General features: G+C 58.1%; 23 protein-coding genes, 1 non-coding gene and 1 pseudogene across 51 annotated transcripts; 10 read left to right on the forward strand and 15 right to left on the reverse strand.

Moving 5' to 3' along the window:
- Positions 1 to 41581: 41581 nt before the first annotated feature.
- Positions 41582 to 52010, reverse strand: ICOSLG (inducible T cell costimulator ligand). Its single transcript, XM_058732176.1, has 7 exons — positions 51822 to 52010; positions 49782 to 49822; positions 48555 to 48917; positions 47609 to 47905; positions 45372 to 45537; positions 44479 to 44515; positions 41582 to 43567 (listed from the first exon to the last, which is right to left on the reverse strand). Exons 1-7 carry the CDS (start codon positions 51833 to 51835, stop codon positions 43517 to 43519), a joined length of 969 nt encoding a protein of 322 aa, XP_058588159.1. The 5' UTR covers positions 51836 to 52010; the 3' UTR covers positions 41582 to 43516.
- Positions 52011 to 56713: 4703 nt separating this feature from the next.
- DNMT3L (DNA methyltransferase 3 like) lies at positions 56714 to 69700 on the reverse strand. The gene is made up of 12 exons (XM_058732554.1): positions 69622 to 69700; positions 69079 to 69177; positions 68854 to 68898; positions 68249 to 68328; positions 67887 to 67999; positions 67086 to 67257; positions 64696 to 64783; positions 63514 to 63602; positions 61804 to 61879; positions 61352 to 61491; positions 58994 to 59085; positions 56714 to 57107 (listed from the first exon to the last, which is right to left on the reverse strand). Exons 1-12 carry the CDS (start codon positions 69698 to 69700, stop codon positions 56942 to 56944), a joined length of 1239 nt encoding a protein of 412 aa, XP_058588537.1. The 3' UTR covers positions 56714 to 56941.
- A 12060-nt stretch (positions 69701 to 81760) lies between these two features.
- Positions 81761 to 81862, reverse strand: LOC131513358 (U2 spliceosomal RNA; annotated as a pseudogene).
- Positions 81863 to 86138: 4276 nt separating this feature from the next.
- On the forward strand, positions 86139 to 96847 carry AIRE (autoimmune regulator). The gene is made up of 14 exons (XM_058732555.1): positions 86139 to 86384; positions 86924 to 87098; positions 87324 to 87479; positions 87864 to 87938; positions 88640 to 88756; positions 89678 to 89820; positions 89928 to 90008; positions 90928 to 91043; positions 92054 to 92153; positions 92693 to 92875; positions 93306 to 93424; positions 93509 to 93611; positions 95349 to 95417; positions 96439 to 96847. Exons 1-14 carry the CDS (start codon positions 86139 to 86141, stop codon positions 96517 to 96519), a joined length of 1764 nt encoding a protein of 587 aa, XP_058588538.1. The 3' UTR covers positions 96520 to 96847.
- A 9241-nt stretch (positions 96848 to 106088) lies between these two features.
- On the forward strand, positions 106089 to 134001 carry PFKL (phosphofructokinase, liver type). 2 transcript variants are annotated; one of them, XM_058732178.1, is made up of 22 exons: positions 106089 to 106243; positions 111519 to 111592; positions 114523 to 114600; positions 116817 to 117006; positions 117713 to 117878; positions 118306 to 118350; positions 118555 to 118663; positions 120644 to 120739; positions 121677 to 121769; positions 122955 to 123080; positions 123480 to 123544; positions 124096 to 124159; positions 125352 to 125498; positions 125753 to 125823; positions 126263 to 126350; positions 128594 to 128746; positions 130195 to 130359; positions 130744 to 130805; positions 130949 to 131060; positions 131637 to 131736; positions 131825 to 131930; positions 133555 to 134001. In XM_058732178.1, exons 1-22 carry the CDS (start codon positions 106159 to 106161, stop codon positions 133700 to 133702), a joined length of 2343 nt encoding a protein of 780 aa, XP_058588161.1. In that variant the 5' UTR covers positions 106089 to 106158; the 3' UTR covers positions 133703 to 134001. The 2 variants fall into 2 exon arrangements, with proteins under 2 accessions (XP_058588161.1, XP_058588162.1); XM_058732179.1 differs by lacking the exon at positions 106089 to 106243 and adding an exon at positions 107428 to 107558.
- A 3107-nt stretch (positions 134002 to 137108) lies between these two features.
- CFAP410 (cilia and flagella associated protein 410) lies at positions 137109 to 151626 on the reverse strand. Of its 3 annotated transcripts, none has more exons than XM_058732201.1 (7): positions 151376 to 151626; positions 145297 to 145315; positions 143959 to 144005; positions 141574 to 141803; positions 140335 to 140506; positions 139287 to 139377; positions 137109 to 137432 (listed from the first exon to the last, which is right to left on the reverse strand). In XM_058732201.1, the coding sequence occupies exons 3-7, from the start codon at positions 143985 to 143987 to the stop codon at positions 137301 to 137303; spliced, it is 654 nt and encodes a 217-aa protein (XP_058588184.1). In that variant the 5' UTR covers positions 143988 to 144005; positions 145297 to 145315; positions 151376 to 151626; the 3' UTR covers positions 137109 to 137300. The 3 variants fall into 3 exon arrangements, with proteins under 3 accessions (XP_058588184.1, XP_058588182.1, XP_058588183.1); XM_058732199.1 differs by lacking the exon at positions 151376 to 151626 and adding an exon at positions 146615 to 146878; XM_058732200.1 differs by lacking the exon at positions 151376 to 151626 and adding an exon at positions 146615 to 146878 and having other exon boundaries at positions 145297 to 145352.
- Positions 151627 to 153634: 2008 nt separating this feature from the next.
- On the forward strand, positions 153635 to 208762 carry TRPM2 (transient receptor potential cation channel subfamily M member 2). Of its 19 annotated transcripts, XM_058732198.1 has the most exons (34): positions 154257 to 154452; positions 157972 to 158244; positions 158978 to 159066; positions 168222 to 168390; positions 168904 to 169084; positions 171687 to 171853; positions 173154 to 173334; positions 174263 to 174324; positions 175386 to 175586; positions 177635 to 177737; positions 181030 to 181151; positions 181331 to 181684; positions 183985 to 184122; positions 185455 to 185584; positions 185772 to 185917; positions 186376 to 186488; positions 187342 to 187555; positions 188253 to 188371; positions 188882 to 189014; positions 189422 to 189593; positions 194640 to 194823; positions 195146 to 195327; positions 195563 to 195695; positions 197275 to 197362; positions 199221 to 199308; positions 200220 to 200377; positions 201115 to 201191; positions 201443 to 201544; positions 202833 to 202919; positions 203493 to 203598; positions 205160 to 205261; positions 206419 to 206487; positions 206682 to 206798; positions 207386 to 208762. In XM_058732198.1, exons 2-34 carry the CDS (start codon positions 158080 to 158082, stop codon positions 207509 to 207511), a joined length of 4578 nt encoding a protein of 1525 aa, XP_058588181.1. In that variant the 5' UTR covers positions 154257 to 154452; positions 157972 to 158079; the 3' UTR covers positions 207512 to 208762. The 19 variants fall into 19 exon arrangements, with proteins under 19 accessions (XP_058588164.1, XP_058588166.1, XP_058588167.1 ...); XM_058732181.1 differs by lacking the exons at positions 154257 to 154452; positions 206419 to 206487 and adding an exon at positions 153635 to 153741; XM_058732183.1 differs by lacking the exons at positions 154257 to 154452; positions 206419 to 206487 and adding an exon at positions 153649 to 153741 and having other exon boundaries at positions 157975 to 158244.
- Positions 203552 to 203628, forward strand: LOC131513314 (Z6 small nucleolar RNA). Its single transcript, XR_009262531.1, has one exon. It is a non-coding gene; the product is annotated as a Z6 small nucleolar RNA (small nucleolar RNA).
- A 10549-nt stretch (positions 208763 to 219311) lies between the features above and the next one.
- LRRC3 (leucine rich repeat containing 3) lies at positions 219312 to 225069 on the forward strand. The gene is made up of 2 exons (XM_058732202.1): positions 219312 to 219472; positions 220104 to 225069. The coding sequence occupies exon 2, from the start codon at positions 220163 to 220165 to the stop codon at positions 221033 to 221035; it is 873 nt and encodes a 290-aa protein (XP_058588185.1). The 5' UTR covers positions 219312 to 219472; positions 220104 to 220162; the 3' UTR covers positions 221036 to 225069.
- Positions 225070 to 234016: 8947 nt separating this feature from the next.
- TSPEAR (thrombospondin type laminin G domain and EAR repeats) lies at positions 234017 to 389739 on the reverse strand. Its single transcript, XM_058732219.1, has 12 exons — positions 388696 to 389739; positions 286316 to 286536; positions 260276 to 260514; positions 258316 to 258406; positions 256799 to 256955; positions 255324 to 255455; positions 254404 to 254630; positions 252834 to 253020; positions 251449 to 251678; positions 239498 to 239685; positions 237118 to 237219; positions 234017 to 234576 (listed from the first exon to the last, which is right to left on the reverse strand). The coding sequence occupies exons 1-12, from the start codon at positions 388778 to 388780 to the stop codon at positions 234423 to 234425; spliced, it is 2013 nt and encodes a 670-aa protein (XP_058588202.1). The 5' UTR covers positions 388781 to 389739; the 3' UTR covers positions 234017 to 234422.
- On the reverse strand, positions 262882 to 264344 carry LOC131512952 (keratin-associated protein 10-7-like). 2 transcript variants are annotated; one of them, XM_058732211.1, is made up of 2 exons: positions 263602 to 264344; positions 262882 to 263370 (listed from the first exon to the last, which is right to left on the reverse strand). In XM_058732211.1, the coding sequence occupies exons 1-2, from the start codon at positions 264258 to 264260 to the stop codon at positions 263148 to 263150; spliced, it is 882 nt and encodes a 293-aa protein (XP_058588194.1). In that variant the 5' UTR covers positions 264261 to 264344; the 3' UTR covers positions 262882 to 263147. The 2 variants fall into 2 exon arrangements, with proteins under 2 accessions (XP_058588194.1, XP_058588193.1); XM_058732210.1 differs by having other exon boundaries at positions 262882 to 264344.
- LOC131512953 (keratin-associated protein 10-12-like) lies at positions 271971 to 304527 on the reverse strand. Its single transcript, XM_058732212.1, has 2 exons — positions 303483 to 304527; positions 271971 to 272195 (listed from the first exon to the last, which is right to left on the reverse strand). The coding sequence occupies exon 1, from the start codon at positions 304447 to 304449 to the stop codon at positions 303523 to 303525; it is 927 nt and encodes a 308-aa protein (XP_058588195.1). The 5' UTR covers positions 304450 to 304527; the 3' UTR covers positions 271971 to 272195; positions 303483 to 303522.
- LOC131512947 (keratin-associated protein 10-12-like) lies at positions 272237 to 273318 on the reverse strand. The gene has a single exon (XM_058732203.1). The coding sequence runs from the start codon at positions 273284 to 273286 to the stop codon at positions 272237 to 272239; it is 1050 nt and encodes a 349-aa protein (XP_058588186.1). The 5' UTR covers positions 273287 to 273318.
- LOC131512950 (keratin-associated protein 10-6-like) lies at positions 279370 to 281024 on the reverse strand. The gene has a single exon (XM_058732207.1). The coding sequence runs from the start codon at positions 280933 to 280935 to the stop codon at positions 279643 to 279645; it is 1293 nt and encodes a 430-aa protein (XP_058588190.1). The 5' UTR covers positions 280936 to 281024; the 3' UTR covers positions 279370 to 279642.
- LOC131512949 (keratin-associated protein 10-1-like) lies at positions 308869 to 336650 on the forward strand. Of its 3 annotated transcripts, XM_058732205.1 has the most exons (3): positions 308869 to 309751; positions 324349 to 324397; positions 336233 to 336650. In XM_058732205.1, the coding sequence occupies exons 1-3, from the start codon at positions 308905 to 308907 to the stop codon at positions 336360 to 336362; spliced, it is 1026 nt and encodes a 341-aa protein (XP_058588188.1). In that variant the 5' UTR covers positions 308869 to 308904; the 3' UTR covers positions 336363 to 336650. The 3 variants fall into 3 exon arrangements, with proteins under 3 accessions (XP_058588188.1, XP_058588189.1, XP_058588187.1); XM_058732206.1 differs by lacking the exon at positions 336233 to 336650 and having other exon boundaries at positions 324349 to 324770; XM_058732204.1 differs by lacking the exon at positions 308869 to 309751 and having other exon boundaries at positions 323142 to 324397.
- LOC131512951 (keratin-associated protein 10-8-like) lies at positions 344741 to 346238 on the forward strand. Its single transcript, XM_058732209.1, has one exon. The coding sequence runs from the start codon at positions 344808 to 344810 to the stop codon at positions 345930 to 345932; it is 1125 nt and encodes a 374-aa protein (XP_058588192.1). The 5' UTR covers positions 344741 to 344807; the 3' UTR covers positions 345933 to 346238.
- LOC131512959 (keratin-associated protein 12-1-like) lies at positions 348710 to 349744 on the reverse strand. Its single transcript, XM_058732218.1, has one exon. The coding sequence runs from the start codon at positions 349685 to 349687 to the stop codon at positions 349337 to 349339; it is 351 nt and encodes a 116-aa protein (XP_058588201.1). The 5' UTR covers positions 349688 to 349744; the 3' UTR covers positions 348710 to 349336.
- Positions 351760 to 352588, forward strand: LOC131512958 (keratin-associated protein 12-1-like). Its single transcript, XM_058732217.1, has one exon. It carries the CDS (start codon positions 351822 to 351824, stop codon positions 352329 to 352331), a length of 510 nt encoding a protein of 169 aa, XP_058588200.1. The 5' UTR covers positions 351760 to 351821; the 3' UTR covers positions 352332 to 352588.
- Positions 365327 to 366458, reverse strand: LOC131512957 (keratin-associated protein 12-2-like). The gene has a single exon (XM_058732215.1). The coding sequence runs from the start codon at positions 366121 to 366123 to the stop codon at positions 365584 to 365586; it is 540 nt and encodes a 179-aa protein (XP_058588198.1). The 5' UTR covers positions 366124 to 366458; the 3' UTR covers positions 365327 to 365583.
- LOC131512956 (keratin-associated protein 10-8-like) lies at positions 377652 to 378768 on the forward strand. The gene has a single exon (XM_058732214.1). The coding sequence runs from the start codon at positions 377700 to 377702 to the stop codon at positions 378477 to 378479; it is 780 nt and encodes a 259-aa protein (XP_058588197.1). The 5' UTR covers positions 377652 to 377699; the 3' UTR covers positions 378480 to 378768.
- LOC131512955 (keratin-associated protein 10-7-like) lies at positions 381846 to 384508 on the forward strand. The gene has a single exon (XM_058732213.1). The coding sequence runs from the start codon at positions 382508 to 382510 to the stop codon at positions 383345 to 383347; it is 840 nt and encodes a 279-aa protein (XP_058588196.1). The 5' UTR covers positions 381846 to 382507; the 3' UTR covers positions 383348 to 384508.
- Positions 389740 to 427722: 37983 nt separating the features above from the next.
- UBE2G2 (ubiquitin conjugating enzyme E2 G2) lies at positions 427723 to 477297 on the reverse strand. Of its 4 annotated transcripts, none has more exons than XM_058732220.1 (6): positions 477188 to 477297; positions 450671 to 450706; positions 450531 to 450576; positions 435536 to 435654; positions 431843 to 431983; positions 427723 to 429366 (listed from the first exon to the last, which is right to left on the reverse strand). In XM_058732220.1, exons 3-6 carry the CDS (start codon positions 450569 to 450571, stop codon positions 429254 to 429256), a joined length of 414 nt encoding a protein of 137 aa, XP_058588203.1. In that variant the 5' UTR covers positions 450572 to 450576; positions 450671 to 450706; positions 477188 to 477297; the 3' UTR covers positions 427723 to 429253. The 4 variants fall into 4 exon arrangements, with proteins under 4 accessions (XP_058588203.1, XP_058588204.1, XP_058588205.1 ...); XM_058732221.1 differs by lacking the exon at positions 477188 to 477297 and adding an exon at positions 467871 to 468020; XM_058732222.1 differs by lacking the exon at positions 477188 to 477297 and adding an exon at positions 466979 to 467126.
- Positions 470242 to 482501, reverse strand: SUMO3 (small ubiquitin like modifier 3). Its single transcript, XM_058732225.1, has 4 exons — positions 482372 to 482501; positions 477188 to 477316; positions 473543 to 473614; positions 470242 to 471608 (listed from the first exon to the last, which is right to left on the reverse strand). The coding sequence occupies exons 1-4, from the start codon at positions 482390 to 482392 to the stop codon at positions 471531 to 471533; spliced, it is 300 nt and encodes a 99-aa protein (XP_058588208.1). The 5' UTR covers positions 482393 to 482501; the 3' UTR covers positions 470242 to 471530.
- Positions 482502 to 497536: 15035 nt separating this feature from the next.
- On the reverse strand, positions 497537 to 518420 carry PTTG1IP (PTTG1 interacting protein). The gene is made up of 7 exons (XM_058732226.1): positions 518284 to 518420; positions 517664 to 517867; positions 509474 to 509526; positions 507013 to 507121; positions 503117 to 503291; positions 502538 to 502584; positions 497537 to 499448 (listed from the first exon to the last, which is right to left on the reverse strand). The coding sequence occupies exons 2-7, from the start codon at positions 517776 to 517778 to the stop codon at positions 499402 to 499404; spliced, it is 546 nt and encodes a 181-aa protein (XP_058588209.1). The 5' UTR covers positions 517779 to 517867; positions 518284 to 518420; the 3' UTR covers positions 497537 to 499401.
- A 7342-nt stretch (positions 518421 to 525762) lies between these two features.
- ITGB2 (integrin subunit beta 2) lies at positions 525763 to 549396 on the reverse strand. The gene is made up of 16 exons (XM_058732227.1): positions 549257 to 549396; positions 541062 to 541122; positions 540652 to 540740; positions 537604 to 537784; positions 536455 to 536625; positions 535638 to 535879; positions 534419 to 534574; positions 533926 to 534021; positions 531657 to 531746; positions 530724 to 530864; positions 529813 to 530000; positions 529477 to 529721; positions 528965 to 529184; positions 528568 to 528773; positions 526425 to 526591; positions 525763 to 526251 (listed from the first exon to the last, which is right to left on the reverse strand). Exons 2-16 carry the CDS (start codon positions 541117 to 541119, stop codon positions 526189 to 526191), a joined length of 2313 nt encoding a protein of 770 aa, XP_058588210.1. The 5' UTR covers positions 541120 to 541122; positions 549257 to 549396; the 3' UTR covers positions 525763 to 526188.
- Between the last annotated feature and the right edge of the window lie 6048 nt (positions 549397 to 555444).

Consider the following 555444-nt stretch of genomic DNA (forward strand, 5'->3'; position numbering starts at 1 on the left):
TTGCCAAAACCGGAGGACGGAAAATCCAGCGTCTCCCCTGCCAGCCTGGAGCAGGCGCCGCCGTGCTTGTGTTTGTGGTGTCTGTGCGCACACGCGGCCGGCTCACAGACCTGGTGATTGTGCACCGTTTAGCACGTTGTAAGAACCCGAGCGTTACTGCCATTCCATCCTCCCTCCCTGCCTCCCTGCCTCCCTGCCTCCCAGCCTCCCTGCCTCCCTGCCTCCCTGCCTTCCCTTGGTCCTTCCTGCTGGCCCTGGGCATTTCCTCAAGGGGCATTTGCATAAGACTCCCTCCCCACCTTTTGTCCTAACTGACCTTGGGGATTGTTTGCAACTTTTCCTGATTAAAATGAAGTTGGGAAGGATGTTTTGGTCTCGGAGACTTTTTGCTCAGGGCACTTTCTCAGAAGTGGGGTCATAGAATCGGGGTGTCGGGTTGGGGATAGTTTCCAGCCCTGTGAGCTCTTTTTTCTTGGATGCTTCTGGGCCCCTGCTGTCCTGAGGGCCTGACTCCAGGGCCCATCCGCTGCGGGGCAGGGGGTGGAGTGGGGGGGTGCAGGAGGGTCCCCAGGGCCTTCCCTGTGGGCTTTTGTGGTGAGATGCCCTTCTCCTGGGAAGCCCCACTGCCAGGCCGCTGTGGCCGTGGCCGTGGCCGTGGCCGTGTCTCATTCCCTCTGTGCTCCCTCCGCCCTGGTGAGAGGCACCACTGGAGGCTCTGCTGCCTCTTAGTGGAGGGCTCCCCCCTCTTCGTAATAGTCTGAAAGGAGCCGGGCTCTGAACACGCCAACTCCGCCTTCTCTGGATGGCTGGGTGGCCGGCAGGTCTCGGAGCCCGGGGCGGGGGGTGCTGGGTCAGGCCTGGGGCTGAGCTGCGCTCTGCTTTAGCGGCTCACTCTGGTGCCGCCGCCGCACCTGTCCAGCTCGTCTTCCCGCTGACCTGAGGCAGGTGGGAGCCCGCACAGGCCCCCGGACGCTCAGCGCTGGGGCTCCCCGGGCCCCTCTGCACATGTAGGTGGCTGGCCCTCAGTGTCCCTTCTCCCCTGAGTTCGTCCTCCTGGAAACCAGCAAACCCAGGTGCCCACGAACGGCGGGAAGAGTCAGCTCCTCCCACCCGACCTGCGTGCCCCTCTGTCTCCCGCGCGCCCCTGCCCTGCACACACCCAGACCCCTCTGCTCGCCCTTTCTGGCAGGGACGGGCCCCACGCATTGCGTCCTCCTCACATTGTGGCCTGCTGAGGGGCCAGACAAATGTCCTCTGGCCAGATCTCAGCCAGGCTCCACGCTGGGCTCAGCCTGGGGCTTCCGGGTCTGCCCCTGCTGAGTCCCTCACCCCTGGTAGCCAAGCTGACCATGTCCCCTGCGCCCCTGCTCGGGGGTCTCTTCGGTGTCTCCAGCACCTCCTCCCCCACCCCAGGCCCTGCACAAGTGCACCCCATTTGCTCTCAGCAGGAGTTTGCCATGGGGGCAATCACCCTGCACTCATCTGGGCCCCCCACCCCATCCGCTGCCTCCCCAAGGTGGAAGAGGACCCCCACGCCGAGGTCCCAGCGGTTCCCCACCCGTGATCTTCACGCCAAACCTCCCGTCTGTCCCCGGGGTGTTGATCTCGGACCACACGCTGTCCTTGTCTGCGGGGAAGCAAGGACCTTCCCTGTAGCCTGAACATGTGCCCAGAAACCCTCCCACGTTCAACCCACTGGGAGTCGGACTCATAAAGGGGGCTCTCTGGGGGCCACGCTCCCTCCTTGACCTGCGACCTGCAGCGCATCCCCCAGTGTGGGGTTCCAGAATCTGGCATTCTAGCCTGAAGTCACCACCACGGAGGGGACGCTTGCTGTCCAGACAGAACACTCTGAACCCCAGCCCGTCCCTTCCTGGTGCTGGAGCCTCTGGCCCTGCTTGGCCCGGCTTTGCTGGAGGGGCCGCCAGGCTCCAGTTTCTTTGCACCCCACAGTGATGTGAGGAGAACCCAGAGGGAAGCCTCTGTGAGGGGCAGGTGCAGGTATGAGGGGTTTCAGACCCAGGGCCACACCAGGGCCACCTTTGCGATGTGATCGAGGAAGGACAGCCACGACTCACTGGGAGGCACCTGGGGCCCCTCCCAGGAACCCTGCCACCCCCCCACCCCTCCTGGCTGGGCCGCCTGGCTCGGCAGGGCCTCCGAACTTGTGGACAGTGGGACAGACCTACCAGTCCCCAGGTCTGCCTCTTGCAGCAACCCCCCTGCCCCCACCCCACACCCACACCCCCCACCCCGGTGGTGGCTGTGTGTTCCCACCAGGTCATCCTGGAGCCGTGCTCCCCACCGGCCTGGCCCCACTGACTCCCACGGGTCCGGGTCTGGGACAGGCTGTGAGGGATGGGGCACAGGCCACAGGGGGACCGGGAGGCTGCCCTGGAGAGAAGTAGAAACAAACCCCGCAAACGCCCCGGAACCGGGGTGGCTGACTGCGTGTCCCAGGCCAGGGCTGGCCCCTCTCAGACCCGAAAGTCCGAGGCCACGGTCTCAGGAAACGTTCAGGAAGTGCTCAGGGCTGGTGGGCGGCAGGGCCTGAATTTCAGGATGACTGAGCTGGCAGCACTCGGAGCGGAAGTCCGCCCCCACCCCCCAGCCCCAGCGGTTCCCCTTTCACCCGACCCCCCCCCCCCAGAGGCACCTTCATGTGGTCACACAGCAGGGGTGACGGGCCCGGGTTTCTGGACCCTGAGTGCTAGGAGCTGTGGTTCAGAACACTGAAAGCTTTCTCAGTTTTGTTCTGAAGACGCTCTCTCGAACCGATATTTATCGCCTTCTTAAAATTGTGGTGAACTGCGCAAAAAGTAAAATTGATCATTTTGACCACCTTACGTGCACCGATCGGTGGCAGTCAGTCCTCTCACACTGTGCGACACACTGGCCCCCGCCCTCCCTCCCCCGCGCCCTCCGTCCACCTTGTCCCTAGGGCCGGACGCCCGCGGGGACCTCATGCGGGTGCAGCGCACGGTCTTTGGCCTTTGGTGACCGGCTCGTGCCACTCGCTGTTGCGGCAGGTGTCGGGACTTCTTCCTTTTTAAGGCTGATATTTCATCACGTGGACGGCCACGGGCTGCCCCTGCCTCCTGGCTGCCGTGACGCCACTGAGAATGCGGGTGCACAGCCATCTGGGAGATCCTGCTTTCACTTCTTTTGGATAAATACCCAGCGGTGGGCATTTTCGACCCAGTAGTGGAATTTCTGGGTGACGCGGCAGTTCTGTTTTCAGCGTTTTGAGGAACCGCCGTCCTGTCCCCACGGCGGCTGCACCCCTTGCGTTCCCATCGGCCGCGTCCAGGCTTCCGAGGTCTCCACGTCCTCGCCAACCCCTGTAGTGTTGTGGGTTTGTGGGCGTGTGCGGTGAAAACCGTGAAGCACACGGAGGACCGGGGGAGCGCACCCCCTGCCCGCCCCCCGGGGGCCCCGTGAACATCTTCCCTCGGCCTCACTCCCTGTTGACCTACACGTTGTTTTTGATGTTGTTTTGAAAGCCACAGACATTTGAGGCTAACTACCGGCAGACTCCTCCTGGGATGAGGAGAACGTCCTCACGGTCTCCCTGCCCTGGAACTTTCCATAGTAGTTCCCATGGGGCTGTCTCTGCTGCCCCCCCCAATGCCTCCCCGCTCCACGCTGGCTCCCACCAGCCTCTCTCAGCCTAGACTCAGTTCCCGATGACATTTCACTTTGCTGCGGACAGTGACCCGCACTCTGGGTCTAACTGCCCCTCCGGGGTCTCTGACTCGCCTGCCGTCCCCTCCCTGGCTTCCTGTCACCTGGAGGGTGGGTCCAGAGCAGCCCTTCTTGGCTCTAACTCCGCCCTCAGGAGGTACTTGTGGCACCCAGAGATGGCTGTGGCCTCACGTTGGAGCAGGGTACTGCCCAGCACTTCAGGGCGCAAGGCACCCGCGGCACTGCGGACAAGAACCCTGGTGTAGAGGCTCGCTGAGCTCCTGGCCGCACGTCTCAGGCCCTGTGGCTGCCGCAGGCGCTTGCGCACCAGCAGGCCGCCGTCCGGTGTCCGGCCCCCGACTTTGGCCTCCTGGCCAAGAGGTACGTGACCCCCCCCTCAGCAGCTACCCGGTCCCACGGGGCGCCCGCCACAGCCCCGATAGATGCCCTGGTCACCAGAGACCCTTCCTGGAGGCCTCCACCGCCACCGCAGTCCCAGGAGAAGTCGGCGATCACGTTGGGGGCTGCGGAGCACGACGTTCTAATTCCACGGTGTTCCTGGGTAAGGAAAAGCCTGCCTTCATTTCCCCTTCTGCCCGGCCTCTTTTGCTTTTTTCTTTTCGGTTTAGTTTCAGTTTTAGATTTCATGAAATGTCTCTGGACCCAGGGATTCTTGTTCGTTCCAGGTGTCACGGGGAAACCGCAGCCGTCCTTCTGCTGGAAGCACAGACTGTCCCGGCCGTCCCACTCGTCAAGCGCCCTTTCCTCCGGGCCTCACCCGGGGCCCCGTTGCAGACGCGGGGTCAGCCACTTCCCCACTTCCTTTCCGGAGGGGCTGAGATTTCCAAACCAGGAGCCAGGCCAGATCAGACGCGACCAGCGTGTGCTTTCTAGGTTACTCGTGGGACCAGCCGGGGACAGACGCAGAATGCAGAGCGGACACGTAGGAAACTTTGAAAGCACAGTTGACGTTTCCATTTTAAGTGTGGCGTCGTGAGGGCTGTTAACCTCGGCTCTTGTCACCTTTTTCTTATTTTGAAACTCTCGGTTTCTAAGAACTTCGCTGTATTACTCAGTCTCTGGGTCTCCGGGAGTGCCTGGTTTCACAACTGCAGCCCCGAGGGCCTGGGCGCCGCTGAGGGCTCAGGTTTCCTGGGGCTCCGGGCCTCGGCCTCGCTGGGCACCAGCCCTGCCCGGGAGGAGGGACCAGAAACCCACGCGCACACTCGTCCCGCCGCAAATTCACTTGTCTGAACGGGCACGTCACCGGTTTAGAGACTATTTGAAGTCGAACACTGTTTCCTCAAAATATCAAAAGTAATACTTGGCACGTGGACTTTCTTCTTTCAAATCTTGAAAATATACTCGACAGTGTCAGTGTTTTCGGAGGCCGCACCTCACCCCGCCCGGGGTAGGGACTCCGCCTCGTGTCCGTGGCCCAGCACGTGCCGCCCGCCCGTCACCTCCTCCCCGCCCTCGCGGGATGCTCCGACGGGACAGTGGGGGGCGTGGTACTGTGTCTCCGCCAGCTCCCAGACCGGTGGCCTCCCCCGGATGCCTGCGGCCTGGCCCCAGCCCACCTGAGTGTTCGCTGGCTGCCTTGGGTCCAGACGGGGCCCTGGGCTCCCTCCTGCCCTGCTCTGCTGCCTGCCTCGGGCTGGGGTTTCACAGCAGTGCGTGTCCACGATCTCCCAGCTACCCCCCCACCCCCACCCCGGCACCGTCCGCCTGCGCCTGGGGCATCCCGCCCCCTTGTTCTGTGTCAGCAGGAGCACGTGGGTGGCTCCGGCTTTCTTCTCCCAAGCTGCCCGCTTCCTCCGGGGGGGTGGGGGGGGGCGTTTCCTGCAGGGTAGGCCTGGGGCAAGCTGTCCACCTCTCTGGGCCTCAACTTCCTCACCTGTGAAATGTGGAAACTGAAGGCGCTCCTTCCTCGGGCACTTGGCAGTTGGGGCAGGCTAGGGCAGCGCTCCCGGCAAGGGGCGTGGCGGGCGCCAGGCCTGTGAGGACACGGCTATGTTGTCAGCCCGTAGACTCCGTAGAACGAGGCAGGTGTCCGCTCCACTGCCCAGAGAGCCTGCCACCTTCATGCCAAGGGCGTACCTGCCGGGCAGAGGCAGATGGGACGACAGGGGAGGAGAGCCGTCCTAGGGGCCAGGGCACAGGAAGGTGGTGGGGATCTTGAACGGGGGTCTGGGGTTGACCCCTAGCCGGTGTCTCTGGAGAGCTACCCAGGAGCCAGAACAGGGAGCGTCACCCGGCGGCCGTGGCTGGAGGCCGAGCTGAGGGCTGGGAAGAGAGGGCCAGTTGTGGCTGGCGGGCCGCAAATGCCAGCTGGCAGAAATTAGGGGCTTTGGGGATGCCGGTTCTCGGGGTGGTGGGAGTTTGGCTCTCCCCAAGGTGCACCTGAGATAGCTCGGGCTGGGACACTGACTTGGAGGGTGTTTCCTGGGAGGGGAGCAGGGTGAGAGCTGTCGCTGTCGGGGGGGGGGGGGGGGGTTACAGACCCTGGAGGCACAGGGGCTGGTGGTCAGGGAGGACCCTGTGTCCCAGACCCAAAAGAAGACGATGCCGAGGTTGGGGTGGCCACTCCCTGAGTGGACTCTGGTCAGTGGGGTCACTTGCGGAGAAACCAGTGTATTCTGTGTGGGCCCTATTACCTGAGGAGCCCTGATCACAGGGGTAGGGACCAGAGTGGGAGGGGTGTCAGTCTGCCCCAGGACGATGAAGGAGCTGGGGAGGCCCCACCTGGAAGGAGGAGGCACCCAGGAGGTCAGGCACCATCCAGAGGGCAGACGGCACCAGTGAACAGCTCAGGGGACACACTGGGGGACAGTGACCAGCCAGTGGGGCAGCCTGTGGGGTGGGAACAAGGGCCCCTCTGCCACCGGCCCTTGAAGGGTGGCAGTGAGGCGCGCCTGCCCCGCCCCCACTCACTTGGCACCTCCCTCCCCCGCCGGTGGGTGGTGGTTGGCTGGCGACCTTGAGCTCCAGACTCCCATGAGCACCACGCCCTGCTCTGCACCTGCCTGCCTCCCTGGCCGGTCCTCTTGCCTTCTGAGTTGGGGTCACTTTCTAGATGGCAACCTAGCTGTCAGGGCCCCAACACCCTTGTTTTGTCCCCTGCCAGTGCTGGCCACAGCAAGTCTGCTCTCTCCTGGCCCCGTGGCCCTTGCCCACGTCCCTGGATGTCGCTGCAGGACAGAGGGCTGGGCAGCACACAGGCAGGAGGCGAGCACTGTCCCTGCAAGAGAGGCCCCTGGTGGTGCGGGGGTTCAGGGGCGGGGGACACCCCACCCCCTGCTCCGGGAGCAGCTGGAGCCCCTGCGGGCCTCCTCAGGCAAGGCCTGGCCCAAGGCCAACTTTTCCTCGTTGACTGTGGTCTGGGAATTTCCTGGTCAGGCTCCTTGCCACAGAGCCGGCTCCCGGGGAAATCCCGTGTGAAAGTGGAATCACCCAGGTCAGCGGGCGGGGCGGTGGAGAGAGTGCTGGCTAAACCAGGGCCCTAAGGGGAGACCCGCCCTCTGGGCGACGAAGGGCAGCACCTCCTCACACTCAGGGTGGAGTGAGGTCACGCCTGGAGATGAGCCCAGCCGGTCTGCTGTGTCCATGCGCCTCTGCCCCAGGGCCTTTGCACAGGCCGTTCCCATGCCTGCTTACTAAGGGCCTTTGCAGGGAGGGACCTGGCACCGTGTGGATACGCATCACGGGCTCGTTGGATGAAAGCGCACAGCAGCACGGAGTTCTTGGACTTGAAGAGAGCATAGATCAAAGGAAAGGGTGCTGGGGCCACAGGAGAGGGATGCGGGCAGTCGAGGGTCTAGGAGGGCTGGAGTTAGGGGCTGGGACGAGGCGGCCTTACAAGGCTCCAGGAGGTGAGGGCTAGAGGCACGGCCGTGAGGCCAGGCATGTGAGGGAAGAGGGGCCAAGCATGTCTGAGTCCTCCAGGTAACTGTCCCCCCAGCAGGGTCCTTGGGGACCCACCACACTGGCTGGGGCCCAAGATACCCATCGCCTTCTTCTGACCCCAAGCATACCTGCTTCCAATCCCCTTTCTACGACAGCCTCTGGTTCCTGGAAGGTACCTGCAGATTTCTGATATGCAAACCCTGTTACCCCAAGAAAGATCTAGAAGGCATGAGGCAGACTGGTCAGGACAGCGCTTTGTGCTGGGGTTTAGCACCCCCCGGTCGGTGGGGGGGGGGGGGGGGGAGGTGACAGGCCCTGGCCTGGCTGGGGCGCCCCTCGCCTCTTCTCGGGCAGCCCATCAGCGAGGGTGCCCTCTCCCCGGAGCGTGATGGCCACGAGGGCTGCGTTAGGGGATGTGATAGGCACAGTATGCCTGTGAGACAGGCTTTCAGGAGAGAGAAATCCCCTTTCCCACTTGGGCTAAAATAAGCCTCATGAAAATGTCGGGAGGGAGCGGGACTTTGCCGGGACTTTCCTGGGAAGTGGCAGGGGGACTCGCCCTGAGTTTTCGTTTCTCCCGTGTGGGAACCTGACCCTGAGACAGGCCAGGCTGGGAGGAAGTGAGCTCTTGCAGAACTTTCTGGCTGGCACCGAGCAGGGGGTAGAGGGCCACGTCCTGCCAAGTGAAACATTCCAGAACAGATAAGGGCCGTAAACAGGTGTGCGGATGCCACACCCTCCTGGCCAGGAGCAGCACGTGCTGTGTGTGGCTTCCGGGCTGGCTTGGGGGCACGCCCCCTGAACCTAGTCCCTGGGGGACTAGGTTGGTGAGCTTGGAAGGCGGGTCGTCGCTGGCCTGAAGTGCCCTGGACCTGGCCCGGCGGCCTGCGCCTCCCCACTCCTGGCCTGGGCACGGGCTGGCTCCCCCACCGGCCTGGCCTCAGTTTCCTCAGCAGCGCCCGGGCCTCTGCTTGCTGTGACAAGAACAGGTTCGGGTGCACAGTGGACCTCGGGGGCTCCATCCACACCGGCCACCGTGACTCCTGCCCCCCAGGCCCCCCGGGCTTTTCCCCGCCACGGAGTGGCCTGCTGCTGTCCTACCCACCCCAGCAGCAGTGCACGTGGCGTCCTGGCACTGGGACAAGGTGGAAGGTAGATCGGCAGGCGGGTCAGGTGCTCTGGCCCCCTGGGAGAGCGGGTGTCGAGCCCCTGGCAGACGACAGCCAGCCAGTGCCGTGTGGGCCTCAGGGCTCCGGTGAGGAAGGCACCCCAAATCCCAGTGGGGAGTAGAGCACGACACCTTCCTGGGGCCAGCCAGTCTCCTCCCGGGGCAGCCTTCCCAGGGCCAGGAAAGGGGCATGTCGTTGTTGGGGCCACTTCTGTGTGACTCGCAGGAAACAAGCAAATAACCGACACGGAGAAGAACGCCAATGACATTCCTTCAAATGTGCACGTGGGGCCCCGTGTGCTCCAAGCGTGGCTCAGACGGGCCTGCTCAGGCTCAGATTCCCACCTGCCCGGTCCTGCCCCTGACCACGTACGTCCGGGGACACCTCTGCACACGGCTTTTTGTTCGTTTGCACGTACCCGCGTGAGCACAGCCTTACTGAGAGAGCCGCGTGTTTATTCCCGCATCTTCCACCGGGAGCCAAGGGCAGGAGGCTGGTGGGAGCGTGCGCTCTGGGTGGTTCGGCAGGGCGCTCCTCCCAGACCGGGTCTGGTCCTCACCATGCGTCTCGCTGCCCTGGAGCAGGTGCCGAGGGTCCGGGCTGGGCGTGACGTTCACGGGCTTGCCCCTCTCAGCACGAAGACCCCCTTTCTGCAGCAGCCGTCACCCTCCTCACCTGGAGATGGAACCCCCACCTCGTCACGCCCAGCCAGGTAACAACTCTGAAGTGTGTGTTTGTGTTTGGGGCTCTGACGCGAAGTTAAATATCATCTACATTTTGGGGTAGGTTCGGTTCCCAAATCAAACACACGCTGCTACCTTTTAAAGCAAGGATTTAAGGGGCACCTACCTGGGTGGCTCAGTCGGTTAAGCATCTGACTTCGGCTCAGGTCGTGATCCTGTGGTTCGTGAGTTCAAGCTCCACCTTGGGCTCTGTGCTGACAGCTCAGACCCCGGAGCTCCTTCAGATTCTGCGTGTCTCTCTCTCTGCCCCTCCCTCGCTCCCGCTCTGCCTCTCTCTCCTTCCAAAATAAATAAACGTCAAAAAAATATTTAAAGAAAATAAAGTGGCAGTTTAAAGACTGGCGTCTGTGTTAACAGCAGTGGGAAGGCGTGTGACAGATCCACACGCGTCTGTACGCGGGATCTGATCACAGACACCCCGGATCCTGCCTCACACATACATCTTCTTACACAAGTGAAATACACAGTACGTGTCATTTGATGAGTGGAGGGTTTTCTTTTATTTCTTATTTTTTTATGTTTAGCGTAAATGTCCCTTTTTATGTCAGTATAAATGTTAAATCTGTAATAAGATGCAGATACAAAATTCACTTTTTTTAAAAAAATTTCTTAACTCACTTTTTCATGGTGTGCCATTTATAAATGGCAAAATGGCACAGTGGTCTGTGAGCTGGTAAAGCTGGGGGATGGGGTCCAGACTCCTGGGCTCCGGGGACTGCTGATGGAGCCTGGGGGGTGGGGGGGGCACGTGCCATCCTGGGGTGGCAGGATGACAGAGAACGATGCTCACCCCACACTGGGAAGCAGAGGGTTCCAGCTGAGGCCAGGCACTTTCCAGGGGGTCTGTGTCCTCACGGGGGTCCAGGGCTGAGAGAGGATGGGCGGTGGGAAGGGCTTTCCTGCTCCTGCTCCTGCAGGGAAGGGACATGCCCTGGCGGGACTGGGGGGCTGGTGACCCATCCTTGCTGGCGGGACTCCCCTCCTCGCCCCCCCCCCCCCCGCCACCACACTGAACGTCTTAAAACCAACCCATCCTGGGGTCTGGGAAGCTGCTCCTGGGGACGGTGGGTGGCAGGGTGAGGAGTGGGGAGGGCTGGGAGTTTGGTTGCTGATTGTCCCTTAGGCAGGGCAGCTGAGATGTCAGCTACCACCCCCAAGCCTGTCCCCTCTGAGCCATGGCCACAGCTGCCAGCTGGCACCTTCCCACCTGTCCTACCCCCGGGCCCCTGGGCCTGCGCCGCTCCTCGGCCCGAGACGCCCCACCTGCTCTGTCCAGGCTTGTGGTGCTGGGTGGGGGGGGAGTCCCCAGTGCTGAGTCCCTGTACTCTCTCCCAGGGGTCCTGTCCCCACTGGTACACGTGTGAAGTCTTCCTGTACCTTGCTTTGTGATCCATCCTGTTCTAATTGAAACCTCTTTAAAGGTTAAAGGCTGGGGGGCACTCACAGACTGCAGTTGCTGGCCACAAACCAGCAGCTGAGTTCTTCTGTACTTTCCAAACTCCCCACAAAGTGCCTTAGACGAAGTTATAGTCAGAAAGCATGGCATCTGTGTTAACAGCACTGGGAAGGTGGCTGTACGCGGGATCTGATCTCACAGCCACGACACATCTCCGTGCACACACCCTGGATCCTGCTTCCGTCCCTCCCTGAAGCGCTCCTGCCAGGCCAGGAACACACGGTGCCGTCCCGTCCCCACCGTCCCAGGCGTGAGGGGGCACGTGGAGTGTCCTGAGGGCTGATGAGGTCTGGACCTTCGTTGGGGTCTCCTGCAAAAATGAAAACGATCCAAATAAGAAAGCTGATGCTGGTGGACTTGGAGGGGCCGGAGTGGTGGGACTTGGTTAATCTCTTCAGTTATTAGAGGGGCGGAAAGAAGATTCTAGAATGAGTCTGGGTGCGGACAGAAGAGGAACCAGAACGATCCTGCCCAATCCCCACCCCATATGTCCATCTGGTTCCAGGAAGGGGAAAGGCAGGTGGCCGCTGCAGTGTGTTGGGCAGTAACCCTCCTGACCTGTGGGTCACATTTATGTTCTCGTGAACGTGTAATTGTATGTGTTCGGGCAGATGGATCCACGGCCGGGTCACATTTATGCTCTCGTGCACGTGGATTTGTGTGTGCGTGGGCGGGTGGATCCGTGGCTGGGTCAGGAAGAGCTGTTGCATTTTGCAGAAACTCCTCTCCAGGAAGGAGACACGGGGCCCAGGGGAGCAGATGTAACCCAGGTGGCAGGTGCTGGGGCAGCGGGTGCTGGGGCAAGCCTGGGTCTGCAGCCTCCCAGGTTCCTTGCCGTGGGCCAGGGGTGCCTGCAGCCCCTGTCAGCCCACACCCTGCCACAAAGGCCAAGTGCAGACCAGCGCCCCCACCCCTGCACCTGCATAGAGTCCGGCTTCTCCCCTGGAAAATTCCCGGACGTGGGTGCCAGCCAGGATGCCCAGGAATCCTGGGGAAGGTGCCCTGCTCACCGAGGTGGCCAAGGTCAAGAGCAGGGCAGACGCCTTCCTTCCCCCCACCAGGTAGCACACACTGGAGCATTTGGGGGCTGGAGAACGCTCACGTCTTCGCTGTGCCCGAAGTTTGCAGTGGGTGGAACGTTTTCTTCTCGAGTGCCGGCTGTGGAGTTTCCCCCGCGACTTGGAGAAAGTAAACATGGGTGGGGCTTGCCAGGAGGAAACGGTCTGCATGGTGGCCTGGCTGGTGAATGTCCGGCAGGGACTTCCCACAGCTCCCGTGGCCTCTGGCCAAGACCCACAACTTTCTCCAGGCAAGTTTCCAGAGACCTGAATTCGGGGCCACTTTTCTGCAAAAGGTTCTGAAAGCAGATAGACCGTGAGCGTGCTGAATGCCGCCGCGCTGTGCATTTGAAAATACGTAGAAAGGCAAGTTACGTTACTGCGTAGTTTGGCACGACGGACGTCAGTAAATGGGACGAACTCACAGCCAGCGCTCAGCTGCGTCCGTAGGCAGACGTCCAGCGCGGTGCGGAGGCCCGGCACGGGTCCCGGGAGCGGCACGGGGCAGAGACCAGGCCCGTTACTGACCAAGTTACCTGCTGGCTTGTTGTCCCTTCTACCAGTGTCCTGCCCGCCGCAGGGCTGCTCAGAAGCCCGTGCACACGAGGCACCTGGGGGCCTCTGAAACACAGGCGCGGGCTCTGCAAGTCCCGGGCCGCTGTCCAAGGTCCACACCGCGAGCGGCTCACGGGGCTCGCGCTCCATGCCACCAGCTCCTCCGACAGGACTCGCTGACCCCACCCCCGGCCCGGGGGTCAGCAGGTCCTCCTCTCCCGTCCCAGGTCGTCCAGCGTCTGTTGTCAGAATACTTCCCTGCCCCAGCCGCCGTGCTCAGGGTGCCGCGTGTGTACCTATCCACACGTGTGTCTGTGTCTGTGTGCGTGTTGTAGCCCACGCAGCCTTTCGTGGCCTCGTCTGGGCACCAGAATAGTTCAAGGTGGTGCGTTCTGACCCTGAGGACCCCGCTGAGCAGGAATACCTGGCCACGTGCAGCCTGCGTGGACCCCAGGACCCCAGGATCCCCTCGGAGATCTGCCAGCCTGCCCCACGGGGAAAGCAGGTCCCGAGTGTTTCCTGGAGCCTGGGGACCTGGCCCCGTGGACTCTGGTCAGACGCGGCCCACACCCAGGCCCTGCACGTGGGCTGCCTGGTGGGAGCGTGTGCACCATGTCTCCGTGGTCCTGCCTGTCCCTGCCCCGCTGTGCTATGTCAGGAAGAGGGTTCCACTCTGGAAACACAGCCAAAGGGAGGAACTTCCCCAGGGCCCACACGGTGAGGGTGTGCACCCAGCTCTGTGCTGGGGTTCCTTGCTGGAGCCTCGGATAGGATGGGCACCGGGTGTGGGTGTGGGGATCCCGGGAGACGCCAACAGTAGGGGCGGGACCCCAGATGGGGTGGGGGGAGGGGGATCCCCAGAGGGAGGGGAAGGGAGCGAGGGCCAGGTTTCCTGCTGAGTGTCTCTGGGGTGAAAACCAAATCGACCTTCTTCAAGACAGGCCCAGAAGGAGTTGGCGAGGATTTTGGACGCTCATCGCTGCAGATTCAAATGGCTGGTTTTTGATTACATAACGGTTTTCCCTGGGGAAGGAAGTCATCTGTTGTTGTTTAATCACCCTGAGTCACATGGCCAATTTCAGCATACTGATTTGAAATCACTGGATCAGTCCTGAAGTTGACCTTGAGCCCACAACAGGGCGAAAGCCGGATTTCATGTCTCTCTGAGGATACGGTCCTACCGGCCGACATCAGCCGCAGGGTGCTCTCGCCGGCACTGTCGAACTTGACTCTGACGAGAAAGGTGGGGCTCCAGGGAGCGGGCGTCCTCGGGACAGCTGGCCCGTCCCCAGAGCAAGTGTGCGCCTCTGGGATTAACAACCGTGTGTGTGGTCTCCACTGAATCCCCCTTGCGGAGAGAGACCGGCTGTAGCTGATGGTCCCGGGCAGTTTGGGAAACCGGACCGTGAACCGGGGATCAGACATCATCAAAGAGCTGCCCTGGATTTCGTGACGTGCGCAGATGCGGCTGCTTGGCTGTGGGCGGAATGCTTGCGTGTTTGACAGATGTATGCGCGTGGTTTCTGTGACCCGCTGTCACATTCTTCAGCTGTCTTACCTGTCTTTACTGTTTATCACACCCACCGGATAAACACTTAAACATCCAACTCACTTGGGATGCCAGCATGAGCTTGGCCTGTGTGGTCTTAGCCCAGCCTTCCTGGCCTGCCGATTGCTGGCCTCCTCCGAAGGGGGGAGGAGGGGAGAGGGGGAAGGGTATTCTCTGAACTGCCCGCCCCCTGCCTGAACTGTCTGTGGGACAACCTGACCCTGCCTCTGCCCAGAGTGGGCTCCAGTCCAGGAAGGTCAGCTGGACCCCTTCCTCGGGAGCACAGGGCCCCCCTCACCGCCCACCCCCCCCCCCCACCGCAGGACTGGAGCAGAGGGACGGGGCAGAGCAGGGATCTGCCCGACCCTTCACCTCACCACTCCTTCCTGACCCCTGGCCCGCGCACACCTCTACTCCCAACATCGTTGTCTGAGCAGGTGCCGTCCCTGCCGCCACTGTGGAGCGGTCCTCGGCAAATGCCATCTGGCGTGGAAAGCGGGTCCGTTTGGGACCAGGGAGCTGGGTGACCGCCGACCTTTTCTTACCCCGATGGGTGTGGATTGGCTCTTTATTGAAGTTTACTTCCCTCTAATGGTCTAAGTTCCCTGAAAGCGTGATGTTCTCATTTCATTTTCTAAGCATTTCAGGTGCCTGACAAGAACCACTTACAACGCAAACCAAACTGCCCAAACGCTGTGATTACTCTTACTTGGTAATAAGTCAGCTTAGAGCAAATGGGGTTCACTCGCGGATTCCACTGCCGGTTTGCAAATTAAGTTACTTCTCGCGATCAGCTTGGAACCACTACAGAAATAACAGGTCGTTCCTACGCTTGAGTTTGAAGGCCACCAAATGCACCGGCCGACGTAGCGCGTGGCTTCCGTGAGGTCTCCGTGCGGCACCCGCTGCGGTAGATCCGTAGAGACTGTGATGAACTGTAAGGCGTAACGCGCGTATTACGAAAACACGTACGTAGGTGTGTTTGGGGGCTTTACCTGTTCAGTTGTGATGGATGATACAGCACGTGAGGTTTGCCCTTCTGACCGTTTCCAAGTGCACGTCTCAGCGGCATCGAGCACATCCACCCTGCTGCACAGCCGGCCCGTCCACCCCCAGGACTCTGCGTCTTCCCAGACGGTGACTCTGTCCCCCTGGAACGCCTGCTCCCCCGTCCCCGGCGCCCACCGCCCTACTTTCTGTCTCCAAATCGACTAGTCCAGGCCCCTGGATGAGCGGACCACCCCGCGTCTGTCCTCCGGTGACTGGCCCGAAATGTCATCGAGTTTCATCATGTCATGGCAGCTGTCAGAATGTCCTTCCTTTCAAAGACTCCGGAACAGCCGTTGTCTGTTGCCCGCATTTTATGTATCCATCCTCCTGCTGCCGGACACTGGGGTTGTCTCCTTCCACGGCTTGGCTGTGTGAATAGTGCCGCGTGAACGTGGGCATACAAATACCCACCCACCCCCCTGCTTTCCCTTTTTGGGGGCAGGTGCCCAGAAGCAGACTTGCTGGATGGCGTGGCAGCTTGCTCTGATTTTTCGAGGGGCCCCCGTCCTGTGTTCCGCCACCCTGTGTCCCCATCCACAGCGCACGAGGGTCCCCCCACCTCCACGTCCTTGCCAACACTTTTTTCCTTTTTTTTTTTTTTCTTCCAGGTTAAGGCTCTCAATTTGATTTTTATGTAAACACTTAAAAAAATGAATAGACTTCATTTTTTAGGGCAGTTTTGGGTTTAAGAGGCATTCAGCGGAAAGTACAAAGAATTCTGGGGCACCGGGGTGGCTCAGTTGGTTAAGCACCCGGCTCTGGATTTCAACTCCGGTCGTGACCTCACTGGGGGGATCGAGCCCCGCGTCGGGCTCTGCGCAGACAGTGAGGAGCCTGCTTGGGATTCTCTCTCTCTCCCTCTCCACCCTTCTCCCCCACATGCATACGCGTGCTCCCTGCCTCCAAAGTACATAAATGTTAAAAAGGCAAAGAAAGCACAAAGAGTCCCATCGATTCTTTCCTGAGTCCTTTGGTTTTCTTGTTCTGTTTGTTGTGTTCATCGTAGCCGTCCTGAGGGTGTGAAGTGACAGCTCGCCAGGGTCAGTCCCGAAGGATTAGTACAGCATCTTTTCTTGTGCTTCTTGCCAGTTTTTATCTTCCTTGGAGAAACATGCATTCAAGTCCTTTGCTCATTTTGAAAATCAGGGTGGTTTTGTTTCTTGTTGAACCTTCAGAGCTCTTTGCATACTCTGGACAGCAGCCCCTGTCAGATCCGTGGTCTGTGGGTATTTTCTCTCATTCTGGGGGCTTTCACTCTGCTGACTCTGTCCTTCGGAGCACACGAGTTTTTAATTTTGGTTCATTTATTTTTTCTTTTGATGTTTCTGATTCTGGTGTCATATCCAAGAAATTGCTGTCCGATCCAGTGTGTGAAGCTTGTCCTGCATTCTTTTCTCTAAGAGGCTTTTTTTTTTTTTATGCTTATTTATTTGGGTGGGAGTAGGGGGAGCAGAGCGAGGGGGAGACAAAGAACCCCAAGCAGGCTCCACACTGTCCGCACAGAACCCGACGCAGGGCTCAATCCCACGACCCTGGGATCGTGGCCTGAGCTGAAATCAAGAGTCGGACGCTTGACTGGCTGAGTCACCCAGGTGCCCCCTCCTCTAAGAGTTTTATAGCTCAAGCTCTTACATTCAGGCCTGGGTCCAGTGTGAGTCAGTCTTTGTGTGAGGCGTGGGCTTTTTCTAGAAGAGCTAGCCAGGGTCTCGCTGGCCGCACTTCGGGCGGGCTGTGGAGCTGGGCAGGGTGATTGTTTAATTGAGGCCATCTGTTTAAAATTGGCTTGAACTTGCCCCGCCAAGTCAACTCGCTCAGAGGCCGACGAGCAAAACTGCTTGGGGAATGTCAGCTGAAAACAATAAAAATTTGCAGGCGCACAGAATCTGACAATGTGAAAGTCATCTGGGCGGCCGGGCACACGGCTCTGGCGGCCCCGTGGCGATGTGAACATGGACGAGAGCGTGAGTTCTGGCCCGGTTGCCGGTCACGGTGGCTGCGTCCCGGACGAGCCGTCTCGGGGTGCCCCCTGCCCTCCCGCCCGTCCATCTATGGAGCCCCCCACGCCCTCCCGGCCGGGACTGGGGCTTGCAGACCTGGGCAGCCTCCCTCATCCACGGACTCCGGTCGTGCCTCTCCCTACACCTCGATTGTGAGGGCGTCTGTGCTCACGTGGGCCCTCGGGTGTGGACGTGGGGCCCCCGCTCCTGCTCCCGCTCCCTCCTATCGTCCCTCCCTCCGGTCAGGTGGCTCCTCAGCCTCAAGATTGGGCCTCACGTCCCCTGCTGGGTCCGGTGCCCCTCGAGGGTTCCGGCCCTGCCCGCTGGCTCGCTTGTCTCTGTCTGCGGCGGGAGACACACGGGGCGCATTCCTGATGGGCGCACGTGGGGGACCTGGGCCAGGGCGAGGCTGGATGGGGGCCGTGTGCATCCCGGGAGAGCGGAGCCCTGCCCGTGCCTGGCACCTGCAGGCTGCCGGCCGAGTCAGGCGACACCCCCTCCGACCTGGGTGGCCGAGCAGGTGCAGAGGAAGTCCTGCGGGTCGGGGCGGAGGCAGGTGGCCTTGTCTAGAAAGGCTGAGAGCCACATGCAGCCCCTGTCCGGGTGTGACGGAGAGGTAGGAGGAGCCAGAAAGCTCAGTGGTGCTTCCTGCATAAGGGTCTGGGAGTGTCCCTTAGCCAGGAGACTGAGTCGGTCCCCAGCCAGCGCCCCTGGCCTGCTGGCCCCTGTTGCTGGGCCGCGAGTCGGGGCCACAGCCCTGCTGGGCAGCCAGGCCTGTTTCCCAGTCTCTCCCTGACCTTGGTCTCGTGTGTTCCCTGGGGTGTCGGCAACATCTCTGGGCTCCGGTGCCCTCCGGGGCCTCTGGGGATTTGGCTCCTTCTGTGGTCTGGGACCAGGGTGAGGCCTCAGCCCTTGGGAATGGGACACAGAGCTGAAAGCGATCCCCCGACGTTTGCCGTGATGCTCTGGTGTGTGACGGGTCCCCAGTTAACAGTGTCCCGTGAATGACTGTGGAGCAGGCCCCGAGGCGCTGGGTGGTGGGGGGGTAGCTGGGGGGGGGGGGGGGCTGAACCTGGGCAGGTGCGAGCAGTGACGGTGCTCGCTAACGCCCGGGCACACCGACCCTGCCCAGCCGTGCTCTGACCCTTCATGTGTGATGGCACGGTGACCCCACTCCTCACAAGCCCCGAGGGTGCACGTCGCATGCGCGTTTCTCAGAGGAAGACAGTGGCCCCGGAGGTAAGCGGCAGGGCTGGCGTGGACTCTGCCCCTCACCCCTGTGGCCAGGGAGCAGGGATTGGACCCCGCGACAGCCTCCCTGGGCCTCCACCCCCCGCCTCTGCAGACGTCACCTCTGAATTTCACAATCCAGGGCTTCCAGCCGCGCGCAGGTGTCCTCGTGGGCGTCAGGCCTGGGGACCGGGACTCCCCTGGGGCAAGGGCTCCCCCCTCCACCCCTCACCGCCGGTCCTTGTGTCCCAGGAGCTTGGCAACACGGCCGCACGGGTGGGATGTTCTAGCTCTCCGCCATCACTAGCCCACAACTTCCAGGTCGCGTGGCCCAAGGGGACAGCGTGCAGCCGTGTCTCGGGGCCGCCGGGCAAGCCCGGCTCTTCCATTGCCCAGCTGTACAGCCCCGGCCGGGCCCTGCCAGGTGGGGGCTCCTCACCCCACAGCACGTGGTGGTGGCCAGATGTGGGGGCACACCTGGGGGAGCTGACAGGAAGACGGGTTCTGCCCCAGGCGCCTGGGTGGGGGCTTGTCTTCCCCACCCCCCTTCTGCCTCCAGTCCTCACCCATCCGGCTTCTTTCTGAGAAACTTGTAGCAGCTGCAGGCCCAGGCTTGGCTCCCCACCAGGCCTCCCAGATGCACAGGCTAGGACATCACAGGGGCCCAGCGGCCACGAGCCTGCTGTCCAGAAAGGATGCTGAGAGGGACTGACGCGTCAGGCTTTCTCTTCTGTCCCCAGAGAGTCCCAGGAAAACCCCGAGAAAAATAGACCTGTGAGTGGCTCCTTCTTGACTCCTGGTCTGCCTCCTATCCCTGAGGCCTCCCCTGGCCTCTGGGTCGCCCCTCAGGCCTGCAGGAGAATGTTCTAGGGAGACAAACCCAGACCTGAAGGGCTCAGCTCCTGCCTTCCTCCCGGGTCACTCCAGGAGACAGAGACAGTGTCAGTGGCAACACCAACACAGAGCCTCACCTTCCCCTGCCCCTTGCTGTCGCTGTCCCTTCTCCTCGCTCTGTGGGCGTGCGTCCCGTTGTGGCTCTTTGCTGGTGGGTGGGCGGGAAGGAGAGAGCAGCACCACAGTCTACACTCCGCTGCTGGGGACGCGGGCGTAAGGGCAGAGAAGACCGCCATGGTGTCAGGAGAGGCCGGTGCTCTCTGGGGCACCCGGTGTCGCTCCCTCCCTCCCTGCCGGCCTCCCTGGCCCCGCTGCTGTGGAGCCTGACCAGGCCACTTGGCTTTGGCCGATGGGACGTGGCCGCACCCCAGCCAAAACCGTCAACACGTTGGGTTCTTCCCTCTGGCTGTAGCGTCCGCCATGCGAACAGATGTTCCAGAAGACCCTGGGATGCGGCCGGGCCCTCCGAGGTCAGCGCCCACAGAGCTGCATCCGGTGCAAGGACAGTGAGCCAGAAACACACGCTTCCTGTCGCGAGGCTCTGGGGCTGTTTGTTGCTGCAGCAGATGCTGACCCGTACGACTCCCCAAAGCAGAGGGTAACCAAGCGTAGAATTAGAGGTGCTCAGCTTATCTCGAGAGTGGACACCACCGTGTCCCATGACAGATGCTGGCATGAACAAGGTGGCGGGTGATGGTCAGAGTGCCTGGCGGTGTGGCCCAAGTTTGGGGAGCAGGAAGGAGCCTGGAATTCAAACCCAGGTAGAGGTGGTCCTAGAGGTGGCATGGTGCCTCAGCTTGGCTGGGAGGGGCAGGCCGTGGACCAGTGTCCCCCGTCCCACCTGGGGCAGTGACCATCCGTATGCAGAGCAAGCCGTCGTCCTTTTCCTTCTGGGAGCACAGCGAATCCACACCTCCCAGCTGCCCTGACACTGAGCAGGGGCGGAAGTGACAGGGCTCCACCTCCGGGCCTGGCCCTATAGCCCTGCCCTGTCCCCACCCTGTGCTCCCTGCCTGGGGGGGGGGGGGGGGGGAGGGGGAAGGAGGGCGGAGCCCGAGGGAGGAGCTGTCACACACCCCGGGCTAGACTCTTGGACTCTGGCGCTCAGGGGAACCCGTGTGGGGTTAAGCCTCTGGGGCGCCCTCGACTTCCCTGGGGTCCGGCACCTGCCTCGCCTCCCTCAGCGGCGGCTGACTTCCTGTGTCTGGGTCCCACGCTCCACCCCCCCCCCCCCCCGCGAGCCCCTCGTGGCCCCCACTGCCCCCCGGATGCAGCGTGGGTGCTGAGGAGACCGGCGTGTCCCTGGGGCTGCTGCCCACCTGCCCGCACCAGGCCCCGGGCCCTCTTCGGCCTGTGCTGCCCCTCACTTCTCCCCCGGACCAGTGGTTTCCTTTCCAGGCCCCATCTTTCACAAGGTCCTGAGCCCATTTTGAGACACTCTGTGCCCCTCAGCACTTTCTACAGTTAACAAAAACCACCCGAATCAAGGTTATTTTCCAGGTTGCTCTAGCAGGAGGGTCCCCCTGGCATCCTGTGGGCCGATTAGGGGTGGGGGCAAGAGGGACTGCTTGTGCTTGTAGGGAGGCAGGGCGGGGGGGGGGGGTGGCAGAGTGGTGGGGGGCGGGGAGATGTGGGTGGGGGAGGCTGGGGAGCAGGGGAAGCTGGTGGGGAGATGCTGGGGGGAGGGGAGGGGAGTGGGGGAAGCTGAGGGGAGGGGAGGGGGGAAGCAGGGGTGGTGTGGGCAGGGGATGGGGGTGGGGATGGGGGTGGGGATGGGGGTGGGGGGGAGCCTGGGGAGCGGTGAGAAGTTGGGAGGTGTGGGTGGGTGACAGGGACCCTGGGGAGAGGCAGGGGGTGCAGTGGGGGAGAGCTATGGGTGGGGGAGGCTAGGGGGTGAGGGAGTCTGGAGGGAGGGGAGGGAGGGAGCGGGGGAGGGGGAAGATGGGGAAGGTGTGGGGGGGAATGGGAGAGGTGTAGGCGGTGGGGGGGGCGGGGAAGCTGAGGGGACAGGGCAGGGGAGGCTGGAGGGCAGGCACCCCTGGGGCTTGGTGGGGCAGGTCTGGTCCTGAGCTGGAGGGGCTGTCACTGTCGCCGTCACTGGAGGCAGCAGGCCACCTTCCCGCAGGGTGGCCCGCGGATGCTGGCCGGCTGCTGCAGGCTGCTCAGGGCTCTGGGCGTCCGCTCTGGCTCTCCTCTCTTTACAGTGTCTCATCGTAAGTTTCAGTAGTTACTGTGAAAGGTGACACTGGAGAGGTGACCCCGAAGTCACTCTTTGCACCCCAAGACCTGCGGCTTCACGCCCCCATCATCTTCTTCCAAACGTACAGGACCAGACCGGTCACCACCACGGAGACATCTCATACCTTGCCCTCTTCTCCCCCTCGCGGTCACATTTTCATTCATCTCTTCCCGGAGAACCTTCTTCTAACACGCTTTTGTTGGGTCCTGCCCTGGACCCTGCGGAAGGATCACGCCCTGCCGATGCCTTCATTTGAGCGCACTGAGACCCAGACTGATTTTGGACTCGATCTCCAGGACGGTAGGGCGACGGGGGCATTTGCTGTAAGCCACTAAATGTGATGATTTATTACGGCAGCAGTAGGGGACGAACAGCCTGCCGTAGTCAAATTTCCCTACAAGGCTCCTGAGCGGCAGGAGAGGGCAGACATCTGGGTCGTGGTTATACGGCTCACGTCCGAAGACCACACTAGGGAGAAGCCAAGGGAGAACGAGAAGTAATTAGTCAAGCAGCTTTCTAACCGACGGCTGCACACACATCTTCACAAACGGGGTGGCCTCGAGCCGGGACCTTGACTCTGATACTTATTTCGCCACTTAGGAGAGTAAGACGGCCTCCCGGTTGCATCACTGGAGATGTTTCCACACAAGCGCAGCCGGCCAAGCCCCGGGGGCTGGCGGCCCAGTGTCCAAGAACGATGGGCTCCAGCCGGCCAGCTTCCAGGACGGCGGGTGGCCACTCCAGGACAAGATGCGGCCCCGGCAGCCGGGAAGGCGGGGACAGAGGAAGGAGAGGCCCGACCCCACCTTCCTTCCCAGCTGCCCCACATGGCGGGGGTTCAGAGAGACCCCCAGAAACGAAACCACCGGGATGCAGGGTGCTCTGCGGCCTGGTCCAGACCGTGGGCTGCTGGGGACCCTTGACGAGGAGCACCCAGATCTGCAGTGACCTCACTCTCTCAGTGTCAAGCGTGCGCCCCCCGAGGCCAGCGCCCCGCTCCCAGCTGGGAGCAGTTACTCAGCACCAAGAGCAGGGGCTGGTTAACAGATGGAGCGAAGCAAGCCAGAGCCCCACTCGCTGGATTCCAGAATGTGAAACTCCCCAGGAATGCCGTTCTTTGTGGTGAAATTGGCTTTCCTGGAGTGACCACCCACCGTCCTGGAAGCTGGCCGGCTGGAGCCCATCGTTCTTGGATACTGGGCTCCTCCCGAGAAAACCGGATTAACCCGTGACGGCCCAGAAAACAGGTATGAAAACCCCCCATTGACGACTGAGAAAAGCTGTGCTCAGACCAGGTTTCGCGCGGTGCCCGTTAGAGCCCTTGGAGGGGAGAGCCTGGCACCCACACACGGCACCGCGGCAGGTTCCAGGGCGGCCAGGTCCTCTCCAGCCGGGACGCCGGCTGCGGGGAACCCGAGGACCCTTGTGGGAGGCTTCTGTCTTTCTCATGGAGGCCGACGGTGACCATCCAGCCGTCTTTTCCTCTCTTCTGTGAGACGTCTTTGCCAACAAGAGTCCATTTACAGACTTTATGTGGGACTGATTGTCCTGCTGGCCAAATAGAAATAAAACTTGGCTGGGCGTTCACCCAGTTCACCTGCACAGTTCACCGGAGAAGCAGCGTAACTGCCCTACTTCAGTCCGAGACCCTCACTGTCCTTTTCTTCATCGTGTGACTTCTCATCTTTCCCCACTTTTCTTGAGGTAGAATTGACAGGTAACATTTCATACGTTTAAGGTGAACAGTGCGTGGGGCGCCTGGGGGGCTCAGTCGGTTAAGCGTCCGACTTCGACTCAGGTCACGATCTCACAGTTCGTGGGTTCGAGCCCCGCGTCAGGCTCTGTGCTGACCGCTCGGAGCCTGGAGCCCGCTTGGGATTCTGTGTCTCCCTCTCTCTCGCCCCTCCCCTGCTCACGCTCTCTTGCTCTGTCTCTCAAAAATGAATAAACGTTAAAAAAAACTTTTTTTTCTTTAAAAGGCATACGGCGTGCTGATGTGACACGCTTACTGCAAAACGAGGACCACTGTCATGCTGGCTAACACCTCCGCCAGCTCACGTGATTACCCTTTCTTTTGTGGTGAGGACATTTAAGAGCGAGTCTCTAGGCAACTTCGTGCGTATAGCACAGTATTATTAACTATGGCCACCGTGCTGTAATTAGATCCCCAGAATTTACTCATTTTGTAACTGGAAGTTTGTTCCCTTTGACCAACATCTGCCTGTTTCCCCAGCCCCAGCCCCTGGTAACCACCTTTCGAGTCTCGGTGTCAGTTTATAAAAAATTTGGACAACACAAAACTTCCCTTACAGGATCAAAAGAGCGAGTTTTCCAAAAGTAGATGCAAGGGAAGAGCCAACTCCTGAGAGAAAATTTTAGAAGCAACGTTGCCATTAATAAGAAGAGGTCTGGTCTACAAATGTACCAAGCACCGCTGCATTCCGTGCAGATGCTGAACTCTAGTTAAGTAAAGCCTGATCGGCAGAGAGCGTTTTAGGCGTTCTGTGGGATCTGAGCGCCTGCTGGGTGGGCTTCCTCCTGCGCACTAGGTATAAACATGTAATTACTACCTCCGTTGCTTACAACGTTGCCGGCTGACGTCATCCATTCAGAATTTCAAGCCCGCTGTTTGTTCATACTTCAACTCTTTCCGCTTTGGTGGTCACAGGCTAGTGAATATCAGATCTGTAACGGTTTTCAACCGGGGGCACTTGGCAGGGAACACACGTCTGTGCCTGAAGACGTATCTGCCGTTGGCACCTAGCAGGTCAAGGCTGGGGATACTGCTAAGCGCCCTACGTGGTGGAGGGTGGCTCCACCACGGTAGTGCTGGGGGTGAGCACTACCCCTGTGTGTTCTAAAAGGATGGACAGTCAGGGACTCTGCCAGTGGTCCACTGTGGCACCCCTCTGATGGGTTGGGGGGTTCCCAGGGGCCCCGGGGAGGTGTGTGCGCCCTGTAGACACTGCTATGAGTGCACCGGGGCATCACCCATAACCACAACCCACATAGCCTGCCACCTGGGCGATACCATTTTCAGACCCTATTTAGTGGCCTTTTGCTATGAGTAATTTGATGTTAGCTCCTCATTCGATGTCAGGATTTTTAGTCCACAGTGATGATGTTTTGTATTATTTTGACCGAGTAAGTAAATATTGCTTACAGCAAAGACCAGGGGTACGTTATGATTGCCTTTCTGATACTGCCTTATGTTTTTCCCGGTCTTTTTACATGCTTTTCTTTTCTTTTTTCTTACACACCCCTCTTCCTCCCCACCTCTCCACTCTCTCCCTGGGAGCTGGTCATGACACCTCCCCCAGGTGACCTCAGCCCCTGAATATCAGTTTGTGCAAATAGATGCTCCATGATGCAACGCCCTTCCTCCTGTTGACGCCCAGTGGGGTTGACCCTGATGAAGCAGGGGGCCCTTTCCTGTTTATTACATGCACCCTGCTTCCTCTCATGGAACCCCACAGAATGAGGGGCTTCCTTGAAGGAGAGGGTGCCAGATAGAAGTCACCCAGGACAGATACTGTCTGTGTCACCATCCTGCCTCTTGAGTTCCTGGTGCCGAGATTGGAGTGGGCACTCAGTAAATGCTTGCAGAGGGGTGGCCAGAACAATGAATTGACGAACAAGGCACGTGCTGCCCGGAGGGGCCTCGGGTTAGGGCTGGGTAGATACCCTGCCATGTGGGTTCTGTTTGCTGGCCTGGGACCCATGGACACGGAGGGACTGGACCCCATTAATTGCAGGCAGAGTGCAGACTTGGAATGTGCTTCTCTGGAAAATAAATCCCAGTGGCCCTCATCTTTGGGGCTTTCTGAGTTCCCTGTGAGTGTTTGGGGAAGAGAAACATCCATTGGTCTCCTGAAAATCCCTAGAATTTCCTCCGAGATTCCAGTCTACTCGGTCCATGGTCACTGGGGACACTGTCCAGGTTTCTTTCGGAGCCCCCAGACTCACCCTGACCTTGGAAGAGTCTCTTGGGGTGGCTTCCACAGAAGGAGGAGCAGGTGGCTCGAGGTGGGTCTCCAGGGATAAGGCCATGACCCAGAGCACTGCCTGCCACACCCCCAGAGCTGGTAGCTCCAGGCTGCACCTGATTCCCTCCAGTTACCCCTGCAGAGGCCTGGTGTCCCTCGCCTTGGAACTGACACCACCTGAGCCAGCTGCAGAGCAGCCTGTTGGAGGTTGGCTCAGCCCATGTGGGGATGGAAGGTGTGCCAGGACCGCGGTGAGTCCATCACACCTGGTGGTAGCATGCCCTTCCCCCCCCACTTTCCTCTCTTGTGACCCTGCTGTCTCCCCAGGTGCCTGATCCACCCAGCCCAGCGCTTTCCCCCAGCCCAGCACTCCCCCCTGCCCAGCACCTCCCCCCATGCCCAGCACTTCCCCCCAAGCCCGGCACTCCCCCCATGCCCAGCACTTCCCCCCAAGCCCGGCACTCCCCCCCTGCCCAGCACTTCCCCCCAGCCCAGCACACCCCGCCAGCCCAGCATTTCCCCCCCCAACCCCACACTTCCCCCCAGCCCAGCACTCCCCCCCTGCCCAGCACTTCCCCCTCAGCCCAGCACACCCCCGCCAGCCCAGCATTTCCCCCCCCAACCCCACACTTCCCCCCAGCCCAGCACTTCCCCCCCAGCCCAGCACTATCCCCCTCTGCCCAGCTTCCCCCCCAGTCTAGCACTCCCTGCCCAGCCCAGCACTTCCCCCCCAACCCAGCATAGCACTTCCCCCCCTGCCCAGCACTCCCTCCCCCAGCCCAGCACTTCCCACTCAGCACAGCACTACCCCCTGCCCAGCACTTCCCCCACAAACCCCGCAGTTCCCCCCGCTCCCCAGCGCTTCCCCCCCAGCCCAGCACTCCGCCCCCCCCGCCCAACACTTCCCCCCCAGCCCAGCACTTCCCACCCTGCCCAGCACTCCCCCCTCTACCCAGCACTCCTCCCTCTGCCCAGCACTCCCCCCTCTGCCCAGCATTTCCCCCCCTGCCCAGCACTTCCCCCCCCAGCCCAGCACTTCCCCCCCAACCCAGCAGTCCCCCCTCTGCCCAGCACTTCCCCCTAGCCCAGCACTCCCCCGCCAGCCCAGCACTTCCCCCCGCAACCCCGCACTTCCCCCCCCAGCCCAGCACTTCCCCCCCAGCCCAGCACTTCCCCCCTAGCCCAGCAGTACCCCCCCACCCCCCAGCACTTCCCCCTGCTGCTGCCCAGCACTCCCCCACCAGCCCAGCACTTCCCCCCCAGCCCAGCACTTCCCCCCCCAGCCCAGCACTCCACCCCCCTAACACTTCCCCCCACTGCCCAGCACTTCCCCCCCAGCCCAGCACTTCCCCCCCAGCCCAGCACTCCGCCCCCCCTCCCAACACTCCCCCCGCTGCCCAGCACTTCCCCCCCCAGCCCAGCACTTCCCCCCCAGCCCAGCACTTCCCCCCAGCCCAGCACTCCGCCCCCCCTCCCAACACTCCCCCCGCTGCCCAGCACTTACCCCCCCAGCCCAGCACTTCCCCCCAGCCCAGCACTTCCCCCCCAGCCCAGCACTCCGCCCCCCCTCCCAACACTCCCCCCGCTGCCCAGCACTTCCCCCCCCAGCCCAGCACTTCCCCCCTGCCCAGCACTTCCCCCCCAGCCCAGCACTTCCCCCCAGCCCAGCACTCCGCCCCCCCAACACTTCCCCCCACTGCCCAGCACTTCCCCCCCAGCCCAGCACTTCCCCCCCAGCCCAGCAGTCCCCCCCCAGCACTCCGCCAGCCCAGCACTTCCCCCCAGCCCAGCACTTCCCCCCCCCCAGCCCAGCACTCCGCCCTCCCCAACACTTCCCCCCATTGCCCAGCACTTCCCCCCCAGCCCAGCAGTCCCCCCACTGCTGCCCAGCACTTCCCCCCCCAGCCCAGCACTTCCCCCCCAGCCCAGCACTTCCCCCCTGGCCCAGCACTTCCCACCCAGCTGTTTCCCTGTGAACACCCCACCTCCCATGACCCTTCAGGCTCTTTGTCCCCAGAGAGGAGGCAGAGGGGACCCAGACACCAGTCAACCTAAGGCCAGCCCAGGAGGGTGTGGGGAAAGGCTGCACTGGAGGTGGACCTGGGTGGGAAGAGAGGGAGGCAAAGAGGAAGCCACCTCCCCCAGGCCAGAGGAGCAAGGGCTCCTCGCTCATCCGTGGACATGGTGTCTGCTGAGCACCGAGGGCATTGTCCATGACAGCTACAGGACAGGCACTGGTCCAGGCTCTGGGGCCCTGGAGTGGAGAAGACAAAGTTCCCCAGGACTGCAGTGCAGCTTGGCCATGACTCTGTGGGGATGGGACGGGAGCAGGGTCCGTGGGGCCTCCTGGAGCAGAGACCAACTGGACTGAGGAATTTCCTCCAGATGCCTAGGGACGGGCACATGAGGAGAGACCAGCAGATGCAAAGGCCGGGAGGCAGGCTGGCCCTCTGCAAGCTCTGAAGGAATGGGGCGGGGGAAGGGAGGGGAGGGCAGAAGATTGGTGTTTCCTGGTGGGAGTTTGGGCTTTCGGGATGGGAATGATGTCTGTGCTTGGGTGCTGAGGGGACAGATTCGGGGAAGAGAAAGCGAAGGGTAAGAGAGAAAGGGAAAGCTGAAGGGGAGAGCAGGGACTCTCAGGGTGGGTCTTTTTTTTTTTTTTTTAATTTTTTTTTTTCAACTTTTTTTTTTTATTTATTTTTGGGACAGAGAGAGACAGAGCATGAACGGGGGAGGGGCAGAGAGAGAGGGAGACACAGAATCGGAAACAGGCTCCAGGCTCCGAGCCATCAGCCCAGAGCCTGACGCGGGGCTCGAACTCACGGACCGCGAGATCGTGACCTGGCTGAAGTCGGACGCTTAACCGACTGCGCCACCCAGGCGCCCCGGGGTGGGTCTTTTTTAAGGTTTCATCTGTGCCCCTCCCCACCCTGAACGCAAACTCCCGAGTCTCAGCCCGTGACTCAGGCCTGCGGGTTCTTGGGACACCTACCGGGTTCTTGGGACACCTACCGTGGGACCCTCAGGCCCCGTGTCCAAGACAGAGCTTACCAGGTCCCCGGGAGGTGTGCCTGCAGCCCCTGCTGACCAGCGACCAGTGGGGTGTGAAGGGCACGTCTGTCATTCTAGGGGCCTAATTCGGTTTCTAGCAACTGAGTGTAAGGAAATTCGGACGAGCCACAGAGATTCAAAGCTGGTGTCCTGCAGGAACAAGAACTCCTCCCGGGGTCTCCAGTACTAGGCTTCTGCTGCCTTTGAGCAGTTCTGCTGTCTGTACGTTATACACAACCGATAGCCTGAAGCGGGTAATTCTTACTTATGGACGAGGTTGAACCTTGGCCCCAAAGAGATCTGCTTGCCGCCTGCCCCCTGCCCCCAGCGCGGATGAACGGAAGTAGTATTTGCAGATGTTAACCAACGTAAGGACCTTGGGATGAGATCATCCTGAATTAGGCTGGCCCTAAAACCCAAGGCTGGTGTGCTTGTCAGAGAAAGGGAAAGGAGGCGTGAGACGGGACATTCACAGGAGGAACAGCCGGGGATGGCTGCCAACAGCAGCTGGGGAGGAGGCGGGAGGCATCCGTGACTTAAGACTCCTGGCCTCCAGACCTTGAGAGCCTGAGAGTGCCAGTGTCTGCTCGGCTGCAGCTACCCAGGCTGTGCCAGCCTCCCCCCCACCGCCCAGGCTAACTCGGCCTGCAGGTCAATTCTGCCCTGCGGTCAGCTTCCTCCGCCCACCCCTGGGAAAGCCACCCACCTGCCCCTGAACTCCTGTTGCCATTCCCTTGCTCCCCTCGAATTTATGCCTTCTCGCTTCTGCTCCGAACTCTCTGGAAGGGCTTAACGGGTCCCTCGCTAACAATAAGTTACGTGAAATCTCTAACACGCATTCTTTTTATGTCTGTATGAGACATGATTTTACCTCTTGGCGAAGATTATCTTGGAGCTTGTGTGATGTCCGGACTGTGAAATAGAAACTTCTGGATATAAAGTCGGCCTCTTGGCTGCCGATCCAAACACCTGTGCCAACTACTTACTCATGATTCAAGAAAATAAATAAGTCAAAGTGCTCATGGGGGAAATGGCTGTAATCCCAGGAGGCATAATCAGCTTTGAAACCAGAGGAAATGAGCCCCTGAGAGCAGGCCTGTTCAGGTCTGGTGGGGCCTCAGGAAACGGCTGGTTCCGGCAGTCAGGATGTCGTCTAGGGGGACGCGGCCCGCTCTCCTCGTGCACCAGTGAGGTCCCGAGTGGGGCCCCCGACACCGGGGCAGCCGGGGCCCTGCACCCCCGGGGCCTCCTCCGTGGCCGTGCAGAGAAGGCGCCACTGGGGGCCTGGGCCGTGAGCAAGGCCTCTGGCACCTGCTCAGCCCTGGCCCCTCTCCAGGTGGCTGGAGGGCCCAGCGGGCCGCAGCCGCTTCTCAAGCGGCCCCTCTTCGCCCGACCGCTCACGTGGCTCCTGCCGCGTCCTGCTCCCAGGCCATAGAATCCAGTATCACCACTGCCGGCCACAAAGGCAGTGATGGTAGTCCTAGCGGGCGTCGGTGGGCTGGGCCTCACCGCCCGCCTGGTCTGTGACCTCCGCTCTGTCCAGGGGCCGCCCCTCCCACCCGGCACCTGCAGGGCATCCTGGCCACAGGCGCTACACACAAGATCACTTGAGGCCGGGGGCGGTCATTCACACTGCTGGCGCCTCCCAGGAGACCCCGCCGCCCAGCACTGGCCACAGAGGGACAGACCACCAGCAAGCGCACCGGGCCAGCTCTGAGCCCAGCCTCGCCCCCTGACCCCGCGCAGGAAGGGTTCCGGGCCCCGGCTGTTCACCGACGGCTGCCCAAGCTCGACGCGGCTCTGTTGTGTTTTATTTCCTCCCACGGTAAACCACACACCTGCTTTTATCAGGCTTTTCTGGAGGGGTTTTCCGAAGTTAGACAGCGAATTCTCCTTCGGGGCAGGGGTGGGGGGGAAGGGGGCTGTGGTTGCAGAAGCTCAAATCCACACAGGCCGCTGTCCCCCGGGACCCCCTGCCACTCATCTGCACGCGCGGTGGTGTGCTCGTCCCCGACACTGTCGCGGCCACCGGGAAGACGGGGGTCTGCTGCACACACAGAGTGACCAGTGTCACCACCGCCCTGGCCCGGCCGGGTAACTCGGACCCTCCAGAGCTAGGATACCGTCCTTATCCAGGGGCACAGCTTGGCCCACACAAGAGTTCTCAAAACTCAGAGTCTGGAGGCATTCTGGGCTGTCACAGCCGGGGCCCGGTACTGCCGGCAAGGGGTGGGGACGGCCAGGCTGCCGCGCATCCCACGGCGCCCGGGACAGAGAGTGACGTGGCCCCGGAGTCCGTGGAGCCTGGGGAGAAGCCCACTCTAGACAAACCTGCGCTTAACTCCTCGGGTTGACGTTGGCATGTTGACGTCGCCCGTGCCCACTGCCCTGTGACCCGTCCTGCTCGGCACATCCCCCCAAACCCACGTTGCTCTCTTCAGCCCCGGCTGCGGTGGGCGTGCCTTCCGCACCTGTGTCCTCCTGTCCCTCCGCGTCCTTCCTCCTCGCCTGGAGAAGCTGTCCTCTCTCCGGGGACACACGACGGCAGAATGAGTCGCAGGGGGTGGTGGTGTTAAAACCCGCGTCACTGGGTTCCGGCTCCTCACAGCAGGTGAAGAATACCAGGCGTGGGTGACCCGTTGGGCCCCACATTGTTGCTCTCTGCTTCCTGCAGAGGTGATGGCATCCTGTCCTGCTGTCACCACTGGAGCCACGGGGAAGGCTTTGTGCGGGATGTGGGGGTCCCCAGGGGGCCTGAGGCACGTGTGAGTGGGGGTGGGCCCAGGAGGGAAGCAGAGGCAGGGCAGGTGAGGGGACACCGTGGGGGGAATCAAGGCCCCTCAGAAGGCCAGGGACGGTGTGAGCCCACAGAGGTGGCGAACGGAGCAGTGGGCCCTGACGTGCCACACAGACCCGGGGCCGTCTTGTCTACTGGTCACGTGAGCTCTGTGAGGTGGGGGGGGGGGGGGGGGGGGCCGTAACACAGCGGTGAGGCTGGTCCTGGAGACAGGGGCAGAGGCTCAACATCAGGACGCTGACCTGGAGGGTGTCCCCTTCAGCGGTGTCCACTTCCGTGCCTCCTCCTGCTCACAGGAGGCCGTCCCCTGGGTGCACAGGCACATGCTTAAGGGACTCTCCTGGGCATATCATTCGAACTCCTTTTTTGTGTTTTCAGGTCAGAAGATGAACGTATAGCTTGTTCCATTAACTGCAGAGCATATCTCCGTGGGGGTTGGGACCACAGAGGTGGGGTCAGTGGAGGTCAGGACCACAGAGGTGGGTCCCATGGGGGTCAGGACCACAGAGATGGGCCCCATGAAGTCAGGACCGCAGAGGTGGGCCCCATGGGGGTCTGGACCACAGAGATGGGCCCCATCACGTGACATCTGACAGACCACTGGGACCTGAAAGCCAAGGGCACTGGTGGGTCATTTTCAGGTCTTTTGTGGCTGAAGCACAGAGGCATCACCCATGTCAGATAATGTCAGAAGTCGTCTCGGGACTGATTCTGGAAGAAGGTTCGCCAGGCTCCTATCCAACATGAGAGAGAGGCTCAGCTCTCCCTCCTTCCTCCACCCACCAAGGGAAAATTGACCGCTGTCTCAGAGTCTGTGTCCCCACCCTTCCCTGCCAACAGCCATTAACCCCCCAGCCCTCACGGTGGGCAGGCCCTGACAGTGCTGAGACGCTGAGATTTGGGGCCTTTCCAGCATCTGGAGGTGGTGATGTCAGGAGAGGGCAGGCGCTCCCACCCTGCTCACCCAACACCCTTCCAGACATGCGTGCCAGCCCCCGGCCCCACCCCCACCAGTGCCAAAACACCCCAGGGGATCTGGAGCCTGTGCAGACACGTCATGCTGTGGGCGGCAAACCCCACGCAGTTATCGGGCACTCGTGACACACCCAGCCAGGTCCCTGGATGACTGGGGGCCCCCTGGCAGGAAGAGCCCTCCCAAGCCAGCGGGCTGTGGATTCAGGCAAAATGACACACAGCTGGAACTAAGGAAAGGCGAGGGAACAAGGAGCATTCATTGTCTCCGTGAGGGAACATCCTTATCAACTTAGCATACGTTCTAACTCTTCAAAAACCCACCAGCTTCAAGATAAGCGTAGCCATTCTCTGTCTTAAGGAGTGGGTCTGCGGGCCCCGAGTCCTGACTCACCACTGAGCGAGCCCTGCCCCTGTAGGCAAAGCTCCCCTCCTCCACTGGCCTCCCCAACCACTGTGGGAGGAACATTACTGGTTTCTCCATCGGTGAGTGTTGGCTCAGGCTCACCCCTGGGCCAGGGTTGGTAGCTGAGCATGTGTCCTCTCTCCAGCAGGCCGCTGCTCCTCACTGCCTGGAATGAATGCATGGTGGATACAGGGATTACGTCTGCACACACATCACCTCCTCAGAACCTTCTGAAGAACACAAGAACCCTTCTGAAGGACAGGGTTGTCCTTCAACCCTGCTGCCATCTTTTTTCTCTTCCAGAGTCCCGATCACTCTGATATTCTCTTGTTCACCTGATTTCCGTGTAGCTGGAGGTGGTGATGTCAGGAGAGGGCAGGCGCTCACCTGATTTCCGTGTAGCACACCCACATCCCCAATGTCTAGAATAGTTCCTGCCCCAACTCAGCACTCAGTGAACATTTGAACCCTCTTGGGGGGGGGCAGAGTGAATATCAAGTGAATGAATGGTGGGTAGATGGATGGATGGATGGATGGATGGATGGATGCTTTGTGGGTGGGTCGGTGGACGGATGGATGCTGAGTGGGTGGATGCTGGATGGGTGGGTGGGTGGGTGGATGAATGGTGGGTGGATGGATGGATATGTAGGTGAGTGGGTGGATTGATGGATGGATAGATAAGTGGATAGATGAGTGGATGGATGGATGAATGGTAGGTAGATGGATAGGTGGATGGATGGATGGATGGATGGATGAGTGGGTGGATGGATAGATGGATGAATAGATGGATGGGTAGATGATGGATGGATAGGTAGGTAGATGGCTAGATGGTGGATAGAAGCTGTGTGGGTGGGATGGATGGATAGGTGGATGGATGGATGGATGGATGGATGGATGGATAGGTAGGTGGGTGGGTAGGTGAGTGGATGTATAGATGGGTAGGTGGATGGATGGATGGATGGATGGGTGGGTGGATGGATACATGCATGACTGACAGCCACCACATGTGCTGTGTCAAGACTGCTATAGCAAGACAGTTTCTGAGAAGAGAAAACACTTGGATCCTGGACTCACAAAGACAAAGGGGGCCTAGCTGAAAGCGTTAAAAATAGAGGCTGTTAAAAACGTTTTGTAACGAACTGATGGAAATTCCCCTTATCAAAGGAACTACTGTAGATCAAGCCACAAACGTGGTGTGTCCAGGAGCTGAAGACTGTTTCCTGGGCCCACAGTGTAATCTCTGGGGGTTTCCCTGGGGGAGCCTAAGTGACCTCTGCTGCCGGGGAGAGCTGCGCATGTGCTGGCAGTCCTTTGGGGTGGAGGGTGGTCCTGCGGAAAGCAGCCATTCAACATTTTAAAAAGACACTGACAGTTCACTCCTGGGCTTTGCACATAAACTGTGAGCCTCATCTAGAGGGTAGTCCTTGAGACAAAATGCCCTTGGCTAATTTGTGTCGACAAACAGCACTCCACAAGGTAGGACATTTGGACGGGAAATGCAAAGGTCCAGATGAATAACTTGGGGAGGGTCCTAGGCTCAGAGACCCGGCAGCAGTGTGTGCTGGCTAAGTGTCCTTCCAAGACCGGGTGGAGCCCCACAGCAGCCCTGCGGCGCGTGCCAATCTCTGCAGCCAGAGCGCGACTTACCTGCTGCAGCCGTCTGCACACTACCAGCCCCTTTCAACCGGCTGCAGAATTTCTGAACACCCAACCACTGTTTCCCGCTGCCTGGGGTCAGCAGGGCCAGAACGAGACACTGAGGCACCGTGCCCGGAGCTCCAAGCTATAGGGAGGCATGCTGGTGGGTTTGAGCCCCTGTGGGTGAACACTGCCTCCGACTTTCCCCCTGGGTGCCGTCCTGGACTTGGGCCCCACTCAGTTCCTGCCTTGGGTCACAGACCCTGGGGCCTGACCTTTCAGAAAAATTGGGAGGTGGGACTTCCTTCGGTTGTAGGTGTCACAAGCTCCCCCGGTCCCCAGAGCCAGGCTGGGTTGGCTCCCGGAACGTTCACGGTGGTTCTTCATCCGGGAAGCTTTAAACACCCGGTGCCTGGGGTCTGCTCCAGACCTTGTGATGTCATTGGCCTGGGGTGGAATTTTGCTAGATTTTGCTAGCAGGGCCCAAGAAGTCCTAACATGATCCCAGCATGTGTACCAACATTTGGACCCGCCGGGAGGACACCGAGGAGCTCAGCTGGTGCGGCGGGGACTCTTTAGCACAATAGAAGGAGGCCGTAATGTGGAACTGGAAGATTCCGCCATTAGCTCTGTGATGGGATTCTTTTTTCTTTTGTTGCCACTGGGAAGGAGCCACCTTGCTTGGTCTGCCTGCTCAACAATGTTATGAAGATCAATGAGCCGTGACTTCTAACAACCTGCCATGCAAATGCTCCCCACTGGTGGTGTGGCTTCAGAGGAAGGCACAATAGGGCCAAGAGGCTTGTTTCCACGTCTGGGGGCGTTAGCGCCCACAAGCGACACACACACACACACACACACACACACACACGCAAGCCACAGAGCGTGACTGCTCCGGCTGTGTGTGGGCACCTGCAGTGGCCACACCTGCGTCAGTGCCCTGAGCCCAGCGCAGCCAGATGGATCCCCTGCAGAGGGAGCTGCCGGGAGATGCCAGTCCTCTCCCCCTCCCCCTCCCCCGCCCCTCCGCCAGCAGAACCCGAGGTCCCCAGGGATTGGGGTCCATCTCTTAGATGTTCGTGTCTGAATGAAGGAGCCCAGTCTCTCGTTTGCGGAGTGAGATCAGGAGGTTGGCCTGAGGGTCTAGAGGGGGGAATCCAGCTGTTCTGGATTTTTTTTTTTTTTCCGGAAAAAAATTGCAAGCGTTGTGGAATTTGATGCAAAAACTTTGAAAACTGGTTTGTATATTTATGTAATCATGTCCATCGGTTGCCCATGGTTTCCTGTCTGAACCTTCCCTTCTACACGGCTGCCTCACCTCTGCCTCCCTGGGCTGCCTGCTGCCGGGCTCGCGTCTGCACATGATGCCGTGAACTGCACCCGCTGACATCTCAGGGCTCAGGGACACCCTGTGGTCTGGCAGGGACCAACCCTGGAGCGTGGCTGCACGTCCACCGGCTGTGGCCCCGGACAGGCCCTCCCTCGGGTGGGGCACCGTGGGTGGCCCCAGACACACTTCTGAAGGCCCACAGCAGGGGTCCAGGAGGGATGTGGGACCCCCTCCCCTGACCTTACTAGTCTCACCTCCATATGGGACACCATCAGCCTCTCTGGGGAGCCCCAGGAGTTCAGTCAAGAGGCTGCCAGAAGAGCGTGCCCTCTCCTTTGTCCCCACAGAGGGGCTGAGTCACTTGGCTGAGTGCACAGCATAGTGGTCAGGACTGGCTGGTTTGCGCCCTGGCTCCCAGCTGCTGCTGCCCAACTGACCCCGTGCCTCCATGGGAACTGGGGAGCCCCCCCCCCCCAACTGCAATTCTCCCTGTTCTGGAAGGAGCGCCAGGGCCGGCTCTGGGAAATCCTACAAGTTTGAGAGGGTCCTTTCCGAATTGGCATCTTGGGCTATGAAAGTGTCACTTCCTCTTTCTGGCCCAAAGAGCAGACAGGAAGTTCAGGGAGGTAATTTTAACTAAAAGTCTGTTGCCTTTTCCTCTAACCAGGTTGGGTTTTATGCAGTTTTCCCTGTGGCCGTTGCCAACGTTTGTCAAGGGCGCTTCTGGCCCACACGGAACGTGCTCGCTGGTTAAAGCATGTGTCCTGGGCAGCTCGGAGCCACTCTCCCAAAGCCCAGAACTCAGCCCAGAAGCGAATGCTTCCCGCGCTCGCTCTCCGGTGCCCCGGCCCCGCTGCCCCCCGAGAAGGGCTTACAGGCCAGGACACCAGCTGGCAGCCGTCGCCAGGAAGTCCTCAGCTGGAACACCTTGTTCACGAGCAGCTCAAATTCTGATCTTGTGTCACAATTGTTCATAACAACCCAGCACAATCCCTTCCTCAGGGCATGGTGCGTCCCTCTCTGACCTTGGTCCCCCCCCAACTGTGGGTACCCCCCGGCCACGGGTCTCCTTCTGACCTTGGGTCTCCCCCGACTATGGGTCTCCCCCTCTGACCCTGGGTCCCCCCCCGACTGTGGGTACCCTTCTGACCGTGGGTCCCCCCTCTGACTGTGGGCTCCACCCCGACTGTGGGTCCCCTTCTGACTCTGGGTCTCCCCTCTACTGGGGGTCCCCCGTCTGCAGCCAGTAGCCTTTCCCAGACTCGGGCCCTCGTAATGAACGATCTTGCATTGTGCCCTTTATTGGCATATGTTACTCCCAGCCTTTGCTTGATGCTTATTTTATTCCAGTGGGAAAAGGAATCCCGAGCGTGTTCGTCATTAAGTCTGTTTTATAAACAACCCGCCCCGGTGGGCTTTCCTGTCCTCGGAAGGACACAGTGCCGGCTCCTCCGCGCAGGTTCCCGCCAGCCTGACCCTCTGTCTCATTTCCACCTGGCCCGGAGGGGACAGGTCACTTTTAGATGGTGACCGGAGTTCTCTTCCTTCCCCACCAGGTCTGCTGAGACTCACAGGAACCGATTTTCTTTTTCAAATTTGGAGGTTTTGTTGGAGGACGAACAGAAACCCAGTCAGTGGTTAAAACACGTGGAGGGCTCTGGCATCTCGATTACAGGCACAGGAGCAAGTGGAAACTTGCCCGGAAGCCTGAGATGCTGAACCCCTTTGTGCAAACAGCCCCAGCCGTGGCCCGTCCGGGGTCGAGGGCAGCGTGCAGAGTCCGTGGCGAGCCCGGGTGCCGGGCTGCCAGGCAGCAGCCGGGCCACGTGGGAGAGCCCACGCCTTCCCCGGGTGGCGGGCTCCACGGCCCTTCTGCCCGACACGCCCCTGACACCGTGCGGCAGAGTCCGGGGGCCCCTACACAGACTACACTAGACCCTGAATGCGCCCTGCATGGTCAGCACGGCCCTGAGACATCTGACGGGGCCGTGGCTCTGCCGTGATCGCTGCGCCTCACCTACAGCTAAGTGAGAAAAGCCGTTACATCCCAGGTTTGCGATCCATTCCCCACCCTTGTTTTTCTAGGAAGTGACTTTTTTAAAAAGTAACTTTTCTGCCCCCTAAAGACTACAGTGTGGCTCTAGCCTCTTGCTCTTGGAGTCTGGAGTGAAATCTCATCAGGGACTTCTGCACCCCGGCCAGAGTCGGGCCACCGGCCTCCTTTTGGCCAGGTAGAGGCTGGCCTCCGTGGATCTCGTCGCTCTTTGCCAGTGGGGGCCTCGCAGGGCAGGGGGTGGGGCCACCGAGGACAGAGCCTGATGTTTGCGGTTAAATGGGCTCTGCTGGCTCTCAGTCCTCCAGAGCCTGGGGATTCCTGATCCTGAAACCCCTCCCTGGTGGCCTTTGCCACGTGTTGTATCTTCCCTATCACACCTCTGGGATCGGCCACTTCTCTTTCTAAGGACTCCCCCACCAGCCTTGCCCCACCCCTGCCGCCAGACCCCCATAGCTTCCTCCGGCCTCAGCCCAGGCCGCACCCAGCCCCGTTTCCCAGCACCCCTTGCAGCAGAGCCGTGTCCAGAGTGCACGTCCTTGGGTGGGGAGGCCCCTGCAGGGAGGGGGATGGGCTCTAAGGAAGGCAGGGGCCTGGGGGGCGCTGGGATGCCCCGCTCCCCAGTCAGCCTCCCTTGCCAGCTGCATTGTGGACTGCGGCCCGACCCCAGTCCCCACCATTAGAGACTGGCTAAGAGTGGGGCCACGGAAGGGTGACACCGTGCCAGGGCCAGGGCCTGTGTAGCAGGTGAGCCGGCAGGGCGGGACCCTGGCCGGCGCAGGGTCAGGGTTAGGGCCGGGACTCACCGCTGGGTCAGCCCCGTGGTAGATGCTCCCTGGAGAGGAGTGAACACGGTGTCCGTGCCACATGGAGCCGGGACCCAGGCCGGTGAGCGTCGTGCTGCCCCCGCACCCCACAAGTGCGTCTGGACCTCAGCCGGACTGCGGAACCCCATCCAGGCCCCTCTCCCCTCTCCTCACCTGCTCCCTGGCCCCTGTCTGCTGTCTCCCTCTTCCTCTCCTCCTCTTGGCCGCTGGATTGGGCTGAATGGTGTCCCCCCCCGCCCCAGTTTTAGTCAAGTTGAGGTCAGCCTGGGTCGGGGTGTGGTGCTCTGGGGGAGACAGACGCGGGGAGCAGCAGAGACGGGGCACAGCTCACCCAGGAATGGCTGTGAGCCGCCAGCAGCTGGAGGGGGCGTTGAGGGTCCTCCCTCTGAGGGCCTACAGGACCGGCCCGCCAGCACCTTCCTCTTGGGCTGCAGCCTCACAGCCTCTGCCTGGCCCTCGCCATCCGGGCCCCGAAGATCCTGGGTTTGTATTTTGCCGAATCCTGGCGTTTGCTCTTGTTACCTTCTGGTCACTCTCTGGGCTCAAGGACAGCGTGAGGGAGGGACTCAGCCCGGATCCGAGGGCAGGAGTCTTCGCCGTCCCCTTGTCCCCACCACGGGTCCGTTCTTGGCCACACTTTGGACCACACCTGTGGCGTCTACACTCTCTGAGAAACTACGCTGTGCGGGCACCTCGAGTGCAGATCCACGGGGCCCTTTGGGCGACCCCCCCCTCACAGCCTAGGAGCTGCCACTCTGATGGGACAGGTGTCCTCTGCCTTCCTGGTGGCACGTGCCCCGACAGACCTGGGGTCGTGGGGGGCGGGCAGGGAGATGAATCACACTCTCCCAGGGGAGGGGTGCAGCCCTGAGCTCAGGCCAAGACCCTGAGAGGGGATGGGGGGGGAGGACAGTGGGAGGGAGGATGAGGGGGGGAAGTCAGAGGGAGGACGAGGGGGGAGGGAGCACAGTGGGGGAGGACAGTAGGGGAGAACAATGGGGGGAGGACAGTGGGGGAGGGAGCACAGTGGGGGGGATGGGGGAGGGAAGGTAGTGGGGAAGGGAGGGCAGGGGGCAGGAACACAGTAGGAAGGAGGACGGGGAGGGAGCACACAGGAGGGAAGGAGGGCCCTGGACCGGTCTCGGCTTGCACACCCCAGGGCCCAGATCAGGGTGCAGGGCCTTTGCTGCAGTGTCCAGCCCAGCCCGGTCATACAGGGAGCTGGCTGGCAGGATGTGACAGGACACCCGCACGTCAGAGCTTCTGTTCGTGCGTGTTATGGGGGCCCAGGGTCCTCCCCAGCACCTCCCAGCAGGGACCGTGGCAGGAGAAGCCCCCCCAGCTCAGCTTCTGGACACGGAAGGCAGGCTGACAGCACGGGAGGCCCCTGGATTGTCAGCCTACAGCACCCCCGGGCCCTGGGGCTCAGAATCCAGCCCCCCGTGTCGGGAGCTGGGCTGCCCCTGCCCCCCCTCACAGTTGCCCCCAGCTGCCTGCCTCGCCCCGGTTCCGGCAGGACCCCCCTGGATTCACAGAGAGGGGGGATCCTCACTGGGAGAGTGGGAGTGAGCAGACCTGATGCTGGGGAAGGAGCGGGCTGGGGCGGGCTGTGCCAGGGCCAGAGAATGCTCAGGAATGCAGCGGCGGCCCGCAGGCTGGGGTGTGGGTCCTGACGGGCCAGGGGCCGTCAGGGTGGACTCCTTCTCTAAGGACAGAATTATCTCAGATTAAATCAGGAGAGCTGCCTTTTGTTTGGGAAAGCTGGGCGTGGAGGGGGGTGAAAACCAGATGTGCGGCTGGGGGTTCCTCAGCACTGCCCGGAGTCAGCCTGCTGGCTTCTGCCCCTGACCAGCTCCTAGGGCCTTCTCTTGAGGAGTCCGGGCCTGAACGGCCATTCCAAAGCCACAGTTGCCCTCCCCCGGGTCGAACAGAATGGCCGCAGTGGCCACGGTCGGTCGTAGGAAGCATCCGAGCGGCAGGGGCCCGTTCGCGGAGCCTAGTTCCAGCCTCCTCGCCTCACAGGAGGGGAAACCGAGGTGCAGGGAGAAGTGACGTGCTCAGGTCACACGGGCAGCTGACCCTGCTCTGTCCCCTGCCCTAGTGATGGGCCACCCTGTTTGTTGGCCTTGGCCCCGCCTCCCCATGGGTTTCGCCGCACCTGCTGTGCGCAGGTGGGCAGCGTCGCGGGATTCCCGAAGGCTCGCGTGTCTGGCGGGGCCTCTGCCCACAGCACCGCCAGGCGCCCACCGGCCAGGCTCCGAGAGCAACGGGACGGGCAGCTTCCGGGCCCCACACGGAGGGTCAGACAGGCAGCGGGCTGAGCTGAGTGGGAGGGAGGCCCCCAACCCTGAGCTAGGGCATCCCCCAGCCTGGACCTGTTAACCGGGAACCCCGCACCTATGCCACAGCCAGCCGTGGGCAGGGGTCCCAGAGCGGATGGGGACAGGAAGCGCCCTCCCCCCCGCCTCCCACAGGAAGGCGACGACAGAGGGCACAGGTTCTGACTCTCGGGCCACTGACCTCTAACGTGGCTACTTCTCTGTGCTGGGCCGTCCCATGTGCCTCTACACATTAAAGGCCAGTGGCAACCCCAAGTGTGACGACCAAAACTGCCACCAGACCGTGTCCAGCGTCCCCTGGGGGAGAGACCTTTCCTGGGTGAAAACCAATGGGACAGGGGCAGGGTCCCTAGGCTGGCAGTAAGGTTTTGTTTTAATGTTTATTTTTGAGAGAGAGAGAGATTGCAAATGGGGGAGGGGCAGAGAGAGAGGGAGACACAAAATCCAAAGCGGGCTCCAGGCTCTGAGCTGTCTGCACAGAGCCCGACACCGGGCGCGGGGCTCGAACCCACGAACCGCGAGATCATGACCCGAGCCGAAGTCAGATGCTTAACCGGCTGAGCCCTGCAGGCACCCCTGAGGCCGACAGTAAGGACGAGCCGAGCTGAGTGTGCAGGTGACTGTCACACTGACCAAAGCCACTGGACACACACCACTTTCCATCTTGTTATTCTTATAAATCAGGTTTCCAGAAACAGATGTAAAAACACTGGCCTTCGGCCTGTTCACAGTGCAGTGTAAGGAGTGGACAGTGACGTCTAGGCCGAAGGGCAAGGGGTCACTGTGCACCCTCCCAGGCCCGAGGGAGTGGGGGGGTCCTGCTGGCATCCCTTGGGAGCTCCGGGTCCAGGCAGACCCACAAACAGGTGGTGGTGGGAGAGTGGCTGGGGGTCTGGGCAGCTGGCCCCCTTTGCCCCCCCCCAGGGAGAAGCCCGCTCGGACAGGGGAGCGCTGGAAACAGACCCCGTTCCGTCCCGTCTGGGTGGGCGCCCAGTGATCAGGGTCTGCTGCGGACAGGCAGGCTGCAGGAGGTGCAGGACCCTCAGCCTGGACTCGGGGGGCCCCCGGGGAGGGCGGCTATGCCAGCATCCCTGCCCGAGGCCATAGGCGGGCTCCGCAGCCCCTGCCTGCACCCAAGTGGTCCTTCTGCTTTTTGCTCCGATGCCAATCGGCGACCTTCTCGTCCCCCTTTGGGAACACGCCTCTCCTGATGCTTTCGGGTAAAGTCTGGGTGCAGTCCGCGGCACGCTGTGACAGCCAGGCAAGGAGTTTTGGGTACAAACACAGACAGTGAACACTTCTTGTAACGGATTGGGCTCAGCATTCCCACTGAGCCTGGTCCTTGTTTTTGCCATCACGCCCGCCACCAGTGCTGAATGACCGCGGGCGGGACACCGTCTTTCCCAGGGGCGTGCACACCAGGGTTAGTGGGCAGCCGGCTGTGCAGAACCTTCCAGAAACGTCAGCTGCTAGATTCAGTGGGGGCAACAACATGGAAACCACGCGGCGAGGGTCGAGGCCATGGGCCGCACACCCCTGGGTGGACTTGGGCCACCGCGCCTCTCCCGTCCCCCGCTGGGCCTCGTGGGCTCCACGGCAGCCGGGCAGGTCCCGGGGGAAGCCGGGGGTGACAGGTGCGGAGGGTGGCATGGAATTAGTGCCACATTTTGAACGGCTGCCACTCTGCGGGGAGAGCGCCCCCTCCGTGCGCGTCACGGCACCAAGTTGAAGGACCTCGATGGCCACGCAGTGAAGCCCGTGTCCACTGGAAACACGGGTCCCCAGTCCTGCCTGAGCAAGTTTCTGCGTTCTGCTCTTTCCCCTGCTTCTGTCACGATGGCCCCAGCAGCACAATGTCTTCTCGAAAAAACTCCACTGTGCCTTTTTAGGAGGGACATCCAGCTTTTGACTAAAACAAACAAGGTCAGGTTTTCTCCCCGGTGAAGATCCCAGAGGAAAAGGAGCTCCCAGGGACCTTCCAGTGTTGACTGGTTCCTGCATTCTGGACACACTCACACACGCACAGACACACGTACTCACACACGCACACGCAGCTCAGGGTGCAGGAGGGGAGGGGGCCCCGCACGTGTGCCTCTCACAACAGCCCTGAGTGACCTCCAGCCGGCAGGGGAGGTCCTGGAGGAGACCCAGCTCGCCTCACTCCTTCCTAAAAGAGCCACCCTTCCTCTGGTCTCAGAAAGCCCCCATCCCCCAAAACCCCCACGCGTTTTTGGGACTGAGAAGGGTTCCGTGGGCTCCGGGGGGCTGGGGCGGGGGGAGGAGCCATCACGAGGCACCTTCCTCCTGCATTTGGCAGCAAAGGCGGGGAGCCTGCTCACTTGGGGGCATGTGCGTTCGGAGCTGTTGGCCCTTGTGAGAGGTCCTCGTTCCAGGATCCGGGCGGCACCTGGAACATTCTCCCTGGGATCAGGCACGGTCCTACGTGTCCCTTCCAGGCCAGAGAGCCCCCGTGTCCGTGAAGCCCCCTTGTTAATGGCACCGATGGGGGCAGATGGTCCCCTCTTGGCCACCAGGTCCGCCAGAGTCAATTCCCAAGCTGCCATCCGCTGTCCCTCCTGGTGGGATCTCACAGAAACCCTGTCCACGCTCCGGGTGGTGAGTTCTCATCAGACACGGTCTTGGAAAGAAACAGAAGGGAGAGCGTCACGGAGCACTGTGACTGCTTCCCTCCTCTCGCGGGCGGGCGGCTACTTTCTCAGGACATAGGATGGTGGAAACGAAGGACCGGAAACTCGGAAAACCCACAAACAGTGTCCTTTGCCGGACGGGCGGGCCCTGGTGTTTTGGCAAGTTGTGTTCTGCAGTTGTCTGAAACTGGCTTGCGTGGCCTCAGGAGCACCGGTGTGACCAGGCTCCGCCCGGCCCAGCCTCCCCAGGACAAGCGTGGCTCACAGGGGTGCAGACGGGGCTCAGAGAGGGGTGGCCGTCTGCCGAAAGTGTCCAGTGCGGGCCAGCCTGCCTACGAGCCCCGCTGCCCTTTGCAGCCCAAGGCACCTGCCACTTGGGAAACTGGAGGCTCTTGTGTGTGGACGCTTTTCCCAAACTGGGTGGGAATCACTCGGCCTTTGCTCCTGGGACAGCGGGCTGCCTGCTTCTCCCCTGCCGGAAGGAGACCCGGAGTAACTGTTCTGTGACAAAGGGCTTAGCGTCCGGACTCCCTTGAGACCCCCGTGGGGGTGGGGTGGGAAGGGTAGGGAGGAGGGGGCCCAGGGAGAAGGGATGAAGTTTGGCAGACGTGCCTGGGGGTCATCATCAGAGGCTCGCTGCTTTCGTGAATGTCTGGAGAATTCTGTAACCCAAGGTCAGTCAGCAAGCGTATACAAGGATAGGATTGCATGCCAAAGGGGGAAAGCGTGACACGCCTTCTCTAGGGGCTCATCGTGTTTCTGAAAATGTCCACGTCCAGCTCCCCGTCATCGAGGATAGCTCGTGCCAGAGGCCAACACCGACAAAGCCACCGCCCGGCCATCCGCTCACGTGAACCTGCACCTGCTGTCCACGGGCCCCCTTCCCTCCTGGCAAACTCACCGAAGAGAACGTCTGCTCTGGCCTTGCAGCCCAGCTCCTGTTGGAACAAACCGGAAACACTCAGGGCAGGTGGCAGGGGTAGAGAGGCGTTGCTCTAGAGTCCCCAGTGGCCCTGGGTGCCACGCACGGCAGGGACAGACTCACAGGGGAGGGTCCCCCGGGCCACCTGGTTTTCCAGGAAGATGCTTTGTAAGAGGTCTGTGCTCCGGACTCAAGGCGCCTCTCCAGGGCCTGGCCAGGTCGGCAGCGGGCCGTGGGCCGTGGGAAGCGTTTCTGGGATGAAGGCATTGGCAACAAACCGGGAACTCCAGGAGCACATGCAGATTTGCATCAGGGAACCAGCGCTCCCCGTGCCCCGACCCTCCCGGAAGACCCGGGAGAGCCCCAGCTCTGTCAGTATCTTGGGGGATGCCCGCCAGGCCGAGCTGGGGAGACGTCTCTTCCCTGTGCCCCCGGCTCAGGGCCTTCCCTACTGACCCTGCTTGACATGGTTGTGACCGTGTTCACGTTCTGGGCTTTCCTGCCTCTTCTGTGAGTTCTGCTGCTTTGTTTTGTAGGGTCAACACCCAGCCTTTCTCAATCTTTCTAAACCCCCTTGAGTTTGGCCAGAGTTCAACAGCCTCGTCAGGACCAAAGGCGGCTTGGCCTCCATAGAAAAGGGCTCCGTCCTGACGTCTAAATTCAGAAGCTGGCACTCCCACCCCACACTGGGAGAAAGCCTCACAAGGCGTCCTCGGCTCGGCTGCGTCAGAACTATGGAGCCCACGACATCAGGGGCCACGCCCAGGACCCACGTCCCCGAGTTGGGGGGGCCGCTAGAACTCGTGAGCGTGAACGCTATTAAAGCCGCACTTCGCAGGAAAGCAACGTCTTGCGGGACTTTTAACGGGTACCTGCGTGGATCCCGCGGGGGGCACCTGCTTCGGCACACCCAGCCTGTAGCCACGGCCACGGCCACGACCACGCCCAGCACGATGAGGGCGCTGAGGACCGCCCCTTGTTTCTTCGGGGCATCGGCTTGGCTCTCGGTGACGCCATATTCAGTTCCGGTGACCGTTTCTACGGGAGAGGAAAATAACACAAGACTGAAAGGGTGGGGAGGAAAGGGGAGGGACCCCTTCCATCCTGAGCAGGAGAGAACCGAGGGAGGCACCGAGGCCTCAGAACTTCCCTGGCTTTGCTTTGTGATGTTTAAAATCTGCGGCTCTTCCGGGGGGGGGGGGGGGGGGAACTCCACCTTTTCGCCACCTGGAACCCCAGCCCTTTCTAGCCGCCGCCACCTGGGCAGGGCATGGTGGGAAGCACAGAGTCCTCCTGGCTTTCAAAAAAATGTTTACCGTGATTTAATGTATCATTTTATTTTTATTGCTATTATTTAGTTTTATAGACAGATTTAAAAAAACAAAGGCAAAAGTCACATAATGCAGTGAACACAGCAGCAGCATTTTGTACATTTCCAGTGGGGCACGGCCATTGCCACCGTCTGGGTGCAGAGCTTCTGCGTCGCTCCCGGAGCATCGGCGTCCACTGCCCTTCCCCTGCCCCCGCCCCGACTCATGCACTTTCTGTCTCTAAGGATTGACCTATTCTGGACGTTTCATAGAAACGCGGTCACACGGCGTGTGTGCTTTCTGGCTCCTCACTGACCACGGCGTTCTCCAGCTCCATCCGCGTGGCAGTGAGTATCAGTGCCTGGACGGAAGCGTTAATCCGTTCGCTGCTCGTTGTGAGTAATGCTGCTGTGAACATTCACGTACATGCGAGTCCATCTGCAATTCTGCCGGGTGTACAACCCAGGAGCGGAATTGCTGGGTCACATGGAAACGCTACGACGACCTTCAGAGGCACCGCCAGGCTGTTTTCCAAAGTGGCTGCACCATTTTGCGTCCCCACCCCCCCACCCCCCACAGTGCATGAAGGGTTCATCCCTCTTCTCCTAACGTGATTGCTTAGCCCCTTGGAAAGTGGCTCTCCCGGGCACACGAGGAAGGGAAGCTTGTGATAAATGCCCTGTACGTCTCCAAAATGGGAGAAACCACTCAGTGGCTAGGCCTTGAATGCACCTTGGAATCATCTGGAAGCCTTTAAACGTGTCCTGGTGCCCGGCTAGCCCAGGGGAGCAAATCCAATGGGTCGGGGCTTGGGGACTTTTACGGGCTTCCCAGCCATCCCACAGCACAGGAGCCGAGACCACAGCCCTAAGAGAACCTTTTGGTTCCCCTTTCACCTGCTGCCGGGGCCGCCTTGCCGGGGAGACCACTGCTGGGAGGCGGCCATCAGAGGCAGGCTTTTTGGTACAGCCCTTGTCTTGGTCCATGTGGGCCGAGAGGCCAGGACCACTGGGTCACGAGGCCGTGCCTTGACTTCAGGGAGGAGGATGTCGGGCCCGCAAGGATTCCTGGGGGTCAGGGCCAGTCTCACAGCATGCGACCCACGCGGGCTCACGGGCCCACACTCAGGGGCTTGTGCTCGGCGTGACTGCTGCCACGGCCCCCTGGGACTCTCATGAGGCCCGAACCAGGAGCTGTGCTTTCTCTCCAACCTGTGCGGGGCCCTGTAGGGCACGGGCAGGCCCACAGAGTCCATCCTGGAGCTCTCCCGCCTCCACCCAGGGGACCTGTCATCTCAACACTAGTGACAGGGACGCAGAATGAGAGAGCCCGTGGCCTCTGTGGAGTCGCCTGCCTGCACCCCTCCCACGGGGAAGCCCCGAGCCCGCAGCCAGGCCAGCTGCCGGCGGCTGGAACCCCAGCATGGGCGCTCTGGCCCTCTAAGCGGCAGAGGCTCAGCCATGCCTTCAACCCTGATGCCACCGCTGCCCGGTCCTACACAACCTTCCAGGCCTCAGCCCCTCGTCTGTGAAGTGAGTCACCAAACCCGAGCTTGAGAGCGAAGATTAAGTGAAACCACTTAAGCACTGAGCGCCCGGCCCCATTCCCGCCCTCGGCAGCCGTGGTGAATTTCGTCGTCGAGTGCTGCCTGTCACCTCCTCCCCCTTCCTTCCAGCTTCCGGAAGCCACTGCCCAGGCACCTTGCAGGGGCTCGGTCTTCTGGCTCAGAGGACCTCCTGAGTCACCGCAGGCCCACAGTCTTGGGTCGGTGTCAGGGGACAGACCCCGGGGGACCTTACCTGCCTGAGTGCTGATCGTCGTCAGGTTTTGGTGCAAGAGCACGTTCTCTATGCAGCAGCCGACGTTCACGCTGGGGGTCTGCCGGATCGTCAGGACACTGACCACGTCGTACAAGCCCTGCGCATTCAAGGAGACCGTGTTGTTCTGCAAGGTCTCGTTCAGCAGGCTGTTGTCCGTCCTGTTGATCCAGTACACGTTAGGCCTTGGGTAGCCATTCACGGACGTGCACGTGAACGTCAGCTCCTCGTTCTCGGAGGGGCCGCTTGGGGCCCTGACCACGGGCATGCTGTAGTTGGCTGCAGGGGGGAGATGGGTGGTGAGGGAGGCAGGTTCTGAAGGTCAGAAACAGAGGGGCACACGGTTGGTGCCCAGGGCCAGGGTAGAGGGGAGGTGGCCCAGCGTGCCCTGACCGCGGGGGAGAGGCAGGACCGGGGCTGCGGGCCGGGCAGCCCGCACACACCGCCGCCCCCCAGCAGGGCTGCTGGGCCCGCACCCCCTCCCCCATGTGAGCAGGCGGGGCGCGTGTGGATCTCCGGTGACACGGGAGGCTCGCAGGCCTTCCGGAGGGGACAGGGTCCGGGGTCCTTGGTCGACTTTAATTTCCTTCCTAAACTCGGATCTCCCTTGGTGCGTCACAGCATTCTCCCCTAATTTCATTAAGAACACCTAGTTGGACTTGAGATGCAGAATTTAAGGCCCAGACAGCAAGGTTAGGAGTTCTTCTGTGACACCAGGTGACCTCAGGCTACGGAAAACTTCCCACGAGCTGAATGAGTTTTCAACCAGTTCAGCTTCCCGCTCGGTTGGACAGAAACCCGCCGGCAGAGACTAGGACGTTCTTTACGGAAGAAACAGGTGACTGAGCCCGAGAGTGGGCCTCGTTAATACTTTCTCTGGGACGCAAGGCTGGGGCGGGGTCTGTCCCGTCAGCTTCCACGGTCTTACCTGCCACGTGTAACGTCACCACAACATCCAGAATCTTTTCTAACTCCAGGGATTTCCTAAACACCAGGCAGTTGAACCTCTGTTCGTCCTGGGGGGTGATGTTGTGCAGATGGAGAGAGAAGTCACCCCACTTCATGCTCTCCAGCGACAGCCGGGCCCTGTCCCTGTAGCGGTTGTCCTCGTGGCCCGCGGAGCTGTTCCCGGAGAGGTAGTAGGTGACCACGGTCTTCGGTGTGCCGATGACACTGGTTTGCCAGTACACATAAAGGTCATTTAAATCAAAACTGTGTCTTTCGGGGAAAACGCAGCTGAGCTCCACGTCGCTGCCCACCAGCGCCCTGACTTCTTTCTCTTGAACATCTGCTGTGGTTCAGAAAGCACGAAATTTACTTGCTACGGTTGATTCCTAGCCCGCGAAGTTCTCTAACTAGGGGGAGGGAGGCTTTTGGGTAGCAAGGGTCAATCAGACACCTATTCTGACTCATTTCAGTAGAAATGCTAATGCATTAATCAAACAGACATAGGAATGTGCTGGCATGTTTAAAATTCAAACAGTTTTGGAAAGCACTATATTCTCCGGCGTGGATTTCCGCCCCGGTGGGAGAGGCCGGCATCGGGAGGAGTCAGGGGAGGGGCGGGCACCCAGGACGGCTCTGCACGGTTTGGGCCACCTCTTGGGTGTTTATAATTAACTCAAAGTAAAAAGTTTTTTTTTTTTTTAATTAGGACATTTACAAGAAAGCCGTTTCTCAGCAACAGCATTGTATTAAAACGCTGCTCGCAGGGCATCAGAAAGGCCCACGTGCCGAGTCTAGAGCTGCCGCACCACCGGTGCGGCCACGGCAATGCCCGTGTCCCCTGTTCTGCCACCCTCGGGGCTGGAAGGCTCCGCAAGGTCTCAGCCTCGGCTGTGGTGCCAGATCCCTGTTCCTTGCTCTTCTGGAAGGTGGTGGCTCTGGAGGCTCCCCGGGGCTGACTGGGGCAAAGGGGTCAAGAGAAGTGGGAAGCCCCAGCTCATCTGGAACGCGGAGGGACGGAAACGACTGTCGCTAAACACGAACCAAGAACTGCAGGGGCTGCACAAGCGGCCGCTTCGTGGCCTTGAATCTGCACGTTCCCCTAGGCCCCGAGCCCCGCTTTCCCGTAGGGCCCCCTGCAAAGGCCAGAAGGGCCGCAGTGAGGTGGCACCCGCATCCACAGCCCCGGCAGGAGCCTCTCTGAACTTACTGGCTTGCAGGGCGCTGAACAGGAGCAGGAACATTCCAGCGCTGGAAGGAAACGACCGGAAAGGCAGGTGAGTTCCCGCTCCTCCCCAACCTCGTGGGCAGCGGTGCTCATGCCCACAGAGGAATGTGAACACACCCACAGCCCAGCCCTTCGGACGCGCCCTCCCCCCTCGCACAGCAAGTCCGGAGCCACCAGCCAGCTCACAGGGTGGAGGGAGCCACCCCCCAAGCCACTGCCTTCAACCCTGTGCCCGCCTGGCCTTTGCCGGGGATGGATTCCAAGAGACTACATGAAATCAGAAAAATACACTCTCAGGGACACCTGGGTGGCTAGGTCAGTTAAGTGTCCGACTTCGGCTCAGGTCACGATCTTGCGGTTTGTGAGTTCAAGCCCCGCGTCGGGCTCACTGCTGTCAGCGCAGAGCCTGGAGCCTGCTTCCAATCCTGTGCCCCCCTCTCTCTCTTTGCCCCCCCCCCCCAACTTGTGCGCGCTCTCTCTCTCTCTCTCTCTCAAAAGTAAATAAATCTTAAACAAAAAAGAAAGAAAAAAGGAGGATACGCCTTCAGGGTGTTTCTAGTCAGAGCTACACTTAGGTTTGGGGAGACAGAGAGGCCGTAACACGCCCCGCGGCAGGGTCGACAGCGCAGGGCGGCTCTGAAAGGACACGATCGCTGAAGCTGCAGCCGGTGGCTCTTCCAGAGCAGGCGGGTGGCTCAGCTGCCCGGGGCCAGCAAACCCCTCTGGGGACTTCCGAGGCTCTCCGACCCAGACCTTCGACCCCAGGGACTCCTCACCGTGTGCAGCTCAGCCCAGCCACCCCCTCCTGAAGGCCTCCCAGGCTCCGGCGTCCGCTGAGCTCTGGACCCAGACAAACCCCTGCCTCGCCCGCCACAGCCGTCATCTGAATGTGCACAGACGCGTGTCCCTTGCCGAGGAGACTCAGGTCTGCGTGGCTGTCCGGCCGAGCTGGGCCCAGGCCACCAGGGGCTCCCTCACGCCAGAGGCCACAGCCTGCAGACAGGCCTGCCGTCTCTCCTGTCTCTGTTGGGGCCACCAATGCTGCTCGCGGGGACAGCTCCCATAACCGCCACCTGCAGCCCCCTTCCCTGGAGCCAGAGCAACCTTCCAAAACACAAGAGCTGCGAACACCCTGGTGGCTCCCGTGGTGCCCATCAGACCCCCTTCTGCACTGAGGATCCAGGGAGCATACACCTGCCGGGCCTCCTCTGGTTATCTGGGGGCAACCTGGGTCACAAGCACTGGCTCTGGGGAGGGAGCTGGGTCGGCCGGCTTCCTGGGTGCGCGCCCTGGGCCCCCTGCTGGCCCACCTGGTCCCCAGCCTACACCCCAGACTCTGGGGTGTGGGTGACCATGAGGACGTATTTTCTTCGCTTGAGAAAATGGTTGTAACTACCTGCATTTATAACTGGGGACACCCGGTGGCAGCCAGCTTATCAAGGCGGGCACGCCCCCGACCTGACCTGAAGGGGGCGCTCTGGCCAAAAGCGGAGAGCAAGGCAGAGTCACCCAGCTCTCCGGCCGGCACCGCGAGCGGTGAGCTGAGCCGGGGTGCCAGCTTCGCACCTCCTCCGGGTTGGTTCTGCCGACGGGAGGACATGTCACCCAACAGTGGGCACCAGCTGGCCTTGGAGGGAGTGGCCACGGCACTGCGAGGTCGCGCCCCACCGCTGGGCAGTCCGTGCCCTCGTCCCCTTAGTGCGGCGCGCGGCTGCTCTCCTTTAGCTTTCGCTCTCGCCCTCTCGCGGCGGGCACCCGCCCCCAGGCACACCCACGCGCCGCCGTCGGCCCCCGACAGCGCGCCCCGCCGCTGGGCGGAGGCCACCCTCCTGCAGGTAGGGCTCCGGGCGCAGCGGCGCTCCCAGCGGCCGGCCCTGCCCGCGGATCCGGCCGGCGCCGCCAGGTGGGCGGGGGGGGGGGGGGGGGGTCCTACCCGGCCCCCTGGGGATCCTGCTCCCTGCTCCAGCTTCTCTTCTTCCGGTGCACCCGCAGGACCCGTCCTCCCCGCCCCCGCACGCTCACCTTGTCAGCCGCATGGTGGGGGCGGGACCTCGGGCCGCCGGAGCCGTCGGAGCGAGAAAGACCTCGGGCGGCCGGAGGCGTCGGAGCGCGGGAGCCCAGGTCTCACTGCGCGCCTCCGCCGCTCTGCGCGCTAAGTGAATCGCAAGAGCTGACTTTCCCCGGCGCCCGCCCGGGGCCTCGCCCCTGTTCCCACCCCCTGCCCAGTCCCTCCCACGCCCTTGGCCGCAGGCGGGGCTCGGAAAAACGGAAGCTCAGTCACAGGCTCCACAAAGTTAAGCCCTCCCCGGCCGCTGGGCGCCGAGTTGGGAGGGTGGTGCGTGGTCCCGGGGAGGAGGGCGGCCGAGGGCTCTGCGGGAGGCTGGCGGGGCCGTGGGAGGCTAAGTGCTGCCCCCCCCCCCGGTGTCGCGCAGAACGCCCGCGCCCCGATGGGGAGGCAGAGGCCGGCCTTTGGAGGTGAGGGCCAACGAGGAGGGGTCCCCTGAGCCCAGCCACCTCCAGCAGCCCGTCCTCCGTTCACCAAAGATGTAGCGCACACCCACCGCGGGCCAGGTCCTTTGTGAGCGCCAAGGACCGACTGTTGAAAGCAGACAGGCCGTCCCGGGAAAGTGAACATTCCCGGGGAGACAAGGGAGGAAGCGGGGCCCGGGACACTGGGGCCGACCGCCGGGGAGGGCGGCCAGGGAGGGGCGGAGCCTGCAGGTGAGACCCGCGGCCAGGCAGGGGCGGGGCCGGCAGTCCCGAAGCTCTGGGGCTGCACCCCTTCCGGGCCTCTGGGAAATTGGGTGGAGGGCGTGCCCAGGCCAAGCGGGGCCGCCCTCCGTTTTAGCCGGGGAGCCAGGGCCAGGGGGCCAGGCCAGGGCTCCATTCACGTGTCCGGGGAGGGGCCGGGCCGTCCGAACTCGGCGTGTGGCGGCGTCGTGAAGGGGGCGGGAGATGGGGGCCCGCAGGAAAGGTAAGATACGGCTGGGAGAGCAGGGTGTGGGCGTGAATCAAATCCTAGAGAGGTCTCAGGACGCTTCCTATTCCCGGAACCAGAACGCCAGGCCCATATTCTGCGCGCAGCCGGGCACGCTTGGGGGAAGGGCACCGGCTCAGACCCAGCGGGTCCGGAAGGGGACACGACGCGGGTGGCCTTGCTGCCCCTTGGGTTGGCAGCGACTGGCAGCGGAGGGCCCGCGGGTGAGGAGCGAGAGCGCCGGGTGGGAGCAACTCCACCTCCCGGCCCTCGCGGGTCCAGCCCCGCCCACAAGCGCCGGGGTTCCCTCTGATTGGGCGGGGAACGGGCTACGCTGCACTGATTGGCCAACGCCTGGGTGGCGCTCCACCTCCGGAAGCTCCCCGGGGAGCCCACTCCGCGGGTCTGGTTGCCCCACCCCCACCCCCAGTGCGATCGCCGCCGGAGTCGCAGGCGAGGGCAAGGAAGGTGCCCAGTCGGGTGGGCCCCGGAAACGCAGGCCCTCGATGCAGCCCGGGCAGTGCCCCACGGCAGCGGGGAGGCGGGAGGGAGGGGGCTTGCAGGGGCTAATCTGCAGAGCTGAGGGGTGCTGTGGCTGGTGGGGAGGCACCAGGTTCTGCTTTCTGAGCAGCGCCCCCACCCCTCGCCGCAGACCCCAGAAGGTCAAGTGCTGCTGCCAGGCCAGCCAAGAATGGGGACTCGGACCAAGGAAGCGCTGTTTGTTGAGCAGGTAGAGGAGTGGCAGGGAGAGCAGCAGCTGGGTCGGAAGGGACATCCGGGCAGGACCCGGGTCTGGGGGAAGTGGCGCACCCAAGACCAGTCTCAGGGACCTCAGCCTGATGAGTGCATGTTGGATTCAGGAGCTGTGTGACCGGAGACAAGTTAGTTAACTCCTCTGTGCCTGCCTTTGCTCATCTGCGGAGCGGAGACAGTTACAACACCTTCCTCAGAAAAGCAGCTGACTTAATACGTGGCTATTGCGAGCGGATACACATAAAACATTCACACCAATACCGGCACGAGGATTTTAAGACAAGTGGAAAAACAGAACATTCCTCTGAAGGCTTCCTGCAGTGGAGGAAAGGTTTCCCTTTCTTCCCCTTGACAGTGACCCTGTTTCTCAGGCGGTCAGAGAGTGGAGAGACAGAACATCCAGGCCTCCCTGGGCACCAAGCAGCAGTTGTATTCGTGCTGGGAATTGGAAGTCCTTGGCACAGACGAGGAAGGAGCAGGCTGCACTTTGCCGCTGGAGACCCAGGCTTCCTGTCAGCTGTCCCGAGCAGCTCCCTTGGGGTCTGGCACAGCGCCTTGCTGTTGACATGTGGGCGTCCCTGGTCCCAGAGAGCCCACCCTTCTGGTGCGTGTGCCAGTTTCCTGGGCGAGCTGTAACGAATCACCAAAACTTGGCGTCTTAAAACAACAGAAATGTATTCTCTCAAAGTTCTGGAGGCTGGAGGTCCGGAATCAGAGCTCCTTTGGGGACCTTCTGCTCTTGGTGGCCCCCGGCTCCCGCGGCTTGCAGCTGCTTCTCTGTCTCCAGGGTCATGACCTTCTCCTCTGTATGAGGTCAAGTCTCCCTCTGCCTCTCCCCATAAGAACCTTTGTGATCACATTTAGGCCCCCCCCCCCACCAGTAATTCCCGACAGGCTCCCCATCTCGATTTCACAATGTCAGCTACATCTTTTTTGCCATATAAGGTGACATTCACAGGCTGCAGGGAGTAGGACAGGGACATCTTTTGGGATCTGTGGGTGGGATTAAATACTTGGAGAATTTTGGGGTATTTGAGGATCGACAGTGTTCTGCCGTTTGAGCAGCTCTGGGCCCCTACTTGGGAGCAGTCTGATAGAAAGCACACACCAGGGGCGCCTGGGGGGCTTGGTGGGTTGAGCGTCCCACTTCAGCTCAGGTCATGACCTCCGGGTTGGGGGTTCGAGCCCCCACGTCTGGCTCTGTGCCGACAGCTCGGAGCCTGGAGCCTGCTTCCGATTCTGTGTCTCCCTCTCTCCCTGCAACTCCCCCACTCGCACTCTCTCTCTCTCTCTCTCTCTCTCTCTCTCTCTCTCAAAAATAAATACACATTAAAAAATTAAAAAGAAAAGAAAAAGAAAGTGGACACTAACACATTGGCCCCACAGCACTGGTTCCCTGGGGTGGAAGCAGCCTGGAGTCAGCCCCTCCCCACCCTCCTATTCCCCCCACCCCCGTCACCTCACCCTGTCCAGACAGTTGTGATGAGCTCGCATTTTTGTCAGACTGGCCCCAGAACTTGACCTACCGGGAAGGTCCTATCTGTGCTTGTGTGATGTGGTCTCCACTCCCCACATTTTCTGGGGCTCCTGTGGCCTCTGTTCCATTACAGATCATGCTAAATGAGCCCCTGGACCCAAGACCTGTGACATCAAAGCCCAGCATTGTTCTCCTGTCCACCCAGGAGAGAAGGTTCCTAGGGATTCCGTGAAGGCCTCTGAATTAATCAGGGCTCTCTAGAGAAACGGAACCCACGGGATGTGCCTATATATACAGAGGGAAACTTACTTCAAGGAAGGGGCTCATGGGCTCATGGAGGCTTGGTAATTCCACAGTTTGGGGGTGCGCTGGCTGTCCAGAGACTCGGGGAGGAGTGGAGCCCGCGGGCGGCCTGCTGAAGAATCCCCTGCTCGGAGGAGGTCAGCTGGCTCTAGTCGGCCTTCGGTGGACCGGTAGAGGCCCGCGTGTCAGTCTGATTGGGCTGCCGTAACACACTATCGTACACCGAATGGCTTCTAAAGGGCCGGAACATGTGGCTCACGGTTCTGGAGAAGGGAAGTCTGAGGTCAGGAGGCCTGCAGGGTCACGTGAGAGCCCTCTTCCTCATCACACACTTTCAGTGCAGCCTCGAGTAGCAGAAGGGGCGAGGGGGCCCTCTGGGGCCTCGTCGATGAGGGCGCTGGTCCCATTTTGGAGTCCCCTCCTGAAGGCCCCATGTCCCAACACCACCATCTCGGGGGTTAGGATTTCAACATGTAAATCTTGGGGAGACACAGGCCTTCAGCCGGTAGCACCCACCCGCATTATGGAGGGCAGTCTCCTTTACTCCAAGCCCACCAACTTAAATGTCAATTTCATCCAAAAAACACCTTCACAGAAGCATCCGGAATAACGTTTGAACAAGTATCTGGGCCCCGTGGCCCAGCCAAGTCGCAACATAAAATTAACCATTACAACTTCTATTCTCCTTCCAGGTATTTTTTTTTTTTTTTTATCTTGAGAAGGCCCAATTTTAACCCCACTTTTCTTCCGCAAAGCGTGGGCCCCGAGGCTCCCCTCACCCCAGTTGCGACGCCCAGGATAAGTTGGGTCTGTTTCATTAAGTCTACCTCACTTTGGGGGAGTTTCTGGCTAATCTGGAAAGGTCCCTTTGGGATTCATTACATGTGATTTGAAGCCAGCTTGAGTCGATGCCCTGTAACACGTCTGTCCTCACCGGGGCCCGTGGCGAGTGGGAATCCCACTTCCTATGGGCAATTGCCTCTGGTTTAAGGAGCACCCGTGGGCTGCAGGCCTCGAACGGGGATCGGACCTTGGCCTCTGTGCTGTCCACTCAGCTCTTTCTCCCTTTGTTTACCAACCGTCCTAGTCTACGCTTTGCAAGGGTTTGGGATGTTTGGTGCGGCTATAATCGGGGGGAGCGGGGTTCACTCTCAGCCGGCGGCAGTCACGCACCCACAGGGGCCACATGTGCACAGGGGACACGGGCCACACCCACCGTGACAACCTGTCCTGCCTATCTTCCTCACACACACTCCCACGTCCTACGGGATAAAAGAAAGGCTATCCTTGCACATAAAAACACCAGAATATGACCAGTAACAACCACAATGAATATATTTGTAACGTCTCAACCGGCACACACAAACGTTTTCAGCAACAAATATGCTTCATAACGTCAGGGTCTTGTCCAAGGTTAGAGGCTGAGAATGTTGCCCCCATGAGAAAGGGCGGGGCCGGGCCGGGCCCTGCATCACCACACCGAGCAGGAGGTGCCTCTGTCTGAGGCCACCTTGGGAAATCCAAAGTCAGCCAAATAAAATAATAGTTTGAAGAGAGAAAAAAAAGAAACAATGCAAGGAAAGTTGCCCGGTTCTAGGAAGACTTTTTTTGTTTCATGGTAAAATGAATCATTTATAAAGAGGAAGTGAGCCCTGTTGAAAAACACTTAAAATATTCTCTCAGGGGGAGAAAACAATTCTTCACCAGCTTGGCTGGCCCCTGGTGGGGGAGCTTCATTCTCCGCCTGTCCTGAGCCAGCGAGGACAATGCCTCTTGGGAAACCAGGGCGGAATGCTTGCTGCAAAGGAGAGAAGGAGGCTCATTACCAACCCGGGCCCCGCACTACCAACCCGGGCCCCGCACAGGCTCCCCGGGGGTGGGGGTGGTGGCGTCGTGAGTGGGCGCACGGGCTCCCACCGGATTATCCAGAGGCCTCGGAAATAGACATCCTTGGAAGCCCCCACCCATCTTCCGTAAGCTTTCCAGCCAGCGTAGAATGACAAGCAGTCCTTGGACAGCAGGGGACCAGATGGCTCCTCTGGGGAGCAGCCGGAGCCCCGGGCCCAGCTCGGCAGTCCACTTTCAGTGTGAAGAGCCACCATGGAGAAAACCCGTGCACAAGAAGGGGCGGGACTGCGCGGCCAAGGTTGGCTAGACTGTGCCGTGTATCACTCCCAAGGACTTCCTATACCCGAGACCAGGACGGTACCACGCATGTCCCCTGAGGGTGCCGTGGCCCCCAGTGCTGGGGGCCCTGTGTGTGGGGCAGGTGCATGGGGAGATCACGTGCACCCTGGCCTGCGATTTGATGTCGCCCGTAGGACTCAAGTCTTCACGGACTTGGTGCCCAGCACCCACACTAGGGTCGGGGGACATCCCTGGGTTTACGTTGGGGATGAAGGCCACAGGTGAGGCGGCAGAAACACACGGTGGCCATCCCAGCACCCTCCCCAAATGCCTCCCTGGGGACAGGCCTACTGCCTGAGGGATGACCGTGGCCGTGGCCGTGGCCATCCACAGGCAGCTGCCAACCGTCTCAGCTCAATGCTTCCACTTTCAGCGAGCGTGAGGCTCTGTCCTCGCTACTGAGACATGAGCCTGGAGGCAAAGGCCCACGTGAAGACGCTGCTTCCAGCTTTATTCTGGGAACCAGGCGCCTGCACCGGCAGAACTCCAGGGGGGGGAAGAGGGAGGAGGGCAGGGAGAGGAGGCGGCCTGACGCTCAACGCTTCCGAAGACATGGGGAAAGCCGCTTCGCTCCGCTCCACTGAACACGGAGCCTGGGTGTGGGCCTGGCACACGCCAAGCCTTGGCACTTCCTGCCACGAGCACACGCCACACTGCAATGTGGGGAATGCTGGACATGGTGGGGGGGGGGGGCATAGAAGTTTCCAGAAACTCTCTGTCAGAAGCAGAAGGCGTGGCTTAGCTCAGATGCCGTCAACACTGGCTCACCACAGGGCAGGTGCCGCACGGTGTGGGCTGTGGGGGAGGGAGGCGGCCGTGTCCTCAGGGGCTCTGGGGCACATTGTGTGGTTGAGGACGGATGAGCGAGGGCGGGTTTCCGAGGAGCAGAAAGCTATCCAGGGGAGGGGGCAGGGGGCGTGGGGGGGGGGCTGGATGCTCACGAGAATGAATGGTCCCAGGAATGTTCTGGCAACAGAGAAGGGCCCAAGGCCTGGTGTGTTTGAGTGGTTCGTACAGGCCAGAAATGCACTGTGAGTGAGCTTGTGTGAGTGTGACAGTGTGTGTGAGCCTGTGTGTGTGAATGAGTGTGAGCAGGTGGGTGGGAGTGGGTGTGCATGTGTGCAGGGCAGGGCAGGGCAGGGCAGAGCTCCAGAAGGCTGGGTGGTTTCCAGGGCCAGGTGATGGGTGTCCGGGAGTTGACTTTCTTCTCAGGACCCAGGGAGGCCCTGCAAAGTCCTGAGGGGACAGCCTCAGGCAGCCTTGATGCAAGAGGCTGGGGAAAGGTCCCCAAAGTGGGAGCGGGCATTCCTGACCTGGATCAAGCCCAGAATCTGGCGGAAAAGAGGCACACCGGACACAGCCCCTGACCTGGGCACGGAGGCTGCCCGGGCATGGCTCCGTCTAGAAAACTCCGTGTTCCCAGACTTCGCTGATGCTGGGCCGGCGTCCCCACCCCCACTGCAAGCGCCCCAAGGCCCTGGGGCGCGCCGGGAGCACCTTCTCACGGCCGGGATGTTGCTCCACACGTGCACCGCGTTCACGTTCTGGATGGTTCTGCCACAGATGTCCTGGATGGTCACGGGGTCGGCCTGGGGGAGGGAAACTTGGGCTGCGGCTCAGCGTGACCCGGGCAATGACCTCTGCCCCTCACGGTGCCCACAGGCCTCAGCCACCTTTCTAGACAGACTGTGGCTGTCAGTCACCGTTGCTGACGTCTCGCATCTGATTTCCTAGAAATCCTCTGCGGGAAAGAGGCTGAGACATCGCTGGGAAACCTTTACCAGCAGACCTTCCAGTCCCAGAGGTCACGTGGGCAGGGCTTCCCCATGGGCTCCAGCTCGGAGGTGAACTTCCCTGAAGGATAAAGGGGTCCTTTATCTTTGAGCCAACAGCCTTTCTGCCTCAGGAAGATAAGAGGCTTTGCTGGCAACGAAGGGTTTTCTAAAGTGCCGGTGTTTCAGGAGCCAAGCGGGCTGCCTGGACCCTAGAGGGCCCTGGAAGGGGAGGGGGCGGGAGGGAGACGGGCCTTCCGCCAGTGAGAGGGGGAGAGGCTAGAGGAGAAACTGAGACAAGAAGCCCCCTGGCCCCTGACGCCCAACGCAAGGTAGGCTGACCCCACTCACATGGACTCAGGGAGCCTACAGAGTCCCATGTGCACCGTTCCCGGCCACCCCCCCCCCCCACCCCGGCCGTGGACACCCCAGCCTCCTCCTGGACCCAGACACCTTGCCGGGAGAGACACACCAGATAGCCCGGCACTCGCCAGAGCCGAAGGAGACCGAATGTCTAGATCTTCCCTGCCTTCAGCAGGAGCGATGTTCCACAGAGAGACGGGAGCCGTCACAGGAAATGTGGGACGCTCCCTTTCTGGCCCTCCTGATTTGGGACCAGTTGTGACCTCCCAAACGCGTGTGCAAAACCATCCAAAGGCAGGATTTCTGATGGGCTCTACGTGTGCGGATCACTGGCGTCCAGGTTTGGAACCTGCACCTTGTGGCTGGACCTGCTATCACTTACTCTTAGATTTTTTTTTTTTTGTTTTTTTTGATAAATGATTCAGGATTCAAACCTGGTCCTGGCAGCTTCTAGGGGGGCATGTTGCTATTTTAAAAATTCCAGACTTCCTAACGAGGAGAATAACCACAGACGCGGAGGGAAGTGGAAGAATCATGGGAATGTTTTGCTCAGCCCTGTGAAAATGACTTTTAAAACCGTAAGTCACAGGGGGCACCTGGGTGGCTCAGTCGGTTGAGCGTCCGACTTCGGCCCGGGTCACGATCTCACGGTCCATGGGTTCGAGCCCCACGTCGGGCTCTGTGCCGACAGCTCCGAGCCTGGAGCCTGTTTCGGATTCTGTCTCCCCCTCTCTCTCTGCCCCTCCCCCCCCCCAAATAAATAAACATTAAAAAAACTTTTTTTAATAAAAACAACTATAATTCACAGATTGTACTCTAGGAGAACGTAAGGTGCAGTGACGCACGGGCAGAAACACAGCGAGACTGCATGGGACAGCCTGACCCTGTGGGCCCTGCGTCCCTGCAGGGGTCTAGGGGCTGGGACAGCCCGACCGGGCAGGTGGGCGCAGCAGCGAATACGCCACAACTTGGCCCAGCAGTGTCACTTCTGGAACCATCCCACGAGTGTCCCCATACACGCCCCGCGGCGCAGGCTTGTCTGTTAGACCTCAAGACTACAGCGAGCGACCCCATTCCCACTAGGGAACAGATCAAATACGTTTTTTACGTCCAAAGTAAAACCGCCCAAAACAGGCCCGTCCAGGGTGGTCGCTAAGTGACTCAAGCCCGTGGCGGGGCGGGCGTCCGCCCACCTGCGTGCAGGGGCAAGCACCGTCCCCGGCGACAGGACTGGCGAGGCGGACGGGGCGGGGCGGGCAGCGAGGAGACTTTCTGCCGTGACTCTGTGAGCGTCTCAGCATGAGGGAGACTTCCCGAGAGGGGGGCGTCAGGCCCCACCGGGGGCTGTCCCATGGGGGGGCCCTGTGGCCGGGGCCCTGAGCCGGTCAGCCCAGGGCGGCTGCTCTCGTGGTCAGGATTCGGGTCGGTGGAGAGAAGACACAAGGCTGTCGGCGCCCCAGAGGGACGGTGCGTGCGATGTGTGTGCGGTGTGCGAGACGTGCGTGTGCCCAAAGGAAGAGCCCCACGCTGGCCTGTCCTGAAGTGCGGGAGCAGCGTGCAGGGCCCGCCGACCAAGGCCACCTTGAAGGGTCTGTGCCCCGGGAGCGCGGTGACCCCCGCGAACCGGGTGGGAAGGAGGCTCAGGGGCCGGGCTCCGAGGAAGCCGGCCTGTCCCGGGGAGGCCCCCGGACCGGCCCCCGGACCGCGGCGCGGCACGTACCTCCAGGAAGCGGGTGGCTACGGTCCGGTCCTCCTGGGTCAGCACCAGACTGTCCACGAACATCCAGAAGAAGGGCTGCTGGCGGCCCGGCCGGGGCCTCGCGTACTGCAGGACGCGGTGGAACTGGAGCAGGTACCACACTGGGGGAGGGGCGTCCGGGTGCGTGTGCGCTCTGCCCGTGGGGTCGCGGCAGAGGGGCGCGGCGGTGACTGCCCGGACCCGGCGCCCGCCTCTCCCCGGGGCGGGCCTGTCCCCGCCAGAGCAGCTGAGCCTCAAGGGCTCCGGCCGCCCCCCCCCCATCATGAGGGGACGGGGCAGTGAAAACGGCGCGGGGAGCGCACGTGCGCGTCCCCCCCCCGCCAACGACCCCACGCACAGCACTGAGGGCGGGGCATGCAAACGGGTCTGGGGACCAGACGGCCAGGGAACGCGCGCAGACCGCCGTCTCTTACCCGGAGGATGGTCGCAGGCGTGGCCGACGGGGGGCGTGGAGCCGTACACGAGGTCGAACGGGCCCCATCCTTCCACCTGCAGGACACGGGCACACAGAAGGCAGGTGGGGACGGCCTGTTCTGGCAGGTGGCTCCCGGGCACCGAGCGGCCCCCACCGCAGCAGGCACCCGTGCGCCCAGGTGAGTGGCTCGCGATGAGGCCGAGCCCCCACAGCGCCCTGGCGGGAGCAGTGACACCCCCCAGGTCACAGCCGCCACTGGCCTCAGGGACGCACGGAGCCCGGCCTCCGTCACCCGAGGGGAGGCCAGCCCCCCGCAGGGCACTTGGAACGTGATGCGAGCCCTTCGTGCCGGGCGCTGGCCTCCTAGACCCGCCCCCGGGAAGGCTGGCACGCGGACCCCGGGATTCACACGCATTTCCCGCGCTTTGCCGGAAAGCGTATGACGTGCGCCTGACGTGACAGCCGGGAGCGGACAGCGGGGCCACAGCCTTCCCTGACCGGCCACAGTCAGCCGGTCACTGCGGGCGGGGGGAGGAAGCCGCCCCTCCAACCGTGCCTGAGCCAACGAGGATGCTCTGGAACCACAGTGACCCACGTGCCCCTCTCCTGCAGGACCCGAGGGACTCCCGTTAATGACAATCGTAGCCCCCGTCTTTCTACTAAAGGAACATTAACAGAGACCCAGGTGCTGGATCGCTGGTTTTCCGACGGGTCCTGCCCCAGGGCAGACCCCCTTCCCCGGGCCGTCCCCCAGACCGCGTAACCAAAGCCCCCATCCCTCGGTGAGCCCCCGAGCCTGTGCCTCCTCCGGCGCCTTCCCGTGTCCCCGAGAGCTACTGGGGGCGTCTGGGCACCGGCCTCCGTCACGGCCTAGTGACCGGAGCAAAGGCGCGAAGGTGCTGTCCAGGCAGGGCGGTTGGGGAGGGGGGCAAGGAGGCGAGCACGGGCGGGCGGTCCCAGAGCAGCACCCCCGCAGTCACCCACCCGCTGGCCCCCAGTACGTGCTGCCGCGAAGCAGCTCACAGAGAAGACACCGGAGTCTTGGAGGGAACACGCGGTTCCCCCCCCCACAAGCCGTCTGCCCCCCACTCCGGGGTGGAACAGAAACCCACGGCCAGGAGCCTCCTGGCCCCAGACCCTCTGCCCACGGTTAGTGGCTCTCAGGACGATGGGCTCTAATCCTCTCTCCTGGGCCCAGAGACCAAAGGACCGGGTCCGCCTGTCCCGGGACCACCAGGAGGAGGCTTCCCAGACCCTTGCCATCCGTTGCCAAGGGCTCCTGGCCCAGCTGGATGCCAGTGAGTCACTTTTTAGGCACTTCCTCCAAGGTCACTGTCTGGGACAGCAGGAGACAGGCTTCAAGGGAACCAGAACATTCCGGGCTGTGTTTGGAGAATGCCCCCAAACAGTGACTGTTCAGTTCACGATTTTATCTGAAGGGGCAGGTGGCGTTTCATCCCATCTGTGTTGGGATCGGGCCCCTGGATGACAACCACAAGAACCAGAGTTCTGGCCCATCGCTCTGGGCCGTGGGCGGCGTGGGGGCCGCGAAAACACCCCTCTCACCTCCCCCACTGCCTGCGGGGCACCGGTTCCTGCGGGCCCCCCACGCACACCCTGGCTCGGGGACCCCGACCCCCACAGCACCCGTGGGGGTCTTGCACGTGTGCCCTTATCTTGGCATCTGGAGGCACCCCACGGTACTTACGTCCCTCCTCACTACATCGGTGGCGTCATCTAAGTGTTTCAGTCTTCCTGGGTCAGAACCAGGTTCCAAGAAGCCCAAACTCGTTAGTTCTGCGCGGGGAGAAATAGGGCTCAGAAGGGTGGCGTCGACGTTGGCCCCACACAGACCCAAAGGCCAAGGGTTGATTAGACAACATGTCTCTGTCTTAATGAGCAAACTCTGTCTTTTCAAGGACAGGGCACCGGCAGGAAGGATGAAGGTCCCGTTCGCTACCCGCTAAGCAGCCAACTCTGCTGAGTATGGATTTAAGAAACTCAGGCAATTGGTTGCAAAACCAGGCCTTCATGGGCTGCTGTGTCGTGCTCTGGGTTAGGAAATCCGCCAGGCCGTGGTGTCCATGCTGAGGTCACCCAGCCTGGCTGTGTGACCCGGCGGGCGTGACCTGCAGGCTCCCCGTCACAGCCTCGGAGAGTCCTCGGCCTGGGGGCGGGAAGGCGAGTTCAGAAAGGACCTTACAAACGGGAGTAAGGGACGCATGGTCTGGGTGGGGAGACGCAGGCCGGGGTGGCCTGGGGTCGTGACTCCTGCGCCCCTTCAGCCGGCAGGCTTTGCCCCCCATGTCTCGCGGACACCCTGTCAGCAGCACAGGTGCACGCAGGGACGCTGTGACCACGGTTCGCAAGGCTCGCGGTGGCACAGTGCAGGAAGTGGGGCACGTCCTGATTCTATCTGGCCAGAGACTAAGGAGTGTTTTCATGGATTCTTAGGTCTGCTGGGCCCAGAAGCATCCACAGGATTTCCAAGGCACCAGCAGGTGGGGGTCCGCGAAGGGCCCCGGGGGTGGGAGTGGGCAGGACAAGGCTGGGACGTATCACGTGGCCGGCCTGCACAGGCTGGGACATTTGGGTAGAGGGAGGGGCAGGGAGCCCTGCGGGTGGTCAGGTGTGTGGGGTGGCCACGGGCAGGGCCTGGCCTGGACTGCTGCCCTCTGCACAAAGCCTGGGCCCCGCAGCTCTGCTTGGTGGCATCTCGCATCCATACTTGCTTCCTGCATTTTCTGTCCTGTCGGCAATTCTGAAGGAGTGAGCTCCCGCTGCTCTCTCGTGCCCTTCCCTTCCTGCCAGTCGCCTGAACACACCGGGTCCCCCGCGGACCTCCCTGGGGGCAGACCGTCGCGGTCCGGCGTGACCTCACTGCACTCACCGTTCCTGATGTTCCCAAACAGGGACAGCACCCGGACCGGCTCCCTCTTCCACACGGGCACCGTTTTGTAGGTCTCCAGCGTGTTCTCCTATCGAAAGAAAACGCAGTTCTCACCGTGGCCCGGTTGCAGAGCCCGTGAGGCCCAGGGAAAATTCTCTCTGCCCCAGCAGAGGCAAATCCCCACCAGGGGAGACACCCCTGAACGCGCCTTCAAGGCAGGCTGGCCCCCCCAGGCCGGGCCATTTCTAACACAGGAAAGGCAGGTGCAAGGGGCTTTTCCTGATCGCAGAGGAAGAAAATTCTATCCCAAGAGGAAGCACTTCCTCTGGATTTCTTGGGGGATCCTGCATATGGACAGCAGGGGGATTGCCCGACTGTCCTTCCTCAGTGTGGGCCCCGAGGTGCCTGGTGGCCCTCACGGCTGCCCGCTGAGGACAAAGGACCCGAAAGCCCATGGGTAAACTCCCCCACCCCTTCCAGGACGCCCACTTGTAAAACAAGCGCCCCAGACTCCCCGCCCCCAGGAACGTGCACTGGCCGGGCCGGAGTGGGAGACCCTGAGCCACGTGGGGAAGGGCCTGTCTGTGGCTGGAGCCCACGGGCTGGGGGGCTGGTGAGTTTGCAGGTGGGCGTGAGGAGGGCAGCTGGTCCAGCACAGGTGCGGCTCTGATGGGCACTGGGGGGGGCGTCCTGGTCCCCTCTGCTGTGACTGTCGGCGGGGGGCTCCTTCCTCCCCTCTCTCCCCCCAGCACTGGGGCATTAAGGACACTTGTGAACATGAAAGGAAACTTCCTGCAACTGGGGAGCATGGCCCCTCCTGGGACGCACCCCACCCATAGAGTGGAAAAAAAAGCACTACCAGGCTGCGTCTCCTTTTCTGAAAAGCACTATAAACACACTTCAGCCACGGGGCCCACGCCGTCCAGCCTCAGGGCCTGTGCCTGGAGGCCAGCAAGTCCCCAGAACTCTGCTGGCCGAGAACCCGGGAAGGGTCGGGGGTGGGGGGGCAGTCCTGGCTCCAGGAGAGAGGGGCGCCCATGGAGGTGGGGAGGTGCCCCAGGGTCAGCACACACCCCCTTCCAGCGCCCCCCGCCCCTCCAGTGAGAGCCGGCACGGGCACACCCAGGGCCTGGACGGCCCTCTCCCCCCACCTGCTCCCACCAAACAGCAGCCAGAGGCTGAGGGAGAGAGTGAGGCTGAGGGGGAGGGAGAGGCAGAGGTGGGGGCAGGAGGCTGAGAGGCCCAGGGGGATCCCTAGTTCTGCAGACCTATGTGTGGGCCCCACGCGGCACCCGCTTACCCAGGGTGGTCCCTCTCGAGCCTTAGTTTCCTGGGGCTGCCGTAACAGTGAATATAAACCGTGGCACAAAACCACTACCAAATTTCTATGTGGACACCAGAAGTCCCAGGTCCAGGTGTGGCGGGTCTGGCTCCCTCTGGGGGTTCGCAGGGAGGGTCCTCCTGCCTCCCCCGAGCATCCCCTGTGCTGGCCGCAGCCCTGGGCTGGACTCCAGCCCCTCTCGCAGTATCGTGTGGCCAGCCTCCCCCCGGATGTCTCCATCCCCCTCCGCTTTCCCTCTGACACCTGTCCTCCTGCCTCACCCCATCCAGGAAGACCTCATCTGCAAAGGCCCTGGTTCCAGCATCAGCCACATTCACGGGTACCAGGTGTTAGGTCTTGGGGGACATACTGCAACCTGCTTTGATGAGCCCATAGGTCCCGCCTGGCTCACGGCTCCTGGCCTCCCACAGGAGGTCCCGCAGCTGTGCTCCATTTCATGCCCCGAGCCTGTGCCCCGAGCCTGTGCCCTGAGTCTGTGCCCCGAGTCTGGGCTCCACACCTGTGCCCCGAGCCTGTGCCCCGAGCCTGTGCCCCGAGCCTGTGCCCTGAGTCTGTGCCCCGAGTCTGAGCTCCACACCTGTGCCCCGAGCCTGTGTCCCGAGCCTGTGCCCCGAGCCTGTGCCCTGAGTCTGTGCCCCGAGTCTGAGCTCCACACCTGTGCCCCGAGCCTGTGCCCCGAGCCTGTGCCCTGAGTCTGTGCCCCGAGTCTGAGCTCCACACCTGTGCCCCGAGCCCGTGCCCCACATCTGTGCCTCAACTCCACGCCCATCCTGCCCTCTGACTGGGTGTTTGTCCACACGTGCCGGACCGGGAGGCAACCCGTGCTGGGTCCGTCTCCTGCCAGGTCCCCCTTCCCCTGCTCGGAAGCAGCAGAACCGCCAGGTCAGAGTCGTTTCCACAAACTAGACCCCGCGGAGCCGGGACCGGAGAGGAAAACGAGAAGAGCGCGTCTGCTTGGAAGCCCGGGCTCCGTCATCGCCGGTGTCAGCGCAGGTGGGCATGCTGAGGAAATTGACGGTCGCCCCCCCCCCCCCCCGCCGCCCCTCACCGACTCGCCGTCGCAGAAGGCCTTCAGCCAGCCCCGCCACTTCTTGCGCCGCCGCAGGAGGCCGCTGCGGGGAAAGGGCAGACACAGGAAGCACACCCAGTTGCTCACGGCCTGGACTCTCCCCGAGGTCCCGGGGCCCACCAGGGTGTCGACGCACTCGAAGCAGTAGCACCTGGAGCCAAACAGAACATCACAGCGACCGAAGGGGCATCCGCTGGCCGCCAGGCAGGGGGACGAGGGGCGGGAGCCGCCCTCGGGCTGACGGGCAGCGGGCGGGGGCGAGGGGGAGCCGTCACCCCGAAAGGGGGTCCAGTCCGTCTCAGGGACCTCGAGGGGCAGGAAGGAGCCATCTGCCGTCGGTGAGGTGGGGGGCCGCCCGTCTTCCCCACCTCCAGAGCCTGCAGGAAGTCGGGGTCAAGGACGCCAGCTGGGGGGCGGGGGGGGACAGATTTGGGAGGAGGGAGGTTAAGTACCACGGGTGCTGGGGCTCCACGGGGAACTGCCCCTGCCCGGCCCCTGCCTGTGACCACCCAGCCCTCGCTTCCCCGTCCCCGCTGAGGGTGCCGCCCATCCTGGCGGTGACGATAATAAAGAGAAAACTCAGGAACACAAATCTCTCGATGCCCCGCCTCCCGCGTGTGAAGGCTCTACACCGAAGAAAATATTTGGGATGGAAACGGGAAGCTCGGGGGGAACTCGTCTTGGGGGGACGTCCTCCACACTCTGGGACAAGGAGCCCGAGGACGGAGATGCCTGGGCGGTGGGTGGTGGCACCTGCCCCGGGGCTGCCCCCAGGCTCACCGGGTACAGTCGGGGTTCTCACAGATGAGCAGCGTGTCCCCGGAGCAGCAGACAGAGCAGTAGGACTGGTACCCGTCATCGTCATACAGGAACAGGCGGCCCAGGAACTTGTCCTTGGCAAGGGGCAGAGCCTGGCCGGTGCCTCCTCGGTTCCCTGGGCTCCCCACCTCCCAGCCTCCCTGCCTGCCTCTCCGCTGCCCCAGCCTCCCCCCTCCCCACCTCCCTGCTGCCCAGCCTCCCGGCCTCCCCACCTCCCCGGGCTCCCTGCCTCCCGGCCTCCCCCCTGTCCTGCCACCCCAGCCTCCCCAGGCTCCCCGCCTCCCAGGCTCCCTGCCTCCCAGCCGCCCCACCGCCCCGCTTACCTTGCACGGAGCGCACATCCCTCCCTCAAACAAAGGGTGCTGCGTGTGCACCTGGAAACTTCCACAGCAGATGCAGATGTCTAAGGCGGGCACCCACAGTGCAACACGTGTCACGACACCAGCAAGCAGAGCAACAGGTTTAGGAATAAACGTAACAAGGGGAGAGCAGGCCCCGTACAATGAAAACCACAGAAGGCCGTGGGCAGAATTGAAAGATCTAAAGAAGTGGGCAGGTACCTTGGGCAACGGGTCAGAAGACACCGCAGTTGGAAGGCCAGGCCTCCCCAGAGGGCCCCCAGACCCCTCTCAAAATCCCCTTTTTTTTTTTTTTTTTTTTTGCAAAAATTGACGAACTGATCCTGAACTGCGTGTGGAAACCCAAGGAATCCACAACAGGCAAATCCATAGGGAAAGAAAGTGGTTGAAAAGGGGAGGCAGCAGCAGGGGCGGGGAGGGATTGTTAATGGGAACAGTGTCTCTCTCAAGGGTGTTGAAAAGGCCCTAAAACTGGCTGCACAACTCTAAGTATCTGGGAGACACCAGGGTGGGCTCCCCGCGCCTGAGTCTTTCCAGAGCTGCTCCCCCTCGGCTGGGCAAGAGCTCACCTTCTATGTTCCTCTCGTTGACCTTGACTTCATATGCAATGAGCTCTGAAAAGGAAACAAAAGGGGATCCTTCCCTCTCCTGCTTTTTCTAATGTAAACCTGGCCCAGACGTGATGTCAGAGGAGTGGAGGGGGCTCGTGAATGAGGTGTGACTATTCCAGAAGCCTGGGGCCTCAGACGCCGCAGCCAGGCCTGGGGCTGACCTCCTAAGGGAAGACACCTCACCTCTGCTGGGCCCTGGGGAAGCGGGGGATGACAGCTCTGAAGCCTCACTGGAGCCCAGCAGGATGATGTCCGTGTGGTGCTCTGCCTCTGGCTCCAGGACTGGGGCCACCGCCGTGGAGACCCATGGGCAAACGGGACGCGTACAAACAGAGGGGGAAAATGGCCTGTCGGCTGCTGCCTGGGAGCCCCTGGCCCCAGCTCAGGCCCCGCCCGCCTCCTTTGGTGACACCTTTCCCTCTGGACCCAGGGGACCCAGGACACAGGGCCAGGAGGACCTATGGTGAGCGCCGATCTGGACGGGGGCTCAGTGTGTTCCCCGCGGCGTCCCTCCCTGCCCAGGCCCCCGCCACAGTGTGGTCTAGGTGGGCTTCTCCCCACAAAGGGGAGGACAGGGGGCCTTGGGAGGGGTGGGGCGATGGAGGCCCCCCGTGGGTCCCTTGGACACCCCCATGCTCTCTCCTCCCACGGCGTCCCCCAGACCACAGCTGGTGGTCTCCCCGGAGGCCACCCGGCCTGAGGCTGGGAGGAGCAGAGAGGGCTTACAGGAGCTCTCCTCTGGCGGGTCAGGGTCTGAGACGTCCAGGGTCTCCACGCTCACGGTCCCTTGCGGGGACAGGGCCATGAACGCAGGGAAAGGGGCTCCCCAGAAAGCAGCAGGAGACAGGTGGGGTGGAAGGACTGGGGGCCACAGGTACAGGACCCACAGAGGAGCATTGTGGGGGCGAGCGGGGGCGCGCAAGGTTGCCACGTGACGTGACGTGCGGGGGCGGGGAGGCGCGGGGGAGGGGCGAGAAAACCCTCATTGTCAGGGGGTGAAGGGTGCGGGCTCATGGGGGGGGGGCAGGGGGCTTGTTCCTGATAGATGGGCGTTGGGGGCCCAGTGGGGGAGGGTGGGGGGAGGGACTCAGGGGCGGGGTTTAGAGGGCTTGGTGCTCCCAGGCTGGGGTGGAGGCAGGGCTCCAGCCGGAGGATGCAGGACAGGCAAAGCTCAGGGCGAGGAAGATCTGTGGAGGCTAGGTAGCCCATGGGCGGAGTGGCATCCAGAGTAGGGGTGAGGCAAAAGGAGGCAGAGGGCATTTAGTGCAGGTGGATCAGGCCCGGGGACACCCGATGGGAGGCAGTGGTCGGAGGGGCTCATTTGGGCCCTTCTGGGGATTGCGCAGGGGCTGTGCCCAGAGGCAGGGGACCACCTGGCTGCCCCTCGGGACGGTTATGGTGCTGGGCAGAAGTTGGGGAAACACCTGGGGAGGGGGCATAACTCCCTTTCTCCCAGTTTGGGTGTGGGCCTGGTGACAACTTCCCCGTGAAAAGTCGCAGAATCGGGGAGGCTGGGGTGTAACTCTGCAGGGCTCTGCCGGGTGCCCAGGGTTGACTTCAACAGTGACAGCCTGCCTTGACTGCATGTCCCCTGGACACGACGTGACCTCCGTGGCCTTCTTGCCAACAGCCCATGACCCCTACCTCTACCCATGAGAAAATCACCAGAAGATTCCAGTTGAGGGACACCCTACAAAATACCTGCCCACGGGGGCGCCTGGGGGGCTCTGTCAGTTAAGCATCCCATTCTTGATTTCAGCTCAGTTCATGATCTCACAGTTTGTGAGTCTGAGCCCCACATGGGTTTCTGCTGATGGTGTAGAGCCTGCTTGGGATTCTCTCTCTCTCTCTCTCTCTCTCTCTCTGTCTGTCTCTCAAAATAAATAAACTTAAAAAAAAAGAAAATTATGTATTAAAAAAATACCTGCCTAGAAGTTCTGAAAACTGTCATAGTCATCAAAAGCAAAGAAAGTCCAAAACACCATCACGGCCGAGAGGAGCCTCAGGGGACCTGATGGGGAAATGTCACGTGGGATCTCGGGACAGAGAAGGGAATCGGGGGGAAAGCTAAGAAAATGGGACTAAACTGTGGTGTATTCATTTAGTTAACACTCTATCAGTATTGGCTCATTAATTGTAACCAAGCTGTCGCACGAACACGAACACAAGGAGTTAATAATGCGGAAGCTCCGGGGTTTATGGGAACCGTGTATCACTAGGTCTGCGAATTTTCTGTAAATATAAAACTGTTCTAAAGTTATGACTTTTTTTTTTGCAATATAGTTTCGTTAACTATAGCCGTCATGCTGCGTGTTACATTCCCATGACTTGCTTACTTTGTAAGTTTGTGCCTTTTGACAACCTTTAACCTGTTCTCTGTATCTACGTGCTCAGGGTGTGTGTGTGTGTGTGTGTGTGTGTGTGTGTGTGTTTCAGATTCCACATAGAGAAGAGAGATCGTATGGTGTCTGTCTTTCTCTGTCTTATTTCAGTGAGCATAACGTCCTCAAGGTCCATCCACATTGCTGCAAATGACAAGATTTCCTTCTTTTTTACGGTGAGTAATATTCCACGGTGCATCTACACAATGTTTTCTCTATCCATTCATCCATTGCTGGGCACTTAGGGTGTTTCCATGTCTTGGCTGTTGCAACCAAAGCTGCGGTGAGCACGGGGGAGGGGACGGTGCAGATATCTTTTCGAATTTTCGTTTTCTTTGGATGCATCTCCAGAAGTGGGACTGCTGGCTCATAGGGTTCTATCTTTAACTTTTTGAGGAACCTCCACACTGTTCTCCACAGCGGCTGCACCAGTTTGCGTTCCCGTCAGAAGTGCACAAGGGTTCCCTTTTCTGCACATCCTCACCGACACCTACGTCTCTTGTCTTTTTGATTCTAGCCATTCTGAAGATGTAGGGTGAGCTCGTTGTGGTTTTGGTTTGCGTTTCCCTGATGAGTGATGTTGAGCATCTTTTTATGTACCTGTTGGACATCTGTAGGTTTTCGGTGAAAAAAAGATGTACTGTTCAGATCTGCTGCCCATTTTTAAAATAAGATTGTTTTATTGCTATTGAATTATATGCGTTCCTTATATATTTGGAATATTAACACCTTATTGACACGGAATTCACAAATGTGGAGTTTTATGGTTTCAGTTCTTAAATTTGAGTCTTTTAAAAGATATTTTTTAACTTTTTTAAATGTTTATTTATTTTTGAGAGAGAAAGACCGAGCATGAGCAGGGGAGGGGCAGGGAGAGAGGGAGACACAGAATCAGAAGCAGGCTCCAGGCTCCGAGCTGTCAGCACACAGCTCGACACGGGACTTGAACCCACGAACCGTGAGATCACGACCTGAGCAAGGCGGATGCTTAACCAACTGAGCCACCCAGGCGCCCCACATTCAAGTCTTTAATCCATTTTGACTTGATTTTTGTGGATGGTATAAGATAGGGGTTCGGTTTCATTCTTCTGCATGTGGCAGCCGGGTTTTCCCAGCACCGCTGATTGAAGACCGTCCCTTCCCCAGTGTGTATTCTTGGCTCCTTTGTCATAAGCTAATTGGCCATGTATGCGTGGCTTTATTTCTGCGTTCTCTTTTCTGTGTCTGTCTACTGATCTGTGTGTTTGTTTTTAGGCCGATATCAAGCTGTTTTAACGACTACAGCTCTGTGATATAGTTTAAAATCAAGACAGGTGATGCCTCCAGCTTTGTTCTTCAAGATTGCTTTGGCTGTTTGGGGTCCTTTGTGGTTCCATTCACATTTTAGATCATTTTCTCTCTTTCCGTGAAAGAGGCCGTCGGAGTTTTGCTAGAGATTACTTTGAGCCTGTAGGTTGCTTTGGGCAATACAGACATTATAACTTATATAATTCTAAGTTTTTTAAATGGAAATTGTCTTTGTTGCTTTTCCCTCCTTTTATTTAGCGTAGTTTCGTTTTTTAACAAAGATGCCAGAGTGAAAATCATCACAGGGCCAGGAGCAGTTACCGCCTGCCTGGCCCAGCATCGCGCCTGAACCCCTGACCCGTCCACACTGTTCCTGCTCCCAGAAGGGGCTGGGGGCTCCATGGAGGGACGGTGTGCTCACTGTTGGGCCCAGCCAGCAGGAGGAGCACCCTGGCGGGCAGGGGCAGCGGTGAGGCAGAGGCTCACGGAAGGTTCTGCCCAGGGTGGGAGGACAAGCACGGATGTGGCCCGGGATGCCCCCACGGCAGGTGCCGTCCTGTCAGTCTTGGGGTCCCCGTGTGCCCCGTGGTGGCTGTCTGGAGCGGGGAACAGAGAGAGGAATGGAATGGAATGCTGGAATGGAAACAGGCCTCAGAGGTGCTAGCCTCTTGGTGACCGGCTCAGTCCCCAAGGCCACCCCCTGAGATCAGACCCTGAGGTGCGCAGGCTCATTCTGCTGGCCACGGGTGCCAGGCCTGGGTGGACCTCCGGACACCTGTTCTCACCCAGGGAAACCCCAGGAAGCCTAGGATCCCACATATGGAAGGTTCCACGTGGGAGCAAAGGGCAGGACCTAACACAGGCCTTCTCCAGCTCCACGGGAATTATTCGCTGAGCCCGAACCTCTCTAGCCCCGCCCAACCCAGACCAGGCTGCCTGCTACCCCTGCCTTTCCATGGCCAGGGCACCCACAGGTTTGGTGCCCACTGACACTCTTGTTGGGAGCCCCTCCACCCTCTGAGCCACAGGGGCTATGTGATTAGGCCCCACTTGGCCGGATGGTGACTCTCACATGGCCACTGACACCCTCTTCCGGCCTGGCAGGGTCACCCGCCGCTTGATCCTAGTAGGTTCAGATGCTTTGGGGCCTGGGGGCCTCCAGCAGACTCCAGGTGGCCCCCGGCCCAGCTGGGTCTGGGGGTGGATCCCACCCCGGTTCTAGGGCGCCGACCAGGTTTGACACTTGGATCCTGGCGACGGTGAGAGACGCCCCCACCCCACACCAGCCTTCATGCTGTCCTGTGTTGCTGCCGTGGCCTTGGGAGTAGCAGGAGGGGCTCGGGGCCCCACGCCAGGCAACCGGAGGGGAACCTCGGGCGAATGAAGCCGAGAGAGGGGGGCCTGGCATGAGACTCACCTGATTCGCCTGTTGGCCGGGGGCAGGTGGCGGCAGGAGTCCCCTGAAGCAGCGTCTGGGAAGCAACAGGGTGTGAGTGTCCAACTTTTTCTCCAGATGTCAGTGGGGAACTCCTGGCTGCCTGCAGATCATTCAGAAGGAGGTGACACAGAAACGGCCCCTGGGTACGGGAGCTCGCAGTCCCTAGATGGCCGGGGTGGGGGGGGGGGGGAAGGCTGAGCCCAGTCACCACCCGACACTCTGGAGCTGATTTCCCGGAGCTCTGTGAACACAATTTCACGTGTAGTGCTTTTAAATGCACTGTGAGGGGAACATTCTCTGCTAAGTACGTTTGGGCAGATGGAGGGCTTGGCACGTCTCCCACAGGACTTCTCAGAGACTTTATACATTGCAGGGAGTCACGAATCCCCAAGCAGAGGACAGGCACAAGCATGTCCTGGGCCAATCTGGCCACCAGACCTTGTTCCCAAGGCTCCGTGTGACCGTATTTCCGCAAGCAGGGAGAAGCTGCTGGCCACTGGCCCCAGGCTGGGCACGGCGGCCACCAGGACAAACAACTGTGGGTTCAGAGCTTCAGTGACGGATGCCCGTAGGGGAGAGAAGGCGGCCCGGACAACTTAGAGCTGGCCGGGCCCCGTGTGCTCCTGCTGCACACCGACGACCCCAGACAAGGCCACTCTGTGACCGGGAGTGAAAGACGCAAGATGCCCTTCCAAGCTGTGTGTAAGCGTAAGCACACGCCACCCGCAAAAATGACCAGACATCCCCCTCTCCTGGCTGAAGTGGGGATTCCACTGGCCGCCCCCAGCCCCCGCCTGGGGATGAGGTTCCTAGAGACAGCCAGCCCCAGAACTGCGCCCCTTCTCAACAGCACCCCATCCGGGGCTGCCGCGGGGGCTGGGGGCCTTGGGAATGGGGCTGCCGGGCAACTGGGGGGGACACGCGCCACGATGACACATCCACTCACTCTGCTAACCTGCGTTATGCAGAGGCAGCGTCCTTACGGCACATTTACGGGCATCAAGTGCGAGGCGCCTGCTACCTGTGCACAGGCCATGTATCTGCACCGTCCAGTGTTCAGGAATCCCAAAGGGGACCTTGGAATCCCGGTGCCACGTGCTGGTCCTGGGTTCGCTGGGCTGTGGATCCACTGTCAAGAAAATTAAGGGGACGCCTGGGTGGCTCAGGCAGTTGAGCGTCCGACTTCGGCTCCGGTCATGATCTCGCAGTCCGTGAGTTCGAGTCCCGCGTCGGGCTCCGGGCTGACAGCTCAGGGCCTGGAGCCTGTTTCCGATTCTCTGTCTCCCTCTCTCTCTGCCCCTCCCCACTCATGTTCTCTCTCTCTCAAGAAAAAAATGAAACGTTAAAAAAAATATTGAAAGAAATTAAATCCAGGAAAATGGTCTACCTTTCTGTTTCTTTCTTCTTTTTATTTTATTTAATTTTTTATTTGACAGACAGTGTGTGTGTGTGTGTGTGTGCGCGCGCGCGTGCGTGCACAAGGAAGGGGCAGAGGGACAGAGAATCTTAAGCAGACTCCACACTCAGCACGGAGCCCAGCTTGGGGCTCAATCCCACGACCCTGGGACCATGACCTGAGCTGAAATCAAGGGTCAGACGCTCGACCAGCTGAGCCACCCAGGGGCCCCTCTTGCTGCATTTTAAATAAAGTGGGTGCTGCACGTTTCTTATCTTTATTTCTAATTATTTGATGTTTTGATTGGTCTTGTGAATATTTTCCATTACCTTTTATCCTCTACCTTTTACAGAAAAATGAATATAGATGCATGTTACAAAGCTCCAGCCATACTGAAGTATCCTGATTGCACAGTGAACCCCACCCCACCAGTGACCCAGGGCTCACATGGGCTATGGATCCTTCCAGATGCAGAAGCGTCCTTCCTTCTTCTGTGTTCTCCACAATCATCAGTCGCCCCGCACACGCTGGGTCACCACGCACAGCAGTTAGTTAATGCTCACGGGCAGGTGCTTACGCCCTGTCTCCCCTGCCGGCTTGTCCAGCGTCTGTGGAGAGCTCTGTCTGGCCGCTAACCTGCTTCTGTCGAGGGACACTTTGGTGGTTTCCAACCCTTCCTCCTCATAATCAGCAGGGGCCTCCCCTGGAACCGTGAAGCGGGTCACATCTGTCCTTTGTTCTCCGCAGACTCGGCAGGACAGAGGCAGGTAGGGACGGGCCAGCTCCCGCCATGTGCTTTGGGAGTGATGTCCCCGGGGGACACTGGTCTCAGTGTGTCCACAACCGCCGTGGCTCAGGGTCCCCGCCACCAGACACCCGGCAGGGCCAGTGAGTGGCCAGGGGGGCCCTGGGGGGCGGGGGTGGGGGGAGGCTGGGACGCTGGTTCGGGGGCGCCTTCTGTGTTTTCCCGTTCATGCTGTGGAGCACCCTGCCCCCCTCCTTCCAGAAGGGTTCCGCTCTCCCCAGCACTGGGCCACAAGCACTTCCTGGGCTGGCTCCCCATCCCCCATACCTGGCCAGGTGGGAGGCTCATCCCCTTGTCCTTTCGGTGAGCACGGCGTGGCTCTGCTCCGGGACGGGCCCTGGCAGAGGCCGGGAGGGCGGGAGCTGGTGGCCAGGCGGGCAGGGGCCCGAGGACGGGGGTGGGGGGCGAGGGGAGGTTAGGCTGAGCCGGGGCTCAGAGGAAGGGCCATGAGGGCTGCCCGGGGCGGCCAGCAGGGAAGGCACGTCTTGGCAAAGGGGAATCTTCACATAAGAGACCATGACCCCCACTGGGTCAGGATGACACGTTTCTCCGGGGCCCCCTGTGCCGGCTCCACTGGCCCCATCTGCCGTCAGGGCTCAGGCATCACTTCCCATCTGAGTCCACATCAGCGGTCCTGCTGTGCCGTCGTCTGTCACGGCCCCGCCGCGTGGGGCTGTCCGTGGGAAGCCCCTGCCGAGACCCCAGCTGCCCCAACGTGCTTCCCCCTTTGTTCAGCGCCTGGCGTGTCTCCTTCTGGGCTTTTCTGTGGTGCCAGCCGCTTGTGGTGTGCTTTCCACCCCCCAGGAGTGAGGGCTCCGGGTACACACCCGCGGCTGACCGGGTCCACGTCCAGGGGTGAAGCTCAGAGCCGGGGTCCTTCTGATGCCCCACCGCCCACCCCTCAGCTCTGGGTAGAAGGCCTGGCAGAGGAGAAGCCGCCGAGGGCCGGGGCCACACGGGAAGGTCCTGCGCCGCCACTGGCCTGGCACAGGGAAGGTGCCGAGGGGACAGGGGGGCTCTGCTCGCTAAACCCTTGAAACCCACACCCACGCTGGGTTCCCTCCAGGGGCTGAGGGGCCTCAAAGCAGTGGGCTCCTGCTCCCGGCATGTTCGATGGACGCCCAAGCTTGACCTTGGTCCTGGGAGTGGAATGCCAGGGAGGGGCGAAGGTGGTGGGGGGCTGTGAGTGGGGAGCCACAGAGAGAACTCCCCACTCGGACCCCCCCCCCCCCCCCCGCCCAGGCACCCCTACTCAGGATCTTTATTCAGAGTTGTCTGCTCAGGCTGCTTCACTTCTGTAGACACTGGCCCCGCCTGCCCCGGGCCCCAAAGAAGAGACCAGTGAAAATGAAATGAAAATATAATAGCTACATATATAACAACTAAATAACTAAAAATTTTTAAAAAATGTATAACTCCATGGAGGGATTGGAGGAAAGAATCGGTGAACTGGAAGACAGAACAGAGGTACCCAGTCTGAACAACACAGACACAATATACTGAGGAGAGTGAATGGAGCTCAAGGGACCTGGGTGACTCCAGCACAGGATTCATCATTGCCACCCCAGAAGGAGGAGAGAAAGAGCACGGGCCTGAAAAGTGCTTGAAGAAACGATGTCTGGAAAGGTCTCAAATTTTGGCAAAAGTCAAAAAGCCCTAGAGATTCAGGAAGCTGAACAAATCCCAAATAGGACAAACCCAAAGAAATTCACACCGAGACACATCACAGTAAAACTTGTGAAAACTGAAGATGAGGAAGTCTTGAAAGCAGTGAGATCTGACGTCATACCTATAATAGGAAAAACAGTTCAAATGACACCAAATTTCAGAACCATTTTTCAGGCGTTGAGAAAGGAGAACTGCTAACCCAGAGTTCTGTATCCGGCGACAAGTTCCTTCAGAAATGAAGGAGGAGCCAAGACGTTCTCCGATAAAGGAAAACGAAAAGGATTTGTCACCAGCAGACTGACCCTAAAAGAATACCCAAACAGGAAAAAACAAAACAAAACCAAAAAAAACAAAACCCACCCAACCAGTAAGGAAATGATTAAGGAAGGAATTCTTGACATCAATAAGGAAAGAGGAACAATGAAGAGAGTAAAAATGTGGGTAAATCCATTTTCCTTCTTCTTTTGAGTTTTACAGATTTATGTCTGACAGTGGAAGCGAAGATTATCACACTGGTTCTAAATGTACTCAGAAGAAATATTTAAGACAATTACATTATAAATGGGGGGGCGCCTGGGTGGCGCAGTCGGTTGGGCGTCCGACTTCAGCCAGGTCACGATCTCGCGGTCCGTGAGTTCGAGCCCCGCGTCAGGCTCTGGGCTGATGGCTCGGAGCCTGGAGCCTGTTTCTGATTCTGTGTCTCCCTCTCTCTCTGCCCCTCCCCCGTTCATGCTCTGTCTCTCTCTGTCCCAAAAATAAAAATAAAAAAAAAAAAAAAAAAAATGTTGAAAAAAAAATAAATGGGGATGCTAAAAGGATAGAGTCAGGTGAGGTTTCTACACTTTACTCAAATTGGTAAAATGTCGACACCGGTAGACTGTGATAATTTATGTATAGAGAATATCATACCTGAAGCAACCACAAACAATCTATACAAGAAGATACAATAGACAAATCACAATGGGACTCCAAAAAGTTCAGATAACCTACAGGAAGGCAGGAAAAAGAAAACAGTGAAATAAAAAGCAGAGAGAAGGCACAGAAAACAAACGTAAAGCAGAGGATTTAAGTCCCAACGCATCAATAATTACATTAAATGTCGATTTTCTAAGTATACCAGTTAAAAGCCTGGTTTGGCAGAGTAGAGTTTTTTAAATGACCAACTATATGCTGTGTACAAGAACTTCACCTCAACTATAACAATGTAGGTAGATGGGAAGTCACAGGATGGATGGGAAAAGATGTATCATGCAAACATTGATCAGAAGAAAACAGCATGGCTATCTTATATTAAAGTACATTTCAAAGCAAAGAAAATGACCAGAACAATGAAAATGGACCCTTTCACCATTTATAGTGATGAAACAGTTAATCCAGCAGGAATTCATGAAAGCCTAGACATGTATGCAACAAACAATGGAGCTGAAAAACATATATGGCAACCCAAATAGAACTGAAAGGAAGAGAGAAATCCACAAGGTAACTGGAGACATCAGCATCCCTCTCTCAGCAAAGGTGTAGAGAAACCCTACGTCACCATCAGCTAATAGCCAACATCTAATCAACATTCACAGAACACTCCACCCAACAGCAGCACACACACTTTCTTTTCAAGTGTCCACAGTTGTGTACCAAGACAGACTGTATCCTGGGTCATAAAACAAACCCCAACAAACTTAAAAGAAGTGGAATCGTATAAAATGAGTTTTCCGATCACACTGGAGTCAAACTAGAAATTAATAGCAGAGGGCTGACAGAAAAGTCTCCAATCACATGAAAACTAAACACCACGCTTCTAAATAATCCCTGAGCTAAAGAGAAACACATTGAACTGAATGAAAACGAACACAGCAACATACCCAGTATTGTGAGATGCAGGTAAACAGAGCTAAGAGAATGTTGTGGCACTCATGCAGACCTTGGAAAGAGGAAACCTCTCAAACCAAAAGTTTATGCACCCACATCAAGGACTTAGAAGAAAAAGAGCAGGGGTGCCTGGGTGGCTCAGTTGGTTGAATGCCTGACTCTTGATTTCAATTCAAGTCGCGATCCCAGGGTTGTGGGATCGAGCCCCACATTGGGCTCTGTGCTGAGTGTGGAGCCTGCTTAAGATTCTCTCTCTCCCTCTGTCCCTCTCCCACACTTGTGTGCTCTCTCTCTCTCTAAAAATAATAAGGAAAACAGAAAAATAAAACCAAAGCAAGCAGAAAAAAAGAAATAGTCAAAATAAGAGCAAAAATCAATAAAAGTGAAAACAGAAAATAATAGAAAAAAATCCATGAAATAAAGCTGATTCTCTGAGAAATTTTTTTGAAAAATCAATACACATCTAGCAAGACTGACAAAGAAAAAAAGGGAGAAGGGGTGCCTGGGTGGCTCAGTCAGTTGAATATCCAACTTTGGCTCAGGTCATGAACTCACAACTTGTGAGTTTGAGCCTCTCGTTGGGCTCTGTGCTGACAGCTCAGAGCCTGGAGCCTGCTTTGGATTCTCTCTCTCTCTCTCTCTCTCTCTCTCTCTCTCTCTTTCTCTCTCTCTTTCTCTCTCTCTGCCCCTCCTCTGCTTATGCTCTGTTTCTTTCCCTCTCTCTCAAAAATAAATTAATCTTTTTTAAAAGTCCTAAAAAAAAGAGAAAAAAATCACATGATCATATTGATCAATGCAGAAAAAGCATCTGACAATTTTGACATACATTCATGATAAAAACTCTCATAAATATAGGAATAGAAAGGGGCTTTCTAAAATTGATAAAGAAAACTTACCAAAAAACCTGCAGCTAACATTATACTTAATGTGCTAGACTGGAGACTTTCTCTCTGAGATCAGGAACAAGGCAAGGATGTCCATTCTCACCACTTTTTTGTCTGTTTGTTTTGTTTTAATGTTTACTTATTTTAGAGAGAAAAGGCATGAACAAGGGAGGGAAGGGCAGAGAGAGAAGGGGACAGAGGATCCGAAGTGGGTTCTGTGCTGACTGCAGAGAACCCAGTGCTGGGGTTGAACTCATGAACTATGAGATCATGACCTGAGCCGAAATCAAGAGTCAGATGCCTAACTGACTGAGCCACCCAGGCGCCCCTCTCACCATTTTTATTCAACACAGTGCTGGAAGTTCTAGGCAGTGCAGTAAGGCACTGCAAGGAAATTAACAGGCATATAGATTGGGAAGGAAGAGCTCAAACTGTTCTATTTCCAGATGACATGATTTGGTTTGTAGAAAATCCCAAAGATTCTATAACAAAACAAAACAAAACCCTAAAACTTCTAGAACCAATAGAGGGAGTTTGGCAAGGTTGTAGGATACAAGATGAATATGCAAAAAAGCATTTGTATGCTAATAATGAGCAAACAGGTGGACACCAGAAGTAGAATCACAAAACTATTTACACTTGCTCAAAAGTAAGTGCTTAGGTGTAAGTCTAACAAAACATGTTTAAGACTTGTTTGCTGAAAACTACAAAACCCTGATGAAAGAAATCAATGAAGCTCTGTATAAATGGAGAGACATACCATGTTCATGGATTGCAATACCCAGATGTCAATTGCCCTCAAATTGATATACAGAGTTTTTTTAAATTTCTTAATGTTTATTTATTTTTGAGAGAGAGACAGAGTGTGGAGGGCTGCAGAAAGGGAGACAGAATGGGAGGGAGGCTCCAGACTCCGAGCTGTCAGCACAGAGCCTGACACGGGGCTCGAACCCACAAACTGTGAGATCATGAACTGAGCTGAAGTCAGACACTTAACCTACTGAGCCACCCCAGCACCCCCCTTTTTTCCTGTTTTTTCAAATTGATATATAGATTTAATGCAATTCCTATCAAAATCCTGGAAAGATCTTTTATAAATAGAATTATTCTAAAATGTATATGGTAAATCAAAGGAACTAGAGAAACTGAAACAATTTTGAAAACAAAGCATAAAATGGGAGGAGATGGTCTACTGGATTTATCATACTACACTTGATCTTAGCCAAAAGGCCGAGAAGCAATCTACTGGATTTATTATATAGTTACAGTAGTCAAGACTGTGTGGTACTGGTGGAGGGATAGACACACAGATCAATGCAACAGAGTAGAGAACCCAGAAATAGACCCACACAAATATGTCCGATTGATTTTTAGCATTTTTATTTGTAGTAAGATACGCATAAAATTAATAATTTTTATGGAAGTTGATAATGCAACGGTGATTAGTATCTTGTAATGTTGTGTAACCGTCACTGTCTATTTGCAGAACTTTCCGTCACTGCAAATGGTAACTCCATACCCATCAGCAATCTCCTTACCCCTTCCCCCCAGCCCCAATCCCCTCTGTGGATTTGCCTCCTCTGGGTATTTCATATAAATGAAATCATACAATAAGTGGCCTTTGATGTCTGCCTTATTTCACTTAGCATAATGTTTTTGAGGTGTATCCACATTGTAATGCATGTCAACACTTCATCTTTTTTCATGGCTGAATAATTCTGTTGTGGACAGACCACATTTGATTGATCCATTCTTCTGTAGATGAATATCTGGGTTATTTCCACCCTTTAGCTGTGGTGAGTAATGCTGCTGTGAGCATTTGTGTACCCATTTTTGTTTGAACAACTCCTTTCCGTTCTTGGGGGGTATATCTGGGAGGGGGCCGGTTGGGTCATATGGTAATTCTTATTTAAGAACTTAGCATATTGGGGCCCCCAGCTGGCTCAGTCAATGGAGCATGCAACTCTTGATCTCGGGGTTGTGGGTTCCAGCCTCACACTGGATGTGATTACTTAAAAATAAAATCTTAAGGGGCTCCTGGGTGGCTCAGTTGGTTAAGCATCCGACTTTGGCTCAGGTCATGATCTCTCATTTTGTGGGTTCGAGCCCCGCGTCGGGCTCTGTGCTGACAGCTCAGAGCCTGGACCTGCTTCAGATTCTGTGTCTCCCTCTCTCTCTGCCTCTCTCTCTCTCTCTCTCTCTCTTTCTCTAAAAATAAAACAAATTAATTAATTAAAAATAATATAAAATCAAATCTTAAAAAAATTAACTTATTAAGAAACTTCTTGAATCACCCAACCTTCTTCTCAGTGGAGGCACCATTTTGCATTCTGCCATCAGTACAGGAGCATTCTGATTTCTCCAGGGTTTTGCCAACACTTTCTTTTCTGTCTTTTGATAATGGCTCTCCTACTGGGGATGCGGTGGTATCTCATTTGGCTTTAATTTGCACCCCCTAATGAGTAATGATGTGGAGCATCTTTCATGGGCAAACTGAGACCCAGAAAGGGTCACACAGCTAGCTGGTGGCCGAGAGACAGAGTGTCACCAGGAGACTGAACCTGCCCTGATACCCCACCAGCTGGGAAGTTCCCAGGGGACAGGTCCCAGGGCCCCTCCTGCTCTGGTCCCCGAGCCGAGGCCTGGGCTGGTGTTCTAAGGCTCCCGAGGGACCTCATACCTCCTTACCGCTGGGAGCCTAGCCCTTTCCAGGGAACCACTTGGACTGAAGCGTCCCTCTGCGGCAGGAGAGGCTTCTCTGGGCTTCTTTGAGGGAGCCGAGGCCAAGCGGCCAAGGAGCAGGTCCCTCTAGGCCCCACCCTACCCTGCCGCAGGGACCTCGCTCATCCCCAATCTGTGGGCACTTCACACAGGAAGCGTTCCCCCCTCTCTGCAGCTGACATACCCAACATGGCCTGGGCACGTGAGGAGGGTCCTGTGTGCTGAGAGCATGGGCCCAGACACTATCCATCCACGGCTATTTACTTGCTGTGTGACTTTGGTCAAGTTCCTTAGCCTCTCTGATCCTCACCCCCCTCATGTGTAGAATGGGGGTAATAACGCTGACCTAACAGGGCGGTTCTGAGATTGAGTGTGATTGCAACGTGCCCACAACAGGGCGTGGTGCAGGGTGGGCTAGCCGTGTCTGAAACATAAAACGACTGTGCTGCAGGAAGAGACGCCTCGCAGGCGAGGACAGAGGCTTAGATGGCCCATCAAGGGGCAGGCATGTCGCCGTGCCCGGTGGCTCGCCGAGGCACGGAGCGAGGCTCAGCCCCACGAGAGGAGTGACCAGCCGAAGGCAGGGTGGGGCCCCTTGCCCGGCCCCTCCGTGGGTCTCACAGGCCGCCCCCACCAGCCCCGGTGGCTCCAGGTCACCTGCAGCGAGGGGTCGCCAGGGAAACCCCCCGCCTGGCGGAAAGTCCAAAATTCTCCAAGGAGCCTCTTTGCAGAGCCAGGCCTGGCTGCTGACACAGGTGCACCCACAAGGCTTTCGTGGCTCCAGAAAAGTGAGGTGAAGACCTTGATATTGTTGGCTGTTTCTAATCCCCCGGGGACCGTTGTCTGGTAGCTAAAGTGTCCCTTGGTCAGTCGGCCACCGGGGAAAACTCTGCCGAGCGTAGAGTGGCACTGGGGGGCAGCCTGGCCCAAAGGAGGTGGACGCTGAGCCCCCGGGCCCCAGAGCCCCGGGACCTTTATGTGGGAACTCTGCAGCTGGCGGGCCCAGCAGGTGCCACGAAGGAGCTTTGCTCCCTGAGACCCGACCCCCACGAGTGAGGACACGAGGGCTGCCCCAGAGGACGGGGCGTTCAGGAGCGACTTTGACTTCTGCTTTCCTTCAGGTGCTTCCGTGGATGTACACGTGCCAGAGGGCACAGGAAAAGGCCAGGAGGCAGCTGCCAGGCCCGGGCTGGGGCGAGCCTGTGCCCTCCGAGAGGGCAGCCCCGGTGTGGGCCCGAGGGGGCGTCCCCTCTGGGTGTCTGCGGGTGGCACAGTGTGGGACAGGCAGGCCCGCCCCAAGTCCCACACCTCCACTGCCACCACCCACAGCACCGCAGCCCGGGGGCTCGGAGCCCCAGAGGCGGGCAGCCCAAGGACCCTGCTCCCCGGCAAGAGCCCCAGAACATTCCATGGCAGCCCCGGCCTGTTCTGAGCCTCACTGCCCTCACAGGGCCCAGCTCTCTGAGGTGACCAGCCCCACAGCCCCACCACTCCCGCCCCACCGAACCCAATCTTGCTCCCACACGCCCCAGGACACCGCCCTGGGACAGCCTCAGCTTGTCTAGGACTGAACTCCCAGGGACCCTGGCCTGGAGAGGGGGACACACCGAGACAGGACTCCCGTGTCAGCTCCCCAGCCCAAACTCCCACGTCAGTATAGAAATCCTGGCCCCTCTGCACGCGACGCTGTGCTGACCCCAGGCTTCCCAGCACCTGCGCTCACCTCCAGCCCCGCCCCAGCCTGACCAGGTCCTTCTTCCGGAAGTCCTCTTGTGGCTCTGCGGCTGGGCCCGGGGATGGTCTGGCCCCTCCGCCCCCCACCACACTGGGCCACCGTGGGTGACCATCTTGCAGATCCCAGTCCCCGGCCCTTGCCCGCCATAGCTTGGGATGCGGCCCCCCTCTGCTGCAACCCCCTCTGGGACACCACCCCCCCAGCCTCTGTCGCCAGCCCTAGAAGGCTCCTGGGGCGTCCCTCCCTTCCCCCGGGGCTGCGAGCGGGACAAGGCGCGCACTGGCCTCAGTCCACGGGGTCAGCTGTCTTTTTTCTAACACACCTGGAGGAAGGGGAGGGTAGGGGGCAGCTGGGTCCCCCAGTGGGAGATGTGCTCAAGTTAGAGATGAGGGACTGAGGCTCAGAGAAGGAAAGCAACTCGCCCAGCATCACACAGCCTCCAGGCGACGCCCACTGCTGTGCCCACTGACACTCGTCATATGCCCGGTCCTCCATCAGACAGGGACTCTTCCGTCTGACCCCCCTACAGCCCGGCCCAGGGCTCTGAGCTGGCGCAGTGGGGATGGTAATGCCCCCTCCCCACCTGGGACGCTGCCCCCATCAGCCCCACGGTCCCCGGAGCACCTGGACAGTGCCTGCTGGTGTCCAAGACACGGGGCCCCAGGTGAGGCCGAGGGCACCTGTCCTGTCTGTCTCCCATTCGAACAGAACCACAGCTGGGGAGTTGACAGCCCTCCCAGCCCTCTCACGGAGGGGTCGGGCCCTGGTCCGGTCCGGAAGCTTCCTTTACAGAGGAAAGAGAAGCCAGCAGCCTGCTGGCAGGTGTGAATGGAGCGGATGGGACCTTCTCTTTACTGGGTCACAGGGAACTTTCCATCCCTGCCCCTCCCTCCCGCCCTGATTGGCTCAAGGGAAACACGGCCTTTGCTCTGTCCTTGGGGAGCCTAGTATAATAGAGACGGGGCTCTGGCTCACAGAGGTGCCCCCCCAGGTGCGCCTGACCAGGGGTGCCCGCCCGGGAGCCCGGCAGGTCAGGGGCAGCGCGGGGGCCAGAAGGCAGAGATGGCCCAGACACCCCACAAGTCCAGTGGTACCCCGAGGCCGCGGGACCCCAGGCGGGGAGAGGGGACCCCCAGCCCCGCGCCCCCAGACCCCGCGACGGCGCGTGAGGCCCAGGCAGGTGGGGACACGGTGCTTCGTCACCTCCTGAGGCTGTACCGCACTGAGATCGCCATGGCTGTGGACAGCGCCTTCCCGCTGCTGCACGCGCTGGCTGACCACGACGTGGTCCCCGAGGACAAGTTCCAGGTGGGCCCAGACAGACCCCCAATGTCCCCCTCGCCTTCCCCAAGCCTTGCCCTCTAGCCAATGTCTGGCAAGATGAGCTCCAGACCGACTCCGCCCCGCCCGTGGGGGGGAAGGAAGGGGGGTGTGGGCGGGCTGTTTTGGTGAAGAGGAGAAGGCACAGGGTCTCCAGGGCGAATTCCTGTGCCTCCCCAGCGCCCCTGCCCAGCCCTCCTCAAGCTGCCCTCTAAGCTAGGGGCTCCCCTAGGATGAGTTCCAGGTGGGCCGTCTTCACCCCCAGCACCCCCAGGCAGCCTCATGCCCGCTGCAAGCTGAGGGCATGGACACGGTGCCCAGGTCAGCTGCAGCACCCTCTGGGATGGTGTTCTGCCCTCCAGAAAGACAGAAGGGGTGTCGGGAGGTGGGGGTGCCGTGGAGGAGGGGGGGCGGGAGGAGGGGGGAGTCAGGAGGAGGGGGGAGTGTGGAGTGGTGGGGGTCAGGAGGCGGGTGCTGTGGAGGAGGGGGCAGGAGGTGGGGCCTCCCAGCCCCCACTCTTGCTTCAGGAGACCCTGCGCCTGAAGGAGAAGGAAGGCTGCCCGCAGGCCTTCCACGCGCTCCTTTCGTGGCTCCTGACCCAAGACGCAGTTGCCATCCTGGACTTCTGGAGGGTTCTCTTTAAGGACTACAATCTGGAGAGATACGCCCGGCTGCAGCCCATCCGAGACTGTTTCCCCAAAGGTCGTGGGGGGGGGTGGAGTGCTGCGAGAGGAACTGGGGTTCTGCGGGAGCCGGGGGCAGCTGGAGTCATCCCAGCCGGACTGTAAAAGGGAGGGGGGTGGCCAGGGAGCCCCCCGACACCACCGAGGACCGCCCTGGCTCCTGAGCGTCAAAGGGCCGAGCTCTCGCGCAGCTCGCCAGGGCATCGGCTCTGGTCTTGAGGCCCGGTCCCTGCTCGCCCCGCAGATGTGGACCTCAGCCAGCCGAGGAAGGGGAGAAAGCCCCCGACGGGCCCCAAGGCCCCAGTGCTGCTGCCCAGACCCCCCTCCAAGAGGAAGGCCCTGGAGGAGCCCAGGGCCGCCGCACCCGGGGCACTGTCTCCTAGGGGCACCTCTAACCCAGGTATCTGGTTGGAGGTACTGGTCGGTCACAGATGGCCCGACACCACTGGCCGTCCCCCCTCCTGCCTTGCCGTGGAGCCCCCCTGCCCCCGCCGCCCCGGCCAGCCACCGGGGCTGCGGAGAATCTCTGTGGGTGCTTCGTGGGTGAGCCCAGCCGGCCCTCGTCCCAGGACCCCGAGAAGTAGGCAGGTGGGGGTCACTTCCTTTTACTGATGGGGACACCAGAGCCGGTAAAGCAAGGGGACCACGGGAGTTGGGAGGCCCCGCCCACATGCATGCGCCCTTGGCCGCCAGCATTCACCTCCCCACCCCCCCACCCCCGCCCACCTCCGTGGGGAGCGGAGGGCCAGGCTGGTGTGGCTCCCCCTGCACACTCCCCCTGCAGGCTCTCAGGCAAAGGCCAAGCACCCCAGGAAGCCGGAGAGCAACGCAGAGCCGCAGCGCCCCCTGCTGGGGAACGGTGAGCCAGGTTCCCCGACCTCCTGGGCTGGGGTCACCGAGTCAAGGGCCCCGCGGGGTGCTGCCCTCTGCCGGCCTGTCCTGGGAGCTGGGACCCTGGAGGCCTGGCATGTCACCCCACAGCCTTGGCTGCACAGCCTCACTGGGGAAAGAGGGGCACCTCGGGTTACCCCACGTGTGCCCGTCTCAGTGTCCCCGTCCTCAGGGCCGGCCCAGACTGTGCTTCCTCCGCAGGATCCTTCTTGGTCCCTCAGCCGGATGAAGCCTGGCCCGTTTCTGTCCCCTCCTTGCCCCAGGGTGGGGGGTCCCGGAGACCTGAGTCACCTGACCTGAAGACAGACCCTGGGAACCCGGCCTCCCTCCCAGCACCGCCCGGGGCCATGTCCTGGGGGTCCCTGTCCGGCCCTGCCTGCTGTGTTCGGTCAGCTCGCACACCACACTCCACACCCACACACACACCACACAGCCTCACCCCCCCCCCACACACACACCCATGGCCTGTTTCTGCACTTACACATGGGCTGGCTGTCTGTCCGTGGAGGGGCTGGGCCCCCTCCAAGGCCTGCCCTGGACGGAAGGAAAGGCTTCCGCAGCCCAGGCGCCTCTCGCTCCCCACGGCCTGCAGGGAGGGGGTGCTCAGGGGCCGTCTTTCCAATCGATGACCCCCCCCCCCCGCCCCCCGCCCTGTGCTCCCTTCCCCAGGAATTCAGACCATGTCGTCCACTTCGGTCCAGAGAGCCGTGACCGTGTCGTCTGGGGACGTCCCCGGAGCCCATGGGGCAGTGGAGGGCATCCTCATCCAGCAGGTGTTTGAGTCAGGTAGACGGCACTGCCAGGCCAGGGTGCTGCCAGGGGGACGCAGGCCCCAGGTACACGTGCAGCTGGCACGCAGGCGGCCGCCTCTGCAGGGGGGACGGGCACCGAGGGCGTCCCTCAGGGTGGGGGCTCCTGGGCTTCTGGGAGGTCGGCGGTCCAGGGCCACCTCCCGGGTCACTCTGCCCACCCGGGGGGGCCCCTCAGGGTCTTGGGCTCATCCGCTTCCGGGAAGTTCTCCAGCACCTGCCCCACCCCCATACCACCCCCTTCCCCTCCCTCCTGCTGGACGCTGGCCGGGGATGCTGCGGACGGCCAGGGCCAGCTGGCCCCTGGGAGCCAATGCGGGCCCTGGTCTCAGCCCCCAGGGAGGGTCCCGGGGACCCCGAAGTAGTTCACCATGGCAGTTATAACCAGTGGCCACGCACCGGGCCCTTAAAACAGCAGGAGGTTCCAAAGCGGAGACGTGGGCAGCCGTGCTCCCTCCAGAGGCCCCGGGGCAGAGTCCTTCCTGCCTCTCCCCGCAAGCAGTCCTTGCCACGGGCCCCACCGCCGCGGCCGCTGCCCCCAAGTCTCAGGGTGTCCTCCCTGTGTCTGTCTGTGTCCTCTCTACTCTTCCTGAGGACACCCGTCACTGGACTCAGTGTCCCTCGGGAGCCCATCTTAACTAATCCCATCACCAAAGACCCTGCTTCCAAATAAGGCCACACTCTGAGGTTCCAGGTGGACACGCTTGGCCGGGTGCAGCAACCCCCTCGTCCCCTGCAGAGGACCCCTGCTGTGCCCAGGACCCTGGTCCCAGAGCTGCCTGGGGCTGGGGCGAGCCAGCTGCAGAGTGCCCCCCCACTCCACCCCCCCACCTCTCTGTCCCCCCACTCTGCCCCCCACCCTCCTGGGCCTCCCAGGCCAGCCAGCCTCTCCTCCCAGGTGGCTCCAAGAAGTGCATCCAGGTTGGGGGGGAGTTTTATACTCCCAGCAAGTTCGAAGACCCCAGTGCCGGGAAGAACAAGGCCCGTAGCGGTGGCCCAAAGACCTTGGTCCGAGCCAAGGGGACCCAGGCTTCCGCCCCTGTAAGCCCTGCCCTTGATAGCCAACCCCCAACGCAGAGCTCAGCTGGGGCTGGGCCTGCCCAGAGGGTGCTCCGCACTCTGGTGACCCGCCCCCTTCTCCCTAGCAGGGTGGAGGCGACCCGAGAGCAGGCGCACAGGGCAGGGTGCAGGCCCCTCCCGTCCTCCCCAGCGAGCCCCAGCCCCACCAGGTAATGCTCAGGCCACAGTGGGACTCCCTCGTCTCCACCGTCCACAGGGGGTCCCTCTGCCCCTTTGCCCCTGTCCAGGGCTCTCCCTTGGATGATAAGGACAGAGCCTTAAGCTTCTGTTCACAGGGTCAAGCTTCCTTGTTTAATAACAGTTTTCCTGATAACACACAACTTGTGTTCAAATAACTCAGAGAAAGTGAGTCCTACCAGGTGTTTAAAACCACGGGTCTGGGCTGGGTGCCCTTGTCCCCGGTCTCACAGTCTCCCAGCAGGCCAGGGGGTGGGGAGGCGGCCCCTCCTGGGAGCCAGGGACCTGAGCATCCAGCACAGCACAGAACCCACCACAGATCTGACCGCCTCCGGCCCCCCGCCAGGCGCTGTTGGGCCCCGGGCGCCCAGGAGGGAGCGGGACCCGTGTCCCCCTGCCCCCCTCCAAGCTCCCGGCTGGCAGGATCAGGGGGTGATTACAGTGAGCGAGCTCACTGCTGGGCAGGGCGGCCTGGCCGGGAGGGGGCATCCCGGAGGGCCCTGTGGTGCCATTCAGGCAGGGGCACAGGCAGCGTCCAGGCTCCAGGCGGTGCTTGGGGCTGATGGCAACGCCGCCGGCCATCGCTCCACTGCGCTGTGAAGAAGGGCGTGTGGGGTGGGCAGTGTGGACGCTGCTGGGGACACAGGCACCCACGGGAAACGGGGCTTTCTGGAGGCTCCGTCCTCCCAAGAGGGATGGCCTGGCCCCGGGGGTGTGCGCAGGGGACCAGGGTCTCCGAGATGGAGAGTGTCGTGGGGGGAGGGCTGGGGGCAGGCAGGGGACCTGGGGGCCCCTGGGGATGCCGCGGCGGAGCTGTTGCGAGAGGTTCTCGGGGAGGGCGCCGCGCCGCCCCGGATCTTCCAGAGGATACGCGTGTCTTGCCCGTGTCAGAAGAACGAGGACGAGTGTGCCGTGTGCCGGGACGGCGGGGAGCTCATCTGCTGTGACGGCTGCCCCCGGGCCTTCCACCTGGCCTGCCTGTCCCCGCCGCTCCGGGAGATTCCCAGGTGAGCCCAGCAGGCCGCTCTCCGCCCCCAGCTGGCTTCACGGCCACTTCTGCCCGACTGGCCTGGGTGTGGGGCTGCCCGGAAGCGTCTCTGTTCGGGTCACCCAGGCTGGGTCCTCCCAGCCTGGCCAGCAGGGCCCCAGAGGGCAGAGAAGCGGAATGAGGCCCCCCAGTGAAGAGCGGCCACCTTGTCCCATCTCTCCACACACCCCCAGCCCAAAGTCCCACAGCAGCCGGCCCCCCTCCTCCAAACAAGGTCCTACTTGAAGTCGGGCAGAGTGGGTGCCCGTCCTGGGCAGGGCCAGAGTCCTCCCGCGTCTACCTCCTGGCGCTCCCTTCCCCCCGCCCACCGCGTCCTGCCCTCTACTGCCAGCTCCCACGGGTGACCACAGCTGGCGGGGAAGAGCCTGCGTGGGAGAAGCGACCCACCTTCGAGCCCTGGCCCTGCCCCTGCCCCTGCTCCCTGAGTGGCCTTCACCAGGCCACTTGTCTCTGATGCTTGTCACTAAATGAGGGCGTTCAGCCGAGGTCATCATTCGCTTCCAAGGGTGGGGCGGTCATCTTCTCTTTTTTCCTGCCCTTGACTGTGTCCCCTTCTGCTGGGCACTGTCCCCCTTGCGGAAACGGGGGTGGGTCCCCCGTTCAGAGAGGTCCCGTCGGGAGGGCAAGGCCAGCGAGAGCCACGCACGGGGCTCTGCAGGTCAACAGATGTCCGGATTCTTGGGGCTCAGCAGAGGGAACACTGACCATACTGGCGAGGGCCACCCCCCACCCCCACCCCCGGGCCTCAGCTTCCCAGCCTCCCGGCCCTCCTGCTCACTAGCCGGGGCAGTCCTCCCACCCTGGCTCTGCCCACTGTCCAGCCTGGGCCTCAGTTTCCCCATCTGCGAAAGGCAAGTGGCAACGTGGAGGAGACCTCATGCCTCCCCTGCCTGTGTATCTGGGAGTCTGTGGTCCCCTCTGCCCCCCTTGCATGTCTTTGGCTGGTGACCACGTGGACCACGTGAGCAGTGGGACCTGGAGGTGCTACAGTTGTCTCCGGGGAGGAGGCCAGCGGGACCCTCCCCAGGCCGAGGAACCCCAGCCCCAGGAGCCGCCCGCGGAGATCCAGGTACGCCCAGGCCCAGGCCCAGGCCCACCGCAGACCCCCCCCACCCCCCACCCCACACACACCCCCCCCCACCGCTTCCCGGCCACTACCATGGGTGGGGCCCCAGGCTTGGAACCGGGACTCCCCACCCCCGGCCTGGCCTCATTAGCTTGGCTTCTAACACTGGGAAATGTTCCCATGTGGGGCCTTGGCTCTGTCGCCCGGCTCAGAGGATGCACTTTGGCTACTAATAACATTCTCTAAAAATGTTGTAAGCGTTTTGTTGCAGCAGAGACAGGAATGATACAACACACGTCCAGGTAGATCCGGAGTCCTCCCTGACAGCCCGTGAGGGCCACGGGCACCCCGTCTGTAGATGGCAAAAGGGTCAAGTACCTTGCTGAGGACACAGAGCCAGGAGCTTCACCCAAGCCTTTCCAACCCCATGTGGGGTTCCCACGCCAGCCCCCGGGGCTTTCCCGGGTCCCAGGGATCTCCGACTCCCTGGGTGGTGAGGCACAGGCCACCGTGGCCTCTCCAAGCACCGGCCCTGCTTCCAGGTCCTCCTGGGGCTGAAACTGACGGGGGAAGAGGCCAAGGGGCCGTCCAGGGAGCCCTCAGCCGGGATGGACGCTGCCGGCCCCTACAAGCACCTGCTGGCCCCGCCTTCTGCAGCCCCCTCGATGGTGCCGAACCCCTCAGCCCTGCGCCCCCTACTGTGTGTGGGCCCCGAGGGGCAGCAGGTGAGGGGGTGCTGAGGTGGGGGTGGCTGTTTTCTGGGAGCTCAGGGCCCGCAGGACAACCAGACGGAGCCGAAATAGGAGGAGTGACATGGGGGCTGAGGGAGGAGGAGCCAGACGGGGGTGGGGGGGCAGGGGTTGTGCACGCAGAACCAGGGAGGGGAGGCTCCCGGAGGGATTCCAGCAGGGGTGATACATTCTGCCCCGGTTCCTAGAACCCCTACCCCAGCCCACCCTCACAGGGGCAGGACAATAAGGGAGGAGGTTCTGGGGTCCCCTTGACCAGCCCTAAAGGGGGTCCGGGTCCACTAAGGCGGAGCAAGGTCTCTTGGGACTGCAGAGCAAAGGTGCTGGGTGTCGCTGGGCTCCCGGGGGCGGGGCAGAGGGCGTGGGCGCCCCTCCCCCCCACCGTGACCACTCTGTCCCCCCACAGGGCCCGGCAGGTGCGCGGTGCGGCGTGTGCGGGGACGGCGCGGACGCGCTGCGGTGCGCGCACTGCGCCGCCGCCTTCCACTGGCGCTGCCACTTCCCCGCGGGCGCAGCGCGGCCCGGGTGAGCGCGGCGGCTTGGGCGCAGGACCGGGAGGGACACCGCGGGGGACCGGCAGCCCACGACACCATCCTCCGCTGTGCGCAGGGCCGTCCCGCGCTGCCGATCCTGCTCCGGAGACACCGCCCCGGCCCCCGAGGAGGGCGCGCCCGCCCCGACCCCCGCCCGAGCCGCCCCCGGGCCCGCCAAGGTCAGTGTTGCCCAGGGAGGCGGGGACCCCGCGGGGTCTAGGTGGCGAGCACACCTCCAGGGACACTCGAGTGCCAGCTTCGCGGATGCGCCGCGCCCCGTGGCCCTGCGTTCACTGTTTCATACAATTTAGTTGTTTAGATAGCTTCCCTTCGGATCACGTCTGTTGGAAACCAGCGGCTGTGGGATGGTTGTTCTTTCGTGATGGCCGAGCCAGGGCCCCCCCAGGCCCCCTTCTCCCAGCGCAGGGCCCCCCCTAGGCCCCCTTCTCCCAGCGCAGGGCCCCCCTAGGCCCCTGGTCTCCCAGTGCAGGGCTCCGCCCCCCGCCCCCCCCCCCCCCCCCCCCCCCCGGCCTCCTTCTCCCATCGCCTGGGGCGCACGATCCCCACAGTGGGGTGGGGGGTGAAGCGGCCGCAGCAAGAAGGCTCCACCGGGGATGAGCAAGCACGCTTGACTCCCCAGTGTGACCCCAGTCCCCCCGTGGCCCTGCCCCGGGGCCCTGTCCAGCCCCATCCTGCGGCCGGGAGCCGTCGGGGAGAAGTGGCCTCCGTCTGCCCTGCTACCCAGCAGTCACCCTGGGCTCCCTCAGAACCCGTGTGTTCCCAGGAGCCTCGAGGTGGCGCACCTCATCCTGCCTGACCGTGTCCCTGCCGCCCCACCCCCAAGAACCTCTCAGGGCCCTGGGTGGTGGCAAGTCCTACCCCACCGGTGCCCCCTCGTGCTCCCCAGCCGCGCCGCATCCTTCCGTGAACACACTGTGCCTGTGCGATGCCAGCCCAGGCACGGGGGGCCCTGTTCTGCCCACGAGGGGGCTTACGTGCACGCCCACGGCTCAGCCCACACCTGTGCGCGCCCTGCCCGGTGCCACCCCGCCCCAGAGAGGGTCCCTCCCTCCAGAAGATGCTTCTTCATTGACTCTTGGGTTCTTTTCTCAATTTAGCAAAGACCCCCTTGTCTTTGTGATGCAAAATGTAACGATTTTGGAGACTAAGAAGTCCCAGCCTCTTGGCTCCCTTCCCAGGGGAGGTCCTGAAAATGTGGGTGTGGCCCCAGCGCTTTCCCCAGCAGCCCCTCCCACCCGCCCCCACCTTGGAGCTGGGTCCCTTTTCACGCCCCAGGGGCTGATGTTGCCTCCAAGGGCCTGTGTTTAGGAGCTCAGATTTGGCTATTTTGAGCCAGAACCTGGCAGTCTCATGTGGGTCCACTTAGCATGGTCGTCTCTCCCTCCTAGGCTGTTCATGGACAGCCTGCTGCTGGGCTCTGGCCCCTTAAGGGGGGGGGGCACTCTAGGCCCTGGCCCCTTGGAGGGGGGTTGGGTTGGGTGGGAGGGGGCACGGTTGGCCCTGGCAATGCTAGTCAGATGGGTGAATGGCTGGCACCACACCAGACGCTTTCCTCTTTGGGCCTCAGTTTCTCCATCCCCGACGGTCCCTTCTAGCTGGTTCTGAGTCACCTGGCTTTCCCCAGAAGGTTGCATGCAGCACGTGGAGGCAGGCAGGCCTGGGGGCCTTGGGCAGCCAGCTTCCAGAGCCCCAAGCTCGCTCGTGCCCACGACCCTGGCAGGAGCTGGGTGTTAGAATTCAGTTCCCAGGGCCCTGCTTGGGGCAGCATGCCCTCTGTCCTGGCATTAGCCACTGTCCCCTAGACCCTTGTTGCCTCTGCACGGTGTCCCGCTCTGTTCCAGCTGTGCCCGGCAGGGGTGCGGGAGTTGGGCTGACCTCCCTTTCCTGGGCTGCAGGCAGGGGACGGTTCTGCTGGTCACGAGCCGGGTGTGCATAGGGACGACCTGGAATCCCTCCTAAGCGAGGTAATGCGTCACCTGGCTGGGGCTCCTCCTTCTCCTCCCCCCCCCCCCCCCCCCCCCCCCCCCCCCCCGGCAGCCCCAAGCAGCCGGAGCCAGAGGAGGGCTTGGGAGACCCTGCTGGGTGCACTGAGCACCACAGGCCCAGGCTGCTTCGGGCACGGCTCTGGCCCCCCAGCACATGCAGGAGCCCCTAGCGCACAAAGGAGCTGAAAGGAGCCCCTGAGCCCTTTCTGCTTCTAGCCTGGTCCAGAGTTCCCGGATCCGGGGGGGGGGGGGGGGGGGCAGTGGCTGCAGGACCTCAGCACCAGCACCGCTGAAGCCTGACGCTGATGCCATGACTCCCCCTGGGGGTGGGGGGGGGGTGGGCGCCCCGGAACCTCTGCCTCCGGTGGATCTCTCACGGCCCCTCCCAGCCCCAGCCTCTCCACCCTAAGATGAACAGCTATAGTCGCTGTGAAGAAAATGGGCCTTTTTGGGGTTCCATCTTCTTTTGACAGGAGGTCAGACTCCTCTAGCCATTCCCACACCCAGGTGGCCCGCCCCTGACCTCCTGGGGCTGTGGAGCCCTGCCCAGTGTGGTGGGCTGGGCACGGGTGGGTCTCAGGGCAGGAGTCTTTCAGGGTGACCCCGGGCACTGGATATTGGCCCTGTGGCTCTGGCGGGGCGGTCGCCTGATGCCGTTGGAGAAAGGGGGCAGTCGCCCCATTATGCTGGAATGTTGGGTCTCCCCGTGCCCCCTCCGTCCTGCGGGAGCACACGATGGAAAGAACCGGTCTTGCCTCGGAGCCGGCAGGAGAGCCGTGGCGGCTGTGCCCCTGTTTGCAGGATGCTATGGCAGAGCGCCAAAAGAGGAGTCTTCCCTCGCCTGACGTGCCCTGTGGTGCTTCAGGCCTCAGTTTCCCCACCTGTGACTAAGAGGGGCGGGATGCTCGTGACTCCAGGGGACGCTGGAACCCAGGGTGTGTGCACCTGTCCCCTGGGGGCTCAGGCAGGTCTCCCAGTCCTCTGCTCTCCTGTCTTCCAGCACTCCTTCGATGGCATCCTGCAGTGGGCCATCCAGAGCATGGCCCGCCCGCTGGCCGAGGCGCCCACCTTCCCCTCCTGATCCGGCATGGCGTGGGTCTGCGGGGCAGCACCGGGGGAGGGGAGGCCCCCGTAGACGCGGCCTCAGCTGAGAGCGGACCCTCCCTCCCCTCTCCGAATCAACAGAGGCCAGCGAGTTCCCACTCGTGCTCACGGTGACCCGCCCTGAGAGGGACCGACAGGACACGCTTCCCATCCCCGGAAGCTGGTCACATTAGGACCGAGAAAAGCCGAAAGGTCCGGGTGTCGCCCACACTGGGCCCGCAGACACAGCCCGTCTTCGTGGACACGCAGAGCGCCGTGCGCACTGAAATAAAAACCACTTCTGTGGGGTTTCGATGTGCTCTTCACGGGGTGTGTTTGCTTTGGGGGCTCTGTGCCCCTGCGTTTCTGGTGCCTGAAGTGTCGGTCACGCGGGCTGGAAGGGAGACGCCCGCAGGTGGGAATGGCCCCCAGAAGTGGACAGCGTGCTCCTGTCTCTGCTGGGAGCACTCCAGTGCTCCCCGGAGCCCCCAGTATGGTCCAAGCATGAGGTCTGGGCCCGCCCACCTCTGCTGCACCCCCATGGGCTCCTCCCTCCTCCCCTGTCCTAGGGCCCAGCTCATCCCCACCCCAGGGCCTTCGCACGTCTGTTTCCTCATCGTGCTACATCCCTTTCAGTGCCACCTCCTCGTCCGGTCGGACATTTACTCGAGAAAGCTCTGTTGTGGGTCATCTCTAGGGTGCACATCGTCCTGGCACGGGGGTCTGAGGGGGGTGTTCCAGTGGGAGGGACAGATCACGTGCCAGAAGCAGGTGACCTCAGGTGGGGTGACCACCGTGGAGCATGAAGCAGGACGAGGTGGAGACGGGAGCAGGCAGGGTGTGAGGGACAGACAGGAAGTCAGGCGGTTGGGGGGCAGCAGGCCACGCGGACAGCACCGTGCCTTACTTTCCTCACGGCACCTGCCACAGTCAGAAGACGGGCCGTGGCTGGGGGCCCGGGACCCAGGACCCTGTGCAGGGCACAGCTGTTGGGGTGGTGTTGGGAGATGTCAGTGCTGCTAGAGCCCCCACCTGCAGGGACCCCGTGGTAGAATGCCCGGATGCGGAGGGAGGGAGTGGCCACAGGCCTTGCTACGTGTGGGCTGCAGAGCTGGGACACGTGTCCCCAGCCCAGGAAAGCCCAGGTGGGGACAACAGCAGGAGGAGGGTCCCACGGCCCACGGCCTCTCAGGGGTCTGGCTGTCACTCCCGAGACCTCCAGGGCCCCCTTGGCGGGGGGGAGGGGCAGGCCTACCTGGGACAGTAGTGCCGAAGGTCCGGTCAGGCTCAGAGGGTGGGTCACATTCCTGGCGGAGACAGACAGAGACAGGGATTGGGAGGGAGCGCCACACGCAGGCCCAGGCTCGCTCGCCCTGTGCCGCGCATGGACGGGGGTTGCAGAAGGACCCCAACCAGGGCAGGCAGGGTGGGGGAGGCCGGGCAGGGGCTTGCGCGCCTGTCTTCCGCCTCTCACTCCTGGCCCGGTGCCAGCCTGCGTTCCCATTGCCTGGAACCTTCCCCGGGGGGTATCTGGAACCATAAACAGTAACACAAGTGACCAGGGCGGCCTCCCAGGTGGGCCCGGCCCAGAGCTGACATTCCCGCAGCAATCCTGTGTCTACTTGTTCTTGTCTGTCTCTCTGTGGGGGCGAAGTCTGTCTGGCTCGCCCAGCTCTGGAACGGCGGCCGCCTTTGTAATACCCTGAAGCGTCTGTGTGCCAAGCACGTGAGCGGTTCGTGCTGGAATGAGCCAGCATCACGGGTCTGGCAGACACATGCCAGCCACACTGCTTTCCCGCGGTGGACAGGCGGGCGGCTCAGGCAGCAAGCTGTCATTCTCTGTCCTGGAGGCTGCATGTCCGGGGACCAGGCAGGGGCGGGGCTGGCTCTGTCTTCCCCACCCCGGCCCTGCCATAGTCCTCACCAGGCCCTCCCTCTGCGTGTATCTGTGTTCTGATCTCCTCTTCTCATAAGGACCCAGTCACATTGGGGTCGGACCCACCCTTGTGACCTCATTTTAACCCAATTGCCTCTGTAAGACCCTGTCTCCAGATGCCATCACGTGCTGGTGCTGGGGCCACTGTCGCATGCTGATCACCTGGCCTGGCCCAGAGGCTGGGCCCAGTGCCTCGGGGTGTCTCCTCCATCCGCCCTGAGGCACCTCGCCTGCTCTCTGGCCTCCATAAGTCACACGTTTGGGGGCTGTGGTCAGAGTTGCGCCTGACCTCCCCCCTGCTGGGCTGGTTCCCTGGAAAAAGTCCCTTACCCCTGTTAGCAATGGGGTGAGTACTTTTTTCTCCCCAACGCGGGGACACAGTTAGGCCAGGATATCAACATCAGCTCTTCTGACCCAAAGAGGCAGCAAAGGCCTTGTGGACAGGCCAGCGCGTGGTTGGAGGCTCATTGTCACTGTTTTGAAATTATTAACAAGTTACGAGCAAGGGGTCTGAGTTTCGATTTGGGCCTGGCCCTGTGCCTGTCCTGCCCTGACGTGCCCGGGCCTGTGTGGCGGACTGAGGGGGCCGGGCAGGTTCAGGGTCCGGACGTTACCACCAAGTGGGTAAAGAGCCTGCTGCCCGTGGACGTGCCCGCTGGGCTCGGAAAAGGCAGTATTCCTGGCCAGAGACTCAAGATAGCAAATCAAGACTGGAGATCCCGCCCGTAATCTGAACTGGACCGAACTCATGCCTCATAGGCGCACCTGGGACAGGCGCTCTGTGTCACCGACTGCGATCCGGTGCTTCGAGCACAGTTTTGAGGGCTGCAGTTCCGCAGAATTTTACGGGACTCTGAAAGCCCGTCTCGGCGGCCTCTCGCAGGGGCCGCAGGGACGTGCAGTTTCCCCAGCCACCACCCGCATACTGGCCCCAAGGTGCTTGATAACAGGTGAACCCGCACGATGTGCTCACGCAGCCCAGCCAAGGCGCCTCAGCCCCCTGGAGAGAAATACCCCGCCAGCGGAAGCCCGTTCCCATGTGATGAGGACAGCTGTCCGCCCGTCCCAGAGCCGCCGCTCTGTCCCTCCCTCAGCGCACACTCCCTTTGTGACCGTCCTTTGTCTAGTCACCTGCTCACTGCCTGCCGCCCCCACACCGTGTGTGCTGGGGGCAGGTCTGTGTTGTACACGGTGAGGCCCAGGTCTACCAGGGCCGGTGCGGGGGCGGTTGCCAAGCACCTGCATATTTAGAGAATAGGACTTTGAAAATGAACCAAACATTCAATATCCAAGGAATATTTTGAGAAATAACGTTATAGTCACAGATTGAGATATCATCCAGACAATAAAAATGACAAGTACAAAGCTGGTGGGTAAACCGGTGAGTATTCGTTTAAATTAAATTTGCTTACTTGTATATTTACATTTACATGTATAATATCTATGTATACACACATACGTATATAGAGTACATATATATATATATATATATATATATATATAAAGAAGGTATATAGAACGTACATGCACAGGGTACATACAAAAGGAGAATATGTGTATGTGTATGCATACACGTACATATGCGAGTGTGTGAATATGTGCACACGTATGGGTGTATATGGGTGTGTGTACATGCACAGAGAGAAAGAAACACCAGAAGAAAACACTGAACGGTGAAGACAGGCTGTTAGAGCAGGGATTATAGGTGACTTTTCTTTTGTAAAGTGTTCCGTCATTCAGACTGTTTTTAAATAACTGTGAAAGTCCGAGTCTTGAAAGGCACCCACTTCGTGCCGGGCACGCGTGCTTAGGGCTGGGAGCCCATGGGCGGGGATCGCCCACCCCCCGGCTGGAGCCCAGGCCTGCCAGTCTCCACAAAGCCTGTGCAGGAGGGAAAGGGTGGACAAGCGAAGGAATGAGTGAGTGAGCACCGCCTTGCCATCCCACGGTTCAGAGTGGTGTTTCCCACTGCAGAGCTGGGGCTTTGGCTCCCTGTTCCCTGAAGAGACCTCACGCTGCCAATGGGCACCGACCTTACACAGAGGTGAGAGGCAGCCTGGGAGGGGCGCTGCCACAGCTCCACGGGCGCTTGGGAGGGCAGGGTGGCACACCTCCATGCGGGGACATCTGGCCCTGGCTGGCACCTCCACCGTCCCACCCTACGTCCCCAGGCTTTCTGGTTGGGCCCCAAACACCCTACAGACCTGTCCCCTTCTCTCCCATCACCACTGGCCAGCACTACTCGTGCCTCCGACGATACCCCCCCCACCCCCACTGCCTCTGCCCCCTTCCTTCCTTTCTCCACCCAGAGAAACCTTCCGGAAGCCCCGTCAGAGGAGGGGATGGGGTGGGGGGCACATGGGGCCATTTTACTGATCTCTACTCAAGTGCACGCGAAACCCACCACAGCGAAATGGGGAAGCCAGCCCAGGAGCAAAGACAAGACCCCACCGACAGACCCTCTGGCCTCCCCCAGGCTGCAGGCAGGTGATTCCAGCTGCTAATTCAGCCTGCAGCCGCATCTGCTGCCAACCTTCCCAGAGGACACATCTCAACACTCACTGTTGACCCACGCCAGGTCCCCGGGTAGGTCCCCGCGTCAGACTCTGTACCCCATTTGCAGCACTTGTGTCTCCCAGTGGCCCACAGACCACGAGCCAGGGACAGGCAACCCTGGAAGGGGTCTTCCTTGTGGCTGAGGTGCAGGCATTCTGGATGCTTCCACAGCAGGTGCAGACGACCAGGTTGGGCAAGTTCAGGGCCAGGGTGGGCAGGCTGGGGGTCTCCCAAGATGTCTGCAAGCCAACTCCCATGCCTCGGTGTTCAGAAGATCCCCAGGCCAGCGTTGGGTGGTTCTGAGGCCTCGGCAGATGTGCCTGCTGGGGACCCTACCTCAGTGGAGGGGAGGGGGCCAGCTGGCGGAGGAGTAGGTGCGGCCCCTCCGTCACCCCAGCAGAGGTCGGGAGGTCTGTTCTTGGGGCAAGCAGAGTGTCCGGACCCGAGAGAGCCACAAACAGTCGAGGCAGCGGCTCCACATGGAACACGCGTGGCCAGGTCACCACAGGCAGGACAGTGAATGTCGGGACTCATCCCTTCTCTTCATTCAGCTCCAGACAAGAGACGAGAAGCTTCTTCCCTTGAGTCTGACCGACCGGCCTAAAAGGACAATGTCCCCCGGGGGGAGGGGGGCGACAAATGGCCCCACAAGCTCCCCTACCAGGCTCAACGACTGTAAATCTCCTGTCACAGCCAGAGGCCTCACTGCTTAATCACAGACACCCAGGGCCCCCAGACATTCGGAAGGCCTCTAACATGGCTGAGACCAAGACGAACAAAAAGAAATAAGGCTGAGTGGATGAAACAAGAGACTTGGAAGGGGGGAGAGAATGGTAAACAATTAAATGAAACCAGCAAGACCCTTAGGGATTCTGGCCCTCTATCTACGAAAGAAGAATAAAACTCTGTTAAAAGAACACTGAGAGGGGCGCCTGGGGGGCTCAGTCGGTTAAGGGTCCAATTTGATTTTTGGCTCAGGTCATGATCTCATGGTTGGTGAGTTCGAGCCCCGCGTCGACAGACAGCTGATTGGTATTCTCTCTCTCCCTCTCTCTCTCTCTGCCCCTCCCCCACCTTCAAAATAAAGAAATAAACTTGCAAAAAAGGAACATTCAGAGAACAGCAGCCCTAGGAAATCATAACTACGCCAGCGGAAACAAAGAACTTCACGCAAGATTGGGATGTCAAGGGAGAGATCTCTCTCTGGAAGCAGAGCAGAAACGGGCGGCAAAGAGGAAAGTACAGGCAATGTACAAGGCGATCGGCACCCCCACCCGGAAGTCCGAGCTGTAAGTGGCAGGTGCTCCAGGAGGAGGAAATTGTCCCAGACAGAAAACATGCACTTCTGCGCTGGGAGGGGCAGTGCGGGCCCAGCCCCGCGGGGGGAAGCAGGCCCGCGAGAGGCACTTCATCGTGGGATTCCACCGCCCGGGAAAGGAAGATTCTACGGGCTCCTGGAGAGAGAATACCGGGTCGTGTGCAAGCGAGGAGGCGTCAGAGAGGCTTTGACTTCTCAACAGCAACGCCGGAAGCAACAGAACAATGGAACAGGCCTCGGCACTTGTGTAGGAAGATGCTTTCTCACCTACGATTCCGTATTCAGCAGACCTTCGTTCAGGCGTCAGGGTAGCGTAATGCCATTTCCACACACGCAGCGCCTCCCTCGGGTGCTGGATCAGGAAGCTCCTAGGAGATGTGCCCTGCCCACATCTGGGAGCTGGTGGCCCTGAGGATCACCAGGGCCACTGATGGTGGCAGAGATCCCAGGGTGACAGCTGTGCACCTGACGGTGATGGCCGCCGTCCACGCTGGGGCCGCAGACCTCGGGGCACAGTCTGAGCACTCTCTTTCCTCAGAAACACGTTGTCCCCCAGCATCGTTCCATCTTCTTCGTCTGGGGGCAGAGGGGCAGGTGAGTGGCCCAGACTCCTATCTGACCTGACTCGGTGTAATTGTGACTGATAAGGCTCCTAGTTCCCCTCTGGGGTAACAGGAAATATGTATTTGTCTTTTCTTCTCCCAGATTTCTGACACAAGAGCTCCTAAAACCCTGGGAATTTCCTCACGTATGGGGCTGAGAGGAGCACTTTTTGTTATTCATAACAAGCCCCTTCCAGCCACACCTGAGATTGTGCCAGCGAGTGGACTGTTGGGGGATGCGGGCTGGTCACCAGAAGCAACCAGTGATCAGAGAGTGGGGACTTTCAGCCACCCCCAACCTCAGAGAGAGGTGAAGGCCCAGAGATTAATCACCAACGGTCAGTGGTTTAATCGGTTGTGTTAACATGCTGGCTATTCCCTAAAAACTCTAAGCACAGCGGTGGCACACTCCAACTCCGTGGGACAGAAGCTTTTGCACTTGGGACCCTTCTGGACCTCGTCATCTGGGTGTTCATCTGTGTCCTTTGTCATGTACCCTTTACAATAAAGCATAGTAGGTAAAGTGCTTTCCTGAGTTCTGCGTGAGCTGCTCTAGCAAATTATCTCGCCTGAGGAAGGGGAGTCCTTGGAACCCCCAATATGTGGCCAAGTCAGGCAGAAGTGTGGCTGACCTGGGGACCCACTACTGGTCCCCTGGCGACCGCCTTGCCCACGCCTTCCCTGGAAGGGACTGGTGGTGGCTTTAAAACAGGTCAGCACGGGGGCGCCTGGGTGGCGCAGTCGGTTAAGCGTCCGACTTCAGCCAGGTCACGATCTCGCGGTCCGTGAGTTCGAGCCCCGCGTCGGGCTCTGGGCTGATGGCTCGGAGCCTGGAGCCTGTTTCCGATTCTGTGTCTCCCTCTCTCTCTGCCCCTCCCCCGTTCATGCTCTGTCTCTCTCTATCCAAAAATAAATAAAAAAACAAACAAACAAAAAAAAAAACAGGTCAGCACGTTCCTTGCTATCCGTCTCTGAGAAGGGCAGCTTTATGCCTCATACTTCTCCCCTTGAGCGTGGGCTGAACTTAGCCACTAGTTTCTAATGAATAGAATGTGCCGGGGGCACCTGGATGGCGCAGTCGGTCAAGCAACCGATTCTTGATTTGGGCTCAGGTCATGATCCCAGGGTGGTGAGATCAGGCCCCGTGTCTGGCTCTGTGCTGACAGCTGGTTGGGATTCTCTCTCTCCTCTCTCTCTGTTCCTCCCCTGGCTCCTGCTCTTTCTCTCTCTCTCTCAAAATAAATAAATAAACTTAAAAAAAAAAACAAACAAACAACAGTGCTGGTCATGTGTGACTCCTGGGGTCAGATCATCAGGAGCACTGGGGCTCTCCCCGGGATCGCTTTCTCTGGGGAAGCTGGCACCGTGTTTGAACACGTGCGAGCAGCCCTGTGGTGAGGTCCCACCCACAGCCACGTCCACGGCCGCGTCCACAGCCGCGTGCAGTGTGATCCCAGAAGCAGCCCCTCCAGCCCCAGTCGAGCCTGCAGATGACGCAGCCCCAGCTGACTGCAAACTCACGAGAGATCCTGAACCAGAACCGCCCGTGAAACCACTCTCGAAGCCTTGGCTCTCAGAAGGAGATACCAAGTGCGTGTCGCTTCACGGGCCCGCAAGTTGTGGGGCACTCTGGCACGGAGCGACGGGATCTGACACCGTCAGCTCTCAGGGAGATGGGCAGACGGTGGCCCAGAGACCGTTCCATTTGGCTGGGAGCCCTGAGCCAACAGTGGCTACAGCGGCCTTTCCTTGCCCAGCGACCCTTGTGTTTGCCACTTGGCTTTTCACAGCTAAACCATGTGTTTTAAGCACACACACAGACGCACACACACGTGTGTAAAACTAGAATGTTCACACTCTCCATCCTGGGCACAGAGCTCACTGTGTTCTCACGTCCACAGCTAAATAAGAGGCATGGTCTGTGTTCACACTCACCACTCGCCAGGCCCCCTGCCCCCCTGCCAATCCCAAACCTCTACTCTTTCCCCATATTTCTTTTTTTGTGGAAAGAAATTAAAGATGTTTTGTCTTACCCTCTTCATTCATTCCTCCCATCATCGTTATTGTCCTCGTTTGTGATGCAAACACTCAGCAGGAGTTTTAGGCGCACACAGAATAATCGAAGAATCGTCAACAGGTGCCAGGCTGGAGGGTGGGGTTCCAGGACGCATCGTCCTGCAAAACCCACCTCTGCTCTCTGCGACTAATACCTCCCTGTTTCTTCGCCCCCAGAAGAGAATGATTTTAGGCAAACCGTTAACGGAAGGTAACACACATGAAGAAAATGCACAAATCGTAGGTGGTCAGCTTGCTGAGTTTTCATAGTGCACACAGCATGTCGCCACTCAGCTCAAGACACACAGTGTGACCTGCCCGCCAAGGCTGTCGGCCGCCAGCCCCGGGTCAGGGCTCGTGGGATGGTTGCTTTGCCCCAGAGCCCTTGATTCGGTTCCCAGGGATTGTCACGACCAGGCTCCCTGAGAGCCGCAGCTGGTCTGTTCCGCTATCCGGGCTGGGTCCCCACTCCTGGGGGTCTGACCGGCAGGAGGGGCTCCATCATTCCACCTGACCGTGCAAGGTGGAGGCCGCGTCCTGGCCCAGGTCCCACCCCCACGTGTTGTGGGTTTTCCAGGGGTCCAGCAGGTATTTGCGGAAGGAAACAATGAATAAGTGACGGCTGGGTGGTTTTCCTGATCGAGCAGCTGTATCCTCTCAGTGGACCCGCGGCTGAAGACTGAACGCCCTCCCTGGGTGCCTGAACAGGAGGGAGGGGTCCCTGGGCTCCTGCCACCAACTTCCAGAGAAGCGGAGTTAAAGCCGACCCCGGCCCGGAACTGCAAACACTCAGGGGTGCGGCAGGGGGCTGTTTGTGCGACCCCCGCCCCCAGGCCTCCCCTCCCGCCCGGGAAAGCTTTGCTGCAGGTTGACGGCGCCTGGACTACAGACGCGGACCCCGGGTAACGCGGCGCGTTTGCGGATCCGAGAGGTTTGGGGACCTGAACAAGATGCCAGGTCGGGCCGAAGTCGCAGGGTCCCCGGCGGCGGGGGTGCTGCCCGGCATCCTCGGACCCGGGCCTGAGCCCGCCCCGCGCCGCACTCCCCGCCCCGCCGGCGCCCCCGGCCGTGACCTCACACGTGGCGCGGGGCGGGGACAGCGGCGCGGGGCGGGCCCGGCGACAGTGCGCGGCCCCGGCGAGAGCGAGCGCGGCCCGTGTCGGCGCCGCCATGGCCACCGTGGACCTGGAGAAGCTGCGAATGTCCGGGGCCGGCAAGGCCATCGGCGTGCTGACCAGCGGCGGCGACGCGCAAGGTGGGCGCGGGCGCGGGGCCTGTCGCCGGGCGGGGGGCGGGGGGCGTCCGCCGGTCCCCGGGCCCCTCCGCTCACGCCCGTCGCCCTCGGCCGCGACCCGGGGGCGCGCGGCCCGCCGACCCCGCGCTGCAGCCCGCGCCCCCGGTGCCGGCCCCCTCGCCGCCCGCCGCGCCCCGACCGCCCTGACCGCCCGCGGACGTGCCTCCGGCCACGGCCTCTGCGCCCCGCCCCCCGCCGCCGGGGGTGTGTCTGCGCGGCCGCCCCGGGACGCGCGCTCCCCGCGTCCCTTCCGGGCAGCACGTGTCCGGACCCGTTTCCCGGAGGTCGCCGAGCCGAGGTCACTTGGAGCTGGACAGCCCCCTCCCCCCCTCCCGCAGGCGCGGAGAGCCTCGCCCTTCCTGGTTCCGATACCTGGGGCCTTCGTGCTGCCCCCGAACCGCTGCCTCCCCGGCCTTCGGGACAGCTCTGCCGCCGCACCCCCTCCCCCGTCCCCGCCCCCGTCCTGGGTTGGCAGCGCTGGGAGTGGCGGACACCCAGAACAGCCCTTCTATTTGGAGGCCTGGGTGGGGAAGAGGGCAGGATCGGAGATGTGCTGGCTGGAGCTTGGGAAGTTTTCTAGAGCTGTTCTCACCTGCTTTGTGCAGGGGAAGCCCACGCAGCCTTCTGGTGGCCTGCCCTCCCCCCCATCCCCCCACCCCGGGCGGGGGGGGGGGGGCCTACAGCCCAGGCCTGGCAGAGCTGGGCTGCTGTCTATCCCCGAAGCCTGCTCTTGTCCTCGGTGCTGCGCGGTGGGCCTCTGGGCTGGGAGGGCCGGTGAGGCACCTGTCCTGAGTCCCAGGAGGAACCCAGGACTGCTGTGCGGTGGGACCAGGTCTGCCTCCCTCCAGATGACGGAGTGCAGACACACCCCTCTCCTCCCCTGACGCCCCATTCCCCATCCGGAAGCAGGGAAGAGGGAGGAGGAGGAGGCTTTCCCAAGCCCAGGAGGGCAGAGTCAGCTGCTGTCTCCAGTGTGTGCTGAGCCCTCTGGGCCTGGTGTGGTCAGCGGGCAGCGTGCCCTGCTGCACGTCCACAGCCCCTCGTGGCCAGAGCACTTGGTGCCCGTTGGCCGGGCCTGTCAGCTCCTGAGGGCATGGCCCAGGGGCTGAGGTGAGCAGCCGTGGAGTGGAGGGAGGCCTTGCAGAAGCATCACCCGTGAGATCAGACCACGGGAAAGGCCAGACACATCCCAGGAGGGCTGGATCCCTGACTCCCTTCTTCCATGATGGAACGGCAGCCCCTGAGGGGTTGAGAAGGTGAAACGGCACGCATTTAGGTACAGGTGCAAAGCCCTGTGGACGGCAGGGCCTGCCCTCTCTCGGCACAGACTGAACAGAGGCTGGGGGATGGGTGGGGGCGGCTGAGGGGTCAGAGAGCAAGGGTGCTGCCCGCCTGACAGGCGGAGCGGGTGAGAGCAGAGCCTGTCTGAGCTGCGGGTCTCCACTCGGCCAGCCCGGCCCTGGTGCCTCGGCCCATCTGGGCCGTGCTTCCTGGACGCCGCTGCAGGGTGGCTGTCCATGCACCTGCGTGCTGACCGTGGCCACCTTGCCTCGACCCTCTCCCTGCCAGCGTCCTCACTTCCCCAGACCTGGGCGGCCTCTGCGTCTCTCCTGTCTGCTCTCTGTGACGTGTAGGTGGGGGACCTAGGTTCCACAGACTTCCGGTTTAGGGCTCAGGGCCGACGCTGGAAGGAAGGTGCAGGGGCCAGCTGTTATTCCGGGGAGAGTGGAGCCTTTCTGTCCCGTAAGGCCCGAAACTGGGCAGTGGGTGCCCGCCCTGGGCCAGCCCGCTCTCTTGCCAGGGCTGCCCTGACCATGTCGCTCCAGAGGGCAGGTTCTCGGTGTAAGGGTTCCCATTGCCTTCCAAATAAAGGTTGACCTCACGGAGACCTGAGGGCACCACATGTGCCCTCCCGTGTGGGTGCCGGGCAGACAGCCGCCGTGCAGAGCGGGAACCGTGAGGTGCACTTCCCCCCGGATGCCAAAGTCTGCATTTGTTGGAAGGTGTGAAAACCAGACACCCTCATGGAGCGGAGGGCCAGACCTGGTCATGGTTGGGCCGTGACCCGAGCACTTCCCCGGGGCCTTGGTTTCCCCTTCTGTAAACAGAAGGGGGGGGGCAGCCTCACCCTTCCTGTCAGCCAGTTGTTCAAGGACACAGGAGCACTTTGTGCAGAAGTGACTAGAAGGCTATAAAATGGCACGGTCTGCCTACCGCCCCCACCGTCGGTCTCCCCTGGGGTGAGCGGGGCCCTTCCTGCCCCCCAGAAACACGCAGGACCGGCCTGTTCCCGGTGATCGGTGTGGCCCGGGATGTCCTGTCTCTGTAGGCGAGGACCCGCTCGCTCCCCTCCCCCTCTCGGCGTCCCAGCCGGCTCGGCTACAAGTGAACCCACAATTAAAGTTGCTTGTCTGAGCCCAGTGTCACTGCATGGCCACCACTTTCTCACACGTTTTATTTTTCTGGGAGCTGCTGAAAAAAGTCACGTGATGAGCAGATGCATGGACTTCACAGCAGTCCCTCTGGCAGCAGGGGGGTGGGTGGGGGGGTCCCAGGGGTGGGCCAGGGTGGGGGTCTGGGAGGGGGATTTAGCATCCGGGAGGTGGCAGCCTCCTGCTCTTCTGAACCCCCTCACCCCCCCCCCCCCCCCCCGGCTTAGGGCTGGGTTTATTTTGAGAAAGAAAAGCGGATTAAAGGACAATTAAAAGGCCCTTTTAAGACGCAGCACAGGGAGTTGTCCAGGGCAGGAGCAACCCGCCCTCAGGCCGGCCTCCGTGGGGACAGCACAGACCTGCTCTGAGTCTCGCTGAGACAGAACCGTGTCTGAAAGGCTGAACGTGTTAGCATAGCCCCGGAGGCCCTTTGCTGTCCGGGGCTCCAGGCGGGCCCGCCGGGCAGGCTGTGAGACGATCGTGACCGCGGGGCTGGCCCGTCCAGTGGCACACACAGCCGGGGGCACCCAGAGAGACCTCCAGCTGGACGGTGGGCCTGGGTCCCCAGCCTGTGCCCTCCCACCCCCCGGTCCCCACCTGTGCCCTCTGTCCTCACCTCCTGTGTCAGAGGTGGGGCTTGGACCTTGAGCCTGCAGTGGGCCCCAGCTGGCCTCGCCCCAAGGTACCAGGGAGTAGAAAGCCTGGGCCATCCAGGGCCAGTGAGCCAGGTGTCTGGCTGGGGGCCCGGGGCTGGGGTGGGGACGTGGGGGGAGGGCGCTGTGCTGGTGTCTCATCGAGGGCACCCCAGCTGTCGGGTGCGCGGTGCCCTCTGGGCCCCTGCCCTGGTTTTGTTCTCTGGCACTCCACTTCCCTCCCTTTGGGGGTTCATGGGACATTTGTGATTCCTTTAGAGATAGGGTTCTCTCACTGAAGTCAAGCGTGAAAGCTGTGAGCGTGGCCGGCTCGGGCCCCGGCTGGCCTCTGTGCTCTGCCCCCGACATCTGGGTGCCCCTGCACTTGGACCCCCTGGCCGTGGACATCGGGCAGCAGGACCCTCCGCTCGCTGTGACTGAGGAGGTGTCCGGGGTACATCCTGCTGCTGGCCTCCCCCGCTGGGGCTCCCCAGGTCCCCTAGCCTCCCTTTGAGACCTTGGCTTCCCGTCTGTAGAATGGAGAGAGTGGCGGGCACACCTGCTTTCCGGGGAGCCCCGTGCCGTGAGCCTACACTGGCTCCTCCTGAGGGCCACCGTGCAGCTGGGGTGTCTGGGGCCTGCTGTCTCCCCACTGCCTTCCAGGCCGCACACCCGGTGAGGCTTGTGTAACCAGGGTAAAGGGCCAGAGATGTCACTTTGGGGTCACCACGAGGAGCCCACACACTGTGAGGGACCCCAGATGCTGTGGAGCCCCTGCGAGACACTGAGCACATAGGCCCTGCCTGCCTCCACCAGCTCAGGGGCCAGAGAGGGGAGCTCGGGTGGCTTGGACGCACCCAGTCTTCCTCCAGGGAAAAGGCTCCGTGAGCGTGGGACAGCACGGGATGTGTGTGCGTGTTCCAGGCGGGGACTGCCAGGGAGGAAGGCGGGATGAGCAGGGGGGTGGTCCTTTGGGGGAGACCAGCCTGGGGCACCTCCGTGATCTGGCCCCCAGACCCAGTGTCAGAAGATGGGACCCAGGGGGCGTGGCTCTGGGGCCACTGGGCAGGGTCCTTGCGGCCTTTGCCAGCCTCCGTGGCTGCCGCTGTGACCATGTGGCCACTGGGACACTTGCTCCCTGGGCCAGGCCCCGTCCCACCGTCAGAGAGCAGCGGGGGGACCACTGTGCAGCCCCCACAGGGCCGCCCCCAACAGCTGCACTGCATCTCATAAGCACCACTGTATGCTGGGGCCCAAGGTCATGGTGGGGGCCCGCGACCCCCGTGGAGGGGACCTCAGGCAGACCCCTCTGCCCTCTGTGGGTGTCAGTCTCAGAACCAGCCGTGAGGAAGGGGGCTGAGATTCCTCTGGGCATGGAGCATTTCCCTCCTGCTGCCCCTTCTCCTGCCCCCAGGCAGCTGCCAGGACATGGGGGGTGGTGGCTGGGCGACGGGGAAGAGGGGTTCCTGCTGGAGTCTGGTGGCTTCTGTTTGCACGTGTGGGCTGGAGGGCGGGTGCTGGGGCCCACTTAGCTGCACTGCCTGAGGCTGCTGGGTCCCCTGGTAGAGGCCGCCCTGGGGGCACCGTCCTCTCCCTGGCTCACAGCCCTCCCCCGGGGGTGGGGGGGCAGGGAGCTTGTGGCCTTGGGCCAGTGGGCGCTGTCCTTGGTTGGCTCCCTGAGCTGCCCCCAGTGCCATGGGCTGGGGGGGTCTGCAGCAGAGGGGGAGAGATGGGTTTGGAAGGTGCCGCCCTGTGTCTCACGGCCCCTGCTTTTCATCTTGGGCCAAGCACCCACCTCGTTGTCCTCCCCCAAGGGCAGGGCCTGGCCTGTGGGTCTAGGAGGCGGGCAGGGGGCAGGGGTCGCTCTGCTGAGCTGCAGGGGCCGCACGGGGAACGGGGGAGCGGATGAGGCCGTAAAGGGTCTGGAACGTTCGCACACACCTGGTCTCTGGCTCGGGCTGAATCAGGCCTGGCGCTGGTTTTCCTCGTCGCACCCTGGCAGCGTCTCACTTCCGAATGCTCCTGCTGCGGCTCACCTTGTGCCTGACCGGGCTCCCCGGGGCTGGACCTCGAACTCCTGGCTCGGTGCCCTGTGAGGTGCAGGGGAGGAAGGCCCCGGGTCCTGACGTGTCTGTACTTCCACTGATGGGTGTCGCCCCGACCCCCTTGCAGGTATGAACGCGGCTGTCAGAGCTGTGACGCGCATGGGCATCTACGTGGGAGCCAAAGTCTTCCTTATCTACGAGGTGAGGCGCCGTGCAGGGTCTCTGGCCCCCACACCGCCACTAAAGGGGGCCGTGCACGGTAGGGAGGGACTGGGCCACCTGGCCACTGGTCGTGATTTAGAGAGCAGGGATGCTGACGTGGGGGCTGGTTAGGACGTGACAGGCGGGGAGGGGCTGGGCCCTGGCTCTGGGGAGCGGGTAAGGAGCCCACCCTGGGTGCTTGTGGGGGGGACCGTGGCCCTTGACATGTGAGAGGGTAGGAAGCTGTGGCCCTCAGGGGTTTGGGGCCTCAACCCCACCAGTTGTCCTTCTGGCCGCTTCCTCCATCCACTCAGCCCTCCTGTACCCTTAGCAGCACTGGGCACACCGTGTGTGTGAATTACCTAGTAATAACAGCTGGGCAACAGAGTATCACCGGGTAACAGAGTATCACAGGGCAAGAGCATCCTCGCTCCATTTTGTTCTGCAGAATGGAGGCCCCTTGCCCCCCCCCCCCACCTATTTCAGGTTTGGGGTGACCCTTCCCTCCAGCCTGGTGCCCCCACACCCACACATGTTGAATCCCTTGCACTGTGTTGCCTGTGTTGTGTTACTTTGTTTTCACTTTTGACTAGGACTGTAGCAAACTGTAGCGACCCCCATCTTCCCTCCCACTGCGGGCTGGCTCTGCGGCCCCTTCACCCCTGCCCCAGGGTAGGCCGGTCCACGTCCTGCGCTGGGTGGTGCAGGGATGTCGGAGGCAGTGAATGAGTGAGCGGTTAGGCAGCCCCCTCCCATGGGGCTCTGGACCCTCGGACCAGGCTTGGGTGGCTGGGCTCCTGCAAAGCCCCAGGTCTCAAGTCTCAGGAGCCCCACAGGTGGGGCCCACGCCCTGCTAATGGTCTAGAATGTTCTGGGGGACAGGGTGGGATTCTCAAGGGAGTGGCCTCGTTCCATGGACAAGCAGCCTCCAGACAGGGAGGTCCCGGCCCCTCCTCCCTGGGCTTGTGTGCGCATGACAGGTGTGTCCTTCATCTCCGTGATCTCCGTTTCTTCTGTTAGGTGGGGATGTCAGGGCACAACTGCTGTGACATCATGAGTGAGAGCACTTGTCACACAGTCGTGACACCATGAGGGCTCAGGAAGAGGGATTGCTTTTACTGGCCCAGGAACCAACACCAGACCTCACAGATTTGCTGCCAGAGGGCTGGGCCCGCACATGGGGCTGGAGAGGGAGAAGGCTTGGGGGGCGGGGTGATACGAAGTGCATAGGAGCATGCAAAGACATTCTAGAAGATTCCGAGGCTAGGAAAGGACAGTTGTGTCAGTCAGACTTTGATTTCAGCTGAGGGGACCGGCTGTCTCGGGGTTCCCGGGGATGCTGGGCGCACAGTGGGGCAGGGGCCAGACCGGCACTCTGCTTGGGCTCAGTGCCCAGTCCTGGGCTTTTGCAGACTGAGATCTTCCTGTTTGTAGCTGCTTGCTCTGGGCAGCGTCTGCTGCAGGTTTTCAGGTCATTTTCCTGCCTTTTTCTGCACGGGTTGTGGGGAGGGGCTGGCTTGTGTCCTAGTGGCAGAAAATTCTGGAGGGAGTCGGGGAGGCAGGGAGGGGTAAAGGTCCTGGCCTGGCCTAAATGAGAGAAAGTAGCTTCGTGGTCCCTCAGACTGGGGGCCTCGGTCCCTCTGTGGCCCCAAGGACCTTCTTCTGGTTCTGGCTCCTGGCAGGGGGGTACCTGCTCCCCACCTCCACCCCCAGGAATGGGACCATTTGCCCTGTCTGCCCCAGAGCCCCGCTGCCCAAGACCCTGCAGCCCCGGGTGATGAAACAGGGTGAACTGGCTGGAGGAGACGAAGCAGAGGGGGCAGGGCAGATATCCAGAGCCACACTGGGCTCTGGCCCCAGGCAGGACAGTGGCTCACTCACGGCTTCACTGGAGGAGCTGGGAGGGCTGCAGGGAGGCGGTGGCCCTGTTCCTGTCAGCGCAGTGGGGCTGAGTCTTTTCGTTGTTTATAAGTGCACGTGCCTTACGTCCAGACAGTATGGAGACCTCCAGTTAAGACAGGTGGGCCCCCTGATGGCAGAACAGGCAAGATGCTGGAACAGGCCTCCTCCCAGGGCCGTCCAGGAGGCAGGTGGCTTGTGTCCCAGGGAAGCAGCACAGGGCCATCAGCGAAGTCAAGCCAGAACCACCTGCAGGGACTGACGCGCAGCCCCCGGGATGGAGACTGGCCCAGAAGTCCCGGCCGAGTTGCTGGTGGGCGGGGAGGGGACCACGAGCATGTGTGGCCATGCGGTCCGCTGCTCACGCACCAGGAGACCATGGGCATCCCCCTTGGGCATGTGTGTTCTCAGCAGCCTCGTCTCTAAGCCTCAAACTGGAGACCTCCCACATGCCCGTCAGCAGCGGACGGATCGCAGCCCTATGGGACCGCATGATGACAGGGACCCGTGCAGACACCGGGCTGAGGGGGAGGAGCCAGACTCAAGAGCAGACACTCTGGCTGTCCCCCCCCCCCCCCCCCACCCCATCCAATCAATCCCTTTAGGAGGCAGGATTGCGGCTTCCTCTGCGACGAGGGTCCCGGGCAGAGGGCCGCTGGGCACTGGGCTCGTTATGTTGCCGGTCTGGGTGACCTGGTGTGCGTGGCTCCAGAACTCAGCAGGCGGCCGGCTCTGGCACCAGCCTCCGCCCTGTGTAAACTCTCTGATAAATAGGCTCGCGAGCCCTGCAGAGGGTGTTCTGGAAGGACCAGCTGGGCACCTGGGTTTCTCCAGCCAACAGCCCGTGACCGCTGGCTGCTGGCCACCCCGCTTCATCACCCAGGGCCCGGGGCTTGGCGGGGGGACCTCGGGGGGCAGGACCCGTGGGCCCACTTCCAACCAGACGGGGTTTGGGCAGAACACCCCAGTCCCTGCCCGCAGCCGACGGTGCTGTGGGGTGCCTGTCTCGCCCCATCCCTCTCTGGTTTCAGGGCTACGAGGGCCTCGTGGAAGGAGGCGAGAACATTAAGCAGGCCAACTGGCTCAGCGTGTCCAACATCATCCAGCTGGTAAGGCCCGCAGTGGGACGGCCCCTTCCTGCCCGGGGGCACATGTGTAGACACGTGTGTGCACGCACATGGAAACACACACACGCACGCCTTGCGCCTCGGGCGGCTAGGCTCCAGACTGACCAGGTCATCGGCTGCTCCGGGGTCATGGGGACACGGTGGCCTCTGCGACAGGAGATGATGGAGCTTTCAGCGCAGGGTGGGTAGGGGGGCAGGACTCTTCGGGAGAGGTGTGCCGTGGCCTCTGGACGGCCTCTCCCGGCCTCCACCTGGTTTTCCCCATGGTCATGGTCCTGAGCTTCCCGGTGACTGAGGCGGCAGGCAGGCTGCTGCTGTCCTTCCCCACCTTGCCGGGGCCAGGGGCTCCTGGGAGGGGTGGTCTTTGCCCCCAGAGCTGGGTTGTGTGCATCCTTGTCACCTGTTTCTCCCAGGCTGCCAGCTGACGCCCTGTGTATTCAAGTGGCCAGTTATCATCATGAGCCCCGAATGGGTCAGCGGGAGTGGTGGGGGGCCAGGGCTGGACCCCGGTGCCCAGGCATGGCCACCCCACCAGTGCTGCCCACCCCTCCTGCCCAGGGCAGGCGTTACCTGTGGACCTTGCCCCCCCGGGCACCTGAGGGATAAGTCCAGTTTGCTGTCCCCGTTCCGTTCAGTCTACTGGGGTGGGGATGAGCTTCCTTCTCGGGCATCATTAGACCCGCCCGCTGCCCCCCCCCCCCCATCCTGGAGTGGGGCTGCAGCCTGTCCACTCCCCTGTCCTCCACCCCAGGGGTCTAGGGAGGCGTCCCTCAGGCCTCAGACCCTGATCTGGCCATTTGCTCTTCTCTAACCCTGTGTCTGAGGGTGGTTGTGGCCTCTCTGCTCTGAGTGAGCAGCCCTGGGGAGGGCGCTTTGGGCCGAGTACTAAACTGGGCTGTGAGGCTTGCCCAAAGGTCGGCAGGTGGAGGGAACTGGAAAGAGCTGGTGTTTGGGGAGGAGTAGGGAGCCCAGAACATGGAGGCAGGAGGGGCAGGAGGGAGACAGAGGGGGCAGGAGGGAGGCAAGAGGGGGCAGGGGCAGAGGAGGGAGACAGAGGGGGCAGGGGCAGAGGAGGGAGACAGAGGGGGCAGAAGGGGAAGAGGGAGACGGGGTGGCGGGGGGAGGAGGGAGACAGAGGGGGCAGGAGGGAGACAGAGGAGGCAGGAGGGGACAGAGAGGGCAGGAGGGAGACAGAGGGGGCAGGAAGGAGGCAAGAGGGGGCAGGGGGGAGACAGAGGGTCACAAGGGGGCAGGAGGGGGCAGAGAAAGCAGGAGGGAGACAGAGGGGGCAGGAGGGAGACGGGGTGGGGGGGAGATGGAGTAGGAGGGAGACAGGCAGGAAGGAGACGGGGTAGGAGGGGGCAGGAGGGAGACAGAGGGTCATAAGGGGGCAGGAGGGGGCAGAGAAGGCAGGAGGGAGACAGAGGGGCAGGAGGGGGCAGAGAGGGCAGGAGGGAGACAGAGGGGGCAGGAGGGGGCAGGAGGGAGGCAAGAGGGGGCAGAGGCGGAGGAGGGAGACAGAGGGGGCAGGAGGGGACAGAGAGGGCAGGAGGGAGACAGAGGGGGCAGGAAGGAGGCAAGAGGGGGCAGGAGAGAGGCAAGAGGGGGCAGGAGGGAGACAGAGAGTCATAAGGGGGCAGGAGGGGGCAGAGAAGGCAGGAGGGAGACAGGGGGCAGGAGGGGCTCCCGGGAGGAATGCTGGGCATTTTCAGGAGGGCCCCAGGGAAGCTCCCGCCATCTTCCTTTCCCGCCCCGAGGTGCTGTTGGGGGCACACGGGGAGGATTCGCTCTCTGCCTCCAGGGTGGTGCCCCTGCACCAGCCCACTGACTCAGGAGTCTGGCCGGAGCCTGTGAGGGCCGTGTGCCGGGGGAGCCCGGGACTGAAGGCAGGTCCCCCTGGGGCTCGGGGAGCTCCCCGCATCGAGCCCGCCCGTGTGCACACGTGTACTTGTGTGCTCACGCTCATGTGTACGTGCGTGCACACGCGTGTCATCGATTTCCGAGCCTCCTCACTTCCTGACACGGGGAGATCCTTCTCCTCGTCGCAAATACCAGGAGAAAGGCACAGGGAGGTGGGGACGCGTGCCCAGACTTCCAGAGAAGTCCCTGGCCTTCTCCGAGTTGTGCGGGGTCTGCCCGTCCCTCCCTGCCCCCGCGGTGCCCCCGCGGCGCCCCCAGGCTCCCTCTCGTCCCCACAGGGCGGCACCGTCATCGGCAGTGCCCGCTGCCAGGCCTTCACCACGCGGGAGGGGCGCCTGGCGGCGGCCTACAACCTGGTCCAGCGTGGCATCACCAACCTGTGCGTCATCGGCGGGGACGGCAGCCTGACGGGCGCCAACATCTTCCGCCGCGAGTGGGGCAGCCTGCTGGAGGAGCTGGTGGCAGCAGGTGGGTCGGGGCCGGGGGGGGCACGGCGGCCCCAGCACCCCTGTGCCACCGCTGCAGGGCAGTGGGGACGGGCAGGTGAGACGCGCCTGGCCGCTGGCCGCTGGCCGGGAGGAGGGGGCCCAGCCCGGCCCCAGGTCAGGGCAACCCCGGCCGTCTCCGGGAGCCTCGGGCTGGGCTCGGCCGGGAGTGAGGAGGTCAGTGATCGAGCCCAGGGCCTCTGGGAGCGCAGCGTCGGGGACCCCCGGGCAGCGTTTGTGCTCCTGGTGGGGACGACGGTTCCAGGGTGACATCCTCGGCTGTGTGGACACGCCCTGTCTGTCACTGATTCCCGGGCGTGGGTTACAGACCTGGTCACCGTTCGCGGGGACAGAAGAACTAAGCGTTGGTAACGAAAGACAGAGTCCCAAGGTTGCCAGTCGGAAAGTGACCTCTTGGAGTTCAGTTCGGTGGCCCTAGTGGGGACCTGGCGATGAGGGGTGCCCCCTCCAAGGCTCTCTGGGAGGCCTCGTGGCCTCAGCGTCTGCGGTTCAGCCGCCCCGCGCCTCCCCCACCCCTGCGGCAGGACCTGGGGACCCGGTGCGGTACAGGGGGCCTCTGAGCCTGGGACCGGCGGGGGGCCACGCTGCTAGGGGGCTGGGGGTGGGCGACAGGGGGCCAAGGGAACAGGGTCAGGCCGGCGGGGCCTCAGGGCTGGCTCCTCGTGCAGGCAAGATCTCGGAGAGCACGGCGCAGACCTACTCACACCTGAACATCGTGGGGCTGGTGGGCTCCATCGACAACGACTTCTGCGGCACCGACATGACCATCGGCACGGACTCGGCCCTGCACCGCATCATGGAGGTCATCGACGCCATTACCACCACCGCCCAGAGGTGAGCGAGCCCCCCTTCCTCCGCCAGCGAGCCACGGTCCCGTCTCCCAGCCACGGGACCCCAGCTGTGCACCCGGTCTCCACTAGGCCGCCCGCCGGCCCCGGAGCAACTGTGCGTCCCCGAGGGGCCTTCAGGCTGCCGGCGGGGACCCCCGGGCCCAGGCAGGGCGCGTGGCCTTCGGCCCCAGGAGCAGATCAGTGAAAACCGAGGCACGGGTGGCCCGCACTGCAGGGTCTCGGCTGCCCGGGGCGTGGGAAGGGCCGTCTGTCCTACATCTGCTATGTCACCAGGGCGTTTCCCTGGCAGGGCGGGGGCCGTGAGCGGCGTGGCACTGCCCCTGTGCCCGGGCTGCTTCTGCTGGGCTGTGCCCGCTCGTGCAGCTGGTCCGGGGGCGGCACTGACGCGTCCCCCTGTTCCGTGTCCACAGCCACCAGAGGACCTTTGTGCTGGAGGTGATGGGGCGGCACTGTGGGTAAGGGGACCGCCCTGCCGGGCGGGAGGGCGGGGAGGGGCTCCTGGGGAGCAGGCCTAGGGCTGCGGCGCCTCCGCGGGGCCCGAACGGTGTAGGTGCTGACTTGGTGCCAAGGGACTGGGGGCTCGGGTGTGGGGAGTCCCATCACAGCTCACAGCGACACCCCGCCGCCCGCTGGAGCCCCTAAGCGTCCTGCTCGCCCAGGTACCTGGCCCTGGTGTCCGCCCTGGCCTCGGGGGCTGACTGGCTGTTCATCCCCGAGGCGCCCCCCGAGGACGGCTGGGAGAACTTCATGTGTGAGAGACTTGGGGAGGTGAGTGTGTGGGGGGGTTCTCCTGGAGGTTCCTGCCGCGAGCCGCTGGGACGCAGAGAGATGGGTGTCCCCCAGGAGCGTGGCCTTGGGCAGAGGAAGCAGGGGAGGGCGCTCAGGACGCGGGCCTGGGCGGGCCTGGGCTCGGCTCCTTGGTCGGTGCTGACATGGGGAGGGGGCAGGCGTGGGACACGGTCGTGCCGGCCTCCGGGGGCTGTGGCCGCTGAGCCTGAGCCGAGGGAAGTGGCCTCATGACGATGGGTGGATGGGACACCGGGCAGTGACCCCAGCAGACGAGGCCCCAAATGGGCCGTGGAGGCAGGATGGGGAGGCAGTGGGGGCTGAGGCTTTGTCTGGGGGAAGAGCAGGGTGTTTGGATACGGTTCGGGCCCCCCCGGATGGAGTCTGCCCTGGGGACCCCCAAGATGCCCCAGCCGGCACGGGCTGGCCCCTCAGCTCAGGGCTCTGTGGACGACAGGAGGACCCTGAGGTGGGGGGACTATGCTGGGAGTTGGGGGGGCCTTCAGATCAAGGGGCTGCGGTCTGGATTTGAGGCAGGGGGCCTCGCGGTTGTGCGCCGAAGTTCACGTTCAGGCCAGGACTGCGACCTCGGGGCGAGCACAAGGCAGCCCAGGGGCTTGGCCCTTTCTTCAGTTCAGGAGCCCCGGGAGGTCAGCCTGACGGGTGGGCCCGGGGCTGGCTCTCGAGTGTCCCCGTCCCCGTGTGACGGTGAGGGTGGCAACAGTCTCATCCACTGTGGTGTTGCCTCCAGCCCCTGGGCCTTGCATCTCTGCCCAGGGCTGGTGAAGCCGAGGGCAGGGCCACGCGGAGCCCAGCGGGTGGGGCCGGCCGGGGGCCCATGTTGTCCTTGGGTAGAGTCCGGGGCCTCGTGGCTTTGACCACGTGGAGCGAGGCTCTGTAGCATGGTCTCTGGCTGACCTCGGCCTTGGCTCACTCGCTGCGACTTTGGGGCTGGGCCTTTCCTGAGGTGCCTGCCCTCAGGGTCAGTTCTTTCCTGCTGTGTGAGGCCCTCGGGCCCTCCCTAGGCTTCCCTGAGCCTCAGACGCCCTCTGTGAGGTGCGGGTGCTACCCCTTTTTTACCCACCTCCCTGCCTCTTCTGTTCCACCTGCGGCCCTGCCTCTGGCTCCCTCACCTCACCTGTACCAGCATCACCCCCTCCAGGCAGCCCTCCGCTCCCGCTTGTCCCTCCCACGGCCCTGGACCCCACAGGAGCGGCTCAGGCCCTGTCTTCTCTGAGGCTCTTTGGATGCTGTGGGGCAGACACGGCTTGTCGGCCAGAGTGAATATTTTGTATGCTTTCGAAGAAAGAAATGATTGAGAAGTGTTCTCCCCAGAGAGCTTTGGATTTGTGATGATTAATCCCACCAAGGGCTGGTGCAGGATGCTGTGGGTCCCCTCGGTGCCCCATTGGCCCCTCCACAGCCTGGGGAGGGGGTCTCACGCCAGCAGTGCTGGGTGTCCAGGGAGGCCTGGGTGGTGGCCAGCGCTGTGAGGCCACTACATTCTAGGGCGAAGAAAACGGAGGCCCGGAGGCCTGCCTCAGTGTGTCAGGCCATATGACTGAGGATTGATTGGCTCGCGGACCTAAGTTCAGGGTCCCTCTGGCCCCGTCCCAGCTCCTGGCTCCCGAGTCCTGAGGGGGCTGCAGGTGTTTCCTGGGAGCATGTGCAGCAGACCTCCTTGTACCGTCTGCCTGGTTCCCAGCCCCAGGGCCCCCCGTCCTCCCCTGCTGCCCCCACCTGCCAGGTGTGCGGGCAGAGAGCCCTCCTCCAGCGCCTCCCCCACCCCCGGGGCGGCAGGGGGGGCAGGGTCCCCGTCGGCACATCTCAGTCCACGCCTCCCCTCTTCTCATGTGGATTGTGGGCCCCTTGGTGTGGACCCCAGGGAGACTCGCAGACGGCAGGTGTCCCGGGTAGATGTCTGCAGGAGGGCCGTTGAGCCCTGGGGCATCTCTGACCTAGACTCGGAGCAGAGGGTCCCGACTGAACATCATCATCATCGCGGAGGGCGCCATTGACCGTAACGGGAAGCCCATCTCGTCCCGTTACGTGAAGGACGTGAGTTTGGCGGGGGGTCACATGGGGTGGGTGGGGCCTCGGTGGGATGGGCACCCCTTTATCTCCAGTGCCAAGTGCTCTTGCTGGGGCCCGCCCCCAGCACCCCATAGACAGCAGGCTCCTGGAGGGAGCTTCTTCATTCCCGGTGATAGCCAGATGTGGGGTAGGTGTGCCAGGGGCCCCCCGAGAAGGCCTGGCCCCGAGGCTGAGGTGGGGCCCCACATCTGTCACGAGCCGTCTGCCCCTGGCTCCCAGTCTCCATTCAGAACACGTTCCCTGCAGGGCCAGGCCCGTTCCCCATCCCAGAGGCCGAGTCCAGGCCCCCAGTGCCATCCCAACGATGGGGCCCTGCCCCTGCCGGTGACCCCTCGGGGGAACGGTGACCCCCACCCTGTGCAGGGCTCACGGCCGAATGACAGACTGCGGGGAGCACTTCTTCCCTGTGACCTCCACCCACCTGCCACGGTCCACCCCCCGGGCCCCGGGCCCCCGTCCTGACAGGGCACAGCCCCTGGGAGCCTCTCCTCCCTTTCTTGGCTGCCACCCTGTCCGCGTGTCCCCGGTCAGGAGCCAGCCCACCTGTGTGTCTGCACAGACTCAGGGCCTGGGGGAGCCTGACCCGGGGGGCTGAGGACCAGGATGGTGCCAGCAACAGGACCGGGGCTGTAGGGACACCACTACACGTCCACACATGCAGAGAAATGCCCCCCCGCCCCACGGGAGCTCCACGTGCACACGCACACATGCCCCGTGGGCACGAATCCTGAGCCAGCTCACGGGGCCCTGGGGGGCTGACACCCTGGTATCCCTGAGATCGGGAGGGGCGAGGACCAGGGTTAGGGGCCCGTGGGGTGGCAGGGCAGTGAGGGTGGGCGCTGAACCCAAGGACCGCCCCCCCCCTCCCGCCCCCCGTCCCCGACTCTGTCCCAATGAGCAGCTGGTGGTCCAGAGGCTGGGCTTCGACACCCGTGTGACTGTGCTGGGCCACGTGCAGAGGGGAGGGACCCCTTCGGCGTTTGACCGCATCCTGGTAGGTGGGGTGCTGCTCTGTCCCGGGCGTGCACGAGTGGGTGAGTGCGGCGGGCATTTCCTCACTGCCACTGGTCTCACAGATGAAATGGAGACAGGGCCTCTCCGTTTCTGTGGGGGGGGGAAACGGAGGGCTGGGGACCTGTGTCCCCGCCCCTCACCTCAGCAACCTGGGCTCCCGGGCCTCCCCGTGATGGCTTTGGCCCCCGGAAAAGGGGGCGGTGCGTGGAGGGCAGGACCCCGGCTCCGCCCTTCTAGGGTCTGAAGTCTGGTGGTTCTGAGTGTGGCCCACAGTGCCAGTATGACAGCTCTTATGACTTGGGGGAGGCCCCGGGGAGGCAGAGACCTGGCCTGTGGCCTGAGTGCCGTCACCGCCCTGATCACTGCTGGGTCCCACCTCGTCCTCTGCAAAGTGGGAATCCTGTGCCACCAGATGGAGACAGGGTCTGGGGCCCGAAAAGTCCCCACGGGTGGTAAAGTGTCCACACACGAGGGCTGGTTACCCTGCGCCTGGGGCCTGCACCTGCCTTACCCAGGAGACCCCGTGTGCTGTCCCCCTAGTGCCACACAGAGAAGCAGGGACAGTGAGCCCGGACAGGGGCCTTGCCCGCCTGGCTGGGCACTTTTTGCAGCCTGCACGAGGCTTCAGCACTTGGGAGAGCCTCCTGAGGGCCCCAGGACGGCGGGACGGAGCACTGTCCTCCTCGCAAACCTGGGGGGCAGAGATGTGAGGGGACGGGTCTAGGTGTCCCCTGCTTACGAGAACAGCGTGGCCTGCCAGTTTCGTAGAAGCTGGTGGAAGACACAAGGCGCCCGGGTCAGAGACAGAGGAGAGCAGGTCCTGAATGTCTTGGCCAGCCCAGCCCACCGGCCCTCCTTCTCACGCATGCTGAGGTGTGGGGCGGGGACACAGGAGCCGTGACCTGGAGCCCAAGCCAGCAGCCTTGTTAGAGCAAAGAGTGCTGGAAGCCCGTCCCGCCTCCCACCCGTCGCCGTCAGGCTGAGCGACTGTGGTGTCTTAGCGGGGCTGTCCGAGACCCCGGAGGAGCTGTTGTGGACGGTGGTCACATGAAGTCATTTCTGGGATCACCTGCTCCAGAAGCTTGGACCGGCCTGTGTGTGGGTGCACGTGGCTCGGGGGTGGGCCGCCCCTCCCTGAGCCCCGCCCGCCCCTCTCCCTGCTCAGAGCAGCAAGATGGGCATGGAGGCGGTGATGGCGCTTCTGGAGGCCACTCCCGACACGCAGGCCTGCGTGGTCAGCCTGTCGGGGAACCAGTCCGTGCGGCTGCCCCTCATGGAGTGTGTGCAGGTGGTGAGTGCCCAGCCCCGCCTCGGGCCGGCCGGGGTGGGGGCGCTCCCTGCAGAGATGCCTCCGGGGGGGGGGCTTTGCCCCCCTGCTCTGCTCACCCGCTCCCTTTCCGGCTGGCCGGGACCACCCGTCCCTCCAGGCCCTGTCAGGGCACAGGCCCCGTCCCCACCTCATGTCCCCACCCTGTCCCGCTGCTCCCCTGTCACATGCCACCTCCTGTCGCATTTCGGGGTATCGGGGGCCTACGGCCCTCCAGGGAGGGGAGGGAGGCGTGAGCGTGTCCTCAAGCTGGGCCCCACGAGAGGTGTGGGGGCGGCTGGAGCTCACTGAGCTCCTGGAGTCGGGCGGCGGCCGTGAGCGTGCCCCGGGCCTCCTCCAGCCTGTACCTCTCTTTTGGTGAAGACAAAGGAGGTCCAGAAGGCCATGGATGAGAAGAGGTTCGACGAGGCCATCCAGCTCCGTGGCAGGTGAGGGGCTCCCGGGGCCCGGCGCCGAGCACAGTCTGTTCCACAGGCCCTCGGCCGACGCCCACGTGGCTGTGCCCCTGGCCCTCAGGGCGCACGCCCTGGCAGAGACCCTTCCTTCCGAGTGTGTGTGGCCAAGCGTAGGAGTGGGGCAGCAGGACGGAGGCTCAGGGTCCCTGTGACGGGGGAAGCGGGCGGCCTGCGAGGTGGACGGGAGCTGCCACGCAGGGTGGAGGGGAGAGGGGCGGCTGGGGCGGGAACCCAGAGTGGCGTCCACAGAAGGAAACGGTGGGGGTCAACCTGCAGCGGCCGGGAGGGCTGGACCCGCAGCACCCCCTCCCCACCCCCCTGCACAGGCCGGATGCGGGGCTGTCGCTTTGCTAAGAGGGGCGTGGGGGCTGTGCTCTTCGGGGCTTTTCGTAGCCACCAGAGTGGGGTGGTGAGCCACGCCGGCGTCCAGCTTCTTTGTGGCCGCGTGGTGGGGCCACGGGCTGTGCTGAGCTGTGTGGCTGTGGGCTGTAGGCTGCATGAGGCATGACCGGCTTCCCTTCCAGGAGCTTTGAGAACAACTGGAACATTTACAAGCTGCTCGCACACCAGAAGGTCTCCACAGAGAAGGTGAGGGGGGTGAGCCGCAGGGCCCTCGTCACTGTCACCTCTGGAGCCTGCCCCTGGGTCCGCCCGCCCGCAGAGCCGGGGTCTGCCCCGGGAGCAGGAAGCTCTGAGCTGGCCCTGTGGACCCTCCCTCCTGTCTGGGTCAGAGCCATGAGCTGAGAGGCTTGGCCTCTGCCTGACCAGCGGGTCCCAGACAGCCGGCGTCTGGGCCTGGAGGTGACCTTGGCCGGTCACGTATCAAACAGCTGGAGGAAATTAAGTCAGGCCTATAGGCTTAGGTCAGGACAGAGGGGAGCTAGTGCTTACGAAATGTTATAAAACAGCCCAAAACCTCACGAAATGGGCTTTCTTCAAAATAAGAATGATAACGGGACTTGTTTCTGAAACCCGGGGACGAGGAAAGGGTCCCGCTGGGACCGTCCCAGCCAGCGGGGCCCTGGCCCCCATCTGTCCCAGGGGCTGGTCAGGGACAGGCCGTACCCCCAGTACAGCACAGCTGTCTCCATGTCCCCTCCTGAAACCGCTGGCGTGACCACATCTGGGGCCACAGGGCTGTGTGACCGGGACCCACCAGAGCCACATGTGACCACGGAGCGCTGGCCACGAGGCTGCCTGTAGCAAGGTGGGCTGTATGTGCCACACGCACCGGGTTCTGGGGACACGGTCTGGAAAACCGTGGAATAGTCCGTTGGTAATTTCTTAGGCTGATTCTAGGTCGGGGTGATGTTTTGGTTACCTCCCGCAGCTCTGGTACTGAAATAGCATCACCCGCTTCTTTGCACTTGATGAATGTGGCCCCCTCCGCTATGCATCCGTGCCGCTCGCCAAGATCTTGGGGCGCTGGCTGCTCTGAGCCCAGGGTGTGGGGTGATTGCTGGAGGCTTCGGGACAGGCGCTGGCTCTGGCCCGGACCCGCGCGCTGCCCCCCACGAGCTGCACTTGGCCGAGAGCGACCAGAGGACTTGAGCTGATGAGCCGGGCGGGCCTGCGCTGTGGCTCATTTGGGTCTCTGCCAGGAACTTGTGGGACAGATGTGTGCCCTTCCCAGCGGAGTCCACTCGCTGGACGGTGTGCAGGCGGGCAGGGGAGCCTGGCCCCTTTTCCGGGGGCCGCCCCCTCGCTGACTTGCGTCTGGGCCGGCTGGCTCCCACCCAGCCCCGTGCTCACACTGCTGTCTCCTTCCTCTTGTCTGAAGACCAACTTCTCCCTGGCCATCCTGAACGTGGGCGCCCCGGCGGCCGGCATGAATGCGGCTGTGCGCTCGGCGGTGCGGTCTGGCATCTCCCAGGGCCACACGGTGTATGTCGTGCACGATGGCTTTGAAGGCCTGGCCAAGGGTCAGGTAGGTGCGGCTGTGACGGCAACCACACAGTGGTTCCGCGCGTGTGCCGGTGTGTTTATAACCCACCCCCAGCTTGTAACAAGGACCGGGGGGGGGGGGGGGCTCACGGTAGAAGTCTCAGGCAATGCCCCGGGGCAGGTCCCTGAAGAAAGCGGATGAGAGGCCCTCGGGAGAGGGGCCTGGGGCTCTGCTCTGACCTGCAGTGATGGTCAGCGCCTGGCCCGGCCCCCTACAGCTGCACCTCCCCACTGCAGGTACAGGAAGTGAGTTGGCACGATGTGGCCGGCTGGCTGGGCCGTGGCGGCTCCATGCTGGGGACCAAGAGGTGAGCTGCTGGCTGACGGGCCCGGCTCCCTGGCCACCGTGGGCAGCGGGGGGCGGGGGATCCAGAGGCAGGTTCAGGAGGAGTGGACGTTGCCGGGGGAAACCAGCCCCGTGGCCTGGACTAGGTCCTCGCTTCTGGCTGGCGGCCGGCCCGCGGTGGGCTGCACCCCCTCCTGAGACCACCTGTGCACAGGAGAGTGGCCCAGGTGGCCCCCCGCCCGCAGAAAGCATCTTGTCAGGCAGCTGGTGGGCAGCTCCCCCTCCCCTGTCCCGCCGTGGGCCCCACTGACGCCTGGGCGCTGAACGAGAATCACAGCAGCACATCTAGGGCTGGCTACCCCCCACCGCCCCCCCTCGCGTCTCGACCAGGTGCGGTGTGGGAGCGTGTCCTTCTGTCCAGGCGCTCTGGGCCACGTTTATCTGACTTCTGTCCACTGCAGGACGCTGCCCAAGAGCTACATGCAGAACGTAGTGGAAAACATCCGTACCTACAACATCCAGGCCCTGCTGGTCATTGGCGGCTTTGAGGTGCGGGCCACTGCAGGGGACCAGGTTGGGGCAAGGACCCTGGAGAAGGTCTTCTCTGCCTGGGGCCGCTGGGGTGGCCCTTCTGGAAACCCCTTGCTCCTGGCTGGGGAGTCACACGGGTCAGCCGACCGATGGGGCCATGGGGTTCGGTGTGGTGTTTGGCTCTGGGAAGGTTTTTACCTTCTCCTGTGGGCTTCACAGAGTTTATTTTTTTTTATTTATTTTAAAAAAAAAAATTTTTTTTTTCAACGTTTTTTATTTATTTTTGGGACAGAGAGACATAGCATGAACGGGGGAGGGGCAGAGAGAGAGGGAGACACAGAATCGGAAGCAGGCTCCGGGCTCTGAGCCATCAGCACAGAGCCTGACGCGGGGCTCGAACTCACGGACCGCGAGATCGTGACCTGGCTGAAGTCGGACGCTTAACCGACTGCGCCACCCAGGCGCCCCAAGGGCTTCACAGAGTTTAAATCGGTGCTGGAGAGGGGGAGGGGGAGAGGGAGGGGAGAAGCAGGGTGGGGGGCAGCTCTGACCTTCTGAGCAGCAGCTCCTGGTGGGGGTGGGCAGCCCCAGGGCAAGAAACCCTGTGGCCTCCTGGTCCATCCCCACTCTGCTCTGGCCTGTGCCCCGCCTGTGAGGTGGGGTCCCAGGGAAGTGGGGTCCCAGGGAGGTGGGGTCCCTGGGAGGTGGGGTCCCAGGGAGGTGGGGTCCCTGGAAAGTGGGGTCCCAGGGAGGTGGGGTCCCAGGGAGGTGGGGCCCCTGGGAAGTGGGGCCCCTGGGAGGTGGGGTGGGGTCCCTTGGAGGTGGGCCCACTGGGAGGTGGGGTCCAGGGAAGTGGGGTCCCTGGGAGGTGGGGTCCCAGGCAGGTGGGGTCCGTGGGAGGTGGGGCCACTGGGAGGTGGGGCCACTGGGTGGTGTGGCCCCTGGGAAGTGTGGTCCCTGGGAGGTGGGATTCTTAGGAGGTGGGATCCCAGGGAAGCGGGGTCTAGGGAGGCGGGGTCCCTGGGAGGCGGGGGTCCCTGGGAGGTGGGGCCACTGGGAGGTGGTGTCCCTGGGAGGTGGTGTCCCAGGGAGGCTGGGTCCCTGGGAGGCGGGGTCCCTGGGAGTGGTGTCCCTGGGGGTCAGGGTCCCAGGGAGGCGGGGTCCCTGGGAGGCGGGGCCGCAGGCAGGCGGGGCCACTGGCAGGCTGGTCCCTGGGAGGAGGGGCCACTGGGAGGCGGGGTCCCTGGGAGGCGGTGCCACTGGGAGGCGGGATCCATGGTAGGTGCGGCCACCTGGAGGTAGGGTCCCTGGGAGGCGGGGTCCCTGGGAGTGGTGTCCCTGGGGGTCAGGGTCCCAGGGAGGAGGGGCCACTGGGAGGCGGGGTCCCTGGGAGGCGGTGCCACTGGCAGGCTGGAGGGGCCACTGGGAGGCAGGATCCATGGTAGGTGCGGCCACCTGGAGGTAGGGTCCCTGGGAGGTGGGGTCCCTGTGAGGCGGGGTCCCTTGGAAGGTTGGGCCCTTGGGAGTTTGGGCCCTTGGGAGGTGGTGTCCCTGGGAGGTGGGGCCACTGGGAGGCGGGGCCACTGGGAGGCGGGGTCCCAAGGAGGCGGGGTCCCTGGGAGGCGGGTCCATGGAGGTGGGACCACTGGGAGGCGGGGCCATGGGAGGTGGGACCCCTGGGAGGTGCAGTCCCTGGGAGGAGGGGCCAGTCGGAGGCGTGGTCTTTGGGAGGCGGGGCCACTGGGAGGCTTGGTCCCTGGGAGGCGGGGCCCCTGGGAGGTGGGGTCCCTGGGAGCTGTGTTCCCTGGGAGGAGAGCAACTGGGAGGCGGGGTCCCTGGGAGGTGCAGCCACTGGGAGGTGGGATTCCTAGGTGGTGGGGTCCCTGTGGCAGCTCGCAGTCGTCGTGCTGTGCATGGTAGGCCATCGTTGGTGTGACATGGTGCTTGGCCAGCCCCAGTGACAAATGCCCATTCTTGCCCTTTTCCTGAGGTGCCCCAGGCCCCCTGCAGCCCGCACGGTGTCGATGGTGGTCCCAGCAGGGTGGGCGAGTCTCCTTCCTGTTCTCCTTGGCGCCCTGCTTCCCTGGCTGACGGGCTGCGGAGCCCCTGGTTGGGGTCCGCCGGGTCGCGGCCCCGGGGTGGTTGCAGGGGTCCCGGCACCCAGCCCCAGGCACATAGCGCGTCAGCTGGGGAGCAGGGCCGAAGCAGCCCCGGGCCGGGAGCCCGCCTCCGCCGTCCAGCGCCGCCTTATGCGCCCGCAGGCCTACGAGGGGGTGTTGCAGCTGGTGGAGGCGCGTGGGCGCTACGAGGAGCTCTGCATTGTCATGTGCGTCATCCCGGCCACCATCAGCAACAACGTACCGGGCACCGACTTCAGCCTGGGATCGGACACCGCCGTCAACGCCGCCATGGAGGTAGGTAGGGTGCCAGGCTGGACGCGGGGGTGCGTCCCAGGGAGAAAGTGGCGAGTGGCACGGTGGCGAGCTCCCAGGTGGGCTGTCCCTCGAGGCCTCATGGGTGGCACGCAGGACTTGGCTCTGGGGTCACTGCGGTGTGGGGACGGTGGCTGTCAGGGCCAGAGCTGACTCAGCTGAGCTAATGCACGTGTGGACATCGGGCCACGGTTCTGTCCAGTGAGCGGCCACACGTGGACTCGGGGGAGCCCAGCCCCATGGCTGGGACGTGGGAGGGTGGGCGCTCGGGAGAATGTGCTGTCACTAGAGCAGGGCTGGCCCCATTTGGTGTTCCATGGGGGCCTCCTCACGGCTCTCTCCACCTCTAGACCTCTCCCACGCCATCCGTGGCCCCACAGGAGCCCCGCTTTCCCCCAGGGTCCAGCACTTCTGTGTTCGGGGGGCCCCGGGGACTGAACCCAAGCAGCTTCTGCGTCACGCTAGAGAAAGGAGAAAGGAGAAAATAAGAATAAAGCAAACAAAAGACTACAGACCTCCCCCGCCCCCATCCTGATCTGCTGACCCGGACCTGTGGTCTTGCAGGGGTTTTCTTCAAATTCACCCCACCCCTGCCATCCTGGCAGCTATATAGGGCCGCCCACCCATGGCTCCTCTGAAACTTCTGTGCCTCTGCCCCTCACCAGCACCAAACATCGTCCTGGTTTTTTTGCCTCTACGACAGGAAGAATTGTATTGTTTTCCTTTGTACCTTGATTTTTGATGAAGTTGAACTTTTGTTTCTATATTTATTGCCCATTTATGGGTTTTATGGAAAATTACCTTTTTCTGTATTTTGTCCATTTTCCTCCCGGTGAGTTTTCTTTTGTATTTGTCAGTGCTCTTTATATATGTAGGACACCGATCCTTTGGCAAACATTGGAGCCGTTTCCTCCACTTTGCTGGTTGTCCCTTACTTGGGGTTTAGCCTCATGGTTCAGATCCCACTAACCCACTGGTCTTGTTGGTCCCTTCTCAATTCTTTGTTTAATGTTATAATTTTTTCTCAAACTCTGAACATTTGGGTTAGAATCATCCTGTGTCGCATCATCACTGGCATCTGCAGGATGTGTACCTTCACGTGTCGCCTTGTCCCTTGTTACAATGACCCTACAGTGGCTGGAGCATCGCTCCATGTACAAATGAGAGGATTGAGGCCCAGTGTTTCCCTGGCCCCACGTCAGAGCCTCCCGGCCCCATCCCTGGCCTTCACACGCTAGGTGCCGGAGACACCCCCGTTGTCCCCCGGGCGAACAGTTGCCCCGGTTGAGGACCTGGTTCTGAAGGCCCTGTGGAAAGCATGCGGTGTGGGCTGTGACACCCTAGGCAACTCTGGGGGGAGACCCGGGTCCCTGAGGGGCAGTGGCTCCCTGTGGCCCACGGGGAAGTCCCTGACCACCTCTGGCCCCCAGAGCTGTGACCGCATCAAGCAGTCGGCCTCGGGGACCAAGCGCCGTGTGTTCATCGTGGAGACCATGGGGGGCTACTGCGGCTACCTGGCCACCGTGACGGGCATCGCCGTGGGGGCCGACGCCGCCTACGTCTTCGAGGACCCTTTCAACATCCAAGACTTAAAAGTGAGCCGAGGCCCCGAGCCCTTCTCCTGCCACAGACGTCCCAGCGGGGCTGAGCGGGGGTCCCCTCCTGAGGCACACACGAGCCAGGCTGGGGGCTCCCCAGCGCCTCCTCCCCGACCCCGTGCAGACCTCCACCCAGCGTCCGTGTTGTCGCTGCCGTGGCCTCCTGGCCCCAGCCACCCACCCGGCCTCACGGCCCAGCCCCATCACCCAGGGCCCCGCCAACGTCAGCCGACCTGCGTGCGTCCCCATGACCCCTGGGTCACAGTGGCCCTGCGGTTAGCCTGGGCTATTCCTTCCCAGACAGCCTTGAGGCTGTGGGTGGGTGCTGTGCGGCTGCCGTTCTCGCTCCGGGCTCACCCCGTGTACCCCCCACGCCCACAGGCCAACGTGGAACACATGACCGAGAAGATGAAGACACACATCCAGAGGGGCCTCGTGCTTCGGTGAGGCTGCCGGACCCGGAGGGTGGCTTGGGGCTGCTGAGGGGTGCCGGCCCCTCCCCCAGCACTGGTCTGTGGCCGGGCCCGGGGGGCGGGGGGGCTCAGCGTCTGGACGAGACCCGAGCCGGCCCCGGCCCTCTCTCCAGAAACGAGAAGTGCCATGAACACTACACCACGGAGTTTCTGTATAACCTGTACTCCTCCGAGGGGAAGGGCGTCTTTGACTGCAGGACCAACGTCCTGGGCCACCTGCAGCAGGTAGGGGCCCGGGGGCCTGGTTCTGGCCTCTGCCTCCATCTGACCCGAGCTGAGGGGCCCCGGGAGGATATGGCAGGATGGGGACCCTTCCCTGTGCACGACCTCGTGGGGCACCCGACCCTTCCCCCTCATGCCCGCGCTTACCTGCCCGTCACCCCTCCGTGCGGGTGAGGGGTGGGGGGTGAGGCTCCTGTCTGCCTGAGTCCTCACCACCAGGACAGGGCAGGGCTGGGACCCCTGTGGCCACCTCCGCCCTGCCCGGTCCCCTCCTTTGTGGCCTCCTGGTGGCCCTGCAGGAAGCCTGGTGGCCCTGCAGGAAGCCCACAGAGGCCGCCCGACAGGACGGGCAGTCAGCCCACCGCCCGGCCTCTGGAGATGGCCCTTAGGCTGGACTGGGGTAGACAAAGGGGCTGGGGCGCCGCAGACAGAGATGCAGGGAGCTTGGACGGGATGGGGTGTCAGGAGCGGGAGGGCTCTCCTGCGGTCACGGTGGGGCCATTCTGCTGGGTTCCTGCCAGAGCCCCCCCCCCCCCGTCTCTGGCGCGATGGAGGCGCCCTCACCCACTGCGTTTCCAGGGCGGAGCTCCGACCCCCTTTGACCGGAACTACGGTACGAAGCTTGGGGTGAAGGCCATGCTCTGGATGTCGGAGAAGCTGCGGGCCGTCTACCGTAATGGTGCGTATGTGGCAGGAAGGGGTGGTGGCCCCGGGCCTGACCTCGCCCTCTGCCCGGACCCAGGGTTCATGGCGGCCTGTGTCCACAGGGCGGGTGTTCGCCAACGCCCCCGACTCAGCCTGCGTGATCGGCCTGCAGAAGAAGGCGGTGGCCTTCAGCCCTGTCACCGAGCTCAAGAAGGACACCGACTTTGAGTGAGTGCCTCCGAAGAGAGGGGTGGCCTGCCCAGGCACGCTCGGGCCCTGACCCCACAGGGCTGCCCCGTCTGCCCGCCCAGGGCCAGAGCGGTGATGACACCCAGGCCTGAGCCCAGGCCGGGGCTCCTCCCATAGGGTGGGGTCAGTGGGCTGGTCCGGCTGCGGACATCCCCCTCGCTCCCCCAGCCAGCCTGTGCTGAGCCCCCAGAGACGGACACCCCAGATACTGCTGCCAGGCTCCACTCCAGGCGGTCTCCCGGTGCTCAGAGGATGGGGTGCCCGGGTTCTCAGAAGATGGGGTGTCTGGTGCTCAGAGGAGGGCGTGTCGGGGTACCCAGAGGAAGGGGTGTCCGGTGCTCAGAGGAGGGGGTGTTGGGGGTACTCAGAGGAGGGGGTGTTGGGATGCTCAGAGGAGGGGGTGTTGGGGGTACCCAGAGGAGGGGGTGTTGGGGTGCTCAGAGGAGGGGGGTGTTGGGGGTGCTCAGAGCAGGGGGTGTCGGGGGTGCTCAGAGGAGGGGATTTCCGGTACCCAGAGGAGGGGGTATCTGGTGCTTAGAGGAGAGGGTCTCCGGTGCTCAGAGGAGGGGGTGTCCGGTGCTCAGAGGAGGGGGTGTCCGGTGCTCAGAGGAGGGGGTGCTGGGGGTGCTCAGAGGAGGGCGTGTCCGGGTGCTCAGAGGAGGGGGTGTCCGGTGCTCAGAGGAGGGGGTATCTGGTGCTTAGAGGAGAGGGTCTCTGGTGCTCAGAGGAGGGGGTGTTGGGAGTGCTCAGAGGAGGGGGGTGTCGGGAGTGCTCAGAGGAGGGGGTGTCGGGGGTGCTCAGAGGAGGGGGTCTCCGGTGCTCAGAGGAGGGGGTGTCCGGTGCCCAGAGGAGGGGGTGTCGGGAGTGCTCAGAGGAGGGGGGTGTCGGGAGTGCTCAGAGGAGGGTGTGTCCGGTGCTCAGGGGAGGGGGTCTCCGGTGCTCAGAGGAGGGGGTGTCCGGTGCCCAGAGGAGGGGGTGTCCGGTGCCCAGAGGAGAGGGTCTCCGGTGCTCAGAGGAGGGGGTGTCCGGTGCTCAGGGGAGGGGGTCTCCGGTGCTCAGGGGAGGGGGTGTCCGGTGCCCAGAGGAGGGCGTGTCCGGGTGCCCAGAGGAGGGGGTCTCCGGTGCCCAGAGGAGGGGGTGTCCGGTGCCCAGAGGAGGGCGTGTCTGGGTGCTCAGAGGAGGGGGTGTCGGGGGTGCTCAGAGGAGGGGGTGTCCGGTGCCCAGAGGAGGGGGTGCTGGGGGTGCTCAAAGGAGGGCGTGTCCGGGTGCTCAGAGGAGGGCGTGTCCGGGTGCTCAGAGGAGGGGGTGTCCGGTGCCCCGAGGAGGGCGTGTCCGGGTGCTCAGAGGAGGGGGTGTCCGGTGCTCAGAGGAGGGCATGTCCGGTGCCCAGAGGAGGGCGTGTCCGGGTGCTCAGAGGAGGGGGTGTCCGGTGCTCAGAGGAGAGGGTCTCTGGTGCTCAGAGGAGGGCGTGTCCGGGTGCTCAGAGGAGGGGGTGTCGGAGGTGCTCAGAGGAGGGCGTGTCCGGGTGCTCAGAGGAGGGGGTCGGACCCCTCCGGCGCTCCGAGGACGGGTGTCCCCAGCGCTGACCGCACCCTTCCGCCAGGCACCGCATGCCGCGGGAGCAGTGGTGGCTGAACCTGCGGCTCATGCTGAAAATGCTGGCGCATTACCGCATCAGCATGGCCGACTACGTGTCCGGGGAGCTGGAGCACGTCACCCGCCGCACCCTCAGCATCGACAAGGGCTTCTGAAGCTGCGCCCCAGCTGCCTCTCCCCGCCCCCTCTCCCCCTCCCTGGAATCTGCGGGCGGGCGGTGGGCGGGCAGGGGCTAGAGCCCTCTGGGTCCGGCCCCGCGGCTTCCCCCTCTCTTCCGCTGCCCGGCTGGGGGGGAGTGCTGCCCCGGGGGGGGGGGGGGGAGGGGGCCTCCGTGCGGGGACACCACTGTCCTGCTGTGGGCCCCGCTGTGACCCTGCTTCTGTGTGCACTGGCCACCCTGGAGGAGAGCTTGTCACCTTTTCTGGAAATAAAGTCACCTGACTGTGGAGGGTGACCAGTCTGTGGGGAGCAGGCCCTCGGTGGGGGGGGGGGTGGCAGGGGGCAGCTGGTGGTGCCCCCCGACCTGCACACACAGGGAGGGCCTGGCCTCCTCCAGGCTTGGGAGCATTTCTGAGCCTGGCTCTGAGCCCTGGGTCTGACCTGGAACGGTCCCCAGGCTGCCCGGGCTGGGGTCTCGGCAACAGAGCCAGAGACCCAGGGGCAAGCGGCTGACCTGAGCGAGGGAGTATCCGTGGAGACACCTGGTGGAGGTGGGCGACGAGGGAGGCAGAAACGTCACCCGCTGATCCATCCAGCACAGGTTCTGGGGGTGGCATGGAGGCTTGTCCGCAGCATGACGCGGCACCGGGATCTCGGGAGGAGAAGCTGAACCTCAGTGACACCACCTGCACTTCTGGGCACCCCCCACCCCCGCCCCGTTCCTCCTGAGGTCACCGCACAGCGCACTTCTGGTCCCACTGTGGTTGCCTGGGCACCTGCCCTCAGCACCTGCCGAGGCTCAAGAGGAGGGCCTGGGACCCACGGGGTTTTGTGGGGAGCCCCGGGCCTTTGGGGCTCACAGGCCACATCCAGGGCTAGGGTCCCTGCTGGGGCCCGCTGTCCCTCCGGCTGCCTGCACCTCCCGACCTCCTCGGCAGGGTGCGTGTGGTCGCTCCCCGGGGAGCGGCAGGCGTGGTTGGGGCCCCTGCCGGGGGACCACACCCTCCTCACCGTGCGGGGCCCCAGAGCCTGAGGGCTCCCAGGTGCCCATTGCTGGAGCTGGGGTCCCTCTGGTCTGCTCTGCCTGCCACGAGATTGGGTGGTCCTGGGGCAGGCCAAGGAACGGGTCCCAAGTGTTTAAACCCCTGTCTCAAGAGACCAAGGACAAATTCCTGGGTCCCGGAAACCTGAGTGTGCCTGCGTGTGAATGCCTATGTGTGTGCGTGTGCACGTGCGTGGATGTCTGTGCGTGTGAGTGCACGCGGGTGTACTTAGGCGTGGGGTGGGGACTGCCGGGGGAGACCCTGGCTGTGGCAGACACCCTCCAGGGTACAGCCGCGAGTCCGGTCGGTCCCACAGCCACACCCAGCCCAGACGCCACACTGGCCCAGGCTCTGCTCCCTGCTGACCTCTCCCTTGCCAGCCGCACCTTCCCCTCCCCCCCCCCCCACTCCCGGCCTCCAAGTGCCAGTGAGGCCTCCCAGTGCACCCAGTGCCCGGCTCGGGGGAGGGAGCCAGAGAGGCTTGGGAGCCCAACTTTCCAGGATGTTCTTGCTGCTTTTTCTTGAACGTGCCGTGTCTGGAGACACGTTCTTCTGGCGGTTGCCGCACAGGCCGTGACTGCGGCCCGTCCCCTGCTGTCCCGTCGGCCCCTCCTGGCAGCTGGGCCCTGGCTCCCCAAGCACAGGGGGGCTCCCTGTCCTGGAGGAAGCCCCCCCAGGCCTGGGTGTCCTGGGGCCATCCCACGTTGGAGGGCAGGCTTCGAAACCCAGACCTGCCGGGCTCTGCCCTCCGGCTCAGCTTCGAGGATGCCACGCGTGAGGCCAGCATGACAAAGTGTCAGGTGCAGAGCCCACGTTCCCCGAAGGTGCCAGCAGGGGGTGTGTGACCTGGCCACAGTGCGCTGACAAATGTGCCCTCTGCACCCAGGGCCAGGGGCTTGCCGCCGTGGGAGGCCCGGCCCAGGGCAGGCAAGAGACTCCTGGGGAGCGCACAGCCAAGGCCCTGACAAGTCTGCCTCTGGTTAAGCCAGACACGCATGTGGCTGGGAGGGAGCCCACGGCGGATCCCTCCTGTGGGTCCTGCTGTGCACAGGGGTGGGTGGGGCGGGTCCCCCCCTCCAAGGGGACGGTGTTGGTTTCCAGCCTGGGGGGGGTCTCCAGCTACAAACACAGAGGCTTCAACACCCCCGTTTGTGATTCACAGAGGCTCAGGGGCACGGGCACGGCCTAGCTGGGTCCTTGGCTCAAGGACAGCCGGGACAGACGTGTCAACCGGGACCACCGGAATTCAGGCCCTTCTGAGCTGCCTGGTGGGGTGGATTCAAGGTCACTAACCGAGGTCGTGGGCAGGCGGGAAGCTGGTGTGAGCTGCCTGGTGGGCGAGGAAAGGGAAGATGTTCTGGATTTAACATGACCACCCCAACTGGCTCTGAAAAAGACAACGCTTTATTGAGTGTGACAACCATCCATACGTACAACAGAAGGCACGCGCGGACCCTGTGGCCACCCTTCCAGACACCCCCACGTGGCGACCCCTTGCTTCCGCCCCCCAGGTCCCGAGGAGCCACGACACCCGATATCCACCACCTGCCCGGTGTGGCCGGGCCAGTGCGAGCGCGGCCTGCCTGAGTGTGGCTTCACCTTCTAGGACAGCCATGGTCTCCCGGGCAGTCACCCCATCTGGGTTCTCGCACACGGTGGGTGAAGTCCCACCCCTTCGCTTGCACGGCGACACAGACACTAACGGGAGCCGGGGCGGAGGGAACCCCCCTCTCCGGTCCCGCCGTTTCAGCACCAGTAAGACTAATGGCTCAGAGGCCACGCTCCTCCCCGGCCCCCGGAGCTGCTGGGGGGCAGGAGGAAGGGCCCCGGGCTGCAACGCTACCACTCGGGGCCTGTGCACCACGGCAAGGCCTGTGGCTCTGCCCACGGGAGAACACGTTTTAGATGCGGTTTCCGGGCATCCTCCCCGGCCCCGCTGCCTGTCCCTCGGCTGTACCTGAGTCCCCAGACAGGAGCGCGGGCCTGCCCACCCCCGGCCTCCCCCCGCACGGTGTACAGACCCCTGCACCCTGCCAAACACGTTCCCAGGTGGGCAGCGGTGGGCACGGCCGCGTGGGTCTGCCGAGGCTGAGGCGGAGCCCGGAGCCGCTGCTGCTTCAGGGACGGCACCATCCTGGGCGGAATCTACCCCCGACCCGGTGGGGGAGCCGACAGGGGAAATGCACGTGCACGTGGCCCTCAGCTTCAAAACAACGTCAAGGCTACGTCCGTCTCCTAGGAAACGTCTGCTTCCAGACTGGACTTGGGGAAGATATTTATTAGGGACAGTGGCTGCAACGCCGCCTGAGAAGAGGTGAGGCGAGGCAGGCGGCACACGCCTGGGCCCCCGCAAGGCGCAGTGCCCGGCGCCCTTCCCGCCTTCTACACCTGGGGCGTGGCCTTCCCAGGCGGCGCTGAGCTTCTGGGGACACAGCCCGCGTGCGGGCACTCAGGATGCAGTGGAGGCCGTGGCTGTGGACCCCACACCTCCCAGATGCTGGGGCACAGGGTCCTGGGAGGAAGGCCCGGCGGCTCGGGTCCCGGCTGACCGTCATTCCACGTCCTCTTGCGGCTCCTGCTTGTGCAGAGCCTGGAGCCGGCTGACCACGGTCTGGTGCACGGCCTCCAGCCCCTCGGCGTCCAGCTCCCGCAGCAGCAGCAGGATGGCGGTCAGGACATTGTTCTGGGGGCACAGAGTCGCTGGCTGAGGGCCAGGCCGGGCACGGCTAGGCTGCCCCCACCCCGATGTGCACGTCCCGGGTGAACAGCCTTCCAGACAGGAGACACCGGGCAGGCCCTCAGGCAGACAGAGCCGCGGCCGCCTGCGGGCACTGCCCAGAGAGGCGAAGCGGCCGGCCCTCAGTCACACAGCGAGCCAGGCAGCCGGAGGCAGAAGGGAGCTGAGTGGCCCAGGACGGCGATCAGTAACGTGTGACCAGACACGTGTGCTCACGTGTGCCATGCGTGTGCACACGTGCACCCACCACAGGTTTCTGTCTGCACTTGAGCAAGAAAGGATTTTGCACGTGAGGACTGCTCCCGCTCGTTCTTCTTGTGGGGTGACAGGAGAGTCGCGTGTGAGCAAAGGGACGTGCTCGGAGGGTCACCGGGCTGAGCCACAGAGTCCCTGCGCGCACCAGAGCGTTGACCTGTGGCTTCAGCAACGCTCGGGTGTCCCGCTCCACCCCCATCTCCCTACATCTCCAGGGTCCCCCTGGCCTTCTGCCCTTAGGACACCCCCCTGCCCACCCCTGGGGGAGGGAGGAGCCACGGTCCAGGTCCACGTTCACAGCAGAACCAGGGCCTCCTTCTTTCCCGTCCCCAGAAGTTGCTTTGGTGACTCTGAGTCTGCGTTTGTGGAGGGCACTGAGCTGGGTCAGTGTTGAGTCTCGGGGCTCCCCCCGCCCCCCTCACCAGTGCCCTCCAGAGGCCTGGGCCTGCGGAGCAGGGAGCTTCGGGCCTCGCCCTGCCTGCAGGGCCTGACCTGCCCCGGGGCTGCATACGTGGGGGCTCCTCCTGAAAGGTGTCGGAGAAGCTTGCATAGACTGCTGAGCTGACCCCATGCACACACCCTGCGTGGAACCGTCCGCTGTGCAGGGTGTGGTCCCCAGGCCCCGGGGGCAGCTGCCAAGACTGGCATTCAGTCTGCGGTCACTTCTGTCGGCGGCTCTGGGGGGACGCTTCTCCCGGAGGGTGGGTCGGCCCCTCCCCGGCACAGGGCCTCGGTCCCTCTCCCTCTGTGCCCCCCACAAGCTTGGCAAGTTCCTCGAGGGGGTGCTGGCGGCCCCCGCCCCCCGACTGTGGAGCCTTTCCCTTGTGGGCCTGCACCAGTCCCGTGGCTCTGCTCAGGCAGCACCCTCCCACGTGACCAGGTGGCGGGGTCCCCACCGGGCCAAGCTAACGGCGGTAACCCTGTCCTCCTGGCCAATGACGGCTCCCACTGGGGACGTGAGCAGTTCCAGCTGATGAAGCCGGGCCTGCTGGCTGGGGGTACACGCGACAGCTGCTCTTTACCAATGAGGGGACACACACGGGAAGAAACGGTGTGAGCCTGGATCGGAGGGCCAGCCCTGTGACCAGCAGGGGAACAAGCCCCAGCACGAGCCAGAACGACACAGGAGGTAGAAAAACACTTGGAAAGGACCGGGGTCTCTGACCGAGCTGCCCACATAACCGACTTCTTGTCAACAACCTATTACTCCTCCCAGGGATGAGGACTGTCCACCTGCAAGCGGGAGGCCCCCCAGCAGTGAACCCCTGCAGCTTTCGTGCCACCACAGCAGCCACCCCGCCCCCAGGCCAGAGCCAGGGCTCTCCTGCAGCTGTTGGGGGGCGGGGGTCTCCTCTCTCTCTAGGCCGGCTCCTTCCCACTGACTGAGCTTAGAGCCAGCGTCCCGCCCTCTGGGGCCTGGCTTGGTGTCCCTGGGTGTCTCCAGCCCATCCAACCATCCCCCCCACCCTGCCGCCCCCACACTCCACATCCTGGGCAGAGGGAAGTGGCAGCCACCTCCAGCCGGGCTGTCCCTGTCACACTCACCCTGTTCCTGCGACCGCTCACGGCTTCCCTCTGTGAGAAGGAGGGGAACGGGTCCCGGGAAGGGGGCTTCGGGCTGAGCTGGCCCTGGACGCTGCAGGTGGGAGAGAGAGCACAGGGTGTGTGAGCCTGACCTGCTCGGGGCCCCATGTCAAACCCTCCGGGGGCTGAGTGCAGCGAGGGAGGCAGACTGCCACTCTGTGATGTTTCTGGGGGACAGGGTGGGAGAGGGGCGGGGGGATGGGAGGGGACGGAGCAGGGTAGGGGCAGGGGGATGGGGTGGGGGGGACAGGGCAGGGGAAGGGCGGGGGGGGACTGGGGGGGACGGGGTGGGGAAGGGGCAGGGGGACGGTGGGTCTACCCTCCACACCCCCACCAGAGACAACTTTGCTGCGCCTGGGCTCCCACCAGGGCCGGGCACTCTGAACACACAAAGCTAACGCAGAGCAGGGGCTGCAAAGCCTGCCACCAAGGTGGCGTCCATATGGCCTCGCACGCAGGGCAAATGGAACAGGTGGCTTTGCCGTCACCTGGACTCAGTCCGACAGCCTCACTGGGAGCAGCGGTTTCTACAACATTCCCCATGTGCGGTTTATGCTCAGAAACATCCACGACAGTGCAACCCGCCCCCCAAGGCCGTGTCAGCCGTGTTGGCAATGCTGTGGCCCAGAGGCCCCTCCCTCGGGGCACACACCCCTCCCATCCCCTCCCCCGTGGCAGCTCAGCAGGCCACGGTCACAGCCACGTGACTTTCCCTCAGGTTCTGCAGTGCTGGGCCCAGCAATGCTCCTGTGCCCGCCGGTCCGCTCCACCCGCCCCCACCTTGGGGCTGCTCCACCGCCAGGGCTGGTCCAGACCCACACAGGCCCCGGGCCCTGAGCCTTGCGACACACAGCAGAAAGCAGGCTGGGGGGCTACTGAGCACCCGGGATGGGGAAGAACCACCCTGGGGGGTTCCCTTCCTTCACTCCCCAGTCATGTAGGTCCGGGAAAGGCCCACTGGCCCCACAGCAGGACCCCAGGGACAGGCCTGCCGTCCCTCCGGCCTCACCTGGCCTCCTCCTCGCCACAGCTGAGCGCGTCCCGCTGGATCTCGGCGGCGGTGTTCAGGGCGCTCAGGCCGTAGGACAGCTCGGGCCGGCCGTTCCCTGCTCCCTCTCCGCCGGGGGCCGTGACCTCCTCTCCCTCCAGCAATGCTCGGGACAGCTCCTCCTCGGTCACCGCTTCAGATGATGGGAAGGGAGCAGAAACATCAGTGCGGACCCTCCCTCCCCCCCCGCCCCCCCCCCCCCCCCCCCCCCGCCACAAGCCCCCTGGACCACAGCATTCAGCTCTGCTTTAGACAAGAGGCATGCCTGTCCGCCCCGCTGGCCAGCTCAACAGCACGGTGGGGTCGACCCTGGCATGTGCTGGATGAGAGCCTGAACTTCAGCAGTTCTGCAAGTATTCATAAGAAGTGAGGGGCACCTGGGTGGCTCAGTCGGTTAAGCGTCCGACTTCAGCTCAGGTCATGATCTCACGGTCCGTGAGTTCAAGCCCCGTATTCGGCTCTGTGCCGACAGCTCAGAGCCCGGAGCCTGCTTCGGATTCTGTGTCTCCCTCTCTCTCTGACTGTCCCCTGCTCATGCTCTGTCTCTCTGTCTCAAAAATAAATAAAACATTAAAAAAAAAAAAAAGAGGTGAAATTAAGGTACACTTTAAAAGGGAACAGAGTGCACAATATTTAGTCCGTTTCACTCACACGTGGCTTAATTTCCCGGAGTTAACGTATATGAAAACTGCTCATCCAGGGGAACAGAACTGCACACGTGGGGAGGGCCAGGGACCGGCACGGCCATTACAGTGGACCCCAGGAAACAGGCACGGGTCCCGGACAACGGGGGTGGCGCCGACCCGGGCTGCAGGGAGGCGCCCTCCCGCCTCCAACAGGAAAACCAGGGGACCCGGTGCTTGGAGGGCAAGGGTCCCCTCTGCCTGCAGGGATGCTGCCAGCCCTCCCGGACCCTCGACGCGCTCGCCAGGGCGCTCAGGGAAGTGCAGCAGCACGTTCTGACAATAACAGGGCAGCAGAAACAAGTCTGCTTTGACGGTGGGGCCGCTGGGCAGCGTGGGGCCGCGCCCAGGGCCCCTCGCCTCGCTCACGCTTGCGAAGTGAGGGGTGCAAACCTGGGGGCTCTCCCCAGAGACCACGGTGGGGGGTGGGGTACACCTGCCAGGTCCGCAAGGATCAGCAACACGCGGGAAGGGTGGGGGAGAGGAGGGGCCCCGTCGGGGCGGCGCGGACACCTACTCTGGTTGTCCAGCTTCTGCAGGTGTGGCAGGTTACGCAGGACGGTCATGCGGTAGAGGTGTGGGTCGGGCCCGCAGCACGGGTTCTCTGCCAGCCACAGCACGCGCAGCCGCGGCAGGCCCTTTAGGTAGTAGAGCTCCGCCAGGCTGGGGATGCGGTTCCTCCGCAGGTACAGCTCACTCAGCTGCTGGCAGCGGCTCACGGGCTCCAGGGTGGACACGCTGTTGACGCTGCACGGGGAGAGCACGGTGTGAGCTGTAAGGCCCGCGCCCATCCGCCCTGCCCCGGGAAGCTGATCGTAGCTGGCAGGCACGAGTCACGTTCAACGAGGTGCCCGGGGCGAGGAGAAAGCGTCGGGAGTACGGGCAGCAGTGAGCAACCCCCAGCTCGGTGAGTTGTTAGGGTCACCGAGTCAATGGGGAGGTAGGAGGGCCCACTCTCCCTCACAGGACAGGAAACAGGCCTCCAAGGGACCGTCTCCCTGCCCCAAAGCAGGCAGCAGCCAGCAGAACCCACAGCAAATACAAGGAAGCCCTACCCTACACACGCTGGGCACCGAACTTCTGAACCCCCGGCTTGAGCAGCAGGGTATATGGGTTTACATTTTCCGCAGAGATGTGAGCACATCACACACAGACAGATCGCCCAGGCATCTAGGCAGAGACTCTACGGTCTAAGTGGACACAAGCAGAAAGCTCGCGCCTCCATAAAAGCCAACGGACCGTGAACACACACTCAGCGCAGTGTCCAGCTGAGCTCAGAGCCCAGCGTCCTCGCGGGCCTGGTGGGAGCTCCTCCTCCACAGCTTTGGGGACGCCGCTGCTCCCTGCAGAGCCGGAGGGCACAGGTGCGGCCACTCCAAGAGACCCTGCCCGACGAGACCTATCTAGAACATTCTCTCTGGAGTCTGTATCTGCGTTGGCAGCGATGTCCTGATTCTTCCAGGGACACCCCTGCAATTCTGAACACTCACTGACCGCAGTTACCAGCCCTCAAGGTGTGCGGGAGCTGCCCAAGGCACAGGCAGGGGTGCAGTGGGACCCGAGGCTACACGCTGGCCCGGTCCTCCTCCTCGACCACCGGGCTATCTGTGGTTGGACTGAATGTCTGTGCCCCCCAAACTCTTACGTTGAAACCTACCCCCCAAGGTGACGGTGTTTGGAGGTGGCTGGGTCAGGGGAGCCCTCACAACGGGACCTTAGGAAAGAGACCCCCGAGCTCCCTCGCTCCTGCCCCCACCTGAGGACCCAGTGAGAAAATGGCGTGTGAACCGGAAAACAGGTCTCACCGGACACTGAAAATCCAACACCCTCATCTTGGACTTGCGGCTCCGGAATAGACTGAGACAGCCCTTGTACACACGAGGTCTAAGACCGCAGGGAAATGACCGCACCTCACCAAAGACCGGCACCCTGTGTTCACACGGCAATTTATACCCAGTCCCAGTGCCGCCAGATACCCAGGCCCTGGAACCTGGGCTCGGTCAACAACCCTGGGCCTTGTCCTTTCTCAGAGCCGTCCACAAGGGCGCTCAGAGAGGCCCAGCGACCTGCCCCAAACCACTCCAGGCACGGCAGAGCAGGGGTTCAAGCCACGCCTACCTCCAGGTTTCCTGCTACTTTGGGGAATGAAAGGCAATATATTTATTTGTCAGGTAAGGCTTCCTGGGGTGTGGGCTCAAACCTCGGCTTCACGGATACGAGGCAGTGACAGTGACAGCTGGTGTGTGCGCACTGGCTCAGCGCTGCAGCCCCTCCTCACTGCCCCCAAGGGGCAGGCGCTGGTATTATTCCCATATTACAGATAGGGAAACTGAGGCCCAGGGATCTGAGTCTTGCCCGACGTGGGAGGGCTGGCATCTGGCAAGCGGTGAGGACTCACGGGCTCTCTCCAAACGGCCCAGCTGCCAGAAGTCCCGACGGCACCTGGTTCAGCCACAGAGTCCCTAGTCTGTTAAGATGCCAAGGCCTCCGGAAGAGGTGGCTATGATCGGTCAGAAGCCGTGTTTTGCGGGGACACTGGTGGAGCTCCTGGCAGCTCCGGAACCAGAGGGCAGAAATGGTGGGGGTGCTGGAGGCGGACGTGGCCACCTTGAGCGCAGCTGCTCATCACGTGGGGGTTGTACCCACTGAGCATGGTGAGGCTGGGCACGGATACGGCAGGGCGTGCTCGAGGGGACGGCCGGGGGCCCCTCATAAGGAGGCAGAGCTCAGGGGGGCTGAGGCACAGCCAGGCCTTGTGCCGCCGACACTGCTCCGTGCACAGAAGCTCCCCACCCCCACGCCCCCAGACAGACTCTTGTTGGGAGCTTTCAGATTATGCGAGGGGATCTGAGCCTTCTCCTTTTGAGCCCCGTGACTCAGAGCACAGCAAGCGTTTAGGTACCTGAGGGTGATCACTTCCAGGCTGGGCATTTCCCGGCAGATGGAGACCTAGGAAGGAAAGGAATGTGATGGCAGACACCGCCAGGCACTCTCTCTGCGAGCCCGGCACGGGGACGGGGTGGCACCACAGAGAGCCCCATCTCAGCCCTCCGCACCTACGCGGGGCAGCCGCTGGCCTCACGGGGGCTGACACGACAGGTGACAGCAGGCAGGCTCTGCACGACACTCCGCTTTGCACCCAGACACTCCCTCAACATGAAGAAGCACGCACTCTCTCTAGGACGTTGGAGAGCATCGCCGCTATCAGGCGCTGCCAGAATCCCTGAGATGCCCGCAGAAGACATCAGGGGAGGGGACCTCAATGGCCCCTGCATGGACAGAGAACCTTTCTTTTGCTGTCCCTGAGGCACGGGGAGAAGGCTTGGCCAACGGAGCTGGGGCAAAAGGGAGACAGGATTGGAACTGGACCTCACACCACATTAATACTGTTGATTCAGGGAAAAGACCAATGGGGCGCTTGGCTGGGTCCATAAAGTCAGCCTGGAAGGCCGATGGGGGGTACAGCCCCCACAAACGTCTGTGCTGCCACGTGTCAGGCGTGGAGTCAGATGAGGCCCTTGACCTCCAGAGGCTCACGGTTGGCTCAGAGTGCTTTACATGTGCAATGGGTTTGTTTTCTGCTACAGTGGCATTTTTGGGTTTTAGGGGTTTTGGGGGGCTGCTGAATATGCATCATTTCAGCTATAGCAGGAGGTGGAATCAGCTTTTCTGGATAACCCAGTGTCTCAGCAGCACTTCTGACTGTTTTCAAGGAAAGGGACGGTTCACGTTACAAAAGTGAGAAAGAAACGACAGGTACACAATCCGTGTGTAAGTACGGGACGTTCACTCTCGGAGAGGCAGAGGGCAAGACCGTTCGTTCACAGACCCAGAGCTCAGCTCGGGGCACTGCCCCCGCCCACCCCAGGTGCCCATCTCTTCCCGCCGTGGCCCGGGGGGTGGGGGTGGGGGTGAGGAGCAGAATGCTGGATCTGACCAAGAACAGGGCCAAAACGAGCAACTCCTCAGTGATCCAAAGCCTTCCCCCTCCTCTGGGAGACCTGGGACACGAAGCCTTTCATCGACTAAATACTGAAAGGAACTTCAGAATAAAGCTGGGCACTCGGGGGTATGTTTTTCATTAGTCATTCTACATTCCAAGCACTGCTAAATGAACAAAGTACCAGATTAGGGGCTGAATTGAATGTGTGCGGTTCTGTAAATTCAACAGTTCTCTTGAGGGACAGGTGACACCTTTGGGGACCAGGGGGCATCTGGAGATGATCAGCAGAATACTTACATCTGTGAGGCGGCTGCCCCTATGGAGAGAGAAGACATACTTTAATTCTGTTAAAGCTGAGTAAGAAAACAAATGGACACAAATTAGTGACAAATGTCTACAAACTAAAATTCTATGATTCCAATGACAAAGTGAGGGAAAGCTTGCCCAGATGACTCACAAAGGTGTTGAAAGTTGTCACACGGCTGAAAACTGTTTATGCCTGGTGCCTGAGGGGTGCTTCTCAGACTGAGGAGCTGGAGGGCTGCCCCACTTGGAGGGCACAAAGACCCACTCACTCTCCAGGCTGCCGCAAGGCAGGACCACTTCCCTCGCTGATGTAAGCAGACAAGCAAGTCCTTGTAACAGGCCACGTTCAAAGGCTGAACACGCAGCTTATGAGACCAACACTAGAGAGCCTGAAATAGGGCCCTTGTCTCTCCCCGCTCTGGGGAAGCATGGCCACCCCACGCAAGACAAAGAAGCGTATTGTTGAGAACAAACGGCAGAGCCAAATGTCAGAAGTGCCAGGGCAGAGGGAAAGGCTTTTTAATGCACAGGCAGGGCCCACTGCGGTCAATCTGCCGACACTTCCTGCGAGGCCGGTCTGCCCCTGGCTGGGCTCCCCACGCCCCACCTGAACTGTCCAGTGTACAGGGGTGCGTGAAGCCTCGCTTTGAGTCCCCAGTGAACACCTGTAGACCTTCCCAGAGTTCATGGAGTGCTTCTGGTCCTTCCTCAGCCCAGCCAGACCTGGTCACCCCCCAGACAGGGAGTCACCTGGGGGCAGCCCCTCCCCAACAGGGCCCAGTTACAAGAATGTTTATGGATTCCTTACTTGGGAGTCTCAGCTCTCTCTCTTTCCCACTAGAAATGGTGTTAATCACCTCGATCCCCCACCCGATTAGTAGACCTGGCTCCCAGTGGCTGGCAATGTCAGAAATCAGACCCTTCCAGAGGGGACCCGTTTGCCCCATCTACTCGTTTGTCCATTGCATTGGACCCAATGCCATCTAGAGGGCTGACAGAGACTTCGCGGTAATGCCAACTGTCTCAAAGAGTGGATGTTTGGGGCCTGGGTCTGAGCACCACCACTCCGCGGGGGCAAAGATCCTGGAATGATCCTTGCCAAAGGCCACCTGGGCTGGTGGCAGCACTTCCTGCATGCTGGGGAGGGGGGGGGGGAGGGGGGCCCTGGCACTTGCTCTCCTCCGTCCCGAACCCTTTTCTGGCCCCTCCGCAGGCCCTTCCCGCTCCCGGCCCAGAGCCCAGGTGCCGGGCGGGGGTGCTGGGCAGCGGGGAGGACGTGAGGGGACGGCCCCGGGCTCTGGGCCCTCACCAGCAGTTGAGCTTCCGCACGCTGTGCAGCTCCGAGGCCTTGGCCCGGGACAGGACCATCTTCCGAGTCAGCTTCATGGTGGAGGGCCTCCCGGAACCCGCCCCCGGCCCCCGGCCCCCGGCCCGGTCCTGCCCTCGACCAGCCGCCCGCTAGCCACGGGTTCCCGGCTCCATGGCGGCCTGTCTCCAGGGGGCGGGGCCCGCGTCGTCAGGGGCGGGCCCTGCGAGCCCATTGGCCATTCCTTGAAGGGCGAAGCGGCGCGAGCGAGGTGGGGCCGCCCGGGCAAGCGCTCGACGCGGTGGTTCGGCCCTCGCCTGCCCCGCCCCGCCCCTCGGGCTGCGCGCGTCCAGGCCTGCGCGTGCGCGGCGTGGGGGGACGGGGGGACGGAGAAGTGTCTGCTTCTGACGTAATTCTGCTGCGACCCAGGCGAGGCCCCTCGTCGGGACAGACCGGCGATACCGAGTCACCGAGCACCGAGGCCCCCAGCTCCGAGTCTTCGAGCCCTGAGATCCTGAACCGCCCCAGCCCCGAGCCTTCTAGCTCTTGAGCCCCCAAGCTCGGAGCCTGGAACGTAGACGTGACAGTGTCTTGACTCCCTGAATAACGGAGATTTACACTGTCCAGATAAGAAGCCAGCCCTAGGCCCGTGTGGATTCCCTTTCCCCTTGAGCATAAAGGTACCCCTCCCCCCGCCCCCGTATTAGGCGTTTCAGAAGCCAGAGGCGCAGCTTACGTTGACTGGCTTTGGGATCTCAGAGCTGTTGAAGGTGACAGGACCCAGCTTTAGTCATCCTCCTCTGTCCCCTTTTCCACTGCCCCCCCTGTCCTGCCTTTGGCCTGCCCGGCCCATCAGCAGAGCCTAAGTCGCTCCACCCTTGATGTCGGTTCGCCCTCACTGTCTGATCCGGTTCTCCTGCAGGTGGTATCTAATCGTCTCCGCCTGCCTTTAGCAAGACCCCCGACCCGCGATGTCTCAGTACTTTTCCGTCCCCTGGGTTCCCCACCCCCACCCCCCACCCCCCGCCACCACGCTGACCTTGGCTGTAAACCCCATTTGTCTTTGTATTTGGAGTTGAGGCCAGTCTCTCTCCCCTATACCAATAGCCTTGAATAAAGTCTTCCTTACTGTTTTAAGAAGTGTCAGAATAACTTTTTCTTGAGCGGAGGTCAGAGACTGCTTTCCCAGGACGTCACAGCAACCTCTGAAGCCCAGGGCCCCTGAGACTGGTGGAGGGCCTGCCTGTACCAGGGGCCTACTGCACGACAGGAGGGGGAGACGCGGTGGGAGAGAGTAGACTTCCTGTGGGGTCTCCCGTCCCTCTCAGCCCTGCCGCTTGTATCACAAAGACGACATAGGGATTTTACAAAGAGGAAAGTCTGCCCGTGGAAGTCGAGCAATTATTGCTGTTCTGTGGGGTTTGTCCACGTGCTGTGTTTTGCTGGGCCACGGGGTGCCGTGAGCAGTTTATCGGTCAGATTCTTGCCCTGGGGCCTCTCATCAGTGCGTGGGTGAGGTGGCCCCCCCAAAATGGTGGGTGAGCCTCCTCAGGCAACGGAGTGCAGTGCTGTTCTTTGAGGAGGAAGAAAGCCCATAAATAGTGCCAGTCGGAGCTCTCAGACGGACCCTGGGTCTAGTATCAGGCTCTGGCGACCTGTCCAGGTCTCAGGGCAGGACAGGAGTGCAGCCTCACCGAGAGTGGCAGGAAGAGTCCAAGAAGCCCAGGCTGTGCAAGCTTGCAGAGGCCTTCTGGCTGTCCCAACTTGGGAGCTGCATCAGGTGACAGGAGAGTCTGCCCAAGGTGTGGGTGACCTGCCACCGGCAGATGGAAGCCAGCATCTGCAGAAGCTGGTCCTGGGGAAGGCGGAACAGGCCGAGCACGGGGTGCTGTGGCCGTGGGCCGGGGACATGTGGGAAGGGGGCTTTGCAGTTGCTGGCCCTGCTTGTCCCCACCTGGCTGAGATGGCCTCTCCTCCTCCTACCAGGACTGGTGTGGTCCAGGTAAAAGAACCAGACCAGGTGGGGCGTGAGCCACGCCAGGGAGGCTGTGGGACAGGCCCCAGCTCTCGGCAACAGGGTTGCACCTGGGAGGCTCTGTGTAGGCAATGGGGGTGACGGGGGAAGGTGTGGGGACCCTGCAGGTCCGCCTGGAGTAGGTCGACCCTCAGGTTCAGGGTGTGTGGATTTCCCTGCACTAACCACTGGGGAACAGGAACCACTGGGCCCTGAGTCCAGGCGGCCTGGGCCTCTGGGAGGAATCTTCTCAGCGGAAGTTGAGGATGGGCCCCTGTCAGGCACCCAGGCACCCAGGCAAAGAGGGTAGGAGGAGACAGGTGTGCTTACGGCCCTCCGGCCTCTGGGGGCCTCTGCAGCCCCTGCCGGCTGTGTGGCCGTTCAAGAGGGTGGCCGGGGTGTGAACCGGTTGAAGGTCCTGGTGACTCAGGTGACTCTTGTAAAGTGAGGATTCCTTGCCTGCTTAAGTAGAAGTGTGTCGGTTTGGATGTGTCACTGTGCATCCCCAGAACTCCCTTCCCCGTGTAGCTCCGGCGAGAGATTTGCATGCGCTTTGGAAGGTGGAAGACAGCAGGTGGAAGGCCGTCCGGGGCAGAGATGGGGAGAGATGGATGGACTCAGAAGGGCGGGGTGGGGGTGGGGGCCCAGGGTCTTCCCTGAAGTCTGTCCTCTTCTTGCCGGCAGTGGCCCTTGTTGCTGCAAACTCATGGTGGCAGAGCTCTGAAGAGGCCACCGCCGTCCACAGACCTCTCCACAGCCCCCCTCGTGGTCCTGCTTCCAGAGCTGGCCACGCCGAGCTCCCCAGCTCCCCTGCAAGCTCGCTCCTGTGCATCTGCCCCCCTGCCCCGGGAGAACTGCTTCTCGCTCCCCCTTCTCCAGTTTCTCCCGGACTTCTGTGTCCCCAGCTCCTTCCCGCTACTGTGTAAAGATGAGCTCCTGTAACACATCTCCTGTTTTGCCATGTTCCCAGGGCTCCTGCTTCCTGGAATGAACGCTGACACAGGCAGAAATGCAGCACCAATTTGCTTAAAGCAAAACGGAAACACCGGTTCCCGTCGTCGGGAAGCCGAGGGGACACGGGTGGGCGTCGTCGAGAAGCCAAGGGCAGTGGCTTCAAGCGTGGCGGGATCCAGGGCCTCGGCCTTCGTTATTGGGGCCCGGCCTCTACTCCCGCTCCCAGCTTACACTCGCCCGCATCAGATGCTGTCTACCCTCTGCTTCAGGCCTGCACCGTGGCTGCTTGAGTCCAGCAGAAAGAAAGCTTTTCCCAGTGACTCAAGTGCCTGTTTGGGGACTGGCCTGGCATCAGTCCTATGCACCCCGAATCCAGCTCTGCGGCTGGCTGTGCAAAGCCCGGGTTTCTGGCCTGAGCCACATGCCCAAGGTTGGTGATGGGAGTGAGGGAGGGGAAGTGACCCACAGGAACATCAGAGAAGAAGGGAACCCGCTGCTTCAGACTGGCGGTTGCTGTGGGAAACGCGACAGCCCGAACATGCCTTGTCTTCTGCCCCCCACCACGTTCTCTCCTCGTGTCCCCTGCACACACTTCCTTATTCCAGGGGAACTTCCCTCTCCCAGCGGTCACTCTGGGGCTCTGCTCACCGGATTCCCACGTGGCCCTGGCTACTATAGGACAGTGTCCTTCCCTCACTTCTAGCCCAGCTGAATCACGAGCTTCATTTCTGCCAGCACCACGTCCCAGAGACCCACGTGGCTCCCCCGAACTTCTGTGAGCTTCTGGAAGCTACACCCCCAGCGTCTCCTCCTTACGGCTCCTTGAAGCCCCCGGGTTGGAGGGGGAGTGGGAGGGGCCAGGTGGCCTCCAGGCCGGGAGGCACGGTCCTCCCTCTGCTGGGGTCCTGGCCCCTGTGCAGTCTGGGAGATGGCACTGCTCCAGCAGGCGTGACAGGGACCCAGGGACGGGGCCTGCTCTCCTCCCAGGACCCTGGACGGGCTGACCACTCCGCCCTCATCCCCAGGGGGCTGCCCCACAGCGGGTGGGGACTGAAGCACAGAGGAAAGTTCGGGGTGTTTGGGCTGGACGGTGGCAGAGAAGAAGGTCCCGGGGTGGAGAGGGAGGAACCTCCTCCAGGTGTGAGCTCTGCTTCTCCGATGGCAGCAGAAGCTGTCAGTAGCCAGCCAGGTCACCCCAGGGTAGACCGTCCCCAGACCTGCCTACCTTCCTCCTGCCTGGTTTTCCTCTGGGGACTCGGCCTCCGTGTGTTTCAGCCACTCTGCCTCCGGTTCTGCCTCCGCTCTCAGCTGAGACCCTCCCGGGCACGGCCCCCGGCCTATCACTGCTGGGGTACAAAGGCGGGCCCTGTGGCTCTGGGTGCACAGCTGGAGGGCCACCCGGCCTCAGAGCTCCCTGGGGCTCCTGGGAGAGCACCGGACTCGGCCGGCCTGGAGCCGCTGGCCCGTCTCCCCGAGCCGGCTGTCCAGGGCTCCCTGAGGCCTCGCCTGCCAGCGTGGGGATGGCTGCCTCTCACACCCAGGAATACCCTTGAGGGCAACAACCACTGCCTGCGCCCTCCGCGCTGTGCCTGGTGGGGGACTCCACGCTGGGCCCGCTGGCGATCGTGTTGTGACCGTGCGGGGCCGGGGGTGACTGGGACTCGCCCCAGCTTCTGCCCTAGCTTCCCTTCTCTCCACCCACCCCTACCCCAGCCTCCAAACCCTTTGGTTATCCGGTTATCCGCAGCTATGTAACAATGGCTCCAAACCTAGCAGCTGACGCCGGGAGACATTACCTCTTCACGGTGCCTGAGGGGCGGGAATCTGGGAGCCGTGGGGCTGCTGGCTCGGTCTGGGGCCTCTCGTGGGGTCAGGCTGTGGGCCCGGGGCCGGGGGCCGGGGGCCGGGGGCCGGGGCTGCCGTCTCTGGAGACCTGAGTGGGGTCTGGGCTCGTTCACGCAGCTTGCGAGAGAAGAGTAGCCTGCATGTGTTCATTTAACACAGTGTCCTGAGAGGTTGTTTGGGCCTCGGGCTGTAAAGGTTAAATTGTACTGTAGGGCTAACGCTTAGCTTCAAAGGTAACAACTTTGCTCTGACACTGAAGGTCAAAAGATAACAACCTTGCTTTTACTCTTGTAAATCATACTCCATACTCTTGTGAATCAGGCTTTACCAATGAAGGAAACAGAACCTCAAAAAAGAGCATCAGAGACAAGGGCAAGGAGATCCACGGGTTGCAACTTAGCGGCAGAAAGTCGAAAATAATCACCTCATTCGATAACCGTTTCTAACTCACCTGGGAACTGTTTCTCTGTTCTGTTCCCAGATAATGATAAAACGATGCGATCGGCTTTAAAAACTCTGTACCCCGGCTGTTCGAGGCCACACTCTTATCCAGAGTGTTGGTCCCGATCGGTCGGCCTTGCCTCTCATTGTCATAAACTTTGTTGCAACTGTCACTGGTGCCCGTAGCATTCTGTTTCAGGAGTCGCGTGGATGCAACAGGGGTCCTTCCCAGCTCTGACCCCGTATCTGTTGCTTGGAAACGCGCTGCCTGTTGTGGCTGTCGGGAAGGCACGTGGTGCAGGGCATTGGCCCCTGCGCTGATTTGCTCCCTCGTCAGCATCACATCTCAACCGTCCTTTCTGAGAGGTCATTCCCAGAATGCAGATGATCTGTCAGCCTCAGGCATGAAGGCATGAAGGGACGATGGTGTCCCCAGCATGAAGCCCACTTCTCTTGGTGCTCTGTCCCCGGACCAGGGCTCGGCAAGCCACGGCCACTGCCTGTTTTTGTAAGTAAAGTTTTATTGGCACACGGCCACACCCATCCATGTACTTGTGGCTGATGGCTGCTTCCTGGCTGCAGGGAGCGGAGCTGCATTACCAGTGGCCCTTCGAGAAGCCGCTGCAGCCCCGCCCTAGACTCTGGCCGCGTTGTCACCCCACCCCCTGGACCCACCCCAGCCGCCAGCTTCTCTGCTCCCGTGGATTATTCACAGCCGGCCACAGCATGCCCATGCCACGTGGCCAGACTGCTCTCTTTTTCACTGAGTTTTCTTTTCGCTGCCAGAACTTTTTACCTTGGCCATGTTGTCCACGCTGTGAAAGCGTCCTCCGCGTCTCCTTTAGCTGGATGTGAGCCAAGTCGCAATCAAAGTCAGGACTGCTGCTTTCCTGCTTTATGGCCAAACGCCTCTTAATTTTTATGGGATGGATGTTTCGTAATTGCTCTTGCAACGGCGTCCTGGCGGACAGAACGTGGCCTTCTTGTGAAATGTGTGGTTTTTTCTAGAAGGGAAGGAGCCACAGGGGGGACGTGAGCGCTGATGTTTGGTCAGCAGCCTGTTTCACATACTGCTTCCCCTTCACCGACGTTCCCACAGAGGCCCTGGGATACTCGGAAGCCAAAGTCAGACCGCCCGTGCCTGCCCCCCGGAGCTCTGCGGTGATTGCTGTCTCTTGAAATATTAACTGATCCTCCGCCATGTGCTTTCAGTCAGTGGAATGGCTCTCAGGCCAGAAGGCCCCCCAGGGAAGGAGCGCTAGCCCAGAGTCTGGGCACGGCTGCTGAAAACCAGCTGCAGACGCCGGTGGGTCTCTGCTTGCTTTGCCTGTTAACTAAGGTCTAAGACCCCTCCCGGGGGCGGTGGCAAGCCAGCTCCTGGGCGGGTGCCTGCGGAAGGCCTGGGCTGCCGGACTCTGACAACGCAGCAGTGACAGGGGGGCGCCTCCTGCAGGTGAGAGCCTCCGATCAGCCGTCACACCCCCCGCTGCTGTCCACCCTTTACCTCCAGGGTGCCGACTGCTTCGGAGGAGGGCTCCACCACCTTTGTGCCCATCAAAGGGCCTTGAGAAATCCACCAAGCACTGCCCTACGTAAGGGGTTCTGATGGGCCACAGGGGTCCTGTGGGCCCATGGCGCTGTGGCTCACCCCTCTGTGGAGAGGCAGGGGCAGATAAAGGCCAGGGGCCTTCCAGTGGAGGGTGTCATGGGCAGGAATCTGACCACTAGGTCAGCACGCCCAGGGGAGGCAATGAGGGCGTGGTCAGGCGGCCAGGAGTCAGCTGGCAGAGGTGCAGGGCCCGGGAGTGGCATTGTGCCACCGTGGGGGGCCTTGTGCACTGGCGTCTGGGAAGGAGAGGGCAGTGGTCTTTGTGAGGTGAGGGCACTGTGGGGGGTGGTCTGGACCTTTAGGAAAGCTGTGGTCAGCTTTTTTGTGTGAGGGGGTGGAGTCAGAATCCTTACCCTTCCAGCCAGGAGGACTGCCAAGGGGCAGTCCAACCAGGGTGGAGTTTGGACATCTGTGGGACCCCATGGCCAGCACCTGCCACATGGGTGCTGTGAGGTTAGATCTTCCCTGCCCCCCTCGGGCCCCGCCTTACTGGGAACGGTCTCCTGGCTTTGGGTACTTCCAGGAAGACGGGGGTGAGGGTGGCTGCAGGCATCTCGGCGAAGGAGCATCCTGAGGTCTGTAGGGGAGGTGGGTCCCAGGCTCCAGGCCCACTTCGGTCTCCTGCCCCGCCCACCAGCCGACCCCCGCCCCCACTCCCCTCCCTGCCCGACGGGGTTCCGTCGGGCCTTTCAAGGAGAAGCCGGCTGCTCCTCCCTCAGGAGGCAGGTACTGGCCCAAGAGCCCGGGGCGGGGGTCCCCTCTGGTGGGGCGTCTCCGTGCGTCCTTGGCGCTGGCGGGCGCGGGAGTCGCGGGCTGAGCGCCCCGGGCTCGGCTCGTGACGCAGAGCGCGCTGCGGGCGACGCGGACCGCGCGCGCGGGACGCACGCTCGGCGAGACAGGCGGGCGGCCCCGCGGGGCCAGCTGGCGCTCCTGCGCAGCGGCGCGGGTGACGCGGGGACACGGGCCGGCTCCGAGCAGGTACGCCCGCCCGCCGCCGGGGATGGACAACACCGGGGTGCGGAGAGACGTGACAGGACCCGCGCTGGGGCCGGGGCGCGGGCCGCCGGCGCAGTTGGGGGAGGGGCGGGGGCGCGGGGTGGGAGGAGGGTGCCCCCCAGGGTCCGGGGCCGCGGGCCGGGCTGCTGGTACAAGCGGAGGGCGGGCTGGGGTGCGTGCGCTGCCGGGTGCGGGGGCCTGGGCGCAGGCCGGGGTGCCGGTGCGGGCGCGGGGCACACGCTGGGGCGCCGCAGGGGCGCAGGTTCGAGTGTAAGCTCCGGGGTGGAGATGCGGGCCTGGGCTCAGGCGGGAGTGCGGGAGTGCGGGGTGCGGGGACCCAGGCTGCGGGCAGGGTGCGGGCACAGGCGTTGCGACGGGGCCAGGGTGAAGTCTTTCCGGGGGCGCCTTGCTCCGACCTGGGGAGATGAGGAACTTGCCACATCTAGGACTTAGGCTCTGACCACAGCTTTCCCACCCCCACCCACCGCAAGACCACGGGGCTCATTGCCGCCGGCCGGCAGGCACTTCCTTTGATGGGTGTACTGCTATTTACAGTCTGGAAAGTGTTTTCCCTGCAGGGATTTCAGAGGATGCCTGACCTGGGGATGGGCAGGGAGCAGGCAAACGGTTTAGAAAGAGAAGTGGGAAGGGGGGGGGGGACGTCTGGCCAGCGTGCCCTGAATAGCCTCACATAGGGAGTCTGTCGGTTCAGCCTTCTGGGCTGGGCTGGTGGGATATGGGGCGGGGATATGGGACCCTGTCTTTGTGAGTTCCCAGCGTCAGGGCCTAGGTGACTGCTGCAAAGGACAGTCCTCAGGACTTTTGTTCTGTTTGGACTTGGTGTCTATTCCCAATGTCGCCAGGGCACAGCCTTCCAGCATGCCACCCCCGGACTGCAGGAGCCTGGATGGGGGGGCCCACCTGGGCGCAGGCGCTGCCGTGTGGCCCCCTCCCCATGCACCTGTGCTCGCTGCCCGTGGCCCCTCCCACTCCTCTCTCCTCCTCAGCCCTGCGTTTGGACATCCACCCCACTGTGGCCCTGCCTCTTGCAGGCCCGCTCACTCCATGGCAACAGCTTCGCGTGTCTGTCGGGGGTCCTGTGCCGAAGGGCATCTATAGATGTGCATTTGTTTGTTTGTTTTTCAGAGACACTTATCTAGATACACTTATATCATATATCTATTATCGTTAGTGTTTCTACCATTATGTTCCACTTTTTGAGTCTGTGTCCTTGGTTTTTTTCCCACTTTTTATTTATATATTTTTTTAAACGTTTGCTTGGTTTTGAGGGAGAGACAGAGAGGGACACAGACAGAGACAGAGCGTGAGCCGGGGAGGGGCACAGAGAGAGGGAGACACAGAATCCAAAGCAGGCTCCGGGCTCCGAGCCGTCAGCACAGAACCCAATGCGGGGTTCGAACTCACGAACCACGGGATCATGACCTGAGCCCAAGTCGGGCGCTTAACCGACTGAGCCACCCAGGCGCCCCTTTTTCCTACTTTTTAAATAAAAATTTCCAAACGTACACAAAGTTGAAAGGATTTTGCAGTGAACCCTTAGATGTGCATTTTGTGTGACTGTATGTGCAGGCCCGTGTGCCATCATGTTCTATTTATGTATCTATGTGCCTGTCTTCTTGGAAGTCATTTACTTACAAAGTGCTCTTTTTTTTTTTAAGTTTATTTATGTATTTTCAGAGAGAGCGTGAGCGAGCGCTTGGGAGGAGGGGCAGAGAGAGAGAACCCCCAAGCAGGCTCCGCACTGTCAGTGCAGAGCCCGACGACAGGGTTTGAACTCACAAACCGTGAGATCATGACCTGAGCTGAAGTTGGACGCTTAACCCACTGAGCCACCCAGGTGCCCCCACTTTCATCGTTCTTACCACACGTGTTTGCCATTGCATACGGAGAGTTAGAGTTACAAACCGGGGTGACCACAACTGCCTTCTGGTGATATGTGAAGAAAACGATGGAGGGTTGGATTTGGGGGGGAGCCCCAGAGAAGGTGGATGGGGGATTTTGTAAGGTCATGGTCAGCCCTGGGTTTCCAGACTCTTCCAGGGCCCAGACTTGGATGGGGGAGGGAGGAGGAGGGGAGGGCAGGGGAGGAGAGAGAAGGTCAGTCAGCATCCCCAGTCCCCCCCCCCAGGGGGGAGCCAGCAGGGATCCGTTTTGCATGGCTCCTGGCCCTGCCTCAGGGGCCAGGTGACAGCGATGGCCTTAGGGCTGCTCAGGTGTGAGGCTTGCCAGACTCAGGCAGCTTGTGAACAGAAGTTTATTCTCACAGCCCTGGAGGCTGGAGGGCTGAGGTCAGGGTGGCAGCACGGGGGAGGGAGGGCCCCCTTCTGGGTTGCAGACTTCTGTCCTCATGGTGGGGAAGGGGCGAGGGCACTCCCTGGGGCTTCCATCAGGGCACAGACCCCCGGTCGGTCGTCAGGGCCTCGTCACCTCCCAGAGGCCCCGCCTCCGACTACCATCACCGCTGGGGGGCGGTTTCCACATGCGAACTTCAGGGGGGCACATTCGAACCATAGCGGTCCACTCCTGGCCCCCCAGATTCATGTCCTTCTCGCATGAGAACTACATTCACTCCATCCCAACAGCCGAGTGTTAACTCATTCCAGCAGCTACTCTGAAGTCTGATCTAAATCTCATCCGACTCAGGGGTGGGGGAGACCCCAGCTGCGTTTATCCTGAGGCGGATTCCTCTCCGGCTGTGGGCCTGTCCGGCAAGCAATGGTGGGCACCGGACGGGCACTCCCACTCCGAAGGGGAGCAACCGGAGGGGTGATGGGGTCCAAGCAAACCTAAACCTTAAGGCCCCTGGCCTGGTGGTCCTGCCTGATGGCTTTTCTGGGCACAGCCCACCCTGCAGCTCTCCCCGGCTGGAGACGCATGCCAGTGGCTCTGCTGGTTTGGGGCCACCCCACCCCACAGCTCCACTGGGTATTGTCCTGGCAGCGGCCCTCTCCCAGGGTCAGGTGCCCAAGGCTCTGGGTGGCCTCATCTGTTAAAATCTGGGTGGAGGCGGCTGAGCCCCCAGACTTGCACGCTTTTCAGAACAGCAGTGATGGCATCGTGCAGGTGCCACTAACCTGGCCACAGGGGGCCAGCTGGAGCGGCGCCTGGGGCTGCGGGGAATTGGGAGAGCCGGGCCCAAGATGAGCGGGGTGCAGGGCAGCTGTGGCTCCCCGTTTGCAATCGTTCCGCCCCCCAGGCCCTCGCACTCTGGGCCTGTGCTGGGAGGATGGCCCCATGGACGGGGATGGAGTGCCTTCTCCGGCCCTTCACAGTGACCTGAGGTCGCTGTGGCTACAAATGGGCCTCTGGGGCCCTGGGGATGTGCATGTGCTTCCAGACGACCCGGGGCCCCTGCTGGCGGACAGAGCTGGGGCAGCTGGGGAAAGGCGCCGACCAACGAGTGGACAGGCTCCACGCGAGGAAGCACGTGCCCCGTGCTGTCAGGACACCTGCCTCATTCCCCTCTCTGATCTATTCCAGCAGCCCTCCATGGTGTGTTTCCAGAACCTTCAGCCTCACGAGCTGGAGTAAAGGCTGTCCTGAGGGAGGGAGGAGACCGTGGCAGCTGGAGTGGAGGCAGCCCTCACGATGGAGCCCCCCACCCTGAGGAAAGCCGGCTCCAAGCAGGAGGAGGCCTTTGGGGTGCAGCCCCGGAGGGTCGCTGACCTGGGCACGGTCCCCAGTCTCCGGCGCAGCAACAGCAGCCTGCGCAAGGTCAGGAGGTCTCAGAACCTCTTTGGCAACAGTGAGAAGGTAGGCTTCCGGTGGTCAGCAGGGCCCCCCTCCGCCGGGCCCCCCAGAGCCCTTGTGGGGCACGGCGACCACCCAGGGATGGGTGTGTTTCTTGCTTGGGCAGAGGCTCGGCTGAGCCGGGGAAAGGGGACCTGGAGAAAATGGTCAGTGGCCAGGTCCGCCCCCTCCATGCATCGCACGCCCCTTCCTGTTCTTGGTCTGGTTGGGAGGGCGTTAGGCAAGCACGGCAACCCCGTCCAGGGGAAACTCGCTGGAAGCCGTCACCCCTGACCTCACTGTGCGATGACTTCACGTCTCCGATGTCACTGGAGGGCCCTGAGCACCACCGACGTCCTGGGCTAGATTCCCCAAGGCCCGCGACAAGACTGTGTTGAGGGCATGTTTGACTCCCTGGGCCCCTGGTCAGCTGGCGGGAGGGCGTTGGCCTGCCGTCTCGTCTGGACAGAGGCAGGTGTCCACACCCCTACCCGCCGCACTGCTTTATTCCCGAGGAAGGCAGCATTGACAGAGAAACTGGAAAGTGCTGTGCTACTTAAGTAGGGCAAAGGAGGAAGAGGTCCCACAGGGCTGTTCCTCCCACACCTGAGAGCGGGGGCCGGGCACCCCCGCCCCGCTCACGCCTTCTGGAAAAGTCCCGTGTAGCTCGACAGGGAATGGCGGAGGGTTTGCTGTCCCGAACAGTGTTGCTATGTATGACTGCCCGGGGATCTCAAAGCGCCCTTTGTATTCTCAGCAAGAAAATCTCAGTTCGTGGATCCCCGACAATATCAAGAAGAAGGAGTGCATGTACTTTGTGGAGAGCTCCAAGCTGTCTGACGCTGGGTAAGGGGCCTGTTAGTGTGGCCACCCCTCCCCCTGTTCCCACGGGCCGGGGCCTCGGCGGGCTCTATTGGTATGTGTGTGTGTCCGTGCGTGTGTGGCCTTGGCAGGCACAGCCCGTGTCTGCATGGCTTCAGCGAGCCCAGTCCTGTCTTCATGGCCTCGCGGGCCCAGTCCCGTGTGTGTGTGTGTGTGTGTGTGTGTGTGTGTCTGTATCTGTGTGGCCTTGGGGGGCCCAGTCCTGTGTGTGTGTGTGTGTGTGTGTGTGTGTGTGTGTGTGTGGCCTCAGTGGGCCCAGTCTGTGTCCGCGTGGCCTTGGGGGGCCCAGTCCCGTGTCTGTGTGGCCTCGGGGGGCACAGTCCCTTGTCTGTGTGTCTGTGTGGCCTCAGTGGGCCCGGTCCCGTGTCTGTGTGGCCTCGGGGGGCACAGTCCCTTGTCTGTGTGTCTGTGTGGCCTCAGTGGGCCCAGTCCCGTGTCTGTGTGGCCTCGGGGGGCACAGTCCCTTGTCTGTGTGTCTGTGTGGCCTCAGTGGGCCAGTCCGTGTCTGCGTGGCCTCGGGGGGCCCAGTCCCGTGTCTGTGTGGCCTCGGGGGGCACAGTCCCTTGTCTATGTGTCTGTGTGGCCTCAGTGGGCCCAGTCTGTGTCCGCGTGGCCTCGGGGGGCCCAGTCCCGTGTCCGTGTGGCCTCGGGGGGCACAGTCCCTTGTCTGTGTGTCTGTGTGGCCTCAGTGGGCCCAGTCCGTGTCCGCGTGGCCTCGGGGGGCCCAGTCCCGTGTCTGTGTGGCCTCAGGGGGCACAGTCCCTTGTCTGTGTGTCTGTGTGGCCTCAGTGGGCCCAGTCCACGTGGCCTCGGATGCTTGCGGCAGCCCCACGTGCCCGTCCAGCTGGCTGTGGGCGAGCAGCTTTGCCTCACGCGTCCTGCAGGTGGGGTGCGGAGAGCTTAGGTGACTCATCCAGGGTCATAAGGGGACCGCTCTGCAGGGGCACTTGGACTTGAACATGCTCATTTGGGTGCCACGTTGCATGCCTCTAGAATGTTCATTTCCCTCTGGAGTAGAGGGTGTCACAGTGCCGTGGGGGCTCTACGGGGACTCAGGGAGAACGCCCAGCCTGGGCCCCTCGCTGAGGTCGGTGCCAAATGCAGACCCGGCCACCTCACCCTCAGGAACCGGGCCCCCCCCCCCCCCCCGCCATTGCCTCTCCTACCTGTGGGGCCCATGGCTCCGGTGTGGCTGCCAAGACCACCTCCGTGGGCAGCGGTGGCCTCTACGCCTCCACACGGCTGGACGTTTCCCTCCTGGGCCGCTGGCTCCCCAGCAGGGCCGCCCAGGAGCTTGGGGGCGCTGCGGGCAGCTTTGGAGGAACCTCCTGGGAGGTGTGGCCCGTCCTCGGCATTCCTTGAGGAGTATGATTTGTGTCAGCGCCTCCCCCGCAGCCGCGCCCGAGTTGTGCCGTGCCACCGACCGGCCACGCTCTTTCTCCTCCGCCTTCCTTGTCGCCTACAGAGCTCTTGTGGCGGATGCCGGCTCTGCTGTGCGGCCCTCCCTGACCACACGGGGAAGTAACCTCTCTCCCCACCACGCTCCATCTACCTGTCTTTTTACCAGTCCCTCGCGCCCCGAGATCGTGTGGCTTCGTGGCGGCAGAATCCCTCTTCCGCATCCCACGGTGGACGAATAGCATCCAGCCCCCGCGTGTCGAATGACTTGGGGGGAGGAGCCCGCATGGGGAAGGGAGAGAGATTAGGCCGCGGCTCGGGCAGGAGGGATCACCGCCGACGAGGCCGTTCCCGGGGCCCTGCGATCTGCCCGGCGTCGTCACTGAGGGGCTGGGGTTCACGCCTCCGGCGTGGCTCCGCGTCAGGGCCGCGTCCTCATTTCTCCGTCCTGGGAGCAGACCCTTGACCCAGAGAGGGTTGCCAGCATGTTCCAGCTGGCAGCTTGGCAGGGAGTGCCAACGCACTTGGCACGTCATCGGAGCTTCCCAGCCACGCTGCTCGCTCTGATGACGTACAGAGAGCGTTTTGCGTCGAGGTTTCCAGTCTTTGTTAGTTTACAGGAAGCTTATGAAAATAGCCTCCGAGGGAATGAGTGCCACCCGGACGCCCCGTGCAGGACTCGCTGGCTTCAAAGTCATTCCGAAGGCGTACGCGGCAGTCTGGTCTCCGGCTCGCGGGGCCCGGAGCTGCCACCCACCCGACCCGGGGCCCCGAGGCCCCTTCTTTCCTCTGAGCTAAGACCCAGTGGAGGATGCTGACAAGGGTCAGCAAGGGCCGGGGGACTCAGCTGGGATTTGAGGCTGAAACGGGGCTTCCTACTCCTTCAGTGACTCTTTCCTGCTTTGAAGAAATACTGCTCAGGATGCCTTTGGTTCTGGAAATTTCCAGGAGCACGTTTACTAGCATCAGGTTTGACGCAAGGGGCTGCTACAGGGGGCTGTCGCTCAGATGTTACATCGAGGGTTGGGAAGCATGGGACCCAGTGATGGCCGGAAATGTGGGGGCACCCAGAGACATTTTCTTGTAGGGTACCGTGTGAAAGATGGGGGCACCCAGAGATATTTTTTTACCGTGTGACTGGTTAACAGCAACTAGAATGAAGTACCAGTTTCCTGATTAGCCGTGTCTTACGACCTAAAGCAGTTTCCTAAATTATGTTTCAGAGCCTGATGGAAGCTGGGGATGGGGTTTATAGCTGGAGAGGTGAAGCAGGTGCCCGGAGGTCCCGGGGAGGGCTCCAGGCCCAGGGATGGCAGGAAACACAGGGAGGGCGGGGGGCTTGGCGAGGTGCATCCGATTGGACGCTTCTGGTCATCTGCTGCCTGGGAGCTCACCAGGCGTGTTGGACGTCCTGGGGGCGGCCGGTTCCTGGGTCTTTGTCTGGAAGCACCAGTGGCCTGCAGATTGTTTTCTGGTGCTCCCTCATGGAAGAACAGGGCATTCTCCTTGTCTCCTGTTTTCCTTCTCAAAGATTTGGGACCCCACATGGCAAGAGCGGGGTGTGCGGAGAGGCCTGCGGGGGCCGTCCCGGCTGTCTGGCGTGGAGATGGGCAGTGTGCCCACAGCCCTGATGCTCATGGGCCCCCTTGTGCTCCCCACGTGGAACCAGAAGGAAAGCAAAGGAAGGTGCTCCCCGGGGGCCGGCAGACCCCAGAGAGATGGGGTTCTGATTCGAGTCAGAGACGGCGGTGTAGACTTGTTTGTGGGGGTCCTTGGGGTCGCCGTACGTGTTCTAGGACAGCGGTCACAGCTCAGGGACACCCAGCAGGCTCAGCAGGGAAAGCACACGGGCGGGTCCGAGACCCCGTGTGCAGGCTTGCGACCTCTGTCCCCCGTCTCCCTCCCCAGGGGCATGCCAGCAGGAGAGAATGCAGCTGTGTGCCGGGCTTCTGTCCTGCGAAGCCGTTAGGGGCTCAGCGCCCGGGGTTAGTCCTGGGCTGGTGACGTCGGCACCTCTGCCTAGCACCCCCCACATTCCAGATGCCCAGGGAAAGCGGGTGTTGAGCACAAATCATGTCCTCTGCACAGTCTGGGATGAGTGGGTTGGGGAATGCAGACCGTTCTGAAAGCCCAGCCTAGTGAGCAGCCCCTCCAGAGACAGTGGTCCCAGGCCTGCGGGGACTGTGTCCTGCACAGGGTGTTCCCCATCTCACCAATCCAAGGGGTCCCTCCAGCAGATGGAGAGGGTGTGCTCCCTTGTGAGAGCAGAGTGCGGTCCAGGAGGAGACGGTGGGAAGGTCCTCCCCGTCACGAACGGAGCCTTGGAACAGATTTATTTATACACCTTACATATTTCCATCAAAGGTGTTGGGGTCTCCCCCACCGCCTTCCAGACCTGAACCCCCCCACCTCCCTACATCCCCATAATCTAATTAGTCCCACGTCCTGAGGGTCCTGCTCAGCTCTGCCCAGATTTGACTCGTTTCCCTTCCCACCACCGCCACCCCAGACCTTCCCCGTACTGTCACAGACATATTGGCTCTTTCTCGTCCCTGGAACCCTCATCCATAAAACACAGGGACTGAAGCGGATGCTTCAGAAGCTGTCTTCAGGACGAGGCGTGCATGCTTAGTAAGACCGAGGCGCCTCTCCAGACTGCACGGAGCAGCCCAGATGGAGAGCTTGGGCGGCCACGTAGATTTAAGATCTAATCTCAGCAGAGGGGGTGGCTCAGAGACGAGGTAAGGAGGTGACCCGTCTTAGGCCATTAGAGACTGAACAGAAAGCCTGGGGGCAGCACTGGGCCAAGATACAAGAGCTGGGTCCTCGTCCTGGTGACTCCCCCCTCCCTGCCTCTGACCATAAATCGAGGTGGTCACACAACACATAACGTGTACCCTGCCATCCCTGCAGGTCTGAAAGCGCCTGAGTCTCCCTGAGGGGTCGATGGAGGTCAGAGGGTGCACTCCGAGCTCTCCACGGGTGGGGCTTGTGCTCAGAGCACTGGGGGGCCCCTGCGGTCACCACACACAGAAGGAGGGACAGCCCTCAGGGAGGAGCCCAGCAGCACCTGGGTGCAGGGCAGGCTATGGGTGTCTTAACCCATCCTGGGTGCTCTGCATGCTTAGTTGTTTGGCACTAATTTTATACGTTATTTCTAGAACCTCTTTAGACCCTCAAGGCATTCTGTAGGCTGGGGGTCAGGGGATGTACTGTTTTCCCCTTGTAGTGGTGGAGAAATGGAGAGCCAGAGCGTCTGAGCGGGGCAGCCCCGCGTCCTTCCCTGTGCCACCTGGCCCCTGCATCCTTCCTTGTGCCACCTGGCCCCCAGCATCCTCCCCTGAGCCACCTGGCCCCCAGCATCCTCCCCCGAGCCACCTGCCCCCCAGCATCCTCCCTCAAGCCACCTGGCCCCCCATGTCCTTCCCCTGTGCCACCTGGCCCCCCATCCTTCCCTGTGCCACCTGCCCCCCAGCGTCCTCCCTCAAGCCACCTGGCCACCTGCCCCCCAGCATCCTCCCTCAAGCCACCTGGCCCCCCATGTCCTTCCCCTGTGCCACCTGGCCCCCCATCCTTCCCTGTGCCACCTGCCCCCCAGCGTCCTTCCCTGTGCCACCTGGCCCCAGGCTCACCTGGCCTCAGACTGCTTGCTTGTCTCATCTGTCTCTCGTCCTTCAGGTCACTTGATACTAACGAGATGTCAGAACCTAAGAATTCACAATTTCCAATGTAAGGAGGTGTAGAGAACACACTTATCTCCTCTCTCTCCCGAAGCCCCAGTGAATAGCAGTAAAGGAGTGAAAAGGTCTCAGGCCCCGAACCTGAAGGACACGAGAGGGGAGGTCACAGTTGGAAGGAGGTGCTGAGGTGCTGCGGCGGGAAAAGCAGAACCCAGAGCGGGGAGTCCCGGGTGCGGGTTCTCCCGTAGCGTCGTCCAGGTGCCCGGCGGGCTGGCCCGGGTCTGTCGCGTGCTGCTTTGAGCCTGCACCACGCGGGGGCTCCTTACCCTTTTTACTCCGTAACCATCATAGATTTTAGGAAGTTGCAAAGATGCCGTCGCAGCTCCCTGGGTTCCGAGCCTGGTCCAGCCCCTGCGTCCTCTGCCCCCACCGCCCTGAGCCCCTGGCAGCCACGAGTCTGTTCTTCATGCCCGCAACCTTGCCACTTCGAGCACGTCACGTAAGGAATCCGACCGAAGTGACCATGTCGCTTTCCACCCAGCGCGATCCCTTCGCCATCCATCCAGGTTGTTGTGCATGTCGGCAGTCCTCCCCCCTTTGCTGCCAAGTGGTCGGTCACTCTCAGCTTGCCTCCGTCATTGGAAGCGAGATTTTTGTAGACAATAAATAATCGGGTCTTACTCTTTTCATCCACTCTGCAAAACCTGTGTCTTTTCAAACTGGTGTATTTACGACACTATATTTAAGGTGAGTTTTGATGTTAGCACTTAAGTCCGCCAATGCATCTTTCCGCTTTAAGGTTTTTCTTTTCCTGCCTTTCCAGGTGACTTGAACATTTTTCCAGAGTTCCGTTTACCCGTTCTGTCATTCTTCCTTCCTTCTGCTGTTCAACCTTTCCACCGTCCATCACTTCGCTTCTGCTTAGAGAACGACCTTTATCCACCCTCGTAGGGTAGTTCTGTGGGTGACAGATTCCCTCCGTTTTCTTTCATCCGAGAACGTCTGACTGAGCCATGCATCTGCTGAGTGTACAATTCTGGGTTGGTGCTTTTTGAAAGCTGTTGTGCCCCTTCCTCCTTGTACTTCCTGAAAAAAAATTTTTTTTAAGTTTATTAGTTTATTTTGCGAGAGAGAGAGAGCGCGTGAAGCATGAGGGGAGGGGCAGAGAGAGAGAGAGAGAGAGAGAGAGAGAATCCCCAGCAGGCTCCACGCTGTTAGCACAGAGCCTGACACAGGGCTTGAACCCACGAACTGTGAGATCATGACCTGACCTGAAACCAAGAGTCGGACCCTCAGCCGACTGAGCCCCCCCAGGCGCCCCACTCCTGGTACTTCTTTCTGATTTCTGATGAGAAGTTGTTTGTTACGTGAGTTTCTTTGCCCCAGTAGGCAAAGTGTCATTTCTGTCTTGTGGCTTCCAAGATTTTTTCTTTGTCTTCAGTTGATGCAAGTTTGACTTTAGTATCCTGGCACACATCTCTTTGGGTCTCCCTTGTGTGGTGTTCCCTAGATTCTTGAATGTAGAATTTATGACTTCTTTCCAAATGTGGGAAATTTGGCCACTTTTAATTTTTCTTTGCTATTATAGGTAGTGTTTTGTTTTGATTTCACTTTCCTTAATTGTTTTTGATGTTTATTCATTTTCAAAAGACAGAGAGCGTGAGCAGGGTGGGGGCAGAGAGAGAGGGAGACACAGAATCCAAAGCTGGCTCCAGGCTCTGAACTGACAGCACAGAGCCTGATGCAGGGCTCGAACTCACAAACTGTGAGATCGTGACCTGTGCTGAAGTCAGACGCTTAACCAATGGAACCACCCAGGCGCCCCAATTTCACTTTCTGTTTGTTACTTCTGTATAGACATAAAATTGATTTATTTCTATTGACCTTGTATCCTACAAACTTGTTAGAGTTATTGTCAGTCTTACACCTTTTTATAGATTCCCTGGGGTTTTCTACACACACAATTCCATCACCTGTGAATAAAGATAGTCTTACTTCTTTTCTTCTATATGTGCCTTTTCTTTCCTTTCCTTCCTTCTTTTCTTTTCCCTTCCCTTCCCTTCCCTTCCCTCTTCCTTCCCTCTTCCTTCCCTCTTCCTTCCCTTCCCTCTTCCTTCCCTTCCCTTCCCTTCCCTCTTCCTTCCCTTCCCTTCCCTTCCCTTCCCTTCCCTTCCCTTCCCTTCCCTTCCCTTCCCTTCCCTTCCCTCTTCCTTCCCTCTTCCTTCCCTTCCCTCTTCCTTCCCTTCCCTTCCCTTCCCTCTTCCTTCCCTTCCCTTCCCTTCCCTTCCCTTCCCTTCCCTTCCCTTCCCTCTTCCTTCCCTTCCCTCTTCCTTCCCTTCCCTTCCCTTCCCTTCCCTTCCCTTCCCTTCCCTTCCCTTCCCTTCCCTTCCCTTCCCTTCCCTCTTCCTTCCCTCTTCCTTCCCTTCCCTCTTCCTTCCCTTCCCTTCCCTCTTCCTTCCCTTCCCTCTTCCTTCCCTTCCCTTCCCTTCCCTTCCCTTCCCTTCCCTTCCCTCTTCCTTCCCTCCCCTTCCCTTCCCTTCCCTCTTCCTTCCCTTCCCTTCCCTCTTCCTTCCCTTCCCTTCCCTTCCCTTCCCTTCCCTTCCCTTCCCTCTTCCTTCCCTTCCCTCTTCTTTCCCTTCCCTTCCCTCTTCCTTCCCTTCCCTTCCCTTCCCTTCCCTTCCCTTCCCTTCCCTTCCCCTGTACCCTTTCCTCTCCTTTCTTTCCGCCACCCCATTAGCTAGGACCTCTAGTGCCATGCTGAATAGCAGTGCTGAGGGTGGACAGCATCGTCTTGTTCCCAATCTTAGTGATGAAGGGTTCAGCATTTTATCCTCGAGTATGATGTCAGCAGTAGGATTTTCACAGATGCTTTTGTACCAGGTTGAGGAAGTTCCTCTCTGTTCTTGCCTTGCTGACAGTTGTTATTACAACTGGGTGTTGAATTTGATAAAACGCTATGCATCCAAGCAAATGATCAGACGGCTTTTCTCCCTTATTCTGCTAATAGGATAAACTATGTTGATTGGTTTTTAAGTGATAACCCAACCTCACATTCCTAGGAAAGCTCCCATTGGGCCATAATTTTTTATTAAGTTTTCAATTTTAATTCCAGTGTAATCAGCATACAGTGTTAGATTGGTTTCAGGTGTGCAATACAGCCACTTCTGTACCTAACTCGGTGCTCATCACGGCTGGTCACCATTTCTTTACACGCGTTTCCGGCCCCGCCCCCCTTCCCTCGGCCCCGCCCCCTCTCCCTCTTTCCTTGGGGACTCTGTGATGTGCCTGCTCGCGCTTCCTTCACGGCTCTGAGGCTCAGAGGCTCTTCACGTCGTTGTTCATTTAGGTCTGTTTCTCTCTGGCGTTCATGGTGGGTCATTGCTATGCTCTGTTTTCAAGTTCACGGATTCTTTCCTCTGCCACCTTCCTTCTGTGGCTGAGTCCATCCACCGAGTTTTGAAAAGATTTTGTTTCGTTTGTGCACTTTTTTCAGTTTTTAAATTTCCATCTGATATGTCTTCCATTTCTTCGCTGAGACTTTATATATTTTCCTTTTTTCCAAGTGTGTTCGTGATTCCTTGGTAAAGCAGTTTTATGGTAGCTGCCTTAACGTCCTTGTCAGATGATTCTAACAGTGTCACCTTGGCATCGGTGGCTGCTGTCTTTTCTCATTCCCATGGAGATTTTCCTGGCTCCCGGTGTGATGGTGATGTTCAGCCTGAAACCTTGACCTTTGGGGTATTATGTTATGAGACTGCATCCTGTGGCTTAGCAGGTCCCCTATGACGTGTCTGTGGGGGAGGGGGGCCCTGCCTCATTACCGCCACGTGCCGATGGGAGTCCAAGCCCCTCTCAGCCCGGGCTGACGTTCGGTGGGAAGGGGTGGGAGCCTCAGCCCCCCGCTGGGCTTTCACTGACACGGCTCCTCCTCACAGCGGGGGGTGGGGTCCTGCCGCTCCGCTGGGCCCCTGCTGACACCCCCCGCGGGGGGCACGGGGCACCTCCTTCCCTCCGCTGACCGTGACCATGTGGTCTTTGCAGGAAGGTGGTGTGTGAGTGCGGCTACACACGCCAGCAGCACTTGGAGGAGGCTACCAGGCCCCACGCTTGGCAGGGCAAGGATTGGGACCCAAAAAAGCATGTCCAGGAGATGCCAACGGACGCCTTTGGTGACATCGTTTTCACAGGCCTGGGCCAGAAGGTGGGGAAGGTTGGTCTCCACCCCTCCGCTGCTCTCGCTGTGACTCGCGTCACCCTTCCGTGACCTGAGGCTCCTCCGGAGAGGCCTCGAGCCTTGCCAGCACTAGGGACGGGGCAGGCGGGGCTTCACGAGGCTCACGGGAGACCCAAGGGTGCCCTCGGGGTTCTCGGTCAACACAAAGTAGGGCGGGTGCGTCCCACAGCAGAGAGGCGGGGGTCAGAGGGGTGCCGTGAGTGCAGGCTGGGCGGAGGGGGCTGGAAGATGGGGCTGGTCTTCCCAGGGCGGCCTGTTGTCCCGCTGGGCCTTTGCCCCTTCCCCCTTCCTCTCGATCCGTGTCCTGCTTAGGTGCGGCCGCTTCTGCTCACCGGATCTAGACCCAGGGTGGGGGGCGTCTGCCCACCTGGCTGGGCTCTCGGGCGGGCTGGTGGGAGGGTGCCCACAGCTGCCCTGCCGTCTCTAGGGCTGGGCTGGGCCCCCCGCTGACCCAGGGTTCCCCCCTGCCGCCCTGTCACTTCCCTGCAGTACGTTCGCCTGTCCCAGGACACACCCCCCAGCGTGATCTACCACCTGATGACCCAGTATTGGGGCCTGGACGTCCCCAACCTCCTCATCTCGGTGACAGGCGGGGCCAAGGACTTCAACATGAAGCCCAGGCTGAAGAGTGTCTTCCGAAGAGGCCTGGTCAAGGTGGCCCAGACCACAGGTAGCCCTCGGGGGCTGGAGCCATGGGCGGGCTGAGCAGGCAGCACCACGGCTGTTGGGACTAGGGGGGTCCTCGGGGGCCACCCAGGCCGTGCCCGGCCCGGTCAGACTCCCCGGGCCTCGCCGGCCCACGGCGGCTGCCGCTGGGCGTGCTCGTGGGGCAGACAGGGCTCCAGCCAGCTCCCGAGAGGGACTCCCTGCTCTGCCCCCACGGGAGGCCTCGTTTAGCTGCGAGGTAACAGCGGGAGGCAGAGGAGGCTGGAGGGGGTCATGTTCACCGTGGGGCCTTCGGGGAGGGTCTCCACGAAACAAACCCCTGTTACCTAACCCGTCTGTTCACATCTGGGAGGGAGGGACAACGGTGTCCATCTTTACACATGACGTGACTGCCTCGGGGTCCCGTGTCCCCCCCGGGGTGCACCCCCAGTGAGCACAGGACAAGGCCCCAGGCTGCGCGAGCTCCACGCAGGCAGCCCCGGGTGCTCCCTCAAAGTGACGCCGGAGAAGCAGCCGTGCTGCCCCGTGGCCTCCGAGGCGGCTACGCCGGGTTGGTTAAGGGCAGGAGAGCAAGGATTCTGGTCCGGATGAGACTGGCCCACCCAGAGGACGCTGGCTTTAGGATCTGGTTTTAGCAGCACGTGAGGGCCGTGCTCTCCGTTTGGTCTTTGCCCTGAAACAGAGGCTCGGTCAGGGTCTCACCGGCCCGTGTCTCTTGGGGCTTCCGCAGCACGTGGGAGTTGGTTAAATGCAGCCGACCATCCCCCAGGCACGCTCGTGACCTTCGCAGTGAGCCCGTTAGGTGCTCACCTGTCCCCCCAGGTAATCACAGGTGACGGTTTTACCACGTCTTGACAGTTATCTTTTTAGGGTTCGATAGCAAAGTCCTCGCTGTCACCTCCCAGCCCCGGAGCCAGGGCCACACGTTTTAGACGGCCCCTTACGGCAGCACCACGCACAGCTGGTTTCCAGGCACCGGGTGGTGTGCCGTGGCCGGCACCGCCCCGGTAGCAGGCAGCCCGAACGATAGAGAACGTCACCCCTTTTCCGAGGAGGCAGCTGCACGTCTTCCCCGTGCCTCCTCTCATCCGGACATGGGCTGGGGGAGCAGAGCGCACTGGGGACCTGCTTTCTCCTGGCAGACAAGGTGCAGCAACGACGGCTGGTGCAGATTCAGGGCTCCCAGACCTGGTGTTCACGGTGCTCCCTGCACGCGATGCCCCGAGCGGGTCCCCCGGTCACGGCGCTGCCCGCGTGCGATGCCCCGAGCGGGTCCCCCGGTCACGGCGCTGCCCGCGTGCGATGCCCCGAGCGGGTCCCCCGGTCACGGTGCTCCCCGAGTGAGATGCCCCGAGCGGGTCCCCCGGTCACCGTGCTCCCCGAGTGCGATGCCCCGAGCGGGTCCCCCGGTCACGGCGCTGCCCGAGTGCGATGCCCCGAGCGGGTCCCCCGGTCACGGCGCTCCCCGAGTGCGATGCCCCGAGCGGGTCCCCCGGTCACGGTGCTGCCCGCGTGTGATGCCCCGAGCGGGTCCCCCGGTCACGGTGCTGCCCGAGTGCGATGCCCCGAGCGGGTCCCCCGGTCACGGCGCTGCCTGCGTGCGATGCCCCGAGCGGGTCCCCCGGTCACGGTGCTCCCCGAGTGAGATGCCCCGAGCGGGTCCCCCGGTCACCGTGCTCCCCGAGTGCGATGCCCCGAGCGGGTCCCCCGGTCACGGCGCTCCCCGAGTGCGATGCCCCGAGCGGGTCCCCCGGTCACGGCGCTGCCCGCGTGCGATGCCCCGAGCAGGTCCCCCGGTCACGGTGCTCCCTGAGTGAGATGCCCCGAGCGGGTCCCCCGGTCACCGTGCTCCCCGAGTGCGATGCCCCGAGCGGGTCCCCCGGTCACGGCGCTCCCCGAGTGCGATGCCCCGAGCGGGTCCCCCGGTCACAGTGCTCCCCAAATTCGATGCCCCAGGCGGGTCCCCCGGACACGGTGCTCCCCGAGTGCGATGCCCCGAGCGGGTCCCCCGGTCACGGCGCTGCCCGCAGGTGATGCCCAGAGCGGGTCCCCCGGTCATGACGCTCCCCACATGTGATGCCCCGAGCGGGTCCCCCGGTCAGGTCACACAGGGCTGGGAAGTGTGTGCCCTGTCAGGGCCCCTGCAGGTCACATGGCATTGGGCAGTGTGGCAGGGCAAGTGGCCAGGAGAGGGGTACAGTCCGCCACACTCAGGCCCCGAGAGCTGAGGAGAAGAAGGGACGTTTATGACTTGGAGTAGAAGAATTCAGACACGTGCATTCCGAGGGCAGGACAGGGAAGCAGCAGCAGGCGGGGGCTGGGGGGTGGGGTGGGGGGAGAGCCCCACAGTCCCCGCTCCCGGCCGCACCACCTCCCTGAGCAAGGCGGGAACCCTCGGCCCCCAGAGCTGCTCCGTGAAGGCAGAATCGCGCTGTGGCCGCTTCCTCCGTGGTCCTGGTCCCGAGACTTACACCTGATGACGAGTTTGAAAGCCCCCTGAGCCGGGCCCCGCAGAAGAAGGACAGTGGGCGTCAGAAGCACACGGGGCCGCGGGCATCAAGCGTGTGCGTGGAGGCAGGTGCACACAGCTCCGGTCCTGTCCCCAGGGGCCTGGATCATCACAGGCGGCTCCCACACGGGTGTGATGAAACAGGTGGGCGAGGCGGTGCGTGACTTCACGCTGAGCAGCAGCCACAACGAAGGAGAAGTCGTCACCGTCGGAGTGGCCACGTGGGGCACCGTGCACAACCGTGAAGACCTGATCCACCCCTCGGTGAGCTCGGCGACCTCTCCTGGTGGGCGGCGTCAGAGGGGGTGACGGGTAGGGCCCTCTGGGTCTGCAGTGGACGGGCTGCTGCCTGGACACCAGGGTAAATGCAGCACGGAGGGGAGGACCCTGGACAGGGGTGCAGGAGACCGGGGCTCACGCCCAGTCGCACCACAGACCCTGATGGCCAGGGCGAGCGGCTGACGTGGCTGGACCCCCTTGCGATTACAGGATGGGTCCACGTAAGAGCCACCACGGGTCTTAGAAACACAGAAACGACTTAGCAGAAAGCAGGGGCGTGGCCGCCTCTGCGTGGCCAGAGAGTGTCGCGTTCTGATCCCAAAGCCTGACCTCTGAACCCTGTGAACCCGGCCCTCACAGGAGCCCTGAGCCCAGGCGCCACGGTGCTCTGGTTCTGGTAGTCATTACCGAGCCACCCAGGCGCCCCCCTTCCCTCCGGTTTCTGATCCGCGGTCCTCATTTCCTTCTGGGCCTTGGCTGGCGGCTCCTCAGTGTCCAGAGCTACGGATGCTCTGCCGGCACGGCTAAGACGGTCGAAGCTCGCTCTGCCGCCCCCTATTCCCGTCTGGCGTCACCAGGCGTGCCCTTGCACCTGCGCTCCTACCGCAGTCTGTTCGAGGCCCCTCGGACGTTGTCCCTCATGTCCCCAGCGTCCTTCCGGTCTCCGCCCGTTGCCCGGTTCCAAGGCCATCTCCACATTTGTGCGAGTTTCTTACGGCGACGCTCCACTTCCTGATTGTCAGATCTGTTCCGGTTTCCCGCGGCCGCTGTAACAGACGATCGCACACCTGGTGGCTCAGAGCCGCAGAAATGTGTTCTCTCCCCTTCGGAGCCAGGGCTCCGGATCGGCCTCGCCTGGCCCGGATCCCGGTGCGACGGGGCCCTGCTTCCTCCGGAGGCCGGCGGGGGGGCAGCCGGTCCTTGCCTTCCGGTGGCCGCTGGCTTTCCCCGGCCGTGGCCACATTGCCCCGATCTCTGCCTTCACGGTCACTGGGCTCTCCTCCTGTTGTGGTCAAATCTCCCTCTGCCTCCCTCTCGGAAGGTCCCTGTGGAGACATATAGGACCCACCCGGATGGATACTTCAGGATAAATCTTCCCCGTGTTACGATCCTTAACTTAAATCTATAGGGGCTCTTTTTCCAAATGAGGGAACGTTCACAGCTTCCAGGAATGAGGACTTCGTACATTGGGGGTCACTTTCCAGCCTACTAGGCCCCCATTTCTGGCACTCAAGATGCAGAACTCTCTGTCTGTCTGTGTCTGACTCTCTCCGGCCGTCCCCAGGGCGGCTTTCCTGCCGAGTACGTCATGGACGAGGAAGGCCAAGGGCACCTGACCTGCCTGGACAGTAACCACTCCCACTTCATCCTTGTGGACGACGGGACCCACGGCCGCTACGGGGTCGAGATTCCCCTGAGGACGAGGCTGGAGAAGTTCATATCAGAGCAGACAAAGGAAAGAGGAGGTGAGGGAGCCCCTATGTGTCTGCTGTCCCTCAGGTCATACATAGACCACCGGTAGTCACTCTACACCACAAGCACGGCTCAGTCTGGAAATAGCAACGTGCATAACTCGGCCCTGACGTGTCTTCCCTCGTGGGTGAGATGGGCCAGGTTCCAGGACACGGGAAGGGCAAATGCACAGGATGTGAGGGGCGGAGAAGGGACCGGAATAGCAGCAGGTCCTAGCTCTGTGCCAGGTTGGGCGGGCCCCTTCAGAGCCACGGTGTTCAAGCTTCACTGCACGCCAGAGTCCCTGGTGTGCGGGGAGAACTTGCTCTTCTCCGTGCTCGGGTGAGGCTGAGGCTGCCGGCCCGGGGACCACGTGAGAGCCCTGCTGTGTCCCAGAGAGCCTAGGTGGGGGTGTGGGGCCGGAGACACCAAGGCGGCACGTGGGGGGATGTTTGTTGCCCCGGAGAGATTTCTGAAGTCTTTGCAGGTGCCCTGGCTGCCGGATGGGTGGGGGGCTCAGGGCGAGGGCTGAGCGACGGGACAGCGGATGGAGGTCCCGACGCTGCGCTCCCCTGCCGTGTGTGTGGTGCCTAAAGCCCACCCGCTTGGCGTGCGCAGATTTGAGGCTCCACGAAAGGCATGCCGAGGAAAGCAGGCTGGTCGGGGTGGCCTCTGAGGCAGACAGCCCTGCCTTCGCCTGCACCCCCAGAAAGGGAACAGAAGTAGAAGGTGGACGAGCCATCTCAGGGCTCGAATTTGCTCTCATTACGCAGAACAGGCAGATCGTCCACTGACGGCCGAGCGTCAGCCTTTGAAAACCACTCAGTACCAACTGCCCGTCTCCATCGATGCCTCTGGAGCTGGCGGGAGGTGGGGAAGAGGGCCCCAGGGGGAGGGTCTGGGCCCCCGCATCCCTAATTCGGGGTTCATGCTTCATCCTAGGAGTGGCCATCAAGATCCCCATAGTCTGTGTGGTGCTGGAGGGGGGACCCGGCACACTGCACGTGAGTACTGGCCTGTGGGGCGGGGATCTGAGGTGCAACCCTGCTGCAGGGGGCGCTCTGGCCCAGAGCCCCGTGACTGGCACCCCAGCGGGGTTGTTGGCAAGGGGGAGGGGCAAGGAGAAAGAGTGGTGACTGTGGGTGGGAAGGCAGCCTTCGAGGAGGTACCCTGCTGCGGGGTGGGGGGACACTGGCTCCGGGCCTGGGTGGCTGACCAGTAGGAGGGGCCCCAGGGGGACCCGCACGGCACCTTCTTGCAGGACCCCAGGGTGGCCACTCTGCACAGTTCTCGAAGTGCCGGACCTTGGGCACCCCAGCCCCATGGGACTAGCAGCTGGACATAAAGCAGGTTCCTTGCTTGTTTTAACACATTCTCCTTGATGGAGGAAGGCTGACCGCAGGGACACATGATGCTATTACAGCCTGTAGGTTTGGGGCAGGAGCAAGGACATTGCATTTATGAGACTGGAGGAAATGTGTGTTCATGCTTAGGAATGGCAGGAGAGCTCCCCCATTTCAGACCCAGTCCCCGGGGGACAGGAATGCATCTGGTCCCCTGTCCCCTCCCACGTGGGGTTCTCTGCATGGAGGCCCCGCTCCCTCACGCCCAGAGCACGGTGCCTGCTCATGTGGAGGGTGTCCTTCCCGCGGGGGTCCGAGTCCCTTCCTGAAGTTGACCTCGTGCCGGGTGTCCAGGGGTCTCCTCGTGTGGCCCTGGTCTCACCCTGGGCCTTAACGAGGGAGCGAAACCACAAGCCGGCAGCACGGTTTCCCGGGGATGGCTCCCTCAACCACACACCCGTGGGCCGAAACGCTGTAGGGCTCCCGTTCTGGTGGCAACGGTCCATCTGAGCAGTAGGCCTGAAGGAGCCGGTCTGTCAGGCGGACGCCCCTGTGTCAGGATTAGCGCCTTTCGCCCCCAGCAGCGGAGGCTGCCAGACTCAGTGTTTTCGCTTCATTTCTCAGTAGCCCCGTAGCCTTGACGCTGAGATGCCTGTGGTTCAGGGGTCAGAGCGGGGCGGGCACTCGGGCCCTGGGGCTCACCGTGGGCCCCTGCGTTTCAGACCATCTATAACGCCATCACCAACGGCACCCCCTGCGTGGTGGTGGAGGGCTCGGGCCGCGTGGCCGACGTCATTGCCCAGGTGGCCGGCCTGCCCATATCTGAGATCACCATCTCCCGGATCCAGCAGAAGCTGAGTGTGTTCTTCCAGGAGGTGTTTGAGACCCTCACTGAGAGCAGGATTGCGGAATGGACCAAGAAGGTAGGCAGACAGGCACCTGCTGGCTCCCAGACGCCCTTAGCCTGGAATCAGGACCAGGGCCTAGAAACAGAGACCCCACAGGCCTGGAGCACGCATGGATGTGATCTTGGAAGAGTGGGGGGCTTTGTGCCAGGCGGGGGCCCAGGGTGGACGGAAAGCCCTCAACTGAGGCAGCACGTTGTCCCGCCCAGGGGGAGGGCATGTCTTGAACCTCTGTCCCCAGAACTGCAGGCTGGACTGGGGAACGGACAGGGCTGACAGCACAGCCGTTTGGGAGCGAGGACTGCCTGGGTCGGGGGGCAGGAGGCGGCTGTTGAGCCCAGCACAGGGCAGAGGGGTAGAGAGCGAGCTTCAGGCAGCGCGGGGGCTGCCGGGTGACGGCCACGGGATCTGGCACAGCCTCCAAGCCTGGTGAGCCCCAGGCTGCCCGGGCAGATTAATGGGGGCGTTTGAGCCCTGGCAAGGCAGGGGGGCAGGGGGACCGTGAGGCGGTAGGGGCCTGAGCGTGGCTCCTGGGGGCCGTGGGGTGTCTGCGCGCCCCTCAGGGTGTCTCAGGGTGTCTGCCGAGCTGGAGGCGTCGGCAAGCGTGAGCCCATCCTGAGGATTCGCAGGTCCGGTGAGCGTTCCAGGGGACCCCAGCCCCGGTCTCCGGGGTGTTTGGGAGACCCAGTCCCCGGGGGCAGGCTGGTTATACTGCCTGGAAGCAGGGAGCCTCAGGACATCAGGACATCCTCGTGAGGACCGGGCGTGGCCCTCATTTCAGGTGTCCTGCTGGTTCTCTCTCGCCCTTTGGTTCTGGGGTAATTTTAGCTCCGTAGAATAGTTACAAAGGTAGTAGAGCGCTTCTGGCCAACCGTTACCCAGCCTGTCCCGCGGGTCACATCCCGCAGAACTGCGGTCAGAACTGAGAGACGAGCCAAAGGTCCGCACTGTTGCTTTTGACGTTGGTCTGCTAATGTCCTTTCTCCGTCCCGGGATCCAAATCAGACTCTACCACATTGCGTTTAGCCTTTTCCCTTTCATTATGCGCCCCCCTCCTTCCTCCGTCCTCCTTCCTTCCCCTCCCCCTCCTTCCTTCCTCCCTCCTTCCTTCTTTCCCTACTTCCTTCCTCCCTCCCTCCTTCCTTCCCCTCCCCCTCCTTCCTTCCTCCCTCCCTCCCTCCTTCTTCCTTCCTTCCTTCCTTCCTTCCTTCCTTCCTTCCTTCCTTCCTTCCCTCCCCTCCCCCTCCTTCCTTCCTCCCTCCTTCCCTCCTCTCTCCCTCCCTCCCTCCTCCCTTTCTTCCTCCTTCCTTCCTTCTTCCTTCCTCCCTCCCTCCCTTCCTTCTTTCTTCCTTCCCCTCCCCCTCCTTCCTTTCTCCCTCCCTCCCTCCTTCTTCCTTCCTTCCTTCCTTCCTTCCTTCCTTCCTTCCTTCCTCCTTCCTTCCCCTCCCCCTCCTTCCTTCCTTCCCTCCTTCCTTCCTTCCTTCCCTCCCCTCCCCCTCCTTCCTTCCTCCCTCCCTCCCTCCTCCCTCCCTCCCTCCCTCCCTCCCTCCCTCCCTTCCTTCCTTCTTCCTTCCCCTCCCCCTCCCTCCCTCTCTTCCTTCCTTCCTTCCTTTCCTTCCTTCCTTCCTTCCTTCCTTCCTTCCTTCCTTCCTTCCTTCCTCCTTCCTTCCTAAGCCTGACGCTATTTAGCCAGCCACCAGATTGCAAGGATTTTCTAGAACGTCACCACAAACATTGGAAGAGAGACTGGGGGCTCTGGGGGTGGGCGGGCAGGCAAGGTGAGGAAGCGGGGGAGGAGTCTCAAGTTCAGCGGTGTCGGGCGTTCTGCAGACAGTCTCGTGGCGGGCGGAAGCCCTTACACTTGGGTGTGTTTCCTCCCGGCAGACCTCTCGCACACGTGCTGTATTTGGTCCTTACACGTCTTCGTCTTCACCGTGGGGAGGCGAGGTGGTGGCCTCGTGCCGGGGCGCCGGCTGTGTGTCCGGGGCCTCGGTTCTGCGGCTCCCCTCGAGGAGGCGGGGGGCCGCTCGTCACCCCAAACCTCACCTGGGCCGTGTCGGTTGCAGATCCAAGACATTGTGCGGAGGCGGCAGCTGCTGACCATCTTCCGGGAAGGCAAGGATGGCCAGCAGGACGTGGACGTGGCCATCCTGCAGGCCTTGCTGAAAGGTGAGGGTCGGGCAAGGTGGGGCGGAGGGAGAAGCGGAGGGGAGGTGCCCGGGGCCCCGCGCTTGGAGGCACCAAGAGGCCCACCCCTGAGTCAGAGGCACCGGGCAGAGGGCAGCCGGGGGTGGGCCACGCCGGGCCCAGCTCACGGCCCCGCCAGGCAGGTGGGGGCCCGCGCCGGGGCTGGGGGTTCGGGCTCCCTTCTCCGACTGCCTTCCTCAGCGGAGCCCGGGTGCAGCCGCACGAATGGTCCCTCCGCGGGCATCGCAGCCGCCCATACAGTGTCGGGGAGGGAAGAAGGCCTTGGGAGGCCTGCTGTTGACCCGCGTGCTTGCTCGTGTGCCGGCGCTCCCACGGCCCCTCTTGGGCGATAAAGCTCCCGCGGCGGCCGCCCCTGGGCCAGCCCCTGGCCTGCCCTCCGCCCCACACTCCCCTCTCCCTCCGATTCTGGGGCACGGCGGGTGCCCCCGCCCCTCCCGCTGTGGACGACGTCCCCATGCCAGGAAGCCGTCGTGCTGGCTCCTCACCCCCGAGGGACGCGGCCCGGGCGGAGCAGGGCGGCAGGAAGCTTTGCCGGGAGAGGGGGGCAAACCTGGGCTTGTTCCGTGGCCTCCTCCTGACAGAAGGACTCGGGATGGCACGTAAAACCTCACAGAGCCAGTGACACGGTTAAAACCAGGACCGGGGCTCTCATTTGAAGACCCCCGTCCGGGGAGACACAGGAACCGGGAAGAGCCGGTTGAATAGACTCAAAGCAACTGTGCAGGCCCCTGCGGCCGGCCCCCGCCACCAAGGACGCCGAAGGCCGGGAAGCCGCTGTGAAGATCCCCGTGACCACAGGGGTTCGACAGTGTCCGCTCGTGGCACTCGACCCTCCTGTTCACAGACGGGGCAGTGAGAGCGTCTGTCCCCTCCTTGCCTTCTTCCGTGAAGGGACCACGGAGCAGGAAGAGAGACGCCAGGCTGCCACGTCTGGGAGGTGGTGACGAGGGGCCTGGGGCCCTGAGCGGGGGCATCCCTGCACAGCGCCGGGGGTGGGGGGAAGGACCCCTGCTCACGGCCAGGACGGAGCCCAGCGCCTGCTCTCCGAGTTCAAGAGCAAGTGAAGATATGCCGTGCATCGTGGTTTCTCCTGGGTGCGGGGGGAGCTGAGCGGGGAGGGCGTGCGGGCCTCTGGGCTGTGGGAATGTTTCGTTTCTCGTTCGTGGCGGTGGTTACACAGATGTGGCCGTCGGCCAAAAGTCACGGTGCCTCCCACGTGTGCCGGGGGCGGGGCAGGTCCTGGGGGAGAACGAGGGCATCTTTATTTCTGGAAGCCAACACAGTGTAATTGGTTGTTCAGGGGAGAGGCGGTGGGCCTCTGGGAGAGAGTGGCTCTCTCTTTATCATGTGTGTAATATATGAAAACAATAGAAATACGTATGTGGTTTTTGAGTAACAATCCCCTTTAAAGGTTTATTTATCTATTTTGAGAGAGAGACAGAGAGGGAGGGAGAGAGAGGGAGCGAGCAGCAGGGGCAGAGAGAAAAGGAGAGAGAGAGAATCCCAAGCAGGCTCTGTGCTGTCAGCTCAGAGCCTGATGGGGCTTCAACTCGTGAACCGCGAGATCATGACCTGAGCCAAAACCAAGAGTCGGATGCTTAACCGACTGAGCCCCCCGGGCACCCCAATGACAACCCCGTTTAAAAATCAACTTTATCGAGGTTATGGTTTAAAGAAGGTGACGTCCCCCATCCTGGGTTTACTGCTGGATGCATTTGAGCGGGTGTGTACCCTGCAGACTGATACAATCCAGATACAGGACAGCTCCCCCCACCCCCAAGAGCTCCCTCGTGCCTCCGTGTGCCTCGGGTAACCATCTGTCTGCTTCCTGCCCTTGGAGACGGTTTTGCCTGTGCCAGAAACTCACAGAAATGGAATCGCACACTCGGTGTTCTTTTGTGTCTCGCGTCGGCTCAGAGCAGCACGTTTGAGATTCTTCCGCGTGGGCGTGTGCCAGAGCTCTGTTCCTTTCTACCGCCGAGTGCTATTTCACTGCGCGAAGGTTAGGGTTAGCTCGCTTCTCCACCCGCCTGTCTCTGGACCCGAGGGCCGCCTCCGGTGTGGGGCTCCGATGAAAGCTGCAGTTCGTTCCCGTTTCTCTCGGGTCCACATCTACGGGAGTGGAATTACGGTTCTCTGTGGCACGGGCACGTTTATAAGAAGCCACCCAACTGTTTTCCAACAAGATGGCACCGCCTCCCCTCGTTGCCAGCCGTGGACGTGGGCTCTAGCTTCTCTGCGTCCTCACCGGCGCTTGGCAGGGTCAGCGTTTTAAGCCGAAGCCGTCCTAGTGGGTGTGAAGTGACAGCTCGGGGTGGTTGGGATCTGCGTCCCTCTGATGGCCCGTGACACGGCGCGTCTCTTCCTGGGCTTGTTGGCCGCGAGTTAGCATCCGGGGGACGTGCCTTTCGGATCGTCTGTCCGTGTTTGTTTGGTGGTTTGTCTGCTCAGCTTCGTGAGCTCGCGAAATACTCTGATACGAATCCTTTGTTAGAGAGATGCCCTGGGGAGACTTTCTCTTGGTTCCTGGCTCGCCTTCCGAGTTCCTTCAAGTTGTCTTTGACGAGCAGAAGGCTTACATTTTACTGGAGTTTCATCTGTCCATTTTGTCCTGTCTGGTCCGTGTCCTTCGCACCCCAGGAAATCTTTAGCTGCTCTGTGGCTGCGGATCTTGTCTCGTGTTTCGCCGTGGAAAGTCTGCAGGCAGGGCCTTTATGTGGAGGTGTCTGGGGCACATCTCAGCTTGGGTCTTGTGTGTGGTGTCAGGCGAGGCTCCAACTTCCCTTTTCACTCCCCCAAATAGCAGCCCATGCTTTAAGGTGTGAAACCCGCCAGGGAGAGCAGGAACCAGTTGGGAAAGCCGCTGTAGAGCCTGGGTGGGGTGGTGGTTCTGCAGTCAAGGTGAGAAAGGAAACTGACGGCATATGCAGTGGTGACTTCCGAGGGTTCGTGCAAACACGCCTGCCTTTCAGACACCCGTGTCTTCTGTAAGCGCTGGGGCCAAGGGGCTTGACCAGGAGGTGGGGGCGGGGACGAGCCAGAGTGAGGCCGAAACCCGGAGATTCTCCGATTCCAGCACTGAAAGGAAACGTGCTTTTCACAAAGGTGTGTGCGTGGTGGGGATTCCGCCACTGGGCACACGGAGACACCGCGGTTGGTGACAAATCCCTCCCTGTGTGACATTATCAGATGGCAGGGAAGTGGCTCTGAGACCCAGACGGAAGCCTCCTGACACGAGTGCTCTTGCCTGCAGCCTCTCGGAGCCATGACCACTTTGGCCACGAGAACTGGGACCACCAGCTGAAGTTAGCGGTGGCGTGGAACCGCGTGGACATCGCCCGGAGCGAGATCTTCACCGACGAGCGGCAGTGGAAGGTAGGGCTCCTGGGCTGCCCCGTGGAGGGCCTCGTTGGCCCCTGGAACAAGGCCAGGCCCTGGAGGGGGGCCTCTGCCCGACCCCAGCCCTTCCCCCGGTGGAGACAACGGCAGTCCCGTCTCCAGCGGCCTCGCCATCAGGGTGTGCGAGGCCTGCCCCCCACGGCGCTCTCTCTCAGCCTTCAGAGCTGCACCCCGTGATGACGGCCGCCCTCATCTCCAACAAGCCCGAATTCGTGAAGCTCTTCCTGGAGAACGGGGTGCGGCTGAAGGAGTTCGTCACGTGGGACACCCTGCTGTACCTGTACCAGAACCTGGACCCCTCCTGCCCGTTCCACAGCAAGCTTCAGAAGGTGCTGGCCGAGGAGCCGGAGCGGCCGGTCTCCGCGCCCCCCGCCCCCCGTGTGCAGATGCACCACGTGGCTCAGGTGCTCCGGGAGCTGCTGGGGGACTTCACGCAGCCGCTGTACCCCCGGCCCCGGACCGGCGACCGGCCGCGGCTCCTGCTTCCCGTGCCGAACATCAAGCTAAACGTGCGTGCTGGTGACGTGGCCCCAGCCCCACTTGGCCCGTGTGCTGGGCCACTGCTATGTCCTTAGGGCTTCTTTTTAAAAGAAACTGTCCTTTATTTTTATTGGGAAAGAAATACGCTCCATTGTAGTCTGCCAGGGCCCCCATAAAAAAATACCACAGACCGGGCAGCTTAAACAAGATATTTAGTCCCTCATGGTCTGGAGGCTGAAGTCTGGGCTCGAGGCATCGCGGGGCCGGTTTCTAGGGGGGGGGGGGCTCTCTTTCTGGCTTGAGGACAGCCGCCTTCCTGCCATGTCCTCACGTGGTCTTTGCTCGGCGTGCAGGCAGAGAGATACGGAGAGCAGCGGTGTCCCTTCCCCTTCTTACAGGGACACAGGTCCCATCAGATCAGGGCCACAACCTATGACCTCATTCAACCTTAATCACCTCCAAATACGGTCACTTTAGGAGCTGGGGCTTCAATGTATGAACTTTGGGGACATGTTTTCATCCATTATTCTCCCTTTCTAAACATTTCAGACAGTACAAAAGGTTATGCAGGGAAAATGATCTCCTTCGTGCCTTGTACCCCCAGTCCTGGCCACCAGGTGGAGTTGGATTTTCATGTGGTCAGGTCAGCAAGATTCCGCCATACTGCTGTGAGGTGCCCAGCATGTGCACTGCCACACAGGAGCACGGGAGAGATTGTTTTCTAGTCTCCGTCCGTGTTTGATGGGAATCTTGACTCATCTCTGTGTTAAGTGCGAGACTGGCTTCTGAATTTATGTTAGCAAGTATCCGTCTCCCAGTTCTTTAAGCTTTTTAATGTTTCTTTTTGAGAGAGAGAGAGAGAGTGCATGAGCAGGGGAGGGGCAGAGAGAGAGGGGGACAGAGGATCTTAAGCAGGCTCCAGGCTCGGAGCTGTCAGCATGGAGCCCGACGCAGGCCTCAAACCCATACACCGTGAGAGCATTACTTGAGCCAAAGTCAGACACTTAACCAACTGAGCCACCCAGGCGCTCTGTTACCAAAACATTTTTAATCCTATTTTGATCTCAACTTGATTGCATTGTAACATGTGTTTACTATGATACTGGATTATGTTGCTGATATTTTCATGGTTTTTGCATCAGAATGTTTGAAGCTTTGATTGTGGTTTTATTTTGGGGGCTGTCTTTGTCAGGTTCTGGTATCAGCTTGATGTTGTCCTTGTGAAAACCATTGGGAAATCTTCCTCATTTCTTTGCTCTGGAACAGTTTATGTGGCTGGAACTCCCTGTTCTTACAGATCAGCAGGCTCTCCTATGAGTCCATCAGGGCTCAGTGCCTTTTTCAGTAGTAGCTCTGAGGATTTTCTCAGTTTCTTTTCTGATAATTGATCTGTTGAGCTTTTCTATGTGTTCTAAGATTAGATTTGGGTTTTTCTCTTCTGCTAGAAAATTACCCACTTCCTTGAGTTTTCAAATTCATCCATCGTCCCAGGTAGGCTATGCCTGACTCTGGAGAAAGACGTGGCTGTGGCTTGGTTTTGTATATTCACAGTTCTGCATTTCTTAATTAATTCCAGCGTATTTAAGATGCCCTTTAAGAAGGTCTAAAGTGGAAGCTTACAGTTAACTGTGTCTATAACTTAATTTGTCGATTAAGTTTTTAAAAATATAAAGATGAGCTTTTAGGAAATGTACAAAATGACCTGAAGAAAGTGGAATTTTGTGCTTGATGTGGGAAGTTGTTCTCACCTCTGGTAATTATTTCCAGACCATCTGAGTAGATGTTTATTTACTGATCAGCCAGGAAGCTGGATTCCCATGTGACTGTGTAAATTGAGTGTGTCTGGGGGCAAGGTGCCCTCCTGCTCACAAGTAATCCTTGTCTTGTTCAGCAACAATTCCTTGTTGGTCTTCTCTGCAGGCGACACTGTAGGTTCCCTTGAGGAGCTCACTGCCACGAATCTATAACAGACTCTGTGTTGGAAGTTTACCTCACAGAAAAAGGCTGGATGCCGTCAGCTAAGATGAAGGAGACTAGAGGTGCCTGGTGTGTAACGTGAGGCTACAATTGTTGGCAAAGGAGTTAGCTGGGTTTTCCACTTTCTGAGTGTTTCCACATGTCTCCCGAGTGATGGTCTTAAAACTCCAGTGTACACGAGATGGATCTAAAGTGTTGCTAAAGATGCAGGTTGTAGGGCTCACCCTCCAGGAACAGTGGTTCCAGAAAGGTGTGGAGCTGGGCTCAGGACCTGCATGCTCAGCAGGCACACCCAGGGATGCTGAAGCTAGTGGGGACCTAGGAGAGGTTCTGAATGTCCACTGCTCACCAGGTGCAGGGAGTGAGTCTCCGGTCCCTCTACAAGCGTTCACCAGGCCACGTGGCCTTCACCATGGACCCAGTCCGTGATCTTCTCATTTGGGCCATCATCCAGAACCGTCGGGAGCTGGCAGAAATCATCTGGGCACAGGTAACCAGACCTGTTTCTCAGCACACACGGCTACATGTGGACTAGTGACGGGGCTTCAGCCAGGGAGTGTGGCCAGAAAGCCAGTGCCGACAGCAGGTGGAGGAGCACGTGGCCTTGGAGGGAGGGCGGTGGGCGTCCATGACCCCAGAAGAGACCCAGGGTGCCCAGTGGTGGAGAACAGAGAATTTGGCTCAGGCAAGGAAAGAATTTTAAGAAGCTGTGCTGCCTCCTGCCGTTCTGTCCAGGGACTGAACTCAGGGGGCACACACAGCTGGGAGGAGCCGCCCTCCATGTCCCACACGGGGGGTTCCGGTGGGTCGGCACCTGTGCTGTGGCCGTCCTGTTCACTAGACAGTCTGGAGGCAAGTTACGTCCCCGGCGGCGCTACATCTCTTTCCACTGACCGTTAGGGGTCTCAACAGAGACAGTCTGGTACTTAGATGGGGGAAGAGCCCCTTTCTGAGCCACCTGAGAACATCGGTCAGCAGCTCCCTTGCCACTGGGCCCGTGGGCAGCTTGGTGGTCATGACGGGGGACATGCCAGGTGGGGCCTGAAGCCAAGTGTTGTGGACCCAAGTCTCTCACACGTGGTTCTCCTTTACTTCAAGCAGATTCTCTTCTTAAAACGAAGTGTCATTTTTTCTCAGAGAGGTCCCCTACCTCTCAGTGTTGGCCTTTCCAAATTGCTCTTGTGGAACCGGTCCCCTCCCCAGTGACACCAGCAGAGTGGCATAGGTGGCTTCCTACCTGGTCTGTGGTTCTGGGGGTTTTGCCCTCTCCCAAAGTGTGTGGTGGGTCCGTGGTGGAGCTGGGCCTGACCGTGGCCTCAGGCGTGCTCTGTGGGGCAAAGTGGATGGGAGGCCCAGAGATTTCCAGGCTCTGCCACCGGCCCCTTGTCCTGGGCCAGTGCTGCCTTCTGACCAGGCAGTGCTTTGAGAGCTTTCCTTGAGATTTTCTTAACATCCTTGGTGCCACTGAGGCAGGGCGCCCAGAGCCTTGTGGGGTCTTGCGTGGACCTGGTCCCATTTCTGCCCTTCAGCCCCATGCCGGGGGTTGACCAGATGCCCAGGGAGCGCTGGGACTCATGCCTGATCAGGTCCGTGCTCCGGGTGGGCGAGCAGACCGCTCCCACTGGCCAGTGCGGGAGCCCGGGCCACCAGCTAAGGCTCACCTCTAGATCTGGGGTGACCCAAGTGATACAGACAGGAGCACAAGTAATCAGCTAGTGGCCCATGTGTCGCGGGGCCTCTGTTCTCATCACCCCTGGGCAGCGTGTCTGGGGTTCCCGGGCTGGACCACCCAGGTTCTCACTGTGGCCTCCCTGGTGCCCAGAGCCAGGACTGCATTGCCGCGGCCTTGGCCTGCAGCAAGATCCTGAAGGAGCTGTCCAAGGAGGAGGAGGACACGGACAGCTTGGAGGAGATGCTGGCGCTCGCTGACGAGTATGAACACAGAGCCATCGGTGAGTCCACAGGTGGCGGCCTTGGGCCACGGCTCCCCTCCTCACATGTCACCCCAGGATCCTCGTCCCTGGCCTCCGCGCCCAGTTCTGTCCAGACCGTCTCATCGGCTGGGGCTGCTCCCTGACGCTGTGCCCCGGCGTCAGGGACTAGGACCCTGCTGCCATGACACGATCTTCCTCGTCCCAGGGGTGTTCACCGAGTGCCACCGGAAGGACGAGGACCGAGCTCAGAAGCTGCTCACCCGCGTGTCGGAGGCCTGGGGCAAGACCACCTGCCTGCAGCTAGCCCTGGAGGCCAAGGACATGAAGTTCGTGTCTCACGGAGGCGTCCAGGTGACGAGCTGCAGGCTTGCTTCCAGGAGGAGCTGTCCGTGGTGCTGCCGGTGCGGGTGCACACGGGTCCCTGTGCTGTGGGGACCCGGGGACAGGCCTGGGCCTTGGTCCTGTGCTGCGGGCCGACACACCCTCTCCACTCCCTTTGCAAGTCAGCAAACTGGTGCTAAAAGAGACCCCCTGGGGGGGGGTCCCCTACCTGGGAGCCTACAGTCCTCCGCGCGGCCCCAGCCCTTACCTCCGGGAAAGACTGGCCCGGCCCTGCCCACCCGAGCCTCTTCCTCTGCCGGAAGATGACGGGGCCTGTCCCATGCTGCCCACCACGCTGCGTGGCTGGGGGCTCAGAGTGCTGTGTTTGGGGCATGTGGGCGTGTGGCGCCGAGCAGACACATTGTTCACCCTCAGGGCTGGGGCACGGGGGGTGCCCACCGGCCTGAAGCTGCCTCCTCTGTCCACAGGCCTTTCTAACCAAGGTGTGGTGGGGCCAGCTCTGCGTGGACAACGGGCTCTGGCGGGTGATCGCGTGTATGCTGGCCTTCCCATTGCTCTATACCGGCCTCATCTCCTTCAGGTGCCAGCCTGGCCGCTGGGCTGCGGGGGGAGGGACGGCCCTTCCTTCCCAAATGTGCTTGCTGGGGGCAGGTCACACCTGTCTTGGTGGCTGCCACCAGGTCCTACGGTGATAGAGAGGCATGCAGGCAGGAGGCAAGGGGGGAGGGGTCTCTCTGTGTGCTGAACACCTACCATGCCAAGCACCAAAAATGGGCTAAGCACTGGCCCTGCCCTGAGCACCTCTTTGCACTGAGTGCTGGCCCTGCCCTGAGCACACTCTCTGCCCTGAGCAACCCCCTGCACTGAGCACACCACAGCCCTGAGCACCCTGTCTGCACTGAGCACCCCTGCCCTAAGCACCACCTGCCATGAGCACCCCCTCTGCACTGAGCACACCCCTGCACTGAGCTGGCCCCTGCCCTGAGCTCCACCCTGCACTGAGCACCTCACCTGCACTGAACACTCCCCCTGTCCTGAGCACCTCCCTGCACTGAGCTCCCCCATGCCCTGAGCAACCCCCTGCACTGAGCACCCATCCTGCCCTGAGCTCCCCCATGCCCTGAGCACTGGCTCTGCACTGAGCTCCCCCCTGCACTGAGCATCCCTGGGCCCAATATTTATTTTCAGTCCTGGTGGAACCAGAGACAGGTGCTCTCAGGGCCCTCCCCACGCGGGGCCTTGTGGTGGAGCCCCCATGTGGCTGTGTGTGGAGAGTCTGTGGGCTGCATGGATGCCCGCTGTGCCCAGGCCCGTCTCTGCCGTGTGACAGGAACACACCGGCACGGTGGCCCTGCTCCTTAGGGGAGGCAGAGGTCCTTTGGGCTCCAGGCCCCTCACAGCCCACCCCCCTCCCGTCTGCATCTGCCCTGCAGGGAGAGGAGGCTGCAGGCCGGGCCAGGTCTGCCCCGGGTCCGAGCCTTCTTCAATGCCCCCGTGGTCATCTTCCACCTCAACATCCTGTCCTACTTTGCCTTCCTCTGCCTGTTCGCCTACGTGCTCATGGTGGACTTCCAGCCCACACCCTCGTGCTGCGAGTACCTCATTTACTTCTGGCTCTTCTCCCTTGTGTGCGAGGAGCTGCGGCAGGTGTGCCCGCCCAGCCCCCTTCCCCGCTTCCCTTGGGTCCCCAGCCCCCGTGGCCTGTCCACTGGTCCCTATCCCCACCCGAGTCCCCCGGCACTGGAACCCGCGGCTGGCTCACCTTCTCCATAGGCCCACGGCAGGCTAACCGGGCACCTAGACGCTGCAGTCAGGGTCCGGGGTGGCATCAGAGTTCCCCGGGAGGCAAGTGTGGGAGGCGGCGCTGTCCAGCTGGCTTCCCCTCTGGCTGTGCCGCCTCCTGAAGTCCGACCCGCTCCCAGGGGGCAAAGCCCCAGATCGGAGGGTGGGTGTGCCCTCCTCCCCGAGGGGGGCCGTCTGCCCCACCCACCCAGCTGCCGGGGACCGGGGCTGCTGTGGTCCTGCTTCTCTGGGTCTTCTGCGGAAGCAGGTGGACAGGGGTCCTGTGGGAAGCTGGCTCACACAGACAGGAGGGGGTTGTCCCTGCCACACACATTTGTGGACTGAGCAGGGCTGCGGTGGGTCGGACGGTGGGCTCAGGGCCGCCTGGCGACACCTCTGCCTGGGCTCCTCTCCCACTCTTCCTCGACCCAGGGTACCCCGGGGACGGTGGGGATCTGTCCCCTTCCTGGCTAGCCTCACTCTCTGGGAAGGAGGGAGTGTTTTCATTGCTGCTGGTGAGGTCGGTGAAGACAGCCAGACCCCTAACCTCGTCCTCTCGCAGCTCTTCTATGACCCTGACGAGTTCGGGCTGATGAAGATGGCCCTCCTGTACTTCAGTGACTTCTGGAATAAACTGGACATCGGTGCCATCTTGCTGTTCATAGCAGGACTGACCTGCAGGTGAGCGGCCTGTCTTCTCTGCGGCTTCCCGTCTGCGGCTGCAGCCCGGCGGGCTCACGTCCCCTCTGGCCATGTCTGCTGTCTGTCTGGGGGACAAAATCTGCCCTGAGCAAAGGGGAAGTTGCCAGAGCTCCCGCCCCCTCAGAGGGCTGCGCACCTGCAGCCCAGTGGCTCCGCCTCCTGCTGGGGCCCCGCCCACTCCCCTGCCCATTAGGGCCACAGGTGTCCCTGCCTCAGTCCCTTTCTCCATGAGGCAAGAGGGACCAGCCCAGCCATGCTGCTTCCCAAGAGGCCCGCATGGCCCACCTCCCCTGCCCAAGGCTGGGCTTCTGGACCTTTCTGGATAACACCTCCCTGGAGGCACTGCTCTATGAGCTCACACCCTGTTTTTAGTTCTCTGGGGCCCGGGGGCCTCCAGAGCACACGTGGGCTTGGTCAGGTGAGCGGGCAGCTGGGGACGGGCTCTGGGAGCGGTGAGCTCACGGGTCCTTGATTCTGCCTGGGGGCCAGGCTCATACCAGCATTGCTGTACCCCGGGCGCATCATCCTCTCTCTGGACTTCATCATGTTCTGCCTCCGGCTGATGCACATTTTCACCATCAGTAAGACACTGGGGCCCAAGATCATCATCGTGAAGCGGATGGTAAGGGGATCAGGGGGTCCGGATGCCAGTTGCAAGCGAGGTGCTCCAGGGCTCGAGCAAAGCACGTCCCTGCTTTGCTGGGTTCCCAACCCCAGCCTGCCCATCGCAGGTCTTTGCCCGTGTGTCACCTCTTCCAGACAGCCTCCCCTGATCTCCACAGCTCATTCCCGATCCCTGTTACAGCTCCTATCACTCCCTCCATGGGTCACAGTCATACCCAGCCCCTCCTACACATCATGCCCGGCACCCTATTAGGATGTGGGGGCAGGCCAGGGCTGTGGCCCCAGGCGTCCCTGTCCAGGGTGACAGCAGCTCCTCCCACCACCGCAGAGCACACAGCCCGAGTATGGGGGGCAGCGGGAGCGTGTGGGTGCGCGGCTGCAGCTGGTGCCACCCTGTCTCTGCAGATGAAGGACGTCTTCTTCTTCCTCTTCCTGTTGGCGGTGTGGGTGGTGTCTTTCGGGGTGGCCAAGCAGGCCATCCTCATCCACAACGAGAGCCGGGTGGACTGGATCTTCCGGGGGGTCGTCTACCAGTCGTACCTCACCATCTTCGGCCAGATGCCGGCCTATATCGACGGTAGGACACGGGTCCCCGACGGCTCCAGCAGGGGTGCCTGGAAAGCTCCCTGAGGGCTGGGAGGTGAGGGGCGGGGAGTGGGGTGGCCCCCCGGGTGCCCGTGTGGCAGGAGACCCAGTGCACGTGATGCTTAGTTGCGGGGGGCGGGGGGGGGGTTGGCATCAGCGGGGTGGGGGGAGCCTGGGCCGTGGCCGAGATCTGGGGTGGGCCGAGGGTGCGGCCTGGGGCTCTGACACCCCTCCCCCACACCACATGCCACCCTGTCCCTCCTCCTCCTCCTCTAGACGGAGAGAATCCTTTCTGTACGCTGAGTTTTTTCTTTTCGACTTCATCGAGATAGAACACCTAATAGGAAAAGCTCACCTGTTTGAGGTGTGTGCTTCAGTGGTTTTCACTGTACTTACGGAATCGAATTTTAGAACATTTGCATCACCCACCAAAGACACCCACCCCCCTTAGCAGTCACTCCCCGTGTCCCCAGCCGTTGGCGACCTCTAATCTGCCTTCCCTCTATACAGTCTGCCTCTGCTGGACATCTCGTATGAACTGGATGATCTTTGTGTCTTGCTGTCTCTTAGCATGACGTTTTCAAGACTCAGCCACATTGTAGCCTGCGTCAGCATTTAGTCCCCCTTTGCTGTTGTTAAACAATGTTCCATTGCACGGACAGGCCACATTTTGTTTCTGCATTTGTAAATCGGTGAGCTCCTGAGTTGTCTCTGCCTTCTGGCCGTTATGTGTAACCTTGCTCGGAACCGTTATAACAGTGATGTTTCCAATTATGTGTCTGTGTGGACGTGTTTCCCTCCCGCTTGGATGAAGGTCAGGCAGTGGAATGTATGCCTGCTGGGTTGTGTGCTGTCTTTAGCAGTTTGAGAAACGGCCACACTATTTTCTACAGCAGCTGCACCATGTTTCACGTCCCCACCGCAACAATACAGGGCCCAGCGCTCCGGATTCGAGCAGGCTTGTCACTGTTGTCTTTCTTGCTTCTGGCCATCCCAGTGGGCACGAGACACGTCTCATTTCCTTGATGGCAAATGTGCTCGTGTGCTCACGGAGCTGTTCACGTGCCTTCTTTGGAGAAACGTCTGCTCCTATCGTTGGCCCATTTTTCAAGTGGGTTATTTTTCTTTCTTCCTGAGCTACACGGACGCCGGTCCCTTCTCGTGCTTCTGATGTGCCAATATGTTCCGCCATGCTGCAGGCTGTCTTGTCCCTTTCTGGATGGTGTCCTTTGAAGCACCAGGTTTTAATTTTGGCGAAGTCCACCCCCCCAGTCACTCTGGTCACTTGTGCTTTTGTTGTCGTATCTCAGAACCCCGCTGCCTGACCCAAGATCGCTGCCTGACCCAAGATCGTGACCATTTATGTCTGTGTTGTTATTCTAGAAGTTAGAATGACTTCTTACTTTTGGCCTTTGAGCTATTTACGTTAACATTGTAAACAGTGTGAGGCAGGGGTCACTCTTCTGCATGCAAATACCCAGTTTGTTGAAATCCCCATTGAATTGTCTTGGCCCCTTGTCAAAAACCAATGGACCATTAATGAAAGGGTTTATCTACAAACTCTCCATTCTGTTCCATTGATCTGTGTGTCTGCCCTTGGGCCAACACCACACAGCCTGGTGAGTGTCACTTTGTAGTAAGTTTTACGAGTCAGGCCTTCAACTTTGCTCTCCTTTTTCAAGATTGCTTTGGCCTCCAGGCCCCTTGGGTCCACACACATTTTTGGATCAACCTCTCAATTTCTCCAAAAAGCATCTAGGACTTTGACGGTGAATGTGGGATGTCTTTCTGCTTATTTAGATCTTTAACTTCCTTCAACAAAATTTTGTAATTTCCCGGGTCTAAGTTACGCTGCTTTTGTTAAGTTTATTCCTAAGTGTTTTACTCTTTTTCATATTGTTGTAAAGAGAATTGCTTTATTCATTTTATTTTTGGATTGTCTGTTGCTAACGTATAGAAATGCGCTGTATGTGGGGTGCCTGGGTGGCTCAGGGTCATGATCTTGCAGTTTGTGAGTTCGAGCCCCGCGTCGGGCTCCGTGCTGACAGCTCAGAGCCAGGAGCTGCTTTGGATTCTGTGTCTCCCTCTCTCTCTGTCCCTCCCCCGCTTATGCTCTGTCTCTCTCTCTCTCTCTCTCTCAAAAAAAAATAAACATTTAAAATTTTTTAAAATACACTGTATTTACACGTCGATCTTGCTGAGGTTCTTTATAGCACTACCAGTTTATAGTGGATTCCCCGGGATTTGCTGTACAGGAGATCGTGTCTTCTGCAAATAGAGATATTTTCACTTGTTCTTTCCCATCTGATACCTTTTACTTCTTGTTCTTGCTGAATCATCCTGGCTAGAATCTCTGGTACAACATTGAATAGAAGTATCCAGAAAAAACATCTCTTTGTGGTGCCTGATCTTAGGGGCGGGAGTTTTTTTCAGTCTCACTATTAAGTACGAAGTTTGCCGCGGGTTTTTGTAAATGTCCTTCATCCGGGTGAAGAAGCTCCCTCCCACCCCTAGTGTCTTGAGTGCTCTTATTATAAAAGCGGGCACGATTCTGTCAAACGCTTTTCCTGCACCTGTTGAAATGTCTGCATGATTTTTTGTTCTTTATGCTACTAACACGGTGTGTTCATTAACTGATTTTCAGATGTGAAACCGGTTCTGCCCTCCTGGGACAGACCTCACTCGGTCACGGTGTGTAACTCTCTTTATGTGATGCTGGATTCAGTTTGCCAGCGTTTTGTGGAGGATGTTTGCATCTATGTTCATAAAGGGCATTGGTCTGTGGTTTCGTTTCTTGTAATGTTTTTGTCTGGTGTTGGGATCAGGGTGACAGTGGCCTCCTAGCACGAGTTAGCAGTGTTTCCTCCTCTCACTATTTTGGAACACTTTGTGAAGGATTGGTTTTAATTCTTCAAACGTTCAGGAGAATTCACGAGTGAAGCCACCTGGGCCTGAACTTTTCTTCGTGTGAAGTTCTGAAATTATTACTTCTGTCTCTTTCCTTGTTCCAGGTCTGTCTGGACTTCCCATTTCTTCCTCAGTCCCCTGTGGTGCCTTGCCTCTTTCTAGGACTTTTTGTCCATTTTTTCTACACCATTTACTTTGTTAGCACACAATTTGGTAGTATTTCCTTACAGTTCTTTTTATTTCTGTAGGGTTGGTGGTGATGTTCTCTCTTCCGTTTATGACTTTAGCAATTTGAACCTTTTTTCCCCCTTGATCAGTCTAGGTAAAAGGCTGTAATTTTGTTGGTCTTTTCCAAGAACCAGATTTTGGTTTTATTGATTTTCTTTATTGCTTTTGTATTCTCCATTTCACTTATTTGCATTCTGATCTTTATTATTTCCTTCCTTCTGCTTGCTCTGGGTTCAGTCTGCTTTTCTTTTTTTTTTTTTTTTTTTCCCCAACGTTTTTTATTTATTTTTGTGACAGAGAGAGACAGAGCATGAACGGGGGAGGGGCAGAGAGAGAGGGAGACACAGAATCGGAAACAGGCTCCAGGCTCTGAGCCATCAGCCCAGAGCCTGACGCGGGGCTCGAACTCACGGACCGCGAGATCGTGACCTGGCTGAAGTCGGACGCTTAACCGACTGCGCCACCCAGGCGCCCCAAGTCTGCTTTTCTTTTGTCTTAGTTTGCTAAAGTGGAAGGTTGTGTTACTGGGGTGCCTGGGTGGCTGAGTCGGTTAAGTGGCCAACTCTTGATTTTGGCTCAGGTCATGATCTCATGGTTCATGAGATCAAGCCCTGTGTCGGGCTCCGTGCTGATAGGGTGGAGCCTGCTTGGGATTCTCTCTCTTCCTCTCTCTCTGCCCCTCCCTTGCTTGAACTCTCTCTCTCTTTCAAAAAGTGGTAGATTATGTTATTGATTTGAGCTCTTCTTTTTTAAAAACGATTTTAAATGTTTTTATTTATTTTTGAGAGAGAGAGAGAGAGAGAGTGAGCAGGGGAGGGGCAGAGAGAGAGGGAGACACAATCTGAATCCAGGCTCTGAGCTGTCAGCACAGAGCTGGGCACGGGGCTCGAACTCATGAACTGTGAAACCATGACCTGAGCCAAAGTTGGACATTTAACAACTGAGCCACCCAGGCACCCCTCTTTCTTCTTTTTCATAGCACCTTCTTGTAGGGGGACTGACAACTGGGCGCAGGGCAGCAGGATACTGACTTGCAGTTTTAAAAAATTAGTACATGCTCGTTATTGACAATTTTAAATCCAAGTAAGTATAAAGAATAATGTCCATAATCCCACTTCCGGGTGTTAACCACAATTAATAACTGCCACTTAGTGTGTTTCGTGAGAGTTTTTTTTTTTTTTTAAGTTTATTTATTTTGAGGCAGGGAGGGGCAGAGAGGGAGAGAGAGAGAGCATCCCAAGCAGGCTCCACGCTGTCAGTGCAGAGCCGGATGTGGGGTTTGATCCCACAACCCTGAGATCATGGCCTGAGCCAAAATCAAGAGTTGGATGCTTAACCAGCTGAACCACCCAGGTGCCCCTTGGAGGGTTTGGTTTTTTTTAACGTACAAGCTGGACATATTTTGTTGAGTATGCCCTTCACTTTTCTACAAACGTGGGACTACATTTCTGTTTGTAATCACCTGTTGGGTATGGGTACATTACCTGTGCCGCAATTTTCCTTTCCCCTGCCTCCCTTCTTTTCCTGAGAGTTGTTCATTTACTCCGCTTGAATTCTGTCCACGGCAGTGGGCTCCCTGTGGTTGGGGGCTGTGTCTCAGTGGTGACAGCCCCTCTCCCTTCCTGGTGCGGGGCCCTGCCCCAGGCCCAGGAAGTGGCCTGAAGGGAACAGCTGGGTGCTGGGTGGGCATATGTGCCTGGGGCAGGAGTACAGGTCTGGCTCCTCACTTCCCTCGCCCGCGGAGGACGCTTGGGGGTAGACAGACGCCTCTCTCTGGACCTGAGCTGACAGCTGAGGTCACCCCGTTGTGCAGGTGTCCAGGCCTTGAGGACGCCCATTGCCGAGGGACTCTGGTGACTCGGCGTTGGCTGTCTTTGTTCCCTGCGCCCCCCCTCCCCCCCAGGTGTGAACTTCAGCCTGGACCAGTGCAGCCCCAACGGCACAGATCCCTACAAGCCCAAATGCCCGGAGAGCGATGCCGTCCGGCACGAGCCTGCCTTCCCCGAGTGGCTGACGGTCATCCTGCTCTGCCTGTACCTGCTCTTCACCAACATCCTGCTGCTGAACCTCCTCATCGCCATGTTCAAGTGAGGGCCCCGGGCAGCGCGGTGGGCGGGTCCTTCTCGCCCCCGGAGAGCGCGGTGGGCGGGTCCTTCCTGCCCCTGCGCAGCGTGGTGGGCGGGTCCTTCTCGCCCCCCGGAGAGCGCGGTGGGCGGGTCCTTCCTGCCCCTGGGCAGCGCGGTGGGCGGGTCCTTCTCGCCCCCGGAGAGCGCGGTGGGCGGGTCCTTCCTGCCCCTGCGCAGCGTGGTGGGCGGGTCCTTCTCGCCCCCCGGAGAGCGCGGTGGGCGGGTCCTTCTCGCAACGCCGGCCGGGTCTCCTGTAACCCGCGCTCTTCTTGCCTCCCGCCAGCTACACATTCCAGCAGGTCCAGGAGCACACGGACCAGATCTGGAAGTTCCAGCGTCACGACCTGATAGAGGAGTACCAGGGCAGGCCCCCCGCGCCGCCCCCCTTCATCCTCCTCAGCCACCTGCATCTCTTCATCAAGAGGGTGGTCCTGAAGATCCCCGCCAGGCGGCGCAAGCAGCTCAGTAAGGCCGCCTGCGCCGTCCCCGGGGGCGCGCTCCGCTGGCGTGGGGTGCGGTCGGGGGGCCGGTGGGTGAGCGTGGCTGCTCCTTCTAGAACCCTGTTGGCTCAGCAGGCGTGCAGACCCTCGGACGGGCGTGGGGCGGGGTCCTCCCGGTCAGGGCCCCTCCCCGCCAGAGCCTCCCGTGTCCCCTGCACGCGGCGTTCAGGCCCCCTCTGTCCGCCCCCCTGCGCCCGCAGAGAGCAAGCTGGAGAAGAACGAGGAGGCCGCCCTTCTGTCCTGGGAGATCTACCTGAAAGAGAGCTACCTGCAGAACCAGCAGTACCAGCAGAAGCAGAGGCCGGAGCAGAAGATTCAAGACATTGGCAATAAGTACGGGCGGCCGGGGCAGCCCAGGGGCGCGCGAAACCCCCACGGCCCCAAGTCGCACCGGGGACACGGCCCACCTGGGGGAGAGGCCCGGGCACTGCTCCTGGGGCAGGAAGCTTGTGTCCTCCAGCTGACCCGTGGCTCCCCCCCTTGGGAAGGATGGATCGCATGGGGTGGGGAGGAGGGTGAAGGCTGCACCAGCACTGGGGGCAGGGCTGATCCTTGACCTCCTTAGGAGGCAGGGGTGGGGGGAGCTGGTCCTGCTGGCCCTGTGTCTCTCCCTGGGCCAGGAGAGGAGGGGACACGTGCCATGTGGCTATGGCAGCTCCTGGCCCTGGTGCAAGTCCCGTTGGCCATGCAGGGAGAGGGGTGTCCTGCCGCCTGGTGGGGGTGGGGGGACAGCCAGCGGGCGGGCTCCCTGCAGGCAGGCGAGCGCCCTCTCCTCAGAGCTGTGCACCTGCCTTGCTGGGTGTCTCTCAGCTCATCCGTGGGCTGGAGCCAATGATGGCAGCCATCGCCTGGCGTGGCTTCCAGAGCGTGCCGGAGGGAGGGCACACGGAGAGCGGGTGCGCGTCTCGGCTGGAGACGCAGGGGGTCATGCCGCCCTGCACCAGCCACCTACCTGCTCTCCCTGGTCGGGTGAGGGCTCCGAGGCCCAGGGAGGCAGCATGGCCTGTGCGGCCCCACAGGTGTGGAGCTGAGCTGAGCTGACCCCCACATGCACCTACAAAGGGGATGGGGGTAGGAGTTTGTTGGTGATGAGGTGGGGTCTCTGACAAGCTTGTCATGGGGACTGAGTCACAGGTGTCCAAAGCCACTCCATCACCTTCTCTCCAGTAACCACACAGCATATCCACAGGCTGACTTGGGGAACACGGCAGGAAGCGGTTCCGTGGCTTTTGTGGGATTAGGGAACACGTGGTGAAGGGGGGAGTAAACTGCGCCCCCCTCCGCCCCCCGAGAACTGTTCACAGCGGGTCCCGGGCCCAGCTCAGCACTCACTGAAGGGGCTGCTGACTTTGTTACTACGAGCGTTCTCTGAAGGTGCCCTTGAGGGGAGAAGTAGGAAACACTGGGGACAGCCAGGCAGGAGAGTCTGGGCAGCGTTCGGCCGCGGGATCCCTTGCTTATACACTTGGTAGCCAAAGTTGGGTGACGTCCCCATGTGGTGGCAAAATAAGACAAACCCAAACAGACGTTCCCCAAACAGCGGCACTGGGCATGCCCCGAACCCATCGGTGCCCAGAAGCAGCTTTGATCTTTGCACTTGGCTGTCTAGTGGCCTGTCAGCAAATCAAAGGGAGGACTGCTCATCCCTGTGTGACTCCCAGCGATGCTCCCACGGCTGGCAGTGTGGCTGTGTGAGCTGGGGGCGTCCACTTGCTGGAAGATCTTCCCCTTTGGGGCCGTGGGCAGTGTTCCTTCTATACAGAAACGGGTTATAAATACTTTCAGATTCAGGAGAAGGTGCCTGAAGTTAAGGGGTCAGGTAGGGACTCGCACCTACAGACTAGCATTGTGTATCCTCGACATCCAGGCCCCTGGGGCCGGCCCGGCTGGGCTCAGCTGGGTGTTCTTTCAGGGTCAGCACCATGGTGGACCTGCTGGAAATGGAAAGTCTGAAGCGCTCAGGCTCCATGGAGCAGAGACTGGCCTCCCTGGAGGAGCAGGTGAGTTCCAGGCCAGCGCCTCTGTTTCCGGGTCATGGATCTGCCTGGCCGGGGCGCCGCTCTGGTGCAGGGGCTTCGAGGATGAGCACGCTGGGGAAACGGCCAGGAGAAGGAGCTGGGGGATGTTGGGGCCATCGTTCCCAACCGGAAGAGGTGCATTCTTTGCCCTCCAGAACGTTCTGCCAAACACTTCCCCACTGAGCTTCACCACCCTGCACTGTGGGGCGTCTACACCATGGGCTGCTCCGAGGGAGCCACTCTCCTCCCCAGCTCTGGCCTCCTCAGAGCTGTCCTCCGAGGTGACCGTGGCCGCAGGACTCCACATCCAGAAGCTGTGGGAATTCCAAACGCCCGCGGCTGCTTTCCCAGGCTGACCGCGGATGCTGTTGGGGAGGGAGGGCCCCAGGGCAGCAAGATGCGTTTGAACGTCTGGGTGGAGCACTGGGCTGAGTAACATCAGAAAGCGTGTGGACGTCTCAGACCAGCCCCAGACGGTTGGAACGTTGGGTCAAGGTTCTGATGCTTCTGCACGAGGGGGAGCTCAGAGGACGTTGCCAACAGGCAGCAGGCAGTCGATGAACAGCCTCCGCCCCACTCGTCCCCCATCAATGCCCACTGATGGTCCCCCCACCAGTCGGGCCACGCCTGCTGGGCTCCAAGTCCTGGACCTGAGACAGGCAGCCCTGAGCAGCCTCACATCTGAGAGTTAATCACCTTGCAGGCCAGCTGGGCTCAGGTGCTTGAACATCTCTTCCCCCATCCGTCCATCCATCATCCTTCCATCCACCCATCTTTTCTTCCTTCCTTCTCTCCTCCCTCCTCCCATCCATCTTTCCTTCCTTCCTTCCTTCCTTCCTTCCTTCCTTCCTTCCTTCCTCCCTTCCCTCCTTCCCCCTCCCTCCCTCCCTCCCTCTCTTCATCCATTCACCCACCCATTCATCTGTCATTTCATGTTTCCTGTGCCCCTCGTCCATGCCACATCCAGGGTTGGCCTGGGGAACATCAAGGCAAACAGGCATTGCCTCCCCTTCAGAGATTTGCAGTCTGGGGGGCACAGACATAAATGTCCATTGTCACAGTATGGTTTAGTAAGTGCAGCAATCAAGGCAGATGCAGGGGCTGGTGGTCAGGGAGGCCTCGGGCCTTCAGAATAAGAGGGGTGGACCGGGAGGAGGTTGGGTCCCTGCCCCTCTGTGCCCCTCTTGCTGGGGGCTTTCTTATGAGCACCCCTGCTGCCCATAGCAGCCTCCCAGCAGGCAACACCTCAGCCCCACACGCTGTCACAGGAATCTTGTCTCTTCCCAGCTCTGCTGTGTCAGGTGGGGCAAGCCACTCGGCCCTGTGATGGTGGGGTGCCCACCGTGAGCCAGCCCCTGCCCTGGGACCGCTGTACACGGGGGTCTGCCCCGACTGCCTTCTCCCCTGTGGGTCCCTGCCTTGCTGACGCCCTCCCAAACGGGTACAGCTGCTGCTGAACTGAGTTCTCCTGGCCCCGTAGGTCCCCTGGCTCCCACCATCTCCCGTAGTTGAACATGTTTGACTTCTAGGAGTTTCTTTTTTCTGGGAGGAGCAAGAGCCATGGGGAGCCTCGGTGGGCGGTCATGCACCACCTTCCTGCGGCTCTGGTTTGTCTTACTGTGGCTTCAGGATGGTCCAGCGGCCTCTGCCGTGTCCAGTCCCAGTGGCCATTGCGTCTCACGGGTGGGCACTGCCCGTGACACCGAGGGAAGCAGGGCAGGCTCTGATGCCTGTGGGTCACTGCAGCCTTCCCATAGTGCCCTTGCCGGTTCAGTGGAGGGCTGGGTGTGCTGTACGGAGGCAGGCGTGGACCAAATCTTGTTTGGGCTGTGCCTTCCAGGTGGCCCAGACGTCCAGAGCGCTGCACTGGGTCATGAAGGCCCTGAGGGACGGTGGCTTCGGCTCAGAGGAGGGCATCCCCGCCCCGGGTGAGTGTGCGGCCCTGCCAGCAGCTGGTACCTGCTTGAGTCTGGGGGTCTGTGGGGAGGAGACGCAGCAGGCTGGATTCTGGCGGGGGCTGGGGGTAGGCCGACTGAGCTGCTCCTGGGTCCCATGGGCCTGGGGGAGGGTAGACTGCCCCACAGAAGCAGGGGCCCTGCACAACCGAGCCCCTGACTGGACCTGATGGGGGGCTTTGAGAGGGGGCCTGCGCATCATGCTATACAGGAGGGGCTGCTCCAGGATGCGGCCAAGACCCAGACCGGGTGGCAGAAACTATAGTCCATGTGTCTTTTTTTTTATGTTTATTTATTTTTGAGAGAGAGAGAGAAAGAGAGAGAGAGGGAAGGGGTGAGCAGGGGGAGGGCCAGAGAGAGGGCCAGAGAATCCCAAGCAGGTTCCGCACTGTCAGCACAGAGCCTAACATGGGGCTTGATCCCACGAACTGTGAGATCGTGACCTGAGCCGAAGTCAGACACTCAACCGACTGAGCCACCCAGGTGCCCCCCCAAAGTCCATATTTCTAAGTTTGCAGCCAGCCAAGAAATGGGCAAGACTGGCCCTCTTGGGGTGGTGCTGACCCCGGAGGGGGCACATGTGCCCTCCCTAGCTGGATGGGCTTCTGTAAGGGCCGTGAGTCCAGCTAATTACCGAGAACTCTGGGGCAGCCACACAAGGAGTCAGGTGCTGGCTGGGGGGACACTGCCCGACCCCAGATCTCTGCCCCCCCAGGGCCGTAGTGGGGAGCCCCCCTTCGGGGCTGGTGGTGTTCAGTCTGGTCTCGGGGAGGCGGAGGTGGCCCAGTTCTGGGGAAAGAACCATCGAGGACGCCCCTGTCCTGTGGGCCAGGTGCCTGAGCCGGGGCCCGGCTTTGCCCACGGCTCCCTGTGGCTGTTCCCAGCACCCCAGAAGGCCTCAGAGGGGCAGGACCTCGAGCCGGACGGCAGACAGGAGGAGGAGGACGTGGGCGACACCCACCACGTGAACGCCCGGCACCTCCTGTACCCCAACTCCCACGTCACCCGTTTCCCCGTGCCCAACGAGAAGGTGCCCTGGGAGGTGAGTGCGGGTCCTGGTGCTCTCCCACCGGGCCAGAGGTGCCCCGTGTTCTGGACACGGCCAGGCGCCGGGTGGACAAGCCTGTGCAGTCCCACAGGGACGTGCTGGGCAGAGGGGGAAACTGAGTCACCAGGACCACACAGCTAGAGGTAGTGGAGCTGGGCGCCCAGTGGGCTGCTGACCCTACAGGGAGGTGACTGCCCCGTTACCTCCAGTGGCCTCACTCATCCCAGACCCCAGCATCCCCAAGGACTGGTCGCTGCCCCTTTCGTGAGTGCAGGTGAGGGATAGCATTGAGGAGGGAGGAAGAGGAAGGGCAACAGCATCTGTGTGCCCTCCCCGCCCCCACGGGCTTTCCCTCTGGCCTTTCTAGAACATTCCAGGCTGTTGCCTCCATTCCTTCTCCCCAGTCTCTGCCAGCTGGAGTCCCTCTGGAGTCCAGCCTAGACCCCTGCCCCATCCTGGGGGCTCCCCTGGACCACCAGTGCCGTCTCCAGCCCCCTCGGCTGGGTCCCTGGGGGTGGTACGCTCAGCCTGCCTGAGCTCAGAGCTACCCTGTGCACTTTGGGGTCTGTCTCGGGGTCCATGGCATGAGCGCTTTGAGGAAGAGGTGCTGCTGTCGGTCATCCTGGCCGCAAGGCCCTAGCCGTGGTCAGGGGTGCCAGTCTGAGGGCTGCGGGGGCCCTAGTCGTGGTCGGGGGTGCCAGTCTGAGGGCAGGTCTGGCGTCTTTGTGCAGACGGCGTTTCTCATCTACGACCCGCCCTTTTACACAGACGACAGGAAGGACAGGGGCTTGGTGGACCCCATGGGAAAGTGAGTGTGCACATCCTTGGCCTTGGGCAGGAGGGAGGGTGGGGGACCAGCAGGCGCTCCGGGGTGACGGCCAGAAGGAGCTCAGGGTGAGGGCCTGCCTCCTGCCTGGGAAGGGTGCCCTGTCCTCCCCAAGGGCTGGGACATTCTGGGTGAGGCACCTGGCTGGGGGCACCTGCCAGAGACACGGGGCTCTCTGACAGTCCTGGTCACTGCCCTCTCTTACGGGGACGTGGCCTCTCCGCTTTTCCCAGCGCCCTGGAGCCTCTGTCTGGGATCAGCTACAACGCCGTGGACGGACCCATAGACCGGCGGAGCTTCCACGGGGTCTACGTGGTTCAGGACGGGCTCCCTCTGTGAGTGCGGCCGCCCGCCATCCCGCGTCAGCCGGGCCTTTGTGGGGCCTGCTTCTGGGGTCAGCCGTCCTGTCCTGGCAAACTAGCCATCTTTCTGATGGAAGTGAACAAAATGCAGAAGAAAAGAGATGCTGATGTAAAACGCTGCCTTGCGCGATGAGACCCATCTCTGCGTCTCCCAGGACACTGGTGTGGAGCTGGGGAGGCGCACTTACCCCGGCTGGCCTTGGGGCTTGGCCCTCATCCCTGAGTGCCCTTGGTGACTTCCCGCCATCTGCACAGATTCTGACAAAGAGCAGGCTTGCCCTGAGAGGGAGGAGTTGAGGGGCCCGCGGGGTGCCGTCAGGGGACGGTGGTGTTTCCTACTTCTGTTCTCTGTGGGGACGGGCACCGTGTCCCATTGTACACTGAGTACATCCAATGTCAAGATGTTGAGTGACGGTGGTGTCACACCCAGCAGTCACTTGGTGAGCACCTCTGGGTGTCAGCCTGGGGTCCTTGGGGATAAAGGAACCTCCTCTGCCCAGGGTGCAGCACCAGGGGCCAGAGGAAGAGGAAGGCACCATGAGAATTAGGGGAGGGACCACAGACGGGGCCAGAGGTGGCTTGAGAGAGGGGGCGGGTGGGGCGGCCTCTCGGGAATGTCCTGGAACAGGAGTGGGTGTCTGTGTCAGGAGCCAGAGGTGGTATAAGGAGGTGGCGGGAGACGGCGGGGTGTGAACGCGGAGTCCCTGGTCCCAGTCGAGGTGGCAGGAGGCCGCGTGCGATGGGGCGGACACAGGTGGTGCCGTGGGAGAGAGCAGGCTGGAGAGTCACAGAGGGACCCACAGGCCCTGCCCCTGCATGTGTGAGGCCTTGGGATGCAGACGCGTGTCGTGTGGCGCAATGGGCTGGTCACACGGTCTCTAGGGGTCGGGATGGCCACATTAACACCTGTGCTGGACTTCTGCTCCCAAGGAGATCTCTTTCTTTTCCAACCAACTCCAAGGTGACCTGAATCTCTTGCCTCATCTCTTGGAGTCCCTAAAGGACAAGATTTGTCCCTAGGTGGACAGTCCTGGGTGGGGAGGCAGATTCGGCCAGGCTGGTGGAGGGGATCCTATCCCAGCCTCCACACACTGGCTCCTTCCCTGCCTCCCGCCGAGGAGAGCGGCCTGGGGTCTGAGAGCCCTGGGCCAGGGCAGGTCCAGGTAGAGTTGGCACACTGCCCCGTGAGTGGCCCCCGCCCACGGCCCCACCTGGTTCCGCCGGATGCAGGCAGCAATCTAAGCAGACCCGTCCTCCCCAGGAACCCCATGGGCCGCACAGGACTGCGTGGACGTGGAAGCCTCGGTTGCTTTGGACCCAACCACACGCTACAGCCTGTGATCACCCGGTGAGTGTGCCACTGAGGCACCCACGGGCCCCTCCCCATGTGCTCAGAGCTGAGGGGACAGATCGCACGTGGCACATGGTGCCAGGCTCATGGTGGGGCCTGGATAAGTGTAAGTGCACCCGAGATGCAGGGCAGGGGTGTCCCTGTCCCCTGGGAAAAGCCCAGGCCTGTCCCCACCCCTGGAAGCTGCCCTTGCTTCCTTGTGGGCCCCCCTCGGTTAGCGGCCTCTGGGAGGAGGGCAAAGCCATGGCCAGGGCCCAGGACCACAGACGAGATGAAAATACACATAATCCCGCCCAGCATTTCCAGAGTAAGGAGAGGAGCAGGTGGGGCCAGACCGTGTGCTTCTTTGAGGCTCGTGATAAAAAAATATTCTCAAGGGCCCGTCCACTCCAGTCCCTCTAGTGGTGTGGAGGCAGGAAAGACATCCTAATGGTCCCTGTCTCCGTTCTTCCCCTGGAGCCATGTTGGGAAAGGGGACAGGGTTGCCCCCGTCCGCCCCGTGTCCTCCTCAGTGGGGGGGGGGGGGAGGGGTGCTGACCGCAGAGTCCCTGTGAGCTGCCCCTTTTACAGGTGGAGGCGGAACCAGGATGGAGCCATCTGCAGGAAAAGCATAAAGAAAATGCTCGAAGTGCTGGTCGTAAAGCACTCTCTCTCAGAACACTGGGCCTTGCCAGGGGTAAGCCATGCAAGCTGTCTGTCCAGAGCGTCTGTCCCTCCATCCATCCCACCCAACGACGGAACACCTGCTCCTACAGTCCCCGCCCTGGGCAGTTCTGGACTCTGTCCCTGGTGCTGAAGGACAAACCAATACTTGACTTTTTAGGAGGGATTCTCCCTGGTGTCTACTCATTTTGCTGTAGTGAAAACGGGTTCAGATACTCTCTGGTGTGAGCACTGTGTCCCGAGCACCAGGCTCAGCACTGCGGCTGCGTCAGGGGCTAGGCTGCGTGTCCTCGAGGAGCTCATGGCCTTGGAGGCAAATATGGCTCCCCATGCAGGTGTCTCAGGCAGGCACCTGCCTCTTGGTGTGCGGCCCTGAGCTGAGCCCTAAGGACAGGACAGGGGCCAGGGCTGGGAGGAGGGGGCATATGGCCCCTCAGCTCTGGAGTGGCAACTGGTTGCAGGGCTGAAGGCCAGAATGCATCCGGGGCCTTGTGGGAATCAACATAACTGGGCTGCAGAAGGCCCTGGGCTGGGCCCCCCAGGTGTTACTCCCAGATCAGTCTGCCTGCCCCGACTCCCACCCATGTTCTGGGGGTCCTGGCAAGAGGACCATGTTCCCTGACAGGCTCTGGGTCGGTGCACAGCATCTGGGCTGCAGCCCCATTTGGGAGCCTCTCCTCTGAGCCTGCTTCTGGGAAGTAGTGATTTACCCCAACTTGGCACCTACCGTGGCCCAGTGGCCGCTCTCCTGGGGCAGCCTGTTGGTGAGCATGTGTGGGGCGGTGGTTCCACTGGGTCCCCAGGCTGCAACAAGGATTCTGGACAGCTCCAGCCCTGCAGCCACGATCCCCTGTGCTCCCCAGCTGAAGGAGCACCACTCTGAACCAGGTGTCGGGCCGGCCCCTCTCCCCTGGGAGAGAGTCTCTAGCACGATTCAGCCTTCCTCTTGGGCACTTTGGCCTCTCCGGGTGGGACACTGGCCCAGTCCCTGGTGGCATCTTCCAAGCAGTGCACCTATAGCCCCGACCCTGCATGGGTCCCCCCACCACTGCAGCTTTTGGGAGGCACAGGCGTCTCAGGGGACAAAGCGGATGGATGTGATGTGGACCTCGAGAGACGTTAATAACAAACAGGGTTTCTCGGAGGGGTGGAGGCCGGGCAGTGCAGGTGCAGGGCCCATGTCCCTGGGGTGGGTGGCGTCGGGAGGGGCTGGGAGCTCAGCCTGGGGGAGCAGAGGTGAGAGACAGCATGTAGGGGAATGCAAGCAAATAGTTAAAACGTGCCCTTCTGCTGGTGGCCAGGGCGCTGGAGGGCAGGGCACGTGTTGCTTTATGGGCGCCCACACGTACTCCCCAAACATTGTGCCTCTGGTCTGACGCACCCCTGCTCCGCACAGGCTGACGTGGGCAGTGCACTCTGGACAATGTCGTTCCAGCCCTGAGACAGCCAAGCGGCCCGACAGTCATCTGCCTGTGGCTCCAGGGGGCTGGCCTGCTGCCCACTCTGGGCAGATGGCCAGTGGAGGTGGGTCTCCAAACAGCCTTCAGACCTGCCCCTGCCTCCTCTCTGCCCAGGGCTCCCGGGAACCAGGAGAGATACTGCCCCGGAAGCTGAAGCAGGTCCTCCGTAGAGAGTTCTGGTCTTCCTTCCAGAACTTGCTGACGCAGGGCACAGAGGTAAGGTGGCCTCTCTGCTGCGGTCCCATCTGTGTGCCCCGGCCCCCTACGGTGTGCTGGTGGGGAGGGCTGCAGGGTGAGCCGGATGGGACACTGGGGACCCTGCTCCCGCCCCAGGAAGGAGCTGGGACCAGGAGGCGTGGCCCTGGCTCTGTTCCCTGGGCACCTGCCTTCCCTCCCTGACCTTCTTCTCTCCAGGTCAGGGGGGGCAAGCCGCCTCCTCCGCCACACACACTCTTGCCCTGGAGCACGTGGGTGCACGGGGACCGCAGTGTCTGAGTCTCCCAGGCCAGAGGGGGCATTAGGCCAGAGCCCGGCTCCCCAAGGCCTGGACGGGGGTGGGGGCGGGGGGCCTGTATTCTCCACCGTCTTTTCTTAGTTACGAAAGCGGTACGTTACACGTTTGGTGTAACACACGCACCTTCACACTCACCCACAGGAGCCCCGCTCCAGACTTTGTTTACTTCTTTACACGCCTGCCGCGGGCTCTGTTGCCAGTTTTCTCTCTGCGCTCGAACGCCCATACACTCTTAATAAAAACGGGGCCACACAGCACACGCTTCTCTGTAACTTGCTTCTTCACTTAATTTGCAATGCTCATATTTACAAATTTGCCTCTTCTTTTCCATGGTCGCATAATGATTTGTGTCATGATTTCTTGAACGTCCTCTCGGTGGACCCAGAGTTGGTACTGGTCCTGTGTCTCTCCTATCTTAGGATGAAACAGGCAATCGCTGATATTTAGGGTGTTGTCCTGTGAACCTGGTCATTTCATAAGGGCTGTCCTGTGCAGTGCCCCAGGGAATAGCACCGCCTCTTTGTAGAAAAGAATTAAGTAGTTTATTTATGGAGGTGAAACATAACATAAAATTAACCATTTTAGAGTGAACAGGTCAGTGGCATTTAGGGCATTGGCCATGTTGTGCCACCATCACCTCCCACCTGTTCCAGAACATTCCATCCCCCATGAGCAGTCATTGCCTTTCCCCCCACCGTTCCCTGGCACCCACTGACCTGCGTTCTGTTCTGCGTCCCGGCCTGTTCAGGACACTGGCTGTGAGTGGAATCACACAGGACGCACGCCGGCTTTGGCGTCCGGCTTCTTTCACTTAGTACAGTGTTTGTGACGTCCGCCATCCCGTTTTCATCCTCCCGAGGACAGTCGAGGCGGGTGTGGATGCCGAGCCAGAGACCAGGAGGGAGCTGAGGGAGGCGCGGACCCCGCGGTGGGTCGGGCACGCGGGAGGTGGCGTTGGTGAGCAGGCGGCACGGGGCAGGGAGAGAGCCCGGCGGGGCCCCGGGAGCAGTGGATGGCTGTGCTCAGTGTCCCTGCGCCGGGACGGAGCGCAGGACATGCATGGGGCCCCTTCCTCGGGGAGGAAGCCGGGGCGGACCGGCTCACCCCTGCGCTGCCTCCCAGGTATACAGAGGGTACGTGGACGACCCGAGAAACACGGACAACGCCTGGATTGAGACCGTGGCCATCAGCATCCACTTCTCAGACCAGAGCGACATGGACCTGAAGAGGCTGAACTCTGTATGGGCCTGGGCCGCAGGCTCCCGGTTGTGGGGGGGGGGGGGGGGAGATGCAGGCGAGTGAGCTCTGAGGGTCACTCGGGGCCTCCAGGAGGGGTCTGCCTGGCCTCCCAGGGGGCCGGAGCTGGCCACGACCAGAGAGCGGGGGCTGCAGAGAGCAGAGGGCTCCGAGAGGCACTGGGAGAGGCGAGAGGGCACCAGCAGGTGGCTGGATGGGGACCCTCGGACGGGACTCCCTGGGGGAGGCTGGTTCCCACGCCTTCATGGGGATAATGTCTCCACATTTATATCAGTCCCACCGTCCCTAATCCAGACTGGATTTAAAGGACAGAACACCTGAGATGAAGGCCACCTGCTCTTTTCTCGTCAAGGACTTTCAGAGCTTGGCGGGAATTGCCCGTCATGCCTGAAGTAGCTGTTCTTTCTCCCCTTTGATAGAAGAATACAGGGAGGCAGCCCTAGGCAGAGACCGGGGGCGCGTGTCACCCCCCGCCACTGGGCCCTTCTGAGCCCAGCCGCAGCTCTGGGGTGTGGGGCAGAGGTGGGGCCGGCTCAGGAGGGAGTCAGGACCTACGTTTGCCCTTGCAGCACCTGCATGCCTGTGACCCCGGGATGTCCGTCCGATGGCAGGTCGTGGACAGGCGCATCCCGCTGTATGCCAACCACAAGACCATCCTCCAGAAGGTGGCCACTCTGTATGGGGCTTTCTACTGACCCGTGGACTCTGGCCGGGCCCCGATGCCCGGGGCGGGTGAGGCGGGGCTACCCACAGCCCCCTTGGAAGCTCGGCTGCCAGGGACTCAGGCCGAGGCCGGCCACCCAAGGCACGGGCCGCCCTGGGCCTCGGATGGGCAAGGGGCTGCTGCTGGGACACCTCGCGGTGTGGTCTGGGAATCTGCTGCTTCTCACAGCCACCTCGAGTCACTGAGCAGACGAGCCTGTGAATTGGAGGGCGTCAGGGCGCCCTGGGAGGAGAGCCGAGGCAGGGCACGGGCCGGCTCTGGTCACACGGCCATTCCTCACGGCTGGCGTGGCTCCTGGGATCCCGCCAGCCATGGCTGCCCCTGGCGGCCTCAGCCCTCAGCCCAACTGACTCCCTCCTGGTCACGTCGTGAGCAGCTCGCCCACCACCAGATGTGCATTGGCCCAAGGCCCGCATTTCCTGCACAGTTGGGACTGTGGCCTTGTCCTGGAGCCCACACCCCAGAGGTGGCACCCACCGTGACTTCACTCGGACCCTCACCTGCCCTGGGGTGGGGCCCCGTGGGAGCCTCAGTTCACGGCCCTGGCCTCTCAGGGCTGAGCCCCTTTGAGGGTCAAGAGCCAGGCGAGCACACGCCTTTTCTGGGGGTCAAAGTGTGTCTGCCTCTGTGCTGTCCTGGGGATCCGGGCAGGGGCTCTCCACGCACAGCACTCCCTGTGAGCCCAGGGCGGGGCAGGCGGTGGGCCTAGATGGTGGGGGGGCCGCTCTGCTCAGTGTCCATGACTCTCAAGCCATCAGCATAAACCGCCAGCAGTCATCAGGGCCAGGATATCGTAAAACCCAACATTAAATCTGTTGCCTGTACCAGCCCGGCCAGCCTCTCTGTGTTCCCTACAGACAAAGTTACAGACATGGGCAGTGGTCAGGGGGCTGTGTCTGGGCCACTGAGACCTCTTCCGGCCCGCGGCCCAGCTGCCTGTGGCCCGAGGGCGTCTCCTGTGGCCATCTCCCCCCGGGTTCCTCCCCTTGGACACCCTGCAGGCTCCTCGGGCCCAGGCCGGTCCACCCCCACCGGCCCCCCGTTTTTCATTCTCCTGGACCCGCCTCCAGCATGGCCCCCGGTGCCCAGGCTGGGACTTGGCAAGGCCACGCCCTGTCCGTGGCTGCCCACGCCCAGGTGTGGGGGGGCCTTGGTTTTTTTATCTAGACTCCCAACTAGCATCCGACTGGCAGCACCGAATAAAAACATTTTAGAATGGAAAGACTCAGAAAATGTGTCGCTCGTGCATCCTTTCTGAAGGATCTTCTTTGTTTTTATTTTATTGTTTACTTATTTATTTATGAATATAATTTATTGCCACGTTAGCTAACATACGGTGCATGCAGTGTGCTCTTGGCTTCAGGGGTAGATTTCTGTGGTTCATCACTTACATACCACACCCAGTGCTCAGCCCAGCAAGTGCCCTCCTCGGTGCCCGTCACCCATTTGCCCCTCCTCCCAGCTCAAACCGTCAGTTTGTTCTCCGTATTTGAGTCTCTTACGGTTTGCCGCCCTCTCTGTTTGAAGCTATGTTTACCCTTCCCCTCCCCCATGGTCTTCTGTGAAGTTTCTCAAGTTCCACATATGAGTGAAAAGATATGGTATCTGTCCTTCTCCGACTGACTTATTTCACTCAGCATAATACCTTCCAGTTCCGTCCACATTCTTGCAAACGGCAGGATTTCATTCTTCCTCGTTGCCAAGTAGTATTCCATTGTATGCATAAACCACATTTTTACCCATTTGGCAGACCATGGAGATTTGGGCTCTTTCCATAATTTGGCTATTGTTGAAAGTGCTGCAGTAAACATTGGGGTACATGTGCCCCTGTGCCTCAGCACTCCTGTATCCCTTGGGTCAATTCCTAGCAGTGCTATTGCTGGGTCATAGGGTCGTTCTATCTTTAATGTTTTGAGGAACCTCCACACTGTTTTCCAGAGCGGCTGCACGAGTTTGCATTCCCACCAGCAGCGCAAGAGGGTTGCCCTTTAAAAGAACTTCTCTAAGACGGATTCCAGAAAAGCGAACCGCGGACTCAGCTGGGCTGCTGTAACAAAATTCCACAGATGGGGCGGCTTAAACAACGGACTTGTTTCCAGTCCTGGAGGCTGGAGGTCTGAGACCCAGGGGCCATCACCCATCTCTGGTGAGAGCTCCCCTCCTGGCTTGGGGACAGCTGTCTCTCGCCGTGTGCCTTGCCTGTCCTCAAGTGTGTGCACGGAGAGGGAGCCAGTGCTCCGGTGTCTCCTCTCAGAAGGACTCTAATCCTATGACGTCAGGGCTCTACTCTTAAGGCCTCATTTAACCTTAATTACTATATTAGAGGCCCCACCTCCAAATACAGCCACAAGGGGAGATAGGGCTCCAGCATATGAATTTGGGAGTGGGGCGGACACAATAACACACACACATACACACACACACACACACACACGTGTGCACAGGTGCACAGCCCAAGCTCTGTGTAAGCAAAGAGACCATTAAGATGTATGGCTGCGTCTTAGACCTGTTGAGGCACAGCGTAAAAAGAAAATTTAACAAGCGCTCAGCACTGAAACCCCCGGTGGGGTCACTGGCAGCTGGCGGTGTAGGGCAATCCCAGCGCGTGGGTGTCCTCTTGCCTAGGACGACGGGGGCGGGCTGGCCAGCCACACTGCCGCACGGACGGCGGTGGCTCCCGGACGCGGGCAGCAAGCTGGGCTGTTGCGGGGCGAGCGGCCGCTGGCGGGACAGACACACACAAATCACTGTGAACCCCCAGTGGGGTCAAGTGGAACGACAAAATCGGGGAAAAACAGGAACCAACGGAGGATGGTCACTGTGCAATAGAACGAGAGGAGACACTCAAAACGCCTCAGCGATTAGGACACGTGTGAATCGGGTTTTCATACTGGGATAAAAAACAACCCGACTCGTTCTTTTTTGTGGAGCCTCGGACACGGTGGGCTGCCGGAAACTCTTTGAACGGAAACCTCGTACCTTTTTTGAGAAACGAATGGCCGCAGACGCTGGATGGACTTGGGGGAGAATGGAGGGGTGATGTGGTCTGGGTCACAAGTGGCCGTGACAGGCAAGGCTTCCAGTGAAGGGGGGTGTCTTGACCCACGGCCGCGTCCGCCTGCTGCTGAGCAGGGGGATTCCTGCTACCGACCCGGGAGGATGGGGGGAGAAAGCGCGACTCTGCTCGGGGTGCGTCGCGGATGCCAATCTCCGTGCTCTCCACTTGGTCCTTGTGGGACAGGGGAGAAGGATATTGCCGGCCTCACTGACCCACGGACTCCGAACTAGCGGGATCCGCGAGCTTTATCAGTCTCTCGAAGGAAGAGGCCGTCCGCCAGCACGTTGTGAGAACGCCCCTAAACAGAGAGGGTGAGAAACCTCGGGCCAAAGCGCCCGGGGTCTTGTTCCTCCGCGTGTCCTCCAGCAGGGACGTCGGCGCACTGCTCGGAAGGATCAGGACGCTAAGAAGACTAAGCAGGAGCTGCAGAGTACGTCAGACTCGTGGGCAGCCGCTTGAAGGGGGCCAGGGGCAGATCGCCAAGAGACGGAGGCCGAAGAACAAGAAATAAATAGGGTGATGCCTTATCAAACCACCTTAATTAATTTTTTTCATTCACAGCGAAACAGATCAACTGGGAGACACTCGGGTCGGAGAAAAGGGAGCATGGTCAGTCTGATGGTGCATAAAATATGCAAGAGACACCTTCAAGTTGAGAGGCCGGGCCACCCTGTGACAGTGGTAGAGACGGGCAGGGAGGGCTTCTTCCGTGGGGGGTGGGTAGCTCAGGAAAGGATTCTGAGCAGAACGTATCTACTGCATTTTCTGGGAGGCATGGAGCAGCTTGGAAATAAAGGACTTGGACTGTTAAAAAAAAAATAATAACCCGACTCATTTCTATTGTTTTCTATGTATTTTTCTGTATCACCTGAGACAGAGAGACTCAGAAGAGCTGGCAGAGTGGAGAAGTCATCTGGGCAAACGCTCTCAGAGAGAATGGTTGGGGAGACAGCGCTAAGCCGACCGCCAACCCCGGTCTGGGCCTTCTCGAAGGAGCACACACGGGTCCTGGGTTAGAGAAAGGCATCCATCCACGGAGAAGGCATCGCTGTCAGGAGCCGTTACCCACCCAACACCCTCGCTTTTTAAATATGTAAAGCAAACTTGATAGAAATTCAAGGGGAAATTGGCAAATTCACAGTAATATTTGAGATACTTCCTCAGGAATCAAGAAATCAAAGAGGAAGAGGAAAATAGGGCAGAATGTGAATAACACAATGAAGACCGAAGTCACTCTGTGTGGTGTGTGTGTGTGCACATATACATTCATACATGTTATGTATTTATATATATAATGTATATATTAAGCATATATACATTATGTACAACTTATACGTAAGTTTGTCGACACATAAATTATATAAATGATGTACAACGTATTTACATACATAATAAATATATATTTATGTCTGTATAATAACTTAAGTGTAACATGCATACAGGGGCGCCTGGGTGGTTTAGTCGGTTGAGCGTCCGACTTCAGCTCAGGTCGTGATCCTACAGCTTGTGGGTTTGAGCCCCGTGTCGGGCTCTGGGCTGACAGCTCGGAGCCCGGAGCCTGCTTCGGATTCTGGGTCTCCCTGTCTCTCTGCCTCTCCCCTGCTCGTGCTCTGTGTCTCTCTGTCTCAAAAATAAATAAATCATTAAAAACAATTTTTAGCATGCATACACACGTGCCACATACATAAGCATACACTGCTTATATATGTGTGCGTATATGGCTCTGTACCCCCCACCCCAACAGCAGCAGCAAGAGGCCCAGAGGAGACACACGGTTCTCAGACACACACAGGACATTCACAAAAACCAGGCGTGCTCTATATACACCACTGAGCAGATCTCAGCAACTTTGCCAAGGCGGCTCTGGGACGGGGCCACACGCTCCACACTCTTAGAACAGTCACATTAGAACAAAAACATACAGCAGAAGGGACAGAAAGTACGTCCAGTGGTTCCAGGAGCCTGTGCTTGGGATGTTGAGTGACCGGTCCCCTGACCAGCTCGGAGGGCAAGGAGGTGGCGTCCAGGGCAGGGCACCGCCGGATGATGTGTCCCTCTGGTCTCCGTTCTCCCTGGGGGGCTTCTGTCCTCACTCTGAAGCTGCCTGTTTCCTGGGTGGGAGCACCGGTGGGGAACGGCCGTGCCTCTCGGGAGAGCAGGCGCTGTCCCTGCGACTCTGCACAGCGCTCGGTCTCTGGGCCACCCCCACCTGCTCGGGGAGGGGCCAGTGAGGACCCGGAGCTGGGCATTGGCCAGGGAACCCAAGGGGGCCACCATGCCCTGCGAGGACGTGCCCTTCCACACCCTCCTCCCCGCCTGAGACCCGCACCGTTAGTCATGAGCAGACCAACGCAAGACAGCAAGGATGTTCGTGTCCCAACCTGCCGGCTGTGGCTGGAGAGTCTCGAAGGGAAGGTTTCTAACCTTAGCTGCACTTGGAAGACTGAGAGTGAATTATCTAGGGTTATAACTTAAGAAACTCAAGAAACGGCTACAACATAAATTCAGGGGCCAACGAAGTCAGGGTTTACGGAGGAGGAAAAAATAAAGCAATGGTGTGATGAATACATTAAAAAAATCGGTTCTTGGAAAAGACAGTCCAGACAAAGCAGACAAAATGTGGCAATCCATCCACCGGCCGGGCTCTCGGAGGGCCGCTGGCCCCCTGGCCCTGCCTGTTCGGGTCCCCCACCAGCAGCCCGCAGCCCTCTCCATTGGTGCTGCCGCAGCCCCTCCTGTGAGCCAGCTGGGGTTCTGTCTGGGCGTCCCCTGGCTGGGCCAGGGCAGGAGCTGGGGCCCCCTGGGGCGGCGTGGAGGCCGAGGTGGAGAAGGCTGAGCCTGGGCCAGCAAGGGGGTCGTGACAGCAGAGCGGCACTCTGGCCTCACCGAGCTGTTTCACTCCTTGGCCTGGTTTCGTCCTGGCTCCCGAGGCTGCCATGAGCTCGGCCCTTCCGTGCTGGTCCCTGGAGAGATGCTCTCAGACTCGCCCAGCAAAACCACCTTCCTGATGGGGAAGCAATTAGCCGGCTGGCGCAGCTGCCTGGCATCCCTGGGGACAGGAAGCCTGGACTCTGGGTGGATAAATGGGTGAGCTAATCAGCCCTGAGCCCAATTACAGTCGGAAGGGCAGCTACAGAGGGCGGTCCACGTGGCCAGCATAGCATTAGAAGGTTTCTGGTGTTTTGAGAGCACAGGCTGGTGGTCTGGAGTGGACGGAGAGCCAGACTCTCTCAGGGCTCTGTGGCCCGGGCCTGGCTGGCAGCCAGAGCCTCCTGTAAGGGCAGCCTGCGAGCAGGAAGACCGCTCACCACACGGCCTTACACGAGCGCCTTGAATCCATCCATCTGTCTGTCCACTGATGCAGAACCACTGACACCTGTGACCATCCCTGAAGCGCAAACCTGGGCGGCACGTTACTATTTTCTGTTATCGAGGCAGAATACGCTTCGTCATCTGGGCAAATCTTAACTATGAGCACCCGATGTGTTTTTACTTATGGTAACAATCAGCACTGAGCTCCAGATCCAGATCATGCAGCCCAGGAGCCCCCCCCCCCTCCCCCCGCCCCACCCCATCCCTACTAGAACGTTCCCTAAGCAGAACCACACAGCTTGAGTTCACAGTGTCGGGACTCTCCCACTCTGCTTAATGTCTGTGGATCCCCCTGCATCGGCACTGTACTTTTTGGTAGTAACCCCGTTTAATTTGCTTAATTTAAACATGAAGGTATTCCTTAACTTGGGGCTCCCTTCCAGCCTCTCTTTGATTTGCCATATGCTAACATGCTGTCAGCTTCAAGCCTCTTTAATCTTTAAAGATTTTAATCTCTTTAAAAGAGAGCTGGCTGCTCAAAGCAGAAATAATCCTGTGTTGTGGGGTTCCTACACATGAGGACATATATGCCGTGTCAGCAACGCAGCACCCACTGCACGTGACGTGGCCAAACGTGGCCCGAGGGACCACCGTGGTAAGCAGCGACAGCTGGACGTGACACCCTGAGCAGCCACTGAAGTAACGTGGCAGAGAGTTACAGCTGGGGTCAACTCAGGACGGAAGACGCAGTCATAACACTCACTGCCAACAGAGGCAGGGGGAGAGGAGAAGGGAGCAGAGCAGAGGAAGACAGGCTAGAGCCCGAGCGCCGAGTGTGGGTTCTCACAGCCAGGACACCACCTCCGGGAAACGCTGTGGCCTGATTCTGTTCTGCCCTCCCCCGCGTCCCTGTCCGGCCCAGGACCCGCATGGCAGTTAGCTCTTCTTACTCTGTGGTCTGCTCCGGTCTGTGACAGTGACCCAGTCTTTTCCTCCTGTCTTTTATGAAGTTCACAGACCAGTCACCTTGTAACATGTCTTTCAGTTTGGGTGTGTCTGAAGTGTTCTCACCAGTGCGGTGAGATTATGCATTTTTGGCGAGAACGTCACAGAAGCGATGTTGTGTGTTTCTGGGTCCACCACATCAAGGGCTGAGTGACGCCGGCTTGTCTTATTACCGATGATGTTAACCTTGGTCACATAGGTAGGGTGGCTTCTGCCAGGCTTCTCTACCGTAGAACCATTATTTTTCCCTCTGTAGTTAACAAATGTAGTGAGAAAGACGCTTTGGTGCTATAGAAACCCCAAAGGAAGCGGGACAATGGAAGCAGACCCCTGTGCTGACCTAATCGCAAGGAGGCCATGGTGACTGTGCTGGTGCCAGACAAAACCGAGGTCAAGGCAAAAAATCTCGGGGTGAAGAGGGCTATTTCATAATGATAAAGGGTCAATTAGTAATAAATACATATTAATCTGAATATAGGGCTTCAAATGCAGGAAACAAAAGCTGGTAGAACTGACGGAAAGCAGACAAATCTACAGTCACAGAGACATCAACGCCCCTCTCTCAGTAATTAATAAAGCAAATAGAAAATCAGCAACAATGTAGAATACTAGATTCACACTATCAGCAGACTTGACCTCATCGACACTTCTAGAACATTCCACTGAGCCACCATAGAACACATTTAAATACACATATAACGATTATTAACACAGCCCACTTTTGGGGCCATAAATGAACCCCAACAAATTTAAAAGGACCCAAAGGATACAGAGTGCGCTCTCTGATGATGGATTTCGATGAATAATCAAAACCAGAAAGATCTCCAGAAAATCCCCAAATAGCTGGAAACAAAGTAAAACACTTCTAAGTCCATGAGTCAAAAAAGGAATCAAAAGGTAAATTAGAAAGTGTTTCAAACTTAGGGAATTTCATTACAAAATCCTGAGATGTAGCTAAAGCAGGACTTGGAGGAAAATTTATAGCACTAAAATGCCTGTACTAGAGAAGAAGAAAAGTCTCAAACCAGTGAGCTCAACTTTCACTGTAAGAAACAAACAAACAAACAAAATTGAAGAGAAAATTAAACCCGATGTAAGCAAAAGATCAGAATGGATGTCAATTGGGAAAGAAAAAAGAAAAAAAAAAAAGAAATCAATGCAACTAAAAATGGGTTCTTTGAAAATGTCAATAAAATTGATATACTTCTCTCCTGACTGACTGATGAGTAAAAGAAAAGAAAGCTGATGCAAACTACCCGTATCAGGAATGGATTGACATCACTTCATACTCTGTATTGAAAAGATAACTAGGGAGCATTATGAGTAGCTTTATGCTGATCAATTAATTCAGACGAAACAATTCCTCGAGAGAGATGAAGTACCAACATTCGGTCAAGGAAAAAAAAATAACCTCAGCAGCTCTATCTCTATTAAATAATTCAACAGCATACAAAAATGGTGATATATCATAGTCAAGTGGGGTTTATTCCAAGGGCATAAGGTTAACTTAACACTTAACACTTGAAAATCTGTTAATATAATCTTCCATATAAACATACCAATTTTAAAAGAAGGTTCTCAATGGGTGAAGAAAAGACATTTATTTGACAACATCCAAAATGCTTCCTGATAAAAACGCTCAGCAAACTAGAAATAGAAGGTATCAACCTTAAAAATAGCCAGTTATTTTACTGGCAAAATGAGTTTATTCAGGAAGCGCAGAGGAATTGCGATTTGGAACACGGCAAACTACAGTGAGCCACATGCAAGTCCGAAGAGACAAAGGGAAGGTCAGCTTTTATTAGGTTGCAGGAGGAACTTGGGGAGGGTTGTGTTGAACAGGAGTTTATTGGAGGAGAACAAGAGTTCGAGGTTGTGACATTTCCTGATTGGCAGGAAGTGGTGGTTAGTGTGTTGTTGCCGGGGCAGGGAGGGATCTTCCTTCCTTTTCTTAAAAGGAGATTAAATTCCTATCAGAAAAATGTCCTCCCTCACAAGATAATTCTTATCTTCCTTCTTCCTGCTGGTGATGCAGGCTTCAAGGAGTGATAAATGTGTGACAGTACCCCTTTGGTACTTCCTGACTCCATTTTCAAGAGGTTTCCTCTATTTTCACAAAGGAAACTTCCCCTAACTGATATGAACATCTTCAAAAGATCTACCACCAACGTTATTCCTAACAGACTGACTGCTTTCCCCCTAAGATCAGGATGGACAAGGATATCTGCTCTCAGCTCTCCTATTCAGTACTGAACTAGAGGCTCTAGCCAAAGCAATTAGGCACAGATTGAAGTAAAAGGCACGCAGACTGGAAAGAAAGAATACTCTTTTTATTTACAGATAACATGATTGTATATGTAGAAAATCCTAAGATATGTATGAAAAAGTTAATGGAACTAATAAGTGATTTTAGCAAAGTCAAGTTTGGTATACAAAAATCACTTTTATTTCTGTATACTATCATTTAACAAACAGAAATTAGAATAAAGATACCATTTACAATAACATAAAACTATCAGAAATAAGTATGACAAGAGATGTGCAAGATACGTAAACCAAAAACTACAAAACACAACTGAAAGAAACAAAAGCAGTTCTAAATAAATGAGAAGATATACCATGTTCATGGACTGAAAGACTCAATATTGTCAAGATATTAATTCTCTCAAACTGATCTATGGATTCAGTGGAATCCCAAACAAAACGCCATAGGTTTTTTTGGTGGAAGTTGGTAAGTTGGTTCTAAAATTCATGAGGGAGTGCAAAAGATCTAGATGACCAAAAGAATATGAAGGGACAAAGCTGGGAGATTTACACTACCTGATTCAAGAATCATTATAAAGGGGCACCTGGGTGGCTCAGTTGGTTAAGCGTCCAACTTCATGTGTTTGAGCCCAGCATTGGGCTCTGTGCTGACAGCTTGGAGTCTGGAGCCTGCTTTGGATTATGTGTCTAACCTGTCTCTCTGCCCCTCCCCTGCTTGTGTCCTGTCTCTATCTCTCTCAAAAATAAACATTAAAAAAAAAGAACTGTTATAAAGCCACAGCAATAAAGACAGCTTGGACAATTGGCATAAAGATAGGCAAACAGACCAATGGAACGCAGAGAGCACAAAAGGAGACTCACACACATCTAGGACCACTGATATTCAACAGAGGGTCACAGGCACCTCAGCTGAGAAGGGACGGTTACTTCAACAAACAGCCCTGGAAACTGAATATCCACACGCAGAAAAAAACAGACTTGAATTACATCTCACGCCATGTACCCAAACTAACTCAAGATGGATAAGAGACATACGTGGGCATATACAGCATGGCACATTCATATTACGTGCTCCTACAAAGGAATAACCATCGACTGCTGCAGTACCAGGAGTGCAGAGAGAAATGAGCTAGACTCCGCCTATACAAGTTCCAGCAAGCGCGAGCTCATGGACTGGGCTCAGCAGGTACTTGCCCGGGGAGGGGGCTGGAGGGAAAGGGGAAACTCTGGGCTATTTATTGCATTATTCGTGGTGATGGCTTCACGCGTGCATGCAGGTGTCAAACACAGCGAATGCAAATACGTGTGTCATTACACCACAATAAAGATGCTTTTGAAACCCTGGAGAGGGCTCTGATCCAGCTTAAACGCTAGACCCCACCCCCACATTCCCTCGCCAGGACCTGAGAGGGTGGGGGCTGGGGCAGGACCCAGCCGGGCGGAGACCCAACCTCACTAACCAGCCTCGGGGGCCGCGGGCAGCGGACCTGCGGGAAAAACCACCGGTTTTTCGGTCTCCGCCCGACACCCACCGCCCCCAACCTCAGAGCCGGGCGGCAGGGCAGGGACTGGGTCTGCGGCCCTACGGCCCGCCCTCAGCCCCGCCCACAGCCTCCGAGACCCCGCCCCACCTCCGGTCTAACGGTGCCACCTCCCCCCAACAGACCCCAGACTCCGCCCAGGCCCCGCCCCTGTCCCACAGGCCCCTCTTTGCCCTGGCCCCACCCCTCTGCAGACTCCGTCCGAGCCCCGCTCCGCCCCTCCTCCGCCTCAATCCCCGCCCCGTCCCAGATTCTGCCTTAAGGCCCGCCCCGCCCCACCACGGCCTCAGACCCCGCCCCAGACCCCACCTCACGATGCATCACAGCCCCGCCCCAAACCCGCCCCATCCAAGACTCCGCCCAGGCCCCGCCCCATTGCTCCTCACAGCCCCGCCCCCTCGCCGCACCCAGGCCCCGCCCCACCTCTCCTTACAGCCCCGCCTCCAGCCCCGCCCTATCCCCGGCTCCACGCCTTCCTGCCCTTGCAGCTCCGCCCCCACCGCAGGCCTCGCCCACAGGCCCCACCCCGTCTCGCCCTTGCAGCCCCGCCCCCAGGCCCTGCCCCTCGTCCTCAGGCCCCGCCCCCGCCCGAGGCCCCGCCTCGCGGAGCCGCAGGCAGAGCCGCGCGCGTCCCGAGCGGCCGCAGAGGTGGGCGCAGGCCCGGGGTCGCCTCCGCACCCGGGTGTGGCTCGGGTCGGACTCGAGCGGCCGGGAGCGTCGCGCAGAACGGTGTCCGGAGGCGGCCGCGCAGGTAAAGCCCCCGCCCCGGGGGTGGCGGGGGTGGCGGGGGTCGCGGGGTCCGAGCCCCGCCCGCCAGGCCCGGCGCGCGGCGCCGCCACTCCACGCCCCAGCGCGGCCGCGCGCCCGGGGCTTGGCTTTTCTGTTCTCGGTTTCCTTCTTTCTCTAACACAACTGAAATAAAAAGGCGCCGCCCCCGCTGCCGCGTGCTCCGTCCTGTCGGGGCTGACAAAGAGGACCTTTAGCTCTTACTACACTTCCCCGAGGGCTGTCAGAGGGAGCGCCGCCAGTCGGTGGCTCATCCGGCCGCGCTGCATTACGGTTTCTTAAGAGAACCCTGCAGCCCGGTCCTCTCGGTTTCCAGCCTTGAGCAGCTGGGGGGCGGTGGACCCTCGCCCGGCCGGGCAAGCCCCTGGTCCCCTAGGTGTGCAGTGGGTGTGTCCAGGGTTCCTGGACCCAGCCAGCGGTCGGCACGACCTGTCCTTGCTCTTCTGGGTGGCGTTGGGAATCCCTGGAAATAAGTTACAGAGACCCCCGCTGGTCAGATGCTTCAGTGTGCCCGTGACATGCCCCCCCAAAGTCAGAGTGCTCCGGGGTTCCCTGCTGGAGCACGGTCACTGATGCTGCTCGCTGCTCTCTTTTAGAACTGACAGAACCCCGCTTTTCCTGGCACGCGAGGAACGAGAGTTCACGTGTGTGTCCGATGGTCGCTTGCGCAGCGGCGGCCGGGGGAGTGGGGAAAGACGCAGCTCTGCAGCACCGAGTGAGCGGACGCTGTCGTGTGTCCCCAGGCGTGGTCAGCATGGGCCCCGTGGGCAAGCAGAGCCCCTCAGCCCCACCGGGCCCCACGGGAGGGTCTTGCCTCCTCCTCCTCTTCTGCCTGCGCTTGGGCGCTTCCTGCCCACAGGGCTGCCAGTGCCCTGACCACGCCGGGGCCGTGGCCGTCCACTGCAGCGCGAGGGGCCTGCAGGAGATCCCCAAGGACATCCCTGCCGACGCCGTGCTCCTGAAGCTGGATGCCAACAAGATCGCCCACGTCCCCAACGGGGCCTTCCAGCACCTGAACCAGCTGAGAGAGCTGGACTTGTCCCAGAACGCCATCGAGACCATCGGCCCCGCTGCCTTCTCGGGCCTGGCCGGGGGCCTGCGGCTGCTGGACCTGTCTCATAACCGCATCCGCAGGATTCCCAAGGATGCCCTGGGCAAGCTCAGCGCCAAGATCCGCCTGTCCCACAACCCCCTGCACTGCGAGTGTGCGCTGCAGGAGGCGCTGTGGGAGCTGAAGCTGGACCCCGAGTCGGTGGACGAGATCGCCTGCCACACGGCCGTGCGGGACGAGTACGTGGGCAAGCCGCTCATCCAGGCGCTCGACTCTGGTGTCAGCTTCTGCAGCACCCACCACAAGACCACCGACGTGGCCATGCTGGTCACCATGTTCGGCTGGTTCGCCATGGTGATCACCTACGTCGTGTACTACGTGCGCCAGAACCAGGAGGACGCCAGGAAGCACCTGGAGTACCTGAAGTCCCTGCCCAGCGCCCCCGCGTCCAAGGACCCCGTCGGCCCCGCGCCCTAGTGCCCGCTGGCCGGAGCAGCGCGCTGCCCGCCTGTCCCCCAGCGCTTTTGGAGAGGATGGTGACTGACTCCTGCTTGCAAGACCCCTGAGCGGCGGGTCCCCACAGCCCTTCTGTGCAGCACCCCGCCCTTCCAGAACCCTCTCTCGTGTTGTGTTTTAGTCACCGCGCCGCCTTTCAAGTCCAACGTGTTACCGTCGGGCCCGCTTGACGGGCCAGGAAACCAAAGCTTGGAGAAACGGCATCGCCTGCCACGACACAGTTGGGAAACGACCCAGTCGGGACTTAACACCAGGCCGCCTGTCGTGACGTTCCACGTCCCTTGCACTCAGCTGGCCGCTTCCCCGTGGCGTCCGTAGGGTGTGAACAGCGTTCAGAGAAGAATGGACTCGCGCCCGGGAGCGTGAGGTCAGCCCGCAGAGGGCGGGGCGCGGACTGGTCTGTTGGAGGCAGAGTCCTACACCGCAGAACTGGGTTGCCTTGCCCCCGAGTAGCGGTTCCTGAGCACATCCGACCGCAGAACTCTTTCCAGAGCAGAGTAGTAGAGACCAGGTTTTTCTCGAGAGGTAAGTGAAAAAGCGTAGTTCAAACTAACCTTTGAACAGCTTTGTTTATTCTCAGAATGTTTGTTAAGAGTAACGTTCGTACTGAAATTTCACTCCGGGGAGAGGGGGAAAAATCGTAAAAATCAAAACCCGAGAAAACCACGGACAGCAACCCAAAAAAGGTCCAGAGTGGATCGTCAAGGAGGGCAGTGTCCGCAGCCAGACCGGTGCGTCCCTGCCCTCGGTCCCGCCACTGTCCGAGCCTGGTTTGGGGGAAGGCCCGTCATCCTGGGTCGAATCCGTGCCTTGCTTTTCTACTCACTGATGCCCGAAGCAGGTCCTTCTCCAGGACAGGAGGACTGAGATTTGGTGTCTCAAGGCCAGTCAACGGGATGCTACCTTTCTCCAGCAACAGGAAGTCTGTCCCTTCCTCTCTCTGTCTCTCTGCCTCTGTCTCCACCTTTGCCACCAGGAATCTCAGAGCTAATTCCTGTACAACTTTATGTTCGGGGCAGACATTACCTCTACCTGTGTAACTGTGATCTGTCTTCCCAGTTTTATTTTTTGATGTCTTTTGTATGAGTATTTATTTTTAAATTGCTTCAAATATTTGGGGGGGGAGACAAAATTGGGACACATTGCTCATGAACTTGAGGTATAAAGGGTACAAGTTTCACCGAGCAGATGCTTGGAAAGGATTAAAATAGAGGGTGGTCTGTACTCGGAAAGCGTCACATGATCTGACATGGGACACGAACACGGGATCCTGTCTGAGTGTTGATTCAGAGATTCAGATTCCCTGGCTGAGACCCAAAAGGCTCGTCCAAACAAGGTCATGATTTTTTCAGTTATGGTGCATTAAAAAGAAACAGCTGTCAGCTTCCAAATACCCTCCAGCACCCAAACCCCCCACTTCCCTGCCCCCTGTCCAGATCAGGTGTGCAGGGATGGGGGGCAGGGCCCAGGGCCGCCTCCCGCAGCCCGACACTCCCAGGGACGAAGGTAGGTGCTGCTGCTGGCTGACCAGCAGGGCAGGGGCCCCACCCGCCCAGGGTGCATGTGGTGGGGAGAAGGGGGCCGCCACCCAAGAAGCTCACCACCTGTGGGTTTGCCCGATGGAGGTGACCCGCTACAGGTGCGGGGGCGGCGTGCCGGGGTCCTGTGGGTACGCCTCCATGCTGTGAGGGAGGCCTTGGCTTTGTGGGGGGCCTGTCCCCTGCCAGGGAACTCGACATTTCCTCTTACGCCAGAATGAGCCCAGAGAGCCTGGATTCCACCCAAATGTGGCTCTTCAGGGAGTGCGCGGGGCGTGGGGGCTCCTTCCCTCCTTGCCCTTGTTGAGGACCCTGGACACACCAGAAGGTCCTCTCCCTCGTACCCTGAGCCAGAGTCCGGCTGCCAGGCCTTCCTGGCCTTTCTGGGACCTCGCCCTTCAGGGGGTGTCCCAGAGCGCACGCCTCCCTCCAAGGAAGACCACCGGGTCCCTAAACTCCGGGACCATGAAGCTCCTTCCTGCTCATGCGCTCCCCCCCCTGGTCCCCGGGAGCCCTCTGCCCTCCCGGGCTGCAATCATCATCTCCCCTCTTTCCCCTCCCCTTGAGGGACCCCTTAAAGACACCCTGCCAGGCCCACCCCCCTCCTCACTGCCACGTGTGAGTGCGTCCCACTGGACGCCCCCAAGGGCCCCACGGCTGAGCGGCCCCAGCCCTGCACCGGTGGGCATTTACTTCCATCTTAAATCTGCCGGGGCGGGGCAGGGTCCAGCTGGCCTCCCAGGGAGAATCCGTGGTGACAGTGTCAGGTACGCGACAAAGGGGGTGTCTTGGCTGGCCAGTCTCAGGGGTAGTGGGGTCACAGCCTTGTGGAACGTGGGTGGCCCTTGGCTCTCACTGTGATCCCCAAACAAGGGACCTTCAAAGCTCTTCATGCACATACGCATTCCAGTCTGTGAAGCCCGTTTACCGTGGGAGGTAACACGTCACAAGGTCTGGGGGTCAGGGCAGGGTGACTCCAGGGCTCCCTATGGGGCAGGAGGTTGGAGCAGCCACCCTAGCTCAGGGTGGTGACAGGGCCTCCCTTCCTTCCCATGGGGGTTGGTGGAAGGGGTCTGGCTTCTAGGGAGGCCTGAGGGCCAGAGGGGTGACGAGGGGCTGTGAGAGGCTCATGGAACCCTTCGGGGAGCCTGGTCTCCCTGCCCAGCTGCTCTGGTTGGGCTGGGGGAGGCTTCCTGCTCCCTTGGTCCCCAGCCTCACCGTGGATGTGCCTCGTGGAGCCCAGAGTCCCACCCCCAACCTGACCCTAGGAGGGGACGCCTGATAACTCGTGGCCTCCTGGTGCCCCAGCCTGCCTCCACTTTGGGCTTTGGGGTCACTCCCTTGGGTGGCCCAGTGGTGGGGATGGGCCATCTGGACACTCGGGGGCCGTCCCTGGTGGGTGGGCTCCTGGGCAGAAGACCCCTGTGTGGAGGGCGCTCCCAGCTGGGCTCCATGGGGAGGACAGGACGTGCACCGCCAGGGTTCCTGCATGGCTGGGACTGGGGGCTCCTCTTGTAGACTCTGTTCTAAAGCCCTGGAACCAGGAGCCGCCTCCCGCCATGGTGCCCTAAGTCCCCAGGTTGGCCTGCAGTAAGGGTGGATGATGGTTTTAAATTGGACACGCGATTGGGTAAACCCAGGTGTATTTTCCTCTTTTTTTAAAAATTTTTAAAAATGTTCTTTATTTATTTTTGAGAGAGAAGACAGAGTGCAAGTAGGGGAGGGGCAGAGACAGAGGGGGACGCAGAATCCAAAGTAGGCTCCCAGCACGGAGCCCGACGCGGGGCTGGAACCCACGAACCGTGAGATCAAGACCTGAGCCGAAGCCGGACGCTCAGCTGACCGAGCCCCCCGGGCGCCCCTCGGGTGTGCTTTTCTTAATGGAAGGTGGCTGCGGGCAGCAGGGGAGGGGAGTCAGGCGGTTGAGAGCAGGGGCTGCACAGCACAGCGCTTCTGGCTCCGCTCTGTGGCGGTTTGGATTCCGCACGCCGTCTAAGGAGCGTGCATGCGGACGCTCCAGTGCGGGGCTGCAGGGGGTCGGCTCCTCCCAGAGGGTCAGCAGAACGCTGGGGCATCAGCCAAGTCGAGGCTGGGGTGCGAGGGCATCTGAGCGGTGGAGCTGGGTCCCGGTCACGAGCACCGGAGACAGCTCGGTGGGCGCTGTGCGCCGGCCTCAGCCCTGCCGACTTTCCTGCACCTGCTCCCCGGGCTCCCTTGCCGCGGGTTCTCGACAGATGCATTTACAGGAGGCGTTGATCCTGGACTGAGTTACCTGGGGAGAAGCCAGGGCTGCTTTGGCAGACTGTGGCAGAGATGGAATGTTCTGGATTTGTGGCAGCTCCCGGCAAACGCAGGAGCCTGGCATGGTTTCTGTAGTCCTCTTTCCCGGAAGCTGGGTCCAAAGTCTCACTGCCCTCCCCGCTGCCTCTGACCTCTCAATAAACCCCTTTGTGCTTACGTTGGCTGGAGTGGATTCTGTTATCTGCGTCTCTGACCCACTCGACCCAGACCTGCCCCCCGTTCCTCCTTGCTGCAGACCTTGCCAGTACTGAAGTTTCCGGACCCAGCACACCTGAGAGCCCACAGCGTGGCAGAGGGGTGCAGCGGGTGCGGGAGCCAGCTCATACAGGCTCCAACCGGCTCACGACGGCCAATAGTTAAGTTGCAGGGCATCTTGTGAGCCAGTCGACATCATCATGGCAGCTTGAGGTTGACCACGGGGAGAGTCTGTACCCTAGGCGATTGATGGCACCACAACCAGGCTCCGCTCTCCCGCTCCAGGAGATTGTTAGCCATGTGGGAGCGAACCGCTGCTGGGGACAGGGCGGTGGGGGCAGGAGGCTGGCGGGAGGGTCACCGAGATCACCGTAACCCGCAGTAAACGCACCTGCTGGGCACGAGTTCCTGTGATCTCAGTGTGCGCTTTCTTCCCAAGCTCAGGACCAGAGTCAGGAGGGTGCAGGGCCCTGCGGCAAGTGGGCGGGGAGGCCTGCAACAGCCCCAGGCCCCAGGTGGGACGGCCTGCTCTCAAGCCAGCCTTGGTGAACTCCCCCCCCCCCCCCCCCCCCCCCCCGCCGGGGCCTGGCCGCTGTGGGGAATATTTCCATTTTCAGACGAGAAGCCGAGACTCTGAGGTCTGGAGGGGAGAGATGCCCAACTTGGGAGGCAGCTGTGTGGGGCTGGGCTGGGCAGGAATCTGGGCCTTCTGATGCCCAGGCCTGGAAGTTCTCACTCTGGGAAGGATGGGCCCGAGGGCTGTCAGAGAGCAGAGGCGGGCCTCGGTTTCACCCCAGGTCGAAGCAGGAGGGGAGCCAGGAGGAGCAGAGCCCATCCACGGCCCGGCCCGGCAAGGCCAGGAGTGCGGGGTCTGCCTCTGTCACCCTGGCACCGACACTGACCTGGAGGGAGCGGGCGAGGGGCCGGGTGCCAGGTCGGGCACCTAGCGCCTGCTGGGTACCTGTGCGACGGAGGTGGGGAGACCGCGTCCCAGAGCGAGAGGCCCACTGGGCTGAGCTCTCCTGACCCTGTTGGAGACGCTGGGCCTGCGAAGGGAGGGAGAAACAGCCTGGCGGGGGTGGGGGGGGTGTTCCGTGTGGCCGCAGGCAGTGGCAGGGGGCGGGGACATTAGATGACTTCCCTGAGGTCCTGCAGGCTGGTGAATGCCCGGCTGGTTGTGGACGGCAGACAGACGTCGGGGCAGACAGACGTCGGACCGTCTCTGAAACCTCAGCAGCCGGCAGAGGCTTCTGAGCAGTTGAGGTGTGGCAAAAATCCCGGAGTGGGAAAAGTGCGTTTGTGTGGAGGTGTGGGGACTGTGTGTCCGCCCAGCTGGTGACTGTGGCAGGTGTGGCTCCAGAACGGAGTCCGCAGCCCGTAGGTCACCTGTGGAAAGCCTCTTACCTCGTGAAGCCCACCCGGCCGCCAGCTCCCAGCCAGCCCGAGGAGGCCGGGGCCAATGAGGGTGCTCACCGAGACCCTGCCCCTCCCCTCCTCACCCTGTCCCTCCCCACAGGCTTCCGGAAGGGCAGGGAGATTCCTTCCAAAGGGAGGAGGCCCCCGGGACATCCCTGAACAGCGGCCACCTCGGTGCTGGACTCCCCCGAGGGCCGGCTGTCGGAGCCCACGCACAGGGCGAGCCCCCCGGGCTCCCCGCACCGCTGCCCGGCCCCCACCGTGCCCTCCATCCACACGGGTGAGCTGGCCGTGGCCCCCTTGGATGGGCACATGCTGTCCTGCCCTCCAGGGCCCTCAGCACTCCTGCTGTCTCACATCTGCCAGCACCCCCTCTGCGCCCACTCCTGGGCACCACCAGGGTGGGCCTCGCTCGGCCGGAGGGCTGGGTCCTGCCGTCTCCCGGGGTTGGTGGTGCTGACATGCCTTGCGTGTGGTCAGCCGGGGCCAGGCCCCCCCACCCCGCCCCAGCCTCCCCTGCTCTCTGGTGTCTCCAGAGCTGCTCGCTGGAGTTTCTGGAGCGAGGGCTCGGGACGGACACCAGACCTCCTGTCCTTGCCCTGGGCCGAGGATCACAGCCTGTCAGTCACATGTCACAATAATTAGGACACCAAACGTGAGGTTTTCCGAGCCGATGACTTGCTTTGTTGACAGACAGGAGCCGCTCTGCTCAGGTTTTAACTATGTGGCCCCATGGGAAGGCCGGGCCGGTCCTGTCACCGCGGCGGGCCCAGGAGCACCTGCCGTTGTGACATCCATTCCACTCCAAGTGGGTTTAAGTCATCAGAATTTAAGCCTGTTTTCCACCGTTCGGATTTCCTCTGCTGTGGATGTTTGCTCGCGCTCTTTGCTCTGGTTCCCGTGCTTTGCTCCCGCTTGGCTGCGGGCCTCACGGCCTCGGACCTCGGGTGTCGGCCATTTGAACCAGTCAGGCCCTGGATGTACCAGTGTGCTGGTATTTCAACTTTATTGATATTTTAAGATATATATAAATATCTATTTGACAAATATATAGTCTTCCCTTTTCATTTACTGCTCTTGTGTTTACCTTTAAAAAGTTTCTCTCCAGGGGCGCCTGGGTGGCTCAGTCAGTTGAGCATCCGACTTCGGCTCAGGTCACGATCTTGCGGTTTGTGAGTTCGAGGCCCGCGGAACATCGGGCTCTGTGCTGACGGCTCAGAGCCTGGAGCCTGCTTTGGATTCTGTGTCTCCCTCTCTCTCTCTCTGCTCCTCGGACCTCGGACCCTGCTCATGCTCTGTCTCTCAAAAATAAACATTAAAAAAAAAAGTTTCCCTCTAAATAGAAAAAATTCCACTTCACAATCTTTTTTTTTCTGACACCTGGAACTTTAACTTCTCCAAATTTATGGCAAGACCAAATTGAATTGTTTTTATATAATTTAATACCTGGAGGCCAGGATTTCCCGTATTTTTCAAGGTATTTTTTTTGTGTTAATTCTTTGAAGTGTTCTGTGGATTTCTCTGTTCATCATTAAAAGGGACAGCGCTGAGCTTTTGGTCAACATGCACAAAAACCACACATGTAGGAAATAGTGACAGTGTGAGGTGTCATTGGAGGGTTTGTCTGAATCTTGTCTCTAGGAGTGTGAGTTTTGGGGTCTCCTTAGAGTTCATCTAAGGAGCCGGGCAGTTTTAACCAGGCACTGTTTGTGTTTGTGCACAGGGCGACCGTCTTTGCAAACACCACACTCTGTTGGGTGAGACCTTGAGAGTCATGACTGAACACAGCTCTGCCCCTCTGCCCGCACAGGACGGCACCCGACTTCTGCCAGTGCTGGGGGCACAGAAGGGGGTCTGGGGCCCAGGCAGGAGGGGTAGGAGTGGGGAGGGGTCAAAGCCCCTGGGAGGGCTCGGCCTCAAGGACGCCCTCCTCCAGTCCCCAGAACCTGTAAATGCATCAGGTCTCACCGCAAGGTGGGATTAGGGGTCCTGGCCAGCTGGCCTTGGGAAAGGGACGCTATCCTGTGTCATCCCTGTGGGCGTCTTGCTCGAGATTGTTGCTGGTGGACGAGGTGGGGGGAGGAGCCAGGGTAAAGCAATCCAGAGAGAGGGCATCGGGCCTCCCACTCCTGGCTGCGAAGATGGAGAAGGGACCTCGAGTCAAGGAGAGGTTTGCTTCCTGGAAGCCGGAGGAGACAGGGAAGGGGTTCTCCCCCGGAGCCTCCAGGGGAATGCAGCCCCGCCCACACCTTGACTTTGGCTCAACGAGACCCAGGTGGGACTTCTGAGCCCCAGAATTATAAGACAATACATTTCTGTTGCTTTCGGCCACTGAGTGTGTGATAGTTTGTGACAGCGGCCACAGGAGACTGACACACGGGGCCCAGCCTGCTGTTGGGTGGACGTGGCGGGCGGTGTTCCTCTCCCCGGCATCTGCTGCCCTCCCTCCCTGGGGACGAGGCAGGACCAGTCAGGCTCGGGTCCTTATACGTGCCTACGGGCCAGCCGAGCCCACAAGGTTCTCTGACGACTTCGGGCAGGTCTCCACTGACCCTCCAGCACTTTCCCACCGGGCAGAGAGGCTGTCTGCAAGGCGTCCCCGCGCTGTCCTCTCCCCATACGGCGCCTCCTCGTCCTGTGCTCTCAGCCAGAGGCCGGGCCGCCTGGACTCCCGCGCACGCACGGTGTCACCGCGATTTACCTGGTTACCACGCATGCGCCCGGCCTTTGGAGGACGGCTGGCTCCTAAAGCCCAGCTGTTGCCTGTCCTGGGACCCAGCAGCTTCACCACTAGATACGCACCCAGAGAGGGGAAATCACGTGCCGCACGCAAGCGCCCCGTGACGTTTGCCGCCGTCGCACTCGGGAAAGCACCCGCAGGCCCGTCAACGGGTGCACAAGCGATGAGCTAGTCCTACCAGGGGAGAAAGCGACAAAGTGAACAATAAAGTCGGTAATAAGAATGAGCAAAGTGCAGGCATGGCCACCACGTAGCAGAGTGACAGAGGCACACGGGAGTGCGAGTGTGCACCCCACTGAAGGGAACCCGAGGGTGACAAAGCTTGCCGGCGACAGAGGCGGGAGGTGGCGTGGCGGGGATGGGCCGGAACGGGGCCCCAGGGGGCCTGGAGGGCCTCCGGAAAGACTCTAGACCTTGTCCGGAGCTGGTTGTCTGGATTTGCATAATTGGCAAAACTCACTGAACGGGACCCTTACGGTCCGTGCGTCTTAATTAAATAAAATGAAATCAAAATAAAATTAAACAAAAATGAGGGCAAAATTAAGGAGCTGCTTCAGAGTCACGGAGCCACGCGCCTTGCTGAGATGCCCTTTCGCTCCAGGCTCGCTTACGAGCTGCTAATCATAACAGATCATTTTAGGGGCTGTCCCAGTACGAAACGGTCCTCCCAGGAGTGGGGAAACCCCCTCGGGCATTGTGTGTTGCTGATTGGCTAGCATGTGGTTTAAGGCAAGGAATCCACGTTCAGAAGTAGGACAGCCTGTCTTTCTCTTTCAAAAGTGATTTTACGTAATCCAAGTTTGTTTAGGAAAACACGCCTGAGCAGGTAAGTGGCCACGAGGCCGGTCCAACCGTGGCCTACTCGTGTGTCCGGGAATGGTGCCCAGGGCCACGCAGCGGCCAAACCACGTCCTCATGCTGCAGCCCCGGGGATGAGGGGTCCCCTATTTTAGATGTGAGGGACCCCAGGAGACCAAGGTTGAGGGGTTCGGATACTTGCTCGAGTTCAAACAGTAAAGAGAAGAAACAGGGCTTGACCCCGCTCCATCTGACAGGAAATGTGTGCACTTCACGGTCCCGCTGGACGGTCTTCTCAGCAACATACAACTAGAGAAGGGGACGCTGGGGAGCACTCCGGGCACCTGCCCTGGGGATGGTGTGGAGCACTTGGGGCACCTGCACCCTGGGGAAGGTCGGGGAGCACCTGGAGCGCGTGAACCCTGGGAAGGTTGGGGAGCACTTGGGGCACCTGCCCTGGGGAAGGTTGGGGAGCACTTGGGGCACCTGCCCTGGGGAAGGTTGGGGAGCACTTGGGGCACCTGCCCTGGGGAAGGTTGGGGAGCACTTGGGGCATGTGCACCCTGGAGAAAGTGGGGAGCACCTGAAGCACATACACCCTGGGGAAGGTTGGGGAGCACCTGGAGCACCTACACCCTGGGGAAGGTTGGGAGCACCCAGGGCACCTTGGGGACATGCCCAAGACACGGTCCCTGGCTAGAAGGGCCTGGAAGGTTTGTACACACCTGTGTGCGTGTGTGTGTGCACAGCTGTGGGGTATATGTGCATTTGCGCACATGTAAGAGTGTATATGCATGTGTGCATGGGTGTGTGTTCACATGCAGGTGTATATGCATGGGTGCGTGTACGTGTGTGTAGGCATGTGTGGATGAGTGAATATGTGTTTGAGTGGAATGTATGTGTATGTGCGTGTGTGTGCGTGTGCGTGTGCGTGAGTGGGTGTCTATGTATGTGTGGGGGATGTGCATGTGTGTGGGTGTGTGTGCATGTGAAGTGGTATGTGCGTATCTGTGCATATGTGTGCATGGGGTGGACATGTGCATGTGCATCAGTGGGTATGTGTGTATGTGGAGAGAGTATGTGGGGGTGTGTGCACGTGTGTGGGTGGGTGTGGGTGTGCATGTATATGAGGTGTGTGTGTGCATACATGTGCACGTGTGTGCATGGGGTGGATATGTGTGTGTGCATGAGTGGGTGTGTCTGTGAGGGGGATGTGCATGGGTGTGTGTGTGCAGGTGCGTACGTCTGTGTGTGTGTGTGTGGGTGCAGGCATGTATGCCTGGGGGGGACATGCATGTATGTGAGGTATACACGTGCATGTGTGGCAGAGGGTGAGGGGGATGTTGGTGGTGCCGAGGTTAAGAGGTGCCCGGAAGAGGAGCCCATCGCGCCGGAAGTGTCGAGCGTCGACCGCGGTGAACACGCGACCTTGCCAGGGCGCTCCACGTGCGGACCTGGCGGATGGTGAAATGGGCGAAGCCCCACGTTGGCCGGGCTGACGGGGCGGGTGGGATCCCGCACCCTGGTCGTGCCGAGCCTCGTCCGGGCTTCAGGAGGGAGCCCTGGGAGTGAGAAGTCCGTGCAGAAGTTTTCACGGACGTTTCTCCCGGAAGTCACGACTTCGGAGAAATGACCCCAAGAGAACTGCAGCTGTACCAACACGTCCTTCAAGTTATTTACCGCCGTAAAGACGGTTGAGAGTCCCACGGGTTAACAAAAGACGCCCAGCCCGGCACGCTCCGGAATACCGCCTCGGGGAAATGCGGCTCAGCTGCCAAAGGGACAAGAAGGTGGCCACTGTCAAACCACGCGCGAATTCATGGGAAAGCGCAGGCCGCCTTGCAAATGCTCATCAACGGACAAAAGCCAGGAGAGCTTACTTGAAAAGATGTAAATATTTTAGTGTTCTCTCCACTTCCCCTCTTGCTCGCATTTGTACTTTAAACAGATCTTGATTTACACTTTTGTGTTTCCACCCAGTAGAACAGAGATCAGGTTCTGTGCCAAAGACGCGGAGGCACCGTTTGCTTGCAAAGTCCCGGGAAGGATGAGGTGGCTCCCCCCGTATGTGCCGCTGTCACCTGCCTCCTTCCTCCCTGGGCTCGTCCCCCATGGCGAGCCAGACACACAGCAACACCAGCCCGGCAGAGAGGCCGCTGGTGTACGTCTGGGTCACTCCGGGGGGAGAGAAGCTGCGTGGGGTGGCGCCCGGCTGGCCCCTCCCCCACGGGTAAACTGAGGCTGGGTGATCAGGAAGTGGCAAGTGGGACTCCTGCGGGCCGTTGCCTGTTAGCCCCTTGTGTTCACCAGGCCTCTCCAGAGCATCAAAACCGCCAGGATGGGATGTGTAGAGACAAGAGCTTTGTCACAGGGACCGGGTGCAGAGGATTTCAGCGGCTGCTGAGGGCCACCGGCCGGGGGGAGACCTGGCAGGGCCGAAGGTGCATTCCGGTCTGAAGGCAGGAGAATCCCCCTTGCCGGGGAGGCTGGTCTTTTGTTCCATTCCTCCCTTCACCTGATTGGGTGAGGCCCCTGCATTGCGGAAGGCCACCTGCTTTACCCAGACTCCTGTGATGTGTGTTAATCTCATCCAGAAACATCCTCCCGGTTGACACATAAAAGTAACCATCCCGGGCCGGCCTCCCCTCTCCTGTGTGGAGGCACCTGTGGAATAAGCCCCCAAGATGACCACCCACCAGTGCCCTCTGCCGACCCTGCCCGAGGGCTGCCCACCCCCCGGCAGGCCACCCCAGCCCGTGGGGTCTCTTTTTTCCTTGTGTCAAATCTCAGATAAAATCAGAGCCCCCGCCCCCCGTTGGGCCTAAGAAGGTCTCGTCTCCCCACGACCCCTCTCTGGGAGTGCAGGACACCGCTTTGAATCTGAACTTCAGGGGAACGACAAATACCCCTTTAGTGTATGTTCCGTGCAGTATTTGGGGTTCACATATACTAAAAACAGCATCCGTGGTTTACTTGTGATTCAGATTTAGCTGGAGAGCCTGCATTTTTATGTGGCACCCATCGGCCGGCTGTCCCTGGACCGGCTGTCGCCATCACCACCTGGCCCAGACCTCCCTCGAGCCCCAGGCCCCCCTGCCCTCTGCGGCTCTCCCTGGGGAGGGACATCCTCGTCCGGGGTCAGCTCCAGCCCTCCCCGAGGCACACGGTCCGCTTGTTGGCCTGAAGGGGGCTCAGAAAAATCTCAGCTTTTGGAAATCCGTATTGAAATCCCAACTCTGGCCTGGCCGGAGGAGGCGTGGGGTAGGTTTCCTTCCTGGGAGCGGGAAGGACACCCCGTTCTCACATGCACGTGGCCGTGGGGAGCCAGACCCTGGCGACAGCTGGGGCTGCGCCGTGCCCCCTGCCCTGTGATCTTGGGCAAAGATCACCGAGAGTTGAAACTTGAAAGACAGAAACAGCAGAGTACCAAACCAAGGGTGGGTCCCTGAGCTCGGGCAGTGGCCCGGCTCCACATCCCTCCTCGGCCCTCGCTCTCCTGGAGCCCGTGGCCATGGGTGATGGAATAGGCCTGGCCCGGTCCTCACCCCACAGGCCTTCCCAGCAGAGGCTACAGCACTTGAAAGTTCTTTGACGCGCAGATTGCGAGGGCGTGTGTCCTGTCGCGCCCAGGGAGGCAGGAGGCCCCCGCAGGGCAGGGCTGGGGCGTCAGACATGGGAGCTGAGTGAGCGCGGGCCCCGAGGAGGTGTCCCCAGTGCACCCCGCACGTCCACGAGGCCAGTGCAGTGACCAGGGAGCCGGCCTGCGTGGCTTTGCACGGGGTGGGATGGGGTGGGACCCAATCCCCGCACCGCTGGTTCCTCCCCGAAACTGACCCCCGCCGCATTCCTGGCTAAACCGAGGCCAGAAGAGGCAGCGAGTCCCTGCAGAGGAGGGGCGCCCTCCGGCTCGGTGACCCGGGACCCGAGGGCACATCCCACCGCGCCGGCCGAGTGAACCGTCCCCCCCACAAACACGCAGACGCCTTCAGGCCTTTGGTAAAGAGCGTCATAAATATATTTCTGTACAGACAGTATACAATAAATAGCCGGTGTGAGATACGTGCATCCGCGTGAAGCCTGTGCCCGCGCCCGGGTGGGCCGGGAGGACCGTGGGGAGGTCCCGCTGGTTCTGAGGTAAAATTTTGTATGAACTTCTCCCTTGAGGCGAACCCTGGGCAGCCCGCCCGGGCTCGCAGGGCAGCACCCGACTCCGGCCCGACCGCCTGCGGAGCCCCCAAATCCGCCGCGACGGTCACCGGGGCAGAGAGGTGGACGGACGCCCCCCCCCCCCCCCCGGACGAGGGCCAGGGCCCAGAAAGGGCCGGCTTCTCCCAGGGCTCCGGGAGGGGCGCCAGTGCCCTCACCCCGTCCTCAGCTTCAGCACCCGGGAGCGGGGCTCCTTCGCGCTGGAGTAGACGAGGTAGGAACCCGCCGCGGTGCGGAAGGTCTCCCAGTCTCTGCAGCCGAAGGTCGGGAGGCTGTGCACGGCCACGAACCCTTCATACCCCTGCCACCTGCCGGAGACATACCGTCAGCCTGGCCGGCCACAGGCAGGGGGCGAGGTGCCCACTGGGCGTCCGAGTGGGACCCTCCGGGATCCTCTCCGGGCCTGCTCCTGCCCCTCCGCCCCTCCTGCGCCCCCGGGCTGCACAAGCTCTCCGCACCACAGTCAGCCTGCAGAGAGGGAAACTGAGGCAGGAAGGGGGACCCTGCCCTGTCCCAGACCCCGCAGCTCCTCGCATCCATCCCAGATTCTGCCCCTGGTCCAGAGTGCCGTGCGGCAGGCACCCCCCCTCAACGGGCAGGGGGGACGTGGAGGGGATCCCGGCGGTTCCAGAAGGTTCATTGTAGGGGCTGAGCCAGGGCCTCCCCTACTCCTGGGGTCGGTGTTGACAGTGAGCACCTGCCCTCAAACACATACCTGTCACCACAAGGGCATCACCATCGTGCCGTCTGTTTACAGGGGCTCTGCAGCCCGGCCCCCTCCCCACTTTGGGCCCCCACACCTGCCCACCATGTGTGGCCATCAGTCGTTCTAGGGTTTGCCCTCCAAAAGGGGTCCACTGGCGGTGGCTTCACTTTCTAAGGTGGGGTTCCCACGGCGGGCACCTGGGTCAAAGGGCACCATGGTTTTCATTTGGTATTTGTCCAGAAACTTCCCAGAAAGGCCTGGGCAGGTCCTGTTCTGACGGGGAAGGAAGGGCGGGGCTGTTCCGCAAGGGGCGGGGCCTTTAAACAGCCTTTAAGTCTGGGGAGGCAGCATCCTCAAGCTTTGAGAGAGCAGCTCCTAATGTGTACTCTACTCAGGTTTCTGATTTTCTTCCTGTGATTCCTGTTCGTGCCCTTGCCCATTTTTCCAAATTAAAATTAGCTTTGATTAACCTGTAAGGGTTCCTCTTCCGTTAAATGTGTGGTCAAAAGTTTTCTTTTTAATTTTTTTTTTTTTTTTTTTTTTTTTGAGAGAGAGAGAGAGGGAGACACAGAATCCGAAACAGGCTCCAGGCTCCGAGCTGTCAGCACAGAGCCCGATGCGGGGCTCGAACCCACAGACCATGAAATCATGATCCGAGCCTAAGTCAGACACTTAGGGTGCCACCCGGGCGCCCCAATAGTTTTCTTTGTGAATAGGATGCCTTTTCCCCCAGAACCCTGAAGTTTAGGGTATCTTCCCAGCAACCTTGCACAGGCCTTGTTTACGGAGGCGTCGCGCCCTCCCGGGTAAGCTTGCGGTCAAAGTTGTCTTAGCTTTTCTGCTAATATTTCTGTTGTTTACTTGCTTACAGTTAGATTTTTAATCCCTGTAAAGTTTATTTCTGTGTATAATATACAGCAGGGTATGGCTGTGTTTTCCTCCAGACGGATAGGAAATTATACACAATTACTTATTAAGTAACACATAGCACATGCTTTCCTCGTTGACTTGAAACACATTTATCACATTAAATGTTCATAACTTGCTGGCTTCTCTTCTGGACTATATGCCTTCCCGCCTGTGTGTTTATTTTTCGCAGAAACCACCTGCTGTGTTTCTATTGTCTGAGGGCCTCCTCCCCTACTGTGTTTTTTCAAAATCTTGGGCACATTTGAAAATATATTCTTCCACATGAATTTTAAAACTACTTTGTCATGTTAAAAATTCTACTTTCTAGTAAATCGAACAGGCTAAAGAAACTTGGCGATTTTTCTAGTAAGATATAGATGACCAAAATTGTCTGGAGAAGAGGTAAAAGAAAAAACTGACTTCACTGATAACCCTGGGAGAAATTGGGCAAGTTGTTCAAGAGACGCTATTGAACGAGAACAAAGCCCCAGTGGCTTTATAAGAGAATTTAAGCTAGGACTGCCTGGATGGCTCAGTCAGTTAAGTGTCTGACTTCGGCTCAGGTCATGATCTGACCGTCTGCGGGTTCGAGTCCCGCGTCGGGCTCTGTGCTGACTGCTCAGAGACTGGAGCCTGCTTCGGATTCTGTGTCTCCCTCTCTCTCTGCCCCTCCCCTGCTTGTGCTCTGTCTCTCAAAAATAAATAAAAATGTAAAAAAAAAAAAAAAAATTAAAAAAAAAGAATTTAAGCTAACCACAAAGAAAGTAGATACATCTTACTATTTGAACTATCCCAGTCTGGGGGTGCAGGTGGAAAAAGTCATGATAAACAGCTGGAGATAGAAAGGGAAACGTCCCAGGTGTTGTGCTTACACAACTCGAAAACCTCCCAGAGGCGACTTCAAGACAGCGCCCCGGTGCGTATGTGAGGAAAGGCAGGACATCTGACATGGGGACAGAGCTGCCACAGTCCTGGATGGGAACATTTCATAGAATGAAATATCGCGAACTCTCAAGGCATGGTGCCGGAATACTGTGCCTGCGGCCAGGATCCGACGGTGGGGGCGTCTGCGTGACCAGCGGGCCACCTGGCTGACCCCGGGGCATGACCCAGACTCGGCCTGCTCTGAGGTGACCCACAGACTGCCCGCCTGTGCCTGGCTGTGGCCGGCGCTCACCCCACTGCCGACAAACCCAGGCTGTGCAGAAGGGGGTGGCCCTCGGAGGCTCCTTACCTGTAAATAATACTGTTTACCAGGAAGGTGTTTCCGTCGAAGGAGTTTGCGACCACCAGGAAATAATCTTCTCCCACCGAGAAAAACTCCCAGTCCAGAGCGCTGTGGAGACAGGTGAGCAGGCATCAGCGGCAGCCGGCACTCTGGCTTCCAGCCCGTTCCCCCAGGCGCAGAACCCCGGGCCCACTGCCCACCCAAGATCCAGAGCGATTTCGTCACACGGCACATGGGTCTGTTCCGGGGAGGTGCGAACTGGTCGTTCGCTTTAAAAACATTTTTTGAATTTAAGTCATAAAATACAAATGGCATAAAATTTTCATCCTGTCCATTTTCAAGCATACAGTCGAGCAGTGTTAAGTATATTAATAACACTGCCTAACATCGCCACTGTCCGTCTCCGGAAACTTCTCGGCTCCCCAAACTGAGCCTCTGTCCCCGTGAAACACTAACCCCGCGCCCCCAGCCCTGGCCCCCACCCTGCTCCCCGTCTCTGAATTGCGAGCTTGAGGGGCCTCGTACGAGTGGAATCACACCGTTTTTGTCCTTTGGTGACTGGCCTATCTCACTCGCTATGACGTCCTCGAGGTCTGCCGTGTGGTGGCCTGTGTCACAGCCCTTTCAAGGCCGGATGACCCCCCGCCGTGTGGAGGGACGCTTTGCTTATCCCTCCGCCCGTCCACGGGTGCTTGTGCTGCCGTGGAACGAAGGCAAAACTCCGTCACTGTGAAGAGGGGGGAGCCAGCGGAGAAGAGGTCCCCAGCTTGCGGTCACTCCGCGGGGGCGTGCAGAGCCCCTGGAGGCAGGAGTGAGGACACGGGCTTGGCCCTCGGCTCCCTGCTTGGTACCTGCTTGGGTGCCGACACGGAAACTTCCTCCTGCGTTCAGAAGCTCTGTTTCTCATCCCACGCCCCACCCCCTGCCGCCGCACTCTTCTTGGATGGGGAAGCCGAGGCCACCGCTGTGCGGCAGGCGGGATGCGGCCGGGCGCCCCAGGCCAGGCCACTGTGTCTGCGTCCAGCAGCTCAGAGCCGTGGCCTGTTCGGGGGGTGGAGGGCCACCCGTGTTACTGCGGACTTGCCTCTGGGCTCCTTCCCTGTGGGGGCCGAGGCGCTGGCCTAGAGGAGGGGGCTCACGCGGCCCCTGGGACACTCGGGGGCATCGCCTCTTCTCTTCCACCACCAGGTTCGTGTCTAGGGCCGCCTCCAGTGACGGCCAGTTAGGATTCGGCTCCAAAGTGCTCCCCGAGGAGAGGCCGGCCACGCCTTCGCCTGTGCGGTGTGGCCGCGGGTGACGGGCAGGGTGGTGCCCCGGGAGGTAGTCGTCCAGAGGCGGCGGGTTCTCGGGTCAAGGTGCGTGGGACTCACGCTGTCTGCACCAGACTCCTAGCAGAGGCCAGCTTTGCTTTAACGCGGTAGAAATGGGGGCGTCCAGCCGTGAGTCCCTGCTGAGCCCCCAGAACGGGTATATCTCTGTCCTCCAGAGCCACACCGTTTGGTCAGGGTGGAGAGACCCACACGTCCATCATCTAGGGGGTACACAAAACAGATCCGCCCACGCATAATGGAGTATTATTCGGCCGTGAAAAGCAGCGAGTGCTGACACACCGGAGCGTGCGTGAACCTTGAGGAGTGCGCTGAGAGCGGCCAGGCACCAGAGGCCACCTCCCATATGACTCCACGTCTTGGAAACATCCAGAATGGGGAACCCCGTGGAGACAGAAAGTAGAGTGCTGGTTGCCAGGGTTGGGGTGGGGGCGGGGGGGGGGGCAGCTGAATGGTAGGGGTTCTTCTTGGGGTGATGGAAACGTTCCAAGTTACCTGGTGGTGGTTGCACATCTCTGTGAATTTAATAAAAATCACTGAATTGCAGCAAACCAACCAGCCACAGTGTTGGAAAGCGGTGAGAGCCGAGCCTACAAATACAGTAAAACCTTGGTCTGCGAGCGCAGTTCGCCCTGGAAACAGGCTCGTCATCCAAAGCACTCGTATCTCAAAGCAAATTTCAAGAACCACTGGCTCAGCTGGGATCACGTGACGCTGGGCGTGTGGCAAGGCGTCGCGCGTTTGCCAAGTCGAAGCTTATTCGAGACGGTTGCTCGTCGTGCAGACTCGCAATCCAGGTTTTACCGCAGAGGCCACGGAGTCCGTCAGCGGGCCCAGCGAGGTTCGCAACGTGTTGAGTGAGGCCCCGTCTCGCCCCCAGCGGCCGCGCACCGCGCCTCAGGCGGCCGCCGCGTGTGCCCTGGGAGTCTCGCGCGGGGCTCAGAGCCGTGCCGCCTCCGCCGGGTGGGCCCCGGCGGGCAGCGCAGGCAGCCGACGCCCCAGAGCCCCTGGGACGCCGTGCCCTGCCCTTCCAGCCGGCCCCCAGCCTCCAGGCGCACCTGCAGGTGGTAATCTCCTGGAACCTGACGAAGGTCTGCGCGGTGACATTCAGCTCGTAGATGACCGAGTTGATGACGTAGGAGTCGTTGCGTGCTTCCATTTCCACGTCGTAGCTGTGACTGTTGGCGACAGCCAGGAAGACCCTCTCTCCGATGTGAAACACCTCCCAGTCCGCGGCGCCGAACGTCTGGGACAGAAAGAGGAGTGCGGGGGGCGGGCGTGAAGGGAGGCCCTCGGAAGGGTCCCGGCGCGGCCGCGGGGAGACACCCCTAACCCGCAAACCGGCTGGGGCCCCGCTGCGCTGCACGCACCAGTCGGGCGGCGGTCCCCGTCTGGCTTCGCTCGCTTTCCCAGCCTCGTCGCCACCACTCCTGTCCCGAGTGTGGGTGCCCAGCTGCACCCACGCCCGAAGAGGTCATCTGTGCAAAGTGCCTCTTAGCCTTCTGAGTCCCCCACTCCCCCATGCGCAATGCTGCCCCTCCAGCTGCTATGACACCCCTTCCAGGGAGCCCTCCCTGCTTCCTCCGGTCCTGGCTCTGAACTCAGGAGCAGCCTCTAGATACTTGTGTTCCTCACCACACGCTCTCCCTGGCCTGAGGCTTTCTTCGGACCCCGTCGGCAGCCCCGTCTCTGGGCTCCCATGCAGGCTGCTCGTCCGCAAATCGCTTACGGCCCTCGGGGGTGAGAGGCACGTGGCGCAACGGGGCCGGACTTGGACACGAGCGGCGAGCCTGGAGCCTTTGCCCCGACCTCCAGCTGCACGCGCTGATTTGCACGTGGGGCCCACGAGGAGGAAGTTCATGTCCGGTTTACGGCCAGCATCTCAGGGATTGTGGTGACGCGGGTGGTGCAGGGAAGGAGAGGACCCGAGGGGTCCGGGCCCTGGGTCTGAGCCCCGGAGGGAGAGGGCGGGGGCGGAAATAAACGGAGACATTTTCCCGGGAAAACCAGAGGCGGGCACAGGGAGAGGCCCTTTGGGCGACAGCAAATGGCAGGGGCCGAGGAGAGGGAGAACGTGGTCGCTCCCCGGGGCGGGGTCTGTGGCTGATGGGAGAGCATGTCAACGCCCAGGGGAGCCTGAACCACGGCAAGTGCAGGCTGCCGGGCCTTCAGTTCCCATGTCCGCAGGAAGGGGGTTCTGTTGACCCCATCTGTCCCCACGGGCTGGTGAGAGCTGCAGAAACTCTCCAGTGGCACACTTTGCATTGAGGTTGTCTTTAAAAGTTTGCCTCCAGGGGCACCTGGGGGGCTCAGTTGGTTCAGTGTCCGACTTCAGCTCAGGTCACGATCTCATGGTTCATGGGTTCAAGCCCCACGTCAGGGCTGACAGCTCAGAGCCTGCAGCCTGCTTTGGATTCTGTCTTTCTCTCTCTCTCTCTCTTTGCCCCTCCTCCCCTGCTTGTCCTCTGTTTCTCTCTCTCAAAAATAAACATTAAAAAAAATTTATTTTGAAGTTTGCCTCCTGACTTTCGGCTTCTGATGGTGGCAGAGGGCTGCCTGCTAGACTGACCCCTGCCGATAGCAACTGTAAACACGACTGTGCATGCAACTGTCGGAAGGTTCTGGAGAGTGGCCAAGGGCAGGCAGAAACCGGAGGGGCCGTGACCCTTGAACAAAGGGAATCACATGCACAAGGTGTGTGCTTATCTGACTTTTCCTCTGAGGACTGTCCTGGTCCCACCACGTGTGGGCATTGCACTCGGGTGGGTGCAGCAGGCTGACTGGCTGGGGGTCTTGAGGGGAGAGTCCGGAGTTCCCAGAGTGTCTAGAGACAGAAGGGGACTATCCGAGAGAGGAGGGAGGCTCAGAAGGGGGAGCCCCGATGTCTCCCCGTTAACCTCTCTCAAGTCCTTGTCTGGCTCCCGAACTGCACACATGGGGCGAGTTTCCCGGGACCCACAAACAACAGGCGGGAGGCCAGAAGCGTAAGCAGAAGGCAAGCGTGACCCCTGATCAAGAGAAAATACTGGACAGAAATGTACCAACGGTGCCAATACTGGAGCTGGCAGGCACAAGCCACGATGACTCTGATGAGAGTGTGTGGGGAAAAGGGCTGGGACGGGGAGCCACCCGGCTGGGCCGTCCAGAGGGCGTCAGGGAGCCAGAAGGCAGACCCCTGGCGGTTACCCAAACTGAAACACACAAAGGGGATGGTAACAAACATGAACAGAACGGGGATAATGCAACACGATCAACACACATACAGCTGGACCTTCCAGAAGGAAAAGAGAACGAGGCAGAAGAAAACATTTAAGTCAAAATCTTCCCACATTTGATTAAAAACACCAAACCACAGATCCAAGATCAGAGACCCAACGCAGAATAAACACAAAAATCCACGCCCAGACACGTGGTGCTCAAATCACTGAAATAGAAGACAAGGCGAGAACCTCAAAGGCAGCAGGAGAAGACACATTCGCTACATCGGCGCAGGGACGGCCGTGCCTGTGACCCCGGACTTCTCACCGGAGACCAGCGTCAACGGAGAAACATCCTCAAAGTGTATGAGCTCTGAATTCTAAAACTGGTGAGATTATCCTTCACAAATGAAAGTGAAATGAAGCCCTTTTCAGACAGAAGTGACAGAATGATTGCCAGCAGCCCTGCTTTGCAGGAAAAGCTGGAGGCCACTGCCAGGGCTGAGGGCGGACCCCGCCGGGCCGAGCCAGGGTCTGCCGCACAGATGCTCAAGGGCGCTGGAAGGTGAGCTCTGGGCGTATACAGACAGCTGAGCGTTCACAGCAAAATACTGACAGATCCCAGACGTCTAAAGCAAGCACACACAGTACACACATGTACACACGCACACGCACGTGCACGCACACACATGCATGCACACGCTTGCACACATGTACACACACGTGCACACACACGTTGCACAGCAGCCCGACACACAGGTAGGGATAACATTATATTGTCACAAGGCTATTACTCCTACGTTATCAATAGTGAAAAGGCGTGTTGGTGGCATAGTGGTGAGCACAGCTGTCTTTCGATAATGAAAAGGCAAAAAAAAAAAATTAAAATAAGGACAAAAGACATTTCCCAAATGAAAGTACAGAAAGCCAATAAATGCGTGGACACACGCCCCCTATCTTGAGTCCTCAGGGAATTAACAACTTTAAACCACACAGAGACATCACTTTGCACCCAATGTGTAAAAATGCTGACAAAAGCAAACGTTTTCTCCTCATCTGGAATCTTCCGTGGGGCCGTGGTGGAGCCCAGAGGAGGCGCTGGGCGTGTTCTGGGTGCACCTGCCTGGCTGCAGGGGGTAGCGGGGAGCTGTGTGTGTGTGTGTGGGGGGGGGGGGTGGGGGCAGAAAGCGTGGGGGTGGGGCCTGTGAGAATGAAGCGTGGTGGAAGGCAGAGGGTCCGTTCCTTCCTTCCAAGGCTAACTTTCAGCTTTTCTGGCCACCGAGAAAGCTGGAACAGGACAATAGATCCAGGATCTGTGTCCACAGGCACCTCGGAGGCAAGAAAAAGATTTGTCTTCGGTGCTTTGGGTCAGTGTCTGAGGCACATTGCTGGGGAACCCTTGCAGCGTGCTAAGGACGGGAGGTCACCTCCACACATCCTGCTGGCCGCCACGGCCCCGGACACAGGGACACTCCTCGTGTTTGGGCAACAGTTGGCTCTTAGCACCGTCCCCACCCTGCACATTTTGGGGCCGTGCTCAGGGCCGGGGTCTAGGGGGATTCCTTTGTGTGGACTAGGACCGAGCCCAGGGGCGAGGGGATGCCCAAAGCCACGCAGCAGGCAGGCTGGGGATTGGGCTGCTCCCCTGGGGACACTGCGTCCGGCCGGGGGGGGGGGGGGGCGGGTCCCAGATTGTCCTGGCTGGGCCGGAGCTGGCCGTATGGCAGGAGCGTGCCTGTGACCCGCCACCGTGTCCCTCCCTGGCTACACAATGCCCAGCGAGGCCTCACGTGCCTGCCCCACCTTGGCACGTCTGTCACTTTGCCCACGTGCAGATTCAGGATGTGCTGCCCCGTCCCCCGTCAGCCTCAGAGCCCAGCCAACCCCAGCCGCGGGACAAAGAACAAACTCTGGCCTGACGTGGCAGCATTCTCTCCATGCCCAGCAGAGGGCGCCATTGCCTGCCGTGACCCAGCCAACAGGGCCCTGACGGAGGACAGGCCTCGCCCCGCTTGGGCTCCCAGTTCTGCTGCTCTAGAAACGGGTCCGGACCTGTCCTGAGGAGCAGAAACAGGCGAGTTTCGGCTAAAAGAATAAGAGCCACAAGGACAAGGACAAGGGGCCAGGACACCTGGCAGTCACTGCCTCCACGCGGGGGCCAGGAGCCGGGCTAAAGCTTTCTTGGATGAGCTTGTCCTGTCGTTGCTGTGGCTCCACGAGGTGGCACGATTTCCGTCCCCTGGGGCCACCTCATAACATCTGAGGAGGCTCTGAGACACTTGGGGCCCATGGAGTCTTCAGCCCCGTCCTCTCTGTGGCTGCTGCACGGGACACCTGCTCAGGACCCACGCGTGCAGAGTTCCGCCTGCGGCTCCGTGACTTTCCAGAAACCGAACGGGAGTCGTCAGAACGTCACACGCTCCCCCAGCCCTGTGCTGAAGAAGCCACGTCACTGGGAAACTAACACTTGCAAACGCACATGCTTGCACACACACCTGCACACACAGACATGCACCTGTGCACACACACGCACCTTGTACAAACACACACACACACGCACCTGTATACACACACGTACGTGCACACACACACATGCACGTGCCTGCGTGCACGCAGACGCACACACGTATGTAGGCACATACACACCCGCGCACACTCACATACACAAGACATGCACACGCACCCATGCACACACGTGCGCATATCTGCACGCACACATGCGCTTGGGCCCACCCTTGCAGTACAAGCGGCCCGGAGCTGCTCTGAGGACGGGATCTCCCCAGTCGCCACGGCTTCCTTCCAGCTCCAAGTGACCCTCGGCCTGCTCACCTGTCTTCAGTCCCAGCACGGAGGGGCTGCGGGAGGCTCTGGGAGCACAGGGAGAGGTCCCGGGGGAGGAGGAAGGACGAGGTGTGTCTGGTGGCAGTAAGGCAGGGGGGGACACTCAGGTGTGTGTGGCTTCGAGGCTCTCGTCCGCACGCCCACCGCCCTGGGGCGCCTGCCACGGCGAGTATGGGGGTGCCTCATCCAATCTGCATTTCAGATAAACAATGAGTTTTCAGTCTATGTGTATCCCATGCACGACTTGGGACATGATTTTACAAGAAATTATTCATCGTTTACCTGGAATTCAAACTGAACGAGGCATCCTGTATTTCATCTGGGCGGAGGGTGGCAGAGGCCCACACGAGGTCTCCCTGATCATGGCCGTTGGCCGTCAGCGACCCCTCCTCCCCGCACGGGGCTGCCAGCGCCCCTCACAGAACAGGGCCAACACCCTCGCCCTGGGCCGGAGGCCGGGCTCCTGTGGCTCAGAAGTGAGAGTGGGGAGAGTCTCTACCTGGGGCTGCACCAGCCTGGGCACGGGGTGTATGGGCCTGGGGCCCGATGTCAGGCGCCTCCTGGATTCTAGGCACGTTAGGGACTCATCAGAGAGAGAAGAAGAACTTCCCACATCAAACAGCTCTGCCAAACCCTGCCTGGCACCCAGCAAGGTAGCCAGGCACCTGCTGGGCTGGGCGGGCCCCTCCCTCCCTCCCTCCCTCCCTCCTTCTGAGTGGAAATCCCCCGGTGCCCTGTCCCAACAGCCCCCAGCACGCGGCCTGGCGGGCTGCCCACGCACCTCACGGGGATAATGGCGCTTCTGGGGGACTCGGCAGCCAGGTGTACCTGGAGCCCCTGACAACCTCCCTCCAGGGTGGATGGGCTCCCGGGAAGGAGAGGATCAGCTGCTGGGCCAGGAGGCCCTTGGGTTCTGGCTTCGGGGAGCAAAGAATCGAGGTCAGGGGGTGCCTGGGGTGCAGGACGGGAGGCGGGGTGAGCTGCCAGGGGCACGCAGGCAGTTCCCCCAAAGGGTCCCCGGGGGGACGCTGCTGTCCTCGTGGCATGCAGGTGGCCGAAGTGGGCGAGGGTCCCATCCCCCAGGCTGTCTGGCCACAGAAGTCACCAGGAGGAAGCCCCCTCCCAGGGCTGTCCGGCACACCGACCACCGGGGGGCACTCTTACGTGACCCTCCCCTCGGTAGGGCTCTGAACCCAACGTTCTGGCCTGTCTTCCAGTTCCTTCCTGGCCCTTTACATTCCCGGTGGAAGCTACGTTTCTGACAACTTCAGCTTCACCCCCCCCCCCGGCCCCACACACCCGCTGATAACCGGCCTGCCTGCCCTGCCCCCCCCCCCCCCCCCCCGCCCCAGACAACACACCCTTTCTCCCAGGGCTCCCGTGGGCACTCAGCTGGCCCCTCTGGCTCTTGGACCTCATTTCTGCCAGCGGCACATGCATCAGTCCCGCCTCCCACATCCACACCCTGACTGGGTCAGCCGCTCGCCTCTCCCCTCCATTCTGGGTCCACACCGGGTGACCCGGGCCCAGGCCCCACAGCTAGAGGCCGGGTTTCTCGTGGGTGGGGTTCATTCCTTCCCGGACACCCCCAGCTCCGGCCTTCTTTGATCTAAGCCGATGGGCCAAAGTCATTGGAGCTTTGGACTCTGCCAGCTGAAGGAAGGTTCTAGAACTCCTGGTGGGCGAGGTGGGGAGACGTAGGGGGTGAGGCTGAGGAATGCGCCCCAGGTGAGCCACAAACCCTGCAGCCCTGGGATGCCCCCGGCTCCCTCCCAGCACATGTGTGTGCACAGCCACTGCTCAAACGCCCCCCTGCCCCCACTGCACCCCATGTCTGGCTGGTGCCTCCAGAAAGGGCCTCCTCGAGGTCAGCACCTCTCCACGTGCGCACGCCTTCAAAGCACCCAACCTTGCCCGCTTCAAAGCTCACGGTCACAAAAGACGTTACAAACTGCAAACCAAATCGTAAACACACGAAGGCATCACCAGGACCTAAAAGGACTTAAACGTGATGTGAAAAATGTTGGCAAAACATGAAAGTGGGATTTTGTGGGTTTGAGGTGTGGTCGAGGCATGAGGCGGTGTGGCATGCGGGAGAAGGCCTCCGGGCCGGGCGCGGGGCTGCTGTCGCCCGTCGGGCCGGGTGGTGGCGGTGCCCGCAGAGCTCTGGCTGCTGGGACAGCTCCAGCCTGGGCACAGGCTGGTGCTGGCTCTCAGATGCCGCCCGAAAATGCAGCGTGGCCGCCCCCCACCTCCCGGGCCGGCTTGTCCACCGCTGCCCGTGTCGCTGAGGACAGACTCCTGCAACCCCAGCCCGGGAGTGCCTCCCACCTGCCTTCTAAGACCCTGGTGAGTCTGCTCGCCGGAGTTCAGCACCTGTCCCGACCCTGTTGTGATAGGGGGACGGGGCGCACACACAGGCAGGGCGAGGAGACACGCGTCCCCAGGGGCCCCTTCCGGGCTCCACACCAGCGATGGGGCCTCGTTTGCGTGCACTGGCTCTTGCACGTCCCAGCCGTGTCCCCAACTGGGTCCCCTCACTTCCCAGCCCCAGTTTTCTCAGCTGTGAAATGGGTCTGAGGTGGAATCAGGAGCCAGTAAATGCAGCCGCAGACCTCCCTTCAAATATCTCTGTAAATGGCAGAAAGGCTTTTCAAAAGGGGAAGCAAGAAAGGTGGCCCTCAGCGGAAATCCCAGAGTGGCTGCATGAGGCTGCCAGCAAGGGGGAAAACCGTGTCCCAAGCACAGGGCGGGCCTCCGCGCCACCTGGTCCTGTCTGTTGGGGAGCCCCAGGCTGCCCGCGCCCGGCCTGGGCACCTGGAGACAGAGCTGCCCCTGCCTGGGGGCTGCGGCTGCCTGTCCCCTGAGGGGGTCCTGCGGAGACCCCTCCGATTCCTGCGAGCAGTGCGGGCATGGGCTCTTCACACCCCACTGCAGCTCTAGGATGAAGACAGGGGGCCCCACCCTCCTTCCACCTCCCCTTGCCCTTGGCCCTCTACTGACGAGCCCCAAGAGATGCACTCAGTGTCGGACCCCAGACTTTGTCCACAGGATGGCTCTAGAATCCAGACATCACTGTTTGCATTTCTAGCGCGCTGGCCATGCCCCAATGTCACTCTGGCAGAGCCTAGGGCCAGGCTGAGCTCACGCCCTGCCCGGGGGTTTCAGTGGTGGGAGGAGCTCCGGGCCAGCCCTGGGGACCGTCCCCACGTGCAGTCTGAACGGTGACGGCTCTGCCTATGGCTTCCCGCACACGTGCCCCGGAGGGCTGCCCATCGTGGCTGTTCAACAAGATGCTGGTTGCTGCGTCTTCCGGAATCCATCCCTGCTTCCCTCTTTTTCCTTCTTGGGGAAGGAGACCCCATCTCTGCACGCGACCATGTCTTCCAGCCTCTTGCTGCACCCCCTCCCCAGCCCCCCACCTCGGGAGCCGTTCCCTCCTGCCGTGCGGATGCCGCACCTGCGACGCCGTCCCGGGGAATCTACCCGCGTGGTCACTCCTGCATCCCGTTCAGCCCACCTGCACGGAGTCCTGCTTCCCTAACCTCCCACCTGTGCCATCTGGGCACTGGTTCCCATTCTGGAACTTTCCTTCACCACCATCTTTGGTGGGAGCCACCAGTTCTGATTCTGATCTCCTGTGTCGGGCGTGACTCCCACGGGGCACACCTCAAGGACAGCAGCTTCCCCTACTTTTCCCAGTGTCCCATGCAGCTACGCCAGCTCATGTGACCAGTGCCGGCCAGTGGGGCCTTCCCGCCTCTCCTGGCCGTGGTCGAGGCTCCGACGGTGCAGACACGTGGCAGGGGAGAGCCGGGAACCTCACAGTGCTTCACCTGGTGAGGACTAACCTTCGGTGGCAGGAAGCCACTGACATTTGTGGCACCCTGTGCCCCTCCTCCTGCACAAAGCGCAGCAAACAGAATCCAGGCTGAGTGGTCTCCACAGGATCACGGAGGGCAGACTCTGGGCCAGGGCGCACGGCTACGGGTGAGAAACTGGGAAAGTGTCCTAGGATCTTTCCTGCGACACCCGCGAATTTCCTCACACAGACCCGCGTGATCCGGTCTCTGGGGCCAGTGCTCCCTCCGAGGGCGTGTTCCCGGGTCTCGGGGATCCCCTCTGATGGCCCCGTTGCTCTCTTCCCCAGCATCACTCCTTCTCCTTCTGGATCTCCCGGCTTGATCCTCTCTGTCTCAGCTTCTGGTTCTGCATTCTAGAAGTTTCCCCGACCTCGATTTTCCAGTCACGTTAACAATGTGCAACGGTACTTGTGATTCCTCAGAGCTCTGTGCTGACTTTATAAATGTAATACCTTCTTGAACACCTCTGAAGATCAGTATAATTTTTAAAACCCCCTTGTGTCCCAGAGCCAGCCTGGTCTCCAGCATGGACGAACGTGCTGCTTTAGCTACCAGCTCGTGCGATCGGGTCAAACCCCGGGAGGCCCCAGCTGTCAGCTTGGAGGTGATGGTGAGGATGGCCGGTGCTGGGCTGTGCTCCGGGAGCCGGGCCACCTGGTCGTGGCCCCGGATGAGGAGCCAAGACGACGAACACCCTCTAACTTGGCCTTTTTTCAGATGCAGGAGGTTTAGGGTCAAGGCGTCGGTGGGCATTGGTGAAAATCTCCAAAGTGCACCCCCAAGCCAGGGGGGAACCTGGAAACAAGCCTCCTGAATCTTCCTCCAGAGTAAAGCCTTCAGTTCCTGCGGTCGCCCCTCGTGTGGGCTACAGATGTGCGAACACCCGGAACCCCACCTCAGGCCGGGCGCGCTCACGGTAGGACATCCACGCGACCCGGTGACGCGGAGTAAGCGTAGAGCCCACGGACTTTCCACACGAGCTGCGTCAGCCTGTCGCCTTTCGCAGCTGCTCAGTGCCACGTGCTCGTTCCCAGCCACCGTCCCCGCGTGTCTGGGCCTCCTGGGGATTCCTGATTTTGCCACCATGGAGGCCCGCTTCCCAGGCCGTCCGGCCCCAGACGCCCCAGCGGAGGCCCCAGACGCTCCCGCGTCTTTAGTCTCAAAGGCCTGGCGTCTAGTCCCACGTGGGCCCTCACAGGCAGACCCCGGGCCAGCCCACTGCGGGATGCTCTTCCAACTGGCGTGCACACAGCCAGGCCCGTTGCTGGGGACAGCCCCACCCCAGGCCGTCCGAGCTGTTTTCCGGGTCCTGGCGTTCACAAGGCCTCGTAAGGAGCGCGTGCTCGAGGACCCTGTCCTACGCCGAATGGAGTTAATAACAAGCACCACACCGCCTGGGTTCCCATCCAGAGCTGTGGCTCCGGCAGGGGCGAGTCTTGGGACCACCGTGCCTCAGTTTCCCCAGCTGTACAGGGAGACTGGGGGCAGCACTTAGCTCACAGCGTGGCTGTGAGGACTGAGTGGGAGGAGGCGGGCGAAGCTCCTGGTTCGGGTGCTTTGCGTGGTTACTGCTGGGCCAGCGGCAGCCGCCCACGCGGCTCAGCCCGCTCAGCCCCTCCGGCCGTTACGAAGGCGCGTGGCTGCGAAGGAATCGTGCCCACCCTGGTCCCACTTCTCCCCGGGGCGCCCCATCTCAGGAACCAGCAGCCCCAGCAATGACCTCCCCCTGCCCGGAAACTCGGGGCCGGGCCGGCTCCCCGCTCACACCCACTCCCTCTGGGGCAATGTCAGCGCTCGGGGACCCGGCTGCCCCTCCTGCAGCTGTCCTCGCCCTCTGGGGCTTGTCCTAACGTCGCTGGGATGCGGTGCCCTGGCTGGGATTTGGGGGGGCTGCAGCGTGAGCCCCCCAAGCGGGCGGCGGACAGCGCCTCGGCCTCCAGCCGGCCGGCCGTGACCGGTGCAAGCCCAGCCCGGCGGCGGGAACAAACGGGAACTGGCTCGAGCTGCTGTCCGCGAGCCCGTCCGTGTCCTCGCCGCGGGCTCCTCTGAGCACTCCACCTCCCTATGCTACCCTTCCACCGCCCCGCAGAGGAGCCCGAAACATTGAACTTCATCTTTCCTCCCTTGCGTTTGAAGCCCACCCCATGTGCCACCTCCGGGCTTGTCCTAGATGGGACGGCGCGTGTGGAATGTTCTAGACTGCCTTCGGTCACTACAGCCTCTCTGCACGGCTGCTGGTCTCAAGGTAGGCGCTGCTTAGCAAAGCCCGCCTGCCCTTCCCAGTTCCCCGCAGAGCCGACGAGAGGGTGGGTTCCGCGTGTTCCCGTGTTCCCTCCTCTGTCCTGTGACCACCGGCCTCAGGCTGTGAGCACCGCCCGCACAGGACGCCTCGCTGGGACGTCCAATGCCAAAGGAGCCACCACCCCAAGAGGGCCCTCGAAGCATTTCTCCCGGGCGGATGAGGGGACAGATAAACCAGGAAAGGAATGTTCCAGAAGGATCCAGGGAGGAAGGAGTCACACTGGTGATGCATCCTCTCCACCATTCCCGGAGGTAGACAGGGAGTCCCCACGGCTCCACCAGGAAAACAGATGGGCAGCCAGTTCCAGCCCTGAGATTGAGACAGTGGCCCCCCAACCCCCGCCAGCACCTATGCTTCCTCTCCATGATCCTCTGCTCACGAGCGGGTAGCTCAGGAGCCTGGAACCAGCTACGGGACACTCGTGGTCTGAGGGAGAAGTGCTGCCCCGTCCCTCACCCCCGGGCGGGCCCGGGGCCGCTGCTCAGCTGCCCCAGGACAGGAGCCTGACGCCCCCACAAAGGCGAGTCGGGGGGGCATGAGGGCCCCCGAGCACCCGGCGCTGCCCGGGGGGAGCTCCGTGCCGGAGGGAGGGCAGGCCAGGGGCCCTCCCGCCACACGTTAGGGCCCCCCAGGCCCTACTCGGGGTAACAGGCTGCTGCAGGCAACACGGGCTCAGCCTGAGCCCTGTGGGGGAGGTGCCTGGGTGAGGAGGGTCTGGGGTGGGGGGTTCCCGGCTCCGGCCGCCACGCCGCAGGTGCCACGCGGCCCGGCAGGGGTGAGACGCGGGCCTCCCGCCGGCTCCTTACCAGGAAGGCCTGGAACAGCTGGAAGGAGCCAAGGAGCCAGACGTACAGGTGGGAGTGCACCTTGGTGGACGTGCCGTTGAAGGCGTTGGCCACCGCCAGGAAGGAGTAGGGCCCCACGGTGAAGAACTCCCAGTCATAGGCGCCCGAGGTGGCAATGGTCTGGTTGGCCTCGAAGAGTCGGGTCCTCGGGTTCCACTTGTAGATGACGCTGTCGATGTTGTGGTTATCACCTGCCACCAAGCAGCCGCGTTAGCGGGGGGCGGGGGGGAGGCGGACTTCCGAGGCCTCACGGCGGCCGTGGCGGAGCCCTGGCCTGCCCTGGACCTGCCCCAGGCCGGAGGGAGGGGTCTGTCCTGTGCACGGAGGCCTCTGGCCGCTGGGCACCTTCCCTCCTCACCCCGCACTCCCTGCCCCTGTGCCCAGAGGAAGGCCCTCCCTGGGTCCCCACCTTTGAGGGTTCCAGACCTGTTGCCCCGCGGCCCTCGGTCTTGGAGACGGGGCCCCCACCCTTCCCTAGCCTCACTGCTCACACTGCCCCCTGCTCTCTCCCTCTGAGAGCCCCCTGCTCTCACTGTCCCCCACAGGTCAGGCCTTTGCACTTCCTGACCCTCTGCCCGGAAGGCCCCTCCCCACAACATGCTCCCAGGAGCCCCCCTGGCTGGGCCAGCCTCTCCCGGAATACTCATTTCCCTGGGGAGCACTAAGGAGCAGGCCCTGGGGTCCCCCTGCCCATGAGCCGGGAGGCAGGGCTCCTCCCCTGCGGGTTGTGGACAGAGCTGCCCTGAACCCTGCCCTCGAGAGTTACACACCCAGGAAGGGCCTGCTGCGGTCACTCAGACCGTCACTGACCCAGAAACCAGGCTTCCCGGCCTCTGCCCCTCTGTCCCCTCCACCGCACCCGCTGTGTCACAGGGTCTGTGTGCAGAAGGCATGTTCTGGGGCAAACAAGCTCCCTCATCCTTCCAGCGAGTCTGTTCTGCCAGCCGGAGTCCACGCCGACGTCCCTCCAGGGGACACGGGCATGCCGGGCGAACAGCTTGCCTTCACACCTGTCTCAGTCACCTCCTCCGGGAAAGTTAGTCACTTGGTTGGTTAGTCAGTCGGGTGGTCAGTTTCGAATGCGGCAGTCTGTGCAGCCGGGCGGCCCGCGTTTCCGTAACCGCTCTCCCAAGGGCAGGCACCCGCACGGACTGTGCCTGCCTGTCCTCCTGCCCGGACGCTGACAGGGTGCTCAGGTGTGTTCGCCCTCAGACGTCACTGTCAGATGGCCAAGCCCGAAGAATCAGGCTGGGTGTGGCTTATTATAACGTGGTCATGAGGTGAGGGTTCGGGTGAGTCAGCTCCCCGCCCCGTGGCTCCCTTCCAGGTGGGAGGCCACAGCCTACCTTCCCTGTGGTTGGCCACGGCCAGGAAGTGCTCCCCGGCCATCTCGAAGGCTTCCCAGTCCCGGGCGCTGTGGGTGGGGACCCTCTGGTACGGTGTGAACCTCAGCTTCCTCTGGCTCCATTTATAAATGACAGAGAACTCCTGGCCCTTTTCATTCGGTTCAAAATTAGCCACAGCCAGGAAGATCTGAAAGACAGGACCCAGGACACTTGGTTCTTGTCACCTGTGCGAGGGGCCTGGGGCTGATCTTCTGAGCACCTGCGTCTCTGTCCGATGGCCACTGTCTCTCCGGATCTGTCAGTCACGTTCATCAGTCTGTTGTCTCCATTTTTGTCTCCAAAATCAGGAACGGCTCTGTGCACAGAACCGCGCTCATCACCCGGACGAGCAGAAACACACGATCACGTCCTCCTCCCGCACAGACGCACATGTTGTCACATAGCTGAGTAGGACACGCAAGTGCCCAACGTGGGATGGGACCAGGAGGCAAGCCGGCTCGGCGTGTGGGGTGTGTCTGCTGAGCCCGGAAGCGAGCGCGCGCTCAGTGAGCCCGGCACCTGCCTCGGTGAAATGTTTTTCTGAATTTCCTAATATTTCTTGACGTGAAGTTAACATTTCTTAGGGGCCCATGGGTGGCTCAGTTGGTTCTGCAGTGGGTTCTGAGCTGACAGTGTGGTGCCTGCTTGGGATTCTCTCTCTCTCCCTCTCTCTCTCTCTCTCTGCCCCTCCCTGCTCGTGCTCTCGCACTCTCTCTTTAAAATAAAAAAAGAAGTTTGCATTTTTTATAATGAAAATGTCGTCAAACAAAAGGCTGGAGCACCAGTCACTCATCCGCCATGCTGGACTGGGAGCACGGCTGGCCCATGGTGGGCGGTGGCCTAGAGGTCTGTCTGACCTGCTGGCTGTTTCCTCGTCAGGGTGCACCTAGTGAGGGCAGGGCCGCACGGGGCACACTCGTGTTGGCGAGTGAGCGCTTTGGAGGACGGGCACGGGGTCGTGGGGGGAGGCCCTCGGCCACTGACACTGCAGCAGAGGGTGTCGGGGCTGGGGAGAGAGTGCATCGTCCTGGGGGTGCGGCTCAGACCACCCCCCCCCCCCATGCCCTCTGGTCCATCCAGCCCCGGCTTGGAGGGGGCTGTCCGTGAGGGTCTCATACCTTCACCTAAGGGCCTGTCCCTCTCTGTTTGGACACCGCATGTCCTCGGGACCTGGAGTGAGTCAAGGAGACAGGACCGTGGTCGTCCGCATTCTGAGATGCTTTCTGCGCTGTTGACCAGCTCATCAAGTGAGCCAACAAGCTCTCAATTTAGTCACAATGGGTCTACACGGACTTGACCGCATCTTAGGAATGGTCTTGTCTTTATTTTGTAGGAAGCCCAAGGCACGTCACACTTTGGACTTAGAGACCCCACCAAGTGTCTGATCTCGAAAGCCCCTCAGAACCTAAGTAAGACTTTGAAACCACGAGGAATACTCTTCCCGTATTTCCTACGGAAGGGGTCCCAACCTTTGGACTCCGGGTTTCTCCAAGATAAGAGGGATTGAGAAAGTCGCCGAACGCAGACTTGCCTTCTTCCCGATGGTGAAGTGTCTCCAGGACTGTGCCTGGTGCGTGGGAATGTTCTGGTAGGAGGCGAACTTCCCATCGGTCCACTTGTAGATGGCGGATGTGGCTTTGCGGTTGGCGGCTGCCACGAAGAGCCCGGCCTCGGGGATGGCAAAGACCTCGATGCCCAGCGTCTCCGAGTCGGTGAACAGGCTTTGATGTTCTTCCACGTAGTCCAGTTTCTCCTTGGCTGGCGGTAGAAACGTGGAGACCCGCTTAATGCCTCCCCGCATGGAAGCCGACAGGCCGGCTTGGGAGTGTGACCCCAGGGCCCCGAGCCGTGACCCCACAGCATCAGCGACTGCCAGGGCGGTTCGCCTGGGGGCATTTCACCCTCAGGGAGAGGCCATCAGGGGAGGCTGTGTGGGTTTTAGGGTCTATGCGGCGTCCAGGGACGCTGAAGGGACGGAACTGACGTGTCGCGTCCTCGTTAGACATTTCCCACGCCCGCTGCTCCTACACAAAGCTGTGCCCATGAGCAGCGGGGTCAGCGGCCGAGGGCGGCGGCTGCAGCCAGCTCCCATTTCCCGTGGGTGACTGTCCAGAGCGCCCTGGGCGACCTCGACCCCCCTGTCCCCATGCGGAAGGCTCTGCCAAAAGGTCCCAGGGGAACAGCATGCATCCAGGCTCCTGGTGTCATCCCCAGCATGTGTGACAGGGGCAGACACGGCACGAGGAGGGTGTCCCCTCGACGGGGACTGGACATGCACGAGGGGAGGGGTGGCGAGCCCTGCCCCCCTCGTGCCCCGCCCAGGAGGACACGCGTCTCCAGGTTGAATATGCAGCCTGCTGTCTGGGGGGTCCTCCCTATTCCCAAGTCGCGCTGGCTCCAAGAAGAACCCCCGAGTCCCCAGAGCCCCAGGAGGCACGCCGCCCTCCTCACCTGCTAACACGGAGACCCACTGGCTGTCCACACACAGGAACAGCCCCTTCCGGCTGGCATCAAACCAGAACTGGGCATCCTCCATTTTGGTGCACGGAGGCCGGGACCCCAGAGTCACCTTCAGGTCGGTTTCTGGGGGGAACAAGGAAGGGGAGTGTCCAGAGAGCATGCTCCCTGGAGGAGGACCCCTGACCCAGGCGGTCCCACCTTTGCCTCTGCGTGTGGGGACCATGAGGACACAGGGGTCTCCATCGTGGCCTGCTCCCCCCCGGGTGTCCGTGGGGCGGGATGCACGCCGTCCAGCTTCCCGCCAGCCTCACCGCCCACTCCAGAGGGCGGCCCTCCTCCCCTTGGAAAAGCCTTGGTGATCGCACACCCACTGCCCTGCTCGCCACTCAGACCTCTCTCCCTGGCGTCAGTTTATCTAAGCTTGAGTTTTGCCTAATTCCGCGGCGTTTGACCCCATCGCTGCTGGTGGTCACACCTCATTTCGAGCCAGGCCCGCACGTCCCGATGATGCCGCGTGGCGGGTTCACAGCGACATCGTTGTCGCCGCCAAGCCGACACCCGCACCTCGACTGTGACCCGGGGCACCTCGATCTGACGTAGCGCCCAGCAGAGGCCCAGGGGGGCAGTCCTGCCTCCCGCCTATTCTGAGATGACGGAACACGTGCAAAATTCCCGTGTAGCATATGAAAATTCCACTGTGCAGGGAAATTATTTTCCTCTGTGTCTCTTCTTTCACTATAAAAATCATTCAAAGTTGTACCGTTCCTACAAAAGTATTCAACATAGCATGACAACAAACTGCATCAGTTTATAGACTATTAAAGCTCTCTCCAGCACGATAGAAAAAGCTACAGCTGGTGCTTCTGGGAGTTTGGAAACCCCATCCCAGGATGTGCTTGAGGGGCGTCCCCTGACTGGCGAGGCATGACCGTAAGGCTCAGGAGGGGCTGGGGCTGTCTCCCCCGCCTCGCTGAATGGTGGGGGCTGCAGTGGGGGCGGGACCCGGCTTCGCCGGGGCGGGGTGTGTGGCTTACATACGCAGCATGGTGACTTCAGCCCCAGGAGACGCAAGCACGGGCTAAGTGCTGGGGACCCTCTGGGCTGGGGGGTCACGGACAATTGGCAAGTGCCTCTCACAGTTTGGGGTCCCCGCTGGGGTGGGGGCGGAGGCTTAGATGCCTATCAGAGAGGGATGGGGGTAAAGACCCCAAATACTGCTCTGGGGACAAAACAGGGAGCAGATGGAAGTCAGAGGCTCAAGAGAAGGAAGACGAGGTCAGGGAACAGCACTGGGGGTCCAGGTAGAACCAGGCTCTCTGGTGGCCATTGGGTGGGACCCCTGCCCATCTGCATCAAGCCAGTCCCTTTGTCAACTTAATAGTCACCTTCCTTTCTCTGTTACCAAGTGACAAGGCTCTCAGGGTCTGCCATAAGTGAGGGGGAGTGGGTGGCTTTGACCTACTAACCATAGGGATATTTTAGCACCTCATTATCTTCTGGCTTCCCCGGGGGGCCCTGCAGGACTGGGGGGATGGACAGCACAGCCAGCTCGGGACTCCTGCAGGGACAGAGCCTTGGGGTGGCATCCGAGCCAGGCAGTAAGACCAGCTGCCTCACCAGGCCCTGCAGAGAGACGGAGAGCATGCTCAGAACATCGTTGCTAGAGACTGCTTGGACCCACCCCTGGGCTCAGCCTGGCCAGACCCTGGTGGAGGGGTGAGAATGAGGACTGAGGGTCTGGCTACGTCAAGAGCCAGGTGAGAAGAGGCTGCTAATAGGTTGGGAGTGTGGGGAACACTGGAGCAATGGTGGATAATTCTACACTGTTCTAAGGTAACAGCCACGGAAGGGGTTTTTCCTGTGAACCAGCCTAGAGTGACTGGGCTGCATTGTTCATCCATCCATCTGTCCATCTGTCTGTCCATCCATCACCCATCCATCCATCCCCCCATCCCCCCACCCATCCATCCATCCCCCATCCATTCACCCATATGCCCATCCATCACTCACCCATCCATCCATCCATCCATCTGCCTATCCATCCATCCATCCCCCATCCATTCACCCATATGTCCATCCATCACCCATCTGTCCATCCATCCATCCATCCATCCACCTATCCATCCATCCACTCATCCATCACCCATATCTCCATCCATCACTCATCCACCCATCCATCCATCCATCCATTCACCCATCCATTCACCCATATGTCCATCCATCACCCATCCATCCACCCATCCATCCACCTATCCATCCATCCATCCATCCATCCATCCCCCCATCCACCCATCCATCCATCTATCCATCCCCCATCCACCCATCCATTCACCCATATGTCCATCAATCACTCATCCATCTATCTACCCATCTGTCACTCAGCCTTATGTTCACCCACCTATCCGTCCATCACTGATCCATCCATCCATATGTCCACCCACCATCCATACAGTTATCCATCTGTCCATCCATCCATCCAAACATGCCATCCACAAATATTCACCAAGCACCTATTATATATCACGCATGGGTCTAGAAACTGGACACAGTATGGAACAGGGTCCCTCACCTGCACTCTATGGGAGAGACAGCCAGTGAGCAAACACACAGCTGGTCTGAGAGTGGTGAGGGCTATGGAGGAAAGACAACCAGGAAAAGGGGTTGGGTGCAAGCCTCATCTTCTCCAAGTGGTAGGGGAAGGTGTCCAAGGAGGATGACATGGGATGGGGTCCTGAGGGTACAGGGTGTGATCTGTGGTGACAGTGGGGATGACTGTGCCAGGAAGAGGGAACCGTGAGTGAAAAGGCCCTGTGGCAAATTGTGCCTCGCAAGTGTGGAGCCCCATGTACCCCAGGGCTCCCTGCTCCCGTGTGGCACACGCCGATCTGTCGGATCAGAGTGTGAGGACACGGGGCCTGTAGTGACGGCCTCTCTGTGAGCACTGCTGTTGGGAGGCCAGACAGGCAGCCCCTCCCGTGCTTACCGTGAACAGGCCTTTGGTCCTCTTCCGGCTGCCGATGAAGAATCGGGCTCCTCGCACCGAGAGGGTGGCCGGGAAGGGCACGTCAGCCATTCTGAAAACATTTGAAGGTGGCTTTAGGGCCATGGGAGAGCAGCATCACAGCCCGTTTATGCAGAAAAGGACAGGGGAAGCAGTGCACGGGGGTATCAGTTTCCCAGGGTGGCTGTAATGAACACCACATACTGGGGGCTTAGGTGGCAGATTATCCACAGTTCTGGAGGCCGGGAGTCTGACGTCAGGGCGTTGCAGGGTCCCGCTCCCTCTGGAGGCTCATCCAGCTCTGGGCTTTCTGGTATTCCCTGGCCTGTAGCTACATCACCCCCTCTGCCTGTCTTCACGTGGCCTTGTCTGTGCCTCTCCTCTTCTTGTAAGGACACCAGGCTCTGGATCAGGGCCCGCCCGACTGCAGTCATGACCTCAACTTAACTTGACTACACCTGCAAAGACTCTGTCTCCAAGCAAGTTTGCATTGCAGGGTTCTGGTGGACGTGAATTTGAGGAGCGCTCTTTTCCCCAGGACAGGAGTCTTCTGCAAAAGTGTGGCCACAGAGGTGTCCGTTCAGGGGTTCTCCCATCTCTCTGGAAACTCTAGTGGCTTCCAGCGGTACTGGGTCCCCAGCCTGCCCACCCTCCACCACGCCTATGGGGAAACAGATGGTGTCCGGGCGGGAGGGGTCCTCGCTGGTGGCCTGGGAGGCGTTGGCAGATGTGGCCAGAGCTGGGTCTTGACTCGGAAGTGGATACTGCACCCCGAGGGTGGGGGGAAGGTGGGTGCCTGCTGGAGGGAGGGCCTGACTGGAGCCTCTGGGGTGGATGAGCCAGGCATCTCCCCCTGTAAGAACCTGCTCCTTCCAGGCCTGCATTGGGCTGCAGCTGGCCGTGGTGAGGCCACTTTCTGAGCGCCGTCCCAGAATCCCCCGTGCTCTGATCACAGTGCGCCCTCCGTGGTGCCCACGAGGCCTGTGACGCCCGACCCCCAGGCCCCGGAGTCCTCCTTGGCCACCACTGGCTGTAGCCGCGGCTCCTTCCCTCCCCTTCCTTGGCCCCCTCCACCTCCGCATCACAGAGCTGCTCCCACTACTGGGTCCCCACCGTCATCACCCTGGTAAAGGCCCTGATGCGCTTGGGAGCAGAGACGGATTTAAACAAAGTGTCCGAATGGCAAAGAATCTTTTTATTATGGAATAAGCTTCATAGTAACAGAGCAAAGTAAGATTCTACCTCTGAAAGTAGTATCTGGAATAATGATAGATTTTAATGTAAACCAGAAAATGTGTGATTTAAGAGAGTCACCAGCCCCACTGAGCCAGGATGGTCGTCACGAGCCGGTGGGACTATGGGGACCGATGCTCCCTGGTCCAGCCTAGTGACCAGGCGACGGCGAGGGCAGGGATGGAACTCAGGCTGCTGGTGCCTGGGGCTGTGCCGAAGCTGCCAGAAGGGCGACTCTGCGTGTTTATTTGGAGTTAGAGTGACTATTCACTCGTCCCGACGGGCAAACCGGGTCTTAGGCCAAACGATGTGTTGAAAATCACAAAGCAGGAGCTGGGCTCCAGTCAGGCCGCAGGTTCAGTTTGGCTCTGGTGCCTGAACTCTCTGTGACCTTCCTCTGCGTGTTTCCTGATGGTGACCCCGCTCTGCAAGGCACAGCACCCCCCCCCCCCCAAGTCCAACCTACCCGGCCTGGGCGCCTGCACTCGCCCCCACCCACTGCGGCTGCTCTGGAGGACGGGTTTGGTGGCCGACCCTGCTGATGACCCCGCGCTCCCGCTTCAGGGGATGGTCCCTAAAGATTGTTCGCCCACGGGCCCGAGCCCAGGGCGCACGGTGCCCGCAGCACCGGGCCAGCCGGCCCGCCCCGCGGCCCTGGACCCGCCGTGTCCGGCAGCACCCGGCCCTCCCCGGACGCCCCCCTACCTACATGTCCGCGGGGACGCCGCAGTCCGCGGTGAGGGAAAAGGATCCTTCGGACACGGCCAAGACCAGCGTGTGCCATTGGTTGTCCATCAGAGCGGGACTGCGGAAGGTCACGCGGGTTTGCCAGGCCCCCGCCGCGTCCTGGCTGAGGAACAGGAAATGCAGCCTGGTGGGCGAGTACCGCACACCCAGCAACAGCCCGTCAGACTCCTCCGTCACCACAGTGAACAGGTATTCATTCTTCTGCAAGAGAGGGCGGGCAGGGGAGGGAGGGACAGGTGAGGGAGGGCAGGGCAGGGGGTGGGCGCAGGGGAGGGCAGGGCAGGTGAGGGTGGGGGAGGGCTCAGGGGAGGAGGGCGGGGCAGGTGAGGGCGGGGCAGGAGGGGGTGGGGGCAGGGGAGGGCAGGGCAGGTGAGGGTGGGGGAGGGCTCAGGGGAGGAGGGCGGGGCAGGTGAGGGCGGGGCAGGAGAGGGTGGGACAGGGGAGGGGGACAGGTGAGGGTGGGTCAGAGGGTGGATACAGGGGAGGGTGGGACAGGGGAGGGCGGAGCAGGGGAGGGGGGACAGGTGAGGGAGGGCAGGGCAGGGGGTGGGCGCAGGGGAGGGAGGGACAGGTGAGGGCGGGGCAGGGGGTGGGGGCAGGGGAGGGCAGGGCAGGTGAGGGTGGGTCAGAGGGTGGATGCAGGGGAGGGTGGGACAGGGGAGGGCGGAGCAGGGGAGGGGGGACAGGTGAAGGTGGAGCAGGAGAGGGTGGGACAGGAGTGGGCGGGGCAGGGGAAGGCGGGACAGGGGAGGGGGGACAGATGAGGGTGGGACAGGGGAGGGGGGACAGGTGAGGGCAGGGCTGGGATGGGGGAGACAGGGGAGGGTGGAGCAGGGGAGGGGGGACAAGGGAGGGCGGGCAGGAGAGGGTGAGGCAGGGGAGAGCAGGGCAGGGGAGGGGGGCAGGGGAGGCGGGACAGGGGAGGGGGGCAGGAGAGGGTGGGGCAGGGGAGGTGAGACAGGGCAGGGCGGGGCAGGAGAGGGAAGAGCAGGGGAGGGCTGGGCAGGGGAGGGGAACAGGGGAGGGTGGGACAGGGGAGGACGGGGCAGGGGAGGCATTGACAGGTGGGGGAGGAGGGGGGGGACGGGCAGGGGAGGGCGGGGCAAGGGGAGGCAGGATGGGTGAGGGAGGATAGGCAGGGGAGGTGTGGCGGGAGGACAGGGCTCACAGGGCAGGGCCTACTGCAGTGACCAAGGTCTGTGATCCACCAAATCCCTGCTCCAACCTGTCAGGGTGGCCACTATCAGAAAACCAGAAACTAGTGCGGGATGTGGAGAGACAGGATGCCGTCCGCCCCGGTGGTGGGATTGCCAAACGGTATAGCTGTTCTGGAACACAGCCCGCGGTCCCCGGAAAAGTTACTATAGGACTGTTACGTGACCCCGCAAGCCCACCTCCGACGCCCGACAGGACTGACAGCAGGGTCCTCGAGAGAGGCACCCACGTCCGCAAAGGTAAGTGCGGGAGCAGCGGCGGTGAGATGTGCTCTAGCCATACAGCGGAATGTTAGTCTTACAAAGAGGCTTCAGCGTCCACACGCACGAACCCGGGGGACGTCACGCCGAGTGAAGTAGGCCATCACCAGGGACAAATACCGCGCAGCCCACTTCTGTGAGAGACCTAGTGTAGTCACGTTCAGGGGCGGAGCCTGGAATGGGGGCGCCAGGGCCGGGGAGGCGGGGAAGGGGGCCGGTCAGGGAAGACGGAAAAGTCTGGACAAGGATGGCGGGATGGCTGTGCTGAAATGGACACGGAACGCTTTCTGTCACGTCCATCTCAACACCACTAAACCTCCACGAGCCTCCGCCACCAAGACGGTGACCCGGGAACACCAGTAAGGCCAGCCGCACGTTGTACGACGCATGCTGGATCATCCGTCGTTGCGGTTTAGGGTCTATTGCTTCCCAGCCTAACACATGGAAAGGGGCCACGGCATGAAAGTGACCAGCCGGGCGCCAGGGCCGGGGGAAACTGTGCACTGTGGTTTCTGCAGCGAGCCTCGGCCAGGGGCACTGGGACCAAACCCGTGCAACCGTTCCGCTGAAGAAATTAAAGCCTCCGTGGCCCTCGTATTTAAACTTAACACCTAAGCCAGTAAAATATACTTGGCGTGGCCTGGGTTATGCGGCCTGTGTGCTGAGGGACACACGTGGCCCTGTTAGTTTCCACGGTGGGATTCCCAGCCTGCACTTACTTTCCACAGGGTAGGGAGTGGGGGTGAGGCGTGGAAGCCAAACCCACTAACTCAGGACAGAATCCTCACATGGTGACGGTTGGGACGTGGGCAGGTGGCCGGGAAGGAGCACTGACCTCGCAGCTATGGCACCTGCTGGGACCGAATCCCCACATCCCCCTGTTCTGCCTTTGGGCACTGGGCCCAGCAGCGCGGAGCTTCCTGGGCCACGGCGTGAGCCCCACCCGTGGCCCTGCCCACACGAGGAAGGCCCCACCTCTGGGACTGCTCAGTCCCTCCTTCCTAGAAATGTTCGTGGCTGGAGGAGACCGTGTCTGGGCAAAACCCTGGGGTCTCCGCACCCCCATGAGGGTCAGATGAAAGGAAACAAATCGGCCGGTGAAGTGAGTTTATTGGGCTTCCTGAAGAGGTGCTGACAGGTTAGGAGTCAAAGCCAAGTGACCCAAGCAGAGAAAGGGGGCAAGAAGGACCGGTGACCCAGAACAGGTGCAGGTGCCTCCTGGGAGCAGAAGCCCCAGGAAGCTGCGGGGTCAGCATTCCTGGGAGGCAGGAGGTCAAGGTCAGGCCTGATGGGTGGCCAGGAGGACCAGAGTCACCAGGTGGGACCTGAGCCCGGCTGGCCCTTGGGGGCACGTGCCCATCAGCAGCAGGACTGGCCCGAGGCGGGGCCGCAGCAGGCAGGGCGGGGGCACGCGGGGCGGCAGAGCAGGGATACACTGGAGGAGGGTCTGCAGCAGGGGCTGGGCTGGCAGCAGGAGGGGGCTGAGCAGGGGGAGTCCTCGCAGCACATAGGGGTGCAGCAGATGGGCTTGCAGCAGACAGGGGTGCAGCAGACGGGCTTGCAGCAGACAGGGGTGCAGCAGGTGGGCCTGCACACGGGGCGGCAGAGCAGGGACACGCAGGAGGCCGGGCGGCAGCAGGAGGAGGCAGGGGTGCAGCAGGCGGGCCTGCACACGGGGCGGCAGAGCAGGGACACACTGGAGGAGGGTCTGCAGCAGGGGCTGGGCTGGCAGCAGGAGGGGGCTGAACAGGGGGAGTCCTCGCAGCACACAGGGGTGCAGCACACGGGCTTGCAGCACACAGGGGTGCAGCAGTCTCCCTGGCAGGGGGAGGAGGTGCAGCAGGACGGCTGGCAGCATGAAGAGGTTGTGCAGGGGGAGTCCTGGCAGCAGACAGGGGTGCAGAAGGCGGGTCTGCACACGGGACGGCAGAGCAGGGACACGCAGGAGGAGGGTCTGCAGCAGGGGCTGGGCTGGCAGCAGGAGGGGGCTGAGCAGGGGGAGTCCTCGCAGCACACAGGGGTGCAGCAGACGGGCTTGCAGCACACAGGGGTGCCGCAGTCTTCCTGGCAGGGGGAGGAGGTGCAGCAGGCGGGCTGGCAGCATGAAGAGGTTGTGCAGGGGGAGTCCTGGCAGCAGACAGGGGTGCAGCAGACGGGCTTGCAGCACACAGGGGTGTAGCAGAGGGGCTTGCAGCACGCAGGGGTGCAGCAGAGGGGCTTGCAGCACGCAGGGGTGCAGCACACGGGCTTGCAGCACGCAGGGGTGCAGCAGTCTCCCTGGCAGGGGGAGGAGGGGCCGCACAGGAGGGTCAGGCGGGGGGCCGGGGCGCAGCACGGGGGCTCGCAGCAGCTCTCTGGGCAGTCGTCCACCTGCCAGGAGGAGTCGGGGCAGGAGTCCGAGGCCCCGGGCAGGCAGACGCGGCTGCCATAGCTCAGGTCGCTGGAGCAGACGGACAGGGTGGACGCGGCCATGGCGGGGGCGGTGGGGCTGCAGGAGGGAGTGGGTGTGGGTGTGTGTGTGAGTGTGTGTGTGTGTGTGAGGAGTTCCAGCTGTCTGTCGGCTTTTATACCTCCCAGCTGTGTGTTGTCACCAAGACTTCCCTTTCCTTGTTGGTGTTTTGACTGAGTCCTGAGAGTGTTTATTACTTCTGGTTTATTTACACTAAAGAGTTTGCTGCTTGGAAAATGCCTGTCATGGTTAAGGACTGGGTTGGCCCCTGACTACTTTTGGTTCTCTAAGCAAACACCACAGGAAAACACTAGAGTCCTGGAGCCCTGCGGGCATGCAGCCTGCTCACTGCCCAGTGTGCCCTGATGCCCGGGGGCTTGCAGCGGTCCAGGTGAGCACCGTGCATCCCCGGGTCTCAGAGAGCAGAAGGACCGGAACGCCGGGACAGGTCTGCCCATTGGCTGCAGGACGTCCGCACACCGAGTGCTGAGTGGAGGCCAGGCAGTCAGGAGTGAATGGGAAGGGGACAGAGTGTCTCAGCGCAGAACGACAGAGATGGACTGTGCAAAACCTAAGAGAAACGGACGATGTGCACAGCATCCAACGTTCATCAGAGAAGCTTTCCAGGAAGACCGATCGACAAAAGGCAACATTTCTCAGAGCAGAGGGAGATGTGGTCTTCGGAGGTGGAATCTGACCAAACGTGGAATGAGATACACAGAGAATGCTGCACGTTGGGACACACCGGTGAGCTGTCTTACACCAAACCTAAAGAAGCATCCTGGAAGCTTCCAGAGAGATCGGAAGGGATTGGAAGCAACTCAGCGAACCGAGACGCCTAAAGACCTGGAACCACATCTGCAAAGCTGGAGGGAAATGGGATCGATTACGCGGCAGCACTGAGCCCTCTGGTGCACGGGACGGGAAGGTTCGCGGCTGCTCCGAGAACCTGCTACTCACACACCGTCTATGAATGCAGACGGGACTCCGTGGGCAGCAAAACTCGGTGCAGAAACAAAGAGAAGCAGAACGTAACAAATAATCAAGAGAAAAAAAAAAATTCAGCAAAGAGCAGATTGCAGTCCTCGACGTCTTCAGGGGGAAGAATTTTGGCCGCTTGGCCTTACAGAATCTATAGAGCAACTGTTCACTGTCCGACCCCGTGTCCCTCTACGTTTCACTTGTTCTGTGGCGGCACCATGCGGAAGCCCCTTGTGTTCCCCATCCCAAACCCCTGCCACCACTGATTCTCAGTCACTACAGTTGTGTCTTTTCTAGAATGTCCTATGCATACAGTATGCAGCCTTCCGGGTCTGGCTTCTTTCATTTAGCAGAATGCACTGGGCTTCATGCATGTTGTGAACTGACAGTTCTCTTCTCTTTACTGCTGAGTGGACTCCACTGTATGGATGTACCACGACTTGATTATTCTGTCGACGGGTGAAGGACATTTTCTTTTTTTTTTTTTTCTTTTAAAAAAAATTTTTTTTTAACGTTTTATTTATTTTTGAGACAGGGAGAGACAGAGCATGAATGGGGGAGGGGCGGAGAGAGAGGGAGACACAGAATCTGAAACAGGCTCCAAGCTCTGAGCTGTCAGCACAGAGCCCGACGCGGGGCTCGAACTCACAGACCGCGAGATCATGACCTGAGCCGAAGTCGGCCGCTTAACCGACTGAGCCCCCCAGGCGCTCCGGGTGAAGGACATTTTCATTGCTTCCTGCTTTTGAGGGTTATGAACAGGCTGCCACAAACATCGTGTGCAGGTTTTTGCAATGCAGCGAGTTTTTATTTCTCCAGGGTAAGCACCTAGGAGTGGCGTCGCTGGGTCACAGGGCAAGAGCCTGTTTAACGTGATAAGAAACCACCAAACTACAGGGCGCCTGGGTGGTTACGCATCTCTCGATCTCGGCTCAGGTCATGATCGCACAGTTCGTGGCTCCAAGCCCTGCATCGGACCCTGTGCTGATAGCACCGAGCCTGCTTGGGATTCTCTCCCTCCCTCTCTCTCGGCCCCTCCCCTGCTTGTGCACATGCTCTCTAAATAAATAAATAAATAGCAGCCAAACTGTTTTGCACAGTGGCTGTGCCTTTTTGCGTACCCTCCCCCTCCCAACAGCGCGGAGAGCCCTAGTGGCCGTGTATCATTGGCAGCACTTGAGGCTGCCGGCTTTCTGTTAAACAGTAGCCATTCTAATCGGTGAGCAGGGCTATCTTCCTGTATTTGCCTCTGCATTGCCCTGATGACGAACGGCGTCGAGCATCGTTTCACGTGTTTATTTGCCATCCATGCGTCTTTTTGGTGTTTCTGCAAGGGCTCAGGCCCCTCCCCTTTGTAGGTTTTCTTGACATTGAATTTTGAGAGTCCTTTATGCACTGCGGATGCATACGGTGGACCCCCGGCTAACACGGGAGTTACCGTCAAACATTTGTGTATAACTTTGACTCCCCAAGACCTTAACTGTTTCTTGCCTGCTGTTGACCGGAGGCCCTACTGATCACGGACACGGTCGATGGACACGGATCTGTATGTTGTGTATCTCTTACCAGCTTTTTTGAGGAGCATTCAGAGTTAATACGGGTAAAGTCCAATTTATCAATTTTCGTCTTTTTCAGACCATGCCTTTGGTATTAAACCTAAGAACTCCGCCCAACACACGGTCACAATGTTCTCCTGTGTTTTCTTCTGCAAGTTTAAAACGTTCACATTTTACATTTAGGCCCAGGATCAATTTTGATTACGTTCTTACACTGAGCGTAAGGTATGGGTCAAGATTCACTTTTTTTTTTTTTTTTTTTTTTTGCATATGGACATCTAGATGTTCCAAACACACTGTGTCACTGATGTGTCAGAAATCAGTTGCCTGTTTTCGTGTGGGTGTGTGTGTCACTCCTGTTTCATTAATCTGCACGCTTCTGTCCCTTTGCCGACATCACATTGTCTTGATTACTATAGTTTTAAAGCAGATCTGGAATCAGGTGGTGAGCTCCACCAACTCTGTTCATCATCTTCACGTGGTTTGGGTAGTGGAGCTTCTTTGCCTTTCCAAATACTTTTAGAATTAGCTTGTTCAGATTGACAAAAATCTCTTGCTGGGATTGCCTTGAATCTGTGGATCAGTCTGGAGGTAACTGACGTCACGACAATTACTCGACCGTAACCTAGAACATAGTCGAGCTCTCTGTTTATTTACGTCTTGTTAAATTACTCCCATCAGTATTTTTTATCATTCTCATGCACACATTCTGTGAGATTTATACCTAAGCTTTCATTTTTCATTCTGTTGTAAATCAAACTTTTAAACAAAAATTTTCAGTTTCAATTCTTTATTGCTATTATCTACAAATGAATTGGGGCTCCTGGGTGGCTCAGTCGGTTGAGCATCCGACTTCAGCTCAGGTGGTGATCTTGTGGTTTGTGAGTTCCAGCCCCGTATCCGGCTCCTTCGGATTCTGTGTCTCCCTCTCTGTCTGCTCCTCCCCTGCTCACACTCTGTCTCTCTCTCTCAAAAATAAGCAAAACATTTTTAAAAATTAAAAAAAAAAAGAAATGAATTAACTTGGGGGCACCTGGTGTCTCAGTCAATTAAGCATCCAATTTTGGCTCAGGTCATGATCTCGCAGTTTGTGAGTTCAGCCCCACGTCGGGGTCTGTGCTGACAGCTCAGAGCCTGGAGCCTGCTTCAGATTCTGTATCTTCCTCTCTCTCTGAAACTCCCCTGTCTGTGCTCTTTCTCTTTCTCTCAAAAATAAATAAACGTCAAAAAAAAATTTTAATAAAAAAAATAAACGAATTATTTTTTATTATTTTAGGCTTACATACTTCAACTTTGCCAAACTCTCTTATATTTCTAGGAGTTTTTTTGTTTATTCTTGGGGGCTTTCTATGTGGATGATCATGTCCTCTGGGAGTGGAGACAACTGCATTTCTTCATTTTCAATATGCATGCGTTTTATTTCTTTTCCTTGCTTGTTGCACAGGTAAGGCTTCAGCGTGATGTTGAACAGGAACAGTGAGAGAGGACATCTGTATCTTCTTCCTGATCTTTAGCAGAAAGCATTCAGTCTTTTACAATTAAGTATGATGTTGGCTGTAAGTTTTTCATAGATGCCTTATATCAGGTTCAGAGTTTGTTCAATCGTTCCTAGTTCACTATAAACTTTAAAAAAGTTAAACAGGAGGGAACACTCCCCAACTCATCTTATGAGATTTATAATCCTGTGACAACAAAGCCAGGCAAAGACACTACAGGAACAGAAAACTACAAAACAATATCCCTTATGAACATTGATGCAAAAATCTTCCATAAAACACTAGCAAATTGAATTCAGCAGCAGAGTAAAGGAATTATGCACCACAACCAAGAAGGACCTATTTCTCGAATTTAAGGGTGGTTCCACATATGAAAACCAGTCAATATAATAGCCAACATTACCAGAATAAAGAAAAAAGTGCATGATCATCTCAATTGATGCGGAAAAAGCATTTGAAAAAGTTCAACACCCTCTCACGATAAAACACTCAACAAATTAGGAGTAGAAGGAACTACCTCAACAAAATAAAATATATATGTGAAAATCCCACAACAAACATCATACTCAACAGTGAAAGACTGAGAGCTTTTCCTGTAAGATCAGGACAGACAGAGATGCCCACTTTCACTGCCTCTATTCACCACAGGACTGGAAGTTCTAGGAGAATAGTTAGAGAATAAAATACAGTAGCTCAAATTGGAAGGGAGAAGTAAAATCATCTCTGTTCACAGGCGCTGTGATCTTATTTGTAGAAAACCCTAAGGACCCGTTAGCACTAGCAAATGAGTTCAGAAAGACAGCAGGATACAAAGTCAAAATTCAGTTGTGTTTCCATACATTGCTAATGAACAACCCCAAAAGGAATGTATAAAACAATTCCATTTACAATTGCACCAAAAAAGAATAAAGTAAAATGAATTAACAACCATGGAGGTGAAAGAGCTGTACAACGAAAACTACAAAACATTGCTGAAACACAGTAAGGAAGACAAATAAATGGAAAGGCATTCCATGTTCAAGGATTGGAACACTCAATATCGTTACGATATCACTGTCATCTCAGGCAATCTACAGATGTAACACAATCACTACTGTGATCTCAGTGAGGTGTTTTACTGAAACCTAAAACCCCATCCTTAAATTCATGTGGAATCAAGGGATCTTGCATAGCCAAAACAATCCTGAAAAAAACAACAACAAAGCTAGAGGACTCCCACTCCTTGATTTCAAAACTACAAATCTATAGGAAGGCAAACCATAAGAGACTCTTTTTTTTTTTTTTTCAACGTTTTTTTATTTTTTTATTTTTGGGACAGAGAGAGACAGAGCATGAACGGGGGAGGGACAGAGAGAGAGGGAGACACAGAATCGGAAACAGGCTCCAGGCTCCGAGCCATCAGCCCAGAGCCTGACGCGGGGCTCGAACTCACGGACCGCGAGATCGTGACCTGGCTGAAGTCGGACGCCCAACCGACTGCGCCACCCAGGCGCCCCAAGAGACTCTTAAATACAGAGAACAAACTGAGGGTTGACAGGGGAGGGGAACGGGTGATGGGCACTGAGGAGGGCACTTGTTGGGATGAGCACTGGGTGTCGTATGTAAGCGATGAATCATGGGAATCTACTCCCAAAGCCAAGAGCACCCTGTACGCGCTGTATGTTAGCTAACTTGACAATAAATTATGTGAAAAAAAAACCACTACAAAGCTACAATAATGAACACAGGGTGATACTGGCATAAAAACAGACATACAGACCAATGGAATAGAGTCCAGAAATAAACATATGAGGTGAAATCATTTTTGAAAGAGCGCCGAGTCCATTCAATGGAGAAATGACAGTCTCTTCAGCAAGCGGTGCAAGCAAAACTGACTATCCCCAGGCAGAAGAAGGTAAGTGGACTCTTACCTCACACCATACACAAAAATGAACTCAAAATAGACCCATGACCTAAAAGGAAGACCTGAAACTATAAAACTCTTAGAAGAAAACACAGGACAAAAGCTTTGCAACATGGGATTTCGCGGTGATTTCCTGGATGTGATACCAGAGGCACAGGCAACATACGAAAAATACAAAAAGTGGCCTTCACAAAAATTGTAAATATTTTGCATCAGAAGGCAATACCAATGGAGAAGAAAAGGTAACCTAAATAAAATGAGAGAAAATATTTGAAAATCATGTGATAAGAAATTATATATAACACGTGTGGAGAATTCCCAAAACTCAACAACAAGAAACAAAACAACCCAATTTCAAAATGAGCGAAGGACTTGAATGGACATTTTTCCAAAGAAGAAGTACAAATTACATGACCTATAAGCATGTGAAAGAGGTTCCACGTTACTAATCACTAGAGAAACACAAATCAAAACTACAATGAGAAGCCACCTTACGTCCATAGAATAATATAGAATATATATTATATTATATAGAATATTCACGCAAATAGAAACACAACGAGGAGATAACATGTAATCTACATATGTAACAAGGAGAAAATAAGTGTTGATGAGGACGTGGACAAACCGAAGTCCTTGCGTGTCGTTAGTGGGAGTGAGAAAAGGCCCAGCTACTGTGGAAGCTTGTGTGGTGGTTCTTGAAGGAGTAGCAACGGACTTACTCTATGGTCCGGGGATTATACTGGGAATATGCTCAGAAGAACTGCAAGTAGGGATTCGAAGAGAGATGCTTGGACACACATGTTCACAGTGACCCCGGTGCCCTTAGCAGATAGATGGATGAGCAGATGTGGCCCATCCATACCGGGGAACGTTATTCAGCCGTAAAGGGAAGCAAGTCTGACTAGAACACGGATGAGGCATGAGGACACTGGGCCGAGTGAAATGTGATTCCACTTATGTGAGGAGCTTCAGAGACAGAAAGCAGAAGCGTGGGCTCCAGGGCCGGGGAGGGGACACGGCAGAGCACAGAGGGTCTCAGGTGGGGAGACCGCTGGGACGGGGCCTCTTCTCCAGCACTCTGACCCCAACACTGTCTGCCCGGGCTTTTCCCAAGGCCATCTATGGAACTCGGGGTCCTTGGAGTTCCGTGGGGTTCGCCCTCCTGCACGGGGGCTGGAGATCCTGTCCAGGTGGTGAGGGTACCAACAGTGACAGGAACCTTGCTTATCTCCCTCACGAGTGCATTGGTTCCACGCGTCTTGGGCCCGGGATCTGACACCCTTGCTTCATGACCTTGTCAACTTTCAGAGTTGGCCCAGGTGGGAAGGAATCCCGTCCCTGTTACCCCATCTTGGCTGGAGCACTGCCTCCCCCGCTCCATCACCTTTCTGCTAAATGGGTAGAGCCCGTGGGAGGAACACAGGACGACCCCAGGCCCATAGAGGATGTTCTCCCTATGGGAGAACTCCCTGGAGCACCCAGACCCACTTGTCTGGGGCCTGTTTGCCCAGATGGGGCTGTGGGTGGAAACGGGCCAGGGGCTGAGAACCCCCAGACCATGACCCGTGTGCAGGTGACCAGCCTGGGAAGCCCTGAGCACTGGGCCCACCGGCAGAGCTTCCTGGGCCAGGGCGTGAGTCCCACCCGTGGCCCTGCCCACACGAGGTAGGCCCCGCCTCTGGGACTGCTCAGTCCCTCCTTCCTAGAAATGTTCGTGGCTGGAGGAGACCGTGTCTGGGCAAAACCCTGGGGTCTCCGCACCCCCATGAGGGTCAGATGAAAGGAAACAAATCGGCCGGTGAAGTGAGTTTATTGGGCTTCCTGAAGAGGTGCTGACAGGTTAGGAGTCAAAGCCAAGTGACCCAAGCAGAGAAAGGGGGCAAGAAGGACCGGTGACCCAGAACAGGTGCAGGTGCCTCCTGGGAGCAGAAGCCCCAGGAAGCTGCGGGGTCAGCAATCCTGGGAGGCAGGAGGTCAAGGTCAGGCCTGATGGGTGGCCAGGAGGACCAGAGTCACCAGGTGGGACCTGAGCCCGGCTGGCCCTTGGGGGCACGTGCCCATCAGCAGCAGGACTGGCCCGAGGCGGGGCCGCAGCAGGCAGGGCGGGGGCACGCAGGGCGGCAGAGCAGGGATACACTGGAGGAGGGTCTGCAGCAGGGGCTGGGCTGGCAGCAGGAGGGGGCTGAGCAGGGGGAGTCCTCGCAGCACACAGGGGTGCAGCAGACGGGCTTGCAGCAGACAGGGGTGCAGCAGGTGGGCCTGCACACGGGGCGGCAGAGCAGGGACACGCAGGAGGAGGGTCTGCAGCAGGGGCTGGGCTGGCAGCAGGAGGGGGCTGAACAGGGGGAGTCCTCGCAGCAGACAGGGGTGCAGCACACGGGCTTGCAGCACACAGGGGTGCAGCAGTCTCCCTGGCAGGGGGAGGAGGTGCAGCAGGACGGCTGGCAGCATGAAGAGGTTGTGCAGGGGGAGTCCTGGCAGCAGACAGGGGTGCAGAAGGCGGGTCTGCACACGGGACGGCAGAGCAGGGACACGCAGGAGGAGGGTCTGCAGCAGGGGCTGGGCTGGCAGCAGGAGGGGGCTGAGCAGGGGGAGTCCTCGCAGCACACAGGGGTGCAGCAGACGGGCTTGCAGCACACAGGGGTGCAGCAGACGGGCTTGCAGCAGTCTTCCTGGCAGGGGGAGGAGGTGCAGCAGGCGGGCTGGCAGCATGAAGAGGTTGTGCAGGGGGAGTCCTCACAGCAGACAGGGGTGCAGCACACGGGCTTGCAGAAGACAGGGGTGCAGCACACGGTCTTGCAGGAGACAGGGGTGCAGCAGACGGGCTTACAGCACACAGGGGTGCAGCAGACGGGCTTGCAGCACACAGGGGTGCAGCAGACGGGCTTGCAGCACGCAGGGGTGCAGCAGTCTCCCTGGCAGGGGGAGGAGGGGCCGCACAGGAGGGTCAGGCGGGGGGCCGGGGCGCAGCACGGGGGCTCGCAGCAGCTCTCTGGGCAGTCGTCCACCTGCCAGGAGGAGTCGGGGCAGGAGTCCGAGGCCCCGGGCAGGCAGACGCGGCTGCCATAGCTCAGGTCACTGGAGCAGACGGACAGGGTGGACGCGGCCATGGCGGGGGCGGTGGGTTGGAGGAGGGAGTGGGTGTGGGTGTGGGTGTGTGCGTGAGGAGTGCGTATGTGTGCCGGGTACCCTGGGACGCCATGGCTTTTATATCTGCCCCGGGCTTGTGTTGTCCCCACAGGAGCCTCACCCCCTTCCTTGTTGGTGTGGTGCCAGGTCAGGGAAGCCACATTAGATGAGTCAGTTGCCCAGGAGGTTCTGATGACCGCCTGACTGGGGTCTGGCCCTCGGGGAAGCTGGGGTCCCTGTGGGGAGTCAGGGAAGTGGGTGTCCGTGCCTCCCTGTGGCAGACGGCCGTGACGGCCCCCCATGGGGCTGCTTGTGGCTGCACCGGGTTCCGCGGGTTACGTGGGAGAAAGGTGCAGACCTGCTCCCACTGCCCCAGGAGGCCCAGGAGGACATCAGGTCCCGTGGAGGGGGGCCACGTGCTGGGCGGGAGCAGAGGGCAGCGTCGCAGGCACCTGGTGCCACTGGGAGCCTGGGGTCGTTGGTCTGTCATATGCACACCCGCGGCCGAGGTGCGGGGGTGTGGCCGCGGGGCGCAAGGGTCCCAGCACACAGACGGCAGCCCCAGGAGGGAGGCAGGCAGCCGGGGCGGGTCTGTCTCTTTCGCCCATGGGTGCACGGTGCTCCCATGGGGGAGGCGGTGTGGGTGTCACGGAAGCAGTGATGACAGCACAGGACAACTCTCAGGGATTTTGGCGATTCCGTGGCATTGACGGGGATCTGGGCAGTGCCCTGGTGTAAGCTCGAGGGGTGACGGGGCAACAGCAGGGGACAGCGTCTTGTGCCACCCAGGAGGCAGACGGTGGGTCTGCAGGATCCTGCCCTGGCGTCGGTGTCCCCCTGATAGAACCCAGCAGTGAAGCCACGTGGGCCTGGGGGTTTCTACGTGGATTTGTTTGAAATTATAGATTCACCAGAAGTTATAAAAAATTATACCGGGAGCTCCTGTCGCCCTTTACGCATTTCCCTCAGTGATGGCCGCTTGTGTAACGGTAGCACAAGTCACAACCAGGAGATCGGCCACCCAAGATCCCACCACATTTACCCACATCGGTCTGTGTGTGTGTGTGTGTGTGTGTGTGTGTGTGTGCATCTCAGTGTGCGTGTGTCTCTGTGTGGGCACGCATGTGCCTCTCTGCAGTGTTCGTATTTGTGGATCATACGGCCACCGCGGTCAGTGTGGGTGCGACCGGAGGCCCCCTCCAGCGCCCCTGACGGCCACACCCCACACCCAGCACATGCATCCCTGGCCGCGCACACCCGCCTCTCCACCTCTACTCCTTGGCTGTACCGAGGCCGTTGCCGAAGTGGAATCACGCAGCAGGCCACTGTCGGAGGTTTTCTCGTACTTGGCTCCCTTGAGACGCAGGCACGGTTCTGTGGTCCGATGTCCTGTGCCGCTTTACGGTTCGCCTGCTGAAGGACGGGCGGGCTGCGGGAAGGTTCTTACGGACACATCCAATGTCTTTAATAGAACGGGGCTGTTCGGGTTATGTATTTCCTCTTGAGTGGAGAAATACATTCTTGTCCATTTCACTGGGGTTGTCGAATCCACGCACGTCACGTGGCTCATGATGTCCCCTTATCACACTTCCTGGGGGGTCCGGGGGGCCTCCAGTGAGGCTGCTCCCCTCATTGTCCGTGTCAGCGATCGGCAGCTTCTCTGCCAGTACCTTCTTTGCCTCTCCCTTCCTTCTCTCTCTGCAAGGAGCATTAAGGGACTAGAGGGGGACACTGTGAAACTCCACGACAGGTCTGGGTTCGTGGAGGGGCTGAGATGCAACCATGGGGGTCCCAGGGCGCAGGACCAGTATGCTGCTTGGCCATTCAGTTTCCATCGATATTTCACTCACGCACAGGTGGCCTTCAGCAGGTGCCCGTGCCCTCCACGCCCCATGGCTGAGCACAGCACCCCCTCACCCCAGGACGATGCCCCAGAGCACACAGTGTGGACAGAGAGATCACATCTCCTGAAGACTGCGCGAGAGTGATGGACACTCGTGGATCCACAGCAACGCTCAAAAGAAGACGTCAGGCAACGTGGGATGCAAGAAGGTATGGTCCCAGTGAACCCAGAACAGAAAGCCATCGTGTGCAGGTGGGGGTGGGGGGGCGGGGCGGGAATTCAACGTCTTAGGAGAAGACCCTCAAAATAGCACTAATGACGATGTTGGTGACATTAGCTACCATTTTCTGAGTCAGTGGGGGCTCTGAGCATTTCACATCTGGTAACCCACTTAATTTTCACATCAACTAAGTGACACGTCATTCCATACTGCGAATGAACAGAGGAGGGAGCCTGGGCACAGAGAGGTTAAGCAACCTACTCAAGGTCACGCAGCCCAACGTGGCTGACGCGGGACTGAAGCCAGCGCATACGGGATCTACGCTCTAACCAGGACTTCCTCATTCCTAAGAAAATGGTGGAAGACAGCAAGTGTTCAAGGAAATTGAACACCAAGCAGCTGGATTAAAGACTCACAACAGAGGCAGGAAAGAGCAATCATGTCAGCAGTCGGAAGGACAAACGCTGGTGGTACCCCCAAAACACAAGAAAACACCCACAGATGTGGTCAGACAGCATGTAACGCACGGACGGGGTGTTCAGCTGAGACCAAACGCGATAACCCAGTGGCCAGAGAGGGAGAGGAGCAGCTAAGATCAAAACAACAGTCAAAGAAATTAAAAAAGGGTTGGGGGGGGGTGCCTGGGTGGCTCAGTCGGTTAAGCGTCCAAATGTTTTTACAAGTTTATTTTTCTTAATGTTTATTTTGAGACACAGAGAGACAGAGCATGAACAGGGGAGGGGCAGAGAGAGAGAGGGAGACACAGAATTGGAAGCAGGCTCCAGGCTCTGAGCTGTCAGCACACAGCCCGACATGGGGCTCAAACTCATGGACCGTGAGATCATGACCTGAGCCGAAGTCTGACGCTTAACCGACTGAGCCCCCCAGGCGCCCCCTCTTTTTCACTTTTAAATGCGGCTGCTGGGATGGCTGTAATACATATGTGGCTCGTACCATGTTTCTGTCAGACGGTGGCCCTTCGGATGATCCCAGAAAGCTGAAAGGCGTGGGGCGCGGCCAGATGGTGGGAGAAACACCCAATTCCGTCTCAAGGAGGAATTTCTCACACCGTATCATTGATTCGTGACTCGACCAGTTGAAACACAAATATGAAGGGAGACTTAGACATTCACTAGTGTGACTGAAAACAGGATGTATGTCTTTCAAAACAGCAGGGAAAATAGAAGAAAAACATCCATGGTGGGTTTTTTAAAGACAAGAAGCAGCAGAAACAAAAAGAAAATGACAGCAGGCAGGGCTCAGCCATCGGTTTCGAAGGACATTTCATCTATCAGGGCAGGGCGCCTGGGGGGCTCAGTTAGTTAAGCGTCCAACTCTCGACTTCGGTTCAGGTCATGAGCTCACGGGTTGTGGGTCTGAGCCCCGAGTCGGGCTCTGCGCTGACAGCTCAGAGTCTGCTTGGGATTCTCTCTCTCTCTGCCTTTCTCTGCCCTTCCTCCACTCATGTTCTCTCTCTCTCTCTAAGATAAATTAACTAAAAAAAAAACACCCAAAGTACATTTCATCTACTATTTTTTATTAGACAACAAAACTCTCGAAACGGTTCGTCATATCAAAACCCAGAAAGATGGTGGTACCATCACGACCCCAGGAGCCAACAGGGCCTTGAGGAGTGCTTGGCCGTGTGTCGCACTCAGCTGCCTCCCGCCTCCCGCTGAGGTGCCGCTGACCCGGAGTGGGGACCGCCTGCCTCCCGCACGTCGGGGGCTCACTGGGCAGCTCTCCCTGCCGCCCGCCCTCCCTCGGGGGCCCTCCGACTCTCCGGTCAGGTCGTACACACCTGCCGTGAAAACCACGAGGGACAAATGAAAAGACACCGTGGCTGACAGGGAAGGGCCCCTCGAGAATTAAGGGTCCACAAACGACAGGGACACACACACGGTCCTTCCTGAGAGTCGGGGCGTCACGGGGCTGCGCCTCACCTCCGGGAACCCGTGGGCGAGCGGGGGCTGACCACCGTCCTGCTGGTGGTCAGAGCCACAGACAGAGAGCTGCTCACGGCCAGAGGGTGCCGGGCGCCCCGACCCTTTCTGTGCCTGCCCCCCCTCCCCGCCAGCTTGAGAAGCCTTCAGCTGGTTCTAAATGAAGGAAGAAAAAACCTGATGGAAATCAAAGGGCACCGATTGCAGGAAGGCACGTTGAAACTTGAAAACAAGCGAGTGATTTAGCACACTCCTCCAGTGAGCCCCAGGTGATGTCCTGCGGGGTGGGTGCCGGCTGCCCGGCCGTCCGTGAGTGTGGGGCCAGCTGTCCCCGTGAGGCCCGCACACCTGACGTCCGCGGCCGCGAAGGCTCGGGCCCTGCTGATCCACTCGGGGCTGCTGGCTGTTCACAACCGCTTGAAACGCTGGATTTCGGGTGCAGGTCGGTGAGACTAAAGGTGCCCTTCCTCTCTTCTCATCCCGGGGAAGCGCCCCTGCTCTGATCCGCAGCACTTTGCAGAACCCAGAGTCGCTTCGGGCCCCAGGGCACGTGCCAGTCTGGCCGACTGGGACTCGGGAGCGAACGGTTCTGGGGGTCGAAGGGACCACAAGTCAGCGGCAGGCGCCCGCCAGGGAGGGCAGAGGAAGAAGGGGAGGAGGGGTCTTCAGGGAGAAGCAGGACGGGGCTGGGCGCCTGGGCCGTCCTAGCAGGGAGGGTGGGGTGGGGGCCAGAAGCTGAAGCTCAGTGAGATGGGGCAGAGGAGGGGAGGGGCGGCGCCCAGGGAGAGGCCAGGCTGCTGGGTGGGTGGGTGTGGCTGTTCACCGAGCGACTTGGGGACCGGGGACGAAGGACAGGACACGCCCTGCACCACAGTGGGGGGGCATGTTGGCATCCACAGGGATCCCGGGTGACTGGCCGGCCAGCCATCCAGGAGTCACAATGTTTTGTGCCAGGAAACGCTCCCCAAGGGACACCTGCTTCCTTCTGACCGCAGGTTGGTACATCACAATGTTGCCAGGCATGGTTTCCCTCGAATGTGGCCAGAGGGCTTGTGAGGCCTCCCAGACGTGGCCCCTCCTCACTGGGGATCATCCGTGGCCCAGGGCACGTGCCTGCTGGGCACCGTGCCTGTAGGGCCGGTGGGAATCCCTCCTCCCCATTTCTTCCAACAAGGCGACCTGCCTGAACACTTGAAATCCTGAGGGGACAGCCCAATGAGACCCACCATTTTCAGTACCCCAGACCCTGGGCTGTTGGTCCGGGGAGATGGTTAATTTTATGCATCATCTTGGCCAGGCCATCATGCTCAGTTGTTTGGTCAAACACATACAAACATTGCTGTGAAGGCCCAGACTGGTATTTACATTGGTCGGCTCTGAGTGAAGCAGATTATCTGCCATATGGTGGGTGGGCCTCACCCAATCAGTTGAAGGACTCGGAGCACAGACAGAGGTCCCCCAAGAGGTAGCCGGGGTCTACCAGCAGACCATCTCTGGGCTCAAGCTCCAACATCAGCTCATCCCTGGGGAGCCTGCCCTGCAGATTTTGGACTTGCCGGCTCCCGCACTCACGTGAACCTATGCCTCAAAACCGCCGCAGGTTTACGCACACATCCTATTGGCTGTGTCTCTGGAGCATCCTGACCGACACGGGCTCCCGTCATCACCGCGCACAGCACTCATGCTCCCGGCATCTTCACACAGAGGTAAGCGCTCGCCCCTGTGCCGAGGGCCACCGGAGAGTGGCTGGCACCATGCATGCCCCCAAGGCAGAAGCTCTATTAACCGGGCCTCCTTTGTCCCTGGCAAAGGCTCAGGGCCCGACAGATGGCCCTCTGTCCCTCACTGGTGAAGGGCTCTAGGGGCCTCCCAGGGGGGCAGGCTTGTGGGGCTGCCGGGGGACAACCAGCGCAGGAGGCCCAGCAGGGGGTGCGGGTGGCCGCCCTGCCCGACGGTGCTATTGTGATGGACGCGACTCCAGGCTTCTCAGAGAAGCCCCGCCCGCGTGCAACATCGCAGCCCTTCCCTGCTGGCCGAGACGCGCATTCGAGGCCTTCGGAGGGGCTGACAGTGAATTTATTGGTTAACAGATAGGTCGCTCACGTAGGACAGGACAAAGTGACCTCAATCTGGCTATGATAGAGAGGAGGACACCGGGTGACACACAGGGCCCTCGGGAAGCTGCAGCTGTCCCAGGGAGCCAGCCCGACAGTGAGGGCTCAGCCTTGTCTGCTGCGGTGGGCACCTGGGGGCAGAAGGAGACCCCAGACTGGGCTCGAGGCTCCAAATACTTTGGGTGGGAGTCCCAGTAGCAGTGGGGGGACGTGCCCATCAGCAGCAGGACTGGCCCGAGGCGGGGCCACAGCAGGCAGGGCGGGGGCACGCGGGGTGGCAGAGCAGGGACACGCAGGAGGAGGGTCTGCAGCAGGGGCTGGGCTGGCAGCAGGAGGGGGCTGAGCAGGGGGAGTCCTGGCAGCAGACAGGGGTGCAGCACACGGGCTTGCAGCAGACAGGGGTGCAGCAGTCTCCCTGGCAGGGGGAGGAGGGGCCGCAAGACAGCTGGCAGCATGAAGAGGTTGTGCAGGCGGAGTCCTCGCAGCAGACAGGGGTGCAGCACACGGGCTTGCAGCACACAGGGGTGCAGCAGATGGGCTTGCAGCACGCAGGGGTGCAGCAGTCTCCCTGGCAGGGGGAGGAGGGGCCGCATGACAGCTGGCAGCATGAAGAGGTTGTGCAGGCGGAGTCCTCGCAGCAGACAGGGGTGCAGCACACGGGCTTGCAGCACACAGGGGTGCAGCACATGGGCTTGCAGCACACAGGGGTGCAGCAGATGGGCTTGCAGCACGCAGGGGTGCAGCAGTCTCCCTGGCAGGGGGAGGAGGGGCCGCAGGACAGTTGGCAGCATGAAGAGGTTGTGCAGGGGGAGTCCTCACAGCAGACAGGGGTGCAGCAGAGGGGCTTGCAGCACACAGGGGTGCAGCACACGGGCTTGCAGCACACAGGGGTGCAGCAGACGGGCTTGCAGCACACAGGGGTGCAGCAGACGGGCTTGCAGCACGCAGGGGTGCAGCAGTCTCCCTGGCAGGGGGAGGAGGGGCCGCACAGGAGGGTCAGGCGGGGGGCCGGGGCGCAGCACGGGGGCTCGCAGCAGCTCTCTGGGCAGTCGTCCACCTGCCAGGGGGAGTCGGGGCAGGAGTCCGAGGCCCCGGGCAGGCAGACGCGGCTGCCATAGCTCAGGTCGCTGGAGCGGACGGACAGGGTGGACGCGGCCATGGCGGGGGCGGTGGGGCTGCAGGAGGCGGTGTGTGTGTGAGTGTGTGTGTGTGTGTGTGTGTGTGTGTGAGGAGCTCCGGCTGTCTGTCGGCTTTTATACCTCCCGGCTGTGTGTTGTCCCAGCAGCAGGCTGAGTGAAGCTCCCCTTCCTTGTTGGTGTTTGGTGTTCTGCTGAGTGCTCACTATGCTGCTTCCCAGTCCGAGAGCCGCTGGCTTGTGAGGCTCTTGAGTGGACCTCAGGCCATCCTGACCTGCGTTCGTCCCGGAGGAGAGACAGTAGAGATGCTTTGATGCTTTTGCGGAGACCGTAGCAATCAGGAGATTTTCTGGAGGTGACAGCCCGGGCTCCATCCCGTGGGGGACTGCCCGTGTAAACAGACCTTGTCTCCAAGGGCAGGGACGAGGAGGGGGGCAGTCCTGGAATCTGGGCTCTGAGCCAAGGGAGGGAGGCCCAGCTGAGGACAGGTCTGGCGATGCTCGGCCGGCCTGGCCACGGGGCAGGATGCACCGTGTGGGGTGATGCCGCTGTTTGCAGTGGGAGTAGATTGGACTCGCTCTCCCGGGAGGGAGTCCTGGGGCAGGTGTGAGGACAAAGTGTCCTGGGGGCAGAGACTGGCTCACAGAAGGGGCCAGGGTCACAGGCGTGGGCTAGCACCGTACGAATGACCGTGAGGGGCGATGTGTCTGCTTCACCGCCTCACGCCCCATGCTTGCTTCCACACCTGAGACCTGGTGAGCACATAACACCCCACGTGGCCCCTCACGTCCTCGCGGACACTCGGCCATGGTACTCTAAGCTGCAGGCCTCCGGCGGGGGCTTGTGGGGCCCAGGGGGCTTCAGGGTTTAAAGCCTCACTGACCCCTGATGGATGGGACTGGGGGCTCTGCCAGTCAGCCCTCAGTGGACAAATGTTATTATCTCAAAGAAATAGTGGCTTAAAACTTACCGAATCTATTGAAAAACTTTAATCTACACATCCAGGAGGCTCGACGCACTCAAATAAGTTACGCACAAAAGACCCGCAGACACACACGTCGCGGCGAGGGTGCAGATGGCAACGTGGATCCACAGGAAAATGGGAAGAGAACCAGAAATGATGAAAAGGCCAGGAGAGCAAAAGCCTTACATTTCATCCTTGTTTTCCTTTCTTCTCGCAGCTTCTTCAAAGTCATAAAAAGCATTAGGCAATAATTACAACAATACATTATTGGGTTTTTTTACATGGACCGATGGAGTGTGTGTTAACAGCAAGACCACGAAAGGGGACAAGAAGGGACAGCATCCCATACGAAAGGGACAAGAAGGGACAGCGTCCTGTATGAAAAGGAGAATGTTTTTATGTCACGGGAGTGGAGCTGGTATAAATCAGAAGCTAATTCGGCTAAGGTAAAATAAACACGCGTAAGCCCTAGAGAGCAAACACTAGGAAAAACTTTTTTTTTAAGTGAAAAATCATTAAATAAAAAAACCGCCTGAGAAAACATTCACTAAGTGCACAGGAACGTGCCAACGGAGGACGAGAGGAACGCGGGCGGGCGACGCGAGACGCAGAGGGAGTGGAACCGGGTGGTAGCAGGTGCTCCCTCCAGCTGCGGCTGGTTCTCCCCGCGGGCGGCGGTCACGTGATGGAAAATCGCCGCTCACGCTGGATTAGCAAATGTTGACGCTTGGCTTCTGGGGGCTAGAGTCAGGTTCCTGTGAGCCCCTGGTCTCATTTTCATCAACCGATCAATACAGAACGCCGTTTCATGTGTGTCCAGGAAAAAAACACAGCGTCTCCCTTCACCCGCACATAACGCTCCTGACGCCAGCTGCGTGGGTGCCCCATGATTAAGTTCCATTCCGACACTCCCCAGTGCTAGCGCAGGCCCCAGGTTAAGGGTGCGGGCCACGAGACTGCCCCCACTTCAGAGGCCAGCCACCGGTAGTAGGTGCCCAGCTACCCACAACGTCTGCCTGACTTGGCTACAGAACGGAGGTTCCTGTGACCTCCCCCTCGGGTTTATTACTTTGCTAGGGAAATAGATGAGCTCTATTGCTGATTTGTTACAAAGGTTATTTTAAAGGATACAGATAAACAGCCGCATGGAGGGATGCGCAAGGCGAGGCCTGTGGCGGGGGGCGGCGAGTACAGGAGCTTCTCTCCCTGTGGAGTTGGGGTGCGCCACCCTCCTCGGCACATGGACACATTCACCAGACTGGAAGTTCTCAGAATTCTGCACGTTGGGGTTTCTACGGAGGCTTCCTCATGCGGGCACGATCTGTCATTAACTAAGTTTCTAGCCACTCTCCCCTTTCCTGAGGATGGGAATGGAGCCTACAGCATGAAGCTTCTAACCAAAGCTTGGTCGTTCTGGTGAGTAGCCCCCATCCTGAAGCTAACCCAGAGTCAGTCACCTCATTAGAACAGAAATCATTCCTACCACCCAGGAAGTCCCAAGGCATTTAGGAGCTCTGTGTCAGGAACTGGGGTCAAAGACCAAATATTAGCAAGAACCAGGGACAGAAACACATATATTTTATTATACACATATTCTATATATCTCAACATACATTATTATTTCACAGTGAATATCTAGCATTCATTGCTGATTCTCTGAACTCACCTCCAATTGCAACATAACTCACACCCGAAGGAAACTTATTTAACACATGTATTTTCTCCAAGAGGCACACTGCAGCCTCCTTGCACAATGAGGCCATGTCAAGCAGTGACATCACCAAAAGAAGCACAGGATCATGGAAAATGTGGCACTAAATAGACAGCACAAGACACCTGTTTGACTTCCACTGGGAACCTGTGTGTGGGGACACCCAATGTTTTGCTGCTCAATGCACGTCCATGAAACACTGTGAAAGCACTGTGAGTATTGACTTTGAGATTACAGATCAATTTTAGTGAGTAGCTGAAGTTGCAAATGCCAAATCCATGAATAATGAGGATCAATAATAACATCAATTGTGAATGAATTAAATAATACAATCAAGGGGAAGATTGTTAGACTGGATAAAATTGAGATTCAACGATATACTCATTATAGGAGACACACTTTAGAGTCAAAGATACAGCTAGACTGGAAGTAAAAGGATAGGAAAAACATATGCGACCACCAGCCACAAGAAAATATTAATATTTACTAACATCAGATAAAGTAGACTTTAAAACAAAAATTGTTACTAGAGACAAAGAGGGATATTTTATAATGATAAAAAAGTCAATCCATGAGGACCATGTAACAATTATAAACATATATGCAAATAATAACTGAGTACCAAAATAGACAAAGCAAAAGCTGACACACATAAAGGAAAAAAATAGACCATTCAATAACATTAGTTGAAGACCTCAATATCCCAATTTCAACAATGGAAAGAACAACTGGAGAGAAGATCACCAAGGACATGAAGAGTACTATAAACTAGCAAGACCTAATGGACATCTGTAGGACACCCCAACCAACAACAGCAGATGTACGTCCTTCAGTAATGCACATGGCACATCCAATAGGACAGAGCATAGGCTAGGCCATAAACAAACGCCAGTACGTTAAAATGGATACAAAAATGCAAAGTATGTTCTCTGACCACAGGGGAATGAAATTAGAAATTAGTAACAGAAAAGAAATTGGGGGAATTCATAAATATGTGGACACTAAACAACACACTCCTAAATAACCAAAAGGTCAAAGAAGAATTCAAAAGGGAAATCATAAAATACTCTTAGGGGCACCTGGGTGGCTCAGAAGGTTGAGCGTCCGACTTCAGTTCAGGTCATGATCTCACGGTTTGTGGGTCCGAGCCCTGCATCGGGCTCTGTGCTAATAGCTCAGAGCCTGGAGCCCGCTTCGGATTCCGTGTCTCCCTCTTTCTCTCCCCCTCCCTGCTTGTGATCTCTCACTCTCTTTTTCAAAAATAAATTTTTAAATTTTTAAAAATTAAAAAAATACTTTTAAATGAATGAAAGTGAAGATCGAAATACTAGAACTTACAGGATGCAGCTTCTTAGAGATTTACAGCTGTAAGTTGCCATATTCCACTTTCGGACATGGCAGACAAGCAGAAGGAAGGAAATGATAAAGATCAGACGATAAATAAGTTAAACAGAGAATGGAAAAATAATACAGAAACGTCAATAAAGCCAATAAAACTGGTTCTTTGAAAAGATCAAAAAAATTGACAATCCTTCAGCTACATTGATCAAGGAGAGAGAGACAGACGGAGACACCGAGAGAGAGAAGACTCAAATGGTGAGAATCAGAAATGAGAGAACAGTGCTGTCAGCCTTTACAGAAACAAAGAGGATTATAGAGAAATGCTATGAACAACTGTGTGCCAAGAAATTATATACGTTAGATGAACAGACCCTTAGGAACAAAATGACTGTCAGACTGGTACTCTAGAGGCTGTAGAACATCATTTTGTTGCATTAAAGAAAATATGAATCCGTGGGAAAACACCCCCGTTTAAGGATGAGAAGACCTGGGGCGCCTGGGTGGCTCAGTCGCTTAAGTGTCCGACTCTTGATTTCGACCCGTGTTCGGGTCACAATCGCACGGGTTTGTGGGTTCTAGCCCTGCTGCGGAGCCTGCTTGGGATTCTCTCTCTCCCTGTCTCTCCCTGCCCCTCCCCTGCTCCCTCCCTCCCTCTCTCAAAATACATAAATAAACTTTAAATACAACATAAAGAAAGCCACTTGTATAAAAGCTGCTTCCCGGAGTCATGTAATTTGAGTCCCCTGGGTAGCGCTATCTCGGTGATAGGACGCGTTCACCACATGCTGTGTTTAATCCCCTACGTAGAAGCACTAGGATAAAAGACGTTTCTGCAACACAAGTTTTACCCGAAGAAATAATCACTGAGCACAGCAGAAAGTAAGAGATGAAGCGGACAGCACAGCCAGTCCGTGGGCGGTACACACGTCAGAGTCGTCCAGAGTAGAGTCCTCGCGTCCAACTATTGGAGTCGTGTTCAGGACAGTAGCTGACAAGACAGAGGCTTTACGCTGAGAAGTGGAATTTATGTAAAGCAGAAGAAAACAGAAATTATAGAAAGGGGAAAATGCAGCGAATGGAGTAGAAAACTCGGCCGGCTTGACGGCAGGAAAGAGAGGGTCTTTCGTGAGCAGACGTCACTGACGCATCGGGGAGTGTCGCCTTCCACAGCGCAAGCCAGCAAGGACCGTGACTGGGGGCGGAAGGGCCCTCCTTTCCTAACTGAGGACTCTGACCTGGTCACACGCCTATGAAGTGCACTGTCCTGGGCCCCACGGGGAAGCAGCAACGGGCCCCTGGGGGCCTCACCTTGGGGGACTTCCAGCCTGGTGGGGGGATGGGAATGTTAGCTGGATCTGAGGTGGATGAAACCACAGATCGCAGGTAACCACGTCCAAAAGGGCCTCTTCTTACTGTTTTATTGTCTACATTTCCCGTGAAGAGACGGCAAAGTAAAAACTCTAAGCATCATCCCTAGCCTTCGACGGTTCAGCCCACCAGAAAAATTACCATTGCAGGAATTACCGGTACGAATTCCCAGCAAACGGTGCCTCAGGATCTGCTTGCACACACACTGTGACGGGGACCTCACTACCTACCGAGTCCGGCCACTCTTGACCCTACAGATACCGTAGGAGTCTCTGGCTGGAGCCTGGCCACAGTCTGGAGCGGCCGTGCCCGCTGTACGCGGGGGCAGTGAGGACATCACAAAGGAACATGAGTAAAAAGCATCACTGACCTTAGGGGGAAGATTGGGAACTTTCAAGGTTATGACGATCGAAAATTCTTCAGGGAAGAGGTCGCATTGGAAGAAAATCCTCGATGCGGGGAAGCTCATGGCGTGGGGGGCGGCGGCCGAGAGCTGGAGTCCTCGCACGCCATTCGCCTGTGTCACCCTGATTCCGCCCGCAGCGCCATTTGGAGGGAGGGCCTCTGCCAGGATGTCCAGGGGGCGCAGGTCTGTGTCAGGGAAACCACACGTGGGTTATGCGGGTGCTTACGGGGTGCCTGGCGCGGCAGGCTCTGAGCCCTCATGGGGCCCCTACGAGTTTCCCCTTGAACCAGTGGGGAAACTGAGGCCCCGAGGGTTGAGACGGCAGTTGAGTCTGCGGCGACCCCTCCCCCCTCCGCCAAACCCCGGAGCACATCCCGTGCTGCCACTGTTTCCCAGTTGATGGCCGAGCCCTGTGCTGGGCGAGCCAGGGGACAGAGGACGGATGAGTCCCCTCGGGGGCTGGGCTCCAGGAGTTCAGGGACCCTGGAACGTGGAGCATGGCATTTCCTGTGGCCTCAGCGGGGCTCTGTGACTCGTGTCCCCACGTGCTGTGGAAGGTAGGGCCGCCGTGGGACGGGCACTGCTCCTCATACAGCCTGCAGAGGGGCAGACATGCTCCCGGAGAGCCTCCGTCCTACAGCTCAAGGTCGTCAGAAACACAGCTGAGGGGCTGGCCTGCCTCAGCTGAGGCCAGATGATGGGAAAGGAAAATGGGGAGCCCGGAGGGGGGCACCTGTGCCCAGAGAGGCTGTTTCTGGACCAACTCACAGGGCCCGGCCTCCAGAAGGGAGGTGCCGGCTTGGAGTAGAGCCCGTGGCTGCCGCCCGGACCCTTCCCGACCCGGCCATGCGAGGTCAGCGGGCAATGACAGTGGAGGCTGACCTGAGGTCCAGTGTGGTCTGTCACAGGTGTCCCTCCCTCCTTCCCTACAGGAGCCATGGTCCCTTGATTCAGTGTCCTTCCAGGAGGGAGAAGCTTCCCTGGGACAGGAGGCCCCATGACCGGGGTCTTGAAGGGCTTTCTGTGCTGTCGCAGCCCGTGAGGCCCACGGCACATACCCGCTTGCATTGGTCTGGGACATAGTGGCCTGTGTCCTCTCCCAAGTGCAAGGCCTGTCCAGGACAGACACTGTGGTACCTCCATTTCCCCAGAAGTGTGTGGCCAGCCCCTGGTCTATCGTCATTGCTGGATAAATGTCTGCCACACTGATGTGAACTGGGCAGGGAAAGCGGGGTACCCTGCAGAGGGTCTTGAACATGGGTTGTGCCTGCCGCCACAGGCTGAGAGCCTCGAGGGACACAGGCTGTGTCCGCCGCTCATGGTGAGGGCGTGGGCAGAGAAACAGCGGCAAGAGTAGCTTGTGGCAGGTGCTGGGACCCAGGAACCCGGACCGCCTCCCGTGAGCACACAGCGCCACTTTGGGCTCGTGGCTGGCTCCAAGTAGATGGACATTCAGCCGTCACTGACCGGTCCTCTGGTTTACCAGGGGAACAGCTCTTCAGAGCAGGGTCGCCGTCACCAACAAAACCCAGAAAACTTCAGCGGTGACTGCCGCCCCTCTGGCTGGCTCTGTCCTCACGGGCGCTCGGCACACCTTTCCTGTTGTACGGGTTCCGAGCCCAGTCCCCGCTGGCAGGGACAGACGGCTAATATTTGGGGACGGTTGCCAGCTTCCAGGCGCCCCTGCGGGCTACGTCCACCTCATGCACACCTGGCCCAGGCTGGTGTCGCACAGAGGACGTGACCGATTCCCGGTGCCTGGAAAAACCTCGAAGGCCTTGATCAGGGTGCAGAGGAAGGGCACCCAGCCCTCTGTCTGCTCTCTGAACGTGAGTGAGGACACCGGGTGACCAGTCAGAGTGGAGAGCTCCTTCCCAGCGAGGCTGGGGAACATCACTCCCTCTCCTGAGTCACATGGCCACCCACCGCAGTCACACCGGACCAGACCCCAGCAGCTGGGACAGACGTATACCTACAGTTCTCGGGCAGCCCACAAAATAATCCAGAAAACCCAGGGACACCCTCCCTTAGGGTTGAACCAGTGATCCTCCGTGAAGCAAGGGCTGTGGCTTGGGGGGTGTGGGGGTCTGGAGTCACTTCCAGCCTGTTGGGGGACGACATGATCACGACTCCCCATTTCTGTGAGAAGCAGAGTCTGGAGGCAGCACCAGTGAGAACGGTGGGTGGCGACTGATGCATCTGAGAGGGGCTTTGCTGTTCCCTAGCTGGACCCCTTCTGAGGACAGGGCAGGCTGAGCTCGCAAACCCTGCCCCCGCCCTCGGCCAGCAGCCCCGTCAGTGGCCACCCCCTGCAGGGCTGAGCAGCCAGGTGGCCTGGGACCAGGACCCGTGAGGACAGGGCACATTTCCCCCCCCTCGGATCAGAGGGACGTAAGAAGGAAAGTCTGAAACAGGAGTTCAGAGGGCAGGCACCGGGTGCAAAGAAGAAATGACAAGACAGCGAGCCGCGGGCCTGTGGTCCGGAGTCGGGGAAGACGGCTCCCAAGCGCTGCTGGGTTGCAGCGCTGAGTGCCATCAGGACTTGGGGGCCAGGCGGAGGGGGCAGAACGATGGGCACCCCAGTATGGATACTCCGGCTCCCTAATGCCCCCAGCAGGACACCGAGCAGGGCTGTGCCCCCGGGGCTCACAGGAGGGGAGCCCGGAGCAGCCATTGCAGTGGGGACCATGGACCTGCCCACGCTGCCCAGGAGCATGGAGCACGACCCAGATCACACCTGCCCCCTCCACCCCCTCCACGCCCCCCACCCCCCCATGGGTTTCACCGTCAGATCCCTGCCGGTCGCTGGTCAGGAGGAAGCGTGTGCACGGCGGGTGGGGGCCAGTGGGGCGCGAGAGGGGCCTGAACTGTGTCGGGAGGACAACGACGGATGCCTCTGGGGGGCGCTGTGAGGAGGGGCGGGTATATCAGCATTGTCACTACTGCTCCCGTGTTACAAATGGCACGTGGAGAGCCGGGAGACCATGGGCTTCTTGGAAAGAGCGGCGCTAGAACTCCCTCCTGGAGAAGGGTCTGCGTCCCTCAAGGGTCTGCACGCCAAGGGCAGGGGTTACCCCTGAGGCAGCTTTGCGGGGGGGCAGGGTCCCAGACCGACTGTAGGGAGGAGACTGGCATCTCAGGGGTCGGGGCGAGCCTGGGCTCCGGGACCTAACCCTGACGAGGCCTGGGGCAGGAGGGGCACCAGGGTCGGACTCCAAGTCCTCTGGGGTTGTGTCGGGGTGGGGCCCCTGGGCGGTGTGAGGCTCTAAGGAAACACTGTGCCCCACATTCACCCCCCAAAACGCCGAGAGACGCTGGGTGCACGGCCCCGCCTGCCGGTTTAGGCCGAGGCCCCACCAGGCTCTGGCCCCTCGTTCAGGACACGCGCGTCTGCCACCAGGCAGGCCGCCAGCACCCAGGACGGGCCTCGGCCCGGCTGCGCCCCGGACACAGGCAATCGGGGTGCGTGAGCAGCACGGGGAGCCCCGAATCTGGCTGATCCCCCAGCGAGCCCCTCCCTCCCTCCGTTGTTTGGCTAAAGAGCCTCTTCCTGGGCCCCCTCCCCCCACTGCCATGCAGACGCGCAGGTTTCACCGTGCGACACACGCTCGGTCCGCGGCCTCCGGGTCTCCACCCCCGCCCCGCGTGCCGTCTGCAGCGCGGGCGGGGAGTTCCTGCCTCCCTGGAGGTGTTCCCGCTGGAGGCAGGGAGGAGGGGTGACCGAGTCTACAAGAGGCAGAGCCACCGCAGGACCCTCAGACGCACACGGAGACGCTCGGCAAGTTAGTTCCAACCAGCGGGACGCGCACGCACCGCAGCGCCCTCCTCCGCCCGGAGGCTGCGTACGCGTGAGGGCCGCGACCACGTCACGTGCCGACCTTGACCCTGCCGCGTGCCGCCGACCGTGCCCACGCCGCGCGCTGACCACGACCACGCCGCGTGCCGACCGTGACCACGCTACGTGCCCATGGCCACGGGACCCCGACTCCCGGCCTCCACAGCAGCCGGGCAGCAGCCGGCCCCGAAGCCGTCGGCCCAAAGGAGCCGGGACTTGGCCGACGACTGACCCCCTCCCCCAGCCCCTAACAGCTCACGTCGGAGGCCGGGCTTCACCTTGGCTGCCTGCAGCTTCCTCACCGCACGGTCTCCGGGCTGCCCAGAGCCCAGGAGAAGTTTATTTCCAGGAATTTAGGTTGGGGTATTATAAGTGTTGCTCTGTGGGACAGTAAGATTGTATAGCCATCATCACAAATCAGACCAGTTTGGGCCTAAGAAGAGGCAGGTGGACCCATGCAGACAAGAGATGGAGAATTCAAATGCCCATGGGTCAGTAGTCCGCGTGGATCAGCGTGGAGGGAAGGGCATTCAAGAGAGGGTGATGGCAAGGCTGGGTGTCTGTGGGGAGAAAACCAGGCTGAACTCCTCCCTGAACAGGACATGTAGTCGTCCCTCCCAGGACGTCCCTCCCTCCTCCTCCCAGGAGGGTGGACCATGAACGCTCCAAGTTGGAGGATTGGTGGCTAACTCTGTGACTTTGGGGTACAGATGATTCCCCAAACGAGCTCAATAAACACGAGCCATTAGAAAGAAGCCGGTACATTTGCTCATGTCAAAACAAGAACTTCTGCTCAGGAAAGACAGCACACCACGGGCAAAGCCAATAGTCCCAGCACGGAACAAGAAAGGTGCCTGTCATACCAAGAAAGGTACAGAAGGAACAGGAAGCTCCTGAAAACCAACAAGGAAAACATAGGAACAATCTTCACCAAAAAAACAAAACAAAAAACAAAAACCAACAACAACAACAAAAATAAAGATAGGCAACCTAAAAAAGAAGAAACCCAAAGGGCTCACATATGACGAAATACTCAAGTCAATAAGGAGTCAGATTAATGCAAATTAACCCTAATAAAAGACCACTTTTCTCCTATTATACTGGTTAAAAAAGGAAATAGGAAAACAATGTAAAGATGGAGCATGAATAGGAAAATAACTCATGTCCCTTTTGTGTGTTCAAACCTGCTTTTCTTAACTTGTTTTAAAGGAAGCCAAGGGATACGGAAGAGGTTGACACACTGGGCTTTGAGCGGGACCCTGAGACTCTCTGGGGCTGCAGCACGGACACATCCAAAACCGGCGAAGGCAAAAGCAGTGTGGCAGTTAGGCCACTGCGCTTTCAGGGAGGTGCCAAAATAGCAATGACACCAAGAATAACCTCGAAAAGGCATAACAGAGTGCCCGTGGCCGGCCAGAGCTAAGCCCTCTACACACATCGACGCTTTTCAATCCATGTTCATCCGCTTCAGTCTCCCGCCAAAGTCTGCTTTAACTCCTTGGGTTCAAGGGTACTCAGTGTGCACATTGCCCAAAGGGTCAAGCAGACAGTACAGCGGGGACTGGGGCCTTTGCGTCCAGCTCTCCTGAGACCTGTGTGTCCCAGAGCCTCTGTCATTGGCCTTTCAGAGGCTCAGTCTCCTCATTAGTAATAGGGAATGGTATCCCCCTGTCTTGCAGGGCTGTAGGAGGGATTGGAAATACTGTCTGGCAGGTAGAAGTCGCTCCCCAGAAATGGACAGCCTCACAGTGACTGATCTGGAAACGGACTGCCTGTCCCTCACGAGGCAGTCAGCCCTGTGCTGGGCCACATTTCAGGTCCGCTATTAACTTCCTACATGAGTCTGTGGGAGGATGTAGCTGCCTGCAGGAAGGCAGGCTCCCAGGGCTGGCTAAGCAGGAGCCGAGTAAGATCCATGTGGCAAGTACACAGCGTGGTGTTACATCCGCTTTGCATAAATCGGCAATAGGGTATCCAGGGGTGCCTTAATCAGCTGACACAGAAAAATACACACACAGCTGGAACGAGTCCACCTGCTGGACCCACACTTGCCAGCCCCAACCCGGAAGCTTCTTTTCCCTCCTTTCTCCAGTGTTGTCCATTAGGTGTAGCAACTGCCCGGCCTCAGTGGACACGTGGACATTCAGGAGGCGAAACACGGGTCACGTATCACACAGACCGCAAGGCTGGCATGGGGACAAGCGGGTTTGATCAGGGCTCTTCCCGAGACAGGATGCTCAGCTGCCCGCAGGGCCCCACCCACAGAACTTGTCCCTATAGATCCAAGATGCCACCTCTAATCTCCTCTGCCAGGAGCTGAGAGGTGGGAGAGGCGAACATGAAGGGGCAGTCCCTGCCCCCCGGGGACCTTTGTAATCAAAACACTGCTCTCCCCCGCCAGGCAAGATTATCTCTGCGATCGAGCCAGCTTCCCGTGTTCCCTTATCTCACGTCCTTCTGGCAAGTGAGAACAGGATGAGAGGATGAATCCGGCTGCAGGGGCCCCAGGCTGCAGGATGTGGAAAGTCCAAACCGCTCAGCACCTGGAGCTTCACCCGCCTTCCAATCCCGTTGTGTGCGACTCCTCCTTGATTCTGTTAGCCTTCAAACGTGTGCACTGGGCCCAGGGATTCTGGAATCGGAGCCGGAAAGGGCTGACATATCAGGGCTATTGGCACAGGGAGGACTGGCAGTGTGCGGCTAGAGGAGAAGGAAGTTTATAGAACTAAGTGCTCCATTAGACGAGAAGACGGGTATCAGCCCGACCAACTAACTTGGATTTAAGAAACTTGAATGCAGAAGGATAAGTTAATGTAATTGTACGTAATGTAACTCAGAGGAAGTGAAAACAAGACAAATAGAGGAAATCAATTGAAATCAAAGCTGCTTCTTTGAGAAGATGAATAAAATTGATAAGCTTCCAGCCAGACTGACAAGGGGGAAAAAACAAGAAGAAATAACTTACCAATATCGGGAGCAAAAGAGGGATATTACCAACCATTTTCCACAAATTAAAAGGTTCAGGAGGGACCTCCACAAACAACGTTATGCTTATATATTCAAACCCTGTGTAAAATGGACCAATTCCCGAGTAGGCACAAATTCCTGAAACTCATTAAAGAAGAAAGATGACCAGAAAGTCCTGTATCTGCTAAAGAAAACTCCAGTTTCTTAGGAAATTCTCCCAGATATTTAAAGAAGACCAAGCACTGACTCTACACAATCTTTCCTAGAAAGCAGAAGAGGACGAACCCTTGCCAACTCCTTTCGCGAGGGCAGCACTGTCAAAATTGAAGACCTGGCAATAAAAGAAAACTACAGACCTATATCCTCATCACAGCAGACATGAAAATCCCGGATACAATGTTAGCACACCAAATCCAGCAACATATAAAAAGGACAATCATCACAACCAAGTGAGGTTTACCTAGGAATTCAAGACTGGCTCAAGATTCAAAAAATCAATTAATGTGAGTACACGGAACCTCTCTGTGCTGGCTTTGCGATTTCCTGTAAATGTCAAAATAAAAAGCATTAATTAATAACCAATTAGTGTAATTCACTGTATTAAGAGACTAAAAAAGAAAACGATGCAGTCATCTCAACAGGTACATGAAAAGCATTCCATGAAACCCAACATCCATTCATGATAAAATCTCTCAGTGATAAGAGGGAACTTTATAGCCTGGGAAAGCTAATCTAGACAAAACCACCACGGCCACGGTCCAACTGGCATGAATATTGAACGCCTCCCCCCAAGAGCAGGGATGTGCTGGCGTGCACACCCACACCTCCTCGCTTGGCCCACTGGAGCCCAGCATCGACGAGCCCATCTAGCTCCGGATCTTGGCTTCTAAGTGCCATCATCCGCTGAAAGAAGCAGGACTCCTTGGAGAAGGGGTGGATTGTAGGGAGGGGACGGGGAGAATTCGAGATGAGCTGGGACCAGAGTTGAGATGTTGGAAAGCTGCAGGTGCGCTGAAAGGTACAAGAGCCAAACGAAGGAGGTCCCAATGGTCAAAGCTGGGACAATTCGGACAACAAAGTAAATAATGATAGTACTGGATTATAACTCAAATAATTACAACAAATACTCTCTAAGTCACATTGAAATAAATAAAAACATGTGAATAAGTGGAGGAGAAGGGGCAACTCCTCCTTATAGAAGGATTTCAGTCAATAAGTGGAGGCGGGATGGGGAAGTGGAAACGCACCATCAGAATACCACAGGGACCTTGTTGCAGGCACAGTCCCCAGAGGGACGCCAAAATCATCGGACAAACGCGATATCTGCAAAGTTTCATAGAACCTCCCCCACCACAAATACTTATCCATTACAAAGGGAAATATAACCATATCCCCCGTGACAAGACACATCAACATCATGTGCCCTTGTTTCACTGTGGGATTCTTTCCCCAAATATAATAACCTTGGTCTAGTTGTGACAAAACCTCGGACGACCCTAAATTTCTACAAGACACCTGGTCAGGGCTCTTTTCAAAACTGTCAAGACAGAAAGGATAAGGAAAGACCAAGAAACTCTCAGACTGAGTCTTCCCTACAAGACTAGGGAGACCTTACAAATGCAGCGTGGGGTCCCGGACCAGAGAGGGGACATTTGTGGGAAGTGGGTCTGTCCTCTAGTGACTAGTAACGTGCCAACGTTGACTTCTAAGATTCGTCATCGATCTATGGGTATGTGAGATGTTACTAGAGGAAGCTGGGCGAGGGGCATCCGTAAATCTTCCGTCCTCTTTTTACAAGTATTCTGCCAACTGCACAAAACCAAAAATTGTCCCGTGAGCTCAGCCACGCCTGGACAAGCAGATGTGCGTGTGCTGCTGGCCTGTCATGCCACGTGCTACCTGCACCCCATCCTTCACTTGCTGCAGCCTGGAGTCCCCGAGAAAGGAGACCTGCTCGACATTTTCTTCCCTCCCAGGTTCTGGCTCTGGAGCTGCTTCAACGCAGCTGCTCGCTCTGGGTGGAAATGTGTCCCCAGGAGGGTGCTGAGGCCCTAACTTCCGGTACCCGCAGATGCGACCTTGGTTGGAAAGGCGGTCTTCGTAGACGATCAAGATACATTGAGGCCGTTGGGGGAGAGGGATCCTAATCCAATACGACCTGGTGTCCTTGTAAAATGAGCGAATGTGGATGCAGACGGGCACCCAGGGAGGGTGCCGTGTGCAGATGCCGGCAGAAATCGGGAGATGCTTCTACAAGCCGAGGAACCCCCAGATTGCCAGCGAACACCAGAAGCTGGGAAAGCACGGGACAGGTTCTCCCTCGTGGCCTCAGGAAGAGTCAGCCCTGCCGATCCTTGACCTCAGACCCCCAGCCTCCAAACGGTGAGAGAACGAATCTGTTGTTTAAGCCACGGTCTGTGGTGCTTCGTTACTGTGACCGACTGAGCGCCACATACAAACCATGACTCATCGCTATTTAGAAACCAAATAACCTGCCAAGCACAGAGGCACGTGACTGTGCTCAGCCAGCAGGGCACTCCGCGGAAGCACTCGCCCCAGACCAGGACCTAGGACCCAGCACCCAACACACAGGGATTCTACCTTGGCCCCCGGTGACCCCTGCTAAAACAACAAGAAACCACACTCCACCCCCAAGTTTTCTTTCTCAAACTAAACACAGGGAAAGACTCCCAAGCCAATTTCCTGAGTTCTGTGAACGGAGCAAGGACCTCTGGAAGGAAAACAGCTGTGGCTGGTTCTGCAAGGAACCAACATTCAAAAATCTTGGCACCCAGGGTGGGAGGGTGTGGGGAGCCTGCTGCTAGGACAGCACAAGCCAGGAGGGTGTGAAGAGAAAACCAGAGAACCTGGCACACACTCGCATTAGGGGTTTTCATCTCTGTGTTGCCTGAAATCCTCTCACATGCCCCACTGATATCGCCACCGAGGGGTGTAATCTGTTGCTTACATCCTGTGTGAGCAGAGATTATTTTCCTCACCCTCTCTGGGCTTTCGCGTCCTCCCCATGGTCAGATTAAAAGGACTCATGCCTACGATATTTACAAGGACTGGTAATAATGGCAAAGGGCAAGCACATTCTGATCACTGAATGTGTGGGGCACAGGTGGATTGGTCAGAACATAAAGACACTGTCATGATTTCTGGGTATTTTAGCAGTGTTTTAAAAATTATGTTTGGAAGACTGATGTGTTGGAGTCCTTGCAGGAAGTACTGATTCTCTTCCAATGATTATAAAATCAAGAAGGATTTTAAGTGAAGGTGTCTGAGAGTTGCCTACAACTCGACCGCAGAAGAGGCAGAGATTGTCCAGGATGCCAGAGTACCCGCCATGTCGAAAACCTGGTTCCAGGACGGATGAGAATGTTCATCACACAGGTTTTCAGCCACGAGCTCAGTGTGCCAATTGTAATACATGGGACGAGAAAGTAAAGATCATCCAAAGATTGAGAATTCTGGGGGAGAGTCTTCTTTAAAATAAAGTGCTGCTCCCCTGCTGTGGCCCAGCAGAGATGGCCATTCGTGATCAAGGCAATCAGTGTGCTTACCGAAGTCAACTCTGAGTGCAGAAAGTAATCTGCTAGGCAGGGAGCAAACCTCACCAAGATATCCAATGCTGTTACCCATTTCCATTGGCCATTTGGGTGGGGCCTCATCTCATGAAGAATTCGTTTACAAAAAACAAAACTCTCTTCATTGGTCTTTCATTCACTAAGAGATATTATTTCAATTTCTAACTTAGCGACAATACAAATGTTGATGACTCAAGAGACAAAGACCGTGACTAGAGGTCATAGCTACCCCCTTGAATAACTGGTGCTTCTCACTAGGCACAGAGACCAGCACCTTTGGGATGCCCCTGTCTGCATCCTCAGAGACTGGAACAAAGACCTAATGTTCCCACGCCCTTGAACGGACCCTGATCTGTGAAATTCATTATCACCAGGTGAAGCACTTCCTTAGCCTGTTTTAGACCCTTACAGAGCAGTCTGATTGAATATATTTAACCTGGAGAATTTGTAAGGCCCATAACTAAGCACACGCTTCTGCCTCTCAGACTGGCTTCAGACTCTTTACACATGTCCCATTTCTCCCCAGAAATGCCCTCTGTTCCTTTACTCGCTAGAAACCATCAGCAATGCCAGGATGAAAGTCCAAGCACCTCCCTTGACCACTCTTACCCACAAAATTCTTAGCTGTGAATCTGGATTTTGCTTCCACATATGGGGCCCTCAATTGGGGCTTGATATACTTACCATGGGGTATGTGCAAACAGGACTCCGCTGAACCTTGGTTGGGATGTGGGGTTGTTGATGTTTCTCATGGAGCTCAGAGCCCCAGAAAAGTTAGGCTGAGGCTCCGGCACCCATTATGAGAGTTCTACAGGGAGACTGTTGGTTGCATGCTCCAGTTCTGGGCAGCAGGTATGTGTCAGTTTGGAATTGAGTCTAGCTGGAGCATTTCCCAGACTGAAAAAGGCAGACTCAGTTTCAGAGTCAGGGAAGATCTTGAGCAGTTAAAGAGGGAAGCAAGGAATTGTCTAGAAAAGAAACAGAAGTCCCAAAAACAAGGAGTGGGGCTTTGGTTTGGGTCACGATGGACCTGACTTGTCCTCCCACCTTAAATAAGTAGAAGATGGGACAAAGGATACAAGAAACCCATTTTTAGACATTGGACAACTGACAGTGCAGATCCCTGGGAGAAGAAAAGCAGAGGGGGTGAACCCTACGATCGCCCAGGCTCAAGGGCCAAGAGAGTCTCTAGGCCACAGTACATGGAGGGGAATGCTATCAGCATTGTGTTTTGTCGAGCTGAAGAGGGGGAAATCAGGGCCAAGGAGGCTGAGGCACCGGGAATTTACGAGGGCAGACACAGGAGAAGAGGCAAATATATAGCAAAATGCTCCATGGGAACCCCCTGAGACCACTGTCAATACCAAGCCATTCATTCAGAGCTCAGAACCCCATGGGGCTGGACAGTAATAACCATGGAGCTCGAAGGTGAACAATTCCCAGAGTTTATGCAAGGCTGAGAGACACTGGAGTTCCAAACAACCAGAATGGAGAGACCTCATTGAGTACCAGAGACATTCAGTACAGATCCCAGAAATCACATAATAGTTGTGCTAAACCTGCCTGAGAATAAAGGCCTCTCTAGATCAGCCATAACAAAATGTAGAAACAAGCACAGAAGCATCACAATCATCAAGCCTTCCCACAGGTGGTAACTGCCAGACAGAACAAAGCCCAGCACTCCTTAAAAGAAGGAAACAAAGTACGACAGTCAACAGGATGACATTATTTAACTGAAATCCAGAAACCAATAAAAATTGCTAGAAACATTAAGAAGAGGAAAATCTAACTCATAATCAAGAGACAAAACAGTTTCTAGAAATAAACCCAGAAATAACAGTTGATGGAATTAGCAGACAAGGTAGTAAAAACAACTACGATAAATATGTTCGAGGATTTCAAGGAAAAAATGAACACAGTGAGGAGAGAAATGTAAGGTACAAAAGAGAATGGAATGGAGCTCCAAGAGCTGGAAAACATAATATTAACAATAAAAAATTTAAAGGATGAGTTTACACTCAGTGTAAAGATTACTGACCTAGAAGACATAATCAGAGAAATTACCCAAAACAAAAGACAGTAAGAAAAAAAAAATTAAATTAACAGAGCCTCAGTGATCTGAGGAACAATATTAAGTGGTCTAACATACATATAATTGGAGTACCTGAGAAAAAGTTCAGGAGGTGGGAGACAAAAAATATTTAAAGAGATAATGGCCAAATAACTCTTCCAAATTTGATGAAATTGAGAAATATATGGAAAACTTGAGAAACAATATATACTAACATGACCTTGTTGACATTTATTCCATCCAACAACAGTAGAGTTCACATTTTTTCAAGTGTATATAGAACATTCACCAAAATAAATCTTATGCTGGGCCATAAAACAAGTCTTAGTATATTTAATAGGACTGAAATCATACCGAGAATGCTGTTTGACCACAACAAAATCAGAAATCATGAACAGAAAGATATCTGGAAAACTGAAAAATATTTGGATATTAAATAACAAACTTCAAAATAGTCCATGAGTCAAAGAAGAAATCACAATGGAAAATTGGAAATATTTTATTTTATTTATTTATTTATTTATTTTTTAATTTTTTTTTTTAAATTTATTTTTGGGACAGAGAGAGGCAGAGCATGAACGGGGGAGGGGCAGAGAGAGAGGGAGACACAGAATCAGAAACAGGCTCCAGGCTCCGAGCCATTGGCCCAGAGCCTGACGCGGGGCTCGAACTCACGGACCGCGAGATCGTGACCTGGCTGAAGTCGGACGCTTAACCGACTGCGCCACCCAGGCGCCCCGTAAATATTTTAAATAAAATAAGAATAAGCTTTATGGAATGCAACTCCCACAATATATAGAAGGAAATATGTAGGCTTTATTTATATTAGAAAATAAGGAAGGCCTATAATCAATGATCTAAGCTTCTACTTTAAGAAGCTACAAAAGAAGCACAATTTGAACCCAAAATAAGTAGAGGGAAGGAAATAGTTGAGAAGTGTAGAAATCTACCAAATAGAAAATGGACAAACAAGAGACGAAATTAATAAACCTAAGTCTAATTTTTTGAAAGATCACCAAAATTGGCAAACTTCTACCTTGACCAGTCAAGAAAAAGAAAAGAAAGAAAAGGAAATAAATTAACAATATCAGGAATAAAGAAAGGGTTATCACTAGAGATTCTATAGCCACTAAAAGAATGATAAAAGGGGTGCCTGGGTGGCTCAGTCGGTTGAGCGTCCAACTTCAGCTCAGGTCATGATCTTGCGGTTCATGAGTTCGAGCTCCACGTCAGACTCTGTGCTGCCAGCTCAGAGCCTGGAGCCTGCTTCGGATTCTGTGTCTCTCTCTCTCTCTGCCCCTCCCCTGCTCATGCTCTGTGTGTATCTCTCTCTCTCTCAAAAATAAATAAACATTAAAATTTTTAAAAAGAACAATAAAAGAAGAAAGGAATTTTATGCTGATACATTCAACAACTGAGGTGAAATGGACAAATAACTGGAGAGATATAAATTATAAATACGAATACAAGAAGATACAGAAAAACAAAATAGCCCTCTATCAGTTGAAGTAACTGAATTATAATTAAGATCCTTCCCACAAAGAAAATACCACGCCCAGTCCTAAGGAATATACAAAAAAAGCTATTAGAATTCATAAGTGTAGTTACCAAGGTTACAGGATACAAGGTAAATACACACAAATTAATTAAATTTCTACATGTTAGCAATGAATACTTGGAAATGTAATAAATAAACCATTATCTAAAACATTGCAAAGTGAAGTAATAGAGAAACTTAACATATGTACAACATCTATCTACTAAAAAATGACAAAATATTGTGGAAAAAAGTCATCCTAAGTGACTGGAAATATACACCATGTTTATAAACTGAAAGACTTGGTTTTGTTACAATATCACTTCCTTCCAAATTCACCTACAAGTTTAATGCAATTCCAATAAAAATCCCAGCAAGTTCTTCCTTAGAAAGCAATGAGCTGATTCTAAAATATATTCTAAAATCAACACAGAAATGTAACGGACCTAGGATAGCCAACCAATTTTGAAAAAGGAAAGAGGAGTCGGTCGACTAAGTGCTGGAATTCAAGACTTAATTTGAAGCGCCATTGATGGAGACACGTGTTGTTGGTGCAAGGACAAATGCAGAAGAAGAGAGAGCAGCGTCCAGAAATAGACGCACACGTACGCACGTCAATGGAATTTTTGGCAAGGATACTTCAATGGCGAAAGGATAATCCTCTCGACAAATGATGCTCGCCAACCAACAGCACATTCAAAAATTAACTAGAAAGGGATTATAGAACTTGACATAAAAGTTAAAGCCACGGAGTATCTTAGAAGTAGGCACAGGACAAAACCGGCGTGACCCTGCGTGTAGACAAAGATTCCTCAGCACCACCGAAGAAAGGGAATTCATTGAATTTCATCAGAATTAAAGATGCCAGCCTCTCCAAAAGCACGGTCAAGAACATGAAAAGTCTAGCCACAGGTGGAGGAATTTGCAATACACATGTATGACAAATGCATGGTACCTGGAATACATAAAGAACACTTAACAATTAATAAGGGTCACCTGGGCGATTCAGTCAGACAAGCGTCTGACTTCAGCTCAGGTCATGATCTCTCAGTTCGTGAGTTCCAGACCCGCGTTGGGCTTTCTGCTGACAGTGCACGAGCTTGCTTCAGATTGTCTCTCCTTCCCTCTCCCTCCTCCCCCACTCGCACTCTGTCTCTCTCTCTCTCAAAAAAGAATAAATAAACATTTAAAAAAAATTTTAAGTTGAACAGTGAATAAGAACTCGAACAATCCAATTATGGAAAATGGGCAGAGGATTTGAACAGATGCTTCGCCGAATGGGAAAGAGGCAGGTGAGCCACACTGACCTACCCCCCACAGATCCGTCAGCAGGAGATGCAAATATCACTGTGCCCACTGCCCTTGCCACGGACCCAGTAAGCCCACCCTTAGGTATTGACCCAAGAGAGTTGAGAGCACACAGAGTCCAGGTGTTTACAGTGGGATCATCCATAATCATAAACACCCCGAATGTACCTCGATGGGTAGACAAACAACTGTGACAGATCCATTCAATAAAACATGACCCTGCAATTAAAAAGGAATTCGCTGCGAGTATCCACAACAAAGGGACAAGTAAAGGAAGCCAGACCCCGGGCACGCATAGTGTTGCCTCTTTTCAAGGCACTCCTTTAGTAACACAGCAGAGCAGTGGTGCCTGGCTGTGGCCAGCGGTGGTGGCTGGGAGGGGACACAAAGAAACCTTTGGAGGGAAATCTTGACACAAGTGGAGGCTGCAAGATGAAGACCTTTCTCAAAACTCATCAAACTGAACAATGAAATAGGGTGCATCCGATTACATGTAAATTGCACCTCAAAAAGGCAATTTTAATGGAAGTATTAGCAAAACACTGGTAAGTGGGGAGGGAGAAGGGTTTGGGCAAGGAAAATGCAGCAGGCGGGGCATGAGGCATGGGGTGGAAGGTGGCAGGGTTTCAGGGAAGGAGACTGAGGTCCTGGGGACAGCAGTGGCTCCCTTTGTGGGTTCTGGCCATGGCCACAGCTGCGGGGAGAGGAAGCAGCGCGGGGGCAGGGCGCCGACACCCAGTCCCCATGGGGGGTTCAGGAAGGGTGGAAGTCCCTCTGATCCTTCACCAGTAGGGGACGCCGGTCCCGGGTTTGCAACAGCTCTGAAACCCTGGTGGGTGACTTCCTGCATATCTCCGCCCTTGTCAGCAGGTGCCCTCACGTGCGGCCAATGTCACCCAGAGGTCAGAGCGGACTGTCACCTACAGCACTCGGTACATCGTGGCCTGACGGAGTCCTCAGTTCACAGGGAGGGCCCTGCACCATGACTCCGTGTCCCTCATAGCCCCCCCGGGCGGAGCCCAGCCTACCAGATGGTGGCCCCAGAGTCTGGCCCGGGACCACCTGGGGGTCCTGCCACCCACCCTCATACTTTGTTTCAAACCTAGTCGATTTCCATGAGAGGTTGGAGCACCGTCTGCCCCGCTCCGTCACCTTTCTGCTAAATGGGTAGAGCCCGCGGGAGGACCACAGGGCGACCCCAGGCCCGTAGAGGCTGTGAGCCTGGAGCCCCCAGGCCTGCTTGTCTGGGCCCGGTTTGCCCGGATGGGGCAGTGGGTGGAAACGGGCCAGGCCACGACCCGTGTGCAGGTGACCAGCCTGGGAAGCCCTGGGCACCGGGCCCACCGGCACGGAGCTTCCTGGGCCAGGGCGTGAGTCCCACCCGTGGCCCTGCCCACAGGAGTTAGGCCCGCCTCTGGGACTGCTCAGTCCCTCGTTCCTAGAAATGTTTGTGGCTGGAAGAGACCGTGTCTGGGCAAAACCCCGGGGTCCCCGCACCCCCATGAGGGTCACATGAAAGGAAGCAGATCAGCTGGCAAAGTGAGTTTATTGGGGTACCCAAGGAGGTACTGACAGGTTAGGAGTCGAGGTCAAGTGACCTGAGCAGAGAAAGGGGGAGGGAAGGACAGGTGACCCAGAACAGGTGCAGGTGCCTCCTGGGAGCAGAAGTCCCAGGAAGCCACGGGGTCAGCATTCCTGGGAGGCAGGAGGTCAAGGTCAGGTCAGGAGAGTGGATACATGGGGGACCCCGTCCTGGGTAGGGGCAGCCACCTAACACAGGTCAGGACTGACTGAGGGGTGGCCGGGAGGACCACAGTCACCAGGTGGGACCTGAGCCCAGCTGGCCCTGGGGGGACGTGCCCATCAGCAGCAGGACTGGCCCGAGGCGGGGCCGAAGCAGGCAGGGCGGGCGCACGCGGGGCGGCAGAGCAGGGACACGCAGGAGGCTGGGTGGCAGCGGGAGGAGGCAGGGGCACAGCAGGCGGGTCTGCACACGGGACGGCAGAGCAGGGACACGCAGGAGGAGGGTCTGCAGCAGGGGCTGGGCTGGCAGCAGGAGGGGGCTGAGCAGGGGGAGTCCTCGCAGCACACAGGGGTGCAGCAGACGGGCTTGCAGCAGACAGGGGTGCAGCAGGCGGGCTTGCACACGGGGCGACAGAGCAGGGACACGCAGGAGGAGGGTCTGCAGCAGGGGCTGGGCTGGCAGCAGGAGGGGGCTGAGCAGGGGGAGTCCTCGCAGCACATAGGGGTGCAGCAGACGGGCTTGCAGCACACAGGGGTGCAGCACACGGGCTTGCAGCACACAGGGGTGCAGCACACGGGCTTGCAGCACGCAGGGGTGCAGCAGTCTTCCTGGCAGGGGGAGGAGGTGCAGCAGGATGGCTGGCAGCATGAAGAGGTTGTGCAGGGGGAGTCCTCACAGCAGACAGGGGTGCAGCACACGGGCTTGCAGCAGACAGGGGTGCAGCACACGGGCTTGCAGGAGACAGGGGTGCAGCAGACGGGCTTGCAGCAGACAGGGGTGCAGCAGACGGGCTTGCAGCACACAGGGGTGCAGCACACGGGCTTGCAGCACACAGGGGTGCAGCAGTCTCCCTGGCAGGGGGAGGAGGGGCCGCACAGGAGGGTCAGGCACGGGGCCGGGGCGCAGCACGGGGGCTCACAGCAGCTCTCTGGGCAGTCGTCCACCTGCCAGGGGGAGTCGGGGCAGGCGTCCGAGGCCCCGGGCAGGCAGACGCGGCTGCCATAGCTCAGGTCTCTGGAGCAGACGGACAGGGTGGACGCGGCCATGGCGGGGGCGGTGGGGCTGCAGGAGGGAGTGGGTGTGGGTGTGTGAGTGTGTGAGAGTGTGTGAGGTGCCTTAGGCTGACGACTTTTATACCCTCCTGGCTCTTGTGTCCCAGGCCCCACAGCCTCTAGTTCCGGCTCCCAGGCTGCATTAGGGATGTTTATTTGCCTGGATGTTGTCCGCAGCTCGTAAATCTCCCAGAGCCTCTGACTCAGAGCGGGTCCCATTGTGTCCCAGGGGAGCGGGAGTGGGATGGACAAGGCCCCAGCCCTGGGTCTCCAAGCAGGGGTGGAGGGTGTCGGGTAAGTGTGTTGAGACCGTCCTGGGGGCACCAGCCGGGGCAGCCCCAGGGCAGTGCTCACTTGGTGGGAGGACCGCGTTCGGGGGTTTCTCTGTGGTTCAAGCGCCTCTTCCCCTGGGGATTAGGCGCTAGAGGTCATGACACGGTGGAAAGGACACGCTCACATCTGGGGGCTGAAACCGGAAGGCAGGCGCCACCTCGTTCCACGTCAGCCGGGGGTGTGTGGTGGCATCTCAAGGTCGGGGCTTTCTGCACATGTCCTCACGTGACCGTGCACACATCACAAGCAGTGATTTGGGGTTACGAGTAAATTTTCGCGAGTAGGTGAACCACAAATAAAGAATCCATGAACAATGAGATTGACTCTATCCACCCATCCTCTCTCTACATCTCTTCTCTCTCTACATGTGTACATACGCATAGGATGGATTTGTGTGTACCCGTTTGCAAAATACAGACTGTATTGTGTTCTACCCACTTGGCTTTTTCATAACTTAATACAACGTGCAGCTCCTGTGAATATGTAACGATTTCTCTTTCTAGTTTGCAGCTGCGTAGAACTTCACACTGTCCTGTGTATTGACTTGTATTCTTTCCCATCTTTGCCCTTCCATCATTCTCGTGCCCTTATATTTAGGATCTAGCTCTTGGATTCAACACACAGGTTTTTCGTGATTTCCATGCAGACTAACGGTCCTTATTTGCAAATCGAACTGTTTAATACTTTACATTTAATTTCATTATTGATAATTGGGTTTATGTCTACTATCTGAGTGCATGTCTTCTATTTCTCTCAAATTTTTATGTTCCTTTTAAAAATCATTTCCTGGGGTGACTGGGTAGCTCAGTCGGTTCAGCGTCTGGCTTCGGCTCAGGTTGTGATCTCACAGTTCGTGAGTTCGAGCCCCACATCGGACTCTGTGCTGACTGCTCGGAGCCTGGGGCCTGCTTCGGGTTCCGTGTCTCCCTCTCTCTCTGCCCCTCCCCCACTCATGCTCTCTCTCTCTCTCTCTCTCTCTCTCAAAAAATAAATACACATTGAAAAAAATTTAAAACTCATTTCCTGACTGCTTTGGGTATTTTTTATCACTTATCTCCCGTCTTTCACTCAATACTAGTTCACGCGGTTTGGGGATTGTCTCGGTGGCTGCCCCAGAGGCCACAGCGTACCTTCCTGGGATATTCAAGTCTGAGGGACCTGGGCGCTTGGGCAGCTTCCAGAGCAACAGCCTAAGGGCCTCGTCCGTCTCATGATGCGTGGTTTCATTTCCACTTACAGTTTAGAGCCCATGGGAAATTGTAAATATGATACATATTGGGGGCGCCTGGGTGGCGCAGTCGGTTAAGCGTCCGACTTCAGCCAGGTCACGATCTCGCGGTCCGTGAGTTCGAGCCCCACGTCAGGCTCTGGGCTGATGGCCCGGAGCCTGGAGCCTGTTTCCGATTCTGTGTCTCCCTCTCTCTCTGCCCCTCCCCAATTCATGCTCTGTCTCTCTCTGTCCCAAAAATAAAAAAAAGAAAAAAAAGAAAAAAAATATGATACATATTGTAACGTTGTGAATGGAAACGTGGGCCATTTGTCACTTCAACTGTGCGTCTGTTTACCCTTCCAGGCTCTCTTCAACCTTCCTGCATTTCTGTCCTTCGCCGTCCTACCCGAAACCCTCCCTTGGGAGTTACTTTAAAGTGGATCTTCCGGTGTGGCCCATGCTCCATTTCTGTTGGTCTGGCGATGTTTTGGGGCACCTTCACCTCTGGGTGGCGCTCTTGGGGAGCAATATTCCACTTGTGCAGCCCTTTCCTTTGCCCTTAAACACGCCGCCCCACTGTTCCATTCCCGCTGTCTGGCCCTTCCGCCACCCGTGCTACCGCAACACCCACCTAAGAGTCGATAAACGCTGCTCCTGTTCTCTTCAGTCTAGAATGTCTACTTGTCTCTTCATGCGTGTTTCAGTTTTACGGTGTCACACCCGTTTCCCTGAGCACATTCACCACCATTGTTTTGCAAGTCTCTGTCCGAGGACTCCACCCCTGTCATCTCAGGTTTGTTTCTATCATCTGTTTTTTCTGTTGGCATGACTGTAATTCTTGATTGAATGTTTGACATCGTCTATGAAAAATTCTGGCAGCTGTGGATGAGTTTGTCTCCTTCCGAAGAGTTTCACCTCTCGCTCTGGCTGGTGGCCTGAGTGGGGGCAAGGGACTCACTGACGTGAGGCTGCTCCTGGGATTTAGCTGTCCAGGGGTCCACCCAGAGCCACTCCGCCTTGGCCAGTCATCAGAGTCGTTGCCTCCTTGGTTGAGGCTGTAAAGGCTCTGGTCAGGCTGTCCTGGCTTTCTGCTGGCTTCCTCAGCATCTTTCCCGCATGGCATGAAAGCATGCCACATGCCTGGACATTTAACCGGCAGCTTTGGGGCTCCCCCTGGTGCCCGCCACTGATCTAGGCTTGTCCCTTAAAGTCCGCGCTGCCTCTGCTGCCACAGTTCTGTCCACCCCCCCTAGGTTTCTAGAAGCTCTGCCGGCCTCTCTATGTGCTAGTTACTTCCCCTCGAACCCCACACCAAGATTCATCAGTGGTACCTCAGGAAAAGCCATTCAGAGACGCCAGCTCACCTCTCGGAAGTCACCCCATCTCCACCTGTTGACTCTCAATGCTGAGTCTCATCAGCAGCCTTCAAAGGCTTTACGCAGACGTTTTTGTATTTTATGGTGTCCTCGGCAGGAGTCTATTGGAAGGCAAACACCCCCCCCCCCTTGCTCGGCCCCGCGCATCCAGCTTATGGATCAGTTCCTGTACCTCCAGAGGGGCCTGAGCACAGGATGCCAGGCTCGACTCTACCCTATTTTTATAGCTCGAGACATACAGAAAGACGACTCGGCCCGCAGTTTAACTGCATTCTCACAACCCCTTCCTGGACTGTCATGAACCCCTCTCACCGGGGTAAGAACCATTGCTGGAAAGAGAAGGGCGGAAGGGAAAGGTGAGAATTTGAGCCCAGGGACTTCCCGGGGCGGGGGCGTCACAGGCCCTCCCACCGGGGTGCCTCTCCTGCCCTGCTGCTGAGTCGGCTTCTCTCTGGTATCACAGGGCACCGAGAGCCTGCCTCCTTGGCCCACAAGGCTCCCTGTGCCGGGCCAGCAGGGCCCAGTGAAGGTTTCATTCTGGTGCTAGCCCACATATCCAGCACACGGTGGGGAGGCCGTGGCTCCACAGTGAAAAAACTCATGCTTGGAAGGTTCCAGGGCCGGAGAGGATGGAAACTCATCCAGCAGAGGACCCCCAAAGCACATGGTGGCCACTTGGATAGCATCTGCAGAAGAAAGGAAGGGGCCTGCGTGACGTTCCTGGCTGCAGTCACCCGAGGAATTTTTCAGTTCACAATCAAGAAAATCAACAGGATTTGATCAGCGCAAAAGCAGTCACTGTTTTCCATACAGAGGTTCAGCTGAGGCTACGCCTTCTTCAGGGAGAAAACAGGGGGTCCGTTTGTACTCATGCTTCACAGCGTTTGGGGTAAATCCAAGTGGGAATCAGAAGGCCACGGACAGATGGCATCTCCGGCCTCAGTGAGTGCTCAGGCAGAGGACAGAGGCATGCACGGCCACCCAAGGACACCTGGCTGTCCCACCTTTCCCTGCCTGCCACCTGCACCAGTGCCCCCAGGCACCACACAGAGTTCCGGGGGGTCATGACCAGGAAAGTTCTGGCCGCACACCCCCGTCGACCCTGGTTCCTCTAGCCTGGCACTCTGGAAGCTGTGCCACCCTGACAAGCGGATCCCCCCCGTGAGCGCAAAACCCATCCACGTGCCTCAAAAGGGCGGAAGGAATTAGAATATCTGGATTTCTTACGCAGCCACAGAACATGGTATTTGCACACTCACACCTTCTCTCGCTCAACGCACGTTCTGGATGCTCAGGGTGCGTCAACAGACTCAAAAATGTACGAGGAGTTTTATAGCTAAACAACATCTCATGGAACCAAACGTAAACCTGGAACTAATGAGAGTCCCCTGGGCTGCAAACACCAACAAGGAAGGAGGCGTGTGAGCCGTCGGCTGGGACAACACGCAGCCGGGAGTATAAAAGCCGACAGACAGCTGGAACTCCTCACACACACACACACACTCCCTCCTCCAACCCACCGCCCCCGCCATGGCCGCGTCCACCCTGTCCGTCTGCTCCAGCGACCTGAGCTATGGCAGCCGCGTCTGCCTGCCCGGGGCCTCGGACGCCTGCCCCGACTCCCCCTGGCAGGTGGACGACTGCCCAGAGAGCTGCTGCGAGCCCCCGTGCTGCGCCCCGGCCCCGTGCCTGACCCTCCTGTGCGGCCCCTCCTCCCCCTGCCAGGGAGACTGCTGCACCCCTGCGTGCTGCAAGCCCATCTGCTGCACCCCTGTGTGCTGCAAGCCCGTGTGCTGCACCCCTGTGTGCTGCAAGCCCGTGTGCTGCACCCCTGTCTGCTGCGAGGACTCCCCCTGCACAACCTCTTCATGCTGCCAGCCATCCTGCTGCACCTCCTCCCCCTGCCAGGAAGACTGCGGCACCCCTGTGTGCTGCAAGCCCGTCTGCTGCACCCCTGTGTGCTGCGAGGACTCCCCCTGCTCAGCCCCCTCCTGCTGCCAGCCCAGCCCCTGCTGCAGACCCTCCTCCTGCGTGTCCTTGCTCTGCCGCCCCGTGTGCAAGCCCGTCTGCTGCACCCCTGTCTGCTGCAAGCTCTTCTCCTGCACCCCTGTGTGCTGCGAGGACTCCCCCTGCACAACCTCTTCATGTTGCCAGCCATCCTGCTGCACCTCCTCCCCCTGCCAGGAAGACTGCTGCACCCCTGTCTGCTGCAAGCCCGTCTGCTGCACGCCTGTGTGCTGCGAGGACTCCCCCTGCTCAGCCTCCTCTTGCTGCCAGCCCAGCCCCTGCTGCAGGCCCTCCTCCTGCGTGTCCCTGCTCTGCCGCCCCGTGTGCCCTCGCCCTGCCTGCTGTGCCCCTGCCTCCTCCTGCTGCACCCCTGCCTCCCCCTGCCGGCCCAGCTGCTGCCGCCCGGCCTCCTGCGTGTCCCTGCTCTGCCGCCCTGTGTGCCCCCGCCCTGCCTGCTGCACCCCTGTCTCGGGCCAGGAGTGTTGCCGCTGAGCGATCTTTTTAAGGGCATCCTGAATCTCGAGAGCTCCTCCACACACTGTGGGTTCTTTACAAAGCACCGAGACAGGTGTCAGGTCCCCTTTCCTGGGTCCCTGCAGTGGACACCGGTCACCAACCCCATTTTGCATCTGTTCTCCTACAAACAGCTCAGTCATTTGCTCAAGTGCTGACCTCCCAAATCAGCGTGCCCTGCCTCCTCAGCCTGGGTTGGCAGTGACCCCAGCCGGGCTTCCCGCAGCCTTCGGACCGTATGTGGAGTGGAGGGAGAGAAGATACAGTATCCGCAGCGTCACCCCTGGACCCTGTGTGGCCCCTGCTCCCCCACTGACTCCTGAGCTGGTTTCTTTATCGTCCCTCATCCCACGAGCTATCGGTTCCTCCAATAAATTCTTTTCTTTATCAACTTAACCAGGATGCATTTCTGTGCTTTCCAACAAAGACCCCTGCCTGACATCCCCCACGAGCGTGGTCTGTGGTTTTCCCCAGGCCCGCGTGTTCCTGGCCTTCGGCGGTCCAGGCGGTGCCTCTGGATGCCACGGGCCCTGTGTAGTTGGGAGTTAGCACCGCAGGCCCGGCACGGCCGCCCTTAGGCCTGCTCACAGCATGAGCCCTTGGCTGTTGTCTGGGAATGTGGATTTTGGGGTTCCCACCCAGGTGATAGGAGGGCCCCAATGGGCATACACTGTGCAAATACCATGGCTTGTGCTGAATACCTGCTCTGCCTGGGGTCTGGAATTTGGGTACGAGCCAGGCAGAGGGTGCCCATGTGACCAGGCCCTGATAGAAACCGTGATCTCTGATGGGTCCCGGGGTTGGGGCGGGAGTGGGGGGCGACACATCACATGTGTTGTCACAGCTCCTAGCTGGGGACTGAAGCTCATCCCGTATGACTCCACTGGGAGGGGCTCTGGAAACGTGTGCCTGGTGTCCCTCGACTTTTCCCCGTGCGCCTTTGTGCTGTGTGTGCTGAGTCGTGTGAGGTCCCCCCGCAAATCACCAAATCCTGGGGACCCCCCCCACCGTCAGATTGGCGGAAATGTCCAAGTCTGACAACAAGCGCGGCTCTCTGTTCAGTGCTGCCGGCGACAGTCCTCCTGTTTCGGGGCAAAGTGGTAACAACCCGGAGAGGCCGAGTCCGTGCACACCCCAGGGTGGCTCTCCTGGACAAGACCTCACGGGCTGCACCTGACCCCCACGTGGGTTATTTCACGGAGCTCAAAAGGCGTCAATGTTAAAAACCAGCGGGCACTCCTCGGTGGGAGAATGGACAGCTAGAGTGCGCGTTTGCACACAAAGGAAGTACATGTAGCGGTTAAAAGACTGAACCGGAGAAACTCATCGACATGAATGGGTCTCAAAAACGTAACATGGAGTGAGAACAAGAATCACGTTGCAACCGATCCACGCAGAAGAGCTCACATCGGAAGGTTAAAAGCACAGAGGAATATCTTGTCTTCACGACTGTAAACAACTCTACTAAAAGTACAAAGGTGCGTGGGGGGGGTGTGTGTGAACGCCAACCTCCAAACAGGGCTGGCTGCCCCAAGGGAGGGTGTGGGGTGGGCACGTGAGGGTGTTGACGGCATCTGGAATATTCTGTAAGTATGGCAAAAGGTTAAGATTTCTGTTAATTCATAGGTACGTGGGTGTCTATTATATTATTTTCTATGCTTTTTGAAATATTTTATAATCAAAATACTAGCCAGAAAAGTAGAGACATGTTACATAGACCAATTCCTGAGCCAGATTCAGTAAGATAAACTTAGAGCAATAAATCGAAGTTTCATTGGGAAAATGTAAAGTTGCTTTCTCAAACTGGAAAGGAAACAGAAACGCAATTGCAAGTTCCCAGGACATAAAGGGAGCCAAGTCCTACATCTCAGAGCCTGGGGGTTTGAGTGAAGCAGGATTCAGGGGGCAATCAAATCCTTAAGGACATACAGCAAAAAATAAGCAAAGTTTAAAATCAGTAAGATTTCAATTCAGAAAGTTAAAAAAAAAAAAACTTCCAAAGGAAAAAAAAGAAACAAATTAATAAAATTAATGAATTAAAAACAGGAAAAGCAATAGTAGATCTAATCAAGAAAACGGAGTGTTTTTAAAAGGTCTATAAAAGAATAAAAACGTTGGAAACCTGAAAGAGAGATAATGGGTATCAAATATGAAAACAGGCACACGACAGGCGATGGAGAAAATGTGAAATTACAGAAAAATATACATCTTTAAGTCAACACAATCAAACTTTTTAGGCAAAGGGGATAACTGTCTAGGAAAAGATCATCCCTGAAACCAGTGTCAGGAAAGCTAAGACACTTGAAAAGGTAGGGATCCTAGGAGAACTTGAAAGGACAGGGCGACACTATCTGTCACACAAAGCACAAGATCCAGATGTGGATCAGACTTACAGACCAAGGGGCCTCCCAGGGGCCCAGTAACAACCCTCACCCCCAGTGCCACTTGATCCCCAATCAGGATGTCACTGCGGTTCAGCGGGGTAGTGGTGAGACGGGTCCACCCGCTCTCCATACGGGCAAAACAAACTGCCTTTTACCTCACACCACACACAGAATTAATGGAGGGGAGGCAGGAATCTTAGGGCTTCATGTGGAAGGTGAAATAGTGGAGGTCCAGAAGGACACGCAGGAGAATATCCTCACCATGTGTGGTAGGCAAAGACTGGAAATAGTACATTAAAAAAACACTAAACATAAAAGGAAAGAATCACCGTGTTGGACTTCGTTAAAATTAGGAACTCCTATTCGTCAAAGGACACCATGAACCACAACACATCCATGAGGACGCCTAACTAACCAGACTAACTCGGGGTAGTCTACGCCGCACGTCAGAAAGTCTAACTACCCCGAGTGTCAGGGAGGATGTGGAAGAACCAGAGCGTACGCATGTGCCTGTGGGAACGTGGACGGGTACAGTCACTTTGGAACCGGTTTGGCAGTCTCTTAATCATATGCCAACCATGTGGCCCAGACATTCCACCCCTGGCTGTTTACCCAAGAGCAAAGGTAACACAAGTCCACATGAAGAATTTGCTCACGAATGTTCATACTAGCCATATGTGCATCAACAGCTGAGTGGATAAACAAATTGTGTTATATCCACACAATGGAATGCTACTCGGCACAGAAAGAAGGCAACCACGTACATGTTTATACATCTCAATATACTCAGGGGAGGAAGTCAAACCCAAAGAGTTGGTGCAATGTAATTTAATTTATGTGAAACCGTAGAGAAGACAAAACTAACCTAGATGGGAAGGAGATCTGTAATTTCCCAGGCCAAGGTTAAAAGGAGGTGGGATTAAGAACACATGAGAAATTTGGGGGATGATGGAAAAGTTCTCTATCTTGCTCATGGCAGTGGGCATGCAGGGGTAGATTTTCCCAAAACTCAACAAATGGAAACTTTAGATGGATACACATTCCAGTATGTAATCATACCTCAATAAAGTTGACTTTTTTATTTAAAATTTTTTTTTAATGTTTATTTATTTTTGAGAGAGAGAAAGACAGAGCATGAGCGAGGGAGGGGCAGAGAGAGAGGGAGACCCAGAATCGGAAGCAGGCTCCAGGCTCCCAGCTGTCGGCACGGAGCCCGACGCGGGGCTCGAACCCACGAACTGTGAGATCGTGAGCCATGCAGGTGCCCCTGAAGTTGACTCTTTTAAAAGGACGCCATCAAGAGGATGAGGAAATGAAACCCCTCTAGGAAGAGTCCTGTGTAATGCTCACATCCAATGGAGTGCTGAAGCACACGTGTATCAGCTCTTCCCAGGTCTGTGCTCAGAACATCATGGTGGTAGCTGTGGTGTGTTTACGGCACAGAAGCAGGGACATGCAACAAATCAGGGCTTGTTTTGTTTTGTTTTGTTTTGTTTTACAGAGAGCCAATTATTAAACATCTATCAGACACCACTGCATACATACAACTAACTCATATTTGGAATATGTAATAAATTTTTATAAGCCAATGAGAAATACAAATAATCCTACTTTTAACAAAAAGACAAGCAAAAGACTTGAACTGGCACCTCACAAGAAAAGACATCCAAATGTTTAATGAGCAGCTTTACTCATCAGGGAATGCAAATTAATGTAATGATGTGGTATCCCTACACCCTTTCCAAAATGGGTAAAAATTTTAAAAGACTGACAATACCTCTTTTATAAAAGATTCAGAGTGACTAGAAGTCGTAAGATTGGTCAGTGGGAATGTAAATGTTTTTAGAAAGCCATTGGACAAAAAAATATATCTGCTCAACTGTACCTGTGCCTAACATTTGATCTGGAAATCCCACTCATGGAATCTCATTAAAGAGACATTGACAGATATGTCCACCAAAAAAAAATGCACAGGAATTTTTATAGCAGCATTATTAATATTAGCCAAATTCTGGAAGCAATCCAAAACTCCATCACTGGGAAAGAGAGTGAATCAATAACACATAACAGGTTTAATGTAACAACTTTTATGGCACAGCAAAAAAAGAATGAACTACTGAATCTGCAGCAACATGGATGCTTATCACAGACCCTGTGTTGAACGAAAGGAGCCATAAACCAAGGAGTAGGCAGAAAAGGCGAAACCAATCCATACAGAGATAAGGTGGAATAGCGACTCCTTGGAGGAGGTGGGTTAATGGAGAAACAGCACAAGGGAACACTTGGGATTCTGGAAACATTCTGTCTTCAACAAAATATTGTAAGGGAAGGGCGCCTTGGTGGCTCAGTTGGTTAGGCAATTCTTGAGTTCAAACCCCACATCAAGCTCTGTGCTGACAGCTTGGAGCCTGGAGCCTGCTTTGGATTCTGTGTCTCCCTCTCTCTCTGCCCCTCCCCTCTCTCATTCTGCCTCTCTCTCTCTCAAAAATAAATATACATAAAAAAATATTCTAAGGGAAAACCTTTCCAATCCAGAGGACTATACCCAGCTAAATTATTAATCAAGAATAAGTGGAGAATAAATAAAATAATTTTTAGTTATGTCATGCTCAAAAATTTATCTCCCATGCACCCATTTTCAGAAAGCTACCAGAGGGTGTGCTTCCTCAAAATAAAGGCATAGATCCAGAAAGAAAAGAACACCACATTCAGGAAATAAGAGATTCATGGTAGGAGAGATATGGAGGAAAATCCAAAGACAATGGTGAGGGGAGATCCCTGGATGACACCTGTACACACGTGCAGCTGAGGGAATAGACAGCAGACAACAGCCCACAAATAGAAAGAGTTCTTGGAGAGATGTTTCCACAAAATAAATGAAGCTGGCAGACTACCCAGTATTTTCAACCTTCTTGAGTGGACGTTGGGGATACATTAGTCAGAGGATTTGGGGATGATTTAACGATAGGTACACAAAGAAATAAGCAAATAAACATAAGAAGCGATTGTTAACTCTAAGAACAGAAAAACACAAGCAAAAGCAAAACATGTACAAATGAGGAAATTAAGTCTGTCTCCACTACACAGACCTGGCTGTAAGCAATACACCTTGGTTAAAATGATACAGATTTGACACTGATTTAACCAAATTTTGCTGCCTTCTAGGAAAAGGAACTTTTTATGGGCCTGGTGGAAAATATGAGAAAGTGCCTTCCTCCACAACAGAAACTCACGTCGTATCTAAAACTGAAGACTCAAGAAGGGGGGAGGATGGTAGTGGAGTAGGAGGACCCTAGGCTGGCCTTGTCCCATGAATACAACTAGATAGCCATCAAATCACCCTAAATACCCCAGAAACTGATCTGAAGACTGGCAGAACAAGCCCCATAACTAACGGGAGAGAAAAGGGCACATCAAAGAAGGTAGGATGTGCAGAGATGTGGCTTGAAAGAGAAACAGATCGTGGCCACTGCAGTGGGAAAGGAACAGTGGTCGTGGAGAAGGGGGAGAGACAGACTAACACACCGGGAAGCACACGGGGGAAACAAAGCCCCACTGCAAGTGGCTTAGAAAGTGAAAGGGCCCAGGTTTCATGAATTCTTACAACCAGTGGGGCTTAGAGCCTGGAGTTTGAAAGATCAGGGTGCTTGTCCCTGGGAGAGCGCAGAGGACACTGGGTTGCTCTTGGAGAAGAGACAGGCAAACAGTCCACAGACATACAGCATGGAAACAGCAATCTGAAGAGCACCTGGGGCACACAGTGGGGATATTATTCGCTCGTCTAGAAGCATATCCAAGAGAGGCAGCATTCACGGAGAGACTTCTCTGTGAACAAAGGAACTGGCCAATGCCATCTCCCTCCTACAACCTCCATCAAAAGCACAGGGCCACCTGCAGGAACCAGCCCAGTGCTGACACTGGCTATCTACCTTGCTTACACCAAGCCTCATTCCCCCCGTGTTCCAGAAGAACCACCCTTCCCAGTCATGCTCACCACAGTCCCAGCATGACATTTCCCCTCCCCTAGAAGACCAGCCCAAACCCCTGCTCACACTGCACTTCCCAACACAGGAGTTTTGCAAGACCTTGGTTCCGGTGGTGGTGGCAACAGGTCTCATTTCACAAGCAGGCCAGAGCACAACTCGTTAAAATGTGCCACATTGAGGCCAGGAACCAAACACTTCCCACAACAGGCAAAGAGAGCCTAGAGATGACTGGCTTGAAAGATAAAGTAGCCAGGACATAACAGCAGAGTACAAACAGAACACACCAGAGACACTCCAGGAAGCATCAGATTCTGGGGAACAGGGAACACTACATTAGGGGCCCTAATGGACCTCTTCCTCATAAGGCCATTACCTTTAAGAACAGGAGAGTGACTCCTAACACACAGAAGCAGGCACACAGACTTAGGCAAAATAGAAGGCAGAGGAATTTGTCCCAAATGAAAGAACAGGACAAGGTCACGGCAAGAGATTTAAGAGGAATAGATATCAGTAACATGCCTGATGGAAAATTTAAAGCAATGATCATAAGGATACTCACTGGACTTGAGAAAAGGGTGGAGGACATCAGTGAGACCATTAACACAGAGATAAAGTATAAGAGCAGAGGTAAAAGTTTCAATAAATGAAATGACAAACATTTTAGGATGAACAGCAGGTTGGAAGAAGCAGAGGAATGAGTCAATGACCTAGAAGACAGAGTAATGGAAAGCAACGAAGGTGAATAAAGAGGAAAAAAAAAAAGAATTATGGAACATGAAAATAGACTTAGGGAAATCAGTGAATCCATGAAATGTAACAAAATGTAATAAAATTCATATTATATGGATCCCAGAAGAAGAAGAGAGAGAAAAGAAGGCAGAGAAATAATAACTGAAAACTTCTCTAGTCTGGGAAAGGAAACAGATATCTAGATGCAGGAGGCACAGAGAACTGCCAACAAAATCCACAAAAGCAGGTCCACACCAAGACATATTGTATTTAAGATTGCAAAATACAGTGATAAAGAACAAATATGAGAAGCAGCAAGATAAAAGAAGAATTATATTAAAAGGGAAAACGGGGCGCCTGGGTGGCGCAGTCGGTTAAGCGTCCGACTTCAGCCAGGTCACGATCTCGCGGTCCGTGAGTTCGAGCCCCGCGTCAGGCTCTGGGCTGATAGCTCGGAGCCTGGAGCCTGTTTCGGATTCTGTGTCTCCCTCTCTCTCTGCCCCTCCCCCGTTCATGCTCTGTCTCTCTCTGTCCCAAAAATAAATAAAATTAAAAAAATAAATAAATAAAATAAAAAAAAATAAATAAATAAAAGGGAAAACATCTAAGGCGAGTAGGAGATTTTCCAGCAGAAACTTTCCAGGCCAGAAGGGAGGTGCATGGTATATTCAAAGTGCTGAAAGGGAGAATTTCAGCCGAGAATACTCTATCCAGCAAGGCTAATATTCAGAATAGAAGGAGATATAAAGAGTTTCCCAGACAAACAAAAAAGAAAGGAGTTCACGACCACTAAACCAGCCCTGCAAGAAATACTAATGAGGATTATTTGAGTGGAAAGAATGACCAAAAGTGGCAGTATGAAGGTAAGAAATGAATGTTTCTGTAAAAAATGAATATTTCTGTAAAAAGTCAGTCCAGGAACTCACAAAATAAAAGGATGTAAAATATAACAACATATACCTAAAATATGGGGAGGAGTAAAGAATGGGTTCATGGGGTGTCTGGGTGGCTTAGTCAGTTAAGCATCTGACTCTTGATTTTGGCTCAGATCATGATCTCATGGTTCATGAGATTGAGCCCTACACTGGGTTCTGCGCTGACAGCATGGAGTCTGCCTGGGATTCTTTCTCTCCTTCCCTCTCTGCCCTTTCCTCATTCACAGACTTTCTCTCTGTCTCTCTCTCTCTCTCTCTCTCTCTCTCTCTCTCAAAAATTAAAGGAAGAAGAAGAAGAAGAAGAAGAAGAAGAAGAAGAAGAAGAAGAAGAAGGGGTTCAAAATTAAATGAACATCAACTTAAGATGAACTGCTATATGCAGAAGAGGTTATATACAAACCTAATGGTAACCATATGTCAAAACCTACTAATAAATATGCAAAGAATAAAGAGAATTCCAAATACATCACTAAAGAAAACCAGCAAGTCTCAACCATGAAAGAAAGACAAAAAGGGATCAGAGAAAATCTTCAGAGACAACCACAAAACAATAAAATGGCAATAAATACGTATCTATCAATTAATTACTTTGAATGTAAATGGACTAAACTCTTCAATCAAAATACAGAGGGTGACAGAATAGATTAAAAAAAAAAAAAGACCCATCTATTTTCTGCCTACAGGAGGCTCATTTTAGACCTAAAGACACCTGCTAATTGAAAGTGAGGAGATGGAGAAACATTTATTGTATAAATGGAGGTCAAAAGAAAGCTGGAGTAGCCACACTTATATAGGACAAACTAGATTTAAAAACAAAGATTGTAGCAGGAGGCAAAGAAGGACACAATATAATAATAAAGAGGACAATCCAACAAGAAGATATAACAACTGTAAACACTTACACACCCAACAGAGAAGCACCCAAATATATAAACACAAAGAAACTAATTTGTTAATAACAAACACAAAGAAACTAATTTATAAAAATACAATAATAGTAAAGGGCTTTAACACCCCACTTACAACAATGGACAGATCATCTAAGCAGAAAATCAACAAGGAACAGTGGCTTTGAATGACACGCTGGACTTAACAGCTATATTCAGAACATTCCATTCTAAAGCAGCAGAATACACATTCTCTTCAAGGGCACATGGAACATTCTACAGAATAAATCATATATCAGGTCAAAATCAAGCCTCAACAAATCTAAAGAGACTGGAGTCATACCATGCACCTTTTCTGACCACAACACTATGAAACTTGAAGTCAACCACAAGAAAAACTCTGGAAAGAACACGAATACATGGAGGTTAGGGAACATCCTACTAAAGAATGAATGGGTCAACCAAAACATTAAAGAAATTTTTAAAAAATACATAGAAACAAGTGAAAATGAAAACAAGTGGGTCCAAAACCTTTGGGATGCAGCAAAGGCAGTTCTAAGAAAGACATCTATAGCAATACAGCTCTACCTCAAGAAGCAAGAAAAGACTCAAATATACAATCTAACCTTACACCTCAAGGATCTAAAAACGGAACAGCAAATAAAGCCTAAAACGAAAAGAAGATGGGAAATAATAAAGATCAGAGCAGAAATTAATGATATAGAAACTAAAACAAACAAACAACAACAAAACAAAGAGTAAAACAGATCAATGAAACCAAGAGCTAGTTATTTGAAAAAAAAAATTCAATAAAATTTATAAACCTCTAGCCAGAATAATCAAGACAAAAAGAGAAAGGACACCCAAAAATAAAATTACAAATGAGAGAAGAGAAATAACAATAAACCCCACAGATACACAAATAATCATAAGAGAACATTATAAAAAACTATACACTAACAAGTTAACAACCGAGAAGGATAAATTCCTAGAAACATATAACCTACCAAAACTGAAACAGCAAGAAATAGAAAATTTGAACAGACCAATTACCAGCAAAGAATTTGAATCCATAATCAAGAAAATCCCAACAACAAAAAAAATGTCCAGGGCCAGATGGCTTCACAGGGGAATTCTATCAAACATTTAAAGGAGAGTTAATACCTATTCTTCTCAAACTATTCCAAAAACTAGTAAAGGAAGAAAAACTTCCAAATTCATTCTATGAGGCCAGCATTACCCTGATACCAAAACCACATAAAGAAATCACACACACACACACACACACACACACACACACACACGGAACTACAGGCCAATGTCCCTGATTAACACAGATGCAAAATCCTCAACAAAATATTAGCAAACTGAATCCAACAATACTTTAAAAAGACTTATTCACCACAATCAATTGGGATTTATTCAATATAAAGAATGGTTCAATATTTGCAAAGCAATTGATGTGATATACCACATTAATAAAAGAAGGATAAGAACCATATGATCATTTCAATAGATGCAGAAAAAAACATTTGACAAAGTACAACATCCATTCATGATAAAAAACCTCAACAAAGTAGATTTAGAGGAAACGTACCTCAATAAAACAAAGGCAATATATAAAAACCTCACAGCTAACATCATCCTAACAGCCTTTCCCCTAAGGTCTGAAACAAGACAGGGATGTCCACTCCCACCACTGTATTCAACATAGTACTAGAAGTCTTAGCAACAGACAGCAACAACAAAGGCATCCAAGTGAGTAAGAAGAAAGTCAAACTTTCACCGTTTGCAGATGACATGATACGATAGATAAGAAACCCGAAACACTCTACCAAAAAAACTGCTAGAGCTGATAAATAAATTCAGTGAAGTCACAGGATACAAAATCTGGATACATATTTTGGGTGGATACAGATACACACCCTGTGTGCTGTGTGCTGTAACCAACGGATACACAGGATACAGAAATCTGTTGTATTTCTACACACCGATAATGAAGAAGTCGACAGAGAAATTAAGAAAAAAATCCCATTTACAATTGAACCAAAAATAATAAGATACCTAAGAATAAACCTAACCAAAGAGGTAAAGATCTGTACTCTGAAAACTACAGAACACTGATGAGAGGAACTGAAGAGGACACAAAGAAATGGAAAGAGATTCCATGCTCATGGATTGAAAAACCAAATATTGTTGAAGTGTCTCTACTACCCAAAACAATCTACACATGTAATGAAATCCTTATCAGAATACCAACAGCATTTTTCCCAGAACTAGAACAAACAGTCCTAAAATTTGTATGGAACCCCAAAAGATCCTGAATAGCCAAAGCAACCTTGAAAAAGCAAAGCGAAGCTGGAGGCATAATAATTCTAGAGTTCAAGTTATATTACAAAGCCGTAGTTATCAAGAGAGTATGGTACTGGCACAAAAATAGACAAATAGGTCAATAGGACAGAATAGAAAATTCCAGAAATAAACCTAGAGTTATATGGTTAATTAATCTTCGACAAAACAAGGGAGGATATCCAAAGGGAAAAAGACAGTCTCTTCAACAAATGGTGTTGGGAAAATCAGACGACAATGTGCCAAAGAACGAAACCGGACCACTTCCTTACACCATGCACAAAAATTAACTCAAAATAAAGACCTAAATATGAGACCTGAAACCATAAAAATCCTGGAAGAGAACACAGGCAGTGATTGCTCTTACATCCACCATAACAACATTTTTCTATATTTATTCCCCAAGGCAGGGGAAACAAAAGCAAAAATAAACTAACTCCTGGGACTACATCAAAATAAAAAGCTTCTGCAGAGAGAAGGAAACAACCAACAAAACTAAAAGGCAACCTACAGAATAGGAGAAGGTATTTGCAAATCATATATCTGATAAAGGGTTAGTATCCAAAATCTATAAAGAACTTCTCAAACTCAACACCCAAAAAACAAATAATCCAGTGAAGAAATGGGCAAAAGACATGAATAGACACTTCTCCAAAGAAGACATCCAGATGGCCAACCGACACAGGAAAAAATGCTCACATCACTCATCATCAGGGAAATGCAAATCAAAACCACAATGAGATACCACCTTATACCTGTCAGAATGGCTCACATTAACAACTCAGGCAACAACAGATGTTGGCGAGGATGCGGAGAAAGAGGATCTCTTTTGCATTGTTGGTGGCAATGCAAGCTGGTACAGCCACTCTGAAAAACAGTGTGGAGGTTCCTCAAAAAGTTAAAAATAGAACTACCCTACGATCCAGCTGTTGCATTGTTAGATACTTACCCAAAGGATATAAAAATACTAATTCAAAGGGATATATGCACCCCAATGTTTATAGCAGCATTACTTACAACAGCAAATTTTGGAAAGAGCCCAAACTTCCATCGACTGATGAATGGATCAAGAAGGGGTGTGTGTGTGTGTGTGTGTGTGTGTGTAGATACAGAGATAGACAGATAGATATATGCATATAACGGAATATTACTCAGCCTTTGAAAAGACTGAAATCTTATGAAGACATGGATGGAACTAGAGAGTATTATGCTAAGTAAAATTAGTCAAAGACACATACCATATGGCTTTACTCACATGCAGAATTTAAAAACTAAAACAAATGAGTAAAGGGGAAAAAAGAGAGAGAGGCAAACCAAGAAACAGACCCTTCACTACAGAGAACTGAGGGGAGGTGGGTGGGGGGATGGGGGAAACAGGTGATGGGGATCAAGGAGGGCACTTGTGATGAGCACCAGGTGATAAACACAAAAACTGGAAAAGAGTCAAAAATTAAAAGAAAATAATGAAACTGCAAACTCGGGAGGGAACAGAATAACGCACATCGTTTGGTAACTGAGATAAGCAGGGGATTAAGAACAGGGTCTGGAACGGACCTCGGGAGTCACACGCACTCCGCAGGGCTGGGCGCACCTGCCAGAGTCTGCAGGTGGAGCCGGCAAGGGGACACCCCTCCGGCCAACACAGCCTCGTTCAGCGAGGAGGGTCTGGGCCACGTGCGGAGCACCTGCAGAGACCGGAATTCACACCAAAGACACACAGGCAAAACTGGAGTGGACACACCCAACCACCGGCCTTTCAACCAACGGAAACTCTGCATCCCAGGCTTTGCTTTCTGGACACGAGCCACCACCAGACACACGCAGGGTCTTGGAGATGGTGCCGCAAACACCTCGCAGGAGGTAAACCAATCAGCATCGTCAGCAGACACGCCGGCAATAACAAGGAAAAGGAAGTCCGGTCGAGACTCCGGCGACGCACGGCACCCCAGGGAGGGATATAAAAGCCCTTGGCCCGGAGCACCTCGCCCTCGCACCGGCCACACACACCCCTGTCCAGCTCCGCTCCCAGCACAAAACTCCAGCATGGCTGACCCCTGCTGCTCTAGCACTTGTGTTATTGCCGCGTCCACCCTGTCCGTCTGCTCCAGCGACCTGAGCCGTGGCAGCCGCCTCTGCTCACCCAGTGCTTGCACTGGGTCCTCCTGGCGGGTGGACAGTGGCCAGGAGAGCTGCTGCGAGCCCCCGTGCTGCGCCCCGGCCCCCTGCCTGACCCTCCTGTGCGGCCCCTGCCAGTCGGCCCGCACCGGCTCCTGCTGCCGGCCGGCCTGCGGCCTCTCCTCCCCCTGCCAGGGAGACAGCTGCACCCCTGTGTGCTGCAAGCCCGTCTGCTGCACCCCTGTCTGCTGTGAGGACTCCCCCTGCACAACCTCTTCATGCTGCCAGCCCGCCTGCTGCACCTCCTCCCCCTGCCAGGAAGACTGCTGCACCCCTGCGTGCTGCAAGCCCATCTGCTGCACCCCTGTCTGCTGCAAGCCTTTCTGCTGCACCCCTGTGTGCTGCAAGCCCGTCTGCTGCACCCCTGTCTGCTGCAAGCCTGTCTGCTGCACCCCTGTGTGCTGCAAGCCCGTCTGCTGCACCCCTGTCTGCTGCAAGCCTGTCTGCTGCACCCCTGTCTGCTGCGAGGACTCCCCCTGCTCAGGCCCCTCCTGCTGCCAGCCCAGCCCCTGCTGCAGACCCTCCTCCTGCATGTCCCTGCTCTGCCGTCCCGTGTGCGGACCCGCCTGCTGCACCCCTGTGTGCTGCAAGCCTGTCTGCTGCACCCCTGTGTGCTGCGAGGACTCCCCCTGCACAACCTCTTCATGCTGCCAGCCCGCCTGCTGCACCTCCTCCCCCTGCCAGGAAAACTGCTGCACCCCTGTGTGCTGCAAGCCCGTCTGCTGCACCCCTGTCTGCTGCGAGCCCATCTGCTGCACCCCTGTGTGCTGTGAGGACTCCCCCTGCTCAGCCCCCTCCTGCTGCCAGCCCAGCCCCTGCTGCAGACCCTCCTGCTGTGTGTCCCTGCTCTGCCGTCCTGTGTGCAGGCCTGCCTGCTGCACCCCTGTCTGCTGCAAGCCCGTCTGCTGCACCCCTGTCTGCTGCAAGCCTGTGTGCTGCGCCCCTGTCTGCTGCGAGGACTCCCCCTGCTCACCCCCCTCCTGCTGCCAGCCCAGCCCCTGCTGCAGACCCTCCTCCTGCGTGTCCCTGCTCTGCCGCCCCGTGTGCCCCCGCCCTGCCTGCTGCGGCCCCGCCTCAGGCCAGTCCTGCTGCTGATGGGCACGTGCCCCCAGGGCCAGCTGGGCTCAGGTCCCACCTGGTGACTGTGGTCCTCCCGGCCACCCCTCAGTCAGTCCTGACCTGTGTTAGGTGGCTGCCCCCACCCAGGACGGGGTCCTCCATGTGTCCACTCTCCTGACCTGACCTTGACCTCCTGCCTCCCAGGAACGCTGACCCCGTGGCTTCCTGGAGCTTCTGCTCCCAGGAGGCACCTGCACCTGTTCTGGGTCACCTGTCCTTCCCCCCCCCTTTCTCTGCTCAGGTCACTTGACCTCGACTCCTAACCTGTCAGTACCTCCTTGGGTACCCCAATAAACTCACTTTGCCAGCTGATCTGCTTCCTTTCATGTGACCCTCATGGGGGTGCGGGGACCCCGGGGTTTTGCCCAGACACAGTCTCTTCCAGCCACAAACATTTCTAGGAACGAGGGACTGAGCAGTCCCAGAGGCGGGCCTAACTCCTGTGGGCAGGGCCACGGGTGGGACTCACGCCCTGGCCCAGGAAGCTCCGTGCCGGTGGGCCCGGTGCCCAGGGCTTCCCAGGCTGGTCACCTGCACACGGGTCGTGGCCTGGCCCGTTTCCACCCACTGCCCCATCCGGGCAAACCGGGCCCAGACAAGCAGGCCTGGGGGCTCCAGGCTCACAGCCTCTACGGGCCTGGGGTCGCCCTGTGGTCCTCCCGCGGGCTCTACTCATTTAGCAGAAAGGTGACGGAGCGGGGCAGACGGTGCTCCAACCTCTCATGGAAATCGACTAGGTTTGAAACAAAGTATGAGGGTGGGTGGCAGGACCCCCAGGTGGTCCCGGGCCAGACTCTGGGGCCACCATCTGGTAGGCTGGGCTCCGCCCGGGGGGGCTATGAGGGACACGGAGTCATGGTGCAGGGCCCTCCCTGTGAACTGAGGACTCCGTCAGGCCACGATGTACCGAGTGCTGTAGGTGACAGTCCGCTCTGACCTCTGGGTGACATTGGCCGCACGTGAGGGCACCTGCTGACAAGGGCGGGGATATGTAGCGAGGTCACCACCACGGTGGCCGGGACTGTCCCGCCCCGGCCCCTGCCCCCACCCTAGGAACACTTGTCCTGAGTGGTTTGCACACGTGACCTGCGATTCTGCGGGCTTCTCTCCAGTCTCTGGAGCCGTGCCAGCCCAGCTGGTGAAGACCCTTCCAGTATCTGTCCACACCGACCAGGGTCTTGTGCTTCTGGCTCAGGCCCCTTGCCTCCGTCCATCCAGCCGTGTAGACCCCTTGCAGGTGTGCTAATAAACTCCCATGCCCCAGTTTGCTGATCCCGTCTGGTATGCATCTCCTGCCCGGGCCCTCTGGGCTCTCTTGTCGCTTCCGCAAGGCGCACGGTCTTGAACGCTCTGAGCCCACCTGCCATTCCGTGGATGTATTCCCAAGAAGCAGTGGCCTGGCCCAGCCCTTCTCCGGGCCTCACAGCTGTAGGCACCAGGAGGCCTCGGGAGCTAATCTCACTGTGGTCCCTGCTCTCAGACCCCTTCACGCCCCTCACGACGAGGAAGCTGAGGCCACACACGGGACGGCCAGCCCCGTCCAGGCGGTGCTCCGGCTGCTGCCTTTGTGGGAGAACTTCGTAGACGTGAACTTTGCCCTGCGGCAGAACTCCTTTTCTGGGACAGAAGCGTCTCTTGGCCCCAGGATGATGTTTGTCTGCACGTTTACACGTCACGGGAGGCATGGGATTCTGGGTCTGAGTGACGTGGCCCAAGTGGTGTGGATGGTGCACGCCCAAAGGGCCACCCTGCCACCGGCTGTCATAGGGCCCGCTCTCCGATCACCCGAGGGCACCTGCCAGTCTTTGCCCACGGGGCAGTTCCTGGCTGCCACGGCGGGTCCAAGCCTGGCCCACACCTGAGCAGGGGTGGCTGTCCCCACCGACCACCAGCTGGCCTCTGTCATGTGCTTTGTGCTGCAGCTGGGACAGTCCTGAGACAAAGAGTGGTCATGGTGGCTGGGAAGGTACCAGAAGGCTACAGGCTAAACAGGGTGTCGGGGGCCCCGCTGGCAGAGGGGGACTGAGAAGCATATGCCCAACAGCCCGAAACAGACCAGACTGCTCCCACACTCAGGGTCAGGGCCCTGGGTGAGGGTGCAAACGCAGCCTTGCCCTCCTCTTCCCAGCCCCGCACTGCTCCTCACAAGCCCCGTCCACCAGCCCTCGGGCCCCTGGGGCCTTGGGGAGTGCGCCCTGGGCACCCCATGGAAGGACCCATGTGTGCCCTTGGCAGGCCTGGGGACACCTGGGTGGGCATCTGGGGGGTTGGCACTGAAGTGAGCGTGGTCTAGAAGGGGGTCACTGGCTCTGGCCAGACACTGCTACTGGCCCCGGGACCCCTCACCCCGGAGGCAGGGGGTTGAGACAGCGGGAGGGGAGCTGAGCAGGGTCCCCTGGAACTGGGGCCAGGCCCGAAGGTAGTGCTGAGGGCAGTTTCTGACCCACCCCCTGAGCCGTGGCTAAACTTGAGGCTCTCCGCGTAGTAGGCACAGAACGCTCTAGAAGCCTGCGGCTTCTATGCAAAGCCAGAAGAGCTCTCCTACTTGGAGAACTGGTCTCCAAGCAGACATGTTCATAACAGCCAGAGGAGAGTCCCACAGAGAGATGCTCCCGGGACAAAGTTGGGAAAACACAGCAGAGAGGCATCCGTGTGGCTGGCTGCCATGACGCCATTTAAGGGCCGCCCAAGGAAGTGGCCTCCAGACCAGCCCCGACCTCCACGCTGACCTCCCTCCAGCCCCCAGCCCCCACGTGCCACACCAGCGGCTCCACAGGCTGCCAGCCAGCTCCCCCCAAGACCTTGGGCTGTGTCCCTGCTCACCGCCCTCTCCCCGGGGTCGTGGGATCTCCTGCAGCCCAGCCGGCCACGCGCCCATGAGCTTCCCCTCGGGGTCCTGCCCATGTCACTTAAGCCGTCACTTGTAGGACCCTGCTTACTGCTGAGCCCCCAAGGCCACTCTCGACTCAGGAAGAAGCCACGCCAGCCTCTCCCTTTCACAGCCAGTGAATCCATCATCGTGAACTCCTTCCAGGCCTGAGCCAGCCATACCTGCAGCCCCCCCAGAAAATGCCCCCAAAGTGTCCCCAGGATGCCCTGAAAGGCAGACACCATGGACCCTCCTGGGCACTCGGGGCCTGACAGGCGAGGAGCTGACTCCCTCAGCCCCACACAACCCCAGGGTCAGGCAGGCCATGCAACTCCCCGTCTGAAGAATAACCCCCAGCGAATCCTCACATGTCTGACACCCTCTCCCTCTGCTTCCTGTGGCTGTTCTGCTGACGAAGAGACCCACAGCTCATCTGGGAATGGGGGCTCAGGGGAGGCACGTGGCCATCAGCCAGCGCCCAAGGGCCTCTGCCACTCTTCTCTGGGGCTCAGATCGCCACCTCTGGGGGGCCGAGGGCTCTTGCACGTGACACTCGGCAGCCGTGTCTACCTCGGGCCATCGCTCTGCTGTCCGGCCACCATCACAGGTATGAAGATTTGCTCTTGGGGAAATCTGTGGGCACCACCTGGGCTGGGAACAAAGACACCACCACCCCCCGTGGATAGAAGCAGCTCCGTCCCACAGGGGGTGGGCACAGGTGCGGGCTGTCCCACAGGGGAGGGGGGAGCCCACGTTCTTCTATCTTTGCCAACTTGATAGAGAATAATACCTTCTCGCTGTTCCTTTTTGCCTAGACATATAGCCTCCCAAAGTGTGGATATGCCATTTTATTTATGCAGAAACAGGGCTGCCTCGGGGGCTCAGTTGGTTGGGCATCCGACTCTGGATTTCCACTCAGGTCATGATCTCAGGGCTGTGGGATCAAGCCCCACGTCAGGCTCCACACTGAGTGTGGAGACTGCTTGGGATTCTCTCTCTGCCTCTGCCCCTCTCTCCTGCTCTCTCTCTCTCTCTCTCTCAAAAGAGTCTGTTATTTTTGCAGAAACAGGAGAACAGGCATCTAAAGTCTCTCTCCTTTTGATTATTACAAACAGCACACTGTGAGGTCCTCACCACTTCCCTGTGTGCACTGGCGTGCGTTTTCACCACACCTAAATTCCAAAGTGACTTCCAGGTCAGAGCATTTGCCAATTTAAAATCCTGAGAGATGTCAACAAGTGCCCTCAAAAGGACTTTTGAAAAGTGTGCCTACTGAGAGTGATGTCAGAAAAGACCGGGAATAGGGAACTCTAAGGGCCCGCTCCCCAGCCCCAGACACTGAAGAAACTGGCAAAGCTGTGGGAGTCAATTTCATCTGGGTCGTGGGAAATGGCTGAAGGTTTACAACAACCAAGGGAATGCTTCATCAAGACAAAAGCGACTGCAGCCTGGTGGACTTGGTCCCGGTGAGGGGCCTGGTGCTGGAGGGAGAGAGCAGGCCCGTTCCCCTGTTCTACCAGAAGGGTGGTTGTCTGTGCAGTGGCCTCTGGAGACGCCCACACCAAAGGTTTGGCTTTCTTTCTCCTAACTCGGAACTCTTTCAAGGCAGAGAAGCAGCTACACAGAGTGTCTGTCAACTTAACCCCTTGCCGCCTGGGGAAAGGGTATCAGTTGTGGCAAAACACCGAGGACAGAAAGCCTGGGGAATGAAATTCTTGGGGGAACAGGGCTTTCAATGCTTCTATAGATGGCCGCGAGTCCAGAAGACCCCCCACATGCCCACGAGGGGCCCATGCTCAGAAAGGACCTGAGAAGGCCCCACGTACTCACTGCTGGCTGCACATCCCGCTCTGAAAGGCAGGAAGTGGAGGTGAAGAGCTGTAAACGCCCAGCCCAGGGTTGTGGGCATGGCCCAACACACAAGCAGAGCCCAGCCACAAAGACTGGACACAAATACTGTTTGGTTCCAGGGGTGTTCAAAGAACTCTGTGCCAAACCACTATCTGACCACTAACCTAATGGAACAGTGACCACACCTGACAAAGAGTATAGTTGTTACAAAATAGTTTAGAAGGTTCACTAAACAAAACACAATGACAGGTCACAACAATCAGCAACAACAAACTATAGGGAAGGAGAGAATCTGATATCTGGAATGATTACATTATAATATTGGAAATCTCTGGTTTTCAACAAAAACTATGAAGTGTGCAAAGAAGGAACAAAGGATGGCTCATTCACAGGGGAAAAAAGCAATTAGCAGAAAATGTCCCTGAAAAACCCCAGGGATTGAACTTTTTGGACAAAGCCTTTAAATAAACTATTAATATACTCTAGGAGTTCAAGAAAACCGTGGACAAAGAACTAAGAGAAACCAAGAGAATAATGTTCATCAAACTGAGAATGTCAATAAAGAGACAGAAGTATGAAAAGGAGCCAAAAAGAAATTCTAGGGTCATTGAATGAGTCACAATAACTGAACCAATAGCTTCACCAGCAGGGCTCAGTTACACATGTGATCAGGAGAAGAAAGGATTAGTAAATATGAAGACAGTCCACTTGAAATACTCCTGTACGAGGAGTAGATGGGGAAAAGGAATAAAGATAAATGAACAGAGACTACAAGATCTGTGGGGACACCTTCAAGTAGACCAACATACACTTGACAGGAATCTCCAAAAGAAAGAAGAGAGAGAAAGGAGCAGGAAAAATTCTGAAGAAATAATGGCCAAAACCTTCCCAAATTTAAAGAAACATAGGAAGCTACACATACAGGAAGCTCAAAGTACTCCAAGTAGAATAAATTCAGAGACATCCACACCAAGATGCATTATCACCAAACTATCCAAAGGCAAAGGCAAAGAGAATCTTAAAAGCAGCAAGTGGGAATAATAATAGCCAATTCCTCATCAGAAATGCGAGGCGAGGCGGCAGTGGGATGATGTGTTTAAAGTCCCGAAAAGACCACCAACCAAGAAGTCCATGTTAGACATACACTTTCCAAATGAAGGACAGATTAAGACACTTCCAGGTAAATGAAAGTTAAAAGAACTCATTATTAGTGGATATATCTGCCCCACAAGAAATGACCATTTGGGCTGAAATAAAAGGGCACTAAACTTGGAGACATAGTTAGGGATGAAGAACTCTAGCAAGGGTGTCGGACTGGGTAGTGGGTGTGCTTATAAGGGTTTGTGTGTTGCATCTAATTCCTTGGTGTCCAGTGGTTCACCGTACTCTTCTTTTTGTAAGGTCAGCAGTGAAGTCCCCATTTTTCTTTAATCTGAGTCTTCTCTCTTTTTTTCTTAGTCTAACTAAAGGTTTGTTCATTCTGTTGCTCTTTTCAAAGAACCAACTTTTGGGCTCATGGATTCTTTCTGTGGTTTTCCTACCCCTCTATGTCATTAATCTGTGCTTTGTTTCCTTCCTCTGTCAGCTTTGGGTTTAGTCTGCTCTTCTTTTTCTAGTTCCTTAAGATGTAAAGTCAGGTTATGGATTTAAATGTTTCTTCTTTTTAAATTAAGTGTTGATGGCTATGAATCCGCCTCTGAGCACTGTTTTTGCTGCGTCCTGTAAGTACCAGTTCATTGTGTTTTCATCCCAAGGTACGTTCTAACTTCTCCTGTGATTTCTTCTTTGACCCATTAATTGTTTCCCTGTGTGTTGTTTAATTTCCATATATTTGTGAATTTTCCTATCTTTCTTCTGTTATTGGTTTCTTTCCACTGTGGTCAGAGAAGATGCTTTGTACGATTTCAGTCTTTTAAAATTTACTAAGATTTGTTCTGTGTCCTAACATATGGTCTAATCTGGAAAATGTTCCATGGGCACTTGAGAAGAACACGCATTCTGCTGTTGTTGAGTTAAATGTCTTGTATATGTCATGGATTTAGTTGGTTTATAGCCTTTGTTTCATTATTGATCTTTGATCTAGTTGTTCTATTATGTCATTTTTTAATTACTGGATATGACTTACTGAAGTCTCCAACTATTGTTGTAGAACTGAAACTATTTCTTCAATTCTGTAATTTTTGCTTCGTATATTTTAGGGGCCTGCTACCGGGTGAATATGTGTTTATAATTGTCATATCTTCTTGATATATTGACACTTTTATCAATATTTTTTAATGCTTTATTTATTTTTGAGAAACAGAGACAGAGTATAAGCTGGGGAGGGGCAGAGAGAGAGGGAGACACAAAATCTGAAGCAGGATCCAGGCTCCAAGCTGCCAGCACAGAGCCCAATGTGGGGCTTGAACCCATGAACTGTGAGATCACGACCAGAGCTGAAGTTGGATGCTTAACCGACTGAGCCACCCAGGTGCCCCTATCAATATTTGATGTCCTTTTGTCTCTTACAACAATATTTGACTGAAAGTATGCTTTGTCTGATTTTATTATAGCCATCCAGCTCTCTTTTGGTTGCTATTTGCATGAAATATCTTTTTCCATCCTTTCTTTTCAATGTATTTGTATCTTTGAATCTCAAGTGAGTGAACTGACTTAAGAAGAAATAGGCAAACTGGAACAGACATAAAACAAGTAACAAGATAACACTGTCATTGAAAACCTCCCCTAAAAGTAAAGCCCAGGACCAGATGATTTCGTGATGAGTTGTGCTAAACAGTTATAAAACAATTAACACTAAACTTTCTCAAATTCCTCCAAAAAACAGAAAATGAGGGAACACTTTCTAAATCATTCTGTGAGGTCCTGATATCAAAGCCAGACAAAGACAACAAAATAAACCTACAGATCAATAATCTTTACAGATAAAGGTTTTAAAAACTTCCACGAAATACAATCAAACAAAATCTGGCAGCATTTTAAGAGAATCATACACCATAACCAAGTGGGTTTATCCCAGGAACGCAAGAGTGATGCAACGCATGAAAACCAGAGTAATGCACGACATTAGCAAAACGACATTAGTTGATCATCTCAACTGATACAGAAAAAGCATTTGACAAAAGGCAACACCCTCTCATAATAAAACCCTCAACAGACTGTGAGAAAATAACTTCCTCAAAATAATAAAAGGGCAGATGAAAAACCCACAGCAAACATCAGCCACCATGGCAAAAGACTGAAAGCCTTCCCCTAAGCCAGGAACAGGCAAGGAGGCCCACTTTCACCACTTCTATTCAATACTGTACTGGAAGTTCTAGCCAGAACAGTTCATTAAGAAAACAAGATAAAATATATCCAAATTAGAAAGGAGAAATAAAACTTACTACAAAGCTACGGTAATCAAAACAGTGGTACTGGCATAATGATTTACATATATAGGTTAAGGGAATAAAATTGAAAGTCTAGAAATAAATGGATTTCTACGGTCAATTTATTTTCAACAAGGGTATCAGTATCATTTAGTGGGGAAAGAATAGTCTCTTCAAATGGTGCTGGGACAACTGGACATCCACATGCAAAAGAATAAAGTTGAACCCTACCTCACACCATATATAAAAAGTAACTCAAGCATTAAAGACCTAAATATAAGCGCTGACATCATGAAACTCTTGGAAGGAAACATAGGGGTAAATCTGCATGACCTTAGATTTGCAATGGTTTTTTGGGTTATGACACCAAACAAATGAACACATAGATAGATTGGATTTCATCAAAAGTTAAAGTTTGGTACATTGAAGGACACTATCAAGAGAGTGAAAGGCAGACTGCAGAATGAGGGAAAATATTTGCAAATCATAATTCTGATAAGGGTTTAATATCCAGAATACATAACAAACTCCTATAACTCAACAATAAAAAGATAGACAACCCAATTAAAAGTGGGCAAAACACTAGACATTTCTCCACAGAAGATATTCAAATGGCCAACAAGCACTCAAAAAGACGCCCCGTGTCACTGGTCATTGGGGAAATGCGCGTCCAAACCACAAGAAGATGCCACTTCACGCCCACTAGGATGGCTCCAATATTTTTCATGCCGAACACAATGGAACCGGTGTTGGGGAGCCCACGGAGGAACTGGGGCCTCGCACCTCACTGCTGAGAATGTAAAATGGCACGGCTGTGGTGGAAATTGGTCTGGCGGTTCGTTGAAAGGTAGACACAGAGTGACCATCTGCCCCAGCAATCCCACTGCTAGGTATATACACCCAAGAGAACCGAAAAGAGCTATTCCAACAAAAACTTGCACAAAAATGTCCACGGCATCACTGTTCATGACAGCCAAGAGGTGGAAACGACCAAATGTCCACTGACTGACGAACGGGTAAGTACAATGTGGTCTCCCTGTTTGGTGGAATATTACTCAGCCATGAACAGGAGCGGAGCAGGGACACCTGCTACAACGCGGACGAACCTGGAGAACATGATTTTCAGTGAAAGTAGCCAGACACAAGAGGCCACGTGCTGCGGGATTCCTTGTTTGTGGAATGTGTGGGACAGGCAAACCCATAGAGACAAGAGCAGATTAGTGACGGATGGGGGCTGGGAGGGGGGCTCTGAGATAGTGCGGGGTTTCCTTCTGGATTGATGAGAATGTTCTGGAAGTAGACAGTGGTCGTGGCTGCACAACATAGTGACTCCTGTAAATGTCACTGACTCGTGCACTTTAAAATGGATACGATCTGGGGTGCCTGGGTGGCTCAGTCGGTTAAGCGGCCGACTTCAGCTCAGGTCGTGATCTCGCAGTCCGTGAGTTCAAGCCCCGAGTCGGGCTCTGTGCTGACAGCTCGGAGCCTGGAGCCTGTTTCGGATTCTGTGTCTCCCTCTCTCTGACCCTCCCCCATTCATGCTCTGTCTCTCTCTGTCTAAAAAATAAAATAAAAAACATTTTAAAAAATTTAAAAAATAAAATGGATACGATCATAAATTTTATATATTATGGGTTCTGTTTGTAAAAATCATGCCTGCTACGGGCTTCTGGGAGTGAGCCCCCACACTCAGCAGCACTGGAAGTGATCAACGTTGTAAATCTTGTTGAGCTCACAGGTAGGACATTTTGTTTTACTTTGAGAATATTTGATTATTACTAAACTCAAGTAGTTGCCATGTGCTTAGTGGAAATTTGAATGTCTTGAACGTTGTGTGTGACTCTTTTGTACCCTCTCCTGCTTTCATTGTGAGGACTTTATCAATTTCATTGACCTTCATCCATCAGGCACATTGTCAACATTTTTTATAGTTCAACATCCTTAATTTGTATTCCAAAAAGATTCCCTTTGAATTTTGAAATACAGCAATGATGGAGGGTCCTGGATGGATGGTCCCCATATCACCCTTGCTCCACTCCCACTCCTCCAGATTAAATCTCACCCCACCCTCAGGCCCCAAGCGGGGACCTGCCTCTGCCAGGATTACTGACCACAGGCTCGGGGGAACGAGATTTTGGAACCAAAGGTCAGTCCCTGAATCTGCTCCTCCTAATGACCTAGGGAGTGTAGGCCTCCTGAGACATTCCAGCTCCTCCTTGGGGAAGGGAGGTCCAGTCCTGTCTGAGGACGTCCCCCTCCTTGCTGGCCATGGCTGACATCGGGACCACAGAAGTTATAAGCCCACTCAGAAGGATCAGTCCCACATTGCCTGTGCCCTACAACATGCACCTCTGTCCTCTTTTCTCCCAATCATGGGCCAGGCCAGCTGCTCCAGGTCAGGTCCAGGCTGGGTCCACAGGAGCACAGCACATGAGCCCAGAACCATCACCTGGGGTCCCGGCACATGACTGGCCAGGTGGGAGCCGCGGAGTCAGCCGCAGAGAGGCTATGCCTTCCCTGCAGGTGTCCCAGGGGAACCAGGCTCATGCCAGGGACAACCAGCCCTGACGAGCGCTGTCCTAGGTTTACAAGCTGAGGCAAGATCATGACACGACAACAGAATAGCCCTAATGACAGCCCTCACAGCCCAAAACACCAACAAGGAAGGAGACATGTGAGCCGTCACCTGAGAGGACAACATACACCTGAGAGGTATAAAAGCCAACAGACAGCCGGAGCTCCTCACACACTCACACACACACACTCGCACACACACTCACACACACTCCCTCCTGCAGCCCCACCGCCCCCGCCATGGCCGCGTCCACCCTGTCCGTCTGCTCCAGCGACCTGAGCTATGGCAGCCGCGTCTGCCTGCCCGGGGCCTCGGACTCCTGCCCCGACTCCCCCTGGCAGGTGGACGACTGCCCAGAGAGCTGCTGCGAGCCCCCGTGCTGCGCCCCGGCCCCCCGCCTGACCCTCCTGTGCGGCCCCTCCTCCCCCTGCCAGGGAGACTGCTGCACCCCTGCGTGCTGCAAGCCCGTCTGCTGCACCCCTGTGTGCTGTAAGCCCGTCTGCTGCACCCCTGTGTGCTGTAAGCCCGTCTGCTGCACCCCTGTCTCCTGCAAGCCCGTCTGCTGCACCCCTGTCTGCTGCAAGCCCGTGTGCTGCACCCCTGTCTGCTGTGAGGACTACCCCTGCACAACCTCTTCATGCTGCCAGCCCGCCTGCTGCACCTCCTCCCCCTGCCAGGAAGACTGCTGCAAGCCCGTCTGCTGCACCCCTGTGTGCTGCAAGCCCGTCTGCTGCACCCCTGTGTGCTGCGAGGACTCCCCCTGCTCAGCCCCCTCCTGCTGCCAGCCCAGCCCCTGCTGCAGACCCTCCTGCTGTGTGTCCCTGCTCTGCCGCCCCGTGTGCAGACCCACCTGCTGCACCCCTGTCTGCTGCAAGCTCTTTTCCTGCACCCCTGTGTGCTGCGAGGACTCCCCCTGCACAACCTCTTCATGTTGCCAGCCGTCCTGCTGCACCTCCTCCCCCTGCCAGGAAGACTGCTGCAAGCCCGTATGCTGCACCGCTGTCTGCTGCGAGGACTCCCCTTGCACAACCTCTTCATGCTGCCAGCCCAGCCCCTGCTGCAGACCCTCCTCCTGCGTGTCCCTGCTCTGCCGCCCCGTGTGTAGGCCCGCCTGCTGCGCCCCTGCCTCCTCCTGCCGGTCCAGCTGCTGCCGCCCTGCCTCATGCGTGTCCCTGCTCTGCCGCCCCGTGTGCCCCCGCCCTGCCTGCTGTGGCCCCGCCTCGGGCCAGTCCTGCTGCTGAGCCTTCCTAGACATCACCCAGGGTCCTCTCCGGGCAGGACGCTGACCTCAAGCCAGCTGTGCCCCCTGTTGCTTGCACAAGCGCCAGGGGAAGGAGAGCCCTCCTCCTGGCCTGGCCGCTTATTCAGGGACCTGGGATGCTCACCACATCTGCCCTGACCCCAGTTGCACAAGGGCACCCAGCGGCACCAGCCCCATGAGCTCTGGGGTGTTCCTTGTCCCCCAGCAGATCTGGCCCCACCCCAGCAGTGACGTCACCTCTGAGTCCTAATAAAGCCACCTCTGACTCCTGCCGACCTCCTGTCTTTCTGTGGACACACTAGGGTCAGGGTGACGGTGGACACTTGGTGCTGGCTTCTGGGGACCCCACAGGCCAGGCCCCCGTGGGCCCTAGGGGACCCCCGGCCCCAGCACGTGGCCCCCGGGTCCACCTCAGAAAAGCTGTCTCTAACCAAGACCGAGGTTCGTGGGACACAGTGGACGCCCACCCCCACGCCGTCAGCAGCCACGGGCGCCTGAGCCACACTCCCCCTTCCAGCTCGCTGGCTGCCCACACCCAGCAGCCTCTCCTCTGGCCCGTCCCCACCGCACACCAGGATGGAGAAGCCCCCACCGTGGCTCTCAGGCACGACCAGCGGGGGTACGGTGCTCACCGACTGAGGACGCCAGCCCCTATGCGGCCTCCACCCGGTTGCCTCCTGACCATTTCCTGGATTCCGACACCTGGTCTGATGCTCCCACATCCGCTGTTCCCTAAGCCCCGGCCCCCCCACCCCCCCACCCCCACTGCACCGGGCCCCTGAGGCCCACATCCCAGGTAAGTGGGAAGATGCCCACGTCTCTGGTGGTGGGGCAGTGGGGGGGGGGGGGAGCAGGACTCATGCGTACTGCCCCCCAGGCTGCCCTTCCCGCACCCCGAGGTCTGCCCGGCCTCTCCAAATGGCCGCTTGGCTTCTGCCCGCCGCCCCTCGGGCTGGGGCTCAGGCCCCCTCCAGGGCACCCCACGGGACACGCGGTCCGGGATCCCAAGCACACGGACCGAGCAAGTAGGCACAGAGGACAGCCGGCCAGGTGGCACGCACAGCGGGCTGAGCTGTCCCATCTCATACGGCTGCCCCCCTGCTCCTCCCTGAGGCCGCCCCCAGGACAGGCACCCCCAGAGCTAGAGGCCAAGGTGACACAGGCTGGCCCGCCTTCCTGGTAGCACGGCCAGTTCCCTAGGGAGGGACACAGTGAGGGCCTGAGGCAGCAGAGAGTCTGGCTTTCCTGCTCCCACACGGCCTGAGCCTCCGGGCTCTGTGTCCTCTGGCCATCGCAGGGGGAGCGGATGGCAGCAGAGGGCCCGGGGCTCCCTCCCCCTCCTCTTCTACTTGGTCCTATGCCACTGTCACAGCCAGCGTGGCCCAGCCTGCCCCGGTCCCCTGGGAGCGTGCCAGGGGGAAGTGTCAGCCGCCCTCGGGGACGCCCCACTGCAGTGTCCTTCTGCCCCATCTGAACCTGGGTCCCAGGCACAGGCTGGAGAAAGAAAGTTCCAAACGTGTTCCCGAGAGTCACAGCGGGACCCAGCAGGCCCACCTCCCGGCGCCTTCCCTGAAGACGGAGAACAGGTGTGCCAGCAAAATCCGGACACGGCGTTCGAGGCAGCCTGACGCACAGTAGCCAAAAAGCGGCAACGACCCGAATGTCCACCAGCCGAAGAGGTCACACGGAATGTGGCCGGGCCACGCGACGGAGTCTCATCAGGAGGGAAGCACCGTCCACCCCGGCACGGCTGGGCCTGGGTGCGAGAGCCAGACGCAAAAGGCCACGTGTCGTGGGTTCCCATTCATCAGAAATGTCCAGAGTAGGACAATCCAGGGACGGAAAGCGACTGGAGGTTGCTGGGGGCTGGGGAAGGCAGAGGTAGCGACTGGTAACCATCACAGTCCCTACATTTGAGGGGGAGGGGTGGCGAAAAGGCTCCAAAACTAAGGCGTGGAGGTGGCGGCACAAGTCTGCGAACACAACAAAACCACGGACCGTGCACCCGGAGCAGGTGCACACGGTGGCAGGTGAGCCACATATATAGAAGAGGTCTGTCAAAAACACAAAGCCTCAGGGTGCCCGGGGGCTCAGTCAGTTCAGGGTCAGACTCTTGATTGCGGCTCAGGTCCCAATCCCCCGGTTCGTGAGTTCAAGCCCCACGTGGAGATCTGCTCTGGCAGTGCGGAGCCTGCTTGGGGTTCTCTCTCTCCCTCTCTCTCTCTCTCTTTCTCCCCTCCTCCCATGCGCTCACTCTCTCTCTCTCTCAAAATAAATAAATAAATAAACTTAAAACACACACGCACAAAACCTCGTTCCATTTCCAGTTTGGACCGGTTTGCTGACGAACGCTGCCGTCTCCCCTGCATCCAAATGAGAACCAGTGAGTCCCGGGCAGGGAGAGAAAACCGAGGAGGGCCACCCAGGGACCAAACCCTTAAAAGGTCTTCTGGGAAAGTCTGAGCGGAAAGCGCAGGTTGACTCTAAACCTCGACAGGAAGTACAGCAGGTGTCAGCAGACTGTCGCAGCTTTCCTCCGAGGACCTGGAGCAGCCCGAGGTTGGGGGCGTCAGGGGCTGACCTGAGGACAGACTGTGTGTGACCCCCGGGCCAGGGACTCCTGGATCGCAGCCCTGCATCGTGCGGCCCCCGGTGCGTCCGGCTGACGCAGAGCAGTGGCGGGAGAGGAACCACACGGGGCGGGGTGGCCTGGAGGCTCCCATCCCGGTTGAGGGTTGGAGAGAAACACGAAGCACTCTTAGAAACTTCCGGAAGATAGGACACTCCCTCCGCTCCTCAGAGCCCCAGCCGTCAGCTCTGCACGAAGAAGGAGACGTTTGCTTGTGCGGAGCACATACCGCCAACGAATACCCAGCTCTCCAGGGCCTCGCGTAAACACGGGAACACCGAAGGTCTCCAAACACGTAAGGAAAGCGTAAGTGTGGAAGAGAAGCAAATCTCTGAACTAACCGTCAAGCGGACACTGAAGTAAGGGAGAGGCTACTACTTCCTAAAGTAAGAACAGGATGCTTATGAAAGACAGAAAGACAGACAGACTGACAGACGAAGGGAGGGAGGGAGGGAAGAAGGACGGAAATACTTGGGACTTCTTGGAAGCTAAAAGCACGACGCTCCAGATAAAAGGAGACATAAGAGTGTGTGCAGTAGAGTGTGTGGGCAAAAGCTAATTCTGGAAGGATCTGTACAGAACGCGATTCAGAAGGACAGAGCGAGGAAGGTCCGAAGAGCTCAGGACACGAGGAGGGCAAATGCAGCCGGCCAGCATCCGTGGCCCCGAGCAGAGCGGAAGGGGAAGGATCGAACCCCAGTCACGGAAGAAAGTCATGGCATAAAAGTTGCACAAACGCGCCTGGAGCCAGAAGATGCTGTGAGCAGCAAGATGAAACGAGGCGATGAAAGCGTTACGGTAATCCGAGGTGGCAGGGGCCAGGAGGGGGACGTTTCTACACGGTTCTAGCAAGAGAAAAGACTAGAAAATAGAGGAACCTCTGGCCCTGCCCCACTCACCACAGAGGACGGCTTTTAAACAACAGGAGCCCGGAAAGTTCACTGCCCATGAACCTCCTAAACTTCTGCTCAGCGATCTCCGGCAAGACGGAAATGGCCCGGGCTCTTCACGTGTCCACAGAATGTTCACAGATACTATCTGTGCCTGGGACCCAGAGGGAATCCCGAGGCACCTGCCGTGACACCACCATCCGTCACCTCCGAGCAGAAACTTACCCGCCTACAGTCTGTCAAGCCTTTCCTAGGGAGGCCTGGCCTTACGGTGGTGGTAGGACAGTCTCGAAAACACAGTAGCCTAAACAAGAGCGTGTGGAACAGTATTACTGACAAAGCCTCACCTCCCCTGGTGCGTGGCTTCCGGGACAGAGGTTAAGTGTTCCCCTCAACGCTCTAGAAAAAAATACTTGAAAAAACAAAATTTTTTTTAATTTATTTTTTAATGTTTATTTTTGAGAGAGAGAGAGTGTGTGAGTGTGTGTGGGGGACAGAGAGAGAGGGAGACACAGTCTTAAGTGGGCTCCAGGCTCTGAGCTGTCAGCACAGAGCCCGTACGCAGGGCTTGAACTCAAACAGTGAGATCAGACCTGAGCTGACACTTAACCAACTGAGCCACACAGGTGTCCCTCAAAAAATAAATTAAGAAAGAGTAGGAATGGCTCAGTCGGTTGAGCGTCCGACTCTTGATTTGGGCTCAGGTCATGATCCCAGGGTCGTGAGATCGAGCCCATGTCAGGCTCTGCACTGATGGTACAGAGCCTGCTTGAGGTTCTCTCTCCCTCTCTCTCTGTCCCTCCCCTGCTTGTGCCCTTGCTCTCTCTCCCTAAAATAAACGTGAAAACAAATTTTAATAAAAGTATCAGTAAAATGTTACAAGTTCTGGCAAGTTTACTAACAATAAACTTTAAAATGGACAGAAGAATACGCTCACCGATTCAGAGATATTTGTTTCTAAGCATAAAAAAAGTAGTATATGAGTATATTTATCCTAAAATTAGAAAATGTAAATGAAGGGGCACCTGGGGGGGCTCAGTTAGTTAAGCGTCCGACTTCGGCTCAGGTCAGGATCTCATGATTCGTAAGTTGAAGCCCCACGTTGGGCTCTGTGCTGACAGCTCAGAGCCTGGAGCCGCTTCAGATTCTGTGTCTCCCTCACTCTCTGCCCCTCCTCCCCCTTCTCTCTCCCTCTCTCTCAAAAATAAACAAACATTAAAAAAAGAAAATGTAAATGAAATATACCAAGTTCTAGAAATTATAAGTTGCCTGTATTGACTAACAAGATGAAAATTGTAATACAACGATATCCAAAGAAGATCTTGAAAAGATATGTAAAGGTCTGATCTTCAAAAGGCATAGACTCGGTAAGGTTGCCTACCGCCAGTCTTCAACACAGAGGCCTTTCCTGTTACATTCACAACATTGCAGAGCTTAGAAAAAGCCATAAGTCTTCTGGGTTTATTTAACAGGCCTGGTAAAACTCTGATGCCAAAACCTCTCTCTAGAGGGAGGGAGACAGAGAAACTGACTGTAACCCAGGTTCACCTAAGAATACAAAGTAAGAAATTCCAAAGTGTTAGCTCATCCAATACGGAGCTGCCCGACAAGAGTAAAAAGTCGAGTCAATGTCCGAATGCAAGTTAGAAATATGATCAACGATGCTGGAGAGTGGGAGCAGAAAAGCCGTTAGAATTCCTCCCAACAGATGAACACATACACACAATCTGACTCATTCTTTACTCAAAAGCCCAAAGCAAAACTCTTGGCAAACTGGGAAGACAAAGAAACCACGTAAGTTCAACCAAATTCCACCACAAAGCCATGAACATCGGCCTGGCCACACGCTCCATCATGCACTCTGGTTCCCCCCTGGAGTGAGGCAGGAGGGTCTGCTGCCAGGGGCTCGGGCTGTACCAGGCATCCCAGCTGGTGCCATGACAGCAAAATAAACAGAACGCATGCGCTTGGAAAGGAAGACACGAAACGTGAATCCCTTGCAACTCACGTGGCTGTCTGCGACACAGCCTTCTGGACTCTCGCTCACTGCTGGCACCTCCGTGCTTGCGAGCCAGGACCCAGCTCGCTGCCCTTCTGTCCCCGCTCAGATGCCCAGAGCTTTTCTTCCTATTTTCAGAAATCATGTGATCGTTCGATCTCCCACTGACCCTGGCCCGCCGGCACCAGCCTGAGGCCCCCGACCCACAGTGGTCCGTCTCAGAGAGGGGTCCAGACCTGGGTCAGGGTGCCGGCAACCCTGAGGAGGTGTGGTTGAAGCAGGGGCAGTTGAATGATGCTGTGACCGTCCAGAGAAGGGAGAAGCAGGCAGTGTATGGGCCAAAGGAAAGGGCATCACACACAGGGACGTGGGCCACAAATCAGAAGCAGAAGAGGAGGATGAGCCCCAACACCTGCTAGACTGAGCCGGACCTGAGAGGCAGCTGTGGGCAGAGTAGAAGTCATCAAACCGGCACCAGGACCTGTCCCTAAAGCCAGTGTCAGCCTCCCCCGACCCCACTGGCTTCAAGCCCACGTTCCCTCCCCATTCCCACTCACAAAACCCCAGGCTTTGGGGGCCTGGCCTGGGGGCAGGGGGCATGAGGGATGTATCCGGAATTGTGGGCTCTTGAACTTCCCACCCACCATTGAGTGGTTCACTTCTCCAGCATTTTTGCATCTGTGAAAGTGGGTCCCCGAGGGGCACGTCACATGGTGGCTGACCTCGGAAGCTGCCCACCGTGACTGTGTGTGTCTACACGGGAAAGCACCGGAACACCCCATAGTACCAGGTGGTTATTCGTATTTCCCATAGCAACACTGCATTCTTTCGTTCAGGGGAGTGGATTAAATGCATGGTTCTCCCACAACCCCTAGAAGGCCTACAGAAAGGATATCTCAAACATTATAAGGAAAATTAAATCAAAATAGTATAAAAACAAGGAGGAAACTTGGGATTTTTTTATGTTTGTAGAAAAGAGACACAGATGGAAACAGATTTGTATATAAATTGGAACAGGACCTCAATGCACGAGAAGTTTTTCATTCATAAAATCAAATGAACTGACACCATTGAGCAGGCCTTGCCTGATGTCCAATGAAATAGACGTGTAAGACTCGGTGGAAAGCATGGAGACACCTGTACCGTAATCAGAGTTGCGGAGAACACATCTCCTTCACATCACAAGATGAAATCAAGCTGCTATGAACAAGAAATAATCAGGTGATGATGTTTGAAAACTGTAAGCTTGTAAATAATGCCAAATAATAGGCTAGAAATGGCTAAAGACTGAAACGTGGTCCAAAACATAAAACCAAGAGAGTCAAGAGGGCAAATGACAAACATAAGGAAAATGAGAGAAAAGTTGAGAGATAGAAAGGCTGGTTCCAGGGGTGCTTGTGTGGCTCAGTCAGTTAAGCGTCCAACTTTGGCTCAGGTCACGATCTCCTGGTTCACAAGTTTGAGCCTGTGTCAGGCTCTGCATTGACAACTCAGAGCCTGGAGCATATTTTTGATTGTGTGTGTGTGTGTGTGTGTGTGTGTGTGTGTGTGTGTGTATCTCTCTCTTTCCCTCCCCTGCTCATTTTTTGTCTCTATCTCTCTCAAGAATAAATAAACATTAAATTTTTTTTTTTTAATGGCTGGTTCCAGAAGGTCTGATGTCTAACTGGAGCACAAAAAGAGAGACAAGGAAAGATGAGATATTTTTTTCAGTTGTACACAAACATTTCCTGAAGTGAGCCTTCGCACTGAAATGCTCGATGAGTTCCAACCATACAAAGTTCAGAACTACAATAAAAAGAAAACCAAGTGCTCCTCAAGTATAAAACAAAAGAGAGAGATAAAAGGTGAATAAACAATGGCAGCACAAGAGAATGGAAATGTACCTTTGAGGCTTTCAGGAAACAAGCAGTTAAAAATCTGAATTCTATACCCAGCCAAACTATCATAAATTGCTGCATTTCATAAATTTTTTTTTTCAACGTTTTTTATTTATTTTTGGGACAGAGAGAGACAGAGCATGAGCGGGGGAGGGGCAGAGAGAGAGGGAGACACAGAATCGGAAACAGGCTCCAGGCTCTGAGTTGTCAGCACAGAGCCCGACGCGGGGCTCGAACTCACAGACCGCAAGATCGTGACCTGGCTGAAGTCGGACGCTTAACCGACTGCGCCACCCAGGCGCCCCTAAATTGCTGCATTTCAGACATGAAAAAAGTCCTAAAATATAAAACTGACCACCACATATAAAAATGTTTTTGATCTTCTAACATAGCCAAATGAAAATGGAAAAAAGAAGTCCAGAATGTATCTTGAAATATAACAAGGGGCCTCTGAGTTAGTCATGGAGGACGAAGAGGAGCTGAGACTGAGCCTGTCTGGGGGCATGGAAACACTGCTCCTGACACAGGCACAGGGTGGGTACTTAGCTTTCTATGAGCCAGTCCTCTGCATTTTATAAGGTGAGTTGCACTTTATCAGACTTCAAAGGAATTTTAAAATATTTAAGGCAGTTCCAAACAGGGGAGCTGTAACCAGAATTCATCACTTTGGAGAAGGGCTCCCCTCTAACCTCACTCAGCAAAACCTGCCTCAAATATTTTCCACAAGTTTTCTGGAACCAAACAATGAACATGTGGGAAAACAGAGTCCTGCAACAGACTCACAAGACGACTGAGTAAAATCCAATCGTAGAAAATAAAGCAGCGCTAATGAGGGCTTACCCTGCAAGCAGCTCTCAGACCAACAAGGAAGGAGGCATGTGAGCCATCGGCTGGGACAATACACAGCCGGGAGGTATAAAAGCTGACAGACAGCCGGAGCTCCTCACACACACGCACACACACACACTCACACACACTCACACACACACCCACACGCACTCCCTCCTGCAGCCCCACCGCCCCCGCCATGGCCGCGTCCACCCTGTCCGTCTGCTCCAGCGACCTGAGCTATGGCAGCCGCGTCTGCCTGCCCGGATCCTCGGACTCCTGCCCCGACTCCCCCTGGCAGGTGGACGACTGCCCAGAGAGCTGCTGCGAGCCCCCGTGCTGCGCCCCGGCCCCCCGCCTGACCCTCCTGTGCGGCCCCTCCTCCCCCTGCCAGGGAGACTGCTGCACCCCTGCATGCTGCAAGTCTGTCTGCTGCACCCCTCTGTGCTGTAAGCCCGTCTGCTGCACCCCTGTGTGCTGCAAGCCCGCCTGCTGCACCCCTGTGTGCTGCGAAGACTCCCCCTGCACAACCTCTCCATGCTGCCAGCCGTCCTGCTGCACCTCCTCCCCCTGTCAGGAAGACTGCTGCACCCCTGTGTGCTGTAAGCCCGTCTGCTGCACCCCTGTGTGCTGCAAGCCCGTCTGCGGCACCCCTGTGTGCTGCAAGCCCATCTGCTGCACCCCTGTCTGCTGTGAGGACTCCCCCTGCACAACCTCTTCATGCTGCCAGCCGTCCTGCTGCACCTCCTCCCCCTGCCAGGAAGACTGCTGCACCCCTGTGTGCTGCAAGCCCATCTGCTGCACCCCTGTCTGCTGCAAGCCCGTCTGCTGCACCCCTGTCTGCTGCAAGCCCGTCTGCTGCACCCCTGTGTGCTGCGAGGATTCCCCCTGCTCAGCCCCCTCCTGCTGCCAGCCCAGCCCCTGCTGCAGACCCTCCTCCTGCGTGTCCTTGCTCTGCCGCCCCGTGTGCAAGCCCGTCTGCTGCACCCCTGTCTGCTGCCAGGACTCCCCCTGCACAACCTCTTCATGCTGCCAGCCGTCCTGCTGCACCTCCTCCCCCTGCCAGGGAGACTGCTGCACCCCTGTCTGCTGCAAGCCCGTCTGCTGCACCCCTGTCTGCTGCAAGCCCGTCTGCTGCACCCCTGTGTGCTGCAAGCCTGTCTGCTGCACCCCTGTGTGCTGCGAGGACTCCCCCTGCTCAGCCCCCTCCTGCTGCCAGCCCAGCCCCTGCTGCAGACCCTCCTCCAGTGTGTCCCTGCTCTGCCGCCCCGCGTTCCCCCGCCCTGCCTGCTGCGGCCCTGTCTCGGGCCAGCCCTGCTGCTGACCGGCTCCAGCTTCTGCCTCTAGAAGACCTTCTGCCATCTTTGCTCCAGAGCACAGACGTCCTCTCTCAGGAGCCCCGGAACCCCTCTGGGGGCGCCAGGACGCCCCCTGCCCCTCGGTGGACGCACGGCTGCTGCCTTCTGGGGATCCGGACATGCCCGGCTTCCTTTTCTGCAAAGACAGGTCCCTCAACGGGGGGTGGGGGGCTGCTGCACCCTGGAGCCCTCCCCTGCAGGGCTGGTTGCTCGCATTCCGGGTGACAAAGGCCACTGCTATCATCAATAAAATGTCTGGATCATGAAACAGAGATGGCTGTGTTGTTCCCTCTCCTCTGAGCCCAGAGACCACGCCAAAGCGGGCAGCGTTTGCTCTGCCTGGTGGAAGCAAGCGACAAAGACGCAGCCTCCAAGTCCAAGTTCAAAGCCCCCGAAAGAGGAGATCTGCACGCGGACGCCGTCCGCATACTCCACTTCCCTTCCCACCCCGCGGCCCCACCCTCCTCCCGGGGAAGAGCCAGGCCTTCCCCGGGCTGGGCCCGGCACGTGAGTGCGGCTGCAGAAGCCTCGCACCCTGAGTGGGCCTTGGGCCCTGCCCATGCCTGGCCCCCTGCCCGTGCAGGTTAAAGGTGAGCTGGGGGCAGCACGACCCTACCTGGTGGGAACCCGAGGGCCCAGTAACACCGCACTGACGCCCTTGGAGAGAGGCGTCCACACACGGGAACGCCTGCGTGCTGGTCTGGGCACAAGGGCTGACGCTCTGAGCACCAGAAGATTCCCGCGGGCCCCAGGAGGGGTGCAGGGGTCGGTTCAGGCATCACGCATTCTGCTCCAGGTTTCAAGGCCTGATTGAGGAGACAGGGAGCAAAACGCTGCCTTGTGAACAAATCCTCAAGACAGTGGAAGAGGACGAGTCTGCAGTCTCAGTGGACCACTAGCACTAGAGAGGGTCAGGGAGCACCGGCCAGACCCACCAGGTCAGCATCAGGCTCCCTATTTGTCCCTTGTGCCAGGGACAGACGGAAGAGGCCCTTCGGGAGCAGAACAGCAGAGGCTGGCAGCCGGGAGAGGGAAGTACCTCCTCGCAGAGGCTGGCTCTCCCCACCCCCCTCCCAGGGAAGCAGAGACAGAGCAAAATCCCCAGGGGCCTGTGAAGAGAAAGGGGCTGGATTGTTACCTGCCTTGACTCCTAAATCCCTCAGTTTCCCCACATTTATTCAAAACCTGTGCCCGTTCCTCGTCCATTTGAATTTTAAGAAAAATTCCACCGTCTGCACAGATAGACGGGCAGATTGGATTCCTCACAGCACAGAGTGAGAGACGTGAGGAAGTTCCGCCTCATCGGGAACCAAAAAGAGTGCAGTGCACGGATGTTGACTCACGTGGAAACCAGCAACCCACAACGCACAACGGTGCCAGGATAGTGCATGGGAGGGAGGGGCAGGGCCCCTGCAGGACGTGCCCCCACCCCCACTCCTGCCCCGTGGCACAAGAACATCCAGGACTTTCTGATGGCTCCCCGGGAAAGTCGGTCACAGCTGCAGAAGGCGTGGCCGGCCACCCTGAAGCCAAGCTGCTCCTGGCTGGGGCCTCTACATGGCCAGCTGGACTGCTCCCAGATGGGGCATCTACACGGTCAGCCAGACTGCTCACAGAGGGGCGTCTACACAGTCAGTAGGACTAGACTGTTCCCAGATGGGGCATCTACATAGCCAGACTGCTCCCAGATAGACATCTACATGGTCAATCAGACTAGACTGCTCACATTCAGGGTATCTACACGGTCAACCAGACTAGACTGCTCCCAGATGGGGCATCTATACGGTCAGCCAGACTGCTCCCAGATGGGGCATCTATACAGTCAGCCAGACTGCTCCCAGATGGGGCGTCTACACGGTCAGCCAGACAGCTCTCAGACAGAACGTCTACACCGTCAGCGGGACGACTCCCAGTTAGAGCGTCTACAGAGTCAGCGGGCGACCGCTGCCCAGGAGAGAACGAGTCGGAGGTGATGGCTGTCGTTACCGTTGGAAGCTTCTTGAACGCCGTGCACGGTGCAGCATGTTCTGGGACCCTCCAGGTCTCGGGGGAGCCTGTCTGTGGGCAACTCTCGACCCCAGACACCCCGTCACCCGTCAGGCCCGAGACCAGGACAGTCACCCCCTCCGAGGCGTCACTGAGGAGACTGGGAGGGCCTCCCCGCTGCCTGGTGGGTGGGCCCGTGGCCCCGGGGTCCTGGAGGGAGGGTGTGTGCAAGACGAGGGCCTGACGCAACGACTGAACACCTGTGACGGTGAGACAGTGGCTGGTGGTGGGGTCCGAATGGGACCAAGGACGAGGAAGGGCTGCGAACGGCCGGTGCTCTGAGAGCCGCTCCTGAATTTCACATCCTCTATTATCCCGTGAGCTCACGATAAGGGAAGTTTCCAGATATGTGTCCGTGGCAGGAAGGACCCCCCCTTGATGGTGTTCATCTTACACTATTTCTCGGTTCCCAAACAGCTTCCCCCCCGGCACCCCGGTGTGCCTCGGCTTCCTTGTGCCAACGACCACGCCCTCTCTGCGCGTCTCCCGCCTGTCCCCAGGATGACACGGGCCCGCCCGGCTACTCCAGGGCGTCTCCCGTTGCGAGACCCTCCGTGCACCCCGTCTGGGAAGCCGCCTCGCCTGTAGGGCTGCAGTCGCGGATTCCGTTCATGGGGACACGGACATCTCTGGGGCCCACGGAAGTAACCCACAAAGCCCTGTGCCCCCGGACGTTTGCAGGAGGAGCTGTACTCTGTATGGAGCGGACAGTTTTAATGGTTAGACCGGGGTGGGCTCGCATAGTAATTGCCGAGCGGGGGACTTTTAACCTCACAAAGTCAGAGGGTCACCCTGGGTCCCGCCCAGAGCTGAGTGAGAACTGACCTCACGTTCAAGGGACACAGGAAGCCCTGGGGGCCCGTCGGGCTGAGCTAGGAGTGTCCACGCGCCCAAGGGGCCGCCTTTGAGTGGTCAGTCCCCCGGGCACAGCCATCTGGTCCCCTGTGGCTTCTCTGCAGAAGGAGCTTTCCAGAAGCCTGGGAGCGAGCCCTGGAGGAAGCAGTTTGAGGAAAGCACTAAGGAGAGACAGCACACACTCGGGTGGGCTTCACATGCGCTCTGGGATTTATTAGAGCTCAGTGCTGGCGGCTGCAGGGGCTGGGCACTTGCACCAGCCAGGGTGGGTGCCGTGTGGACGACCCGGGCTGGGGTCGGGGGACGCCGGGGGTGACTCTGTCCGCCTGGTTAGTGGGGATCAGGCGGCTTTGCTGTAAGATGGTCTAGTCAGGTCCAGAAGGTCTCAGGTGGACGAGGTCTGCCTGCCGGGAGTTCAGACAGCAGCTACTTCTGGCCCCACGGAGGAGGGGTCCTAGGAGGCCACGGGCTAGCCACAGTTAGGGGTGCCGCAGGGAACAGGCCTGAGGACCAGGGTGGGGCAGGAGGGCCGGCAGCACCCGGAGGACTGGCAGGAGGGGGTCACACACACAATGGGCTTGCAGCTCACAGGCAGGTACACAACAGGCTTGCAGCTCACGGGCACGCGGCAAGACGCCTGGCAGGAGCTGGGCACATAGCAGGACGCCTGGCAGGAGCTGGGCACGTAGCAGGACGCCTGGCAGGAGCTGGGCACATAGCAGGACGCCTGGCAGGAGCTGGGCACGTAGCAGGACGCCTGGCAGGAGCTGGGCACACGGCAGGCCGGCTGGCAGCCAGTGGAGCCGCTGGTGTGGCACATGGCGATGTAGGGCTGGAGTGGAGTCAGGGTGGAAAACGGGGCCGGTCTGGAGCCTCCTTCCCCAGGCGGCTTTTATACCCAGGCTGTGGCGTCCTGGCAACAAGCCACACGGGTGCCCTCCTCCTGGTTGCCTGCTTGTTTTCTTCCTCTTCCTCCTGTGTGCGTCTCTTCCTGGAGGTTCTGCTGGAAGTGACTCAGTTCAGGAAGCTCTGTCTCAGCCCCCAGGCTCACTGTGACCCAGCGGCCCTGCGATTTCTGGATTCAGCCCCCAGGTTGGATGGCCAAGGACCATCAGCAGGGACAGGGGACTCCACATCAGGACGTTCAAGGTCCTCCCCAAGTTTATACACCCTGCCCTCCGTCCACACAAGTACCATCCAAGTCACCAGACCCGGGGCGGGGGGCGGGGGGAGGTCCCCCCGTTTTGATTTGGAAACTCAGTGACCTACAAGGCCTTCCCCCCCTGGCCAGGGCCAAACGGCTGGGCTCCTCATCGGGGAGAGCTGTGGCCACGTTATCGCAAGAATAACAATGAGGGAGTCCCAGCTTTGTGCCGGGTGTTGTGCTAAGCATCTCACGTGGATCGTCTCATAACTGATTAGTTATCGGTCCCTGCCACCATTCGAGGGGCAGGTGTGCCCCACTTACACGGATGTGCAATCAGGTTCGGAAGGATTCCGTGCTGTGTGCGCGTTCTCACTGGGGCGGCCAAGCAGCAGGAATTGGAAGCTGCTGGGTTTCACTCTGGAGTCCGTGGTCCTCACCATCGGGCCAAATCATGCTGGGGTTTTGGGGGTTTTCTGAGTTTCTTGGAGCTGTTAGGTAGAATTTTTTTAATAGATCAAACTTGGGTATTTTGTCCATTATTCAAAACATTCTTGTGCTTCAGTATCATTCTCTTCTCCTTCTTGTGTTGAACTTGCTTGTTGTTCGACTTCCCGATATTGTCCCAGGGACCCTCTTCGTTTTTCATAATTCTGTTCTCTCTTCTTCGGATTGGATGATTCCTCCCCACGTGTCTTCAAGTTGACACTGTCCTTCTTCTTCTGTCGGCCCAGGACTGGGATGGCTGGACCCCCAGCTGCACGGTCTGAACCCGTCCGCCCGCACCTAAAGACGAGCGTCCACGCCGCGCTCGTCCACGCTTCCCGCTGCTCCTGGAGCGTGCCCATCCTGCAGCAGTGTCGTTAACACTCCCACGGCTGCCTCTGCTTGGAACACCGCCTCCCGACCCCTCCGCATCTCCCAGGAGCCAGCTCAGCGTCGCCTCCACACAGAGGCCCCCAACCACCCACCAACACCCATTACTCTCTACCTGCTGAGCCTGCTTTCCTTTCTGGGACTCGGCCCTCTCTGTAATTATTTCAGGCGTTGATTTGTACGCATTCATGTATCCATTGCCCCAGAAGGCCCATGAGGCTAGGACATCTCCATAGCCAGCACAAAGTATATGTCTGTTGCACGAACAAATCGATGATTACATAGATGGCTATAAGGCAGAAGTCGGTCACCTTTCTATAAATGGAAGACAGTAAATGTTTCAGCCTTGCAGTGACGTGGTCTGTCTCATAACCACTTCACATTACAGCGCAAGCCCTCAACGGCACGTAAGCAAACGAGCATGGCCGTTTCTAATAAAACTTTATTTGCCAAACAGGCGGCAGGCCGCCTTTGTCCCACAGACTTCTCTGCTCCCCAGTTTGCAAATCCCTACTTTAATGTTTTCCCGTGCAAAATAAAAGCTCAAAACGCATTATTGCCCCAAAGCCTCCACTGATGGCAAAAAGGAATAAAGGCTACGGTGCTGAGTCGAACCGGTGGCGCTCCGGGCACAGTATCGGCCTGGAGAAGTAACACGGACCCCAAGTAAAGTCGAACCAGGACATCCTGTTTACAGAAGAAGAAACTGGCCTCTAAGCTAAACTTAATTTACAGCGGAGCATCACACGGGGGAGGGCGTCTCAGGACAAGAGGGTGTTGGGGAAACGTGATGGAAAAAGCTATGAGGAAGTCCACAGCTGTGCCTCTGGGTGGCCAGGACGCCCACGGCCCGGTATAAAGGCGGCCCAGGCAAGGAGCCTCCAGACGTCCCCGCCCTCCTCCCTCCCGGACACCGGCCGAGCCCCACGCCAACATGTGCCACACCAGCTGCTCTGCGGGCTGCCAGGCTTCCTGCGGCTCCTCCGGCCCCTGCCAGGCGTCCTGCTGTGTGCCCGTGAGCTGCAAGCCCGTGTGCGTGCCCGTGAGCTGCAGACTCGCCGTGTGCGTGCCCGTGAGCTGCAAGCCCGCGTGTGTGCCCTCCTGCCAGTCCTCCGTGTGCGTGCCCGTGAGCTGCAAGCCCGAGTGTGTGCCTTCCTGCCAGTCCTCCACGTGCGTGCCCGTGAGCTGCAGACCCGCCGTGTGCGTGCCCGTGAGCTGCAAGCCCGCGTGTGTGCCCTCCTGCCAGTCCTCCGTGTGCGTGCCCGTGAGCTGCAAGCCCGAGTGTGTGCCCTCCTGCCAGTCCTCCACGTGCGTGCCCGTGAGCTGCAGACCCGCCGTGTGCGTGCCCGTGAGCTGCAAGCCCGCGTGTGTGCCCTCCTGCCGGCCCTCCTGCCCCACCCTGGTCTGCAGACCCGTGTGCTGTAGCTCCCCGTGCTGCTTCTGACCAGGGGTCTCCTAACACCTGCTCCGGGGGCAGAGGGGGCCCCGCCCATGCCCCTCCGGTGAGGACCAAGCCTTCGCCGGGCCTCTAGTTCTGCGCGTGGCAGGTCAAACACTCCCAATGAATCGTCTGAACCCTGGGGCGAGGACGGAGCAGGACGAGCGGATCCCCCCGTGACCCTGCGTGTCTCCGCCGGGGTCCTTCTCTGTCTCCGGCAGGGAACCCAGCCCGTGTGAGCCCAATAAATCGTGCCTCCCTGAGGCAGCTTGCCCCTGTCTTATTTTCACAGACTCTGAAGTTCTTTCCTCGACGGCATATACAAACCATAAGCGCGGCCGCCCCTCCTCAAAGAGCCCCCTTTCCAACAGCTCAGCTGGAGGCGGGGGCTCCTCGGAGGCCGCAGGGGGGCTGTGCCATCCACACACCCACCACCGAGACCCACCCTGCAGAAGGGGAAGTGCAGGGGTAACCCGCCCCGCTGAACAGGGGCCGGGAATCGGGCCGGCGCCGGGCCTGACGTGGTGCCTTCGAGGATCGCTACAACAGGGAGGGCGGGGAAGCTCGCACAAACCCACCCCCACTACAAAGGAGAGTCTGACCACCCCGGGGAGGAGCAGCCGGAAGTGAGGAAGCCTCGCCCTCCAAGACCCAGGCCCGCGGGCCTGCTCAGGACTGACCCGGGGCCAGGACAACAGAGCCCTCCTGCCCCCGACTCGGCCTGGCCGGCACGGCCGCGGGAGCAGCAGCGGTCACTGGGGGGAGGCAGGCACGTGGAGGGTCCCCTCCGTGGGCGGGGCACACAGGGGCTGCTGGAGACTTAGGGCGGAGCAAGAACCCTGCGCCTCCAGGCCTCGCCCCACGCACACGGCACTGGAAGCCCAGCACGAAGGAATCCGAAGCCTTAGTACCTTGAAGGTCATCGCAAGAACAGCGACGCCCAAGCCAAGGTCAACATCTGAGCAGGCTGATCGGAACTTACCCCCCACCACCCTGGTGACCCGACAGGAGAGACTCACCCGTTTCCAGGAAGAAACACTGGGTATGTCCCTTTCAATTAATACAGGATCTCTGATATTCAATCAAACATTAGAAGACATATTTTTAAAAAGCAAGGAAAAAACTCAATCCAATTTCTAAGGACAAAGCAATCAACAAAACTAGACTCAAAAATGACACAGATGGGGGCGCCTGGGTGGCGCAGTCGGTTAGGCGTCCGACTTCAGCCAGGTCACGATCTCGCGGTCCGTGAGTTCGAGCCCCGCGTCAGGCTCTGGGCTGATGGCTCGGAGCCTGGAGCCTGTTTCCGATTCTGTGTCTCCCTCTCTCTCTGCCCCTCCCCCGTTCATGCTCTGTCTCTCTCTGTCCCAAAAATAAATAAAAAACGTTGAAAAAAAAAATGACACAGATGTTGGAGCTATCAGACAGAAACATTAAAATAATGATGTTGAGCAAAATAAGTTGGAGAAAGACAAATACTGTATGATCTCACTTATATGTGAATTCTAAAACACGAACCAAAGGAAAGAAAACGAAACAAAACGAGGTGATAAATACAGAGAAGATACTGATGTTTTCCAGGGGTGGGGGGGTGACATGGGTAGGGGGTCAAAAGATACAAATTTCAAGTTACAAAATTAAAAAGTCCTCAGGATGTAATGTATAGCATGGTGACTATAAAAAAAGTGTTTATATTGAAAGGAATTAGGGAGAGAAATGTAAATATGAAAACAGAGTAAATGTATTAAACTAGAAGAAATAGACTTGAGGGAAACAAAGAGAACTTCGAGAAATCAAAAAAGTCAAGTGATGGAAATTAAAAACTCCGTGGACAACTTAAAACAGAATATTAGACACAGCTAAAGAGAGAATTAGAAAAATCAGAAGGCAGGTCCAAAGAAAGCATCCAGCACGCAGCAAAAAAGAGTCAAAGTGGCAAATAGGTAAGAGATGTTAAGAGATGCAAATATTTGTGGAGGACACGTGTGGTAAATCCATAAATAAAAGCATGAGAATGACGAATATTAAATTTAGGATGATAATTACCTGTGGGGTGGAGTGAAGCACTGAATTGTGTGGTGCAGAGAAGGCTTCTAATTAATTAACTAACTGTGAATAATGCATAAATTGGGTTCTTGGACCCAGTTTTCATATAGGTGTGAGAAGGCTTCCCCACACCTCCAACAAACAGTGCTCTGGGACACCCTCCCAGGGTGTCTTGGAATTCAACTCAGTTCTGACACTATCTACTTGGAGACAGTGTCAGATCCCACAGGTTAATGGCTCAGTCCTAGAGACTGACCCCCACACCACTTCAGATGCCTGCAGCAAGCTGAGCTTGTCACCTGTGTTTCTGACCAACCAGCTCCAGATCAGAGGTCCTTGGGTTCAACTGATTTGTTTAGAGCAGCTCACGGAACTCAGAGACAGCCAGATGGAAGGATGTGGAGGGTAAGGCGTGAGGAGAGCACGTGGAGTTTCCATGCCCTCCACGCTCACCATATCACAATATAAAAAAGATCAGATGGAAAACCCAAAAGATTCCACCAAAACACTCCTAGAACTGATCCATGAATTCAGCAAAGTTGCAGGATACAAAATCAATGCACAGAAATTGGTTGCATTCTTACACACCAATAATATAGCAACAAAAAGAGAAATTAAGGAATCAATCCCATCTACAATTACACCAAAAACCATAAAATACTAGGAATAAACCTAACCAAAGAGGTGAGAAATCTATACACTGAAAACTATAGAAAGCTTATGAAAGAAATTAAAGACACAAAAAAAATGGAAAAATATTCCATGCTGATGGATTAACAAATATTGTTAAAATGTCAATACTACCCAAAGCAATCTACACATGCAATGCAATCCCTATCAAAATAACACCAGCATTCTTCATAGAGCTAGAACAAACAATCCTAAAATTTGTATGGAACCAGAAAAGACCCCGAATGGCCAAAGCAATCTTGAAAAAGAAAACCAAAGCAGGAGGCAACACAATCCCGGACTTCAAGCTGTATCACAAATCTGTAATCATCAAGACAGTATGGTACTGGCACAAAAACAGACACTCAGATCAGTGGAACAGACTAGAGAACCCAGAAATGGACCCGCAAACGTATGGCCAACTATTCTTTGACAAAGCCGGAAAGAATATCCAATGGAATAAAGACAGTCTCTTCATGCAGAAGAATGAACCTGGACACTTTCTTACACCATACATAAAAATAAACTCAAAATGGATGAAAGACCTAAACATAAGACAGGAAGCCATCAAAATCCTAGAGGAGAGGGGCGCCCGGGTGGCTCAGTCGGTTAAGCATCCGACTTCGGCTCGGGTCATGATCTCGCGGTCCGTGAGTTCGAGCCCCGTGTCAGGCTCTGTGCTGACCGCTCAGAGCCTGGAGCCTGTTTGAGATTCTGTGTCTCCCTCTCTCTCTGCCCCTCCCCCGTTCATGCTCTGTCTCTCTCTGTCTCAAAAATAAATAAACGTTAAAAAAAATTTTTTAAAAATCCTAGAGGAGAAAACAGGCAGCAACCTCTTTGACCTCGGCCGTAGCAACTTCTTACATCTCTGGAGGCAAGGGAAACAAAGGCAAAACTGAATTATTGGGACCTCATCAAAATAAAAAGCTTTTGCACAGTGAAGGAAACAATCAGCAAAACTAAAAGGCGACCGACAGAATGGGAGAAGATATTTGCAAACAACATATCAGATAAAAGATTAGTATCCAAAAATCTATAAAGAACTTCTCAAACTCAACACCCAAAAAACAAATGATCCAGTGAAGAAATGGGCAAAAGACATGAACAGACACTTTTGCAAAGAAGACATCCAGATGGCCGATAGACACATGAAAAAATGCTCCACATCACTCATCATCAGGGAAATAGAAATCAAAACCACAATGAGATATACTCGGCAATCAAAAAAAAATGAAATCCTTCCATTTGCCACAACATGGTTGGAACTAGAGGGTATTATGCTAAGTGAAATTAGAGAAAGGCAAATATCATATGACTTCACCCATATGAGAAATTTAAGATACTAAACAGATGAACATAAGGAAAGGGAAGCAAAAATAATATAAAAACAGGGAGGGGGACAAAACATAAGAGACTCTTAAATATAGAGAACAGAGAGGGTTGCTGGAGGGGTTGTGGGGGGGGTGGCTAAATGGGTAAAGGGCATTAAGGAAGACACTTGGAATGAGCACTGGGCATTCTACATAGGGGGTGAATCACTGGAATCTACTCCTGAAATCATTGTTGCACTAGATGCTGACTAACTTGGATATAAATTAAAAAATGAATAAAAATAAACAAAATATGTAAATAAAACCCAATTAGGAAGACCAGTAGGAACACTGCATTCATGTGAGCAGAACATTACTACCTTTTATGTGCTTCTGTACGTGGAGGCATTGCTTGTTATTTAGTTGGACTTTTTTGTATAGAGAATACTTTTAAGGGGCGCCTGGGTGGCTCAGTCAGTTAAGCATCTGACTTCGGCTCAGGTCATGATCTCACGGTTCGTGAGTTCGAGCCCCGCGTCGGGCTCTGCACTGACAAAGGAGACTGTTTGCAGCCTGCGAGGCCGAGCGCGCGGGGCTGGCCGCCGCGCTGCCCTCGCTGCTGCGCCCGGGATGTCGGGCCAGGGCCATGAGGGAGCACTCCTGGGTCAGCGCCACCGTGGGGAGACCGGCACCGAGCTGGCACGGGGTACGGTGGAGCCCGGCTGGGTCGTTCCCCTCGGCTCCCTGGGCCGGCGCTTTCTGCCACCGATCCGCCCTTGGCCGAGAGCAGCGCGGCCTTCTCGTCTGAGTGCGGCGCCTACGGGCTCCTTGGCCAGTGTCCCGAGCAGCGCCTGTGGCCATCAGCACCGCGGGGCTGTGGTGCTCCTGGCGCGTTTCCCTTGGGGACGGAGAGGAGCAGGACACGCCGTGGGGCCCTTCCCTGGCCCTGACACCACATCCGCCCCGGGGCCCGGGGTGGACGGCTGTGTGCCATCAGGCCGGGTGAAGGTGCCGCTGCAGACAGAACACAGGAGGCCGCGGAGGGACGTGTGCCAGGAGCAGGTGCACCGTGCTGTGCGCTCACGGCCGCACCCTGTTCTCAGCTTCTCCCGGCGGGCCGGGCCTCCTTCCCCTTCCCCTCACTCCATCCACGAGGCGCGGCGGCGTCAAGAGCCCCGCTGCACGGGCGGCCGGAGCTGGGTTTGAGCGGCAGCCCTGCCATCTACAGACTGTCACCTGGGACAGCCCCTCCGCAGCCTCCGCGTCCCCATCTGTGCGGGGGGTGCTTGCCAGTGCCCGACTCCGGAGGGCGCCGTGGGTGCCCAGCGAGACGCCGTGCGCCGTGAGCTCAACGCCAGTCCTGGCGCACCTCTCCAGAGGCACACACCGGCAGTCCGGGCTTTTCAGAGTCGACACAGCTACAGAAGCGGAAGCGTGAGCTCGCGACGCAGACGCGACCGCGTGAGCGCACACGTCCGTGCGGGCAAAGTGCCACAGAGACAGCAGCCGCCCGAGAACCTCGCGCCGTAGAAATCCCACCACAGACGTTGAATACGTGAGCTTCAAACGGGTGAAACTAAAAGATGAAATAAGAAACATGAAAGAGGAAGAAGGTTCCATTCTTTTTTAAGATACGTGCGCTCGGGAGAACCAAATGTAACCTCTAAAGCTAAAACGGGTAAAACCACTGAAGCGAAAGCCCTCTGCGTGGAGAGACGGCGGGGCGGGTGCACTGCCACGGGCTGCCACGAGCCACAGCGCTGAGCTGCAGGGACCCCGTGAGGACAAAGCGTGGCCCGGAGACTTGGAAGATAGACGGAGAAGGCCCGGTAGTCGATTAATTGCTCTTCCAGAGGAAGAGACCAGAGAGAACTAGGGGCAGAAGCTGTCTTCTAGGGGTGACGGAGCACGGCCTCAGGTCCCAAAGAGCAGCACAGGCAAGTGCGGGAGACCCAAGTCCCCCCCACATGACGAGCACCGGGAGTTCTCAGGACAGAATGTGCTGGAAGCAGCCAGAGAACAGCCCAGCTTGCCCACGGGGAGCGGCTGCAGTGGGCTCCATAGCTGCACACGAGGAGGCAGTGAGGCGGACGGAAAGGTCCGCGTGCCTCCCTCCACCTCCATGCACGTTCCCGGGCAAGCTCACTCATCAGCAGTGCACACACAGGAGCACCTGCAGGACGCCCCCAGGGAGGGGGACCAGACCCAGGGGGAACCATCGGGGAGGCGGAGCGGGGCAGTGACTTAAGAAGCTGGTAGATATGTGGCTAAACAAATATTAACTGAGGAGAATAGCAGCAATGCTAATTAGTGGGGTTAGAAAAAATTTAAAGGCGAACCAGAGCCCTGGACAGACGATGCCGGTAAGCTGGAGGGAATCTGCTTTATGTACAGGTGAGAAGGGACATGACTGATGCCAGACCACATGAGGGATGCCCATGGAAATCTTAAGGACCGCCAATCAAAGAATAGAAAGCATAGGAACTTCAGAACCAGAGAAGACAGAAAACAAAAGGAAACTTGTAAAATGTCAACGTGACGGCCGGTAGAAAGGGACTTTGAGAAGCAGCATGGAAAGGTGGGGGCAAAGATGATCACAAAATAAGATGATAGAAATATATTCAAATATATTAGTGATCATAATAAATAGAAATAGACTAAACTCTCCAGTTAAAAAACAGAGATCGAATCTTTTAGAAACGAAATTCAGCTCTGTGCTATTGTGGTCTAAGTCAGGGTACAGGCTGCACCCCTCCCTCGGGGCAGCGCTGGGCCTCTGCCCAGGTGTCCACGAGGCTCACTGGACATGGCCACACTCCTTGCTTGCGCCCCGTCTATGGCAACTCGTGCTGCAACAGCAGGGCTTCGTGGTTGCAGCAGCAACCAGGAGGCCCGCAGGCTGCAGACAGCTGCTGCCTGGTCCTTTACCTAAAAAGGGTGCCAACCCCTGGTCCAGAGCACGCAGACAGAGAGGTTGAAAGTGAACAGAGAAAAAGGGACACCTAGCAAACACTAACCCAAAACATCTAGTACAACTATTTTAATAGACAACACGTACTTGAGGGTAGAAAGCACCGTTACTGATGAAGAGAATGTCTCATTGGTGATGATAAAATCCAACTCCCCAGAAAGACAGAATGATCCTGACCTTCTATGTACCACAAAGTATAGCCTCAAATATCAATGTCTGGTGCATTCCAAGGAGGAGTGGCAGCTCCTGTCACAGGGGGACTGCGACACACTGTCCTCAAACATGACAGGGGCAAGCAGAAAAAGGACATCAATGGTCAACATATTCAGAATTCGACAAGTGGCAAATACTTTTCTTTAGCTATAGATGAGACACAGTATTTTGTCTCAAAAACCTCCCAGTACACGGTAAGATAGCGTGTATTTTATTTTCAGGCTAAACATTATATTCATGTATTTCATTGTGGCCTAAAAATCTGAGCTCATGGTGTATATACACTGACTCCTTTATACCTGTCAACAAAGAATTTCAATGAACCTAAAAAAAAAACTGGTATCTGCCACAATGAATGAGGCTCAGCCACAGCAGGTCAGAAATATGAATTTATTGTCACTGTAAAACAAGGGGCTGGGATTTCCCTGTTGGCTTCCTTCCACTCTACGACATACTGAAAACATCTGTACTCGGTTTTCCAAAGATTTTCTATGGAGAGTGTCATGGAAATGTTGTTAAAGTTACTCGGTATAGAAATAGCAAAATCATAGGCAGAAATTAATGGAATAGAAAATAATCACACCACACAGATCAACAAAGCCAAGGATGATTCTATGAAAAAACAACTATGTGACAAGACTGGCCAGTGGAATAAACAAGAAAGCACAAATAAAGACTACTAGGAAATTAGGGATAAAAATGTGACAAGACTACAGATATAATGGAGATTTTTTAAATAATGACTATTATGAACAACTTAATCCCAATAAAATCTCTAAAAATATGTAACTTTCCCAAATTAGCCATTTAAAACTTGAATAACTTTGAACCATTAAAGAAATTGACTCAGGGGGCGCCTGGGTGGCTCAGTCAGCTAAGTGTCCAACTTCAGGTCAGGTCGTGATCTCGTGGTCTGTGAGTTCGAGCCCCGTGTCGGGCTCTGTGCTGACAGCTCAGAGCCTGGAGCCTGCTTCGGAGTCTGTGTCTCCTCTCTCTCTGCTCCTCCCCTGCTCACATTCTGTCTCTCTCTCAAATATAAATAAACATTAAAATTTTTTTTAATGTTTAAAAGGGTGCACAGTTTATGATGCCTTGTAAATGCTAAAAACCACTAAGGAATATAACACATTGTCCCAGAACATGGGTGAAGAAACACCCTGTGGTGACCACCCCAGCCTCAAGTAAGGTTCCTGTGGGGGGCGCTAGGGAGGCCTTTCTAACCCAGTAAAACTCTTTTCCCTTCTCTGGACTCTGCCAGCAACCTTTTCTCACCATGTGCCTCTCACACGGCAAAGTAGCCAAAGGTTCCCAAACCGGCGTCCTGTGTCCTGTGTCCCGCCTACACTGTGAGCTTCATGGGAATTCCCATCAGCCAGTGTGACAAGGGACCCGATAAGCACAGTGCAGTGTGTGAGTGCCATGTGTGTGTGTGTGTGCATGTGCATGCATGTGTGTGCCCTTGTGTGCACCTGTGCGTACTTTTGTGCCCTGTGTGTGCCCACACGCGTATGTGTGTGTGCCTTTGTGTGCAGCTGGGTGTGTGTGCACATGTGTACGTACACGTGCGTGCCCCGTGAGGTGCGGGTGGCCCTGTGTATGACAGTCCTCCTGCCCTGCCCTCGCCTGCACGCCTGTCCCCTTTGGTGCCCCCACCTGCTGCAGGACATCCGTTCCCGGCCTCCAAGTCCTGGAGGAACCACTCCGGTCACATCAAGGAGCCCAGCGAGATCTGTCCCGTCCCGACCCACACCAGCCTCCCCTCTCCACAGACCTCCTTCCCGGGGCAGGTGGAAACACAGCCCACAGGCCCCGTTTCGGACTTGCTCCTTTTCCTCCCTTTATCGTGGCTTTGAAGAAAATCGCACTTTCCTGGAGGACCTTTTCCTAATTAATACATTTGTCAGATTTCCATTCTCCTCTTTGGTTTCTCATGTTGTAAAACCTCATTCCTAAGACATGCCCGATGTGGAAAAGCAGCACCACAGAACAGAGGCTCCGAGTGGCCTGAGGGTCCCATAGGCTCTGAGCAGGCTGAGTGGGGCCTCTGGGGAGGAGCTTCAGGGGGTGCTGTTATGTCACTGTCCGCACCCCATCTCTACTCTGTGGGTTTCACCTCCCACTGCTGGCTGGGGAAACCAGATGCCTCGTGCATGTGTGTGCGTGTGTGTAGGAGGGATATACACTGGTGTGTGCATGGTGCATACATATATACTGTGTGTGTGTGTGTGTGTGTGTGTGTGTGCATACATCATATGCAAGTATGTGGGTGCATGTCTACATACATCCGAGTCAACTGGCTCAGTTTACCAAAGTCCCCCAAATTCAAACAATGTAATAGGTTCCAGTCCGTGCAGCTAAAAGGTCGTAAAAGCAGTTCTGCAGCTCTAAGTTTATCACCTGTCCCTAAGGAAGACTAAAGGGGCTGGAAATCTCAGACGGCCAGTAGTGAGACTGCCCTTGGAAGTACTGGTGCCTCCAGGACTCAAAAGCCACATCCACAGAACCAGAAAAGACCCCAAACAGCCAAAGGAATCCTGACAAAGAAAACCAAAGCTGGAGGCATCACAATCCCAGACTTCAAGCTGTATTAGAAAGCTGTCATCATCAAGACAGTATGGTACTGGCACCAAAACAGACACTCCGACCGATGGAACAGAATAGAGAACCCAGACATGGACCCACAAACGTATGGCCAACTAATCTTTGACAAAGCAGGAACGAATATCCAATGGAATAAAGACAGTCTCTTCAGCAAGTGGTGCTGGGAAAACTGGACAGCGACATGCAGAAGAATGAACCTGGACCGCTTTCTTACACAAAAATAAAAATATACAAACATAAACTCAAAATGGATGAAAGACCTAAATACGAGACAGGAAACCATCAAAATGCTAGAGGAGAAAATAAGCAGCAACCTCTTTGACCTCGGCCTCAGCAATTTCTTACTTGACATGTCTCCAGAGACAAGGGAAACAAAAGCAGAAATGAACTATTGGGACCTCATCAAGATAAGAAGCTTCTGGGGGCGCTTGGGTGGCTCAGTCGGTTGGGCGTCCGACTTCGGCTCGGGTCACGATCTCGCGGTCCGTGAGTTTGAGCCCCGCGTCCGGCTCTGGGCTGATGGCTCAGAGCCTGGAACCTGCTTCCCATTCTGTGTCTCCCTCTCTCTCTGTCCCTCCCCCATTCATATTCTGTCTCTCTCTGTCTCAAAAATAAAATAAAACGTTAAAAAAAAAAAAGATAAAAACTTCTTCACAGTGAAGGAAACAATCAGCAAAACTAAAAGGCAACCGACAAAATGGGAGAAGATATTTGCAAACGACATGTCAGATAAAGGATTAGTATCCAAAATCTATAAAGAACTTCTCAAACTCAACACCCAAGAAACAAATATCCAGTGAAGAAATGGGCAAAAGACATGAACAGACACTTCTCCAAAGAAGACATCCAGATGGCCAACAGACACATGAAAAAATACTCCACATCACTCATCATCAGGGAAATAGAAAGCAAAACCACAATGAGATACCACCTCACACCTGTCAGAACGGCCAACATTAACAACTCAGGAAACAACAGGTGTTGGCAAGGATGCGGAGAAAGGGGAACCCTCTTGCACTGCTGGTGGGAATGCAAACTGGTGCAGCCACTCTGGAGAACAGCGTGGAGGTTCCTCAAAAAGTTAAAAATAGACCTACCCTACGACCCAGTAATCACACTACTGAGTATTTACCCAGAGGATACAAAAAATGCTGATTCAAAGGAGCACACGCATCCCGATATTTATAGCAGCACTATTGACAACAGCCAAATTATGGAAAGAGTCCAAATGTCCATCCACTGATGAATGGATAAAGAAGATATGTATATATATAATGGAATACTACTCAGCAATGAAAAAGAATGAGATCTTGCCATTTGCAACTACATGGATGGAGCTAAAGTGTATTACGCAAAGTGAAATAAGTCAGTCAGAGAAAGACACATACTGTATGATTTCACTCATATGTAGAAACAAAACAAATGAACAGAAGGCGGTGAAGAGAAGAGAGGGAAACAAACCACAGAGACTGTTTAAAAATTTTTTTTTTACCATTTATTCATTTTTGAGAGACAGAGAGAGACAGAACATGAGCAGGGGAGGGGGAGAGAGAGAGAGAGAGGGAGACACAGGATCCGAAGCGGGCTCCGGGCTCTGAGCTGTCGGCACAGAGCCCGACGTGGGGCTCGAACCCATGAACCAGGAGATCATGACCTAAACTGAAGTCAGACACTTAACCGACTGAGCCCCCCAGGCGCCCCCACAAGAGACTCTCAATGACAGAGAACAAGCTGGGGGAGAATGGAGGGAGGTGGGTGGGGGAGGAGCTAAGTGGGTGATGGGCACTGAGGAGGACACTTGTGATGAGCACTGGCCGTTGTATGTAAGGGATGAATCAAAGAATTCTACTCCTGAAACCAATAGTGCACTGCATGTTAACTAAAATTTAAATTAAAAAAAAAAGAGCCACATCCAGAGAGCTGACCTGCCTCCCGGCCCCCACTGGCCTCCTCGGGAGCTCAGGGACAACGGGGCCTGGGGGTGGGGTCGGGCAGGATCCAGGTATTGTGACATCTAGTCACCACAGAGCTGGGTGAGGAGGAAGGACTGAGGCTCCGGAGGCCATCCCTAGGGTGGGAGGGCAGCCAGGCTCCTGTCCGCAGTGCAGGCCTCTCGACCTCAGCTGGGAGCAAAGCCGGGGGGTGCGGGGGGGAGGTGGAGGCAGACTAGACTGCTGGCGGGTCTCAAACGCACCCACTTCTCCGACTCAGAAAATTCATTACAAAACAACCCCCAGAAAGCAGGCATGGAGGTGCAGTGGCTTTGGAGACAAGGTGGGTGAGAAGCCGGTGTCCCTGCCTCTCCACCGTCGCCCGGGGCTTGTGGCAGGTGTGTGTTCCTGGGGGGGGGGGGGGCAGGCTCCCATGCACCTGCCCACCAGCCTGAGACACTGCCAGCCAGACAGAGAGCCTTGCCGGGGGTCGGGCGGTCGGCTGCCCCAAACGGAAAGGTCACGGGTGCCATGGGAGGGAGTGGACAGTCCGCGGCCAGGCCCTCCGGTCCCCTGTTCCCTCGGCACCCACACCTGCCCATCTACGGGAGCAGGTTTCACCCGAAATAGCCCCAGCATGGAGCAGGCGGGAAGGGTCAAGAGGACACCCGACACGACGCGGGACCCGAGAGAAATCCTAGCAACAGTGCTCGGAGTGAAGAAAGTGAGTCCGAGGCCAGGAGTGCAGGACAATACCTTCCGACGTCCCTCAGGGCCCTGCATGGGAAAACACGCGCTTCAGGGCCACGCAGAGGTGACTCCGCTCTCTTTTTTAGAAGGTAGCAAAGAGCACACGATTCTAACAGCGGTTTCCCTGAGAAGCCCGGGGTGAATTACCGACGGTGCTCTAGTTTCCACGTTGGGTAGTGGGCTCGTGGGGTTTATTATAATAATAACTGATCATCAGTCAATTAACACTGGGCCGCACGTGGACCCGCGACACAAGTGAATCATGAACTGAGGGCCGGAACTGACAGCCAGGGGAAGCAAGAGCAGCCTTGGGAAAGGGCGAGTCGCTGGCCGCGGCCACACGCACCGGGCCACGGATCACGGGGGCCTGAGGCCGGCGGCCACTCCCTCCACCGGGAGCCCCCACCGCGGACGAGCCGCCTTGAGGAGGGGATTAGCCCCCCCCACTCCATGGCGCCGACTCAGTGGGCGGGAAACGTAGAAACAGAGAGACAGGAGTAGAAAACTGCCTCAGGGAGGCACGATTTATTGGGCTCACACGGGCTGGGTTCCCTGCCGGAGACAGAGAAGGACCCCGGCGGAGACACGCAGGGTCACGGGGGGATCCGCTCGTCCTGCTCCGTCCTCGCCCCAGGGTTCAGACGATTCATCGGGAGTGTTTGACCTGCCACGCGCAGAACTGGAGGCCCGGCGAAGGCTTGGTCCTCACCGGAGGGGCACGGGCGGGGCCCCCTCTGCCCCCGGAGCAGGTGTTAGGAGACCCCTGGTCAGAAGCAGCACGGGGAGCTACAGCACACGGGTCTGCAGACCAGGGTGGGGCAGGAGGGCCGGCAGGAGGGCACACACGCGGGCTTGCAGCTCACGGGCACGCACACGGCGGGTGTGCAGCTCACGGGCACGCACGTGGAGGACTGGCAGGAAGGCACACACTCGGGCTTGCAGCTCACGGGCACGCACACGGAGGACTGGCAGGAGAGCACACACTCGGGCTTGCAGCTCACGGGCACGCACACGGTGGGTGTGCAGCTCACGGGCACGCACATGGTGGGTCTGCAGCTCACGGGCACGCACACGGAGGACTGGCAGGAGGGCACACACGCGGGCTTGCAGCTCACGGGCACGCACGCGGAGGACTGGCAGGAGGGCACACACGCGGGCCTGCAGCTCACGGGCACGCACACGGCGAGTCTGCAGCTCACGGGCACGCACACGGGCTTGCAGCTCACGGGCACACAGCAGGACGCCTGGCAGGGGCCGAAGGAGCCGCAGGAAGCCTGGCAGCCCGCGGAGCAGCTGGTGTGGCACATGTTGGCGTGGGGTTCGGCCGGTGTCCGGGAGGGAGGAGGGCGGGGACGTCTGGAGGCTCCTTGCCTGGGCCGCCTTTATACCGGGCCGTGGGCGTCCTGGCAACACAGGACACAACGGTTGTCTTCCTGGTTTGAGCTGCTTCCGGGCCGTCTCCCAGAACTTAGTTTTCTGTTGCACGTGTTTTGTTTGTTTGGCGCTCGCCCGCGTGACTAACTGCCCCTCCCCACACTCGTGTTGCACTTGGAAACCTGCCCGAGTGTCTTACTGGAGCCTCGTTCCTCACAATTTCACACGAGCTACGTTTGCGTGAATCTGAAAACGCAGACCTCCCAACCTGCCTCTGTGCGCCATGACGTCCCCGAACAGCCTCTGCCCGTCAGGAAGGCTCCGGGGCAGACACGGGGAGATCGAGAGAGTCGGGCTCACGTCCGAGTGTCCCAGAAGCTGGAGGTCACGCAGCGGCCGGTACACGGGAAGGACACGGTGACCACTGGCCCACAGCACGGGTGTGGACTGAGGGCACGGGTCACGGAGAACTCCTGGCGGGCAGTGACCTCTGATCCTCGTCGTGAGAAAAACCTCATCATTAGAGAAGCAGGCTGCACAAAGCCAGGGCATCCGGGGCACAGGGGTGCGGTCCTACAGGAAGCAGGGGCGTCCCTGGGAAGCGCGTGAGGGCCGGGGGGCCGCGGATGGACACACAGGGTCACTTGGGACCCAGGTGACGGGCTGAGTCAGCGGTGGGTCTTCCTCTCCTCCCTGGGGCTCTCGCCTGACATCTCGGGCCTGAAAGCCGGCCTGGAGGAGCACTCCCCACCCTCCTCGGGGCTCTGGCCTGTGAACTCCAGAGATCGCCTTTGGGTGACCTCCATACCTTTCCTACAAAGAATCCGAGGTCTCTCCTGCCACCTGCATGCCCCCCCCCCCTGCTGACAGTGAGAACACCCCGAGAACTTGATGGCGTTTCTGAAAACGCTTCTGCAGGAGGCTGCTGCATCACAAGACTCAGGACCGGTTTACGAGAATTTTCTGGCGCACGGCCCCAAAGATGGACACACAGCTCAGGGAGGTGCAGGCACCCCCATAGAGGCACACACATCCGGGCCCAGACAAACACTCGTGGGCCTCCCTGTTTGTTAGGGAGACACCGTTCCCCACTCCGAGGTCTCCTCCGGGAGGACAGACGTCCGTCAGTGTTCCAACCCCCCTCCCCCCGCTCCACTCCTTTCTGCTTGCAGACTCTGGGGCCGCCCGCCTGCAGAGAGCGCCAGCTGGGGTCTGCCTGGACGGGGCAATCTCAGCGTAAAACCGTGACCTCTTTTGGGCGGGGGGTGTCATCTACGGTTTTCCAGGACAGGCTGTCCCTGACAGGAGTCTGCCTGGCTCTGTCTCAGCAGCCGCGCACCTAGCCACGTCCTCCAACCGTTCTGGCAGCGATAGGTGGGTAAGAGAGCCTGGTAGCTGCCTATCTCCGTGGGGCCCACACCGAGGCAGACAGGAATGACACCTGCAGAGCTCCTCAAGCCACAGCCTTTGCTGTGTGGACCAGGAACCTCCCAGAACAGACAAGTGTTGAGTCTGGAGAACGGGAGGATACCGGGGAAACCCGCGGAGCGCCGGTAGTCTAGCGCTCCCTCAATGACACGACCCAAGAACAGCGACGAGCCTTCCGTCTTCGGGCCGCGGTCGGTCCGACCGGCACAGACCGGCTGCGGAGAGGAAGAGTGCACACGAGAGACGCTCGGCCTTCGCCCGGCTCTGCCCAGGCCAGCGTCCCGAAGGCCGTTCAGTGGGCTGGGGTTTTCGCAGAACACGACGGCCCGCTTGCCGAGGAGGAAGACCCCCGCACTCGGGCAGCAGAAGCAGCTAGAATCCCAGGAGTGGGGCATCAGGAGGGAGGGAACGTGCGTGAGTCTGCGTGAGACGCTGCTGTAAATCTGTCCAAGGTGGCAGGGCTGTCTGTGCTTGGGGCAACACCACCAGAGGCTTAACATTGAGCGTGCGCCACAGGATGGAGGGGGAGCCCCCACGTGCTGCTAGGACCCCACACAGTCAGGCGTCCGGAGCAGCGACCAGACCCACAGGAAGCCCTACTCTGGGCCTGCCCCAACAAAGCCAACCGGTGGCAACATTTCCAGAGAAGACGGTTGGAATTCTACCCCCACCAAGACAAGGAGCTTAGTAATCCCCCTGGGCTTCCCGCAGATCCACCCTGAGCAGGTGTAAAACTCGCTCAAGTTCAACATGATCAGTTAATAACTGGCGATCACCCAGAACCAAAGTGAATAGGCAGGAAAAGAGAATGCAGGCCTTCTAAATGTATCACCATAATTAATTGCAATATACAACAACAAAACCACCAGCCACAAAAGGCAGAGAAAATGCAATCCACCAGTTAAGGAAAAAAATCAATCAATAGTCGTGAAACCCGAGGTGGCCCGGACAGTGGCTGGGCAATGACTGTGCAGCAGTGACTGTAGATGTTTCAAGAAGCCAAGGAACGGGTGTTCGAAGAATTAAAGGAAAATATTACTTTTGTGAGTGAATGGACACGGCATGTTAGCAGATAAATGGAAACTGCTTTAAAAACCGGGAATTCGAACCGAGAAGCACAGCACTTGGAAATGAAATATCCACTGGGAGGTCCCGACGGCGGACCGACGACGGAAGTAATAGTGTGTGAAAGTGAATCCACGTCAAGGGAAATTATCTGACCTGCAGGAGAAGCGAGAGTGAGGACAAATTGAGAAGAGCCTGTGAGCCGGTGTCTGACAGTCTAACACACAGGTAAGGTCACCCTCGGGAGGAGGGAAGGAAATCGAAGCACAACAATGTGCTGAACACACGATGGACAAGCTTCCAAAACCCGGTTTTAAAAAAAGACACCAGGGGCGCCTGGGGGGGCTGGGGGCTGGGGCTCAGTCTGTTGAACCTCCAACTTCAGCTCAGGTCACGACCTCACGGATCATGGGTTCGAGCCCCGCGTCGGGCTCTGTGTTGACAGCTCGGAGCCTGGAGCCTGCTTGGGATTCTGTGTCGCCCTCTCTGCCCCTCCCCCGCTCACGCTCTGTCTCTCAAAAATGAATAAACGTTAAAAAAATTAAAACAAATAAAAAAGAAGGAGAAGGAAACTGCTGACTTCTCGTCAGAGGCGGCACAGAAGCGGCAACGGTGTTGAGGTGCTGGGGACAAGCACTGCCCGTCGAGAGCTCCATGGATAGCAAAAAAGAAGTCCTTTGAAACCGGGTGAAGCGAAACATTTCAGAGAAAGAGAAGTAAAGTGGCCCTCGCAGGAGGAAAGCACTGCAGGGGGGCAGGAAAGGCGGGGCGGGCTGAGCGGGTGGGAAGAGGGAGCACTAGGAGGGAGGAGGGAGAAGGCAGGCGGGAAGAGGGAGCACAGGGGCGGGGGGGGGAGCGCGCAGGCGGGAAGAGGGAGCATTAGGGGGGAGGGGGGAGACTGCAGGTGGGAAGAGAGAGCACGAAGGTGGGTGGGGGGTGAGCTCCAGCTGTGTGCCCAGCTCCTGCCAGCTGGCCTGCTGCGTGCCCGTGAGCCGCAAGCCCGTTGTGTGTGTGGCCCCCTCCTGCCAGTCCTCCGGGTGCTGCCGGCCCTCCTGCCCCACCCTGGTCCTCAGGCCTGTTCCCTGCGGCACCCCTAACTGCAGCTGCAAATCAACCGGAGTGTGAGCTCTCCCGCCACATCTCGTGACGGAACCCCCGACGGGGCCGCACTCCACAGACACTAGGATCCCCAAGTGTCTTATCCATGAGATCTCAGGATCTATTAAAAATCCCTCTCTCTGCACCTCAACGCTGTCTTTCTGTGAGTGTTCCCCAAAGCCGTTTCTCCCTGTCACCTGTCCCCTTGGACAAGCCGATGTCTGAGTATGAGTCCCGTCTTGGGTGGCCTCCTGGGGCGGTCACGCCCCTCGGCATGCTGGGGAGCCCCTCTGACAGAAGCGGCGACCAGGCTGTCAAACCCGACGGGGCCTCCCTTCCCCCCATTTCAAGCGAGGACCTTCGTGCTGGGCTCCTCGGGGCCTAGAAACTGCGCAAAGGGGTAAGGGATGGGGGGGGGGGGGCACCGCCTGAGTGACCGCGGCTGCTCACAGTCACGTGCGGGCTTTCCAGAGCAAGGAGAGGTGCCTGGGGGCTCCGTCGGTTAAGCGTCCGACTTCGGCTCGGGGCATGATCTCACGGTCTGTGAGTTCGAGCCCCGCGTGGAGCTCTGGGCTGACGGCTCGGAGGCTGGATCCTGCTTCGGATTCTGTGTCTCCCTCTCTCTCTGCCCTCCCCTGCTCACGCTCTTTCTCTGACTCAAACATAAACGTTAAAAAAAGTATACTACAAAAGAGGTTGCACCAAAGAGCCAAGGTGACAGGGACACAGATTTCAGCTCAGAGAACAAAAAGTTCCCTAAAAGCCAGAGCTGCCCTGCAAAATAACAAGCACCTGGGGACCGTCCTGGCTTCCGGGCCCCGGAGCCTTGAAGACGAGGTCTGTTTCTTCCACTCTCTCAATAACAGACAGAACTGCAATCAACCCACATGCCCCTCAACAGGGATGGATAAACACCACGACAGTCACACGAATCAGCAGTTAGAGGACCGCACTGTTTAGTCTCAGCAACACGGTGCTGGTGAGCAGAGTCGGGCAGACAGCGCCCGCCACACGACTGTGTCTAAGTGAGGCTCTATGACAAGCTGAACCACGTTAGATGTTTAACGGCCAGAACACGGGCTGCTTCTGGGGGGTTCGGGTAAACTGACCAGGGGGAAGAGGACATTTGGGGAGGACGGTTAGGGCCGGGGCCAAAAGGGTTGGGCACAGGCTGCGTCCAGGGCCCCGATAAGGTTGGGTGTACAGTCCCGTGGTGGGTCCCAAGAGGGTTTACTCGGATGCACACATTTGTCAAAAGCCATCAAATGACACACGTAAGAGGCACGGTACTTCACACCCAAAAGCACAGAAACTCCTGCTAATGGGATGCTTCCTGAGTGTTCGAGTGAAGCGTACTGTTGTTTGCGACTGACTTGGCAATGTAGAGGGACGGTCTGATGGGTAAGAATCTGGGAAAGGAAGTGAGGCACAATGTTAGTTGTTGACTGTAGGACGGGATATGTGGCTACACACTGAGTGATTCAGTTTTTCTGTATGTCTGAGATTTTTTTCACAATAAAATGAAAATAAAAATAGTTGAAAATAATAGGTGAGCTAAGTAGTTCAAAATAAAATTTCCCTTTAAAAAGAAAACAGAAGGCACAAATGGGATTCCTGCTTTGGATGGGAAATTTAACCAAGAGCTTTCATGCTGTGGCAGCCTAATATTCCACGTGAACTGGGGTGCAAAGAGAATTTGGGGACCCAGCATTCAAATGAAATAAGGAGGACTGTGGGTCAGCCAAACCAGAGCGCCAGGGGGGCTGTGGGAAAGCCAGCACTCCAAGAGAGCTGATGCTTCCGTTCAAGATGGCGGGCTGGGCCTACTGTCCCCATCTCAACCCTCCCAAGACCCGCCATGGGGAGAAGTCAGCCTACAACGGGTAAGGGACGCAACAAAGCCAACGGGAAGCAGAGATGTGCCGACCTCCAGGCAGGGTGGAGCAGGTGGGAAGCCCTGGGCCCTGGAGCACGACAGCACCTGGTCCCCATGGGCAGGCCTGGTGGAGGAAGGTGTGTCCACAGGGGAGGGGGCACCCAGGGCCATCGGAGGCAGAGTGCCCAGAGGCTCTGCACCTCCCCAGAACGCCGCCAGTGTGTATCTCTAGGACAATTTAACACCTCACCCGGGAAAGGCTAAGGCTCCTGGGGGGCTGTTGACACCCCATGTACATAAGTCTCATCCTGGCTTCTGGGCTCCCAACTTTCTTATTCCCAGGTAACCCCGCCACCTGGCAGGGCCCCACCCCCGGTCCCGGAGCAGCATGTCAACTTCCCCACACGGGTGAGGTTTCTCTAACTCAGCACAGACACGCAGAGGAAGGGGAGCCCGGCCGCCATGACCACTCCCACACTCACCCCAGCGTATGAGCAAAGCCAGTGGCGTGAGAAGGCCAGCCTGGGGTAGCAAACATAAAACACACCCCAGAGCAGGCAGACAGCTCATGAAGCAGAAATCACCTTTTAACAAATCTTAAATACACTCAAAGACATTCAAGAAGATGTCACAGCCATAGAGCAAGGGGGTAGAGGTTTTGAAAAGGAACGGTTAGAAAACGTACCCAAAAAAGGTCTATTGTTGGTATTTGAAATTAAACAAAGGGCCTTGCAGGTGAGGCTGAGAAGTCTCTTGGACTTAGAACAAAACATCAAAGAGGTAGGAAGTATGAGAGGAAAGAAACCAGCCTGGGGACCCATCTGGGGGCTGCAGCCTCTGGTGTGTGGGATTCCAGGAGGAGAGGCAGTCAGGACACAGGGAGGATGAGGAAATGCATCCCCGGGGAGAGCACTTCCCACAGTGGAAAACACAGTCCCCAGGTTAAAGGACTAAGCAACACCAAGAAAAGGAATGGGGAAAACCCAGACACATCCTGTTGGAACTGCAGAATGGGATGGATAATAGGTGGTTCCCAAAAGCGTCTCCAGAGAACAAAACAAGCCAAAAAAAGTCACCTACGGAAAAGTAAAAATCTGACTGGCATCAGACTTGCCATCAACAGCATTGCACGCTTTAGCAAACTTCAGGAGCAGTGCTCACAAAGTCCTGGCGACAATCCAACCTGTGTTTCCAAACACGGGTGTGCTATAAGTAAACAGATGAGTAGAAAACTACGTAAACGATGCTTAAGTGAGTAATAAACACGACAGCACATTATTGGCAATAGACGTATTAAATAAGCAGGAGTGTTTTTCTAAAACTAGGTGGCTGTATTTTGTGTGTGCGTGGTCATCTGCTTTTCAACACTTTTTCAGGCAGTGAAAATCATATCCAAAAGAATAAAACACCTAGCAATAAATTTAACCAAGGGGGTGAAAGACCTGTACACCGATCGCTCTAAAACACTGCTGAAAGAACTGAAGGAGACGAGGATAAGAGCAAGGACATCCCATGTTCATGGATGGGAACGCTTAACGTGAAGGTGACAGTACTCCCCAGTGTGATCCTTATCAAAATCCCAAAGTCTCTTTCTCTAGAAATGAAAAGGCTGAGCTTCAAAATCATATGGAACTGGTAAGAGTCTAGAATAGAATAAACTTGAAAACGATGAAGAATGCTGAAGGATTCACAGTTCCTGATTTCAAAACTTACTACGAAAGTACAGTGATTGAGTCAGTGTGGTATCTGGCATATAGGACAGACATACACACTGACGGAGTAAAGCTGAGAGTCCAGAGATAAACCCATATATTTATGGCCAACTGATTTTTGACAAAGATTTCAAGACTGTTCAGTGGAGAACATCATCTTTTCAACAAATGGTGCCAGAAAAGCCAGATTTCTACATGCAAAATAATGTAGTTGGACCCCTACCTCACCCCATATACAAAAATTAACTAAAAGTCATAAACATCCTAAATGTAAGAGCTAAAACCAAACTGTATTAGAGGAAAACTTAGGGGAATCACTTCGTGACCTTGGATTTGACAACAGGTTCTTAGCTATGACACCAAAAGCATGAAGATCAAAAGAAAAAAATTAATTGGACATCATCAAAATTAAAAACTCTAATGATTCAAAAGACACCATCAAGAAAGTGACAGGACAATCTACAGAATGGGAGAAAATATTTGCAAATCGTATGTCTGATAAGAGTTTATAACCAGAAAACATAAAGAACCCATACAACTCAGCAACAAAAAGACAAGTAACCCAATTTAAAAATGGGCAGAGAGGGGCACCTGGGTAGCTCAATCAGTTAAGCGTCCAAATTGATTTCGGCTCAGGTCCTGGTTTCACAGTTCATGGGTTCGAGCCCCGTGTCAGGCTCCACACTGATGGCACGCAGAGTCTACTTAGGATTCTCTCTCCCTCTCCCTGCCCCTTTCCCACTCACACTCTCTCTGCCTCTCTCAAAATAAATACACTTTTTTTTAAATGGGAAAGGAACTTGAATGGACATTTCTCCAACAAAGCTGTACAGAGGGCCAACATGCACACAAAAAGATGCCCCGCATTATTAGTCATCAGGGAAATGCAAATCACAACCACAACGAAACACTACTTCATATGCGCTAGGATGGCTAAAATTGAAAGAAAGAAGAAAGAAAGAAAGAAAGAAAGAAAGAAAGAAAGAAAGAAAGAAAGAAAGAAAGAAAGAAAGAAAGAAAGAAAGGGAGAGAGAGAAAGAAAGAGAGGAAGGGAGGGAGGGAGGGAGGAAGGGAAGAAGGAAGGAAGGAAGGAAGGAAGGAAGGAAGGAAGGAAGGAAGGAAGGAAGGAAGAGAGGGAGAGAGGAAAGAAGGAAGGAAGAAAGAAAGAAAGAGGGAAGGAGGGAGGGAGGGAAGAAAGAAAGAAAGAAAGAAAGAAAGAAAGAAAGAAAGAAAGAAAGAAAGAAAGAAAGGAAGGAAGGAAGGAAGGAAGGAAGGAAGGAAGGAAGGAAGGAAGGAAGGAAGGAAGGAAGAAAGAAAGAAAGAAAGAAAGAAAGAAAGAAAGAAAGAAAGAAAGAAAGAAAGAGCAGCCAGACTCAGAAACAGTAGGATGGAGGGGAGGGGGTTGCTGGGGGGACTGCGGGACGGGAGGCAGTGTCCCATGGGGACAGAGTTTCAGTTCGGGATGATGGCAAAAGTCCTGAAGCTGGACAGTGGAGACGGCTGCACAATCGCGAATGCACTTAGTGCCCCGACACTGTACATTTGAAAATGGGTACAATGGCAGATTTTCTGTTATTTCTGTTTTACTACAATTAAAAAAACTTTTTTAAAGAAAGTCAAACAGAACAATATGGTTTTGTCATACTTGTAATGGTAACTGCAATAATAACATATAACAACCACTGCATGCTCATAATTTTAGTCTTTTTAAATTTATTTTGAGAGCGAGCACGCGTAGGGGAGGGTCAGAGAGAGAGAGAGAGAGAGAAAATCCCAAGCAGGTTCCTTGCCGTCAGCACAGAGTCTGACACAGGGCTCGAACTCGCCAACAGTTAGGTCATGACCTGAGCCAAAATCCAGAGTCAAACACCCAACCGACTGAGCCACCCAGTGGTGCCCTGCGTGCTCATAATTGCACACGCGCACAGGAGGCCGCAGGTGGCCGTCTCAGGGAGGCAGTGAGCGGAGGGAACATGGGCAGAGCCCCCGCCAGTGGGCGCAGCACCGGGTCGGGGAGACTCGAGATAACCGTGTGGCTCTTCATGGCATCTGCTCCGGCGGCAAGGGCGGGACGGCTCCCCGCTGGCCCACAGAGCACTCGCCTGTTGGGCGGCCGCGAATGTGAGCAGCGCCAGCGTCCCAGGGGACCGAGTGTGCGGCCGGGCAGGCGTCAGAGGGGTGGGCGGCCGCGAGCGAGGCGGGCACTGCCTTCACTCTCAGCGCACGAGCATTTGGAGAAGCACGTGCCCGGAAAGCCTGGCCGCCCCCGACCCCAGCCCCAGCCCCCCGCTCGAGAGGCGTCCCCACAAAGCAGCTACAGGCCCCATCCCCCGGAGGCGCGCCTGGCACAAGCCCAGCTTCGCGGAAAGCAGGGCGCCACCCCTTTGAAGCGTCATCGGGAAAGGTGGGCCTGCCTGTCTCTTTGGAAGGCAGGGGCCCCACCCCAAACTGCCAGTCCCAAACCCGGATGCCCCCCCCCCAAGTCTAGACCCTCTGCATGTCACCGTTTGCTCCCCTCTGGCCAACCACCCTGCTGCCTGCACGGGGCACCCCGTTCAGCTCCATGCCCAAGTCTCGGCCCCGCCGTGTCATCCTCAATCAAATCTGTCTTCCCTGCAGGGCACTGGCGTCTGGCTGCGTGTGGCCCGTCGGTGCCCGCATGAGCAGAGACCCCGGCGCCTGCACCTGCCTCGGCTCAGGAAGGGCGGCCCGTCTGGCTGGCACCAGCCACACCCACCACAGCCCTCTAGCCTGCTTCCCCGGAGCCCCCACGCTCCCCAGAAATGCCCCGCATCACCTCCAGAAGGGGCCCCCCAAACCCTGGGGACCCACCTGCTCTCCCTCCACCCCTGAGGCTTCTGGGTGCTCAGGGGCTCTGCCCCCCCACCCCCACCCTTGCATCCCTGCTCTCCTGCTGACACCAGGCTCCCCCTCGGAGCCCAAGCGGCCACTGCAGGCTGGCCTCCCCGCACAGAGGGCAGTGGTCCCTCCCACTGCGAGTGTGGACCGTCGGGGGGCGATCACCAAGCTGGTAGTCCCAGTCAGGCCGTGCGCAGGGCCTCCCCTGGCGGCGCCCCAACTAGGTTCCGACTCCCTCAGGGTCACCTGCGATGGCTCCGCCCCCAGTCCCCATCCCCGCCTGCGCCAGCTGATGGCTCACCAGCGCCACCTGCCGGGCTCCTGCAGGCCGGTGCCTCAGCCCGCGTGGGACACTCACCCTGTCCCACGCTCCCTGCTCTCAGCCGGACAAGGTCCTGCTCTTACCGACCACCTGCCACCCGCAACCTCGCCCCACAGTCCGTGCACACGATCCTGCGGCCACTGAGCACACGTTCTCCCAGGTTCTAGAAGCACCGCCTGACCAGGTGCTGCCCGCCGGCCGGCACCCACTGCACACCTTCCCGGACGCCTCTCGCTGCCATTTCTAAATCTGCCTTCATCCTGTGCCCTCGCATCTCCCAGAAGCCAGCCTGCTCTCCACCCTCTGGGGCAGCAGAGTCTTGGCCTGAGAACACGGGCCCCCCACTTCTGATCCGGGCCCTTCTGCTCACTTTGTATGGGTGTTGGTGTTCACTCGTGCCTCGGTTTCCCCATCTGTAAAATGGGAACAACAGTTCCTACTTCACAAGGTTAAGGGTCACGGAGTTAACATGTACAGACTTTCAGGGCACCTGCGTGGCTCAGTCGGTTAAGCGTCTGACTTCAGCTCGGGTTGTGATCTCACGGTTTGTGAGCTCGAGCCCCACGTCGGGCTCTGTGCTGCCAGCTCGGAGCCTGGAGCCCGCTTCGGATTCTGTGTCTCCCTCTCTCTCTCTGCCCCTCCCCAATTGTGCTCTGTCTCTCTCAAAAATAAACATTTAAAAAAATGTACACAAACTTGTTCCGAATAGCTGCGGGCACAGAAGAGCTATTAACACGCCTGTTTGCACATACACCAAAAATAAACGCAGCTCCCAAGCTATCCGTTGGTTGATGGATTCGGACAAGAATTATTTCCCCATATAAAGACAATATGAAAAAATAGGCCCATGATTTCTCTGAGTGCTGAGAGGCACGGGAAGTAACAGTAAGGAGCCGCAGAGGGACGCTGGGAGCGGAGGGCGGGTATCAGGGGTGACTGACCCTCCCGAGTCATAAATGGGCTAAGCTACCCGCCGCGGGCCCCTGACCAGCTTCCTCAGGGACGCGCTTCAGCAACAAGCGGACTGGCTTTTCAGGCCTCGTGATGAACAGCACACAGCCCCGAGGTGTATATAAACCCCAAACACCCCGAGCACCCACCACACCCACACCCACACCCACTCCCTCCTGCAGCCCCACCGCCCCCACCATGGCCGCGTCCACCCTGTCCGTCTGCTCCAGTGACCTGAGCTATGGCAGCCGCGTCTGCCTGCCCGGGGCCTCGGACTCCTGCCCCGACTCCTCCTGGCAGGTGGACGACTGCCCAGAGAGCTGCTGCGAGCCCCCGTGCTGCGCCCCGGCCCCCCGCCTGACCCTCCTGTGCGGCCCCTCCTCCCCCTGCCAGGGAGACTGCTGCACCCCTGCGTGCTGCAAGCCCGTGTGCTGCACCCCTGCGTGCTGCAAGCCCCTCTGCTGCACCCCTGCGTGCTGCAAGCTCCTCTGCTGCACCCCTGTGTGCTGCAAGCCCGTGTGCTGCACCCCTGTCTGCTGTGAGGACTCCCCCTGCTCAGCCCCCTCCTGCTGCAGACCCTCCTCCTGTGTGTCCCTGCTCTGCCGTCCCGTGTGCAGGCCTGCCTGCTGCACCCCTGTCTGCTGCAAGCCTGTGTGCTGCACCCCTGTGTGCTGCAAGCCCGTCTGCTGCACCCCTGCGTGCTGCAAGCCCCTCTGCTGCACCCCTGTGTGCTGCAAGCCCGTCTGCTGCACCCCTGTGTGCTGCGAGGACTCCCCCTGCTCAGCCCCCTCCTGCTGCCAGCCCAGCCCCTGCTGCAGACCCTCCTCCTGCGTGTCCCTGCTCTGCCGCCCCGCGTGCCCCCGCCCCGCCTGCTGCACCCCTGCCTCCTCCTGCTGCCGCCCGGCCTCCTGCGTGTCCCTGCTCTGCCGCCCTGCCTGCTCCCGCCCTGCCTCGGCCCAGAAGTCCTGCTGCCAGTGATGTGGCCAGCCGTCACTGTGGGGACCCCCAGCACTCCCACCTACCAGCCTCCCAGCTGCTTTGGGGTCTGTCTCTTAGGCCCCTGTGAAGTATAGACAGCAGCCCCTCCTCTCAGGCCTGGGTGGGAGGGGGTTCCCACCCAACTCAGGATGACTCTTCCCACCTTCCTGCCACACTCCTTCCGGGGTCCCAATGGTCATGACTTGCGACCACGTCCGAAGCGCAGGCCACAATGGCCTCCCCTCCTCGGAAGCTGCTTGGGGAAACCTAATAAACGTGCTTGCATTAACCCCGTGTCACCTGGTTCTCTTGGGGCCAATCCTAGTTGAACACCCAGCCGGTCCCCGCAGAAGTGAGGACTGGCTGCCCTGTGGTCCTCGGCCACACCAGCCCTTCCTCAGGGCCCCGCCTCTCACTGGCCTGGCACGGGGCTCCCGTCCCGCAAGATCTGGGCCAGTCACAGGCATGGTGGCCGTGGCCGTGGCCCTGGCGGGTAAACCCTCAGGGACTCAGTGGCAGCCATCCCGGGCGCAGCAACCCTGGGCATCTCTCCCCTCTGCAGGGAGCCCGGCAGGACGCAGGGTTTGGCATACCCTGGGGGGGAAGGGGGCGGTGCAGGCGTCCAGCAAGCACCCCCTTGGCCGCCAGAGCCCTCCTGCCTCTCCTTCCTTCTCCAGCACCTAACACCCTCCTGTCTCCGGAGCTGCGTCCTCAGACCACACACACAGGGCCGAACGCCTTTCCCTCTGTAGTGATGATTAGATCACAGCGCCCACCCCGCTCCCGGCCCAGAGCAGCCTGTGTCTGTCCCCTTCAGATCAGAGCCTCAACTCTCAGTGACCTCCTGCTGCACATCCTCCACGGAGACACCCTTCCCCCCACCCTCCCACACCCCAGCCCCTGACCCAGCCTGGCACAGCCACCAAAGGCCCCCGTGCTCCCGTTAGTGTCACTCCTGCTCCCTCTCCTGTGCATCTGTCCCTGCAGAGCTGGCCCCGGCCTCTAGGACACAGCTCTTGACTTTTCCAGAGCCCCACCCTGACCTCCCTCCCCCTGCACCTTGGCTCTCTCTCCGGACACGTCCGGCTTCTCCTGGGCTCCAGGCCACATGTGCACCTCCAGATGTGACCCCCCAGGACCTGCAGAAGTTGAGCTTAGGCTCATCTGAGCTGAACTGGCCCCCCCTCCAGGGGAATGGGGCTCCTGCCGTGGCCCTCCCATCCCCACCCCCACCCCCTGCCCGGCTGGCGGTTCTTCCAGGGAGAGGCCTTCAGGGTCTGTGCCTGCCTCCATTTCCCTGGTTCTGGCAACAGGGGTCCCTCATTTGCTAAACAACGCCGGGCAGATAAGACGGGGACCGAGAGCTGCAATGGGGCCAGGCCAGAAGATGACAGGCCCGCTGCTTGGAGGCCCCCCCGTGGCTCGTGCACATCCCTCTAAGGAAGGTCCAGTAGGAGACGCCGCCCTTGCAGAAAGATGATGGGAACTCAACGACTGCGAGAGGACTCTGCCTTCCGGGGCCCTGCGCCCTTACGCCGACGGGCAGGGCAGGCCTGGGAGCACCGGCACTGAGGTCACGTGGCAGAGCGTTTGCCCGTCCCCGTGTGGTCCTGTCCTCGCCCTGCAGCTCTGTGCCTGCGGAACTGCTAAGTCTGAGTGAGAAGAGCCAGCACGGACCTCCTGGAGCCCCCCTTTTGATCCAAAGCATCTAGGGAGTGAGGGCCTGCACGTGGTCTCCTGTAAAGGGAAGCCCCAGCGGGTGCAGGACAAGGCTGTCCAGTTCGCCAGGACCTATGTCCCAGAAATCCGTGCTTTGAACCTTACCACAGGGCCAGACGGTGACCGCCCTCCGGGACCTGAAGCCTCGGGCCCTGCTGTGCACCTTCCGGGCATACTCACGTGCCTGACAGCCGCTGAGAACCTTCTAGCTGATTGCATCATGACTTCTCTAAGCTTAGTCTAAGCGACTATGAGCCCATCTTGCCACAGAGGGGACAGAGGCCCACAGAGTGCCCAGCTGATGTGGTTCAAGCTCCAGCAGTGGTGGGCAGTGGGCAGTGCAGGTAAAACATAGGTATGTTTGCAGGGACACGGCGATAGGCCACATAACGCTCCCAAAGACAGCTTCACCAGAACCCCAAACGGCACTTGTAACCTTGCATGGAAAAAAGGACTTCGAAAGGTAACTGTGGATGGCTGACTAAATGCAGAATCCCACGGTGGGCAGGTGACCCGGGCCAGCCACGTGGGCCCTAGACATCCAGGGGCCGTCTGGGGTCCTTACACCAGAGAGGCAGACAAGGAGGAGGCAATGTGACGGGAGGCAGAGCTCGGGACGCTGTGGCCACAAGCCAGGGGGAGTCACCAAGCTGGAAAGGGCAGGAGAGACCCTCCTCCAGAGTCTCCCGAGGGGGCAGGAGCCCTGCCCACACCCCGATCTCAGCTTGAGAGACCTGCTTTCAGAACTCTGGTCCCCAGAACTGAGAGAATAAATTTCTGTTGTTTTAAAGCATCGGGAGTGTGGTCATTTGTTACACCCAATCCCAGGAAGCAAATACACACGTGCACGGTCAAGTTTGTGTGATGAACGTAGCTTTCATCGTTTCTAAGGATTCTGGTTTGAAATGTCGCCGAGACAATGTAAAATAGCGGTAATAATTTAAAAAATAAAATAAACCCTCAGCCTTCTAAGGAGTCTGGTCCAGCCACCCCCAAACCTGGCAGATACTCTAACCCAGTCGCGTGTGTACGGCCTCTGAGAGTCGGCTGCCCTCCCACCACCCCAGACCCCTCGCACGGCCACCACACCCCTGCACAGTGACTGAGATATCACAGAACCTCCGCGTGCTGGCCCCGCTGACTCCCTGAGCCCCCACAGGCACCCTGCCTCCGGTTACCCACCTGCCTGTGTCTCCCCTCCCCCTCCTCCGGCAGAGGCCCTGGCCCAGGGCTGATCTACATCTGCTCGCCCACCCCCACCCTCCACGCCCCCACCCCCTGCTGTCCCGGCCCCTGGCTGTGCCTGGCACAAGAGCTTTTAGTGACTGTTTCCAGGACCCTGAATATCCCACAGGGGCGTCCCGGGGGCCCACAGAGGGGACTCCAGGCTCAGCTCTAGGAAAGATACAATGGCAGGGAGAGAATGAGTGGCACAGGGAGGGAGGCAGAAGAAGGGGCAGAAGGAAACGCAACCAGCTGCTCGGCAAGCAAGCGGGGGTGGGGGGGGGTGGGGGGGGTGTGAAACCGGTCCACAGCCCAGCCGGGGGAGGTGAGGGGCACCTCATGCCCTGCCCCACCACGCCCACCTTGTGGCCAGAGCCACAGGGGCCCTGGGAGCCCAGAGGTTGGAAAGGAGACACGCCCGGAGAATTATGGCGGCTGCCTGGCCAGGCACAGGCCCACCCCTCCCCCGGCCCACGAACTTGACCCCACAGCACACAGCCCGTTCGTCCCCAGGCCACAGCCTTCCACCCAGGCAGTGGTCAGGCAGAGACAGCCCGCACCACGGCCAGAGCCCTCTCAGGCATTTCTACCCTCCCTTCATCTCTTTGCACTTGGTGACAAATGCAAAAGAATGGGGACCACGTGCCCCAGAGACGGGCACCCACATCAGGAGCTATTCCTGAGGCCAGAATCCGAGTCACCTCCCCTGTTACCACGTCCCTAAGACGACTGTCCACTGGCTGAGAGCCCACCCCTCCCCACACACCACATCCACCTGCCTCAGCTCCAGCCTGGCCTGATGGCCCCACGCCCACGCAGCAGACTCGCTCAGGACCCAACACACAGGGGCACATTTACGAGCTGGGTGGCATCTTCTGGGAAAATAAACAAGCCGTAATGAGGGGTCCCTGAAAACTAGCTCTAAACACCAACAAGGAAGGGGAAATGTCCTGAGCCTCTGCTGGGAAAACACACAACACAGAGGGCTATAAAAGTGAGCCCGAACAGCTGGCACGCACACCCGCACTCACACACACACTCACACACCCACACCCACTCCCTCCTGCAGCCCCACCGCCCCCGCCATGGCCGCGTCCACCCTGTCCGTCCGCTCCAGCGACCTGAGCTATGGCAGCCGCGTCTGCCTGCCCGGATCCTCGGACTCCTGCCCCGACTCCTCCTGGCAGGTGGACGACTGCCCAGAGAGCTGCTGCGAGCCCCCGTGCTGCGCCCCGGCCCCCCGCCTGACCCTCCTGTGCGGCCCCTCCTCCCCCTGCCAGGGAGACTGCTGCACCCCTGCGTGCTGCAAGCCCGTGTGCTGCACCCCTGTGTGCTGCAAGCCCGTGTGCTGCACCCCTGTGTGCTGCAAGCCCGTGTGCTGCACCCCTGTGTGCTGTAAGCCCGTGTGCTGCACCCCTGTCTGCTGCCAGGACTCCCCCTGCTCAGCCCCCTCCTGCTGCCAGCCCAGCCCCTGCTGCAGACCCTCCTCCTGCGTGTCCCTGCTCTGCCGTCCCGTGTGCAGGCCCGCCTGCTGCACCCCTGTGTGCTGTAAGCCCGTGTGCTGCACCCCTGTCTGCTGCCAGGACTCCCCCTGCACAACCTCTTCATGCTGCCAGCCGTCCTGCTGCACCTCCTCCCCCTGCCAGGAAGACTGCTGCACCCCTGTGTGCTGCAAGCCCGTCTGCTGCACCCCTGTCTGCTGCAAGCCCGTCTGCTACACCCCTGTGTGCTGTGAGGACTCCCCCTGCTCAGCCTCCTCCTGCTGCCAGCCCAGCCCCTGCTGCAGACCCTCCTCCTGCGTGTCCCTGCTCTGCCGCCCCGCGTGCCCCCGCCCCGCCTGCTGCACCCCTGCCTCCTCCTGCTGCCGCCCGGCCTCCTGCGTGTCCCTGCTCTGCCGCCCCGTGTGCCCCCGCCCTGCCTGCTGAGGCCACCATTCTGATGGGCACGTCCCCCCAGGGCCAGCTGAGCACTCTGGGGAACCCCGGCTCTTCCCTGCCTCCTTCAGGATCTAACCCAGCGCAATCTCGGGCACACAGGTCAGCGTGAATGTTCACCATCTTCGGAGCCTAATAACCAGGGCCGAGCCGGTTCACAGCCTCACATCACGACCAGATGAACCGGAGACAGCCCTCCCCTGTTACTGAAAGGCCCCCAGGCTGTTTCTGGCAACCACGGCCCCCAGCTCTGCAGTCTTACTGGGGCTCCCGGCCCTAGAAGCTGTCTGCCTCCTCCCAAGCACACATCTGGAGCTAAGCGAATAAACCTGCAGTCCTGGCCTCCACTGGCCCTCTCTCCCAGCCTCCGGGCTAACGGAACCCCGACTTTAGCAATCCTGCCGATGAGCCACATCTTGGGAACACTTTCAATGGCAGTGAGTTCTGAGGCCCACGCTGGTGGTCACCAACTGCACCTCCAGGCGGCTCCGGGTGGCTGGACAGAAGGTTCGGGCCTCAGGTGGCCACAGCCACCCGGACAGCGGGCCCCTTGGCAAGAAGGCCCCATTGCTTTCTTGAGCGGGGAGGCCTCGCTCTCCCCGGTCAGTCCAGCATCAGGATGCAGGGCCCAAGGTGGTTTCTGGGCTGGGAGGCAGGCGGGGCCGGGCCTTCCAGGGAGACAGCTAAAGGGGGCATTGCCTTCTGAGTCTCTCTCTCTCCATCTGCCCTTGAACTTCAGTGTTTTATTCAAATGTCCCCCCGCCTCTGCCTGCACATGCCAATGTGCCATGCCGTCCCCGGCCGCACACCCCGCCCGGTGTGACAGAGGTCAAGAGGAAGACCCCAGAGGCTAAGCCACTTTGAGTTCCAACACCCTGGCATCTGAGGCCCAGGGGTGCTGCCTTCCAGGGCACTTCCCTCGAGGCTGTCTGGATGGGGCCCCCACGTTTCCCAGGGTTCCCCATAGCAGGCCTCAGTCCCAGACAGGGTCACTTCCTCACGGTCCGTGAGTTCGAGCCCCGCGTCGGGCTCTGTGCTGCCAGCTCGGAGCCTGGAGCCTGCTTCGGATTCTGTGTCTCCCTCTCTCTCTGCCCCTCCCCTGCTCGTGCTGTCTCTCTCTCTCTCTCTCTCTCTCTCTCTCTCTCAAAAATAAACACTAAAAAATTTTTTTCAATTAATATTCTTTGCTTCCTAACTTTCGTGCAAACAAAAAGTGCCCTGGCCTAATGGGTGAGAATTTTTAAAGAGGACGACGTCAGGGTGACAGAGTCAGCCTCCCCTGGTGGCGGTGCGGGGCCCTGGCTGGCATCTCACCTCCTCTGCACTGGGGAGTGAGTGGGGTGGTTCTCTCTGAGGTGTGATTTTGGGGAGACGAAGGTGAGGGGTGTGGAGGGGTCTCCTGGGGGCGCGGCGCTCAGATGAGACCTGGGGCTCGGGCTGCTTGCGCTCCACCGGGAGGCCCCCAGCCCCCAGTGGGAAGTCCCCCCCTGGACAAAGGACACGGCGGTACAGAAGCCTCTTCTTCCTGCGGGAGGATGCTCCGTGAGCCGCCAGGAGGGGGCGTCGTGCCCACACAGGGTCTCCAGGAACCGATTTGAGGGCCTCTCCCAGGGGCCAGGATTCCCCAGAACTCAGGCTGGAAAGCACCACTCTCCTGCAAGCTTCTGGCTGAACAAGTGCAAGGACAAAGTTGGTGGCCGAGAGAGCCATCCAGGCTTCCTGCCCCCCAAACGCGCAAGAGGCCAGATGCTGCCCGCTGGGCCAGCTCCCCGGCCTCCTTACTGCCAGGTAGCTTTTAAAATGCAGGTCTGGGGGCACCTGGGGGGCTCCGTCGGGTAAGCACCCAACTTTCGAGCTCGGCTCCGGTCACGATCTCACGGGTTTGTGAGTTCCAGACTGGAGGCAGGCCCTGCGCTGACAACAGGGAAACCACTTGGGACTCTCTCCCCCTCCCTCTGCCCCTCCCTTGCTCACGCTCGCACTCTCTCTCTCTGTCTCTGTCTCAAAATAAATAAACGTTTTAAAAAATAAACTAAAGCGCGGATCTGTTCTGTCATTTCGTGAGTACTTTCTCTAGCTCTAGGGATGAAGTGCCCCCGCAGGCACCCAGAGCCCAGGTCTGACCACCCCACCTGCTCCTGCAACTGGCACCCTGGGTCCCCCACTGCCACCCTCAAGGTTCCTTCTTGAGCCCCCCCCCCCGGGCCCCTCCCACTCTGGAGGATGTCGCAGCTGCTGGTGGCTCTGTGATTCTAGTGTCCCCAGGGGTGGGCACAGCACCGCCCTTGCCTGGGTATGGAGTGAATGAAGGAGCGAAGAAGGGGTACGAAGGGGCGAGTGAAGGGATTCACTCGGACTAGGTTCCGAGTGACACCAAGGCTGAGCCCTGGCGAGGAGCCCACCCCCGGGTGCTCTGGGGGCAGCAGGAGGGGAAGAAATGGAAGGGGAGACACCGTGACCCTGACGTCCGGCAGCAGCTGACAATTGTGCCCCCCACCCCTTCTCCGTACCCAGCCCCTTGGAGCCCCCCAGCGGGCCCGCCCGGGAGGGTCCAGCCGCATCCCTCCACCTCGGCCTCCTGTCCCCGTGGACGTGAGCTGGGTGTGACGGATGCCAGGGACTTCCGCCCAGTGTCCCCCCCACCCCACTGTCCACAGCACAGCCCATCAGGGCGTCTCCCCCAGGACGGCCCCAGCCACTTTCCCGGCACGCAGCCCAGAACCACGGATGTCCTACAGGACCCAGGAAGGACCTTAGGGACCCGAACCTCAACATTTTGGTCCCAAAGCAGCTGGCCCCGCTTGGCGGAGCGGCCGGGGGGTCAGGGGTCAGGAGACGCGGGCTGGCTCCTGGAGCCAGGGAGGCCAACGGCTTATAAGAGGCATGTCGCCCCGGAATCCTGCCGGCCACACTCACCCCCCGGGAGGCCACGCCAACACCACGTGCACACCCTGCGCCCCTGAGCCCTGAAACCTGTCCGAGGGCCACCACGTAGGTTTCCCCAGCCTGCACCTCCCACCTGCCCCCTGGTGGCCTCGTGCATGCGGCCTGCCCGCCGGTCCCTCTGTCCCGCTTGGCCAAGGCTTTCTGAGACTTGCCCCAACCTCAGACGCACCTGCACCCACACCTGCGCAGAAAGGCCAGGCCCCAGGCCCCGCCACTCGGCACGTGGTCTCCTGGGCAGACACGTGACCCAACTGCCCTACCACTAAAACACCTATCCGTAAGGTGTCTGGCACCCTGGGTCACCCTGGGAGTGGTGAGCCCCCCACCCTCCAAAGAGCACTAGTGCGCTGCTCGCCAACGTGAGCGCCCACGCGACCCTGCCAGCTTTCCCGCCCGGACCCCGTGCCCGCCCTGGCTGTGCGACACACGGCCCTGCCATCTCGTTCCCACAAAAGCCGCACGGAAGTGGCCCGCTTACCGTCCAGACGAGGCCCTCCCCCCACACCCCCAGCCTCCTGGACCGTGCTGCCCACACCTCCCCAACGGCGAACTCAGAGTCCTCCAGACTCCACTCCCCAGTTCTGCCGACTCCTGGGCCCCTCTGGCCGCCCTGCCTTCGCCAGCACTGAGTTACCTCTTCCCAAAGTGCAGGCGTAAGGCTACCTTTGCTGCCCCGCTGGGGTGAGGATACCCCCAAATCCAGCCCATAGTCCCCCAACAGCCTCGCAGCAGAGGCAGACGACGGCAGCACTGGGAGCCAAAGCCACCCCGTCTCCCCAGCACGCACCCTCCGCAGAACGGGGTGGGACGCCCAGGGGCACCAAAGCCCTCGCAGACAGCACGGCACCCACGGTCGCCACCCCAGGCTGCTGTCATCTGTGCTCCCAGACTCGGGGCAGGACATGACAGCCCAGGGCTGCGGCAGCCAAGGCTCCTGGCACCTGGCGTGCACACAGTGGCACAGACCAGGAACGAGGCCCCCGGGCGGGCAAAACGCGCCCCCCCCCCCCCCCCCGCACACTCACACAACCCCGCGTTGTAAACTCAGGTGCCTTCCAAAACAGAGAGGAATCACAGTGATCGTATTAACCATTTGAAGTCCCGAACAGCCGAGCACGAGTGCCTTGGAAGCACTCCAAACGCACCCGACTTTTATCTTTCCTCCTGAGTCCCGGTGTTTATAACTGGGTCACCTTTTAACTATCTGCAACAAGCCTTTAGGGCGCAGGGGGCGGGCTTTATAAATAACCTTTATTATTACTATGCGGGCTGACTCTGTTCCCAGGGCTGAAGGGAACGTGAAGGTACACGTCAGTGATTCATTCCCCACCGGGGAGACTGCCGCACTCAGGGCAGCGGCTACGGCAGCGCTGCCTGGGGGTCCTTCTGGGGGCCCCCCGGGACCACGTGGTGGCCTCCGTGCAGGGGGTTTTGCCTGGCAACAGGTGACCTTCAGATCCTGCACTGCTTGCAAACCACAAGTCCCAAGGCAGTCACTGCGGACAGGAGCCCAGAGTGCGGGGGTGGGGGAAGGGGGGCTTCAGTCCCGCCCCCACCCCAGGGCTTTGGCTGCTCCCCTTCACAGGGCACCCGTCCACCCTGTGGGTCAGCATTCCAAACTTGGGTCAGCATCAGTCATCTGCCGGTCCTGTCACTGGAACCAGGCCCCATCAGAGCAGAGAGCCCTCACATGGAAGGGACCCCGGCTGAGTAATTTGCACGTAAAACTGGAAGGGCCCTGCCAATCCCCTGGCAGCTGCTCCCCCGCCCAGCCCCTCGCCGCGGACCTCACTCACCCACCTGCGGCGGGTCTCCAGCTGCTGGGCCTCCTCCTCCAGCTACTTTGTGTTTAATGTTAGCTCTGATAAGTAAAATCTCTTGGTAGCGACTCCAGAAAGACAGAGTGATGTCATGGCCGTTAGCTAGTCAACATTTCCGAAAGAGGGGGAGCAGAACCGCGCCCCCGCCAGGAGCCAGCCGGTGGCACTCTCCCCAGCGCTGGCGTGGGTGTCTGGGGCTGTGCTTTACTAAGCGCAGACCTGGGGCTCTCTGAGCTTGCGGCCTGAGGGGGGCGGGCAGAGGTGGGGGGGGGGGGCTGGCTCATTCCTGAAGCAGGTGCAAGGCCTTTCTTTCCCCAGGATGCACAGGAAAATACTTGTGAAGCCCTTGGATGGAGGCTGGTTAAGGCTTTGAACCGAGTCCCCACCCTGTCAGCAGCTTAACACTGTGCCGCCCCCCCCCACCCCTTTCATCTCTGCCTCTGCCCGCCCCCCTCTACCTGCCGGTGCCCCCGAAGCAAACCCGGCTCGCAGTGACCTTGACCGGGGGATGGGAAGTGGCACTGGCCCGCGCAGCTGCCCCCCTCCCGGCCCCCAGCTCAATACCCCCCTTACCTGTGCAGGGTTCCCATCGCCGGGTGCCTCGGCCCGGGGTCGCCAGGGCCAGGAGCGGGACACACAGCATCAGCAGGACAGACATGAGGAGTATAGGTCCCAAGCTCCATCCAGGGGCTCCGCCCTCGGCCCGCAGGGAGGGAGCTGCTCGTCCGACACCCGGGTGGGCCCTTTCAGGGTGGCAGCAGGGGGCCCTGGGGCAGTCACTGTGATGGCCACATGCCCGAGTCCCGAGACAGGACAGAGGCGGCCCCGGGTGGCACAGACCTTCTCAGGGCTCTGCCGGGGGGGAGGCAGGTGGCGCGGGCCTATCTCATTTCCGCATGGGCTCGGGTCCTGCCGTGCAGGTGACAGGTGATAGCATCTCAGCACAACTGCGGTTAGTCATTGGCAAAGCACATTTCTCCCAAAGGAAAGACAGAAATAGGTGTGCCGGTGGAGAGCTGGGAGCAAACCAGAAAAACTCCGAGAACCTGTTTTCCGTGGGTGCAGACCCCTGCCTTAGGAGGACAAGCTGCGCGCCGAGCACAGCCACCGGGTCCCAGGAGGGGCCGGGCTTTGAGGACGGCTTTTATCTGGTGCCCAGCCCTCCCGAGGGTGTGTGGGTTTCAGGAATTCCCCTCCGGAGGGAAGCCAGTCCGCGGGAACAGCTAATGAGAAGACACGGGAAGACGGCCCGGGGGCGGGGAGCGCCGAGGCCCAGCTCACGGCGGGAGCTGCCCTTCACCGAGGCCGAGGGTCACTTGGGTCTGACCTCTCCAAACCGCAGCGGGCAGGGTAGTAGACGGGAAAGGCTGCTCCAGGCAGGACAGCTTTTAAGCGCGATTATTGTTGTTTATGACGCCCTGCCCTGCCCGCCCCTCTCCAGAGCACCCAGGGCCGGCGGGGGGCGATGGCCTGTGTGCGGAGACACTGCGTCCTGGGCCCTTTCCCGGGATCCGCAGGACCCTTTCGTAGGCCGCCGGTGACCTTTTTCCTCGCCGCAGAATGACTCTGCCGTGGCTGCAAACACCACACTCCCTCCAGGGAAGCCCCCGCCCCCGGGTCTGGGCAGAGGCTGCGGGGGACACAGGTGCTTGTGAGGGGGGCCCAGCCCCTGGGGTAGGGCTTGCTGGGGGGAGGGGGGCCGGCAGGGGGGAGGGGAGAGAGACAGAGAGATACAGAGACAGAGGACGAGAGGGAAAGAGGATGTTGAAGCCTCTCTGCATGAAACTAACCATGTGACTGGAGAGATTTTGTTCCCCCACCGTCTCTGGCTCTAGACAGTCAGAGACAGACAGACATCTCCCCCGCCTCTGTCTCTAGACAGACATCTGCCCCTCTGTCTCTGTCTCTAGACAGACATCTCCAACAGAGGTTAACAGACGGCCGCCACCCTAGTCGCACGTTTCAGCTCACTGAGGTCACAGGAGGAAAGCCTGGAAAAGCTCGTTAGGCACATGACTACGTACAGCAGCCTCCGTGGGCCCCGGGGTGGCCTCCCGCACCCCTGCTCCGGGTCCCCCGCCAGCCCAGGCCCGCGGCACACAGCGCAGGGACGCAGCCTTCCTGACCCCACCGGTGCAGGCGCCCCCGGGAAGGGAGAGAGGAACTCACCGTGGGAGAAAGGACAGCGGTTTGAACCCAACAGTCGCCCTCTCTTCTTTCCCAGTTGATGAGAACTCTGTGGGTCTCGGTGGCCCTGGGTGGTCACGGGTCAGGAGGGCAGGGGACACAGACCCAGGCAGCATCACTGTGACTCCTGCTGACCCCTCCCACCTGACACCGACCTCTGACCCCAAGTCTCTGGCTGGTTGGTAAATGATCATGTATGTATCATTCTTTAACGCGCAGATCTGAAGAATCGATATGCTGCTACCTTGAGGCTTCCGGGAAAGTCTCCTTCTATTACCTTTGACCCACTAACACTAGCAACACTCCCTCGACACACAAGGGCTCATTAGTGGAAATCCGGTTCACATTTACAACTGCAAAAACACGTGCCTCAACGCAGAAAACAAAGCGCAGAACTTCCTCCTCCGGACCGGTTCCCACGGCACCCCGGACCAGCCGCCTAGACGCACCCGGTGAGACCCTCAGGGTGGGAGCCTATAAAGCAGGTGCCGGGTGTCGTTTACGTCGGGCCGCAGCTGCACACGGGCTCTGAGACGCTCAGCAAGCAGGAGACGCACAGGCCCGGGGTCCACGTCCCTCCCTCCCCTCCCTCGGACCCCAAGCCCGCCGGGGCCAGAAAGGGCTCCCTCGCCTCAGAGACGCCTCACCACCGGCCCAGAAGCCACGCTGACGTACAACCCGTGTGTAAGACAGAGGTCCCCGCCACCGCATCACAGACCAGGGCCGCTCCGCGATTGCTGGGGACCTGTCCGAGCCTCCCAGGGTCGGGTTTTCACCCGGGGGAGGCCGGGTAGGTCCCTGATCGCTATGGAGACGCGGGCCCCGCCAGCCTGGAACTGGCCGGAAGGCCGCTCTACCTACCGGTCTGCTGACTGCCTCGGGAGGTCCCCGGGACGTCTCCTTAACTCTGGGCACACCCTCACGCCCCTTGTCCGCTGTGGTGACAGAGGAGGGCCTCATTCGCTCCGCTGGGGACGCGGGCCTCCTCAAGTGGCAGCAATAGCCCTGGAGAATCCCAGCGTGGCCGCGGCGTGGCTGCCTCTCTCCAGGGGCTGGGCCACATGTCCCAGGAGGGAACTGTGCTTTCTCCAGGAAGACGAGGACTCGCAATAGGAGCAACGGGACACAAAAACTCCAGGTTAGAGAAGTAAGACGTCGGTATCAGCCGATCACCCAGCTGGTTCTATTAGACTAGCCTGTCACCCGCGGGGGAGACCAGCCTGTCACCCGTGGGGGAGACCAGTCTGTCACCTATGGGGGAGATTAGCCTGTCACCTAACCTGTCACCTGTGGGGGAGACTAGCCTGTCACCTGCGGGGGAGACCAGCCTGTCACCTAACCTGTCACCTGTGGGGGAGACTAGCCTGTCACCTGCGGGGGAGACCAGCCTGTCACCCGTGGGGGAGACCAGTCTGTCACCTAACCTGTCACCTAACCTGTCACCTGTGGGGGAGACTAGCCTGTCACCTGCGGGGGAGACCAGCCTGTCACCCGTGGGGGAGACCAGCCTGTCACCTAACCTGTCACCTAACCTGTCACCTGTGGGGGAGACCAGCCTGTCACCTGGGGGGAGGGGGGACTATTGAACCACAGGGGCTTTCAATACAGACTCGAAAATTCCTCCAGAACGTATGCCATAATTTGACTCGTAATGAACACGGTTCTAAGGATGTTTGAAGAGAGCGCCTGGCTCACCGCAGTCCAGACAGACTCGGGAGCACCTGGCAAGCTGGCCCCCGCCCAGCACCCAGCGCTCACCTGTCGGCCACTGGCCCACCGTCTCCAGAAACACAGGCTAGAATTCCGTTCCGAGAGTGATCTAATAGGAGAGGGCTTGTTATTGAATGAGAGAATGAGAGTTTGCCTTGTCGTGTGATGACCCCTTTGGACAGCAGCACTTTTAATGCATTCTTTGCAAATAGTTTTCCCCCGATCACCTCTTTTTTGATCCTTAGTTTAAATAATTTTGTGATGTTTTTGTCTTCTGCCAGGTATTTAAATTTATCATCTAGTCAGCAGCATTTTCCTTATGCGTCTTCAAATACAACTCTTAAATTTCTCTGCTGTTATGTCGTCTGTTTATATTTGGCTCTCCGTGCCATCTGGGGTGTGATCTTGGATATCTGGAATGCAGTGAGTTGCTGTGTTTCCAGAAAGCTGTTATGCACGCACCATTTATTAAATACCTCACCTCTCCCCACCACCTTAAAATGTCACATTTATGATGGATCAGGCCTCACGCATACTTGAACTATTCCATCAGTCTCTGTTCTACTAATCTCTTTGTCTATTTCCTTTACCAGCACGTCATTTGGGTGAATGTTTATAGTAAGTGTTCATACCTACAGATCAAGGGCAAACTCACTAGTTTTCTCACTTCAAAAACATATTAACTGTTCTCTTTTTCTCTTTCATATTTTCTCTTTCATGTGAACTTCAAAAATTATTGGTTCTCATTTCCATCTCCAAAACCAAAATCAAACGAGCAAAAATGTTATACGGATACCTATTGGAATGGCAACCAGTTTACTGATTAATTTCAGATAATGGACATTTCTATGATATGAAGTCTTCCCCACTCAGAAACATGGATATCTCTCTGTTTATTTCAACCTTGAATTAAGTTCATCAAAAAAGTGTGATTACCGAGGCCCAACACGTGTTCGGTAAAATTATCCCTGTAAACGTCCATACACTTACTTACGCCTTTATTAACACAATCCCCCTATTTCCACAGGTTATTAGTTATTGGTAGTATAAAGAAAACTGGTTCAGTACAACTATCTTGTATCTCTCAACCTCAGATTCACTAAGTGATTTTGGAATCTCCCGTTTTTCTAGATAAACAAACATTGTCTGCCAATAAGAATACTTTTGGCTTGGGGCGCCTGGGTGGCTCAGTCAGTTAAGCGTCCGACTTCGGCTCAGGTCATGATCTCACAGTTCGTGGGTTCGAGCCCCGCGTCGGGCTCTGTGCTGACAGCTCGGAGCCTGGAGCCCGCTTCGGATTCTGTGTATGTGTGTCTCTCTCTGCCCCTCCCCAGTTCATGCTTGGTCTCTCTCTCTCAAAAATAAATAAACTTTAGAAAAGAATACTTTTGGCTCTTCTGTCTTAATGTGTGTACCAATTTGTTTCCTCGTAGAAGGGACTGGAGCCTTCAGAGCAATGTTGGCAACAGCGAGGAGAGTGGGCTTCTCATCCCTGATTTCAGTGGGAACAGCTGGGAGCATCACCACCCTGAAAAGCTTGTCTCCTCTTTTACTTAGAGTAGGAATGACCACTGTATCTTCTCAAAGGCTTGTGCACGTCAGTTGATGGGATGTTCACCTTGTCGGTGGAATTCACTACGGTGCTCTGTTCCCAGTGCTGAGCCATACTTACTCCCCTGCTGTAAAGCACGGGGGTCATGTGCATTTTCCTGGTACTGCGTTGTGGGACTCAGACCAACATTTCGTCCAGGAGGCTGCTCTCCTGCTCACATTCGTCTCACTCTCCCTCCAGGCAGCCCCTCAGGCCCGTCTTCCCCTGGATGTAGAAGGCTGAAAAATGTGTGTCGTGGCCCCCGCTGAGGGCGCTGAGCATCAGGCCACCCACCCGACATGCTCCTGGGTGCTGCAAACGCATTATCCACCACCCCCCCCCCACTCAGAAAAGGCCCCACCCAGGGCGACAGGCCAGAAACCCAGAGCTCGTCCTTGGCACCTCCCTCGGAAGTCCCTTTGAGTTTACCCCCAATCATCCCTGCCACCCGCACCCTACTGCCTTCCTGGCCCCGGCCACCTCCCTTCTGCACTGTCACTGCCCGACTGTCTCCTACACCCCTCTGGGCCTCCTCCTGATTGGAGCGGTCTCTGCAGAACCCAAACCTGGCCAGACCGGCCCCCCTTCAGCCGCTCCCAGTTTCTCCTGGAATAAAGACAACGTTGGCCTTGTGGCCAAGAAGGCACTGGGTTCAACCCTGCCCCACACCCAGCTGCAGTGTCACCCCCCCACGTACACACACCCTCCCTCCAGGCTCCAGTGCGCCTCTCTCGGGCCCACATCCAGCATGTCCCTCCTTCCACCGGGGCTGCTCCCAGGCCGGGCCCTCTCCCCAGCACCCTCCTCTCTCCTAATTAACTCCTCTGGGGAAAGCCTCCTTGTTAGGGCCTCTCAGCACACTTCCTCCGCGTCTCCTTCAGGGCCCGTTAGATCGCAGTTCAGGTGATCCTTTGAATGACATCTGTCTTCCTTCCCAGGGTGGAAACTCCGGGTGCCCAGACTATGCCCGTCTGGGCTCAGCCTCGTATCCTGGCATTCAATAACGTGTAATCTATTAGTGAGCTCACTCTCCTGAGTGTGGGGTGATGTCAAGGTGATGCAGGCTTTATGAAATGAGCTCAAGTCCTTTCCATTCGTTCCCAGGCTCAAGAACACTTCAACTATCCTAACAATTTGTTTTCTGCAGACAAACTGGGCTTCGCTTATAAGAACATCTGAGCCTTCTTGCAACATTGAAAAAAAAAAAAAAACATTAAAAAAAACTTTTCGGGGCTCCTGCGCGGCTCAGTCGGTTAAGGGTCCGACTTCAGCTCAGGTCATGATCTCGCAGCTCGTGGGTTCGAGCCCCACGTCGGGCTCTGCGCTGACAGCTCGGAGCCTGGAGCCGCTTCGGATTCCGTGTCCCCCTCTGTCTCTGCTCCTCCCTTCCTTGCACTCTGTCTCTCTCTCAAAAATAAATGAACATCTTTTTAAAAAAATTTAGAAAGCCTTTTCAACTCTACAGAAAATTTAACCAAACATTTGTTTTGCCTTAATGCACCTGCTGGTGACAGCTTATCCCGTGGGCTTCTGTGAGACATCTACAGGCGTCTGTGCAAACGTTTCTTCTGCTGAGCCATTTGGACATAAATTGTTAACATGACCTTCACTCCAGCCATCTCTGCATGTGTTTCCTAAAATAAAGACACGTTCCAACACTTCCACAAGAAGATCACCGCATCCAAGAAAAATACCGTTAATCCAATAAGGATAGTTAACACAGTGACCAGATTTAAGCTCCAGACGAGCCTCTTTTGATGGTAAATGTTTCGAACAGACTTCCATTTCTTCTCCTTGTTCTGTTTTCCTTCTCCTTCGTAGCTTAATATTGATGGCTTCTATTTTTTTTTTTTTTCAGGTACTCTCTACACCCAACGTGGGGCTCAAACTCACGACCCTGAGATCACGAGTCACATGCTCCTCCGACTGAGACTGCTGGGTGCCCTGATGACTTACATCTTACCGGGAAATCACCCACTTCCTCCAAGTGTTCGTATTTACTGGCAAAGAATTAACATGATATTCTCTTAAAATCAATCTCTTCTGTAGCTGCAATTGTATTTCTTTCCCGTCTCCATGTTGTGTATTTCGGCACTCTGTACCTATCTCTGAAGGTTTGCCACGAAGTCATGCAACTCACTGGTCTTTTGAACACCCAAACTTTATTCTGCACGTACAACATTAACACCGCTTCACCAGGCCTTTCGTTTTCTCTTTCTTCCTTTTTTTTCACGGACCTGACGTTTTATTAGATTTATAATACTTCCTTCCAGTTTGGGGCTTTAATTCATTTATACATTTTCAAGCATATGAGAACGCTTTTCCCCGCTATTCGGCAGACGGTTTTACCAACATGACGTATAAAGCAGCTGGTTCCCCTGTGGTGTGTGTGCTGGCTCCTGAGCTCTGCCCCATCGGTCCCCGTGACTCCACCCGTCCCCCCAACACGCACCTGAGCTCGTCGGCACGTCCGTGTCTGTGGCCGCTGTGTGCTCTCAGCATGCCTCTCCCCGGTTGGCATTTAACGGTCCTCTCCACCACAAGTGCTTACATTTCTAGAAGTCTGTTGAGCGGGTTTTGCTACTTGGGTAGCCGCGTCACCGGCCCTCTTCTTGTCCCCTGTGGAAATGGGGCTTGAGACCCTGGAGGGACGGTCCTTTGCCTCTGACCCGGGAGTCTCGTGTCAGAACCCACAAAACTGTGGCAGGCGGACCCATTAGTTTGCAAGTGGGGCCGAAGCGCTGCCCCTCAGGGCCCCAGACACAAACCTCTTGAGGTACTGAGTGATTTCACTCTGGCGTGAGCCACACGAGGCTGGTGGGGAGCACACGCGGGCCCCAGGACCCCATCCACAACAAACTCCCCTGCCTCCTCCTCCAGGCAGCTCTCCCTCCTGTCTCTGCTCTGGCCCCTGGAGCCATCCGGTCGGGAGGGACGGTAGGGACGTGCGAAGCCCAGGGTGTCCCTCAAAGCTCCTCGGGGGCCCTCTCAGCAGGGGCCCTCCCTCGCTCCGCGCCAACACCCGGGTGGGTGCTTGATGGCCACGGCCACACGGGTTGCCGCCTGGCCAGGAAAGTACCGGGACAGCCGGCCGGAGGGCCCTCCCCTCGGGGAGGTGGCGAAAGAGTCACGAGAAAGGAGACGGTGGGGGCGGTCCTGCAAAGCCTCGCCGCGACCCCAACCGAGTCCGCGGGGTGCCCGTCGGCCGGGGCTCAGGCCTCCCTGCTCGGAGAGCCCACCGGAAGCACCCCCGGAGAGAGTGCCTTCATCCGGGAAATGAACAACGCTCTGAAATCTGCCAGCGTGACGGTTAATTCTGTGCGTCAACTTGTCGGGACCGCAGTCAGGAGAATCCGGGTGCTGCTGGAGGCCTGCTCTTCTGTGAGATTACCATCTACTATCCGCCGAAACACGCGAGGGCCTCGCCCCATCTGTGAAAGGCCTTACGGGAAAGACCGAGGTTCCTTCAAGGAAGGAGTTCTGCCAGGACTTTGTCTTCAGACTCCATCTGCGACGCCAGCTCCCCCCGGGGGGGTCCGCCTGCCAGCGGGATCTGCAGATCTCGGATGCTGGGGGCCTGCTGGCCCCACAACCACGTGAGCCGACTCCTGAGCCTCTGTGTCTCTGTGAGTGTGTATGTGCCTCCTCCGGAGAACTCCCTTCGAAAGTGAGGACGGTGCCTCCGAAATGACCTTCCAGGCCCACGAGGGTGGGGAGAGGCAGGAAGTGCAGAGGGGAGTGGGGGGAGGAAGGGGGGGGTTCAGGAACTGGGGAGGAGGAGGACAGGAAGGGGAGTAGGAGAAGGAGGGGCAGGAAATGGAGCTGGAGGAGGAGGAGGAAGAAAGACCGGGCGTACAGCTGGAGGAGGAAGAGGAGGAGGGGGGGGCAGGAAGTTGAGAGGGGGGAGGTGGGGGAGGGCAGGAAGTAGAGCTGGAAGGGAAGGAGGAAGAAGGGGGGCAGGCAGTGGAGCTGGAGGAGGAAGAAGAGGAAGGGAGCAGGAAATGGAACTGGAGGAGGAGGACGGGGACAGGAAGTTGAGGGGGGGAGGGAGGGGAGGAAGGGGAGGGGCAGGAAACCCAGCTGGAGGAGGAAGGGGAGGAGGGGGGGCAAGAAGTTGGGGAGGGGGGAGGAAGGAGAGCGGGAAGTTGTGCTGGGGAAGTGAGGCTCTGGATGCTGACCTCTCTGCAAACAGTTCTGCTTTTATTATTCTTGTAACCCAGGGTTCCACGGAACTTCGCTTTAGCGGGAAAGGTTCTCTTCAATTAAACTCGAAGTGCCAGCACCGCTCCCGGGACTTTGGCCGTGCTCCCTTTCTGTGGATTCAGGTAGGATCTGTCTCCTTGGGCCCCTCCGCTCCCCGAGTAGGTTACGACATGCCTTAGGCATTTATTTACTGTTTTCTACACAATCCTGCCCTGTAATAACATCCCATGAGACTCTCGGCCTGGACCCCACCCACACGAAGCTGGGTGTCCACGGGCTCAGGAAACTGCCGTATTTGCGGTTCCGGGAGGGCCCTGGAGTTTCCCTTTGAAGGCGCTGGGCTCGGCCAGGTTTGCTTACTGTGGGTCTCGACGCGCTGTTTGGAGAGCAAACGCGGGCCGTCCCGGGGCACGTCGACTTTCTGACCTCGTGAACACCAAACCCTGTGAGGACGTCCAGGGGCACATTTACTGCTGGCACGGCCTGCTCCAAGGGGCCCCACCTGCTTTGTTTCCTACGGAGAACCGAACAGAGGGGGGCAAGAAGGAAACGTTTCCCGGGGCGCCTGGGTGGCTCGGTTGGTGGAGCGTCCGACTTCGGCTCAGGTCACGATCTCACGGTTTGTGAGTTCGAGCCCCGCGTCGGGCTCTGTGCCGACAGCTGGGAGCCTGCTTCCGATTTTGTGTCTCCCTCTCTCTCTCTGCCCCTCCCCCACTCATGCTCTGTCTCTCTCTGTCTCAGAAAGAAACGTTTAAAAAAAAAAAAGAAGAAGAAGAAGGAAACGTTTCCCTCCCTCCCCACCAAGTGGCCTTGGGCTTGTTTCAAATACCAAAAGCACCCGTATCCGTTGTCATCACTCAAGTTAGTTTTATTAACTGGTTATAAGGAGAGGGGATGCAAAAGGGGCCGGCCGGCGAGGCTCCGCCTCGGGCTCCGCTCTCCAGGCGCAGGAGGCAGGGGGCACGTTTGCTCCGGGGCCACCGCACAGCCCACAGCCGCGGCCTCCTCCCCTCGCCGAGCCTGTCATCTCCAGCTTGCCCACGGCACCAGGTGCCACCTCCGGGCAAAGCATGTTCTTAAAATTCTTTACAGATTAACCTGCGTTAATCTAACCCCGATAAAAGCACGGGTTTTACCTTCTCCTGAGAGCTGCATTGTAATTTCCCCAACAACCTGCTGAAAAGACCCAGGGAAACTTAGCAACCGGCCTCGGCCCGGAGGAAAGCTGCAATTACCCGGTGCGAGGCCGACGGGCAGCGCGGCCGCTTCAAAGGCGCGCGGGCGGGCGCGGGCAGGGCTATAATTAGCACCGGGAGCCCCGCGCACGCACAGCCGGCGGGAACAAAGGCGCCCACTGTTTGATGTGAATCACCCGGAGTCGGGCAGAGAGAGGCGAGGGCCTCACCCTGCACCGGAGACCCCGCGGGCCGCCCTCCCTTTGCAGAGGCAGGGACGCAACCCGGAGGCCAGGCTTTGCGGAGACCCACGGCCTGCGTGCGTCCCCGCCCTGGGCGCCCCGGGCAGGAGGGAGACGCACGCGGCCCGAGCGCCCACACGTGTGGGAGGGACCAGGGGACCCTCGTGGACAGGGCCCAGTCTGCACAGCACCCGTCCGGGGCTGGGTATGCCCTTGGGTGCCTGCAGAGCAGGGGACCTTGATTGCTGGGGAGGGAAGCCCCCAGAAGGACCCACCCCCAGAGAGAAGGAAGTGTGGCATTCCCAATGGCCACTCTGGCCTCCGTGTTGGTGTCCTGTCCTTGTTATCTTAAGACATCTGTAAAACCGTGTTTGCAAGGACTCAGGGTGTGTGAATGCTGTCACTGAGGCACCCACGCATCCAATGGAAAACTGTTTTGTGGCCGGTGGTGACGGCGGGGCTCTATAATTAGTTCGGGCATAATTTGTTAGCTCCAATAGAAAGAGAGTTGGGGGCATTTGGGAATTTTCTTAGTCCTGAGCCCAGATTATCTACGGCAACGTCCCCCTCCTTGCCTGTGGCCCCGGGCGAGTCTCTCTGCTGCCGGGGCCGGAGCCTCGTGCAGTCACCAACACCATGCCAGGCGCCTGCCTCTCCCGGACCCCCGCCTGCTGCTGGCCTGTGAGGCCCAGTGAGCAGAGGCCCCTGTGCTCTCCTAGGCGGCTCGCAGAACTGTCCCCTCTGGTCCCCCGTCCGACAGGAGGTGGGCGTCTGCTGCCTCCCCCACACGGCCACACACCTGCCGTCCTGCCCGGCCCCCTGGTCCTGTGCACGAGGCTGCGCCGCCTCCCAGGCCGTGCTCAACACAGCCACCCAGGCGTGGTCCGCCCGCCTCCCCAGCCGGCCACCTCTTCCCTGCGCTCAGGGACTTCTCCAGGGCAGCCCTGCTGTCCGTCTGCGGCCCAGAAACGCCACCAGTGTCCTGACCCCGCTGGGAGAGCCGCTCCAGCTCAGCCCTCTCCTCTGCCTCCAGCTGGCACCTCTCCTGCCCGAGCCCTGTGCCTGTGCCCCCTCCACGCCCCTCCTCTCCTCCTCCTGCGTCTCAGGACTGGGAGCCCCTCGCTGTCCCAAGGAGGTGCCCAGTGTGTGGACACGCCTGCCGGGCTGTGCGGTGAGGCCTGACTGCAGTCCTCCGGGACCAGGCGGTCCCGTCCCAAGACCCGGGGGCCCCTCAGGTACCAGGCTTTCCAGCAAGGTTGCCAATAACCTGAAACTGGCGTCCGTCACGCGCTCTGTACGTCTCGATGGAGCGTCTGCACGGTGCCAGGCGAGGGGCTGGGCCGCAGCCACCGCGGGCAGGTGGCACCGAGCTGGGGGGCTGAGGGAGGGCCGGGGGGGGGGTGGGGCCCGCAAGAGGCGCGGTCATGGGCACACCCCGCAGTGTGTGAGCGCCCACCCGCCCCCAGGTGGGGATGCGCTGATGCCGGGACAGGCTCGCGGGCAGCCCGCCGTCTGGGGGGCACACGCTTGAGGACAGGAGGAGGAGTGGGGCCGGGCCCGGGAAGGGGGCGGGAGGCCATGGGCGAACGGTGCAGGGGTGTGAGCCACGAGGAAAACGGCTTCTCCCCGAGTCTGGGTCCTCGCCTCCTCTCCTAGGAGGATGCCAGCCCTGGGGGTCAGGCCCAGCCGCGCCTCCCCTGGGCCTCAGTCGCCTCTCCGAGGCCGCGACTCCAAACACCTCCTGGGTCCTGGGGGTCAGGACCCCAACGTAAGACTCTGGGGGACGCAGCCCCTCGTACGAGACACACGGTGCCATTTACTGAAAATACAAGTAGACCCAGGAAGCACACGCGGGGCCGGCGCGCCCCTCCGCGTGGGGACCGGGCTGGCACGCGGGCTGGGCGAGTGGGCGCGCCGGCCCCGCGCCGGCCTCGGCCTCACACCTGGCGGGGCGCTGGCTGGCGTCCGAGCGCGTCGCGGCACTGGTCGCACGGGACTCGCACACCTGCATTTCTTCAGGCAGAATTCAGGAATCCGCACGTCCGCGGCCCGGGCCCGACCTCGCCAGGCAACGCCCCTCGTGCTGACGGGAACGGGCTCGTGTGTTGTGTGCTCTGTGAAAACAACAGTGACAGAAGGGCCACCGCACGCTTCAGCATTATTCTCCGCGGACAGACCTGACGGGCCATTATCCCCAGCAAACAAGTTACATCACTTAGACACACATTTGCTTTTAAAAATGACTGTAGTTTTGTTACACAAGGAAAAATGGGGTCATTGTTGAAACTTCGTATCACGTGGTGGCAAAAAGGAGGAAATAAAAAGTATCCATAACCCTACCGTCAGGGAGAATCACCTGGCACCTTGGTATATGCTGCAGCAGGAACGTAGCACATTCACACACACACACACGCACACACGCACACACCACACACGTGTGCATTCATGCATGTGCACACACACCTGCACACGCATGCATACGCGCACACACACCACACCCACACACAAATGCACACACACGCACCACATACCCCCCCACACCACACACACCACACATGCTCTCGCACACACACACACACACACACACACAACATACGAGGCAGCTACACGTGGACACACACACGTCTCTTCCGCCCTCTCTTCGGAGCCGGGGCTGCAGCTGACCGTATGGGCCCCTCTGCCGGCACAGCCGCCCTGGCCCACCCTCACCGAAGGAGGCGTGCCCCTTCCCCGAGGGGACACGGGGCGCGTTAGTGCTCCGGCCTGTCGTTACGGTGAACCTGCTTCACGCTGACACACGCCTCGCTTGCTGACCTGAGGCCCCCGACCTGTCACAGGACTTACTCTCTTTGACATCTGCTGACCACGGCCCCGAGGAACGTTCCCAGGCCGCAGAGGCCACCACGCCTGCTGAAGCTGCTTGGCTTTTTTCTTTTTTAATTTACCTCCAAGTTAGTTAGCATCTAGTGCAACAGCGATTTCAGGAGTAGATTCCCTAATGGCCCTTCCCCATCTAGCCCATCCCCCCCCACAACCCCTCCAGCAACCCTCTGTTTGTTCTCCATATTTAAGAGTCTCTTCTGTTTTGTCCCCCTCCCTGTTTTTATCTTATTTTTGCTTCCCTTCCCTTATGTTCATTTCTTTTGGATCTTAAAGTCCTCATATGGGTGAAGTCATATGATTTTTGTCTTTCTCTGACTAATTTCACTTAGCATAATACCCTCCAGTTCCATCCATATATATATATATATATATATACACACACACCACATCTTTATCCATTCATCCATCGATCGATGGACATTTGGGCTCTTTCCATCCTTTGGCTATTGTCAATAGTGCTGCTATACGTGGGGGTGCCTGTGTCCCTTTGAAACAGCACACCTGTATCCCGTGGATAAATGCCTAGTAGTGCAATTGCTGGGTCGTAGGGTAGTTCTGTTTTTAGTTTTTTGAGGAACCTCCGCATTGTTTCCCAGAGTGGCTGCACCAGCTCACATTCCCACCAACAATGCAAAAGAGATCCTCTTTCTCCGCATCCTCGCCAACATCTGTTGTTTGAGTTGTTAATGTTGTCCATTCTGACAGGTGTGAGGTGGTATCTCAGTGTGGTTTTGATTTGTATTTCCCTAGACATGAATGATGTGGAGCATTTTTTCCTGTGTCGGTTGGCCATCTGGATGTCTTCTTTGGAGAAGTGTCTATTCATGTCTTTTGCCCATTTCTTCACTGGATTATTTGTTTTTTGGGTGTTGAGTTTGAGAAGTTCTTTATAGATTTTGGATACTAACCTTTTACCTGATATGTTGTTTGCAAATACCTTCTCCTATTCTGTCGGTTGCCTTTTAGTTTTGCTGATTGTTTTCTTCACTGTGCAGAAGCTTTTTATCTTGATGAGGTCCCAATAGTTCATTTTTGCTTGTTTCCCTTGCCTCTGGACACGTGTTGAGTAAGAAGTTGCTGTGGCCAAGATCAAAGAGGTTTTTGCCTGCTTTCTCCTTGAGGATTTTAATGGCTTCCTGTCTTACATTGAGGTCTTTCATCCATTTTGCATTTATTTTTGTGTCTGGTGTAAGAAAGTGGTCCAGGTTCATTCTTCTGCAGGTCGCTGTCCAGTTTTCCCAGCACCACTTGCTGAAGAGACTGTTTTCCATCGGATACTCTTTCCTGTTCTAAGATTAGCTGCCCATACGTGTGTGGGCCCATCTCTGCGTCCTCTGTTCCGTCCACTGAGGTGCCTGTCCATTCCTGTGCCAGGCTTCAGCTTTCTGATGAGCCCAGCGATCTTCTAGCAAAATGTCTTCTTTTTCAGGGCACACAGATGGCTCTACGGACCTCTCTTTGCACATCTGAGGACCTGGCTCCCCTTTGTAGCGAGAACCGAGCCTTCCTGCGCCTCACGACATGAGAACGGGAACCCCGCACACCCCCGAGCACTGAGATGACTCCAGGGCCGGCACCATGGAGCCTGCGGGTGATGAGGAATCACAGCCGTGGCGCCCCCTGGGCCGGCCCGACCCCTGGGCCAGGCGCAAAGCTCGGAGACGGCTTTGGGACAAGAGTCTGCCTTCTCAGGCGGCCAGCCTCGTCAATACAGCTCAGTAACAGGAGGGGAGCTGCCCCCGGGGTGCCCGGCCCGCTCCTGCCCCGTGGGGCCGGGCAGTGCTGACCCTCTCCGAGCTCCTCACTCTAACGGAAGCCAGGACGTTGCCGCTCACGGGACCTCCCTCTGCTGCCCTCAGACCCAGCAGCGCTGGGACGGGCAGCCCGGGAGCTGGGGGGCCAGAGCTGTAAGCACACGCGGCAGGTAAGAGGCACTAGACGCTCTGAGCTGGAGAACGAGTGACGGGCCAGGACCTGCTTCTGGGGGCTGCCAGGGGCGCCAGGGCTCTCTTGTCCAGCCGCCTGCAGCCCAACCGGCCAGCCTGCCCAGCCAGCACCCACTCTGGGCGCCCCCCACCCTGTGCTCCCCGGACACCTTTAGCCAACAGAGGCCCTGCCTTCTGACGGCAACTTAACATCGAGAGGCAAGAAAAAGACGTCGCGTTTTCTGGCTCCGGCCCACAGCAGACAGCGGGGACTCTCTTGAGACACCCCCACTGCTGCCGTTGGCTGAGCTCCAAACCTGCAGCTCGCCTGCCGAGAGGGGAAGGGTGACAGGCTCTCTCCGTTGGGCGTGTCACGGGCCCTCGTAATTCTCAGGGTCTCTGTCCCCCACGGGGTCATGGGGGCATACCACAGGCAGGCACCCCAGGGGAGAGAGGTGCCGGCTCTGTCCACATGATGGCCAGGTGGGCCTGGGTGGCTCGGGATGACAGGTGTATAACTTCCTTCCTGGAGCCACTACACGCACACAAAGGGGCAGTTTAGAACAACGTGGATTTATTCTCTCACATTCCGGAGGCTGGAAGTCCAGGGATCAAGGCATCGCAGGGGCGGGGCCCCTTCTGAAGGCTCCGGGAGGATCCGTCCTGCCTCATCCAGCTCTGGTGGCCCCAGGGCCCCCTGGCTTGTGTCACGTCACCCTGCTCTGCCTCCATCATCGCGTGGCTTCTCCCTGTTTCTGGGTCATCACTCGGCCTCCACCCGAGCCACTGGATTAGGGCCCATCCCGCCCCAGTGTGAAATCTTCTTAACTAATCACACCTGCAGTGACCCAGGTTCTAGCTGAGGTCACAGTCACAGGCACAGAGCTCAGGACTCCGACACATCTCTTTGGGGGACACCGTCTGATCACAGTAGGTGACCACCAAGAATCATGGGTGCTTTTACAGGCTGACCTGAGAGGTCATGAGGTCCAGCCTGGGCGGCTTAGGCAGAGAGCCAGGGGCCTCTCCAAGGGAGCAGGGGCCTCGTCCCTGAGTCTCCTAGGCTCTCTAGGAAAGCATCACCTTGGAGCTGTGTGTCACCCCGTTTCCACGCCCCTGGGTCCCTGGGCCCACCAACATCCCAACTCTATCCTCTGGAGCCACCGTGAGGCCCTGGGCACATGGCCCTCCCTGCAGGGCTGATCCTGGGTACCAGCCCAGAGACGCTGGCCCTCCATGAAGAGCAAACCCCTCGCCTCACCACCCACCAAGCGCCCGCACAAGGAGCAAACATGAGGAACATGCAGGAGGCCGTACCTCTGGAGGCCCAGGGGGAGGAGCCGGCAAGGTCAGGGCCACTGCATGCACAGGTGGCCTGCAGGAACCCGCACCTGGGTGTATGTCACCCCTCCGCCCGCAAGCCTTCTCTGGGCTGCCCCACCCGCACAGCCCAGGACAGGGTCCCTGTCCCGCTGGGTGATGGAAACCAGTGTCCCAGAGGGAAGGGGAGGGGAGGGCTGCACATGGGGAGCAGAGAGTGATGGATGGGCTGGGTTAGAGAAGTGACTTGACAGAGTCCGTGAAACAAGAGGAACAAGGCTCGAGTTTCCAGAAAACAGCTGGAAAGGGGGAGAAACGGGGAGGGGCCAGTGGTGGGGGAAGGGGGAGGGGAGGGGCCAGGGAGAGGACGAAGGACAGGATGAAAGGAGGAGGGGCTGGGAGAGGGGGAGAGGGGCAGGGGCAGGGGCAGGGGGAGAGAAGGAGGCGAGGGGCGGGGGCAGAGGGGAAGGAGCAGGATGAGAGGGGCAGGGGGGCAGGAGTCTGCAGGGCCTTCATCCTTGTGGGCCAGGGAAAGGGGTGAGGTCTTAGTCCAGGGCAACAGGGAGCCAGGGGGGTTTGAGCAGAGCTCGGGGCACAATCTGAGACTTGGGGGCGGGGACGGAAGCCCGTGAGGAGGATTTGGGATGACAGAAGCAGAGGCCACATAAGACAGACACCCTCTGAAGGCCAAGCAGGCAGAATGCAGGGGTGTGGGAGGCAAGCAAGAGAGGGCCCTCCCCTGCACACCTCTGCTCAGCCAGACTGCGGACAACACGGTGACACCACATGGCCTCTGTATCTTTCTCACTTTGGTCAAAAACTGTGTCAAGAGTGATCTGGGGAAATGAAAAATAGACCTACCCTATGACCCAGCAATAGCACTGCTAGGAATTTACCCAAGGGATACAGGAGTACTGATGCATAGGGGCACTTGGACCCCAATGTTTATAGCATCACTCTCAACAATAGCCAAATTGTGGGAAGAGCCTAAATGTCCATCAACTGATGAATGGATAAAGAAATTGTGGTTTATATACACAATGGAGTACTACATGGCAATGAGAAAGAATGAAATGTGGCCCTTTGTAGCAACGTGGATGGAACTGGAGAGTGTGATGCTAAGTGAAATAAGACATACAGAGAAAGGCAGATACCACATGGTTTCACTCTTATGTGGATCCTGAGAAACTTAACAGGAACCCATGGGGGAGGGAAAGGAAAAAAAAAGAGGAGGTTAGAGTGGGAGAGAGCCAAAGCATAAGAGACTGTTAAAAACTGAGAACAAACTGAGGGTTGATGGGGGGTGGGAGGGAGGGGAGGGTGGGTGATGGGTATTGAGGAGGGCACCTGTTGGGATGAGCACTGGGTGTTGTATGGAAACCCATTTGACAATAAATTTCATATATTGAAAAAAAAAAGAGTGATCTGGGGAGAAATAAGTTTAAAAGGGGTCATATTCCAGATAAAGCATTTTGAACAATAAAGGAAGATGTTTCTAGAAGGATGTGGGAAATAAATGACCCCCCAGTCCTGCATGGCTCCCCGACCTGAGAAGCAGAGGCAGCCCCCTTCTGCCGAACGGCACGCTGGAACAGAGTCTGTGCACAAGGTTGGAGGCTTTCTGGAAGAGAAGGCACGTGAGCCAGGCCTCGAAGGATGAGAAGGTGTGTGTGGGTGGAGAGAGGAGGGGACAGAAAGTCTAGGTGGAGAACATGCAGGAGTGTCCCATCCAGACATGCTCACAAAAAAGCCGCCTCTCACCAGAAAGTCCAGTAGAGGCCTTAAGAGCTCACCACCAACTGTGGGGAAGGGGGGGGGGGCAAGCGGTACTGCTGTTTGCGCCAGGGGGCGCTGGTGCTCTTTTATCTGGCGGGAGCGAGGCCCACGGCTAGTCTCTCAGTATTTACAGCAGCAATCCCTTCTGACCCAGCAAATCCCGTTTAGGACACGGTCACATATTTACTCCCACATCTGCACAACGATGCACGAACAGGGCTGTGATGGTGGTGTTGTGTCCGAGAGCAGAAGATAGAAACAAGGTGACCGTCAATCAAGGGTCTCGAGAAAGGTTGGGACGTCCATGTGAGGGACACACTACAGACGCTAAGAGAAGAGAGGTACATCTGCAAGTTGTCCATGGCACAGGAGCCCAGACAGGTCCTCAAGAGGAACAGGGGCAGTGGACATCCCAACCAGCCACCCGGTGAATGCACAAAGCGGGCAGCTGGCAGATGCTGGTAGGGACAACTCAGTGTTGTGCAACTTCAGGCCGTGTGCATGCACTGCCTTGAGCCTGACAGGCACCAGGTGAGCCACCAGTGGCCCTCCTGCAGAGACCCCTGAGTGCAGCTGCCCAATATCCCTCCACAAGGGCCAGCCTGTCATCTGGAAGACCCACTCAGCCCACAAGAAAGAAGGAGGACCCATCCTGCAGCTGAGATTTCTCCTGTCCTGGGGCCAGGAGGCTGGACCTGACCCCTCTGGTTGGCGTGGGGCCCGAGGCCAGCAGGCAGCAGCTAGCAGGGCACAGGTGAGGGGCCAAGGCCATACACAGTCCTGCAGAGAAGGCAGCAGTGACCCCAGGGAGAGAGCAGCAGAGGAGATGGGGACAGCACAGCTGGACAAGAGATGAAGCCTTGGAGCAACGTCCTCAAGTGTCCTGGAGCTTCAAGGGAGAGACTCATCCCTGGGAACCATCAAGCGAGAGTATAGTGTGAGAACGGGGGTGCTGGGGCTGCAGGGGGAGGCTGTATGGCTCAGGGATGGTCCTGTGTGAGTGAGGACAATGCCAAGAAGAACCCCAAGGTGTGGCCATGGGGGTCACTGTGCCCGCCCCTCGCCCAACCACTGGCCACCCGTCCATCTCAGAGCTAGGAGACCCATGCGTGCAAAGTGCACCTGGTGTCATCCCTGTTCCAGGCAGCGAGAGGCCTCCCACCCCCACCCCCGCTGCCCCTCCCCACAGCCTCCTGTCTGTGCAGGAGGCAACACACACGAGCACGTCTTTGGGACACCAGCCCCCCAGCGTCTGCTCGTCTCTGGGTCTCGGAGCGTCCTTCTCTCACATTAGACAAGGCTGCTCTCTGCGGGGCCACGGGAAGTCCCCGCCCTGGTGGGACCACGTCAGATCATTGGGGCCGGTCCCCGCGGCTCCTGCCAGCAGGTGGTCCTCCTTGTGCCACATGGGCATCGGCTGGGAGCTCCTGAGAAGGCAAATTCTCAGTCCCCGCCAGACCCTGGAGGCCCTCTGGGTGGTTCTGGTGCTGGGTGAGGGCTGGGAACCGCGGAGGGTTGAAAGGAAACTCAGCGGTGATGGGGGCTTAGGAAAGGGAGCCCGTGGTGAGGAGGGTCCCGGGAGCCGGGGTGATGCAGAGGCAGAAGGAGGATGTGGAAACTTCCACACAAAGTCAGAGCCCCCAGACCCACAGGCCCGCAGTGCACGGAAAGGACAACGCCGTGCTCCACATGACGTCAGGGAGCAGACGTCACAAAATAAGGTCAAGAACCATTTCCCCAACATGCGGCCCCTGCCCGGGGGCCACACTGCACCCACATTTCCCACAAAATGCTTAGTTGTTCACAAACCCACGCTCAGGACAACCAGGCCGTCCCGGGGTCAAAGCCACAGCAGCGAGAGAAGCCAGACCCCAAAGAGCAGAGAGCGCGGGACTTGGCTCCCATGAAACACCCAGGACAGGCAAAGCCGCGGGGGGGGAGGGGGGGAGGTGGACTGGGGGGTGCCAGGGTTGGGGAGGGGATGCGGGGACCGCTAGCGGGCTCGGGGCTTCCTCTGGGTGACGGGAATGTTCTGGAACTGATAGAAGCCACGGCTGCACAAAAGTGTGAATGTGCTGAATGCCGCTGAGCCGTTCACAATAAAATGGTTAATTTTTTTGAGCGAGAGAAAGGGCGCAAGTGAGCAAGGGGCAGAGAGACTCCTGGGCGGGGGAGGGGGAGGGAGGGGGAGGGGAAGCGGAGGGAGAAGCGGGGTCACCCGGGGCAGGACTCAAAGTCGCGATCCGACCCGAGAGATCACAACCTGAGCTGAAGTCAGAGGCTTAGCGACTGAGCCAGGCGCCCAGTAGAACGGTTACTGTCACGTGCATTTCGTCTGGCCTCACCAGAGCGGCTGAGCTCCAGAGCAGCGTCACCCCTCGGCCTGGCTGGACGGAGCCGCGCCCAGAAGCAAACGCCGGGCAAGCCGAGCTGCAGCGAGGGCACCGCGTATGACGGCCTGGCCGCTGCTCCCTGGAGTCCACCTGCCCGTGCCGGTGACGTTCTTCCCAGGGCCGGACGCGTGGGGCAGGGAACGTCCCCGAGGGAGCAGCGCGTGGCAGGCAGCGTTCCCATGGAGTTCGCCAGAACCCCGCAGGGCCGACTAGGGTAAGCACGGAACGAGGAACGTCCAGGCGGAGCCCAGGCCCCTCCGGCAGCAACTCTGAACACTTTCCGGGCAGTTTCGCTTAACGGGACCTGCGCCTCTCACCCGCTGTCCTTCGAACTCGGGACGTGTGCGTTTACAACCGCGTGGGGTGGGCGCTCCAGGGTCTCCTGTGGGGAGACCGAGGTGGGTGGAAGGCTTGGGGTCACAGAGCCGCGGGGACGTCCATCCCGAGACGGGCACGTGCTCGGGGCGGACTGTCCCCGGGACCCTCGGCTCCGGGCTCGCACACCACACTCCGGTGTCCTGCCCGACCGCACGCTGTGGAGACAGGCAACCCCCACGAGGGAACTGGGGGAGGCCCTGGGGAAGCAAGGCCCCTTGCGGACCGGACCGCACGGCCCCGGCACCGACCACGGCTTCAGCCAGCGGGCCCCTGCCCTGTCTTCCGCTCCTGACCCCTGGGCAAACCCTGTCGCTTCTGCCCTGAAAGCCTCTCGGGTGCGCCCACCGCCTCCACCCCCACAGCTCCCAGCTGACCCCCTGCCCCGCCCCACCCCACCCCTAAACCTCCTGTGGGCCCACTGCCTACAGAGTGACAGCCAGTGCGACGGGGTGGCCTGTCCCCGCCCAGCCGCGCCCAGGGAAGCCGCCGCTCACGGCTGTGTGTATGTGATGTGTGTGCATGATGGGGGCACGTGCCGCGCCCATGCGTGTGTGCGAGTTTGTGTGTGTGCGTGCACGTGCGTGTGCGTGGCCATCCAGCCAGCAGGGACAGCGGCCCCACTAGACTCCGAGGCTGCGTCTGAGTCACCTCCCGCCGCAGGGAATGCGAGCTGGGGGCAGGAAGACAGGATCTAGGCGGACGGTGGATGATCGCATCTCCAGGTGGCTGAATGGGAGGAGGCTGGACACGTTCCGAGTGTGGCTCTGGCTCCGAGGGTGAAGCACCGGGAGCGACACCGCCGTGTGCCGTCGCTAATGAGGCAGCTCACGACTGGTCCGGGCTCGCGTCTCCCCCACAGGAGGAGAGAGGAGCCCCGGGGCTCACACGTCACCCCAGCGCCGCTCGGAGGCCCGGGCCCGTCCCGGCGTCCCCGGCGGCGGGCTGCTCCCGGAGCCGGTCCTCGGGCTGTGGGGGGGTGGGCAGCACGAGGGAGCAGCTTAGTGGGAAGTCGACTGTCCACGCACCGGGCCCCCGAGCCCTCGGGGGGTCCCGCTCTGTGCGCCGCGGGGGCAGCGTGGCGGACAAGGGCAGCAGCAATAACGAGCTCCGTCTGTCGCGCACGCGGCCTTTTAGCGGTGGGGCCAGAACCAGACCCGGGTCCGCCGGTCCCCCGGCCAAGTTCCTGACCGGCCCCGGGCCGCCCCGCCAACGCCGTGGTCTGACCTCGGAGTGACGGCCGTCGGGTGAGTCTCCATCAAGTCTTCTCTGGTCACGCGGCGCCCCCGACAGGCCGGCTCCTCGGGGCGCCCTCGACACAGGACGCAAGCCCAAGGCTGCCAAGGGTGTGAGGGAGGCGAGGAGGGACGCGGGGCTGCAGGGAGGGGACGCGTCCGCCTCCGCACGGCAGCCAGGTGGCCTGCTCTCTCCGCACGTCGGGGGTGGCTCACGGCTAGGAAAACGGGACGAACGCCTCGCTGACGCGACCGCACAGCAACAAGTACAGGGCAGCACGAGGCCGAGACCCATGGGGGGAACCAAACGAGAGAGAGGCCGGGGCTCGGAGCCGCTGTGCTCTGGGGGGGGGGCGGCTGGGAGCCCCGGCTCTGACGACGGCAGGCAGGCCCGCCCCACAAGGGGCCCCAGGGGAGCACCCCCCACCCCCGTCTGGCCTCGGCCCGGAGCTCGGCACCCCCAGAGCTACTGTCCGCAGGGGCCCAGCACGGCCGTCCAAAACCCTGCCCGCAGGGTAACGTCCCGGGCCTCAAACTCTTGTTCCAAACACATCTTAAAACAAAGTGCCCAACAGACGAAGGGAACAGACACGCAAGGCCACACCGCCACGTGAACAAAACCGGCCAAATCACCAAAAAGCGGAGACGGGCCCTCAGAGACGCCGCCGTGGGAGCAGCGGGTAGACGTGAAAGCCGGGACCGGGTCGGAGGTCCTGCCGGAAAGCAGAAACCGTGGAACGTGAAATGTCCATGTTCGAAACCCCCACACGGGAGCCACACGGGAGCCACACGGGAGCCACACGACCCAAAACACAGGGACTCTCTTAGCTTCCCACAGCAGCACACGAGCCGTCACAGGACTCGCGCTCTGGGCTCTGGACGAGGTGCCGGGGCTAAAGCCAAGGAGCCCCAGGAGACTTCCGTCTCCTTCTAGAGGCTTCTAGAGGCGCCCCCTCCCTCGTAGCAGCTCCCCGGCCCCCGTCACGTCTCCTCTGACGCGGACCCTCCGCCCGCTCTTATGAGGACCCGGTGATGCATGGGACCCACCTGGATAATCCAGGGTCACCTCCCAGCTTGGGACCCCTAAGTGAATCGCACTCGTGTGAGATGTGAAGACAGGGGAGGCGGCACGTTCAACAGGGCTCGGCTGGGGCGGGGACATCTTTCGGAGACATTGCCCTGCCCGCCTCAGCTTCCCCCTCACTCAGTCACAGGACAAGGACTTGACGGATGGGTCTGACAGCGAGTTTAAATCACAGCTGAAAAGACACGTAGCAGGGTAGGAAATAGATGAGAAGAAAACACATCCAGAAAGACGTGCGGACGAAGAAGGGACGGTAGGCACCAGGCAGAAAGAGACAGAGGGCACCGTGCGGCGGCTTCTGTAGAGTCCAGGAGGAAAGAGGGAGAGGTGCACTGATCCACAAGCCCCAGAAACGCACAGCTGGGAGCACGGGTCCCCGGGGCCGAGCTCCCGCCCGCCCGCCGCTGGTGCCCTGGACGACTTTCTCCCTCGTGAGGCAGCTGGCTCGGAAAGCGGGGACCCCGAGATGCCGTCACCCGAGGGCACCACTGCCTCCACGAACACGCACACAGCAGCGGCTCCAAGCCGGGCACCTGTGTCAAGGCGGGTGAGACGCCGTGGGGCCTGAATGCTCGTGTCCCCCGAAGCCCCACACCCAGCACGTGGGTTTAGATGCAGTCATGAAGGAGGGGCCCCCGTGGTGGGACTAGTGTCCTTACAGAAAAGAAGAGATTCTGGGTCTGCTTCTCTCTGTGCCGCGTGAGGACACAGTGAGCAGGAGGCCGCCGGCAAGCCCGGGACGGAGGCCTCACCAGAAGCCGACCGTGCGGCGTCCTGATCTCGGCCTTGCTGCCGCCGGTCTGTGAGCTCCGTACGCAGCCTGAGCTAAGACATGTGTCCCCTGTTCACGTAGCTGAGTCAGACAAACAAGACGAATGGGGGCTGCTGGGGAGGGTCCGATCTAGGAGTGGTGAGGTCAGACAGCCCGCAACGACACTGGAGGGAAGGAGGCGAGGGAGCGACCACTGGGTGTGCAGAGAAGACAGGCTCAGCGGGGAAACAGCAAAGGCCCTGGGGTGCGCTGCGTCCTGAAAATCAGCCAGGCTCCCGAGGAAGAGGCAGGATGGTTTTCAGTATTTTGCAATGGACTAGAACTACCATGTTGACTTGCCCGTCGTTTCTTTGAGATTCCCCAACCAAAATACAAGTTATTTTTAATTTTTAAACTTTACAGTTTTTTCAAAGCTTTTTTTGAGAGAGAGAGAGAGAGCATGCACATGTGCACATGGGTGGGGGAGGGACAGAGAGCGGGGCGGTGGGGGGGTGGGGAGTGGAGAGAGAGAGAGAGAGAGAGAGAGAGAGAGAGAGAGAGAGAGAATCCCAAGCAGGCTCCATGCTGCCAGTGCAGAGCCTGACGCGGGGCTTGAACTCATGAACCGTGAGATCGTGACCTGAGCCGAAACCAAGAGTCAGACGCTTTAACCGACAGCCCCCCAGGCGCCCCTCAAACTTCACGTTTAAATGAGCAGGACTGGAGTGACGGAGAAGAGGGGTGGGCATTCCTACTGCAGCTCAGAAGTGTGGGAAAGTTCTAGATGGCCAATGGCCGGAGTATACGAGCCCCTGGACGAGTAGGGAGGCCCTGGATGCCAGCCAAGGCCCAGGCACCCACGATCATCTCCCCAGGGCCTCAAGACCCGTTTCCCACCAGGGCGTCTAGACGAGGTCTCAGGGGCCTCGGCCTCCGAGCTGCCCGCGGCACGGCCCATTCACCCTAGGTACGATCAGGACTGCGAACAAAGGTGTCATTTCCCCCCGGATTTTGTGGGAGCAGAGGCCGGGGCTCCACAGGGAGGCCTGGCCGAGCGGCGGTGGTGTCTCTGGGGCGGGAGGGCGCTCTTGGAAGGGCGCAGGTGCAGCGCCCTGAGGGCAGTGCCCCCACTTGCTGCAGACGGGGCTCCCCTGGAGGGGGACCGTGCACTTGCCTGAACTGAAGTGTGAGTGCAGGGACCAGCGCAGGGCAGGCCAGGAGGCGAGAGCCTGGAGGGGGGGTGGGTTTACTGCAGCTCCCGCTCTGTGCTAACCTTCACCTTTTCCAGTCGCTCAAACTGGGTTTCCAAAATGAACACAAACTGATTTTGCATTAAGCATTTTAAACTTTTTTCACTTTTTTTTTTTTTCTAGAGGCCACGGTCACGGTCCAGGAGAGGGAGGGCGAGGTAGGGAGGGAGTGGCGTGGTCTGAGTACACAGGGCGCGTGTGAGAGGTGGCAGGCTCCGAGGCCGCAGGGGCTGCTCCTGGCTCGCAGGTTTGGGGCAGAAGAGCTGGAGGCGGGCAGCTGGAGGGCAGGTGCCCGGGGAGCAGGTGGCCACGGGAGCCAGGCTGGACCCGGGGAGGCGGTGTTGGGGGTGGGGGGGAGTCTGAGAAGGCCCGATGCCCAGGAGGGCAGGGCGGCTGCAAAACCAATCGGCCTCCTCCGTGCGTCAGAGGCCGACCCCTGGGCGGGAGCCCCAGGCCGTCGGGGAGAGGAGGCGAAACCCCGCTGGCTCCTGAGGGCTCCTGGGCTCCGGGCCTGGCCGAGCCCACCAGACAGAAGGCGGGTCCCAGGGCCCCCGCGACGGGATGTCCCCTAGATCCCACGCCCGGCGAGCTGGGATGCCCCGAGGGCGACGCGTCTTCATGGCCACAGCCCCAACTGCGGGGGGCGCCTGGGAAAGCGGCCCCTGCGCTGAGCAGAGCCGGGGAAGCCTGGGGGAGCGGCCAGCAGAGCGGGTGTGCCACACACGCATCCTCTGGGTGATCAGAACCAAACCTGTCCGAGCCAAAACGGGCCGGCAGGGGCACCGAGGCTCGTCTGAGGAGGAACAGAGCCAGTGGTGTGCCCGCACCCACAGAAGCGAAGGCGAGCACGGGCTGGAGGAACAGGCCTCCGGGGAGCACTCCGGACACCGCGCACGCGGGGAGGCCTGGCGAACCAGGCCCCGCAGAGACGACGGCTGGCGGGGTGGAGGCCGACCGGCCTAGACCTGGGACACAGAACCGCCGGACTCACCCTGTAACCCGCCGGGCTTGCTGTGTTCGAAAAGTGGGTGGGAAACCACTCTCCACTTCCTGACGGCCCCCAGGGAGGGCGGCCCACGCCTCTTCCACATGCACCTCTGACCTCCTGGGCAGGGGGAGGGGACATGGGACTGGTCCAAAGAGCCACGTTTGTCACGTGCGTTTGCAAAATTTAAAAGGCAACGATAGGGTTTGTTTGTTTGTTTTTATTTTTTTAACGTTTATTTATTTATTTATTTATTTATTTTTTTAAATTTTTTTTTTCAACGTTTTTTATTTATTTTTGGGACAGAGAAAGACAGAGCATGAACGGGGGAGGGGCAGAGAGAGAGGGGGACACAGAATCGGAAACAGGCTCCAGGCTCCGAGCCATCAGCCCAGAGCCCGACGCGGGGCTCGAACTCACGGACCGCGAGATCGTGACCTGGCTGAAGTCGGACGCTTCACCGACTGCGCCACCCAGGCGCCCCAACGTTTATTTATTTTTGAGACAGAGAGAGACAGAGCATGAACGGGGGAGGGTCAGAGAGAGGGAGACACAGAATCCGAAGCAGGCTCCAGGCTCCGAGCCGTCAGCACAGAGCCCGACGCGGGGCTCGAACTCACAGACCGCGAGATCATGACCTGAGCTGAAGTCGGACGCTCAACCGACTGAGCCCCCCAGGCGCCCCCGTTTGGTTTTTAAGTACAGCTGAGCAAAATCCTGGCTGGCGGACTCCGAGCTGGAAGACACCCCGATTGCAGGTGCGCCCGCACCCCGCGAGTAGGGGTGTCACAGCCAGGCGAGGGGGGCCCTGAGAGGTGAGCCCCGGTCTAAGACCCGTGTGGGCACCACTGGTCCCCAAGCCTTCCAGGCCCAGGGAGGCTACGCCCTGGCACCAAGCTCCAGTGCGATCGTTCCTGGCCGCAGGCCGTGCTCGAAGTGACCCCCATCCCGGAAGCCCACACGTCAGACTGCAGGTCACAAACAACACGCCTACTGCAGGGCAGGGTGGGGACCCATCACAGGGACTGGCTGCCGCGCCCGCCCCGAGGCCCTCTGCGGCATTCTCCACACGGCTACCGCCCAGGTCCCGGGGCCACAGGCCGTGTCGGAGCCGCTTGACGGAGGGTCCTGCGGAGTTGTGCGTAGGCGACGAATCGGCACGGGGCCACCGTATCTCGGCTCCACTTAGCATTCTAGTCCGTGGCCTCGAGGGTCCTCAGGGGCGGACCTCAGGTCACCCTGGGCGCACTCACATCCTAAAACCCCCGGGACCGGCTCGCACCACAGCCGGTGACACCCTCACGCAGAACATTCAGATCGCACGTGGTCTCTTTAAAGCACCTCCAAGTCATTTTCAAAAACTTAAGAGTATCAAAAGGTTACATTTAATAATTTTTATTTACATTTTATATTCATTAATGTAATCTGTGTTTTACAAATTATATTTGCATTTTTAATCTCAGGATATACATTTAAATGGTTTAGCAGAAAATAACTTTGAAAACACTGAAAAATACTTTTTAATTTTTATATCTAACTTTAATTTACATAGTACATGGAAACGTATTCACATTTGGTATACTTTGGACATAATTATAGTTTTTAAACATATTTTAATTTTTTAAGTTTTATTTGTTTTGAGAGAGAGAGACAGAACAAAGGTGGGGAGGAGCAAAGAGAAGGGGACAGAGGACCTGAAGCAGGCTCCACGCTGACAGCACAGAGCCCGACGCGGCGCTCGAACTCACAAGCTGCAAGATTGTGACCTGAGCCAAAGGGGGACGCTCATCTGACTGAGCCGCCCAGGCACCCCAAGATATTTTAGACCAACACTGTTAATAGATATTTAATGAAATTCTTAAATAATATAATTAATGATTGTGTTGAAATAAGGGTAAGGAATATAAATTTTATGGGATAAATATATAACACATAAATAACGCTCGTCTACACACAGAAAACCAGACGCGCACGGTAACAGTTAAACTCCGTGTGTTTTCACGTTTTGCTGTCAGGCCCGGGAGTATCTCCGTCAAGATGGGGGATGGGGGGGGCGCCTGGGTGGCTCAGTCGGTTAAGCGTCCGACTTTGGCTCAGGTCACGATCTCACGGTTTGCGAGTTCGAGCCCCGCGTCGGGCTCTGTGCTGACAGCTCGGAGCCTGGAGCCTGTTTCACATTCTGTGTCTCCCTCTCTCTCTGTCCCTTCCCTGCTCATGCTCTATCTCTGTCTCAAAAATAAATAAACATTAAAAAAAAAAAATTTAAAAAAAAAGATGGGGGATGGGAACTTATTTCATAGTTTGTTAGCCCAGCGTTTTGGTCTCCCCACGTGCCCCTGCGGTAGCCCCCTTGTGCGCTGCCTCTGAGCCCTCTGCTGTCTCCCTGAAGGGCCACGTGGAGCGAGGGGCTCCACCAGCCGGTCCACGTGGTCCTGTGGGACCCCTGCACCGGCACAAAGCCCTGAGGTTTGGGGGTGCCTCCACACGGCACCAGGCCACCCTGGCTGACAGAAGCAGGTCCCGCTGTGGACGCCCCACCAACTCACACGCAGTCTGGGGACACCCAACGGCAACACGAGTGGCCACCGAGGCTGGGCCCTGAGACACCCTCACCCCCCCGCCGGGTTCTACACCAGAGGATCCCCTTCCTGGAATGCAGGCTCCTTGGGCCACACTGGCCAGGCGGAGGGCTGGCCCGTGCCCAAGGCAGACCCCCCTGTCGTGCGGGAGCTCCGGGCAGGAGCCTCGGGTGTGACCCCTGTGCCGCCCGCGGTCTGCCGAGATGCAGGCAGGTGTGTGCAGGGGTCCGCCTCCCCCAATGGAGGCGGCAGGGCCCCTCCCCTGCGGTGACATTCCCCTGGAAGTCGAGCGTGTGCAGGCTGGCACACTGCACATGATTCATGTGGCTGATTTATTACGACAAGCAGGCTAAATTTAGGTTAATTACTTTTTAATCATTCTCTCCAGGGTACGTGGAAACACCTGAAGGCGGTCAGGCCCTACCTGGGGGACTGGACACCAAGCCGGGCGCGGTGGTGGCAGGCACAGGGGCGGCCGGCCGGCTGGCCGGAGGCGGCCTCCGTCGTGCGTCTCTCGTCCGGCGCGCAAAGTGGTGGCCTCCGCGCGGGCCTTTCGGACGCTCAGACGTGGATCCGTGCACAGGGAGCTTGCCTGCTTGTCCAGCCCGGACTTGGGGTGGCCTCTCCCGTGGCACCAGCTGGCCCCTGGGCCCCCTCGCCCCTGCCCGGGTGCTCTCCCAGCTCCCTCTCTCCGGCTCCTCCTCCCACCCACCTTTCCACTCAGCAGCACGAGGGAACTTTCCAGAAGGTGGATCTGGGAACGCTGGGACAGGGCACACCCACCCTGGACTGCCAGCGCAGTCTCCCAACCCCTTCTGCACCCCAGCCCCTCACCTGGCCCCTGTGAGGAGGCTTCAGCACCACCCCTCCCCCTGCCCCCCACCCCCACCCCACACTGGCTCAGCCCAGCTCCCTGCAGAGCAGCTCTGAGGGGCACACACAGCCAGGGCCTGCACGCCCTCTGCGCTCCAATCTATCCCCTCCCCCAGCCATGCCGGCAGAGTGGCCGGAAACCCCGTGCCGCTCCCCAGGACCGCACCTCCCGGGGGGCCTGGCCCGGATGGCGGACAACCCCTTTGTGCAGTCCACTAACCACGCCCCCCATGGTCCAGCGGGCCAGGCACAGGCGCTCGGTGGCCTTGCCATGTTGGGGCTCGGGTCCTCTTTGCCTCTTTGAATACATCTGTGTGAGGCCCCAGAACGGCGTGAGTTCATACAGACGACGGTCTAAGCCAAAAATTTGTGTGAAATATACTTCAAAAGTGATCTCAGGGGCACCTGGGTGGCTCAGTCAGTTGAGCGTCCGACTTCGGCTCAGGTCATGATCTCTCCGTCTGTGGGTTCGAGCCCCGCGTCGGGCTCTGTGCTGACAGCTCGGAGCCTGGAGCCTGCTTCCGATTCTGTGTCTCCCTCTCTCTCTGCCCCTCCCCCGCGCATGCTCTGTCTCTCTCTCTCTCAAAAATAAACATTAAAAAAAAAAAGTGATCTCTACAGGGTGAAAAACTGGAATCAAAACCGTATTTAGGGTGCCGGGGAGGTGGGGGACTCCGACAGCTGAGCATCTGCCTCTTGATTTCGGCTCAGGTCACAACCCCAGGGTCATGGGATCAAGCCCCTGGTCAGGCTCCACACGGAGTGAAGAGCCTGTTGGGGTTCTCGCTCGCTCTCTCTCGTCCTCTGCCCCTCTCCCCCACTCACATGCCCTCTCTCTCAAAATAAAGATTTTAAACTTAAAAACAAGTAAGAAAACAAAGCTGCATCTACTTCGGTACCCCCTTCCCAGACCCAGTCTGCGAGGAGGCGCGTGAGCCGGCCCAGCAGCCTGGAACCCGGGCAGAGATGCCCCAGCACAGGGCAGGCAGCAGCTCCACCAAGGCCTGGATCCTGTGTCTGTCCAACTATGAAGACAACACACATCCGCCACAACAAGCCAAGACGACCGTCCCCGGGGTTCCCGCCACGGTTGTGACGGCGACCGCTCCCGGGCCGGTGCCTGTGCCCCAAACCGCCGGCACACGGGGCGGGCACCGGGCACGAGGGGCCCGGGCACAGCGGACGAGGTCTGGAGGCCGTGAGCCCCAGAGACGGGAGCGTGAGGCTGCGGGTGCCCGGGTCCCTTCCCAGGGAGCTGGACTCCAGGCTGAGCGCGGCAGGCAGGGGTCGGGGCAGAGTGAGTGCGGAGGGCACTGGAGAACGAGCTGCAGGGCGACGGGGCCCCAGGTCCTCGGCTGAGGACGAGTTCTGGCCAACGGGGACACGCGTGACGGAGCGTCAGCACCCGTCAGGGGAGGAGATCCCAGGGCCGGCACCGTCTCAGCAGCAAGTTCAGGGCACGCGTGTGGAGGGAGCGTCCCGGCGACGGAGGGGTGGGCGAGAGGCACCCCCAGATGGCACAGGTGCAGGAAGACCAGAAGCAGGTGCTGAGGACGGCCAGATAATGAACGGAAAGGAGAAGCATTAAGACAAAGGCGAGCAATCTCGGCAGAGAAAGAGAAGCCAAAACAACGAAAATTCCACTTCTCGGGTCCGGAATACCCGAAATGAAGAACTCACGGGGTGGGCCTGACCAGCACACAGGTGAACACAAATGAGCCAACTGAGGAAGAGGAAACCAGGCCGGTGACAAGTAAGCAGCCTGGGGACCCAGACGATCCTGAACGTCGCATCCCTCGGGTGGCTGGTGTGCCCGGAGAAGGGAATACGAATGGGACAGAGAAATACTGAGATCGTGAACAAAACCTCCCCAGTTTGATGGAGAACTTAATGAAGGCACCAGGAGAGAGGGGGGCACGGGGAGGACCCTGCGAGGTGCTGACAACTGGCGGGCACAGCGCGGGTCCCGCAGCAAGGCCGACTGGTGGGACGAGGGCGCCGCTCAGAAGCCGGAGGCCGGGAGGGTGCGCACGGGAGGCACCCGCACGGAGCCGCCACGGCCTCTCCCCCGATGACGACCCCAACCTCACACAGACAGAACGGGAGAAGCGGCCTTGGACCCACGAAGCAGAGCCGGGTGGACGGACCAGGACGGAGTCGGGCTCAGCCGGGACCCACTCACTCACGGGCCCGGCTCCCTCCCGCTCCCCCGCACCAGGCACGCCCCAGCAGGACTGCGGGCGGGGTGGGCAGGTCAGCAAATCCCCCAAGACAAACCCTCTTTCCAGGCAGAGCTCCAGGCAAAGTCGGCCACGGGCCAAGGAACAAGGGGAACCCTCTCCTCTCCTCTCCTTCCTCGTCCCACCTCACCCTGCCCCGGGGCGGCCCCCCTGCAGCCCCAGCAGCCCAGAACCCAGGAGAACACCCACATCTCTGGCCACAGGGACTAGGAGAAAGGGCTGCGGCTGCCCAAGCTTGTGAGGGAGCTGCTGTTTCCCTCGCCCCCTCCACTCCCTGGCCTGACGGCCACTCCAGCAAGCTGGCCGCCTGGAACTTCGGATTGTGCCAGGAGGGCGTGGGGGGCCCCGTGGAGGGTGTGGGGACGGCAGAGAGGGCGCCGGAGCAGGGAGTCTGCTGGACCAGGCCCTGCCCCCCCCACCCCGACGCCACACACAGAGCGGGCCTGAAGCACAGAAAATCTTGCGAGCCCTAACGTGGGATGCCAGTCACCCCCCCAGGCCCCTTCTGCCCCCGACACGGCCGGGCAGCACAGCCAAGGCCGTGGGACCCGGGCTGGCCCCGGAGCCAGTGCCCAGAGGCTAGGGGGACTTCAGGACGCACCTGCGGGGCCAACTCCCCACCTTGGAGCAGCAGACCCCCAGACACCCTGACCGAACCAGAGTCAGCAAACACGATGCTCAGAACATCCTCATACGACTGAAACCTTCCCGCCAGCAGGACACGTAATGCTCCACGTTCCGGCCACTCAAGGGGACACGATGAGTGGGGCCGAGAGAGATGTTCTCGCCGCACACACATACACACCCCTAATGCTAGAGCAAAAGAGAACACAACACGTGAAACAAAGATTTTACCCTGAGGACTCGACGGCTGAGTGGAGACGGCATGGAGGAGCGTCAGCGGACTCAAGACCGTCGGGATGAAGCATCCGTCCTGAAAGACGAGAAGAGGCTTCCAGGCGACAGGCCTGGCGTCCACGCACAGGGGCCCCAGGCGGACAGAAAAGATCTGTGCAGAAACAACCATTGAAGAAACGATGGCTGAACACTCCCCAAACTTGGCAAACACAGAAGCCTATGTACTGACACAGCCCAGCGGAACCTCAAGAGGACAAAGTCACCGAAAGCCACGACCAGAAACATCATCCAACTCCTGAAACCCAAAGCAAGGAAGGCGGCCTGCAAGCGGTCGGCGGGCAGGGTGATTACACCGAGGGGGCAGCCGCCGGAGTCCGCGGGCATCTCTCATCCGAAACCAGCTGAGTGCGGGCAGCGGGCTGCAGCACCGCGGTATGAAGGCGGGCAGCCCCAGTCCCGGAGGGAGACACCTGCAGGAAGAAAGGCAAATGAGCCCCGTCCCAGTCGACGAAGCACAGAGAATCTGCGCTGGCAGCTTGTTCCCATGCTGAAGGCACTCGGCAGGCCCAGCACAGCGACCCCGGCACAGGGACCCCGGCACGAGACCCCAGCACAAGGATCCCAGCACAGGGACCTTGGCACAGAGACCCCAGCATAGAGATCCCAGCACAGGGACCCCGGCACGGTGACTCCAGCACAGTGACCCCAGCACAGGGATCCCAGCAGAGGCACCTTAGCACAAGGACCCCAGCGCAGGGACCCCGACACAGTGACCCCAGCAGAGGGACCTTGGCACAGGGACCCTGGCAAGGCGACCCCAGCACAGGAACCTTGGCACAGGGATCCCAGCAGAGGGACCTTGGCACAGGGACCCTGGCAAGTCGACCCCAGCACAGGGACCTCAGCACGGGGACCCCAGCACAGCGACCCCAGCATGGTGACCCCGCTGGAGTGTTGGCCTTCGGACACACATGAAGAAAACAAATCACAAATATCTCAGTGAGTGTAATATGCTCCTTCCTCCCTCAGATTCTTTAAAATAATCACTGAAAGGGAAAGCCAGAGCATCCTCTGGGGTGGCCCGGTGGGCGCAGATGTGACAAATCCAAACGCAGGAAAGGGTCCTGTGTGGCTGGAAGGGTTCTAGGTTTTACTTAAACTGGTAAAATAGCGACTCTATATGGACTGTGAAAAATTTCTCTAATCCTCCAGCAACCGCTACAAGATCAATACAACACCCAATAAAACACTATTTATTTACTAATACAAATAAGTTACATTTAAAAAACAAATAAGCTAAATGGAATACTAACAATTATTCAAATAGTGCAAAAGAGAGTAAGAAAGGCAGAACAAAGTAACAAACAGAAAGCAAAGAATAAAACAGTAGACCAAATACAAACATCTCAATAGTTACATTAAACATAATTACACTAGTTACAAGATGGAGACTGTCAGATTGCAAAAAAGTAATAAAAACTGGTGTCCCACTGGCTCAGTCGGTGGAGCATGTGACTCCTGATCTCAGGGCTGTGAGTTCGAGACCCACGTTGGGTATGGATTTTACTTAAAAAATACATCTTAAAGGGGCGCCTGGGTGGCGCAGTCGGTTAAGCGTCCGACTTCAGCCAGGTCACGATCTCGCGGTCCGTGAGTTCGAGCCCCGCGTCAGGCTCTGGGCTGATGGCTCGGAGCCTGGAGCCTGTTTCCGATTCTGTGTCTCCCTCTCTCTCTGCCCCTCCCCCGTTCATGCTCTGTCTCTCTCTGTCCCAAAAATAAAAATAAAAAACGTTGAAAAAAAAAAAAATTAAAAAAAAAAAAAAAAAATACATCTTAAAAATTCAAAGAAAAAAATGAAAGATTTTTAGTACTTTTTAATGTTTATTTTCGAGAGAGACAGAGACAGAGACAGAGCGTGAGCAGGGGAGGGTCAGAGAGAGAGGGAGACACAGAATGCGAAGCGGGCTCCAGGCTCTGAGCTGTCGGCACAGAGCCCCATGAGGGGCTTGAACTCACAGACCGTGAGATCATGACCTGAGCCGAAGTCGGACGCTTAACCGACGGAGCCCCCCAGGTGTCCCAAAACAAAAGAGCTTTAAAAGACCCAAATTTACGCTATCTATAAGAAATCCACTTTAACTATAAGGCTATAGATGCTTTAAGTGTTAAGGAGTTTTTCCCTAAAGAGAGCAGAGCCGAGAGGGTTCACACCTGAGTCCTATAAACTCTCCAGGAACGGGTTGTCCTGCAGGAGCAAAGAACGAACGTCACTCCCCGAGGCCCGTGCCACTCGGGTGCCAAAACCAAGACACGACAAGCCGGGAAGAGCCGAGTCCACACTCACCGGTGTGGACGGACACAGCCACGCGACAGGACACGAGCCGGCCCACGTGGGCCGCGTGCTCCAGGGAGGACGCACCCCAAGCAAGCTGGACGACCCCAGAAACAGGAGGACGGCTTGCACACAGAACACCCGCAGGTGTAACCAACCCACTGGTAGGTTAAGTTAACCAGGAGGACGAGGGGCTGCGGGATGCGGGCGGGGAGGCTGGCAGGACGGCACGCGTCACAGAGCCACGTCTCAGCCGCTCCCCAGGAACGACCAGGAGCGGGGGACTCGCCCGGGGGTGAGCGAGGCGGCTCCCTGTGGCTCCTGGGAGGGTGGGGTGAGGCAGCGGGGCTTGTGCTTTATGGGGCCACTTAGATTGCCTACAGCCCCCTCTGCACGTGTCCCCTCAGCCCCGGGCAGCCCCGGCCGCTCCCTGAGGGGCAGCAGCGTCGCAGAAGGCGGTGGCCACGCTCCCTGCGGCACTGGGACAGGGTCCTGCTGCGTGTCTGCTGTGACCCGACACCAGATGCAAGTAGCTACGCAACCAGGTCTGCACGTGTGCGAGCGTGCAGGTGTGAGTGTGCACGTGTGAGGGGGTGTGCGTGTGTGTGCACGGTGCATGTGTGCACACGAAGCCCCCTGGGCCCGGGGCCCACCTGTCAAGCACAGCCCTGTCTCTGCCCGCCCCTCCCCCATCTGTTCCACAGCAGGGGGAGGGAGGGAGGGGCCGTGCCTGAGGCAGTTGAGCCGCACCCCTACCTCTGCCGCTGGAATCCGCGGCACACACACCTGCCCGTTGTGACAGCCAGCCGCGTCCGCGGGCCGTGTCCGGCGGGTGCCGGGGGCCAGGCTCCCCGACCACACCGAACGGGGGTTGTGCCTGCCAGTCTCTCGCCAGAAGCCCCGAGAAGGTGGGCTGACTGCAGGGTCTCTGGCCGGGAGGCCGCTGGCTGTGACGCCCCGTCCTGCTCCCAGGGCGCGGCACGTCCACCCGGACCGAGCCCACCTCTAGTGGTTCTGCTGAGCCCGCCGGGTGCCGACAGACGGTCAGGACCCGTGCCACAGGTTGGGGGGGGGGGGGCCGGCCCACCGCAGAGACATGACCACCCCTGCCCCCATGCTGGAGCCAGGAACACAGCTCCCCAGGCCCCCGGGGCCACAGCATCGCCACCCAGCCCCGCGGCCTCTGCAGGCAGGCTCGCGATGAGGAAACGCTAAGGGCACGAGTCGTCATGACCCAGCCCCACGGGTCGCAGGGGTGGTGTTCTTGCCACAGGTGCGTCCCGGCTGCCGCCACGGCAGCGAACAGCACCACGGTCCGGCAGCGGGCGCCGAGTTCTGCTGCTCTGGGGTCCCAGATGGGCGGACCCCCGGCGGGACCCCCGGGCAGGCGCGGCCTCTGCCATCCCTCCGGGGACGGTGCTTCCCGGGAAATGGCTGGGAACCAGCCCCCACAGCTCCAGGGGCTGCTTGCCGTGGAGGAGCGGTGGGTGAGCGCGTGTGCAGGAACGAGTCTTGATGGAGGTCTTGATGGCGACGGGGGCACGCTCGGGGAGGAGGTGCCCAGGGCCCAGCGGGCGGGAACTGGTCCAAGGGAGAAACCCGGGAGAGTCCCCGAGTGGGCTGTGCTCCAGTCCGTTCGCGCATTACCCGGGGTTTCAAGAGCCGTCAGCAGGGGACGGGCCCTCAGTCTCTCGTGTCCAACAGCAGGTCCGCTGCCAGAAAGGTGAACCCGTGCACACGCACGCCACGGCAGGAACCTGTCAGCACTGCCTGTCTGCAGCAAGCAGGAGTCCGGGGACCACGGCGGGCACACACAGCTCACCACGGGGGCCGGAGGGGCAGGCCCCGAGCACCCGCCGCTGGAGTGTGGGAGACCCTTCCCCTCTGCCCCGCGTGGGCGAGCCCGCGCCGTCACCCTGGCGGGGCCCTGGCAGCTTCCAGGGCCACGACCCCCAGCCGGCAGGGCCCAGCCCCTCTGAGACCCGCTGGCCCCGCCCCCCGCCTTGACAAGGCAGGCGGCCCCACAGCTGCGCAAACTCTGCCTGCCCACGGCGGGGCCGGCGCGACACAGGGGCTCAGCACCTCCCGAGGCCAGCACGCAGGTCGACGGCCATGGCAGCAGCAGCCGCCTCAAGAGAGCACGGTCCCACCATCTCCCACCAACTGAGACCCCCGCCCTCGCCAGGCCGTGGCCCAGCCTCTCCCAGCCCCAAGCACTGAGCCCCTTCTGAGCAGGACCCAATGCCCTGGGACTCCAGGGGAGAAGCCAGAACTACAGGGGCCCCCTCGTGTGCGGCTAAGGCAGGGGACCCATGACCCGTGCATCCACTGGGCGGGGGGGGGCACGCGGGGCTGCTGCCCATGAGGGTCCCCAGGCCCAGCCCCCCTCACCGTGCCAGGAGACCCGACTCCACTGGGAATCGGTGTGTTTCGCGCCCTTCGTGTTTTAAACACCGGTTCCTTTCACTTAGAGTGTCCCGGTGTGAGATGATACACTTCAGTCAAAAGGGAAAGTGAGGGCACAAGAGCCTTGCCACACGTGTCCCACGTCCAGCACGGCCACCTGCCACATGCACGTGCTTCCGTGGAGTCCCGGTGTTGACCCCGCCCCCCACCCCAGCCCCAGACATCAGTATCTCCTGGTTCAGGTGAGGAGGCCCGGGGGGAGGGGGGGGGGGGGGCAGGTCAGTGAGGGCTCCCGGGCCCCCCCTCGGAAGCAGGAGCCAGAGGGAGAGGGGCCACAGAAACTCCGAGTAGCTTAGCCAGAGGCAGCAGGGGCTGGCGGGCGGGAGGAGGTGGAGGTGAGGGCCCGGCACCCACCTGGGGTCCAGGAGACGAGGCTGGCTGGGTTGCACGGGGCGCTGCGGGCGGCCGCCGTGGGACTCCCTCTCCGAACTGAGGGTCGGCAGGACTCCACACCCAGTGGAGGACACAGCAGGGCTTCTGGCCGCCAGTGAGGCAACTGGGAGGGCAGCACCAGAGCAGAAGCCGGCCAGCGACCAGCCTCCCAACAGGCCTCTGTGCCCTCCACTCACCAGGTAAGTAACCAGATTCGAGGGCCAGCTCGACAGCGACGGTCACCGCAGGCTCGGGCCAGAGTCGCCTGCCTTCTGATGTCTGCAGGACTCGTGTGGTCTCAACGTCACCCCGGCTTCTCCTCACCGCCCAGTGGCAGGAAGCACCGGGCTCCAGGGAGAGGCTGGAGACAGCGTGTCCCCGCACATCCCCCATGTGCCCCAATTCCCCCATGCACCCCCACATGCCCACAGTGCACCCCCCTGTGTCCCACGCACCCCCATGTCCCTGCACACCCCCACTCACCCCCACGTGTCCCCGCACATCCGCACACATCCCCCATGCCCCACGCACACCCCCGTGCCCCCGCCGCCAACCGCACACCCGGGCCCCTTAGGGAACCCAGAACTCCCGCAAAGGAGCACAGCGGGGGGAGGAGAGGAAGAAGGGCACGGGTCCCCAGAATAAAGGGGCGCTCCGAAGGGCTCCAGCTGCGGCCACGCCTCGCTACGAGGCCTCTGGCACCGACCCCGGGCGCAAACAGTTTCGGTTTTCTAGGATTACACAAAATTCTGTAGCATTACATAAAAGTCCACAAGGAAAAAATACGGTACAGAATAGGGGGAAAATATATAACTTTATTTTTAACATAGTAATTAAACTCCACCACAAAGTAAGGACATGAGATTCTCTTTGTTTCCATTTAATAAATACAAGTGAATAAAAATATTTTGCTTGCAAAGAGCTCGCCTCTCTCCCTTCTCCAGATTTCATGGAAACCCCGTGGCCACAGCGCCCGCACACCAGCCGTGTCCACGGACCACATCCCCCCACGGACCAGTCCTTCCCTCTCCATGGAGAGGGCCGCGTCTCATTTGATACGCCCGCAAATACTATTCAAGTACAACCCCTCTCCCTTCCTGATCCCCTTCCAAATACAAGTTCTCGTACTGAGTTCCAAATCTGAAATGGTTCCCTTCTGAGAAAGAAAGAATCTGCTTTCCTTACAGAGCCAGCATGGACGGAGCCCCGTCCACCAGTCTCCTGAACACCAAGCAACCCTGTGTCAGGTGTCAGTGAGACGGACCCCCGCCCGCTGGACAGCGACTGAGGAGAGAAGGATGAGAAGTAAAACCCATGGTATGTCCTGTAGACTGTCCCCCACTTCAAAAATAGAAATTCCTATTTAGATGTAACCTGTCTGACAGGCCAAATCCTTGATTCTGCAACAGATCTGTTATTGCTTAGAACGGAGCCCCTGGTGCCAGGGCAGGGACATCACACCCCACACTGAGTGCCCCGCCCCCGCCCCCCGCCCCCGGTCAAGGTTGGGATAAGGCACGCCTCTGCGCTCACTAGGGGTGCACATTCCCTTCCAGCCCCAAGTGAAAAGAACTGTCTCAATAATGAACGTTCCTGCTGCGGCCACGACGAACAGAACGTCAGAACTTCCCCGTGTTTATGTGGAAAAGACAGACCCCTGTGCGTCCTGAAGACACTGACCAAAACGTCCAGTCTCGCGTGCTCCCGCCCTGTGATGCGCCAGTGAACCCGGCCATCGGTGTACCTCCCCGCTAAACGGGACCAGGAAGAAGCGGTCAGTCCTTACGACCAGCAGTAAACCTCTCTCGTACACACCCCGTTTTTCATTAATCCACATTTTTAAAAAGTATTTATTTCCTGAAAGCATTTCTAAGTGTGATAGTTTGTAATGCACGACAAACAAAAAGCTGTAACCAGATGACAAGGACAACACCCCCGAAGCACTAGAAAGCAGGGACGCAGACAGCCGTCCCCCTGGGGCACGCGGGGAGCAAGGCCAGAGCTGTCCCGCCCACCCTCTGCTGCTTCTTCAGAAGGACAACTGGTTCTGGCCGCCCCCTGCCCGGCAGACGGAAGGGAAGCCACTACCGACGGGCGGGGCCCCGGCGGGGAGGGGCAGTGGCGAGGGCTCCGACCACCCACCCGAATACGGGGAAAACTGCGCCCGGAGTCATCATCCTACATAGATCACCATTTCAGAAGAGAAGCCTGTTTGGAGCGGGAAAGGCAGGGGAAAATCAGACGCTGTGCTTCTGCAAGCTCGCCTTTTTGGGTACCAGCACAGGGTGTCACTGTCACTGCGTGTGTCCATGTGTGTGCCGGGGCCTCACAGCCCCAGGGACTTCTGCGCCAGCTGCCGGGCGACCCTGCAGAACTGCTCCCGGTCGTCCCGCCACATCTTGGAAGCATCCACGTTGGCACCACTCTCGTCGTTGGGCTCTGAAAGAGAAGGACAGGCGCTCCGTGTGAAAGGGCGCCAGAGAGCAAGGGCCCGGCGAGGTCTCCCGCTTCACTCGAGAACACCTGCGATCCTTCTGGAACCGTGTCCCAGACACAAAGGACAGGTGCTGGTGTCTGTGAACCGCCAGGGAAGGAGATCAGCTCTCTGAAAGACGGACGGGAGCCTCCTCACCCGCGAGACAGGGAGGCCGGAGGCGGCGTGAGGTCAGGGACACCGCGTGAAGACCCGCCCTCGTGACCCCTGCCTCCCGAGGGTCTCCAAGAGCCAGCCTGCGTTCTCAGTCCTGCTCTGGGAACACCGGGTCCCCGCCGCGCAGTGAGCGAGCTCCAGACGACCCGCCGCCCGCCCCTCCGGCCTCACGGTCGGTGCTCCGCGTGGCCCACTCCTCCCCACCGCCGCCCACCCGGCTCCCGCCGAAGGACCCCGCGAGGCCGACGTCCGGCCGAGGGGGACGCCTGAGCCCGGCAGGCGCTCCAGACAAATCAGGACGCAGCGGGGCCTGTGGGGCAGGGGACTGGAATGCCGTGAGCGCTGCATCAGGAAAGGCAGGAAAGGCAGGAAAGGCAGCCCAGAGGCCGGCGCGGCCGCCAGCACGACCCGGGCGGTTCCCTCGCGCCCCGGCCTGGCTTCCCTCTGCGGGCACGCCGCCTCCGTTCCTCCACCCACAATGACTTTCTTCCTCCCTTTACTCAACAAGCCTTTCCCCACCGGGTCCCGTGCGTGAGGCCTCATGCAGGGCACCGGGCGTGCGGAGAACACGGCGACACGGGCCCTCAGAGGGCACCGTCTAGTGGGCCTACAGACCGCAAATGACCACGCGTGGTCTCAGACTCGGTGCTACCAGGTGGGCAGCGGGAGAGGAGGAGGCAGAGGACCGGCGGTCCCGCAGGCCCCAAGGAAGGCGTGCGCTCAGGGGACCCCTGGCCGGGCCCGCTCCCCGCCCCGCATCTGTGACGCGGAAACCCCAGGGCCTGCACGGCTCGCGGTGGATTGGCGGGGGGGGGGGGGGGGGGGGGGGGGGGGCCTCGGTCTCCTGAAGCGGGCCGGAGGGCGCTGAGCGGGGCAGGCTGTGGCCGCGCTGGCTGTGGGGACAGAACTGGAGAAGAGGGAGGTCAGGACAGAGGACACGTGCTGTGAGAGAAGCGTGTGAGGAATACACCAAAACCTCCAAAGAAACGACGTCTGCGAGGGTGCAACTTACCGCGGACGGCCGGAGACGACGTCGCCTCTCGCCTGGTCGTTCACTCGGCGTGTGAACACAGGCCGAAGCGCCTCCACCTTCAAACTGACGTCCGCGACTTCGCGGTGACCCAAGGGGCCCACCGAGGACCCCGCCGGCCTCCTCCTCCGGGCCACCCACGGCACCGTCGGCCCTCCCCCGACTCGCCTCCGTTCCCCTTCTTCCCGGTTTTCCGCATCGTTCCTCCCTACGTTTCTTTGAGGACTCCTCTCCTCCCGCCTGCCCGCCCGCCCTCTGTACCTCATCCCCCTTGTCCTGCTCACCACCCACTGTCTTCCCCAGATGTGACCCCGCACCCTCGCTCCCACTCCTGGCCTTGGCTGAGTGGCTCCCGAGGGGGGACGGCCACTGAGGATGGACACTTACATCCCGGACTCTCCTCCCATTCCTGCCACCCCCTCCACCAGATTCCTGTCCCCAGAAACAGCATTCCTCTACCCAGGCACTCAGGTCAGAAACACAGGCGTCACCCTGCACGTCCGTGAGCCCGTGTCTCCCAGACACACCCTGGCTCTTGGCCCTGCAGCTGCTCGAAGCCCTCGTCCTCTCGCCCGGGCCACGGGGACACCTGCCCAACGGGCACCCGGCTGCAGGGACGGTCGTTCTAAGGCACGGCTGCGCGGTCTAACACCCGCACGGAGGCCTGGGCCCCAGGTGAGCACACACTTCCACAGGGCACCCTGGCCCCTGCCCCCGCTGAGCTCGGGCCGTAAGCGGTCCCGGCAGGGCCCCCTCGAGGCTCAGCTGCCTCCCTTCCCCGGTCACCTCCCACGTGCTCTCAACTCCTCCCACCCAGTCCCGTCGCGGGAGCTGGCGCCACAGTCCCTGCATCTGAGGAGCTGTCGGTGACTGGCAACCACTGCTGGGCCTGCAAAGTCTCCTCAGAAAGCAGGCCTTAAAGTGGGGCCCAGGGTGCACCGAGCTGGACCCCCCAGGGCCCGGCGTCTGCGACACAGCAGGCCCCCCAATAAACACCCACCGCGTGAGCGCGGTGCCCGCGGATCGGGGCGCGGTTAGTTCCGGTCAACACACAATACACACAACGGGAAGGCATCTTTGAGACCCGTAAGAGTGACAGGCGTGCGAGACGCGGACGAGCAGGTACAAAGAATTCGGCGAGGAAGCAGAAAACCGCCCCGTCCGTACACCGCACGCAGGAGCGAAGTACACGGGAGACGGCGGCAGCCGCCGTGCCGTGTGGCCGCGGGCCTTACCTGCCAGCATGCTCACCACCGACAGCAGGATCTTCTCCACACTCTGCACGGGGCTCCACCGCTCTGCGCTGCTCTCGTAGCCCATGGGGTCGTCGCCCGGCGCGTGGAGGATGGAGATACAGACTCTGCCGTCGGGGTAGACTGTGGGGTCAAAACACACCGGGTGAGCCCCGCGGCGGAGAGCGGGCAAGGCGGACGCGGACGGCAAGCCGCGGGCACGGCTGGAGCAGAGCAGGGCCCCGGGCGCCACGCTCACGGCCACGAGGCCCCACTCGCTCCCCAAGGACGAAAGGGAGGATTACCTGGCCGTGAGACATTTCACCAAACGAACGCACGTAATCTCCAGAGCTGGTTCCAGAGCGACTTTCCTAACTCCGCCCCGAAAGCCCTGAACGAGGCCGCGAAGACCTACGTCCACAGAGCCAGGACAAAGGCCGTGCCATCCAAGGAGGAAGCTGTCCCGACTTCTCCAGGGAACTCGCTCCAACAGAGAGACGGACGGCCGTCTGCGCCTCTGGAGGTCAGCTGTGTCCGACCTAACCCGCCCCAGCGCACAGCGCCATGAACCAGACGCCCACGGTCTGGGGAGGAACTGCGTCTCCGGCTCGCGGTTGTCTCCAGTCCCGCCGAGGGTGCCGCAGGCACCGTCACTCCTCCGGCACACAGGGCGGGTCCTGAGGCGGCACAGCGCATACGCAGACACGGGGAGTCCAGTCGGGCACACTCAACTGTCCAACTGCAAGGCCCTCCGGTTATAACGACACGAACAGCAGACAGTTGAAGACGAATTTTAGTAATTCCCCTTTGCTCGTGAGCTCACGACCCCGTGACCACTGAGAAGCCCGGGTGGGTCGGAGCGGCCCTCCTGTGGCACCTCACTCCTCGCGCGTCCATCCATCCCCGTCCCGGCACTCTGCTCCCAGCTGCCTACGCTCGGTGCTTCTCGGACGGAGAGCGCGTGCGCAGCTGTTGTGGGCGTCAGGGGGCCCAGCGGCGGTGCCCACGCCCGGGGCCCGGGCGCCCAAGGCTCCGGACGGCATCCCTGCCGTGAGGTGTCCAATCTCAGCGGACCTCCTCCTGGTGGTGGCACCGAATGGTGACAGTGTGTCACAACACACGGTGACAGCACAAACCCAGAAACACGGAGGCGGCGGCGGCCCTGCCGCCTCCTCTCTCACCGGGCGCCCCCCTGCAATCCCTCCCTCGTCGGCGCCTGTGCTCGGCTCCGCACCGCTGGCCTCTCTTTCCCCAGGCCGCCGCGTCTGTGTCCCAGCCCTGCGGTCTGTCCTCTACACCACAGCCAGTGACCCTTCCAAGACCACACTGGCCACACGACTCCCTCCCTCACTCTGATGCCCTCAGTGGATCTCCACTCCTCCCGCACAAGTATCAGGATCCTTCCTCCTGGCCAGAGGGCCTGAACCGGTTTGGCCCTTCACTCCTTGCACAGGGCCTTTGCACGAGTCAGACACACTTCCGCCTCTCACACGTCACTGGGTTAACTCCCACGGCTCTTCCTGCAGACGTGAGCCTGACCACCACCTGCCCGGGGCCCCTCCCTGGCCTCCTGGCGTGACTTCCTATTTACCTACCTGTAGGACTCGTCCAACCGTGTTCACCTCTGCCCTCAGACTGGCAGCTCGTGATGGTCAAGGCCCCCACCTTCTATTATCCGTTCACCCCTGTATCCCAGCAAGTGTCAGTAGAGGTACTCAATTATTCTTTCAAAGTATTTAGGGACTTATCAATATTCATGTCATTGGCAAACCTGAATAGTTCTCAAAAATGATTTTCACAAGACAGAAATAACACCCCTCCACTTAGAGGACAGTCAAAGTTTAAAACTACTTGAATTACCTGAACGTGACAAACTCCTCAGCACAACATCAAACTGTCAGCTCACAGCCACATCTGCCTCTAACACCGCGTCACCAGCACGGTTCTAGAGTGTGCGTATCTTCGATATAATCGTATTACTTTTTAATTGCCCACAATCCTCGTTATAGTTCCATTTTCTGGTTAATCGATTTGAAATCGCGGACTTCTTCAGTTGACTCCATCTACTGTCACGTATTTTTAATTCTGCATTACAGAACACCCTGAACACACGCCAAAGTCAACAGCAGCGTGACGGATGCCCACGTGCACGCATCACCCGGCCTCAAAGCCCTGCCACCTCGTGGCCAGCCTTCGCAAAGGAAGGGGTAGTCCTGGGTACCTACCAGGCAGGCAGAATTGCATTAACATGAGAGAGCACTTGAAAACGATCTCTCTGAGGAGGGAACTGATGACCCACACGTAACATCAGCGTAGTGAGAAGTTTCAAAGGAGCGGCAGGAAGCGCTTCCCCAGGCGGGCAAATCCTGAGACCCTTCACTGAGGGCGGCGGGATCTGGGCAGAGCTCTCCCAAGAGGAGGTGCCCAGGCAGGTGCGGGCCAGGGGAGACCGTTGCAAAGTGGACTCATTTGTAAGCTGAGAGGTGTCAAAGGCTCAGACAGTTCTACAAATGCTCTCATGAGTTCAATTAGCCGTCAGCTATCTTATGTGCAGAGAAGCATAGGAAAAGGAATTCGTTTCAAATAAAATATTTCTACAAAACGGTGTATCTTACTTACTTTTCTTCTCAACTATGAAGATCACGATTTTTAGTAAAATTAATCATTTATAAAGAGGAATATTATCCTAAATATGATCACTTAAAATACAACGTATTTTCTTACTAATCCTCCAGGAAGAAATAAAAACCACAGCTATTGAGGAATTCCAATTCCTGCTACTAGACACTTTTCCAACTTAAGTCCAGTGAATTTCTTTAGTGACCGTATTTTCCCCTCTTCTTAAAATACGCGTTTATTTTAGAAAAAAGATTAACCAAAAACAAATAAAAAAGAGATCCCATTATGGAAAGAGAATCACTTTCAACATTTTTGTGTTACACTTCCAGTTATACATATTTACATGTGAATTTTTTTTCAAAAAAGTAAACTGTAGCGGCGCCTGGGTGGCTCAGTCGGTTAAGCGGCCGATTTCGGCTCAGGTCATGATCTCACCATCCGTGAGTTCAAGCCCTGCATCAGGCCCTGTGCTGACAGCTCAGAGCCTGGAACCTGACTTGGATTCTGTGTCTCCCTCTCTCTCTGACCCTCCCCTGTTCACACTCCGTCTCCCTCTGTCTCAAAAATAAATAAACATTAAAAAAAAAATTAAAAAAAAAAAAGTAAACTGTAATAAGCCTGATTGACCTGCTTTTCTCATTCAGTATAGACCAAATACCATTCCATATCATTAAATATTATTCTAGAGCATCTAAAATCTCTCTATAGCGCTCTAACATACGGACTAACCAGGCATGTGTTGTTGCAAACCTAGTCTGCTCTGACCAGCCCCCGCTGTCGAACACCACACCGTGCTGGAGGCCGGCAAAGCGCTCTGTGCACGCCCGTGCTCACGTGTTCTCATCGGCCCACTGGAAGGAGCGGGCGGGTCAAATGGCACCCAGTGTTAGGTCCACATTTTGTTTTATCTCCGTTACCCTGCTTTTCGGTTGATGTCAATCCCACCATGACTAAGCGATGGAAGTTCAAAACATACACAACGTCTTCCACGTGGCACCATCGCTGAGGGCACCTGTCCCACGCACACAACCCCGTGCCTCGCCCGGTGCCATCAAAGCCACTCCCCAGAGCACTTACTGTTGGGATGAAACATCTCGCAGGTAAATCTCATCTTTGGGGGACTTAATGGGTAATCCAGTGGGAAACTCAGGATGGCAGGAAATACACCAAACTCAAAACAGGTGTCTTCTGGGCCCCTAGAAGACAGAAACACAGGTGCAAGTAGTCTTCTCAGCGTCTCACTGCAGCGGCCAGCTGAGCAAGTTCCTAGTGTTTCACAAACGTGCGTGGAAAGGTTAAGTGACAGCGATGGGCAAGTGAGCGACGAACCACGGGTGTCTACCCCCAAAACCAAGAGCTCACTGGATACATGATAGGTCAGTCAACTTGACAATAAATTATATTGAAAGTTTCTTCCTCTACATTAAAAACAAGTAAATGAATGAATGAATACATGACAGTGATGAACCAATACGTTTTTCTTTTTTTTTTTTTAATCTTTATTTATTTTTGAGACAGAGAGAGACAGAATGTGAGCAGGGGAGGGGCAGAGACAGAGAGGGAGACACAGAATCCGAACCGAAGCAGGCTCCAGGCTCCGAGCTGTCAGCAAAGAGCCCCATGTGGGGCTCGAACTCACAGACCGTGAGACCATGACCTGAGCCGAAGTCGGACGCTCAACCGACTGAGCCACCCAGGTGCCCCGCCGATATGTTTTCCTGAGTGGAAAATGACGCTCACTGTCCTGCCCCAACCTGGCTGGAGTCCCAGGTACCAGCACAGAGACCACGCCTCAGGCACAGGTTCTGCGCTCACGAAGGTAAGGGCGGGGCAGCAGACAGAGCCTCTCTAGAGCCCGGATCAGAGGAGAGGGCTCCGGGCAAAGCTGCAAAACCCAAGGACCTTGTAAACTTCCTGTATGTTCGCCGTCATTTCACCTTCAAGTAAGGATATGGATTATGCCCGTTAGAGAAAGACTATCATATTAAATGATAGGGGTTAAGAGGTTTTTTTTACTTCAAAGGCTATTTTTACTTTTCTTATTTTTTTTAAGTTTATTTATTTGAGACAGAAACAGAGCACATGAGTGGGGGAGGAGCAGAGAGAGAGAGAATCCCAAGCAGGCTCCGAGCTGTCAGCGCAGAGCCCGATGCGGGCCTCGAACCCACGAGCCCCGTGAGATCATGACCTGAGCCAAAACCAAGAGTCGGACGCTTAACCGACTGAGCCCCCCAGGCGCCCTCAAGTGTGCCTTAGAAGCGGGGTTTCTGTAACCTTCAAGGACCGGATGAAAAGCACACAGGTGATCCCCGACAGGCCCACGCGCACAGCCAGGCGTGTGCACGCACACGGCCAGCCCTGACCCGCGGGCCTGCACTGGGTGCCTGTCATGCGGCCCGCGCCACACGGTCACCGGCACGCCTGTCTGCCTGGCTTTATGGCCTCGTCACGTGGAAAATGGCAGAAATGGAATAAACCGCTTCTAAGCCCCATCAGATTTTAAAACCGTATGTGTAAATTAACACTATTTCCTGGCCCGTGTGCACGACAGGAGGGCAGCAGAGAGGCAGAGCCCCAGCTCAAGACAGAAAGACTCCCCCTTACAAACCTCCCCCAGGGAACACGCGTTAGAGCGGCTGACAGGTTACCTAAGCCTCGAAAATAAGACACCGAACATGTGTGGCGACAGCCGGCTGAGTGTGAGCTGCTGGGCCCGACTGAGTGCCTGGCTAAGCCACGACCTGTAATACGAGCTCCATGACGTCAACACGGCGTGGAGGCCGGGCCCTAGTCGCTGCAGGAGGCGCGACGCGGCAGACACGCTGCCTTTCAAGAATGAATGCGAGGCGTGGCGCGGGAGACGATAACTGAAATACGCTTATTCCAAGACAACCTTCATTTTTTTTAAATCGTTTTTTCAAAGCACAAATTTTAAGTCAAAAATATTATTTCGATTCAGTAAAATAAATATAAACTTGCAAATATCGTGAACGATATTTCTCTCCACAACTGACGGAAAAAGACAAAGAATCCCCGAAGAAGCCGCACAGAAGGCTTCTCTACCATTTGGTGAGGACACTCAGAGCTTCCACGGGCACCACCGCAGTGGATGCCAGGATTGCGTCCCAGGGGAAAGAGGGCCGGGCTGCGGCAAAACAGTCAGAACAAGAACAAGGTCTGACCTGTTAAAGGGGGGAGGGGGGCAACTGGGTGATGCAGTGGGTGAAGCGTCTGATCTCAGCTCAGGTCACGATCTCACGGTTTGTGAGTTCAAGCCTCACATCAGTGCAGAGCCTGCTTGGGATTCTCTCTCTCTCTTTCTCTCTCTCTGCCCCTCACCCAACAGCATGCACACACATGCTCTATCTCAAAATAAGTAAAACTTAAAAAAAAAAAGAACAAGGTAAAAAGTGTTTTTTGGAGTCCATTTTTTTCAACTTAAGAGACGACCATGATTCTGAAAACTGTGTCCTTGCTACTTTTTGGAGAAACCATAGTGAAACGGGGGGAGGGGGTCACGACAGCGCCCAAAGCCCTGGCGTCAAAGCAGGACAGGCGAAGCCACGTGAAGAGGGTCGAGTGTGGGGCCGGGCCGGCTCCGGTGCCGGGCCGGTGTCCGTCCAGGGCAGGGCCTGCAGGCGGCACGGGGAGCCAGCACCGCCACCGCCTGGCTGCCGGACGAGGGCCACCGCCTGGCTGCCGGACGAGGCGGTCCCAGGCCACCCCGCGCCCTGAACAGACGTCCTGGAGGCCCCTTCGTCTGCACGCGGGCCTGGCACGGACCGAGGAGGAGACCACCCCATGCGTCTTCCGGTAGAGGAGCCCCAGGCAGCCGATGAGAGCCCCCCTTTCATCGTCCCCAGGCCCCCGACGGAAGGTGCCCGGAAGCGTGGCGCTCACGACCCCCCCACCCCCGGGAGGCAAAGCTGGGAGGCTCGACGAGCGATGGCAGAGCTGAGGTCCGGGGTAGAAGGCAGTTTGAACGGCTAACCCGGGAGGCTGGGCGGACGCTCCCCTAGAAAGGAACCCCGTCCTCGTCGGGAACGCCTGACCACGCGCCTCGGGGCTTCTGGCACGTCCGAGTCAGAAGAGGGAACGTCTGGGTGGCGTTTTGGAATGAACCGAACGGAATTCGCTCAGGGCTGCGTTTCTCACCATAGGGCTTTCTTCAACGTTAAAAGAGCCCACTGGGTCGTCCGCGGCCTCAGGAGCGCGACCAAACATTTCCCGAAGCGCTCCCACACCTCAAGCATCAAAGCGGTTTTCAAATGTCCCCGGTCGGCTGCTGGTGCGAAACCAGGGCTTCCTCCTCCAGGCCGCCCCGCTGCCTGGGCCAAGCAGGCAGGGGGCCCGCGTGTGCAGGGGCGTGCCTGCCGACTCGGGAAAACGCCACCGGGCTGACTCCCGAAACGACACCCAGACAGAGCCGGTGCGCTCTCTGGACAAATCCTGGCGCCCCCGCTCCAGGCGGCCCCACTCTCTCTCGCTGAAGGCCTCGTCTCAGAAATGGAAAAAGGAAAGCACAAGACGAAAGGAAACAGATTTATCTAAAGCAAACGGAACTCTTCAAAGGCTGCCAACTGCCGTCCACCAATGAATTAAAATAATGGCTACGCCGTTCCTGAAGGACGTACTTTCACTTTCTGAGACCATAATCAGAGCAGGGCGTGACGCGCGCGCCCTGCTCCGGAAAGGACACCGCACGTCCGACAGCTCGCGCTGATTTGCTGGCCTGGGTGAATTACATACCCAGCGAGTACTGAGGGGGCAACTGCCCGCCCCGCCCCGCGCCCAGGGCCACGTGGCACCAGCAATCACGCACCGTCGAAAACGATGTTACTTGCAGAGTCCGTGAAAATCGGAGAGATGCTCCTTTAGTCTCGGACACTAAATTAAAACGAAAACCGTCATTCCTTACTTTCCACTTCAAAGCGTGTCCGGATAACAACAGATGCTGCGGGCAGCACGCTGAAGGCACAGGGAGACCAGCGGGCTCGGCAGTGCAACCCAGGTGTGTCCCGGTGTGAGTGAGCCGTGTGCCCACAGGGCGTGTTCCAGGACGGCGGCCTGCACGTCACTCGGCTGTGGCAGGTGCCGAAGAAGCTGCCTGTTCTCCTTTCCAAGTCCGTCACGGCACAAGGACAATACACACGACACACGTATGACAAGGCTCTAAGTAACAGAGACTGTAAACCACTCGTCAGCACTTGGACTTGAACTGGATTACTAAGGGACGATTATTCCCCAAAGTCACGACCACCTGAGGCCTAAGAGGGAAAGGTACGCTGCTTCAGAGACACCCTCCACTGGCAAGGGATGGGTCCCCGTGGCCCTCAGGCTGCTGAACGTGCACAGGGCACCCAGCAGGCGGGCCAGGAGGGGCGCCACGTCCCTCCTGCCCTCACGCTCCGCAGTCGGCGCCCCCCGCTCACCCGGGCAGGAGGCTGGCCACACACCCGTGCGGGGCGCTCTTGAAGGCCGAGCTCCCGGCCACTGGGCTTCAAGCCAGGCAAGTGCGGGAGGAGCACCAGCTACAGGAAGGCCCCTCGCCGCTTCAAAGTGAGCAGGGAGGGACCCGGTCGCGGGCCGCCAGCAGGACAGACAGCAGGTGCCCTAGGGAGCGCAACCTGCAGGGAGCACCCCGGGGAAAGGAGCAGGGGGGGCTCGGCCGCCCAGAAGCAGGTGCCCGGGGGGGGGGTCTCTGGAATGGACCCAGACGGTGGGTTTGTTGCGATTTTGTTGCTTTTTTTTTTCTTGTGCTCTGTGCTGCCCACTAATTCCCAGGTACAAAACCAACGGTGAGAAGCGCGGGAAGGACGGGGACAGGACAGGTGGCCTCCGCCTTGGGAAACCATGGCAGTAGCAAACTCGGGTTCTCTCCCATATAGTCTTCTCGGATTCAATCTGTCCAGAAGGAGGCTACAGTCATACCCTGGGTTTGGTGTATTTTGTTCTGTTTTGCGATACGGACGTCTCTGAAAAAACCTGCAATCAGATATGCTTGAACTATATTAAAAGCACACTAAATAAGTCCATCATTACAAGAATTTCATAGTCAATTCTGACACACAACTTTTACAACATGAACGGACTTCAACTAGAGAAACATATTTTGGAAAAAGTCATATACGTGAAGTATAGAAAACTCCGCTGCCTCCGGAATCGCCTCCCCAAGGCAGACACAGGTTAAGTGTGGGTTCTCCAAGCCTGTCTCCATGTGCTTAAACCCACATACCTTCATCCACAAAGTTGGGTTTTTCAAATTAAAAATGTATCATTGCACTGCTGAGAGGAATTCTCAAAGACCTCGCTAAATGGAGAGACATGCCACATGCCCGGATGAGAACGCTCAAGACTGTCAAAGTCCTCATCCACACAATCCCTATCAAAATGCCAGCTGGCTTCCCTGCAGAAATTGAGAAGCTGATCTTAAAATTCAGATGGAATTGCAAGGGACCCGGGAACAGGCAAAACAATCTTGGAAAAGAAGAACAAAATCAGAGGACTTGCACTTTCCAATTCCAAAACTTACCGGGAAGCTACAAGAACAGAGACTGTGCGTGCGGTAGTGGTCCAAGGATGGGCCCAGCTCGAGGGAACAGAACTCAGAGCCGAAACATACACCCCTACATTTACGGTCATGTTTGACCCAGGCGCCGCGGCAATTCAATGCAGAAAGGGTTTCCTTTTCAACAAACGGCATCAAGGCAATCAGAGAGCCGAACGCAAATGAATGACTTTGGACTCTTACCTGACGCCATATCCAAAATCAGCCCAAGATGTGTAACAAGAGATGAAGAAGGGCATCATATAATAATTACAGTGTCTACCCATCAGGAAGAGCTAACAATTATAAATGTCTTTGCACCAAATACGGAGCCCCCAAATATATAAAACAATTACTCACAAACATAAGCAACCTTATTGATAAGAATGTGGTAATTGCAGGGGACTTTAACACCCCACTTACAGAAATGGATAGATCATCTAGACACACGGTCAATAAAGAAACAAGGGCCCTGAATGATACATTGGATCAGATGGACTTGACAGATATATTTAGAACTGTGCATCCCAAAGCAACAGAATATACTTTCTTCTCGAGTGCACATGGAACATTCTCCAAGACAAATCACATACTGGGTCACAAAACAGCCCTTCATAAGTTTACAAGAATTGAAATCATACCATGCATACTTTCAGACCACAATGCGATGAAGCTTGAAATCAACCACAGGAAAAAGTCTGGAAAACCTCCAAAAGCATGGAGGTTGAAGAACACCCGACTAAAGAATGAGTGGGTCAACCAGGCAATTAGAGAAGAAATTAAAAAACATATGGAAACAAACGAAAATGAAAATACAACAATCCAAACGCTTTGGGATGCAGCGAAGGCAGTCCTGAGAGGAAAATACATTGCAATCCAGGCCTATCTCAAGAAACAAGAAAAATCCCAAATACAAAATCTAACAGCACACCTAAAGGAAATAGAAGCAGAACAGCAAAGACAGCCTAAACCCAGCAGAAGAAGAGAAATAATAAAGATCAGAGCAGAAATAAACAATATAGAATCTAAAAAAACTGTAGAGCAGATCAACGAAACCAAGAGTTGGTTTTTTGAAAAAATAAACAAAATTGACAAACCTCTAGCCAGGCTTCTCAAAAAGAAAAGGGAGATGACCCAAATAGATAAAATCATGAATGAAAATGGAATTATTACAACCAATCCCTCAGAGATACAAGCAATTATCACGGAATACTATGAAAAATTATATGCCAACAAACTGGACAACCTGGAAGAAATGGAAAAATTCCTAAACACCCACACGCTTCCAAAACTCAATCAGGAGGAAATAGAAAGCTTGAACAGACCCATAACCAGCGAAGAAATTGAATCAGTTATCAAAAATCTCCCAACAGGGGCGCCTGGGTGGCGCAGTCGGTTAAGCGTCCGACTTCAGCCAGGTCACGATCTCGCGGTCCGTGAGTTCGAGCCCCGCGTCAGGCTCTGGGCTGATGGCTCGGAGCCTGGAGCCTGTTTCCGATTCTGTGTCTCCCTCTCTCTCTGCCCCTCCCCCGTTCGTGCTCTGTCTCTCTCTGTCCCAAAAATAAATAAAAAACGTTGAAAAAAAAAAAAATTAAAAAAAAAAAAAAAAAAAAAAAAAATCTCCCAACAAATAAGAGTCCAGGACCAGATGGCTTCCCAGGGGAGTTCTACCAGACGTTTAAAGCAGAGATAATACCTATCCTTCTCAAGCTATTCCAAGAAATAGAAAGGGAAGGAAAACTTCCAGACTCATTCTATGAAGCCAGTATTACTTTGATTCCTAAACCAGACAGAGACCCAGTAAAAAAAGAGAACTACAGGCCAATACCCTGATGAATATGGATGCAAAAATTCTCAATAAGATACTAGCAACTCGAATTCTACAGCATATAAAAAGAATTATTCACCATGATCAAGTGGGATTCATTCCTGGGATGCAGGGCTGGTTCAACATTTGCAAATCAATCAATGTGATACATCACATTAATAAAAGAAAAGATAAGAACCATATGATCCTGTCAATCGATGCAGAAAAGGCATTTGACGAAATTCAGCAACCTTTTTAATAAAAACCCTCGATAAAGTCGGGATCGAAGAACATACTTAAAGATCATAAAAGCCATTTATGAAAAGCCCACAGCTAACATCATCCTCAATGAGGAAAAACTGAGAGGTTTTTCCCTGAGATCAGGAACACGACAGGGATGTCCACTCTCACCGCTGTTGTTTAACATAGTGTGGGAAGTTCTAGCATCAGCAATCAGACAACAAAAGGAAATCAAAGGCATCAAAATTGGCAAAGACGAAGTCAAGCTTTCACTTTTTGCAGATGACATGATATTATACATGGAAAATCCAACAGACTCCACCAAAAGTCTGCTAGAACTGATACATGAATTCAGCAAAGTTGCAGGATACAAAATCAATGTACAGAAATCAGTTGCATTCTTATACACTAACAATGAAGCAACAGAAAGACAAATAAAAAAACGGATCCCATTCACAATTGCACCAAGAAGCATAAAATACCTAGGAATAAATCTAACCAAAGATGTAAAAGATCTGCATGCTGAAAACTATAGAAAGCTTATGAAGGAAATTGAAGAAGATATAAAGAAATGGAAAAACATTCCGTGCTCATGGATTGGAAGAATAAATATTGTCAAAATGTCAATACTACCCAAAGCTATCTACACATTCAATGCAATCCCAATCAAAATTGCACCAGCATTCTTCTCGAAACTAGAACAAGCAATCCTAAAATTCATATGGAACCACAAAAGGCCCCGAATAGCCAAAGTAATTTTGAAGAAGAAGACCAAAGCAGGAGGCATCACAATCCCAGACTTTAGCCTCTATTACAAAGCTGTAATCATCAAGACAGCATGGTATTGGCACAAAAACAGACACATAGACCAATAGAATAGAATAGAATAGAATAGAATAGAATAGAAAAGAAATCCCAGAACTAGACCCACAAACGTATGGCCAACTAATCTTTGACAAAGCAGGAAAGAACATCCAATGGAAAAAAGACAGTCTCTTTAACAAATGGTGCTGGGAGAACTGGACAGCAACATGCAGAAGGTTGAAACTAGACCACTCTCTCACACCATTCACAAAAATAAACTCAAAATGGATAAAGGACCTGAATGTGAGACAGGAAACCATGAAAACCCTAGAGGAGAAAGCAGGAAAAGACCTCTCTGACCTCAGTCGTAGCAATTTCTTACTCGACACATCCCCAAAGGCAAGGGAATTAAAAGCAAAAATGAACTACTGGGACCTCATGAAGATAAAAAGCTTCTGCACAGCAAAGGAAACAACCAACAAAACTAAAAGGCAACCAACGGAATGGGAAATGATATTTGCAAATGACATATCGGACAAAGGACTAGTATCCAAAATCTATAAAGAGCTCACCAAACTCCACACCCGAAAAACAAATAACCCAGTGAAGAAATGGGCAGAAAGCATGAATAGACACTTCTCTAAAGAAGACATCCGGATGGCCAACAGGCACATGAAAAGATGCTCAACGTCGCTCCTTATCAGGGAAATACAAATCAAAACCACACTCAGATACCACCTCACGCCAGTCAGAGTGGCCAAAATGAAGAAATCAGGAGACTATAGATGCTGGAGAGGATGTGGAGAAACGGGAACCCTCTTGCACTGTCGGTGGGAATGCAAATTGGTGCAGCCGCTCTGGAAAGCAGTGTGGACGTTCCTCAGAAAATTAAAAATAGACCTACCCTATGACCCAGCAATAGCACTGCTAGGAATTTACCCAAGGGATACAGGAGTACTGATGCATAGGGGCACTTGTACCCCAATGTTTATAGCAGCACTCTCAACAATAGCCAAATTATGGAAAGAGCCTAAATGTCCATCCACTGATGAATGGATAAAGAAATTGTGGTTTATATACACAATGGAGTACTACGTGGCAATGAGAAAGAATGAACTATGGCCCTTTGTAGCAACGTGGATGGAACTGGAGAGTGTGATGCTAAGTGAAATAAGTCATGCAGAGAAAGACAGATACCATATGTTTTCACTCTTATGTGGATCCTGAGAAACTTAACAGAAACCCATGGGGGAGAGGAAGGAAAAAAAAAAAAAAAGAGGTTAGAGTGGGAGAGAGCCAAAGCATAAGAGACTCTTAAAAACTGAGAACAAACTGAGGGTTGATGGGGGGTGGGAGGGAGGGGAGGGTGGGTGATGGGTATTGAGGAGGGCACCTTTTGGGATGAGCACTGGGTGTTGTATGGAAACCAATTTGACAATAAATTTCATATATTGAAAAAAAAATCAGCCCAAGATGGATCAAAATTTAAAAGGTCAATAGAAGAACCACAAATATGTAATGGAAACCCTTTGTAACCTTGGGTAATGCAACACTAAAAGCATGACCCACAAGAGAAAAACATTGAGGTTGCACTTCATCAAAATTAAAACCTTTGAGCTTCAAGAGGCTCCATTAAGACGACGACCAGGAAAGCTGCAGACTGGAAGAAAACGTGAAAATCACGGGTCTGATAAAGGCCTTACATCCAAAATATATAAAGAACTCTTAGGACTCAAAAAGACAGCAATCCACATGATCTCACGGTTTGTGGGTTCGAGCCCCACAGGAGGATCTGCACTGACAGCTCAGAGCCTGCTTCATATTCTGTCTCCCTCTCTCTCTGCCCCTGCTTGTTCTGTCTCTCAAAAATAAATATTTTTATAATGATAAAATTAAATTAAGAAAAGACAAGCCAATTAAAAATGGGCAAAACTTCTCAAGTTCACCAAAGATACATGAATGGCTAATAAGCCCATGAAGAGATGCTCAACACCATTAGTCCCTAGAAAACACAGGTCAAGTCCAGGGTGAGGTGTGGCCTCACGCCCAGGGCAGCTCCAGCCACATGGCAGGCGTGGGTGAGGGAGCCCTCCTCCATGCTGGTGGCAACGTAAAACTCTGACCTACTGTGGAAGACGGCCTGGCAGTTTCTGGAGACATTAAAACATCAGCTTCCTCTGTGTCACAGCACCCCCACTCCCGTGGACCTAGCGATGCACCGACAGCGACAACGGGGTGCACGCCGTACGCGAGGGACCGCAGCAGCACTGCTCACAGCGGCCAAAGGCCCCTGGCCTGGCGGGTGGGGAAGAAGGTGCGGCCCATCCCCCCAGGGGCTGGGGTCAGTGGCAAAGACGTAGGCGTGACACCCCCAGCAAGGGGACAGAATCGCAAATGCACAGGAGGGTGAAAGAAGCCGGACACACAAGACCGGCTGCTTTATAATTCCATCTGCAGGAGAAGCCCGGGGACGGCCAACCTCGAGGGTCAAAAAGAAGAGAGGCTGCCTACGGCTCAGGGTGGGAATGGGGACTGACCGGGGGCACGAAGACCTTTCAGGAAATGCTGTAAAACTGTTGTGGGAGTGGCCTCAAAACTATAAAATTACCAGAATCTTCAATTTATACACCTAATACAGGCAAAACTTGTTTCCCGACCTCAGCACCGGCATCTTGGGCCCGACGGGCCTGTGCTGTCTGCGCGGCGAGTTGCTCCGCGGCTCCCCCCAGACACTGGCAGTGGACTCCCCTAGTCCCCCAGCTGTGACAACCACAACTACCTCCAGATGCCACTGAGTGTCCCGGGGGCAGGAAATCATCCCCACGGACGGCACTGGTCTAGGCCCGCTGTTCCCTAATCTGCTCTTTCCACCCAGTGACACACGATGGACGTCTCTCTAGGCCAGCATGGAGATTCTGCCCGAACCTTGTCGGTGTTACACGGCATTCCGACGTTGGGCAGTACGGATGTTTCATAAACTATGTTGGACAATGTTGTTTCCATTTTCTAATTACTGCAGTGCATGCAGAAATAAACCTCACGCAGAGCTCTTCAGAACACCGTCTGCTGAAGAGACCCCCAAGGCTGGGGCTGCCGGGTCAGACCGCTCTCGACACGAATTACGAGCAGTGTCCCCCACGTCTGTTCATCTGATGGCAGCAGCCCCGGCCCCCTTCTTGGCCGTTCGGCTCAGCCAAAAGCCATCGGGGTTACCTTCTACTTTCAATCAAGGAAGCGGCGGGAGCAATTTCAGCATTTAGCTCTCCTGTTCCCATCCTACAGCCTCCCTCCCGTTCTCTCGGGGGGAGATCTGGGGTCACCGAGGATGCACCCGCGTCCTCAGACGGGAACCCTAATAGAACGGGCACCCCGTGCTTGTGGCCTGAGCCCCTGAAAAGCGGTTTTCCCCGCCGCACAACTGACAAGAGACGGAGGCCCGGCAGAGGAGCAGGGCGGCTAAGCCGGCGGCACCCTCCCTCCCAGAAAATGGGGCAGGTACGGGTTTAGAAACGCGGGGCACAAAGAAACTCTGCAGACAATCAAAGAATAAAAAGACAGCAAAGCAGAGCTATCACTGAGGAGTGAAATCCAGCCAGCTGTCTGCCAAAAAGCAGGGTGAGACCAATCGCCGGGAGGACAGTTAATTCCTTAATAGATGTTTTAAGTACATTTGTAAACGGCCTCTTGTTTGTAAAAGGGTCTGGAACAGGACCAAGACCCACAGGCTCAGCAGACCCTGGAGCAGGGGAATCCCACACGAAGGCAAAAGCCCCATTCAAACACAAAAGCGCTCCAGCTGAGAAAGCTTCATCACCTCCTTTTAAACCGAGGCCTGACAGGGAGCGTTCTGTTCCAGGCGTGGGGCGCGAGGACTCCGGATCTGCAGACGCTGCAACGCGGTCACCCCAGTGAGGCCAGGGAACATCCGTCACCACACGAAGCCACCGATCTTTCTCTTGCGACAACTCGCAAGAGTCACCGTCTTGAAGACTCTCCAACACGCACCACGAGGTCGGTGACGGCAGCACGTCCGGGACACGCCTGGAGCCGGGACGCGGTACCTTCTGTCCGCCTCTGCCCATCTCACGCACCCCAATCTCCTCCATCCATTCATCCACCGGTGGACACCAACTCAGGCCGCTTCCGTGTCTCGGGTGTCGCACGTAACGCTGCGGTACACACGGGGGTACAGACGTCCTTTCGAACTGGTGGTTTCCTTCTCTTGGATAAAGCCCAGAAGCAGAACTGCCGGGTGGAAGGGTGGCTCTCGTTTTCACTTTCTGAGGAACCTCCGTTCGGTCTTCCGCAGCGGCTGCCCGGGTGTGCGTTCCCAGCAGCAGCGCACGAGGGCTCCTCCTTCTCCACACCCTCACCCTCACCCTCACCGACACTTCGCATTTCTTGTCTTTTTGGTGACAGCCATTCTATTCTGACCGGCGTGAGGCGGAATCTCGCTGAGGTTTTGGTGTGCTTTCCCCTGGTGATGAGTCACGTTGAGCACCTTTCCACGGACCCGTCGGCCGTCCGGAGGCCTTGCTTAGAAAAACGTCTGTTCAGATCCTCTGCCCACCGTTTAACCAGACTGTTTCCGCTTCTGCTTTTGAGGTGTACGAGGCGCTTCTATTGTGTGCGTATTAGCCCCTAATCAGACGGGTGATTTGCAAATAGGCTCCCTCCTCCTTCTGTTGGTGGTTTCCTTTGCTGAGCAGAAGCTTCCTCGTCTGACACAGTCCTACTTGCTTACTTTTTGCTTTTGCTGCCTTTGCATCTACCTGCTAACATGGGTTTTCAAAATATTCGTTTTACAGTGCTGATCTAAAGCTAGTAACGGTTATGCCAACAGGTTTTAACAAACACCTTTTTAGAAACCATTCCGAGGGCCTGACGTGTCCCTTAAAGGGCTTCTAAAGGAGTCTGCTGAGGTCAGAGGCCAGTGTCGTGTGAGACGGGAGCCCGCTGACAGGAACCCGTGCACCTGTGTCCACGTCAGCACAGAAACGACACACGTGACACGGTACGTGAAAAATGGCCGTGACAAATCACGTTCCTATGATGTAATCTCCTGTCTCCTTAAAAATCAAAGGACCTACAGCCGACACAGCAGATGATGCCATGTCCCATTAGACGCGGAACGCTGCTGACCAGGAGACGCCCCGTCCCGTTTAGAATTGCTTTAGGGGACAAAAGCTACAACACCCTTTTACGTGCCCAGATAGGCTGTAAAGACGTCCCCATGCCAGAAACATTTAAACACAGGAAAAACTGGGTACCACAGGCCCAAGCAATCAGGGTATTACAAATTATCAGGGAACGTTAGGCGTGCTGTATTTCCTCTGGACAATGTTTACTGATGACTTTTAAATATCCTGCTTATCAGAAAAGCCTCCTTTTCTCATCCATTTCCACATTATCAATCTCACCTCCACAGACAACACTTGCCAGCAATGTGGTTCTCGAACACGGGAAGCGGTAAGAACTCGCGTGGCGGACGCACCGGGCATGCGCAGACAGCGCGAGGACGTGTGCGGCCACAGCCCCGGTCCCTCCCCTGAGAGCACGTCTCAACCCCCCAGAACCCAGCCTCGACACGTGCTGGCCACCTGAGAGGTCTCATCGTACCGAAGAGAAACCTGAGAGACTGAGGATAAATCCCAACTTCCTAACTTTTACTTAACCACGTTTATTTGAAAATACAGTAAATCTAAGAATGGTCAAAAATGTACATCTGAAGTGGACAGAAGGCAATCGAAGGGCCTGGCTCAAAGGGCCCTGGAACACTCTAGAATAGGGGGTCCATTTGCGGCTCTAAGCAACATCACCAGGTGAAAGATCACGAGATCCAGTCAGGATCTTTCTAGAACAGGGCCAGGAGTCACACTGCTCTCCTTAGAACAAAGCCACGTCTTGGGGTCAGGGACAATGGAAGGCTATGCAACGCACAGGAAGAAAGCAGCAGCAGAGGAGGGGCTGAATGGAGACAGAGCAGGAGGAAGAGGAAAACGCAGGTGCACAGGGGGCAGGGCCAGAGGCTCACCTGCACCCAAGGGACCTTCCCCTCCCCACCCCGGGGGCCTTTCCCCCTTCAAAGCTGCAGGCTTTGGGGCACCTGGGTGGCTCAGCTAAGCATCTGTCTTCAGCTCAGGTCATGATCTCACAATTCGTGGGTTCGAGCCCCGTGTCGGGCTCTGTGCTGACAGCTCGGACCTGGAGCCTGCTTCGGATTCTGTCTCTGTCTCTGTCTCTCTGCTCCTCCCCAGCTGGTGCTCCGTCTGTCTCTCTCTCGCTCTCTCAAAAGATGAATACATGTTTAAAAAAAATAAACCAAAAAAAACCCGTGGGCTCCTAGGGACTTCCCGAAGTCAAAGCCACCGATACCGTTTGAGGCTAACCCAGCACTGCCACTCAACATTCAAAACTTATTATTTTAAAACTCTACAAATATAAAGTATGACAAAACTTTTTTATTGACTCTCAGGAAACATTTTCATTCCTCGGGATATACGTCTCTGCTGTTTTCTACTCAGACCAGCAGGCTAAAAAAGAGCTCAATTTAACAGGTGCGTGAAGCCTTTTCTTCGAATGGAGACTTCTGAGCACAGACCCGCTGCTAGCTGGTTTCCGGGGTCTGATGTCCAATAACTCTTGGAAACTAACAGCACATATAACTAACTTACATGATCAGCGCCTCCCACTCAAAGAAATTCTCTTCGTTCATGGGGCCTGCAAAAAACAAAAAAAATTTTCCACAATTAACTTAGAAGGCCACTTTGGCAATTAGAAGTAAATTACAAAGAAGCTAACTTTAGTGCCTTACCCGCCACAATTCCTTCCGGAGGATTCAGCGTCAGTTCTACAAAATGAAAAAGCAAAAGCATTATGAAACAGAACGAGTATCAGGCTGGCATTGTAACCAAACAACAACTGTGGAGTATATACATTAACAGATTAAAACCCCGTCTGTCCAAAGCGAACGCCTATTCCCGTTATGTTTCCGACAACGACTACGTACGCGGCTCTTTACGGCAGCAAAACGCAGAATTCTGGAGCTATAAACCCTTTCATCTGACAAATGAAGAAACCGAAGGGGTCAATTATCTTTCAAAAATACCCCTGCCGGTTGTTTCGATTCAACTTCACACGTCAAGCACAGTGTCCGGTTTTCCGACGGGATGGTGCTTCCTGGCGCTGTGAGCGGCGGCACGGGCCCTTCTGAGCGTGAGAAACGAGGGACCGGCCGGCGCTCGTGAACCAGGACTCGGAGCACGCACGGCACAGCTGTCGGTCCCCGGCGCCACTCTACTCAATCTGTGAGCCCCCGACGTGCCACCCCACGGAGCGTCAGGCCCGAGTGCCGAGAACGAAAGTAGGAAGAAGCAAGCAGGCGGCACTTCGGCAACCGAAGTGGCCAGTGGCCGCCGAGAGACTGAGGCCCAGCCCCGCCACCGAGAAACGCCGTCCCAAGTCCTGGCCTCCTCGTCTTCTATGTGGAAGGCTCCAGAGTGAACCCAAACCCACACACAGACGCGGACGAGTGACAAGAGAAGAACAGTCCTGGGCAAGAAGGGTGGCCACCCGGGAGTAGGGAATCGGGCCAGAGATGCACTTCCTGTCGGGCCCAGGCGCCCAAGACATCGCTGATGTGGCAAGAGACAGACAGACAAAACCAAACACTGGTTCTCTGAAGGGCCATAAAATTGCCAAACCCTTGCCAAATAATTACAAGCCGTAAGGTTCCGAAAAGTGGAAGTAAAACCATCATTACTCACAGATGCCACGTCACATACGCCCAAAGTCCGAAAGAATCAGAAGACACACTAGAAGAAGTGAGTTGGCCAACACTGCTGACTACGAGGTCCAGACATGTGACTGAATGTGTTTCTATGTATGAGCAAACTAGAATAATCTTAAAAAGACGTCAACTCTACTAGGAAACACATACAGGTAAGTTTTTTTTTGTTGTTTTTTTTTTTTTAAATTTTTTTTTCAACATTTTTTATTTATTTTTGGGACAGAGAGAGACAGAGCATGAACGGGGGAGGGGCAGAGAGAGAGGGAGACACAGAATCGGAAACAGGCTCCAGGCTCCGAGCCATCAGCCCAGAGCCTGACGCGGGGCTCGAACTCACGGACCGCGAGATCGTGACCTGGCTGAAGTTGGACGCTTAACCGACTGCGCCACCCAGGCGCCCCCATACAGGTAAGTTTTTAAAAGCTGTGCAGACCTGTAGCCTGCGAGAACCGCCACGGCTCTGAAGGCCTTCCCAAGCAGAGACTCGAGCAAGTTCATGGATGGAAGCCTCAAAATTACAGTTCTCAATCCTCCTCAAACTGCACCTACAGATTCCGTGCAGCCTCAGCCAACATCCCAACAGGTCTTCTTGCCTGAATGCAAACAAGATAACTCTAAAAGATACACAAACATGCAAACAACTGAGAACAGCCCAGACTTCTTGAAAAAGAGTTAAGTTGAGGGGCGCCTGGGTGGCTCAGTCGGTTGCGCGTCCGACTTCGGCTCAGGTCATGATCTCAGAGTCCGTGGGTTCGAGCCCCGCGTCGGGCTCTGTGCTGACGGCTCGGAGCCTGGAGCCTGTTCGGATTCTGTGTCTCCCTCTCTCTCTGCCCCTCCCCCACTCCCGTTCTGTCTGTCTCTCTCTCTCTCTCTCTCTAAAATATACATTAAAAAAAATATTTTAAGTAGCACATTTAATTGTGTGCAAATTTTATCTCAATAAAGCTGACTCCCCCCAAAATTAATTTCAGTTGTTTTATGAAACATAAAACAATAAATAATTTAGACTAACTACAAAGGTAAAGCCAAAGAGCACCAACCATCAAAGGAAAAGATGGGTAAAATTAAGAACGCTGAAACTAAGAACCTCTGCTATCAAGAGACCTTTAAGAGAATGAAAAGGGAAGCCCCAGAGAGGACGGTATTTGCTACAGACATAACCAGCAAAGAGCTAGTATCGAAACTTCTCAGAATCGATAAAAATACATAAACCACCCAAAAGAAAATCAAGCACAAGGCTTGAAGACACGTCACAAAATAAAGGAACATGTCACAAGGTGCTCAACTCATTAACTGTGGGGAAACTAAGGCCACAGTGGGATGACCGTGCCCCCAGCGGAGCAGCCCAGGAGCCCGAGCCTCCAGATGGGACAGAAGGCCGCCTCCCCCCGCCGAGGAGCCACAGACACACCCTGCGGGCGCGAATGTAAACTGGGACCACCGGGTGGGAAAGGAGGCCGCCCGGAGTCCCCGGGAGCCCGCGATCCTCTCCGGAGGACAAGCACACAGAAACACGCGCACGCGTGCACCAGGAGTTAACCTGCCACCTGACCACAAGTGCTGCAGACCCAGGTACCGACCACCTGGCCGCATGCGCAGCAGCCTCTAGCCCCCTGCCAGCGCCCTACGGATCAGTCTCCGGAGGAAGACGGGGACGAAATGTCACTGGATGGAAGTAAGGGTCTGACGCTGTAACAGCTCACACTCTCCCTAAAGAGACAGAGACCACACTTCCCCCCGTGGGTAACAGCTTAAGCGAGAGAGGCCGAGAGAAGGGCCACGGTGAATCTACACCGTGTGAACACAGGACACTCTAACTAAATACTTCACCGGTGTCATCAAAATATTGCTCTAACCGCTGGCCTGAAAGCGTGTCACGTCTCTGTTTTGCCACATAATTTGATGTCCTGAAAAGTGCCCAGCTACAATTCTAATCGCGGAATCACTCATCCAAATGGTATTTACTTACATTTGCCCTCTGGTCCTATCTGAAGCTTTGAGGGGCTGCACGAAGCCCCGGGGCAGTGGTGTCCACACTCCCCTCGGCCAGCTGGACTAGAAGGGGCCAGCCGCTACCCACGCGGCCACCAGGCCCCACTCCTCCGGCCAGCGCAGACGCAGTGGTGAAGGAGAGACAAGGCCCCTCCTTCCACGGGCTTCCCTTCCGTTCCAGTGAAGGAAGACAGCCAGTAAGTAAGGAAACACACATGAAAAGACATACTGGAGAACGTAGTGAGGGAGGTGGCAAAGTGATACAAAGACACACGCCCACCTGAGGCAAGAAAGGCCTCAGGGTGAAGGTGATGCCGGAGGGGGGCTCCTTTCTCTCCAACTGAGACAGAATTGACTTACACTGTCATATTAGTCTCAGGTGTGCAACGCAGGGAGCCGATATTCGTATATATTCTGCAACGAGCAAAGTCCAGCAAGTTAACACCCATCCACACACAATCACAAATTTCTCTTTTGATGAGACCTTTTAACACCTAGCCCCTTAGCGACTTTCAAATACACAACACGGCACTGTTAACTATCATCGCCAGGCCGTACGTGACATCCCCTGGACTTAGTTTATAACTGGAAGTCTGTATTCTGACCCCTTTGCCCATGTTGTCCACCTGCTAACCCCCCATGGCTACACCAACCTGTACTCTCCTTCTGTGAGTTGTTTTTCAGATTCCATACATGCGTGAGACCATTTGGTATCGGTCTTTCTCTGTCTTATCCCACTTAGCGTAATGCTCCCAAGGTCCATCCATGTTGTCACAAATGACAAGATTTCATTTTTATGGCTGAGAAATATTCCATCGTGTCTTTGCTGTATATTTACAGCAGCATCACTCGTAACAGCCAAAAAAAATGAAAACACCCAAATATCTAGCAACAGAAGAGGTCAAGAAACTGTGGTGAATTCATACAGTGGAACAAAAGTGAAAATAAATGACACACAGCTACACGCGACACAGTCATGCAAAAGAAACCAGCCCCGTACTACACACGACACATAATACACCACACATATGCGTACACACCCAGATATATATGCACAACACAGGGTGCTTGGGTGGCTGAGTCAGTTAAGTGCCCAACTCCTGGTTTCAGCTCAGGTCATGATCTCACAGCTCTTGAGATCAAGCCCCGCAGCGGGCTCTGTGCTGACAGCATGGAGCCTGCTTAAAGTTCTCTCTCTCTCTCTCTCTCTCTCTCTCTCTGTCTCTCTGTCTCTCTGTCTCCCTCTCTGCTCCTCCCCTGCTCTCACACTGTCAACAATAAATCAATTCTTAAAAAGAAAAAAAAGAGAATAGACAACATGTAACTACATTTATAGATGGATTACATCCATTAAAAAACAGGCACTCTAAACGACAATGTTTAAGAATGCGTGCTTCGGTGGAAACAGAGCAAAGCAGTGATTACCCCATGAAGACAGAGCTGCTCCGGTGGAGTGGGGGCCCCGCACAGTGGGGTTCTGGCGGGCTGGCAGCCTTCCTGCTCATCTGGGTGGTGATGCTCTCTCTGAGAAGCTCACCGAGCTGAACCTGAACCTGAACCCTATGCCGGCTGTAGTTCAGGCTAATAAACAGTTTTAAGCCATTACTGTGACAGTCCAGGCAGGGAAGGTGACAGCTTGAGTCAGAGTGGCGACTCTGGGGGTCTGTCCCGCAGACAGGGACGAAATGGGTGTGACATGGGAGGACTGGTCCCAGGTCCCCGGCCCAAACAACTAAGCGAACAGCACTATTACCGGGACGGGAGGGGAAGGAGCAGGTCTGAGGGGAAGGCAAGAATTCTCATTTAAACACATTAAGGTGGAGACTAGAAAACAGACCAGCGGAGAGACCTCAGACGAGTCTGAAGCTCAAGGGAGAGAGGACACTAGCAGGAGAAACTTGGGGGCTGTGCGCACAGGGACAGGTGGAGCCGCGGGGACCTGGTGGCAGTTGCTGGAGTTTTCCCAGGGGACACTGGGAAATTCGGGTGCCGCTGTCGGGTGTCCGCGGTGACCGGGGAATGCTACTGCCATGTAGGGGGAAGGGGCCATAAAGAAAGTGCACACGAGGACAACTCTTTCATTCGAAGCACCAGTAACACCTGCTAAGAAACCCTGAGCAGGAAACAAGAACGGGCACGGGGAGAGCCCCGTCTGTTGCCAAGGGCACCAGAGCCCAGCACGCGGGAGGACGAGGAAGGGGCAGCAAGGGCCCCAACGCGAGGCCAGTGCCGCGGGACAAACGGCGAGGCAGCCAGCACTGCGAGGAGGCAGCAGTCAAGTGCAACGGAGGTCGAGTGCCAGGAAGGCTGAGCCCCTCGGGCGCAGTCACACACACTCCGACCGTCTCAGTCCCCCTTCGGGTGTCTGCGTGACAGCCGACCACGGAAGCCCGGAACCCAGCTCACCAGGAGCTACACGCCCAGTCATCTGAAATCCAGGCCAATCACCTTCGCATAACACAGGACAAGTTAAAGCAGAGGAGTGATAAACTGCTGGGGGTGGGGGACTCATCCTCCGGGGATCTGGTGGGGGGGGGCTCCCTCCAAAAAGGGCTGCTTCGTTCTTCATCTGTGGACCCACCCCTGGAGCCTCCCTCCCGCGCCCTCCCTCCAGGGCCTTCCAGGGAGGGGCAGCCGGCGGGCTGCAGTCCCAGCCACATCCTTATTCGACAGCGGCACCTAGCGGTCAGGGAAGTTACAGTAACACGGGGGACGTTTCCGCGACACTCGTTTTATTTCCAGAATACACACCTGCACAGACAGCTTGGTGTCTACTCACAAAAACAGCTTCAAAAAGAAAAACAAAATCCTAGTATCAGAGAAATGTGCAAAAACTATGCCACTGACCCCTTGAGAATATTAATTCGTTAAAAACATATTTTTAATAGTGGCTTAAAAAGTAGCCGCCTCAGGCTCTGGACTGACAGTACGGAGCCTGCTTGGGATTCTCTCCCTGTCCCTGTCCCTCTCTGTCTGCCCTTCCCCCACTCGCGCTGTCTCTGTCTCTCTCAAAGTAAGTAAATAAACTGAAAACAACAAACAAACTGGTAAGATAAAATCATGTTTTTCTTCCACAATTTTTAAAACAAGGCAAGCCATGGTTTAAGGGAAAATATTTACAAAATATCCAACAAAAGACTTGTAGCTACAGTATATGAAGAACTCCTACAACTTAATAAGAAAACAATACACATGATTAAAAATCAGCAAAAGACTCAAGACACTTACGATAGCAGATAAACACACAAAACGACACTCAACGTCATCGGTCGCAAGGGAGACGCAAATCAAAGCCACAAGGAGGACATGGCGATGCAGTGAGACCCTCGGCGCCCCTCCTCCCACGAACATGGAGTCTACAGCTACAAACGGAACAATCTGCCCCCCAAAGCACACTAAGGCCGGCTGGGTCGTAACTGCACATCAAGCAAATGAGAAGAAAACCACACTGAAGTGGCCAACAGAAGCTGGGACACAATCTCACCATGACCCCCCCGCACAGTATCTCGCAACCAGGAGGAAACTCAAAACCCAGAGCTGCTTCTTGAGGAGTAAAGGGTTTGAACGGCAGCACCCCAACTTCTAAGACGAACGCTTGCATAAACGAGCCTCCAAATCATCTAGCTTTGAAATCCTATGGGACTCGCATCCCAAGACCCCCAAGACGGGAGCCATGTGAGAAACCTCCCTTCAAGGGCTTGGGGCGGGGACTGGCCCTCCCCAGGGCCCGGCTCCTGCTCCGAGGCAGCCCGTGGACCACGCCCAGACTCACGGAGGTGCACCTGCTGGCATCAGCTCACCGGGGCGCAGGCGTCTGATTCATCACCCTCATCAGGAGCCTGGCGGAACACTGTTCTCTGCGTAGATGACCGGGGGGTCATCTTTGCCTCTCCCTCCGCTGCGCTCCCGGGCACCAGCATCCACCTGAGGGCAGCTTTTACGCGTATCTAGCGCCCTGATTTCTGTGGCTGTCACCTAGGGGACACCTCTTGATCGCTTGGCCCTGGAGGCCAGGGAAACCGGAGCTGCTGGTCCCATGAACCTGTAACAGTCAGAGTCACACAGGGAGGAGCTCAAACCGATCTGGTGCCCCAAACTTTGCGACTGCTTCCAGGGGACATCTCCACATCGCCTGGCTCTGGCGGCCACCGGACTCGTGCTGTGGGTCCCACAGGACTCTAACTAATAGAGAAGCAGTTCTTAAACAGCTACCACCCCCAGGGAAAGCAAGAGGCCGGTCTTTCTGTGCAGGAGGGCTATCAGCTGACCATGAGGACTGCAGCCTGCGGGGTGTGCTTCTGATTAGGTGTGCATCTTGGGACCAACCTGATCCCTTCCAGAGACCTCAGCGGGCAGCCGCTATCTTCGCGTTCACCTTCTGCCGAAATCCAGAGTGTGATGTCTCCCAGAAGGGAGTTTTACACACAGCCGGCACCCTGCTTTTTACAGCTGCCACCGGGGGGGGATGTCCCTTGATCGTCTGGTGCTGGTGGCCAGGGGACCTTGCATTCCTGGGTCTGATGGGTCTATGACAGTCGGAGAAAGGGCTTTTGGCAGGCTGCCATCCCCAGGGCACTGCACAGAGGGCAGGCTGAGGCACACTCCCCCATCCTTCCGTGAAGGAGGCCTCTCTGCGTGTCCTGGAGCTGAGAGGTAGTCTTCAGGTCTGGCACACATTCCACGGTCCACAGAGCTGCTCTCTACGAAAATACGGCTATGGCACCACCTTGGCACTCTCCCTCTGCCCTGCACCAGCTCAGCTCACTGGCATCGCCCAGAAAAGAACTTACACACTCATCTGGAGTCCCGATTTTTGTGACAGCCATACTGGGGACACCTGCAGAGTGCCTAGCTCTGGTGACCAGTGGGGCTTATGCTTAAGGCCCCACAGGACTGTACATATTTGCACACCTTAAAAAGCTGCTGCCGGTGGGCCTGGCTTCCAGTCACCCTGAATCTGCGTGCTGAGACCCTCCGCTCTGGGACAATGACAAGTCTTGGCACACCCTCCACTGCGGGAGGTATCAAAGACACAACAGGTGCTGGGACAGCACGAAGGTTTGAGTGACAACCGAAAGCCGGGACGGGACTGAATGACGAGGTTCATCTCCTACACGAGGCCGCTCCTTCCAGACTGGGAGAGGCGGGTGTTCCCAGTTGGTATCGAGACCAACTCGGAGAGTCCAGCGAAATGGACAAACAGGAATATGTTCCCAGGAAAGAACAAGATAAAAACTCAGGAAAAAGCATCTCAGTGAAACGGAGACAGTTTACCGATAAGGAGTTCAAAGTGATGGTCACGAAGACGCTCATCAAACAGGAGAAAAACCGATGGACACAAAACCTCAACAAAGAGATGGGAAATATAAGGACGTGCCAAAGAGAAATCGCAGAGTGAACAACAGAACGGCTGAACTGAAACACAGACCAGACGAAGCAGAAGAAAGGATCAGCCACTCGAGGTCAGTGGAACTCAGTCAATGAGAGCAGCAAAAAGAATGAAAAAAAGTGAAGACAGTTAGGAGCTCCTAAGACATCAAGTAGACTGATATTTGGATCATGGGGCTTCCAGAGGAGGAGAGAGAAAGGGTCAGAAATCTCCTTGAAGAAGTAATGGCTGAAAACTTCCCTCATCTGGGGAAGGAAACAGGCATCTAGACCCAAGAAGCCCAGAGAGTTTCAAGGAAGAAGAACCCAGAGAGGCCCACAGCAAGACACCTTATAATTACCTACCAAAAAGTAAAAGCCAGGAGAGAATCTTCAAAGCAGCAAGATGAAAACCACTTGTCATGTACATGTACGTGATGCTAAGCTATCGGCAGGCTTTTCGGCAGAAACTTTTCAGGCCAGAGGCAGAGGCACGATACGTTCAAAGCACTGAAAGGAAAATCTGCAACCAAGAATACTCTCCCCGGCAAAGTTAAGACTCAGAAGTGAAGGAGAGATAAAGGGCTCTCCGGAGAAACAAAAGCTAAAGGGGTTGGTTCATCACCACTAACCCGGCCTTGTTACAGGGAATTCTTTAACTGAAAAGAAAGGGTGTTCACGAGAACACATGTGAAAGAATAAATCTCACTGGAAAGGTAAGTATATAGTAAAAGTACTGGGTTAATCACTTACAAAGTTAGCATGAAGGTTAAAAAAAGTAAGTAGTAAACATAACTATAAGTACGAAAACTAGTTAAAGGACACACACATTAAAAAAATGTAAAGTGTCAGGGCGCCTGGGTGGCTCAGTCGGTTAAGCGTCCGACTTCAGCTCAGATCATGATCTCACAGTGTGAGTTCGAGCCCCGCGTCGGGCTCTGTGCGGACAGCTCGGAGCCTGGAGCCTGCTTCGGATTCTGTGTCTTCCTCTCTCTCTGCCCCTCCCCAGCTCATGCTCTGTCTCTCTGTCTCTCTGTCTCTCTGTCTCTCTCTCTCTCTGTCTCTCTCTCTCTCTCTGTCTCTCTGTCTCTCTCTCTCTCTGTCAAAAATAAATAAAACATTAAAAAAAATTTTTTTAATGTAAAGTGTGAATCAAAAACATCAAATATGGGGTGAAGGGAGAACAACAGTATTGAGCCTTAGAATGGGATCAAACTTATTATCAACTGAAAACAGACTGTACAGAAGGTGTCACATGTGAGCCACGTGGTAGCCACAAAGCCAAACCCTGTAGCAAATACACAAAAAAGAAAGAAAAGGAACATAAGCATACCACCCAAGTCATCAAAGCACAAAGAGAACAGCAAAGAAGAAAGGAACAGAGAGAAACTACAGAAACGGTCGGAAAACAACAGAAATGGCAACAGGCACGTGCCTGTCAGTAATTGCGTTAAGTGTAAATGCACTCAATTCTCCCATCAGAAGACACAGAGTGCTGAACAGATTAAAATACAGGACCCAACTATACGTTGCCTATAAGAAACTCACTTCAAATTTAAGGACACACACACACACACACACACACACACACACACACACACACACTGAAAGTGAAGGGATTGAAAAAAAGAAAGAAAGAAAAGAAAAAAAAGCTGTTCCACGCAAATGGAAACCAAAAGGAATCTGGAGCAGCTATACTCGTATCAGAGAAAATAGACTTAAAACAAAGAGACAAAAGAAAGGCATTACATAATGCTAAAGGAGCCGTCCCAACAGTAATATACACTTGTAAATATTTACACAGCCAACACAGGAGCGCCTAAATCTGCAAAGCAAATGTTAACAGACCTAAAGGGAGACACAGCAACTCAACAGTAGAGGACATTAATATCCCACTTACATACAAAAATATAAGAAAGCACTGGCCTTAAATGACACATTAGACCAGATGAACCAGAACATTCCATACAAAAGCAGAATACACATTCTTCACAAGTGCAGGTGGAAAGTTCTCCAAGACAAATCACCTGTTAGGACACAAAATAAGTCTTAACAAATGTAAAAGGACTGAAATCATATAAAGCATCTTTTCTGATAACGGTACGAAACTAGAAATTACTTACGTGAAGAAAACTGGAATATTCACAAATACGTGGAGATTAAACAACATGCTACTGAATAACCAATAAGTCAAAGAAGAAATCAAGAGAAATAAAAAAATACCTTATGATCCCCCTCCAAAAAAGGAAATGTAACGTACCAAAATTTATAGATGCAGCAAAAGCAGTTCTAAGAGAGAAGTTCATAGTGATAAATGCCTCTGTCAAGAAGCAGGAAAAATCTCAACTAAACCTTATTTTACAACTCAAGAAACTAGAAAAAAGAAAAAACAAAGCCCAGAGTTAGTAGAAGGAAAGAAATAACAAACATTAGAGCAGAAATAAATGAAACAGACTAAAAAGACAATAGAAATGATCAATGAAGCTAAGAGCTGTTCTTTGAAAAGATAATGGTGATAAACCTTTAGCCAGACTCGCCAAGACAGAGACAAGACTCAAGAAGAGAAACATCAGAAATGATGGGGTGCCTGGATGGCTCAGTCAGTTACGTGTCCAACTCTTCACACCCGCTCAGGTCTTGATCTCAGGGTCATGAGTTCAAGCCCTGCATTGGGCTCCATGCCTAGCATGGAGCACACTTAAAAAAAAAAAAAAGGAAAGAAAGAAAGAAATGACAAAAGAGATGTTACGACTGACACCACAGAAACACAAAGGACCATAAGAAACTACTATGGACCATCGTATGCCAACAAATTGGACAATCTAGAAGAAATGGATACACAAACACATAACCTACCAAGAGTGAATCATGATGAAATAGAAAATCTGAACTGATTACTAGTAAGGAGATTGAATCAATAATCAGAAACCTCCCAAGAAACAAAAGTCCAAGACCAGATGGCTTCACTGGTGAATTCTACCAAATGTTCAAAACAGAATTAACTAATACCAGTTCTTTTCAAACTCTTCCAAAAAAAGAGAGAGAAAAGAAAGGAAAGGAAAAGAAGAAAGAAAGAAAGAAAACGGGAGGGGAGGAAGGGAACATTTTATGAAACTAGGATCACCACAATACCAAAACCACAAGATTGCCACAAGAAAGTCACAGGCCAATATCCCTGGTAAACACAGATGTGAAAACCCCCAGCAAAATATTAGCAACTGAATTTAACAATATATTAAATGGATCATACACCATGATCAAGTGGGATTTATTCCAGGAATTCAAGAACAGTTCAGTATCTGCAAATCAATGTAATCCACCACATTAACAAAATGAAGGATAAAAACCGTATGATCATCTCAATCGATGCAGAAAGGCATTTGACAAAATTCAATGTCCACGTATGATAAAAACTCTCCACAAAGTAAGTACAGACAGACAATACTTCAACATAATAAAGGCCATAGATGAAAAACCAACAGCCAACATCATACTCGATAGTGAAACGCTGAAAGGCTTTCCTCTAAGACCAGGAACAAGACAAGAAAACCCATCCTCACCACTGTTATTCCACATTGTATTTGAAACCCTTGCCTGAGCGCTTAGGCAAAAAAAAAAAAAGAAGAAATAAAAAGTATCCGAATTGGAAAGAAAAGAAGCAAAACTGTCACTATCTGAGGCCGACAATATATTATACATTAAAAAACCCTAAAGACGGCATCAGAAAATCGTTAAAATAAGTTCAATAAAGGTGAGCGGTACAAAACCAATACGTAAAAATCTGGTGCATCTCTAAAATTTTTTTTTTAACGTTTATTTATTTTTGAGAAGAGAGAGACAGAGCATGAGTGGGGGAGGAGAGAGAAAGAGGGAGACACAGAATCTGAAACGGGTTCCAGGCTCCGAGTTGTCAGCACAGAGCCCGACGCGGGGCTCGAACTCACAGGCCGCGAGATCATGACCTGAGCCGAAGTCTGATGCTTAACCGACTGAGCCGCCCAGGTGCCCCAAAATCTGTTGCATTTCTATACACTAATAGTGAACTATCAGAAAGAGAAAGTAAAATTAAAAAAAAAAAAAAATCCCTTTTATAATTGCATTAAAAAGATAGAACACCTAGGAATATATTTAACCAAGGAGTGTGACTGACCTGTTTGTTGCAAATGACAAGACATTAACGAAAGACTGAAGACACAAATGGAAAGATACTCCATGCTCATGGAATGGAAGAATTAATACTATTAAAAAGTCCATACTACACAAAGCAATATATAGATTCAACACAATCCGTATCAAAATTCCAATGACATTTTTCAAAAAATAGAACACTCCAAAAATTTGCATGGAACCGTTAAATACCCAGGGTAGCCAAATGTGAGAAAGAACAAAGCTGGAGAATCAGGCTCATTGATTTCAAACCATAATACAATGCCGCGGTGGTTACAACAGTGTAGAAATGGCATAGAAACAGACACATGGATTACAGAAACAAAACAGCCCAGAAATAAACCCACACATATATGGTCAAATCAACTTACAACAAAGCAGCTGATATGCGACGGGGCAAACACAGGTAGGTACATTGGTTCTTTTTAGACATAATGTTATTGCACATTTAACGGATTACAGTACAGTGTAAACATACTTTTATATATGTACTGGAAAACCGAAAAAAATCGGTTATATACGGTAAGAAAATATACATATATCAAAATATATGTATTATACATACCTAAAATATATACACGTTAAAAAAAATAAGCTCATAGATACAAAGAACAGGCTGATGGTTGCCAGAGGCAAGGCAGTGGGAGGGTGGGAGAAATGAGTGAACTGTGATGGTTTGTTTGTTTGTTTTTTAGTGTAAATAAACTTAAGGTAAAAACTGAATTTGAAAAACAAGGACAGAAACTGGCAGAATTAAGATGTTCTAAAATAAAAACTACAATGAGACCCCAGACCACTCTAGCACAGCTACATATGTAAAAACCCAGCATACGAAGTGTGGACAGGGGAGCAGAATCAGCGGAACCCCTTAATACGCTGTTAGCAGAAATGTAAAGTGGTACAACCAGTCAGAAAAATAGCTTGGCTGCTCCTTTAAAAGTTAAACACAGGGGCGCCTGGGTGGCTCGGTCCGTTGAGCGTCCGACTTCAGCTCAGGTCACGATCTCACAGTCCATGAGTTCGAGCCCTGCATCGGGCTCTGTGCTGACGGCTCAGAGCCTGGAGCCTGCCTCGGATTCTGTGTGTGTGTGTCTGTCTGTCTGTCTGTCTCTCTCTCTCTCTCTCTCTGCCCCTCCCCCACTCATGCTCTCTCTCTGTCTCAGAAATAAACAAACATTTAAAAAAATAAAAATAAAAAAGTTAAACACAGGGGCGCCCGGGTGGCTCGGTCCGTTGAGCGTCCAGCTCTCAATTTCAGCTCACGTTGTGGTGTCACAGTTCCTGAGGTGGAGGGGTCTGTGCTGTAGAGCCTGCTTGAGATCCTCTCTCTCCCTGCCTCTTCCCTAGTTTGTGCTCTCTCTCGAAACAAATACACTTAAAAAACAAAAAAAAACAAAAAAAAGTGAGTCATCAAGGGTGAATTTAAGGTTTGAGCCCAAAAACTTGGAAGAACACGACTGCCACCAAGGGAGGCACGGGGACTGTGGGAGCAGCAATGGTGCAGGAGGAGCCAGAGATCAGTTTTACACGAGCAAGTTTGAGGTTCTTATTCAACACTGAACTAGGCTGAATAATGTCCCCCAGAATCTCCAAACGTGACTCTGTTTGGAAATGGGGGCTTTGCAGATGGACTGCAGTTGAAATGGGTCACATGGGATAGGGGTGGGTCCTAAAGCTATGACGGGCACCTCCAGAAGAGGGAAGACAGGCAGAGATGTGAGTTCCGCTGCCACAAGCCAAGGAGCAGCAAAAATTGCCGGCAACTACCGGAAGCTCCAGGAGGCCAAGAGGGACTCCTGCCTAGAGCTTGCAGAGCGTGGCCCGGCCAACACGGAGTCGGGACGCCAGGCCTCCAGAACAGCGACAGAGCAGACTTCTGTTGTTAGCCACTTAGCCTTCTTGAGGAAACCCCCAGAACCCAATACCTGTCTGTTTTTGAACCTTCTCGGGAAGGCTGGGTGATGGGTGACGACAGAACGTCAAGCAAAGACACCCGTTTAAAATATCTGGGTTCTTTTTCTGGTTCTCCTTTTTCCTGGCCGTAAGGAGCTAGGCCAATCGTTTTGCCTCTGTCACTCAACTGCCTACACAATTTGGAAAACCAGGGGCTGTACAGAATCCTATCCAAGGTTCCGCCCCTCGAAATTTCTGCAGGCCTGTGACTATTCCCAAATATGATAAAGTATGCCTGAACCCTGTCCCAATCCACTGAAACCCCATTTCACAGAAAGGTCGTTCCTGCAAAGTCCACCTTTACAATGAATGAGTCACCTTACGGTGTGGTAAGACAAACCGGATGCTAATTCACACAAGATGAGAATCACTAAATGGAATTTACGATGTTTCTAAGATACAGCAACCACAGAACCCCCTCAGTAACATACTGCATTCATCTTCTATCGCTGATGGGACAAATCACCACAAACCCAACGGCTTAAAACGACACCCACCGATGACCTCACGGTTTCCGTGTGTCAGAAGGGGCAGGTGGTTCTACTCTCACAGGGCAGCGGTCAAGGCAGGGCACTGCCCAGATCCACTCAGGTTGGCGGCAGAATCCAGTTCCCTGCAGCCGTGGGACGGAGGCTCCCGGTCCTCACTGCTGTCGGCCAGCGACGGGTCTCACGTTCTCGGGCCACCCACGCCCCTCTGTTCCTGGCCACTCCGGCGCCTCAGAGCCAGCCACGGCAGGTGGAGTCCTTCTCGTGCTCTGCACGTCTCAGACGCCCCCTCCTGCCTCTCCTCTCCCGCCTCTTCTGTTCTGGGGCCTCGTGTGGTTAACGGGTTGTACCCCAGTAACCCAGGATGATCTCCCTACCTGCACGACGGCTGTTTAGTAACCTGTGACACCTGCGGGGGGGCCTTCACAGCAGCGCCCAGATTAGTGTCCGACAGGATCACCAGGGGGGCAAGCTCAGGAGACCTCCTCAGGGCTCTGCCTTCCCACGGACTCCGAGAAGTCACATTAACACATAAAAATGCATACGATACCCTTCTGTGATACGGCTTTGGAAGTCAGGTGTCATTTGTGTTTTATTACTGCAAAACGACAACATGGTTGAAATAACGGATGAAGTTTCTGCGAGTACAGTAAAGGGAAGAGTAACCTTGGCTACCGCCAATATCCTTAGGAAATACAAGTTCAACAATGCAGAGACTGGACTGAAGCAGCAGCCTGAACTTAATTCCCCTTGCAGGCTTAACAGATTCCTTCCCTAAAGACACAAGAAAATAACCTTTTCTCGAAGTCTAGAAACAGGGCTAAACAGCCTAAGACAGACACCGAAGCACGGACGGGGAAGGCAGGAATGACAGGTGTTCCCACACATATGACCCCCGGCCAGGTCTCCCGTGAGGACACAGGCAACGGTGCCCCGCTCCCACCCAACCCTCCGTTCATACTCTGCCCCCAAGTCTCTCAAAGACACTCCCACTGTAGGGGGCACTGGCAGCGAGCAGTGTTTAAACATTTCTTTCATGAGCCCACACGTGAATCACCCTGGTGTGCTCCCGCCGAACGCGGACCCTCCGCGTGCAGGGCCACCAACCCGGTAACGGGACTGAGCTCCGTGCACTTTTACCAATTATTTTTACTACACTCATTATTCTGGCTTACTTTCAACTTTCTTCTAAAGTACTCTCAATGTCACCCTAACAACACCAGCTACCAAAATCAGAGTTATCTATCAAGTATCCTGAAAAGCATTAACCTTCCCACAGGACCAAAGTGCAGAGGTCAAGGCCTGGGCCGGAGAGCTAACAAGCAGCAGCTGAACCGGGACTGCGGCTGCAGAGACCCTCTCTTACCCACACGCGGGCGACCACCCTGTCTCCACCAGCAGCTCACGACACCTGCCACACATCCGTTTCACCCATGACCTCTCCTGGCAACTCTCCCAACGGGGCTGTCAAAAGGCAGAACACGGAATGTTCTTCGTCTTTCGTTTCTCCCTTTACTTTCCCCAAACATTAAATAAAACCTTTCCCTGGCGAGGAAAGCACAAAGGAGGCTCTCTGGGCACCACCTAGGAAGCGTGACAGGTGGCACTACTCAAAAACTGTTCCGTTATTAAAGAGAAAGCCAAATCTGACCTTTCACCCCAAATGCATCACAATGCGCTTTTTCTCCATACGCTTTTGGTTTCAGCTTCTCAGTAGGCAATTCCCGTTTTCCTGCAAGGCTGGAATGAGGGAGTCCTCTAAATTACTAAAGGAGCCAAAGACAAAAACAAAGGCTGCGTGGAACTGTTTCCGCATTTCTAAACTCGTGGAGTAGTGATGCTGACTGTCCTTTTCCAAGGGTTCCCTTTACGAGTTCGTGTATGAAGTCAAGAGCAGGCAGTGGGCGCAGCGGAGGAAGGGGACCGCAGACTGTTAGGGCTCACGGTTTCCCAGGACCAAACTCCCGTCCCCGCGCCTACGCGGGAACAAGCGGGCATGACTCAGTGCTTTCGGCGTCCACGGCTCCCACATCTCCACCAACTCAGGCCGTCACACACGGCCGTGTGCGCCCGGGGCCTCCCCGAGCAGGGACTCTACCGCCGGGTGGGAGCCCGGGGACGGGAGGAGGGGGGCGCAGGGCCCGGGGTCGGCAGAGGGGGGGGCGCGAGCTCGAGGGACGCGCGGGACACGGGGCGGACGGACGGGGGCGGGGGGGAGGAGCGGGTCCCCAGACTGGAGGCGCGGACCCCGCACTCACGTTTGTACTCGGCCATCAGCCTCTTGAGCGCCGTCCCCGCCATCGTCCTGGCAACAGCTGTGCTGCGCGACCTCCCCTCCCAAGCGCCGGCCTCTCCCGCCCACCGCAGGGCTGCTTCCGGGTCGACGCCGGGACCCGGAAACCCTTCCGGGACGCGGCGTGCGCGTGCGCGGTGGCGCCGTCGCCACGGGGAGCGGCGCAGGCGCGGCGGCCGGGACGGCCTGATCGCAGGGTTCCGAGGTTCCTACCCAACGCCAGGGCCTCGGCCCCTCTGTGGGTTAACGTCGCTCCCGGCGATCCAGATTCCTAGAGGGCCTGGGTCTTCCGGGAGATCCCGGAGCCGCGGGCGCCCAGAGCGGGTTACATCCTACCGGTGGTGCCCCAGGAAGGTCTGATTAAAGGATCGGGACCAGGGATGGAGATGGAGAACTGGAATGAGAGAGGGGTAGACGGAGGACGGCGGCCTGGGGGACTTGACGAGGGGCAGCATGGGGACAGGACGTCCATGAAGACGGAGGGTGGCGCCTGGGGGACTTGACGGGGACAGCACGGGGACAGGACGTCCATGGAGACGGAGGACGGCAGCCTGGGGGACGTGGCGGGGGACAGCACGGGGACAGGACGTCCATGGAGACGGAGGACGGCAGCCTGGGGGACGTGGCGGGGGACCGCACGGGGACAGGACGTCCATGGAGACGGAGGACGGCAGCCTGGGGGACGTGGCGGGGGACAGCACGGGGACAGGACGTCCATGGAGACGGAGGGTGGCGCCTGGGGGACAGGACGGGGACAAAGTATGGAGACGGAGGGTAGCTGCCTCCATCCTGCCTCCATCACTCGGTGGGAACCGAGGGCAGGGCAGGTAGACTGCTGCCTGAGCAGATTTCATTCCAGGTGTATATTCTTTAAAGAGAACGGAGATAAAAATTGAAGATCCTACCCATCCGTTAAAGTACACATTGTGGGGGGGGCGCCGGGGTGGCTCAGTTGATTAAGAGTGGGACTGGAGTTCGGCTCAGATCACGATCTCATGGTTCATGAGTTCAAACTCCACCTCGGCATCCAGAATCTGCACTGACAGCGCAGGTCCTGCTTAGGATACTCTGCTCCTCCCCTGCTCGCACTCTCCCTCTCTCTCAAAATAAACTTAAAAAAAATTACATCTGTGGCACAGGACCATTTCAGAGTGACTTTCAGGACCAATGCAGTGAAAGCAAGAGGATCCACGAAGAAGGCATTTGATGCCCCCTGACTTCCTTCAGACAGGCCTTAGGTTGGAAGAAGACTGGTGCCGGGGTGGTTTTCTTCTGCATCAGCGTGGCCCCACAGGAACCCCTCCGCGAAGAGAGGAGCTCCAGGAAGGCCCGAGAGGGAAAAGTAGCAACTCCTGCCCTGCCCACCTGCCAACCAGCGTGGCCCTGAGGCAGCGGCGCCCTAGCTGGGATTGGCTAGGAGTGGCTTTCTCCAGCCACCCCTTCCAGCTCCTTGCTTCTCAGGCTTCTGCACGATTGTGTAACATGGGGATAAACAGCCCTTTTTTTCATGTTATGGTGGTTCTATTCCCAGATGACCCACTGTGATTTGGCAATCTACCTATGTTTCTTAGAACCCCACTGGCTGGCTTCAGAGAAAGTAAACACATTTACTCCTTTATGGCTCTCCCATGCAAAGACAGGTACACCTTTTAAAAAACAAGTTTTCATCTCCACATTTACATCCTACCTATTATTCTATAGAACTTGCCATATAATGCCCTATATAATCTATTAGCATAATATAAAATTGATTTATTGTTATTATCTGTCTCCTGTAAATAGAGAGTTTACATGTTCCACGAGGACAAGGAGTTTCTGTCTGATTTGTTCATGGATGCAGCTTTGGTACCTGGGCATGGCAGTGTTTACTGAATTGAATGAAATTAAACAATGCAAACAGACCTCCCAAGTAGGCATATTTTAGAGTAAGGGTATACAAAGTATCGTAAGTAAGTAGGCTGTTCGCTGCACAAAGGAAAGTAGCCTTGTATTCAAACACCAAAAACTTGAGAAGCCCAGACCAACGTCCATATTCATCTGCCCCCAAAATCTGCCCTGTCTTTACACATGACACCCCAGAGAGGAAAAGTGCCATGCCACTGGTTCAGCTGCAGACTGGGAGAGCTCATGAGGAATGAGGGGGTGCCCCCCTCGGCAGGAGAATGCCGGGACTGGCGTGGGTTTAGCTGCAAGGATGCGGACGGCAGCCATCAGGTGAATACTTACTTTTCGATAACCGGCCTTCAAGTGTACGTGCCTCGCTGCACGGTCCGTACAGATATGGAATTGTGACATAGGCCCCAGTGGCCAAACGCAGTATTTAAGACAAGCCAAGAGACAGAATACCAAACTATATTTACTGTTTACAGTAGCAAAGGACAACAAATAATGTACAAATTGGGGAATAAACACAACAGAGCCAGCAGACGTCCCACCCATGCCCAAACAGCAAAACACAAAGGAAATGCGAAACATCTTCAGCAAGATTTCAGGCAAGCAAGAGAGGACGGTCATGGCCACACTCCGGGACTAGAACAAGGCAGCAGTGGGTCCATACAGAACGACAGGAGGAAATCTATCAGGGCTTAATTGGTACAGATCCCAAAACATCTCACAGAACTGCAATCACGTACTAAAGCGTAAACCCCGTAGCTGTTTGCAAAGCAGCACAGCCCAAGTCCAGGAGGGCAACGCGGGGTCACCTTTCTGTGGGCTTCACTGGTAACACACTTGGAAGCAGGTCTTTTACACAAAAACGTTAAGTGCAATACTGAATCTTGCTTTTTAATATATAGACCATAATTATTCATCCGAAGCAAATGCGAGGAGAAATCTGAGGCCACGGCACTATTACCAAGTGAGAAATGTGGGGGTTCCTTTCGTCTCTATTCAGGGGAAAAGGGTTTTTGCTGCATTGACCTTTGCCCGTGCCGTGGCACCGGGCACCAGGCAGTGGGTGGCGATGGCTCCTGGACCCCAGACCCCGACCACAGGGCCACTCGAGGAGCGGGGCACCCAGCGCCATGTTACTGAAGGACCTGGTTATCCTTCATTTTACCTTTTAAAAACACATTCCAGTATTTTCCCTTCAACTTTACCATATTCTAAAATGCAACACTTAGCATTTTAAAAACCTGTGCCTATACGAAATAGTGACACTTTGTCTCCATCGCCAAATTGCCCCCAAAGCCTGTCCAACGGAAGCATCCCCACTGTGGTGCTGGGAGTGCTCAGCTGGAATATGCGGGGGCGGGGGGGAGGGGCGCTCAATACCTGGGGTAAGATCCCCATCTAGACGAAAACTGAACCTGCAGACCACAGTTTGGGCCAATGTTCTGGGGCGGCGGGGGGAGGGGGGACGAAAATGAAAGCAAAAACAAACCAAAAGAAACCTCGCAACTCATCTTACACAAAGACAAGTGTGACTGGCCGGGTGTCAGCGGTGGCCCCCTGCAGACAGAGTTCTGAATTGCCCTCGCAAAATGTCAGAGAGGAAAGTAATTTTGGTGACTGTCCTCGGGTCTCTGCAGACTCCTTTGTGACTGGCATGGCCACTTGTTCACTATTCAACAGCAGACGCAAGGCCGAAGACACGGTGGGGACGGTCCTTGTAGAGGCGGCGCCCTTAGCGACAGCGGCTGTCCCGCGAGCCTCCCGTCTGCTGCTGGAACACGTCGATGGTGTCCTCGTCCTCCATCTCCAGCTGGTGGGGGGCGGCGTGACGGGCACGGGGAGAGAGCGACAGCGGTTACTTTCCTCACTGTCACAGAACGGACCCGTCTTCCTCACCCTGGAGGACGCCGTCCCCAAACCCGTCCTCGTGTGTCCCGTGCAGGGAAAAGATGCTGGTTTTGGATCTCCAAGAAGCCCTGTCCACCCCCAAGCCTCCCCTGACGGAACTTACAAAAGAACGTGCAAAGCTAAGGACGCTGGTGGAAAAAGTTAAGACTCTGGGGCGCCTGGCTGGCTCAGTCCGTACAGCAGGAGACTCGATCTCAGCTGTAAGTTCGAGCCCCATGTTGGGTGCCCAGGTTACTTAAAAAAATAAATAAAACCTTTGAAAGAAAGAAAAACCGCGTCTCATTTAAACATAAACAAGTGTCTAAAATTTTTCCTGAGGGGCGCCTGGGCAGCTCAGTCAGGCGAACGTCCGACTCTTGGTTGCAGCTCAGGTCGTGATCCCGGGGTCACGGGACCGAGCCCCGTGTCAGGCTCCGTGCCAAGAGCGTGGAGCCTGCTTAAGATTCTCTCTCCCCTCTCTGACAAAAAATGAAATAAATACAACTTTTACTGAACATGACGCAAAATCGTTTTCCAATCAGACGCCTCTAACGAGCGGTGCGGAGTCCTGGGGACCAGCAGGACCACATACCTCATGACAGGCGCAGCGGGGTCATGCCCGTGAGCTCCAAAGCAGGCTGAATCTAAACCGCACAAGCGGGAGCACCGCTGGCTGCCCCACTCTGGCCCTTCCCTCTCCCCCCTAGACCAGGGCAGGGAAGCCGCAAACGTTTCCCGCCTGCTGCTGCTTTCCCCCACAGAGGGCACACGACCACCTCGCCTCGTCCGCCCTTCTCTGAACACAAGGAAGCTTCTGCCAATTGAAACAGGCTGTTTGGCTGGAAGCGGTAAGGTTTCCCAGAAACACAGAGAAGGCGCGCTGGGGCCGGCGGGGAGGGCCTCCGGCCCCGACCCCGGTGCCAGCCGCGTGGCACCCAGGGGCGGGCAGAGGCACAGCCTCTGGCTGCGCGGTCCCCGCACGCGAACCAGTCCCACGATTCCCACGACTCCGCAAAGGGGAGAAAACGGGCACCCTCGCCACTTTGCAGACGCAGAAGGTGGGGACTCCGCGAGGGTCAGTGGCTCTCGAGCACAAGGCCGTCCTGCTGACCTCAAGGCCGAAGCCCTCCTCACCGCAGCGTGATGCACGGTGACGGGACGGGGGTGTGGGGGCTACGCGGAGGAGAAACCGCGTGGCTGATAACGACGGCTGTGCCTGTCCTTGGCACCCATGCCCCGCGTGCATAAATACGGAAAGGGCACGAGAATCAGGACAGTAACTGAGCTGCAAGTTCGGCGTCCAGACGGGGGGTGGGTGGAAACCACGTCCGGGAGAGGTGCCAGGGGGGTCTGCGTGACCCTCGTCCATGACCCGGACGCAGCCGCTCAGCACCCGGTCCTCCTGCCCCATCCCCCGGTGTGGAGGATGCTATGTGACCAAGTGCACGTTTCTCATTTCAAAAACTTCAGAACATTCAGAATTTAAAAATGAAATAACCTAGGGGGGCCTGGGTGGCTCAGTTAAGCATCCGACTTCAGCTCAGGTCATGATCTCACAGTTTGTAGGTTCGAGCCCCAGGTAGGGCTCTGTGCTGACAGCTCGGAGCCTGGAGCCTGCTTCGGATTCTGTGTCTCCCTCTCTCTGCCCCTCCCCCACTCACGCTCGGTCTCTCTCTCGCTCTCTCTCAGAAACGTACGTTACCAAGAAAAGTTAAATAACCTAATAACTAAAACCATTAAGAAATGAAGAGTATTCTGCACGAGCACCCATCAGCAGCTTTCAAGCCCTTCCCAACAGGAGCGGGTCAAGCGCGGCGGGAAGGAGCCAGAAAGCGCACACACACGGAGCTTTCGTACCTGCGCAGGGGTGTCTGTTTCATTAATCGGCTGCCCGTCAAACCTGAATCTAATCTGTCTCATTGACAAGCCCTGAAAAGGAAAACCAATTATCATTAGATATTTCCAGATAACACATTAATTCCAAAAAATAAGACATTTATCTCAAAACACCTGAATTCTGAACATAGAGGTTTTTGATCCACTTGATTATAAAAGCTTGCCAGTAGGCCTACAATCTCTTTCACGTGATGCCCCAGCAGGGATAATTCCAGAAACCACTGCTCTGACACTCTCCAGCTGCTGCGAGTGCCCGGCCCCACCCACCCCCTCATTTCCCTTGAGGAGCCAGCACAATCCTACACTGTTGGAGAGGGGCGCCTTGAAAACTTTCTGAGAGGGGCGCCTGGGGGGGCTCTGTCAGCTAAGCCTCCGACTTCGGCTCAGGTCATGATCTCGAAGCTCGTGGGTTCAAGCCCCGCATCGGGCTCTGTGCTCACAGCTCGGAGCCTGGAGCCTGCTTCGGATTCTGTCTCCCTCTCTCTCTGCCCCTCCCCCACTCATGCTCTCTGTCTCTCAAAAACGAATAAACGTTTAAAAAAAAAAATGTTTTTTAAACTCCTCCAAGAGAAGCCGTCAGGTAAGGACGAGGCCTGTGGTCAAGGGCCGCGTGCGGGTGGGAAGCAGTCCTGACCCCCGGGCCCGGGGGGGCTGCAGCAGAGCGTTTCTGTCCAGGGAGCAGCACAGGCAGACTTTCTGCGTCCCCAGGGCACGGCGAACATGGTCGAGGAGAAAAAGCACCTCCTCTTAAAAAGCAATTCTGACTTCGCTTGAACACAACAGGCAGCATGAAAACATGCATCTCTGCTCCCCCTGAACCTCCTGGGAAGACATAAAACAACGAAGGACAAAGAAAACAGGAGAGGAGAGGGGCCAGCAGGCAGACGACATGGCTGCTGGCTAGGGGCTGCGGGGCTGTGGACACCAGACCCCAAGGTCAGGGTGGCGGTGGGGGCAAGACAGGGAGCCCCCCAGGCCTAGGGACCTGCACACGGGCACCCGGAGGCAGAGATGTAGCACGCAGCTGATTTTGGATGACTGCCTCAAAGTTCCTATTGGACCCCCATATCGGGGCCCCCCAAGCCCCAAGCAGCGGGCACCTCCCAAGGGCAAAAGGTCTACTTCCTGGAGAGGTCAACACTGAGCCCTGGACTCAGGATACTAGGGACGAGTGACGCCAGCCCCGTTTCGCCCATCCGGCTGCACCCCCAGGGCACAGGCAGGAGCCCGGGGGGGCCCCTTCTGGGAGATCTGCTGCCTCACAGGTTGCGACGCCTGGGAGCCCCCCCACAAAACCACCAGTCCTGGCAGGTCACCCCGTGGTGGCGAGTGGGTCAGCAGCTGTCTGGGCTGCATTCTTAAATATGAGCAGTTCACCAGGACTCGGGGGGCCGTGTGAAGACAGGCTCAGGCACGTGAGACATGTAGCCAGCAAGGAAGGAAAGCACCAGACCCAGGGGACAGGAGGGGCCAGAGGTCACACACACTAGAAATCCTCCAGGAGGCAGAAAACGAGCGTTACTGACTACTGGGGAAAGAAACCCTCAGAGAACAGGGAGGAATGAAGACCATTTGGAAATTAGACGTCATGACAGAAGCAGGTCTGTCCGCATAAGGTGGGAACAGAAAGTCGAGAGGAGCTTCCAGAAAGAAAACCGTCAGGAACGCTAAAGCCCAGTCAGTGCCAGGTGGGCAGCGATGATCTCGAGGGACAGCTCCAGAAGAGGTGACTCCAACATGCGTGGGCATTCTGAACACGGGGGACAGGACGGGAGAGGCCAGTCACGGAAGAACCAACGTAAGTCGTGTTTCCTGAACTGAAAAGTTTCTATGTGGAAAGTACCGGAGGGGTGCCTGGCTGGCTCAGTCAGTGGCGCGGTGGAGCATGTGACCCCTGATCTCAGGGTCGTGAGTTCAAGCCCCACGTTGGGTGTAGAAATTACTTTAGACAAAAGAAAGTAAGAAAGTACCGAGAAAGTGAAGGGGGCGATCGTGCTCTCAAAGCACATGAGGGCGAGGTGTCCAGACAGGAGAAGGAGGTCCCAAAAGCTCTCAGAGAAAAGCAAAGTGCATTCAAAGGACAGAGGATCAGAATGTCCCCGAACTCGCCGCACCAACATTAGAAGAACGCGAGGTGATAACTCCAAAAAAAGAAAATGACTTTTCTAGAAATTCAACCTAGAAATCTACGTGCAGCCAAATAGTGAAGTGTGAAGGTTCATGAAAAGCAAATCATTTTCAGAACAGAGTCTCAAAGACGCTGCCCTTGATAACCCTTCGAGTAAGATGCTGGGAGACGGGATGAAGATTCATCCAGAAGACACACAAGAAGCCTCCAGATGGATTCCAGGGTGGCTCCACGATGACAGCTGTGCCACCGGTGTGGCCCGGGCAGGAAGGGGCAGGAGGGCGGCCGGACGCCAAAGATGTGCCCGCAGTGCCCAAGGCCAGGTCCTGTGGAGGTACGGTACTTGTGGAGACCGTGGCTGACACGTTACTGACGGACACCCAGAAAATCACACACAACCACCACCTGACCAACAGAAACCCGACGTGGACAGGAGCCGGGCTCCGGGGCAGCACCCGGCACATTCCAGGGCAATCTACTGGAAGGACAGGGGCAGGGACGTGAACAGACAGCAGGGTCAGAGAGCTATGACTTTCCACCCTTCTTGGGGGAAAATAGTCTCCACGGCCAAAACCATGAAGAGACAGAAACAGAAACCTATTTACCAAGAAAGAGCGAAAGAAACAGTTGAAGGGGCTGGGAGTGACCGCCTCAGAGGAGCAAGTCTGAAAAGAAGGGAGAAAAAGAGGACGGCACGTAGGATTTTTATAGTGTTTTTTAGAACAAGCCCAAGGCATCATCAGAGCCAAGACGGAAACCAACCAACCACCAGCATTTGCAAAGCATTCGGAGCAAGGCCGCCTCCCACCAAAGGGAGCAGAGGCCGGGCGGGCCACGCGCCACGGCGATGCCACAGCGATGCCGCCACGTAGGTCCTCGGGTGGTGCAGAGCCCCGGGGCGAAGGGAGCCCCCGAGCGAGAACGAGGACACGGGACACGGCGGCGGGAAGCACAAGCGTTGTGTGAGCCCCAAGTCTGTCGAGACGCTGCTGACCCGGAGGACAGCTACAGCAGCCGGCCCGCCACCGCGCGGGGGGTGCCGGCCAATCGCTCCGCTGCGCACACGGCCGAGCAAAGGGAGGGAATCAAGCACTTTCCGCAAACCGCAGTGAGGAGGGCGGCGTGCGCACACACGTGTTCCGGCTGCCGCAGAACCGCACGCGCGCTCACTGCTCTGCAGCTGAACGTGACCCCGGCTGCATCAGGAGGACCCTCCAGACTCCAGAGGAAGGGCAGGCGGTGTGACAGGTGCGCACGAGGAAGAGCTGATGGCGGTGACCGACAGGGGCACCGGATAACTGCCTGCCCCCGAGGAAGACCACGCGCGCGCACACACGACACGCACATGCGATGCACACGCTGCACACACCCCCGCGCACACAGGACATGCACACGCACTGCACACACCCGCGCGCACACACAAGACACACGCACTGCACACGCCCACACGGCCTGGCCCTCGGCAGGGCTGCACGCACCTGCCTCTCGCAGTACGCCTTCATCAGCTTGCTCAGCGGCGTGTGTCTCTTGATTTTGAACTGGACGACGGAGCCATCCTGCCCGGCCACTTTCAGGTTGATGTGGTCGTTCTCGGTCTTCACCCCCTCCTGCAAAGACACGCAAAACCGGGTCTCAGGACCACATCTCCAAATAGCCGCCGTTTTCACACGCGAGTCTGGGGGTAACTGCTGGGGTGTAAGTCTTTAATTTTTTTTTTTCAACGTTTTTTATTTATTTTTGGGACAGAGAGAGACAGAGCATGAACGGGGGAGGGGCAGAGAGAGAGGGAGACACAGAATCGGAAACAGGATCCAGGCTCCGAGCCATCGGCCCAGAGCCCGATGCGGGGCTCGAACTCACAGACCGCGAGATCGTGACCTGGCTGAAGTCGGACGCTTAACCGACTGCGCCAGCCCTGGGGTGTAAGTCTTTAAAACGAACAGGGGTGCCTGGGTGGCTCGGTCGGTTAATCGTCCGGCTTTGGCTCAGGTCACGATCTCGCGGATTGTGAGCTCGAGCCCTGAGTCAGGCTCTGTGCTGACAGCGCGGAGCCTGGAGCCTGCTTCAGATGTCTCCCCCTGTCACTCTGCCCCTCCCCTGCTCACGCTCGGTCTCTCAAAAATAAATAAATGTTAAAAAAAAGTTTTTTAATAAATAAATGAAACTGAACTCTTAAAGTTCTCCTGCGATCTAGAGTCACTCCTAGGACTTTCATTTTTACACACAATTCACTTTTAACTTGTATTTGTTAAGCATCTGAGTGAGAGGAAACAGCGCGCATCTAAAAAATTTTCAGATTCTAAATTCAAAGGGAAAAATCTGCTTAATAAATCCAGAAAAAAAATTCCATCTTTGTTATAAGATTACTCTTTTTTATTAAATTTTTTTTTCAACGTTTTTTATTTATTTTTGAGACAGAGAGAGACAGAGCATGAACGGGGGAGGGGCAGAGAGAGAGGGAGACACAGAATCGGAAACAGGCTCCAGGCTCCGAGCCATCAGCCCAGAGCCTGACGCGGGGCTCGAACTCACGGACCGCGAGATCGTGACCTGGCTGAAGTCGGACGCTTAACCGACTGCGCCACCCAGGCGCCCCTGTTATAAGATTACTCTTAAACCACATACTCACAGGTTGTACAGACTTATACAGACTGGGAAGACAAGACAACGAAGGTTCACGACTAAGAAGAACCCTGAGCAGCAGGCTCTTGGGGATGCCTGGGTCCCCGAGCCACTGCCCAGAGCCATGGAGGGCGGCCACGGCAGGTGCTGTGGGCACAGGGCCACCTCACTTATTTGGTACTGCCGGGGAAGACAGGAGTCGTTTATTTTGAACAAAATGACGAAGCTGGCCTGAGCCTTTTCAGAAATAAAGTTTAATGTCAACTGTCACACACCCCCGCCTTTCTCTGGCACATCCTGTGGGGGGATCCGACCCACGAGGGCTGAGGGCAGGGGGCAGGGCTCCTCTGTACTGCCTCTGCCTCCACGGCCGTTCCTATCCCTCCCTCGGTGCCCAGGCACTCGGGTTGCTGGGGACACGGAGGGCTTCGGGAGAGCAGCAGCCCCAGGACACAGGTGGACCGGCCGGTGGCCTCCTTCTCTGGAACATGGACTCCGCTATGGGCAAGCGGGCAGTGCAAGCGGGGTGTCCAAGGTGGGAGCTGGGGCGCTCCCGTGAGCACCCCCCTCTCCCCAGAGACGAAGGATGCATTTGTTGAGCGCTTTTTTTTTTTTTTTTTTTCAAATAAAGCTTTTATTTTGGAATTTACAGAAAAGGTGCAGAACTGGGCTCCAGCCGCACACCCCCCTTGCCGGCTCCCTCTCACCTCAGCACCCCACACGCCACACCCATCTGGCACCTGAGAAGCCAGCACTGGCGTGCGTCTCTAGGAATGGGACGCCAAGCTTTCCCGGCATTTTCCCAATGCCCCCACTAAGGTCCTTTTCTGTTCTGGGATCCAATCCGGGGTACCGCATTCATACCTGCTTAGAGAGAGAATTTTTTTTTTCAATTTGTCTTGTGTTAGAATACACGTAACATAAAATCTACTGTTTAACCACTTTAGGTTGGGATGAAATACACTCCTGATGTCCTACAACCTTCATCGCATCCATCCCCGGAACCCTTTTCATCCCGTGGAACTGAGGACCCTTGCGTGGCTTCCACATTGTAGCTATTACGAAGGACGCTGCAGTGAACGTGGATGAACAAGGGTGGCTCGGAGTCCCTGCTTTCGGGGTTTGGGGGCCAACGCCCTGAAGTGGGATCGCAGGGGCATGCGGTAATTCTATTTTTAATTTTTTTAGGGACACCCATAGTGTTTCTCCAGTGACCACCCCATTTTACATTCCCACCATCAGGGCACAAGCGTCCCAACAGCTGCACGGTCTCACCAGCGACGCGTGTTTCTGTTTTCTTATAGCGGCCACCCCGCGGGTGTGAGGCGTATCTCACTGGGGTTTTGATTTGCGTTTCCCTGTTAGCAACACTGAGCATATGTCACGTGCTTTTTGGCCATTTGCGGATCTTCTTTGGGGAAATGTCTATTCAAGAGTTTGGTCCATTTTTGAATAAGGTTCTTTTTTGGTGCTGTTGTTAAGGGTGATCTACATATTCTGGATATTAACCCATTATCAGATGATTTGCAAATATTTTCTCCCACTCTGTGGGGTGCTTCGGACTCTACAGATGGTGTTTCTTGATGCATACAATTTTTAATTTTCAAATAGTGCGATTTGTCTATTTTTTTCTTCTGTTGCTGTGTCTGTGCTGTCACATCCAGGAAGTCGTTGCCAAGTCCAATGTCAGGAAGCTTTTGTCCTAGGTCTTCTCCTGAGAGTTTTGTTTCAGGTCTTACATTTGGGTCCTCGATCTATTTCAAGTTGTTTTGTGCATGGTGTGAGGTAAGAGTCCAACTTCATTCTTCTGCATGTGGATAGAGAACGCATTTGCTTTTTTAACGGAGAGATATCGACGTGTCAAAACAAACAGACACAGCGCCCAGGACGCAAACAAGCCAGGCGGTGGCTGCAAGTCCAGGTGGAGGAACATGGCAGGAGGGGCTCAGGGAGGGTGCTGGGGGCACCAGCTCCCTCGGGGGCTGTGGGGGCAGGGAAGGTCACAAGCCCCTCTCCCTGCTTAAACCAATGGCCTGTCCCAGACCCCTAGCGAGTTCCTAGTAAACAGGAGTGAAAGAAAAGAAACAATGGCCTCAAATCACTAAGGTCAACCCTCTGCCTCAACCAGAGGGGGCTGTTTTCCCAACTGACCCACAAGGTTTTATCCCAGCACCGTGATGGCTTGGGATCGTGCCTCCTGCCCTCTCCAGGCTCACAGGGCACAGCCCCGCCTCAGTTCAGAAGTAGTGAAAACAGGGGCACCTGGCGGGCTCAGTCAGCTGAGCATCCGACTCTTGATTTCGGCTCAGGTCACGATCTCATAGTTCATGGGTTTGAGCCCCGTGTCCGGCTCTGTGCTGACAGTGCGGAGCCGGCTTGGGGTCCTCTCTCTCCCTCTCTCTCTGCCCCTCCCCTGCATGCTCTGTCTCAAAATAAATAAGTAAACATCTTTTCTTTAAAGTAGTAGTTAAAACAAGTTCACTCAACTGAACTGGAACATAGAAGGCGACCACCTAACAGTAAAGTTTAAGTACAGCAAAGCCACCGAGTGCCGCACGTATTTACGCATCAGTCAGAGGAAGCCCCAGAGAACCGTAAAGGCCTTTAATATTTGCCTCACTGAAGACAATCCGCCCAAGATGGGAAACTGGTATAAAGGCTGAGCTGGTAAAAAGCAAAGGCTCCGACCACATCTGGAACGAGGAGGCTGTGCGGGAGTGTGACCTCTTCTCAAGTCACAGCGAGGACGGTGCGAGCTTCCACCAAGGCCTGACGGGGGCTCCGGGAGGGTCCACCCAACCCCAGCTCTGCCTCCTGTGTGTACGGAGGCTGGGCTCCGGTCTCTGTGCAGAGGGGGTGCCATCTCCAGTACCAAACAGGCTGACGTCGGAGGCCACCTATATGCAAAGCACTCAGCTCAGCTGATCTTCCACTTGGGCAAAAAAAAATAGACCCCAACAGTGCAGACAAAAAATACACACACACACACAATAAGAGCAGGTAACATAACGTCGGATCTTCCTAAGAACTGACTGCCAACGCACCGAAGTGAGGGGCCAACACCAGGGAGCCCCAAAAGGATGGGGAGCACACCGCAGAGGGCGCGACGGGAAGGGGGGGAGCACACGTCAGAGGGTGTGATGGGGAGGAGGACAGGACAGCGACCCCGACGCGGTAGGTAAGGGGGAGGTGCACAGTAGAGAACGCGACGGGGAGGGCGGAGCGCACACCGGAGGAGGTGATGGAGAGGTGGGCGGGCACACACTCTGAGGACGTCGATGAATAAGGGAGGGCACACACTGGAGGGCGCAGCAGGACGCGGCCGGGGCGGGCTCGCCGCGGGTACCCAGCGTGCGCCCTCTCCGCGCCCTACGAAGACATAAGGGGGATCGTCCAGACCCCGCAGGGCGGAGGCGCGGACCGCGGGGTCCGAAAGGGCAGCAGCCGGGAAAGGTCTCAGCGAGAAAGGTCCTGGGAAAGCACGGCCCCGGAGAGAAAGGGGTAGTGGGGCAAAGGTCAAGGCTAGGGGTAGGTCCCGGATAGGGTCGCGGATGGGAGGAGAGGGAGGGTGAATCCGGAGGTGGCTCAGGGGTCCCGGCGGGGAGGGTCCGGTCAAGGGACGCGCTCCCCGCCTCTGTGTCCAAGGTCCGCCTGAGCGAGGCTCCGAGAACGGCAAGGCGCCCACGAGCCGAGGGGCGGGACCCGGACCGTCAGGGCGGACCCTGGGTGGGGCGAGGAGCGCCTCGGGGCGGGGCCGTGCCGGGGCGGGGCCGGGGCGGAGCCTGGACGGGGCGGAGCAGCAGCAGGGCGGGGCCTGGGCGGGGCGGAGCCGTGTAGGAGGGGGAGGGGAGCGGCGCGGCGTGCGGGGGGAGGGGCAGGAGGCCCAGGGCGCGGGGAAACCCCGCAGACACCGCCTCCCCTTCCCCCTCCATCCCGAGGTGGCGGAGGGTGCCGGGCGCGGACCGGGGCGGGGGGCGGCGGGGACGGCGCGAGCGCGGGGCCGACCCAGGGGCCCCGGCCCCGCGCCCGCCGGCCCTTACCTTGGGCTTTTCCTCGGACATGGCTGCGCGCGGCGGCGGGAGGCGGCGGCGGGGAAGCAGGCAGCGCCGGAGCGGGCGAGTCACGCTCTCGGCCCGCCGCTCTCCCGCCGCAACTGCTCGCGGGGCCGCGCTTTGCCCCCCAAATCCCTGCGTGCCGGTTGGCCGGCGCGGGGGTCACGTGGAGGCGCGCGTGCACGAGGCGCGTGCCCCGAGGCGTCGGGCGCGCGCTCGGCCGGGCCGAGGTTCCTGGTGGTTGGAAATGCGTCACGGAGCGGCCCCGCGCCATCCGGCCGTTCCGACAGCGGGACAGCACGGGGCACCGAGGGGCCCGGGGGCGCACGGGAAAGGCGGGCGCGCCCAGGATACTGAGGGGCCCTGGGGCGCACAGAAAGGGGAGGGCGAGCACAAAACCTGGGGGGGGGGGGTGGGGGGGGCTGGGGGGAGGCTCCGGGGGCGCACAGGGAAGGGGGACGCCCAGGACACGCAGGGGCCCCGGGCGCACAGGAAAGGGAGGGGCGAGCACAAGGCACCGAGGGGCTCCGAGGGCACACACGGGAGCGCGGGGGCGCCCAGGGGAACGCCCACAGGCAGGGGTCAGGGACCAGGATGGACACGTTGTCTTGGCGCCTGAGAAGGGCCTCTCCGCCTCCTCGGTGCCCTCGTCCATCGACCTGGTCCTTGGCCTGCTTCTGCTCAGCCGGCCAGGCCCAGGCACGCCCACTCGTTTCGCTAGTGCAGCACGGTTTTTCAGAGGAAAAGGAAGCAAAGGCCAGTCTGGTGAACCATCTCTGGTGACCACAGGGGACCTGGTGAGTGAGTGTTGCCTCACAAGGCAGCCCCACTCCTGGATAAGGTGAGGAGCCACGCGTCCAGTTAAGAGGAGCCGCAGGGGAAGGATGGAGACCCAAGGCTGAGCCACCTCTCTGCACCACCGCTAGAGACCGCTTGCAGGCGTTCATTCAGCAAGCCCCCACGCACCCCAGAGCCTGCGCCCTTCACCGGGACAGAGGATGGACAGAGGCGTGTGGAGGGCCTTCTCGTATGGCCACTTATCTCCTGGTGGAGCCAGGCTTCACCCCTAGCTGCGTCCCCCTTCTCCCCCCTTCTCCCCTTACCAGTCCCCATCACGGCCTTCTGAGTCTGGTGAGTGGAGGCCCAGCCCCTGGGGGCGCTGGTGGGGTGGGTGCAGGAGGCTGTCTTGTGACCGCTTTCCTGAGGTTTGTGGAATGCACGCTACATAGCAGAAACCGAGCGCATAGAGAATCTGAACAACACGATTAATTACATATTAGGTCTCTAAGAGGAGATCATTAAGTTGTAAGAAATCATACAGGGGGAGGGTTCCGCTGAGGACGCGGAAAGCTGGAACAATAATTATCCCGGTCTGAAAACGAGAAGCTGGAAAACCTATAAAACCATAGCTTTCCTTAAACTATCGGCGAGCTGGGATTGCAGCTTCCCCGTCTTTGAGTCCGGGCCCCTCCAATCTGCCTGCTCTCGGGGACTCTCAGAGTCCTTGGACGGCCGCCCACTCCGCCTGCACCTCACGTCTCTCCTTCAGTTTGGGAAGATATTTTTCTAGGTCTAGAAATCTGAGCTTAAAGTCTTTGAAGGTGTCCCTTCATTGTCCACATTGTCGGAATACATCCTGGGCCCGGCCCTCTGGAGGTCTCCTGTCCCTGGAAAGGAAACGGGGTCCCCACAGAAGTCCCAGCCAAGATCCAAGGACATGGGGCCGGACCTCGGCAATAGAGTCTCCCCGTTGCCCACCGCATACACACACCCTGTGCCAGGACAGCACCAAGAAGCAAGTGTGAGTTTATCCTGCAGCACAGGGGATGCCAAAGGAATCTGAGGTCGGTGAACACTAAAGAAACCGTAACGGCCACCGAGCCCAGACTCACTCGACTCCCACCTGCTTCACTCACCCCCTACGGAGGCAGCCGAACAGAGGAGGGATGTTCATTTCCAGATAGAAATATCAGTAACCTCAGTCTCTGTTGTCCGGTGGACAATATCGGTGTTCTACAAGACGCACACACAAAGGAGAACACCCATAATCAAGACACGACAATCAGCAGAACCAGATCCAGATACGACCTAGAAGCTAGGATTGTCCAACAGGATTTGCGTGAAGGCTCTGGCACAAAAGGTAAGTGACGTGAAGGAAAAGGTGGGGAATGCCAGCACAAAGATGGAGGCTGTGAGGGAGTCCAACGGAAATGCTGGAAACAGAGAGCAGCGTGACGGAGAAGTTGCTCTCAACCAGCTCACGAACGCAGTCAACACAGACGCCATGAACTTCCAGATAAGTGCGTAGAAATCACCCGAACTAAACAGAGGGAAACAGGTGGGAACCCCTGAGAACCCAAGAGAACACAGCAAACAGAAGCCCTGGAATGAGTCATTTCACACGGTCTAATGTGTGTCACTGGAGTAACAGAAGAAGAGAAAAGGGGCAGAAGAAATATTTGTAGAAATAAGGGCTGGGGGCACCTGGGTGGCTCAGTCAGTTGAGCATCTGACTTGGCTCAGGTCATGATGGCACACTTCGGGAGTTCAAGCCCCGCATCAGGCTCTCTGCTGTCAGGCTCTGTCCCAAACCTCTGCTGTTGGGCTCAGAGTCCACTTCGGGTGCTCTGTCCCCTTCTCTGCCCCTCCTTCACTCACACCCTCTGTTTCTCTCTAAAGAAACTTTAAAAAATAATAATAGTGGCTCAGGTTTTCTAAAAATTAAGACATCATGGCACAGATCCAGATTCAGAAAACTCACCTGGGATTTCTACGTGTACCAGGCACACTAGGAGCCCTGTCTAAGCTGGCAAAAACCAAACATAAAGAAAACATCCCGGGGCACCTGGGTGGCTCAGTCGCGTAAGTGTCTGACTCTTGGTTACGGCTCAGATCAGGAGCTCACGGTTCGCAAGATGCAGCCCTGTGTCAGCTCCACACTGAGCGTGCAGCCTGCTTGGGATTCTTTCCCTCCCTCCCTCTCTCTGCCCCTCCCTCATTTGTGCTCTCTCTCTTTCTCTCTCTTCTCTCTCCCAACATAAATAAGTGAACGTTTAAAAAAAGAAGGGGTGCCTGGGTGGCTCAATCGGCGAGCGTCCGCTTTCCACTCGGGTCATGATCTTGTGGTTTGTGAGTTCAAGCCCTGCATGGGTCCCTGCTGTCAGCACAGAGCCAGACGTGGGGCTCAATCCCATGAACCATGAGATCATGACCTGAGCCGAAATCGGCCGTTCACTGACTGAGCGCCCCCCAGGCACCCCTGCTCACAGAATCTTGAACTTTGCCGTGGTCGGTTAGCTTGAAATAACAAACGTCCTCTGCGTTCTGTAGAGCGGTGGTTCTCAAAATCTGGTCCCTGGACCAGCGGCATCCACATCACCTGGGAGCGTGTTACAAATACACTTTCTTGGGCCCCTTCCAGACCTGCTGGATCAGAAACTGGCGGGGCCCGGCAGCCTGTCTTCACAAGCCCGCCGGGTGATTCTGGTGCTGCTCGCGTTTGGGAGCTGGACAGGCAAAGCTGCCTGGACGAATCGTCAGCAATCTGATCAAGCCCCAGGTCCCGGTGCGGCCGGAGGGGGTGGGGCTGACATTCTGCATTCTCTTCCAGCCCCCTGGTGAGGACAATCTGCTAGATCTTGGGCCATGCCGCCCTCCCTCCTGCTTCGGCAGTGCCTGAGTCACCAGGTGCATTTCAGAAGCGACCCTCTTGCACCCATGAAGTCTGGCATCGATGGGCTTAAAAATGTCTCAGGGCACCTGAGGGGCTCAGTTAAGCATCCAACTCTTGACTGCAGCTCGGGTCACGATCTCAAGGTTTGTGGGACTAAGCCCTGCATCAGGCTCCGCGCTGTGAGTGGATTGGGATTCTCTCTCTCCCTCTCTCTGCCCCTCCCCTGCTCACGTGTGTGCGCTCGCCTGCTCACTCGCTCTTTCTCAAACTTAAGAAAAAGATTCTCTCTCTCTCTCTCTGCCCCTCTCTAAACAAGCATGATTCCTAAGGTGCAGGGACAGTGGAGGATCACCAGTGTGGGTGTGGAGGAAAAGCCTGAGGCCCCCGGGGCTGAGTGCTGGAGCGGGTCTATCACGTGCACCCTGCCCACCTCTCCCGAGCCGCAGTGAGGACGCTCTGTGCACCGAGCGGCTAAGAAGTGCACAGGTGAAGGTGACCCCGTGCGCCAGGTACCGATGTCAGCACCTAACGCTGGATGCAGAGAGGGAGCAAAGAGCACACCACAAGTCACCCAGGGGGAGAGGGAATCAGAATTCTTTGAGCCACAGGGATCGTGCGGGCTAAGTGATCACGGGGAGCCTAGGAAGGACATCAGCACGCAGCTAAGCTACAGTACGACAATTCTAGCCGCCATAATGGGGCCTCCTGACCTCTTCCCCAGTCCCTGGGGCTGGTAAGGAAGGGCCCTGCAATTTGGACACAGGTGTAGACCATGAGCTGGCCCTGAAACCTTCTCCAGAGGCGCCTGTGGCCATTTGCAAGGGTTGCTGCGTCCTGGAGCAGAGGGAGTTCCTGGACCTTCCGGGGTATTCCACACAGGCTCTGAAGAGGCCCCATTCAGCCACGGAGGCCGGCTTCTTGGAGCGGGCTTACGGAGGCAGAGGAGAAAGGGTCTTGCCCCGAATCCAGCTCACAGCGGGCCGGGTGGGAGCCAGGGGCCGCAGACAGTGTCCCCACGGGCTGCAGGAGGGACATCTGTGGCTGGAGGCGGGCAGAGTGAGGCTCGGGGACCTGCACACCCGCCCCGCTAACGACCTGGCGAACCTGCTGCCGGGAGCAGGCGGCGCCGGGAGGCACCATCCAAGGCTTGGGAGACCCGGTGTTCCCCCGACGCTAGGAGCTCAAGCGTGACCCCCGGAACTTGAACGCAGAAGCCCTAACACCAGCACCTGGGAATGTGGCCTTATTTGGAGACGGGGCCCTTAACGAGGTGGTTAGGTTAAAAGAGCCCGTCGGGGTGGGCCCTAACCCCAGGTGGCTGGGCTCTTCTAACGAGAGGACACTGGGACACAGAGATGGGAGAAATGTGGGCACAGAGGAGGGGCCGTGTAAGGACACGGGAGAAGATGGCCGTGTACCGGCCTCGGGGGGAACCCAGCCTGCCCACGCCTGCATCGGGGGCGTCCTGCGTCCGGCACCATGAGAGATGAGCGCCCGCTGTCCAAATCGCCCCGCTGTGGCACTTTGTCGTGGTGGCCAAAGCAGGCCGGTGCTCCCCCAACCCGCTGAAGCCAGGCGGGCTGCAGGAACCAAACCCTTATGTGGAGGTGATGCAGCCAGGGCGCCGAGGTCCCGGCCCCCAGGCTGTACCCGCTGGCCCGACACAGGCTGCTTCCGTGTCTCCAGATCCTGCCTTTGCCTTCGCACGGCTGCGGAGCAGAATGCCTTCACTTTGACCTCAGGGTGGGTCCACTTTGTCACTGTCCTCAGGCCGAGGTGACGGTGACCTCACACTAAGCTCATTAGGCCCAATGGGGACAGGGAGAAGGCTGGAAGCTTAGTAACTGTGCGCCCCAGGGTGGGGGCTGAACCCCGCCCCGCTTGGGGTCATGCCGCCTGGGGGCCTTCCTGGGGAGGGGGCTGCCGGGAACACATCAGACTGTCCCTCCAGAGAGGACGGTCACTGCACGATGCGCTGGGCCCCGTGAAGGGTGTGCTGCACACCTGGGCCTTTTAGGGTTTTAGAGGTGACGTGGTCCACGTGTGGATGTGCTGCTCAGACCCACGTGTGGGATTGTCCTTAAGGCCACCACAACTGAGTGGGGCCTGGAGCACCTGAAGCACGGAGAGGCCGGGGCTGCCCACCCAGGGCCTGGTGACCCAGCAGAGCCCGTGATACAGGAAGCGTGTGAGCCTTCTGGCAGGCCCCAAGAGAAGAACCACACGCAGCCCCTGTCTAGTCCTTGGGAGGAAGGCTGCGCCCTCTGTGGACGATTCTCTACTTGGAAAGCGGCTCCTTGCCTGATCTGGGCACAGGGTCCCTGCCTCAACTGCCCGTCATGGATCGTGTATTACCTGATCAGCCGGTCACCAAGCACACATGCCTCGGGGCCAGGAAGAATGGGACAGCAGGTCCCGAACACGTCCAGACCCAGCAAGGCAGATTCCCTTAGCCCTTGAGGCTCGAACCTCCCACTGGTCGGATGCTCTGCCTTCCAGGCCCAGGGGCACCAGCGTCACCCCCACCAGGCAGGGGTCACGTCCTTCTAGCTGTCAGAGGCCTGGGGCAGCACACTCAGTGTGCTGAAAAGGAACCCTAACCGTTCTGCCCCTGAGTCACTCTGCAGCTCACCCAAAGGAAACACGGTCCTGGCGTGGAGTGCGGGACCACAGACCCCCAAGAGGACCCCCTCCCACTGCTCTGAGATTTCACGGGGGAGCCCTTTCCTCTCCCAACCAGCCTCGCCAAAGCAAACTGAGGGACTGGGTGTTTGATGTGGTGCTAACACGCGGGGATAACAAAGCCCACCCAGCTGTGTGGCGTGGCCCACGGGACAGCAAGGGAGGGGCTGCCCTGGGCCTGGGGCACGGCCAGCGCTACCTGCCGGTCTGGCTGCACCTCTGGGTCCGGCTGTACCGCAGCTCCTGGCCACTGTGACACCCTCAGAGAAGCCATGCTGGGGTGGCCTTGGGGAAAAGGACAGGCAGGTGTACTGGCCGCAGCCCACATCACTCACAGACCTCCCTGGAGAGACTGGGCCAGAAGCCGCAAGCAGGTGACGTCGTGTGGGCATCCAGCTGGTGCTGGCATCGTTCCAGAGAGCTGGGACTCAACAGCCAAGTGGTCAGGTCATTTGCCCAGAGCCCAACGATTCTCACTGGAGTGGCCAGTCCTCAAACCATCAGCTGGGCCATGGGGCCCCAAGTGTCTACCCTTGAGTGCCGCCCGCTGTCTCTCAATGCCCAGCCGGCCATGACGTGCCAGGGGAAGTGCCTCAGGATGGCCACCCACCTGGACACCCACACCCAGGTCACCTGGTCTCAGCCTCTGACCCAGCCGCCCTCCAGACCTCGTCTTCTCTGCTCTATCACCTTTGAAAGGGGCCGGGAGAGAGGGCAGCCACCACGGTCCTCCAGGAAGCCTCACAGATGACTGTGGTCATACCTAGAGAAGACGCAGGTGGCCATCCTCTGACAGGCCTCTTCTGGAACAACCCTTGCCTTCTTGCCCTGGCCTGCACCCTCCCAGTATGTCCCGACTTGCCTGGACGCCTGGCATTCCCCAGCCAGACTCTTTGTCTCTGTTCCTGACCAGGCCTAGAAGGTTCTGGAGATGTGTCCATGCAGTGCCCAACACAAGCACCGTCCCATGGGCCTGGCTGCACTGGGGACTTGGGACTAACCTGAGCAGATTCCATCGGGGTGACTCGGGGGTGAAGGTCACAGGCAGAGCTGTTCTCTCCCACCAGGCTCTGTGGGCAGATGGTGGCAGGCCCCACAACGGAGGAACGCTCATGTCCATGCCCGGCCCCCACACCTGCAGCAGCACACATCCCTCTCCCCTCTCCTGGGGTTTTTGACGCGCCTGAAGGAGGGTGCACATCCCCAGAGGAAGCAAGTCCAAGAGGGGCTTATTTCCAGACCCAGACTGAGTTATGCTGAGACACTGGGGAGCCACTTGGAAAAACATACGAATGGATTCATACTTTACACCTACACCAATGAAAATTCCAGAGAGATGAAAAACTTAGACGCAGGATCCAAATTAAAAAGTCTCTCGAAAAAACATAGGCAATGTAGCTTCATAATTCTGGAATGAAGAAAGGCCAAATAGACCCACCCAAAAGCCATAAAGGAAGTCTGATGTTTGACTACATAAGAATCCAAGATTTCTTCATGACAAAAGCATTTGTGAAATGAATGGATGGATGGGTGAAGGTGGGTTGATGGATGCATGGGTGGGTGAATAGTGAGTGGATGGACGGATGGACGAGTGGGTGGGTGGATGGGTGAGTGGATGGGTGGATGAGTGGACTGGATTGGTGGATGGATGGATTGAATGAATGAATGGATGGGAGGTAGTAGGGGGCAGATAGGTAGATAGTGGGTAGGTGGGTGGGTGGATGGATGGATGGACGGATGGATAGGTGGATGGATGGATGGACGAGTGGGTGGGTGGATGGGTGAGTGGATGGATGGATGAGTGGATGTGGGGATGGATGGATGAGTGGGTGGAGGGATGAATGAGTGGATGGATGAGTAGGTGGGTGGATGGATGAACGAGTGGGTGGGTGGATGGGTGAGTGGATGGGTGGATGAGTGGACTGGATTGGTGGATGGATGGGCTGAATGAATGAATGGATGGGAGGTAGTAGGGGGTAGATAGGTAGATAGTGGGTAGGTGGGTGGATGGATGGATGGATGGATGAACAAGTGGGTGGATGGATGGGTGAGTGGATGGGTGGATGAGTGGACTGGATTGGTGGATGGATGGGCTGAATGAATGAATGGATGGGAGGTAGTAAGGGGTAAATAGGTAGATAGTGGGTAGGTGGGTGGGTGGATGGACGGATGAGTGGATGGAGGGATGGATGGATGAGTGGGTGGATGGACGGATGACTGGCTGGAGGGATGGATGGATGGATGGATGAGTGGATGGAGGGATGGATGAACAACTGGGTGGGTGGATGGGTGAGTGGATGGGTGGATGAGTGGACTGGATTGGTGGATGGATGGGCTGAATGGATGGGAGGTAGTAAGGGGTAGATAGGTAGATAGTGGGTAGGTGGGTGGGTGGATGGATGGATGGATGGGAGGATGGATGGATGGATGGATGGATGGATGGATGGATGAGTGGATGGATGGATGGACGAGTGGGTGGGTGGATGAGTGGATGGATGGATGGATGAGTGGATGGATGAGTGGATGGAGGGATGGATGGATGGATGGATGGATGAACGAGTGGGTGGGTGGATGGATGGGTGGATGAGTGGACTGGATTGGTGAATGGATGGGTTGATGAATGAATGGATGGGAGGTAGTAGGGGGTAAATAGGTAGATAGTGGGTAGGTGGGTGGATGGATGGATGGATGGATGGATGAGTGGGTGGATGGACAGATGAGTGGATGGAGGGATGGATGGATGAGTGGGTGGATGGACGGATGACTGGATGGAGGGATGGATGGATGAGTGGGTGGAGGGATGGATGGATGGATGGATGAGTGGATGGAGGGATGGATGAACGAGTGGGTGGGTAGGTGGGTAAGTGGATGGGTGGATGAGTGGACTGGATTGGTGGATGGATGGGCTGAATGAATGAATGGATGGGAGGTAGTAAGGGGTAGATAGGTAGATAGTGGGTAGGTGGGTGGGTGGATGGATGGATGGATGGATGGGAGGATGGATGGGAGGATGGATGGATGGATAGATGGATGGATGGATGGGAGGATGGATGGATGGATGGATGGACGAGTGGGTGGGTGGATGAGTGGATGGATGGATGGGTGAGTGGGTGGATGGATGGATGGATTAGTGGATGGAGGGATGGATGGATGAGTGGATGGAGGGATGAATGAGTGGATGGATGGATGGATGGATGGATGGATGGATGGATGGATGAACGAGTGGGTGGGTGGATGGATGGGTGGATGAGTGGACTGGATTGGTGAATGGATGGGTTGATGAATGAATGGATGGGAGGTAGTAGGGGTAAATAGGTAGATAGTGGGTAGGTGGGTGGATGGATGGATGGATGGATGGATGAGTGGGTGGATGGACGGATGAGTGGATGGAGGGATGGATGGATGAGTGGGTGGATGGACGGATGACTGGATGGAGGGATGGATGGATGAGTGGGTGGAGGGATGGATGGATGAGTGGATGGAGGGATGGATGAACGAGTGGGTGGGTGAGTGGATGGGTGGGTGAGTGGACTAGGTTGGTGGATGGATGGGTTGATGAATGAATGGATGGGAGGTAGTAGGAGGTAGACAGGTACATAGTGGGTAGGTGGGTGGATGGATGAGTGGATGGATGGATGGATGGATGGATGGATGGATGGATGGATGGATGGATGAGGAGATGGATGGACGGATGGATGAGTGGATAGAGGAATGGATGGATGAGTGGATAGAGGAATGGATGGATGGATGGATGCGTGGATGGATGGATGAGTGGACTAGATTGGTGGATGTATGGGTGGGTGGGTGGATTGATGAATGAATGGATGAGAAGTAGCAGGGGGTAGATAGGTAGATAGTGGGTGGGTGGTGGGTGGGTGTGTGGGTGGACGGATGGATGGATGGATGGATGGATGGATGCATAGATAGACAGATATCCTACTGGTCCCACTGCTCTAGTTAAACCCTGCTACATTAGGTGGCCAAAAGGACAAAAGAGTAGACCTGAGTCGGGGAACAGATCATATGTAGCACAGGACAGTTCTTCAGGTAGGCGGCCAGAGAAAGTGTACGGAATGGAGGGAGGGAATGTGGGTGGAAGCTGCCAGGATGCCTGGGAAGGTGCTTTAGGTGCTCCAGGGAGCAGAGGCTGAGACGGCGTGGGCTTGGTGTGTTCCAGGCACCAAGGGCGTCGGTGTCTGGAGGAGTGGGGAGATGCAGACGGGGAGACCCAGGAGTCTTTCTCGGCCACCCTAAGACCTCGAGTCTTATTCTCAGTGTGGAGGGAGCTGTGGGAGGTTTGAGTGGTCCCCCCATCAGGTTTGCAGCCTGAAGGTGTCCTTCAGGCCAGGGTGGATGAGAGGCCGCAGGGCAAGAGTAGCAGCAGAGGAGGAGGTGCAGGCTAGAGCAGAGACGGACTCCATAGTGCTCTGCACAGCATGGGGCGGGGTGGGGGACAGGGTCTGGCTTGGGCCGGCTGTGGTGAGAGGCCACGGGACATGGGGTCAGGCAGTGGCGCAGAAGAGGAGGAATGCAGAGTCGGGGTCACTGCTGACCTGGGAGAGACTGTCCAGGGGAAGGAGGGCACCAGCCGCCCCCACCACAGTGCCTGGCCTGCCCCGCTCTGATCCTGACCCAAGGGCACTGCATCTTCGAAGCCCAGGACAAGGCTCCCCTCGGGCCCTCTGAAACAGCTCGTCCTAAGGATGTCGCCTGGGCCCCTGGAGTTCAGAGCCGCCCCATCCCAGCCCCGGGGCTGAGCACGCAGGCTTCTCGAGGGCTGGGTCCCCTCCCCTGCCTGCCCCTCCTCCCTGGGCCTGCGTCCGGGAGGCAGTCACCCGGGAGAGCAGCACGGTGGGAACCTCCTTGGGGACGGGCACAGGTCTCCTGAGGAAGTCACCCAACCTTACACTCCCACCCTGAACTCTCGGTTCCTAAGATCCCATCATCGAGGGGTAAGGTGCCAGCCCTGAGGGGCAAGCTCCCCCGCTGGTACCGTGCAGCGGTCCGTGGTGCACACGGCATCCCTCACGCTGCGGTAACTCTCCTATTCTTTACACCAAATTTACAATTCTTTATACTAGGTCAACTATTCTACTCTTTACGCCTAGTGAACAGTTCTTTATACTGGGTTAACTGTTATTCATACCAAGTTAGCCGTACCTTATGCCTAGTTAATAATTTTTTAAGCCGAGTGAAGTACCCTTTACCCTGACCGAGTCAACTATGCTTTATGCTGAGTTAACTGCTCTTCAGGTTTTGTCCCGTGTCCCAGTTGCCACTGGGATCCCAGCTGGCAGCACCCCTCCCCCACCCCCCCTTGCCCTCTACACGTGAGTGTCTGAGACCCTCTGAGTAGCCAGAGGTGACCCTCATGATTTTGTAAAAATGCTGAAAACAAGAAAAATGGCAAAGCCGTTATTAGGGATACAGAAAATTCCAGTGCTCTGTCCTGTCTGAGATACTCAGTGACTTAATTTTGCCAATCGTGGGTCACTTGTGAGTAGAATAAGAGGAACGAATACGTATAAAACCTCGAAAGCGTAAGATCAAGTTCCAAGAGAGGGGAGGAGGCCAGAGACTGGAGACCCCAGAGAGGGCTCTGACCAAAGGAAGCATGAAGGCGGTCAGCCAAGCGGCCAGCAGCTGCGGCAGGGACAGCGCTCGCCGATCCTGAGCACGCGAGGCAGCCGGGAAACAACGTCCTCTTAGAAAAATTCAATTATTATTTTTTTTTTTTAATTTTTTTTTTTTTCAACGTTTTTTATTTATTTTTGGACAGAGAGAGACACAGCATGAACGGGGGAGGGGCAGAGAGAGAGGGAGACACAGAATCGGAAACAGGCTCCAGGCTCCGAGCCATCAGCCCAGAGCCTGACGCGGGGCTCGAACTCACGGACCGCGAGATCGTGACCTGGCTGAAGTCGGACGCTTAACCGACTGCGCCACCCAGGCGCCCCAGAAAAATTCAATTATTGTGATGCGTCCAGCCTAGCCATCATCCCAACCTCACCCCAAATGCCTGCAAAACCCCATCCCAGTGTGCACTCTCCGAGAAAACTCCTCACACTTACGGGGAGCTAGAATCTGTGAAAGGACTTGATGTTACAGGACAGGGACGCCTTGGGGGGCTCGGTCGGCCGTGTGTGCGACTTCGGCTCAGGTCACCATCTCGCGGTTCCTGAGTTCCAGCCCCTCATCGGGCTCACTGCTGTCAGCGCAGAGCCCACTTCAGATCCTCTGTCCCCCCATCTCTGCCCCACCCTGCTCGTGCTTTCTCAAAAATAAATAAAACAAACAAACAACAATGTCATACGGACTGCGTTTAGTGACTTACCCGTAGGGAGGGATTATCCTTAGTTTTCAGGGCTTAAAAAGAGACAGCTGGTCCGAAACCAAATTAAGCATCATTCTTTAGCTCTGCGAGCAGAAAACCCATCAAGTATGCGAGGCCGCGCTGGCGCCCCCGGGCTCCTCTGTGGGGTCGGCGTCTGCTCTGTGCGCGGGAGGGATCCACACTGGAGCCTCCTCTCGGCTCCCAGGAGAAGCGGCAGAGATGGCTGGATGGAATCGCTCGCGGGATCGCAGCTCCCGACCCCGGACGTGCCAGATGTGGCCCTGGGGAGGGGAGGGGCACGCCCAGGCCCTGTGCACTGACTGACTCCCGGCAGTGGCATCGAGGAGAGGTGACAGTGTCACGTCCCCGTCAGGCTGGCTGCCCTGCTCCTGCCCACCGGGGCCAGAGGCACAGGGAGAGCCCTGCCAGCGGGGACACGTCTCTGGACTTGGAGGCACCAGACGCACTGCCATCCACCCGACGTAGCAGCTGGGGCCATAAGTCCATGCAGCTCGAGCCGCTTTTATACTTGGGCAGATCCTCTGGACTCCAAGACCATTTTGGGGGCTGGGTCCCCAGCAGAGTGCGTGGGACTGGGGATGAGGGGCGTGGCAAGACTGTGCCCTCACCCGCTCCCAGCAACCCACGCGGGGAGTCAGTGCCCCCTGCCCCCAGCGGGCTTGGCCAGACACCTTTGTACCAGGGGCCCCGTAAGCCCCAAAGTTGTGGCTGCCGCCAGATCCCTTGGCTCCTTGAAGCGAACACGTGGCCAGAGACGGCTCTCCGGTGGCAGCGATGACCGTGAGACATGCAGCTATCTGCTAAGTGCCGGCCACCGTGAGTTTGTCTACGAGTCCCGGGCCTCACCGGCGCCTGCTGGTCCCGGTGGGGTAGACGCCAAGAACCGCCATCGAATCAGCCACGGCCTGACCGGGATGCGGTCGCCGGGGTCAGTGGCCTGCACGGCAGGGCAGTCAGGAGGGCACTGGGGTGTGGATGGGCGGAGGGGGCAGGGAGCCCCAGACCTCCTGTAGCAGCGGACCCAACCCAGCAGCCACGTCAACGCCAGCACCCCAGCATGGCCTGGGCTCAGCCTGTCCGTCCCCGACCGCACCACACGCACAGGCACGCAGCCTGACAACTGCTCAGAGTAACCTACCTTCAGGTGAGGACTGGGCAAAGTCACACGGGGCCGCTTACCTCCAGCCTGCGAAACAGCACAGATTCCTCGAGGGGGCTGCCCTCTGTCTGGAGGCTAATGGGCAGATCCTGCCAACGCTTTCGTAAGCATCACGGACGCCGTGATCCAGAATTCTACTCCTGGAAACTGACCCACAGCTCACACAAAGCAGCAAGGACAGACAGGAATGGAAACAGCCAGCACCTGCCAAGCAGACAGTGGGACGAGGCGCTCCGAGGCCCCTGGGGAGGCGGCGGCCACGTGCACGGATCCACGTGCTGACGGAGCAGACCAGGAGCCCCGTGACGCAGACTGGCTCTGGAAGGGCACCGAGAGCCAGTTGGTGGGAGGTGGCCACCGATCACCCATCCAATCGTGGGTGTTTATTTTTGAGAGAGAGAGAGAAAGAGCACGAGTGGGGAAGGGGCAGAAAGAGACAGACACAGAGTCCGAAGCAGGCTCCAGGCTCTGAGCTGTCAGCACAGAGCCCGATGAGTGGCTCGAACTCACAAAATGTGAGATCATGACCTGAGCCGAAGTCAGATGCTAAACCGACTGAGCCACCCAGGCGCCTCCTCAAATTTTTTTGACGAGTGCAAGACCAGTGAGTTTCCCAAGTGGACTGGACACCTAGGGACGTGCCAGGCACGGGGACACCCCAGGACTACATCTCGACCTCACACTCCCCCGTTCTAGACTTCCCAGAAGAGCCTGGGGTTGCCCTGTGGCTGAGCATGGCTGCGGCGCAGCAACGTCGGTGGGCTCACACTTCCCACAGGGACCACGGCCCTGGCAGACACGTTACCTGCGCAACATTGCCCTCGCAGCACAGAGGAAGTCCCAGAGGCTCAGCCAGCCCAGCAGCAACTCAGAAGGGGGGTGGGTGCTCCCCAGTAGCCGGGCAGTGAGGACCCCCCACCCCGGGGAAGGGAGGGAGGGAGGGAGGGAGGGATTCTATCGGCAGCCGAGCCAAGTACACGAAGCTCAAAGCCAGAACTGCTTTCTCCCAGAGTTCTTTGTATCTGATTCCAGCAGAGCAGAAGGAAGGTGCTGGTGGGGCAGGGCAGAAAACCTGCCTCGTGGACAGCAGACAGCTGGGGGTGGCCAGCAGGGGAGGGGGAGGACAACCTGGGGACACAGCACGGCCGCCCCCTGGGCCATGGCACCGAAGCCGCGATTGCTCACACATCCCGGGGCGGGCCAGAATCTCTCTGTAGTCTACCTGCTGCCCTCCAGGTGATCATGCTAACGCCACGGAGAAATGAGACACGAGGACACAGTGGATTCAACAAAGCGTGTATTAAACCACTTATTGGAAACTGGTTAAGATTAAGGCACTCTGAACTTGACGGTCTCCTTGAGGTTACAACACGTGGTGCTCTTAGGACTATTTATAAAATGCGGGGACCAGGACAGCCTCCCAGATGTGCTGGTGTGGCCTCGGTACCCCGAAGGGACTAAATGCGCTGTGTGAACAGGGCACAGCCCCACACCATTCACGACACAGCGTGACCTCACGTACATTACTGTATTAACACAAAGGCTGCTGGAGTCTGCTACAGAGTTTTTCTTATGAATAAAAGTAGAAAGTCAAAATCTGCAGGCTGCTATAAAATACTTAGGAATGTTTCGTAATACTTCAAATTGCTATCAAATGCCCAAGAAGTCAGAAAGAGATAGTCAAGAGTTTGTACAGTTAGTGTCTCAGCTTATGGACATTGCAGGACAGCGCGGTCACCTCACGGCACAGGCCGACGTGGCGGGGGGCGGGGGGGAGGGCGGGGGGGCTGTCGAGGGGTGTGGGGTGTTGGATCACACTGACCTGTATGAGAACCTTCCGTGACACGGAGAGCGGTCCCCGACGGCACAGTCACGAGTGCGAAAGCGGAACACATCGTTTGTCTTATGCACCTGTCGACCCACCTCCCCGAAGCTAAACATCTTCCTAATCCAAAGAAATGTGGCGGTGGCCACCAGGACTATTTTCAGAGTGAAGAGAGGCAGTTCACACAGTTACTCCACGGTCTGCATCCCCGATAGGAAGGATGTGGTCATTTACTGAAGCCACAGATCTTGCTCTGAAAGGCCTGGGGCCAACGGAAGGCACCGCAGGGTGTACCCGGAGGCCACGGACAGCGTCCCAGCCAGAAGAGTGCGGTTCCAAGCTAGGGGTCGTGTGACAAGCAGGGCAGTCAGCAGTGTCTCCGTGTAGCACGTGGAAATCCCTCTGGCCGGCCCTGGACACCCTGCCTGACCCCCCAGTGGGCAGAGCCCCACAGAGGGGCCCACGGGGCATGGTCCCTTCCTCCTCGGACAGCCTGGGGACCCCGTGGTCCCTGTGTGACCATGTTGCAGACGGCCTGACTAGGGAGAGCCTGGTGTGGCTACACACAGGACCCGGCGCCGGCCGTCACCAGGGCTGAAAAGGGAGCGGGGCGGTGATGGCCCCTCCAGGCCCACGGCCCAGAGCACCTGCTGCTGCCCCCGCAGGGGGCTCTAATGCTTCATTTGTTATTCAAGTTTTCACTGGAAAAAAATCTTGGTGTTCCGGTAAAAATACAAATTAAAATTTAAAAATTGTCCTGTAAGCGGTCTGAATTTTGACAGTAAAATTTCTTGGTGAAACACCTTTGGTGGAGGAATGAAATCCAAGACTTATTTGAAACGGAATGAAACGGAACGGAACAAAACACAGATTTAAGGTGAATCTAAGTTCTCCCGGACGCTGCTCAGAGCGGCTGGGGTCAGAAGGCACGGCCCGGCAGACTGCGTCTGGGTGCCCGGCTCCCCGGGGGGGCTGCCACGCAGGGCGCACAGCCGCCAGCCGGGTGATGGAGGGCGGCGGGGTGACAGGGGCCCTTCCTCCCCCGCCGCGCGCGCACAGCGCGCCGTCGGGCACAGGGACGCGAGGACAGAAGGCGGGACGGAGGCCGGCTGCCCGGTCCGCGGTTGGCTTCGCCAGCGGAGAAGGGTAGCAGGATGTGGGCTTTGCCTCCTGGAAGTAACAACACAACCAACCGACCCCCCTGAAAAGCTTCGTGTCTGCAGTGACTAAATACAGATACAGAAGAGGGAACGGAAGCCCGCGGGTCCGCAAGGCGGCGGCGCCGTGCTCCCTGGAGCCGCGCGGGGACTGCTGGGCGCGTGGCTCAGTTGTTCTCGAACCTGGCATACGGGTTTTCCTCTTTAAACAGACCTGGAACAAAACAGACCTGGTTATAAATGTGCTCACACGGCAGGAAACGAAGTCCAAGGGACACAACACAATTCAGTGTTTTGTGAACACTCACTGTGGCTCTAAGAAAAAGGGTGTTTGGAGCAGGTTCAAGCACCACGCTTCACCTTTTTATTTTTTTTGCAACTATTTCTACTTATTTATCTATTTTGCGCGCGCGAGAGAGAATCCCAAGGAGGGGCTCGATCCCACAAACCGTGAGATCATGACCTGAGATCAAGAGCCAGATGTTTAACCGACTGAGCCACCCGGGCGTCCCTACGCTTAACCTTTTTGAAAGTCAAACCACAGGTGACTTTAAAATTGAAATAAAATTGGGGCGCCTGGGTGGCGCAGTCGGTTAAGCGTCCGACTTCAGCCAGGTCACGATCTCGCGGTCCGTGAGTTTGAGCCCCGCGTCAGGCTCTGGGCTGATGGCTCGGAGCCTGGAGCTTGCTTCCGATTCTGTGTCTCCCTCTCTCTCTGACCCTCCCCCGTTCATGCTCTGTCTCTCTCTGTCCCAAAAATAAATTAAAAAAATAAATAAATAAATAAAATTGAAATAAAATTTACCAGAAACAATCATTCTAAGAAAAACAAACCTAAAGAAATAAAAACTTACTGGCTAATTCTCTCAAAGAGGAATTAAGAAACAGCCATTATTTCTCCCCACAGCGATTGGCTAATATACAGAAGTTAACAAAAACACCCTAAATGTCCTTAGAATTAAGGCTACGAAACAATGAGGTGACTGTCCACTTCACCACCACCAAGCGCTCTGACGTGGCTAATATAACGCAGTTGTAAAAATACATCTCTGGTGCTAAACGCTCAGGCCTAGGAGTTTTCTCTTTGCAGTTCTGAGCACACAGTCTCTCCCTCTCTTTAAAATCCTGTATCGCCCACACTTTTCTGGAGCTGCTGCACCAAGCGTATGTGCTGTGGGGGGGGGGGGGGGGGGGGCGGGGGGTGGGGGGGCAGCCAGCGCGGAGGCGGGAGGGTGGCCCGTCTGGGGAGGACCGCCGCCTTGGCCTTGGGAGGAAGCCCACGGCGGTTGTGGTAAAGGGAGCCCGCGTGCCAGCTGCCGAACACAGTCGTGTTGGACGAATGGAGCAGCTCCCAGCTCTACTTCTGGTTTGAAGGGGAGAGACCGTGTTGTGATTAGGAAACCAGATGCCTCTGAAACCAAGGCAAGGGTTTCCTCCATGCTAGTACGCGTGCCTTGGTCCGTCTCCCCCCTGGGGGCCCCCCGGGAATTCTTCCACGCGGCTGGGTCTTCACAAAGTCCAGTCCGTTAGGTGGGCTTTATGTAAACAGGCACAAGCTGGCTTCCTCAGGGCAGTTCAGGGCCTGGCGCACCATCAAAACGCAGGAGTGAAGGGCCTCGGTGAAGGTCACGGAGAACGCCCCGCGCCAGGAGCCCCGGCCCGAGGCGCCACCTGGCCTCGCACACACCGGGCAAGTGGGACACTGCAGAGGGGGCAGACTTTAGATGCTACTCGTGCTTGGGGGTAAAGGCACCGTGGTGGAGTCTGTGTGTGAGTGCACGCGAACACGTCTCTCTCGCCGTTCACGGTAACGTCAGTCAGGTGCCAACAAGCTCCTTTCAACACTTCAGTATCGTGAAGCAAGGTGCCCGTGCCAAGGACAGCGGGCGTTCACTGGGCACGAACGTGCGCCTGGAAGAGGCACCGGGGACAGACGGCACCGTGCCGACACGACCACTGACACGACATCACCCACGCGGGACTCCGCCCTTGCCTAGGCTGGGAACGAGCACCCGACACCGGGTGAGTGCTGTGGGCACCGGGGGCCTGATGGGCCAGCTGGCAGAGGAAGCCGAGGGGCGGGAGCACACGAGGGAAGGCTCTAGCAGCTGCTGGACATGTCACCTGCAACCAAGGAGACCCAACGGCAGGGGGAGAGGTGGTCAGGGCAGCCTCGGGCCCCAGAACCCACACCTGGCGGCTGGCAGGGTCGACGCGAGCCTGAGGCGACACGCACAAGGGCGTGACACAGGGCCTCAGAGGAGGCCTGCGTGGACGGAGGGGCCAGCCAGTGCTGGGTGGGGGTGCCGAGTCAACCGCACGGCCAGCAGCCCACCAGAGGGAGCCGAGGCTCCAGGACCCACTGCTCTAGTGCACAGGACCTGAAAACACCACGAGAACAGGGTGTTCCCTGTACAGACACAGAACTCCAAGAAGAGGGCGTTAGTTAGAAAAGATTTTGAGGGGCACAGTGGCTTGGACGGTTCAGCATCCAACTGTTGATTTCAGCTCAGGTTGTGATCTCAGGGCTGTGGGATCGAGCCCCACGTTGGCCTCTCCGGACAGTGCAGAACCTGCCTGGGATTTTCTCTCTCTCTCAAAACAAACTTTCCGATAAAAAAAAAAAAAAAAAAAAAAGGAAAGAAGAGATTTTGCAATTTTCCTAATCAGATTCAGCCCTGAGCCCAGCTGCCAGGTGCACCCGACACACAGCAAACACTGCTCAGGCCGTGAGGTCCACAAAAGCACCGCGGCCCAGAGCTGGAGGCCCCGCGGCGGGCATCGGCGAGAGCGCAGTGCGGCCACTTCCAGCAATCCCAACAGCCCCAAACAACAGCATGGCCGCGGATGTGGGAATCAGCAGAGAACCAACTCAACCCGGGAGCAGATTGAATGCTCTCGCGGACTAAAACATTAGTATCCCCCCCAAATCCCTCCAAACAAAAACCAAAACCAGATGAATCACTCGGCGGCACGGAGACCTCCGGCTAACTCCTTTAAAAGGCGCGCGGCCCGCAGTCAGGTGCGGGAGCAGCGGGGGCACCAGGCGCAGGGGAGGCCACAGGGACCCGTCAAGTTCCGCCCCCTCATCAGCAAAAAAAGGCGCTCAGGAATCCAGCTGAGAGTAAACACCCTAAGGCTTCACCTTTCCAGACATTCCGTGGAGTTAGCTCCTTCCGGACCGCGCGGTCTAGAACCAACCGCTCCTCCCGGAAGCCTCAGCCCAGACCCTACAGTCACGTCTCACGGCCCGGAACCCACTCCCAGCCAAACAAAAGATGCGTGCAGTCAGTCGATCCTTACCGTATTTTTTTCTGATTTCATCATGTCTGGATTTCATTTCTGCTCTCCTAAAAAGACAAAGAAATCTCACTTAGCACCAAAATATAACACAATGTTAAATGACGCACCTTCAGCAGAGTGGGGGTCTGTCCTCTTTTCCAGGGAAGAGACCAGGGACCAGGGTGGGGACAAACCCAGCCGCCAGGCCAGGCAGCATGAGGCTGTGTCAGCATCACGTCCTTTGATTCTGAGTTTCAACAAAAGAAATTCAAATATCCAAGACTATTTTTTAAAAATATTTTTCACGTAAAGAAAAACCTGACGTCAGATTCTGAGGAAGGTTGGGAACACGCAAACGTTAGTTTTTACTTAGGGGCACACGGCGTTGCGGGGACAGCGCAGAAACCCGCAGGGCCTCGGCCCCCACTGGCAGCGGACCTGACGCGGCAGCGCCTCTCCGGGCCACCATCCCGTTCCACAGGCAGGGACAGGAGACCCGCCTCCCTCGCCCTGTGCCACAACCCATAGGGGTGCACCCCACGGCAGGGGTCGTTTCCCAGGGCCGCGCAGGCCGGGTTCCCGAGCCAACGGGGACCTCACCTCTCCTCCTGCCGGACCCTGCGCTCCTCGCGCTCCCGCGCGGCCTTCTCCTCTTCCTTATCCGGCTTCCGGCTCCTCCTCCTGCGGCAGCAGCAAAGGCAGCAGCACGCGGCCAAGGCCAGCAGCACGGCCCCCCCCGCCACCGACAGGGTGATGATCAGCGCCTCGAAGTTCACTGCAAATCCCAGCGGGAGGGAGCCGGGGGTCAGGACGGGAGCGGGGCCGCCCCCTCCCCCACAGGCAGGCCGCAGCCCGCACAGGGGCCCCTCCTAGGTCTCTCGGCATGTTCGTGGGACTTGAGAACAGTTTACCGGCCAACCACGCAGACCCAGGCCACGGGGTCCGAAGGCGCTTCGAGCCTGACAGACGGTAACAAAGCGGGCCCGCCCTGAGGGACTCCTCCAGACGGAAGGGGAGCCCCGTGCAGCTCAACTGATTATTCACATCCAAGTCCACGGCCCTACACGGCTGGCCCTTGAACACGGTTCACACTGCGTGGGTCCCCTAACACGTGCATTTTCAAGACCTATGGGGCAGAACTCAGGCGTACCTCCTCTTCCTGAGATCTCCTTACGAACACCTCCCCCACGTCACTGCAAGGACACAGTGTGGAAGAACACAACACACAACACAGGTGCTCATCGGCTGCCTGCGTGATCGTAAGGCTTCCGTCAACAGATGATGCGTTTTCAGGGAATCGAAAGTTGTGTGCGGATTTTCGAGGACGTGGGGGGGGGGGGGGTGGTCAGTGTCCCTCACGTGTACGTTGTTCAAGGGTCAAGTGCGCTGACTGCCCCCGGGAGACTCTGTGAGCCCTGTGGGCCCAGCCCCTGCCCCACCCGGGGCTTGAGGACGGCTGCTCGAGGATTTTGTCATTTCCTGTCAAGACCCAATTTCTGAGGCAAACAAGTAGTTAAAACAAGGTTCTCGATTCTTTCAACTTCTTTTAAGGATTTATAAACCCAAACCAGTCCCTATTTTTCTACTTAATTCAAACCAGAGAACTCGAGTTTTCACTCATCCACTTAAGTCAGCCCTGGAAGAGGCTTCAAGAGCGAACTTCCCCCCCCGCCCCCCCCCCCCCCCCCCCGATGGTGGAGCATTCCTGGCACTGAAGTTAGAAAGTCTGGCCGCCACGCAGAGCTGGTCCCCTCGAGTCTCCCCCGTTTCCCGGTTTCCCGTTGGTGGCTGGGCGGGGCTTGCCAGGTGGGAGAGGGAGGCCGACCCCCAGTGCCCGGCGCCCTTCAGACCCCACTCAGGCCTGCAGACCCTCACGTTCAATGCAGCCGGCCGCTGGCCTCACACACTCTGTGCTTTGTTCAGCTACTTTTCTTTTTTATGTTTGTTTACTTTTGAGACAGAAAGCGTGAGCGGGGGAGGGGCAGAGAGCAGGGGAGACAGAATCCCAAGGAGGTTCCATACCACAAGCACAGAGCCCGACACAGGGCTCGAACCCACGAGCTGCGAGATCATGCCCTGAGCAGAAACCAAGAGTCACAGGCTTGACCGATGGAGCCACCCAGGCATCTCTGTCCAACTACTTTAAACAGAAACAGGTGTTACATCTGAAATGCCTTCTGGGCTTTAGATCGTGTGTTTTCTTCCCTCCTTTGACCTGTTCTGGAAGTGCCGGCATCACAAAAATTAGCAGGAACAGGTGTAAGAAGAAAAGACCTTTGCTGGCAGATGGCATCATCTTCTGACCAGAGAACTTCAAAATAATGAACTTTAAGAGCCAATCTGATCAGTAAGACAGCTGGTTCTGAAATAGATCTACCACCCCCCCCCCCACCTCCAAGACAGCATTTCTGACGAGCAACTAAAACCAGTTACAAAATAAAAACAGACATCTGGTCGTGACAGAGGAAAGTACCAAGGGCCCCTGTCCCCACAGCCCTAGGCGGGAAGGCTGTGGCGTGCTACTCGAGGACGGAAAGACGGCCTCTGTGCATGAACACCAACCCTGCTTGTGCACGACGGTTTAACATGGTAAAGATCTTATTTTCCCCCAAACGAACACAGATTTAAAGTCATCACAGGTAAAACCCCAGAAGAATTTTGCCGAGAAGTGGGTGAAAGAATTGTAAAGCACCCACAGCACGAGGTCTAGATCTGGGTGCTCCCTGACATGTGGGGGCCCCCAGTCTCCCCAGATGGCATGAGCCCCACCCCACCCCCACTCTATTCCCACAGAGAAGGTCCTCGGCCAAATAACCCTACCCAATCCTCTGCAGTGCATGCGGGGACCCATAGCGGTTCCCACTTATCCCTGATGGGCAAGTAGCAGGCTCCCGTGCCCCCCTGGCCCTCGGGGTCAATTAAACCAAGCACGTGCTCTCTCGGGAACCAGGAGCACGGCAGAGCCTGCCCCCCACAACCCCTGGCTAGTTCCTGTCCCCCTCCCCCAGGCTGAGTCACCACGAACCGCAAACTGCCGTGGCCTGCTGTGGCTCTGTCTGTCCCGAGTCAGGGGTACGGCCAGCCCCACAGCCCTAAGGTGGGAATTTCATTTCACAGGCCAATGATCAAAAATGCCCCCACCTGAAAGGTGTTCAATATCATCAGTCATGAGGGAAGAGCAAATCAAAGCCACAATGAGATGCCACTTCAAACCTGCTAGATGGACGAAAATGAAGGTGACAGATTACCCCAGGCCCTGGCAGGGATGTGGGACAAGCGGGAGCCCCGGTCGCCTGAAGGAGCCCTTCTTGAAAGGCGATGAGTCCACAATCCCGCTGCTCAGCATGTGCCCAGCGGGAGTGAGTGGGGGGCTGCCCATGAGCACGTCTGCAGCAGCACGGGGACCCCGGGCGTCCCCGGCAGCAGAGGGGGCACAGGGCGCCAAGCAGCAGCGAGACAGGCAGCCGGTACGCGTGACGCACGAGTCTCAGACATGCCCCCGAACGGGGAGTCGGACAGACCAGCACGCTTACTTTAAGTGAAGGGCGGGGCGGGCAGCACTCCCTGGGGTGGCAGGTCAGTGCACTGGCTGCCCACAGTCCCGACAGGGACAGGTTGTGAGCGCCGGGAATGGTCTACATGCTTTGCTGAGTGCAGATTACCTGTGGACTCGTGTGAAAATTCGCTGAACGTACGCGTGTGTGCGTACACGTGTGTGTTTACGTTATACGAGGACAGGAAGGGAGACTTAACGTGTGTGCACATCATTAGAAGTTATGCTTCAACTTTAAAACACCTTGGGGGCACCCGGGTGGCTCAGTCAGTTAAGCGTCAACGGTTCATTTCAGCTCAGGTCATGACCTCGCAGTCCATGAGTTCGAGCCCCACGTCAGGCTCCGTGCCAACCGCTCGGAGCCTGGAGCCTGGAGCCTGCTTCAGATTCTCTGTCTCCCTCTCTTTCCACCCCTCCCCAACTCATATGTGCGCATGCGTGTGCTCTCAAAAAATAAACGTTAAAAAGTTTTTTTAAATAAACGCATAAATGTTAAACAAATCACCTTCTAAAGAAAATAGAAATAAAAGCACCTCAACGGTTCATGCTCAAAGTGCCAAGGGCTCCCTGGTCCGGGACTGGTCTCTGTGGGATCTCAAAAAGGGCTGACGTCCCCCAAGAGAGAGCGCCTACAGAATCCACCACACGCAGGCAGAAAGGGACATAGAAACGTAGGGACCTGACCGTGCTGACCTAGCAGGACTCCAGGCACACAGACGCCAGCAAGACGCAGTCCCCAAGCTGACCCTCTTCCCTCCGCCTCGCAAGTGGGCCTCCGGCACCCCGGGGACCCCTGGCTGCCCTCCCAGAAAGCACACATTCTCACTGGCTTCCTGGCTTCCTGCAGGGAGCACGTGTTCTGGCAGCTTATGCTAACTGAGCACACCCAGACCCTCCCAGACAGTACTGACTCTGCAAGAGTTCCGTGAACACGAAGACTTACCCCAGCAAACGCCCCAGCGTGCAGAGCTCAGCGCACAAAGGGAGCTGGGTGGCAGGATCCTGGTCACGGGGTAGTCCAAGCACGCCTTATTGGTGTTGCACCAAAGGCACTGAAAGAGACGAATGTTTGCCAAACCCCAGAAACGCAGCGTGAACACCAAAGAACCAGACGGTCCAGGATACAAGCCCAGCCACACCGTCTGCTCCCCCTCAGTGGCTGACCGGAAGGCCGTGGTCCTCACCCCGCCACAGCAGCTCCACCCCGCCTCGCCCACCAGGGCCGATGTTACTCAGACCCTCTTCCTTCAGGCACCCTGCCCAGCCTCTCGGCCTCCGTGCAGTCCTGGAGGCCGCCAGGTGGCTTCCCGCCCGGGGTCTTTGCACGGCCTCCTCCCTGTGCCTGGAACCTTCTTCTCCAAACACACGCCCCTCAACCTCCTCCACAGGGCCTACCTGCCCCACCCCCCTACTTCCTTCCCTTACCGACACACCGTCTCGGATCGTCTGCAGGAGGACAGGCGGGACCACGCTCATTACACGTTTGCTGGTGGACTTTTGCAACCTTGGCAATCGCCGTACAAAGATCCTACCTGTGGTCTCTCCGGCCGCACTGGCCGTTAAAGACAACGCAACTAAGGCTCAAAGCGTCCCTCCCAGGACCTGACATTACTGCAGTGACATGCCCGCGGCGAGCCATCCAGGTGGCACTGACAGGGCACGCACACAGTGTGCCCTCAGCCTCCCCTCTGGCCTCCCAGGCCCCTACCTGTCCTTCCAGAAACCCACGTGCGCCCGAGGACCCGTGTGGGCAGGCCTCCCGCGGCCCCTGCGCCCTGCATTTCTGACCGGACCCGTCTGCGTCCAGAGCTGGCCCACGCCTTCAGGCTTACTGCCCGCCCGCCTGCTGAGATGAGGGTGCGTGTGCCCCCACAACGTCCTCCCACAGAAGGAAGGGCTGGACCGGACGCCGCCGCGGAAGTGCGTACTCCTGAAGCCAGGGCGAGGCAGGACACCAGGCTCCTTTGCGGCCGGGAGGACTTCCGACGGTGACATCCGCCGCTAAAAAGCCACGCCACCAGGAAAACGCGCAGACAGGTGAGCAAGTTCAGGGTTACCAACAGTAAGGTCTGAGGCTGCGGTAGCAACACCCTTCAGTCTTTGACCAGCAAACACAAGGGTCCACTCAGACCCTACGACCCGACACGCTGCCAGGTGGTCAGCAAGTTCTCTTCTGAAAGCGTGGCCAGCATCCTAGGGCAGAAACCACCCGGCCCGTCTGTCCTGACCTGCCTCGCAGGGTTCCCCGCTGCCAGGGAAGGGAGGACAGGCTGCGTGGCTCTAAACTATCCTCGTAAAACCCGACTGGAGGGAGCTTCCCCTACGGTCCCAGACAAAGGCGTCAAAGCCCAGGGACTGCTCGGGGAGCCACACGGGATGGGGCAGAGGGACCCTGACGGACCCCACACGGTGGCGGACTTTCTCCGACGTGCCTCTCTGCTGGTCCCCGACGGCCAGCCACACACGTGCCTGTGTGTCAGATCCCAGGATGGTCCACCTGGAGGAGACCGCCAAGAGCACCGGACCTGCTACAGGGCGGCTGCCCTCCTGCTCGAGGTCACGCAGGGTCAGCACGGGAGCATCCTGGCTCCCAGTCTTCCCTGTAATTCTGGTGAGCTGGTCAGTCTGAGCCCAGGACGCCAGGCCCTCCGGGCTGAGGGCCCGCATCTCTCCTTGCCCCCACCCTTCCCCGTTCCCAGGTGAAAAGCCCAGGGAGGAGCATCCACCCCAACCCAGGACAACTGATGGAGAACGCGGGACACATTGCGAGGACTGGGGGGCCCACGGTGCGTGGACGGCCCTCATTCCTGTGGGCAGGCCGGTTGGGGAAGCAGACTCCCCAGCCCTGGCTGAGCACCACGGCAGGCGGGGCCTCTGGGAACTCGCAGGACGCTCCCGGCCCCATCTTGGGGTTCCATGTGCAAAACAGAGTCACGGTCCCCATCCCCAACAGGCCTCTATGCTCTAGTGGCATCGACATGAAAGCACGGGCCACGGGTTCACAGTTGCAGATTAGACGCTAAATGACGCCCAGCCCAGTGCCCATCCTTCTCCGTTCCCCTTGCCCTCCACTCCCCCATCCTGCTTCTGAACACCGCCCCCCCACCATCACCAAGCCCACCAGCCTCAATGAGGCCTCCTGCCCACTCACACGTGTTCCCAGCCGTGGGGCCCAACCCAGTTTATAAGCCCAGACACCTGGTCAGGAGGTAAGCATGCGTGTTAATGACGCTCAGGTGATATCTGCAGTTCTCACGAGACGGTTTACTACTCCTGAGAAAGACTAAATGGCATTCGACACCCATTACAGAAACTATCTCCACAAACCCCAGACGGCAGAACCTTTAACACCCACAAGACCCCACCCCCCCACCCCGTCGTGGAGAGCGGGGGTGTCTACTTACAGAGACGTTTTTCAGGCACTCCTCACAGGTCCTGTTTGTGTTCTGAGAACAAGCTGCGGGGAAAGGACAAACAGGTCACTGAGAACCGCTCACTGGAAACAGCGGCCCAGGCGGCCAGGGAGGCACCCAGTCTGCGCTCTGAACCACGGAGACGAGCAGCCAGCCTCCCAGGTACAGCAGCGGGAGTTTCCCAGCCTTGCTGCAGGCCGGCCACCGGGGAGCGTGCACACGCAGCCCCAGGGTCCCATCTGCAAGGGGTCGTGCGGAGAAAGGGGCCTCGGGGCACAACGGCGGTACGTACCTTCGGGGAAGAGGAGCGGAAGTGGGCGCGTAGCACGCACCCAACTGGCCCAGGCCCGCTGGCTCATCGGCACAATCTCTGGAACCAAAGGCCGCGGCAATGCCAGGCCCGTGGGACTAAAGCCAGGCCTCGGCCCCCGCCAGTCCCGCCCAGACCTGAGGGAGAAGCCCCCCGGAATCCGCCGGCTCCAGCCGCTCTTCACGGCAGGGAGGGGTCACACCCCACCCAGCCAACAGCCCCGGAACTCGCAGCCGGGGGGAAAAACGTCCAAACCCTCTCAAGCAGCTGCCGTCTTCCGCACCCAGAGCTGAGCACACACGCTTACTCCGAAGAGAGGTCCGTGCCACCTCGTGAGCCACCGGAACCGCACGCCCCAGTCGTAAGGAGCGACCACTTTGCAGGCGCCGGGGAAACTGAGATTAGAAGGGCTTGACAAGGCCAAGTCCGCAGAGGCGGAGCCCCAGGGCACTGTCCGCCACGGCGACGGGAGGCGAGGTGGCTCAACCTCAGCCATCGCACCCAAGCGCTTCGCTCAAGACGCTGGGAAAACGTGCCCACTTTACGGTGCAGGGAAGCCGACGACAGCCAGATGCGCGCGTACAGAAGGTGGGCACACCGGTGGCGACGGAACGGCGCTCGGCCACGAGGAGTGTGCCGCGCGCCCGGAACACGGAGCCTTCACCACGTCACGTGGACCGACGGACACCGGACACGGACGACCACCCGCCGGATTCCACGGGCGTGCGGTTATGAAGCCGGCGAACTCACCTGCACGGGGAAAGGGACGGCGGCGGCCTGAACCTTCCGGAGAGATGGGCGCGTGCTGGAGCGTGACGGGGGTCACGTGGGCGTCACTTACCCAACGGCACACGTAAGACTCCCGTGTTTCACCGCACGCAAGATTTGTCTCCAAAGGAAAAGACAAACGTGAAGCTCCAGGTCACGACGCGCGCGGGGAGGTACCGGGACGAGCGCAGGATGTCTGCCGCGGACTTCGCCGAGCTTACCAGAGGGTCCGGGACGGGCCCCACGACGGAGGAGACCCAGCCAGACGTGAACAGCCGACACCCACGTGGCGGGCGTGCGAGGGAGCGCTCGCCGTGGGGTCTTCCCACTCTCCCGCGCGTGTGAACGCGCTCGTGACACGTGACCCCGTCTGCCCAGGGGAGGAGCTCCCGTTTCAGTCACACGCGTGTTCATGACGTCCGCGAAGCGGGACTAACTCTCAGGCGCGTGAAGCCTAACCCTTCTACCTTCCACGTGCTAAGCACGATCCCACTTTGTTTAAAACGAAAGCCCGCTTGTCACGGGCCATCCCACGGCCGTCTTTCCGCTGGCACGCCACTGGCTTTACACTAAAGCTGACTTCCAACTACTGTTCTCAGAACGACAGACTCAGGGCGCCCGGGGTGGCTCAATCGACCGAGCACCTGACTCGCGATTTTTGCTCAGTCACGATCCCAGGGCCGTGGGATCGAGCCTCACGTTGGGCGTGCTGTGTGTGGAACCTGCTTGGGATTCTCTCTCTCTCTCTGTCTCTCCCCATCTCTCTCGTGAGCTATCAAATACAAAATAATTTTTTTTTAATTTTTTAATGTTTATTTTTGAGAGAGACAGAGACAGAATGCGAGTGGGTTAGGGGCAGAGAGAGAGGGAGACACAAAATCCGAAGCAGGCTCCAGGTTCCGAGCTGTCAGCACAGAGCCTGATGCGGGGCTCGAACTCACAAGCTGTGAGATCATGACCTGAGCCAAAGTCGGACACTCAACCAACTGAGCCACCCAGGCACCCCAGATACAAAATAATTTAAACATTAAAAAAAAAAAGAAAAAGAACAGACATAACTTAGCTCCACGGAGGTAAAGAAACAGACAAGTCACAGAACCCCTCGATCTCTGCCAGCACCACTCAGAGGCGGGGTCGCAGAGGCGCCAGGACAGGGACAGGAACAGCACCGTCTGTCTCAGAAGCCCCGTGCCCTGGAGCCCGGAGGCGGGCCGGCTGTGCCAGGGCCGGGGACTCGGCCGCCACATCCAAGCACTCCCTCTGTCCGTCCGCCAAAGGGCCAGGCAGCGGGGGGGCCTCAGTGTCTAGACACAGTTCCCCAGGAGAGGGGCCAGGGCTCCTCGGAGAAGCAGCTGATCCCAGAAGTGGGGTACAGAGAGGACAGAATCAGCCCCGGACAGACTGCGGCATCACAAAGTGGCACCAACTTAGGAGCGGATAACAAAATAACTAAAGGACCCAAAGGCCGGCTTGAAGGCCGGGGGGGTGGGGGGGGGGGGGAGTCCTCCTTGCCAAACGGGGACAATTTAAAATCAAAGGGATTGACAGTCACGGACTCCAGCCTCTTGAACACTCCAGGATTTCACCCGGACGTGGAGTAAGTACGGAGAAGGCCAACCAGCAGAAGCAGGAGCAGGGGGTTTGAACGCCTGCGGTTCTGCCATCATCGTGGGAAACCTAGACGCCAAGACCACCGCGCGCTTGTGAGGTGACAAGACACTTGCAGTCTCGGAGCGCCTCCCCAGTCTCATCGCTTATGAAGACAAAATGCACCTTACAAGTGCCCAGAGTATCGGCGGTACAATGACAGGACGACGGGACACAGCGGCAGCAGGCGCCCCCGGGGGTGCAGGGGGAAGGACACAGCCGTGTGTGGTGGAGTCCATCAAAGGCACTGGAATCCAAGTAGAGGACACCAGGCAAGGCCAAGTGGGGCTCCTTCTACAGAGTCGTTTTCTGGGAACAGACTGGGGAGCAGTGCTGGGTGGGTGGGGAGACATGCTGGCCAGAAGCCCCGCACGGTCCTGGACGCAGGCAGGGGACGGAATGACACTACTGGGATGACGGGTACACCGGGTACACACACGCCCTACGTTACATCTCCAAGTACTCACGAGTCCTGTCGACGCCAACTGTCTGATTTTGACCTTCATAGTCCCATGACGCACAGGAGGCCCGCCCCAGAGAATGAGGGGCGAGGGGGGAAGGGGGAGGGCCGCAGGACGACGGACCCTGATGGACCCTCGGGCGGTCTGGAGGGGGGAGAACAAGCAGACCCGGAGGGAGCGCAAGGCAAGCATGGAAATGCTGACAACAGAAAGGCATGCGGAGTTTGCTGTGCGATTTATTCCTTCAAGGTTTCGGCAGCTTCGACATCTTTTCTAAACAGTCAGGCAAGGAGCCACCGTGAAAATCTGCACGACTGCCTGTCACACCGACTCAAGTCCTTTTTTCTTTCCTTTAGCGAGAGCAAAGCACACACGCAGGGGAGGGGCAGAGAGGGAGAGAGAGAATTCCTCGCAGGCTCCGTGCTCGGCGGGGAGCCCCACGCAGGGCTCCCCAACTCACGACCCTGGGATCACGACCCGAGCAGAAATCAAGTAGGACGCTCAACGGACCGAGCCACCCAAGCGCCCCTCAAATCCTTGTCGAAAAATTCTACGAGAAAAGACATACCTCTCGTCAATCTTAATTGAGTGGCCACAGGGAGCAGGGGGGTCGGGTACGGGAACTTTTTCACGGGAATTTTTTTTGTTTTCGTTTGTAAAGTCTTTTTGAGAGCTGGACTCATGTGAACTACACCCCGAGATACACACCGTAAACCTCATCCACCCCACGGTGTTGGGACCACAGACCCGTAGGAGTCAACGGAGACCAGCCCTCCGCCTGCCCCCGCCACGACCACCAACCGGGCAGACGTTCAACACAAGCAGAGACACCTACACTGGACAGTCTTCCCGAAAAGGGCCAGCACCGGGAAAAGGTCGTTCTGTTCTCTCCCTTACAAAACACCTCACCGTCTTGCATGGCTGGCAAGGAAAATAGCCCACTTGCTGCTGCTGCGGACGGCGGGGGTTGGACTTCTCGGGCACGGGACACAGACCACATGCTGATGGCCGCAGACCAGCACAACGGCCTCCTGCTTCCGGAGTCCAGCGCTGTGTGTGAACACGCCCGTTCCACAAGTCCCCCACTGAGAGTCTGTTTACCAACGATTAGAAACCTTCGGGCGTCACTCACTCTGATAAAAAGGTCTTTCTGTCAGGATACGCTAACCCACGTACTTCCCTAAAGTTCCGGGTGAGGCCACCGATTACATACAGAAAGGCACACACTAGCAGGGGTGTGACGAGATCTGTCCTGTAAGCATAAAGAAACGAGCAAGTACGCATTTACTGCATTTACTGAGCCCGCGTCACACACAGGCAGGAGGGCGGCACCTGGCCGGCCCCCGGCACAACAATCCCTCATCGGACACCGTGCCCCCTCTGCACGGCAACAGAGAGCACCTATGCCATCCGTGTCACTTGAGAATCGGGTGGAAAAATCATTTAGACGAAAGTCCTGGTCACCTTCCTGTCCCAATAGAGAAGAGCTGAGCGGCATGGTACACGTCTTCCTCAACTTATGATGGGGTTTCGTCCCCAGAAACCCATTCAAAGGGGGAAAATTCCTATCAAAACTCCGTGTAATTCCCGGGTCTCGAAACTCTACAACACTTCCATTAGCCTGCGGACGGGCACAGCCGCCTGGCCCACAGCCTCTTTTACAAGGAGGGTGGACGTCTCGAGTAGTTGACCGAATACCGTACTGAAGTGACAGGCAGACCGTGTGGGCCCAGAACGGTCGTCGGTGTGCGGGGACCGCGTGGCTGCCCAGCCCCGGGGTGACACGGCGTGTGGAAACTCCAGGCACCGTGTTTACTCAACGCACATCCTTTGGCGCCGCTGACAGCCGAGAATCCTAAGCCGAACCCTTGAAAGTTGCGGACCGTCTGAACATACAAATAACATGCACCACATGTATACACACTGGAAGGCCCTTACAACTGGTTTCAAACGCCGTGGTTCTCGGCGAGAGACGGGCAGGTGAGGAAGCGCGTCCCCCCCAATCCTGTGCCGTTCGCAAGGAGCAGTCGGGGCGGGCTCCCACCCCCGACCTGCACAGGCCACAGCTGAGATCCTTTGTGTCCTTCAAGCAGCTCCGAGGTACGGAGGAGACGCGGGGATGGAGTCTCACCCCCCACACAAGGTGGGCTCCACAGGGCCACGGAGGCTTCTATAAATTCAGGAGTTTCGCTCTAAAGACCTTCAGAGCATCCTGGGTCCCTAACGTCTCCATGCCGCCAACACACAGTGGGACGTTACGAACTGTCAGCGTGGGACCGCTGTGACGCATTCGTTGAATCTGCACACCTGTCGTGGTTGACTTACGTGTCACCTTGACGAGGCTCAGGTGCCCAGACAGCTGGCAGACATTTCTGGGTGTGTCTGGGCGAGTGTTTCAGAGGAGGTCAGCATTCGAATCGGCTGGCTTAATAGTGAAGACCGTCCTCACCGTGGCCAGTGGGCAGCACCCAGCCCACAGAGGGGCCCCCACAAAAGCAGAGGCACCGTGAATTTACTCTTTTTGCCGAAGCTGGGACAACCACTTTCTCCTGCCCTCAGACACCGGGGCTCCCGGTTCCAGGGCCCTCCGACACGGAGGAACCCCGGCAGCCTCCGCGGGGCTCCGACTGGCAGACACAGGTCCCGGGACCTCCCAGCCTCCACAGCCACGCGAGCCCACCCCTCACGACACCTCCTTCCCCACAGCTGCAGACCCCCTGCCGGCTGTTTCTCCGAAGCGCCCTGATGGCCTCGCAGGGGGACCAGTGATGTGAACGCCACAGTCACACCCTACAGGGCGACGGGCGGTAAACAGCGCGTGCTCTGGGGAAGGGGGGACCTCAGCGCCCCAACAGTGCCCCCGTCCGAGGAAAGGCAAACGAGACCCGAGGGTACCTGAGTGGGAAACCCTCCCGGCACACCGCTCCTCCCGCGTGAAGGAGTTGCTGCAGGAGAAACAACGGTCCGCCACCTTCCCCTGAGGACCCAAGGACCGGAGGACCCGGGGCGAGTCCACGGGACGAGTAACCACCGTGAGCTCAAGGGCGGAGGGGTGGCTGAACCAACCGTAAGTGCAGTGCCACGTGGCAACCGTTCTGATCTAATTCCCTAATTAAAAAACTAATGAAAGTCACCAAAGGACACCGCCACTCATCTCGGCACACCAGGGCAGTTAAAAAGCAGAGCGGTCAGGGGCGCCTGGGTGGCACAGTCGGTTAAGCGTCCGACTTCAGCCAGGTCACGATCTCGCGGTCTGTGAGTTCGAGCCCCGCGTCAGGCTCTGGGCTGATGGCTCGGAGCCTGGAGCCTGTTTCCAATTCTGTGTGTCTCCCTCTCTCTCTGCCCCTTCCCCGTTCATGCTCTGTCTCTCTCTGTCCCAAAAATAAATAAAAAACGTTGAAAAAAAAAATAAAAAAAATTTAAAAAAAAAGCAGAGCGGTCAAACGCGTCACTTCGGGGCACTCCTGACCCGCCCCCTCCAATTACGCAGACACACACCCGCCAGCCCCTGAGAAAGACCCATCTCCGGCAGATTATCCATTCCGGTGCAGTAACAGGTACCCACTCCACGTCTGCGCTTGGAACCCAATCCCAACCAGAAGAGCTCTGTGCACCGCGTTTCCACTGCCTCCTTACAAACGTCCAGAGAGCTACGTCCCAAGTGTCACAGGCACACACACATTTGGAAGTAGATCAGAAGAAAACCAGTCCTGTACTGGAATCACGGCAAAACTCAACAAGCCGGGATAATACTGGCCCCAAGTCAGTCCTGCTTGTGGAGCCCTGGAAACAGGTCCAGAGGCCTACCGGTGACCCCACCACCACCACCAGTGATCACACGGGTACCCCCCACACAGCAGCCAGCGCAACACTTCTGACACACCCCAGCTTAAATGTTTCCCTGACCTGCCACCAGCCCCGGAGGCTGAGTCGGAGGACCGGCCCCCCTCCACTGGCCGGCAGGAGGACAGCCTCCGGCAATACTCCATTTCTGGAATCTTCCGAGACCTCAGCTTGGCCCTAGGTCATGCATTTCCTTCCCTAGCAGCCTCTCACCCACCCACCCAGCACTCAGGGTTTCTTGGTCACCACCGCTGTCCCAGCACCTGGCAGGGCGGCTGATAAGAACGGGAGATAAACCAAGGAAGTACCCCCACCCCAGGTCTGTTGAGTGCAGAAGCAGAGTCAGCTCCTTCAAAGCGGCCGGTACTACAGCTCTCCTGACTCCACTGAGCCATGCAGTAACTCGAGTACTGCTTCCCGAGTGGAGTGGGGCCCCAGGCGCCACACCAGTGCCCGGCACCCACGCCTCAAGGGGCCTGGCCCCTGGACACCGGCTACCGACCAGCGCTGGGGCTCCAGCAGGTTAAGCTCCACTTCCTGACTCAGAAACTAACCGCCAGCTCGGTCAGAGAGGGTCGAGTGAGACTAAGAGGGAGGGCAAAGTACTCAGGATGATCCTGCGGGTCCCGCTGACACCGCCCCGCGACCGAACCAAGACAAAAGGCCGGTCTGCCCCCCTCCCGGCGCCCCCGCTGCAGCTAGACCAACGGGAAGGCCGCAGCCTGGGGCGGCGACTGGGCGCGGCAGAGACCCCGGGCCCCCTCCACCTCCCTGTCCCGGGACCCCGGGACCCCAGGACCCCGCGCCCCCTCCACTTCTTCCCCCGCCCTGCCCCGGGACTCCCCGCCCCCTCCACCTCCCCGCCACGCCGCAGGAGCCCCCCCACCCCTCCACCTCCCCGCCACGGGGCCCCCTCCACCTCCACTTCCTCCCCAGCCCCGGGACCCCCGGCCCCTCCACTTCCACCCCCGCCCCGCCCCGAGACCCCCGCCCCCTCCACTTCTTCTCCCGCCCCGCCCGGGGACGCAGCGCCCTCTCCACCTCCTCCCCCGCCCCGGGACCCACCCCCCCCCACCCCCCACCCCCCCACCCCCCCACCCTCTCCACCTCCCAGCCCCGCCCAGAAACTCTCAGCCGCCCCGAGCCCCTCACCCGCTACGGACGGCTCCTGAGCGGCGGTCACCGAAAAGAGCAGCAGGAGCAGCGCGGCCACGCCAACAGGCAACTCCCAGCGGGGCACGAGCCCGCGAGGGCCGCCGAACGCCATGGTGGCTGCGGCCCCTTTCGTCGGTCGTCGGTCCGTCAGACGTCAGCCTTACGCGCTCCACCTCCGCGGACGGGCTAGACAGTCTCCCCCTGAAAGAGCAGCACGCCGGAAGTGGGCGGGGCGAGCGACAGGGGCGAGTGCGCAGCCGCGATTCCCTGTTCGCCCCGCCCCCGGTCCTCCGGCCTGCCCCCCCGCGGCTTGTGGTCCCCGCCTTCCGGAGCGGCCGGGACGGGACTCCGTGCGCGTGCGCGTGCGCGTGCGCGTGCGCGGCTGAAAAGCGGCAGTCTGGGCCCGGCTCGCTGCGGTTCAGTGCGCGTGCGCGGCCTCAAGGGGCGTTCAGGGGTGTCGGGGGCGCGGTGGGCTGGACCCTAAAGCCGTGCGGAAGTCCGGCGCGGTGGCCTCGGGGCCCGGTAGTGCCGCCGTCGGTGCCAGGCTGGTCCCCGCGCTCGGGCTGCACTGGACGGGACCTGTGCTCACAGAGAGCAGCTCGCAGTGAAGCTGTCACCTGAGAGAAGCCTCGGGCTTCGCCCCGTGTGGTCGCGGAGACGCATCTGGGCCCGCTCCCCCGTCTCCACACCCCAACAGAGCCTTGGCCCTCGTGGTGCCTTCTCGGGAGCCTGCTCGAGGAGGGATGCGTACTGCAGGAGGCCGCTCGCTCTGCAGACTGTTTCCGTGACCAAAGTGGAGGGGGACGTGGCTGGTGTCCGGGGAAGCGGGCCACGCACCGCCGGCTCCCCCAGGCCCCGGGGGCTCAGGGCAGGGCCCACAGTGGGCCACCCGCCAGCGTGCTGTTCCCGGCCCCCACGCTGTTCGCAGGCATGTGGCACTGCTGCCCCACACCTGCCTCGGCGGCAACTCCGGCGAGCTCCGCAGTCTAACGTGAGGATCAAGACCAACGTGTGGCCTGGAAGCTTCCATGCCTCCCCTCCCGGAATGGGGGGCCCACAGCCCTTAGAGTTTAGCTTGCCCTTAACCTCCAGGGCCGGGGTGCAAGCACTGTTCTCAATCAAAAGAGTAGTTGGTAATTGTGTATTTGTGCCTCCTTCTGTGTGCAAGGACCAAAGGCAGCACCCCATCATCTCTGTCCCGTCATTCTGTCATGGAAAAGCACCCAGAGGGGGTGGATAACTGGCCAAGGTCTCAGGGCCAGAAGAAAGGGGTGCATCAAGGGCTAGCAATGAACCTGGCCAGGTTCTACCTCCCCCCCCCCCCCCCAGGTACTCAGTCTCTGTGAGCTCACAGCAGTACTGACCATCATGAGATCACAAGATCACACACGGGGAGGACCCACAGCCTCAGCGTTAGCTCTTCCCAGCTTCCACTTCAGGGCCGACCCAAGTTAGCCTGGGTGCCCATGGTGCTGGTCTTGGTCTGCGGCACAGAGGATGAAAGGATGAAGACCACGGGCCCGTGACATCGTGTCGATGCCAGCGTTGAATGTTTTAATGAGTATGTCTTCAACTTTGTTCGACTTTTCGTGAAGTGACAAGGATTCCTGTACGGGTAAGGCAGCAAAGGCCCCTTAACTGTAGTAAACTGACCCACTTCTCCTACTGCAAATACCTCCAAATATCTCCACTTGGATCTGCTGTTTAGGTAAACAGACGTTTAAAAACTCCATTTCCACTGGAAATGGAGTAAACACCTACCTGGGTTTAGATATATGGCCCCAGAAACCAACACGTTTTCGTCCAGCAGCGCAAACACACAACAAACAATTTAATGATGGTCGAAGGACATTGGACGTTTGTAAACCAAGACTCCGTGGACACTGCTGCATTTGAAACAGCGCCATCGGCACTGGCATGTTTTTTAAGGAGGCGTCACACCCAGCGTGGAGCCCAACGTGGGGCTTGAGCTCGTGACCCTGAGATCAAGAGCTGAGCTGAGATCAAGCGTTGAGTGCTTAACCAACAACTAAACGACCCAGGCGCCCCAGCAATAGCATTTTTTTTTTTAATACCCAGCAGTAGCATTTTAAAACCCAACTGTGTTCTGCAACATTTCAACAACATGGATGTTCAAAAAATACTTGGCATCTAGAGTCCATTTCCTGTTTTGAAAGCGGGGAGGAAGTGGCAGCGTTACTTCAATTGCATTCAATTGTCAAAGAGCTTTAAGCTTCCAGGGGAGACTCAAGCAGCATCATGAGAGGCACACCCGCGATAACTTTTCAGAGAAACGGAATGACTCCTCTTGGCCACGTGCAATTAAAAGCGTATGACTGGGGCACCCGGGTGGCACAGTCGGTTGAGTCTGCGACCCTTGATCTCAGCTCAGGTCATGATCTCACAGCTCATGGATTCCAACCCCACATCGGGCTCTGTGCTGAAGGCATGGAGCCTGCTTGGGATTCTGTCTCGCCTTCTCTCTGCCCCTCCCTGGCTCGTGTGCACGCGCTCTCGAAACAAATAAATAAACTTAAACAAAGTTTTTAAAAAGAGCGTATGATTTTTCCAAGAAAGATAGCCAAAGAATCAGACCGCACAGTCACAACGGCATCAATTTAAGGGAAGTGATGGTCAAATCCTGCACGATGGGAAAGGCTGTCCTCCAACACCAGACTGGTCATTGGGTGGAATCCAGAGCCGTGGTGATTTCACATTTCCAGGGTCCCCACCCTGGAGTTGTGCATATGGGAGTGGCTTGCTGGGCATTTTCACCAGAGTTGTTTTTATTTGTGGTCAGTGTGCCTGCCATCTGATTTTACTTGTCATCAAGAGTACATTCCTCTTGGGGCACCTAGGTGGCTTGGTGGGTTGGACATTTGACTCCTGGTTTTGGCTCAGGTCAAGATCTCATGGTTCCTAAGACTGAGCTGTGTGTTGGGCTCTGTGCTGACAGTGCAGAGCCTGCTTGGGATTCTCTTTCTCCCTCTCTCTCTGCCCCTCCCCAGCTGGTGCTGGTGCACATGCGCATGCTTGCTCTTTCTCTCTCTCTCAAAAATTAATAAACATTTAAAAAAAGAGTACATTCCTCTTAGTAAGTTAAGGAATTACTTCCAAAAGGCCCTGTAAAAAAAGAGCAAAGCTACTACCTGAAACAGGTAACACATTAGATCTCTGTGATCAGCTGAGGACACAGGGAGCACTTGAGGGGCTGGGACTTTGGATGGCCTTGGAGGGATCTTAGGAGCTCTTGGACAGGCGGGGGCTCCGAGGGCCTCTGGGGCGGAGGGAGGGATGGACAGAGCCCATTTTCCATGGCTGGATCAAGGGATGTTACAGAACACGCACCTGGACGCGCGGCGACTCCAGAGAGAGCTACAAGGGGCTCTTACCTGCTTGGGTTTTGGAGCTGGTCCTGGTTCCTGCCGTGTGGGGCCTGGACCGAGGCGTGAGATCCGGAACACTCTGGTCAGCCATCCCCCGTGAGCGGTCTCGATTCTTAAAGTGTTTTTCTGTGTCGGCCTCTCAAGAGTCCTCAGAAGCGGGCGGAGGGGGCTCTAGTGACCCTCCACCCGTAATGTGACAAGACAGGAAACAACTTTTTCAAGGCCACGCCGCCAGCCAGAGGCAGGGCTAGACTTGGAGGCGGGGCTTCAACCGAGTCCCCTCCAGCTCCTCTCCATCCCACGGGCACAAGGTGCAAAGTTCTCAAGAGGATCGTTGGAAAACTACCGGGAATACGTCACGACCAGGACAGGGCCCGAGGGCAACCAATTCTGCAGTCCATGTTTCCAGAAACTGCCTCGGGGTATCAGCTCCGGCCCGGCTTCAGCTGGCCCTGCCAGAGAAGGCGCCCAAGCAGGGCCGACCCCTCCCGAGGGGGCCTCCCCGCTGCACACACCTGTATTCCTCGCCCACATACCCCACCGTTATGTCCGCGATTAGACTCGTCCTCCAGTTTCACCCAGGGCTTCTCAGTCGTGCCTCAGAGGCACACGCAGAACATGACAAACCCAGACTGCTAAGCTCGCCGCAGAGCCCCTGACTCAGCGATCTACAGCCAGGCCGAGAGTCTGCGCCTCTAACAAATGCGCAGGTGAAGTTGGGCCTGCGGTGGGGAAACGGCCTTTGAGAAGCGGGGCTCTGGGTCACCGAGTCTCCGCCCGGCCCGCCGCGCACTGACACGGCCGGGGCGCACTTACAGGCCATGCTGCAGGCGGTCCCCCCGCCCCCGCGCCTGAGAGGGACACTGACGTTTCACACTCCGCAGGTGCAGGCCGGGCTGAGCCCCCTGAGCTGCCAGTGCTGCCAGCATGAACCTTTCTAGGTCCCCCACCTGCCCAAGTAAAGTGTCCCAGGTCATGCACAGCAAGAGGCCCTCACACAGTTAGCATTTACAATAGAAGTCAGGAACCCAAAGCCAGGCGCCCCCCTGGTGCAGGTCTGTGGCAGGTCTGTGGCAGGGTGGGGGGTGCTAGGGTCGTGGGGATATAGGATAGGATCAAAAATTGACATTTGGTCTTAACGTTCCTGGCACAGAGCTCCTAAAACCCTTGGAGTTTCCTGGATAGCAAGAGTGATGAAGGTATCTTTTGTTACTTACGACAATCCTTTCAAGTGCATCTGAGTTTCTGTTGAAGAGGGGACTTTTGGAAAGCACCAAAGCCTGGGGACCAACCTTGTGAGCAGAGGCTGGAATTTTCAGTCCCACCCCACTGACGGAGGAGGGAGGAGCGGGGAGGGGCTGGAGGTTGGATAGTCACCAGTGGCCAACAAGTTAATCATGCCTGTGTAATGAAGCCTCCATAAAAACCCCAAAGGACTGGGGTTTGGGGAACTTCTGGGTCGGGGAGCATGTGGAGGGGTGGGAAGAGTGGCCCCCAGGATGCAGAAGCCCCACACCCCTCCCCTGTTCCCGGTACACGTCTCTCCATCTGGCTGTTCGTTCACATCCTCTGCAATAAGCCGGTAATCCAGAGCGGAAGCTGTTCTGAGTTCTGTGAACCACCCTAGCAAATTAATTGGATCTCTGATCTGTAGCCAATTACCTGAAGCCCAGGTGACAACCTGGAATTGCATCTGAAGGCCGGGAAGCAGTTCCGTGGGACTGAGCCCCTCACCTGTGGCATCTGATGCCACGTCCAGGTATCTGGTATCAGAATCAAGTTCGATTTGTGAGACATGCAGTCAGTGTCCTCAGAGAACTGAGTCACTCGCTCGATGGTGTGGAAGAAACACACATGTCAGAGGTGGCCAACCATCCAGGTTTACCTGGACTGCATGATTTGCTGGGAGGGAGGACTTTCAGGGTTAAGGCCGGGACATCCCAGGCCCACGGGGATACTTGGTGTCAACAAAAGTGAACAGAACGTTAGAATCTCCAAAAGAAAGAAAGAGTTTTCTTTGAGCCCAGGTTAGGACAGCTGTCCAGGAAACACGGTCTTCACAGGGAAGGAGGTGCTCCGGAGAATGAACAGTTTTTACCAGAGTTATATACTTTTTTAAAATGTTTATTTATCCTGAGAGAACGAGAGCTCCTGAGGGAGGGTAGGGCAGAGAGAGAGAGAGAGAGAGAGAGAATCCCAAGCAGGCTGTGCACTGTCAGCACAGAGCCTGATGTGGGGCTCGATCTCACAAACTGTGAGATCACGATCTGGGCCGAAATCAAGAGTTGGAGGCTTAACCGATGGAGCCCCCCAGGTGCCCCCACATTTGTATACTTTTTGACATCCTGTGAAAGCTCGGGAGATCATAGAGCCGCTTGTAGGCAGGAGTCACGGGTTTTGTCGTAAAGGAACATGGGGAGCAGGAAAGTTGATCAGTATGTCAAGGACGAGATGGTCTTCCTCTAGCCTAGTCATTCCCAGAGCAGGTGCCCGGTGCAGGGGCGGTGGGCTGTAAATCAGGCTCTGGGTCCAAACAGACTTTCCCTATAGTCGTGCTGAGAAAGAAATCTAAACTGTCCCCCCCCCCCCTCGTAAATCAGGCCCTTAGAGAAGCCGTGGGCTTGCACCCAGGTCATTCTGACACCTTCCCTCTCTTCTCACCCCGTGTTTGCCACCTGCTGCTCTGGACCAGCCACCGACTTGTGTCCGGGAGCCCCGAATTCTGGATCAGCCACCGGCCCGTGTCCGGGAGCCCCAAACTCTGGATCTGGGCTCGTGGGCTTGCTTTGCACAGTTCTGCACTGTTTACCACACAGACCCCCAGAAGCTGGAAGCTGGGCTCACTCCCTGCTCTGAGCCACCCCCGGAAGGTGGTTGGGGGAGGGCTAGGCCCTACCTGACCTGTGGGATTAGCAGTGTCCTAGTTTTGAGACAGGTCGTGTGGATGTCAAGACTGATCTGGTGAAGGAGAAACGGCCAAAACACACCCACGGTACACTCTCACGGTATCCCTTCCACTGAAAAGGGATAAAACAAAACCCACTAGATGTCAGCTCATTGAAGTACATGCATATTCTAGAAACAGACATCAAGTTGCTTAGATAAATGATGTATGGTTTTGGTCTTGAGTCTCAAAGCCGTCTATAAATAGGAAGGTGAAAGAGAACAGTCCCGAAACTGGAAGCTCTTTCTTTTTTTTTTTTTTTTTACTTTTTTTTTTAACATTTATTTGTTTTGGAGAGACAGAGAGAGGCAGAGCATGAGCAGGGGAGGGGGAGAGAGAGAGAGAGAGACAGAATCCGAAGCGGCTCCAGGCTCTGAGCTGTCAGCACAGAGCCTGACGCGGGGCTCGAACTCACGAACCACGAGATCATGACCTGAGCCAAAGTCGGATGCTTAACTGACTGAGCCACCCGGGCGCCCCTGGAAGTTATTTCTCGACAATTTTTCCCATAGACAGGTGTGTACTTTTAGAGTGAGTGGGAACCCCAGATGGAGGTCTGGGGATGAAGGGGACACAGGGCACCATGAGAGAATTCCAGCCCTGGTTGTAAGAAGAGGAAGTGAGGTTGCCACCCAGTGTGTGTAGACACAGTGCACCGGGAAGGGACCCTGAGGAAGGAGAGCAGTTTGGTGGAAAGATGCCCGACGTCCCTCGGATGTGACTGGGCTTGAGAGGAAGGACCTTGGGCAGGCAGGCCACGTGTGAGATGGGCTCGACTCACACAGGGGCGCCGTTGAGGTCACAGCGACTGGGCAGGCAGGGCCACCAACATTCATAGGGCGGGGAGCCCGGGGGTGACCACGATTCCATTTTGTTCAACTGGATTTTTAACAGTTCGGAGGAGTAGAATAAATCCTGGCTCTTTTTTCCTAGGCCCGGAAAGATGTGGCGCCCCTCACGTGGGAAAAGGCGACTTTGCTATTCTGTTTCAAATGCGCCTTGTGAATAGGGCCGGTCTGGAGTGGGACACGCGATTCTGGCCGATTTCTAGGGGACCTGGATGGGGTGGGCTGTCAGGCGCGGCCCGGGGAAGGGGAGGCGTGCGCCCCGGAGGAGGAGGACGGCTGTCGCCGGGGCTGGCATGAGGCCCGGAGGCACGAACGGGCAGGAGATGCTGGAGCGGCCCGGCGTGGCGCCCACACCCTGGCGGGAGAGGGGGAGGGGCAGAAGGAACCACCAGCAGCAAGGATTGCTGGCAGCCAAAGGTCAGAGTGCGAAGGGCTCGGCTTCACGTCTTTAAACCTTGCCCTAAGCTCTGTGTCCTACGCTGCTCCAACCCTGGCCCACACCCAGCCTGCCGACCTGTGCCAACTGGCGGGAACTCGCGTGTCCAGGGCACCACCGCTGGGTACCGACACGCACAGTGATCCCGTGACACCGGGCCGTTTCACTCGGTCGTGTGGCGCTGGGCGGGCAGGACTTCCAGGTCAGCCCCGTCCAGCCCGTGAGACACAAACGCTCCTCTCGGCTTGCTTTCCACTGCCCCACCCCCAGGAGCAGGTGCAGACAGCTGGGTGGGGGGGTGGTGAGACGCTCATCTCCCAGCTCCCCACACGGCCCCTGAAGGCTTAGGAGGTGGGGCAGGGACAGGGGCAGAGAGGGCCATGGACACAGGCCAGCAGGTGAGGAAGGAGGAAAGAGAACAGACCCCCACGGCACAGCCCACAGTCGACTCGTATCCTCCAAGCATGCACAGAGCCCACAGATAGCCTCTTCTGAAGTTTTATTAATTGTTTCTACACACGTGACTGAAAACAGTATACTCAATGGGATGGAACCTTATACCCTGAGAAGTTCAAGTATAAATAAATTTGTGCTGCCTTTAATGAGCCCACCACTCTTTTATGCGGGAAAACACATCTAACCTTGAAAGACCCAAGCAATTCCTTCTTCAGTCTCTACGGAAAAGGTCAGACACATCAGAAGGGGGAGGCTGTTCCTTCTGATGGGTCCCTGTTGTCACCTGGCCATATCTATTGTTCTGAGAGCAGAAAAAAACAGTGGATTTTTGGTTAATGGGTGAAATGTTCAAGCATCATAAGCTGTGTCCGTGGAGGACCCGATGGAGGAGATGTGATTCGGGGGTGGTCTCATCTGGTCGGTTCAGACACCATTGTCTTCACCAAGTGCTCTTAACTCTCAGCAAACTTTGGGTTCATGACTGTCGTGGTGGCGCTCTTGAAAAGGGGGTTGTCCTGGTGGGAAAAGCGACGCGACTCGTCAGTGCAGGACAAGAAGGAGCCAGGAGTGGGGGTGGCCTTCCCACAGTCCCAGCTCTAAGGATGAGCTTCGGGGACAGGTGGACAGAAGTCACAGAGGCGGGGGTCACAGGGGCGGGGGGGGCCTGACCCCCAGGACAGCCACTCACATTGTTCCACTGGGACTTGAGCTTCTCCTTCTCAAATCGCCTGTACTCCCTGAGGTCACTCACGTGGGTCAGAACCTTCCAGATGCCCAGCAGGAGGATGCCGATGAGTACGACCCCCGCCACGATGCCCCCCACGATGGGGGCAACTTGGGGGCCCGTCGCACACTCTGAGGCAAGGGAGAAGTACGCACTCATGAGTGTTTCGGGCCCCACGTGTGCCCTGCCCCAGGACACGGTCCAGTGCTTAGGGGGACACAGCTTTCCCACCACTGGGCTCACCATCAAGGCAACAGGTGGGGAAGTGAACCGCAGCCCCAGGCCCCGGCCAGGGAAGGGGCAGGGCAGGGCACAGACCAGGCCCTGCGGTTCCAGATGAAACTTAAAGGCCCCTTGTTTACACGGGAAGAAAGTGGGGCCAGGACGCCAGTAGCCAGGGCAGCCTGGACAGGACGCCAGCCTCCTGAGCCAGCTGCCACCATGGACAGCCGGTGGCCCCGTCACCAGAACCTACTGAGACTGAGTCAGTACTCAGGCAGGTGCGGTGCCCGAGGCCCCCGACACACCTGGTAGCAGGGGTGAGGGATGAGGACTCGCCTAGTGAAAGCATTCCTGAGGAAACCAATGGCGGCGTCCTGGGGCCCCCACCCTCCTCCTCCAGGGCTCTGGGCTGCAGTGTGTCAGGCCTCAGCCCCTGACCCAGGGAACAGGGCCCTTATTTGCCTGACCCTGGGTGCCCGTGTTTTCATGCGCTCCATCATCCTGACCTTTCTAGCGGGCCTTGGCGTCCTACAGAGGTTAAACAACTTGGCCAAGGGTGCACAAAACCACGTGTCACCGAAATCTGCCCGTCAAAGAAACCTGGCGAGAGGTGTCCACCCTGGCAGGCCGGAACCTGCAGCCCCAGACTCAGGCCGTGAGCTCCAGGCCACACAGAGGGCCTGAGCCCCACCTGCCCCTCTGGGGTTCCCACCGCGGGGAGGGGAGCTGGGTGCGGGTCTCAGTCCCACTTGGGCACTGGCGGATGGCTTGCCCACACCTGCTGCATTCGCCTGAGCGCCTCGGCCCCCCAGCCTCTGTCTGTCCCCTCAACCTCTCTGAGTAGGAAAGGAGTGGGGTGCTGAGCATCTGTGTGCCCTGAATGCCCCTGGGGGCCACCCCAGAACGTACCCCAAGGGGCATCGGTGTCCCTAAGTCCCAACACCCACACGTGCTTTGTCACCGTCACCCAACGTGTGCCCCCTAAAACCCGACCCGACCCCCACACACCATCCGCTGCTCCCGACCCCGTCCCCATGCTCCACTCAAGCGCAGGCTCTGTCCCCACGCCCCGGCCACCTCCACACCTATCCTTGTCAGCGCCTCGGTGCCTGCGTCACGCAGAGGCCCTTTGTGGGTCCACGTCCGAAAATGCAGCTCAGAGTTGTCCCTCACTCTTCTGAAAACTGCCAACAGCCTCTTGGTATGTTTGGAGAGAGACCCAAATGCCTCCCGGGACTCACCGGGGCCCGTAAAGACCCAGCGCCAAGGGCCTCTGACCCCCCAGCCTTCACTTCGCTTTGTGTGGCTGCCCTCATCCTGCGGTCTCAGCTGCGAGGGTCCTCTTCCCAGAGACCTTCTGACCTCTGACCTCTGGGGCATCGCCCCCCTCCCGTCTTTGCACCTCTTGACCCTGACCACAGTCCTGCGCTGTCTCGGGTACTGGCATTTCAGGTGTTGGCCCAGCGTGTCTCCATCCCCTTGGAAGGTGAGACCCCACAAGAACAGGACTGGCGTCCCCGTGTCCTTAGCCATTACTGGGCCAGGGACGGCCCTGGGTTGCAGCGACAGACTGCAGGCAGCATTTAGAAAGCTGACCCCCTCCAGGGCTGAGATCTCAGCGCGGGGATCTCCAAAAGCCCGCAGGGGTCCTCACACAGCTGTCCCTCGCCCAGTTCTCGGGACCCACAGCTCCAAGCCCCAGTCAGCTGTCAAGTAGGAGGTAACCAGCCTGAGAACCGTCCCCTGGCTCGGAGCACCGCCTCTCAGGTGTCACCGGTGAGGCAGGGAGGGGCCGGTCCAGGAGGACCACAGCTGTGGACAACTCGCCAACCCCCAGGCCGGCCTTCTAAGTGGGGAGACATTGTGGCCACCCCGGAAGTCTCACCTCGGCTGTCATCCACGTAAATGTCATAGCTGTCCCTGCCAACCCGCTGCCGCAGCGTGTAGGTGATCCAGCAGCCGTCCACGTCCCGCTCCTTGCACGTGCGCCCCTTTTCCGGGGGCTTGTTCAGCGGGCCCACATTCCCGCACACCGAGGTACAGTTACTCCCCGAGTGGCTCGGGTCAAATTTCAGGCACTGGGCACACAACCTGCGCAGGAGAGGAGCGTGGGACTGAGCGCAGGTGCACGGGGTCTCAGGCGCCAGGAGGGCTCCCGGGTGGGGTGACACGGGCGAAGCCTTCGGGGAGGAGGAAGGGGCTCCCGGAGGAGTCCGGGGGCAGAGCTGTGGGGACCCGGGAGCTGGAGAGCAGCATGGGTGCGGGCGGGGCGGGGCACTCACAAGTAGCGGCCGCAGGGCGACGGGCAGCCCAGGCACTCCAGGCACAGGGGCGGCTGGTAGCCGGTGTCACACTCACACACGTTGCAGACACAGCGGCCGCGCCCGTTGCACTCAAAGCCGTCGGGGTTCAGGCAGCCCCGGGTGGACCTGTCACACTGGCACGCGGAGCCCTCGAAGCCCGGGTTGCAGGAGCACTTGCCGCAGGAACAGGTGCCCCGCTCTGCAGGACAGCAGCCGAGACTCGGCCCCGCCCATCCGGCCCGCACCCGTCCATCCGTCCGTCCACCTGTGTGTCTGTACCTGCTTAGCCCCATGCGGCTGCATTGGGCTCACTGGGTCCTCCCGTCCACGCCCCCCCCCCCCTCCCGCTCACCCGGGTCCACCCGGGTCCGCCCCTTCCCCCTCCCCCCCCCCATCCTCAGCCCCGCTTACCTGGCTCTACCCAGGGCCACCCGTCCCTCCGTCCACGTCCCCGCTCCCCCTCACCCCAGCTCTCCCTCACCCCTGCTCACCCTTGCCCCCGCAGACCAGGCCATCATAGCGCTCACAGTTGACGTTGTCGCACTCGCAGAAGCGCCCGAAGATACTCTTGTTGGGGACGTCACTCTGGTGGCACACGCACTGCCCGCACAGGCAGTCCCCCAGCCCCGAGCAGATGAGGGAGTTGTTGTCCCTCCGGCAGCTGCCCTCCAGCTCCTGACTGCTCCGGCCCTGCGTCTGGCATTCACAGTTCTTCCCGATGTAGCCGGCGTCGCACCTGCAGCGGGAGGGGCCCCGGGTCAGGCCCCCTTCTCCCAGAGCTGCGGCCCTGGGCCACACCGGCCCCACACCTGCCCGCACCACTTCACCTGCAGATGCCACACTCCATGGAGCCCTTGTCACCACAGAGGCTGCGGTTCTGGCTCATGTCCCTGCACTGGCACTCGCACTGGGGAAGGACGTGAACGGTCACCGTGTCCGTGAAGCCCAGGGCCCGGATGACAAAGGACTGCTCGTGGATGCACTCTGTGGCCGTGACCTTCACCTGGAAGGTGATCTGTGGTGGAGAAGAGCAGGGCTCAGGCAAGGCCGGGACAGCAGGCTCCCACCCCGCTCCCGTGTCCTCGCCCTCGCCTGGACGTAGGGGTTTGTCCCGGGGCCAGGCCCGAGTAGGCAAGGGGTGTGTGCTTGGTCCCAGGCCTGGAGAGTATGGGTCCACCCAGTGTGAAGGGAGATACTTCAGTAAAAATTTATGTGTGACATTTAGCGAGTAACATATCTGAAGGAATTCCAATGTCACATTTAAAACTGCAATAAAAGCGGTGTTTTGCTGAATATTAGTTCACAGCCAGAAAAAGGGAAAATTTAATTCTCATGGGCATAATAAATTCAAAGTATTATGGAAATAACTTAAATATCAATGTTTATCTAATCATCTGTGTGGCCCATGCTTTAGTATCTTTGCAAAACACACAGCACACATATATACACACACCACACGCATATACACACGCGCGCACACACACGTACACAAATCAGGAAACCGGACCAGACTTGAGGTGTGTGGAAAGGACTCTGCTCCTTGCTGGACACACTGCCCAGCATCTTGCCCCAGGGGGCGCTGCCATCCCCTCTGTCCTCCTGCACCCGGGAGCCCTGTGTTGAGCAGTGTGCTGAGGGTGATACCCCCTGCTTGTCCCTGTGCTTGCCCCGTGTGCCTGGGTGCACTCCTAGCTGTCCCTGGGAGAGAACCTTCCCGACAGTCGGAATGGGGCCTCACCGGGACGTTGATCTGGACTCCGTCACAGTCCCCTCTGGGCTGGTCCACCTGTGATACTCCATTACTGCAGAAGGAGTCATAGGTGATTTTCAGGGTGTTGGGGACAGTGTTGTGGTCCAGAAAGACCCTGGAGGAGAGTTTCTGCCGGCAAAAAACGGCTACAGATTAGGGAGCTTCCTCCCGCTGTCCCCAGGCCCTTCCTGGCCAATGGCTCTGAGGCCTCTCCATTTCTCACCCCTCCCTCCTCCCCCCACATGCCCGCTGAGAGCTGGGGAGGCGCTAGGTCCTGTGCCCCGTGCAGGTGCGAAGAAGGTTACTAACGCCACGGCCCCGCGAGAGGCCAGGAGGGCACAGATGGGGACAGACGCAGCCGTGAGAATGGGGACTTGACAGTCCCGCCCACCACTGAGTGCCCAGTGCCTGGCACAGGGTAGGAGCTGGAAAACCCATTTAAGGGAGTGGGAGACAGACAGGGACAGAGAGGGAGAGAGAGGAACAGAGTCAGAGTGAGTGAGCGGGGACAGGTGACCTTGCCATTGGTGTGTAGACAGAAACACTGGGCAGCGGCTGGTGCTCAAGAGGTACTGCTCTGGGGGTTAGGGGCTCTGCAAGGGTACATGGAACACACAGAACCCCCTCGACAGGGCTGTAACTCGACACCCTCATCGGGTGCTCTCGCCACCAGGAACTTTGGCCTACAAGGGGGCTCCGTATGGGGGAGGCGAGGTTCGGGCATGGGACGAGCCGCTCCATCCCCAGGGAGGGCATGGCTGCCCTTCGGGAAGAGCCAGGCTCCGTTGCCCAGGAGGCCTGACGGTGGCCCCCGGGGGCAGGGCAGTTCTGTCAGGCCCACCCTTCTGTTGACCTGCAGCAGGGAGGGCGGGGTGCCTGCGACAGCCCCAGGGACCCCGGCTGAGTGCCAGGGGGACTCACATTGTAGGCGTTCTTAATGAGCTGCACCACGTTGCTGGAATCCTCTGACAGCTCCCCCACCGCTGACTTGGGGATGACCTCGGTGAGTTTCTGTTAGGTAAACAGACCACACGGTCACAGCTGCAGCCCTGGGGCCACGGAAGCCCATGGTTCCGTAACACCCCAGTTTCCTTCTTGCTCATAAAATGGCCCAGAGAGTCCCCCACCAGATATCTTATCGCATTCAGTTAAGACAGCGTGTGGTCAGTGGCTCAGAAGCTGAGCACTTGCCGATTTCCTCACTGTAAACACGCCCCCTCGGCCGAGCTCAAGCTTGTGACGTCACTGAACACAGAGCTGGGAAGAGCGCGCCTCACCGCCGTGAGAGTGTCCCCACCATGCGGCTGTATCAGGTGCAAACAACCAAGGGCATAGAGTCGTAGGACGTGCCAAAACCACCAGGAAGGGATCAGTTCTGAGCATTTTAATATGTTGATATAATTTAATTTTAATAACGACTGTGTGGGGCGCCTGGGTGGCACAGTCGGTTAAGTGTCCGACTTCGGCTCAGGTCATGATCTCGCGGTTCGTGAGTTCGGGCCCCTTTTTAGGCTCTGCACTGACAGCGTGGAGCCTGCTTGGGATCCTCTCCCTCGCTGCCCCTCCCCTACTCATGCTCTCTCTCTCTCTCTCAAAATACATAAATGAACTTAAACATTTTTTTAAAAAAAAAGACTGTTAAGCAGGACTGTAATAATCGGCTCCAGTAGGACCCGGGTCAGCTGGTCCCGTGGCACCTGCACGTGGGCAGTGTGGCGTACCTGGACCGCCCGGACAGCTCTGTGTTCCCTCCTTCCCCTCACACTACCTCTCCCGGAAGATTGCATCATGGCTCACTTACAGAACTGATGGTTGAGTCACTTCTCTGACCCAATGCCCTCCCGTAACTCCCCGGAGAGACTCCAGTCACCTCCACGGAGTCCACCAGGACTGTCACGGCCTGGCCACCAACGCCCTCTGGCCTCTGCTGCCCTCTCCCCTTCACCCCCGGGGCGGGACCCCACCGTGACTCCGGGAAGCCAGGCTCCTGTCCTCTGACCTGCCTCCACTCTGATGCAGGTGTACCAAGGACAGTGCAACAAATGCTCTCCTCACAGGCTCTGGGTCACCTCGATGTCCCTCACCCAGAGCCCCATGAGTCGGGGTCAGGAAACAGGCTCAGATCTGCCAGGGCACTGTTCATGCTAGTGGGTTTGGGATTCAAATCTCCTGCTTCAGCTTCTACTCCATCACCACGCTGTCCTGTCCCAATAGCAAATTACTGGGACCTGCTACGTCTGATAGAACGGCCTCCAGGTCCCGACCTGCCCATGTTCACGCAGCCAGCACAGGTGGGCAATCTTCTGTTACGAAGCCCCCGGCCATCGGCCCTGCGCTGAGCCACTGTCCCTGTGGTCGGGCAGGCTTCCACTGCCCGCCTGCCCCAGGACGGCTCCTAGACACCTGCCCCTCCCCCTCCTCTGTGTCCCCTGCAGGGTCCTGTCCTCCTTTGGAGTCTGGAGAACTGACAGCAGGAGCTGCTGACTCTGCGACGCCCCCTCCCCGGCGCCCCACGCCTCCCACGGAGGGGGAGGGGCTGGCAGGTGCTCTCCCAGCCCAGCAGAGCTGAGAGGAGGCCAACCCGGCTCAAGACGGCTGTGTGCACACGCAAAACAAACACGGTGCCGGACCGAGGGCAGGAAGGACGGAAGAGAAACTGCCCCAGGAACAGAAAGTTCCCCATGTTCTAGAAGAATGGAACAAGAACAATAATTCCGTGAAATCAGGACAGACCCAGGGTTCCCAAAGCAGAGAAGGAAGTGTCAGTGTGTGAGAGAGTTGGCTTCTGAGTGGCGGGGCAGCTCTGGCGGGGGCCCAGGGCTCTGCAGGGTATCCGGGGGTGCTTCCTGGTGAAATGCCGCCGGCCTGAGGTCCTGCACTTGCCCATATGTGCCTGATAAACGCGTGAACCGCTCACGCTCAAACGTATTGGGACATAAAACAAGAAGGAAGCCTCTGATCTGCAGAAAGACTTTCTACGTTGTAGCAAAAATGGAAACATGGTGACTGGATTTCACCAACAGAGAACATCCTTCTTCCTTCCTCCAACCGCACAGAGCCCAGAGTGGGCACCCCCGCCTGCCGTCGCCTGTCGCCCGCCCAAGCGCAGCTCAGCCCGTAGAGATGCAGGGTGCCAGCACCACTGACATGCCCGTGCCCGCCCTGCTGCTCAGGACCCGATGCCACCGACCTCATAGGTTTTCACCATTCTCCTGGTCACGGCGAAGATGGGCTGGATGTTACTTTCAGCCAGTTTGTGAGCCAGCTGGCCCACCGACGGGTAGTCCTGGTGGGGAGACAGACGCCTGGTCAGCCAGTCCCGGGGGTCAGGGACACACTACCAGGCTATCTGGCCGCTCCCACCTGGGGCCCAGAGGCCCAGCCTCCCACCCCCGGACGATTCCATGGTGCAGTTCGATCCACTGCAGGTGAGGGCAAGTTCCTGTGACAGGTGCTGACCTTTCCAGACCAGAGGATGCCCAGCTTCTCCATGCTGAGGGGCAGCGTGCCCCACGAGGAGCTGTCCCCGCCTGAGGTGCGGCCCCCTTGCGCCAGCCCCCTGGACCCCTAGCGCTGCCTCCTTGCTCCCCTGGGGCGGAGCCCAGGTGGGCCTTCCCTCCCAACCCCACCCCCTTCCCACCCCCGTGCTGCCCACTCCCTCCCAGGACCAGAAGGCCACCTACAAATTCATTGCTCCTTTTGTACATGTTGTCCTCCAGGTGACAGCGGCCGTCATTGGGGGTCAGGATGGCGCCCAGCTTCCCGTCACCCGCAAAGTGGAAGCCGTCGTCCGTGGCGAACACCAGCAGCCGGGTGACATTGCGCCAGCCGATTTCCTCCTGAGAACACAGCAGAGTTAGCGGCCTCGGTTTCCCCAGTGGGCAGAGCGCAGCGTCGGGGCTGGAGCCAGGCGGCCCCTCTCACACAGCACCTCCGCCGGGACCGGCCGCGGGGCTCGGGGTCCCCGTGTCCAGGCCGGATTCTAGCACCGTGGCCTGCTCCTGAGGTGTCTGCGGGACAACCTCCCGATGGCCGCGCCCACGCACAGGAAGCGCTGGGGGTTCAGACCAGGGACTGGGAAATACGCCACAGAAGGAAAGAAAACACTCACGGAAATGTTTACTACCGTGTAAAAACGTGGCAGACACAAAAGATGACAGAACCTGAGGACACGCAAAGGGACAGGGCAAGCCCCGGGGACGTTAGCGGCCCGTGTCGTCCACAGGACAGCACGCGGAAATGGAAATGTGCGTCTGGGGTGCAGCAGGAGACACTGGGAGATTGGAGTCGTCCGAGTCAAGTCGTGCATTTACATCATGACCAGCAGGCGGGAAGGCCAGGGTCAGCAGGGGGCAGGGGGAGGCCTGGGGCCAGGGGCGGCAGACACGTGCCTGGGGACGCCTGGCAGGGGATGCTCCCTCTCCCTGGGTTTGGGGGCGTTCTGGGGAGCAAGGCTGGTCGGGGCCTCCCCTTGGGTGGGGTCTGGGGACCGGGGCGGGGCTTCCCCTTGGGTGGAGTCTGGGAACCAGGGCTGGGCGGGGCCTCCCCCTGGGAGGTCTGGGGACCCGGTCTGGGCGGGGCCCCCCTTTGGGTGGGGTCTGGGGATCTGGGCGGGGCCTCCCCTTGGGTGGAGTCTGGGAACCAGGGCTGGGCGGGGCCTCCCCCTGGGAGGTCTGGGGACCCGGTCTGGGCGGGGCCTCCCTTTGGGTGGGGTCTGGGGATCTGGACGGGGCCTCCCCTTGGGGGGTTCTGGGGACCAGGGCTGGGCGGGGCCTCCCTTGGTGAGGGTGTGGGGACGGGGGCTGGGGGGGGGGGTCTCCCTTTGGGGTTGGTCAGGGGACCCGGGGTGGAAGGGGCCTCCCCTGGGAGGGGTGTGGGGACCCGGGCTGGGTGGGGCCTCACCTGGCAAGCGGCGACCTGCATCATGGCGTCCAGACCGCCCTCGGGGGCGTCCAGGTTTCCGGAAATGAGCTGCTTCCCCACCTCGGTCTGGAACTGGTGGGAGTTGTTGGTGAGCTTCAGCACGTGCCTGAAGGCGAACGGCGCCTGGCACTCCTTCTCTTTGTTGGGGCACGGGTTCTTCAGCTTCTCGGGGTGCGTGTTCACGAAGGGGAGCACCGTCTTGTCCACGAAGGACCCGAAGCCTGAGGGGTGGGCGGGACGAGTGGGGTGGGCAGGAAGCCCGCCCTGGAGCCTCTGTTTTCCTACTGCGCAGCAGGGCACGTGTGCACGAGTGTGATCGTGTACGAGTGTGAGCACGTGCACGCACGGTGTGTGAGCGCATGTGCACGGATGGAGGATGTGCCCGTGCGTCCCTGCACACGGCTCGGGAGGAGGCTGACGGGGGAGTCAGGCGTCTCCTTTGCCTTACGCACGTGTGTGCCCGAGACTCGCACGTGGCAAGTGAGTCGGTGCAGGTCAGGACGCTGCCGGTTTGCCGGCTTCTGTCTTTGCCGGCGTGACTGCTGTGCGGCCCCGGCCTACTCTGCTGACTATTTGTTTTTTTAATGAGTAGCACGGTAGAGGTTTTGTTTTTTGAACATATCAGAAAACAAAGGAGAAGGAAGGAGAGGAGGTGGAGGGCTGGATGGCGTTGACAGCGCCCGGGGGTGGCCCCCCGGGGTGGCCTGTGTGGGGCCCTGGCAAGCCCCCCCAGTGCCCTGCCTGGCAGAGGCCCCGGGGCAGCAGGGCCGGCCAGGACTGAGGGGGGGAGCCTCACCGATGCGGCCCGACTCGGTGATTTCGTTGAGAGCCCGGAGCAGATCACCCCCCAGCTTCTTGACGTTGATGAGGTCGTCCAGCATGGAGTAGGAGAGGTCCATCAGGTAGTACAGGTCGATGGGGTAGCCCTTGGCCCGCCGGAAGGTCACGTTGAAGGCAGCCGCCTGACCTGTCGGTAGGGACGGGGCAGAGAGAAGGCATCTCAGGGGCACTGACCTGCCCCCCACAGGTCCCGAAATGTTCACTATTGCCCCCTTCTCCGTGGCCCGTGGACGAGTCACAGGGCGCCCAGCTAGATGGAGCATTCGGACACACGCACACCGCCGAGCACTCGTTCATCAGGCGCTGTCGAGGTACACGTCTACTTGGCTGTCCCTGCAAGCCACGCTCTGCGCCCCCAGCATGGGGCAAACCCAGCCATCCTGGTGCAGGCCCCCTTCCCGATCACATCCCCTCTGGCCCCTGTCTGAGTCACAACACGTTCTCATGTGATTGCTGGCTTATTTGTCCCAGACCTAGGGCGCCCCGTCACATAGCAGATGCTCAATAAATCGCCAAAGATCAGGGACGGCGTGACTGAGTTGTCTCTCTGTCCCGTTTCCAGCCCCCAGCTCCCTGCAGGACTGCCATCACGGAGGTAAGGCTGAGGGACAGACTCCACCCCGTCCTGCCCTGGCCTGTCCACTGCATGGTCCTACGCCTTCCACCACAGCCACCTTCCCAAAGGGCACTTCTTAGGGCACTGACAGGGTTCTGCGGTCAAGTCAGTTTGAGCAACACTGATTTAAACAGTCATTCGAGTTCCTTGGCTACAGGACTTATCAGAGCCTTTGCTCTGCCAAGAGCACCTGGCATTCTGAGAGTGGGACAGAAGAGTGTTTCCCAGATGGTTGCTTCTCCCTTTTGGAAAGGACGCAGAGCAGAGGCACATAGCCACAGGTGGTGGGTGTGGGGGCGCCCTCCTGCAGGCAGAGGGGATGGGGCCACAGGGGTGCTCAGACTCCATCCTTGGGGTTTCCAACCGTCCTTGGATTCCTGCCCACCTTGCTGTCCGACCTGGCACATGGACACTTGTGCCATCGGTCGGCCCTGGCACCCAGAGCAACCGACACACATGCTCCTCGTCTGTGGCCGAGGCCACGCCTACCTGGTCTCAGGTAGAGTGTCACTTTCTGTGGGGACAGCTGCTTCTGGACGCCCTCCTGGTCGTCGTGGGTCTCGGCCAGGCTCCTGGGGTCTATGATGTCGTCAGCTGCACATCCCTTCAATAGCAGCTGCTCCCGGGTGTCACAGCGAACGGAGTCTGGCTCCCCCAGACCAGTGAAGTTCTGGGGGTGGGATCGGGGGTCAGGAGTCAGGAGGAGGGTGGAGAAAATGTGGGGGCCACACTGTGGGTGCTGCATGAGACTGGCCCTCGGGGTCACTCGAGGAGGCTGACCCGCCTTATTCCCACCTGGGATTCAAGACAGGTGTCCTTGTGGGGGTGGGGTGGGCGGGAGGCTGGGCAGCCGGGAAGACACCTGCCTTCCAGTGGCCCCTCCGTGGGGCTCCTAGGTCCCCCCTGGTCTGGGAACCAGCCGTCTGCCCTCCACTGCCTCCGGCAGCAGAGATGACGGAAGGACCGATGTCTCCAGCCCCAGGCTGGCCCATGGCGGGGTCCCTCAGCAGCCCCAGAGCCGGGAGCACCCGGCCAGGGGTGTCCACGCCCTTCAGCAGCCTTCATCGGAGGCTCTGCCCTGAGAAAAGGCACGTGGCACCCGGGGAGCCCTGGGTCCAGGGCAGTGTCCTCACGACCCCACGAAGACCCCTGGGTTCTGACAGCACGGGGCAGGAGAAGGGCCCACGTTCGGTGGCACCAAGGGAGGACACGCTAAAGACAGGTGTGCGGCTCTCTGCTCCTTTCACAGAAGGAGGCTCAGGAAGGGTAAGGCGGCCACGCGGGAGGCCGGCCCGGTACAGCCGGGGCCACGGAGGGGCCACGAGGGCTGGCGCTTCCTGGGCTGCCTGTCTGTCCCTTTGGAGCTCTGTCGGTGCGTGAAGTACTTGAGACATAAAGCGAAATCCACAGGAACAGACAGAGTCCCAAACGGGATCCCCGTGGAAGGAAGCGAGGCCAGCTGTATCCCCAAGGAACGGAACGAGCCCACGAAAGGGAAGGGAGAAATCCAACTGGCTGGCAGAGGTTTCCCCCCCGGGCTGTGGCCGTGCCGCATCCGAGCAGAGAGACCCCACCACACCCCACTTCTCTGTAGGCTGCTGGTGGCCGGGGTGCGGGCTGGCAACTCGGAAGCCGCTGCCCCCGCCTCGTAGGGTTGAGAAAAGGAGGACGTGTACTGCAGCTAACCGGAGGCAGGCTTCTCGAGAAAGGGAACCAGAACCTTCAGAGCAATGTCTGATCCCACCCTTGGGGCCAGGAGAGTGCGGCTGGGCCTGGAGCGTCTGGTTGTTCTGGAGTAAGAAAGTGCTCAAAAAAAGTGATGAGGGCACAGGCCGGCGGGGAGGGGGGGAGGGGGGGGAGGGGGAGGGTCCCAGTGGCCAAATGTGAAACCATTTGAGCCTCAGAATGACGGCGATAGATTGTAAAGCTATTGAATAAAATAAAAATCTATGGGGTCCACACTGATGAGAGAGAAGAGACTGTAGGAGCCGTTGCGGGAGTCCGTGAAGTGGACGCCACCACTTGGCAGCCCTCCAAGTGACAAGTGATTCGTGCCCGAATCACCTACGGGTGCCAACCTGAGCGGGTGTAAGCCTGGCGGGGAGCGGAATGTTTCCTGGCCTCGGCGCATCTCCCCACAATTACTTACTAACCGCAAGGAGTGAATAATGACGTCATGGCAGAGACGCCGGGCAGTCGCCCCCTCGGCTGGGCGGTCCACACTGGCATCACCAGTGTTGGGACGCGGTGACAGCACGAGTCCCGGGCAGGGCTCCGGCCAAAACGCACGCTCTGGGCCCAATCGGAGGGGAGGCCGGGCAAGCCCACGCTGAGGGCTTGCACACACCTGCTCCCCTGAACTCCGGGGAAATGTCAATGACGTGATGACGCAGAGCGAGGGGCGCCCTGGATTGGAGGCGACTAGGGGGGCAGAACACCTACGTGCAGAGCGTGACCCTGGGTCACCACACAGACAGAGGGAGATGCCATCGAAGGCATTATTGGAACTGGCAAACTTTGCGTAGAGCGTGCAGGGGTGATGAGGTGCCACGGGCAGTGTGGAGCCTTGGAAAAGTGTTTTGTGGTACTCTGAGGGGACGCATTGTGGTTAAGGACCCTTGAAGTATGAAGAATTAAGGGTCCCCCAGGGCGGGAGGGCATGGTCAGGATCCGGGGGTCCCCCAGGTCAGGAGGGCACGGTCAGGATCCGGGGGTCCCTGGGGCGGGAGGGCACGGTCAGGATCCGGGGGTCCCCCAGGGCGGGAGGGCACGGTCAGGATCCGGGGGTTCCCCAGGGCGGGAGGGCACGGTCAGGATCCGGGGGTCCCCGGGGCGGGAGGGCACGGTCAGGATCCGGGGGTCCCCCGGGGTGGGAGGGCACGGTCAGGATCCGGGGCTCCCCGGGGCGGGAGGGCACGGTCAGGATCCGGGGGTCCCCCGGGGCGGGAGGGCACAGTCGGGATCCGGGGGTCCCCCGAGGCGGGAGGGCATGGTCAGGAGCTGGGGGCGTCCCAGGGGAGGAGGATGTGGTCAGGAGCTGAGGGTCCCTCAAGGGAGGGGTTCTCTCTAGGAGGAGGGTGGGCCTGGGACAGGAACTGTCAATTTAGGGACTGTGCCCTGGAGATCTTATTATGGGTAAAACATAAAAACGAAAAAACGCAGCGGAGGAGTTAAGGTCCCGACACAGAACCGCCCACAACTTCTCCCCTGAAAGCTGTGTCCACTTCCCTGTGTGTCTCCTCGTGGTCTGTGGTCTGTGGTCAGGGCTCGTGCCTGGGCAGGGGGCACAGAGCAGGGGTCCGCCTCCCCTGGGGCTGCCCCGGGGTGGGGCCAAGTCTGCCTGTCCCTCTGACAGTCCCGTGCCCCTGGGCTGTGCCTGCCCCCCCGCCACGTCCCCCCGGAAACAGAGGGGTGGGCGCCCCTGGGTGCCAGCAGCTCCAGAGGCAGAGAGAGGGCGCCCGGCGGGGGGGTGGGAAGGCAGGAAAGGCAGGCCAGGTGTGGGGGCCCTCGGCGGGCGCAGCCTAAGGTGGCTCTTACCAGCTTCTGGCACCAGGCACAGCCGGGGCCCGACTCCACGCAGTCCCGGCAGTTGCTGCCCTTGAACTTGGTACACTGCTGGCCGAGGGCTGGGGGCAAGATGAGGCGGCTCCGTGAGCGGCGGCCTGCGCTGGCCAACCCCACACGGAGCCAGGGGCACTCGGGGCGGCGGAGATGGGTGCGGGTCAGGGGGTGGGTGGGGGAGGAGGGGGAGCCGGAGCACCAGGAGGGGTGGGAGGAAACCAGGCTTCGCGGGAGGGGGAGTGCAGGGAGACTGAGGCCCATTCCTGGGACTTGTTCCCAGGGGCGCCGCCCCTCCAAGGCTGGAACTCGGCCCTGGAGGATGCAGGGGGGTGGGGGGAGAAAGGGGCATGCCACGGACCGCATGGCCCTGCCTGCGCGGAACTCACCGGACCAGAGGGCGAGCAGACCCACCAGGGTGAGGAGCGGGAAGTGCTGGCACAGCATGTCCTGGGGACGGAAGGGGTCTCAGCGATGGGGCCTCGGACCCCACACTCTCCAGACTCTCCGGCTGGCTGGCCCACAGACGCGGCGCCCGAAGGCCCTGTGCCTGCTGCCCCGGGGTGGCCAGCCCCCCGGGAGAGGCCGAGTGCCCGAGGCGGGCTGTGCTGGCAGCAGGAAAGGAGGCCTGAGCGGCGTGGGGCTCACTGCTGAGCCCACCAGCCTCCAGGGAGGAGCAGGGAGTGGGCCTCCCTCCAGGGACACATGTGCACGCAGGCACACACCCGGGACACCCCCCCCCCCCCCCCGCTGCACCCATCACACACACACACACACACACACACACACACTGCACACTGCATGTGTGAGGCTGCACCCGTGGATGGGGGCTGCGGCCATCGTGTGCCCGAGTCCTCAGTGAACTGAGTGCCGATCTCAGAGCAGAGCCTGGGCTGGCCCGGGGCCTCCTGGCAGCTGCAGAACCAGTATGATGGGAGCACCTGCCGGGAGCCAGCCTAGCCAGCCGCCCTGCTCAGACGCCCCTGCGGGAGGGGAAGTGGGTGCTGCGGAGCCCACTGCTGCCTTGTCCGAGGCCACAGCCCTAGGCCGCCAGCGTTCTGTGTTTCCTGACACACACCTGCCGTCCTTAAACACCCAGCACCTGACGTTCGGCGTGGACAGGGCCCCGACACTGCCTGGTCCTGATGTTCCCAGATGCAAGGTCGTTGGGGCAAGGCTGGGGACGGGTGTTCAGGTTCTTGTTCTGGTTCCTCAAGGCAGACCTGGCACCTTCTAACCCACCGCCCGATGGGCAACACCTCCCTCGCCAGGATGCCACCCTCCCCTGAAGGCGCCCCGGGTTGGGGGCTGCCAGATCCTGGCTGGGCCCAAAGCACCGATGCCCCGGGTCTCAGAAATCCTCAGCTGGCTGTGGTCTTTCCACCAGACCGAGAAGGCAAACAAGGTGTAGGGGAGCCAGGAATCGGGAGCTAGCAGGCAGGAAGGGGGTCGCATTCTACCAGAAGCAAACATCCAGGGGCGCCTGGATGGCTCAGTTGGTCGGGCGCCCGACTTCGGCTCAGGTCATGATCTCACAGTCTGTGAGTGAGTTTGAGCCCCGCGTTGGGCTCTGTGCTAACGGTTCAGTGCCTAGAGCCTGCCTCGGGTTCTGTGTCTCCTTCTCTCTCTGCCCCTCCCCGGCTCACACTCTGTCTCTCAAAAATGAATAAACGTTACAAGATCAGTACAGCCCACCCAGAACGTCACGTGAAGGCCAGCTCGTCTCCCGAGGGCAGGCCTCTGAGGCCCTGGGGCTCCCCGCCCCCTGACACTGCCTGGTGGTGGCCGGCCAGGAGGGTGACCTCGGGGCCAGCAGAGGCCCTGACCCAGGGCCCATGGTCCCTGCCTTGCCTGCTGGGCTCAGATGCGGCCTGTAGGTAGGTCCCCGTTTGCACCCCTGTAACCCGTGTCTCTGCACCCAGAGGCTCTGGGTGAAGGAGAACCAGCCGGGGCTCCCCTGCTCCTGTGGCGGGGTTCCTGTGCGTATTAGCCCCGTCCAGTCTCAAGTTCCCATCTTTTTGGAGGTGCCCCTGCTCCCTGGTCCCCACCAATATTATGATCAGGACCCAGAAATGTCAAAACAGAACACTCCATCCTTCCTGTTCAGGGTCAAAATTGCAGAAGCCACGTGGCACTGTGGCTTCCTGGGTCATAGCAGTGGCCACATGGGCCCAGGCAGCAGTTTTCAGTTTACTGCGGCCAAGCCCGTTCACGAAAGAAAGCCCCTTGTCTCCCACTGTGGGTGCGTGGGGCTCAGACGAGGCCGGTCCCGGTTTCCATCTGGCCCCTCCAAAATTCCACAGCTGACCGCCAGTGCAGACCAGCCCGGGGCTGACCTGGCCACCGCCCCAGGCACATTCGGTCTGTGGGTAGCGGCCCCCTAAAGAGGCCGCTCCAAGTGGAGGGTGGAGGCCCTCCCCAAGTGCCCAACCATGCCTGCGCTCCCTCAGGGCAAGCCCGTGCCACAGCCCTGGGGAAGGGGCACGTGCTCTCCTGTGGCCACAGACTGGACCCCAAACATTCACAACAACCAGCACGAGAGCTCCTGGGGTCCTCGCATGGGGAACGGAGACCAGCGGCAGGATGTAAACCTGGGTTCCCGTTTTCCCGACACACTCCTCCCACAGAGAGGGAGGGAGCCTTGATTACGGTAAGAGGTAAGACAGCCCACAGGCTGTGATGTCCTGACATTGACCACAGGAAGCTGGGTGGGGGCTGTGGCTGCCCTCTCTCCACGCGATCCTGGCCTGCAGGAGATGGGGGCGGCCACGGAGGACCCGTGTGTCCCCCAGCCTGGTGGGGTGGGGGCGGGGTGCCCCGACACAGGGTGGCTCTGGCCTGCAGCCAGCCCTCCTCTCAGCCTCGGGCGGGTGGGGGCGGGTGGGGGCGGGTGGGGGCGGGTGGAGCCCCCTCCTCCCTGGGCCTCAGGGGGCGGGGCTGCCGTGCACCTGCCCGGCAGGCAGGACTGGCCCTCAGAGGCCAGGCCTCGCCTGAGACCGGCATCCTGGAGCCACACAGACCGGGCCCCCTCTGAGCGCAGTCCTGCAGCCCGGCTCCCGCTACAGCACAGGGTGTGGGTGCCCGAGCCCTGATGGCCGCCCTGGCACACTGCCTCGGCTTCCTGTGAGACCGCAGCTCTGGGTGGGGGCAGGCTTGGAGAGCACTCCAGTGCACCCCGGCACCCGGCACCCATGGGCACCCGACTCGTCAGGACCCTGGCTCGGGAGCTGGAGGGCAAGTGGGAGGCCCCGGCTGAGCAGGGCAAGGAGGGGGACCCCAGGCTCCAGGGCCCAGCCAGGAGTCCTGAGGCACGGGCACCCTGCTCCAGCAGCCTCCAGGCCTCACCTCCCCGGACCCGGACCCGAGCGCGGCCCCTCCGGTGGAAAACCCGAAGTCTAGGCAGCTTGAGCTACCCCAGGCCCTCCACGACTGTGAGGACTCTGCCCTCGAGGAGGCTGCTGGCACAGCCTGGGTCCAAACTGCAGGAAGTGGTGACTCCCAAGTCACGGGCAGGGTCGGCCCCCCCAGACCCAGAGACCCGGGGCCCGAGGCACCCAGTGGATGCAGCTGACCAGGGTCTCCTTTGGCAAGAGTAAAGCCCTTAACAGCCAGGTGAGAGGGCAGGGAGCATCCGAAGAACAACACGCTACATTCCTCCCCAATCTCTCACACACAAACACAACCCATATTTGGTAAAAGACAAGAAAAAGCAGAAACATTAGAAAGAAAAAAACTTCAGGCAGCATGCCGAGGGAGTGCACAGTGTCTGACTCAGGACAGTAAGCTGGTGTCAGATCAGGTTTCCCGTCAAAGAGGAGGCGGAAAAAAAGGCAAAAAAAGTGTGGGGGCCCGTGTGGCTCGGTCGGTTGAGCGTCCGACTTCGGCTCAGGTGGTGATCTCACGGTCCGTGGGTTCGAGCCCCCCGTCGGGCTCTGTGCTGACAGCCTGGAACCTGGAGCCTGCTTCGGATTCTGTGTCTCCCTCTCTCCCTGCCCCTCTCCTACTCGCACACTGTTTCTCTCTCAAAAATAAATAAGCATTTAAAAAATGAAGAAGAAAATCCCTTCAGAAACTTCCTCTATCTCTACCCACGCAACTTAAAAGTATATAACCAATTGTTCCTGACGCCCCCAGTACCCCTCTTTCTGCCCACGGTCCTGTGCCCGTGCTTTAATAAAACCACCTTCTTGCACAGAAAACGTCTTAAGAATTCTTTCTTGACTGTTCCCTCCCGGCCCACATCACATCAAAAGATGAAGGTTTTGCAAAAGTACAAACCCTCACGTTAGGCCACTCCAGGTCCCCAGGGCTCACTGCCCATCAGGATGGCTCAGGCCTGTGGGGTCAGAAAACCCACCGACCTGGGTTTACGGGCCCGAATCAGGTGATGGAGGGTGGGCGAGGGGGAAGTCTCTGGCGAGGAAGTTCAAAGATGGGAGGCAGCCCACCCCCCCCGCCCCCATGCGGTACTCATCCCCGGAGCCTGCGGACTCAAAGCTGTTTCATGGTGAAAAAGCCCATGTCTACCAGGGATCTGAAACAGGCACCAGCCTTCTTAAACCAAAAGGCAGAGTATGGATATGGAGTCGCTTCTGCGTTCTATAAAAACACAGAATGGACAGAAGCTGGCTTCCGCGGGGGCGGCTGGAGCCACCACCTGCTGAGCACGGAGGCTCCGGACAGACCCAGGGCACAGAAAGCGCAGTGAGGCCAGAAGACGCAGGGCCTGTATGCTCCCTGGACCCCCAGCCCTACAAAAGTGTCTGCGAGGCACGTCGACTGTTGCCCACCTCACCCCTCGAAGTCTGACGGCACACATTGCAAGGGCCAGTTTCTCAGCATGTGGAAGAAGACGAGACACCCTCCCACGTATCAACTAGACATTTTAAAGAGCTCAGGGGCGCCTGGCTGGCTCAGTCAGGAGAGCATGCGACTCTTGACCTCAGGGTCGTGAGTTCCAGCCCCACGCTGGCTGCAGAGATTTCTTAAATAAATAAAACTTTGGGCACCTGGATAGCTGTCGGTTGAGCGTCCGACTCTGGCTCAGGACGTGATCTCACGGTTCGTGGGATCGAGCCTTGCATCGAGCTCTGTGCTGACAGCTCAGAGCCTGGAGCCTGCTTCGGATTCTGTGTCTCCCTCTCTCTCTGCCCCTCCCCTGCTCTTGCTCTCTCTCTCTCTCTCTCAAAAATAAATAAACATCAAAAATAAATAAATAAAAAGACATTAAAAAAAGAAATTTTAAAGCAATGTGATAAACACCTCTCAGGTCAGAGAGGAAGTCAAAATTATATTTGCAGACAACATCCTCTGTGCAATTCCACCTCTGTGCGGTGAAAACCCTCTGTGCAGGATGGGACGTGAAAACAGATGCCCGATGTGCTTTGGTTGCAGGTGAGGACAGGTGCACGTACGGGGACGGAAACGCAGAGGTGGGGGAAAGAGCAGGAAAGCTTTGGTAAGGGAGGCAGGAAATACACAGACGAGAGCAGAAGTCATGAATGGGAAACGCGAACAAAAAAGCGAAAATCGACAGATCGGACCTGCTTCCTGGGAAAAGGCAACGACCTTGGTATGATGATCGCCAAGCAGCTTGGGGAAGAAGGGTCAAGATAGCAGCGGTACTGCTGGGGGGCAGGGGGCAGGGTGACCCTGGCTCGTGGCCCGGGGCTGAGTCAGAGACAGGGAGTGGGTTGCACCCCAGCCTTCAAAGGGGATGAGCAGAAGTGGGGGTTCCCCAGGAAGGGGCCTCCTTCACACCAGAGGCTGGGTAAACTCCGTGGAATTCGGGGACATAAAATGATAACAGAACCAGAAGAGTGTATCTCTGAGTCAGGAAACCTTCTGAGCATAAAACTAAGGAAGGAAATACCAAGAAGACAGACTCAAAACGGGTCATGATCTCACGGTTCATGAGATCAGGCCCCACGTCGGGTTCTGAACTGACCATGTGGAGCCCACATGGGATTTTCTCTCTCTCAAGATAAATAAACTTAAAAAGTCAGTGATAAAGAGGCAAATGTCCCAAGAAAGGTGGTGGGCAGTCGTCACAGCCGGCTGACAAACATTTGACCAAGTGTGGTGGGCTAGCAGCCAAGTAGCCAACCCAAAGAGCCGGGCTTCCCGTCCACCTGTGCAGCTGGACAGCGGCCCGTGAAGCCCACCCTGCGGGCCCCGCGCAGCGGCGAAAGTGGGCAAGCGCCTATTCAGGGCAACTCAAGGTTCGCGGGAAAAGAAAAAGTGGATATATCCCAACGGGCCACGTTTCTGTCCGTCTGTGCCGCACCGGGGACCCGGGCCGGGGGCTCACGCAGAAGCCGGGCTCTGCTGGCTCCCTGACCCCCCCGGGAAGTGGGGTTTGAATTATACATTCGATTGTGGAGTCAGCTGGAGTCTGAACTACCGGTGGCCCTTGTCACGGATGGGGGGGCCTCCTCCGGGGTGCACACAGGTCCTTCCCATCCCCGGAGAGCAGGCGGCATCCTCGGAACAGTCTGCAAGGCCCGTGGTCAGTGTTCCCGTCTCTCGTGAAACCCCCAGGTGATGACCGTAATTTGCCCTGGGCCTCCTGCTGCCGCACAGGGCAGGCCGGCCACGGCACGGTCATGGCCACGGCCGTGATTGTAGGGCAGGGAGCTCCACCCAGGTTGCTACAGAGGCCAGAGGCTGAGCCTTCGGGAAATGAGTTACTCTACCCCCTCCCATTCTGAGCAGCCCGCCCCAGCCCTCCCACCCCGTCCTCTCCCCGGCGGAGCTGATCCCTAACCTCACAGAAACCCCACACGGGCCACTGGAGTCAGCACAACCCTCAGTCACCTGGACATAAGGTGCCCACAGAGGGAGACCCTGTGCCTGCCTGGGATGTAGCACTGAGGTGTCGGCTCGGCCGCTGCCACCAGAACCTGGGGTCCCCCCGCCTTCCACCCCGCCCCTGGCTGCCCCTCCTCCTCGCCCACTCAGGGTCCCAGGTGCCCCCAAAGGAGGGGAGCCCAGCCGGGGACGGCAGAGCAGGACCCCAGCCCTGGGTTGAGGGAAGAGGACGGGAGCCAGGACGAGGTGAGACCAGGGGACCGAAGGGCGGTGTCGGCCGGGATCCAGGGGGACCCCGGGGCCCAGACGCGGCTCCAGGCCCCCCACTCCCAGGAGGCCTCGGGACAGGCCCCCAGGAGCCTGGCTGTGGGAGGCTTAGTCACACACCTATGTCTGTTCCCCAAAACTCAGCTCTCACACGACACCTTCACAGCATTCGGACCGAGCTCGCAGACCTCTGACGGTCCAAGAAAAGCGGTGGACCCCTCAGCAGGAAAATGCACACGTACCACATGCACGCCTACAGACACCTACACCCCCCACACACACCCATGCACACCTACACACATGCACGCTTACAAGCGCACACATGGTGCACACCCCCTTGCACCCCCACGTCCACACACACCTACACACTCATACACACACGCACACTCACACGCAAGCACACACACAATGCACACCTATACACTCACACACGCCCATACACACATGCACACTCACATACAAGTACACACAACGCACACCTACATGCACCCCCACACCCATACACACATGCACACACACAAGTACACACATAATGCACACCTACACACACACACACCACCTACATGCCCCCATATACACTGCACACTCACACATAAGTACACACCATGCACACCTACACATGCCCAGACACACATGCACACTCACACACAGGTACACACAACGCACACCTACATGCACCCCCACACCCATACGCACCCTCATATACACACGCACACTCACACACAAGTACACACACAACGCACACCTGCACACACCCACATACCTACACACGCCCGTACACATATGCACTCACACACAAGTATACACACAACGCACACCCACACCCCCCACACCTCCACACACCTGACACACAACACACTCTCACATACCTCACGTGCAACACACACGCCTCACACTCAAATACTTATATAAACACACACATTTGCTCACACAATGCTCTCACACACGCACACACGTGTGCACCCTCTCACCCTTCCACAGGCACCCCCGCTCTCGCCCACACTCACCGCACACACCGCGGGAGGAGAGACCACCACAGCCAGCCTCAGAGGCGTGGAGAGGAGGGTCTCGGGCAGGAAAAGGGAGGCGAGCCGAGGCCCGCCAGCGCTCCCGCGGCCCGGCCCCTCCGGGGGGGGGGGGGGGGGGCGTCTCGCCTGCCCTCCAGCCTCCTCCAGGCTCCACGCCTCGCAGCCCCCGTGTCGGGGACTCAGGAAGTGCGTGTGGTTTGTCGAGAGCCCCTAGACCCAGAGACCGAGGCCCGGAGCTGCGCCCCGTCCTCCCGCCTGGGTCCTGTCCCCAGTTACCGCCGTCCCGCCTCTTTGTGGCTCTGACCACGGCGGGCACAGCGCTCCCCCTGGCTGGAGTGGACGAGCCCACGGTGGGTGGCGGGGACCAGGGCCCCCCCTCAGGGCTGGGCCGCTCCCCGGGGAAGAGCCGCGGGCCCAACCGGTCCCCCTTTAGGAAAGCGACCCCTGCCCCCCCCCCCCCCCCCCCCCCGTCCCCTCACCTCGCTGATGCCCTGGCGACCTCGGTGGGGTGTCCCGGCTGGGCAGGGAGGGGGCTCCGCTCTTTACCGGGCTGCGCTGTCGCGGCGAAGACGGCCCGCGAGCCCCGACGGCGGTGAGGGCACAGTGCTTCCTGTTCCCACTGCTTTGGAGGAAGTAGTTGCAAGTGGCTGATTGCACCACAGGTGGCCCATCAGACCCCAGCCCTCGAGCTCTGCACGGGCTCCCTGTGGGGGTGTCCCAGGAAGTCGGCCCAAGCCCCCTCGCCCTGCCCTGCGCACGCACCACCCACCGGCGAGGGGCAGCGAGAGGGGGGAGCACGCCGGGGACCAGTGTGGTGGCCCCCAGGGCCCGCCCCTGGGCGAGGCCGTGGCCGTGTCCTGCAGGGACGGAGGACCTCGGGCTCGCACCCAGGGGCAGGGGCCCGGCCCGCAGACTGCACTCACAGGAGAGGCGAGAGGGAGAGGTGCCGGGGACCCAGACCTCGGTCGCGGAAATAAAAAGCACGAAAGGGACCGAGGAGCAGAATGCCAGGGTGAGAGTGAGCCGGTGGGCAGTGCAGGACCGGCGTCGGCACGGAGGCTGGAAGACGGAGACACGCGGTGCCGATGCCCACACCCAGCGGAGCCCCAGAGCCCAGGAGCGGCGGCCCGTGGACAGAGAGGGGCACGTGCCAGTGACAGGGGCTCCGGGTCCCGACCGGCCGGGCGAGAGGCCGCTGCGTGCCCTCAGGAGGCTTCTGACGCCCTCGAAGGACAGAACAGAGGGCAAGAAAATGCCACGAGGTGGGGGGCTGGGAGGGGGGACGGCGGGGAGGAGAGGAGACACGAATGGATTAGGTTCCCAAAGAAATGAAACCAGGCATGTTCAGATGAGCCAGGACTCAGACACCTAGCTCCCTACTCTCTGCGCAGAAGACGCTCTCCGTCGAATAAACCCAGCAGGGGTATGCGGTGAGCCCACAGAAGTGAGCAAGGAAATTCGCAGAAATGATGAAGCCTACGTAACTATTGGTTTTATAAACAGCGGTGAAAGTATCGACGATCTGAAACAAAAATCCTACGGAACCGGAACGGGAGATCGGGGGCCACCGTCGCTTCTCACACTCGCCAATGGACAATTTGATAAGAAATATTCCATGTCATATCTGAGAGCCATCCAAAAGCCTTCTTAAGGGGCACTGCGGTGGCTCAGTCTGCGTGTCCGACTCCGGCTCAGGTCGTGATCTCACGGTCTGTGACTTTGAGCCCTGGAACTGCTTCCGATTCTGTGTCTCCCTCTCTCTCTGCCCCTCCCCCACTCACACTCTTTCTCTCTCTTTCTCTCAAAAATAAATAAATAAACATTAAAAAAATTTTAGGGGCGCCTGGGTGGCTCAGTCGGTTATGTGTCTGACTTTGGCTCAGGTCATGATCTCGCGGTTCATGAGTTCGAGCCCCGCGTCGGGCTCTGTGCTGACAGCTCGGAGCCCGGAGCCTGTTTCGGATTCTGTGTCTCCCTCTCTCTCTGCCCCTCCTCTGCTCACGTTCTGTCTCTCTCTGTCTCTCAAAACTAAATAAGTGTCAAAAAAAATTTTTTTTAATGGTCTCAAAAGATACAACTCAAGGCCAAAAGCATTCAGTGCTTAAGGAACGATGGGGGCACGGAGTTTGTAATGCACGCAGAAAGCAGTCACAGGTCTTCCTGTGCTGAACAAAATAGCTGCGAAATACATAGAACGAAACTGACAGATACATAAGCAGACGCAGCGAACATCTTGAACACACCTGTCTCAGAAATGAACAGATGAAACAGAAATGCAAGTCAGGCCTACGGAGGATTTGGGGAATGGACGCCCTTCTCCCTAATTGACAAACACATCATGTATTAAGCCACAAAGGAAATCTCAACATTTTCTTTTTAATTTTGAGAGAGAGAGAGAGAGAGAGAGAGAGAGATAGCAGGGGAGGGGCAGAGAGAGAGGCAGAGAGGGAGAGAAGCCCAAGCAGGCTCCACACCAGCAACGCAGAGCCAGAGGTGGGGCTCGAACCCACGAACCTTGAGATCATGACCTGAACTGAAACCAAGAGTTGGATGCTTAACCGACTCGCCACCCAGGCGCCCCAAATCTCAACATGTTCTATTTTTTTTTTTTCAACGTTTTTTATTTATTTTTTTGGGGACAGAGAGAGACAGAGCATGAACGGGGGGGGGGGGGGGGGCAGAGAGAGAGGGAGACACAGAATCGGAAACAGGCTCCAGGCTCCGAGCCATCAGCCCAGAGCCTGACGCGGGGCTCAAACTCACGGACCGCGAGATCGTGACCTGGCTGAAGTCGGACGCTTAACCGACTGCGCCACCCAGGCGCCCCAACACTGAGGGTCTTTAACGCACGAGTTGCAGAAGGATGTGTGTGTTGGGATGCAATACACCCGCTCACCAGCCCCTCTGAGGGCCCAGGGGGCAGTGGTCCTGGAACGGAGTGCGGAGGCTTTCGGTTTTATATAGTTGTTTCTTTTTTGCTTTTAATTGTTTAATGTTTATTTATTTTTGAGAGAGAGAGACGGAGTGCAAGTGGGGGGAGGGGCAGAGAGAAAGAGACAGACAGACAGACAGACAGAATCGGAAACAGGCTCCAGGCTCCGAGCTGGCAGCACGGAGCCCAATGCGGGGCTCGAACCCACAGACCGCAAGATCATGACCCAAGCCAAAGTCAGACGCTTCACCGACTCAGCCACCCAGGTGCCCCAGTTTTATATTTTTGAGGAGAAAAACTACTGGGCAAAGTAAGGCCAAATGTTAAGATCTGACAGACTCAGATGGTGGGTACGTGGGTGTTGGTGACGCCGGTCTTCACGCTTTTCTGTAGTCTTCAGATATTTCATTTTCTTAAAAAGGAACTGACAGGGAGTGGTTACACACGAGCTAGAGGAGCGTGTGGGGTAATGGAAATGTGCTAAAATTGAGCTGTGGTGATGATTTCACAACCCCGTAAAGTTGCTAAAATCATCACGGTATACACTTACGATTAGTGAATATTGGCATGTAAGTTCTACCCCAATGAAGCTGTAGGAAATAAAACAAAATGGAGAATATTTAGGAGAAAAAAGCCACCAGCGGCTTCCAGCCCCGGCTGAGACAAAGCAGGCACACTCCACCCCGTCTCTACCACTCATCGCAGCTAACGCTATCACGCAGGGTAAAATAGAGCAATTTTCCGACAGAGATTGGGGTGAGAAATCAAACCCTGATGAAAGGCTGATAGGAGGGGAATGTCCTGCCCCCCGCCCAGGACCCCTGGCTTAGCTCAAGGTGTTCTGCACCCCAGAACAACACGGTGCGCGTGGCCAAGAGAAGCCCTCCTCTCTGGCCCCTGGCCTGGGAAAGCAGTGCCCTGATGGGTGCAGAGAGGAGGGGAAGATGTCCTGCTTCATTTTCTTCATCTCGGTCTTGCCCCAGAGGCAAACTCCTGCCCGAAACCTGGGCTCCCAGGAAGGTGGGGGCATCAGCTATAACAGCAGAAGTTACTGCTGTCCTCACTGTGGCCCAGAGTGACGCAGGCACAGGACACACGCGGCAGGGGGTGAGGGTCACAACTCCTGCTCGACGGCCAGAGGAGCAGGGAAGGAGGCCTCTGGAGGCCAGGGCACGTGGGAGATAAGAAGGAGGTCAAGAAAGAGATCCCATAAAGCTTTGTACCAAGTTCCAGGCTCACCCCTCGGTTGGACATGTGTGGAAAGGCTTTGAGAATTGAGTCATGGTGTAAACCACTCTCAAGGTCAAAGACTGGACCCAGGGGCATGCAAGTGTGAGATGGGTCCAAATAGCACCACAAAGCCTGAGAACTAAACTCATGCAGGAAGCAGAGCCCACAGGAAGTGGGTCTGAATTTGTGCTCTGCCCTAATCAAGCTGACCTGCCAGCAAAAGCAAAATGAGCAATGTTGGAGAAGATTGTGATAGGATCCAGAATTAAGCAATATTGAAAATGTGTAAAATACAATCCAGAAGTACTCAAACAACAATAATACCAAAGAAAACTGCAAGAACTTGTAAGGTAAAAGATAATAAACAATGCCAATTCTGAGATGACCACCATGTTGAAATGATCAAATAAAGCATTGAAGTCAACTACCATAAATATGCTCCATTAAGTAAGGAAAGCACTCTGGAAACAAAAACAAAGGTGAAAAATTTTCAGCAGAGATTTAAAAACTATGAAAAAGAGTAAAATGGGTATTTACATTTAGAAACACAATAACAGATAAAAAAATTCACCAAATGAGCTTACTAGGAAAATGGTACAGACAGAAGGAGAGTGAACTTGAAGACCAGTATGAATGACAAAAGAGGAAAAAAGAGATTGGCAAAGACAGAGACCGGACACCTGCAGGATGCCATCAAGAGTTCCAGCATCTGCACTGTTGGAGTCCCAGAGGGACAGGAGTGAAAGGTTGACAGAAAGAGCATTTGAGGAAATAATGGCTGAAAACTTCCCGAATTTGCTGAAAAATATAAGTTTACAGATTCAAGAAGTCCAGTAAACCTCAAACAGGATAAACTCAAAGAAAATCAAGCCGAAACATCACACTCAAACTGCGGAAAACCAAAGATAAAGAGAAAATTCTCAAAACCGTGCAGAGAAAAATGACACATTACACGCAGGGGAACAAGTATTGAGTAGCTGTAAATTTCTCACCAGAAACCACAGAGGCAGAAGACAGTGGCACAGAGCTCAAAGGAGAGGGCTGTTAGCCTTGGATTCCACAGCAGCACATTCCCCACGAAAGAGGGAGAGGTAAGGACATTGTCATACAGAAGCAAAGCAAGAAAATTAGTCCCCAGCATGTAAGCTCTAAAAGCAATCTTAAGACTTCAGGGGGAAATGATACCAGAAATGTGGACATTTAGGAATAAAGACAGAGCAACAGAAATGGGAAATATCTGTGTAAATACAATTTTTGTATTTGGAGGCTACTTTTCTCTTCTTAAGGTCTTTAAAATATGTTGATAAAAATTACAGTTGACTCCTCGGGGCGCCTGGGTGGCTCAGTTGGTTGAGCATCTGACTTGTAGTTCATGGGTTCGAGGTTCACGTCAGGCTCTGTGCTGATAGCTCAGAGCCTGGTGCCTGCTTTGGATTCTGGGTCTCCCTCTCTCTCGAAAGAAAGAAAGAAAGAGAAAGAAAGAAAAAAAGAAAAAAAATTACAGTTGGCTCCTGAAAAATGCAGGGGTTCGGGTGCTGACTGCCACCCCAAAAGTAAAAATCCACGTATGACTTTTGACTTAGTCGATCAAGTCGATTAACACATATTTGTAGGTTATATGTTTCATATACTGTATTCTTACAATAAAGTAAGCCAGAGAAAAGAAAATGTTATTAAGAAAATCATCAGGAAGAGGAAATGCATTTACAGTGTTACACTGTATTGATTCTTAAAATCTGCACATAGATGGACTCACACCATTCACACTTGTGTTATTCAGTGGCCAGCTGTATAACATTGTCTGGTGAGGGTTCCATGCATGTAAGATACAAAATACGTGACACACCAGCAAAAGGATGGCAGTAAAGGAATCCGCATGGTTTTTAAGTTCTACCACATTCCCCCAGATGTGGTAAAATACTAATTTTTTAGTAGATAATGCAGTGTATAAGGCACATATTATAAGTTCTAGAGCAGTCAGCGGAACACTTAGTCAGGAAGCCAGCTGATAGATTAAAATGCAAAGCTGGAAACACTCCTACGATCCAAAAGAAAGCAGGAGAAGGAAAGGAAAGTGGAAAACAAAGAGAACAAACAGAAAACAAAGATTTAAACAATAGATCCAAATCCAACCATTCCAATAATTACATTAAGCGTAAATGGCCTAAATATAATGATGGCAAGGCCAACAGCAGCAGATAGGGTTTCTGAAACACGTCCCAGCTCTTCCGGCTGTAAGAAACGCACTCTGAGTGTGATGGTGTGGGTGGGGAGAGAAGAAGGGAGGGGGAGCTGTACCATGGAAATGCGAATCGGAAGAAAACGGGAAGGACTATGTGCCTGTCAAGCAAAGTAGACGTCACAGCAGTGAAAACCACCAGTTGTGTGGTGGGGCTTTACTTAACGATAAAGGGTCAACCCAGTGAGATGTAAGGATTGTAAACAGGCACACATCTAACACCAGGGCTCACAACGCACAAAGAAACGTTAGAGAGCTGAGAGGAA

This window comes from Neofelis nebulosa, chromosome 5 (genome assembly GCF_028018385.1).
Source record: "Neofelis nebulosa isolate mNeoNeb1 chromosome 5, mNeoNeb1.pri, whole genome shotgun sequence".
NCBI classification, from domain to species: Eukaryota; Metazoa; Chordata; class Mammalia; order Carnivora; family Felidae; genus Neofelis; species Neofelis nebulosa.

Excerpts from the sequence above, each read along its gene's own strand:
- LOC131512949 (XM_058732204.1), top strand. The coding sequence starts at position 323,208 with ATGGCTGACCCCTGCTGCTCTAGCACTTGTGTTATTGCCGCGTCCACC. Across the intron at positions 324,398-336,232 it reads CCCGTGTGCCCCCGCCCTGC|CTGCTGCGCCCCTGCCTCCT; the intron begins CTGCTGCGGCCC and ends GTGTAGGCCCGC.
- AIRE (XM_058732555.1), top strand. The coding sequence starts at position 86,139 with ATGGCCCAGACACCCCACAAGTCCAGTGGTACCCCGAGGCCGCGGGAC. Across the intron at positions 93,425-93,508 it reads GCGGGCGCAGCGCGGCCCGG|GGCCGTCCCGCGCTGCCGAT; the intron begins GTGAGCGCGGCG and ends CGCTGTGCGCAG. Across the intron at positions 95,418-96,438 it reads TGGAATCCCTCCTAAGCGAG|CACTCCTTCGATGGCATCCT; the intron begins GTAATGCGTCAC and ends CCTGTCTTCCAG.
- LOC131512955 (XM_058732213.1), top strand. The coding sequence starts at position 382,508 with ATGGCCGCGTCCACCCTGTCCGTCCGCTCCAGCGACCTGAGCTATGGC.
- LOC131512956 (XM_058732214.1), top strand. The coding sequence starts at position 377,700 with ATGGCCGCGTCCACCCTGTCCGTCTGCTCCAGTGACCTGAGCTATGGC.
- LOC131512947 (XM_058732203.1), bottom strand. The coding sequence starts at position 273,286 with ATGGCCGCGTCCACCCTGTCCGTCTGCTCCAGTGACCTGAGCTATGGC.
- LOC131512952 (XM_058732210.1), bottom strand. The coding sequence starts at position 264,260 with ATGGCCGCGTCCACCCTGTCCGTCTGCTCCAGCGACCTGAGCTATGGC.
- SUMO3 (XM_058732225.1), bottom strand. The coding sequence starts at position 482,392 with ATGTCCGAGGAAAAGCCCAAG. Across the intron at positions 477,317-482,371 it reads TGTCCGAGGAAAAGCCCAAG|GAGGGGGTGAAGACCGAGAA; the intron begins GTAAGGGCCGGC and ends GTGTCTTTGCAG. Across the intron at positions 471,609-473,542 it reads AAACAGACACCCCTGCGCAG|CTGGAGATGGAGGACGAGGA; the intron begins GTACGAAAGCTC and ends GCCCCCCACCAG.
- LOC131512957 (XM_058732215.1), bottom strand. The coding sequence starts at position 366,123 with ATGTGCCACACCAGCTGCTCCGCGGGCTGCCAGGCTTCCTGCGGCTCC.
- PTTG1IP (XM_058732226.1), bottom strand. The coding sequence starts at position 517,778 with ATGGCGTTCGGCGGCCCTCGCGGGCTCGTGCCCCGCTGGGAGTTGCCT. Across the intron at positions 509,527-517,663 it reads TCAGGAGCCGTCCGTAGCGG|CTTGTTCTCAGAACACAAAC; the intron begins GTGAGGGGCTCG and ends CTTTCCCCGCAG. Across the intron at positions 502,585-503,116 it reads AGGGTCCGGCAGGAGGAGAG|GAGAGCAGAAATGAAATCCA; the intron begins GTGAGGTCCCCG and ends TTGTCTTTTTAG.
- LRRC3 (XM_058732202.1), top strand. The coding sequence starts at position 220,163 with ATGGTCGCTTGCGCAGCGGCGGCCGGGGGAGTGGGGAAAGACGCAGCT.
- TSPEAR (XM_058732219.1), bottom strand. The coding sequence starts at position 388,780 with ATGTCTGTCCTGCTGATGCTGTGTGTCCCGCTCCTGGCCCTGGCGACC. Across the intron at positions 256,956-258,315 it reads GGACCAAAGGCCTGTTCACG|GGCCTGGTGAGGCAGCTGGT; the intron begins GTAAGCACGGGA and ends GTCTCTCTGCAG. Across the intron at positions 234,577-237,117 it reads GTAAACAGTATTATTTACAG|GTGGCAGGGGTATGAAGGGT; the intron begins GTAAGGAGCCTC and ends TGTCTCCGGCAG.
- LOC131512951 (XM_058732209.1), top strand. The coding sequence starts at position 344,808 with ATGGCCGCGTCCACCCTGTCCGTCTGCTCCAGCGACCTGAGCTATGGC.
- LOC131512953 (XM_058732212.1), bottom strand. The coding sequence starts at position 304,449 with ATGGCCGCGTCCACCCTGTCCGTCTGCTCCAGAGACCTGAGCTATGGC.
- LOC131512958 (XM_058732217.1), top strand. The coding sequence starts at position 351,822 with ATGTGCCACACCAGCTGCTCTGCGGGCTGCCAGGCTTCCTGCGGCTCC.
- TRPM2 (XM_058732198.1), top strand. The coding sequence starts at position 158,080 with ATGGAGCCCCCCACCCTGAGGAAAGCCGGCTCCAAGCAGGAGGAGGCC. Across the intron at positions 195,696-197,274 it reads ATTCAAGACATTGGCAATAA|GGTCAGCACCATGGTGGACC; the intron begins GTACGGGCGGCC and ends GTGTTCTTTCAG. Across the intron at positions 205,262-206,418 it reads TGCTGACGCAGGGCACAGAG|GACAGTCGAGGCGGGTGTGG; the intron begins GTAAGGTGGCCT and ends CATCCTCCCGAG.
- LOC131512959 (XM_058732218.1), bottom strand. The coding sequence starts at position 349,687 with ATGTGCCACACCAGCGGCTCCACTGGCTGCCAGCCGGCCTGCCGTGTG.
- ITGB2 (XM_058732227.1), bottom strand. The coding sequence starts at position 541,119 with ATGCTGTGCCAGCACTTCCCGCTCCTCACCCTGGTGGGTCTGCTCGCC. Across the intron at positions 534,575-535,637 it reads TGCAGGTCGCCGCTTGCCAG|GAGGAAATCGGCTGGCGCAA; the intron begins GTGAGGCCCCAC and ends CTGTGTTCTCAG. Across the intron at positions 530,865-531,656 it reads TCATTAAGAACGCCTACAAT|AAACTCTCCTCCAGGGTCTT; the intron begins GTGAGTCCCCCT and ends TTTTGCCGGCAG.
- UBE2G2 (XM_058732221.1), bottom strand. The coding sequence starts at position 467,913 with ATGGCGGGGACGGCGCTCAAGAGGCTGATGGCCGAGTACAAAC. Across the intron at positions 450,577-450,670 it reads TCCGGAAGGAATTGTGGCGG|GCCCCATGAACGAAGAGAAT; the intron begins GTAAGGCACTAA and ends TGTTTTTTGCAG. Across the intron at positions 429,367-431,842 it reads GGTGGTGAGCATGCTGGCAG|AGCCCAACGACGAGAGTGGT; the intron begins GTAAGGCCCGCG and ends CTTCTCTTTCAG.
- PFKL (XM_058732178.1), top strand. The coding sequence starts at position 106,159 with ATGGCCACCGTGGACCTGGAGAAGCTGCGAATGTCCGGGGCCGGCAAG. Across the intron at positions 131,737-131,824 it reads GCGGGCCGTCTACCGTAATG|GGCGGGTGTTCGCCAACGCC; the intron begins GTGCGTATGTGG and ends CTGTGTCCACAG. Across the intron at positions 131,931-133,554 it reads AAGAAGGACACCGACTTTGA|GCACCGCATGCCGCGGGAGC; the intron begins GTGAGTGCCTCC and ends CCCTTCCGCCAG.
- CFAP410 (XM_058732199.1), bottom strand. The coding sequence starts at position 146,691 with ATGAAGCTGACTCGGAAGATGGTCCTGTCCCGGGCCAAGGCCTCGGAG. Across the intron at positions 141,804-143,958 it reads CTGGAAGTGATCACCCTCAG|CGTCAACAGCGTGTCCACCC; the intron begins GTACCTAAACGC and ends CTCCCCGTGCAG. Across the intron at positions 140,507-141,573 it reads GCAGAAGCTGGACAACCAGA|CGGTGACCGAGGAGGAGCTG; the intron begins GTAGGTGTCCGC and ends CATCATCTGAAG.
- DNMT3L (XM_058732554.1), bottom strand. The coding sequence starts at position 69,700 with ATGGCCCTGTCCCCGCAAGGGACCGTGAGCGTGGAGACCCTGGACGTC. Across the intron at positions 63,603-64,695 it reads GTTTGGGAACATCAGGAACG|AACTAACGAGTTTGGGCTTC; the intron begins GTGAGTGCAGTG and ends CTCCCCGCGCAG. Across the intron at positions 61,880-63,513 it reads CCGATGTAGTGAGGAGGGAC|GTGGAAGGATGGGGCCCGTT; the intron begins GTAAGTACCGTG and ends CGTGTCCTGCAG.
- LOC131512950 (XM_058732207.1), bottom strand. The coding sequence starts at position 280,935 with ATGGAGCCCGGGCTGTCACCTCCAGAAAATCTCCTGATTGCTACGGTC.
- ICOSLG (XM_058732176.1), bottom strand. Across the intron at positions 47,906-48,554 it reads GGTGACGTTACACGTGGCAG|CCAACTACAGCATGCCCGTG; the intron begins GTAAGACCGTGG and ends TCCCCCCTGCAG. Across the intron at positions 43,568-44,478 it reads CAGAGCAGACGTTCTCTTCG|ACCGTGTCTGATGAGAACTC; the intron begins GTGAGTTTGCCA and ends TTTCTTTCCAAG.